Source organism: Rhodnius prolixus, unplaced genomic scaffold, assembly GCF_049639745.1.
Source record: "Rhodnius prolixus isolate KJV_2025 unplaced genomic scaffold, Rpr scaffold_10, whole genome shotgun sequence".
NCBI classification, from domain to species: Eukaryota; Metazoa; Arthropoda; class Insecta; order Hemiptera; family Reduviidae; genus Rhodnius; species Rhodnius prolixus.
In genome coordinates, this window is record NW_027411615.1 from 2,132,865 (window position 1) to 2,709,580 (window position 576,716).

A 576,716-nucleotide genomic window follows, 5' to 3' on the forward strand; every position below is an offset into this window, starting at 1 on the left:
TTTCCCCAAATTATTTTAGAGTTTTGGGAAATTGTTGAATTTTTTATGTGTTCCTGATCTTTTCTTTTCAGTCCAATATAAAGTCAAAAATTAACCTTGGTTTCATCAAGTTGTTTTTTGGGATTGATGTATAAACCTTTTTGATGTATTCCTTTCTTTTTAACTTTTTGTAAGTTCTAATTTAGTGTTTTTGTTTTCCTAAATTGTTTTCCAAGCTTTTATGACGTATCCTCTCATCTTTCCATTTTAATCTGCTATAAATTACAAATTGGCGTTCTTGGTTTCCCTAATTGTTTTTTGGCATTGATTTCTAAACCTTTTTGATGAATTCTTTGATCTTTTCTTTTCAATCGACTATGAGCTCAAAATTATTATTCTTGGTTTACCTATGTTGTTATTTGGAATTGATTTCTAAAACTTGCTTTTCTCAAGTGTGCTTAAGTTTGATTAGTTTCTTTTATAGGACTTTAAGTAGAATATTTAAACCAAAACTCAGAAACTCCACATCAAAACTCCTCTTATTAATTACATCCTTGTAGTAGATTCAGATATGAACAATTGATACTTACTTCAGCACATATGTATCTTACATTTTGGTTTAGTGGCTTTTAATCCTTACGTTTATTGCATACACACCAACCTTTTGTATAATATCTTAAAACAAATAAATATACTATACCTACTTCATCTTTCGTAAAGAACAAACGAAGGCCTTCCTCTTTCGGTGAATATCAGGCGGTTTTTTCTGTTCGGTAAAAGTATTACTAACACTAAAGCTTGAATCTCCTAGATATAAGTAATAACTTCCGATGTAATATCTTTCCACAATTTGGGTATAATGTATTTCTTTTCTTGCATTCTTTCATAGGTTTTCTTTAATGTTCACTACTATCAAATCAGACAAAAAACCCACTGCACACCATGAAAGCGTTTTCGTTAGAATGACGCGAAATAATAACATACTTAGATTAGCAGACCGTGCGAATATTACTTTCTTTGCAAAAAAAATTCGCCAGCTCATATTTAAAACATAAAGTTTGCCAAACAAATTGTATTAGTGAAAGATTGAGAGCAATTTATTGAATTGCTCAAGATTTTATTTTTTGGCTAGCTAATCATTTATTTTTAAATAAATAAATAAAAATTAAGTATCTCAAAAAAATTGCTGTACTGACAGCAGGAAAAAATTTATTAGTAATCTTTTTCTTTCTTTTTTTTTTTTAATAAAGTATCTTAATCACCAGGTGAATAGGGAAACGAACAGTAAGAACAAAATATTAGTTCATTATAGCTTTTATTATAACTTTTTTAACTACAATAAATTACAATTTGTTTTAAATTATCATTTTTCTTATAGTTAATACAATTCAAACTAATTTATTGTTGTTTGATTATTCATAATATTCCTCTAGGCAAGACACAGAATACAGATCAGGGTCCGAAAGTGATGTAGAACTGGATCCAACTAATGTCTTGAAACAGAAAAGCACAATTGGCCTATTATGCACTGGTACAGGTATGATAAAGTATATAAAGTAATATGATTGGTTAATTTTTTAACCAGTTAAGCTAGCTAACTGTTACACAGGTTATATATAAAAATTTAATCGGTTACACTGGCTGACTGCTTTTACTAGTGAAAACAGTTACACCAGTGTAACCAGTTAAAACAGTTACGCTCGGTTAACTGGTTAAACTAACTACTTAATCGGTTGGCACTGATTAATCGGTTAAACTGGTTTTACTGGTTGACTGGTTAATCACCTAAACTTGCTACTAGTTAATCGGATAAACTAGTTTAATTGGTTACCACTGTCACTTCGCTTCGCCTAGCAACTTAATTTCTTCTCCTACTAACTTATTTTCTTCATTTCTCCACTTACTCTTCTACCTATCCACTTATATCTCATATAGGCTGGAAGGTAGATCAATAAGTGAATAGATGAATACAATAAGTTGATAGGTGAAGAAAATAATTGATGGGTGAAGAGAAATAATAGGATAAATAGCAAAGGTAACCAGTTGAACTAGATTAACTAGTAGAACTAGTTTAAAGAGTTTAACGGAATAACTAGTTAAACTAGTTAGCCATTTTAACCGATTAAGTACTTAATCAGATAAACTGGTTAACAAAGTAGCTAGTTTAACCGGTTAACTAGTTGACTTGATAAACTAGTCTGTTTCCAGTAAAAACGATTACCTTGCTAACCAATTTAATTATCTGAACCTGTTCGAAAGGTTTACCGACAAACTATTTTAACCAGTTTACCCAATTTACTATTTAAACAATATAACCTATTTAACGTAGTTATCTGGTTTAATCGGCTAATGAGTTAACTAGTCAACCTGTTTAACTAGTTAATTGATTAAACTAGTTTAACTAGCTTATTGGTTTTACTAGTTGATCAGTTAAACTGGCTAACTGGTCAAGGGTATAACTGGGTAACTAGTTAATCGGTTAAACTTGTTAACTGTTAATCGATCAAGCTAACCAACTGGTTAAATGGCTTAACTCGTACTAGGTAAACTAGTACAATTGGTTACCTTTGACGCTTATTAAATTTTATCTTTTCATCTATCAATTTATTTTCTTCACCTGTCAATTGATTCTTTTAACTATCCACTTCTTGATCCTCCGCTTATCCGCCTCTGTTAGAGATAAGTGGATTGGTAAGAGAATAAGTAATAATAATGAAGAAAATAAGTTTAAAGGTGAAATGAAATGATAAAGGTAACCAGTTGAACAAGTTGGTTAGCTTGACCGATGAACAGTTAACAAGTTTAACCGATTAACTTCCTACCCAGTTATACCCTTAACCAGTTAGCCAGTTTAACGATCAACTGGTTAAACCACTATGCTAGTTAAACTAGATTAATCCATTAACTAGTAAATCAGGTCGACTAGTTGAACCCATCAGCCGATTAAACCAGTTAACCAGTTGATAGATTGTATTGGTTAACTAGTTAATTGGTTAAACTAGTTAGTTTATCGGTTAACCTGGCAAACTGGTTCCATTAGTTAAATTGGTTAACTAGGTAATTTGTTTTTCTGGCTGGCTAGTTTAACTGGTCAATTAGTTAATCGGCAAAACTGGCTGGCTGCTTTGTCAACCAGTCTAACTGAATAGGTTAGGGTAGGTTAGGTTAAGTTAAGTTAGGTTTTAATTAGGCTAGGGTAGGTTAGGTTAAGTTAAGTCTAGATTAATTAAGCTAGGGTAGGTTAGGTCATGTTAAGTTAATCTAAGGTAAACTAACCTACCCCCCCTTTTACTTAGGTTAAGTTAGGCTAGGTTAACCTAACCTAATTTAACCTCATACATTTACCATTTAACCAGTTAAACCAGGTTCCAGTTTAACCGGTTAATTATTAATCAGCTAAACCGGTTACGCAGTTCAACCGATTAACTAGTTAACCAGTTAAACCAGTCGGCCTGTTTAACCGGTTACCTAGTTAATCTGCTGAACCAGTTACCCAGTTCAACCGATTAACTAGTTAACCAGTTTAACCAGTCTGCCAGTTTAACCGGTTACCTAGTTAATCAGTTTATGTGGTTTACGGGCTAAAAGGTTTATTCAACTCGGTTAACTAATTAATCGGTTTTATTGGCTGACTAAGCCAAGGTAACTTATTAACTATTTATCCAGTTAGTCTGTTTAACCGGTAAACTAGTTAACAAGTTAAACCTGTCAACCAGATAAACCATTTAACCGATTAGCTAGCTACCTATCCAGTTCAACGGATAAGCTATTTTACTAGTTAAACCAGTTAGCCAGTTTAACTCAATAAACTAGTTGGCCGTTTGGATTACCAGTAAACCTGTTGTACAGATACACCAGTAAAACAAATTTAACCGATTAACTGGTTATGCAGTTTATCCGATGAACTAGGTAACCAGGTAGCTCGTTTAACCAGTTAGCCACGTAGCCAGTTTAGCTGATTACATGCAAGATGCAAAATAATTTTAAAGGACTTACGTGAAAGGTGCAGCGTCCTGAGAGTAGAATCCTTCCTTGTTCACTACCTGTACAGTTCTCAAATGGTATTCCTCTTGCTACCTAAAACCAAAGTTTATATATAAACTATTTTAATAATTTGTATAATATGTTTAATGAAATGTACTGCTTTTTACTTTATTTAATATTTGTAATAATATCTATTTATTTTTCTTCTTTATTTTCTTTCTTTATATTCTTTATTATTATTTATTATGGAAAATTGAAATAAAATGGAAAAATAAAGAAAACAAATGCAAAGAGACTGATTATGTATGGTCTTTATCTCATTGCGCAAATTTGAAAAAGAGATTACAAACGTTAAAGAGAATTTTTTTTAAAAACTGATTTTAAAAATAAAATTTTACTAACCATTGTACAATTATCTTCACAGGTATTGCCAGCAACAGAAGTGGAGTCAATTCCCATCCAGAAATCAATGATGTGCAAAGGGTTGCAATCAAGGTGATAGTTGCCATCAAAACGAGCACCAGCAGCCTGAAATAATGTCATATTTTTCTTATCTAATTCAAATAACTAATGATTATACATAAATTTTTGTTAACTACTTAAATTGTAGAACGTATTATAATTATTTAATTTTAAATAAAAATATTTATTTCCAAAGAACGTAATTAACTCTGTTTTCTTCTCCTTTCCATAACTGTAACCTAACCTATGGTACCCCAACACTATGTATGTTTTTATATCAGCTGATTCTCAGTTATCGATGGTAAATAAATAAATGCATTTACCATATTAAATCTACAATAACTGAATCAGTATCAGCTAAATTAAAAACATTCAAGCATATTGGACGTAGAAAAAGAGTTACGTATACTATTAACAGGATTTATCCTGATGAGATACATTTACATAAGATAGAAACTATTAAAAAATAGTTGATATCGTTAGCATAGGTAAGAAAAGAAGTTCAGAGAACATAGAAACAACACCGTTAATGAAGAAAAAGTAAGAAATGGTCCAAGGTGTCAAACCAGAGGAACGCCTGAAACTGCTTCATTACTGCAATAACTATTTAAAGTATTTATTTTAGATTCGTTCTATTCATTATGAAATCGAAAATTCAGTTTAGAAGGTTTGTATTACACCTACAATGCCTTAGCTCATGAACAAGTAATCTGACTTAAAGAAATGCAATAGAGATGTTGTCGATAAGATAAACGACATCAACACGACAGTACTTAATCTTAATCAAGCAATAAAGTAAGTAATTTTCAAACAACACGATAATAATAGTTGATCGACCCGCAAAGGAACCACACTGCTCAGAACACACTGAAGTTTTAAATAAATTAGAGCTGGATCTAATTTTGGTACCCAATTTACATTATATACATCAAGAAAGAAATAAATCATTTCAAGATTGATAAAACCTACATTATTTCTAATGTATACTAATTCCGTTTTCTAAAATATCTATTCCGTTTTTCACAAAGATTATTTCAATTATAACCATGTATCTTTTTTAAGAAAATGTATGTTAGATTAAAATATACTTTTACTGCAGCTGCCCGATCTCTGACGAAACAATTTACTAATCTAACCACTGTATGAAGTTCACTGTCAAACCAGTGCAAAGCTTAAATTATATATTTTCAACTTTTAATAGCTCTCAATCTTAGTGTACAGATAAATTATTCTACAAAAAGATTGGATGATATAACTATCAAAATAAAAGATAATGGTTATTAAGATTACTTTTTCCCTTTCAAGCTTCTATTTTGAGACTAAAAAGACGAAGCAAAACTACTTTGTGCATTCTGTAATAACAGCTAATTACGCATAGATTCCTGTCCAATATGCAACAGGTTGTTTAAATTCTTCACAGTCACTGTATGTTTTAAAATAAAAATAAATTATGTAAAAATTTCACTTCCTAACAATAAATTTAAGCAATAAAATAAATAAACTTACATGAACGCATCAGCAATGAGTTGAACGCAGACAGCCAATGTCTAAGCATCGATGTATTGTAAATGACAAGAACTGCCAGTGAATAGCGAAGTCCAAGATTAGTGATTTCCTGCAACAAAGGAAGAAGAAGATATTTGAAAACTTAGATATATCATGCACAATGAATGCCAGATTTTAATCATCTTCTATCAGAGATAAAGTGGATGAAGATTCTCTCTTCTTGGCCAAAGATCTTTTTAATGACATTGCAGAAGTTTCCCAAATAAAGAGGAAATAACAATAAATAGTTTAATATTGCATTTTAAAAAGTAAATATAACTAAACGCTCAGGATATATCCGCTATCAATAACCCTTTAACTTCTTTTCGACCAATTTAACCCTATCTTCTGATACTATTTATTTTTCCAAAATCGTACAACATGCGAATTGAAGATTTTAATTTTAATGTTCTTATGTATTTAAATTGTAAAGGATAATGTTTTAGCAAGAAGCTCCTAATGCTAACAAAAAAATAAGATTAAACACTAAATGCCACCAAGGCATCTGAAGTTAACAATTATTACAAGAAATAAAACATATTTATAAGAAATATTTTAGCTGACTTACTTTTTCAATGAATTATATTCACTTCTTCTGCTGCCTGCACTTGTTGTTCCACATTAAGTTGTAACAAAGACCGTAGAGCTCCACCGAAGTGAACACCCCAAGTAACTTGTACATCAGCTGATCTGCACATCAGCTGATAATGGCCGTACCATATTGGAAGAGATAACCTGACATTAGTATCAGCTGATGAATGAAGTTACCATGACAACGGGATATTGATTAGAGGGAATCATTGAAATGGTACAAATTGATTAGCGTAGAATATGTGAGTGAAATTATCTAATTTATCATTTGAAAGTACTAACAGATTTTAATTTATTTATTAAAGGCCCAGCGACGGAAGTAAATCGTTAATAGAAATAAAAAACATTTACTAGAAAAACAGTGCAAAGAGTCTTACCTGGGCAACAAAGATTCCTAATGATCAATAATATCAATCAATAGTCCAAATTCCTAATGGTTGATAATCGGTGTAGCAACAATAACAGTAGTTCATTTGCTGCTTGTAAAATCAACTCGCTAATTGAATCCAAAGCCGGTGTAGCTTCGTCAAGTATTAGTATACTCGGATTTCTAACCAAAGCTCTTGCAACGGCTATTCTTTGTTTTTTCCTCCAGATAGCTAAGTACCTTCAGCTCCTACGAGTACTTTTGTATACCTGAAAAACTGAAGCAATATTTAAAGATTATTACATTAATTCTAGTAAAGAAAATCTTAATGAATCTATTTCAGGATTTAGTCTGGGTACAGATATCAATCATGCCACTTTTAACTTTCTTTTTTTTGGGGGGTTAATGAAATTAGTTCTATTAAAAAGAATTCAAAATGAGAAAAGCTCTTATTCGAGATAAAATCTCAATGAATTACTATTTTCCTCGGTATCACTTGTTGCAGTATTAACAGAGCTATTTATCGAGATAGTAGTAAGAAAAGAAATACCTAGGTAATGGGAGAAATACAGATTAACAGAATGCATCTCGTTAGACAGATCAAGGAATAGAGAAAGACAAGAAAGATCTTCCTTGAGATGGAAGGATGATATGAATAAGTTTTAGGGGCTTTTGTTTTCTTTTAGTGCCCAAAAAATCACTTAGAGTTATTTATTTATTTACGTTAAGCTAATTCTGTTCGTTTAGTTCTCGGTTCCTTTGCAACTAAATATTTGAATTAATTTTTCTTTTGTCGTACACTTAATAATTTCTAATAAAGGCAGTTATTATTATTACTTCTTTAAAAAAAAACCTATAATTGGTATATTTTAGATATTTATCACTTAGTTTTTCTATATTTTCTTATTTCTGACAGTCTTTTGAAAGGAACATCTCCGAAACTACACATACTTAGGGAACATAAAAGCACGATATGTTTGAAAATGTCGAATGTATTTCAATGAACATATTTAAAGCATTACTATTATTATTAATTTATTGTCAAAATTTGAATGGAAACTCTAAAGATTTTTCACTTTTAACATTTTAATTTTTATCTGATACTTTCAAACTGTATCTTCAATATTTTATTAAAAAGTTAAGAAATATTTTTAATATACTTTCCTTGGGAAGGTATTTAACACTTAAAGGAGGTTTTAGGAATAAGAGGGAATTCGTAACATTCAGTAAACTTTTAACCTACAATAATTGTAAAACATGCGAATTGAAGATTATAATTTTAATGTTCTTTTGTACTTTAATTGTAAAGGTTAATGTTTTAGCAAGAAGCTCCTTATGCTAACAAAAAAATAAGATTAAACACTAAATGCCACCGAGGTATCTCAAGTTATTACAAAAAATAAAATATATTTATAAGAAATCTTATAGCTGACTTACTTTTTCATTGAAATACGAGTACAATCACTTCTTGTCCTGCCTGCACTTGTTCCACTGTAAAGTTGTAATGAAGTCCGTAGAGTTCCACCGAACTGAACACCCCAAGTAACTTTGACCACACGGTAAGTAACAGCTGATAATGGGCCCACCATATTGGCAAGGATAACCTGACATTAGTATCAGCTGATGAATGAAGTTACTATGACAATATGATCTTTTACACTGATTAGTGGGAATCATTGAAATGGTACAAATTGTGTGTGAAATTATCAATTTAATCAGTTAAAATTCTAGCTCAAATATATTTAGTTACACCAGTTACAAACCTCCAGATTATGGTGCTGTGGAACAAGGAAGGTTCTCTTAGGTTATACAACATATGCTTATCAGTTACTTGTTTGCTGTGCGTGAGTCGTAGATCAATTTGATGTTGATAAGAGTTGTTATAGTTGCAATATTTGCTGTAACTGGTATTTCGTACGTTTGGAGATAGAATTAGTAAACCTGCATATGTAAGTTGGAATACTATTTCTCAGGTATTATTTATTTATTTATTGCTATACAAAATACATAGAGTTGTCATTCTCAGTTTTACAGATTAAAATAATATCCTTTGCAAAATAATTATATAGTTACGAAATAATAAAGAGCATGAAAGAAAAATAAATTGAAACTTAACTCTCCAAATTTCACATATTACCCAAAAAAGAAAAGAAAACTACTAAGTAATGGAGGCAGAAGTTTTCAACTTTACAGAATATTGATTATTAACATTGACAATGTTATTTTTCATTTTAATTCTGTTGACAGTCTACAGATCTCTAATAGGTAAAAATAAACATTTACTTTTATCAACACTATCAAAAGTGTAAATATTAACGAGGTTTGATTGCTCTCGTCAGATGCAATATATTGTTTTAAAAATTTAGATCTAAAGCTGGAATAAATAGAGCATTCCAATAAGAGATCTTCCACACAATTTAATATTTGCTATTCTTAATTGGCTAGTAATCCTTAATATATTAATATTAACAATTAATGTGAAGTAATATTGAGGTTCTAAGTAAGCAAAGTTACAAATATTTTTGTATATTGAGGAATAACCAGAGTAAAGAGCTCTATCAATATCTAAACACAGGAGATTATTTTTCATTTTCTGTATTAGCCCACTCTTATTCGCAGTAACACGATTAGCATTCAATGAATTCATCATTACTAGGGGGTCCTCTATACTATTTCTCAGATAAATACGAATGCATATTTCCTGTAACTGGTATTTCGTACGTTTGGAGATAAGAGTAAGTAAACCACCTCAAGTAAGTTGAAATACTATTTCTCTACTTGAAATACCATAAGTTAGTGTAATCTAGTACTAGTGTTTCTTATTTCTATATTTAAAGGCAATTATTCTGTGTTTTTGTTAATTATAATTTTAAATTCATTTTATTTTTTAATTTTATATGATTTCGGGTATATTCTCTTTTCTTTCATTGAGAAATGTGTTCATTTTCAATTACCATAAACGACTTTAATAGTAGAGTATCCAATGTCTGTTTTAAATCAGTTTTCTTGAATCATAATATTATGTACTAAAGAGGTTTTCAAATAGCTAACATCGAGCTATTAGCTAAATAATCTAATTATTAATTTACTGACGCTGTACTTTTTCTTTCTGCATCATTTATACAGATCCAGTTTGAGGCTTGTTCGTGGTTTTGTAAATAGCGTCAGAAACTTGGAACATTTTCAGAAATGTCAAAAACTTACTGTTGTGTTCTCTGAAGTTCGCTGAAATTGTATAAGAGTAAAACTCTATGAAATCTTACTAGTTCATTAGGAAAGAGCAAAATAGTGTCTTTTTTAATACAATACCAAGAGAGGACCTTCATCTTTTCATGTCAAAATATAATCGGGAAATCAGCAGCAATATTAGATCGGATTTACTTACTTATTTATTAATTTAAATGATGACGGTTAAACTAATTTTTCTGCTATCAACTATTACATAACTTGACTGACTCACAAAATACCATCTCACTAATTTGGGTTCAGGTCAAAGTATTTATCAATAGCATCAAGTTGAACGAATAACTGAACATATCGTGCATAAATTAGTAAGTACACAGCAGCTATATTTCTTGATTTAGCTGATATATCTGACAATTTTGACCCGTTGGACTGCTGTACAAAATTAGGAAGACTTACACCATTAATTACATTATTCAAATCATACTAACTTTTTTAGAAGACCTAACTTTTGTAGGTAAGATTCATAAAATTTTAATTTATTAATTAAATAATTTGGTAAATTTGAAAATAAATGAAAAAAACAGCTGGAATCAGCTGATTAGATAACCTTCACTTACCAGCTGATCATCATGGTCAGTTACCGACGGCCATCTTTAACTCGTTCGTGGTGTCTCTTTATTAACGTGACATTTTTAAGTGAATATTAGTGCGTGTTAAAGCGAAGTTCGGGTTTATAAATTGAGTTTAAGTTATACTTAGTGCGTGATTTACAGTTTTAGTGTAAATAGTGTAGTGAATTATTTTAAAAAGTGTCAAGTGCTATTGGACTGGAGATGTATTGAGATGCTGATGAACTTGGATATTCTTTAAACAAGGTAAGACTTTATTATCAATTATTTAATTATATTTTTATCATTCTTGCATGAAAACAGCATGTTATCATTTAATTATTACTTACAAATTAATATTATTGCTTCGTCTTGACTACGTTCAGTGCTGGTTAATTCTTTCATTTTGATCACTACAAAAAGTATTTAAATTGATATCTAAATCTTTTTAATGAATTCTTTGATATTTTCTTTTTAATCGACTATGAGTTCAAAATTAGCATTCTTGGTTTACACTGGGCCAAAAAAGGTCTGTGAACACTTACCTAAATGTTATTACTTTTATCTCAGTAGGAACTTCTTTTTTCTTAAATGAAATTATACTATTCGGTAGAGAGAAACCAGGGTTGTTTATTTCTATATAATATCTTTTATTTTTTTCGGCAGGAATATCATAATGAATCGTTAAACAAAACACCACACACGAATGCAAAAAAAGTCAGTGAACACTATGAACATAATAAATTATTCCTTCACATTATACATCTATTATAAATTTTAAAAACTTGTCGGACCTTCTTTGTTTCTAATCACTTCCAACAAGCGAGCTTTCATCGATCCTACTAATTTTGTAGTCGTCAACGTTGGAATTTTATCCCATTCTTCTAAAATAGTATTATGTAAAAGCCATTCTCAAGTTTTTAGTGCGGTATGTTTCGGGTCGTTTTCTTGTTGGAAGACCAACGTTCCATCCAACCCCAATTTCATTGAACTTACACTTAAATTGTATCTTAATATTTTTTTGAGCGCACGTCTTGGGTTCTTCTCGTATAGTCTTCAGAATTTACCGATTATGAACGGAATTAAGTTTTGGTGGATGTCCTACTAGTCACACTTCCGTATTTATCGTACTTATTAATTATATTATGGTCCGTTGAGGGTTTTTCTTTAACTATCTTCCCTATTTCACGAATACTTTCTCTTTCATTTCGCAACTAAACAATAAGTTCAAGTATCGGACTAGGAACTTCATTAGTGGTTAAATAATACTAATTAGATTGTTATTCACTAAACTGACTAATATGATTTCTACAATTCAATAAGGTTCTTTGGAACTATATTCAACTGTTTTTCTGTTTGTTATCTAAGTAAAAATTTCGATTTGTTCACATTTATACGGTTGTTCACAGACTGTTTTGCATTCCTGTGTGGTGTTGATTTGTTTAACGTTTCATTAGGATATTCCTATTGAAAAAATAAAAGATTTTATATAAAATAAACATCCCTGGTTTCTCTCTACCGGATAGTATAATTTCATTTGAGAAAAAAAGAAATTTCTACTAAGATATAAGTAATAAAATTTAGGTAAGTGTTCCCAGACTTTTTTGGCCCAGTGTTTTTTGAAAATCAGAAACTCCACATCATAATTCGCCTCTCATTAATTAGATCCTTGGGGTAGATTCAAAAATAAATAATTGATACCTACTTCAACTGTCGTTAAGAACAAACGAAGCTCTTCCCCTTTCGGTGAATGTTCAGACGGTTTTTCTGTTTGGTAAGAAAATTCATTTGCTTTGAGAAAATGAATTCGTTTATGAAATTTTTCTACTCCTAATGCTAGCTATATTGTTTTAAAATGTTTCATTGATAATCTATTTCATTATATAAGGAAACGAACTTGAAAAGCAAATAAATTAGAGTTAACGCGGAAAAAATAATTTGAATGTAATGAGCATCTGAAATATAAATAAATAATAACATGCATAACGTGCAAATATTACTTCATTTAAAGAAAAAATGCCAGCTCATGCTTAAAACATCAAGTTTGCCAAGAAAAATGTATCAGTGAAAGAATGGGAGCAATTTATAGAAATGCTCAAGATTTCAGTTTACTCAATATTTTATTTTTTTTTGGCTAGCTAATGGAGCATTAATTGCAGTCTGTATAGTAGAAAGAAATTTATTTGTTATCTTTTTTTTCTTTTAATAAAGTAACTTAATCAGTAGGTGTATAGGGAAATAACCAGTAAGAACGAAGTATTAGTTCATTATAGCTTTTATTATAACTTTTTTTAACTACAATAAATTACAATTAGTTTTAGATTATCATTTTTCTTAAAACAATTCAAACTAATTTAATGTTGTTTGATTATTCATAATGTTCCTGAAGGCAAGACACCAATCATGGATCAGAGTCTAAAACTGATGTAGAACTGGATCCAACTAATGCCTTGAAAAAGAAGAGCACAATTGGCATATTATGCACTGTTACAGGTATGATAAAGTATATAAAGTAATATGATTGGTTAATCTTTTAACCAGTTAAGCTAGCTAACTGTTACACAGGTTATAAATAAGAATTTAATCGGTTACACTGGCTGACTGCTTTTACTAGTTAACTAGTTAAAACAGTTACACCAGTGTAACCAGTTAAAACAGTTATGCTCGGTTAACTGGTTAAAGTAACTACTTAATCGGTTTTATCGGTTGAAACTGATTAATCGGTTAAACTGGTTTTACTGGTTGACTGGTTAATCACCTAAACTTGCTACTAGTTAATCGGTTAAACTAGTTTAATTAGTTGCCACTGTCACTTCGCTTCGCCTAGCAACTTAATTTCTTCTCCTTCTAACTTATTTTCTTCATTTCTCCACTTACTCTTCTACCTATCCACTTATATCTCATATAGGCTGGAAGGTAGATCAATAAGTGAATAGATGAATACAATAAGTTGATAGGTGAAGAAAATAATTGATGGGTGAAGAGAGATAATTGGATAAATAGCAAAGGTAACCAGTTGAACTAGATTAACTAGTAGAACTAGTTTAAAGAGTTTAACGGAATAACTAGTTAAACTAGTTAGCCATTTAAACCGATTAAGTACTTAATCAGATAAACTGGTTAACAAAGTAGCTAGTTTAACCGGTTAACTAGTTGACTTGATAAACTAGTCTGTTACCAGTAAAAACGATTACCTTGCTAACCAATTTAATTATCTGAACCTGTTAGAAAGGTTAACCGACAAACTATTTTAACCAGTTTACCCAATTCACTATTTAAACAATATAACCTATTTAACGTAGTTATCTGGTTTAATCGGCTAATGAGTTAACTAGTCAACCTGGTTAACTAGTTAATTGATTAAACTAGTTTAACTAGCTTATTGGTTTTACTAGTTGATCAGTTAAACTGGCTAACTGGTCAAGGGTATAACTGGGTAACTAGTTAATCGGTTAAACTTGTTAACTGTTAATCGATCAAGCTAACCAACTGGTTAAATGGCTAAACTAGTACAATTGGTTATCTTTGACACTTATTAAATTTTATCTTTTCATCTATCAATTTATTTTCTTTACCTGTCAATTGATTCTTTTAACTATCCACTTCTTGATCCTCCGCTTATCCGCCTCTGTTAGAGATAAGTGGATTGGTAAGAGAATAAGTAATAATAGTGAAGAAAATAAGTTTAAAGGTGAAATGAAATGATAAAGGTAACCAGTTGAACAAGTTGGTTAGCTTGACCGATGAACAGTTAACAAGTTTAACCGATTAACTTCCTACCCAGTTATACCCTTAACCAGTTAGCCAGTTTAACGATCAACTGGTTAAACCACTATGCTAGTTAAACTAGATTAATCCATTAACTAGTAAATCAGGTCGACTAGTTGAACCCATCAGCCGATTAAACCAGTTAACCAGTTGATAGATTGTATTGGTTAACTAGTTAATTGGTTAAACTAGTTAGTTTATCGGTTAACCTGGCAAACTGGTTCCATTAGTTAAATTGGTTAACTAGGTAATTTGTTTTCCTGGCTGGCTAGTTTAACTGGTCAATTAGTTAATCGGCAAAACTGGCTGGCTGCTTTGTCAACCAGTCTAACTGAATAGGTTAGGGTAGGTTAGGTTAAGTTAAGTTAGGTTTTAATTAGGCTAGGGTAGGTTAGGTTAAGTTAAGTCTAGATTAATTAAGCTAGGGTAGGTTAGGTCATGTTAAGTTAATCTAAGGTAAACTAACCTACCCCCCCTTTTACTTAGGTTAAGTTAGGCTAGGTTAACCTAACCTAATTTAACCTCATACATTTACCATTTAACCAGTTAAACCAGGTTCCAGTTTAACCGGTTAATTATTAATCAGCTAAACCGGTTACGCAGTTCAACCGATTAACTAGTTAACCAGTTAAACCAGTCGGCCTGTTTAACCGGTTACCTAGTTAATCTGCTGAACCAGTTACCCAGTTCAACCGATTAACTAGTTAACCAGTTTAACCAGTCTGCCAGTTTAACCGGTTACCTAGTTAATCAGTTTATGTGGTTTACGGGCTAAAAGGTTTATTCAACTCGGTTAACTAATTAATCGGTTTTATTGGCTGACTAAGCCAAGGTAACTTATTAACTATTTATCCAGTTAGTCTGTTTAACCGGTAAACTAGTTAACAAGTTAAACCTGTCAACCAGATAAACCATTTAACCGATTAGCTAGCTACCTATCCAGTTCAACGGATAAGCTATTTTACTAGTTAAACCAGTTAGCCAGTTTAACTCAATAAACTAGTTGGCCGTTTGGATTACCAGTAAACCTGTTGTACAGATACACCAGTAAAACAAATTTAACCGATTAACTGGTTATGCAGTTTATCCGATGAACTAGGTAACCAGGTAGCTCGTTTAACCAGTTAGCCACGTAGCCAGTTTAGCTGATTACATGCAAGATGCAAAATAATTTTAAAGGACTTACGTGAAAGGTGCAGCGTCCTGAGAGTAGAATCCTTCCTTGTTCACTACCTGTACAGTTCTCAAATGGTATTCCTCTTGCTACCTAAAACCAAAGTTTATATATAAACTATTTTAATAATTTGTATAATATGTTTAATGAAATGTACTGCTTTTTACTTTATTTAATATTTGTAATAATATCTATTTATTTTTCTTCTTTATTTTCTTTCTTTATATTCTTTATTATTATTTATTATGGAAAATTGAAATAAAATGGAAAAATAAAGAAAACAAATGCAAAGAGACTGATTATGTATGGTCTTTATCTCATTGCGCAAATTTGAAAAAGAGATTACAAACGTTAAAGAGAATTTTTTTTAAAAACTGATTTTAAAAATAAAATTTTACTAACCATTGTACAATTATCTTCACAGGTATTGCCAGCAACAGAAGTGGAGTCAATTCCCATCCAGAAATCAATGATGTGCAAAGGGTTGCAATCAAGGTGATAGTTGCCATCAAAACGAGCACCAGCAGCCTGAAATAATGTCATATTTTTCTTATCTAATTCAAATAACTAATGATTATACATAAATTTTTGTTAACTACTTAAATTGTAGAACGTATTATAATTATTTAATTTTAAATAAAAATATTTATTTCCAAAGAACGTAATTAACTCTGTTTTCTTCTCCTTTCCATAACTGTAACCTAACCTATGGTACCCCAACACTATGTATGTTTTTATATCAGCTGATTCTCAGTTATCGATGGTAAATAAATAAATGCATTTACCATATTAAATCTACAATAACTGAATCAGTATCAGCTAAATTAAAAACATTCAAGCATATTGGACGTAGAAAAAGAGTTACGTATACTATTAACAGGATTTATCCTGATGAGATACATTTACATAAGATAGAAACTATTAAAAAATAGTTGATATCGTTAGCATAGGTAAGAAAAGAAGTTCAGAGAACATAGAAACAACACCGTTAATGAAGAAAAAGTAAGAAATGGTCCAAGGTGTCAAACCAGAGGAACGCCTGAAACTGCTTCATTACTGCAATAACTATTTAAAGTATTTATTTTAGATTCGTTCTATTCATTATGAAATCGAAAATTCAGTTTAGAAGGTTTGTATTACACCTACAATGCCTTAGCTCATGAACAAGTAATCTGACTTAAAGAAATGCAATAGAGATGTTGTCGATAAGATAAACGACATCAACACGACAGTACTTAATCTTGTTCAAGCAATAAAGTAAGTAATTTTCAAACAACACGATAATAATAGTTGATCGACCCGCAAAGGAACCACACTGCTCAGAACACACTGAAGTTTTAAATAAATTAGAGCTGGATCTAATTTTGGTACCCAATTTACATTATATACATCAAGAAAGAAATAAATCATTTCAAGATTGATAAAACCTACATTATTTCTAATGTATACTAATTCCGTTTTCTAAAATATCTATTCCGTTTTTCACAAAGATTATTTCAATTATAACCATGTATCTTTTTTAAGAAAATGTATGTTAGATTAAAATATACTTTTACTGCAGCTGCCCGATCTCTGACGAAACAATTTACTAATCTAACCACTGTATGAAGTTCACTGTCAAACCAGTGCAAAGCTTAAATTATATATTTTCAACTTTTAATAGCTCTCAATCTTAGTGGTATGCTGATAAATTTTTCTATAAGAAGATTGGATGATATAATTAGTGAAAATAAGAGATATTAGTTAAGATTATTTTATCCCTTTAAAACTTCTATTTTGAGACTAAAAAGGCGAACGAAAACTACATACAAGCTGATAATTACTTAATTCTGTAATAATAGCAAATCACGCGTAGATTCCCGTCCAATATGCAACAGGTTGTTTAAATTTCACTTCCTAACAATAAATATAAGTAATAAAAGAAATAAACTTACATGAACGCACCAGCAATGAGTTGAATGCAGGCAGCCAATGTCTAAGCATGGTAGTAGTACTGCCAGTGAAGTAACATTAATTTCAATAAATTGAGAAATCCGAGATTTGTGATTTCCTGCAATAAAAAAAGTAGAAGATCTAGAAAAATTAAATGTTACTACAATCATGCAGAACGAATGCCTGAATTCAATAATTCTAAAACTAATAAAATATAAAAATAAAACATATTTATAAGAAATCTTATAGCTGACTTACTTTTTCATTGAAATCCATTTACTTCTTGTCCTGCCTGCACTTATTAATCCACTATTGAGTTGTAATAAAGACCGTAGAGTTCCACTGAACTGAACACCCCCAAGTAACTTGTACATCAGCTGATAATGGCCCTACCATATTGGAAGGGATAACCTGACATTAGTATCAGCTGATATGAATGAAGTTACTAAGGCAACAGGATATTATTACTGATTACTAGGAATCATTGAAATGAAATAAATTGATTGGCTTTGAATTAGCGATTGAAATTATCAAATTAATCAGTTCAAAACACTAGCAGATTTTCATTTATTTATTAATGGACCAACCACAGCGAAATGGTAAAAAGAGAAAAAACATTTGACACTATTTCAGGATTTAGCCTGGGTACAGATAATAAGCATGCCACGTTTAACTTTCCTCTTATTTTGATTAATGAAATTAGTTCTATTATAAAAGAATTAAAAATGAGAAAAGCAACTACTCGGGATAAAATCTCAAATGAATTAATAACAGTTTTCTCGGTATCATTAGTTGTAATAATAACAGAGCTATTTAAAAAGAAAGTAGTAAGGTAAGAAATATTTACGAAATAGAAGAAATACAGATTAACAGAATGCATCTCGTTAGACAGATCAAGAAATGAGAAAGACAATTCTTGAGACGGAAGGATGATCTGAATAAACTTTTATGGGCTTTTGTTTCATTTTAGAGACCAAGAAATCACTTAGAGTTATTTATTTATTTAAGTTAAGCTAATTCTGTTCATTTAGTACTCGGTTCCTTTGCAACTAAATATTTGAATTAATTCTACTTTTGATGTACACTTATAATTTCTGATAATGGCTGTTATTATTATTACTTCTTTAAAAAACCTATAATTGGTATATTTTAGATATTTATCACTTAGTTTTTCTATATTTTCTTATTTCTGACAGTCTTTAGAAAGGAACATTTCCGAAAATACACATACTTAGGGAACATAAAAGCACGATATGTTTGAAAATGTCGAATGTATTTCAATGAACATATTTAAAGCATTACTATTATTATTAATTTATTGTCAAAATTTGAATGGAAACTCTAAAGATTTTTCACTTTTAACATTTTAATTTTTATCTGATACTTTCAAACTGTATCTTCAATATTTTATTAAAAAGTTAAGAAATATTTTTAATATACTTTCCTTGGTAAGGTATTTAAAACTTAAAGGAGGTTTTTAGGAATAAGAGGGAATTCGTAACATTCAGTAAACTTTAAACCTACAAAAATTGTAAAACATGCGAATTGAAGATTAGAATTTTAATGTTCTTATGTATTTTAATTGTAAAGGATAATGTTTTAGCAAGAAGCTTCTTATGTTAACAAAAAAATAAGATTGAACACTAAATGCCACCGAGGTATCTCAAGTTAACGATCATTACAAAAAATAAAATATATTTATAAGAAATCTTTTAGCTGACTTACTTTTTCATTGAAATACAATCACTTCTCGTCCTGCCAGCACTTGTTATTCCAGTATTGAGTTGTAAAAAAGACCGTAGAGTTCTACCGAACTAAACATCCCCAAGTAACTTTGACCACACGGTAAGTTATAGCACATCAGCTGACAATGGCCCTACCATATTAGCAAGGATAACCTTCCTCACTTAGTATCAGCTGATAAATGATGTTACCATGACGACGGGATATTATGCATTGATTAGTGGGAATCATTGAAATGGTACAAATTGATCAGCGTAAAATTTGAGAGTGAAATTATCTAATTCATCATTTGAAAATACTAGCAGATTTTTATTTATTTATTAAAAGACCAGCGACGGTAGTGAAACGTTAAAAAAATAAACATTTACTAGAAAAACAGTGTAAAGAGTCTTACCTGGGCAACAAAGATTCCTAATGATCAATATCAATCAAAAATCCATATTCCTAATGGCTGATAATCGGTGTAGCAACAATAACAGTAGTTCTATTTCATGCTGCTCGGTTTAAAGCTGCTGGTACAATCAACTCGCTAATTGAATCCAAAGCCGGTGTAGTTCGTCAAGTATTAGTATACTCGGATTTCTAACCAAAGCTCTTGCAATGGCCATTCTTTGTTTTTTCCTCCAGATAGCTAAGTACCTTTAGCTCCAACGAGTACTTTCGTATACCTGAAAAACTGAAGCAATATTTACAGATTATTACAAGATTACATCTAGTAAAGAAAATCTTAAAGAATCTATTTCAGGATTTAGTCTGGGTTCGGATATGGAGCATGCCACGTTTAACTTTCCTCTTTTTTTGGTTAATGAAATTAGTTCTATTATAAAAGAATTGAAATTGAGAAAATCAACTAATCGGGTTAAAATCTCGTATGAATTAATACAATTTTCCTCGGTATTATTAGTTGCAGTATTAACGGAGATACTTAACAAGATAGCAATAGCGAAAGAAATACCTAGGTAATGGAAGAAATACCAAGATTAAGAGAAAGCATCTCTTTAGACAGATCAAGGAACGAGAAAGCCAATTCTTGAGACGGAAGGATGATCTGAATAAACTTTTTGGGGCTTTTGTTTTCTTTTAGTGTTCAAGAAATCACTTAGAGTTATTTATTTATTTACGTTAAGCTAATTCTTTTGATTTAGTACTCGGTTCCTTTGCAACTAAATATTTGAATTAATTTTTCTTTTGGTGTACACTTTATAATTTCTGATAAGGACCTATAATTAGTATATTTCAGTTATTGATCTCATAGCTTTTTTATATTTTCTTAATTCTGACATGCTTTTGAAAGGAACATATCCGAAACTACACATACACAGGGAACATAAAAGCACGATACGTTTGAAAATGTCGAATGTATTTCAAAGAACATATTTAAAGCATTTCTATTATTATCAATTTATTGTCAAAATTTGAAAGGAAACTCTAAAGATTTTTCTCTTTTAACATTTTAATTTTTATCTGATACTTCCAAACTGTATCTTCAATATTTTATTAAAAAGTTAAGAAATATTTTTAATATACTTTCCTTGGGAAGGTATTTAAGACTTAAAGGAGGTTTTAGGAATAAGAGGGAATTCGTAACATTCAGTAAACTTTAAACTTACAAAAATTGTAAAACATGCGAATTGAAGATTATAGTTTTAATGTTCTTATGTATTTTAATTGTAAAGGATAATGTTTTAGCAAGAAGCTTCTTATGCTAACAAAAAAATAAGATTAAACACTAAATGCCACCGAGGTATCTCAAGTTAACAATCATTACATAAAATAAAATATATTTATAAGAAATCTTTTAGCTGACTTACTTTTTCATTGAAATCCATTTACTTCTTATCCTGCCTGCACTTGTTACTCCACCATTAAGTTGTAATAAAGACCGTAGAGCTCCACCGAATTGAACACCCCAAGTAACTTTGACCACACGGTAAGTTACAGCACAACAGCTGATAATGGCCCCACCATATTGGCAAGGATAACCTACCTCACTTTAGTATCAGCTGATGAATGTAGTTACCATGACAACGACATATTATGTACTGTTTAGTGGAAATCATTGAAATGTTATAAATTAAAATAGTATAAAATTAAAATGTTATAAATTAAAATAGCATAAAATTAAAATGTTATAAATTAAAATAGTATAAAATTAAAATGTTATAAAATATTTATATCTATTTATATAAAAAATGTATACAGATGATTTGATCTTAGGATCTGAAACTAATATATTATGTACAATATATTTTGTGGACACTTGACAATAGTGCCAACCAATTTAAATAAATGTTGAACATAAAACAACGATATTTACTTCCGATTGTTGCGAATTGATGTCAGTTAAATTACAATAAAATAAAAAAATCGGTAAGGTTTGTTGATGGATGGATTTTTTGATTAGTTTTTTTTATTTGTTCTGAATCAAAAAAGTTTTTTTTATAATCGCTATTCATTTAAAACCTGTACATTAATCGATAGTTTGATAACTCCTATTAAAATGATCGTTAGTGATTAGGGCTTCTCACTGGACAAACCTTATCACCTTATGTCTCCTTCAAAAATTGAGCTAGAAAGCTTGAGTACTTCCTCCAAGCGCTGTTTCTTACATTTCCTTTACCAAATCAAGGCAACCCATTATCTTTATTTTGGCCTCGTCATAAGAGTAGGTGACCAAGTCATTACATCAAAGATAGAGGTCAAAGAAAACAAAATTATCTGTAGAGTAGGAATAAAATTAAAAATTATAACCATTTAACATGGCTAAAAGCAAACAAGGTTTTGTATGTGGAACACTGTAACCAATTTAACTTACTCGAACAACATGATCCAAACTTGTACAATGCAACGCTACTGGAATGGAGTTTCAAACTGTTTTGTTTATTTAAACGTTTCTCATTGGCATTCAACGGCTGTGTTCCCTCAATCTATTCTCCGTCCCTAACCTCACCTTACCTGCCAGTTATGCAATTTGTCCATCAGTTAGCTTAGTTTACAATCTCAGGTAGTGGCTCAGAATTACCATAGTTTCAATGTGTGTACACATTGTATCGTCATTTGTGCAATCCGTTTGTGCATACACGTGGGTGAAAATGGAAATGTGTCTCTTGGTTAAACGGACTACGAAAGACCACTTCAGTTCAATACGGTAAGTAATGCATTTCTTATTTACAGAGAGCACACTAGTGTTTTGAATTGATAGTGCTTTTGAATAGTTTTTTTTATTATTATTATTTTAAAAATCTATACATTTATGTAAAAAAAATGTTTAAATAGCGAATAACATTAAGAAAATTCCTCTCAAATGAGATCAACAGAGAAAATGAAAAGTTCTATTTTATAAAATCGTTATCAAGATTATACAAATCATTTTTTAATTTTGAAAAATTAAATTAAGAAACTAATTACTAAACAATAAACTTAAACGTTACTAACAAGGGAACTAGGTTTTGTAAATCATAATTAATAAATCAATTAATTCATTTTTGTTTCAAAACTCTAATTTAGATTTTAGCTAAACTTTAATTATGGACGGCTTAATCTCAATGTTAAGGCGTACGTATAAAAACAAAATGGAAATATGACTAACTTTGACTAACACAATTTACAAGGAAAATATTACACTTTGTCTTAAAATAAAGAAATGATTTTGTTATAAAAATTTTTGTATAGACTGGTTTTTAAATTTGAACATTATTAGTCGTTTATATTACTATCTCTTGGTAAGTAGCCTTTAATAGTTTAAGAAATTCATTGAACAATGTACAGTTATCCAAAAAAAAAGGTACATCACCTTTTATGTCTTAATTGATAGATTAGAACAAAATAAGTTAAAATCTTTAGTGTAGCGTATATTCCAAGTATAACTGCTACGTTAGTTAAGTAGCTAACTTCAGCCATGTCTAACTCTTTTAAAAATTTCTTTGGCGATACATAATGACAATAATCTTCAGAAATACATGGTAAAGATGGACGGGAGTATCCATAAATTGCGGTAACCAATCCTTCTAGCCCATGGCGGAAATAGGAAATCTTGAAGAATGGTCTGGACCAGTAAGGTGAGTCGCGTAACTGTAAAAAATATCCGGACATCACTACCCAAGGCATGATTGCAAGTGGACCAAATATCACTCCATTCTGAAAAAAATAAAATAAAACATGGTTAATAGTAATTAGGGTATCATGTCTATTAGTTACTTTCAATAGGTTTTCGTTTGAAAGTTTCGTGAAACATGTGGTTAAAATTTGGATAAAAGGTAGCTGAACTAGTTCCATAGCATTTTTCTATTAACATTTCCAGTAATGATGTATCTATCACGACATAGCAGTGATACCGATGGACGAGAGCTGTCCATTTATTGATAAACATAACTGTAGGATATCATACAGAATGTTATTTTAATGTAATCATATTTCCGGCAGAAGGAAATGAAGCCGTCACTTCTAAACGAGGCTTAGCGTTTGTACTAGGAATCTATCGCAAGAGGAACACCACTTACGTTGCGTCTAAGAAGGGAACTTAGCCACAAACAAACTCCTACTTCACATTGTGCACACTTTAGATGGGAACATGGAAACTATTAATGGCTAGAGGCTTTGAATTGAGCCGTCACAATATTTACGTTGAAGTAGGGAGGTTTTGATAAAGGAGGCCTCTAATTCTGCAAGCTAGGAGGAATGAGTGTTTGAAATTTGAAAATTATCCAAAATTAGGATCATTTTATAATTGTAAAGGAAAAGTGAAAGGGTTGTTCTAGAAATTAGATAAATAAAAAATTGTTGAAAACCGAAGCAGTTGTTTTTTCTAAACCAAAATTCAAAAAACTTCTTTTTTTTTAGAGATAACTTCTTACCATAACTTTCATACAGCATCCTAAAAGATAACCCATACTTTGAGCTAACAGTGAAACTATTGTGCAGATGAACAGAAACATAAAGAAACGATACCATTCGTGCGGCTGGCCAGACATCCAGTATACAACTGAACAATATAGAATTGAACATCCTGTCTGAAAAATGAAATTATCAGATATTAAGATCACAAAAAAAAAAAACAAGAAAGCTTAAAACAAAAAATCAAAAAAGTAACCTGAATTGGAAAATCTGCTATAGTGTTGGCTAAATAGTATGCCTTTATTGAATACCATCTATTGAAGTATTCTCTTCTTATTACAGGAACTTCCAACGGGACTAGAACAAGAAATTTATGTATGTTTTGTTGGCACTGATTTTCGTCATTCAGTCAAACAAGAAAGTTGAAAATTGGTAATTTTATACGGGGATGCCAGATGAGGTTATGTTTCCCATATACTTTATATATGATTCTACATCAAACTAATCAAAGTAAAAGTTACAATTGCAATAATAAAGCGTCAAGTTGAAAATATATTTAGCTAATTTGAAAAACCAAAACTGCAAAGCCACATTAATCTTCAAATTAAAATAAGGCTTCAAAATTTAACAACCAAACTAAGTAACCCTACTATCTACATCCATGAATTGTCGAGAAGGTAGAATCATTTGATAATGAATAAATCAAAGACACAAGAACTGGTTTTCTCGTTGAAGGAAATCACCGAATGCTGAATTCTAAATCTGGTTAATCTGGATTAAATTGGAAGCCCACATTTGTGAAACTGTCCAAGAAACTGAGTAGTCAGAATTGTTTGATTAGACAATTGAGCAACTTACATCAGCTGTTTCACTCAGTCCTTATTGAAACTGTGGGGAAGCGTGCCTCTGGGGTGACGATAGCGTTCAAGCAATAAAAGAGAGAATTGAGGATGATTTATGTAAGGTTAGGAAAGGTTTAAGGCTGTCGGGAACTATTTCTCTTTACAGGCATTTTTATTTCGTCCTGATGTTATATGTTGGCAAGAGTTCTGTTGGTGCTTGAATCCAAGTAAGTTTAGGTGTAGAGGCTAAAATGCACGTGATATCGTCAAGTCAAAGGTACCAATTGGCACAGACTTTTATTTGTCTGGATCTCCGTTTAAATTGGAATCAACATCAGTAAATTTAAGAAAGAATTAAAACACTATTATTGTCAAAGTTTTCCTATACCACAGATGAGTATCTCAAAAGAGATTGTAAAAATTGTAGTATATAATAAGTAAAAATATGTCTTTTTTTCTCGAAGCAGACGCTAACCACATCTATTGATACAAAAAACAAGCGGTTAATTGTGGCAGTAAACTTTCCTCTAACATCAATTTAAACAGAAATAATCATTTAATAGAACGCTCCTAATGGTTAATCTGCTAAGGCTAACTTTGGATAAAAACTAAAGTAAAACAACCTTTGAAAAATTTGATCTTTAAAAATTTGTTTAAATAAAATAAGTTGTTTGCAATAGAAAATAGGAAGCTAGGAAGTTTATTACATCATTCGTGAGTATTAGGCTTATTGTGGTTTAACTTACATGATATGATCATTGACTGTAATGCAGAAAACGCTTGGAATATTGTACTGAAAAACAGCAAGCTGAAATTGTTGAACACTCTGCCGGCATCGTTTCCAATTCCAAAGAAAAATATTCCAATCAGAAGACCAATAGCCAAGTGCATAATAAGACGGCAATACATGTGAAACTGCAGCAGAAAGTTTTTTTATTAACATTAATATATAAATAAAAAAAAAAGCAAAGTAATTTAGCAAGAATACAATATTTTTTTATGTGTTGCAGTAAAAAATCTCTCATACTTTATCTCTGACTAGAGTGAGGCATGTTCTTTTTATTAGTATAGCAACTTGTCCACAGAAACTGAGATGAAATTTTGTATATCCAGTCTGGAGTTTTAAAATTTCTTCATCTGATGATGGTAGAAGAGGTGTTCGCACTGGTTTTGTTTCATTGGCACCAACAGCTGAAAGATAGAAAGCTTGACAACTTGCGGAATATAATAAGAGCCTTTTCAGTCTCAACTTTTTTTTTTTTTTTTTTTTTTTTTTTTTTAAACGGAAAACGTTTCGAGTCTTCCTGAGCCCCTCATCAACCTGGCGGAGCTCATTAACCGTCATACGTTTTCACTCTAGCAGTACAAAATTTAGAACCTCGTGTTACTGAGTAAATGGTAAAACAAGCTGGTAGGTTATACGCTAAGTGAGTCATTTTTAAAGTAAACATTTTACTCATCAGTTGGGCTTATAACAAATGTTATGCTTGTAGGTAAAATACACATTGTCTTAATCATAAATTGGTAGATAACTAGTTTTAGGTATTGATTGCTCCTATACAAGAACATCTTTATGAACTGAGGCCGAAATCAGAGGCAAACTTAGAATTTAAGCCAGAATTTACACTTAAATTGTGAGTTTAATGATAAGTTGTTCAACTTACTTGGTAAATAAATACTGTTCCAGGAAGAAATTCTTCTCCAATCTGAGCATTTACCATTTTTTGAAGTTTCAATTAAGACTTCACAATATTCACCGTACTCTCCACAACATACTTCCAACACTAGACGATTACAGAAGATTAAAAGAAACTATATTACTAAGTAATTTTGTAAAGAATTTATCACAACAACAGCAAAAAAATCACAGATCACTTACAAAAATCAGCTGGATTATGATATTCCGGACAGACAAGTCCTAAATTTGATAGGAAATTTTTCATTAAATTTGGACTACCAGAATAACAGCATTTTCCGTCAGATAGGCAGTATAAATGATCGAACATTTCAAATACTAAAGCCGAAGGTTGATGTACTGTACAAATGATTGCTCTGCCATCTAGGGATAGCTCTTTTAAAAGGCTAATACATTGCTTAGTTGAACTACTGTCAAGACCACTGAAACATATGTAAATGTAAACATTCGTATTAGAAGAAAAGGTTGGTCTACCCTTAAGGTTGGTTTTCAAGTAATTTTAGCGCTTAGGCCGGAAAAAAAATGTACAATCTCGTTCAAGAAAAGAGAAAATAAACCATTTTTATAGATTCTATCATGTGTGTCATTTCTTCGAATGATTTTATTTAAGAGTAGGCATATTGTATAACTCGAGACTTTTTAAAATCCCGGAAAATGTAGCTGAACCAGTTTTTTTAACAACAATGTTTCCTTGAAATTATTTTGAAAACAATTTTTTTTTGGATAAGCAATATTGGATAAGCTCTCAATAGTGAAACAAACCTTGTAGGTTCATCGAAGAACATAACTGGAGGGTTATCTATTAGTTCTAAAGCAATAACCAGTCTTTTCTTTTGTCCGCCAGAGAGTCTACCTGTCATGGTGTCTAGAGATGTCAGCAATCCAAGAGATTCCAAAATTTGAATTATCTACGAACAATAATAAAATTGTCATTATGAGACGATAAATTTAAATATCTCAAGCTCAAGTAAAGTAGTTTTATTTTAATTTTTTGGATTACCCTTTTAGATCTAAACTTGACTGAATGTTGAAATCCAAGTTTTAGCGCAGCAGCCATGTACATGATTTCTTTAACTGTAAGAAGTGGATGTAGATTGTCTTCCTGCATTATATAGCATGATCTTTCTGTGGTATAACATCTCTCCTGATCGTTGAACATCACTTTACCAGTGTAGCCTTCCTTTCTAGTTTTTTTTTTTAAATATATACATATATATTTAATAAAATAATTAATAAATAATGAAATATACATGGATTTATGTATTAATCACGAGTAATTACAGAAAAAAAAAACATTCTAAAGAATTCCTAATTCTTGTGCAATTAAAAGACTATCAAGAATAGATGCGCATAAGAAGCCAATAAACGTCTTCTTTTTTTTTAAGTAACCATAACTCGTAGATAAATAAACTATTACTTGTATCCAGCTAAAATATTTAGGAGAGTTGATTTCCCAGCTCCAGATGGTCCCATAATTGCCGTTAATTCGCCAGATCTGAATTCACCACTCACTGAATGTAATAATTCTTTTCCACCTGAAATAAAATAATATTAAAAGTAATTTATGCGAATTGGTGGCAAAAAATGAATAACAGTAGTGCTTAGTCACGAATAAATACTAAAGATTGCAGCACCAGTTGGAAGATAATTTAAAGAAAATATTGTTCTAACTTCAGTGATTCCATCTTTGATAACGAGTTTTTTTGTTTTGTTTTTGTTTTCCACATTTAGTAATTTAGTAAACTCATAAATAAATAAATGCATAAATGTTCGATCTAGATGTTGAGGAATTAGTTTTCATCGACCTACCTCTCAAATCACCTTTATTATGATTGTTAATAAGCCTTGAACATGATTTAGTCCCCTGTATCGAAAGCTTGGCAAAGAAATAAAGACTGAAATTGGCAATAATCTTTCTAACCTTTAAAATAATGAATCAATTACCAAAAAAAGATTAACAATACTCCACATTTGTTAAAACTTAGATGCTAATTACACCTAAAATCAATTTTGACTCTTAACATTATTAAATGAAATCTAAAATTAATTATATTAGGTTAAAGGATTTTTATACAATAAATATTCTTATTTTTTTAAAAAATAATTAAAATCCCTTATTTAATTGGTTAAGTAAAAAAGAATTTTATTAAAAAAATATAAAATAATTATTCCATTACTGACATTAGTTCAAAAAAATGCCGTCAGGTAGCAGCACATACTGGATAAGTTTGTCCATGTAAAATGTTTGTAAATTTAACTAGATTTGGTGAAGATTTATAAAAAGAAATAGAAAGAAAAATAGTTTTGATCTAAACTATTTATTACACTAAGAATTTGATAGGACCCTAAAGAAGTAACTAGTTCAGATTACCTTAAGGGTTAATTTTGCTTAAACAGAACTAAAAACGAAAAAAAAGAAGAAATTCGAGACAAAAGCTTCTTAAATGGAGACATTTAAGAAAGGCTAAAATTCGTCACCGGCCAGTAGTGAGTTCTATAAAGATACACCAACTCATTAGAGAACAAGTACATATACAAGGATTGCTGGGTGTATTTGAACTCTTCTACAAAACGTTCAGAGACAAATGTATCACCTTTAAAAAGTTCCGCATTCTTCCATACCGCCACTTTTAAGCTGATAGGTTTTATATTTTAATATAAGAGATATAGATTGCGAGATAATTTACAAATTTACAGTTGTGATTTTAAGGGATATAGTAATGTAAGTGTATTGCTATTTCGAATAAAATATAACTTTAACATGCTTGAATTGTAAGCTGACTTTAGAATGTATCAGAAGAACTTCCTAAGTTTAGGATTATTTGAACTTTGTTTAGAGGATTAATTTTTTTTTTAAATCTAGCAATACTATTATGACTACCTCTTACTCACAACATTCTCAAAATTCACTCAACAAATTTTCTTTAAACTCCCAAAATTTGAGAAATATTAAATACTTATTAGTGTTATACAGGTGGCAATACAGTACCAAAAAAAAAAACAATCATTATGTATCCCACTGCAGTGTTTCGGAAAGCCTAATTGCATTCTCCTAAAAGTGCACTTAATAGAATTTACGTGAGTGATTCATCCCAGTTTCTGGTCTAACTGTAGCTTTTCTCCGCTCGGCCATTTTAAGGAATTAAAAATAAATTAAGTTAGTCTACATTTCGCAGTATCACTATTTCAAATAATGTTTAATAAGCTATAATTACCTGCCATTTTACAATTGACATCTATGCCTGCTTGACCCCTCTCATTTCTATTGCCTACTTATTATTCTCCGACTCAATATATAATTCAATCTCAATACTTATTCTTATTTTAAACAAATTATTTCAATAATTGTAACAATATTCGCATAAAGCTCTGAATTTAGTGTAGTATTTTTTTTTTTGGTTTTTGTTTTTAAAGTGCCGTAATGGCATGGTATATTTGACTCATAGATGGTAAAGGTTAACCATGACCTTTGGGTGAGTTCATGTAGCCAATTTAACACTGATTCACGTGCGACTGCACACATACACATACACACTGCCTGACATTCCACATACTTGCGCTAGTTGCGTGATTCCATCAACCCATTTTAAACGTGTCATGTTCAACCATAGACCCTTAAGATATTAACTTTTATAGAAGACTACGCGGGTTTTCATTAGAAGCCAAACTTAAAACACCTTACTACTGGCTATGCCCTTACATGCCAAGATGTGACCTCCATACTCAATTGACTGATAAAGAAGGGGGTGGGGAGTATATCTTGGGTCTGGATATTAAAATCAAATAACTCTGGCTTCCCGCTATGGCCATAGTTTATGCTCTCTCTTTCTCCTACTACCACAATCTTGTTTTCGCTCTCTCTCTTAGCATTTTAAGGAGCGCTTTTATGACATTAACATTCTAAATGGGAGGTCCCCAGTTCGTGACATGCTTAGAACTAATAAATGTATATTTGTCAAAAAGCACAACTAAAGTATATCTGAAGAAGTGGACAATTAATTCAACTTACAGAATTTGGAGTCCAAAGTAAGGGACCAGTACTCGATTTATTTATCTTTGTTCCGAAAGCCAATCTTTAAGTAAGATTTTTTTTTTTTACTTTAGGACATATCTAGCAAATTAGTATTAGGCTAATTAGACGGCTACACTTATTAAAATCGGAACGTCTTCCACATAGAGCAGTCTAGAACTATTAAAATGGTACATGTAAATTTTAATTTTTGATTATGTTTTCATTTATTTTACAAGTACAATCTCTTACGTAAAATTTAAGATGTGAGCAAAGTGAGGCAAAGGAAGCATCTTCGTATTTACCACAAATTACTCTGAACCCAACAATTGCATCACTGAGAGACAGGGTGGTTGGATTCACTCTCAAGAAAAGAATCAAATATAAGTTTAGAGTTTGAAGATAATTTGTTAGTCAGACTTGGGGAATACAATGGAGTCTCGGTTATCCGTCATGACCGGGACCGGACACGTGACGGATACTCGAATAGACGGATAATGGAAAAAAACAGGAAAATTTCCAGATTCTTTTGTTTAACGTGTATAAAACTTTGTATTAACTTGTATACAAATATTTTATACGTTTATACGCTTAAGCCTTAAAGGTCAGGTATCTTTCATTATTCAATTCATTCTATTGTGTATTAAAATTAATGAATTTCAAATGTCTGCGACATCTAATCGGTATTGTGGGCGGTTTTGTTTGTGGTTGATCTTTTTAGGGAAAAACCCACAAACTGTCGAATGATGGACTCTTAAACATACTTATGCGCCCGGTCCTTGTTCCTATTGTTTCTATTTGTATATGTATTTGCTTTTATGTACCGTATCAAATGGGGGTACACCCCAGATTTTTTTTTAAGACAAAAGGACTCTTTTTTTTTAAGGCTAAAGGACTCTTTAAAATTTCTGTGACACTTAAAATAAATGTTTTAAAAAGTTTTCTTTTTAAAATAATTTTTTGGGTTTTTTAAATTTGTAAATACTGAGGAGAGTGAGACGGTCAATTGGAATGGACGGATAAAAGGGTGACGGATAACCGAGACTCCACTGTAGTTGTAAGTAGTAAAGGAAATTCGTTCACGCTAGATTTTTTATTTTATTAATTTAAATTAGAATATATAAATGAATATATATTCACAATTTTTGAGACCAGTAGTCACTATTATTTATACCACAAATTATGGTGAGGTTTCTTCTCAAATCGTCCAGTTTTATTACTAGACAGACTGCCCTAGTTTTTATAATTTAAATTAGACCATGGATCTTCATTAGCTTATGAAACGTTCATTAATCTAGACATTGGCCTTATTCTCTCCGGCAGTTTGTCAAGAAATTTTATAATTTCAATGTAGCCCACGATTAAGCCAAATACTAATTTGCTGACAATGTTCTAAAGTGTATTTTTGTTGAAATTAACATATTTTTCTTTTTTTGTACTGAGAGTATATTAAATTTTCGACATGGAGTTTTTATTTAAACCTTTTGTGATCTCCTGAACTTTTGAAAGAAATGTTTGATTATAAATTTATTTATTTTTAAACAGGATTATTGTGAGAAGCGACTGTGTAGACACTACTTTGTTTATACTACATGTAAACATTACTTTGATCTTGGGCAGCCCAATCAAATTTTAAACGATTGGGCAAAAGATTTTTGAAAAAGTATATATTTTAAAAGACTTTTAGGTTAATGGAACAGTTATGTAAGATAATAAAGATATTTTTAACTGAAGCCCTCTTTACTGAAAAGAAACGTCCGTGAAGATAGAACGTCCGTTGATCTACAGTAAAGTTACCACTTCTTCAGGGATATTAGCGTCTCTGCCCATCACCAAACCAGTAGGACCACTAGTTCTGATTACCTCTGACACAGAAACACAGAGAGATACAAAAGACCTGCAGAGAATGATGATGTGTCCAACTATTTGGGTTTAAGGAGCCCACCTACAAACTCGAGCTCACCTTACTCACACTCAATCACTCACTCAGCCACTAACACATTCCCAACTGATATATATGCTATTAACTAATAGAGGAAGATATGGGAACCATAACAGATCTTTCAGGTAGCAATAGATTTTAGTTTTGTAGATATCTAACAATTCCCCAGAGTCAAGGAACCCCAGTCAACTTTCAAAGTACTTTAATTGATTAATTAAATCCTTATAAAAATTGCAAATTATGAAAAAAGTAAACCTCGAGCTTTGTATTGAGAGTCGTGTGATTTTTTTTTTTTTTAAGTCTTATTTCTTTGTTGTGACAATAAATTCTTTACACCTGTAACTGATAATTCCTTTACCATCTGTTACCTCACTTTATTTACAATTCTATTTATAGTGTCAGTGCAGCTGTACCTAGAAGTTAATAATTAAATAAAAAGCCAATGAAGAATTAAAATTCATGATTTTACGTTTCCTGTATTATTGCCTGAGATTTATGTTTGTTAATTGAAATATAAATAAATGCTTCTCGACTTTGTTATCCCCGTTACATAATTATCTTAAAATTTACATAATTATATTGATTCTTCTTTTTTTAAAGAAGGTTCCGTTAAAAGCAAAAGCTTTTTTCTTTTTTTTTTTAAATATATTTAATATACAATTGTTACAATTATTCCGACCATTTTGTGTCTTTTTCAAGGCCTAAAAAACAACACATAACAGAAAATTATAAAATTATAATTGTCGGTAAAAGTAAAATATAATAATAATAAATTAATTATTGTTATGTATTCAATTTATGTTCGGTATTTATACACAACATTCATTACTTAAAGTAATTTTTCATCTTTTACTTTTGCTCGCTATAATTCTATATTTTTTTTCTAATTTGCTAGAAAAATCTTTGTTTACTGTCTTTAAGCCAATAAAAACAGCATTCATTGTCATTAATATTTTTTGTAACTTTATAATTTTGTTAAATGATACTGTTTCAAAACTTAGCAGATTCAATGAGATAGAAAAGAGTTAGAATCCTATAAGTTACGAGAGTGAAGATCTTGCAAACGTTAGTAAGCAAATCCAATACAATTAAACTTCTTTAGTTCCTTTATCGAACCGTTATGGCAGTAGAATAGAAGGCTTAAAGATAGAGAAAAATAAGTGTATAAAACTAGTTTTTTGGACAGATCTAGTTACAATAATAATTTGTGCAACTAAGATTACAAGATTACAAGATTCCAGCGTCTTTATTTTCTCAAACAGCCGAAAGCCTCTTACTATGAAATTGAAAAAAGGTCTACAGAATGCTAGTATGAAATTGCCTTAGAGTGATCACAACGCAGTTGTACTTACTTGTAGCGAATGGAAACACTCATCATTCACGATCACCGAGAACCACCCAAAAATCTGTTAAATAGCGTTAGGATCTCTGGTTAAAAACTTACAGGAGAATATGTCGTAAGTGGAACTTCAGTTCTCTCTGACATTCCATAATTTAGGCTCTGGAAACGGACGTTCTTTTACCACAATCATCTAAGTTGAATCAATGATTTTTAGTTTCCATTTTTAGGTCACGCTGTAGCCACACGGTTGCTTCAAAAGATTGTAATTTTTTTAGGGACTTCAAAAGTATCTTTTAGGATTGTTCATAATTTCATCAATGTGATAGTTGCAACGCTGGAAAATAGAAATACTAGAACATTCAAATTAAAGTTACAAAACCTTCAATCTGCACTCAACTGACAATCTATGTTACAAGGAATTATGTCATTATATTGCAATTGGATTATACTAGCACTTCTCTTAGCATCTTCTAAAAGGTTATTGACACAAATCGTATTCATTATGTTTAATTCTTTGTGTTCAATTTCCGAGCGTACTTACTTTAAGAAAAGTGTAAAGTGATTTAATTACAGTTTTGAAAAGTGTTACTTTAACCTTAATATAAGAATTTTTACATCGAGTTTCAAATTTAATTGTAGTCACTAATATGTTTTGAAGTTCCTTAAATAATTATTCTTTTAGATTGCGATAAATTTAGAAACCCAACAGTAACTCTACTAGAGTTAATGATAAAATAAAATTTAAAAAGTTAGTTTGATGCTATAAAAGCTACTGTAAGGCTTTAGTCAATTCAACAGTCTTGAGTTTTGAAAACTTGTTTGTAAATCTAATTTTTCTCTTTTCCCAAATGTTACGGCACTTATGAGTACCATCAGGAGTAGCTTTCGTAGAGGAGAGCTTCACGAGATGTGTAAAGATGCTAGGGATATTACACTCATGGTTAATAATCATATGTTGCTGATGCCTTCTTGATTGAATTTTATTTTAGTTTTGTTTACCTTTTCTATTATACCTAATTTATTGTGCCTTTTTCTCGAATTAATTGAGTTAGGAATGTCTTCAATGATAAAGGCACACACCTATGGCACAACGTTTTCCAAATAGAGAGAGAGAGAGAGAAACGCATTTTCAACACATATTTAACAGAATACTCTTTGAAAAAAGTTTATAACATTTCAAAGCAAGAAAAATAAAATTTCAGCAACCCCTCATACATTATATTGAGAAACATTCACTCGAACTCTTAAGATATTAAGTTAAGTTTATAAGAATTAAGGATTAACTTCATATGTACTACTTTTTCAGCCCAGTTCTCCCGTTTTACCTTGAATAGAACTTATGACAAGAAGAAAATCAATCAATGAGACATTCCCTTGGGATGAAAAGAGAAGTCAACTCGATTTCATAAAATGTTAAAATCTTGGCTATGATGTCTGAAATACTGATTTGATTGAGGATGACTGCTCTTTATTCGGTTCACGATCAGTAAAAATTCGTGAATGGCAGTTTTATAGTGGTTTCTTCCCCAAACATTTGACAAAATGTTGAATAATAAATGTAGCGTGGTTCTGATAACCTATTAGGCACGTATTTTAATTTTCTGAAACGGTATGTTCTGAGTTTATTTTATAATACATATAAATAGTTTAATAATTAAATGATATTAACAAAAAATAATAATAATAACAATAAGGCAATTAGGCGTGAAACAATGTTTTTCATGAAAGATGAAAAAAACCTTATTAATTTATGAAGAATACCTACATTATTGAATATTATATTTGAAGTGAGTGAGAAAAATCACACGATCAGTTAACCTCTTAAATCGTCAAGGTTAAACTCATGCACTTTTTTTTTTAATTCCGAATTTTTTACGTCCTATTAACATTATACAATTTGCAAAATCGAACATTATACTGAAAAGACGCAATAGAAAGAAGGTTTCTCAAACCAGAAAGAATTCTTCACTCTAAAAAAAAAATCTTAAAGATTAAAATAATATTTATGAATCTACATGTTTGCAAATTATTGATTAAAAAGGTTATGGATGTACATAAATCAAATCCCCTGCATCCTAAAAGACCTATTGTGGCTCTCACGGCGTCGCCGTAGCCGAATAGTTAGAAGCGAGACATACAAAGCTAATGTGTATTGTGATACTGGACTCGATCCCCGTTATGGGCCTTGTATTTTATAGTTTATATTGAGAAATTTTAAGCTTGTCATGAATGTAAATTAATCGAAAATATTATAGTTTGGTAAAGGTAGAAGTCCGGTCAGACATTGACAGTTTTATTACAATAATACTAAAATAGAATTGGTAAATCTGTTTACATATCTTGGTATACCATTTTTTAAATCTGCTTTGTATAATCAAACTTCTCAGGCGTTTATTTGTAAGTTTAATGCAGTAACCAGTGTAGTAATGCAAATATTATGTAGAGCTAAATGTAAATCGTGGGATTCCCAGGTGTATCAGTTTGACTCTTTGGTAAGAAATACATTTATGTATGTTCACCAGTATGGGTACTCAGACACTTAGAGGACTTGGAAAGGGTGCGCAGTTTTAAATTTTTATAAAAAGACTAATCCAAATTTCTCGTAACACACCAGGTTATCTTGTACGATTGGAGACTGGACGGTTAAGGATTCATTATGCTATAGTTTTGCAACTGTCAAATTTATTGCTGAATGTAAATGATTTGGTATCCTTTATAAAAAATAAGTCCCATGTTCGCACGCTGTTAGAGAAATATAAAGAAAGTTTAATTACGATGGATTATGACAAAATGATAAATTCTAGTTTTCTTACTTTTACCAAAAACTCTTAACTTAATAAACAAACATTACAACCATATGTTAATAACAAATTATCATTTCATACAATTAGATTATTCCTTGAAATGTCCAGAATGTCCAGGACCTTATGTACTGAAGTTTACTGTTAAAAATATTATATATAAAATAGATTCAAATAAATTTTGTATGGTTTGTAACGGAGGTCAGCGTGAAAATATCGCTCATTTGTTTTTAGAATGTCCTGCATATAGCATTTATAGGCAAAGTTTAAACCTTGACAACAACAATCTAGCGAGAGAAATGGAAAGATTAGCTAAGGATTATTCTCATAGAAACATTCACAGAGTGTAACATAGTATATGTTAAAAATATACTAATTTTACGGTCATTTCTGTTAAATGAGTAATGTTTGAATTTAATTGTACGTTAGTTCTTTATTATTTTGTTTGTATTTTTTGTACCAAGTTGTATGCATTGATGTTGTATATATGTATATAATTGATAAGGATAAAACCAACTCCTTTTGTTACAAGTTTATAACCTATAAAACAAATAAAAAATATTATAATAATAATAATATTGAGAAATTTTTAGTAAAGTATGTTTGGTAGTTGCCTCCGTCCACGACAGGCACCTAATTGGTACTTAAATGTAAAGCTCGTCTGAAAATATAGGCATTACTTTATTTCACTTTTTTACTATTGTGGCTCCCTAAGTATCAGTGTTGGTACTTAAATTTAGGCATGTGTAAACTTGTTTATATGTTATGTTCGTTCAGTGAATATAAGGATGAACTGGAGTTAATCTGTGGGTTTGCTGAATCCCAATAGTTGTACACAACTAACTATCTCTGCAGGTTCTATATGTATAGTGTAATGTAAATATTGTTTGTGTTGTTAGGCTGGGATACCCGCAGGGATGCCAATATCCCTGAAGAAGTGGCTAAACCATTTCCCCCTACGGTTATACATACTCAAGTTTAGAAAAAAAAACATTGTGAACTTAATACAAATCTGAAAAAAAAGGCAAAATCTAATCAGTTCTTTTTCAAACTTCAAAGTTTTGGAAAGACAATATATCTCCTTGAAAAGTGCCAGGAAAAGTCATAAAGTCGAAAGATATTTTTCCTTCTTTGGAAGTGTCCTTAAACCCATATTATTGGGAAACTCTTACAAATAAAACGTCTAGAAATAAATGGGAAGAAAAAACAAATACTTTGTTCCATAGGTTTCTGTCAGATGCCATGTGAATATTCAAACGGAATTATAAACGCTAAGCTTCTTGCAATTTTCCATTTTTAAACTAACGTTTTTATATCCACACACTTTTTTAAAAACCCTTTTTTTTTACTGAAGAGATCTCAAAACGTGGGTTTTCAGTTAAAAACTAACCATAAAAATGGAAATAATTTTAACAATCTCTTACTTAAGATAAAGTAAAATTTGTAATTATTGCTACGAATTGTTTCTGAAAATTTAGTTAAAACAATCTAAACTAAAAAATACCGGAATTCCTTTTCATCTTTCTCGCAAATTTTAAAAAGCATTCTCTAAAACTATAATCTAATATTAATGTTGAAGATGTTATTTTTGAAGTTTACAATCTAGCGACTGAACATTTCATTAAGGCTCTGAAGGCAAAGTAGCTTGAAAGATATAGAATGGCTAATATTGTTGAAAGAATTTTTGTTTCCTTACCCACGTTTGCCGATTAGTTCTGGCAACACCTCTGGTAACAATACCTCAGCAACTTCTTTTGCTAGTGATCGGCAAACTTTATTTTTTAACTTCTCGTCTTTCCTAATAATACCAAATAAAAGACCTGTCCATTCATTACTTACTTGCAATAACACTAATAGTAAGTACAACATTGAGATTCTTCAGAATAGCTGGGAGAAATTGACAAACAAGAATATGGCCATTCCGAATAGTAAAATAATTGACTTCGCTAATCTTCTTTGAAGAAAGAAGACTAACAACTTCTTTTTTTTTTTAAATTGGAGATAAGTAAGTTTGAGCTGGCTACTGTCAAAATGATCAGTCAAAGTACTAGTACCCAGAAAGAAGTTTTTAGAGAGCTGGAAACCTTAAGAGATAGATATAAGCTTAATTAAAAAGTACTATATATTCATCACCAACAAAAATGATGATGTACAGATGAATTTAAGTACAAATGTATACATTACAACCTTCATGAAATAATTTACGGAACGCTTAGGACAAGGATATCATTTGCAGAGAGAAAGAACAGAAAAACATCAGCCAAAAGTAAAACTTAGAGAAGGGCTTCTTTAATTCTGTGAGTTTGTAGAGGCTGGAAGAATGTAGAGGGTGGCTGTTTCGCGGCAGAATGGATTAAGATGGTAAAGTAGAGTGGAATGGAGTTTCAGTACACGGTTTTGGATAAAGGAGTGTTCTGAGATAATGGAAGATATCTAATGAAAGGTGTCGATCTAATAGATCGAGGGGAGTTAGTAGCAAGTCTAGGAAATTAGTTCTACATTGTCTGCAGTTTTTAGACGTTACTGGTCAGAGTCCAGGCGGAGCAGGCGTAGAGTAAGATCGGCATAAAGAGGAAGACCTTTAAGAAGTGATATCCTGGAGTGAACCTCAGAAATCCATTGTTTTTCATAGTCCAAGAATAGTGCTAAACATTCTGTAGTACGTAATAAATAGAATGCATTCTGCATATGAATATGGAAGGTTGCCCATCAACTAAGAAAATGTTCCGATTATGCAATAAATACTAATGTATATAGTAGTAGATAAAGTAAATAAATAAAACAGAACAAATTAATATATAATTTTCATCTTTTTTTTTTTTATAACCTTCTTATTTGCTTAAAAAGAAAATAAAACTTAGTTCGAATAATTGTGATCAAATTTTATTCAAGATTAAACAATTATTTTTCTGCTTTTTGCTGCAAAAAAAATGAAACTGATCAAAAGAGATTTTAGTGGGTCAACAGCCCTAGGTGCTGTTGAAGATTTAGACAAGAAAAATAAAGTTTTTTTCACCCTCTGTTATTTAACAAAATAAAATTTAAGAAAACCTTACTTTTGTTGAAAAGCTTGGAGAAAATTTTGCAATTCTTGCCCACAGTACACGTGACATCTGTGAACACGATATCAGTGGACGGTACTTCCGCACGAACAATTGTAGATCCATTTTTTATATTTTCTGTCTTCCGTTTTTCTTCTACTTCGGTGGCGGCCATTTTTTCTTAAATATGTTGGTTTTAATGTCATTCCAGGAAGCGAGAAAGTTGATAAAACCAACTTAAGACATACATGCACCACTAATAATAATAATACTCGCTGCTCTTGCTTATATTGTTACGAATCGCTGACTAAAAGGAAGCTGGTATGAGTACGTCGGCAGTCTGTCTCCACTATATCAAGGGGAGTAGTAGGGATCTCTCATCTTTCTCACAGCTGATCACGGCCTATCATCTTCCCCTCCACATGCACAATGTAGTTCAACCAACTACCTTGCTCATTCACTAGAACAATCAGCCAGTTAAAAAAACGCTCTTTGTTTAATCTCGTAATCAGCACTTAATTTTTCTTTGTAATATTTTCGACATTTAAGTTCAGAATTTTATCCTTGTTTCCCCTTCTCTCGTCTATTTAGCCTTCATCAGAAGCGCTTGAGTTTTCCTTATTTTTGCTTAGATTCTAAAGGAAGCTCAAAAGACTATCATATATTTAGAGGGACGAGACACAAGACACAGGTTTAGATTTTAAGCCATTCAAGTAGCACTTTTTATAGAAGCATTACAGTAGCCGTGGGTCTTTTATTTGAATAGGCTAAACCGTGGAGATTACATCTCTCTATAGTTACACAGTTAAACATGTTCAATAAAGTTCAATAACACTTGAAAACTGGGCGACTGAAGAACTTGAATTGCCCGTTCTGCCTCCCAGAGCGCTTAAATTAAAATTCCATAAACCCAGAACATGCGCATTTTCTAGTTAGTTTTCCAGTTCATCAGCTTGGCTTCTTTTTTTCACCTATTGTTCAGTGACAAAAATTGTTCACAATCAATTAAGATTCTAGCAGTAACTACGTAATCACCATGTAATGATTCACCATCTCTGCTAAAGTGGAAAATCAAAAGAAAATTATATTTGCTGATAATATATGGATAGTTAAAATATAATTACATTTTCTTAGAAATATAAAAAGGAACACTCGCGAAGCTAATATGTATTGTGGTACTGGGTTTTCGATTCCCGGTCTAAGGCCTTGGATTTTATGAAAAGGTTAATAAAAGAAATTTACAGTAAAGTACGTTTGCTAGTCGCCTCCGTCCACGACACCTAATTGGTAAGGCGATTACCTTACTTTACTAAAAAAGGAACACCCGCCGTAGATTGTACGTTTGACTCCAAATTCATTGTAGAACGCGGAAGGAGACAGATCTAAAATTGATGAGAAGTTTTGTACCTGACAACTTCCCTCACAAATAGGAATCGCAACTCTAAAGATACAAGAAAAGGAGAAACTTCTGAGACGCAGGTCATCAGGTATTGGTATTCATCGATACACAGGCATCCCCAAATGAGGAAGGCCTTCTTATCCTTTGTATAGCCCTTCAAAGAAATATATATCTTTCAATTAACTAATCAATGAAGTGGGTTTCTCTGTGATCTAAAGAGATCTATTGGGATTTTTCTCAGTTCATACTTGCACCTAGAAACGTAGCACGGTTTCTTTATTAGGAAATCTGGAACCATGTGGTCTCTTCGACTGTTAAACAATTAAAGCTTCCTCGTAGGGGAATCTTCAGAAAATGGACACACAGACGTAACATTTTTAATTTATGGCAACAGAAAAAGAAAAGATTTTTGGAAGTAATCAGTAAATTTCTTCATGGTAAAGAAAGATTACTTGTAGATCTTGTAATAAATAAAACTATCTCCTTATTCTACTTTTGATAGTGAAAACATGTAAAAGTAAACTGATCATAATCTTGGATAGTTCTTAATTTATTACGCTTTTTTACTAATGTGTAAATTTAACCAAAATTACACGTTCCAACATGACATAATTTTTCTGAAAATGTCTTCAAGTAATAAATAACTTGTTCAAACATAGTAGGGAGCTACCTCTAAGAATTAATGCGCTCACTTTAAGATCATCAAATTTCTTTTGAGAAAAGTTGACTTATATCTGTACTACAGATGGTTTAGGTATCAAGTTATATTTTAAAGAAAAACCAAAAATACTTGAACAGTATGCAATGAAAAGTAAACTCTCAGCCGATTAGTAGGTATAATGTGAGACGGAAACAAAATTAAAGTCAAAATTCTCAAGATCAAATTGAATTGTCTATTTCTGATGATGTATGAAAATATAACACTTGTGAGCAATAAAAAATAAAAAAAATACTTGATACAAAGGATAAAAAGAATAACTTAAAGCTAAAGGTTCCCTAATATGTCGCTAGATGGCATAAGCATCCACTCTTTTGCTTTTGACAATATTACAAAGATTTTGGTACTTGATCCTAGCACAAAAATGTAAAATATTTGGGCAACAAAATGTATACGATAATGTTTTCATTGACTTATCGAACGGGAACGTTTTTTCTTAATCAACTATATTTTGTCTGTAAACGTGGACAAATGTTTTGCTGTTCTTAATTTATTTCAATAAATGTGGAAGCCACAATTTTATTTCATGATAATTAGTGGAATTTTTAAGTAGATTTAAGTCCCGGTAGTTCAACTTTAAATAACTATCTTGTGGCATTGAGCAAAACATAGCATTTTTGCACATTTCTGATAGTTGCTTCTAACAATCAATGACAACAAAACTGTCCTTGAAAGTGATTCAATTCCCTATATTTGTAGCAGTTTTTTTTTTTTTTTTTACATTGTATGGGACAACTGATATCGTAAACTATTAAAACTGCATTATGTTCTCCCAGGTGTTTCAGCGGTCTGTATAAGGTCAACAATTATGTGCAAATAGCCATTTTTTCAAACTTAAATGAGACCAGTGATGTATGCACTTACTCAACGAATTAACTTCTGGATCAAAATCATTCTCCTGGCTTCTATTTCAAATATGCGAATAGCTGGAAGAGAGTAGGCTTTCTATCAACGATTAAATAGGCAAGACCTAACAAAAGACATGTCGTATTTTATCCAACACCGTAGTAGATTTTAATAAAACTTCTTTACTCATTTAGGCTATCTCCTCGTTTATTTTATTTAACAATATAGGACATTACCAAAGAACCACCAAAAACCTCGTTCTTTGCGTCAGTAAGTGTTGGCCCTCCTCATCAGTGCCCTTAAACATTATCTTCTCAGAAGTCCTCCGTCTCTTTCTTCCACTGAAGAAGTTTCCCAGTAACTTATGTATTTTACTTTATTCCATGCTTATTAATTATGAGATTGACGTTCTTTAAGAAACACAAACAAAAAGACAAATCAATCTTAACCAGTAGAGACTAGTGCGGGCAGACTTATTTAATGCATGCTGACTGTAACTGATATAACTCTTCAGTCCAAAGCTCAACAGTTAAATCGAAGCCATACATAATCCATTTCTTATATTTGGAATTCAAGCAATACATTTGGCCTTTCAACTTGGGATTTCCCTGAATTGTATTTAGGAGAGAAGCCAACTGTACTCTCCTAGAAATGTCTTTATACCAATTTTCTTAAAAAAAATGTTTCAAATAAATGTTTTAAATAAGTATTCAAAATTTTAAGAAAATCTAATTATTTTCAAAAAAAAATGACAAACGAGAAAAATTCATTCTGCAAAATGGTACTTTTCGATTGAGGAATTTTAATCAAAACATCGAAATGTAAACAAAAAAAAATGTTTTTTTTGAGATATTTTGTTTGCCCCACTCTTAGAGAAGGCATTTTCAAAAAACCTCTTTATCGGTCATAGGGGATCTCAAAAACTCTTACGGTTAAAACTTGAAAACGAAAATAAGAGTGAGTTTACAAAAATAAAATAAAAAAATAAAAACTGTCTTTTTTTGTACACCATATTACTTATTATGAATTAACTTACTTGGTGAGAACTCTCCCTCAGTTTTATTTAAATGAATAAAGTATTTATTTACCATATAAGATTTTCATTTAATATAAATTCTTTAATTGGTCATTATTAAACTGTAAGCTATCCAATAATTATTTATGAAGGTCACAATTTACACACAGTACGATTGGTATTTTTTCTAACTTTGCAATTATTTTAAATACATGAGAAAATTTTTACTGAAAACTTGCAAAATTTTTTTGCATGATTGTTTCAGAAAATGAAATGACAAGGTAGCTTTTTGTATGATGACAGAGGGTGACCTCTGATTGCTCACAGTGACTTAGCTAAATCTGTCGTGTATTCGTTCAGGGTCCCCTAAAACTATTGCCCACCCGTACCCACCATATTCGACCCAGTGTGGACCGACAGCTGTACTACAGCTGATGTTCTCGTGCCTTGCCACCTCTTTTCAACCATATTAAAAAAAGAAGCCCCCAAAATCGGGGAGCACAACTCGTAACGTAATAGTTCCATTTTCATGTTTAGTGTGCCAAGTGTGTTTTTATACTTATGTGTTTTTATAAATTGGTAGATGATATTTTTTGAATAGTGTGAAATAAAAAAAAAAATATATTTTTTAATTAAAAATGTTGAAAGCATTTAAAGCTGTAATACTAGGAGCACCTGGTTCAGGTAAGGGCACCATATCTTCCAGAATTGTACGTAAATTTGAATTGAAACATATAGCCACTGGCGATATTTTAAGAAATAATATAGCCAATAAAACTCCATTAGGTATGAAAACTAAGAAATTTACAGATGAAGGGCAACTAGTACCTGATGAAATTATGGTTGATCTAATTTTAGACGAAGTAAGTAAATGTAATTCCAATTTTCTATTGGATGGTTTTCCTAGAACAAAAAATCAAGCAATTATACTTAATGAACGAACGCAAATTGATGTAGCCATAAATTTGATTGTACCATTTGATGTGATCATTGAACGTATACAAAACCGTTGGATACATTTACAAAGTGGCCGAGTATATAATGTGGATTTTAATGCTCCCAAAATTGCTGGCATTGACGATGTAACAGGTGAACCATTAGTACAAAGGGAGGATGATAAACCAACGGCCATACACAAACGTTTGGAAATCTATTCAAAGACTTTAGGTCCAGTTTTGGAATTCTATAAAGATTTGGGAATACTGGAGGAATTCAATGGACGTACAACAGATGAAATCTGGCCAATGATCTATAAGTACCTGAGAATGCATATTACCCCAATTTCACAAGATATGAAGCTGTAGTTAGTAAACAATTAATTTAAACTAAAATAGAATCAGATTTATATGTTAGAAGTTCATAAAATTATATCTTATAAAACTGAAGAAAATTATATAGTGCTTTTTACAAGGAAATAAATAGAAGTAACAACATTTGCACAACAAAACAGAGAAATAGGAAAACTTTTTTAAAGAGAAAATCAGGCTTAATCAATTTTATAGCAAAATTTAAACCAAAAAGCATTCAAATAAAATCACACATCAATACATAAAATAACATGTTTTAGCCACTATTTTGAATATCACCAGAATATCGAGGAGATTACTTAAGATTTAACTAAATTAATAGTTAAAAATAATTATTTAATTGATGGGATGAAAAAATATATAATTAATATAAATATTATGAATATATGTGAGAATGTAGGATTGAATTGTTAATTCCTTATTATTATTTACTACAATAATTTAATATTGTTTTAATTAAATTGTTTAATAATCAAATTTTAAACTCTCACGAAATTCAATTGTTTTGACTTTTTTAATAAAAAGAATCTGATAAATATTTAACATTTTAGGCAGTTTTTTAAAATTATTATTTGCTAAAGAATAGTACTTCTTGAAATTGTATGAAAAATAATAGCCATTTTTTTCTTTGGTTATTTTATTAATATTTTTTTTCTGAAATTAATTTGTTTGTGGTACTACTTCGTGTATTAAATAATATAAAATTATAAATCTCAATTGTGCTTTTATTCTTATGTTGTATCATAATTTATTTTTAATTTCAATTATTTATTAGGGCTACCTCGGGAATCATATGCTTAAGCATGAAAGTTTTTGAACATTGAAGAATTATATACTACGCTGTGCAAGATTTTATTTATTATTATTTTTTTTAATAAATAATCTGTAACTTAAAATTCATATTAGCAAAGTTACCTAACTACATAGCTAGTGCCTTAGCTGAAACAAAAAAAAAGACATCTTTATGTTTTTTATAGTTATAATTGGTTATGTTTAAAATTTTATAAAAGTAGAAATTTAAATTAGATTAGTGTTGAATGCTTAGCCAAAGAATTAAAAATAAATTTATATTGTATTCAATCAAAAATTGTTACCGTTAATTGTAATAAGACAAAATTTCAATTTAATTTGTGATTAACAGTTTTAACCCTGTTCAATATTAATGAGAAAGATATTTTTAAATGCAATAGTTTTTTAGCGTGACATGAAAATATTTAAGGAATAAATAATGACACATTTTAAATTCTAATTGTCTGAGTTCAAATTAATTCTAATTGGATTTTGCTTTACCAAATCATTGTTACCTGTATTTGTCTGTGATTATTGTAAAATCTAATATTTTTAGAGATACAATTATTTTATAAATTAAATTTAACTATATTTTGTTTTATGAGTTGCTATTTAAGTGGAAGGTCATAGAATCTAGAGCATCTATTTACTAGTAATTTATTGTTTAATACCAAATGAAGTTTAGACTAAATGTAATGTCTAAGTTCATAATGCATTATTTGTATATTTTTATATATATTTTAATGATATAAAATTTTTAATTTCAACATTCTAATGACTATTTATTTATTTCTAGTTACCACCCTATGTTAATAAACAAAATTGCAAGCAAAATTTGTGATTCAATTAGGATGCAATAACTGTTATCTGTTTTAACCTTCTCAACCTGTTCTGAACAGTAATTCAATGCGATCATACAGTTACATACATAAGTTGGATCTAATAATGCTAGCAAAACGTTAGCAAAAAGGGGTTACAACAAATCGAACTAGTGCAAGACCGATTGTATACTCTGCTTGTTCGAAATTTCAACCACAACACTACAAAACTAATACTCATGAACATGATACACAGTATTCTATCTAAAAAGATATGTTTCCCTAGGAGATGCTCTGTCACAGAGCATAGAAAAGAGAATGTTACAGCTTCTCAAAACAAACATAAATAAATAAATAAATAGAACCTCAATAGGACAAGAGAAAGATAGGTTAATATACTTTGCTTAATCAAAATGTTAAACATCAAGAAATAAATGAACGTCTTACTAATGGATCTGTTTCTGAAAAAAATTCGATCTAGTGAGCGAAAAGAATATTACTTTTAACGGCAAAGTTTAAATAATAGAAACTGTGAAATTATAGAAGAAATTAAACAGAGCAATGGTAGAGTTATTCCAAAAAACAAAGAAGAAGTAGGGGTAAGAAAAAATTGCAAATTGGGAATCTCTTTGCCTAACTTCAATTCATTTTTTTACGAGTAGAAGATTGTTAAAGTTACAGCCTTTATCTGAAATATCAGTATAAAATTAATTTAAAACTTATGATTGATTAGTAGTTTGTTTACCTTCTCTCTAAAATTCATAATAAATACAATCAATTAATATTTAATGGTGAGTTTCAATCAATTAAAATGACTTGGATAAATACATGAAATAAACTTTGCTAGCGTGGCTATAAAAGTGTATGGATACATCACACACTTCACGAATTCTTTGGAGGATTGTAAGATGTTCACAAATGATTAGCAAATCAGGATAATCGTTATTATTATTAGCTATTTAATTGATTGGCTGACTGATGATAGACGTTCTCAAATTTTTCACTTTAAATTCCCAAAAGTAGACAAAATTTGATTAAAGGTTAGTAAAATTTACAAACTTTATTGAAATAAGCACTCTCTTTCTCAAATAAATATATTAAAAGAATTGACAGGAACTTAATGAGACGCAGGTGTTTATTACACCTTCAAGATGTTGCCTAATATCACAAGTCAATTTTTAATATATAAATCAAATTAGAAATAAATTGTTTTATCGCATTAAATATGGATGGCACTTACATTACATTATGGCATCAATTTTTTGCTTAAAATAATTAATCAATTAGCAACTTATTGATTAAAAAAAACATAATTTTTGAACACTTCTTCAGCTAATAATTATCAAGTATCATCTTTTGCATAGGAAATATATAAATTCGGTGAATAATCAAACATTTCAAAATCTAATCTATACTTATCATACAATAATTTCACTTCTTGTTGAGATAACTGTGAAAAATAGGCTCTGGCTATGAATTCTTTGGAATTTTCTTCACCAGTTTTATGTCGCCATCGCGGTTGAATTCGTTTTATCCAGCCTAATTTATTAATAATAAATAACTGATCACGACCGAGTGTTTCAACTTTGGCCACAAAATCATAATTAACAAAACAAGGCGTACAAAATAGATTATATGGAATCCAATGATCATCAGCATAATTTAAAAGATCCGTATCCAATAGATAACTGTAAGGTAGATAACCAAAAACGATAGTAATTCAATTTAGTAGGTAATATCCAGAAAATTAAATCAATAAATAATCAAATTTACCTCACAAATTCCTTAAAAGTAGGTTCTATTCCAGCAGGCCTAGGTTTCTTTTTTTCCCAGATATAAGATCCAGGTTTGAGCACTGCTACAGATTTATTCCCTCCAGGTCTATACTTCCTAACGATTTTCGCTCCGTATTTTCTGTAAAAATGTCCAGTTCCATGTTCCCAGCCGGTATTTATATTCTCAAGTTTGTCTCTATACGCAGACAATATCCTTTCAAATGGATGTCTTACAACAATAAGTTTTGTACACTTCTCTAAAACCTGATAAAAGTAAACTTATTCATGTAAACACTTAATATTAAATTTACAGCAAAATTACTGAAAATACATTTAGAAAATATATATATTGTTTCTAGATTTCTGATATCATTATAGCTAAGCAAATAAACGCTTGATGACGCTACAAATATTACTAGCCGAGTTTTCAGAAATGCAGGATCAAATAGGTTCATATTTGATAACCAATTACCGTTGTGTTTTAAGGCACAGCCTTAGAAAAAAATAAAAATAAATAAAATATAAATACTTCCAATTGAAAAGAGCTACATTTGTTTTTGGAGAGTATAAAGATTTCCAAATTGAACAATAATCGTGAAAACAAGCAACTGAAGATAACATTTATCAACCCTTATTTGTAAGACACACAGTTGTATATCACACCGGAGTGAATTAATATAAATGTCCTTTGATGATTGAGTATTTTCATATTTTGTACGGCTGGAAGGCTCTTATCTCAAAGGCAACATCTTAAAAATAATATCTGCCAATGTATCTTACTCATAGCTTTAACATGAAATAAAAGTGTTCATACTGCTGGCACAGAATTGTTCAGAAATTAAGCATCACTATGTCAATACAATTGTAAATCAAGAAAACTCCAATATTGTTCTAAAAAAATCACAGAATACATTGCTTCAACTCACCTCCTGAGCTACTTCAAAGTCGATGATTTCTGGAAAGAAACGCCTAGCAACTGAGGACAATTGTTGTTTAGTATTTTGTAATGATTCTTCAGATTCTCCAGCTAGCAAACATAGATTGTAAAGCCACGTCGAAGAAGCTGCTTTGTAGATTGGGCAAAATGCAAAACTATCTTCCCTAATTAATAAAATTAAAGAGTAGAAAACTATTTGAAAATTATAATTATTTAAAATAAATATAATTGTGAATAAATCAAATGAAATAGTTTATATACCCACAAATCGTAATAAAATACTGAATACTGAGGTGTTGGTGGATATTTGATTGTGAATGTTGAACTAGTGTTAGTATTAACATGTTTATAATTACCCAACTTGTACTTTCTGCAAACCTCAGCTATTTTTCTTATTCTAGCTTTATTTTCCCTAAAAGCTTCCATCTGTGTCGCATGAAACAAAATAATATGTATACTATTAACAAAGATTAAATGAGTTTATCTTCATTACACTAAACGTCACAGAAATAACTTTCAGCTGATAGATAATTTTTTTTGCATTGTCTTCTGGATATTGCATCACAAAGATGTATAAATTTCCTACAGAACAGTTTTAATAAGTGGATAAGATTCTTGTAAAAATAGATACTTGATTTTTCTTTAGTATTAGGTCAAGCTTAGATCATTTTCAAAGTTAAGATGGCCTGTCTCATTTATATTATTTTTTCCTACCCCAAAAACAGGTGCCAGGTAAACCAGTGCAAATGAATTTATCTTATAATCGTAATGTGTGATAGAATGCGTCTGCTCAAGCAAAATGATGCGATATGGGTATCTCCTCACAAAATCAGCAGAAGCCAACACATTCTAAAACCAACTTTTCACTTCACGTTCTCTTTCAGATTTTCGAGATGATGAGATGCAACATACAGTTTATTTTTACTTCAGACTGAAGCAAGGTTTTTTACAACAGTCCAGACAAATCTTAACCAGGCTTAGTCATAACAACTTAGTGTAGAGTTGATACATTTGGCTTTCTTTTAAGTTCCCTCTGAAGAGAGCTCTTTACAAACGTCTGCATCTGACACGCAAAAATGAGCTGCGATTGATTGCAATGAAATTTTCAGCCTTTATCTTCAAGAAAGATTGATATTTAAACAGTATTGCTCATACTTTATTTTTGATTATTGTTTTAGTTTGTAAATATTATGAAATTTTCTCAAGAAATATTCTCACCTCGAGACTAACATGTATTTCTACATTTTGAACTGTTTGATTGAATGTCTCTTGTAACGGTATTATTGTATTTAATTTTTGTAGTTTAGGAATTACTTTAACTTCACTCAACACTGTGTGCATTTTAAAACTGGTAAACAATAAGACAGTAGTGAAAATTATTGTCAGGATAGCTAAACGCTTCCACAGTACCATTCTTCTAACAAACAGGATCATATTGATGTTATCTACAACAGAAAGAGTGGAAATTTCATTTATTGCATTTTGCCTGATGTTTATTGAATTCTCAATATTTTTGAATCACATATCAAAATCTAATGCAGGATTTTAGGTATGTTGTATGTATATTGATGAGATCAGTAATGCGGAATAAGTAAGAGCCTGAATATAGTCTCTGATGATTTACTTTATTTATGATTTCTACGTTGGTAATAAGTTTCGAATCAACCTACGGTTCATTATCAGACTAAAGGTTCGATTAAAATGCATGAGTGTCTAGAACACTCGGGAAAACAAGAGTCTACCAAACAATTTTCAATTCCAATTAGAAAATTTAATTCAACAAGTACTCTCCTGCAAGTAACTTTATCGTTATTTTCAAACAACTTTGTTTACCAATTAAACAAGTCATTCCATAATATCTTATTACATATATAACTTACCTTTTATATGAGATTACTCATAGTAATTTTTGGACTATATTTGGTTTAAACCAGGGAACAGTTTTCGTTTCAAACATTATCTCTCAAAAAAACGAGTGATGATTCACTTTTCAATAACACCACCAAAACACAATGATCAATAGTTAAGTTACACTCAATCTCTTTAAGATTTTGAGCAATGAGTGGCTCGAGTTGGTAAAAATTTGTAGGGAAACTACAAAGTTCAAAGTTATCAGTTGTTTAATTAAATTTTAAGGTTTCCACTTTGTTTGGGGACAACTGCCTTTTTTTAGTAGTAACTCATGTAACTTAATTAAATATAACTTCCAGATAATGATGATTGCTTCGGAACGATATATCCACTGAAGATTTTACACAGTAAATCACGAGATTACATTCTGGCTTTCTTACAGACATCATGCTAAAATCTGTTTTCTACAACAAAGCATTTAACTAAAATGAAATTTCTATTATCTCATGCAATTCTTCACTATAAAATATTAAATATTTATGGTCTAGTTATTAAATGAATTATTTTCAGACTTACTTGTTTCAATATATGTCCCATTATTGAATAAACAGATTGTTCTTCAGATAATTTCATTTTTATTTTTTCGTTTCATTAAAAAAACCATTAATGAGGAATGTATGAATAGTTTATGGAGTAGCTACCAAAAAAATCACCAGATGTAGCATTATTCTATTACATGTCTCCTCAACGTAAACGAACATAGAAGTGTGTGGCTTACTCTATCCAAACAAAAACTTGATTAAGTCTGTCCACAACCGTCCAACAGACCCAGAAAAAAAAACCAGTCGACCTTGAAGATCTGTTTCTTAAGTGACGCATCAATCCAGTAGAAAAGAAGGTAGGCTGATATTCCGATAAGTATTCACCTCACGTTCTTAGTACTTTCACTGTTTTATAATTGGACCTGCAATATCGGAACTGCTGTTCTATAATAGAAGGAATTACGGTATAAAGTTTAATTTCATTAAAAGAGTTAACTTAAAACAAATAACAGTCGTTTTTTTAGCTATGTAGAATTTGAATAGAATTTTAAAACCTATAAACTAACATAGGCAAGCAAAGTAATTGTGCTTAAATGTTGCTGTCCAAACATTTATGGAAATGATCATTTAGTTTAAATGAATGACTCAAGAATTTATTCTTTTTTGTTTTTCTTTAACTAATTCTCGTTATATTTTAAACTTATATCCTTGGTTCCTTAATTATTAGACGTTAATCCTCTATCATTTTCTTAATTCATACTGGACGTTACGGCCTAACGAGGTCACCTTAATGAATACTTTATCACTATTTTATTTTAAGAATTACTAGTTTTCCTAAAAATTATTGCAAATAAGAATATGCTAAATTAGGGATCATTTAAGTACTAAATGCTTTCTATAACAGAATTATAGATTATTAGTGCATAAAATAACCAAAATAGTGTAAATTTAGGGAAAGCATTAGCTCAGAGGATTCCCATGCTGAGATCACGTGTTTGTATACAGCTGTCGCCCTTAGATGTTTCTCTTGCTCACTGTCCAGCTGATAGCCTGTTGTTGCCTAGATCGAGAGTTCACTATCTGGGGGCCGACTGTTCACTAAAAATGAATGATCTCAGAATTGACGTGCCTTAAATTAAAAAAATAAAATAAAATACTAATACATACATTAATTTAAAAAAATGCAACATTAATTCACGTAATTTTTAATAATATATTGGATGTACTTGGGCTGAAGATGGGCTTCTAAAGCCCATAATTCCAATAAGAACAATGAGAATTAACGTCTACGTATAATTTATGAACCAAGAAATGCTTATCATCCTCATTAATACAAGAAATACATTTAACTTACGTTCCTTCGTTGATATTTTCAAGTTTCTGCACTGAAGTTACTAACACAACTGTGAAAGAATGACGATAATATTTAATTATTTATAGTCAAGTTTTATGTTTAAAGTCCCTTCTGTAAATAATAAGTACCTAAGAATTAATAGTATTTAGTATTATACAATACTAGATTGTCCCAATTTTTCTAAATTGACTAATAAATCATAAGAATTCTGTTTCTGTCTCTATTGTATTCTTGTTGTGCAAGAGAATATCTCAAGTTTTTATCTTTTAAAACAAGGAACTGCCATTTGTTTTATTTGAATTGCAGAGAATAAATCTCAATTAATTCTTTTGTAATGGGTTCAGCACATGCAATACTTAGTGTAACTGCTTATTCACTTTTGACTAGTTTTAATTAAAATAGTAATAGTTTTTCATTTATTGTAGTAAAAATTATTAGTATATTATTTGGAATTATAATTAGAATTAAGTATTAGAATAAACGCATTATGTATTATTAACCATAGATTTTTCCCGATCAGAGTATAAAACGAATACAAAACATTATCCTTATAAAAATAGTTGAACATGCAAATGTCAAGTTTTTAGTTTGTAAATACGTTTGAGATCCCTGAGTTCGGAAAAATGTTTTTTCTAAATCTGTCATTAAATATGATTGATTGATTGTGTACTGTAGTCTATTGGATTAAAAACTCAAAACGTAAAACATTTTCTTTAAAGTGCCACTTCAGCATGAATACGCCATATCAACCACATAATAATTATAATTTTGGAGAAGTGGTATTCTGCTGGTTTATATACTAATTAACGTAATATACATGTACTATGGTCCGTCCGTTGAGCCACAGAAGAAGACACGTTTAACCTTTGAACATTGGCAAAATAAAAAATAAAAATTGAGACCAATATCGTTCCCCAAAATATGCAAATAAACTAACCAGTCTTAAACAGTCCTTACATCATTTTAAGAATAGAATTCAATAATTCATATTTACGTGCAACATGTCACTAATCTTTTGCAGACGTGCAGGTAAGATGTTAAAAGAAAATCAGTTGTTCCCATTCTCCTCTCTGCCTTTAAAGAATAACTCCATACGACTCCAGTCTACATCTCCTTTTTACCTTTACTCAACATACACAGTAGCCTTTATACACTATCAGTTCTACCACAAGAAGTACTTTTGTTATTGAATATTTTCAGCTTCTCGTAAAGCCTCATCAATCACATGATCTCCGTGAATCTTTCTTCTCTTCTCTTTCCAATCTCTTTCGATTAAAACTTTTTTCTGATGTTTGTAACTCCTGGAAAGATAGTTTTATGAATTCATTTCATTGCAACAAACTGTTGGTTACATACTAATAATAACTTTTTGTTTTCTTCATTAAGAAAAGAATCATCGTTCAGACTGTTTAAATAATAATATTTAAAAGAAAATTTCTTAAACAACTTGAAGTTAAGAGATCTAATTATGTTGTAATAAATTTTTTAGTAACATAATTAACGAGGGCGGTGATCCCTAGAAAAAGTAGAGTATGCAAATGCCTAGATGTGTAACTATGTAAGTGTGTCAGTTGATAAGGAGCAGGCAGGTGAGGTCGGAGGCGGCTGCATTATGGTGTAGATGCGGTGAAGAGGTGGGCGGAAGAAGGTCGATAGAACGCGGCCGCTTGTGTTGTTAGTCAGATGGTAGCGAGCGGTCTGGTATGTTCGGCTACCATGGAGCCGTCTGCCGGCCAAATGGTTGAGATGAACGAACGTCGGCCTACACCGGTAGCAACACCAATCCGGCAACGACCAAACACAGGTAAACTACTTGAACTAACTCCACTCTGGGAGACAGTGCTTAAATATAATAGATTTCCACAGAATGTGGACAAAGGACACGTGTTTACTGAACTGGCTGTCAGACTGAACGATCCTGAATGGGAGGTTCGCCAACATGCTCTCAGAGTGCTAACTGACATAATGCCAGTCATTTCTAAGACCTCTAGTGCAGAAGATCTTGACGCATTGATGGTACCAGTTGTTTTAACGGATGTAACACATAATTTAGGTCATCCTGCGCCGGCTGTACGAAACTCTGCTTACGATGTACTGCTTTCCTATCTTAAATCTACTTCTGATCCAGAATTTGTGCTTAGATCAATCGTTAGTGCCGGTTTGGAGTCACCAGCAGCAAGTAATACCTTAACCGCTAGTGTAATTCATGTGCTTCCACGTCTTTTAGAACAGACTCTGACAATCTCGCATCAAAGTCTAGTACATTTTGTGACAGCAGTTTCTAAAAAGATTACCCAAATGGCCTATCAAAAACAAGCGGTAGAAACACTGAACAAAATTCGAGATCATGTTGGTGAATCGCGTTTTGATCATTTTTTAGAAAGTTATTACCCTCAAGTGAAAAGGGATTTGGATGTGCTTTGTCAAGTTTACCAAGTAGAGCCTAGTATAAGAGACTCGGGTATAGATTTGCAATCTCCGCCGCCTGTAGTGCAAGAAGAATACTGGAGTGAATCAAGCCCTTCACCTACACCAAAAGTTGAACCCCAACAGAACAATCAAAGAGCGGAAGATGAAGGAGAATATGATGGTGCTGAAAGTGACCAAGAATCTGAAGAAGAGAAACCAACACTTGAGGATGCAAAGTTAGTGTTGGAAAAAGAAATTCAAATAGATTCCACTACTGTAACCATGAGATTAATGGAAGAAGGTGGAAACGCAGGCGATGATGAAGAGGAGGAAGAAGGAGGTGATGAAGAGGATGGAAAGAAAACCCCACGTCGGGTAAGATTTGGTGGCGAAGTGGTCAAACTAAGAACACCGGATAGTGATATTACTATTGAACTACATGAAGGTCCACCGCATGAACAGGAACCAGAAAAAAATGAAAATGTGGAAGAAGCACCGACTCAAGATCAACCTTCTTTTGAAGTTATAAACCATAAAAGAACAAGATCCAGCCATATTCCTGTATTAATTTCACGTGGAGCAACACAGCGACCTGTGGCCTCTAGAAGAAGGTATTCTAATGTGGTGCATCCACAAGTGGAGGAAATTGCGCCTGTAATGATTCCTACTTATGACGGCGGGGAATCTTTGACAAGTTCTTCGGAGGGTGAACAATACAAAGCTCGAGAATTCGTGCAGTTTCAACAAGAAGAAGACCTAAAAAATCTCAGCTTTCTACCCCAGGATCTCCTACAATTGCTTGCCAAAAAGGTACTTAATCTTTTTTTATAAGTTTATTATTCGCTTCAAAAAAAGTTGCTAGTCAATTGTAGGAAGAAAAAATTATTATTAAAGGCCGTAAAATTCTTTTAAGGTTTAAGTTAAAATGTAAGCTCTTGTTTAGGAAGGTTATGTAATCGTGTATGTAGTTGCCATGGTAAATAATTGTTTTGTTGTCCGTCATTTTTACTGGTAACTGTAGAGGACAGAAAACAGATTTCATCTTTGTTTTTGGTTACTTGTTTTTTAAAGTCATTTATGGTATCTTGGCTACAATTAAATTATGATAAATATCCTCCAGCCAAATTCCTCTGTACCGCGGAATGGAAAATATGATAGAACAACGGATTGAACCTACCTTAAAAGAAAGCTAAGGTTTTCCATGTTCATCCTTTTCTAGTCATAAATACTGGATACTTTTCTTCACAAATTGATTCCTTAAACCATTAAACCCATAATCGTATGTCCAAGAAATGTTCGTAGTACTTATACATCTCCCATCTGTCCTCCTCGGATCAGCATTTGACATTAACCACTACTTCCACCCAGTACAACTATAAGGATAAATGCTGCGATATCGGCTTTTATTCTTGGAAGTTGATCAAACATCGGCCTAGAAACTGTCAACAGAAGTTAGAGATCAATAAAAGTAACAATAATGAAGTTATAATCAATAAATCTAATTTGATCAATTTATCACATTCCCTCTTTTCAAATCCCTTTGACCTACTTTCCTTAAAAGAAGCAGAAATCCTCTGCTAAGAAATCGGTAGTTCATTTCAACATTAATTTTGAGATGAGATACAATAAGCATCCTGGCAGGTGCAAATTCAAGTTAAAGTTAAGTTCCTTTCACGGCCATAAACCATGCTTAGAATTAGAAAACAATAGACTACTCTCTAAAAGTCACCAATCTTTCTGGATAAATACGTATTGATTCTGTAATATACAGAACAAGACCTATCATAATTGTCAAGATCTCACGGATTTAACAACACACAATCTTCGAAGAAAAGTCTGATCAAAATTTAAATTTACTAAGTAGTAAACAAAAAGCATTTTGTTTGGAACAATTAAAGCACCTAACTTCCTAATTATTGTTTATATTTCTAAAGATAAATTTTTCTTTCGAATAGGATTCATTGATAAATTTACTGTAACTAATTCCTCCGCTTTATCAGAATTTTACATAAACACAGAATAAAATTCTGTGCTGAAAAAGAACGGAACGTAACTAACAAAAATATAACGTGAAATTTTTAAGCAGCATGAATTTTGAGATTGAAAAGATTTTCTACAAGATGTGTACAAATATATATGGTTCGTTCTTTCTAGAAATTTGCAATAGAATAGTACACTTAAGTTTTGTTCTACTAACAATGCCAGGAAATCAGAAAATTTATAAATATAGTTAACTTAAACCTTTTTTTTAAGGAAGCTTAATAGTTTTTCAGGCAGGAAAACTTTTCTTATTTTTAAATGATTTTCCATTAGCTATTGTTGGTTTTAGTCCCAAAATCTAGTTGAGAGATCTATTCAATTATTCTTCTTATATTTTTTTGAGATGAATTGCTTCCAGAAACTGCATTCTTATAACTTGTAAACGCGCCCAAATTCCTTGAATTGATTGATTCTTAAAGTGAAAATTTTCCGTAATTCACTTTAAACGTTTATTAAGACATAGTCCTTACGATTTTTTAAGTCACCGTCCTAAGCAGATATTGGTATTTCATTTTTACAACAGTTCTCCTAATCAAGTTGTAAACAATCAACATTTCGTAGACATGTGAAAATTATAAAGCCAGATATTCAAAATGAAATTTCATAAGCGACTTGAGTTTCTAAAAAACTGAACAACCCATAATTCAGCAAATATTGTATTTTGAATTTTGCTATTTCATACAATTATAGAGCTTCATACAGTCTCATATAGAACAACATTCCGAAAGAATCAAGAAGCGAGGTATTAGGACTCAGATTATGAATGCGATTAAAAAGTTAAATAAAGATTACCTTCTATAACTTGGCAAAAAAAATCTATCTGGAATGATCGTATTCTTCCTCAATTTGGAGCTTGATAATGTAATTCAGGAATTTGAATATTATACTGCAAGGCATTAGAATTCCAATTCTACTAACAATTAGAAATACAGAAAAATGTACATCCCATATCTTCATTATTATAGTAGTTGTATACCTCCATATAAATACCTACAAACTTGACATTTATCACAATAGTAGAGTTTGATATTGTCTCATATTGTGCATAACTTTATATCTCATCAAGTGAGATATTTAGAGTCAAATTTTGAACACCATGTAAGGTTCTGAAAACACCTCATATCTCAACAACTTTATTACCTAAAACCTTGAAACTTAACTCAATTGTAGTGTATGATATTGTCTATTGATGCGCCTAATTTTATGGGCATCTGGGCGTAACAAAGCGAGATATTTTAGTTAGTAGCATCCTTGCGCAGGGGCTATTCTTCTCTGTACTACCGTTACTACCTTTTCAAAGTTAGCAGCACGTATTTCTTCTCAAGTTTGTGAAGTAGTCCAACAGTTCCAAACTATGTCTAACAAAGCAAATAAGACTGGAATTACAGCTCGTAAATTTTCAGCCCACAAAATTGTAGGGGAAAATGCATTACGTTATTCACAAACAAAATTCGTTAACCCAGTTCTGGCGAGACCAGTGCTTTTATGTATGAGAAGGTATATTGATTAACAGTGAAGTATCTGAATACTTTGCATGACAAGAAATTCACTCATGTATTGTATGTTCAGGTTCAGGCATGGACGGCTGGAAAACTCCTCTCTTTCCAGAACGGGGTGTTTATGTAAACAGCAGATTTAGCAGGCAAGGTCGTGCCATCACATATCTGTATAAAGTACCTGATTTCAGTCGATTTTCAATACGTTCCAATTCTCTTTTAATTACTTGAACTACTTACAGATATAAGTTACCTGAATTCTCTTTTCATAAAATCAAAGATTTTTCCATTTAACTCACTTCTTCCTAAACAGTCGTCCGACCTCTTTTAACAATTTTTATATTATCCATTTAATAATATTTAATACAGTAGTCGCATGCACCACACTTTATTTCAACATGGCCCTTGAACACGAAATGTAAAATAAACCAAGCTTTGAAAACCCTTAAATTAAAATAATATTCCTCATACCATTTATATCCATTATTAGATCAATACAAAAGAATTGTTTTCAAAGAAATTAGTTCACAATTCTCACTCTCTCCCCCCAAAACACACACGAGTGTAACGTGTTTACTTTGTTTGAAATTTAGACATTTACAAATTGATGGGAATAATGGATACTGTAAGAGAAAATGCATTATTATTCAGAATAAATATCACCTTAAGAAAACTAATCAATCGATTTTAGTAGCTTGTCCTTCAGAAAATTTTTATTATAAATTAAGAAAACTATGAAATCAATAATATCATCCTGAATTTCAAACCAAATTAATCGATCACAGATTATCTCCATTCAATTTTTCTCGAGGATTTCTTAAATAATTATTTTTCGCCAAGTTACACAAACATTTTGGCCTCATTTATGGTCATTATTAACTCATCTTCAACAATAATATATTTCTATTATTTTTGCATACGCTAAGTTTCTTGTTAGGGGGATATCCTTTTTACTTTCAACTTTGCTTACATTAGCTCATGAAAAATCCTCCATTAAAGTGATGTGAATCGATTTTGCTCTAAGTTCTGATAATACACACAATTCCTTCAAAATCCAAACATATTTACTTTTTACTTACATTAGCGTACCGAACACGGTAATAAGATGACACTTTAAAGGAAGCACATTTTCTAAAAATATTATAGAAATAAAGTAATAATGTATGAAATAAATACATGAAAATCGATGGGGGCCTGAATCGCGGCAATTAAAAAACAATAGGTTCAATTTTCACTCAGTGAATGCTACTTAAGAGTTGAGATATTTTCATTTAATTTCGAATTTTAACAAAACATTTAAACCTCCAAAACAGTATATAAGCGAGACAGTACATAACCAGACAAACACTTTTTGAGGAAAGAGATAAAGGAAAAATGGCCTACTATCGAAGCTACAAATTGATCGATTTTATGTGACTACTTTTTTTTAAAAAAGGATACTCATATGCCACTAATTGAAATAATTACAATGGAAGGTTCTGTTTGTTCAGTTTGGACACAAAAATTTACGAGTGAATAACAGCCTCAAAATAAAACATCCAGGTCTTCTAGTATAACATGTCCTTTTATCAGTAGAGATAAAGGCAGATCCTTGCACCAGCAATAGTTAATTTTCTGGTGAGGTGTGTTTCACTTGACCAAAATAATTTTCAAAGCTAAAAAACTAATTTTAACTAATTTTGTTATAATTAATGTGTTTGAAGTATCGTCTAATAAGACTACACACTTAAAACTCCCTGAAAACCCTCCTGAAAATAAATTTTCCTTGGAAAAATCTTTTAACGTAAAAATGAATAGTCTCTAAGTAGTTGGTGGAAAAAGTTCAATGAAACTTTGTAACAGTAACCCAGAATATAGAGTAAAAGGAGAAGTTTATAATGAATGAAATTGGTGAATTTCTTAGAACATATTTACCCTAGCTTTATAGTACTTACCCTTCGATAAGCTTGGTAGATTGTTGGCAATTGTAGCTTTAAATAGTTATTCAAGTTAGTAAAAATTTAGTTCACCGGGTGAATGAAATTGCAACCATACTGAAAAAAAATTCTTATTGATTAATATGTATTCCTTTATATTTTTATTATACCTTTAACAATAGATCTAAAGCTTTTTATAATAGATTATAGACCTACTTACACATTGCTGATATAACAAGCAACTAAGTAGGAGGCCATACACCATAAATACTGCAAAGGTCGCCGTTGTTTTGATGACACCTATTATTTAGCAGAGACCGATCAATTTTGCTAAAGTATATTAGATTCTCTTCAAGTGATAAATGGCAAATACTTAAAGTTGTTTTAAGGCCGTTCTTTCAACAGTTTATTTCTATCAACATTTTTTGCCGGCCCCCTTTCAACATACTTGTTTATACTGAATGAAAAATAGAAAATCAATATTAAGAAATCCTTGCAAAATTTATATACAGGGTGTTCAGCATAAGACTACGGTAACTTCGAGAGGCGATTCTGGGCATCATTTGCAACAAAAAATTCCATATAAACTATGGCTCGATTCTGCTCCGTTTTATAGATATTTTTAATTTTATGTTTTTTCAAGGTGCTACTACTTTTTAGCAAAAAGTTGTATATATTTCTCAAACTATTAAAGCTACAGCTATTTTAATACGCTCATTAGAAAGGAGTTTAAATTTCCTTTTAAATAAGCTAATTTGTATTCCAAAATAATAATATTAAGTATTTCACTTTGTGGCCCAAACATAAGAAATAGCAAGTTTCTAAATTTTACCAAAAACTTTGACTTCATTTTTCTCAAAAACATTTTATATGAAAAACCGTGCACTATTCAGGAAAAACATCTACATACGATCACCGTTCGAACGGTATACAATAATTGGGGTTATTTTAAAAATTGATGCAGAAATCTGTGATTAATAGCAAAAAAGTAGGCCTCAAAACAGCGTCGGCATCATGAAAGGAATTCACCTACCATAAGAATATAACTGATCAGAATCATCAAATCCAGTACGATTTTTTGCAAACGTGTAATTTAATAATTAATTTATTTAAGAACTATTTTCAAAAATATAAAATTGACATTATAAATAATAAAATAAAATAAAAAGAAGAAAAATGAATATGATGTTAAATGAGTGTTAGGTACCAATTTCGAAAGAAAGGATTTTCGTTTAACGAGGTTAGATCTGTGTGTTGTTCTTTTTATTTTATTTTATTATTTATAATGTAAAGTTTATATTTTTGAAAATAGTTCTTAAATAAATAAATTATTAAATTACGTTTGCAAAAAATCGTACTGGATTTGATGATTCTGGTCAGTTATATTCTTATGGTAGGTGAATTCCTTTCATAATGCCGACGCTGTTTTGAGGCCTACTTTTTTTGCTATTAATCACAGATTTCTGCATCAATTTTTAACATAACCGCAATGTATTGTATACCGTTCGAAAGGTGATCGTGTGTAGATGTTTTTCCTGAATAGTGCACGGTTTTTTCATATAAAATGTTTTTGAGAAAAATGAAGTCAAAGTTTTTGGAAAAATTTAGAAACTTACTATTTCTTATGTTTGGGCTACAAAGTGAAATACTTAATATTATTATTTTGGAATACAAATTAGCTTATTTAAAAGGAAATTTAAACTCCTTTCTAATGAGCTTATTAAAATAGCTGTAGCTTTAATAGTTCGAGAAATATAGACAACGTTTTGATAAAAAGTAGTAACACCTTGAAAAAACATAAAATTAAAAATATCTATAAAACGGAGCAGAATCGAGCCATAGTTTATATGGAATTTTTTTGTTGCAAATGATGCCCAGAATCGCCTCCCGAAGTTACAGTAGTCTTATGCTGAACACCCTGTATATATCCTCTTGCCTAACATTATCGCTAGAGGGCCTGCAATCTTATGACCCACATACCAACTGTATTCAATCAACCAAATCCACAACTTCTTTAAAAATAATAATAAAAAATTAATGGAAAACTTAGTGATTAGTGCACTTTACTTGCAGTCTAGATGGCTACCCTTAGATGTTTTTCTTTCTTCCCGGGATTGTCCAGAAGTAAGTAACGAGAGAACGTTTATCCGTAGGCCATCAGAACTCTGTGAAAACTCTCTTAGCACCAATGAACTAAGATAAGGCATCTTAAATTAAAAGAGAAAATATATATACATGTAACATGTACAAATTTTGAATATAAAAGTGATTAAAATAAATGCAATTACTGATCCACATTCCCAAAATCAGTGTTAGACTCAAACTTTTCAGCTAAATTTCTTTTAGCTACACACAAATTAAACTAATTATACTACACCATTAAAAAAAAAAAACAGATTATAATATCGTCAATTGTCACAAGATAATAAACACATTTTGGCAAACTTTCTTTCTTTTAATTACTAACTAATTTTAGCTGGCAATAAATACTATTCTTTAGAAAACAAAATAATTTCATAATTGTTTTATCAAAGAACTATGCAGTCACGAAAAAAATATTCCTGTCACTAGAGTTGTTTAAAAGAAATAATTAATCATTAATTTCAAAAGTTGTAAAGTTTGTTCAGTATTGTTAATGAAGAAATAAGTTTTACTTTAAGCAAAAAAAAAAGGAATAGTAATTGTAGCGTTATAATTATTCGTTTCAATTCCCAGGCTACCCTAACCCTAAATAGTAGTAGTTGTCGAGTATCCATTACAGCTAATTGTCTGGTAATTGTAACAAGAGAACAGAGGCTGCGATATCTTGTATGTTGACGCGCCAGAAATTAAACGTAATGATAGCAATGGGAACAAGAAAATGGGAACATTGTTCCCTGCTTTAGCTAGGAAACAGCAAGTTATTGATTTTATTTGAAGTTAGCCGCTTGAATTATATATTATCTAGCATAGATTAGTTTGTAAAAATAAAAATAGTTTTCCAAGACAATAAAATATTTAAACTTTCCTTCTTGCAAACCTACCTTCCAAAAATGTTATAAAAAATAAATCAATCAACTTAAATGTTGTTCTTGCTATCAGAACAAGACAATTAGCGTATGAAGAACTTATTGGTAACACTGGTAAGTGAAATCAAAATGACCTAGAGTAAATATCTTGGGGGGATCTGACCTCTTGGCTTTCTCAAAAGAGATTTCTGTACTTCCTACGGTTAGTGGTTTTCCAGATACTGGGAACAAGCAAGTGATCTTCTATTTTTTTTTCAAAGTGATGAAAAACAGAGGAATGTTGGTTTGTGTACCAATCCTAGAACCTTCATAAGGCTAGCTTACCACCTTTTGTCTCGAATCTAACAATGTTTAGCAAAAATCGATTTACTAAGATAGTTCTCAGATAGATGTTTTAAACAACTCTATTTTTCGTGCATAGTTCTTTATTAAAACAATTATGAATTAATTTTTTTTTTATTCATATTTTCCAATGGCAATTCAATCACAAAACCAAAGAGCTTTGATTTAATTGGTTATAACAGCCACGAAGCTTTAAAAACAAAAACTAATTAAAAAAAACATTCTGATGAAAAACAAGATATGAAACAAGAAATGCGTAGTTTTATTTACTAACTGTGGGTTGAATGGGTTATACGTTGCTCAGCGGCGGTAAATCGGTAATATCCTCACGTGTTCGTTATCATTAATCAGGGGAAATGACACTTATCTGTGTCCAGGCTCTGAGTTTTTACAAAACGTAGTTAGTCAGTTGATTTTTTTACTGCAGTGCGTTAACCATCTACTTTTTATTTTGTGTATTTTTTTAAAAAAAAGAAAAGAAAGTAGCTTACATTTTCTGAGCTTTCTTATGAACTTCTAATTGCCAGCCATTTCAAGGTTATGAAATTTCTTATATCAGATTTGCGTAGTTCATCTTCTGCTTCATATAAATGTTCATGTTTGAGTTGACTTTCTAATTTCATTTGGTCTTCACATCTGTCCAAGTTTATCCCACGTAGTGGTCACAACACATCTCATGCTCCCATTCTCGGCAATCCTTCCATTTGCAGCCACTAAGATGAGCTTTTAAAAATAATTCAGAAACAAAAAAATTTCTGTAAGCCAAATAGTTGAACATTATCACATCCAATCCCTTCAATCTAAAACTTATGCAACTTAGTTCAATGCTGCTTTCTACCTCTCTGTCATCGCCGAATCCCATTACCTAAAATTCCCTTCCCAACTATCCTCTCACATGAATCCTTCAGGCCAAACCCTCTTAACCTTCACTCTCCCTACTAATCCTTCATGACAGTGGTTCACAACCTTTCTAATGCCGTGACCCCGCAAAACAGTTCCTCATTTGCGGTGATCCCAAACCAAAAAATAATTTTGGTGGCTACTTCATAACTTTAATTTTTCTACAGTTATGATTCGGAATGTAAATACATGATATGCAATATGTATTCTCATTGCTACAAATCAAACATAATTTAAACATAGTGATTAATCACAAAAATAATATTTAATTATAACGGCGTGCGTTCCAGCTGAATAGCGCTGCTGCAGACCGTAGCGGGGCTTCTCAACGGCTAAAGCCATCGGGAAATATGTATTTTCCCGATGGCTTTAGGCGACCCCTGTGTTTTGGTCGTTCGACCCCCGCCGGGGTCGCGACCCACATGTTGAGAACCGCTGCTCCACGACGTCTGAAGCGTCGGAGGCCTCGCGAACAGCTGAGTCGACTGTCTAATATGAAAGTCATGAACCTCCTGCTATTACGACTGCCAAGAAGAACGACAAACGAGTATATCATTCAATCACAACCATTTTTACTATTTCTTTACGTTTTTAATTTTAATCCCACTGCTCTACAGTTTTCTTAAGATCCCTTGTTATCTTACGCGCAAGAAAATCCTTGCACATAGAACTTCCATTGCCGGAATAGATATTTGTAGAATCTAATATCTTGACCAGACAACCCATCCATAAGTTCATTCATAAGAAAGAACAGCTGCCAGAAAAAAATCGGGTTCATTGAAGGGTAAAGTGTGATCAGCACAACGATAATGTGCTAAACTAACAGTAAACTTATTAAAAGGGTGGCAAAATCTTTGCAGTCTGCACAAACCTGATGAACTGAATAACTGAAGGCGGATGAAAATTAACTATTTTCAAAGTTTCAAAGAAAAGTTAGTGATATTTTAAACAAATCACTTTCAAATCTTTTAACTGTTCAAAGCAATTTAAGTTGAATGATTTACTAGAGTGTAACTACCCAAACGTAATACAAATAACTATTGTAGTATTCAATTTACTACATACTAGCTAAAGGGTTGTAAATAAATTAAATAATTAAATTTTGATTTAGATTTCCATTTCTTTAACGTTCTTAAATCTTATTTCTACAATCAGATCTATGGATTATTAATTATTTCATCGCTTCGTGTGGCATTTCTACACATCCTTTAAACATCAAAGGAAGAATCAAAAACTAAGCGGAGCAAGTATCAATAAATCGAAAGGTCATTGACGTTTTTCAGTTTATTTTGTTTTTTATCATTTTATACAGGATTGTTTTTTTTTACTGATTACTTCAATTGGTTTCTCTCCCCTATTCATGCAATCATTTAACTTTTAACCAATTATCTGTTATCTATACTGTAAATTATTAATTACCAATGAAAAATAACTCAAAAAATGCTTCAATACTTTTAGAGATTTATTTGTGATTAATAATTGATGTTTCAGTGGTGATGCAAGATTTTCTTTGCTCAAAAAAATAACTAAAATAAAATAAATAAATAAATAAAAATAATATAATATTAATATTAATAAACTGTTAAAAAAATGAAAATCCGCTGATTATTGCTGGTGTTAATAAGTGTTACTAGCTCCTATACGCTAAAATTATAGAAGAGCTTACTGCAATCAAGCTCATATGTCGACGGAGGTCTAAGAAAATGCTTGGTGGGTGCATACCTTTGTGGAGTAGTGGAAGATAATGAGGGTCCTTGGTATGGCTTCACCTAGCTGAAGTTTAGTAAAAAAGAATCATTTCGAACAACAGGGTGGATGAGAATAGAGCGAGATGATTGGAGAAACCCTAGCCTCTTTACTGTTTTATTGCGTAGCAGAAACAAAAATAGCGAGTTAAACCCCTGACAGAATTGGATGAGGGAATAAAGAATACAATCAACCAATACCACTATTATATCAATGTTTCTGTTTCTTCTGCAGTTTGGTATTTTTGAGACGGAACATAATCTCAAAAAAAGAAAAGAGATGACACAACTGGCAGCTCGGAAAGCTACTTCTAAGAGGTCATCTAGGGTCTTTTTATGGTTATCTATCCAATTTGAACTTAGCTTACACCTCGGTTGGATACCTCAAGTATAACAAAATTTTAAAAATGAAAAATTATCTGAACTCTTCAGAAGATATCTAAGAATGATGGATGTTTCTGAATTACAAGCTTCAATAACGTTTTAACCAGCAGGCCAGGCTTATATTTATTCTATTATTAAACGTGTCTTTAACCGGATTAATGTATTTCTCACAGATAACCCAATCAATATTATGTCCGTTAAAATAATTTGTGATTATATGAAAAAATATTATTTCTTTATTCCTCCTCCTTTATTTCATTATTATTAAATGGAAAGTTTCATAATTAATTGTTAATCCATCGATGTAGCCAATAAAAACTAGTCTTAGCTGGGCAGAAAATTATATTAATACATTTTTCATAAATTAGACACGTAAAGAAAACATCTGCTCAAAGGAAAAACAGGAAGTTGATGAACGGGTTGTTTTATAAAGAGAATAAATAATTCAGTAGTCGATCCCAGGGTCGTTTACTGCAAAACTATAGCGTGACTTTGACTAGAGTTAGGGATCTGAGGACGATAAATGTTGTTTATATCTTAGAATTAGTAATATCAACTTTAAATACAGTATTTCAAATTAGTCATCATTATTTTCTGGTTTGGTTATTTGAAATAGTAAATTTAAATTGATTTAAGATAAATTCTTATTGGAAAATATTTCAGATTTAATTCCTGAAGAAAATTGAATTTTCAAAGTCAAAAAATTCATTTAATCCATTTTTTTTATAAGGTAATATAAAATGGGAATAAATTTCTTAAAGACAGAAAAGGGAACTTTTTGTAAAAACTAATTTAGATACAGGAAAAGGAGAAAGGACATCTTAAAGATTTCTTGAGGAGAAATGAGGTTGGAGTGAACCCAGAGAAAAAAGTATTTGTACATCAAATGGCAAGGAAGAAAGTTAATTATGAGATGGAAATTCTTGAGGATCGTTAAAAATAGTAAAATGAAGAAATAAGCCTGTATTCAGCCGCAAATAGAGATGTGTAATGGATATAACAGGTTTCATTTCAATACCTATAGAAAGAAAGTGAGTTTGCCAGAACCACAGGACATACTTTATAAAATCTTTCCAGGCAATTCCACACAATAACTTCGAAAATAAAGAGGTAAATTTTGTACTCAATTTATTCCCCTATAATCTGTTCTTTTAAGGAAAAATTGTTTGGGTTAAAAAGTGATCATCTTTCATTTAGAAAAACAGAACAGTGACCAAAGTTAGTATTTTGTGTTCTTGGATTACCTCCAAGAACTGAACACCAATCTGAGCAGTGAGGCAGATTTAGAAGAAAAGGATTGATCTTAATAAGGCCAGACCCATGTAATCTTGCCTTATGTCTTTTATAGGCTCAAAAATTAAGGATGTTACACAGTGGATGGAATTACTTTTTCCTCGCGCTTCATGACAAAGAAGGGGGAAGTTTTCACTTCATTGCAATAGCTATTGTGCGATGTAAGACATTTGGCAGAGAACAGAGCATGAAAAAGGACAAGTAAAGGACAACCCTAATTCTGTAAAAAAGATAGATTTCTCCTAATGCACCCACAAAAGACGGGACTCCTGCTTCTTTTGGCTGTAGTGCCAAAGGAATTGGATTTAGCCCATGATCTAATCCAGTCTTATTCATTTAAAATAAAATATCGAACAAAACCATGTTATCTGAAGTGGAAGAAAATATCAAGATATTTCAGTTCCTTGCAATGTTTATTCTTTCAGAACTTTGGCAGTTAAAACCAACACATTTGTTAAATATATTTTTTCGAAACCTAAAGGACTGCAATACATGCATACATGATGAAAGCTTGAATAAGTTTGAACAATAAAAATCTTTGAAAAATGTAAATAAACTTACTCTACCTCCATAATTAACATTAAATTAAACTAACTTACATTATTTTGGTCCCATAAAATAATAATGTACGACTAGTAAGTAAAAAAAAACAGTGGAAACACGCAATATAAAAATCCTATGTAGTATGATTAATGAAAATTACGACAGAGGGCGCTTGGTTGAAGGAGAGAAAACAAGACTTTCTGTATTCTGTTAACAGATGTTCCGACCTGAATAATAAGTCGCTCCCTTTAACCAACTCAACTTGTGGCCTGTACCTAGTAATGTAATGCAAGATCGATAAAAATTTTTAATACAGTATTATTATGGATATTCTATCCTTAATAACATGTTTGGCAATACACGAAATACTTGTTTTTCTAAAGATTGGACAATATAAGTAAGTATTCTAGCAAAATATGTAGTATGTTATGTGTTACTCCTTTGCCTTGTTCGTCTTGTTCATATTGGAAAAAAAGATGTTTATTTAGTTTTTTTTTTAATTGCGGAAGATATAATAATTTAGGAATAAGTGACGTTCTCCACAATTACAGAAGTCATTGTATCGCTAAATTTGTGTGCTGGCTTGAAGCGTAGACCATTTGCTTTATTACTAATATTAACGACTTTCGTACTTATACTATGTTATGTGGAGACAGATACATTTAACTTAAGAATAACGTCTTTATGTTTCTCACCCTTTCTTTTTCTCATGGTTTCTTTCTCTCAATACTTGATCAAAGTTTCAATAATGAATTTTTAAATGATAAGACATTTCGATATCCTCTGAGTCCATTGAGTGTTTTTTTGAAAAAGGGTGCGTATGGAAGATTAGCCTAACATCCAAGTTTATCGAAAACTCAAGCTTTATATTTCAATTACGCAGTGGCTACTCTCAACGATTACTGACAATAATTTAGTGGTGATAATCTTAAAACTGCATTTTATTGTTGCTTTTTAGATTTTCCTTTTTACACACTAGCTAACACAAATGATTTAAATGTTGATTGGAAGCAGAAATGAATGAATGACAAGGTAAGCCCTCATCCACAGAAAAGAAGTTGAAGAATCTCTTTTAGTCGCCTCTTACGACAGGCAGAGGATACCGTGGATCTATTCTAACCCGGAACCACTCGGGTAAAATAAAACAGCTCGAAAAAGACTGCTCACTGTTTCTTCATGGTTCAATGGCAGTTCTTTCCTACTCAAATAGTCCACTAAAGTTTAGTGTTGTAAGCCCAGCTTCTAAACCTTCTCTTAATGAGCAACTAAGCTGAAATATCGGAGCTTTATAGTTCCCCATTTAATCCACTCTCAATAATTCAGCTCAGGGTTCTTTGAATTTACGATGCATTATGAAGAAACCTATGGCTTCTCCCATCCGCCATGTGAATGACGCTCTATTCAGTGGTAGCAGGTTAGCTACCGAATAAACTTGATTTTGGACCCAAATCAATGGGAATTAGGTAAAACGATGCCGTACTACTTTCTAACATGTAGCTCGAATCATTAAAAAGTCTGAATAGGACTCTATCCATAAATTAGCATAATATACCGATATCAGAATTCGTATACCACTTCTGATTCTCAGTCCTGTAAGGAGAACTGTTAGGCAATGATTCTCATTGCAAAATTACCTTCCAGAGTCTCCTGTAGCTATTGCAGAATTACCTCTTTACCACCCTCCGTCGAATGGTTATATTATCATTTTTGTTTGTTATTTCTTGCTTATGGCGAAAAATTGAGCACCTCTCCATTTATACTGTTTTTATTTTATTCTCTGTGATTTGTCTTAGACATCCTTACAAATATTTACACCGGCAGATATCATTTTTATTATTAATTCAATAACTTCCCTCCCACTTATGTCTTACTTATCCCACCTGGGGAGTTTTTCATGAATGTTGACACAATAATTATTAAATCCAAAGAAAATAAAATGAAAAAAAGTACGCGTGAATCAGTTTACGTTCTGATTGGTCAAGAAGTTCCAGTTACCATGACGATTTACAAAAGGTAGCAGACAAAACAGAGCCGCCTCTCTCACTTCGTACTGTTTAGACCACCTATTCGCCCCCGCCTGATCTAAGATAAGACGACCGACCTACTTTCTACTTGCTAATACTTCGCACGGCTTTTTCAAAGAGTTCAAATACTCTTAACCATCCAAAGATTTAACAGTATGAGTATACCTATTATAAATCCTTATTTAAAGAAGAAAAATGTCCACCAAATTTATACATTTATTAGAGGAAAGAATAAGTCATTCACAATGTAAATTTGCTATACCTATCCACTAGCTTAATGCAGACTAAAAGAAAAAAAAAAGCAAAAGTGACTGAGGTAACCGTGAACATTGTAAAAAAAAGGGAGGTTTTCCAAGTACAATCAGCGCAATATGTCTCTTGGCTGCAGAATCTCCTTCTGTATTGCACTGTCACTTGGAAAGAATTTGGATCGTTTACTTTCTAAACCTTTTTATCTTTCTCACTTCCCAATCCTCTCCTACAATCAAATCCTAATTATTGAGATGTCTTTCGAATTGTATTGGCTGAAGCTACATTTAGCCAGAATTTGTTTTTATTTCACTCTCTGTCTAGTGATTAACGGCTTTAATACAAATTATTTACACATTTTCGAAAATTGATTGAATTATTTAACGAGAGATACATTCTTAAATCAAGACATAAGATATTCGCTTTGAGTTTTAAAGCCTTTTTAAGAATTCTATTATTAATTTCAAGCATAAATGTTTTAATTTATGAAAAGCTTCACTCTTATTTGATTGATTATTTCATTAAATAAATAAGAAGACCAAACAGAAATTCTGTAGAAAATCAAACCAAAGTAATAATTAATTTCTTTTTGTTGATAGCTTGACCTCCTTTTGAGAGTTAAGACATTTTTTTTTTTATTTGCTATTATAATTTTAAACAATCTTATTAGGATTGTTTTAAACAGTTTGTTGATATAGTCATATGAAAATATGCTAATTTCACTTCTGCCCTTTGTTTTATACATTTATTTAACAGCTACTTTCATTAATCGACAAACTGCAGTGAAAGAGAAAATATATTTGACCTTTAGAATACTAATTACTACTTTCAACAATCATTTTAGATTATCTCCAATTTTCAGAGGCTTCCCTGGATCTTATCTTAGGTATTAGCCTGCTGCTTAATTGGTTAAAGTTATTGCGGTATTCTAGCAATTACAATTTTTCTCGGAAGGCATACTTGTTATTCAGTTACTTTTGGAATTAGAAGCAAATAATTTGAGATGTATAAGCAAGTAGATACCTTGTTACTGAGTTGAATGGTGGAAAAATGAAAGAAAAGAAATATACAAACTAGTTACTGAAGAATTTGATCTATTTTCTCAATAATGAATTTATTACTCTTTCAAGTTAAGACTTAACTATGTTAGTAGACAAAATTAGATCATTGGATTCGTATGTGCTGCCGAAGTATGAGGGAAAATTATGTTTATTTGGTACCTTGTGGAGCATTTTATTGATTTTTTATTAAATATATGAATAGCAGTGTTCTTCTTACTGTTTCTCTTGATATATGGGGGTTCTTAATATAGCAAAAGATAGTAATCACTATGATTCAACTTTTTCACAAGAAAATTTGTTTTGGATCATCATAAATTCAAATTTAAAACAATTATAATGGCTAATCATTATAATGGATTATAGTACAACCCCTTGGAAAAGAAATTTGAATTCTAAAATAAACAAAATTCTAATATTATTTGTTTTAAATGATACTCAAAATAAGTCCTTTTTTTTTATCATATTTACAGGAAGATTGGAGGACCAGGGTGCGTGCCCTTGATCGCCTATCCTCCGGGGCTGCTGGAAGACTATCTCCAGAAGAGGGACGCCATCTGCTGCTCTACCTTGTAGGATGCCTTTCTGATGATCCACGACCTCCAAGATTATTGGCAAGTCTGTTGCGAGCAACCAAAACCACATTAGGCCAGGCACCTGCTGGTCTTTCGTCGTTGCTGCCGTGGCTCGTGCCGGGTGTATGTCGACATCTTGCTGGTGGATCTCCTCTTTCTGCAAGACTGGAAGCCGTTGAGGCGATAAAAACTCTAATGAGGATTACCACCCCAGCGCCTGTAGTTAATGTACTTTTTAGTGATAGATGCCTTACTTCCAGAAGTTCTAAGGTATATTGTATTTCACTTCTTTGATTAAAGATAGTGTCGATATTAGTCAAACGGGTAAGTGCAAAGGAAGTAAAATTATAAAAACGTGATTTTTCTTGTTAACAGCTTCGTGAAAACTCACTGCTGTGCCTACTCTATGCGTTGATGACGTTTCCTAGTAATGAATTCGATTGCCCCGGCCTAACTGATAGAATTATCGCTGTGGCTGTGACTGAACCAAAACGACGAGTAAGACAAGCCGTACTTGAAACGCTTGCTGTTTTGGCTCAATACGTATCTAGAAAGAGGTTGACCGTTGAGCCAGAAGATTATGAAAATCCAGAAGAAGCGCTGTTTTTCTATGAAGGTTTACAAGCTAGATTGGCCAGGAGGCAACTTCCTGCAGTTTCTCACGAAGGACTTGTGCTGTATTCTTTGCAAATCCCACAAATGACAGGTAATTTTAGTTCTAAAAACTGTTAGACTTGTGTTAAGAAGTCAACTCGTTTGAGAACAAAACTTATGTGCGTTTGCCAATGATTCTTGTTTTGAAAGAAAACAATATACATTGTTAGGGAAGAAATATTGCTAGAACATTTCTGTTGTTATTTTGCTAGTGAATCCAAACGTGTTCCACTTAATTGACAATTATCTTTCTTCCCTTTGTATTAATGAATCAGTCACCAAAAAAAGTTGACCAATATTCCTCAGAAAAATTTATACGTCCAAAAATAAATAACTTAGTATCTTTGTGCCAAAATTACGCTGCTTTTTGGCTCTTAAGTGCATATTTAAAAAACAAATCTCTGTCTTGGATATGTTTCTAGTTAGTATTTTTTTTTTCACTAATTTAATTAAAAATGCCATTCTTTGATCTAGGTACGGACGTTGATTGGGTACTCGCTGGTTCTGGCTCACTTTCTTCAGGCTCTGCTCGATCTAGGACACAATTAGAAAATGCTCAAAGAGCTTATTTATCTCAGTCTTCCGATAATATGTTCAGGTTTGTTAGCGTAAATTATTTAATTGATTTACATTAATTATAATGGAAAAAAACAAGTGTTAAGTTTGAAAATAATAAATAAGTAACCGTTTTAGCAGTATATGTCTGTATGAACGATAAAGTTTGCAAGTTGGTGGGCTAGATAGACTGTAATAAGAGGGCGGCATATTCACAAGTGGTACTTTACAATGCATGTGTTTATGCATAGCCTGTATCAGCTGTGAAATACTAAATGGAAACATGTAAATGTTTTTGTGAGAGGAGATTCCCTTAGCTCAAAAAGATGCATATAACTGGCCTTATGTATATTTCCTTATGTGTACTTGTTTGAGATTTTAGTATTAGTGTTTGTGTTGTAAGACTGGCATATTCGCCGGAACTCTAAAATTTTTGAAGAAATGCCTAAATCACTTCCATGTTATGATTAATGGGGAAGAAATGGGTTGGATAAACCTAAATGATTTATACACATCTATTTCTGCAGTCCAGCATTTTTAATGTGATAGGAATAAGCTGATTGTGATAGGATTTAATATTTTTAAAGTGAGATAACGGCAGGACCACTGAAGAAGAAACTACTAAAGAAAGTATCATCCCTCTTAAGAGGTATTATTCAGATACTTTCTGGTAATAACTTCTTTAGAAATTCCATTTTAAAAACACCTACAGACTCAACCTGTCACATTATATTTAGAGCCTTCAGAAATAGATGTGTGCATCTGTTCGAGGTAAGGGAACCTCATCATCCAAACACTTTCACATACACGAAATACTGTAGAACAGCTACATTCTTAGGCACAAACTCACTATAGATTTTAGGTCGCAGTGAGTGTGACTTACTTCGCTTTTAAAATGCAAAAATATTGATAATATTCAATTTGATTGCCTTAGAAAAATTGCCCAAAACAATTATTCAAGTTTAGTTGTGATTCAGATATTTGATAAAAAACTTTTTCTTTTTTTTCAGCAGTTGGAGCAGAGATCCAACAAATCAGAACATGATGGCAGTTGGTGTTGCAGTACCTCCAAGAAATTATGATTATCTTTCCAATAATTATGTAAGTTTTCAGAAAAAAACATTACTTTAATTGTTATGCCTTAGAAAAGTTTTCAAAGCATTAGCATGAGTAAAATCAGACAGCGTGGCTCCTTGACTATAAAATATCTGAAAATGTTGACCTCTAGAGAACATATTTATTTGAATATTAAATCCATTTTACCAGTTGCAAACTGTAGTGAAGAAAAAACGTTAGTAAAAAAAAAAGAACGTTACTTGTGTAAAAAGCATTAGATTTTGTGCACGTTATCATGACAACAACCTATTGATTGGAAGTCATTGATGTAGTAGTTGGTTGCTAAAGGCCAACCAAATAGTTTGGTACAAGTTCAACAAACAACCCATTCTCAGTCTTGATCATTGTGCATTGGTGTTTTTTTCTGCTTTCCTATCACAAATATGATAATACTCTCTTGATTTGACGATAAAGAAATCTACTGATTAGCCATGACAATGCTTATGTGCAAGATTTTTGGGTATCGACCCCTACTGTTTACAACATTTCAGGTAATAGTAGTGAATTGTAACTTTACATCAATAATGAGTGAAGTTTATCTTGCTATTTACAACATTTTTAACGCCTTTCATAGTTAATAAAATCTTAAGACTCTTTCTAAAAATAGTCTCAGTTTAGTGTTTTCTTGAAAATTAACTGCTTATTTTCAAATAAATTTCTCTTTACTTTAAAATGAAGTTAGATGATTTATTTCTTATGAGTTTGTGTCTGCTTTGATGGTGGCACCTAAACCATGTTTGAACTTTTTTTTCCTGTTTCTTGTATTTTAAGTTTTGCAGACCAATTTTTTTTGTGCTCAAAGCGAATATTTTAAATGGAAACTCTATATTAAAAGTTTGACACGATTTCAATTCTTCCTTCTATGAAGTATAGTTAGAAAAAGTGAAAAGCAATTACAATAGTCATCAGCATTCATTGAAATTAGATTGTAAGTAAATAATTGTTTTTAAAGGACGTCCCTAGGAAACAACAGAATAACTTCCTTTAGAATTCTTTTAATATGTACTTCACGTTGCACTATACATAAATCCCATTGTATTCAACGTTAAAGTTTACTGTTGATACATATTAATTGATCTTATGTCACTGATGTGTTCATCTTGGGGAAAATATAAATCGATAACTCTATTGGTTTACAAAAGTTCAACGAATTGTAATGGGCCAATCATTGCCCACAAAAATGATATTTAAAAAAAAAAAAATTCATGCTAGTTACTTTGATAACTTTTTACTTGTCAAATTATAATATTTCTCGCTTTAATCAAATCTAGTTCAGTGCAGAGCGTTATGTTCAGGAAACATAAAATAAACACGCTCAAAAAATAATAAAAGAGACTTAAGTATACATTTTTTACATATTTTACAGGATGAGAGATCAATATATGATCAGAGTTGGCCTAATGATCCAAGACACAGTCATCCATCATTTACTCAAGGTAAAGTTTTTGTTTATAAATATTTAAATAAATAAAGAAAAATCGTTTATATGAAATTGAATTATTTAAAATTTTAATTTCAAATCAGTAAATACTCATATCACCCTTTTTTATTGGGTTTATTTAAGATAAAATTTAAAAGGTAAGGACGAAATGGGAATACAATTTTTAGATCCTAACTGGGTGCATTTAAATTCATTTAAATGAAGTTTATCTAATTAAAACATATTTAGGTTCTTTTATAGTCAGTAAACAGTAAATATTTTTATGAATTTTAATTGTTCATTCAATTTGCCAAGATTTACTAAAATAAGAGATTGATCTTAATTATAAAGGTAGTTCTGAATACATATAGTCTGGAGACAGTCCTTTGAATTAAATTTCCTAACTTGGTTTGGCTGATTCATACTTTAAATAGGAGAAATTTCATATTTTAAAATATAATATACTAATAATTACTGAACAAAATTAACAAAACTAACTTTACATGCAAAAAATTCTTAAAATATCATGCTACTTCATGCAATTCTTAAAACAAATCTATTTATCCACAGGTAATTCTAGACCACTTTATGTCAATTATCAAACAAACGCAGAAATTCAACGAGGACTTTTACCAGATAAAGGTATTGATTGTTTACTTATATTCAGTTAAAAAAAAAACAACTTTTTTTTTAAAAGCTATTTTTCAAAAATTGATAATTATTTATTTTTTAAGTGGAAATAAATTGTGGAGAAATGTACTTAATGAATACTCACCGCAATTAATGTTCTGATATCTTCAAAACTGTTACTTTTTTAACACTTTTCCATTTTCTTAAATAAACTGTCCCTAAATGCTGCCTCTGGAGAACCTCTCTTTCTTTATTCCTGCAGCCACACTCTTTACATTTTCTAGGGCCTTGGACCCTTTTCAAGTGACATCAGCTTAGCTTCTTTACATTACATCTTTTTGAACTGACCTCTTAAAACTTAATCACTTTCCTTGCCTCCTAATTGCCAAACCGAACTTCATAAATCTTCTGAAGAACTCTATTTTTACTAACTTTATCTTAAGCCCTGATGGCATAGACGAGGAAAAGTAGACTAGTTAATCAAAGGAAGGAAAACAACAATGTCGATTACCTTATGATGTTGACTATTTTAAGGAGCAAATAACAATTTATTAATCTGTGCCAAAGTTCTCAAACGCCACTTTATTCTACTCTAATAAATTAAAGTATCTGCAGATCATACTCAATTGATATTGTACGTCTAGACATATTAGAAATCTTAAAAATTGGTTAAGATGAGTAGTTTCCCGAAAATTATTAAAGAAAAGGTTGATGGAACTTCTCATATCTTTGGAAGAGGAGATCAAGTGTAAAAGAGTAGATCCTTATCCTATCTTAAAATGCCCATAGATCACAGAACTGTTCGTAGAATGTGAATGTAATGTGGTTGTCATCAATGGTTGGCCGCATTAAATATAAAGAGAGGAGACATTTGTGTGTTGTAAGTTTATTGAAACAAGTTTGATTTCGAAAGAGTTTGATAGATTTGTATGAACACAAATCTACATAAGTCATTTCAACGGGTGCCTTTAACTAAAAATGTTCATCAAGGTTTGAAGGACTAACGTAAAGGAAGGAATCGCATCCAAGGAGCTGGAAAGAGGGTTTGTTGGTCATGTCAGGAGCCTGTTACTTCAATTTCACTAGTTTTAACATTTTTCAAGAACTTATAGCTTCTTAAAAATTTTTTTTTTTAAATTGGATTCATCAAATAATTTTTTATTTTCGTTACGCTGCTAGGATTTCCACAGTTGAACCTAAATTATTCAGGTGTAAATGGGGCATATCAAAGAAAAGGATCTCGAATGAACGAAGCAAATGGATCATGGCAGCCAACCAGATGGGGTAGTAACAGTGGAGGATATGATGGCCCAACAAATCCACCAGTCCATGTCAGTATTAACCAAAGTCTACCACCAATAGCTGTACCTCAACAACCACTTGACTGGAGAAACAGATCTACTAGTAGGCAACAGTATCAACAGGTACTTTTCAGTTTTCAAGATTTTTTTCTATACCTCATTCGTCACCAAAAAATTTGCTTTACAGAAAATTCATTGTAAATATTTTGACAGGCAGATTCAGGTTACAGAATAGTTGGTCAAGATGATATAAGGAAAGGAAGATGGTCTAAAAGACAAGAAAATTCAAATAGCAGAAATAGATTAATGTAAGTACCAAATATAAATTTTTAAGCTGTGATGTAGTAGTTTTTTAAACCTGATGCTTCTAGCATGATTGTTTCAAGAAAAAATATAATGTAATGAAATTTTTAAGCTTTGAAGAATTTAGAAGCTCTATGAATTAAATAATAATATTATAGAATAGTAATTCTAGATTAAATTAAAGTTATGAAAGAAATGTTAACCGTATCGATTTAAAATATTTTAAGCAGAAAAGGAAGGATTAACTTTGAAATTAAAGTTTCAGTTTATGAAAATTTTATTTTCAAAAACTGAAACTTTAATTTCAAAGTTACTTCATTAACTATAATTTTTCTATCGTATAAATTTGCTGACAATTGAGAGTTTCGAAATAGGGCAATCACCGGTGGTGTTAATTTCTAAATTCGAAATCGTGAATACTGCCATTTTGCATTGTAAAATCAGAAATGAAATAGGTAAATATCTCATGCGGTTCAATAATTTCAAAAGTTGCATCAAAAAATGGTCAGTAGGAATGTCTTGACTTTTTCTGCTCAACATACATTCTTTCTTTTTGATTCCCATATATCTGCGAGAAAATTTTAATCACACGATATCTAGTTATTTAGAAGTGTTCGATGTAAAATAAAATCAGAATTAACCAAAAGTTTTGGTATGGATCAGTGTTTGTTCAAAAAATGCATCAAATTACGTGGTAAGAGAATTGTGTTCGTGACCAATGCTAAAACTTAAATTTGTATTACTCTGAGATCTCTAAGTGCAAGATTATAAGACTCAACTTAGTTAAGCATAATGCCTTCATTCTCTCCAGCTCTACTATATGTTTCCATTAGATAACCTTCTGCTCAAAATTGTATCACATTGCACGTAGTAAAGATAATATATTTAAAACAAAATATTGACCCTAACGTGAGACACAATAAGATGATGTGAATATGCTTCTTTTTTTATATATCCACCCAAATTTGGTTACGTTCTTTTTTTTTGGAGTAGCATTGTTCCTTAAAAGGGAGACATTTTGAAAACCTTTTTTTGAAATAATTATGAATGACCTAAAGAGCAATAAGATTGTGCTAAAAAAAAGAGTATGAAATGCTAGGAACCCTAGTGAATTATAAGAATGTAAGATACATAATTTTTCTCACTGGCAAAGAAACAATATTTAATTTGGGAATAGTGACCAAAAAGGAGTAAAATAAGATCATCAAGATCTTTATTTAGTGAGTTCATTTCTTTCCTCACACAAAAATGTAACTAGAAAACATTCGGAATCCAAATATATTTTCTGTTATCATCTAATTATCACAAAAATCCTACCACCCTAAAACGTCAGGGAAGGAGTCTTTTCTCTGAACAGCATACTTCCCCCTATTCAATAAAAATTCTCCACAGATTAGATGATTCCAAAACCCCATCATCTTCAAAAATTTTACTGATCTGTAAGCCTTTTTTTCACGAATGGAAAAATTATTGGAGAAAACTCCTCCAATAATTTCGGGTCCTGTTCTTTTTCACTTTATGTACTTCCAATAAATATAACAATACAAGCTTCACATACATTCACATAAATATTCATTCTGCCCCTGCAGTATTTACAATCCACCCCTTGAAGTGTTACTTGTAGTGCATTGAAAATCTTAAGTAAATTTTCTTTATATAGAAGAAAGGTTCAATACTTTTCCTCCTTTATTTTTCAATGTGACGGCATTTCCTGGCGCAGGTACTGCCATTACCAGAACGTCCAAAGGAAAAGTTACTATTTACTGGCACGACAACTAACAAACAATCAGAAGTAACAATGACTACGAAAATAAGGATATAAAACAAACACTGAAACAAATTTGGACTTCTAGAAAAGAAATATGGGAGTTAGTGCAGCTTTCTAATATCTGCCATTATTGTAAACCAAAAGTTTACGCTTCTTATATACGACTTCAGCACACAAATCTTCGGTGACGAAAACATTTCGCAGCTAAAATTTTACTCCCTTCTGTCTGGTCAGCCGAATCCATTAATCCCATCTATTATCACCTGATACAATTTCCGACAACCCACTCAAGATCTGAGGCTGCGTCAACTGTTCTGTTTCTTGGTGACGAAGATCAGTGCACAAGTCTATTTTTGGAGAGCCTGTCATCTCCACTCTTCTCTTCAGTCAGCTCATTTACTGCCCTGCAATAGTAAATTTCAAGTAAAAGTAATTATTTACACTTAAAACAAAAAATGTTGGGCTCGAGAAGTGAGGTAATAAAAGGTGATGACAAGATGGTTAAATCCGTAAAGCTGGGACAATATCAGTGATTTTATGTTTTTTTACGATTCTAACCAGTTTCGAATTCTCGTCTATCTACACTAAACTATATGTTTCTGAGTATTGGAGCAACCAACTGAACCTTTTTTTAGTAGAAGTAAAATTTATCTACACAAATATAATAATTCAATCCGTGAAGAAGTAAAAATATCAGAAACCGATTTAAAATCAAAATACAGGTCTGCTGTGATGGAACGTCTACAATTTAAGATACTAAGCATTTGATTTTAGCCATCTTAACAGGTTTTGTTCATTAATATTAATTAATTATTATTAATAGTATTTTTTTCAATCTTAAAAAGTTCTGGAATTAAGGTTTGCTAAAATGAGCTAGGTTTATTTTTTGTCTAACAAATGAATTAATTCAATGAACAGCCAATCTAGTGTAGAGAGAACTTAGTAAGTTGAAGTCCTAGTCTCTAGGACAGTGAGCAGTATCTCAAAGGGCTTTAGTACGAAGTTAACCTGAACAATTGGGTTACTGCAAATGTGTACAAAATAAGACTCAACTTGTTCATTAATTTCAAGGGAAATTCTCACGTTCATTAAATACTTTACCTCTGGTTAAGCAGATCAATGCGAACTGCACTTTATGAACTAGCAATTCTAACAAAAATATTTCTGATTTATTACGTATTTCAAATGCCGGTTGAAGAAGAGGCTGGGAATAAAAAAAATTCAGGCACAGTTTTGGATTAATTTCCTTTACTTTTTTACAAAAATATCTCGTGATCGTTAACTACAGTCATGCTCATTTTTTTATATGAGGAACATCGTGCAATAATATAAGTCCTTGAGATTACTTAAACATGGAAGAAAAATAATCATTCATATGTTATTATTTTTACTTTTTTCTGTAAGCGCTATGTACACAATTAGTAATAAAATAGATGTTATTACTATTATTATAATATATACAATAATAAAATAGAAATAATTTAATAAAGAACACTTAGATTACATTAACAGCGCAGTAAACAATCCCTATGGGATTTTACTAATACTATTACAAACGATTGTTGAAAGCAAATTTGATATTTTGGACTAATGGCACTTTTTGATTTTTTAAATTTTATTAGATATCAGTAAATGAAATTCTTAAAAATCCTAGCAACACGAAAGCAATATCAGATAAATAATTATTCTAATAAATAATTTTGAGTTTCAGTCTTTGGTAAAATTTTTAAGTAGATATAACAGTCTGCTGTTTAAAGGCATTCAAAAGAACAAAAAAAATTATAAATTACCTATATATTGTGTCCTCCTGTAAGAATTTTTCAATTCTGGCCATTGTACAAAGATATTATCAGCAATACATAATAAAATTTTACCTGTTAACGACAACGACCATACACGACAGATACTCTCAAAAAATACGATTCTATTATTAGAAATACAAGCTGCTCTCATTAGAAAAGCAATAACACAAATAGGAATGCATGTTCCAGGACCATTGCATAATATTAATTCGGGACGATAATAAAACAAATATGGAATGCAAAACAATGATGAATACAAAGTGGTAAAAATGGATGTAAAAAATGATTGCCCCACAACACGACTGCGTGGTATCTTTATTACTATATATTCACCTTTAGGACTGTTACTATATTCCATTGAAACTATTTTTAATTCACTGGTAATATCACTGGATGCCATAGCATAAATTCTTGGACGATATTTGGTGAAATTCAACTGACTTACAATTTTTAGCATCTCCGCTGTATGACCGCCGGAGCCAATTATAATCAATGTCCTCACTGGATTACTAGGGTTTCTTAATTCAACCTGTGGACGGCGTAGTGTCCATACTTGATACATCAAGTAGATGCATCTGCACATAAATGATACGAAAATCAACCAGATACTTATCAGCAAAATCATTCTGGTGAAATCTCTGCTGTTAATTTGAAGAAATAAACAAATTATGTCATCTTCTCACTATCTAAATTGCATGGGAAGATAATCAAATGCAATAAATAAACTGCAGTATACTCGCGCATAATTCTTGCACTTAGTCACTATCACACCAGCTGTACCGAAGGTTCTAATGGAAGGTTAATATTGATGGGTGTGAGTGAGCCAGTGTTGCCAACATAAAAACGATAAATTTCCCTTTAATATCTTTTCTCAAATATTTTAATAGTTTTTATTTTTATTTATTATTAACATCATAAAAAATATTGTTTAACTAAATAATAATTATTATCGTATTATGTTTCTTATTTTTGATGATAAATTTATAAAAGATATATCATTTTGATACTCATTTACTTCTCTTCCTTCAAAACTCGGCATTATTTTTAATATTTTGAATTCAGACATTATTGCAATTATCTTAAATGAAATTCGAAATTCAGCACCGATGTAGCGAACGTAATTTTCACTTTTTTTTTTAATTAAATAAATTTCAATTATTTCAATTCTAAACGTAGATGTTTACGCTCCGAACTTTTTGTTCGGTCATTCAAGTTAATTTATTACGTTATTAGAAATCACGTAATTTGGATCACTTTTGAACACTTTTAACTGACTTACTAACGTACAGTTTTTGCGGCACATTATAGGCTGGAAGTACCAGGTCATGTAAGAAGAAAATGACCGAGTTCTACGCTCAAGCCAAATTGAGTTATTTTATTTTTGACTTTATTAAAGCTAATGAAATCTGTGACGCAATTGCAGAGTATCAGGCTGAAGCTACAGTTATCTCTTATTTCATGAATGGTCTTAAACCCCTAGTAAGACTTAACACCAGATCAATTCCCTTGTAATTGATCGAATTTATAATGCAGTAAACTCCTTCTATTATTTCGGAAAAAAAAGTGTCAAAAATGGGAATTGCAAAATTTTCGCACTGATGTATGAAACGGGGGGCGGCCCACCCGCGAATCAATTTTTGTTACTCGAAATTATTTGTTTTCTTATTCTTTGTTCTTACATAATCTCATTCTGACTCATCAATAGACCAATAGATATGGCGATTAATTAATAAAATATATAGATAAAAATATGTACAATAAAATGAACTGGATATACTTGCTTCTATTGGACTGCAATGTTTGCTGGAAATGGCCCAATTTATCGACATTAAATTTGAGGCAATGGTTTAAAGATTTAAATTTTTTAGAAACGATATACAGTTTTTAATTTAAAGAGATCTTGATTTATTTATCAAGAGATTTTTTTTTTGTTTTGCTTTAGTTTAGTTTATTTCTCTCATAAGACGTGATTTTTTACCTCTCGAAGCTCGATTTAAGTATTTGTATCTTCTTGAACCTGGTTCCCCGTTAGTCTACCTTTTGCGTAGGATGTCTACCTCACGACTTCTTCCTACGCAGATTCTAAAGTCTGTGTAAGAACTTTAAAGTAATGCAGTTTGCATGTTGTTCCGCTTTATATTTATACTTAGTTTACCTATAGCTTTTTATATGTAAATATTTTTACTTTTCTTTTACTTAAAAGGAAGTACTTCAAGCATATAGATTTTAGTTTTTAAGTTGACACCGTAAACGTTAAAAAGGTGTTTTTACAAATTCAATTGTTCTTGTGTCTGTCTATCTGTAGTCAGCATAAATTAAAAGAAAATTTGATATTCAGCCGATCAATTGCTCTTAAGAAGTTGGCCAAACTTGGGACTACCGTTCATTAAATTGTCATTTTTATTTTGTATTACATATTACCTATATTCTTTTAAGAAGGGTTATATTTTTTTAAAAATTCAGCAAGAAATACTTTTTGGTATCGATATTTTTTTAAGATAAATTTTAGGAAATTTTCTATGAAGTTCGTGCGCACATTACATTCATATAGATCAAAAACTTTTCTCTATGGAAATGTAGCTTAGAGCTGATCTAAAGGCGAGATTAGTTTGGGTTAACTTCACTTGAAAGTTTCATTTCAATGTAGAGAACATTTCTACAAACTTATAGTTTTAATAAAAGTATTTTGAATTTGAGAGAATGTAAGATTTAAAAAAACCTTGTGAGTATATTGGGCGAGTGTTCACCGATAGATTTTTGTTTGTTTCTATTTGAGTCAATAATAAAAACAAATAATCCATTGTTGCTAAATTCATTCATATTCATGAAACTAAATGATTTAATTCATCGATTTAATCAGTAATCTAACCCAGATTGGTTAAGCAGGTGTCTGCAGTAAAGCTGGCCAGTGAACTTTCCAGTACTCTATATATAGAGGTAATCACCCCAAGTCATGCACTCTGATGGACACTAAATAAACTTTATAATGTATCCATAAGAATTAAATGCCACATTATTTATGATAATCTAATGTGTTGATAAAATTTCATAAGTTGGTAGATAAATTTCAAACTTCGTTTTAAGAAAAAAAGAAGCTAAATGTTAGTTTGCTTCTCAATTATAAAACGGCATAGCTTCCTAGAAGCTGAAAGACTTGATTAGTTTAAACATTAACTTCCATTATAGAATTTTAGCTACACAATACTGCTGTTGCTGTTCCACCCCAAACTCCGTTATAATGTTCCTAATATTTCTAATGTTACAAATTTTTTTTGGAAAAATAGTTGCAGATATGTACGTGTGTAACGAACTAATTTTTTTTTATTAACTACAAAGACTTGGCAACAGTAGATTTGAAAATCTGTCTAATAAAGAGGATAAAGAGACGGAAATTGGATCGCAAAATTACCAATCTTCTACTGGATTTAATTGAAACCCCCTAAAATGCTGTTGAAAGGACCTCTAAATATCTTGGTGTTATTTATTGCACAATGCGATTGCTCGTTAATTAGCAAGTTTCAAAACAAAAGATCCAAAAAGTAAGAAAATGCAAATAATGTCTTGCATTCATTTGTAGCACACATGGTTATTGATAAGCCAGTGACCTGGTAGAAGCACTCAGTTTAATGACAAAATGATTGCTTGTCCTACTGGCCGATATACAATATTTATTATAGTTAGAAACTTGAAAAAAAATCAATAACCTATTTCCTACTTAGCTTTACACTTCATGACGAAATCAAGAATAAAACACGCATGTACCCAAAGAAACTACGCCTTTCTTTAAAATTATAACAGAAATTCTATGCCAGTATAATCTTTTATCCAACTACATTTTCAACTTTGTCAAAAGTTTGGATAAACCGTTTACATAGAAAAGAAAGAAAGAATCAAATAACTTTACAAACATTAGGAGAAGGATTAGCTCAGTCGTTAAGACATTCTGCGGAGTCCTAGGGCTCCTATTCAGACCCTGGCCGTTATATTTTGTCTTCCCAGAAGCTTCGTACATAGCTCATTCTCCAGGGTGATGGAATCCATTTTCTAACAAGAGAGAAGGCTAGCTACTGTGGTATCTATTGCGCTTATCATATACATAATAGGAAATCTTTTATTAATCTCCTTAAAAACTCACAGCTTAAATAGTTTAGTATAAGGGTTGATTAAACGATAAAAGTTACACGTATCAGCTTTGTATCCAACAATTCATTCAATCTTCAGCTCTTAATTACAGCTTTTTAGAAACGTTGAGTCATTAGTCTGGTTTTATCCAAAGTTACAGAATTTGGAATCACTTATTTTTACAATTAATCTGAACCGTGGATTCACAAACTAGTTACCATTAACAGGTTAAAGAAAGAGCTTTCTTTGACTCATCCAATACACGATATGTATTATAGTATTATAAATCTCCATGCTTAAAAAATTTTTATAAAGAAATCGATTTCCTTTACATGTAATATGTTTTTGTTTTTCAACTACACATTATATTAAAAAAAAAAAAAAATAAGAAAGTATTTCGAGTAAATCAATACCATGAGTAGAGGAAAATGTATAAAAAAAAGTACGCTAAGTTGAGTTTAATGTTGCACTCAACCACCTCCAACAGGCCTTGATCAACTGGCCTTGCACCTTGGGTAGAAAAGTAGGCTGGTTTTATGGCAGCTGAATAATAACTTGCACGAAGGTATAACAAATAAGGGGTTCAGTATTTCTCGTTAGACCATTTTAAATGCTATAGCATGTGATGTTCCCTGTACACTCTAATTCATTTGAAATAAATATTTTACGAAGTTGATATCTTTAGAAGAATTGAAATCAGCTTTTCGGGTTGTTTTTAGTTCCCACCCCCATAGTTTTGGATCAGTAGCCCACAATTGCTGAACCATTTCAATGTATAATTATACAACCTGTGCAATACTTCTAAATTTCTAATTCGAAAGTGCAGTCCAAGTTAAATGTTTTAACAATTCTATGCCATTCTAATTTATTGTATATGTTTCAAGTATCTAACTCGCTTCTCGCGTTTTCTGGAGGACATCCGTTCTTCAGTAAAGAATCTCTTCATAGGAACTCTTCCATTAAAATCCTTTTGAACATGCTGCCATCTATATTTCAGCTAATTCATTTGGATTTAATGAACCCGCAGAATCTTGATAATTAGGTAATTCGTTCGGCTCATTCTTCCTAAATCCATCTTCCTCTGACTAGATATATCCATCTACATCCTGGCATCAATGTCCGCCAGATTATATTAGATTAGATTAGACTACTACAAGGCCTACGCCACTGCGACCCCTTTGGGTCTATTGTGACTCCAATGTCCGCCAAGCTAATATATCAAAGAAGATTCACTGAATGTTAGGTTTTTACATAGTCGAATTACTATCATGATGTCTTCTAGAGAAACTTGGAGAAGGGGGTTTTCCCTTTTTGAATGCCTGAGAATGAAGGCTGAGGTTTCCCGTGAGATATAGTATTTCATAGGACTTCCACGTCAAAGGTACCCTATCTGTGTGCCCTTTGTCCAATAGTACTTATTCAAAGTTTTCCTTCCTGTTATATAGCAGCCGATCACTAAGATTAAAGGAACTTGCATAACCATAACTGGTGAATGTTCCAGCCTATATCAACTTAATCTCATAGCCTAAACTGTGATAACCCACAAATAATCTGATTTCTTTGCGAAAATCTTCAACGCCTCATCGCCCACAAGAATGAGCGTTCAGAACATCAGAGGCGTGACTAGTATTCTTTACACCGTTATTTGCACGCTTAGAGAGAAGAGCCATTCTAAAAATCTTGGCCCTACTTTCTAAGAGTAGCTTTGGTGTAGGGGTCTGCTCATCATTACTCTTCTTTTCCTTGTTTCATTACCTATCTTTATTTCAGCTGCAACATTTGTGTAGCTACAATATTCTGGCCTTATCATGAGGAATTCTTCTAGTGTGGTTAGTCAGCTTTGAGGATTTTCCAAATTAGAAACATATTTTCGTGAGAAAACTTTTGGTAGGCATAGATCCTCTCAATTATTTTTAAATCTATCAGGTCAAGAACTTCGGTTTTACCGTTGATGGATCGGAGAAATTGTTGCTTATTATATAGTTATTTGCATGACAAAAAAGAAAAAAAGATTTCTAAGATAAACCTGTCTGCCCACCAATCATTAGCATGTTCGTGAAAAACATTTTCTAGCTGTTTGCAGAGTATATTGTTCTAGACTTGTAATTATTGTGATTGTACATTCATTCTACGATGTTTTATTTCTTTCTCAAAATAAAACGAAAAAATACTTAGGGTCTACAGCCTTTCAAAACCCAATTTTCATTCGAATAAATTTCTTCGGAAAAATCGAATAAAAATGGTAGAATTTATTCGGATTTATATACATGTATAAAAAGAGAAAAATCGAGAACGTCGGAAAAGTATTATGAACGATACATTTTCCATAACAACTTCTTCTAAATAACTGTAACTTCTACAACTGCAATTTTAACGCCAAATGTGAGTTGGTGATATCTTAACAAAAGGGCTAAGCAATTTCTGCGATTTTCTTTGTGAAATTCTTTTGTCGTCAAATGTATTATATATATCAACATTGCAGGTGAATCAACTTTTAATGTTTTGTTTAATGAATGTAGATGCCTGCAAAACATATTAGTGAAAATTAAGTTAACGAGCAGTACTTTACTTGATGATGAGCTAGACTTCGCGCTAATTTAACTAAATTAATAAATAAATTAACTGTGCTCTGCAAACTCTAGGGATGTGCGAGCATTGTTACCGTGAAGCGTTGTTTGTATTGTTAGAATAAGATATAGAATTGTTTAGAGAGAAAGATCAAAGGCAAGCTTAGAAAATCTGTCAGTTTATGTTAAAAGATCTTTGAAAACATGTCTAGTTTTCTTCCCTTGGAGGGCATGTATTCAACTTGCTTTCCCTCCCCCCTCAAAAAACAATTTGTCGATTGCAATTCTACATTGGTTGCGGTAAGAGAAAATCTCTTGATTGTGAAGATGAATCGCTTTTTTTTGTTCTCAGTAAGCGCAGCAACTGTAACAGTTGGTAGGATGTGGTTGATTTATGGCTAGCATTAAGAATTAAATATTCTTTGCGAAGTTCAACCTGTTGTTTAGTGAGAAAGATCAAAGGCGGGCTTGGGAAATCTGTCAGGTTATGTAATCAAGTTAGGGTAGGTTTAAAGTAGAAAATGAATTAGGTTGGAGAGTTAGAATACCTCTAGTATGATGTTTTGTGTTTGTAGAAGTGTTCGATCGACCTAGTCCAGTTGAGAAAGGGCGGTAATCAACCTAGTGGCCAGTTTGCCACTGACCGGCACGTGATCCTTATGTCCAGTTTAGATTAACAATTTCCATGTTTCTCAGTTCGTTTTTTTTCTTTTTCTTGCAAAAATGAGAAGAAAAAAAGAATTTAAGTGTGACATACTGAATCCTAGTAATGTAAACTAAATGATAACAATATGTGGCTTGGATGTTGTTATCTAAGAAGTGGGTCGGTTGCTCCGGCTCCTCTGTTGGATAACAACATCAAAAAGGAAAACATTAAGGAGAAATGGCGATTGTTAGACCATAGAAGACCGTTTTGTTGTTTTTCGCCGGCCATAATTGCACAAAAGGATGTTGCAAGTCCTCCGCCGGCGACTGGAATTACAGTCATCGAATTACCACCTTATTCTACGCCGGTGTCTAGGTACATATATCTCAGTTTTTTTTAAAGCACTATTTCACTTCTTTGAACTAAATGTTTGTCTTGAAAACAATCGATATTTCTTTAAACGTGTTTACATTTTATCCGTTATGCAATTCTTGTGTGCAAATTTGTATTTACTTTATTGTGTTTGTTCCTCCTTTAAGATCTTCATTATTGAAACCATGAATATCGTGTTTTTTTTTCAGATTAGTACATTACTTTCAAATACCCGAAATTCCCTGCCTACCATGCTTCATATTTCAACATCAATTCTTGCATTCAACATCAAATCTCTCGTACTGAGAGACATTCCCGCATCTTCCGCTCAAACTAGCGATCTTGTGGCAATTTTGAGACCTTTTGGCTGGGTGCTAACAAATCAATGACAAAATGCATTATTATTGAAAGCTCATTATTCACAGGTGCGAATATTTTTCAGCCTAGACATAGAAATAAAGCTAAAAAGTTGAATAGGCGAAGTAGAAACTTGTACTTTTTAATAAAAACTTAGCCACGACAAGCTTTATTTTCAGCTTTTGTTCGAAAAATAAATTAATCATTCACTCAATTTAGTAGTATTTATTAATCTTTAAATTATCTCGCCTACGTTGGCTATGTCAGTCTGTAAAGAGATTATCAGCAACATAGCTGTAGAAAGCTTTTGGTAAAAAAAATAAGGTATCGTGCATCTGTAGGATCTAAAAGAAACGACCAGCCAGAATGAACTGAAGAATGGGTAGTAATCGGCCCGTATCTCTATTTATTCAATACTCTTGGGGCACAAACCTAAATAAGTGCAAGGAAAAAGGTACGCGAATTTGTTTTTGAAAGATGTAATGTTTTCTTTATGAATGAAAAGCAGATACAGGGTGAAAAGTGTTGCCCAAATCCACTACGACTTTATAGATCTATTGTGGCTCCCTTAAATTACAGAGTTAGTTTATAGATTGCAGTCTACTGTAAATTTATCAATCTTTCTTTAAGTGTGGGTGTAAAAAAGAGCCAAATTTTGTCTATAGGTTTGCTAAACCTGAGTAGTTACTTACAAACAGGCCTATAGTGTTCATAATGTTCAGGACGTCTCTTAATGTATAGTGGCCAGAATAACAGTAGATGTGCCACATCCCTCTTTCCCCTGCGGATTGGGAGGACCTCGTTTTTTTACTACCTTCTGTCATACTGGTCCTGATCTGTTCTGAAATGGAATATTTCTGATTACAATTCTAGGACATTGTACTTACGCTTTGCAATGAATTATTATTATCCATTACATTGACCTTGTTTTGTCATCTGTAATCAGTTAATTTTGCACATGTTATTAAGACAAGAACAAAAAAATCTACAAAACTGTTTGGAAATTAAACTTTATTAAGAATACTAAGTCAGATTAAATTTATTTTACACATTTACTTGTATTATTTAACGTTATCATGGCCGACCCATTTTCTTCACCAAAAATAAAAATAAATAACAGGACATGTATAATTAATGCCGAGTACTTAATAACAACATACATATTCAATTGCAATTTTTTTTTTTTTTTTTTTGCTATTTGCATAAACTTCCACTAGTATCAAGTGGATCATTATTGCTTGTTAGTATATGTATGTGTCCTTGGATTTTTTGTAATTGCTTTTTATTTATTTTTCCACTTTTCTTTTGAAATTAAAGAAAGCCGGCTTTTTTTTTTTATCACTACATCATAAAAGCTTAGCACTTTTAAGTAAAAAAGAACATGAAAATATCGCAGGAGCTTTCAAAACTAAAAATAGTAATAAATAAAAATTATTTTTTACCTACGCTTATAGGATATCATAATTTTAAATAGAAACCAGGGTGTAGTTTATTTCAAAGGAAATCTGTTATTTGAAGTTATTCAGAAGCCCAACACTCTAGACACCAAAGTCAACAAATGTTTTTGGTGCCAGACTTTTTGTAGTTTTATTACAGAGAATCTTCTTTCATAAGATACAGGTTTTGTTCTCATTATGTTTTTACCATACCGTCTCCTCAATACTCAATGTAACGAAGGACTTGATTTATCAGCATCTTCTTGTGTTAGTCTCTCTCAGAAGCAGTAACTTCTCAGAATCCTGCAGCAGAGTAGCTGTGCTTTCAGCGAGTCCAAATTCACTTAAGTTTATTAATGTATTGTCCTTCTCGCTGCAATAGCTCAGCAAAGAAGGGCAATTTATGGTACTCTTGCGGAATCTCAGAGGCTCCGTTTCTAGACCCACTTACCTCAGTGCCAATCATTCTTCGCCGTGCATCACACTACAACTTGATTTGAGTTGGACCCCGTATGAGTGTTGTAAGTGACAGTGTAGTATTGTTTGTATTGTTTGGCTGGGATGCCCGCAGGGACGCCAAGATCCCTGAAGAAGTGGCTAGTCCACTTCCCCCTACGGGAAATCCATTCTAAATTACACGTTTCCATTCATCTTTTTTGTTTGTTTTGAAGTGATCTTCTAGCAAATCAGTAATTGGACTTAAATTGTTCTGAATGCACAACATTCAGGTTTCCCAACTAGAAATCTGTTCATTAAATACTAGTTCCTGTTACTTTTTCAAGACAAATTCAACCATCATCAATCATCAATCATGAATATGTCCCTATGAATAGGACACATAGGGAAGTTATTTCGTCCTAGGTAATCACGATTCCCTCATGTAAGAGATAGTTAAAAAAATTTTAAAATAAAACCTCATTCGAATAATGAAATTTGAGATATTGATTAAATAGTTCCAAAATTAAGGATGAATATCCATCCCTGCATCAATATTTAAAATATTTTCAAACAAGCCGATAATTTAACAATTTGATCTACAAATTTAGGAACTCCTATTGGGCTATTGACTTGAAGTAATTGTGGTTAAAGGTGAAAGAGCTTTGCTGGTAACCTTGGTGATAGTTATAAACCCTCTCCCTCCTAGAAGAATGACTAATGTACTTTTCCCTGCAAGGTTGAACTTACTGTTCGTGACACTATAAATGCAAGAGATAAGTGTTGCACAATGTCTTCTTACTATGAATTCAACACTCACTATTTCTAAGCATTTCAGCCTAAGAAATTTTCACGATGATGCTGAAGTTTTTTATTATACCATTGGCTCCCGCGGAAACCTTGCTAAAAAAAGGCTTCAAGAAAAATCTTATTTATTGTTCTCAATTTAAAGAGTTCAGTTCGATCGTTTTCCGAGAAAGTCGTGGAAATCTGGGGAAAGAATCTGAGACTGGTTTTTCTGGTTGATTGTTTATAGTTTCTCGATCACAATACTTCCACTTACTAAAGAATAAGAGGAAGTTTAAATAGTGAATAGAACTATTTTCCAACGAAACCCAAAAAATCGTACAATTATATAAAAATCAGTGAGGAAACCGAATTCCCATCCGTCTGATTCCATTTATTATATTAAATTCAATTGCATTTATTATATTAAATAATTCTATAAAAAAGTATCCTTGATTTTTTACTAAATACCACCTCTTAGGTGTGTCAGAGTGTAATCAATTTTATAATTGGTTTCTTCTACTTTAATCTTTCAGTTTTCCACTAATAAATTGATCAAACTTTGTTATGCAAAGTTTGCATAAACGAAGATTCGGGACAACTTGTATTACTAGCATTATTATCTGTTATCATTGTGATCAATTTTTCAAGTTCAACTGTAATTAAAGAGTCCCTGAACTAACCCTGGCTGTACGTCCTTGCCATTCATACATACTGTAGCATCATTGACCGAAAAGCGTGACCAATCAAATTTGTCATTTATTTATAGATTAAATTACACAGTTGTGTTCAGCTTTTACCAAATTGAGAGAGTAAAACTAAATTGCTGCTACTTGCTCGAAGTAGAACTTTGTAAGAGTTGTGTATATTACAAAATAATATTAATATTGTCAATTCATATTTTATAAATTTGGCAAAAATGTACGCTGTATTATGTAATACATAAAGTAATAGAAATACATTGGAAGGATTAGAGGTTCAGTCTTCGAAAACAGAGCAGAATAATGTGCTCCAAAGTTTTGGACTTTGTAATGCACTAGACCGAGAGTCATTGGCATCAAATGTTGTGAATCAGTTTTTTGCTCATATATCTAAGAACAACAACAACAACTAATCTTTCAGTTCATTTTTTCTTCTTTCAAAATGCTACGATCACATTGTATTACATGAACATTGTTTGGGTACAGCTCATGGTGCGCTCTCTTTGACGCAAACCTTACTAACTAAAGAGATATGAATATTTTTGAAAAGCCTAAAATAAAGAATACCTCGTAATCTGTGGAAAACCGTCTGTGTTTCTTTTTTTTAATATGCCAAATTTAAGATAAAGGAAAATTCTAAATTCTAGGGTAGGCAGTTTGTGTGGAAGTTGTTTGGATCAGTTAAGTGGATCAACGGTTAAACATGCAAACCATACTCATTTATTTGAGGAGATAAAGGCGCTACCTATCCGATAAATTTTGTACTGATTTACATAAGACATTAAATAAATTTCTTGTTTTTGTTAAAAAGTTTTCTTTTTTTCAAAAAAGTAGAAACTAAATAGATTCCTTGAAACGCTGTTGACAGCAAAATTATTCGTGAAATGAACCATTTAAGGTTAAAGAGACAGAATTAGTCGATAATGCAAATGTCCCTACCACATTTTGTTTATTACTATTTGTGATAACGTATACAATGTCTTTTCGTTTAGTAAAGTTTCTCTTATGCAAATCATACAAATGTGTAGATTTTTTTTTAACTGTATTATCTTGATACATGGTAATGTCAATTGACTTCACACACAAAAAAACAAAAAATTAAGACTTGTAAAATATCTCTTTAGAAGTTAATGTGAGGAACTATCTCTTCCAGAGCCAGCTTAAAAACAATATTTACTGAAGAAGGAGAAAAAAGTATAAGAATTTAATACTACTAGATCAATACTACTGAATCGATTTGCTACAATTTGAAAATGACGACTTATTCTGCCTACCTCTTAAAAGTTTAGAAAAAAAGTATTGTTTTTTTAAAAAAGTAGAGGATTTATTCACTAGCAATTTTAGCGTGTTATCTCCTTTAGTTACTAAATACCAGAAATTTCATGTAGCAAACTATTCATTGAATAACAGGCAGGACGTAAGAGATTATTCGTATCCGCTGTTTCAGTGTGAACAGGGGCTGGATCTACTCACTGCGGATCACGCTTTGATGTTTTCAAAGACTATCGTTCACTAAGAAAATACATAAGGCCCGTGTTAAGTTGGAATGGTTCGGTTCAGTTACCGACGTTACCACTAGAAGTTGTACCCTGACCTGTAGACGCTGGCAGATTTACTTGAATAAAAAAAATAATAAAACAGAAAACTAACTGATAAGTAAAACTATATCACTGATAAGTTAGTTGAAGAGCAACAATGCCGTAGTGGTGCTCTTGGTTGGAACGAGCGTACAAGAAAGAGCCCTAACCCTTCTTGTTAAACATCTGTTTTAGTACAGCCCAAGTAGGGAAATGTCTTTGCGATGTGCAATAATAATATTAATAATAAAATAATATTCAATACTTTTTCAATTAGAGGACATGTGTAGTATACATTTATGGAGTTTTTATAAACTAACAGCGAGATTAGTAATGAATTTAATACTTTTAGAATTGAACAGTACACCAACATTTTAGCCACTAATATTAAACGATTTCCATTGCCCTACTTAATATTGTTACAGTGAAAGGTCGTTGACGCTTTATGCATTTATAATACATTACTAAAAAGTGAGCAAAAATAAAATGAATTTTATAATATCGCTCCTCATGTTATACTTATTAAAATTATATTGTTATGTTCTTAAATCTAGTGACCGACTGGCCTCGTTTTAAATATTGCACGCCACTTAATACCGGAAGTGTTTAATCTGAACCGATTTTTTATTTGTGAATGTTTTTGTTTCCGTGTAAAAAAAATATTTAACATATTAGTTAATTAAATGTGCAACACTATAAAATTATCTGCTGGATCAGCATTTTGTCAATGAATTGTGAATTTCAGCATGCTACCTTTTCAGCAAAAAATATGTGCAGTGGGCTCAGTTATAAAACAAAAGAAATTCCAATCTCCAGAAACCAAAAATATGTATTGTTGCTTCTTTGTTAGTTTTTTTTTAAGAGTATGTAGTTGTATGTTTACATAGAGTGACTGTGGAAGTATCCTGAGATTTTGTTAAATCTTAGAAGTTTTACACATCTCTTCTAAAGTACCTAGTGCACTGACCACCAGGGTGGGTATTAATATAAGTTGTGAAGCTGGAATTCTCCCAGAAACATAGAATATCTTTGAAATATTAGCTAATCTACCTCTGGAATGCATACCAGATGATCTATTTCTATCTTTTGAAGAGAAAATTCTCGATTGTATAGTTTTCTCTCTATTTTTATTCATTGTTGATTTTAATTTTGCCTCCCCGAAGAGAGAATGTACACTGAGAACAACGTTAGAAAACCCAGGTAACATTTTACTAAAACTGCTATCGTTAGTTTTCGCGGATTGATGCATGAGACAGTTTTTTGAGTCTGATTTGATCCGCCTACACATGATTCGTAACGGATTTTCATCTATCATCATCAAGGGTCGATTTATCAGTTTGAAATAGAAATTTTGACTTACAATGCCTTCAACACAACAATAGAATTGTATAAATATGTCGTATAATAAATATTTAAGAGGAAAATCCCCATTTTTAGTTTGTTTATCGGAAAGGGCTAGTAGAAAGGTACCCACACATGTGATTCTAAAATTTTGATTTGGAAAGTGGAGCCTTATAAAGCAGATCTACTGCGTCCTAAAAGTTCTATTGTTGCTCCCCAAGCATTTTGTTTTCTATTTTACATTCTTAATCCGTAGGTAGATTTATTATTATTACTTGGTAGTGTTTTCTGACAAAATCAATCCATTTTTTAAGCTGGTTTATTATGCCTATATAAGTTTTGTTGACGCTTTATATTAGTGCACATTAAAGTTGAATTTCCCGTGAGTATTTTAATCAGATTTTCATATTATATTTAATTGAATATATTACATCGAATGTTCGCAGAATATATATTTGCCATTTTATGAGAATGTGGAACATTTACCAGTGTTGAGGACATTGCAGTTGAAATTAATTTTATTCAAAATTTATGCTAATAGTAAAAGAGAGGAATAGTACAACGCATTTAGTGTTATATCCCTTTGCACGAAATCTTCTGATATATCTACCTTATTTAAATCAATATTTTTGACCTCAAGAACTCGCTATTTCAAACTAGTTACATTTGATTATTTATTTTCACTGTGTTTGTACTCAAAATTGCTTGACTTTTATGTACCTATTATGAAAACGAAAGTTGTGTGTCACTTCAATTTTATTGAGTTAAATTCCAAGTTGACAAGTTTTTTTTTTCGAAATAACTTCTTACCTCACTTTGATAATTTGATTTTTAAAATTTGTTACAGGAATGGCGCTATAATCAGGGAGAATGGTATCCGCGTTGCAACAACACAGTCAACTTTGACAGATAATGCTCTTTCAAAATCCGAAGTGTCTTTAGCGAAATCAGACCTATCAACCACTCGTTCTGTAAGCTTAACTGCTTCTAGTCCATCCCTCCACCAACTAGGTAGTAATACTGCTGTCTCTGATGAGACGACCGTACTTGGACGACAGGATGAACAAATTACGTCTACACCCGGAACATCGGTCACTTCTAGTCTTGTCAGTGTCAACAGTCAACTTCAATTAGAAGATGTAGATGCCGTCGAAGAAGAAGGTAAATAAGAAAATATTTACTAAAATAAATTAAAAAATGACAAAATGAAAATATTACTAAACTTTATTCAAACAGAAGTCGCAGCAGCAGCAGAAGAAGAAGAGTTTTCTGAAGAAGTTATTCAGCGTCCTCCAGAAATTGAACCAGAAGAAGAAGTTCCCCCTCCACCTGCAACTCCTCCAAAAGACTTTGATGCGAACTCTCTCAATAATGTAAGTGTTCAGTTTTGTGTAGAAAATGTTTTAACAAAACCAAATCCATTTCTATGTAAATGATCAATTACAGCTGCTTCGGAATCGAACATATATATATATACGTATATAGGAATATATGATTGTCTATGAAGTACACAATTTAAAAATAGGAATAAGTTACAAAATGTGCTCTGAAGTGCCTTGTCACGTCTCATTTTAGTGATCAAATATATCATAGAAGATACACACCCATTTTAATTACCACTATTTGGTAAATTGAAATATTATCGTTTATAGGAAAGCAAGTCAACCGGAACCCCTAACAGTGAAGTATGTTCAGAAAGCAGTCGAAATACTCAAGGAAGTATCCTAACATTGAACAGCACTCATTCCGATAAAACCGACGACAGGCCTAAACGAAGAATACCCAGAGCAATCGAGTATGTTAAGACAGAGAAATAATTATTTCTTTGATTAAGTATAATTGAATTTATAAAAATAAATCGCCGTGTATTTTGTTATTTGTAGATTAAGAACTAAACCAAAACTTCAGTTAGGAGTGAAAGAATTGAAAACTACCAACTTATATCCTCCAACCTTACCTCCGTTAGAACATCCTAAAGAAGCTTTTACCAAAGCACTCTTGCAGTTAGATAATCCAGAATGGTAAATTATCCAATTACATTATAATAAAACTAATGTTGATTGAAAGAATCGTGAAATATTTTATATATTATTTTTTAGTTAATATACTAGGGTAATCTTTGACAATAATATCCCAGAAACTGTTTTTAAATTAAAGAATTTTTACTGCATATCTACAAGAATATCTACTGAATATTCTAACTCGTATTCATTTATTGTTGCAGGGAAGTTGTAATGCAAGGCTTGCAAACACTAGTCCGTCTGTCACGTCATCATGGAAAATTATTACAAAATTCTACGCATAATTTAGTCGTACCGCTTACTAAACATGTGAGAAACCTGCGATCTCAAGTATCAAGAGGAGCCTGTCAGTGTACTGGGGAACTTTTCTTAACATTAGGCAGATTTCTGGATTCAGTGAGTTAATTTAGAGCACTTTTTTCTTTTTAATATTTACATAAGTATGAGGGGGATGTCTATAAGGAAACGCCAACTATGATGGACAAAATCAATGATGAATTTTTTATCAGCAAATTAACTTCAAGTTAATTGCAATTAAAGAATTTTCTAAATTTTTATATATTCTAGACCTGTTTAAATATTCTAGGAAGTAGAGGACCTTGCCGGAGCTCTTCTTTGTCGGATGGCAGATACAAATAAATTTCTGCGTGCAGACAGTAGTGCAGCTTTGGATGCAATGGTTGATTCTACAAGTCCTGTAAAAAGTGTAGCTGCTTTGGTAACCAAAGGAGCAAAGTAAGACTGCTTTTTTCCTTATGTTTTCGCAGAAAGATTTAAACTTACCCCTAAAAAAATTTATTTATCTTTACTAATCACCATTTTAAAAAATATATTTATATTACAGGCATCAAAATGCTATAGTAAGAGGTGCTACTTGTCGACTTCTTTTAAGAATTTGTATAAGACTGGGTCCAGATAGGACAATGGCACTCCCAAAGGAGACTCGAGATTCTATACTAATTACTGGGGCAAAGTTCCTTACTGAAGGCAGCTTGGAAACAAGGTTTGTTTAAAAAGAAAAATTGGTTGAAGTTTAAATTGCTCGTAATCTTTCTTATTAAATGCTAGAATATGGACTTGCCTGCGAGAGAATGTAGAGTTTCAATGTTTTCTTCGGAAAATACTTAGTGTCTGTTCCTTTTTTTAAAAGTTAATGTCCGCTAAATATTTTTCTCCAATTTCTGATGTCAGTTTCTGTAACAAATTCGTTGAGGTGCTAAGAAAAGTATATTAAGAAATATAGATAAGAAATGTTAATGTCATCACTTAAAATAAAGTGCTAAGCTTACGGATACCTTTTTCCAAGTATCAGTGGCTTCAAAACGCAAACCGATTACAGTGCGAAATGCTAGGAAAAATGGCTTCTCTCCTTCTGTCATAGATTGTGAACCCACCAACAGCGGAATACCGATAACAGACGTATACTTTACTTAAAAAAGTTTGCTTTCAATTTCAATTTTTAATGAATTATGTGAGATGTTAACAGTGTGAAATACATTACCTTTTTCTTATAGTTATACTAAAAAAAATTATCAACCTTATAAAATTACTGTTCCTAAAGATTAACTTTTATTTTATTTTCCAGGCGTTATGCAAAGGAAATGTTCACAATATTATCCAAAGATTCTCAATTAACATCAATACTAAATGATATTGTTCCAAGTAACATAATGAGAAGTATTCATAAAGTTCTTTGTCGAATTGTAGCTAAACAGTAAATTATTTTTAACAATTTACTTTATACATAACTAATTACTTGAAATTATTAAAAACTAATGAAACTGTTTATTTAGTGGAAGTTTTCCAAAGAAAAAAGACAAATATTTACACAAAAAAATGTTTATAATTCATAAATTGTAAACTGCCTATTTTTTAAACGCAGTGAATCTTTTGTTTTTGATTGGTCTTTTAATGATTAAATTAATCTGTTATTTACGAATTAGGTTTTTTTAGGGTAGATAATTTTTTAAATATAGGACTAGATTTATACTTTGGTACAGAAAAGAGAAAAATTAAATGGAACTTTTTATAATATACTTTATCTTTAAAAATATAGATTCTATAATTTGTAAGCTTTATTGATTTTTGTTTTAAATTCCTCTATAATTTTTAAGAAATGTGGATGTCTCTAAATTATTGTTAAATTTTTATTTGTTAAAATCATTTAATGAGAAATAACTTTATTTTTTATAATTAAAAAAACTCAGGATTTTAGATAGGGTACTTAAAAGACAGTTTTTTTCTCTGAAGAGATTCCATGGTTATTGTGATCTTTAAATAATTACTAAAAACAAAAAATATTTATGTAAATTATGTTCAATAAAGTCATATATTACCACTTTTCGTTTTCTGCTGCGTATATCACAATTTTTGGTTATGATGAATCTCAAGTAATCTGTAGCAGAATGCTTGGTTATTATTATTCAACTTTACAAAGTTTCTCAAAAGCTTTTTTGTGGAAATATGGTTATTGTCATTTTACTTTTCCAGCTTAAGAAATGAACTTGAAAAAATTTTACTCTTAGCTCCTGCTGTGAGTGACTCATATTCGCCCTTCACTTAGTAAGAGATGACCAAAATTATCTTTAAAGTAAGATGCCTAGAAAGGATTCACTTGCTCCATTCATATGTCTTGTTTCATAATTTTTTCTGGGTTGCTTGTAAAAAGATTAAATTTGAGAAATCAAATTTAGTAAGGATTACGGTCCTCTTTAGCATTCTTAGGAGACTATTATTTATATTTAAATGCCGAGCTACTAACTTAAACTGAAAAGTCAATACTAACATTTCGAAGGTAAACACTTCGGCTTTTTAAATTTCTATATAGGCGCTCCTAGAAAGTTTCCAAAACATCCAATTCCCTTTGGTAGACTGCATCACGGCAACTTTAAAAATTAACAGTGGCTTACATTGGAAAAGGATGAGCCAAAGTTCGAAATATTTTGGCTTAGATCTCGACACGAGACTAGTATGGACTCCACATATTACATTGAAGATAAGACAGTCCTACCAAATTCTTAAGACAGCACTCCCTTATAACCGTCGGTAACCTCTAAAATCACCATGTACCAGATTTCTCTGCATCTCTGTGCTTAGAATTTTACTGATGATTGCTTGACACGTCCAGCTGGGGGTTAGTAGCACAGTAATAAATAAGATACAGGTAGTGTTATGCATAGCTCTTGATTGGGAGCCCCGTGGTTTATACGGAATGCACAAAAACACAAAGTTGGAAAGTCCTACAATTAAAGGCTATAATAAATACAATCATAGGATTAGACAGCATAAACGAGGTAACACTTCGGAAGCTGGACAGTACCACTGATTTGGACTGTAATAGAACGATAATATACTTTAAACATTTCAATTATACGAGTACATTTTGAATGTGGAATTTATATAAAATGTAACGCAGAATTGAACTGCTGGTTAATTACTGGTGTTTTCTTCAAGCATGGCATGACAGAGAGAATATTTAGTTAGGTTCAGAATTTTGAAAAAGAAAAATCTATAATGAAACTAACATTTAGCTTCTTCTTGGCCAAAAACAAGACTGTTTAGAAAATTGAAAAAAAATGTACCATGTAAAGGACTGCAAATTCGAACATGGATCATTAAAGGAGCATGATGTTCATTCGGATAAAAGAAATCATCAAATAATACTCTACTGCAAATCCAACCATTTCCTTGGTGGTTTACCCAACCTTCAACAAAATTCTCTGTACATAAACAAAATATATGAAAAAATATATAATTTATTTAAAATAAAGAAAACAATCTTTTTTTCTAACAAAAAAAAAGGTAATACACATGATAATAGAAGCAATCATAGAAGTTTTAATTTCAACAAACATAGATTCTTAAAATATATATATAAATTTATATTTACTTATTTTAAATTCAGGAACTAAAATGATTAGTTCGCATAAACATTGAGCATTTAAAACGTAATAACATTCTTGGTAGAGTAAAAATTAAAAAAGAAACATAATACTATGCATATGATAAAGTAAATTAATTAAATATCTATGCTTACAAAGTCCCATTGAGATCTGGCATTTGAGGAACAAATATCAAGAATCACATAAGCGTTTAGAAGAATTTCTGCCACTGATAAGCAAGTGCCCGATGCTAAATTATAAATAGCCATTTTATTTGAATATTTGTGCTTCCATTCTTGGGTACCACCCATTTCATGGCATTTACCTAGCCTTGGCATCTGGCTTTCAGCATCCAAGCAAAGGTACTGAGCTAACCTCAGCTCTCCTTTATCAGTTTCCGACCACATCTGGTTTTTAACCCTTAGACAAGTCTTTAAAATTAAACGAGAACCTTTTGTCTTAACATCTTTTTCAGAAGCAATACATAAATTGGAATTACTCAATCGAATTTGATAATGCCCAAGATAATTTTGATTTCGTGAATGTTTTGATTGATAAAGTGAATTAAGTTTTGTCTCAACAACTTTTTTACTATCACTGGGCAATGTTAATTCAGGATAAACATTTTCTAAATACCAAGAAAATGGTTTACAATTCAAACTTCTTCGAAGTTCAACTCTAGACGATATATCACCATAGAAAACATTTTCTGCTTCAGGCCTTTGTTTGAGATAGTATTTTTTATAATCGTCCATCCAGACATAAGCCACTCTTAAGGAATTTCTAATCATAGTATCTTCACCATCTGGTGAACCATATGGTCTCCTCTTTCTGAAAACATGACCAATTCTGGAACAAGGAATTATTTCTATACTTCCGCCACATTGCCACACTCTGAAAGATAATTCCAAGTTTTCTCCTCCCCATATATTCATCCCTGCGTCATATTTTCCTAAATGTATAAAGTACTGTCTATCCATTGCGAAAAGACCACCAGCCATTGTTGGAGAAATAATTGGTTTAATGAAATCTTCTTCTGTGGACAGTGTGCCCACTCTAAGATTTTCCCATTTAAAATGTAGTCCCCAATTAAAACCACCTCTTACAATTGGTGATGCAGAGTACTGGAATGTGTCAGCGTTTATAATATCAATAATAGGAGTTACTACTCTGGTTGAATTTCCATTTATTCTGTCCAAAAGAGGTTCTAGCCAAACTTTATTAACTTCTATATGGCTGTCCAGAAAAACCAAGACTTCTCCAGTAGCTTTATCTGCGCCAAAAATTCTTGCTCTTATTAATCCTTCTCTTCTAGGTGTGGAGTATAGTTTCACCTTTGGATTTAGATTAGCTTGTATGTACAAATTTACTGTATCATTTAGTCCATCAATATCACTATAATCATTAACAAGGATAATCTCTTGTAGAAGATTGGGTGGTGTGCGATCTAATATACTATGAACACTCCTAATAAGAGTATCGAATTGCTCATTATAAAAGCAAATGATAATACTTGCAGTCGGAAGATCTTTAGAATATTTAAGATTTTTGCAAAGTTTATGCCTCGTATCAGGTATATCTCTATGGTAATCTAAATTTTTACTGGCTAAAGCGTTAAATCCATGCAATTTGTATCCTTCTTCTCTAAATTTTAAATCAGCAGCATTTTTAACCAAACCTATATCACCGATTTCATCAATATTATTTTTACCAGAAAATCTACCTTTGACAGGAACTGGTTTTAATTTCTGTCTAACAATGTCATTATCACTTATTGAATTAAGTAGTGGATCAAAATATTTTTTCTTGGCCCTAAATCTTTTTTTATCATCATCCTCATAAGGAATAATAACATCATTTAGGCTATTGGGTGCTGCACGGTGAAAAGATGGATAAAATGTTGACTGTGGTTTATGCAGTCCATTTTCAGAGTTCAATCTCCAGTAGAGATATAAACTTACGGCCCATGTTACAGAAGCAACTATTATCCCAATGCAGAAATAAGTATAGCGTTTCTCCATTTCAAGAAAGATTAATCATTTTCCAAAACCTTAAAGTCAAGGGTGATACGGCAAGTAAGCATTGGACTTACTTTTTATTCTAAGTATTTAAATCAAGGAGATATAAAATGATCTTGAGGGTAATTTCTGTGATCACATTTTAAAATTAATATGAAGCATATTTGCTTAATTATATCAACTGACAGTATCTCTGAAAGATTAACATACGTAAGGAGAAATGTAGATCACTGAAGGGTTGTCATGTCTTCTATCACTTGAAAATTCGCCAGCTTTCTTATTTCTTAAACCATTACTAATCACATGTCGATCAAAACTATGAAAGTCGGTAACTTCCCTTGTTTTGCTGCTGGTGCTGCTGTTGTTGCTCAGTGGGATAAAGTGACAGTCATAACAGCGATGGTAGGGGGAGATGGCAATGATTGTCAGTTCGGTTTTGTGGCAGCGATCATTTTTTAGTGTATTTAATTTTAAAGAAGTTATATCCACTTTGAATACTTCATGTTAGTAGGCGGGTAAGTGTCTCTATTGTAAACAGTTAATAACTATTAAACGTAAGTTGTGCTCTTTATGAATTAATATTCCATGACCTCCAAAGCGAATGGCTACTTTCCCTTTGGTTGTCTGATTAAATGTTGCTCAATAAACTATCACAACAAACTAAACAATTATTTAAATATTATTCAATGCTTTTTATGGTAAATTTAACTTAATTTCTAATGTTCATTAGTTGAATTTGACTCAGCATTCTTAATACGTAATTCTTAACCTATGCAATGCCCTTATTAAAATGTTTTAACATCTATACTACCTTTTTTTTTTTAAAGGCTATAGTATTACCATTGAAATGCTATGGAATCTCTGCCTGGGGATCCATATGAAAGACAATTATTGGAAGTGTTTAAAAGCTGTGATTGTGACGGTAAAGGCTTGTTAAATAATGACGGCCTGTCAAGACTCTGCGAATTGCTTCATTTGGAGGATGGTCGAGAAGAGTTGATATCTTGCCTTTTGCCCAATGGATCTAATTCCTCAGTTCCAACAATATCATTTATTAAATTCCGTGATGCTCTGCTCGCTTTACTCGGTGGGGTGGCCAAAAATAATAGCAGGGAACCATCACCAGGTAATGTTGAAATAACTGCTTAGATTTTGATGTTTATTACCCAGATGGTTTGCTAAGCCTAGTTTGTTTTAATTTTTACTAATGAATTGAGTTTTCTTTTTAGACAGGGAAGTTTCGCCAAAGTATGTTTATGGTCAGAAAAAGTATGGTAGACGTTCAAGGCCTGAAAGTATAGAACAATTAGATTCTACTGTTTCCGAAGACGTATCCACTAATGGTGACGATCGTTCAAAATTGAATTCCCTAAGGACAAATAGTTTAAACAATGTTCTGGTGAATATGAAACAATTAGATTATGTGTAGCAATTGAATTATTTAAAACATGGACATATTGTTTTGTACTTAATAAAGAAACTCACTTCTTACTTAATATTTTTTTCTAGCTGTGCTCTAGTCCGGAACTTATTGCAGTTGGAGACACTCAAGAATCTGATACAGTACTCAATGATTCAGAAAATGATAGTATCATCATCAACAAAGAGTGTGAAGGTAAATTTTTGTCAAAAGAAAATAAATTAATTCAATTCCCCTGAATAGTAACGTTTAACATGTAGACAGGTATGTTTGCGAATCTTTTAAGAAAAACTAAATCAGGTTTATGAGCTCATTTTATTTATTTATTTTTTTGGTTAAAAGTATCCTGATATACACTTTAAAATATATGTTGGTAATTTTAGAGAAGTGTCCAAAAAAAAGTTTGTTTTATCTATAACTGTGCAAAACGAGACCTTTTTTGTAGTACTACTCAGAAACTAGAACGCTAGATGCTTGTACTCTTGCCCAAAACTCAACAGAACATGGCCTAGTTAAGAGAATTCCCGTAACTTGAGCAAGGGTCCCCTTTTAGTCGCCTCTTACGACAGGCAGGGAATACCTTGGGACTATTCTAATCCGGTGCCCATACGGAATCGCTGCTACCAGAGAAGATGCAGCGTTATGTAATATAACAGGATCGTCTAATCTCTGCGGACGGAGATAGATAGATAGCGTTTTATATACCACATTAGCTTAGATTAGAACTCATTTAGAGCGCTACAGACACCTCAGTAGTAATAAGCGCTCGATTCAGTAAGAGTGTTTGTTAAATGTGAATTTGAATAATGAACAACATGCTTAAGAATGATTAAGTACTTAACGTTTTATTATTTGTTTAAAGATTTAAAAATATGAGTGACATTGTCAAAAATAGTTTTCGTAATTTAAATTTTGGATTACAGACAGCGGAGAAACAGAATTAAGAAATGCTTGGGAAAGATTAGGTGTAGGCCGTGATGGTTACCTTCATCCAAATGAGCTAGCTATGGTATGTTCAGCAGTTGGAATGGATACAATGGCAGAACAGGTAAATCTTCGCTTAGAAGTGTTTAAAAAAATTACTGTATGAAAGTTTTGTAAAATATATATTTTTATTTCAGGTTGTAGCGCAGGTATTCTCCACATTGAAGACAGATGATGAAGGTAGAATATCGTTTGAAGAGTTTTTAGAACTGTTTCGTTCTCGGAGTAGAGTTGCCTCACCGCAAATTGTTGATCACACTTCCAATCAGTAAGTATATAATTAAATCTCTAAATTCACAGAGTTTACTGTCATTCCAGAAGGGTTTGTAATGTTGCAACCTGGATCTGGTAGTCCATTATGCACATAAACAAATTTTCATTTTCAAAAATCAACCGAAAAAGCAATCTTCATAAAACAAAAATATATTGAATAATAATTATTAAAAAATAAATAAAATCGTATTAACACAAAGAAAAGAGGCGGAAAATATAAAATTATGATTATTCATGAAATGTGTTAAAATAGAACAACCAGTAGCCCGAGGTGCTATCAGAGACTTTCAGTTCTTTCTGCAGCTCTTACACGTCTAACTTTCTGATCAGCATCTACTCAACAGATTTTGTTTTTTCAGCTCTATGTAACCGTATTAAATCAAATTATTTATTTTAAATATTAAAAACACATAACTATTTTATCATTTATATGGACCAAATAAATAACTTCTTCCGGAAAAATTTCTTTATTTCAGGAAAAATCGTCTCACAGTGAACGTAATGAGCATTACAAATCCCCGGAGGCTTGTAACCATTAAAAATATTAATGTATAAAAATTAATTGGAGTGTATCAATTGAAAGTTCATTTTTACACTAATATATTTACATATTTTTATGTTTGCCTTTACTTTTAAGTTGTCTGTAGTTTGAAATATGAGCATGCCATTCAATATGGTTCGGTTTATTGTATTTATTTATTTTCAAGGAACATTTAACCTTGAAAATGAATCCTTATAGATGCTTTGCTATTCTACTTTCACTTACTATATTACTGAATATAAAATATTACGTACTATATAAGAGGATGTAATCATGTCGGATCACATTTGAGATGAGATATAAAAATGATCTGTTTAGAGATCTGCAGAGTTTGTAAACATATTTTTTACGGAATCCCCTCAATATTGATTAGATTCGATGATAATGAGTTTTCTTGGATTTTTTGTTTCGGCGGACACGGATTATTATTCACCGAAATTTAATCATTGTATTTTGTGATCATAAATATTATTGTATTAAGATAATTGAAAGTAGTTGGAACGGTTTTCGAGAAACTAACGCAAAACTGAAAAAGTCGTTCAATTAAATGGTAGGGGTTTATCTGAAGAATCTTTTCTGTATCAGTAACGCAATCTGATGAATCGTCCTCACTTTGTTTGCATTAAACATATTGAAATGATGAAGCGTATCTAACCATTCCCCTGAATATCAGGTAAAGCCTACACAAGAACCAAATATACCCAAGCTAGCGATTGCTGCGCAGTCGTTTAGTAAGAGAAAAACCTATCCTTTTTCTGTTAAGGTCTACTCAAAAGCACTAATTTAATCAACTCTACTCTGCATTCCGTGGCGACCTATTGTACTTCTGTAATGGAAAACATGGTCGTGTAATATCAAATCCGATACATTACTAATTAGTCAAGATGGCATGAAGCTGAAACCGATTGGACTGGCCCTTTGCTTAAAACATTTTCTAATGTTTTTAAGCATTTTCGAGCAAAATAGTTTAAGACTTAGAGCAAAATGTAACTGATATAAAAAAAAAAATAAAATTAACAAAACATAATTATCAATTTTTGTACATTAGGTATACAAAACTACCACATATTATGGACTTATGTGACATTAATGGCCTGAGTGCAGCACGAATTTTACAAGAATACCAAGTGACAAAGTGAGCATATTTTTTTTAAAATATTTTTTATATTTTAATTATATTTCAAGTGACCCATTCGTATTTTTGCAACTGTACATCTAGGGCACATTTAGAGGCTGTTACTGAAGAACGGGATAAACTCCGAACCGATTTAGCTGATGCTAACCATAGAGCTTCATTATTAGCGCAGGAAGTTGATGAACACCATGCTAAAATTGAGAAGGCATCTCGGGCTGAAGTAGAGTAAGAAGATATCAATTTAATATCATTTGCATAAAGTAACACTAATAATTGAAGGAAGGAATAAAGGCTTTAGCGCCCTGGATTCCCACGTGGTAATCACTTCCTGTAAATTATCTCTTCCTAGAAGGCACTCACAGGTTATCATCCGATGATGGATAATCTTGTTTGTAACGAAAAAATACAGAGGCCGGCATTTTATGAAATAGAGTCTAGGCACCAAAGACCTACATAATCTGTTGATGATTAATAATAATAAAAAAAGACTTCAAATAAGAAAGAAATAAATTTATCAATTTTTTCAGGTTGAGAGAACAAAAACATAATGAAGAAATGAAAGAACTAAAAAAACAAATGGTATTAGATAAAGAACAACTTCTGATTACCAATCAGAAACTTGAGAAGTCTTTAGCCCAGCAGGTTGAAGAATTAAGCAAATTAACTTCAGATTTCACTGCATTAAAAAAGGTAATGTTCTTGCGATTTTTTTTACTTGTTCATTTTACCGGAAATTAAAATTTTCGAAAATAACGTTGCTTATTAAAACGTTTTTAATGAAGTTTGTGTCAAAAATAAAAAATTTCATGTAGCTCCATTGTGGCATTACATGGTCAAGAAAACGACTTAAACGAAAGGTTTTTCACGATTCATTAAGACTTAACACTGTTATTTTAAACTTTGGGGAAGATAGATCTTAATGAAAAGTTTTTGTAGTTTCTTTGTAAAGTACCGCCCTAAAAATTTACAGACCTATCAGTTAAATTGATCCATTTAACTACGATACAATTACCATTTACGCAGGTTCTAGCAGCTTTTCGTGATTAAAATAGATTTACAATGTTTAAACAAAGTCATTTTCGAGAAAATCTCAAAAAAATAGCAAAATCCAACATGATTTCGATCGCTAAGTTCAGTCGGTTACTCTGGAGCGGCCAAGTTGAAATATTAAATTTCAGCTTGCTCCAATGTTTCAAACTAAGGAGATCTTCAAAACGGATACTTCATTGATAACTCAAAATCTAAAATAGGTTATGATCGTAATACTTGATAAGAGAAATTTAAAAAATTGTTTGTTTAAAGTTCATTTTTATTATTATTCTGTTCTAGGATTATGAATTATTAGAGAAAGAAAATCAGTTTCTGAATTGTAAACTTACTGAAAGTAATTTGGCTAAACAAGAATTCCAAGGGCAGTTAGAGTGTATGGAAGCCTTGCATCAGCGTGTAAGTTAAATAATATTAGTATTTACAAAATCGTGCCAAGATATTTGATAGCATATCTTGGTATATTAGAGTTAGATACACACCCGGGTGCCTTTCTGTTTGTAAAGCCTTGAACTGTTCAAGGGCATCAGCTGAGATTTTATGAATCTGTGATCTGGTTTGTTTACGAATCAATTGTTCGACATTATTTATTTTCAACTTGAATTCTATTTAAAATATTTTTTATTCTACATTTGATATAATCTATATTATCTAATTTCAATTTTTTTTTTTTTTTTTTCATTGATTACAGGTTATAGAATTAGAATCTTTAAATGAATTGTCTTCCAATCTTAAAGAAAAAATTAATATTTTACAAGCAGAAAATACACAATTGCGAGATAAAAATGATGAACTTAACACGCAATTAGAGACTCTAGTAACTAAGTCCAATCAAAGGAGGTAAATAAATAATTTTGATTTATTTTTTACCTTAGATAGATAGATAGATTCTACCGGGGGAATTGGCTATTCAGCCTACGCCACCGCGACACCCCAAGGATCTATTGTGGCACCCCCCTAGTTGGAGACCCTCCCCCTATCCTTAACCGAACTGTGGAATTGGGGGGGGGGCTCCCAGGTGGTCAATCAGAGCACCCTCTCGAGTCCTGCTTGCCTTAAAAGCCTTAATAGGTCCGAGAGAGGGCCCTGGCTGAGGCTTGTTGGCACCAGCTTCTCTTTGCCAAAGAGGCGGTACCTTAGCCAGACCAGCCCCTCGCACTGACATACCACATGCAGTGCCGCTCCTCTTCTTCCTGACAAAACCTACACAGGCTATCCGTTGCCAGGCCCATGCGATGCATGTGCTTATTTAATCTACAATGGCCAGTGAGAATGCCAACTGCTATCCTTATGGCCACCCGGCCTAGTTGGAGTAATTCTGCAGTTAGCTTGGGCGAGTAGCTATGGATAAACTTTTTCGCCTGTCTCTGGCCTGGAGTTTTGACCCACCATTCCCTTGATATGTTTTACCTTACTGGCTCTTTAAATGAATTTATTTTGATAATTTAATCATAACTAAAATACTATAAAATTTTTACTCTTTAGAGAAGCAAATCTAGCAGCATTTGATTATGGAAGTGGTACAAAAAGAAGGGGTAAATCTCCGGAATTATTTAATGAAACAAGGATGGGTAAAGTTAGAAGATGCTGTACAGAGACAGATCTGTCAAATTCACATTCTCATCGTGAGTAATCTACATCAATTATCATCATTCATGTGTAGAGAGATAACTGTATAACCACTGTGACCTAAAAAATCTTTTGCTGCTTTCCAAGTGAAGGTGGTTAGTTCATAACTTTTAGATTTCTTTAAAAATGTACAATGGGTAAATAAGAAAGAGTATGCTAGAGTTCGTCTGTGGGTGTGCTGCAACCAGGTAAATTGTATGCATCATCTATTGGTGGAAAACCTTATTATGTTTTGTTTGAAAGTATAGGATACCGATCAGTCATATTATTTACTCATTGTTCATGTTTTTCTTCATTAGTTTTCACTCATAGATTTGAGTTCTGTTAGTAAATTCGTAGGTTTTGTATATTTAAGTACAGATCTTTTTGTTCGCACTTTAATGAATATGATTTTAACTACGGAACGTGCTGTAGAACAGTTACCTTTTTTTTTACCAAGATTCCAAATCTGATAATCTACTATTTCAATTGTTTATATATAAAATGGAGATTTTATATTTATATAAAGTCATGCATGGTTTATTCACGCATTTTGAGGAATTCTGGAAGGAAATGTTTTTTTTTGGGGGGTAAATCATTGAAGCCACGCTCAAGATTCTCATAGCTTAGCAGACATAGAATTTCCGTTTTTTTTTTTTTTTTTATTATTATTCAGTTAAACTGAGCTTAATTGCTGTAAAACTGAATTACCATCATTGTCTAACATTTCTTTCTCTCTTTTTTTTGCTCCAGAACTGTTTTTACGTAGTGAAAGCGTAGACAATAGCGACATTGTTTTAGAAGATGAATCAGACTCATTTTCTACATCGCCCGCTTTGCCACATGGATTTGTTGAACAAGTAAGTACAAGTTTTATTCAATTTTGTTTTTTAATTAGCTGTTTGTGATTAATTGTGATAATCGTAATCATGACTAACAGAAGAAAAATAATTTTATTTTATTTTTTTTGTGGGGAAACTTATTAGTTTTTTTATTTTTTTTTGTTTTTTATATTCTTTTGTGTTTCAATGAGATTAATACAAATTTGCATGTATTTTTTTCGTGTTGTTATAACTGTATAATGTGTTTTTTATGTTAATAATCATAAAGATATCCATTACTCAGGGATTTGAGTTACCTTAGGTACAATCTGATAAAAGGGCGTTTGAGAAAAGTGTGACGTATCGGAACCTATCACCATAAAATTAATTTTCTTAAAAATAATTTGAAACAGATGTAAGACTTTTACCTGAGTAGTCTGATATGAAAGCTTTAGAGAAATGAGGCTATTTTCTTTCGGGTAATTTTCTTCAACCCATATTCCGAGGAACAGATTGCACTATTTTTTTTATTCACTACGTAATGCCATAATAAAATGATGTGAAAAGGCATTTTAGATTAGTTGAAAGCTTACACCTCTCCCTAGAACTGGGTTAAAATAATTTTTTCTAGAAAATTGTTCGACATAAAAGTTATGCTTTAGACGAGTAGTTAATGTAAGTTTGATAAAGGTTTTTCTTTTTTTAAGGAAATTGTCGAATTTTAGAAGAAAAAAAAATCGCATTCCCGGCTAATGCAGTTTTTCTCAAACTTGAAAAGTAACTGGTTTGTCATTATGTTCATAATGTTTTGTAGCATCATATTAACAGTGGAAATTGTATTTATAGTGAAAGTGTTCTTATTTTCTACATTTTCTATTAATTATGGTCAAATGGTCGTCTCTTAACCGGATCTAAAGAAGGAATTTTAAATAAAACCTGAAATTCCGTCTCGTGACAGCTTTTCTGTAAGTCTATAAAAAAAGAATCTCAGAGCCGTAGAGGTTACGCGACAACTTTGCCATGCACGAAAAGAAAACTGTGGTTCCGAGGAGAGTCTAAAAATGTTTTTGACCTGTGTGGAAGAAACAATTTTACATCATTGTCTTTTCTGTTTCTCTTTGAAGATCAAGTTGAAGGACTGTTTGATTTGGAAGGTGTTATTCATTTGGTTAGATTGTTGTGGGATGAAACCATTAATGCTGCTGCACTGAATTGTGAGCAGTTCCGCCGTGTAAAGTAAACGGAAACTCCCAAATGGACAACACGACAATTATTAGCCATTTAAGGACGCCCTCCTTAGCCGGCCGATCTTTTCTCAGATGTTGTCTTTACTATCACGTTTTTTGCTCTCTGTTTAATGAACTTCATTGCCGGAACGTGGACGACAAGAATGCCAGTTAGATGGTTCATTTAATGAATAATTTCCACTAAAACCGACACTCTTTTTAATAAATCTTATTTTAAGTAGGAGATCTCGAACTAATTCATTAAAAACAATGGAAGTAATTACAACTTTAATTGAAACACAGCTGCCGTTTGGTTGATTTCACCCCCATATAATTTTCAAAAACAAAAATATTTTCCAGACTTGAAGAAGTTCTCAGAATGTGTCCGTACATCCAGTAAAATAAAAAAAAAGTCATTAAATAAAATTTGATTACAAAATCCTACTTTTACTTATCAGTAGTAAAAGAAATTAACTGAAAAAAAAACTATTGTCACAGAAAGAATGCCAACGTTATGTAGGTCAACATTGCAATATTGATCAAATAAAACTCTCCCGTTCATCAAGTTTGTATTTCCTTGTACCAATGCACGGACGGAGAGAAGAAGTATAGTCTACAGATGACTAGAGTACGATAAACATTGGTTCAGTAGTATCGTAGAAGTTACAAATGAAAGATAGTTATAGTTTATCACTTTTTATATCTACATATACGTAATATCGAAATTGAAAAAATATATACTCGTATAAATAAAATTGAAACACAAAATTTACTAGGATGCTGTAAATTTTCTCATCATTCACTGCTTTCTTTTTCTTTTTTCTACTCCAGTACGTTTTATTACTACAATTTCTGTAAGTAAATATTTTTTAGTAGATGACAAATTAAGTTATTTGTTAGGATGGAGCTGATTGGATAGGAAATAATTACCCAGAAGATATTCAAAAGATGAAAGCACAAATTGCGGAACTTGAGGCAAGAATTGACCAGTATCAAATGAAGGTACTTTGACAAAACATCCTTCCCTCTCCCCCCCCCCAAAAAAAATAATCGGGAAAAATATTTTTATAAATAACTTTAAATAAGTAGCTTTAAATTGAAAAAAGAAAACTTAATTTCCTAAAAGAAGAATATATTTAAATTTTTCCTACTACTTATCCACCCCTAATAAAGTATTATTTAATTTTTATGTTTAATTAGTTTTTTTTTTTAAATATTAGGACCATGACCTCGGGAACTTACTTTTTTTTATCTTAAAAATTTGGTCTTTCACAATTTTTTAAAAGATTTTTATTATTTTTCTTATTTATAATGAAAAAAAAAAATGCTTTTTTTATTATATTAAAATGAAAACTAGTTTTTTTAATTAAAAGCAATTTTGATCAGTATTATCTTTTTTAATTGAGCTTTAATTTCTTTTTTAATTTTCTTCATTAATTGCTTTCTTTTTTATTTAGTTTTATATTATTTATAGGCGAAACATGAAATATTTTCTTTAATTTAATATTATTACTATTTTTGACATTTTTAAAGCTTCTACAGATTAGGAGGCATCATTATTTTAATAAACTTTCGAATTTTCAGTTTAATTTTTTCTTTCATAAAAATTCTCTAACATCATTTAAAAATTAGTGCACTAGCGGCTCGTTAGTAAAGAATATATCGGTGCATACCTAAATTTTCTTATTAATACAAATAAACGCACTAAAGATGATCATAAAAATGATAAGAGCAAATAAATTTAAGGGGTGTTAAGGATACTAAATTTAAATTAATCAAAAATATTATACATTTGTCCAAAATGTCCGGGCACCCAGAGAAGGGAGACCTTGTTCCCATTTAGTTCTTGAAGTGATTTCGTAAAACTTGAGAGTAGTTTTCCCATCGCTCTATACTCTTCTGATCTAATGTGGAAACAGCACTTCACAAGGGTAGTAGTTGCACTTGGATTACTTTAGGTGAGAAGAAAAAAAAATCACATTTGACCAATATTATTTAAGATCGCCAGGAGAGAGGCGAGCAAGAATTTCGACCACCCACTTCCGGTCTAAAATGCAGGCACCCTACTTGAGGAATCGTTTTGGAGCATAGTGTATACGTTCCCCAAGAAAGTGGAAATTCGTATTCACCGATTCCGTGCTATGTAGATGTTTGGGTTCTTTAATTTTAATTATTAGAATACTTAAATATGCAAGTCTCTTAGTATTATTATTATTATTTTTTTTTAAAGACGCAGCATATAGCACGTGTATAAATGTTCAGCCTTTCATTAATTGTAAAGAAGCATCAATAAGTTGGGCGTGTTAGGACTGCGTAAATTTTGCGAAGTGGTAGTATCGTTTCACGAAGCGTGGATTTGTAAATGAAAAATTCCCAGTTCGAATCCTGCGTGTAGCTACTTTTTGTTTAAAAATAAAAAATAAATAATAACTTAATTGGATTACTGGACACAAATTGTAACAAATATTAATTCATAACTGATGATAATATTAAATTAAAGAATACTTTTTATTACTAGTAAAAGATCGCCAAAGTATTATGTCTGTGACTCTCTAGTTCTTTCATTTTCCCAATTTTTTATTTGAAATTTGTATTGCATGTTCTTTAAAAATTATTTTTAAAATATAGTACTCTGGCAGAATAATTTTTTTTTTCTAATTATTGATGTAAATACTTAGTTAAAGAATCCTCAAAGAAGGAGATGGTTTATTTTTTCCTTCCAAGAAAGGATATATATTTTTATTTTCTCACAATTGTTAAAAAAATATGCATGTTTTCTTTATATTTCTCGCTCCTATTTAGCTCTGTTTTTATTTTTATTATAGAAATAATTTATGAATATATAAAGAAAAATGTATTGTTTGTTATATTATTCAAATAATAAAATAAATTATTTTTATTATTCTAACAATTTGTGTTGTTTGATGTAGTTTGCCCTAACTTGTTTTGGTTGTACTATTTTTTTTTATTAGTTTTTTTAAAAACTGTGAAATATCACAATGGAGTATTGCACTTTGTTTTTGTTAGAAGTTTTATTAAATATATAAATATTGCAAGTTGAACAAATTTGAAAGGAAGTAGTTCTACTTCTCATTTGCGAAAAAAAATCGTTTTCCAGGAAACGATCATTTTATTTTTAAATGATTCAGACGTTTCTTTCCATTAAAAAACGCGGTTTGACTACTTGATCTTAAAAAAACAATAGAGGAAATGATAGTTGAAGTTATTCCAAATTTTTAAAATTATTTTATTAAATTTTAAGCTATACAATGATACCATCGCCTTAAATAATTGGCAATGCTATCATGAGAAACGACTAATGGAAACCTTAATGTGCTTTCGATCTAATTGTTTAAACTTGCTTTAGCTCTACCTCTTTAGAAGTTATGATGACTACCTTCAAGGGAAAAAAAGTCATAAAAAAGTTTAAAATAATATTTTTTTTAAATCGTAAACGATTGAGAAACGTGTATATGAACTTATTAATAGCAAAAGAAATGTAGAATTAATTACATTCTTAATTGTGGCCTATACTACCTTATGCACCCAGTATGTGTACATAAATTTGGGCATGTTTTATTTTTTACAAGTGTGCCAAAATTTAGAAAGAAATTTATTTCACAAAAATAAAATTGAACCAAAAAGTTTGAAAAACACACAAAAAAATGCATGATTGTATTCTGTTTATGTCTCTTCAATGTGGAAAAAACTGTTATGCATGTTGCACTGAAATTTTAAATTGTGTACAGAACGAAATTTCACCGAACAAAACAAGGTTACACATACACACTGAAAAGGGAAAATTAGAGTAAAATGTGTAAATTCTTTTATGTTTTGGTTTAAGGAGCATGTGTTTCATTATAAGTATTAAGTGAACAAAATTATAAAAAGTAATTATAAATACTTATTTTTTTTTGACAGGAATGGTTATTAAAAACTAATGTTAGAGATGGAGATTCTATCAACACTTACCTATCAGCAGAATCTACTCAGGTAGAATTTAATTCTTATTCTCCACATTTCCTATCATTTTACTCCTATTTTTACTACTTTTTTTTCATTGTTCTTAAAGTGTATTTTTTCGCGGAAATTTCAAGTTTTTAAACAGGTGATAATATAATTAAATATAAAATTTTAATTTGGAATTTTATTTCATTTATTTTTATGTTTACTAATCTCCTCAGAAAGTTCACTAATAATTTTTTGTTTCTTCTAGGTTACATCGGCTAGTTGTAATACTTCTGCTGGTGGAGACATATCGTATTGTGTTTCGCCAAATAGATCTCTAATAGAATCATCTTTAACAGAAATCGGTGTACAAACTGAATCACCAGTTGCAAACCTTGAACGTCATTGTCACGAATTAGAAAGTGAATTGGAACGTGTACGGGAGAAAATTCTCAGCATATTGACAGAACGACGTGCTTGTAGCGAAGAAAATTGTGCGCTTAAATTGAAATTACATTTGCTAATGAAACATTCAGTTGATAACGCTAAAACTGATGAAGATGTATCAAATGAAATCGCCACTTTGTCGAATCATTTAAATATTCATAATGAGAAAAATACAACGAAATTACCAGAGAATTCCTTTAAGTGCCTTGAAAGTGCCTTAAATGATCAAGAGAGCGCCCTTGAAAAACAAATGGAGTGCCTTATGTGTACGACAAATAAAGAAAATAACACTTCAGAAGTTAACAAGCTAAGAGAAGAGAATGAATTGTTGGCAAAACGTTGTGGAGAACTGGAGACTAGTTTGGAATTGATGAGAATAGAGTACGAGAAAACTGAAGATTATTGGGAAAGCAAACTGGAAGAAGAAAGAAGATTATTTGAAATGGTACTATTTTCCTTAACATATTTGATTATTGAATATTTACAAATTTTTAATTGAATAATTTCATGTGACATAACTTATCAACCCCTCTATTCAACCATATTAGTTAGCTTTTTGATTAAGTTGGACCTATCTTACACTTCATAATTTTGTATTTTTAAGGATCAACAGCAGAGTGATGAAAAGTTTGCAGAACTTGAGGCTAAAATACTAGAATATTCTGCGGAACTCAATGCGGAAGAGTCAAAAAGGCCTATGCTGCCACCTATTGAAGAAGATTTCTTAGAAAAACAGGTATTAATTAACTTTTCAATTACTGAATTTAACATATTATACCAAAGGACTTTTTTTTATTCTTGGAACCAAAATACGAGTAGTACAACCTTCGACAAAGGTCACCACAATCACCTGCAGTTGCCCCGCGAAAAATCTTCATTCCTCGAAGGGTTTAGTAGTCGCTTAAAACTGGCAGTTTTATACGAGTTGCGAGAGACAGACCTAAGGTAAAACAAGATGGTCATCTGTCACTCTGTTGGAATCTTAAAATAATCAAAAACATTAACACTCATCAGCAAACATTATAATTGCAAATGTTCCGACTACCTTATGAATATTGTTTCTACTGAAAATAAGTAAAAATTAACTTTAGAGAGCACTAGATCCTGCAAGACAATTTTATTTTTGGTATGTTCGGCACAAAATATATATGATTTTTATATACAATTTTGATTTGTCCACAAGCATTTTGATTTTCATCGAGAATTAATTTTTGTTGTAACACTCTTTGAATTAAAATCTTCCGAATGCTTAAATGAATTATTTTGACATAATGAAGACGTAAAAATAGTTACTTTTGATCAAATAATTAATTTTATTAAGATAACTAATTTATCTTCTTAAATTTATAGTTTACAGATTTGGAAGATGAATTTAGAAATTACAAAATAGAAAGTACCAAAGAGCTTGCTGAAAAAGAAGAAGAAATTAGACAATTGAAACAAAATATAGAAATTTTAAAAACTTCGCGTATTGTAGGTAAGTAAATTTCGCAGTACATATTTACATTTATATGTATAAATAAATAAACATTTAATTAATATAACAAAACTTAGTGCTATTGTGGCTTTTTAAAAAAATTATCTTTTATTTAAATATAAAATTATCCTTGCTGGAAACACACTACCGCTGCTGCCTAATTTTTTGTTTCATTTAGCCACCAGTAACGAGGGCTATTGCGCATAAATGCACTTATTTACCTCTCTTATTTTCTTTGTTTTTTGTTTTGATTTGTTTTGTTTTGTTTAACGTGTGTCTAGTAAAAATTAAGTATAAAAAAAAAATTAAAATTGTAATTATTAATATCTTTTAGCACTTGATCCTCGTTTAATTCACCTGCTGCTAGTGTATTTAATATTAAAGGCTCCGTAACTGCAAAAAAAAAAAAAAAAAAATTCTTTTAATAATAAATATTTAGGTTTATGTTACTAGGGTTTTTTCACTTATCTGCAGTAAGAGAAAGTATTGTGTTCGTGCAGATTTTCGATTTCAAGTTTTCATCCAGAAATATCCGTTTTGGGACCAATATTGAGTCAGTAGAATTGGTTTTTAAAAACTGGATACCCTGGTCAACTTAAGAAAACAGACTTCTTTTATATTCAAAACCTAAAAGCTGCTTGAAAGAGTTTCAACGGTAATGGTTCTATTTGCCTCATTTGGACACGCATCATCAGAAAGTTCTCTTGGTGATCCCAATTTCTAGCAACCCAATTCGAAACCGTCGATTACATTTTGCTCTGCTACCCTCTGCTCGAGATGTGTGTATGATATTGAACTCTTGATCATATACATGACATTCACCTGTAAAGCTAATATGTATTGTGGTACTGGGTTCGATTCCCGGTCTTAGGCCTTGGATTTTATTTAATGCGGTTAATATAAGAAATTTACAGTAAAGTATGTTTGCTAGTCGCCTTCGTCCATGACACCTAATTGGTAGTTGGACGTAAAGCTTGCCTTAAAAAATAGGCAATAACTTATACGACATTCTATTTGGAAAAACTACTTTTTTGGAGTCAGAGGTCTTCGAAAAAAGATATTTATGTTAAAACTCATAATCGAAAATCTATACGATCACGCTATACCTTCAGCTGCTAAGAAATAAAAGGTATAGAATATTATAATGTTTATTAAATGTCATGTCATTTTTATTAATATCCATAACTTTTGTAGATGTAAAGGATGAGGAAGTTCAAACGAACTCCTTTGAAACTACTAAGTATGCCAGTAAATATAAGCATACGACGAATAGTACTAAGGTAGAAAAATATATTCTTTTTTCTTAATATTAAATTTGCACCATAGTTGTTTTTTAAAGAACAAAAATCAATTTATTTAACAACTTTATTAGTATTATTCTTTGAAATTTATTTTGTAGGTACTTAAAGATAGGAAGTAGTTTTTAGTTTGTGTTCTTTTTTAGCATTTTTGCTTAAATGCATGAATCATTAAAATAACAATACTTTTATCTGACGATATATACATAATCAAAAATGTAGTCTAAATAATATTTACCTAGGATATGAGATACCACTGGCAGAAAAACGGGATCTGTTGGTGTGGGCGAGGAAAGATTCAAGATAAATTAAAATCAGATATCGAGAATCTCATTCAGAGAAAACAAGTGCTTATTAATCAAATAACAAACTTGCAAGCGAATGCTCAGGTATCGATTTTGAACGATATTAACCCAAATTTGCAAATAAAGAAATTTCTAACTCTGTTTCTTCAAGGAATATCTTTATTGTTTTTAAAAATTTTCTGCTCCGTATATCTTTTTGCTTATTTATTTATTTTTGGAACAGAAGTATCTTAAGTTGCATCTGTATCCTTGCACATTGTTTAAAATGAACTTTTACTGTTTCTAATTATTTTATTGTCTACAATTATTTGGTGATATAACTTTTTTCTGCTTGCTGCTTGACTTGCTAATATTTTTGTAATTTACCCTTTGGTGATCGGTATTATTTTTGGGTACTAGGGCTATAATTATCGTTTTTTTTTATCTTGCTTTTGCCTACCCTTATTTGTGTACAGTTTTTCTTCTTCTTCTTATTATTATTTTTAATTGTATGTTTTCTTTTTTTTATGTAGAGCAAAAATTTAAAATAGAAGTTAAGAATCGTGTCGTGTGTAAGTAACAATTACGGTTTTTAAGTTGATTTTCATTTTTGGAAATGTTTGTATATTCATAAATTTGAAAAGTTAGATGTTTTACAGCAGATTAATTTTGCATGAAGTAGCTAGATATATTATAAATCCACTTTAACCAAAAAGCTTAATATGATTTCTTCAAGTATCAGTGTTAGTGTAAAGGTGTTGTGCGTGGAAGGAGAGAAAGTTACAGTGTGAGTGAGACGGTGAGCTGTGACGGTTTGCCTGTGGGTTCGCTAAACCCAAACCAGTTGTACAGATGAACAGTCTCTGCAGGCTCTATGTGTATTGTGCGTTTGTTGTGGTGGGGGTGGGGGTTGCCAGTGTAAACGTTGTTCATGTTGTTAGACTGAAGTATCCGCAGGGACGCCAAGAACCCTGAAGAAGTGGCTAGTCCACTTCCCCCCTACGGGTGTGCGTGAAAAGGGGGGAAAAAAAGAGAAATCAAAACGAAGCAACTACAAACTTTTACTTCAGAAGCATTATTAACCTTAAAATTATGCTTTATTAAGTGTGGAATGTTTTGATATGTTGGGGTTTTTAACAAAGAGACATAGAATTTTCTTATTTTTGATTTATCTGTTTGTGTTTTTAGAGAATTTCAAAATATTTTAATAGTTCTAACTTTTAGAGGAATTAACATGTATTTCTTCTGTTTAATCGAATTCATCACGAATTGTAAATAGTTCGAATTAAAGTAGACGGGATTTTTGTTAGGTTCTTTTTAAAGATCAAAATTAAGAAATTGAATTCATGCTTAATGATTTACTTTTTAGAAAGAGCCAATTTATCATTAAGGTTCTCTCAACAAAGTAGATAGGTTTTTTTAACATACAGTACAGAAAACTATTAATACGGTTTAGGTTTTTTTAACATACAGTACAGAAAACTATTAATACGGTTTCCTTTGATCAAAGCAAGTACGAAGTCTTGGTACGTAGATACAAGTGTGGTACGGTTTGGAAACCAAAGGTTTTAACTTTTTATTTAACATTAATTTTATAAAACATTGTATTATATAAAAAGTTAACAATGTCCTATTTGCAAGCTGACAAAGAGTTGAGAGATTAAACGTGAACCGATTCTATTGATTATATATTTTATAATGATTATTGAGGAAGTATGAAGAAAACTTTTAATAAATGTTTTAAAAGAATGGGATTGATTAACGGGCTGATTTTTAATTGTTCATTGTTCAAACGAATGCACAATTTAAATATTAACAGTAAGTAATATTAAAATCATTTATTTTCAGTTCACCAATCCCAGATTAGAAAACATCCAAATTTTTCATTCACTCTCTAATAGATTACGTCAACAAGAAATTCGTTGTAGAGATCTTCAATCTGCTTTAAAACAACAGCACAAACAAACTGAACAAATTTTACAAAGTAAGTTTTACATTGTAATTTTGTTTTTGTAATTATTGTTTGAATAATATTTATTATTTCTTTGTGTTTTTTAATTATTTCAGAAGCTTTGGAAAGACATAAAACTGATCTTGCAACTATCCAAACTACATTAATTGTTACTCAAGAAAAATTAAACCTGCAGACTAAAACTACCAAGCAACAGGTAAATTGTGTTTATATTTCTTTGTTTTTATAACTTCTAATTTTTGTTTTATGCATAAGAGTCGAAGGAGATCCCATTAACGTTATCGGCTTTAGACCAAGATTAGATTGGGATAAAGTGAAGGTTGGGTGCTTTACCCAGTCAAAAAAATTAAATAAATAAAACTTTATTGTGCCAACCTCTTATGAGTCTAGTTAGTATTTGAAATTATCTCAAGATTTATCTTCCTTCTCCTTCTAACATAAAGTCACTTCCTCTTGCTCAGGGATATGTATTTAGGGAACAATTCAACTAAAAAATAATCTCCATTGCAATAATCCCTCTTCCTTCTCTCATTAAGAAACAGTAAAAACCAAATTTTAGAACAATTTAAAATTCTTCTTACAAATTTTAGTTGGAGAGGTTAGCCATGGCTGATGGTTTAGTGAAAGATTTGGTACAAGAGAATGCACATCTAGCAGCAACAGTCGTCAATTTGGAGCACAGATTTCAATCAGTTTCGAATTCAGCTATATCAAATTCTATTTAACACATTCCGTCCATGTGTTAATCACCAGAATGAACTTACAAAAAGATTTGTTTTTTTGTTCGTCGTAGCAAATTTGTTCTTAAAATTGCAAAAACTAATTAGAGCACATCACAATTTTTTGTTTGTTTGTATAACGATTTGTGTTGTTGTATATACATATATTTTCTTTTTAATTTATAAAAACAAGAAAGGTGTGTAGTAATTTATTACGAGTTGTTCTAAACTTTTTGCTAAAGAGTTGCCCTTAAAAAGTGTTCGAGGTATCGTCCTGTATTAAGACATTTTTTCTCAACATTACAAAAAAAAAAGGGTTAAGCTTTTTTACCAATGCGATGAAAAAAAGAGCGATTTATTTTTTAAAAATCCAATTTTAATCTCCCTAGAAAAAAATATTATATTTTTTACGCGTTGTTCAAAAGACTTTATGGAATTATCAAATAAGAAAGTGTTTTTTCTATTAAATTTGTTATGTACTTAGATGTATTTTCCTGTGTCTAAACATTTATGCTTAATTTATAAGACTTTTTAAAAATGTGTTTTGTGTACAGCACATTATAAATTAGTAGTGTAAATTGCTTACTTGATGAAATCTTCTTTTTCTCTGGTTTGTTTCTTGAAGGTCTTGAAAGTAGATTATAAATTTGTAACTTCCAAAAGTTCAAATCGAGATTTGTGTCGTCATCTTCATCGGCTCCGATTGAGGGTTGGGCATCATTGTGGAGGTAATTTGTAGGTATACCGCCTGTTGTAGTTACAATCACGCGACAATGTTGGCTGGCAGGGATTTCGATAAAAAATATTTGGTTTATTAACGGCGTAAATGGTAAAATAATATCATTGACCATTTATCCTCTTTTAAGAATCATCTGTTTTTGTTTTATTGATCCCCTTGCCCTGTGGTGACTTCATCACCAGCGTGACTTCTCGCCACAACACTTGAAAATACATTCGATACAAGAAATCCTAGGATTACGGACAAAAAAAAAAAAAACTTGCCATAAGCAATACACATTATACAAAGCCATTTCGGCCTCCTGAATATATTCCCCAAATGAATTCAACTTATGCACTCCTCCATATTTATCACTGATGAGCTCACTCCCCTTGCCAAAACGATTGACAATGTTGAGAAAATCTATTTATCAAGACCTAAGCCAACTAACCAGAGATCAAAATCCCCCCCCAAAAAGGGGGTATTATAAATTTGTCTTACTAGAAAAAAAAGACGTAGGCAACCAATTTTGCCAAAATTTCTAATTGTATATTTTATTTTTAATTTTGTATTTTAAATAAATAATTGTACATAATGGAATTTTTGTTCATAAAGTAAAAAAAAAAAATATAGAAAGAATATTTACACAGATGCCGTTATTTAAAAAAATCTTATTTTGTTGCTAAAGAAACATTTATATAGAAAAACATTTATTAAAACAATGAAATCAGGGGCCTTATTTATAATAAATTAAATTTTTGGTATATTTATATTTGTTTAATTTTTTCTTAATTTATTGATCTTGTTTTTATTTGTAATTTACATAATAGGGATTTGTCTAAATTGAAGATACATAAATTTTGTTTTAAAACAATATTGTTGCATCACTTGTAAAATTTAATTTAAAGACTTCTTAGGATGTGGTCGTGTCTGTAAGGGATAAACGGAAGGAAAAAGGTTTAGGTAGTAATTGTATAGTTAAATATTAACTTGTAGCTATTGAAAGTATCGTATCATTGAATCATTATTGATGCAACTTAAGTCGCTTCTCTCTTTAGTAGGCAAATATTGTATCAAGTAACACCGAACGGTCATTTACTGTCATAAATGTTTTAATGGGAACGTTATGCAACACGTGGCTGAGAGAAATGTTTTTTAGCATGCAGAGGTGTGATAGACGAGTCAAATCTATTACATCAATACTAGGTTTAAAACATTCTGCAATACTGATTCACTGTGAGAATACAAGTAGTTACAAGAATATATGTTGGGAAATTTACCAATCATTCAAGACTGCCTGTTTCTTATTAACCAACTGTCCGTCTACTACACAATGTCTTGGTCTTATACGTCAAAAATGGCCGATTTAAATGTTCCTTGCTTCCTGCAACTCAGGTATGACGAAAGTTTCTAGCGAAACTTTCTTCTTCTTCTCATTATAACCCCTAGAAAAATTCTAGTTAAAGGGTAGAAAGTCTCCCCTTGAAGCTAACACACCCTTCCAATTCAATCTTTTCCTTACCACCTCTAAAAAATTTGATTATTTTGAATCCTGCCCCCGCTCTCTCCCACCTATCTAAAATAATCCAAATATCGAGGATTGCCCAAATAATCCCTGCTGAGACACTAATCCTCAGTGATCAGTAAACTTTAAAAGCTTTTCTGAAATTTTGTAAAAGTAATTGATTTTTTTTTCTATTAAATTAAAAAAAAGAGTTTTCGCATAAACTATTTTCTCGTAAGAAATTGAATTAAACTAGTTGTGGACATGCCATTATCGGGCTATCGTAGCAGATCTATCCTAAATAAGAATCTTTATTTCTTCCAATACTTATAGATTATAATTTGTACATGATTCATTGTATCATTAATACACAAGCATTGTTTTTGTTTTATATCTCATTTTGGTAAAATTCTCAATTTAGGTAAAAGAACGGATGTTACATTTACAGCATTGTGCCATCTTTGTTTGAATTTATCACTAAAGCTTTTTATTGTTTCATTTTAAATATTTCTTAACATGCATTAGAGCTGTTTGTGTAATATTTTCAAAAAGAAAACAAAAACAGGATCAAAACTTTTATATTATTGGCCCTTATTCCGTAATTAATATTAATGTATAAATTTTTTTTTTACAAAAAAGATTGCAACCTATAGCCATTAAAAGTATACAAAGAAAAAAATATTATAATTAAGTTTAATACATGAACATATTTCTAGAAATGAGAAGGTTGTATAGAAAATAATTTGCGTTCTTTAATTTTGTGTTAAACAAATTCACGGGTTTAATTGGTTGTTTGGTCAAGCTAATAAAGCTTATATACATTGTTGGTAAGCTGCCCTCAAAAACAAGTTTGTACAAAATACTAAAAGTTATGAATTGAACGTTTCGAACGCATATAGTGTCTCTAATCAGGAATCATTCAAGATAGGGCGTAGAGGTTAGCAAAAGCAAACTTCATTGTTACTTCTAATTAAGTTCCGCCCCTGTTATGATGGATTATTTTTCTCTTTTTTTTTCATAAAGGTTTAGTAAAGGTGCTAATTACCGTCAGTGCCAGTATTTCTTAATAATCCTACCAAACGATGCGTCTACCTTTCTCTATAAGGCTTATCATCGTTTTCAGAATCCATAGACATTCGTTTAAGGAATTCCACCTCCTTACTGGCCCTTCAGAGAGAGGACATTCCCTTAGCCAGTGTTCTTATTCTCCGAATTTATGGTTGAGATTACTTACAACTGAGACTGACCCATCGACTCGATTTCCTATTTACTATTCCACCCTTAAATCCAACCGATATCTTGACTATCACGTAATGATAGGGCTATCCAAAGACCTTGTGTGTACGTGTGAATGAGCTCATGGTGGCCTGTTGCTAAAATAAACCCAAACAAGTTGCCAACATTAAGAGTATGTAGCCCCCCCTTTAGAGTATTGTGCTACTGATGGGGGTAAAGTATTTTGTTACTCTTAAGTAGAGTATCTACAGAGTTAAATTTGTTAAAGAAATATTTTCATTGAAACTTGAGAGACAGCTTACGAACTGTTTGTGAGCTTTAGTTAGAAAAATAATCATGGTTGTTTATCGTGATAATTAAAAAAAAAGAAGAGTAATTCAGATAAAAATTATGTTACATTGAGAAAAAGATTAATTAATTAAGTTTTACTGGATTATATAAAAAACACAAGAGGTCTCTGGAGAATGTTTATCGACCTTCAATGAGTATACTGAATAGAAAATTGGGTGGACGTGATTCAGATTTTGTTTTAAGCAAGTCCTAAGTTATTAAGTTATTCCATGCTAAATATTGCAATGATTTATCTTCCTTTCTTATTAAACAAAAGCATAAATGTCTTTCATTGACTAAACATCTCCAATTTAAAAAAAAAAAAAAAAATTACAATCGCGCAGTTTATATCCCCACCTATGTATTTATCATAGAAAAAAAATAAAAAACGGAAAAACTAATGAATAGAAGCGCATTTTGTAAGAAAGAAAAATTGCATATTTGTAGAACATTACCAAAAAATTATAAATTTCTTCCTCAAACTGTATATTCTCGTAATAATGCTCAAAAGTAATAAATAATAATTTTAATAATGCCATTATATTAAGAGTGATATTTATTTATTTATTTTATGTGAACAAATAAGTAAAGATTGTTTATTAAATAAATGAAAAAAAATAAATATTTCAATGTATATTATACCAAAGATTTATTATTATTTTTTTGAAAAGTTTATAATGATGTAGTAAATTGTTAGTAAATTATGAATTAAATAAAACAAAAATGTTAATTGCTTATTTAAAAAGAAAAAAAAACTGTAAAGTTATCAACTATTTTAATCTGTAGAGTTAATTAATAGCTCAATTGAAATTTATGTAGCTATTTGAAAATAATCATAAAAACAAGCAATTTTTTTGGTCTTTAATTTAATTGAAAAAAACAAACTAAAGGAAATAGATCAAATTAAAATTTGTATTTAAATAGAACAAGTGCCTCAACTCAATAATTATTATAATTGTTAAATAAAATGTATACCAAAGAAAAAAAAAAAAAAAAAAATGAAATGGATAAAAGTATTTTGTGGTGTATTTATTGTCATTTAAATCCAAAATTTTCTTTTCCATTTACCGTCTTATGGAGCGAGTAGCACTTAAGCATCTCTACTCTCTAGAGCCAATAAGCCTCGTCGTCCTTTGTGGTGCTTAGTTGAGGGCATGTGAACGCTCATTTCTTTGCAAATTGCCTGTTCATTCAATTTTACATAAAGCAAGTAAAATTATTTAGTTTTTCACTACTAAAAATCGTATGATCAACTTAAATCGAACTTAGGGATCGGTGCATACCACTGAGATAGCCGTCCCTTCTTCGGGACCTTTCTAAATTGTATTTCTGGTCTCTATTAAATGTATTTTATAAGAAACAAACAAAAATAGAATAAAATAAAATAAATAATAATTTGTATGCATAAAGATGACATACGCGAATACCTAAAGAGCACACATACAACAAAAATTATGATTGGATGGAAAAATATAAAGATGAAATGGTGTAAATCCGCTGAATAAGCGCAATATAGAAATAAACCATTACATTTCATCTCACAGTTAATAAATTTAAACGAATGTATACAACTCACTATACTATAAAATGCATGCTATAAAAAAAACAGAAATGTTGAATAGTACTTTCTTTTTTTTGTAGCAAAACACCGGGAAATTGAATAGTAAACACATTGTTGGGCAAGTTACTGAAAAGATCGAGTAACTATGGCAACTAAAAAAAAAGTTCCAATTTCGACTGCGATAAGTGAAACAAAAATGGCTCCCTAGCGATTCAAATTTGAATGAAGCGGCATGACATTCTTCACTAAATTAATAGTGAACAAAAATATTTCTATTCATAAAACTAAACAAGTATATCGACAACAAGTAAAATTTTGATTAGGGTATGTCAAGAGGCGAGGCATTCCTTTTTTTCTAAAATATTGCAGAAGGAAATTCAAACTAAAAGAATAAATTATTTTACTAATTCTCTATTTGCAAGAGAAATGATTTGTATGCTTATCTGAATATGAACAGTTCAGCTTGCTGGGATGTTTTTAATAAATTAGAGAATGCTCATTGTAACGGCATTGCCTGAATTTTTCCAAAATTAATGTAATCAAAAATGAAATACAAATTCAGAAGAAAATAATTCAGCGAAGGAAAAACTTTTGATCTACTTTTATGATAAGAGCACTGCTGTTTTAGGACTTGCCACGAGCAGGCGGCAGACTTCACCTCCCAGCAAAAATTTGGGAATGCCTATGCATAGCGAGTATAGTCTCATATGGACGCACTCTTTAGATTGATTACCGGACCCGAGTACTGCCAGAGGTATTTCCTTAAAAGATTGAAGAAGTACTTTCACTAGTATGCCCACTTTGGCAAGCTGAGAGATATGTACACCACACTCCTTAGGAAATTTACGTCTTTCCGCTTCGAAAATAATTAAACTTTGAATAGAAATTAATACTCTACTGGAAAGCGAAATTCCAAATGGCTTCAACGCCTGTGAGCGTAGGTAAAAAATAAAATAAAATATTAAGTTTTTCACACCAGATTCTTGCGATTCTTCAGCTATTAAAATACAAATAATTCAGGCGCTCCTCAAAATTAGAATAACATGACGTATCACCATGACAGAATGTAATTCAAATTAAAGCAGCGATTGACCGATTTTTTTTTCGTTTTAAACCAAAAACTTGTATTACTTGTGAAAACTACAAATAGAAAATTTGTTCTATTTCAATACTATCAAAATACAAGGGTGTAAGAGAAAACAGAAAAGAATTCTTTGATAAAGAGCAAAATGTCGTGTCAATCTTTGTACAGTTATAAGAAGAAAACTAGCTCCATCAATATAATTATATCTCTCACATTGCAAAATATTCTAGAATTACTTAATATTTGATTCAGCAAATCATATGTGGTAATATTCAATGGATTTGAGGTCATTCAATCTTCTTGATTTGGACTAAATAGAATAAAGAATCTATTAATTATAGTAATTAATGTGACTTTAGAATCAATCCCTTTGTTGCCAATGTTTATCGGCCAGAGTCAAAGGTCTGTCCTTCAATGGGAGAGAGAGAGAGAGTTAGAAATATATTGCAAACTAGGGAGGACGAAGAGAGGAGAGAGAGTATACTGGTAGTGGAAGAGAATGTCGAGTAAGATTGCAGTCTGGTAACTGTAGTAGCTTGGTTAGCAATGTCAGTCAGTTAGCAGGTTCACTTTGTTTTGATTTCAACTCGTTCGTCATTCACTTTCATGTTCATTCATTAGCAGAAAAGGTAAGACAAATGTTTAAATTTCATTAAACAAACATTAATTAATGATAATGTTGTTATATTCATAAAATAATTTTTTAGCATTTACTTCTATTCAATTTCTTAATTTTGTTTTATTTTTTTCACCAAATATAAATGCATTTCTATTAAATTCTGCAAACAGATACCAGTGATTACATCGTGACTACAATTAGCTTTACCTTGAAATCCTGAAGAAATTCCACTGCTTACAGCATTTCCCTCTTCTCTCTCTTAAAATTATTTATTTTGTAGCGATATATTTAAATAACTTTTTACTGTCTGATTCTGTTCCAACTTGAAATTTACTCTATCACTTTTAACGTGAAAAATTACCTGGATTCCTGGTTTAAAGCTGGTATATTAGTTTTGAAAAATATATGTTTGTTACTTATTTATTATTGTTTTTTATTTATTTACTTGTTTTTCAAGAAACAAATAATACAAACAATTCTGTTGCGCTTACTGTGAAAGGAAAAGATTTTGAGATCTTTGTACCTGAGGCAAATCTTGTACAATGGTAGACGTAGAAGTAATAGATAAAATGATACTTATTTATTATTGTTTTTTTTTTTTTATTTACTTGTTTTTCAAGAAACAAATAATACAAACAATTCTGTTGCGCTTACTGTGGAAGGAAAAGATTTTGAGTTCTTTGTACCTGAGGCAAATATTGTACAATGGTAGACGTAGAAGTAATTTAGATGAAAATGACTTTCCTAAATTTTGGCTGTAATAGGTCTTAATACCGATTAAGAACCAGAGAAAACAGTTTCTGCCTGATATTAACCAATATTTAGCACCAATAATGATTGCTCATGGCCTTCACTGCGGGCCACGTATGTTTGCGATAAATAATATTTTAAGTAATAAATCCATTTTTGCTTCTGTTTAACTCTTGCGAAAACATCTAGATAGGATGGGACAATTTGCTGAACTGCTAAATCGGAGGGAATCGTAACTTCGTTCCTTCCGCTGGTGAATGTTATGCTCGCAAACGATTCCTTAAGTGTGGCGCCTGCCGAACTGGCTAATGAAGTCCTGCTCACCAATCAGCCTTTGCTTACTTGAACCGTTCAGTACTCAAGTAGTGTTTTATATGAGGGCCACTCGTAAATGCGTATTAACATAATACAGTTTGAAAAACCCGAATATTATACTTAACTGACATTTAAATATGAAGGAAATCTCTCTATATATCCAAACAAATTTTTAAAAAAATTGTTCCAGAATAAATTATTCAAATAAACTTGAATATCTACGTGTAAATAAGAGCATTCTATTGCTTCTGTATTAAGAAAAATACCTTCTTTCGTTACAGAATTTTTGATCACTTGAAAGTGCAAGAAGTTCTTGGAAAGAGAAAATCTAAGATCAGCTTAAATCTAACTTAGGATCAGTGGATACCACTGAGATAGCGCCTTCTTCGGACTCTGAATTGTATTTCTGGTCTCTATTAAATGATTTTTATAACAAAAATAATAAAAAAAATAATTAGTATGCATAAGGATGATATATGCGAATATCTAAAGGACACACATACACGAAAAAATATGATTGGATGGAAAAATATAAAGATGAAATGACGAAAGATGGTGTAAATCCGCTGAATAAGCCCAATATAGAAATAAACCATTATATTTCATCTTACAGTTTAATAATTTAAACGAATGTATACAACTCACTATACTATAAAATGCATGCTATCAAAAAACAGAAATGTTGAATAGTACTTTTTTTTTGTAGCAAAACACCGGAAAATTGAATAATAAACACATTGTTGTGCAAGTTACTGAAAAGATCGAGTAACTGTGCCAAAATTTTTAACCACATTCTTGGTATATAGCTAAAAAAGAGTTGTCTTTTTCAATCATATGGAACCATTTTTGTAATTGAACAGATTCCAACGTAATAATTGAACTTTTAAGAAAACTTTTAATGTTGTCCTGTTTTTCCTGTTTATCTTTAGGAATTTAATCATGGTTCTGTTTAAGGTAACAAAAAAATTAATGACCAACGAATTAAACTTAGGAAGCTAGAAATATCCACAATAAAAGAGTTGGTGTGGGTAATGTCGGTAACACAAAAGTTTCTGGAAATCTGACCAGCAGCTAAAACCTAATCTAAAGCGAAATACTTCCAAACTTAGCAGGCAGCCAGGGATAATTTTAAGTATACACTTCTGTTTGCATTGTATTGTATTTGTAGAGTAGAAAGAAATTATCAGGAAAATTACCAAGTATTTTTCCACTTAAAAGTTAGCTACTACCAACTGGACATGACATGTCTGAAAAGTTGATGAAACTTCATCAATAGCATTATTATTATTATTATTATTTTATTTTTAATTGTGACGAAGAATTAATGACCAATAAGTTCATAACTGAGTTTGCAGTTCAATAGCGCTTTTTCTAATAATTCGGCCATTCTTATTATTTTTCAGAACACATGTTATTTTTGTAATTAGAATATCCATCCAACGGATGAAGTTGGGCCCACAATCTGGCTGGAAATATATTCCATATTTTATACTTTATAATTTTTCTCAAATATTTTTTTAATTTTGTTTTTCTTTTATAAATACCAGACTTTGCTGATAAAATAATAGCTTTGAATCCTTTCTTCTGAGAAAAACTGTTCCAATTGGACACCTTGGAAGTGAATTCCTCTGTTTTTCCTTTGAACTACTACTGCCTAACTGTTTAGGCTCTTCTTGCGACGAATATTTTCCATTAAAGAAATGCGTTGAAGCCCCACATTAAACGCTCCTTTCTGCAAAGAAAGTTTTATAAAGGGTATAAAAAAGTAAGATACAGCCTGTTCGCATTGCTAGAAAGGAATTATTGAGCACCTTTAACAGTCTGACCAAATTAAATAGCTTGAATTGGATGGTGGCTTCAAAATTCCATTCTATGATTCACTTGCGCCTGTATGAACAGAAGAAATTTAATTACTAAAAATATAAATGTACATAGCATCATATAAAATAATGATTAAGTTTTGGATAATACAAAAAGTTACCTGGTGTTTGTTACAGTGAGTGGGAAGGTTAAAAAACGTGAATTGATTAGGGTGAAGAAAAAGATAAAAATGTTACATGGTTTACAGAAGACCCCTTAAAAACTGTAAATAAGTTTTTAATTCTCAAAGTTAGACTGCCTCAAGGTGCATGAGAACTAATATAGTCGTATTAATTAGATTTTTCTCCCATTAATTTGAACTGAATTAAATAGAATTTCAAGAAATTAGGGAAGGGATTAGCTATGAGGTTAGCATACTGGACTCCCACGCGGAGGTCCCGGGTTCGAATCCAGCAGCTGACCCTTAGATTTTCTCTTCCTAGGAGCTTCTTACAGCTCACTGTCCGGTGATGTACAGTGTTGTCTGTAACGAGAGAACACTGTCCGGAGGCCGGCAGTGCACTGAAAAAAGCTCCGGGCGCCAATAACCTAAGATGTTGACGCGCCCTAAATCATAAAAAAATAAAAAAAAAAATTACAAGAAATTAATTTTAAAATGATTCAAATGAAGAATAGTCAGGCTGGTCTTTTCAATACACTCTTAAATAATTTAAGATTACATGAAATAAATGAACTTAATTATTAAGGCCATTTTTTTTTTTTTTTGTGAATGAACTTTTTTTTCATGTTAAGAACATTATTTTTAACTTATTGATTGCCAATTGACACAATGGCTGATGTAAAGGAGAAGAATTGCCAGAGTGTGCGAGAGAATTCGAATTCTCTAAGTGGTGAGGGGTGTTCCCATTAAGTGGTCACAATTGATATATTATGAGTCAAATAAATTGCCTTCGCCCAAACATCATTTATAAAAAAAAAAAAAAAACCTAACTAAAAAGAAACGAGTCGAGCAAGAAGCTTTAATACAAAACACTTCTATCTTATTAACTGAAAGAAAATCCAACGTCAACTGTTGTTATCGTTCCGCTATGCTGTTGTAGTCGCGTGCCATTATCATATATTTACTTATAATCACTCATCATTGCATGTAGGATAATTGCAAGATATTATGAAATAATATTTTGTTTTAGAAAATCATAAAACTTCTAAAAAAATGTCGTCCACTGCATTCGTTAAATAATAGACATATTACTATTTTTGTTTTTAACTGGTGAGCTCTTTGACAAGGAACGTTTTTCTTCTAGTTTGTTATTTTTCCTCAGTCTTTTGTCTATTAAAGCTGCAAAATTAAGGTTGAACTTTACACTAGATTAGGCTGACGTTAGCTTTGATGTGGACTAATCTAAAAAGTTGGTAACAAAATCGATCATAGTAATGATTTTTTGTTTTTGTGATTTCAATAGAAAGTAACTTTTGGAAGAGTTAATAAACCACATTGGATTTTTGATGGGACACTTTATGTTGGATGAGTTATGCGATTTCTTAACTATTTAAATTGCTCTTGTAACTAACTTCTTTTTTTGTTTTTAAGAGAAACTTCGTGAGCAATATGCACAAAATGATTTTGTCAAGTTGAGCCCGACTCAATTCGGAAAATGAATAATGATTAGCGAAATTTTTCAGTTAAATTGGTGGATTATTTGCTAATGTTCTAGAAAAAGATAAAGCACTTGTATAATAGAGTGGAAAATCTTGATTTCTTTTTATCTACACTTAAAACATCAAAAATACATAAAATAGAACACTTAAATTCCTTAATGTTTTCATAGTTTAGTTCTTTTTGAACATGGACTGTTAGGGTGGCCTTTTTATAAGTAATTTACCCAAAAAAGAAGCCAGAAAGTATGTTTTATGTAAAGAAAAGTAATGATGGGAATCTGCATCAAGAGCGAAAACAATTTAATTACTGCATGAACGAAATGAACTCATCTGCTACGTTCGAAATTAACTTAATGAAATCTAAAAATTATTAATGTAAATAAATAATATATAAAATGCTAAATAAATGTTTCCCTACTTGGCTTACAATTCCACTCTTTCTCTTGGTAAGGTAAGTTCATTTTCACGGTTAAAAATGTTCGGTACATTAATTACTACTCTCCTCAACAATATATAAGAACTAACTTTTGGCCATTTAGTAGGTCTATCAAATTCTGTACTGATATAGTTGTCTAGAAGATTCAAAACCTCTATTTTAAACCCGGGGGCAGACCGCATGATTTCCTCTGGAATATTCACATTGTGTACCTCTAAAACTACTTTTCCCTCGAATCCTTCCCGAAGGCTGAAGCGTCAATGGCCTCGCAGTCTCCTGATCGCAGGATTCACTTCAACGATATTCTGATGATGGTACATCGTTGGATGACCCTCATTCAGTTCTTTCAATTTATTTTGTTTATATATTACACGCAATCATATTTAATTGTTACCAATAGGCAGATGTAAATTAAATAGAGTTAAAAAAAAAGTACTCATTAAAGATATCAGTTATTTACGATAGATTGTGCGTTCAAGGTTTCAAGTTCGTTTGACTACAGATAGGGCAATTAGACATTGTCAAGGGTCCAGTTTGTCAGTTCTGTGCCAATCAAGATAATAACTAACATAAAAACTATTTCAATATCTCATACAGTTGCTGGAATGAATACCAAGTCGTTAAGTTTCTTTGTATTTATAAAAGAACATGAAAAAATCGAATACTAATGTCGAATTCTATGGAACAGATTTTCTTTAATTTTCAATTGTGTTGGTATTTGTGATGGAAAAATTCTAAAGCAAGTGGAGGAAGCTTTTTGGATTTATTAATGCAATTTTTCATACAAGCTCCAAATTCATTGAAAGTAACAACAAATTCCTACTAAATATCAATTTTTTCAAAAGAATTTTAAATTTAATCCCTGAATACTAAATTTAAATTAATGGGATCAAAACTTCCTTTAGTTAGCTTGAATTCTATTCAATAATCATTTTTGGCTTAATCTTAAAATAATATGTTGGGAGACATTACGTACTGCTCAGGAATTTTTTTAAATTTTTATCTTAGAGAGATTACCTGCTCACAAATATGAGGAATTTTAAAGATAAAATATTTGATAAAAGTGGGGGGAAAGACTAAAAGAGTCCTGGTGAAGAGGAAAGAGGAATATCTCATGAGAAGTATTTACAATGAGAAGGAGAGCTTCAGTTTTGGATTTGAAAACCATTACTTTTGACGCAATTGACTTTATTGATAACATAAAAAAAAATTTCGGATACCTAATCTTATCAATTTCTCATCAAGATAGAATAAATTAATTAGAGGGCACTAGAATTGAAGAATAACAGATATACCTTCGGATACTATCCAAATTAAAAAAGGTTATACAAGATATAACCGTTTTTAACCAACAATTTAAGTAGTTACTTTAGGAACAAAGATATAAATACTTTTGTAAAATAATTTGATTTGTGAATCAGGAGGACGAAAGGCAGACAAGAAGAAGAAGAAAAATAAATGACATAATGCCGCTGTTATAGCTTTTAAGAAGAGTGGATGGACAGGTCGTGCTTGAAAGTGAGAAGTAAATTTTCAAGTTTATTAAACTTATTTAGAAAAAATTACAAATACAATAAAAAAAAAAAAAGGACGACTAAATCGTCATTGGCCCCGCGACTTCCTTGCGGTCTGGAGATCATCGTCATCATCCTGCAGAAATCGCTCCTCCTTATTAAGTACCAATTCATCTTAGTACTCACTAATTTACTTATTGCATATTTTAGGCACATTGTCAATTACTAAATAAATTGAAAATAAAATAAAAAAAATACAAAAAGGCATGGTACCTGAAACACACATTCTACAAATCTTACGTGTTTGTAAACAGTATTATCTAAATTATAATCAAATTATTAATTACATCAAACAAACAAAAAATTTAAATACTCGAAAAATTTTAAGGGCATAACAAAACAACAATAAAGGCGTCGAGAGTGTGCAGATAAATATGTCTGTCATCATTCAATTTAAGTTGTTCCGTTTCAAAATTTGGACGACACTTTAGATTATAATTTACTCGTTGAAGAAGTTAATACAGGTGTTGGGCAAGGCAAAAGTAAACAAAATAAAAATACTAGATTTAACAAAACGATTCTGATCTGACTAATTTTGAAGAAAGTTTGAAGGACCAATTTTTTAATTGATTTATTTAATAAATTTTTAATACTAACAAAATTCAGGATTTTACTAAAGCTATTATCAAGTCGTTACATTTTATAATGTGCTAATGCAGAGGAACTTCATCTATTCTGGCCTTATTCTAAATATGGCTTACGCAGCGGTTATCAAGATAAGATGATAAAAGTGATTCTTGGTTTCCGCCAGGGGTAGCATAGCTGATAATATTGTGTATGTATACTCGTATATACATCATCTTTAATATTATTAATTTAAAATTTAACTTTAACTTAAAAGTGAATTAGTCATAAGTTTTTTTTTTAATTTCAAATCAGCTAGTATTCATCATTCAGTATTCTTTTATTGCTCAGTAGACATAATAGAAATTAGCTAATTACCTGCTTAAAAAGTAATTGAATATTTTTAAAAAGACAGGGAAACTAAACCCTATCAATCAAAGTGAACTATTGCTCATTTTAAGATCGAATGCTGGTTCATAAACCCTTTGCTGTAAATATTGAGTAAAATTCTGTATGATAGAGCAAATACGAGAAATGGTTACAAAAGGCCTCAAAACTTTCTTTAGGACCTAATGGATGGTAAAGCACCCTTTTTAATCCTTAACAGGTGGCAGTTGTTTTTTCCCCCCAAACTGCTTTGTCCAACCTAAATCATAAAGTAGAACCCAATCAAAGAATCACTCCTACTAAATTAGTGACATCCACATCTTTTGTAAAACTTATATATAAATAAACAAGCTTTATCCAATCAATTTTCTACCTAAGATATTCTCTATTAACTATGCAGGAAATAACCTAGAAACACCATTTCAATTATGGTTAGCAGCAATAAGAATAAATCCCACTGCATTTATCGATTGACCCAGTGGAAGATTGCTAATTCATCTTCACGATAATTGATGTCGGAATTGTGAATCTTGAATTAAGTACTTTTTAAATTGGTTAGAATTGTTAATATGGTTTACATTTATTCAGAGATTTCCTCTCTAAAATATTATATTTATGAGTGTTTCCGTTAAAAATGAAAAAATTTTAATATCAAATGTATAAATGGACGTAGCAAAATTAACCATTAAAATGCTTAAGATGCTTCAAAATGTCAAGCCATTCAATTAAGTAGGTAACTTTAGTTCTAAAATTTAACACAAAACTTGTAAGTAGTTCACAAATTTTCTACACGTATATAGTATAGGGTGATCCATTTAAAACGCACCAATCTGTTTGCCTGTGGATTCGCTAAAATCAAGTAAATGTACGAGGGTCGTTTGAAAAGTCCGTGCAAAGTCAGAGAGATAGCACTACTGGCGCGTATCGAGGTTATGTTTAGTTAGTAGCATCTCTTGGAAGAACACACACCAAGTTTCAGCCAGATCGGTCTATTTCTTTGTGATTGGCATTCGTTTGAATCGAGGAAGTCGAGTGATTTTCAAAAAATGGACGAAAAAGAATTTCGTGTGTTGATTAAACACTACTTTATGAAAGGCAAAACGCCTCAGGAGACTAAAGAGAAGCTTGATAAACATTATGGTGACTCTGCACCTTCGATTAGAACAGTTTATAAGTGGTTTCAAAATTTTCGGAGTGGCCATATGGGCACAAGTGACGCTGAACGTTCTGGACGCCCTGTTGAGGTTACTACTCCAGAAATCATTGATAAAATCCATGATATGGTGATGGATGACAGAAGAGTGAAGGTGCGTGAGATTGCTAGTGCTGTGGGCATCTCGAATGAACGGGTGCATAATATTTTGCATCAACATTTGGACATGACAAAGCTATCCGCAAGATGGGTGCCGCGATTGCTCACGCTTGACCAAAAACGAAATCGTGTGAAGGTTGCAAGGACGGTTTGCAGCTGTTCCAGAAGAATCCGCAGGACTTTAAGCGTCGTTTCGTCACTGTGGATGAAACATGGATACATCACTACACTCCTGAGACCAAAGAACAATCTAAACAATGGGTTACCAAGGGGGAATCTGCGCCAAAAAAGGCGAAGACCGTTCCTTCGGCCGGAAAGATTATGGCGACTGTCTTTTGGGATAGGGTAAAACTATTACAGGTGCATATTATTCATCGTTATTGGACCGTTTGAAAACCGAGCTGCAAGAAAAACGCCCACGATTGGCCCACAAAAAAGTCCTTTTCCATCACGACAACGCACCAGCTCACACCTCAGCAGTTGTGGTCGCAAAATTAATGGAAATAGGGTTCCAACTCGTTTCACATCCCCCCTATTCTCCAGAATTGGCTCCCTCGGACTACTATTTGTTCCCCAATATGAAGAAATGGCTGGCGGGAAAAAGATTTTATTCAAACGAGGAGGTGATTGCAGAAACGAATGGCTATTTTTCAGGCTTGGACAAATCCTATTATTCGGAAGGGATCAACAAACTAGAGCAGCGTTGGACGAAGTGTATAAGCCTAAAAGGAGACTATGTTGAAAAATAAAAAAGGTTTACCCCAAAAAATTAAGTAGTTTTTATTTTTGCACGGACTTTTCAAACGACCCTCGTATACGTACATGCAATCACTACCAAGTGGAAGCCTTATCTTTGTTTGGTGAAAACTGGGGATAGAATTGTATAAGAGCTTGAGTGTTGCTAACATTATCTAAATTATCTTTCCTTTAATTGAATGAACTAAATCTAGAGATGGGTGATCTACTATGGGGACGAAACTATTATTAATTTAATTGACAACCAATGAAGGACTTACAGAACAAAAAATACATCGATGAAAATAAAAATAAAGTAATTTTAAAAACAAACAGTTTTTATAAAGTGAATAAATAGATTTATTATTTTATCGTTAATTGTTTTTTTAAAGATAAATTTAGTGAATATTTCAAAGAACGACATCAAGAAAACTTATCTTTATTATTTAAAGTTTTCATTATTTAATTTCATTCAAAATAACCTTGATTTTTTTTTAAGCGTTTGACAAGTAATGTGATTGTTATAGACATTTCTTATGTAAGAGATGTCTTGTTTAATCTGGTATTCATTCATACCATGTTTTTTGTAATCTTCGTATTTAGATACGTAAATTAAGATAAAGTTCTTATGTAAAAAGAAAAAAAGCAAACAAACAAATAAAATGCAATGTAATAAATGTATTTGTAATTGTTTGTGAGGCGAAAGACCCGGACTCCAACGCTATTTAAAACTCCTCTCGGCTTTCATAGCTAAACCCAAGAAAAAAAACCATAAGCTAAATCTTGGGCACATGAGATCCTGACTTCAGTCATCCCAAAATCACAGAAGTGAAACAAAACCTTTAGCCATTCAACCTGTTTCGACCTAACATCCATCTAAATTAATAAGGGTGTTGAATTCTTTATCAAAACTCTGCAAAAGCGGATTTCGCATGAGCTTCATGTGGTGGTGGTCTTTAGGGTGGCCGTCGGGTACAAGGTCCTAATGCGTGAAAAAAAATATATTTCAACCCCACTTGAAGTTTAAAATTAAAGAATAAATAAAACATTCTTTTTTGCCTTTTCCCAAAATTTAATGAATTTTTATATTTATTGAACCAATATGATTAATTCATTTAAAACGGAATTTCTCCCCCCCCCCCCCAAAATGGCAGAGAAAATATGACGTAAATATATCCCTTTGTTAAAAACGGGATAGATATTAGAAACAATCAATACAAAAACCTTTTTAATTTTTGGAGATTTAAGTAGAGATTTTTTTCTAATTCTTTAATAAAATCGGTGAAATATTTTTACAACTTGAATAAATACTTTCGAAGTGTTGCCTAAATTATTTAGTAAAAATATTCTTAACAAACAATCCTAATAAGAAAGTGATTGAACCCTAAACGAAATGAATTTTAAAAATGCTATTAAAACCACTAAGTAAATGGTATCTATACTGACATATGTCAAAGGTAATTATGGAAAATAACCCACGTTTTATTAAATAGTAAATAGTTTTGGTCTAACACAAGAAGTTATTAAGGATCATATGTTGTAAAGGCGCCAAAACTATATAGATTCTATTTTATGAGTCGCTCTGTTTTTAGTAACATTTTTAACTCATAGGAACTTTCCATCTGCTCTCATTTAGAACGTCCAATTTGTTTACATCTTATTTAAAGATTCTACTTTCTCTTATTGCCATAAGAGATTTTTATAGCGGTCCAGTTAAAGCCATAATAAATATGACAGCATTTAGGTGCATTTATAAAGACTATTTTGAGTCGTGATTATCAAGAAGTTGTGACATAGAGCTAAGTATAAGAAATTACTTAAGTGGTTATTGTTAATAAGTTTGCCTTTGCTAGCCACATCTTCGCGTATCCAAAATCCAAGCAACTTCCCTTTTTTTTTCTATAGGCCGCTAGTAGGTTACTCCAACCACTGGGCTGACTGAAACAAGAAGAGAAGAAACTTTCTGAATCCAATTAATTCCTAAGATATGAGTTCTCTAAGAATTGAATAAATAATAATTAGTACTATGCAATGACATGGCGTGAGAAGAGGCTTAGAAGCCAGACATGCCCATCCAATTAAAAAGGGTAAACATATTATAGGTAAACAGAAATGAAAAGTAAATATTATTGCAAAGGTATATTCCATAAACTATTATGGAAAAGGTGAATTGAAAGAATTCATGGCCAAGGAACGCAGTATTATAAATAAAATAAGCAAAGCTATTTATTACAAAAACCAAAACCTTTTTTTAATACAAATCTTTCTGTTTACGTGAAAAAAATAGTAAACTAATTTGGTCTTGAAATGGCAATTAAAGAGGAAAAACTATTCAAAGGAAATTTCCAAAATTAAAAAAAAAAAGTCTCCACACGCCCTCTCCTATTAGAAATAATCTAGTTTATTTTAGCATTTAACTCTGAATATTTTTTTCTATTAGATTAAGCCATTACACCTGCTGACAAATCAAAGTCGGGCATATATCCAAAATAAGTGTAATATTTAGTTATCTGTTTGTTGATGGTGACTATTTATGAAATAGCCTAATACAGAGAAATATTTGGCTAGTTGTGCCAATTTGTTCACCAATTTTTAGAATTACTATTATAATATGGTCAACAAAATCTAAATATAAAATAAACTTGAAAAAATTGGTTTAAGAGGTTAGTTTTTAAAATGTTGTTTTCTTCACTTCTTAACTTCATCAGTGAGTCACTGAAGCAAGTGACTGAATTCTGATTAACAAAAAAGTTGAATAAACATTTTTGCATTCTACATCTATAAATCTCCTTAACAAAAACTTACAGTTTAAAATGTTAAGGAGATTTTTGTACCTTTTGGATAGATTTTTCTATTTGAGTATTTTGCAAAGTTACATATCTGCTTTACAGATATTTTTAAAATTTGGAATAGGCCATTCTATCATTATAACCTGATAAGCCGTTAAGTCGGAACCGTAACTACTGGAGAGATCTTTTTAAAGAATGATTATAATTGCGGTCCCATCCTCAATAACAATTTTTTTGAGAAATCGTTTTTAATAAAATAGGAAGGTATTTGTGCGTAAATAGCAAAATTAAACTGCGATTTCAGTACTTCCTTTTAAGAGGAGCAAGAAAAATAAACTGCGATTGCAGTACTTCTCCCTAAAAGGCAAAGATTTTGAATCGAACGACAATTCATTGATGAAAATCGGTTCACTCATTGATAATTTTAACGAGTGCAGTACTTCCTCTTAGTAGGCGTAAGAGCATGATGGCACTTCACAGCCACGTAGAGGAGCTTTAATCACTTCTTCGTGCTAAATTTTATCAAAATCGGACTAAGCTTTATAGAAATATTGGTAATAATAGTTTTAGAAAGGGCCTTGTTTAGGTAGGGCCAACTCCCCTCCTTATGAGGCATGGCGTCGAGACTTTTAAAGTACAAATCTGCACAAAATTTCGATTCGAATGACACTTCATTCATGAAAATCGGTTCACGTCTCGATAATTTGAAACGATTGCTATACTTCCTCTTAACAAGTGTAAGAGCTGGTCGCCGCTTTATTGTTACGTAGGGGAGCCTTATCCCTATCATCCTACCAAATTTTATCAAAATCGGGCCAAGATTTACAGAGTAATTAGTAATAATAATTTTGGAGGGGGCCTTACATAAAGGGGGCTAACTCCTCTCCCATTCGATGTACAGCGTCGAGACCCCCAAAAGGCACATCTACATAAAATTCCGAATCGAATGACACCTCATTCATGAAAATCGGTTCCCGCGTTTAGGCGCTACGTTGTTTACAAAAAAGGTAACAACAACAACAACAACATCAACATCAACAACAACAACAACATTTTTTGAAAAAGCCGTTTTTGCTCATTTTCAGCAACTTTTTTCTCGAAACCTATTAGATCTGGACTGTTGCAAAAAAATTACAGTCATAAAGGAGGATTTGCCCTTTTTTATTTTAAAGAAAATTTGGGAATTTTATCTTTTATAGAAAAAGAGAAAAAAATTGTCAAAGTTGGGTGTTTTTCAACGTTACGCTTTTTCGAGCAGTTTTTGACGATCAACCCTTATACAACTGTCCTTCCGGACAGTTTTAATATAAGTAGAGAACAAAGTTATGCATTTAATTAAAAGCGATGACTTAGCAACGGCTAACAGAATCATAACTTTTCGCAAGTCTTTTTCCTAATTAAGTTTAAGCTTGGTTCGTTTAAATACATTTAAAAGATTTAAACGAACATTTACAGCCAACTGCATTGATGTCATGTACTTATCATGAACAATTTAGTTCTAATCTACAACAAACGGAAGTCTAATTATAAATGGTGCAGTTGTGGGCCTACAAGCAAAATCCACTAACCACCTAAAAGATCACGGCAAACGTATCACTGTGTTAAATTTAGGCGTCTGAAAACAGTAAAACGCCGAACTGTTAGTGGTAAGCTCGAGTTTGCCTGTAGATTTTTCTAAATCCAAATTGTTGCCTACATCAACCATGTTTGCAGGCAGTGTGTATCGTGTGTTTGGAGTATAAAATGTAAATGTGGTTTGTTTTTTTTTAGCCTGGGGTGCTCGCAGAGATGAAAAGATCTCTGAAGAAGTGGCTAGTCCACTTCCACATCAGGTAGTCTTAGTGTAGAAGAATGGTAGCTTATTAAGCTATAAATAATAGCTTTAATTGGAGCGCATTATTACATGATTTGAATATAAATGCATAAGAAGTGAATTTGGCGACATGCATGACTCCAAACCTGTAGTAGCGATTTTTTTTTTTAAACAAAAAATCTTATTTTTTAATTAAATTGCGCTAACATCTTAAGTCTTTGGTGCCCGAAGCCTTAAACAGAAAACGGAAATATACACGGAAATCAAATAGATCTTACATGTAGCCGATAGCGTTGTGAAGGACCGATGTTGTTTACATGAGCAGTAAAGAAGTAGCATTCATTAACTGTGCGGTTTAATTAGATAGTTAACGAATGCGAGAGGCTATCTCATGAGAATCCTCTTACAACAGCTCGAGGTATATCCTGTGATACGTACGCTTAAGAAACGTCTGCAGGGGTGCTCTCCTAGTGATGGTTGCTTCTTCATTTCTCTTACTTTCGTCATTGCTTACGTCTATAAGTCTTCTTCTTCTGACTGCCGTTAAAATGGTTAAAACCTGAAACCAAAAAGATTATTACGAATTCGCAATAGGAAAAATAGTCACTACAAAGTTTGTTGGTAAATACAGACTGTATTCTCTTTTAATTTATTGACCTTGACTTGTGAAGGAAAAATGACATTTCGATTTTGCATCTTTAGACTGAATAGCTTTAAGATTGGATTGTAAGCAAGGGGTGAGTGAATAAAAGGTTGATTCTTTCGAGTCAGTGAACGTCATCAATCTCTAAACATAACCACTTTCCATTCTCAACTGTAAACGGAAAACTAAAGATTTCCATACAATGGTTAAACGGAATGGAATAATTTCCACCCATTTGAAAGGCACTCTGACAGGTCTATTGTTATCACTACATTTACCACTGTTATACAGTAACCGAATCAGAGAAACCCATTTGTTTTATGGTGTGTACTAATATTATACACAGAACCCAACTCTGTTGACAATCGTGACCTTTAACCTTTTTTATTTATTTATTTAACCGTGTCTGTTATAACTTTCATGCTCTCTTCTCTCGCACTGCCATGATTTCTTTTCATGTTTTCACACCTTTATTGTTTACGTCAGCAGATATATTTAAAATAAATCATTTAAAGGAACTGATATTGTAGGGGGAAAAATTACCTACAATATATCATGTTGCAGTTGACATCTGGCTTCTGCGTCTTTTATGGTTAAACTTAAAGAATTCATTTTACAGTTTGTGTGGGGTAGACCTAACCATTACTCTATACATTTCTAGTTCAAATTCAATTTTTAAAATTTGATACGTCAAGAAATTTTAGAATCATCCAAAATAATTAGAAAGTCTGGGTAAATTATTCCGGTATAGTTCATGTACCTATGAATAGCTCACAGGTTTTATTTATAAGTAAAATGAATCATCGTCCAGTGTTTAAATCATCTAGTATTTAAAGAGTTACCAGGTAAAAAAAAGAATGCCCTCATTAAATATTTGAATAAATGAAGTTATAAAAACATTCTAATGATGATCGATAAAAGCAAAATTTACGATATAAAATAGTGTTTTTTGGTTATAAAAAATATAGCTAATAAAAACTAGACAAAAGCTAGTGATATTTTAACAGCCATTTATTAGATAATTAAATTTAATGATTTTATTTTTCACTGAAATTCAAACAATTATTACCCTAATTCGTGACGTTATCCTATTATTCACTTTTTTTAACTTAATCGTGCTTTCTGTTACTGCTGCTTGGTAAAAAGAACTTAACAGCCTATTCAATTTATTCTTAAATAGAGTTCTTCTGTGTCCTGCCCTAGTGTCAGGTTCTCCTAGTGCAGTATCCTCGATGATGAAACAACTCATCCAGGTAATCGAGGGAAAATTCTAGGAAGAGAAATGGTGGCCAACATTTAGGGTGAACTAATCCCCTAAAGCCAACTCAACTCTTGAAGTTCAAAAAGATCTCTACAGTGGATTTTGTTTATGGAGTATTTAATTCTAACAGACATTATCATGCCAAAGAATAAGATGAAAAGCCTAGAAATAGGACTTCAGAATTCAGGAATTTAAAAATGTTAGAAAACTGAAATTAAAGGGAGGTTGGTACTAGCAGGTACAAAAAAGGTCTAGCGGTGGTACCAAATAACCGAGGAGTTCTTTCCAAGAAGGCAAGCAACCAACAATGAATACCATCTTGGGTAAATAACAGGACTTCAGCAGCAAAAGGAGAGTCTAAATTCAACAGTTAAAAATGTACGCTGCCAGTCTGTCTTTAGCCGCGATAACTTTCTGTCTAGTTCTTTCATTTTAAAGGTACAAATTGCTCTACTTATTCTAATCATTAAAGTGCTCTTAACTTAATATTTTTTGGGTACTTAGTTAATAATTCTAGTTATTTAAATAAATTTCGGTTGTGTCAAGTACGTGACGAAGATAAAATATATCAAGCAAGTCACCAGCCACACTACATACCCCACCGAGGTCAGTCACGACTAACCAGGCCTTCAGGAAGTTTTAGGTCTCTCCAACCCTATCTCTAGATTTGTGAAGAAGCCACCCTCGAATGTAAGGACAGTTCAAGGAAGATAAGGGAGCCGATAGTCAGGTAAGAATCTCCCAGCTTATCTGTATACCTCTATCTGCAAAAGTTCTCTCACCAGATATCCTGAATAGAGGATGAAAGTATTCTAAAAAGCCCAACACCTAACGGTTTAATCAGGAACGTCCCCTTACTACAATACCCGCCATCTTTATGAGCGGGATGAATAGGAATTCAGTTTTTAGAATTTTGTTTTTTAAATTCAGAGCTGAAGACTTTTTTGAGTAATGCAAGATGTCTTTGCCGAACTTTCTTTTTTTAATTTATGGAAATCATTTGCTGGAACCCATCTCAGTACCCTGTGTTCTGGTTAAGCAAAACCCTATACATACCCAGATACATTGATGACAATTCGGAATATTCCTAAATTAGAAAAGTTCATTGTTTTTTTCCCCCCTACTACGAGGGTCGTTTGAAAAGTCCGTGCAAAGTCAGAGAGATAGCACCACTGGCGCGTATCGAGGTTATATTTAGTTAGTAGCATCTCTTGGAAGAACACACACCAAGTTTCAGCCAGATCGGTCTATTTCTTTGTGTTTGGCATTCGTTTGAATCGAGGAAGTCGAGTGATTTTCAAAAAATGGACGAAAAAGAATTTCGTGTGTTGATTAAACACTACTTTATGAAAGGCAAAACGCCTCAGGAGACTAAAGAGAAGCTTGATAAACATTATGGTGACTCTGCACCTTCGATTAGAACAGTTTATAAGTGGTTTCAAAATTTTCGGAGTGGCCATATGGGCACAAGTGACGCTGAACGTTCTGGACGCCCTGTTGAGGTTACTACTCCAGAAATCATTGATAAAATCCATGATATGGTGATGGATGACAGAAGAGTGAAGGTGCGTGAGATTGCTAGTGCTGTGGGCATCTCGAATGAACGGGTACATATTATTTTGCATCAACATTTGGACATGACAAAGCTATCCGCAAGATGGGTGCCGCGATTGCTCACGCTTGACCAAAAACGAAATCGTGTGAAGTGTTGCAAGGACGGTTTGAAGCTGTTCCAGAAGAATCCGCTGGACTTTAAGCGTCGTTTCGTCACTGTGGATGAAACATGGATACATCACTACACTCTTGAGACCAAAGAACAATCTAAACAATGAGTTACCTAGGGGGAATCTGCACCAAAAAAGGCGAAGACCGTTCCTTCGGCCGGAAAGATTATGGCGACTGTCTTTTGGGATAGAGTAAAACTATTACAGGTGCATATTATTCATCGTTATTGGACCGTTTGAAAACCGAGCTGCAAGAAAAACGCCCACGATTGGCCCACAAAAAAGTCCTTTTCCATCACGACAGACAACGCACCAGCTCACACCTCAGCAATGGTGGTCGCAAAATTAATGGAAATAGGGTTCCAACTCGTTTCACATCCCCCTATTCTCTAGACTTGGCTCCCTCGGACTACTATTTGTTCCCCAATATGAAGAATTGGCTGGCGGGAAAAAGATTTTATTCAAAAGAGGAGGTGATTGCAGAAACGAATGGCTATTTTTCAGACTTGGACAAATCATATTATTCGGAAGGGATCAACAAACTAGAGCAGCGTTGGACGAAATGTATAAGCCTAAAAGGAGACTATGTTGAAAAATAAAAAAGGTTTACCCCCAAAAATTAAGTAGTTTTTATTTTTGCACGGACTTTTCAAACGACCCTCGTATTTCATCAAACTGTGTTTTATAATTAATTTGAAGGATATTAAATTGGGTCATTTTAACAGTTAATTAACTTCAATCCAAACTAAGTACCTTCATCAATATTTTGCGATGCTGTTAATAAGAAGATAGGTTAATATTTGTAGACTACTTTCTCCCAACTGGGTGCTAATAATCTTAGAGTCATTGTTATTTATCACAGAGCTACTCATCTCGCTCTAGGGAACAGGATATTTTTAGCTCTCATTAATTAATAAATATGGTGTGAACACCCACCAATAGAAATTAACGTTAGAATATTAGAAATAAATCCAGGAATTAGAATAATTCTTTGTAAATGATATAACAACAATATTAACACAAACGATGATATAACTATGCTGTTTGTTGGGAAAATTGCAGATGGAAAACAACGTTAATGTTAAACGTTAACCCACTATTTGTATTACTGTTTTACTTCACGTGCAACATTCTATCGTATTTATTCTGCTTCAGTTTCCATTTATTTATTTAAGTTAATGATTTTACTTGAATAACAGCCTCACGAGTAGAAGGTTTGCACTTTCTTAACACGTGCAACTTAATCAAACAGCAGTAGGGTTTAAAGTTTAAACTTTGCCTATGATCTACTCACAGAATTTATTTTATGAATTAAAATAATCATAATTAATTGTAGGGAAAAATTATTTTATACTTTTTAGTTTTCAATATTATCAAAAACGAGTTTAATTGTATTTTTATCAAAACTTATTCTCTTTGTTACTTCTGCTGTAAAATCCACGTGAACAACCACTCCAGTTGCTCTTTCTCCAGTAATTACGATTCTAACTGCATTTAGTAGTTACTGAGACGTTACTACAATTTCATATTTATACTGAGTTTACACTAAACGTGTCAAATTTATGTATCACTTAGTTCCCCTTCTGGAAATAGTTAGTGGCATGAATGTTCCCAAAAAATGAAAAACCTACAATATTTCCACTTTTACAAATCACAAAGCTTATCCCGGAAACCAGAAAAAAAGTTAGATTGGAAACCCAATTATATCTTGCAGAGCTTAGAGTTGTGCAACCCTTAAATTTGGTATCCAAAATAAGCAGGTCACTGTACAACAATGTACCTGCGGACATTCTTAAAAATTATCCAGGATTTTAACAGTGTTTGGTCTCCTGGCCAGTGGTACAAACTAAAATATTGTCTTCTACTTTCCTACCTCTTCATTCTACGCTCTTACTTTCAGACAGGTTCTTTCATGTTAGCATTGCTACAACGAATTCTGTTTTCTCATGTATTAGGGCAGGGACACCACACGGGGAGTCTCTTAATATACACAATACAAAAAGCGGACATACCTATTTATCCAACCACATTACTCTGCACGTATGCAGATGTTTCAGCCAATATAATTGCAAGTGCAGTGTTCACATTAATCAGCTACACATAAGTTACGGTCTCATTTATAAATTATAGACTACAGCCATAAAAGTGGAGAAAATATCCAGTGGGAGAACTCTTCATAAATAACTGTCTACTTGAACGACGAAGCAAATTACCAATGGAAAATCACAAATATGTGGGCATATAGACTACAGCTAGTGGTGTACAGCCAAACCGTAAAACAAACTAACTATGAGCAGTTAAGCTACAGATCGTTGACATCAAATTTACTTATAGCACGATTGCAAATTCCTAAATAATTTGGACCTATCATAAATTAAAAGCACTACATTAAATAGATAGTTACACTTTCTTCTAACGTCGTCACTCCAAAATTCGAACGTATTTTCAAATTTTAGATATTCGAAAATAATTTTATTCAGGAAATAGTCACAAATAAAAATGAGTACTTATAATATAAACAAAAAACACTCTTTTATTTGAACAATTTCGATTGAACTGCTCAACATATAAGTAAATAAAAAAAGAAACCTTTTCTTAAGGTTGCTCATTCAATAACCTATTTTATTTAAATTTGAAAATCTAGTAATGCTTTTTTATATTACTTGATACGAACTTTTCTCTGCATTCTGTTCTTGCAAAACTCTTCGTTTTTCTGAATAGATCTATTTCCGATTAGGTCGACTGGTCGTGTAACATCCTCTTTTTAATTCACAGTTCCACATTCTTGAAGAAGTATATTCTGGACAATAACTTATTGTCGCAAGACAAAATGAAGGATTCAGGGTACCTGAAAACAGATATTTCCAATAATAACTAAAAATCCGAAATCAATATCTTCTCTTACATAGAACAGTGAGAGAATGTAAACAATGGTTAACAGGTTAGGTTTCTGGAGAACCTCAAAACCTTTTTCTTTAAAAGCTCAAAATTAATCGAGGTCTTATTTTCAAAATTGATTTAATTAAATTCTCAATTAATTACTCCAAATATTATTAGCAATAGCATGTAGCCATAGTTAGTGACCTAATTTCTTGAGATTATAAATATTCCTGTGTATTTTAATGGATTTTAGTCATCATAAATTAAGTTTACTCTCTTCTAAAAACACTCGCATATTGCAATTGACCTTATTCTTGGCTGTAAATTCTGTTATATAATTTAAAACTGTTTATATCTCGTCTGAGAATTAATAGTGTGTACTGGGCGTCGTTGGAAGGTCGAAGTAAAAGGAATTATCTTTTTCTTTTTTCTTTTTTTTTGTGAGGCATATTCATTCGCTGGAAATTAATTTTTCCATGAAACGTGTTTTTAACTCGTCCTTGAATAGTATTATAAAGCAGTTCTGTTTTTCTTTCACCTACTTCAACAATTATTTAGTTAATATTACTAGAGAAAAGGAATGCTAAAAATAAAGAGATGGTATCACTTTGAAAGACTTTTTTTAAAAAGTTTTTATCATCAAGTTAAACAAACTACATATTTTTAAAAATAACAAGAACCATAACTATTTTACTCAAATTCTACTGCAAACTTTTCTCTGTCTTTATTAGATTTAAGTTCGCGAGAGACGGCAATCTCCCATCGTTAGAGAAAAACGTGTTAATAGGGAAAGTCTGTGAATGGTCTGGGATGGTTGAAGATAGAGTTTCGGAATTTTTAATTTTTAATAAGTTATTGAACAAAAGAAATGTTGAGGTCAGCATGTGTTTGATACAGGACGCAATGCATAATTCGAGAAAAATCATTGGATACTAGAGGAAGCAGTGAAAATAGAACTGCAATAGGAAAATTACTAAGTCCTTGGCACACTTATATACATATAAATCTCATTTACCCATCTGCATTCTGTTCATGCAAAATGTGAACAAATTATTTTATTTACATCATAGCGACGGACGGTACTATTAAAACCTACAAAATATTAACCATAGCAAAACAAAAGGGGAAAATGCACTTTTATCTGCCAATAATTGCTTGCTACTATAATAAAAATAAAAGTCGAAAATATTTTGCAATATAAATCTTACGTTGCATTAAATTCATTGTAAATTTAACTAAACTGGTTATTTTAAAAAACAATTGCATTTTTTTTTTCTAATAGTGAACTATTTTAAGATGGAACTTAACTAGAATAATAAATTAATCGTCTGAGGAAACTGTTCCAATTCCGTATTACGTTGGGGATAAAGTAAACACGAGATCAAACGCTACTCGCTATTCAATTTATTAATCAAAGTGTGCGTAATACTTAAATTTAAGCTAATTGTGCGTAATACTTGGGAATAGTAATGTGAATTACATGTCTATTATGATTCAAATGATTCTGTCGAAAAAAGCTTGAGTCACAGCTCCTTTAAAATCACAAATAGAAACAATATTCTTTTAGAAAAAAGTTGGAAAACTAAAGGTGATGGGCATAACACATTTTGCGTCATTGTTGTAATGAAAAAAAAACAACCTCTGGTGGCAGCCAAAATAAAATTACTGAAAACTGGTAAAAGCGGTTCTATACATTCACACATCCTTCCGATTACTGATATTATGTGGGAATTGATTTCGATCGTGCATCTGATTTGAATCCAAAAAGCGGACTTGATGTGACCATCACCAGGATCAGGGCCACCAAAAAACAATACTATCCAATAGGATCCTATGACGAGTTCCTTCAGGATTACACAAGACAGAACTCTTACATTCTCGCAATAGTACAAAAAGATTAGTGTATCCACTCCTAAATAGTTACTCTTCACAGAGTGTTACCAACAAGGTTCTGGTTAGACTTGCACTAAACTTATGCAACTCCATAACTTGCGAGACTAACTTCAAAGTGGTTTGCAAAGGCAAGTAAAACAACTTCTTAAGTTTTGCCATTGATATAAATGCAAGATAGTATAGCTCCAAGATATAGACCTATTGCCAATAACTGGCGTCAATACGGGGAAATACTTGATGACTGTAATTTGTCTCATTTTCTTTCAAAATACCTTAAAAGCATGAAACCGCTAATTAATAATACAGCTAATTATGACATAAATCAGCCCAAAAAAACATTTAATTTGTTCATCAATTTGGTACAACTAGAGCTGGGATATTGGTCTTCTTCAGCATAACTTCCAAGATAAATACAATTAAGAGCCAACTGAGGAGGGACAGATAAAATAATCTGGTAGTCTCAAAGTAAATTTGTTGTTGTAAAGTAATCGCCTACTTTTTTTTAGGCAGGGCTTAACGTCCAACTACCAAATTAGGTGTCGTGGACGGAGGCGACTAGCAAACATACTTTACTGTAAATCTCTTTTATTAACCTTTAAATAAAATCTAAAGGCCTAAGACCGGGAATCGAACCCAGTACCACAATACATATTAGCTTCGCAGGTCTCGCCTCTAACCACTCGGCTACCGTGGTTGTTGTTGTATAAATTTCATTATTACTAGGATCAGCAGTTTAGTTTGATTAGGTATTAGATTTATGTGCTATTAAATTTGAATTTCTCAAGTAAGTACAGCTTCATCATTGAAGCCATTTACTCTTTATACTCTTTCTTTATGCTCTTTCTTCTTAAAGAAAGTTGGAAAACAAAAATATGTCTAATTTAATGCTGGCCCGCAGCAATGTTACTTAAGGATGATGAGTAATGTTGATAAAATTCGATCTAGATGACATTAAACGGCAAGAGGAAATGAGACTTACCCCAGTTTTAGGAAAAAAAATTACTTAAAGAGATTTATAAATAAAGAAAGTAAATGCTCTACAGCAAACAGACACCAAAAAGTGATTTAGAGTTGATACAGGAAATAAAACCATGTGTCTATGAATAACACCTAAGAATCTAAGGCGGAGTGGGGAGAATATAACGAAAGCAGTACCCTTCCTCAATCTGGTACTGAAGACTCTAACCCCACAAATGCGACATTCAACTGGGGAGCCACCTCGGTTAAAAGAAAGGAGACGCGCCAAATGACGACAGCACACAAAAGTTGGCTGCAAGCCCTGAAATACCATTGGCCTCGCTAAACACACTAAACAGTAATCTCTCGTATGGCCCAGCTGCTGCTAAAATACCCATCTTTATAAGCCACTCCCACTCGATAGATGCAAACACCGGGGGATTACCAACTGGGAAATTGGTCTTCAGTTAGTCTATTACTACGTTAGTCGTAGGTGTTTATTGAATCGCTGGTTTTATTTTGGCGCCTAGTTTGTAGGAATTATGTGTACTACCGCAAAAGCTAGTGGAAGTTACGGTAAGTTTATTTATTTATTTTTAATAATTGAAGTTAAGAGAACAACTAGTGAGCATGCCAAACCTTTCTTGAATTGAATTGTCCACGGTATTGGGGAAAAGCACGAATAAGGTAAACAATTTTTTGACGCATGCTTCGTTTTGGTGTACATTCATGTAGTTCGAAACCGAGCGTGCATGTAACTGACCGCAGCATCATTTTTGGAGAAATCTCTCCTTCCTAAAAACTTTGACTTTTTCTTATTTATGATTACAATAAGTATCAAAAACATTTCATCCATTATAGCATTCTTGTTTTTTAAACAATCTTCTCGGCTTCGGCTTTAATGTGAGTATTAATGTAAAACGTAAAAGAGGAAAGTATAATTAATAACTACGGTTGAATTAATATGTAATAAAGTAGGGACACTTGTTTTTCATCTTTTCTGAAATTTTCTTTTAAGTTAGCAAACTCAACTGCACACTTGTGGTTCTACAACCTTTCATTTGAAACGTTCTCCTAGAAAGACCCCATCAAGGGCAGACTTCTGTGATAGGGGTTGTTGAGAAGACCCCCATTAATATAACCCAAAACTACCATTTCAGTAAATGGGCCTATCCCTAATATAATATTATAAGAAGAATTAAAAGAAAATCACCTATTAAACCAATTTTCTTACAAAAAAAAAAAAAAAAAAAAATACAAACAAAAGAAGCTAATTTTAGCAAAAGCAGTTAAAACACTCTAAGAGCATGTTGTAAAATTGTTCAAGATAAATAAATCCTAAATAGAACTCAGAACTAAGAATGAATGAAAATCAAATCAATGGTGATAGGCCTTGATGGGTACTCGTTATCAATGAAATTTACAAAAAAGGGGGATATTTTTTCGAAAAAAATGGTAAAAAAGCTTCCCCCCAAAAAATGCCAACGACGTCACACTTCCGCTTCATGGATCTCAGCCAAAAACCTAATTAATGGAAACGAAACTAGTACTAATGCAAATTAAATTTATTTTTAAAATTTTTTATTGAAAATTACTAACAGAGAAAAAAATAAAATATTATTAAGCACTGACACATTCTTAATCTGCAAAATGAATTTAAGCGAGTCACTTAAACTGATAAGTTAGTTTGAATTTAATTATTAAATTAGAGGGAAGGGATTAGCTATGAGGTTAGCATACTGGACTCCCACGCGGAGGTCCCGGGTTCGAATCCAGCAGCTGACCCTTAGATTTTCTCTTCCTAGGAGCTTCTTACAGCTCACTGTCCGGTGATGGACAGTGTTGTCTGTAACGAGAGAACACTGTCCGGAGGCCGGCAGTGCACTGGAAAAAGCTCCGGGCGCTAATGACCTCAGCTGTTGATGCGCCAAAAAAAAAAAAAAAAAAAAAAAAAAATTATTAAATTAGTGCCCAAATTATACTTCATAATAATACAAGTGAAATCAATTAAATAATAAGTAAAACAAAAATTTAATTACATTCGTTTTGACAGGCCTATTTTTTTAATTTAATTAAAACAAAAAATTGACATTTTTATAATCTACAAGCTAATTAAGAAAACTCACGAAATTTTTTTTAATTTGATATATCTCTGGTTCAAAAAAATAATTGGTGGTAATATTGAGTAAAAGAGATCTCTAGCCAACAGCAAATTCCTTCTTTCTTACATCACCAATTAAGAAATGAAGTTTCACAGTAAAGTACTATTTCAACTATAACTTTCGAGTTAAATATTTTTTTAGTAGATTTCTTTGAAGGAAATTCAAGGAAGGGTTGGAGTTAGATCTTCCTTTAAAGATCCATTTTTGATATAATGTATGGTTTTACATACTTTACAATGCGAGCAAGAATGAAATATGTTTTGAAAATATGGATTAGATGGAAATGTACAAGACGGGAACTTTGGGCATTGCATTATAGGAAATATTATAATGTTCATAAGGGTTGGTTACTAGGGTGGAATCCCCATCACTGAACTGTAGCTTTGAATGTTTAAGGTCTTAAAGAAATCATATGACCGAAGATTAAGGAGTTCGTGAATCAGGGAGCTAGAAAACTATTGGACAGATACGTTGGCACGTCTTCAACTTTAAATGTTTATAAAAAGGAACATGCAGGAAGATGTGACACGCTAGCATGGCCATTTACACAAGATAGGTAGGGGCAGTTAGTCCTTCGAGTTAGAATATTATGATGAAAAGGTTGGGCTATTACTGTTTTAGGTATGCTCCTTTCAACAACAACAACAACGACAAAAACATTGCAAAAAACAATCTTCAAAGTCCCTTAAGCACAAAAAATAAAATGGAGGACATGGTCTCAGCATGAATTTTACACAATGAAAAGTTTAAAAATCTCTATGTATTCCGTTTTGGTATTTAATTTGGCCAAAACTTGTCATGTGGAATTGTGACTATTCTAAAACAAGATTTTATTGGAAATAGTTCAGAAATTTTTCAATCGATTACATTATGGAGTCCCAAAAAGTTCTATCACTCTATTATTTGAATCTTTCATCCAGGAATATTGATTACTGGGGCGTGGTATCTCAGAGAAGTGAAACATTGGCAGCCCTTTAAAGTGCTATATATCAGAAAACAGACGAATTCTTTTAATATTAAGGGAAACTAGAAACGCTACGATAGCCGAGCGATTAAAGGCGAGGCCCCCGTAAAGCTAAGTTGTTTTGTAGTACTGAGTTTGATTCCCAAAGCTAAGTTGATTGGATTTTATCCAATAGTTAATAAATTACTTTTAATTTATTAAGGAAAACTAAGAAGGTTGCCAGAATTTGAAATTTAAAGGAAAACGCTTAAGCGAAAATGAGACTATTTATCGTCCCCTTCCAAAAAACGGCTCCAACTTTATCAAACTATGAAGGATGTTTAAATATTTTTACAATAACTATTAATTTTAATATTTTTTTGGGGTACAAAGAACATGAGGCTAAACATTAAAATTGAAACTAAACATCCTGTAACTAATGGCGGAAGGCTTATGACATCTAGACAATGTAGAACAACTGAACACCAGTAAAATCTAATATTACAACCAAATTTGTCATTTAAATTGTATTAGGCAATCGTGTGAGTGTTCAAATCAAATTTAATTCCACTAATAATCCGGCAGTAAGTTTATTAGTAATTAAATTTACCAAAATTACTAATTATTTTACAATAGAATTGTAATTCATAATTTCCAATTGTGTATTGAACGTTAAATGAGATAACATAATAACGCTGGTGATTGTTTGAAATATTGACTGAACGGATCAACCAAAGGGGTTCATGTGACATATGATATTTGGGTCAAGGTTGACAAGCTGCGACTAAATGTCAAAGCAGTATGCTTACTCTATGGAAATGCTTTTACTTCGTTTATTTTCTTTAGAGTAAAATATCACAGCAAAACATATCTCTTGTTGGGTAACATTTACATTTTAAGTTACAACTCTTTCAAACGTTTAAAGAGAATGTATGTGAACGTGCGGGTTTTCGATTTTAAGTTGCCCACGAATATATACAAAATATATTTATATATTCACCTTAATCAGATGAATTGATTTAGTAAATTTGTCAGCGCATGTAAGCCTGAAGATGAAATAAGAAGTTTTTAGTTCAAATGAGTCAATCTGAAGCTCTGATATACTTACTGATGGATTTTTTTAAGAACTGAACATCATTCTCTCTCATCATGCAACCATGAATCATTCTTCCACTAAATATCGATTAAGGACATATTCTGAGGAAGGAAAGGGAACTGAGTTTTACTTCAAAGAAAGGGAAATTTAAAATAATCGATACAATTCAAATGGAAACATAGTAATTTGTCCCTGTTTAGACCTCAACTGCTTTCGAAATAGTTATCCCCGGCAGACAGTTTTGCTACAAGATTAAGTATTCCTGTCCCCACCCCCTACTTCCTATCTGAAGTAGCCGATAAAAAATACAAGGAGTTTGCCAACTATGTCTATATAAAGATAAAGGTGTTTAAATGCCAAATTAGAGGTTTTTTTCTACGTATGTGTTCATATAAGTGTGAATAATAACATCTAGTTGAGTGTATAAACAGTCTCAGGAAAATTTAGTCTATACTTGGACATTTTACCGGAAAACTACATCTTAAGCCTATTCTTGGGGTGAGGTAAGATTTACTTTTCTACAAAAATGCTATTTCAGTCCCCTTGTTTGTTGTTGAAAAGAATTCAATTATTAGTAAAATTTAAAATTTAAAGAATATCGGTTTAAATTGAATGTCTAAATTTTTTCCACGCTTCCTTAAATAAATTCATTTTATTGCAGTGAAATTTGATAATATTAAATCTTCTTTCTTTTCTAGTAAAAATTCCAAGATTACAAAAAAGATTTAATTTCGTAACTTACGATAAATAAGAATGTTGTCAGAGTTTACACATAATATTTTTTCTATTTTCACAAGTTTGGCTGTTAATTTTGAAGTTTCAAATGTGTTTTGGTCTAAAGTTTACACACTTACCAAAATAATGGACAAAAACATAAATGAAGATTTTTTTTCAATTCACAACTTATTGACAGAAGCATTTGGAATTGATTATTTTGCAAACCTTGTTTTGGTATAAAAAAACATGTTCCCCATACTATAAAGTTTTTAATGCTAGTTTTGGTACATAAATTTTTCGTTTGGAAGTGTTTAGAGGGAAAACTATTCAAAGGCCCATAAAGCACCAAGCCTTTTTTTTGCAAAAGAATTTCGAAGAAAAGAAACAAATGTCGATGAAAAAATACATCGGGTGGGTTAATAACTGATTCACATTACAAACTTTTACGAATTAAATAATGAATAATTTCATCTGATTTCAACTATTTCAGTTAGGTAAAGGCCAAATGGTATACTTAATTTAGCTTATAAAGCATTTTTTTTTTTTTTTTTAAAAAAAACAGGATCGTGTTTGTTATGATTACGACAAGTGCACAGAAGCTGAAATTCAGAGATAAGTTGGCCACTCGACTGGAATATTCACAGATTAAACTATCTACCACCTTTGCACAGCTGTAATCGATAGTCATATTGCTCAATGGCATTCACTAATTGAAAGCATTATCGACTTTTTAAGGCAATTTTCTTTTTTTTTTTACGCAGATGAAATGCGTTATTTATTTCTCTTCATAAGAGTAACTAAAACCTATAACTCATGTTCAATGGAAAATTTGACAATTAGATTTCTCGCAGCTCTCTTTAATGCCAAATAATCCCCCCTGTGTTAATCTAATTGAGAACTTCAGAAAACAATAGTTCAAGTTTATGGCTAAATATAAATTAAAAAAAAAAAAAAAATCATTCAGGCACGATGCCAACTTGTACTTGGCACATGATTGATGCTGAGTAGTAGATCTACAGCTCCCAATATACCACTTGCCTCATATGTTTATTAACCGTTTATAGTATTCTGAATGACGAAATATTATCTATGTCAAAAGAAGCTTTCCGTACGATTTTCCTAAACATTCTAGTAGATACCCTACGCTCTTTACGCGGTCCAGGTTTTACCCACTATTGATTACGATATGATCTCAGGACTCAGCATGCCAAGGGTTTCAACGCCGAGTAACAGAGCGGCTCCTTCTCTTTATGTCAGGATCTACATTAATTAATCAATCCTATTCTGTTAAGAAAAGAGGGTTATTTTTTTTTTTTTTTTTTTTTTTTTTTTTTTTGGCGCATCAACAGCTAAGGTCATTAGCGCCCGGAGCTTTTTCCAGTGCACTGCCGGCCTCCGGACAGTGTTCTCTCGTTACAGACAACACTGTCCATCACCGGACAGTGAGCTGTAAGAAGCTCCTAGGAAGAGAAAATCTAAGGGTCAGCTGCTGGATTCGAACCCGGGACCTCCGCGTGGGAGTCCAGTATGCTAACCTCATAGCTAATCCCTTCCCTAAAAGAGGGTTATTGTATAAAAATTTCAAACTACACATTCTGTTTTGATACTATTGCCCTTTTGGATACCATTGCATTGTTTTGGTACTTAATTTATCAACCGGGAATGCCATTTCCAAATATTTTCCCCGCAAATCTCGAAAATGACTATACTTAATTTCTTTAAAGCTAGCAGTACTTTAAAGATTACAGCATGTACAGGAGTTGAGCTGTAAGCTGTCATGATTGGTCCCATTAAAAAAAAAAAGAAAAAGAGATGTAATATTTTGGCAAAAACTGAAAACAACGTATTTCGAATTGTCCCAGACAATACTGAAATATGCCTTGCCACTGCGGAGAACCAGCGTGAGACAATAAAACAACAATAAAATGCAAAAAAAGACCTTACGAACCAAAGTTAAAAGCAAACAGATGGAAAGCTGTAAACCATTACTTAAGGAGAACGGTAACTTTACTGTTATATTCATTTGCGTGATAATGTATATTAAAGACAGTAAAAAAAAATGTCCAAAGAAGCATAAAACATTCCACCATTCTAGTGATGAAAGAAACCAACATAACTTATAAATAGCAAAAAATGAAACAATAAAACTCAGAGCGTAATGGCAACTAAAAGAATTAATGAAATCCCAGATCTACTGAGAAATTGAGAAAAAAAAAAGTTCATTTCATGAAATATTTAAATCCTGTGGACTAAAAAGCAGTTCTAATATTACAGTAGAGTATTCGTAAACAAATAACATCTAAACATTTTAATACTAAATGATTTGATTACCTTTACTTGATGATGTGTAGTAGTTGAAAATATTTATTTTAGGTCAAAGTTTGTTTAGAAGCAGCTAGATGACCCATTTTGTATGTAAAAGTCTTATTTTCAGGCAAATATATACACTATTCTAATATCACTTTGTCGTAAACAGGACAGCTGAACGTTCTGCACAATTAAAGAAGTTATAAGAAAATTAATCAATTAAAATTAAACAATTAAACTACATAATAGGAAATCGTTTGAGGGATCGGACATGTTTCTTTGTCCTCTTCTTGTTAAATAAAAACGCAAGTTGCATATATAATTTCATAAATTCCATAAGTTCCATAAATATATTTATATTTGTATACACGAGTGAGCATAAATTGAAGTGACAAATATTAGAATATAAAAACCAAGTATTTTAAAATTAAACTCGAAACTGAATGATTGAGTTGATAAACAGAACTTTGTAAGCCAAGCCAAATACCACTTTAACTGGGGCTACTTTCGACGGTAATAATTTGACCGTAACGTAAATATTATCCAAATTCTTTGCTTATTAATCCCACTATATTTTTTTAAAATAACTATTTTTTTAATCCGACTAAATAAGAAACAAAATATAGATTTCATATGTCATCATCCAATAAAGTTATTTTCATCATGTTTACTACAAAAATGAATTCAAACGTAATAAATATAGTGAGTTAAATTTAATTCCATCGAGTTAAATATAATAGGGAGCTAGCAGGAAATAAACTTTTAGCTAATAATTTCACTAAATTTATTTAGTGAGATCTATTCAATTTTAAAGTTATAAAGGAGTGACGGATTGGGAGAAATTTTATACAGCTATTTGCATGAATTATTTATGCAAACCAGCATTATCAAAAGACGGTTTATTTAACTAAGTTAGCTGGTTGAATAAAATACTTAAACAGAATGACAGTGACAACTAATCTTATAATAATAATATAATAAATACTCCAATGTTCTGAATGAAAAATGTAATTACACAAAAACCACAAAAAAATGTGGTATATTATTATAACCTTCTCGTAAACAAAAAAGGTAAATAAATTTCCACTGAGACTATAATACAAAACACTACTCACCATCTTCAAATAAACTAGCCGATATCAGACACCTGAAGCACAGATTACATACCTCTTGCACCGAACAAATGTAAACGAAGACTCAACACTATTTGCATAATAGCCTCAAATAACGATAAGACTAACAAGATTGTTAATAAATTACCAAGTAGAATAGGACAATGCCTAAACCGAGAACAAAACAATAAATCAGCCACTTTAACATACGTCGTAACGAGGCTTAAAAACTGTGTAAACAAGGCCCCAAAACCGTATTTAAGCCTAAAAGCAGTACACGTGTACATATCGAAACTAACAATCCTTATGATAACAGCAGTATATGTAAACTAGTTTTTCCAGACTAGGGATACTACCTATATTGGCCAGAGTCACATCAAAGGCACATTTGTAGTACACATATGCTCGTAAAAACACAACAAAACAGACTCGACCTACATACGTAAACCACCTTATCAACCTGCCAGAATCAACAATACAATGACACTGTTACAAATAGAAAGGAAGGGCATAAGATAATTAAGATTATCAATAGTTAACTTTCCAGTTGTTTTCGTTTATATTTTCTCTTTGCTAACAGTTACTCTACATTATCTCTAAAAAGCACTGACTCAACTCTATTTTATATCGTAACTCTACTTTTAGTTAAACTCTCCAAAAGTAATATCAATTTAAACAATAAGCAAAGAAACTTAATATTCTACAAGGTCCAAAACTAGTAGCTACAATTGCGTTTTGCACAACTAATGTGTGAATATTCAAAACTATACAAATGTCAAGAAAGAAGCATGAAAATTATAATATAATGTTAAGTAAAAAATCGAGTTCATTTCCTATTACAGAAGACAATTAGGTTCAACTTAGAATAGTTCGCGGACCACTAGGTTCGATAGAAATGGAAGGTTTGATAATTTTTTGATGAGAAGAAAGCTAGTAAGAGCCATCCACCATCTGCGGTAATGAGGGATTATAAAGTTTCACAGCTGGATGAAGAATATAATCTTAACGACTCAAACAAAAAAACTAGGGAGATTTGGAGACAGATCCAATTACAAAATAAATGACAACAGATGTATAAAGATCGAGAAAGTGTCAAATTAAAACAGCTTCTATTTATCTACATAAGAACTACATCCTGTCACAAACTAATACAATGAAGTGACGAAGATACGAGACAATCTAAAATCGAACACTTAATTTTACACAGAATAATTAAAATTTAAAAATTTTATTTCATGGCTAAAATAATAAATATATTTTGCAATTCCAACTCATTTAAAAAATAAGATAATAAATTTACGTGAGTAAATTACCTAACACCATGAATTTGAAATTAAAAAATGAAATGTTTACACTTGTTCTGATGCAACTTTTATTGGTAATAATACTGATAAAAAGATAAACTCTCTAAGGTTCTACCAGTGATTATTCAAGGAGTTTGAAAATGTTCTAGACATGCACATGCTAAGCATTCATTGTTAGGTGAAATTAACACTTACATGTTCACCATAAAATGTTTTGCATTTACAGTCACCTTAGTATCCTTAGACACCTTAGCTCTACTTCTTTAGTGAGTCTGCAGAACCCCCAATAAAGAGCTTAGATACAGTTAACCTGGATAAGAGACATAAAGACCACTTGGTAACCTATAGAGGTAACCTACTGAAACCTTCCTTTCACCTCCACAGTGTTGCCAACTAATTACAATCGCCAAAACCCAAAATTCTGTAGAATAGCGATTTTGTTAAACCGTGTAGATAAAGTGAAAAATAAAAAAAATAATCGTAAACAGGTGCGCGTTTACGGATATTATATTATAGTAGGATACATCACAGGATTTGGATCAAATAATTGGTACAGTGCCATGCCCTCGGAAATCTTATCTTATCTCTTCTTCATTTAGGTTCTGTCTTAGCCTACTTCGATGAAGACAAAAACTAACTGAAGCTACAGCTACTTATCCACGCGTTTTCCTACGATATTACGCATATGACTGGATAAAAAGGGCGAGACTAGATCTTTCAGATCACGCCTTCACTACAACTAATCGAACGCTAATTTGATCCATGCTACATTGCACTAAAAAGAAATGTGCTCGTCAGACTGCAGCATTTAAACATTTTTCGTAGCTTTCTTGTCGGTTGCCTCATTGCCTGAAATACTACAAAGGCCCCTGTACCGCCAAATCTCTCTTCCTTGATGAAGTCTAATGCTGGTCACTTCTCTATCTAAGTTGAGTCCAGCGTACAGGGGCAGAAAGCTTCTAAGTTCACTCCAGCACTCTCGAAACATTTACAGCCATATTTTAGAATTTTCTAGGTTCAAGTATACAGGTTGAATAGAAATGCAATTTTCTCGCAAACACCGTCAACAGTTTTCATTAAAATTGAGTGCTAAGTCTTCGTTCAACGATCAATTTCCATAAACACTTCCCCCTCCCCCCAAAAAATAATTTCTCCAGTATTCTATTCAGAGAACCTTAAATAAAAATCTTCTTATTCCCCGCAGAAACTCTTGTTTCAATAAATCACCACTTTTGCAAGATTTCCGCTAAAAATCTCTGATTCATGATATTTCTGTAGAACTTTTCCTCTAAGGAAAAGCGAAGATTTAAGGAAAATAATAATTATTTTGTCACATCTTTTTTACAAACTTAATTGTAGAAATTGTAGGTAGAAATTGTAGATGTTAGTAAAAAGTTCAGTAACCTTGTAGAAGGTATATTTAATGTCTTATTTCAAGAGAGATTTTTTTTTTTTTTTCTTACTTATTAATTAGTTCTTTTGTTTCACCGTTAAGTTGCCAAACTTCCATTAATGGAACAGAAGAGTTTATTAGCTTTTATATTACCTAGTGTTTGCTTTGTTACCGACGAACATTTTAATATTATTATTATTTAATCTTATACATAAAGATACTAAATGAATGGCATTATCCTATTTTGCACTCTAAAATTTAAATTATAAGCTTAATAGAACAATACACTTTGCCGAGAGCGGCAATGGTTTAGTATATTAAATCTCTTAGCTAAATTTAAAAGGCATCAATGCAGAACAATCAAGTCGTTCCCTTATTGCGACTAAAAGATTAATGAGTTTGCTGGAATACCACTTGAATATAATCCAGCTAGATTTCAACGGAAATTACCGAAACAATTAAAACATTAACGACATTCACAATTTAAAGTATTACCCGTAATAACAGAAGCGACAATAGTACAAAAGAGGTTCCAAGATTGGGTCTTCTGCGACATTGATAATAATAAAACTTCGCAAACTACTTCATAAACAAATCGCATAATATTAAAATAAGAAATTCTTTCTGGATTATGTATTCGCGCTACTACTCTTTGTCCTAAACCATCTCTTAATAGATCGTTACACAGCTATGAAGGATTTAAATTTTTTGAGGTCAAGGGCGCAGAAAAGAAATTGCTATAAAAGCATTCTCAGAATCGAATTATACATGAACAAATTTCCAGACCTAATGGAAAATGAGATTCCTGGCATGCAGCTCAGAATATACCACTCAATTCTCATTGAATAGGCAGAGTAAGTTCCTCTGGCTGACATAAAGTACCACAATTCCAATAAAATACAATAGTTCCAGCAAATTTATTGGTGCACATAGCAGTAAGAAGAAATTAATTGCGGAAGAGTAAGATAAGAACCCTTATTCTATCTTACACACTCCTCCTCTCCAACAACCACTTTATTCACTACCTGCACCTAAAAAAGTAATCCATTTTCTCATAATTTCATTAGAATTCAGCAGTTTAAGGAATTGATAGTTAATATTGAGACAAATACTAGATTGTACAAGTTGGGTATACTTGTTATGGAAAACCATAAGCAAAAACTACCGGAAAAATCTAAGTTTTCTCCTAATTTCAAAGGAATGCAGCTGGCTGCGTATTTGACAGTTAATGATAAGGCCAAAGCTAGATTGTACAAGTTAGGTCGATCTATTTTGAAAAGTAAGAAGTAAAAACCATTGGAAAAAGTGGAAATAGCGTCCTAATTTCACTGGAATGCTGCTGTATCTGTAGTTGATAGTTAATAATAAGGCCAATGCTAGATTGTACAAGTTGGGTCGATCTATTTTGAAAAGTAAGAAGTAAAAACCATTGGAAAAAGTGGAATTTGTTCCCTAATTTCACAGAAATGCTGCTGATTCTGTATTTCATAGTTAATATTAAGGCCAATGCTAGATTGTACAAGTTGGGACAATCTATTTTGAAAAATAAGAAGTAAAAACCATTGGAAAAAGTGGAATTTGTTACCTAATTTCACAGGAATGCTGCTGTTTTTGTGTTTGAAGTTCATATTAAGGGCAATGCTAGATTGTACATCATGGGTCGATCTATTTTGAAAAATAAGAAGTAAAAACCATTGGAAAAAGTGGAATTTGTTACCTAATTTCACAGGAATGCTGCTGTTTTTGCATTTGATAGTTAATATTAAGGGCAATGCTAGATTGTACATCATGGGTCGATCTATTTTGAAAAATAAGAAGTAAAAACCATTGGAAAAAGTGGAATTTATTCCCTAATTTCACAGGAATGCAGCTGGCTGCGTATTTGACAGTTAATGATAAGGCCAAAGCTAGATTGTACAAGTTAGGTCGATCTATTTTGAAAAGTAAGAAGTAAAAACCATTGGAAAAAGTGGAAATAGCGTCTTAATTTCACTGGAATGCTGCTGTATCTGTAGTTGATAGTTAATAATAAGGCCAATGCTAGATTGTACAAGTTGGGTCGATCTATTTTGAAAAGTAAGAAGTAAAAACCATTGGAAAAAGTGGAATTTGTTCCCTAATTTCACAGAAATGCTGCGGATTCTGTATTTCATAGTTAATATTAAGGCCAATGCTAGATTGTACAAGTTGGGACAATCTATTTTGAAAAATAAGAAGTAAAAACCATTGGAAAAAGTGGAATTTGTTACCTAATTTCACAGGAATGCTGCTGTTTTTGTGTTTGAAGTTAATATTAAGGGCAATGCTAGATTGTACATCATGGGTCGATCTATTTTGAAAAATAAGAAGTAAAAACCATTGGAAAAAGTGGAATTTATTCCCTAATTTCACAGGAATGCAGCTGGCTGCGTATTTGACAGTTAATGATAAGGCCAAAGCTAGATTGTACAAGTTGGGACAATCTATTTTGAAAAATATGAAGTAAAAACCATTGGAAAAAGTGGAATTTGTTACCTAATTTCACAGGAATGCTGCTGTTTTTGCATTTGATAGTTAATATTAAGGGCAATGCTAGATTGTACATCATGGGTCGATCTATTTTGAAAAATAAGAAGTAAAAACCATTGGAAAAAGTGGAATTTATTCCCTAATTTCACAGGAATGCAGCTGGCTGCGTATTTGACAGTTAATGATAAGGCCAAAGCTAGATTGTACAAGTTAGGTCGATCTATTTTGAAAAGTAAGAAGTAAAAACCATTGGAAAAAGTGGAAATAGCGTCCTAATTTCACTGGAATGCCGCTGTATCTGTAGTTGATAGTTAATAATAAGGCCAATGCTAGATTGTACAAGTTGGGACGATCTATTTTGAAAAGTAAGAAGTAAAAACCATTGGAAAAAGTGGAAATAGCTTCCTAATTTCACTGGAATGCTGCTGTATCTGTAGTTGATTGTTAATAATAAGGCCAATGCTAGATTGTACAAGTTGGGTCGATCTATTTTGAAAAGTAAGAAGTAAAAACCATTGGAAAAAGTGGAAATAGCTTCCTAATTTCACTGGAATGCTGCTGTATCTGTAGTTGATTGTTAATAATAAGGCCAATGCTAGATTGTACCAGTTGGGTCGATCTATTTTGAAAAGTAAGAAGTAAAAACCATTGGAAAAAGTGGAAATAGGGTCCTACTTTCACTGGAATGTTGCTGTATCTGTAGTTGATAGTTAATAATAAGGCCAATGCTAGGTTGTACAAGTTGGGTCCATCTATATTGAAAAGTAAGAAGTAAAAACCTTTGGAAAAAGTGGTAATAGCTTCCTAATTTCACTGGAATGCTGCTGTATCTGTAGTTGATAGTTAATAATAAGGCCAATGCTAGGTTGTACAAGTTGGGTCCATCTATATTGAAAAGTAAGAAGTAAAAACCTTTGGAAAAAGTGGAAATAGCTTCCTAATTTCACTGGAATGCTGCTGTATCTGTAGTTGATTGTTAATAATAAGGCCAATGCTAGGTTGTACAAGTTGGGTCCATCTATATTGAAAAGTAAGAAGTAAAAACCTTTGGAAAAAGTGGTAATAGCTTCCTAATTTCACTGGAATGCTGCTGTATCTGTAGTTGATTGTTAATAATAAGGCCAATGCTAGGTTGTACAAGTTGGGTCCATCTATATTGAAAAGTAAGAAGTAAAAACCTTTGGAAAAAGTGGAAATAGCTTCCTAATTTCACTGGAATGCTGCTGTATCTGTAGTTGATAGTTAATAATAAGGCCAATGCTAGGTTGTACAAGTTGGGTCCATCTATATTGAAAAGTAAGAAGTAAAAACCTTTGGAAAAAGTGGAAACAGCTTCCTAATTTCACTGGAATGCTGCTGTATCTGTAGTTGATTGTTAATAATAAGGCCAATGCTAGGTTGTACAAGTTGGGTCCATCTATATTGAAAAGTAAGAAGTAAAAACCTTTGGAAAAAGTGGTAATAGCTTCCTAATTTCACTGGAATGCTGCTGTATCTGTAGTTGATAGTTAATAATAAGGCCAATGCTAGACTGTACAAGTTGGGTCGATCTATTTTGAAAAGTAAGAAGTAAAAACCTTTGGAAAAAGTGGTAATAGCTTCCTAATTTCACTGGAATGCTGCTGTATCTGTAGTTGATAGTTAATAATAAGGCCAATGCTAGATTGTACAAGTTGGGTCGATCTATTTTGAAAAGTAAGAAGTAAAAACCATTGGAAAAAGTGGAAATAGCTTCCTAATTTCACTGGAATGCTGCTGTATCTGTAGTTGATTGTTAATAATAAGGCCAATGCTAGGTTGTACAAGTTGGGTCCATCTATATTGAAAAGTAAGAAGTAAAAACCTTTGGAAAAAGTGGAAATAGCTTCCTAATTTCACTGGAATGCTGCTGTATCTGTAGTTGATTGTTATTAATAAGGCCAATGCTAGATTGTACAAGTTGGGTCGATCTATTTTGAAAAGTAAGAAGTAAAAACCATTGGAAAAAGTGGAAATAGCTTCCTAATTTCACTGGAATGCTGCTGTATCTGTAGTTGATTGTTAATAATAAGGCCAATGCTAGGTTGTACAAGTTGGGTCCATCTATTTTGAAAAGTAAGAAGTAAAAACCATTGGAAAAAGTGGAAATAGCTTCCTAATTTCACTGGAATGCTGCTGTATATGTAGTTGATTGTTAATAATAAGGCCAATGCTAGGTTGTACAAGTTGGGTCCATCTATTTTGAAAAGTAAGAAGTAAAAACCATTGGAAAAAGTGGAAATAGCTTCCTAATTTCACTGGAATGCTGCTGTATCTGTAGTTGATTGTTAATAATAAGGCCAATGCTAGGTTGTACAAGTTGGGTCCATCTATATTGAAAAGTAAGAAGTAAAAACCTTTGGAAAAAGTGGAAATAGCTTCCTAATTTCACTGAAATGCTGCTGTATCTGTAGTTGATTGTTAATAATAAGGCCAATGCTAGATTGTACAAGTTGGGTCGATCTATTTTGAAAAGTAAGAAGTAAAAACCATTGGAAAAAGTGGAAATAGGGTCCTACTTTCACTGGAATGCTGCTGTATCTGTAGTTGATAGTTAATAATAAGGTCAATGCTAGATTGTACAAGTTGGGTCGATCTATTTTGAAAAGTAAGAAGTAAAAACCATTGGAAAAAGTGGAAATAGCTTCCTAATTTCACTGGAATGCTGCTGTATCTGTAGTTGATTGTTAATAATAAGGCCAATGCTAGATTGTACAAGTTGGGTCGATCTATTTTGAAAAGTAAGAAGTAAAAACCATTGGAAAAAGTGGAAATAGCTTCCTAATTACACTGGAATGCTGCTGTATCTGTATTTGATTGTTAATAATAAGGCCAATGCTAGATTGTACAAGTTGGGTCGATCTATTTTGAAAAGTAAGAAGTAAAAACCATAGGAAAAAGTGGAAATAGCTTCCTAATTTCACTGGAATGCTGCTGTATCTGTAGTTGATTGTTAATAATAAGGCCAATGCTAGATTGTACAAGTTGGGTCGATCTATTTTGAAAAGTAAGAAGTAAAAACCATTGGAAAAAGTGGAAATAGGGTCCTACTTTCACTGGAATGTTACTGTATCTGTAGTTGATAGTTAATAATAAGGCCAATGCTAGATTGTACAAGTTGGGTCGATCTATTTTGAAAAGTAAGGAGTAAAAACCATTGAAAAAAGTGGGAATAAGGTCCTACTTTCACTGGAATGTTGCTGTATCTGTAGTTGATAGTTAATAATAAGGCCAATGCTAGGTTGTACAAGTTGGGTCGATCTATTTTGAAAAGTAAGAAGTAAAAACCTTTGGAAAAAGTGGTAATAGCTTCCTAATTTCACTGGAATGCTGCTGTATCTGTAGTTGATTGTTAATAATAAGGCCAATGCTAGGTTGTACAAGTTGGGTCGATCTATTTTGAAAAGTAAGAAGTAAAAACCATTGGAAAAAGTGGAAATAGCTTCCTAATTTCACTGGAATGCTGCTGTATCTGTAGTTGATTGTTAATAATAAGGCCAATGCTAGATTGTACAAGTTGGGTCGATCTATTTTGAAAAGTAAGAAGTAAAAACCATTGAAAAAAGTGGGAATAGGGTCCTACTTTCACTGGAATGTTGCTGTATCTGTAGTTGATAGTTAATAATAAGGCCAATGCTAGGTTGTACAAGTTGGGTCGATCTATTTTGAAAAGTAAGAAGTAAAAACCATTGGAAAAAGTGGAAATAGCTTCCTAATTTCACTGGAATGCTGCTGTATCTGTAGTTGATTGTTAATAATAAGGCCAATGCTAGGTTGTACAAGTTGGGTCCATCTATATTGAAAAGTAAGAAGTAAAAACCTTTGGAAAAGTGGTAATAGCTTCCTAATTTCACTGGAATGCTGCTGTATCTGTAGTTGATAGTTAATAATAAGGCCAATGCTAGGTTGTACAAGTTGGGTCCATCTATATTGAAAAGTAAGAAGTAAAAACCTTTGGAAAAAGTGGAAATAGCTTCCTAATTTCACTGGAATGCTGCTGTATCTGTAGTTGATTGTTAATAATAAGGCCAATGCTAGGTTGTACAAGTTGGGTCCATCTATATTGAAAAGTAAGAAGTAAAAACCTTTGGAAAAAGTGGTAATAGCTTCCTAATTTCACTGGAATGCTGCTGTATCTGTAGTTGATTGTTAATAATAAGGCCAATGCTAGGTTGTACAAGTTGGGTCCATCTATATTGAAAAGTAAGAAGTAAAAACCTTTGGAAAAAGTGGTAATAGCTTCCTAATTTCACTGGAATGCTGCTGTATCTGTAGTTGATTGTTAATAATAAGGCCAATGCTAGGTTGTACAAGTTTGGTCCATCTATATTGAAAAGTAAGAAGTAAAAACCTTTGGAAAAAGTGGTAATAGCTTCCTAATTTCACTGGAATGCTGCTGTATCTGTAGTTGATTGTTAATAATAAGGCCAATGCTAGGTTGTACAAGTTGGGTCCATCTATATTGAAAAGTAAGAAGTAAAAACCTTTGGAAAAAGTGGAAATAGCTTCCTAATTTCACTGGAATGCTGCTGTATCTGTAGTTGATAGTCAATAATAAGGCCAATGCTAGGTTGTACAAGTTGGGTCCATCTATATTGAAAAGTAAGAAGTAAAAACCTTTGGAAAAAGTGGAAATAGCTTCCTAATTTCACTGGAATGCTGCTGTATCTGTAGTTGATTGTTAATAATAAGGCCAATGCTAGGTTGTACAAGTTGGGTCGATCTATTTTGAAAAGTAAGAAGTAAAAACCTTTGGAAAAAGTGGTAATAGCTTCCTAATTTCACTGGAATGCTGCTGTATCTGTAGTTGATAGTTAATAATAAGGCCAATGCTAGATTGTACAAGTTGGGTCGATCTATTTTGAAAAGTAAGAAGTAAAAACCATTGGAAAAAGTGGAAATAGCTTCCTAATTTCACTGGAATGCTGCTGTATCTGTAGTTGATTGTTAATAATAAGGCCAATGCTAGGTTGTACAAGTTGGGTCCATCTATATTGAAAAGTAAGAAGTAAAAACCTTTGGAAAAAGTGGAAATAGCTTCCTAATTTCACTGGAATGCTGCTGTATCTGTAGTTGATTGTTATTAATAAGGCCAATGCTAGATTGTACAAGTTGGGTCGATCTATTTTGAAAAGTAAGAAGTAAAAACCATTGGAAAAAGTGGAAATAGCTTCCTAATTTCACTGGAATGCTGCTGTATCTGTAGTTGATTGTTAATAATAAGGCCAATACTAGGTTGTACAAGTTGGGTCCATCTATTTTGAAAAGTAAGAAGTAAAAACCATTGGAAAAAGTGGAAATAGCTTCCTAATTTCACTGGAATGCTGCTGTATATGTAGTTGATTGTTAATAATAAGGCCAATGCTAGGTTGTACAAGTTGGGTCCATCTATTTTGAAAAGTAAGAAGTAAAAACCATTGGAAAAAGTGGAAATAGCTTCCTAATTTCACTGGAATGCTGCTGTATCTGTAGTTGATTGTTAATAATAAGGCCAATGCTAGGTTGTACAAGTTGGGTGCATCTATATTGAAAAGTAAGAAGTAAAAACCTTTGGAAAAAGTGGAAATAGCTTCCTAATTTCACTGAAATGCTTCTGTATCTGTAGTTGATTGTTAATAATAAGGCCAATGCTAGATTGTACAAGTTGGGTCGATCTATTTTGAAAAGTAAGAAGTAAAAACCATTGGAAAAAGTGGAAATAGGGTCCTACTTTCACTGGAATGCTGCTGTATCTGTAGTTGATAGTTAATAATAAGGTCAATGCTAGATTGTACAAGTTGGGTCGATCTATTTTGAAAAGTAAGAAGTAAAAACCATTGGAAAAAGTGGAAATAGCTTCCTAATTTCACTGGAATGCTGCTGTATCTGTAGTTGATAGTTAATAATAAGGCCAATGCTAGATTGTACAAGTTGGGTCGATCTATTTTGAAAAGTAAGAAGTAAAAACCATTGGAAAAAGTGGAAATAGCTTCCTAATTTCACTGGAATGCTGCTGTATCTGTAGTTGATTGTTAATAATAAGGCCAATGCTAGATTGTACAAGTTGGGTCGATCTATTTTGAAAAGTAAGAAGTAAAAACCATTGGAAAAAGTGGAAATAGCTTCCTAATTTCACTGGAATGCTGCTGTATCTGTAGTTGATTGTTAATAATAAGGCCAATGCTAGATTGTACAAGTTGGGTCGATCTATTTTGAAAAGTAAGAAGTAAAAACCTTTGGAAAAAGTGGTAATAGCTTCCTAATTTCACTGGAATGCTGCTGTATCTGTAGTTGATAGTTAATAATAAGGCCAATGCTAGGTTGTACAAGTTGGGTCCATCTATATTGAAAAGTAAGAAGTAAAAACCTTTGGAAAAAGTGGAAATAGCTTCCTAATTTCACTGGAATGCTGCTGTATCTGTAGTTGATTGTTAATAATAAGGCCAATGCTAGGTTGTACAAGTTGGGTCCATCTATATTGAAAAGTAAGAAGTAAAAACTTTTGGAAAAAGTGGTAATAGCTTCCTAATTTCACTGGAATGCTGCTGTATCTGTAGTTGATTGTTAATAATAAGGCCAATGCTAGGTTGCACAAGTTGGGTCCATCTATATTGAAAAGTAAGAAGTAAAAACCTTTGGAAAAAGTGGTAATAGCTTCCTAATTTCACTGGAATGCTGCTGTATCTGTAGTTGATTGTTAATAATAAGGCCAATGCTAGGTTGTACAAGTTGGGTCCATCTATATTGAAAAGTAAGAAGTAAAAACCTTTGGAAAAAGTGGTAATAGCTTCCTAATTTCACTGGAATGCTGCTGTATCTGTAGTTGATTGTTAATAATAAGGCCAATGCTAGGTTGTACAAGTTGGGTCCATCTATATTGAAAAGTAAGAAGTAAAAACCTTTGGAAAAAGTGGAAATAGCTTCCTAATTTCACTGGAATGCTGCTGTATCTGTAGTTGATTGTTAATAATAAGGCCAATGCTAGGTTGTACAAGTTGGGTCCATCTATATTGAAAAGTAAGAAGTAAAAACCTTTGGAAAAAGTGGTAATAGCTTCCAAATTTCACTGGAATGCTGCTGTATCTGTAGTTGATAGTTAATAATAAGGCCAATGCTAGGTTGTACAAGTTGGGTCCATCTATATTGAAAAGTAAGAAGTAAAAACCTTTGGAAAAAGTGGAAATAGCTTCCTAATTTCACTGGAATGCTGCTGTATCTGTAGTTGATTGTTAATAATAAGGCCAATGCTAGATTGTACAAGTTGGGTCGATCTATTTTGAAAAGTAAGAAGTAAAAACCATTGGAAAAAGTGGAAATAGCTTCCTAATTTCACTGGAATGCTGCTGTATCTGTAGTTGATTGTTAATAATAAGGCCAATGCTAGGTTGTACAAGTTGGGTCCATCTATTTTGAAAAGTAAGAAGTAAAAACCATTGGAAAAAGTGGAAATAGCTTCCTAATTTCACTGGAATGCTGCTGTATCTGTAGTTGATTGTTAATAATAAGGCCAATGCTAGGTTGTACAAGTTGGGTCCATCTATATTGAAAAGTAAGAAGTAAAAACCTTTGGAAAAAGTGGAAATAGCTTCCTAATTTCACTGGAATGCTGCTGTATCTGTAGTTGATTGTTAATAATAAGGCCAATGCTAGATTGTACAAGTTGGGTCGATCTATTTTGAAAAGTAAGAAGTAAAAACCATTGGAAAAAGTGGAAATAGCTTCCTAATTTCACTGGAATGCTGCTGTATCTGTAGTTGATTGTTAATAATAAGGCCAATGCTAGGTTGTACAAGTTGGGTCCATCTATATTGAAAAGTAAGAAGTAAAAACCTTTGGAAAAAGTGGAAATAGCTTCCTAATTTCACTGGAATGCTGCTGTATCTGTAGTTGATTGTTAATATTAAGGCCAATGCTAGGTTGTACAAGTTGGGTCCATCTATATTGAAAAGTAAGAAGTAAAAACCTTTGGAAAAAGTGGAAATAGCTTCCTAATTTCACTGGAATGCTGCTGTATCTGTAGTTGATTGTTAATAATAAGGCCAATGCTAGATTGTACAAGTTGGGTCGATCTATTTTGAAAAGTAAGAAGTAAAAACCTTTGGAAAAAGTGGAAATAGCTTCCTAATTTCACTGGAATGCTGCTGTATCTGTAGTTGATTGTTAATAATAATGCCAATGCTAGATTGTACAAGTTGGGTCGATCTATTTTGAAAAGTAAGAAGTAAAAACCTTTGGAAAAAGTGGAAATAGCTTCCTAATTTCACTGGAATGCTGCTGTATCTGTAGTTGATAGTTAATAATAAGGCCAATGCTAGGTTGTACAAGTTGGGTCCATCTATATTGAAAAGTAAGAAGTAAAAACCTTTGGAAAAAGTGGAAACAGCTTCCTAATTTCACTGGAATGCTGCTGTATCTGTAGTTGATTGTTAATAATAAGGCCAATGCTAGGTTGTACAAGTTTGGTCCATCTATATTGAAAAGTAAGAAGTAAAAACCTTTGGAAAAAGTGGTAATAGCTTCCTAATTTCACTGGAATGCTGCTGTATCTGTAGTTGATTGTTAATAATAAGGCCAATGCTAGGTTGTACAAGTTGGGTCCATCTATATTGAAAAGTAAGAAGTAAAAACCTTTGGAAAAAGTGGAAATAGCTTCCTAATTTCACTGGAATGCTGCTGTATCTGTAGTTGATAGTCAATAATAAGGCCAATGCTAGGTTGTACAAGTTGGGTCCATCTATATTGAAAAGTAAGAAGTAAAAACCTTTGGAAAAAGTGGAAATAGCTTCCTAATTTCACTGGAATGCTGCTGTATCTGTAGTTGATTGTTAATAATAAGGCCAATGCTAGGTTGTACAAGTTGGGTCGATCTATTTTGAAAAGTAAGAAGTAAAAACCTTTGGAAAAAGTGGTAATAGCTTCCTAATTTCACTGGAATGCTGCTGTATCTGTAGTTGATAGTTAATAATAAGGCCAATGCTAGATTGTACAAGTTGGGTCGATCTATTTTGAAAAGTAAGAAGTAAAAACCATTGGAAAAAGTGGAAATAGCTTCCTAATTTCACTGGAATGCTGCTGTATCTGTAGTTGATTGTTAATAATAAGGCCAATGCTAGGTTGTACAAGTTGGGTCCATCTATATTGAAAAGTAAGAAGTAAAAACCTTTGGAAAAAGTGGAAATAGCTTCCTAATTTCACTGGAATGCTGCTGTATCTGTAGTTGATTGTTATTAATAAGGCCAATGCTAGATTGTACAAGTTGGGTCGATCTATTTTGAAAAGTAAGAAGTAAAAACCATTGGAAAAAGTGGAAATAGCTTCCTAATTTCACTGGAATGCTGCTGTATCTGTAGTTGATTGTTAATAATAAGGCCAATGCTAGGTTGTACAAGTTGGGTCCATCTATTTTGAAAAGTAAGAAGTAAAAACCATTGGAAAAAGTGGAAATAGCTTCCTAATTTCACTGGAATGCTGCTGTATATGTAGTTGATTGTTAATAATAAGGCCAATGCTAGGTTGTACAAGTTGGGTCCATCTATTTTGAAAAGTAAGAAGTAAAAACCATTGGAAAAAGTGGAAATAGCTTCCTAATTTCACTGGAATGCTGCTGTATCTGTAGTTGATTGTTAATAATAAGGCCAATGCTAGGTTGTACAAGTTGGGTGCATCTATATTGAAAAGTAAGAAGTAAAAACCTTTGGAAAAAGTGGAAATAGCTTCCTAATTTCACTGAAATGCTTCTGTATCTGTAGTTGATTGTTAATAATAAGGCCAATGCTAGATTGTACAAGTTGGGTCGATCTATTTTGAAAAGTAAGAAGTAAAAACCATTGGAAAAAGTGGAAATAGGGTCCTACTTTCACTGGAATGCTGCTGTATCTGTAGTTGATAGTTAATAATAAGGTCAATGCTAGATTGTACAAGTTGGGTCGATCTATTTTGAAAAGTAAGAAGTAAAAACCATTGGAAAAAGTGGAAATAGCTTCCTAATTTCACTGGAATGCTGCTGTATCTGTAGTTGATAGTTAATAATAAGGCCAATGCTAGATTGTACAAGTTGGGTCGATCTATTTTGAAAAGTAAGAAGTAAAAACCATTGGAAAAAGTGGAAATAGCTTCCTAATTTCACTGGAATGCTGCGGTATCTGTAGTTGATTGTTAATAATAAGGCCAATGCTAGATTGTACAAGTTGGGTCGATCTATTTTGAAAAGTAAGAAGTAAAAACCATTGGAAAAAGTGGAAATAGCTTCCTAATTTCACTGGAATGCTGCTGTATCTGTAGTTGATTGTTAATAATAAGGCCAATGCTAGATTGTACAAGTTGGGTCGATCTATTTTGAAAAGTAAGAAGTAAAAACCTTTGGAAAAAGTGGTAATAGCTTCCTAATTTCACTGGAATGCTGCTGTATCTGTAGTTGATAGTTAATAATAAGGCCAATGCTAGGTTGTACAAGTTGGGTCCATCTATATTGAAAAGTAAGAAGTAAAAACCTTTGGAAAAAGTGGAAATAGCTTCCTAATTTCACTGGAATGCTGCTGTATCTGTAGTTGATTGTTAATAATAAGGCCAATGCTAGGTTGTACAAGTTGGGTCCATCTATATTGAAAAGTAAGAAGTAAAAACTTTTGGAAAAAGTGGTAATAGCTTCCTAATTTCACTGGAATGCTGCTGTATCTGTAGTTGATTGTTAATAATAAGGCCAATGCTAGGTTGCACAAGTTGGGTCCATCTATATTGAAAAGTAAGAAGTAAAAACCTTTGGAAAAAGTGGTAATAGCTTCCTAATTTCACTGGAATGCTGCTGTATCTGTAGTTGATTGTTAATAATAAGGCCAATGCTAGGTTGTACAAGTTGGGTCCATCTATATTGAAAAGTAAGAAGTAAAAACCTTTGGAAAAAGTGGTAATAGCTTCCTAATTTCACTGGAATGCTGCTGTATCTGTAGTTGATTGTTAATAATAAGGCCAATGCTAGGTTGTACAAGTTGGGTCCATCTATATTGAAAAGTAAGAAGTAAAAACCTTTGGAAAAAGTGGAAATAGCTTCCTAATTTCACTGGAATGCTGCTGTATCTGTAGTTGATTGTTAATAATAAGGCCAATGCTAGGTTGTACAAGTTGGGTCCATCTATATTGAAAAGTAAGAAGTAAAAACCTTTGGAAAAAGTGGTAATAGCTTCCAAATTTCACTGGAATGCTGCTGTATCTGTAGTTGATAGTTAATAATAAGGCCAATGCTAGGTTGTACAAGTTGGGTCCATCTATATTGAAAAGTAAGAAGTAAAAACCTTTGGAAAAAGTGGAAATAGCTTCCTAATTTCACTGGAATGCTGCTGTATCTGTAGTTGATTGTTAATAATAAGGCCAATGCTAGATTGTACAAGTTGGGTCGATCTATTTTGAAAAGTAAGAAGTAAAAACCATTGGAAAAAGTGGAAATAGCTTCCTAATTTCACTGGAATGCTGCTGTATCTGTAGTTGATTGTTAATAATAAGGCCAATGCTAGGTTGTACAAGTTGGGTCCATCTATTTTGAAAAGTAAGAAGTAAAAACCATTGGAAAAAGTGGAAATAGCTTCCTAATTTCACTGGAATGCTGCTGTATCTGTAGTTGATTGTTAATAATAAGGCCAATGCTAGGTTGTACAAGTTGGGTCCATCTATATTGAAAAGTAAGAAGTAAAAACCTTTGGAAAAAGTGGAAATAGCTTCCTAATTTCACTGGAATGCTGCTGTATCTGTAGTTGATTGTTAATAATAAGGCCAATGCTAGATTGTACAAGTTGGGTCGATCTATTTTGAAAAGTAAGAAGTAAAAACCATTGGAAAAAGTGGAAATAGCTTCCTAATTTCACTGGAATGCTGCTGTATCTGTAGTTGATTGTTAATAATAAGGCCAATGCTAGGTTGTACAAGTTGGGTCCATCTATATTGAAAAGTAAGAAGTAAAAACCTTTGGAAAAAGTGGAAATAGCTTCCTAATTTCACTGGAATGCTGCTGTATCTGTAGTTGATTGTTAATATTAAGGCCAATGCTAGGTTGTACAAGTTGGGTCCATCTATATTGAAAAGTAAGAAGTAAAAACCTTTGGAAAAAGTGGAAATAGCTTCCTAATTTCACTGGAATGCTGCTGTATCTGTAGTTGATTGTTAATAATAAGGCCAATGCTAGATTGTACAAGTTGGGTCGATCTATTTTGAAAAGTAAGAAGTAAAAACCTTTGGAAAAAGTGGAAATAGCTTCCTAATTTCACTGGAATGCTGCTGTATCTGTAGTTGATTGTTAATAATAATGCCAATGCTAGATTGTACAAGTTGGGTCGATCTATTTTGAAAAGTAAGAAGTAAAAACCTTTGGAAAAAGTGGAAATAGCTTCCTAATTTCACTGGAATGCTGCTGTATCTGTAGTTGATAGTTAATAATAAGGCCAATGCTAGGTTGTACAAGTTGGGTCCATCTATATTGAAAAGTAAGAAGTAAAAACCTTTGGAAAAAGTGGAAACAGCTTCCTAATTTCACTGGAATGCTGCTGTATCTGTAGTTGATTGTTAATAATAAGGCCAATGCTAGGTTGTACAAGTTGGGTCCATCTATATTGAAAAGTAAGAAGTAAAAACCTTTGGAAAAAGTGGTAATAGCTTCCTAATTTCACTGGAATGCTGCTGTATCTGTAGTTGATAGTTAATAATAAGGCCAATGCTAGACTGTACAAGTTGGGTCGATCTATTTTGAAAAGTAAGAAGTAAAAACCTTTGGAAAAAGTGGTAATAGCTTCCTAATTTCACTGGAATGCTGCTGTATCTGTAGTTGATAGTTAATAATAAGGCCAATGCTAGATTGTACAAGTTGGGTCGATCTATTTTGAAAAGTAAGAAGTAAAAACCATTGGAAAAAGTGGAAATAGCTTCCTAATTTCACTGGAATGCTGCTGTATCTGTAGTTGATTGTTAATAATAAGGCCAATGCTAGGTTGTACAAGTTGGGTCCATCTATATTGAAAAGTAAGAAGTAAAAACCTTTGGAAAAAGTGGAAATAGCTTCCTAATTTCACTGGAATGCTGCTGTATCTGTAGTTGATTGTTATTAATAAGGCCAATGCTAGATTGTACAAGTTGGGTCGATCTATTTTGAAAAGTAAGAAGTAAAAACCATTGGAAAAAGTGGAAATAGCTTCCTAATTTCACTGGAATGCTGCTGTATCTGTAGTTGATTGTTAATAATAAGGCCAATGCTAGGTTGTACAAGTTGGGTCCATCTATTTTGAAAAGTAAGAAGTAAAAACCATTGGAAAAAGTGGAAATAGCTTCCTAATTTCACTGGAATGCAGCTGTATATGTAGTTGATTGTTAATAATAAGGCCAATGCTAGGTTGTACAAGTTGGGTCCATCTATTTTGAAAAGTAAGAAGTAAAAACCATTGGAAAAAGTGGAAATAGCTTCCTAATTTCACTGGAATGCTGCTGTATCTGTAGTTGATTGTTAATAATAAGGCCAATGCTAGGTTGTACAAGTTGGGTCCATCTATATTGAAAAGTAAGAAGTAAAAACCTTTGGAAAAAGTGGAAACAGCTTCCTAATTTCACTGAAATGCTGCTGTATCTGTAGTTGATTGTTAATAATAAGGCCAATGCTAGATTGTACAAGTTGGGTCGATCTATTTTGAAAAGTAAGAAGTAAAAACCATTGGAAAAAGTGGAAATAGGGTCCTACTTTCACTGGAATGCTGCTGTATCTGTAGTTGATAGTTAATAATAAGGTCAATGCTAGATTGTACAAGTTGGGTCGATCTATTTTGAAAAGTAAGAAGTAAAAACCATTGGAAAAAGTGGAAATAGCTTCCTAATTTCACTGGAATGCTGCTGTATCTGTAGTTGATTGTTAATAATAAGGCCAATGCTAGATTGTACAAGTTGGGTCGATCTATTTTGAAAAGTAAGAAGTAAAAACCATTGGAAAAAGTGGAAATAGCTTCCTAATTACACTGGAATGCTGCTGTATCTGTATTTGATTGTTAATAATAAGGCCAATGCTAGATTGTACAAGTTGGGTCGATCTATTTTGAAAAGTAAGAAGTAAAAACCATAGGAAAAAGTGGAAATAGCTTCCTAATTTCACTGGAATGCTGCTGTATCTGTAGTTGATTGTTAATAATAAGGCCAATGCTAGATTGTACAAGTTGGGTCGATCTATTTTGAAAAGTAAGAAGTAAAAACCATTGGAAAAAGTGGAAATAGGGTCCTACTTTCACTGGAATGTTACTGTATCTGTAGTTGATAGTTAATAATAAGGCCAATGCTAGATTGTACAAGTTGGGTCGATCTATTTTGAAAAGTAAGGAGTAAAAACCATTGAAAAAAGTGGGAATAGGGTCCTACTTTCACTGGAATGTTGCTGTATCTGTAGTTGATAGTTAATAATAAGGCCAATGCTAGGTTGTACAAGTTGGGTCGATCTATTTTGAAAAGTAAGAAGTAAAAACCTTTGGAAAAAGTGGTAATAGCTTCCTAATTTCACTGGAATGCTGCTGTATCTGTAGTTGATTGTTAATAATAAGGCCAATGCTAGGTTGTACAAGTTGGGTCGATCTATTTTGAAAAGTAAGAAGTAAAAACCATTGGAAAAAGTGGAAATAGCTTCCTAATTTCACTGGAATGCTGCTGTATCTGTAGTTGATTGTTAATAATAAGGCCAATGCTAGATTGTACAAGTTGGGTCGATCTATTTTGAAAAGTAAGAAGTAAAAACCATTGAAAAAAGTGGGAATAGGGTCCTACTTTCACTGGAATGTTGCTGTATCTGTAGTTGATAGTTAATAATAAGGCCAATGCTAGGTTGTACAAGTTGGGTCGATCTATTTTGAAAAGTAAGAAGTAAAAACCATTGGAAAAAGTGGAAATAGCTTCCTAATTTCACTGGAATGCTGCTGTATCTGTAGTTGATTGTTAATAATAAGGCCAATGCTAGGTTGTACAAGTTGGGTCCATCTATATTGAAAAGTAAGAAGTAAAAACCTTTGGAAAAAGTGGTAATAGCTTCCTAATTTCACTGGAATGCTGCTGTATCTGTAGTTGATAGTTAATAATAAGGCCAATGCTAGGTTGTACAAGTTGGGTCCATCTATATTGAAAAGTAAGAAGTAAAAACCTTTGGAAAAAGTGGAAATAGCTTCCTAATTTCACTGGAATGCTGCTGTATCTGTAGTTGATTGTTAATAATAAGGCCAATGCTAGGTTGTACAAGTTGGGTCCATCTATATTGAAAAGTAAGAAGTAAAAACCTTTGGAAAAAGTGGTAATAGCTTCCTAATTTCACTGGAATGCTGCTGTATCTGTAGTTGATTGTTAATAATAAGGCCAATGCTAGGTTGTACAAGTTGGGTCCATCTATATTGAAAAGTAAGAAGTAAAAACCTTTGGAAAAAGTGGTAATAGCTTCCTAATTTCACTGGAATGCTGCTGTATCTGTAGTTGATTGTTAATAATAAGGCCAATGCTAGGTTGTACAAGTTGGGTCCATCTATATTGAAAAGTAAGAAGTAAAAACCTTTGGAAAAAGTGGTAATAGCTTCCTAATTTCACTGGAATGCTGCTGTATCTGTAGTTGATTGTTAATAATAAGGCCAATGCTAGGTTGTACAAGTTGGGTCCATCTATATTGAAAAGTAAGAAGTAAAAACCTTTGGAAAAAGTGGAAATAGCTTCCTAATTTCACTGGAATGCTGCTGTATCTGTAGTTGATAGTTAATAATAAGGCCAATGCTAGGTTGTACAAGTTGGGTCCATCTATATTGAAAAGTAAGAAGTAAAAACCTTTGGAAAAAGTGGAAATAGCTTCCTAATTTCACTGGAATGCTGCTGTATCTGTAGTTGATTGTTAATAATAAGGCCAATGCTAGGTTGTACAAGTTGGGTCCATCTATATTGAAAAGTAAGAAGTAAAAACCTTTGGAAAAAGTGGTAATAGCTTCCTAATTTCACTGGAATGCTGCTGTATCTGTAGTTGATAGTTAATAATAAGGCCAATGCTAGATTGTACAAGTTGGGTCGATCTATTTTGAAAAGTAAGAAGTAAAAACCTTTGGAAAAAGTGGTAATAGCTTCCTAATTTCACTGGAATGCTGCTGTATCTGTAGTTGATAGTTAATAATAAGGCCAATGCTAGATTGTACAAGTTGGGTCGATCTATTTTGAAAAGTAAGAAGTAAAAACCATTGGAAAAAGTGGAAATAGCTTCCTAATTTCACTGGAATGCTGCTGTATCTGTAGTTGATTGTTAATAATAAGGCCAATGCTAGGTTGTACAAGTTGGGTCCATCTATATTGAAAAGTAAGAAGTAAAAACCTTTGGAAAAAGTGGAAATAGCTTCCTAATTTCACTGGAATGCTGCTGTATCTGTAGTTGATTGTTATTAATAAGGCCAATGCTAGATTGTACAAGTTGGGTCGATCTATTTTGAAAAGTAAGAAGTAAAAACCATTGGAAAAAGTGGAAATAGCTTCCTAATTTCACTGGAATGCTGCTGTATCTGTAGTTGATTGTTAATAATAAGGCCAATGCTAGGTTGTACAAGTTGGGTCCATCTATTTTGAAAAGTAAGAAGTAAAAACCATTGGAAAAAGTGGATATAGCTTCCTAATTTCACTGGAATGCTGCTGTATATGTAGTTGATTGTTAATAATAAGGCCAATGCTAGGTTGTACAAGTTGGGTCCATCTATTTTGAAAAGTAAGAAGTAAAAACCATTGGAAAAAGTGGAAATAGCTTCCTAATTTCACTGGAATGCTGCTGTATCTGTAGTTGATTGTTAATAATAAGGCCAATGCTAGGTTGTACAAGTTGGGTCCATCTATATTGAAAAGTAAGAAGTAAAAACCTTTGGAAAAAGTGGAAATAGCTTCCTAATTTCACTGAAATGCTTCTGTATCTGTAGTTGATTGTTAATAATAAGGCCAATGCTAGATTGTACAAGTTGGGTCGATCTATTTTGAAAAGTAAGAAGTAAAAACCATTGGAAAAAGTGGAAATAGGGTCCTACTTTCACTGGAATGCTGCTGTATCTGTAGTTGATAGTTAATAATAAGGTCAATGCTAGATTGTACAAGTTGGGTCGATCTATTTTGAAAAGTAAGAAGTAAAAACCATTGGAAAAAGTGGAAATAGCTTCCTAATTTCACTGGAATGCTGCTGTATCTGTAGTTGATAGTTAATAATAAGGCCAATGCTAGATTGTACAAGTTGGGTCGATCTATTTTGAAAAGTAAGAAGTAAAAACCATTGGAAAAAGTGGAAATAGCTTCCTAATTTCACTGGAATGCTGTTGTATCTGTAGTTGATTGTTAATAATAAGGCCAATGCTAGATTGTACAAGTTGGGTCGATCTATTTTGAAAAGTAAGAAGTAAAAACCATTGGAAAAAGTGGAAATAGCTTCCTAATTTCAATGGAATGCTGCTGTATCTGTAGTTGATTGTTAATAATAAGGCCAATGCTAGATTGTACAAGTTGGGTCGATCTATTTTGAAAAGTAAGAAGTAAAAACCTTTGGAAAAAGTGGTAATAGCTTCCTAATTTCACTGGAATGCTGCTGTATCTATAGTTGATAGTTAATAATAAGGCCAATGCTAGGTTGTACAAGTTGGGTCCATCTATATTGAAAAGTAAGAAGTAAAAACCTTTGGAAAAAGTGGAAATAGCTTCCTAATTTCACTGGAATGCTGCTGTATCTGTAGTTGATTGTTAATAATAAGGCCAATGCTAGGTTGTACAAGTTGGGCCCATCTATATTGAAAAGTAAGAAGTAAAAACCTTTGGAAAAAGTGGTAATAGCTTCCTAATTTCACTGGAATGCTGCTGTATCTGTAGTTGATTGTTAATAATAAGGCCAATGCTAGGTTGTACAAGTTGGGTCCATCTATATTGAAAAGTAAGAAGTAAAAACCTTTGGAAAAAGTGGTAATAGCTTCCTAATTTCACTGGAATGCTGCTGTATCTGTAGTTGATTGTTAATAATAAGGCCAATGCTAGGTTGTACAAGTTGGGTCCATCTATATTGAAAAGTAAGAAGTAAAAACCTTTGGAAAAAGTGGTAATAGCTTCCTAATTTCACTGGAATGCTGCTGTATCTGTAGTTGATTGTTAATAATAAGGCCAATGCTAGGTTGTACAAGTTGGGTCCATCTATATTGAAAAGTAAGAAGTAAAAACCTTTGGAAAAAGTGGAAATAGCTTCCTAATTTCACTGGAATGCTGCTGTATCTGTAGTTGATTGTTAATAATAAGGCCAATGCTAGGTTGTACAAGTTGGGTCCATCTATATTGAAAAGTAAGAAGTAAAAACCTTTGGAAAAAGTGGTAATAGCTTCCTAATTTCACTGGAATGCTGCTGTATCTGTAGTTGATAGTTAATAATAAGGCCAATGCTAGGTTGTACAAGTTGGGTCCATCTATATTGAAAAGTAAGAAGTAAAAACCTTTGGAAAAAGTGGAAATAGCTTCCTAATTTCACTGGAATGCTGCTGTATCTGTAGTTGATTGTTAATAATAAGGCCAATGCTAGATTGTACAAGTTGGGTCGATCTATTTTGAAAAGTAAGAAGTAAAAACCATTGGAAAAAGTGGAAATAGCTTCCTAATTTCACTGGAATGCTGCTGTATCTGTAGTTGATTGTTAATAATAAGGCCAATGCTAGGTTGTACAAGTTGGGTCCATCTATTTTGAAAAGTAAGAAGTAAAAACCATTGGAAAAAGTGGAAATAGCTTCCTAATTTCACTGGAATGCTGCTGTATCTGTAGTTGATTGTTAATAATAAGGCCAATGCTAGGTTGTACAAGTTGGGTCCATCTATATTGAAAAGTAAGAAGTAAAAACCTTTGGAAAAAGTGGAAATAGCTTCCTAATTTCACTGAAATGCTTCTGTATCTGTAGTTGATTGTTAATAATAAGGCCAATGCTAGATTGTACAAGTTGGGTCGATCTATTTTGAAAAGTAAGAAGTAAAAACCATTGGAAAAAGTGGAAATAGGGTCCTACTTTCACTGGAATGCTGCTGTATCTGTAGTTGATAGTTAATAATAAGGTCAATGCTAGATTGTACAAGTTGGGTCGATCTATTTTGAAAAGTAAGAAGTAAAAACCATTGGAAAAAGTGGAAATAGCTTCCTAATTTCACTGGAATGCTGCTGTATCTGTAGTTGATAGTTAATAATAAGGCCAATGCTAGATTGTACAAGTTGGGTCGATCTATTTTGAAAAGTAAGAAGTAAAAACCATTGGAAAAAGTGGAAATAGCTTCCTAATTTCACTGGAATGCTGCTGTATCTGTAGTTGATTGTTAATAATAAGGCCAATGCTAGATTGTACAAGTTGGGTCGATCTATTTTGAAAAGTAAGAAGTAAAAACCATTGGAAAAAGTGGAAATAGCTTCCTAATTTCACTGGAATGCTGCTGTATCTGTAGTTGATAGTTAATAATAAGGCCAATGCTAGATTGTACAAGTTGGGTCGATCTATTTTGAAAAGTAAGAAGTAAAAACCTTTGGAAAAAGTGGTAATAGCTTCCTAATTTCACTGGAATGCTGCTGTATCTGTAGTTGATAGTTAATAATAAGGCCAATGCTAGGTTGTACAAGTTGGGTCCATCTATATTGAAAAGTAAGAAGTAAAAACCTTTGGAAAAAGTGGAAATAGCTTCCTAATTTCACTGGAATGCTGCTGTATCTGTAGTTGATTGTTAATAATAAGGCCAATGCTAGGTTGTACAAGTTGGGCCCATCTATATTGAAAAGTAAGAAGTAAAAACCTTTGGAAAAAGTGGTAATAGCTTCCTAATTTCACTGGAATGCTGCTGTATCTGTAGTTGATTGTTAATAATAAGGCCAATGCTAGGTTGTACAAGTTGGGTCCATCTATATTGAAAAGTAAGAAGTAAAAACCTTTGGAAAAAGTGGTAATAGCTTCCTAATTTCACTGGAATGCTGCTGTATCTGTAGTTGATTGTTAATAATAAGGCCAATGCTAGGTTGTACAAGTTGGGTCCATCTATATTGAAAAGTAAGAAGTAAAAACCTTTGGAAAAAGTGGTAATAGCTTCCTAATTTCACTGGAATGCTGCTGTATCTGTAGTTGATTGTTAATAATAAGGCCAATGCTAGGTTGTACAAGTTGAGTCCATCTATATTGAAAAGTAAGAAGTAAAAACCTTTGGAAAAAGTGGAAATAGCTTCCTAATTTCACTGGAATGCTGCTGTATCTGTAGTTGATTGTTAATAATAAGGCCAATGCTAGGTTGTACAAGTTGGGTCCATCTATATTGAAAAGTAAGAAGTAAAAACCTTTGGAAAAAGTGGTAATAGCTTCCTAATTTCACTGGAATGCTGCTGTATCTGTAGTTGATAGTTAATAATAAGGCCAATGCTAGGTTGTACAAGTTGGGTCCATCTATATTGAAAAGTAAGAAGTAAAAACCTTTGGAAAAAGTGGAAATAGCTTCCTAATTTCACTGGAATGCTGCTGTATCTGTAGTTGATTGTTAATAATAAGGCCAATGCTAGATTGTACAAGTTGGGTCGATCTATTTTGAAAAGTAAGAAGTAAAAACCATTGGAAAAAGTGGAAATAGCTTCCTAATTTCACTGGAATGCTGCTGTATCTGTAGTTGATTGTTAATAATAAGGCCAATGCTAGGTTGTACAAGTTGGGTCCATCTATTTTGAAAAGTAAGAAGTAAAAACCATTGGAAAAAGTGGAAATAGCTTCCTAATTTCACTGGAATGCTGCTGTATCTGTAGTTGATTGTTAATAATAAGGCCAATGCTAGGTTGTACAAGTTGGGTCCATCTATATTGAAAAGTAAGAAGTAAAAACCTTTGGAAAAAGTGGAAATAGCTTCCTAATTTCACTGGAATGCTGCTGTATCTGTAGTTGATTGTTAATAATAAGGCCAATGCTAGATTGTACAAGTTGGGTCGATCTATTTTGAAAAGTAAGAAGTAAAAACCATTGGAAAAAGTGGAATTAGCTTCCTAATTTCACTGGAATGCTGCAGTATCTGTAGTTGATTGTTAATAATAAGGCCAATGCTAGGTTGTACAAGTTGGGTCCATCTATATTGAAAAGTAAGAAGTAAAAACCTTTGGAAAAAGTGGAAATAGCTTCCTAATTTCACTGGAATGCTGCTGTATCTGTAGTTGATTGTTAATATTAAGGCCAATGCTAGGTTGTACAAGTTGGGTCCATCTATATTGAAAAGTAAGAAGTAAAAACCTTTGGAAAAAGTGGAAATAGCTTCCTAATTTCACTGGAATGCTGCTGTATCTGTAGTTGATTGTTAATAATAAGGCCAATGCTAGATTGTACAAGTTGGGTCGATCTATTTTGAAAAGTAAGAAGTAAAAACCTTTGGAAAAAGTGGAAATAGCTTCCTAATTTCACTGGAATGCTGCTGTATCTGTAGTTGATTGTTAATAATAAGGCCAATGCTAGATTGTACAAGTTGGGTCGATCTATTTTGAAAAGTAAGAAGTAAAAACCTTTGGAAAAAGTGGAAATAGCTTCCTAATTTCACTGGAATGCTGCTGTATCTGTAGTTGATTGTTAATAATAAGGCCAATGCTAGATTGTACAAGTTGGGTTGATCTATTTTGAAAAGTAAGAAGTAAAAACCATTGGAAAAAGTGGAAATAGCTTCCTAATTTCACTGGAATGCTGCTGTATCTGTAGTTGATAGTTAATAATAAGGCCAATGCTAGATTGTACAAGTTGGGTCGATCTATTTTGAATAGTAAGAAGTAAAAATTTTTGGAAAAAGTGGAAATAGTTTCCTAATTTCACTGGAATGTTGCTGTATCTGTAGTTGATAGTTAATAATAAGGCCAATGCTAGATTGTACAAGTTGGGTCGATCTATTTTGAATAGTAAGAAGTAAAAACCATTGGAAAAAGTGGAAATAGCTTCCTAATTTCACTGGAATGCTGCTGTATCTGTAGTTGATAGTTAATAATAAGGCCAATGCTAGATTGTACAAGTTGGGTCGATCTATTTTGAATAGTAAGAAGTAAAAACCTTTGGAAAAAGTGGAAATAGCTTCCTAATTTCACTGGAATTGTACAAGTTGGGTCGATCTATTTTGAAAAGTAAGAAGTAAAAACCTTTGGAAAAAGTGGAAATAGCTTCCTAATTTCACTGGAATGCTGCTGTATCTGTAGTTGATTGTTAATAATAAGGCCAATGCTAGATTGTACAAGTTGGGTTGATCTATTTTGAAAAGTAAGAAGTAAAAACCATTGGAAAAAGTGGAAATAGTTTCCTAATTTCACTGGAATGTTGCTGTATCTGTAGTTGATAGTTAATAATAAGGCCAATGATAGATTGTACAAGTTGGGTCGATCTATTTTGAATAGTAAGAAGTAAAAACCATTGGAAAAAGTGGAAATAGCTTCCTAATTTCACTGGAATGCTGCTGTATCTGTAGTTGATAGTTAATAATAAGGCCAACGCTAGATTGTACAAGTTGGGTCGATCTATTTTGAATAGTAAGAAGTAAAAACCATTGGAAAAAGTGGAAATAGCTTCCTAATTTCACTGGAATGCTGCTGTATCTGTAGTTGATAGTTAATAATAAGGCCAATGCTAGATTGTACAAGTTGGGTCGATCTATTTTGAATAGTAAGAAGTAAAAATTTTTGGAAAAAGTGGAAATAGCTTCCTAATTTCACTGGAATGCTGCTGTATCTGTAGTTGATAGTTAATAATAAGGCCAATGCTAGATTGTACAAGTTGGGTCGATCTATTTTGAATAGTAAGAAGTAAAAATTTTTGGAAAAAGTGGAAATAGCTTCCTAATTTCACTGGAATGCTGCTGTATCTGTAGTTGATAGTTAATAATAAGGGCTAATGCTAGATTGTACAAGTTGGGTTGATCTATTTTGAAAAGTAAGAAGTAAAAACCATTGGAAAAAGTGGAAATAGCTTCCTAATTTCACTGGAATGCTGCTGTATCTGTAGTTGATAGTTAATAATAAGGCCAATGCTAGATTGTACAAGTTGGGTCGATCTATTTTGAAAAGTAAGAAGTAAAAACCATTGGAAAAAGTGGAAATAGCTTCCTAATTTCACTGGAATGCTGCTGTATCTGTAGTTGATAGTTAATAATAAGGCCAATGCTAGATTGTACAAGTTGGGTCGATCTATTTTGAATAGTAAGAAGTAAAAATTTTTGGAAAAAGTGGAAATAGTTTCCTAATTTCACTGGAATGCTGCTGTATCTGTAGTTGATAGTTAATAATAAGGCCAATGCTAGATTGTACAAGTTGGGTCGATCTATTTTGAATAGTAAGAAGTAAAAATTTTTGGAAAAAGTGGAAATAGTTTCCTAATTTCACTGGAATGCTGCTGTATCTGTAGTTGATAGTTAATAATAAGGCCAATGCTAGATTGTACAAGTTGGGTCGATCTATTTTGAATAGTAAGAAGTAAAAATTTTTGGAAAAAGTGGAAATAGTTTCCTAATTTCACTGGAATGTTGCTGTATCTGTAGTTGATAGTTAATAATAAGGCCAATGCTAGATTGTACAAGTTGGGTCGATCTATTTTGAATAGTAAGAAGTAAAAATTTTTGGAAAAAGTGGAAATAGTTTCCTAATTTCACTGGAATGCTGCTGTATCTGTAGTTGATAGTTAATAATAAGGTCAATGCTAGATTGTACAAGTTGGGTCGATCTATTTTGAATAGTAAGAAGTAAAAATTTTTGGAAAAAGTGGAAATAGCTTCCTAATTCACTGGAATGCTGCTGTATCTGTAGTTGATAGTTAATAATAAGGCCAATGCTAGGTTGTACAAGTTGGGTCGGCCTATTTTGAAAAGTAAGAAGTAAAAATTTTTGGAAAAAGTGGAAATAGCGTCCTAATTTCACTGGAATGCTGCTGTATCTGTAGTTGATAGTTAATAATAAGGCCAATGCTAGGTTGTACAAGTTGGGTCGATCTATTTTGAATAGTAAGAAGTAAAAATTTTTGGAAAAAGTGGAAATAGTTTCCTAATTTCACTGGAATGATTAGCAATAAAATAAAAATACTAGTTAATTAGAATGTAGTGATTTAATTGTAAATGCTCATTTGTTAATGTCTGTTAATGATTAATAATAAAAATTAAAAAATTACGCAAAATGAATCATTATATTACGGCAAATTAAATGTCTTTTTGATTAGGGAGCAATTAAATTTGATGTACGTCTAACCTTCTTGACATTAACGCAGTTATTATTAAAAAATTTCATGAGCAGTTTAAAAGTTACTCAGTAGTTGATTTCTTGAACACTGTTGATAATTAGGACATACTTTATATGAACATTTTTGCCACATTTAAAGAGTGAACACGACCTTTTTTCCATTAGCAATGAGGTATATCCTAAACAAATACATAAGTAAATGAAAAAGTAGCAGACCGAGTTTAAAACTTGTTTTTTCCTACCATTTCAGGAAAAACAGAAACTTTGGAAACTTAATTTCCTTTGTTATCCTAATGGATTTTTGGTTACCAATTAGTAAGTTCAATTCATTCAACTCGACCTTCTTAATTTCATCCTAAAATGTTCATCAAACTCTTCTCTGATTTCCTTATTGTTTTATTTCTTTAGTTCTCTGTCGTAGAATTTCTTAATGACAGCAAAAGTTGGCTCGAGTAGATAGAAATCTCAAGGTTCTCAATTTAGCCAATTTAACCGTTCTTTCCTGTTCTATCCTGTCATATTTGACCTTCCAGAAGAACATCACATCTCTCAAGTTAACATACACACTTACGAGTTTGCTATTCAATTTTTTGTGTGTGTCAATCAATGAATATAAAACTAAACATTTCCGTTTAAATCTTAATTTTACGCGGTAAACAATACGCAATAAATTCATTATCAAGAAATAAGCGAAAGTAATATTTGTGTAAAACTATAATTAGTACAGCATCTGTGTAGATAAATTTATTTGACACAGATTTACTCACTGACAGATTTTATTTAAGAAGAAAAATAAATAAATAACTTAAACTAACATATTTTTAAAATAACATCCGCCCAGTTAGAGTTAGCGAATACAAAAAATTAATATGCTATATTAGAGGCTGAACTATTTTAATTAAGTTTGCAAAAGAAACCAGTTTTGAAAAGACTACTATTGCTTACAGTAGTATTTCATAATTCTAACCGCAGAATGTTCACTTCACTTTATTTGTGTATTTACAACTGCAACAATTGTTGCACCAAGTAAACATGATCTTACTGGTTCAGTTCACTTGTTATGACATGATTAGAGCAATCACCCACTGGTGAAACTCTTTCGCAATGATTTAGTCACAACAGATCTCTAGGCCATTTTCGCTTCAAGCGTCGAGGAGGATTGTCGGGAAGGTGAGGAGAGGAGAGTTGTTGGACAAGAGGATTAGGATGGAGAGCTAGGAGGCTGTGAAAGTTGCGGTAGCGAGACTTTATTAGGTTAGTGACAAAAGGGATGTGTAGGTCAGTGTGTATGGTAAGGTTAGAAATGTAATAAGGAGCATTCAGGATTTTCCTTAGGATTTTGGATTGTAATGTCTGTAGGCGTTTGGAGTTAGAGGGTTTGGTTGAGCCCCACACTTCTGCTCCGTATGTCCATATGGGTCTTAACAGGGTCTTGTAAATAGTCAGTTTGTGATTCACGTCAAGTTTGGATCTGCGGTCAAGTAGTCTACTAAGTAGCTTGTAGCGTCTGTTCACGTCTTGTCGTTTCAGTCGAGTATGTGGGTTCCAGGTGAGTCTCTTGTCAATGTACAGTCCTAAGTATCGTACTGCGTCAGCTGGAGGAATCGTTACACCGTTCAGTTGAACTGGTGGACTCGCAGATTTTCTTAGAGTAAACGTAATGTTTACTGACTTTTGTTCATTAATTTTAATTTTCCATTTTCGGAACCAGGTTTCGAGAAGCTTTAAGTGAGTTTGAATATTCTGACTGGCTTGCACCGGATCGGAGTGAGATGAAAGTATAGCAGTATCATCAGCGAATGTTGAAACTATTGTATTTTGAGAAAGAGGTAAGTCAGCAGTGTATATTAGAAAAAGGAAAGGGCCCAGTATGCTTCCTTGAGGAACTCCAGCTTTTATAGGTATAAAGGATGAGAGAGCCTGCCCTTGACGAACGCGGCAGTACCGATCGGTTAGATAAGATTTTAAGATCAGATAGTAGGTGTAAGGAAGATGATTTTTGAGTTTGTACAGTAAACCCGAGTGCCAGACCCGATCAAAGGCTTGAGCCACATCGAGAAAGACACCCGAACAGTACTGTTTACGCTCCAAGGAAGAGGATATGGTATCTATTACACGGTGCAGCTGTTGAGTTGTTGAATGAAATGCGCGGAAACCAAATTGATGTTCAGGTAGCAAATCCTCTATTATAGGGATTAGATGTCTTAGCAGAAGCTTCTCCAGTATTTTCCCAAAAACAGGTAAAAGGCTTATTGGACGGTAGGAGCTAGGTTGCTGTGTAGGTTTATTGGGTTTCAGTATCATTTTCACTATAGAGTATTTCCAGAGCATTGGAAAGTAAGTCGTTCGTAAAACTGCGTTGTAGATGTAAGTTAGAAAGAGAATACCACTTTTTGGTAAGTTGCGTAAAATGTTACTAGTTATAAGATCATAGCCAGGAGATTTTTTAGTCGGTAGTTGCTTAATAATGTACTTTACGTCTGAAGGATTAAAGGCTTTAGGAGGTAAGGTGAGTTGTAGGGGTGAGTCTAAGTCCTCTTCAATGTTTAGTTCGTGCAGCTGATCGTTCATGTCCGGATGTGGAATAAATACATTAGATAGGTGAGTGGCAAAGAGATTAGCTTTGTCTTGGTCTGTTTTCGCCCAGGTAGAGTTGTCATGCAGTAAAGGAGGAGAACAGTCTTTGTATGCCAGAATTTTGCGAGTACAGAACCAAAGAGATTTGTCTGATGTTGTTAAGGATGATGTGTATTGACTGTAAATGTCTGACTTTAGTTTGTACAGTTCCCGTTTGAGAAGTCTTGTTAGTTGATTTAGTCGTCTATGTTCGGATGGATATCGGGTCCGTTGCCATCTTGCTCTCGCTTTCCTTTTCTCTGTCAGTAGAGTCCTTAAATTTAGAGGCAGTAATATGTTCTGGGGCGCTTTTCTTGGTTTTGGAGAAGAGGTAGCTGTCCAGGCTGCTTGTTGAATAGTTTTAGTAAGTTGGTCGACTGCTACGTCTATGTCTTCTGCAGTTTTTAAGGCGGTGCGTAAATCTATTTGCTTGTCAACGATATTCCTGAAGAGGTCCCAGTTTGTCGGTCCAGTGATAAGTGAAGGAGAACTAGAATTGAAGGTGGGTTGAGAATTTAAAGCCAGTAAAACGGGAGAGTGGTCAGAGGATAGGTCAAATGTAGTAGAAATGTCACAAGAGGAAGGAAGTACTCTAGATGATATGAAAATGTCTAAAATGTCTGGTGATTTCCGTGGAGATGTAGGCCAATACGTGGAATTAGAAGGTGAGATTACGGAATAGGAAGAGGTTGATAGTGAGTTTAGAAGAGTCCGTCCACGTGGGTTTGTGACACGACATCCCCACTGCTGATGTTTTGCATTGTAGTCCCCGCCCGCTAGAAAGTGAGAACCAAGAGATTGGAAAAAGGAAAGGAAGTCATTTTGAGAGATGGTTTTATTGGGAGGACAGTATACTGCTGCTATTGTGATTTGGAGAGGTAGGATATTTAAAGAAACGGAGGTAGCCATCAAAGAGTCAGTGGGAGAGCTAGGATTCACGTAATGTGATAGAGATCGACGAATGAGAATCGCTGTTCCACCTTGAGGTCGGTCTGCAGGATGGTCTGTTCGGTAGATTATGTAGTCCTTAATGTAAAAGTAAGTCGTACTCGTAAAGTGTGTTTCTGTAATGAGTGCTATGTCTATTCGTCTATTGTGCAGTAAAAAGTCCAGTTCGTCTTTGTGGGCGCTCAAACCATTGGCATTCCAGAGAAGAATGAGGAGAGACTGTTGTTTTGATGGAGTGTTCATGACATCTTGGGCAGAATTTGGGTGACTACTGTAGTAAGGAGAGTTATCAGTGGGCTGATCATTGTTTTGAAGTCACTGAGGAAAGTGGTTAGAAGTGAGGTGATGTCAGTCGCTGCAGGTGCTGGAGGTACAAAGTGAGAAGTCGAAGGTTTATGACTTTCTGCTGTGGCTTGAGCATAAGTTTTGGGCGAGTGAGCTAATGGAGAAGGAGTTGAAACCTGTTGAGAAGAAGGCTCATTAATTGAAGGAAAATCGCTTGGCTGGACGTTGGAGATGGCTGGTTTCTTCTGTTTGTGACGGGCGATCCTCTTCTGAGTCGTTGCAGTTCCTTGTGGGTGTTGCATCCGAGGTAGCTTGCAGGATGATTCTCCTGGCAGTTGGCACACTTTGCTGGTTCTTCTCTGGGTTTAACGCATTCAGTGGACCAGTGTGGTCCTGCACACTTCACACACCTTGGGAAGTGGTTGCAATAAGATTTCGTATGTCCAAACTCTTGGCATCTCTTGCATTGAGGGATTAGTCGTTTTTTAAAAGGTTCTTCCACCTTGATTCTGGTGTAAAGGAGACTGTGAAGTGAGAAGATCTCTTCATTATTGGGACCTTGATGTAAGTCCACAAAGAACAAAGGTAGAGGAATCTTGGTAGTAGTACTTATGACATTTGTCACATTTTTGACTGAGAAACCTAGTTTCTCCAGTTCCTCCTTTATAATAGTGACGGGTGTGGTATGGTGGAGATGGCGGAGAACCACCCTGAAAGGCTTGTCCTCTTTTAATTGGTACGTATGGTAGTCTGCTTTTTGTGACATTAGGTACTTAACGATTGTTCGGTATCCTTCAACAGTGCAGGCGGTTACCATGGTGTCGCTAGCTCGTGCTTTACAAGAGAAGTTATTATCTCCGACTAAGCTGGTGAGTACTCTACACATTCCCACGTAGTTGGTAATATTTTTAATAAATATTGGAGGCGGTTTTGATGATTTCTCTTTTTCCTGTTCAACCGCAGAATGTTAAATTCTAAATAAATTTGCAAACATTTATAGCTGAATATTAGGGGCAGCTGAAGTGTAGTTGTCTGCAACTTGGATTTGTTAGTAGGAGGAGATCGCCAGTTCGAATCCCGTGTGTAACTAATTTTTTGTTCGTTAGAAGATAAATTTAGTAGTAAAGTATGTGATTCCGCCCCAGACCATGACACCTAATCTGTAGGTGGACGTTAAGCCCCGCCTGAAAAAAATAGGCCTTACGATTACTGCTTTGCTTTATTGCTAAATATTGATGGTGAAGTTTTAGGTAGGACTTAATGTTGGAACTCATTTTCTGTGGAAACTGCCTTAAAAGTGGCTGCAGAGATGCAAGCCGATCACTTTACAAAAGACATTTTTTCTCGTAGAATTATCATTGGAGAATTTGAATGTTCGGTTAAAGTAGGAAAAAGATAAAAATGTTAGTGAAAGTAGAGGGAATTTTTTTCAATCGCCCCCTCTTTTACTTAGCGTACCTATTCTCTTTTACGACTTATTTTCTAAGAATATTGAACAAATTAAAATTGTAATAATTGCGTTAAAATAGATTGAAAGTTCAGCGCCAGTTAATTTTTGTACCAAAAAAACTGGCCGACATAAAATTCCCTATTGATTGTTTTTATTTTAGTTCTTTTAAATTTTATGTATTCAAACATATACATTTTAGAATACATGTACTTTTATTATTCGATTAGAATGTCTTGATTTTTAAAATAAATATTAGATGCGCTGGATTAATAAATAATAAGAATGCTTGGGTTGCTTATTTTAAGATATAGGACATACTATTTCTGTGGCATTTACATTTTCAAATTGTGACCTAATTCTAATTATGTTTCTTAGATTTTCCTCCCTCTAATTCCGCCCCTAAAAATAATGTTTTAGTAGCAAGTAAATATTTAATATATAGTAATTCATTTATTTGTCTCAAATTCCTCATTTTCAACTGCAAGAAATGTCAGTTGATTCCAACTCAAACAATAACTTGTCTTAGGTTATTGCCAGTAAATAATTGATATGATTCCCAGTTAAACCGTCCTTTAATATATTATAAGTACTTTTCATTCTGATTTCCTTCGGATTTTCCACAACGTTCAAAGTTTGATTCAACAAGTTTGTGATAGAGAGAATTGGTTTCCTTCTTTTTGAAGGTTTTGTAATTTATAAATCGTTAGTATTTGACTAAAACTTTACTATGAAAATCTGAACAGAAATCTGCAGTGTCCTTGATGGACACTTTTCCTAAGGACAAGAAGACGGCAAAAAGTATATATTGTTATAGCGGGGAAAGATAAGATAGTGGAACTGTACTCGAAGTAAAACTCACCATCATACTCGTCCCGCTGTATAGATGGACTTTACTGAAATCACTGCAAGACCTGCACTTCCTCTAAACATTACTCTATTCGAGAACCTGGAAACAGAACTCCACACTGGAAGTTCATGATTCCAGGTACCGTTTAGTAAAGATACCAAGTCCTGTTCTTAAAGACCTAAAATGGTCTCCAGTGTCGACTACTGCAAACAGAGCCAACTGTTTTTTTTTATTACAGAAAGCTCATAGTAAAATTGTTTGTACTAGCTTTGAGGAGGCAAACAAAAATCAACAATAAAATAGTTATTTAACAATAATAAAACCAAATAAATAAGTTTTATGAGTTGTACATAAAAATATATAAATCATTTTGACTAAAAAAATTATTGTTAGTATTAAATAATAAAATTTATAATAGATGACATAAAAAATACTCATAAATTGTGTTAAGCAACGTTTGATTGGTTCAAAAATCTAGTGACGTAAACTAAATAATGTTTTAAATTGGCTTCATGATATTCTTTTAATAATTAGTGTTTGCTTTTGCTACTTCCTTGGTTGTCAGAACGGCTCTCTGAATTTAGAATGGTGACGGTCTGATACTCCTGATGGACATTCATCAGCAACAAATGAAGATAAGTCGCAAAGGTGATCGATTCATATTTCATAAATTTTACTGTAATTCTGGCTTGATTTTTATTTTACTCTATTATTATTATTCAAATTTTTAATTAAGGCGTGACAACAACTAAGGTCACAGGCGCGTGAAGCCTTGTTCAGGGCACGGCCGGTCTCGGACAGTGTACCAGTTTCAGACAACACTGATTATCACCAAATATTAAGCAAGGAGCATCATCTAGGTCAAAGCAATGCTAAGAGTATGCAGGAATCAAATCTCGGGAGACTGGTACCCTACTAACCGTTCAGTTAATCCCTACCCTTTTACTCCGTTATTAATCGTATCCGGAACGCGATCCACTAGTTAATTTTTCTAATTTTGAATTTTTGGTTATGCATTTCGTTATCATAAAATTATGTTCAGATCATATAATAAGTCCTCACAATATTCTGCGAAGGCAATTTAGAGGATTAATTTCATCCTCGTAAAGACTTTAAGTAATGTGTAGGTACAAAGTTTAAATAAAACCACGGAAAAATCTTTTCAATAAAAAGGTACGAGCGTTTGATTAATTTGTCTAAAACTCTACTTACCAAGTCCCAAGGAGGCACCTACATTAAATTTGATTTCAAACTTTTTTTCTGATCAAACACTAATCTGACAGACAGACACTCACTAGTACAGATCCAATTACGAAGTTTGTTTTTTTTTTTGTCAAACTAATGAGATCTCAGATAATACAACATGAGCGAAAACTACGGAAATCTTTAGAATTGCGATACTTCTTGCAATGAATCAATTTTTTTCACTCTTGTTTGTGGAATTTTGGTAGAAATTTATTGCCAAAAACAACAATTGTTGTTACAACAATGAAACAAAAAAAAATAAATCAAACTAACAACAGGAAAAAAAAACTGTTAACATAATTAAATGAGCTCACAAGAGAAGGTGTCAGCAATTTTATTACTGATGGTGTGCGTGTGATGCAATCGAACGATTTATTAGAGAACTATTGAGGTGCAATACCTCGTGAAAACCCAAAAGTTGAATTTGGTTACCTGACTTTCTATTAAAAAACTGATTTATTAAAAAAGGAGTTTAAAAAACAAAATTATTAATATATATGGCCGGGAAATAAATTTGAATGGTGCTTTTCTTTTCTTTTACTTTAAAAGTATTTATGCAATATCGGATTCAGACTTATGAGTTTTATCTGGGTAGAAATTTAAATAAATTGACGCAGAAAACCCATTGCTAAAGGAATTTTCATCAGTCTTTTTTGACATAAAACAATAATGGAAATAGGTATTTTATAAAATTTATATTTAACCGTGATGTAAGGACAGGGTTGTAAATAAATACTTTGAACTTCTAAAACAAATGTCCTTTCTGAAACTGAATTATATTTTTATATAAAGTAAAGTAATCGCCTATTTTTTCAGGCAGGGTTTAACGTCAACTACCAATTAGGTGTCGTGGACAAACATACTTTACTGTAAATTTCTTTTATTAACCATTAAATAAAATCCAAGGTCTAGAGACCGGGGAATCGAGCCCCCCCACTAAACCAACAATACATCTTAGCTTTGCAGGTCTAGTCTATAACCACCTAACATACTTTACTATAAATTTCTTTTATTAACCATTAAATAAAATCCAAGGCCTAGACCGGGAATCGAACCCAGTACCACAATACATCTTAGCTTCGCAGGTATCCATGTCTTGGGGAGCAAAATGTTCAATGATCGGTAAGTGAGGGCATGGTTGCTGACACCATTTATAATGTATCTATATTTATATATACTCGTATATATGATTTCAATAGCACAAATCTTGTCAAAAACGCAGTGAAATATTGATTATTTTTTTAACCTCTTTCTTTTTGGTTTTTCGAAAAAATGTTCTTGTTTTATATGTAACTATCCAGAACCGAAACACATGTAATTAAAGAAAAAAATCTTTCTGTTTAGTAAAAGCATCTCTTAAACGATCGGTTAGTTATCTTACTACATGTTGAAACTTGGACACTGTCTATCTTAGAGTTTTTACAAACAAATCTAGATGGTAGCACAGTACACTGAGACTAATTTAATTAATACACCATTGAGGGATGCTAAGTTGCATATCTGATGAAACAATTAACTTTCTTTTTTTTTTAACTATTCCGAACTTACATGGTTTCGGAAGTTTACTGTCGCTATGATTCTAGTCCCACATTATTTACGAGTATATTGCATGACTGCAAGGCATTGACATTGTTTGTAGTTCATTTAGACTTTATTTATAGGTAACCTTAATACATTTGATTTTTTACTATTTAAGGAGCCATCAAATTATTGATTGATTTCTAGCAAAGGATCGCTTTATCATTGCGAATGAAGAAATGAAGAACTTTATGAGAAAGGGAATCCTATGAAACAAGGTCCATTGTTCATCAAATGCATGAACATTTCACGATTTTGTCAAGCGCATTGCAATCGTGAAAAATTAAAACCTATAGAAAAAGCAGAAATTGTTCGCTAATTTCATCGGAATTCTGCTGTTTCTATATTTGATAGTTAATATTAAGGCCAATGCTAGATTGTACAAGCTGGGTCGATCTATTTTGAAAAGTAAGAAGTAAAAATCATTGGAAAAAGTGGAAATAGCTTCCTAATTTCACTGGAATGCTGCTGCATCTGTAGTTGATAGTTAATAATAAGGCCAATGCTAGATTGTACAAGTTGGGTCGATCTATTTTGAAAAGTAAGAAGTAAAAACCCATGGAAAAAGTGGAAATAGCGTCCTAATTTCACTGGAATGCTGCTGTATCTGTAGTTGATAGTTTATAATAGGGCCAATGCTAGATTGTACAAGTTGGGTCGATCTATTTTGAAAAGTATGAAGTAAAAACCATTAAAAAAAGTGGAAATAGGGTCCTACTTTCACTGGAATGTTGCTGTATCTGTAGTTGATAGTTAATAATAAGGCCAATGCTAGATTGTACAAGTTGGGTCGATCTATTTTGAAAAGTAAGAAATAAAAACCATTAGAAAAAGTGGAAGTAGCTTCCTAATTTCACTGAAATGCTGCTGTATCTGTAGTTTATAGTTAATAATAAGGCCAATGCTAGATTGTACAAGTTGGGTCGATCTATTTTGAAAAGTAAGAAGTAAAAACCATTGGAAAAAGTGGAAATAGCGTCCTAATTTCACTGGAATGCTGCTGTATCTGTAGTTGATAGTTAATAATAAGGCCAATGCTAGATTGTACAAGTTGGGTCGATCTATTTTGAAAACTAAGAAGTAAAAACCATTGGAAAAAGTGGAAATAGGGTCCTACTTTCACTGGAATGCTGCTGTATCTGTAGTTGATAGTTAATAATAAGGCCAACGCTAGATTGTACAAGTTGGGTCGATCTATTTTGAAAAGTAAGAAGTAAAAACCATTGAAAAAAGTGGGAATAGGGTCCTACTTTCACTGGAATGTTGCTGTATCTGTAGTTGATAGTTAATAATAAGGCCAATGCTAGATTGTACAAGTTGGGTCGATCTATTTTGAAAAGTAAGAAGTAAAAACCATTGGAAAAAGTGGAAATAGCGTCCTAATTTCACTGGAATGCTGCTGTATCTGTAGTTGATAGTTAATAATAAGGCCAATGCTAGATTGTACAAGTTGGGTCGATCTATTTTGAAAAGTAAGAAGTAAAAACCATTGAAAAAAGTGGGAATAGGGTCCTAATTTCACTGGAATGCTGCTGTATCTGTAGTTGATAGTTAATAATAAGGCCAATGCTAGATTGTACAAGTTGGGTCGATCTATTTTGAAAAGTAAGAAGTAAAAACCATTGGAAAAAGTGGAAATAGCGTCCTAATTTCACTGGAATGCTGCTGTATCTGTAGTTGATAGTTAATAATAAGGCCAATGCTAGATTGTACAAGTTGGGTCGATCTATTTTGAAAACTAAGAAGTAAAAACCATTGGAAAAGTGGAAATAGCGTCCTAATTTCACTGGAATGCTGCTGTTTCTATAATTTAAGTTAATATTAAGGCCAATGCTAGATTGTACTAGATTGGGTCGATCTATTTTGGAAAGTAAGAAGTAAAAACCTTTGGAAAAAATGGAATTTGTTCCATAATTTCACTGGAATTTTACTTTTTCTGCATTTGCTAGTTATTATTAAGGCCAATGCTAGATTGTACAAGTTGGGTCGACCTATTGTGAGAAACTAGAAGTAAAAACCTTTGGAAAAAGCAGAATTTGTTTGATAGTTTAGCTTCATTATATTAATTTATGTAAGAATAACTGATTGAATTAAATAATTCACAATATTTAATATTTATTGCAAATGAATAACTCTGTCAGTTGAATTTCTGGTCTCGTCATTTTGAATACTAGACTAACTATTGTAAATCGTTTAATTGGGTGAGTCAGAATTGTTCTTTTCGTTTTTGTTTTTTTTAATAAATTGATTCTAATTCTCATGATGATGGTTACACAATATCGATTTGGTCAATAAAGCTGGGACCAATATTTAGAGACAAGACATTTCTCATGATATAGTTCATTTGATTTTACCAATTGTCATGTGATTTTACTATCATGACAAGTACTTGTACACTAAACAAAGTTAGGATTTAATAACTGGATCATGTTCATTCATATTAACTTAATTAACATCCATCATTATGGCAAAATATTTTATTTTATTTTTTATCAGTGAGCTAGTACTCCAAACATGTAGGACAGCTGGTAATAATTATTCACTTCATATTATTGGTTGTGGTATTTGATGTTATCGTGGAAGTCTCGCAACTCACTGAAGAGCTTAGAGATTGATTGTTAGTTCATTGGATTAGCCACTAGAAGTCTTTGGATAAAGGAAACCGTATCTTTCAGAAGGAAATTCATGCAATAGAGTGTGTCAGACAGAAACTATCGGGAACAGGAGATATTAATCTTTTCTGATAGCTAAACTATTATAAGCTCACCATAATGCCTTATCACAAACAAAATTAATTAGGAGGAGAAAATATGTTACTCTACGTTTTCTGCATGCGATTCAGCGCCATTATTAATCTTAGAAATCTAACTGGACTTTGCCTCATCACTGCTTCTGCCTTCAAAACTATCCCAGGAAAGAATATTGCGATCTAACTTGGGAAATATTAATAAGATATTTCAATATCTTCACCTAACTAACTCTAAAATTCTGTCCTGAGAATCTCTTCGACAAAAATCTTTGTTTTAGAAAGAGGTAATTTTTGTGTACCTAAATACATTTGTCATTTATTCCATATAAAAGAATATGATATTTTATAATAATATTAAAGCTATAAATAAGTCACAAAAAGAACTACATATTGTTTTTCAACAAACCTAAACTTACTGAAACTATATTAAGTTAGCAAGAAGAAATGGCTGTAAACTTTTATCTAGCAAAAGTTTTTTGATTAAAGTTTACGTAGCGGTGGTGTACTAAGCAATATAACCGCCCATAAGAAAGTGTGCGTGTGTGTATGTGGTTTGTGGTTGGTACTTTAAGGTCAGAAGTAGTGATAGTAAACTTCTTGAGGAGTCCCGCAGGAGGATGGGTTAAGTCCTGACCTTCAAAGCATTGATGGATGGCTGTAAAGCTTATTGTTCAAGCAAGATCGTCAACAGAATGGCAGATATCTCACTTTACATGGTACTCAACTTTTCGCAGTCACACATACACACTCGTCCCATCTTAGTAACATTATGTTCCTTCCTGAGGTAACTGCGGCTGAGAACACTAACTAAGATCAAACTTTATTGGTTAATATTTATCTTCTATCATTAAAAACAGATTCACTATCAATCTTAAGACCAGGAACTGAGTTTAAAGATAATTAAAATCTAAAAAGTTCTTTTACCACATTTTACACAAGAGAAATTATATTTTCTGAAACTTATAAATTAAACCAAAAGAATTGTTCGCCTTTATTTAAAAGAACAGTACTTTAACCTCAATTAAAGCAATGCTTTCTCAAAAACGTTCTGTCCAAATTGATATGCTTATGTAGAAATAAAAAACCCTTCTAGCTGTCCTAGAAAACTCAAAAGCCGGTTTTTAATAGTGCACCTCTGCTGAACACATTTATATACTCATAAATATAATACAAGTTTTAAATCTTCTAATGATTAAAACAGCAATTTGGAGTAATGTGTAAATCCACCCGTTTCTTAACTGTAAAAGAATCTGCTCAAATAAGTAAGTTAAAATTTTCTTGAGTGGGGATATTTGTGAAAAACTGCGGTGTTAAAATTCACACCACTTTCTCTATTTTGTTTTAAACTTATCGTTTAAAAATCGCTTGGCTGAAATCGCAGTGAGCGCTGTTAGAATAAGAAAACTCTTCTGGCATTTGAAGGTGGACAAGCACTAGATAAAATGTTAAAATAAATAAATTAAATAAAAGATGATTCTATGTTTCTCACAGATATCTCTCAGATTTCTGGATGTAAGCACACTGGAATTAAGAAAACAAAACCTCTACCTAAATGGGTCTTACCAATAGATCGTATTCTGAGAGTTTGTGAGTAAGAGCCAGGAAACAATCAGACAACACATGAGGTATTTTCTAGGGTGTGGTGGTGTTTAGGTTCAGGCATTTGTTCGGAAGAGAATGACGGGTTTATTGTTCGATTTGCTCACGGCTTTGCCTCTTCAGATAGTCATATTATTATTACTCTCAGAGGACATCGCGAGACCAATGTTAATTCCCAAATATTTTTTGAGATGTCCACTAGGAGGACGTTTACAGCTCAAATACTAATCTCAAATAATAGAGAGTAAAACAAATTGTCTAATAACCGTCCTATGGATACAATAATAACTCCTGGTGGGAATTTTAGGCATTAAGAATGGAGTAGAAGTACTAAATGGTTATTTCCAAATTTTATTGAATAAAATGTTATTCAATATTTTCTTTGTCAATTCTACAAGCTTATATATTAAGCCAGATTCACTTCAATTATTTTGAGATGGGTTTGGAAGGGTTGACTATCTGTCAAAAGTACTGCAATGTTTTTTTTAGTAGACCCACATTTACGAGTATGATTATCTTTCCTAAATTAGGCATATACATTTTTCAGTTTGAACTGAGCGTTGCATTAACTTGAGCATGATTACATAAATGTAACAGTAGCAGAAATATCAAAGAACTAGAAAATTTACAAGTCAAATGAATAGGCTACTTAAAATTTAATAATTAAAATATATCCTTTGTCCATAATCTTCTTTATAACGGCTCCCATTTTACTAAAATATTTTAAGAGTAGAATAATACCTTATTGTTTCCCTTATATCTAAATACTTCCCATTTTTATAAATTAAATTCCATCCCTAATGGTTAGTACTAAAAGACCGTGTTTCATTTTGTGAAAAGAGATTCAATAAATAGTTATTGATATAACTATGCGACTACGCAACAAACATTCCAACAAACTGAATACACTGAAACTATTCAAACCAACGAACTATTTGAACAAATTAGATCAATATAAGATATAAATAACCGGTATTTTACTTACTTAGCAGTTTAGTAACCGACACTGCTAACTTCACCTTTATGATTCACTATTACTAGTATTTATTTCGAGAGCATTACATAATTTTACTTTCTCCTACCAGGATTTTGGGTTTGAGTCAAATTTTTAAAATTGAGTTATATTTTAATTTTAAATTATGATAATTGCTTTCGGAGGGAGCTGACAATTTTCAACGGGATTTACCCTTATTTATTTTATTAATTTATATGTGCTTTATTAATTTTATTTCTTTGAGGTTTTTCTGGAAAATGGGTGGTCTGATTTTCTTTAAACTCAAATTGCGATCAAATAGATCCATCTGCCCCCCCCCCACTGTCGCCAGTGAGACTACTTACCTTCTTCAGCTGGGAAAACAATTTATCCAGATTAACTAGGGAAGATCTAGGAAGCGCTTGGGAGCCTGCATTTAGGGATAACCATTCCCTGAGGCAGCTCACTCCAACGCTCCCTTGACATTTTGAGGATAACTCCTTCAAATTAAGGAGACCGGTTCTCCATGGAAGTTCTAAGAAGTGAAGGGTGCCGGTGATGAGAGATAACCACTTGTCTAGTGTGATCTAAACATTTCGGTACTCCCGGATTAAAAAGGTCGGGAGGTTTTTAAGGGAGCGTACACTCCATTCCAACAATGGCAAACTCCCAGTCTTTTTATTGAAAGCTCAGGGAAGCGGAGAGTCTGCCATTCGGAAAAACACCTAGCTCCAGATTCTTCTCCTCCGATTGGAAGAAGAATTGTGAGCCGCCCAAATTTTTCGGATTTAGAGGACCTCGATATGGTATTTCCAGTGAAATGATCTTGAATTCTTTTTTTTTTACCTAGTAAGATTAAAGTAAATATTCTCTCAAGAACGGTACCAAACTATTTCCTTTGAACTTTATATACTCAGTTTGCATCTAAATTTCCCCATATATATTTTCAGAGCACATCTCAAGGGTGGGTGGTACATCTTAAACATGTCTGCATATCTTTTCGCAATGCAGACATGAAGGAAGTTCATTGACTTCTCACCCCAGCAAAATCAGACAATTCTACCCATATCACAGTTCTATACGCACCGAAACTTCTTCTTTAATATAACTCCAGTTTTTCGCTTGTATTAATACCTAACTGTGAATGACAGTTATACGTTCTGAAGAAAAAGTATTATATAATAATTTCCAGATGTTCGTGGTACAGTAATATCTAATTATATGCTGTCAGATTAAATTCCAGTTAGTGACCAAAGCAAATTAGATCGAATGAAAATTAGATTAATTTGAGCTGTATCAAATTGGCAAACATAATTGTTAAAATGGACAGTTTTAGTGAGTTGAATAGACAAATAAAACTTTGCAAAACAAACGTATAAACTATTCACATGTTCTCTAAGTACTATTCAGTTTTTCTGAATCATAGAATATAACAAGTCTTTTTATTCACCTTTCAAATGGTTTGCTTACTTAACTAATAAGCTTTCTCTGATATTTTTCTCTCTCTCTGATATTTAAGGCTGATATTTTTCCCTTTCAATCAAATGATAAGTTTAAGAGAACAGTTATCTTTGAAGAAACAAACTCCAAATAATGTTTGTAATTTTTTTTTTGGTGTACATCAAAGGAAGAAAAGAAGTAAATGGTAAAATTAGAATGTGATTGGGTTTGGTTGGAAGCAAATAGATCTCTAAGAGTGTAATGTATGCTCAATCAAAAGAAAATATCAAGAAAAAAAAATTCTTCAAGAAAAGTATTATTTCTGGTTGAGAGATTTTGATTGCTAAGTTATGGTGCTGAGTTCCATGGTAATACCCAAATGAAATATAATGTTTCAGTTTTCCGATTGTGTGTTTTCTGTAATTTATTATTAAAATACCTCAAACAGAATCTACTATTTAACTAACGAATTGCTCACATTTTTTTTTGTGATTTTCTCGATTTAATTTTAAAATGATTTAAAAATATCATTTCAGTGTAATTTTCAATCTGGACAACGATAATAAGAATTAGGTAATCGCCTATTTTTTTCAGGCGTGGCTCAACGTCCAACAAATGATCCATTATTATTATTTTATTTTTTGCTGCGCAAAAGTTATTACATACAGTTATTTTTATTATTATTATTCTTTATCACACAATAATACCAAACCTTATGATAATTATTAACAAATTAATTAATAAATATTTGTTTTTAAAATGCGAAATATACAAACGAAATATTTTGAACCGTTTTTACGAACGTTTGATTTGACAATGTGTAATTTTATTGTAAAGAATATTGTTTAAACCTGTTACTAGAGGTTTATTGTTTATTTTACATTAATAGAAGACAGAATATTTTATTGATTGTACAATTTTAGAGTAAACTACCACTACTTTATTTTTTTTTAGACTTCAGAGCTTTTTACTAAATGTTCGTTGACTTAAATATAGATACATTACTTTGGCTTTAATGAGAATGCATAATGTCTCAACAAAAAATGAAAATAAATCATGAAAAATAAGGAAGTACTTTAGAAGCTGCTGATTTTAACTACGTAGTTGGTTCACGAAACCCAAAAATAAATTCGTTACATAAAGTAAAGTAATCGCCCATTTTTTTCAGGTGGGGCTTAACGTCCAACTACCAATTAGGTGTCGTGGACGGTGGCGACTAGCAAACATACTTTACTGTAAATTTCTTTTATTAACCATTAAATAAAATCCATGGCCTAAGACCCGGAATTGAACCCAGTACCGCAATACATATTAGCTTCGCAGGTCTCGCCTCTAACCGCTCGGCTACCGTGTCGCTCAATTCGTTATATATACTGCCCCATAGTCTGCGTGTGAGGTAGTACAATTTTTTGTAGTAAATTGATGAAATTAAAATTTTTTAGACAAATACCCGTAACTGGTAAGAAATGGGTGAATAAAAAGAAAAATCAACAAGAATAAATGAAGTGTTTTGGAAACGCAACAGCCCGTGCACTGATAAACGGATAGTGCAAAATGTGCCTATTCGGAAGGGAACCTTGTAAGCAGGCGTTTGCCAACCACCACCCAATGGAGGGGTGGTAGAAAAAAAAGGGAGAAGCATGTAGAATGAGATCGATAAGGGGTGCGCAGAAACCCAGGGACCATTTCCCTAGCCCCTCATCCACCCTACTCCCTTGTCGCTCCCTATTTCCACTAAATACCCTATCCACCCATTTAAAGCTATACACACTGTTACAAAACATATATCTCTCCTCTATACCGTAGCCTAACCAACTACATATTATTACGATCAACGATTTTTACCGGGCGACATATTCTCACTAACTAATTGTTTGCTTTACATCTTTAAAGACCATTTTATTTTTAATTTTTTTCTTTTAAACCTCTCTAAACACAATCAATCACCATTGCTACCAATACAATAAATTTTAACGCCATGTCTGGGCCGGCTTTGTTTCCAGATTACCTGTTTACAAGGATGGCACCCGATGGACAGGACAATCGCTCAACGTGTCGACGTTGGATGTCTGACAATCTATTCTTATTCTGTACATTGTTTGGTGTCATTGCTGGAATTGTGCTCGGTAAGTCATTATAACATATATTTTTAGTACCTAAGTTTTTTTAGTTGCCAAATTAAAAATGCATGAGACACACCCCAAAGGTTTCTTTGTTTGTATGCTTTAAGTAATTATTAATGCATCATTTTGAGTATGGGGCAACCCTAATTATTCAAGTTAAAACTGAAATGTTATATATTTTATGTTCAAATGTATATATTTTTATAATTGTTTAAACAATAATTACATTTAATACTTTTAACTAATAAAAGTTAATTTTAAAAAATACAGTTTTATCTATAAAGAAAAAAAGGAAAATAAATAAATAGCTTATATTATTTATGAATCACGAATAAATACATTAAAGACGAGCATGCCTATGTTAACTTAATGCCTTTACGCATGAGTATCAAAACTTTGCCAGATTTTTACAAACTATTGGAATACATAGAATTTGTCTTTGGAATTATTATAAACTTTTTATTCATTTTTCATTTTCTTATTTTCTCTTACAAGCTGGCAAGTGATCGTTAGGCGATTCGATATTCAGTTAATAACGGTGATGCATGTTTTGATATTCGCTAAAGTGTATGTGAACAAAATATCTAAAAATCAACTATTAACTTAGTATTTTTTAATATATATTTATTAATGCAGCTATTGATTTTTGATAGCCCAAATACTATTAATAAAACTGGCACTAAGGTAGCCGAGCGGTTAGAGGCTAGGTCCTAAAAAACTAAGAAGTTTTGCAATTCTAAGTTCGATTACCTGTGTAAGCCCTGGATTTATTTGACAGTTTACAGGAGAAATTTATCTTTACTTCTTACTTTACAATTACTGGAACTGCGGTATTTCCAGTTTTTCTCGAATATCGCTGCGAGATTTCCTCTCAACTTAGTGTACTGTAGATTATCATAAGTCTATCAATAATAATTTAACCATTTGCCTGGATTTTTCTTCTTTTTTTTTTTTGGAGGGAATAAGGTGGTTTCTACAAATCACAATCTATCCCAGGGATTTTTGACTTGGCCTTTTTTTTTAACAAATTCTAAATTTCATTTAGTAAATGCTGTAAGATAACGTTATACGGTTGTTGACAGATTTTTTACCGGGTCAGATTGTTGAATTAGAGTTATCACCAGAAGTAAAAGATTTAAAAACCACTAAAAATTTAAAAAATTGGAATTTTCTAGTGAGTTTGTGTCCAACTCAAAAACGAAAAGTCCCAAGGAACTCGTGCTTTGCACGCATGAGGAAGGGAAAGCTAAAAAGAGGATCTCGTGAACGCACGCTCCTCATGATTCCTCATATACCATTCGAGGTACAAACTCGATATACTACATCCTGACTGTTCAGTTGCTAAACAGGAAAAAATTAATTTTTGCTACCAATCCCCGTTAGTATTGCCAAGCAGTCCCCTACTAAGACATTAGTAGATTTTTATAGCATTTAATATTCTCTTGTCAGAGAAAATGAGACTTTGAACTGGGATAAAATATCTCTCGCCTCAGAAGTTACAAGTCTCTCTCTCTCTCTCTGTCAGCAATAAGAACTTCGAGAGTTTACCAAACCATTATTCAGGATCTATACTAACGGAAAGGACATCCAAAAACTCTTCAGCTCCTCTCACAACGTCATAACCCCTTCAGCCAATTGCTGTGGATACTATTTCGTTGTAGATTTAGAGTAATAATGGTAGATTCAGAAGAATCACTTAGGCTGCAGTGGAACTTTTATCAAAGAAGAAATTTTTAAACCTCATTATCAATAATATTGTATACTTTTTCTTGTAAAGCGATTATGAAAGAACGATTAGATTTTTGCACTAAGTTATAAGGCTTTAGACTTTTTGAAATAGAAATGGCAGTATTTTGATTTGGGGTTGTATGACATAGAATGGTTTAGGAAATTTCTAGTTCTTGAAGGTCAATGACAGCAAGGTGATATGTAGAAGTGGTGCATCATAATTCAAGAAGCAGTGCCAGAAAATAGGAGTTAAAAAAAGTATATTTTTTTTTTTTACAACAGGACAATGGTCCGAAATAAACTGCTAACACTAATCGGGAATAGCTCCTTTAAATGCTGCTCAGCTCAATTGAATACCCCACCACAGTTACCAGATATAAATTCTGTAGAGAATTTGTGGTATTTGACAGAAAAAAAAAAATCAGAAAAACCAATCATAAGCGGGAATAAAGTTTAATTAATGGTTGGAAATCCATAAATCCTGATATTGATTTTCTGAAGTAATTTAGAAGTTTGTTTGTTAGAAAAAACAAATTCATTAGAGCGAAGAAACTTGTGAACTTGAATGCAATTACATTTTTTACTGAATTTTTTTGTCTATAAATGTTGCAACACATATTATAACTATCTTTAATATACAACAAAAATGTATCGTTATATTCAATAAAACTAATTGGTTAATCTTACTCCTTGGTCTATAGAACATTTTTGTTTTTTCATTGTCAAAAATCATGGTGTGCAAATACCTTTTTTTTTGCCTATTATTGTAGGAACAGATCCCTCCTGTTTATGAAAAACATATGTTCAATTCCATTCTGTTTACACAGACAGAAAACATATGTTGTTTTATTTCAGACAGATAAAGTACTTTTTTCCCCCAAGGGCGAATCTTTGTTTTGTTGGCCATCTACTTGTTATTGACCTAGTCAGTATAAAGGATCTTGTAATTTACAGTTAGTCCCAATTTCTAAAACTGGATGCATTATTATTAGTTACTAAATTCATATTTAAGAATTTCCATGATGACAGTAGAGTTTTACTTTTTAGGAAATTTTCTTTATCTTTTGTTGGTCAACCTAGTCTATCCTGATGCATCGGATGAGTATCCAATCCTCATTTGGATGATGTCTCACTACGTATATGTAAAATGGACATGTCGCGAGAATGTTGAACAATTCTTCTTCTTCGTCTTAGCAGATTGCCACATCTACCCAACAAAGTAGAGGCTTTCCAAAAGAACTGTCAGAGGTTCTTTGGAACCACTTTTAATCTTTTCTATGAATTGAGGGATTAGCCCACAGTCCCCACAGCGTAGTGGCAGGGTTGCCATTTCTGGGCCTCCACGCCTGCCTTTTAAAGCTTTCCTAAAAGAAAACGCGTCATAAGGCTGGTAGCCCTAGGCTGTGTACTATTTGTACCCTTTGAGTTGTGTGTATTGTGTGTACGTGTGAGTGTGTGCATAGAGTACTGTAGCTGTGGTAACCCGTGGGGTCGCTACACCCCAAGTGTCTGCATGCAACAGACACCCCTTGCGGGGATGAACAATTCTTTTGCTAGCAAAATTACTTGAAAATGAGAAGTAGACACAATATTACTGTAAAGTACAAGTAATTCTGCAAAATTTCTAACGCAAGTTTGTAGTATTGGAGAAGTGTCGATCACTTTATTCAATCTTATTGAACCATCTTAGCGAAGTTGCCAATTTTCCTTTGTAGCTTTGGCCAGTTTTCCAATCCAACTTTAGAAAATTTATCATATCGCTCGAGTTAAATCTATCGTTCATTTTATTCCTGACTGGTTTCGAATTTCCACTATCGTTCGTCTCACACTACAAGTTTGAAATTATTTTTGTCTAGAATCTTTTCTGTTGAGATTTAGAACGTTGAACCCTTTCATTAAAGATCATGATCTTGAATGACAAATAGCTAACAGAACTTAATCAGGATTTGTGTAAAGTTACAAATAATAATGCCTCATATATAGACATTTTTCAAATTCGCTTTCGATTTAGTTGAGATCGAAAAGGCCTTATTTTTTTTTAATTTGGTTCCACATGGGATTTGGCCGAATAGCCTGCGCCAACAAACCCCAGGGAATCAGTTATGGCACCATGGGAACATGTTTTCAGTCCTATCTGTTTGATTATAATTTGGAGTCTGAAAAAGGAGCCATGAGTTTTATCTTAACTATTATTAAGATAATAAGTCTATTATTATTAAATAAAAAAATGCTTCCAATATAAACAGCGGATAAAGATGCTTTGAAAACTATCAGATAAAAGGAAAAATGTTGACAAATAAAATACATAATAAACGCAAAAATAAATAATATTTAAAAAACAAAAACAAATCAGGAATGTTTATTTGGAGGTATATGAAAAAGCAGATAATTAATTTTTAAACTAATGAAACAGAGATCTTGAATGCTTGTAGTACCCTAGCCCAACAACAAGAATAACATTTACATTATCATCTTATCTAGGCTTTATCGTCGTACCCTTGCGCAAGTTCTAGCTTATTATCACACTCTTCACTCACTTTTACTCATGACTTAGACCTACTTCACAGAAACTACATACTGTGAACTAGCTCTGGATACTCTTTTTTAGGTCACAGTGAATTTGGAATTAAAGTTACTTTTAAAACAAATCTAAAATTGACATTTTAAATTTGTATTCATATACTTCTCACCTCTTTCACTCCTTTACTTGTGATAAGATTCCTTAATCTCATTAATATTCACTACTATGATCTAAAAATGAATAATTTTTTAGTGATTCAATTTTTGGCACAGCTTGCACATTCAAGAGAGAAAATTTTTGTTTTAATGGATACAAATTTATTCTAATAATGACGCCGTGTTTTATTTATTCTGGAATTTTCCACTAGAAATGATAGATGGAAGATTAATATTAATATACATATTGACTTGTAAAATACTATTATAACTTCGATTTATATACATGAGCTTAGGGGTTCTGGTAGGGTGCAAGAGAAGGGTGCCTGCTTTCTATACACCCCATATTATTAATGGGTCATTGAACATACTCATCTAAACCCGACATCCCTTGTCTTTTAAACTGTAAATAATAACAAGCATTTAATTTTCATAAACATTGAGAGGTCATTAGTTCTACAACTCTATTACTTAATAACATAACAAAGAAAAATAAATGGTGATTAATAGGTTCAACTAAAATTTAAAAAAAAAAAACATTTTTAACGATAAAAATTATAGATTGAAATCATAATGGGCGTTTTTAAACACTCACGAATCCGAAAAAGTGGATTTTAGAAAATTCATTTCAAGTGTCTCTCTGTAGCTCACTTTAAATTTTATTTGAGCATCTCCTTGGGCCTTGATAGAAACTTAAGATGAAAACCTTTTACTTGCAAGTATTTCTCAACTGATTTTATTTTTAAACAATACCGCTGTTGTTTTTCATTTTTTTTATGTACTTTTTCCGAAACTAGCTCCTAGGATTTTCTCTGAATTTAGTATATACAACATAAAAGTGGATCTACAGCTTTTACTTTAATCACTCTCATAAGAAAATCAGTTTTAGGGTACGTCTCATAAAAATAATGGATTAGGCTTGTATAAAATTTAATGTATGCTTTTATGAACTGTAATGATAGTGAGAATTAAATAACATTAAAATATTCGGAGTTAGAAGAAGATACATAAGTTATTTACCTCAAGAATAATCGAAAGAGAAAGAAGAAGAATAAAGGAAAGGATAGATTTCTGACCAGAGTGATTCTGTGTAGAAAATTAAGATGAAAGAAACACAACATGATCTAACATTACAACATTTAACCATCACCAAGAAATGCTTAAAACAAAGCTGCTTGTGATATTAGCAATGTGGATTCGCCCCCAAAAAGCTGGATGGAATTCATGCTTCTGAATCACAGATTTCTTTCACCTTGGAGTTAGGCGAAGGCGATTGCCCTTACATTAGCTGGGAAAGGAAGAAAATAATGGCAGTAGTAGGTGTCTTCCAGTTCCCCTTCAGGAAACTCCTTTGCGATGTAATTTTAAGAAAAATTCCATTTCTTCTAGAATCTACCTATTGGTACATTTGTTAAAGAGAGAAGAGCAATTCATCATCGGAATGACCTATAACCGTTCTCTCACATTTTAAGACTTCATGGTACAGACAAAAGAGATAGATTTTTTGAAATAACAAGCCAACTTTGTGGACATATTTCTTTGGAATTCTTCTAAGTATTATCACTTCTGAAACTTTCCGTACTTTGTGATAAAAATAAAAAAACTAATTAAACTTTTCCATCTGGATTAACCTTGGAATTCGCTTGGAACTAAAAATAAAAGCTCAGTAAAATTTAATTATAATAACTTTGATCGAACAGAGATAGAGACAAAACGAAGAATGGGCGAAGAATACGAAAGCTGTGAACAAGCAAAGAATCTAAAAGTTTTAGATAGCGTGATCCAGTTACTAACTTTTTATTTAAAAGATTATTACTGTTATCTTGAGTCCTGCAATTCAAAGATACTTTTAGGTATTGTCAGGGAGGCCAAAGTCGTTCTTGGACTGTAGAGCCAGTTAAGAGAAGAAGAAAAAAAAATTACAGTTTGGCCGAAGGCAAACACTTCAACGATATCAAGGAGTTATTATTAGTCTTCCTTTTGAGAAGAATATTATAAAGTACCCCTAATTATGATCGAAGAACAGTCTTCTTCTTCTTCACAGTGAAAAAGCAAGGAGGGAATTAATGTTCGGAGAGGTATTCTGAAGAGCAGAAAGATAATCTGCTTACTACTCATTTCGACGATAGAAAATACCAGTCGCTGGACTTATCGTTTTTACTTAAATCTCTCACTACCATGCTACCATGTCGTTATTAATTTATATCGCGTTCAGATTTAACAATTTTGAAAATATAATGTTGTGAAGTTCAGTCACAAATTTTTATTCAACAACTCATCAATCATTTACAAAGAAAGCGCTGCAGTAATGATTTTCTCAGACGAAAATGCCCATATTAGGTTCCTAATGATTTAAAAATTCATTAGTTTTTTCCAAATCGCAGGGTGAAAACCTCTTTTCAAATTTTGTAATAAATTTTGAAAAGATCTCCTTTCACTACACATTATCGGTCACAAATCTGATAATGTAGGAGGAGTCATGTACATTAATGATAAAAGTTAGTTACCTCTTTTATCTAACTGATAAGATTTCTCTTTCAGTCTGCTAGAGATAAAATACACCTGACTAGTACGAAATTATTTAATTGATAGTTACAGTAAACTAATTCCCTTTGGCTCAAAGTACGGATATCCATTATTATAGAGTATTCTAATAATTTGAGTCTATTTATACTTTGCTATTGATATTAGAGATTACAGAAAGTAGTATCTAATTTTCTGGAATACTTTATTGAATCGGGTTCAGCGAATCTTTGTTGGCTACCAGATTGTTGTATTAAAATCGAGATGTATTATTTGATTTAATGAATCATTTCTTAAACTTTAATCAGACTTGTGTCTGTAAATTCAATACAAATAAATTATTATTGGGAATAAGAAAAATTAAGTATTGAAAATAACAAAAGGGAATAATGCTCACTATTAGAGATTTTCCACAAATAAGTGGAGGTGCCCGACAATATGTGAGGGACGCATCACACACCTCGAAAAACAATACTTCATCAACCTTTCTTATCCTAGGCTATAACATGCCCGGGTGATTTAAGACTGTAAATCTTTGCACTTGGCTGCGCAAAGATATTGCAAATAGAATATTCTAGATTCTGGAACTGAAAAAGCTTAATCTACAAAACTGGGGGGTCAGTAAATTCAATGGGATCCCATGAAGAGGCACCTTCAGGCCTTAACTCAAGCAGAATTAAAAATAAAATATCCTCGGGAGTTTTATCAAAAACCTGTACCATCCTGCTTTCACTCAACATCCAGATTTCTTCATTTTGAAACGGAAATGTTCTTTTTATTTGTCTCGGTCTCCGAGGAAGAAGAGAGAATGAACTTTCCTTCAAGAGTAGGTCTTGAATGGAAGGAGATTTTGACTCTTTGTCACTGTCCAAGTGCTTCAATTATAAATGTTTGCATTGAAATTTTTGAAGCGTTAATTGTGGTACCGTATCCTCTTAAAACAACTGGATAAAACATTTTGTATCAGTAAAAACTTAAGGGATATAATTAATTCAGAAAAGTGTCATAAAATTCAAAAATCCAAGTATCTTAGCAAGCTTCTTCTACTTCTTCTTCAAGAAAACAATTAGAAGGAAACATCTTGTAGATTCTAATCTAGAGACTTCCTGCAGGAAAAACTTCTTTTTTTGAAAAGCATATGTTAAATAGCAATGAATGAATGAACTATTTATTTTTAGAAATAGTTCGTGTATAAAGAAAAAATAAAATGAAAGTTTGTGTATTTATTTTTAGGCGGTACTTAAGAAATAGTTGAGGTGTTATTTATGAATGGAACATTTTTGTTTGTATTAACATTATAGTGACTGTAGCACGAAAATTATGGGGTTCCTTACTATTTCATTAGAATCACGCAAAATACCATTTACTTCAGTTTTCTTAAATCTTAAGGTTTAACGTAATTTTCAATTTATACTAATGTGCTATTTAATAAAAACGAAGAAAAATTTATGATGTTCTATAAGACAATTACACTAAGTTATTAGAATCATATAGATATTACTCTGATGGTGAAATTGTAAATTGATCTTAACGGAAGATGAGCTAAATAGCAGTTCGCTATTATTTAACAGAAATAGAATTATCAAACCATGTGTATCAAAATCCTTGATCTAGCCTTCTCAATCTCCAGATTGATGGATATTTCCTTCACTGTCTCATGAAACTCTAAAGAGAGAACTATTAAACCACTATGCCCAGTAATGGGGAACTAAATAGATTGCTGAGATAGGGTCCATGAATGATTCCATATCGAAAACGCGCAAATAACGCAATAGAGGGCAGCATAAACTTTGGCCTGGAGAAAAAGAAAGCTACTCACCAAAGGCCCCATCACCGAGCCAAAGAATACCCGCTACTCCAAACCTCCCATACAATCTGGAACTATCCAAGTCATTTCTGGAATTATTTCCAGGCAGCACATCATCAATTAATCCTTACTGTAAGGCGACCCTTACGGTATTGGCCATAAATATAAGTTGTTATCACAGTCAGAAAGATGGCTATCATTAATAGCAAAGTTTAAAATAAATTTAAATTGTCCCTTTTTAGTAGTTTATTTATCCAAAATTGCTTTCATTAAATTAATTAAACATTTTCTAAGTTCTTTCTCTTCATTTTCTAATTTTTCCACATTATATTTCAATTCTTTTTGTAAATTCAATAAATTCTCTAAAATATTCTTCATTTTCCACTTAAATTTTTCCAAATTTAAATAATAACTTTTTTTTATATCATATTTACATTTTTTTATATCATTATTTAAAAGTTGTAACCTTTGCATATAATTTTGGATATCTTTTTCACGTAATTGTTTAAGATGATATTTTAATTCTTCTAAATTTTCTTCACTCTTTTTATGCAAATTAAATTGTAATTGTTGGTTGGTTAGATTTTTATTTCTCTTTAGACGATCAATAACCATTATGACGATGGTGTTTGTTCAATAATTTCTTTTTCATCTGTAAGTCAGTAAAAAAACATACTGTTTGTTAGTAGACTATTTTTAGAAGATAGACCCTCATTATTCCAATGTTTTTCTTTATATGTGTTCGTAACTATGGAAATACATGCATATTATGTTATTATTTATTTTTCTTTAATGTCTACTTAGTTTTTCTTTGTTAAACATAAAAGTTATTCAATAAAAATACAATAAACATAATGATGAAATTTTCTTTCAATAAATGGTATTTATTTTTTACTTGTAAAAGCCTATTCTATTGAGGATTTGAGAAATCTAATATATCGGCATTCATAGACTCCTGACTTTTAAGCTTATACAATTTTAGAAAAAAAGAAGGTTCTATACTTCTTCGTTCGCTCGGTTAAGATCTAATTTTTGTATTAAAAAATTATGTTTTAAATATAGACAATTGATGGATTCATACTTCTGTGCAAAGTAGCAGAGTGATTCTATTCAAACACATCTTAGAGCTAGCATTTCCTAAATTATGTACATAGTTTCCATTGCAATTAAATATTTTATAGCATATCAACCTCCCTGTCATTATACTGTTCAACAACGCTTTAGTAGCAGACACTACTAGGCAACTATAATCGATAAGTGAGTCAATGAATCTTATTCAATGAATATAAAATAATGAATAAGTTTGCTAGAAAAATAATCTGAATACTGAATATTGTGTTAAACAAGTTTGAGAGGCAGTGATTGATTCAGTTCAATGAACCAAGTGATCAGAACAGAAGGTCAAAGTTTCCATATCGATCTTCCGTCTCTCATAATTTAGAATAATATTTTACTTGAAAGTATAACTGATATATTTTTATGTTAAGTGTTTTATAGATTAGTTAGCTTTATAATCTAAGAGAAATCTAAAGAATAATGAAAAAGTATCTTATTAACTTCTTCCAGCAAACTATTAATTCTGCCTCAACTCTTGCTTGTGCTTACCGCAGCTGGAAAGTAAATCAAACACTTTTCTTCTCCATAACAACATTACCTAGTCATCTTATTTCTACAACTGTAACACATCTAATCTGAGCTTCTCAAATTCATCTACCAGAACCTTTAATACTCCTTGTTTGTTCAAGAAATCAAATATTCATTCTAAATATCTACTCACAAATTGTACGTCCATTTTTCATTTCGAAGTCTGTTACGCTATTTATACCATTCAGCATTGCTTGGTTTCGGGGAAAAAAAGAAGATTTTTCATTTTATTTTTTGAAGGGTATCCAGCCCTACAAGCAACCGTCAACGTAAGGGCTGGAGTAATTTTATTATGATCACTTTCCCTTCAATGGTTAATAACCAAAGCACAAGACGCCCCTCCCAACAACGCACTTGGTAGAATGGTGGCCACTACCGCACACCTCCGCAATAGAACTGCTTGCCTCTCCAGACAGGCCGACCTTCATTCCGATGTGCATCCGCAACTGCTTATTCAACTGGCAAAGCCTGCTAATATCGCTATTCCACTATTCACGATCCGTTGACGTGCCTGGCAGGAATGCGTTAGGGGAGACAGCCCTGGACCAAGACAAGGTTTATACAAAGAAAATTGTTTTTGAGGTATTTTCTAAACATCTCAATGAAGCGGAACATACATTAAAAGAGTTACTCCCGAATGTGGAATTATCTTTCAACTCTTAAGTTATATCAGTACATTTAATTATAATGTATATAATATATTACATTAATTATACTAAAATGTTAATTAATAAGGAGCCTACTAACTCCTTCTTCCAGAAGCGCTCTTAATTGAATTTTACTGGATAAATTTTTAAAGAAAACGTTGTAGATCACCATGAACACAAGGTTTAAACAAGATTTGAACAAACTCGATGGAGTCCTTTACGACAAATCTCGAAAAAATGAAACATCTTTTGAGTTAAGTGGTACTTCTCGTTAAAGGATATTTGCCACGTCATTGACGGCTACCCTTTGACACGCCACTCTCTCTATAGTCCATTTCCATGGAACTATCTAGACCATCCAGTAATCAATCTGAAGTTTCAAAGGAATTCCACTGAACTTAGAAGTTATTCTTATGAAACAAATTGGTATTAATATCATATAAGTTGACTTTTTTGGCAGGTTCATGTAATATATTTACATTCACACGAATCATTACGTAAATGATCCTTTTACATGTTATATAAATAAATAAATTAAGAGTCATTTTATAGAGCCCTTCCTGATTAAAATCTACAATTTTATCACGAATTCAAGAGATTCCTTTAAAACTGTTAAATTAAATAAGTGGCATGATGTATCATAGTAACTTGAATTAAGTTTGTCTGAAAATACGTGCTGAAATTATTTGTACAGCTACAACAATTTAAGAATTGCAGTTAAAAAAAAATAAATTAAACAAGATCCAAACAAACAGTTCCTGTTGTTTATTCGTTCAAATTCGCTAAAAAGGAAGAAACAAAACTACGCGAATCCTCTTACTAAAATTCTTTAAGTGATCCTTAGATAAATTCATAAAGATTGATGACTAGTGGACACAAGATGGATGTTTACAAATCTCAAGACGCATACCCGGGAGAGATATCATAGCCACTTGTCTTCTGTGTGTCCACAAATTGGTTAAAGAGATTTGTTAAGGCCAATTATTTGTTGTCGTCCCCGAACAGCGGGTTCATAATATAATATTGTTCGTTGTTGGCTGTTGTTACTCTGTTCTAAACAGATAGTCGCATTTTGTTTTGAATATAGGAAGAGATACAGTATTTCAATTTAAGATACAAATTAAGTTCGATTATAATAGATCAAAATCTTGAGCGAAACCTTCAAAGCAATTTCATTAGCTGAAATCGTTACAATAATTAATATTATCCTTCTTATTACAATTAAGGGCACGTCAACATCTAGGGTCATTGGCGTCCGGAGCCTTTTTCAGAGCACTGCCAGCTTAGGGACAGTGTGCTTTCGTTACAGAGAACCTAGTCGATCACCAGACCATGATCTGCAAAAAAAAGATGCTTGCAAGAAACAAATTTAAGATGGTTAATACTAAAAGATAGAGAGACCCCCAAAAGGCACATCTACATAAAATTCCGAATCGAATGACACCTCATTCATGAAAATCGGTTCACGCGTTTAGGCGCTACGTTGTTTACAAAAAAGGTAACAACAACAAGAAGAAGAAGAAGAACAACAAGAACAAGAACAACAACAATTTTTGAAAAAGCCGTTTTTGCTCATTTTCAGCAACTTTTTTCTCAAAACCTATTAGATCTGGGTTGTTGCAAAAAATTACAGTCATAAAGGAGGATTTGCCCTTTATTTTAAAGAAAATTTGGGAATTTTATCTTTTATAGAAAAAGAGAAAAAAATTGTCAAAGTTGGGTGTTTTTCAACGTTACGCTTTTTCGTGCAGTTTTTGACCATCAACCCTTATACAACTGTCCTACCGGACAGTTTTAATTAGTTGTTGATGCACTTCAGGTACTAACCAAAATCAGTTTTGCAGTCTTGTAGAGTGTTGACGCAAAAGGCTTTGCCTTCTCAGAGTACCAGAAAATACTTTTTCTTAGAAGAATATATCTAACTTGACGGTAATTAATCCCATTCTCTTGCAAATGACAAGCAATAAGCAAAATGTGTGAAGTACTAAAACAACAGCTAAATTACAAGCAATCAAACCAATTAAATCACTTTATATGGACCACAAATTACATAATTGACTAAATGAAACTGTGGCAACTCATCATGACGAAAACAGATTAGTAAATGACCGTGGAATGAATACAAATAGCTGTAATTAGGCCTTCCCATTCTAACTTTTTTTTATTAGTTTCCTTTGGGTTAATTTTGAAAAGTGTTGTTTTTCCTTATAATTTGTCTCTTTCGAGAGAAACATCTGCCCTTGACCTGAGTGAGCGTCCAAGGTTTGTACCTGAAGTATTAGTTGTCTAGCCAACTAGTCAACTCGGGTTAGCCCTCTTGCCGTTAGTATTGTGCCATTCCATACATTTTCATTATGTTTTCACGAGTAGAAAGCCGAACGGATTTGGCGTTTAAACACCAAGGCAATTACCCCTAGCCCAGCCTTCTTTTTTCTGTAAACGATGACGGAAAATACCCATATCCACAAAAACCGTTTGATAACATAAACCAGTTTTTTGCTCTCTAGGGACCTCAAGAAGAAAAATATGCACGATTTTGTACTTTCTATTCATTAGCAGAGGAAAAAGAAAATGGTTAATGATTACTTGAAGTTAATAAAAAATCGATAAAGATGTTTTCAAGGGGATGCAAAAAAGTTCATTCTCCAATAAATGTGGCCATATTTACTTAAAATTAATTTCACATTTCTCTTACTTTAAATTGAAAGGACCAAATTAAAAAAAGAAAGTTTGTTGACATAATTAAATATTACTTTTAATTTTAAGAATTAAATTAATTTTTAATAGAACCTCCACTAACGATTTTTAATAAAGTTTTAAGTTTTTATATTCCACACACAAATCAAATTAAAGTGGAATATAACAGGGACATTCCTATATCTCCGTAAGTAATTCATCATCGATTAAATCTTCTATTGTTCCCTTCTCATACAATTGCTCTCCAAAACATTTTTATCCAGAAAGAGAGAGAGTGATCGACTTGTGGAAAAATACGTTTATGAATAATTGATGTGTTGGAAAATGAAAGAAAAAGCGAATCGATAATTTTTTTTTCTCTCTCTGCTTTTGAATTGGCTGATGTCAGTAGAATGCGATATTGTGGCTATTGATTGGATTAAATTATAATCATCCTTACTTCTTTTATAATAAATATTAAGATAGCACTCAATAAAATAATTTTTCTGTTTTACTTTTCTACAAAATTTTATAGCCAGAAATTTGACAAATTCATGCAAAAACAAAAAATGTCTCACTCACTTAAATTGATGAAATCGCAACCAATAAGGATATCTACCCCTTATTGTCGCTCTTCACACTAAAACTGGTTCTTATTTGGAGAGTCTAGGTACTTACCAGACAATAGAGCCATTCTAAAATCCTCCTAGGGGTTTTCTGCATAATATCTAGAGAGGACATTATAGGGGATGGATGGGTTGCCTCCAACAATAGGTTATCGTTAGTGCTGAATTCAACCACAGCTCCTAGAAATGGTTGTTCCATCACCTAAGAGTGTTGTAATGGAGTGAGTAGTTTCACCTGGTACCAATAGGGGTCATGTAGATCAATTTGGTGGAGTGCAGAACATACCCTTAATAATAATTTTTTTTTTTTTTAACCAATATCCTCCAATATCTCTCCTTTATCGTCGTAATGGTAGCAGGAAAAAAGAGAAACTCACTTAAGAGAAGTATCATCACACTCTATCACTTAAGTTAACTCTTTGCAGCTAATGATTACCGTAGATGCCGCTGTGCTCCAGCACTGCAGTCGAGCTTGTGGGAAGGAATAGCAAAACAAACTGAAGAAGAAATATCAAGAATGAAATTTCTTTACTTAATTTATCAGTAGATATTAAACAGTAAAAGCATTGACTAAGTTTACCTTCTTTGGCGTATAGTATTTAATACCCTGAAACAGGCGACATCATTCCAACCCTTCCTCGCAACCATTTTCAAATAGTTTTTCTCTTTAAAACTTACTCTAGCTCGACCTTGTCAGTGTGTAATCGTTTAGTAAGTTATTCAGTGAATCGGAAGCTTTTATAAGTCCATTTTCTCTTTTTAAGTTCACACAACCTCAATCATTTGTCTGTCAACTCCTTAGTCATAGAAGAACCATCTAAACATTTAATTAAAATTCAAATAAGTAATTAATCATGTCATTTATAAATGTTTATATTGCAGTAAAAATATCTTCTGAGTTTCACACCAGGTTTGTTCCAAAAATGGAAAATTTAGTAAATGATAAATTAAAGCTGAGTCATTAGTCGTTTCTTGCAAATCATTAGCCAATTTGAATGATGAATTTATGATTTTTTCTTGTATATACATATATCAAAATATAAAATATAATTAATCGTTATTTCTACTTATCAAAGATCGCGTGAGGTGGATATTTTCACAGGGAAATACTAGGTATGGAAAAGTGGCTGACTCAGGGTTTATTTCTCGTAACTTTGCTGATAATCAGATTGCTAGAGGAAAAAGTAAATTGTAATATTTTCTTTGGGAAAACTTATGCAATAAATTATCAATTATCTGTTAGAGTAAAGAATTTTAATAAATAAATGGAATTATCTATTCACTTGAAACCCTAAATTAAGTTCTATATTCTTAAATTAATAACGATTTAATGCAGTGAGATAATGTGCTTGAATTTTTGGGTTTGTGCTTGAGAAATTCGCAGAAAGTTTAAATATGCTTAGGTAGCAAACCCCTTTCCAAAAAATATGTTTGTCCCCCTGCTTAGTTCAGCTTAAAATGCTTCCACTCTTCTGTTAAAACACGAGTTAATGCTGTAGACTAGCAGAGGAAATCGCAACAATTTCATAACCATAGGTTCTAAGACCAGAATGTTATATTTTAGCTTATTACTAGCTTTTGTGCTTAAATTAAATCTGATGTTACAGGATTTGTCGTAAGACCTTTAAACCCGAGTCAAGATGTTATTGTGCTCATATCTTATCCAGGAGAACTGTTTATGAGAGTGCTGAAGCTGATGATATTACCTTTTGTAATTTCTTGCCTTATTATGGGTAAGTGAATATTAACAAAATAAATAAAAATAACTATTGGGTTGTAATATTTGTAAGGATAACAAGTTAATGACGGATTGAATTGGAAAAATAATTGCCCTGTTTTATTGATTCCGGTAACTGTATTTAGCGATTGCTACGAGAGGAGATCTTATTACCTATGGGTAAAATAACCAAGCATTTGTGCCTTTAAAAACCATAGAAATTCATTTATATAAATGGAGCAATAAGTTGTGTTCTTGTTGTTTAAATCTAGGGTATCTTAAATAAACTGCCCGTCATCGGACGGCATCCTCTGGCTGAAGAGAAAAGTGATTCAGGTTTACCGAAGCGACCTATATTTCTATATCTGAAGATGCAAAAAACATTATCTAGAGATATTTCCGTAAAGAATACTGCTTCCAAAACTAAGAACGCTTTCTCAGCATAATTTTCGTAGCCCTTGTGTGTTTGCCATTTGTTAATGCTGGCATTAACGGGTGCTGAACAGCTGGCCAGAAATGGGGCAACCACTTCATTAACTGGTCCAGAACTTGTCACTGGGTTTAAAGTTTTTAAGTCACTGTGCAAGTAGCTCTTAAGTAGTTACTTTGGAGAGAACCTGTCGAAAGAATCGAAAAGATAGATTCCAAAAGATTAAGTTCTGTTTTATTTTATTTTCCAGGCGTTATGCAAAGGAAATGTTCACAATATTATCCAAAGATTCTCAATTAACATCAATACTAAATGATATTGTTCCAAGTAACATAATGAGAAGTATTCATAAAGTTCTTTGTCGAATTGTAGCTAAACAGTAAATTATTTTTAACAATTTACTTTATACATAATTAATTACTTGAAATTATTAAAAACTAATGAAACTGTCGAAAATATAGAATACTTGAAAACTAATCTTTCTCCAACCTTAAAAAAAATTCAGGGTCGAATGATATAATAAAATTTATCTAATGTGACTGGAAAACTTTCAAAATTATTCTACTAAATTATTTTGTTTTCCCTAATTGTTACAGGCACAGCCACGTTAAATATATCAAAAAATGGAAAAATCGCCATTAGAACTATGACATATTTCATTATAACATCAGTATTAAACGTAATACTAGGTATAATATTGGTGATGAGCATACATCCAGGTAGTCCCCACGTCAAGTACAATTCAACTGTACAATCACAGGATGTGAAAACTATCCGTCCTTTGGATGGTTTCCTTGATATGGGCAGGTTAGTAAAAATCTATAACCCAATTTTATTTATTTATTTTTTTTTTTTTTTAATTTCACGTTCTGTAGCTTCTATGAAAGAAATTAAAAGTATTCATCCATCAATTTGATAATAAATATTTACAAAAATATTCAACAAAAAAAAAGAGGATGTGAAATCTTCACTGCAAGAGATTTTTTAATCACTAAATGAAAGAACAAAAAGAGAGAAAAAGATAATAAATCTAAAAAACTTAATAACAAAGGTGATCAAGTATTTTTATTTATTTGTTGAATTAAATAAAACTGTTTTTTATATTACTAAATAAATTCTCCATGAAAAAAATTGTAAACTTTAGTTAGAATTCAACAAAATTTTCACAGTTAAAATTAGAGATCTAATTTAAGAAATTAATTTCAATAGATTCAAAAGATATCGGGTGCAAAACGAACGGAACACTTTGATTATTTGAGATATAGGTTCAATAACTTTCTATAATTTATTGTCTCTTTCATTTAACTCTCTTGAAGTCTATTACCATTCAAATGAAGCATAATTTTCACTTATAATACCAGAAATGAGCAGGAAATGAGGAAAAACAGCACATAGGAAAACTGAATGTAATTAAATATATCTCAATCATAAAATTTAGGATGAAGTAAAACCCAGCTGGTGTAGTATTAGTTTGGGAAATACTCGAAGTAGCAAATCGAATAAAGATAATTGAATCGGTTATTGCAGAAACAACTCATGTTACAAAATCATGATTTCTCAGGTGACTGCAGAAACAACACTTGGGCAGAACATGAGTTCTTTCTATACTAAATGAAATATTTAAGCGGCCGTTAAGACTGTTTAAACTACTGCAGATGTGTTATTTCTGCACTAAAATGTGCTTTAAGGCTTAAATTATGAACTAATGTAAAAAAAAAAGAAAAAAAAATGGCCGAAATATCACATGTGTTGTTTCTGCAATAACCGATTCAATTACTTAAAAAGTTTCAAAGCGCAGTGGTCATTTTTAAAACAATTGTTTAAAAATCATTCTAACTCCTTCGCGGCTTTCAAGGAAACTTTTCCTTAGTACTGTATTCCTTCGAAACCTTTTCAACCCTGCAAGATAATTCCAACTTCTTTGCGAGGTTCAAGATCGTACGAGAAAGGAAAAAAAAAAAAAAAAAAAAATTGAAAGAAAGCTAGTTTGAGCGGATGGACTGACGGAGATCTATAAGGTAGTAGGCCGCCTTCTGAACAGCATTCAGTAGCGTACGCCTTAGCCTAAAATTGTGCTCGCCACATCATTTGATCAGAGCATCTGTGGTGATGGATTTTCTTTGATTAGCCAATTTCTGCCATTGATCACAGTTAGACGGGAAAGGATTTTGAGGAGGGTTTCATGAAGAACCCTGTTGTTTTATCCATAGAGTCTTTTCTTTTTCCCTAGACAGAAATTTAATTTCGATAATCTTCTTATATTTGAATGCATTTCAGTGACTACAGTGTATTATGTAAATTAGATCCTCGCAGGGCTGTTATTGGTATTGTCCCTTATTTTGTGTAAATTCATGGTCTTCAGGGGTTCGCATCAGCAACTGAGTCATTGAATAGCTGTTTTCTTAAGGAAGATGACCACAAATCAACCAGGCGACACCCGCCAGGATAGCCTTGATAAAGTTTAGCTATTGGCATTTTTAAGAAAAGTTTAAATAAGGAAAAAACCTGTAAATTTTTAAATTAGTCAAAGATAATATTTTATACCTTTATAAGTAAAAGCACAAAAAATTAAATGAAGTTATTTGCAAACTATCTCAAAGTGGGATGTACGTTATTTTGCACCCGAGAACAGTTCCTTTTTAATTTTATTCCATTTTTTATTTTAACTCTTAATTTACTTTCGTTTAACTTTTTTTTTGTCAATTCTACTTCATTGTTTTAAAAGTCACTCAAATTTATTATTATAAAAGAAGAAATAGTAAATTTTATGTTTTTGAAACAAATTTAAAAAAAAGATTTCAACATTAAAAAAAACAAAAAACAATTAGATTAGATGTAAGACAAAAAAATACTGTAATTTTTATGGAAGGATATCCTTCCAAATAGACTGGGTGAGGCCATTTTTGTTACAGAAATCTTGTTCCTGACAATTTGTTCCAAGCAGCATTCGAACAGGTGAGTCTAAGTAGTATTTACGGACAAAAAAAAAAAGTTCATTGTATGCAAAAAACATACATCATACTGAGAATAGAAAATTATTTAAAGAAACAAATTTTTTTTTTCTTATTTTTTAAATCATTTTTAGTTTAAAATTCAAAATATATTCATCATCCCTTATCAATCTCATTTTTGTTGTTCATCATTTTACATTATTCATTAAATAATTACCCAATTTTGGCTCTTCTAAACCATATTTTACTTTTTTTAAGTAGCATAAAAAGTTAAGCAGGTTTGTTTTGCAAATCCATTGAGATAAAAAAAAAAAAGCAAAGATTTCTGTGTTTAATTTGTAAAAAAATAATAATAATAATTCTGTTCTTAAATTAATACAATTTGAATGTACATGATCTTGCATTTTTGTTACAGACTTTCACAGAATATGTTCCAGTATCCATTAAGTATGAACCTTATGAGACTGGCAACAGTAACAATAAGACTTCAGCAAACATAGGTGTTATACAAAAAGCTACAAAAAGGCAGTTACAGTTTAGGTAAAAATGAAGCATCTTTCTCTTTTTTTATTTTTAAATTTGAAAATCCTTAATAAAAGCAAATTAATCGACGATTTTGCAATGAACGATAGAGTCCAAAGTTAAAGCTGGACAAACTATCCTAAAGAAACATTACCTTAAGAGAAAACTATCTTCCTCCAAGCCTCTTTTCAGCTATCTTCATTAAGATTATGCCTGAGATTTGTAATTAGCAATGCGCAGAAGCCCTTTAAAGAGGGTACCTATACTGTCTTCTGAATTCAAACAGGACAAATCTCGAGAATATTAATTTATTCACGGAGTGCAAAGATTATCACTGTGAATACTGTATCTTCGATAATATTTCGATGGAGAATCTTCATTTCTGGGTCAAATCCATTTACATCGTCAGATTTGGTCTTAATTTCTAAAAATGTTGGCTGTCCATTAGCTGGTTCGAATTACATTACGGTAATTAAGGGGCTCTGCAACACCAACGTGGTAAAGGATGAATCCCTCAGGTAATCGTGGCCGGTTAGGTGACGGAAATTGGAAACTTAGTCGTTTCTTGTCAGGTCTGAAGATATGCTGCTATATAATAAGCTAAACCATCTCCTTCAGTAGAATTTATTATCATTACGGTATTTAGTGCACTGCAACGAATATTGTACTATTGTACCCCCATGATGAAAACATTTGATTTGATTAAACAAGCATTATTAGCTACGGGAAATAGAGATATAGATTTAAAACAATTTAAAGGCTTCTGCTTAAAAATCGTTAAAGAAATTACCTGTAATTTATTTTTATTTTTGCAATTCCTGAGTCTATAAATTTAACATTCTTAGAACTTTTCTTATTCATTAGCGAATGACTGATTTTATTTAAATTTTTAGCCATGATTAGCTTTCTATCTTATTTATGAACTTCTAATTTTTGACAATTATTTTATTTATAGAGATGGAACCAACACGTTGGGCATCATCTTCTTCTGTTTGATTTTTGGTTCAGTGCTTGGGACTCTTGGACCTCATAAAATTGTAGTCATCAACTTCTTTAATGTAATTTACGAAGTTCTTTTAAAAATGTTAATGGGAGCGATTTGGTAAGTTAATTTTAATATTTTTTTGTTTATTATTATTACTATTTAAGTTAAGACGTTTAACTCTTCAATAAGATCGTTTGTCTTATCGGACTTCATATTTATAGAATTTGAATACGACCTAATAAATCTGTTCAAAATGCCAGATTTTTATATTCTCTAGTACAAAATGCTTACTATAAAATGTACAATCCAGCGGTGTTTGGGGTGCTGGTGTAAGTGTAAATGTTGTCCGTGTTGGTAGACTGGGGATACCAGCAGGGACGCCAAGTTCCCTGAAGAAGTGGCTAGTCCACTTCCCCCCTATGGCGGTTCTATCTTTTTCTAAAATTTTAGAGGACTGATTACTTTCATTTATAAAAAAAAGCTTTTTGTTTTTTTAATTTTCTGTGTCGTGGTGCAATAAACTTCTTTAATTGCCATTTTTTCACCTAATGCAATTATTTCTACATAGGCTCTTTGTGGCTAAAACTTTTCTTCTTCTTGGTGTTGCCATTTTTTTGGCACATAGTTTATAACTGAACATGGTTAGGTAGAAGTCCATCAGAAAATTACCAATCATATAACAACACAATTTTTGTGGTTCACAAACTTAAAAACCATATCGCTGGTATATTGAACCGAATAAGATCATTAAATAAAAAAAAAGAACCTCTCATTCAAAATATCATTTAACAAACATAATGTTTTTAATTGTACACATGAAAATTCATACATTTGTAAGTAAGTGCTTAGCTTCCATTTATGCAAATGATGGAACAGTCTGGATTGTTTTCTTTTTTATGAAAATTAATAAGGTAATCCAAAATTTTTTGCATGCACCATCCCATTTCTTTTCATTTTTCCATCAACAATTTTAAGTTAATATCTGTTAGATATTTTGCTTAGTATTGTGATAAATATTTAGTAATGTTATTTTGTTTGTGTATATTTAAATTATAATAAATAAAAAATTAAGAACATTTTATGCAAAAAAAACAAACTCTATTTTGCTTATTCTCTTGATAAAACCGAGAAAATTTACGGTCTTTGATTTAGTTTAAAAAAAAATTAATAAATAAGAATTGATCTTGAAGATTTGGTTTGTTAATAACCGTCACTAATATTTACAACTTCTTCAGGCAAAGGAATAAGACCACTTCATACAGAAGTAGATCTGTAATAAAGAATAGCCGAATTAGATCCCTGTAGATGTATAGAAGTCTTTAAAGAATACAATGAATGATATTTTTTAGTGGTAAAACTTACGTCAAATTTGTATTTGACAATCAAAACATCTTGCTGAAAATAAATTGGCATTTAAACCAACATTATTTTCATGTAACAAACCAAATCAAAATCTTTGTCACAATTCCTCTTTGCTTAAAATAAAAAATATGTGGTTAATAATAAGTTTTAGCTCATTCTATGAAATTATAAATTGCAATAAATTTAAAGTGCGCGCTTAATTTTTGTTTTTCTAGGTTTACTCCAGTTGGTGTGGGAAGTGTGATTTGTGGTAAAATTATATCATTGGGCCAATTGGCGCATACGTTGACCCAACTCAGCTGGTTTATCATCACTGTAGCCATTGGGATAATTATTTATCAATTTATTATCTTACAAATAATTTACTACATTTTTGTAAGAAAAAATCCTCTAAAATATTATATGTCATTTGGACCAAGCATCGTTACAGCATTTGCAACTGCATCTAAGTAAGTGAATTTTCTGTTACTATAATCAGTACCTCCGGAGGTGTACAACACTGTCCATTTTTTCAAAATTTCTTTTTTTAATGTTTCTAATACAAAATCCATTTTGAAAACCAGTTTTCAGTTTTCTATTCGTGTATTATAATTATTAACTTTTATTTTCCAGATCTGCAGCTATGCCAATAACATTCCGAGTGATGGATGATAAAGTTAAGGTTGACAAAAGGATCACACGATTCATCCTACCAATTGGTACCATCAATATGGATGGAACAGCGTTATTTTTAACCGTATCAGTAATATTCATTGCCCAAATGAACAATATCTATCTTGGAATGGGAGAGATTATGACTATTGGGTTAGTCTTCTATTTGTTTGTAGCGTTTTAGTCTGTAATTTTATGTTTTTACCATATTTTGAAGAGTATAGTATACTAAAAAATTAAAATTAAATATTTTAAACAGTCACTCATTCTACAACTGATTTTACATTTAAAAAAAGAACTATAATTGTGTTAATATCTACCGTAATTTTTGATTAGTCTTAATTATTTTATAGATTGTCGTGTACTGCAGCGAGCATGTCCTCGGCGACAGTACCCAGTGCAGCGTTAGTGTTAGTTTTGATGCTGTGTAGTACCATTAACGCTCCAGCAGAAGATGTTTCATTATTGTTTGCGGTTGATTGGTTTGTGTAAGTATTTTAAATGTTTGATATTATTTCTGGCCTTGCTGTTGGTAAATTGTTTCATTTACATAATACCATCGAGATTTTTCATACCAAGTGCCCTCAGAATTGTACCGTACAAACAATTTTGCGACGTGGTATACATTACAATGTTAGAAACAGAAATTATGGAAATTTCAGCCAAACTATTAAAGATTTTCAATTTTTTCCTTTGTTGTGAATCTCTCCAATCAAATCCTGCCGATCTAATGTGTATATTATGCGCTTGGCATTAAAGTACAATGTTAGAAACAGAAATTATGGAAAAACCTGCAAAACTAATGAAGATTTTGTATTTTTCTCTTTTTTCTGAGCAACTGGATCCAAAAATAGCCAACCTAAAGTGTTTAATATACGGTTGGCTTTAAATTATAATGTTAGAAATAGAAATTAAGGAAATTCTAGCCAAACTATTAAAGATTTTCTATGTTTTCCATTTCTTATGCATGTCTGCACCAAAAACCAGCCGACCTAATGTGTATATTATGCGCTTGGCATTAAAGTACAATGTTAGAAACAGAAATTATGGAAAAACCTGCAAAACTAATGAAGATTTTGTACTTCTTTTTTTTTTCTAAACCTCTACGTGCGAGACTAGCTGGCCTATCGTGTACACATTGACCTAGTGCCTGATTTCTGATGTCGCTCACAAGAGATTCAATGAGACTTTTGAACCAACTTAAAAATGCTAAGATTATTACAAGTTTATAGCTTATTAGGATTTGATTGGGCTATTGTTTCCATCGCCTGACAGAGTATCTGACTTGAGTTACATATGTACAAACGACTTAATTAGAATCCTCAGATCAGATGGAAAAGAATTGAAAGCCACAGATGATTTCGCAAGCAAACGATCACTTAATCTACTTAAAAACGTGACATATAACATTTGGGTTACAAATCCAAAAATTTGAACACTATATTTGCAAGTATTTAATAAAAATGGAGGTACCTTTAGTTCCAATTTCGCGTCTAGGACTGCCTGCACAAATCTAGATACTAACTGTTTTTGATACACGTTTGATTGGTTTAATAATAGTAATTTATATCCATTGTTACAGAGACCGGCTACGAACAACCAATAATCTGCTGGGAGATTGTTACGCTTGTGCCGTAGTAGAAAGTCTGTCAAAGAAAGAGTTGGCTGTACCTTTGGTAAAATTCTTTAACTAATTGTTACAACTTTATTGTTATTCATTAAACTTATACTTTTAAATAACGTGTAAAATAACGGATTTTGGCGTAAAAAGTTGAGGAACGGTTGCTATTGGATGCAGCCCTTTAATGCTTTGTCCACTGTTTCATTCAATCTTTTATCTAGACATATACCGTAATTAGAAGCATTTTAAAACTTAATAATACTAAGCAACACATAAATGTGCCCTGTTTGCAGATATTATTTGGTTTCATTAAGTTCTATAGACCAAACTAATTAAAATAAAAAACTGTTATTTCAACTCTTGTTACATTTTCCAGCATTCACAAAAAGCTAGAAACATGTGTTCTAAAATAAAAAAGAAATCTAAATCAATACTTAACTTCCACTGTAGCTTCCTCATGTGTTGCATTCGAAAAAATAGAATAGCAGTTAGTGCTGCACATATATCTTTTACATATATTTTTAGTAGTTGGATGTAAGGGGAGACAAATAAATGCTACATTGCAGTTGCAAGAAGTCTAAGTAATAATAATGTGTTGAAATAGAAGCTAAAATAGGGCTTACCATGCCAACTCCTTTTAAATTCAGCTGGAGAAACTTTTTCTTTTAGCTAGTTCCAATATTCCACACCAGTCCTTTCTGAGTTATAACTTCTTTCTTTATAATTGTATAATATCAAATCAATATAGCAAATAGAAGTTTTATCGGATTCTTGATGTCCTTATGTACCAAAGTTCTTTGTATAAAAATCCTTGTATCCTATCGTTGAAAGATAAGGGTGTTCACCTATTGACAAATTGCACTGATAAGGAAGGATTAGTTATGGAAGTGAATGCATCATTCCTACGGTTAATTAATTTACAGCTGCTCCTAAGGATACGTATTTCACGTATCCGAAGTAACTAATTGTGAAAGTGGGCGGTAATAACTTCAATGTGTATCTCTTTTAACTAAAACGTCACACCATTGAATACTGTTTATTTAAACCGTTATTCATTGTTCATTCTTTTATTTTCAGGAAGAGGAAACCCCCCCACACGCCAATGGAAACGCTTCAATTGTGAGTAATGGTACTTGTATTATTGAGATTACCAAAAATGAGAATACTAGTATTTAAGCAAAACAAAATATAGTTAAGTAAATTAAAAATTGTAATGTTATCCCATTTTTTTCTGGAATATATTCCCAGAAAATAAGAGCTTTAAGTAATGTAAAGCTAACACTTGTAAATAATTTTTTTTTTTTTTTAAATAATTGCTATCCTTGTTTAAGCAATTGGTAGCAATTGGATCGTTATTCTTAATAAGAATAAATTAAAAAATATGATATACCTTTTTCTTTTAGAAACAATTAGCTAAACTGATAATTAATTGTAAATACAAATTTGGAGTTTTTCAAAAAGTGATGAAATGGAAAAAAATTATTATAAATTTTTTTGATTTTGAAAAATAAACAGCTTTTTCTTGTGAAATATATCATTGTGTAAAAGTCCAAATTTATTTTTTTTCCATTTCTCATTTTTACTCTTTATTTTTGTGGAAAATTTGGGGTAAAACTTTTTTCACTTAGATGAATTTATAAATATGTGTTTAAAAAAAAAATAAACCCTTAAAATATGTATTGTAATAAAACAGATATGAAGCAGACGTTTTGGTAAAAAATATTTATTTATTTTTTTTTTTAAGTTAAAATGAATTTGATTAACTAAAAAAAAAGTAAAGATATAAAATTTGTAAACCATATTTTTTAATGTTAAATGATTGAGTAATTCAAAAACTTTTTTTGTGAGATCTACATGTGCACGCTACCTCCTCTTATCCCCCCCAAAAAGGAAAAAGAATTTAATATTTATTCGCTTAATATATGTCAGCAACAAATAGCATTTTAAATAATGTAATAGTATGGGATGATAAGTACAACTCACTGGTTAGGCAAAAATCGCCGCGATTCTCTTCAAACGCTAAATTCCAGTAAATCACTTAATATTGGTTAACATATTTTAAGCGACAGCAGCATGGCTTGTGTTTAAAAAAAGTAACAAGAAAGCCTGGAGCATTTTTTTCCCTAAATTACCTTAAAACGGAATTACGGGGTAAATGTTTCAAATAAAAGTTGTTTTTTTACGGTGATTATAAGCCCTTAAAAAGGAATCAATTAAAAAATCGATTAACTATATGGCACTTTTATTTGGCTGTTTTTTTTTGCCATAATGTATGTAGGTTTTCGAGCCCTATAGTAAAACCTAAACCAAATATAAAGTTTGAACTATTCGAATTTTTAAATGCACGATGGATACATACATAAAGATAGAGTGACCATACAAACAATTTTTTAAATAAATAATTTTTTCTTAAACAAGAAATCAAATAGCTGCACAGTTGCATTACTTCTTTTTCTTGAAAGGGGTCAGAGAAGTAAGAGGATTCTCAAAAAATTAATAACGCTCTTCTTGTTTATTAATTTATTTTTTCTTTTTAACTAAGAATTATTAAAATGAATGTGTCTGAAAAGAACATATCATACCGTATTCTACATTATATAGTATTTTTAGCTTAAAGAATTGAATTAATGTATAGATTAATAAAAACTGATAAAACTAATTATTTGAAAGAAGAAAAAAAAAAATTGATTGTTCAAAAAAGATACCAAAAAATTTTCACTATTTTTGCCCCCAGACCAAAACAGTATTTTATTAAATATTAATTCTAAAAAAATAGTTATAATTAACAAAGTAGTCAACATAGTAGTAGTAATAAAATAATTTGTTGTATTAAGTAAAATGTAAACTTAATTTTTATACACACAAAAAAAGAAAAGAATGCAAACGAAAAATATGAAAGGATTTTAACCCATTTTTGGAGAGGAAAAATTGTTTTATTAATGTATGTGAAACATATCATGGCAAGTTTTAACAATTTCTTTGTTTCTTCTTCTTTATTACTTCTATTTTTAATCTTTCTGGATCACATAACTTGAAGATTTTCCGGAAACAAATCTAAACAATGTGCATCCCTTTGCAGTAGTCACTGAAATGGATCCTGGCCTTTAGGCTCGCTTATTGGTGATTTAATAAGCTGATCGAAAAATCCTGGCAAGGTATAGTTCTCTTATTTACTTTTTAATCTTTTTGTGGAATAATCCATCCGCTTCTCTCATCGCCTGGAGAGTTTAGAAACGAAGTGAGTACATTTCCAGGGTTAAGACATAGCTGGCGAAGTAAAGGGAAGAAAGGCTTGTACTGTGCTTAAAATCTTCCCAAAGAGAATTCTTCACATGCTTATCATCAAAATGTGATGGCAAGAATTCCACTCTCGTGAAATGAAATCTTTTACACATTCCTTTATGCAGTGGGACCTATTTCCCATTCTGCTTAGGAGAACCTTACTCTTCTCCAGAGCTCTCCGCTCACCCGAAAAAGGGAAAATCATGTTTTCCACAAAGACAAATCCACAGTCACCTAATATACCTATTCTGGCTCCCACAATGTCGGTGGATGATCGAAAGAATCAGCCGTACTGTAACGTGCTCTAGTCTGTAACATTGTTCATTGCAATATGATGCTGATGATGTTAAGCTTAAGTGCTGGTTCTATGTACATTAATCTCAAGCAGTTGCATCCATTTACACGCCTCTATACACATGGTGTGTGCATTGTATATGTGTTAGGGGAGTGGTTAGTTGGCAGATGATGTTTTTGTGGTTAGGCTGGAGGAATTTCATTCCACTATCTTCACAACTGTACATCCTCTCAGATTAACGAAAAACACACACTCTTCCGTACACAATTAGCTGCAATGTTGGGGGAACCATCGAAGTACAAAAATCAAAAATCTTGGACCTTCCTTGTTTTTCATAATCTTGTTGTGTGTAAGTCCTTCCAGGCGACAGACGGAAAGAGGCTAACGATAGAGTGGAATTTTTGCTCTCTGCCATCTCACTATTTGATTCAGTTCTTATCTTAATTTTTAACAATATCTGTTTGTTATTTTATACGGACAGAACTGTAATGTTTTAAAATTTAGTTTAGTACCTCTTAAAAGTGAACTGAGAGTGACTTTTGCTAATTGCTGTCACTATTACGTCTTTTTCCCCTTATCTAACTTCTTCTTTTTTACTAAGGTTTTGCTTAATTTATTTTAACATCCTCCTAAGGTATTATAAAAAATACTTTGTGATGGATTTATTTTGTGTAGATAAATGATTATATATTAATATAAATATGTATACTTACTGGATAAGTTAGTATGAAGATTAAAAAAAGGCAAAATAATATTTAATGATAGTTTTGATAGCAGATTTAATTGAGTGGTATGTGCATGATTTGAGGAGTGTTATATACTTCGGCACCAAATCACACTTTAATGAAATTGTAGCTCTAATGTATTATATTATGATTAAGCCTCCATCATTGTATAATAAAAAAATTTATACATATTGTAAACATAAGTAAGTAAAATAATAATAATAACTAAGGATGTAAGAAAAAACAAATGTTTTTGAGCTCATGTCTGTGTAGATATTTGAAGGAAAAACTAAAGCTGTTAGAGGTACGATTTTCAAATAATTTGTTATCATTTCGAATAGTAGTAAATTTTTAATTTTAATGGTAATCAAATTAAACTAATTTGCCCTAGGAATTGATGTTTCAACCAGTGAAAACGTAGAAATTAGCCCAAATAGTACATATTCAGTTATTTTTAGTGAGGGGAAAAGACCTTGATTGAATAATAATTGAATTAAACTTACTTTTAAGGATCAGCATTTCTTTTATCTCGTAAACGTCAAAACACAAGAACTGTGTTTAATGAAGTAGCTAGATAATAGAAAGTCCATTGTTCTGAAGTGAGCAGATACAATTTTGCGAGCTTATAATCTTGAAATGAGGAGTAGAAATTGTTTCACCTAAAATGGACACAAAGAAACAAAAATAGATTTACTGATCACTTGAGTGGCGCACCTTTAACAAAAAAAAAAATCTATCGAAACCATAATTAATCTTAATCATACTATTCATTTACTAGCATCCATTTTTGATTTCTCATCTGACATAATATTTGAAGAAAACCTATGACTTCAATAAACTACAGCCAAGCAAAATTGTCTTTTAAATCATCTGTTCACAGACCGCAGCTAATTAAAGATTGCATGAATCACAGCTTGGTGGTTCATACATTTAAAAGAACACTATTTTCTGCATGAAATAATTTCGGCGGTCATTCAATGTTGGTTTGAAAACAGCCTTTCGACTGTCCGGTTAGGTCCATTAACCAACAGCTTAACATTTAAGAAATACGTCTTTCTTACTAGGTTCCACCTGAATGGTCCTTTTTTTTTTTTAGACAACAAGTGAATAACTCTCTTTGAAATTGATAAAAATTAATAATCCAGTTTCAAAAACACCTATGAAGGTCTGACCTCACATTGTTCTTAACTTGAGCTTTCTAAACCAGTAAACAACACAAGGTTAACAGTATTTTCCTATTAATTACTAAATAATTGTAAAACATGTACCTAAAACGAATAATTGACATTTCGCCTTAAATAAAACCATGAAACTATTTAAAACCGTACATCAATTTCCGTCCGTTTATAGTAGAATTTTATTTTGTAAAATGAAATTCAACCATGTTTATTTCATTAAGAAATTACAATAATAATAATTTAAAAACCTCAATTCTTACATCCCTAGTCTTAAAATAGAAAACAAAATAATTTGTTTTTTGTGGAAGGTATTACATTATAAACTTGAATTTTTGGATATTAAATCGGCAAAAGGTTTTTTTCTCAAGGCCAATTTAAAATATTAGGCCTTTCGGTTTGGGAGAGTGACAAAAAAATTCATTCATTGCACCTATTTTTAAGGCCAGAATACTGTGATGGGAATATTTTTGCCTTTAAAATAAAACGAAATAGGCCTATTAAAAAAAACTTTTTTATTGAATAGAAGAATTAAAAATTTAAAAAAATTATTGTTTTAATGTGATATCTTAAAAGTATTTTACAATTAACTTAGCTGGAAAAAGAAGTTTAATGGTTAATAACAATGAAAAAACTTCATTTTAATACATTAATGCAAAAAATAATACTTATCTAAACAATTCTTCATAAAAAAGAGTAAAATTGCATCCATGAGATTAACTTGTGTGCCTTCCTAGAAAAAGGCTTCATAGCAATTTGTGACGAAGAATATTTAAAAATAAATCAGAAATCTATTCAACAAAGAGCCACTTTCGGTTGATAGTCTTCTAGTTCTAGTAATGCATTTCATCTTCCTTAATATTGCGAACTGAACTGTACCAGCACTATACAAGACTGTTAAAATTTGAAATTTTATTGGGAATCTACCCAAAATTAATTTTTCTATGAAAATGATTCAAATAAAAGTTTTAGGCATTTAAATGGAAAAGTCATGGAGGAAATATAAAAGGAAATCGTTAGCCCCATTTTAAGGAGAATATCGAAAAATTAAAGAAAAAAAAAAATCGCATTGGTGGAAGTAATAATTCTTGTTAAAGTTTTGTGGCCAAAACCGTAGAATCAGAAGCGAGAACTACTGAGGGGTAACTAAGGTTTAATGGTTACTTATCGCCAATAAATTCATAATTTGATCTATGTAAAACCAAGTCCTTCCAGTCAATACCCACCACCCAGAACGAATCCGAAGTCATCTTTGGAATGGCGGCTCTCAAATCAAACCAAAGACTCCACATCTCTAATTCTCAGTCTTTCTCTCTTTCCCCTTAACTGTTGGCATGTTATTTGGACAATTTCCCAGTACGTGGCTGGAATTTCAGAGTCTCTGCAGCGAGGTCTAACATGCTATCCGTCGCTAACACCCAGAACATCTTGAAGGAGAGAGTGGTGAGTTCAGCTTTATGACATTGATAAAATTCTAACCAGAGAATTGAAGTTTGTCGATGGTAAATTTATTAAACTGCCAGTTATCCTTAGAAACACGGTGAACACTGATTTGTTAGCCTCTTTCTTGGAAAGCACACTAAAAATCTCAACTTAGTGGATCAACCAACTCGCTAATTTAAATTAAATATATAAAGCAAAAAGGGTAAAACAAAAAATAAAATCATTAATGTATTAAATAACAAAAAAAAAACTTAGATTACTTTAAAACAAAATAATCTCAAGAGAAAGTAAGAAAAACCTGACCTTTTAGAATGTAAGTGAAAAAACTTTAATAACAAAAAATGAAAATATGGTGATTAAATAGACAATATGAACATTGGTGCTTCTTCGGATGTATAAAAAAAGCTTTTATTAAGTTTTCCTCTAAGTTTCTTTATAATTGTATCCCTGCCATCTTTTAGCATAGTTATTATTTTTGTAAATTATTATTAGAATAATTACCACTGATGATTGTCTTAGTTGATAAGTGAATTTGTGAAAAAAAAAAAAATTGTTCAAGGACTTTAAAAAAGAATTATATTAAAGTATGTTATGTGGAATGCTTTAATTTGATTAATTACTGTAAGAAATAAGTTATTTTAATAATGATCCAAACTTTATATGTAATTTGCAATCTTATTGTGAGTAAAAAATTAGTTTTGATTTGTTAAGATCACGTTCCACAAATCTAAAAAGAAAAAGCGTGGAAATGAGATTGCAATTGATGAAGAAGCAAGCTTTATGTTACAAAAGTGAATTGAAAATTTATGATCTTTTTAATGAGTCTCCTCCTATTGGAACTTAATTATTTGCACATAAAGAATTAATCGATAAAAGAATTTTCCAACAATAAGAAGATTTTTCCTTTTTCGTTACTGCCACCAACCCTTCTATTTTACTACTTTGGTGTGAGGTAAGACCTACTTGCTCTTACAGCATCCTCAGGTAATCCTGAAGAGCGGGGAAAGGCAGACCGAGTAACTTCCTCTAGACCAAAAGTATAGCTGCATACGATTTTATGTTCGCTACCGTGAATGAGCGAAATATCAAGAAAAGATACCATTTTGTCGAATTACCTTCACTGAACAGGAGTTAAGAAAAAGTCAAAAATAGTTGAAATAACGTTATGGATTTAACATCTAAGCAAGTAACTCATAATCACTACCTTTATAAAAACAGTAAGGAATTGATTGGTAAATAAAAACGGAAATTAAAGTTTGGATGATTATCTTTCTGCTATCTCTCAAAAAAATTAAAAAAATTATGTAACAAAAATATGCACTCTATTATTATGCATATATAATTTTTAGATAAACTCGAAAAAAAAAAATCACTGATTTCAAAATTAGAATTAAAGAAATCGTAAATATAAATTTGCTGTTAAAACCAAATTATAAGATTGTATAGATAGGGAGAGTATTTTTTTTAATAAAAGAAACAAATAAAACAAAACTTAAAAAAAAAAGTATTTATAAATAAATGTAAAATAGATATTTTTAATCACAATTAATTCCTCAGTATTGTTATTTGTAAGTAATTGGAATAATTTTTACCGAGGATGTATTATAGTCTGAATTCAAAATATGATCCTAATTTTGTAAAATATTTATGGAAAAATTATAAATATAAACTATATTCATTAGTAAGTAAGTGGTGTTTTTATTATTTTGCGAAATATGTATATTTTCCTAAACCTTGTTGGAGAAGTCCACGAAAAATGTTTTTTATAACATTTCTTTCAGGGTTATTTGTTAAGTATTACTTTGGAAAGTTGTCCTAAAGGATCTAGACTTCTGTTTAGAAGGAAACACTAGCGAACAAGTTTACTAATCTTACCGATTTCACACTGAAAATACGCAAGTCAAACAGCCTCCAATGCAGCTGAGGATCATCCTTTTAAAGACTAACATCGTGGTTGTTTCATTAGTTTAAAGCTCTTGCCTTAATCTCTCAAGTCCTATCAGCAGAAAATATACCTCAACGAAGCAAAATCTTCATTCAATAATCACCATTGTCCAGACCAAGCAGGCTCATGTATCTTCTAAGCCGTAGAGCCTGGCCCATACTACGGCCTTGAATTAAAAAGAACTGTGATTTAAGTTTGGCGAAAGTACATAAAGGTAATTTTTTGCTTTTACGCTTTGTACAGAGATGAATATGAAAAATTTGCTGGAATCTAAGAGGGTCAAATAGCCAGCTTGCTTCATTACAAGAAATTGCGTGCCGAATAAGGTGAACATTTTTAAGTGCTTTTCAGAGTCACCAACTGATAACAGTTCCACACTTAGCCTAGCATTAACAAAGGAATTGAAACCTAGTAGTAGGCGTTAATAACAAACCTTTTGTCATGGAGATTTCATTACAGTAAAATTGGCTTTGTTTGAAGGAAAACTGCTCTCACTTGTTTCACCAAAATAACCACATATGAATATTTTCCAGAGAAAACAGTTCAAATAAAATGTATAAATATACATTTAAGCAATTACTAGGACAATAAAACCGTAGAAACGATTACTTAGGAAAAACTTCAAACTAATTTGGTAAAGTTGTTCTTCCTTTTAGCTGTTTTGTCAAACATTATCTGGCTCGAAGTGGCACCTAATCCAAATATCAAATTGAACGTTCAAAGAGACCATTTCTAAAAACCACTTTCTCAAACTCAGGGGCCTCATAACAGATATTCAAAGTTAAAACTCGATAACTAAATTTGACCGATCGTAATTCTCTTTTTCACTAGTATGAAGAGAAAAAACAAAAGAAAATTGTATTCTACATACCTAAGTTGCTCGAGGAGTCTTTCACAACTAGCTTGGAGGGTGGCGTTAAAGTGACAATGTTCATCATATTTAAAACCTGGCTAATTTTAGCTGTCGCCTTACCAGATTAATTGATAATTATCACAACGAACTTTCTGTAACAAAAGAAAAGTTAATTAGTTAATAAACTTCTTTTTCATAATCTTGTACAAGAATGATCAGTAATAAATCGATTATTAGATTTCATTTGCACAAATCGGGAACCCACGTTAGATAAGTCGTTGTTGCAGTTTATGTTTTCCTTGCAAACATGATGATGTACTAGCAGCAAATACCTTACTTGAACAAATGGACTTTTAAAATGCGTATAATATTTCTCGGGACAGCTTCGAGTTATCCAACAACTCAGCGAGGAGTATCTTGTACGGCTGTAAGATTTGAAGGTAACAACAATATAACCTTCTACTGTAATCATTTACAGTATTATTTAAAATATTTAATTTTAAGAAGTTTATAATTATTTATTATTGTATTTATTCCTTTAACCAAGCTTTACGGTTATTTATCTTATTTTTGTTAAATTTTAATAGATATCGTTTTTGCGTGCTATATCTGAAGTTCATGGTAAGATTTTTTAAGTTTCTTAATCTAGATGTTACAGAAAGTCGCTAGAACCACATTTAATCCAGAATTTCTCAAACAAAAGATTCAAACCTAAGCAATAGGGAGAATGTAACAGAATTGCTTGTAGTGCAATCTATTTTCGAAAAAACATACAAAGTAATAAAAAAACAAGAAACAAAAAAAAACAAAATTATACTTACGATTAACAGAAAAATTATCTTGTTTAAGATGGTGATGTATGGATATTTGATTGTGGTGAAGGATCGCAGATTCAAATTCAAAAAAGTTCTATCCATCCTGGACGTATAAAAAAAATATTTATTACCCATTTGCATGGGGATCATGTAAGTACAATTTACACTATTTGATTTCAAGTCTTTTTCGTTTTGTTTCTCTTATCGTCAAAGTTTTTCCACATAGTTATTTGGGTTGCCTGGACTTATGTGCACTTTAGGCAACCAAGTTCAAGAGAAGAGTGCTGAATTCTTATTAGAAATCTATGGACCGTTAGGCTTGAAAAGGTATCTCAGAGAATCTTTAAATCTTTCAAGATCACCGCTTACTTTTCAATATGTGGTATGTTTTTTAGGTAGAGTTATTTTTTTATTGTGATTACATTCTTCGCCAAATTTACCTCAATTATTCATCAGGTTCATGAACTAATCCCTCCTCAAGATGTTCTCTCGGAAGAAATAAAACAATGGGCGATTCTGGAGGAAGCTGAAGGCTTATTACATCTTCAGGAAAAATTGGGCAAGCAAATAGGGTCTGAAGCGAATACTTGGCACTTGTAAGTGACTTTTGTTTAAATTTAAAGGAAATTAACTTGTTGAATTGTTTACTGTTTTAAACGATCTTTTACATTCTTCTAATATCTTTAGATTTGAAGATGATAAAGTAAAAGTAGAAGCTGGTTTTCTTATACATAGAATTCCAACTTTTGGTTTTGTTATCAAAGAAAAACCCGTACAAGGCAGTCTGAAAACTGAAATACTTTTAGAGAAAGGATTGAAACCAGGAAAATTGTATGGAAAATTTAAAAAAGGGGAATCCGTCATTTTACCATCTGGTGAAATTGTATCCTTTCAATTGGTGAAAATGATGAAAAATAACATTTTTTATGTTAGTTGGTGGTTTCGAACTGTTGTGATGTAGAATTCTTACCAGTATGGTCTTACATTATGATAAATTAGATCCGTCCAGAAGATGTTCTTGGTGAGCCAAAGCCAGGACGAATTTTAACTATACTCGGCGATACTTGTGATTCTACAGGAATGATTCACATTGCAGAGTAGGTAGTATTATATTAGTATTTGGATTGTATTAGAAGGTAAACTACTTACTGTTGACAGAGATCACTGAGTCGAGAGATCTCGTATTACCAGAGTATGTCTTTAATTTTTTATGTGCTGGAGTAAACCACTTACTTCTAGTTCTGCATGTTATCAGATAGCATCCAGGCTATTGCAGGTTGTACTGGCCATAGTTATGAGGGTTATCGTACACTTCATTTTTGGAAAAAAAAAAAAAATTAAATTTGTTTTAACGTTAACGCTGTCGGAAGAGATTTTTGTGGAGAAAAGTCGTGAAGCACTTTGCCGCTTTCTCGGAAATGCTCTATGAAACGAACAACGGGATATATGAATTTTAATATCGCAATTCTGCTGTGGAATAACCTCCATTGCTACGGCCATTTCAATCAGATACATCTGATAAGCAAACCAAAGAAGGCCCTTTAGTGTTTTTGAGTTAATTTTAAATCTAAATTTTTAATTGATAATATTATAATTAATTAATATTATTTACAAATTTCTGTTTTCCCAGGGATAGTGATTTACTAATACATGAAGCAACTTTGGAAGATGGTTTGAAAGAGATGGCACTTAAAAAAATGCACTCCACACCAAGTATGGCAGTGGATTTCGCGTCAAAAATCAAAGCCAAAAAATTAATACTTTTTCATTTTAGTCAACGTTATAGGCCGTTAGAGGAGGAAGAAAAGGTATATTTAATTGTTTAGTAAATAATATATATTTTTTAAATTGAAAGTTGATGCTTCTTTTCTTATTTCGAAGTTTTCACTCATTATTAATGGATTTTTTTTGTCTTAAATTTTTTACAAAGGGACAAAAAATTGTTGAGGTCACGGATCCCAAATATTTTTTTGTTTGTTTGTACCCCGAGCTGTAATTTGGCTATTTTCGTTAGTTTTTATTTATTCTTTATTGTTTTGCATTTAAATTTCATCATTTTTATTATGCTGAATGCAGGTGAAAAAAAACACCTTGTTTATTTTGTTCTTTCCCAATATCTCTGCGGTAAGAAAAATTATGTTTCCATTAAAGTGAGAATACAATAGAAATAAGTCCAAATATAGAGCGAGAAAATACTAAGAGTGAATTTCTAGCTTACTTCTTCTAAGATAATGCTATAGAACTCTATAATAATATTAGTTTTTCCACAGGATAGCTCAAGTGTTTACACGATTTTAGAAGAGGCACGAATGGCTATTGAAAAGAATAATTTGCAAATTAATGTAGATATTGCTCACGATTTTATGGAAGTTGATGTTAAACGTCGACTTATAAATGTTTAATTTTTTACTATTTTTGTCAAACAAATAATTCATAAATACAATGGAATAAATTTAATCAAAAAATCTAATTATGTAAATTACGATTAGAGAAAGTCATGTTAAGGTTTTTATCAGTTTTGTTCGTACTTAGGGAACATAAAAACATCTTCGAAAAATCGTTCTAAAATTTAACATGAACTAGAGTTTGAAACAAGGACAAAGTTTAAAAATAAGTTATAATTTATTTCACGCACAGTTTTTATGAAGAAGTACCAATAATCGCTGTTCATGATCCTTCTTGATAACTCACGGCCATTATTTTTGATAAGTATTATTCAATTATGATATTGTATAATTTATTGTTTCCTCTGTTTTGTATTTTAATAAAAACAATATTTTTTTAAAGTATTTTTCTGCAATGTCTAATTCCTTTCCAACTTCTATCTTTTGCTTCAAAAAATATTGATCATTCTAATTTAATTCTTTATGAAAATATTCTGAACACATTATCTAAGGAGCTCTGACACCTAATAACACGTTTTTTGTGAAGTCTACGCTGTATATGTTGATTTAATAGACGGCTTCACTAAATTGTCCGCTTATTATGTTCTTGTGAAACCTTAAATTGAAGCAGTTTGTGGAGGACGAATTTTTGGTTTCTCCACTTATGGGATCCGAACCTTCCATTGGGATATGCTTCTGAAGGAGAAAGAGGACACAGTGCAAACCGAAACTTTCAGGGCTTCACAGAACCTCTCTTCAGCACTATAATTCAAACACATGTATATTGCAGATTCAATAAAATTAATGGAAGATCTTATAGCGAAGGTATAATTCGATAAATCATATAACAACGATGATAAATTACATCAAGATTGGGGACAAGGTTATTACTTGGTGATAAACTGTTGTGGGCTACATAGTATATGATATTTCAGCCCTCACCCTTTCTTACTACAAGTCTATAATTAAGGCAACCTTATACTTTTGAGAACGAGTTAACAAATGTGTCATTAGAATTAATTAACGAAAAAGTTAATAAAACTTATTATTTTTGATTCTGTACTTTGTAGGTATATATGTACATATTTCTTAGATAATAGATCATGGTTTTAGATTTTATGTGGTAATCCTCCTGAATTTATTTTGAATTTATCTAAAAATATACTGACATTTAATTAGTATACGTGATAAATAATTTAGAAAATCATAGATTCAATAAAACTGAGTATGGCACCAAAGCAAGATTAGATTAGTGGTTGTCCAGAATAAGGCGAGATTATTAATATCTAGTGAAACCCTACATATTAAACTACGAAAAACTGCATTAACATTAAGATCGTCATATTTATTTCTATTATCTCAGGATAATAAAAATAATCTTTACAAAACAACTTGCCATAAGAGAATTCGACAAATGAATTCGTAACCGGTCCAACGTCTACCACCAATTGAGTTTGGTCAAGCGTATATTATAATAAAATAATACAATGTTAGAAACAGGCACCCGGTCAATGTATACACGATAGGCCTGCTAGTCTCGCATTTAAAGGTTTAGAAAAAAATAGGTCGACTACTTTTGGGTGTAGTGGATTAGAAAAAGGTGGAAAAAAGCAAAATCTATCTTAGTTTTGCTGGAATTTCCTTAATTTCCGTTTCTAACATTGTCTTTTAATGCCAGGCTTATATTGTACACATTAGGTCCACTACTTTTGGGTGTAGTGGTTTAGAAAAAGGTGGAATAAAGCAAAATCTACCTTAGTTTTGCTGGAATTTCCAAAATGTCTATTTCTCATATTGTACTTTAATGCCAGGCGTATATTGTACACATTAGGTCGTCTAGTTTTAGTACAATAGATTCAGAAAAAGGAAAACGCAAAATCTATCTTAGTTTTGCTGGAATTTACTGAATTTCTGATTCTAACATCGTCTTTTAATACCAGGCGCATATTGTACACATTAGGTCGACTACTTTTGGGTGTAGTGGTTTAGAAAAAGGTGGAAAAAAGCAAAATCTATCTTAGTTTTGCTGGAATTTCCTTAATTTCCGTTTCTAACATTGTCTTTTAATGCCAGGCTTATATTGTACACATTAGGTCCACTACTTTTGGGTGTAGTGGTTTAGAAAAAGGTGGAATAAAGCAAAATCTATCTTAGTTTTGCTGATATTTCCATGTTTTCTGTTTCTAACAAAGTACAATAATGCCAGGCGTATATAGTACACATTAGGTTGGCTAGTTTTGGTTGTAGAGCGCTGGAAAAAAGGGAAAAATACAAAATCTTTCTTAGTTTTGCTAGAATTTCCTTAATTTCTGTTTATAACATTGTACTTTAATGCCAGGCGCATATTGTACACATTAGGTCGGCTTGTTTTGGAAGTAGAGCGTTAGAAGAAAGGGCAAAATACAAAATCTTTCTTAGTTTTGCAGGAATTTCCTTAATTTCTGTTTCTAACATTGCATTTTAATGTCAAGCTTATATTATACACAATAGGTCGGCTAGTTTAGGTTGTAGAGCGTTAGAAGAAAGGGAAAAATACAAAATCTTTCTTAGTTTTGCAGGAATTTCCTTAATTTCTGTTTCTAACAAAGTACATTAATGCCAGGCGTGTATTGTACATATTAGGTCGGCACGTTTTGGTTGTAGAGCATTAGAAGAAAGGGAAAAATCGACATCCAAGTCAACATCGTGCATTGCTTGCAATCATATTGACCACCTTCTGTCCTTCATCACCAACAGAGTTGTAGGAGAAATATAAATTGCACATGGCTGTCGATATTTTCGTCGAACACCCAAGAAAAGTTACAGTATGAGCATGAATTCACAGCAGAAATCTTCAACGAAGCGTTAATAATGCTTAAAAATTTGTGCTTAGAAATCATGAACAATAACCTCTATCAATCGGGATTTATTTATTTATTTATTTACTGCTATTTGCAAATATCAAATTTCAACCAATCGATTTTTCGTCCTAGTTATGCTGACTTCACACACAATGCGCACAGAAATAAACAGAAATTGAGCGAGTGAGTGAGTAAGAGAGAGGCCAATCTTACTTAAAAGGGTCTCAAGATGTTTATTTCCTTAGAAAAGTCAAAACCGGAAATCTGCACAATCTTGTGTGAGAAAGAGATAAAAGAAGATATTTTCTCGGTCTTCTATCACACAGGAAGTGTAGCACAATAAGTAGAAGAGAGCACAAACATACACACAACAAATGAAGTACGAATGTAGTGGTGGGGATTCCTAAGTTCAAGCAAGTTAAATTACACTAGCCAAACGTACGGATACTAATATTGAGAGGTGACCACATAGAAAACGGAAGGAGTTTTGAAGAAAGGATGGAAGAATTTGTTGGGAGCCAGAAGGTTTGGATTTAGATGACTGAATGACAAGGGAATTGGAAGAAAAAGTGGATAAAAACGATTAATAATTCATTTAAAAAATCCTGAAAAACTAGTTAGGTAGTAGGAAAAACTTAATGGAATATAGAAAAACTTCTTCGTATATCATTTTATTCTTGATTCTTCGCCGGAGGCTCACTAGCACCTCCATTTCACTGGTGATTCACTTTAGACTTTTCTTGCTTCTTTTAATTTGAGACTTCTATCAAGAGACTTCATTTACTTCTAAATTCTAAATTCACCTGGTCGTCTTTTGCAGTGGGAGACTTCTCTCTCTGTTTTCTAGTAAAGCTGAATTAATACTAACTAACTTTTATTAAAAATGCCAAGTTCAAAGAAAATCCTAACAATTGTGGTAAGAGAGAGAGTTTCACAAAATATTTTATTTTACTTTTTTTTATTTAAGAAATAAAGTGTTAATTCATGAATTCAATACGATTTTACGCTCTCTTGTAAACCAAGTGGAAGAAAAGATTATTTGCTTTTTTTTTTTTAATGGTTAATATGGACCTAAATTAATGATGCGTGGAAAAAGTAGAGCATATATTGCAATTAACAATTTAATTATTCGGAAAAATATTCAAATTATTCTGGAATTAATTCAGCACGGATAACTCAAAAATGCTTGACTTAACTTGAACAATGGAATTGCAAAGAAGCATCTGCTCTATTAGGTAAATTACAATTTATCTTAGTTTTTATTTATTTTTATTAACTAAGAGATCATTGAATCGATCGAACTTAATGAAATAAAATAGTGAGACCTAATCCCCTGGGACTGTAAGTCTGATTCTGCCTACCCTATCTGTATTTTTAATATTGATAGCAGATGGTTTGGACGGACAGTATTCTACACCCACTTTCAAAACTAGTGTACAAGTGTAAGACATCATGTTTATTCCTTTAATATATTTAACATGTAAGTAGAAAAAATTAATAATTTCAAAATTTATTGATTTAGTAAATCTATTATTTATTTGATTAAATTGATGTGAAACAGTCAATAACCAAGTCCGAGAGGTTTTATTATTGCTTAACCTTTTTTTTCCCCTATGTTAAAGCGATTATTAAAGGCTCCAAGCGGTTAGTGCTGCATCCTGTAAAGCTAAGATGTGTTGTGGTACTGGTTTCGGCCCAGTGATACTTGTTATTTAATACCATACTATGAGAGGTTTAAGTTAAGTATGTTACATGTCCACATCCGTCCACGTCATCTGATTAATTCTTGGACGTAATGCTTGAAATATTTACTTTATTAAAGCAATACCAGAGTATGTATTAGCGCTAGTAAGTTGATGAAAATCCACACAGAGATTCTGTTGCAAGCTTTTTGATTTTTCTCGGCCTAGAAATAGCAGAGACGAGAGAACTCTATCTGGAGGCCGGCTGAGTACTGGAGGGGCGCCTTGATGTTGAACCTAAATTAAACAAATAAAGTTTTGTGTGAACATATACCCGACTGTCCCTTGCTATAATTAATTACATTATTTTTTTTCCGAGCTCCCATTTTTGGAATAGAAGATGAGATACCTAAACGAAGAAATTGTTACATATGTTACATGTTTTCTGGCGGCCTTTAAATGTTTTTTTTTTTAAATAAAAATTTACTCGCATTATACTTAAATTCTACTTGAAACACATGAACTAAAGCCTGAACAATTCTTATCATGAACATTTTCAACCCTACACAATTTATGTGACATCACACATCAACTAAACTAGGTTCCATTTTAGTATCATTAGCTTAATGCAATTGAATTGAGCCCAAATTACTTAAACCTTTTGGCTAAATGAAACCATATGAGACCCGTTTTTTTTTTCCATTCCTACAACTTGAAGTAAGTGAAATTGAATGAATCCAATTTTCTTGAGTCCACATCTGTTTACTGTCGTCAATTTCTTCAATGAATTTAATGCATTAGAGTTTTAGATGAATTTGAAAAAAGAGGAAGTGGGTGAAATAAATTGTGAAATTGTTATTTTGTTTGGCTACTCCCTGCAATAATACTTAAGGGCGTGTGAAGTAATATGTTTCTAAAGTCAATGTGCCAATGATAGCATTTACCTTAAAAATTCATCTAAGATTTGCTGATCAAGTGCACTAAATTTCTAGTAACTTCTGAAGCAAACAAGTTTGATCCTGTATGTTTTGTGTTCCTAATGTAGCACAGTCTCTATTTTTTAAAAAAACAATGACAAATTTAAGGTGGACATTTCACAAAGAGAAGGAACCAAAAGAATCTAGTATATGGCGAGGAGAGACTAGAATCCCTTTGAAGTAAGATTATATGGGAGCCATTTATGGTGAAAAAAAAAAAAAAAAAAACTAACAAAAGCTGACATGGAATACTCATCAGAGTATTGTTAACCCAAGCTCAGAATTTCTCTTCCACACTAATGGTGATTATACTTCCACGATGGTCTACCCCAGTAGAGTTTGTACTCCTAGGCGGCCTGTTGAATAAAACGCAGTCTGGGTGCGTTCAGAACATTCACTGGTAAAGACTTGTTTGTCTTGAGCATGACAGTTCTATGACAATGAGCTTACATTGGCCTTAAAGGTTCTAAATCTGCTACCACTCCTCTGCTACATCCAAGGAGTCTAGGCCTAGAGCTGAACCAACTTTACAGCTGAAATTTCAAGCTCCCATTTGTTCTGGAAGTAAAGGAGCACACCAAAAGGTTATACGCAGCTGATGGGAATAGTTCTGGATGTTATTAGACAGAATTAGAAGCGCAAAACGCGATTATGATTTATGATTTACATTTAAATAACTTCAGAGATAAACATTCATTATTTCATTAAACTCTCAAAAACCTTCAATTTAAAGGCAGTTAAAATTTCAACACCATAAATGAAAATTGTATAAAATAAAATTTAGCAGCCGGTAACATGAACACAGAAATAAAATAGGAGATACTTATTTCTTTCTAACTAAAGTCCCATCTCAAAAGTTAAACTTTAAACATAAGTTGCTTTAAGTGGGGCACATTTATGAAATTGGTTAGAACTCAAGCACTTTTCCTATGAAATTGGAACAATATTTAAGTTTTTTTTTTTTTATCTGAGTTGTAATTTGTAAAGTTGTAATTGCAATATTACAAAACTAAAAAAAAGTTGTGAAGTTTTGTCACAGATTGCTTCTTCTTTTTTTCGTTTTACTTTTTCTTTTTTTTTTCTTTCTTTAATTTTAGTCTTGTTTCCCACCTTTTTATCTTGAAAAACAAACTTTTTAGAACAAGACGACAGCAGATTTTATCACGACACTAACACTCTTTGGCTATTTTTAAATATAAGTTGTTTTTTGTCCTTCTGAGCCTTAATAAAGTGACAGTTATTACATTATATGGAGTGAATAAATTTATTATCTAAAATGAGAAAACTGTTCTCTAAATCTGAATGTTTGATTTTATTTTGATTTTTTAATTTTTAAATAGATGATATAATTAAATGAAAAAATATTTTTAATTCCAAGGTATGTGACTGAAATAGCTGAGACTTTCATTCCTTCTATCTTTAAGAGTTTACAGTCTCAAGCGGAGTGTGGAGCAAGCAATGACGCTCTATCTTCACACATCACACCATTACAGTCAGCTGACGAGACAGCGTCAAGCTAACCTCGTAATTAAGCATTATTGGATGTAAATTGCGGATTTTTTTTTAAATACAAAAATACGCGATTTACAATTTATTTTCACAGATGTTTATCGTTTGTCGTTTAACAGAGGTGTTCTTGCCAATCTCGTGAACTTAAGTTTCAGTTTTTTTTTATAGCTCCCAAATAACAGCAGTTTTACCATTAATTTGGACCTCGTGATTTGTTTCTAAAAATGCTTGCTTGCATGCTAGTATGCTTGCTTCAAAGATGAGTTTCTCGGTTACACTTTGTCTGAAGCTGCTCAAATGCCAACCAGTGATTGAGCAGCGCCAAAAGGAAAGCTTTGACTGCACAGGCTAAGACGTGGGAGTTCCGGATTAGTCCTTGAGGCGCTTTAGATCCTCTAGCTTTCCTTAACCTGTTAAGTGTGTTTGACGTGTTTACACGTAAAACCAACTCTCTATTACGGTGCGTTCGACGTGTATACTCGTTGTGGAAAAATATAAACTTGCCATTAACTATAAAAACTCGAAATTTTAATAAAATACAATAAGAATATTATTTGGTGGGATGTTTCCGTTATCTTCCGTTCCGAACTGCCAAGTATTTTATACGGAGGGGGGGTGGAGGGAGTCAGCCAAATGATAAGTGGTTTGTACATGTTTGGGCTCCGCATTAGAGATTGGGGAATAACGCACACTCTCTCAACCCTTGTGCAATGCCGTTTTTTTACGTTAGATAGAGATTCAGATTTCACAGTACGAGCATGATTTCATTTTGCACAGAATTCAAAAAGCTCTTTTCTTCCTTGTAAAAGCTCTTGCTAACCTAGTTAATTGGGGCAATTCACACGTGAAGCGGTGCAAGCTTTTGAATGGGCACCGAATGCTCTGGTAATCTCAAGCCCCAGAGAGATTGCAGAAAAAGTCGCTTGCAGTGACTAATACGACTATTGTAAACTTTTGGTTGTTTTGCCCTGCGTTTTTCGTGTACACACGTCATTGTCTGATTTTGATTCCGCACTCTGTGAGTTTTTTTTAAAAACTATATTCCACGCTTAACTGGTTACATTATTTCAGTGGCAGTACGTGATTATACTTCAGTTTATAAAGATAATATACCTGTAGAAGTGAGTAGTAGAGTTTTTTTTAAAAAAAGAGGAATTCTAACGGCAGCCATATTCTCTGAACTCCTCCCAGTCGAGTTTGAATGTCTTAGTGTACCAGCACTGAGCTATAAAATCCTCTCTCTCTAAATCAAAACTAATCTAATTATCATTGTTACAGTTCTCCTAATTGATGGCAGTGAATGCACTATTAAAAAATGGCTCAGAAATACCAACTACAATAATTCAAACAATTGGGACAAAGGGCGTGTACCATGTTTAACAGATACAGTTGTCTTTCCAAAAGATTTGAACATGCCGGTCGAGCTGCCTGAAGAAGAGATGAAAATTTATGAATTGATACTGCCATTTGATGGTAGTCTTATATTTCCAAAACATGGGGAAATACTTTTATCCAACACAAAATTCCACGGGAAATGTAAAGGTGGAGGTGAGTAATATGTAAAATGGAAAATCATTAATTAACCATTTCTAGCAATTAACAATTCAAATTTTCGTTAATTGATAGTAAATCGGATCATCCTTTTATAAAAAGCTAACGTCATCGTTTTTTAATTTTGCAACAAGTTAAGGAGGTTGAAGATTTGATTAACAAATATACTTGTGGATAGGAAGTTACATAGTTAAGATCAAATATCCTAGGAAGGAACAAGCTTTGAAGTTGGCTGTATGGTAAAAAGCCAATGCCAGATAAAAAAAAAAAAAAAAAAAAGGAGGTGATGCTCAGATACAAAAAATAGCAGGTGGAGCATGAATAATGTTTGTCCAATGATGACTCCAGCCATCATTAGTCAAACAGTTGGTCGTGAGGCCAACGGTTCCTCAGAAGACTTGGAAGATTGGTTAGCAATGAATATAAAGGAGTAGCAAGAGAATTTTTAGTTGAAGACAAGTAGTTATAAACATTTTATTAGTGCAGCGAGATTTAGAATGTTCAGAAACAAAAGTAATATTGAAGTCATTGTGAATAGTTTGGTTAAGACATAGAAAGAAGCAATTACGATGCGTTGGAGGAATTTGGAGTGTAAAGTTAGCATACTCTAATTATATGCGATATTTTAACTATACCACAGAGTACGTGCTCGTTTTAAAAATGTTTTTTTTTTTTTATACAAATTGATTTGTGTCTTTCTGACAGTATGCCAGCACAGCTCGAAAAAAAGAAAAGTCACGGAGTGTTCAAATTTCGTACTTATTTTAAATGCTAACTTGGCAGAGGAACTTTCAATAAAATCAGCCCTGGAATTTTTACTAAAAACAATTTACCCAGAAAAATGATTAAACTAAAAGTAAAACTGGAATTTCTACTCTGCAATGGTTGACCCATTTGGACCAAAACCTTATGGTTGCTTCCCTTCGGGGCACCTAAGAGAAATATTAATTTGGAATATATTTGATTTTCTCGCTAAAATCCCGGGTTCCAAACCAACTGCAGGCCAGAGGTAAAATAAACACAAAGAGTTGCCTTCATTTAGAAAATGAAAGGTAATATACAAGGGGAAAAACAGCGAATTTTCTTCTAATTCGTCCAGAATTCTACTTTGCCTGCCATAGTCACCTACTTTTGTGGCCAGGACTAAGATAAACATAAAGGGTTGCCTTCATTTAGAAAAAAAAAGGTAAAATACAAGGGAAAATCTCCGAATTGGCTTCAGTTTGCCAAGATTTCTATTTTTTCCTTCTGTGCAGTCTTGTATTACGGCCAGGGCTAAAATAAACACAAAGGGTTGCCTTCATTTGGAAAATGAAAGGCTAAATACAAGGGAAAATCTCGGAATTGGCTTCAGTTTGCCTAGATTTCTATTTTTTCTTTCTGTGCAGTCTTGTATTACGGCCAGGACTAAAATAAACATAAAGCTTTGACTTCATTTGGAAAATGAAATGCTAAATACAAGGGAAAATCTCGGAATTGGCTTCAGTTTGTCTAGATTTCTACTTTTTCTTTCTGTGCAGTCTAGTATTACGGCCAGGGCTAAGATAAACACAAAGGGTTGCCTTCATTTGGAAAATGAAGTGCTAAATACAAGGGAAAATCTCCGAATTGGCTTCAGTTTGCCTAGATTTCTATTTTTTCTTTCTGTGCAGTCTTGTATTACGGCCAGGACTAAAATAAACATAAAGCTTTGACTTCATTTGGAAAATGAAATGCTAAATACAAGGGAAAATCTCGGAATTGGCTTCAGTTTGTCTAGATTTCTACTTTTTCTTTCTGTGCAGTCTAGAATTACGGCCAGGATTAAAATAAACATAAAGGGTTGCCTTCATTTGGAAAATGAAGTGCTAAATACAAAGGAAAATCTCGGAATTGGCTTCAGTTTGTCTAGATTTCTACTTTTTCTTTCTGTGCAGTCTAGAATTACGGCCAGGACTAAAATAAACATAAAGGGTTGCCTTCTTTTGGAAAATGAAATGCTAAATACAAGGGAAAATCTCGGAATTGGCTTCAGTTTGTCTAGATTTCTACTTTTTCTTTCTGTGCAGTCTAGAATTACGGCCAGGACTAAAATAAACATAAAGGGTTGCCTTCTTTTGGAAAATGAAATGCTAAATACAAGGGAAAATCTCGGAATTTGCTTCAGTTTGTCTAGATTTCTACTTTTTCTTTCTGTGCAGTCTAGAATTACGGCCAGGACTAAAATAAACATAAAGGGTTGCCTTCTTTTGGAAAATGAAATGCTAAATACAAGGGAAAATCTCGGAATTGGCTTCAGTTTGTCTAGATTTCTACTTTTTCTTTCTGTGCAGTCTAGAATTACGGCCAGGACTAAAATAAACATAAAGGGTTGCCTTCTTTTGGAAAATGAAATGCTAAATACAAGGGAAAATCTCGGAATTGGCTTCAGTTTGTCTAGATTTCTACTTTTTCTTTCTGTGCAGTCTAGAATTACAGCCAGGACTAAAATAAACATAAAGGGTTGCCTTCTTTTGGAAAATGAAATGCTAAATACAAGGGAAAATCTCGGAATTGGCTTCAGTTTGTCTAGATTTCTACTTTTTCTTTCTGTGCAGTCTAGAATTACGGCCAGGACTAAAATAAACATAAAGGGTTGCCTTCTTTTGGAAAATGAAATGCTAAATACAAGGGAAAATCTCGGAATTGGCTTCAGTTTGTCTAGATTTCTACTTTTTCTTTCTGTGCAGTCTAGAATTACGGCCAGGACTAAAATAAACATAAAGGGTTGCCTTCTTTTGGAAAATGAAATGCTAAATACAAGGGAAAATCTCGGAATTGGCTTCAGTTTGTCTAGATTTCTACTTTTTCTTTCTGTGCAGTCTAGAATTACGGCCAGGACTAAAATAAACATAAAGGGTTGCCTTCTTTTGGAAAATGAAATGCTAAATACAAGGGAAAATCTCGGAATTGGCTTCAGTTTGTCTAGATTTCTACTTTTTCTTTCTGTGCAGTCTAGAATTACGGCCAGGATTAAAATAAACATAAAGGGTTGCCTTCATTTGGAAAATGAAGTGCTAAATACAAAGGAAAATCTCGGAATTGGCTTCAGTTTGTCTAGATTTCTACTTTTTCTTTCTGTGCAGTCTAGAATTACGGCCAGGACTAATATAAACATAAAGGGTTGCCTTCTTTTGGAAAATGAAATGCTAAATACAAGGGAAAATCTCAGAATTGGCTTCAGTTTGTCTAGATTTCTACTTTTTCTTTCTGTGCAGTCTAGAATTACGGCCAGGACTAAAATAAACATAAAGGGTTGCCTTCTTTTGGAAAATGAAATGCTAAATACAAGGGAAAATCTCGGAATTGGCTTCAGTTTGTCTAGATTTCTACTTTTTCTTTCTGTGCAGTCTAGAATTACGGCCAGGACTAAAATAAACATAAAGGGTTGCCTTCTTTTGGAAAATGAAATGCTAAATACAAGGGAAAATCTCGGAATTGGCTTCAGTTTGTCTAGATTTCTACTTTTTCTTTCTGTGCAGTCTAGAATTACGGCCAGGACTAAAATAAACATAAAGGGTAGTCTTCATTTGGAAAATGAAAGGCTAAATACAAGAGAAAATCTCCGAATTGGCTCCAGTTTGCCTAGATTTCTACTTTTTCTTTCTGTGCAGTCTAGTATTACGGCCAGGGCTAAGATAAACACAAAGGGTTGCCTTCACTTGGAAAATGAAAGGTAAAATAAAGGAAAAATCTCCGAATTGGCTTCAGTTAGTCTAGTTTCTGGGCCGCCAGCGTACAGATCACTATCTGGTTTTGGACAAAGTTGTCTGTAGTAAGGGTACATAATCCGGAAGACGGCAATGCACTGAAAACAGTTCACGGATTAATATTGACCTCCTTAAATTAAAAATTTATTAATTATAAATATTTAAAGTCTCTCCGACCTTTAATATTGCAAAAAAAGTTCAGCACAACCACTTTGTTTTTAAATATTTGACTTTTACGCGTAAACTTCTTAAAAAGATTCGAATTCAAAACACATTTTAGAGTGATTAATTTTTTTATTTAAAAATAAATGTGTAGTTTTTGTTATACTTCCCAAAAAGTGGAGTCAGCGAAGAGAAATTTCGTTTTTAATCGTTTTACAAAGTTGGCACTTACATGCTCACTTTTTACAGCTAGAAGAGAGTGTAGAAAAAGGAAGCTATCTGAAGCATAGAGCATTTACGTCAAACTTATCAAGGGAAACGAACTTTTCAACTCAACAACAATTTCCCACTCAGCGTCGTTCGTAACTTTCATCTACAACTTGCAGTTAGAAACTAATGATAAAAAAAAATTAGTAAAGTAAAAACTTACTCTTAAGTTTTATTTATATCTGTTCTATAGATAGGTTTTCTCTTGTTCACATGCTTAAAAAGAGAAAATAATGATTAGGGTTTGCTTCGGAGATGTCGTTTCAGTGTATTGTTCGGTTTTACAATTAGTAAGAATTAACTGTGGTTCTAATATTGGAAGTTAGAAAAGAATGTAAGTATTAAATGCTTAGGGACAATAGTTGATAACAGTGGTATGATAGGATAACAGTAGTAGTATTCATATAGGATGTTTGGGTGAGATGGGATTTACACGGCAAACTACTTGTTACATAACTGTGTATTCACAAAATAAAAGAAACTGAAAAGCCGGAATACGATAATACTTTATCAGTTGGGAAAAAAAAGGAATAAGGGGAACTAAAAAACAAAAAAGCTCTGGACAAAAAATAGTCCATACAGCTGTACTAAAAGACAACAAAAGAAGTTCAGTGGTTTTTTGTAATTCACAACAAAATGTGACTTTCTCCGCTCTTCTGATATATCAAAAAATAATCACAAAAGGGGAAACGGGAAGGGTTCCTGGAGGCCATTATGCGGCAAAGAGGGAGCCTGGAAGCAATTTATTTACGATCTAGTATAATTAATGTCTCGCTTCCTGGCTAGTAGGCACTTCTGCATTTTGGCCACAACACCACCATTGTTGTCCAGTTCTTTGGGAACCCTCGCCCAGCTAAGTCCGGCTAGCAATTGACATATCACTCGTCACACAGTCTGCACCCTTTTTTTACTATTGTAGATGTTGCCGAGACTATACTATCCAACGGCTACGCCCCATTAATTTACGCTTGCACATTCAGTTGTTTTCAACAACTACCTAAAGAGTATGATGGCCGAAAGTTGATACCATTGTTTTCGTAGGCTGGACAAATCTCTATTCTCTTTATAATTATAAAAGAGAATCAGGAAATATATAGGAGAAATACATAGTCAAATGACCCGCAGTAAAAGTTTTTTAAAAAAGTGTGATTTTTTCATTTCTCATAACTCGTCTAATCAATTAGTTTGAAAAACTGGACTTTTGAAAATTAATTTTGCAATCAATTACTTAGTTTACTTTTTTAAATCATTTATTTAGTTCCAATCAACGCATTTTGCGTAAAAACATTCTAAATTCTACTGACTCTCTTCATCAGAGAGGAGATCGCGAGGCCACTGTCTTTTAAGACGTCTAGAAGTGTTGTCTGGAAATGTTCTGGAAGATAGATGTTGTACAAGTGGGATTGTGATGAGATTGAATGTTAAGATGGAATTTTCTGTATCGTGTTTTCAGCAACTTGTGTTGCACGAAAGGAATGTTCAAGTCTGTGTGAATGGTTTGATTGGTGACGTAGAAAGGAGCGTCAAACTATAGAGCGAAGAATTTTAGACTGCAAGGACTGGATCCTTTGCAGATTTGAGCGTTTGGTTGAACCCCACAGTTTGATGCCATAAGCCCAGACTGGCTTTAATATACTTACATACACAAGTCTTTTGTTGTAGAAAGTGAGTTTTGATCTGTTGTCGAGTAGTCTTTTTAGTTGTCGGAAGCGTTTGTTAAGTTCTGTTTTCTTAAGTCGAGTATGAGGGTTCCATGTAAATCTTCTGTCAAGGTAAAGTCCAAGGTAGCGGACTACGTTGACTAATAGTAAAGGAATTGAATTGTAAAAGACAGGAGGAAGAGTGACGCGTCTAAGAGTGAAAGTAATGTTTTGTTTCGTTCAGTTTTTTGAACCATTTTTCTAAGGAGGTGAGGTGAGACTGAACAGTTAATTTTAAATTCAAAATTTTGAATTCAGATTGCCAGACTTTTTCCAACATCTGTTTCTTTTGTTGTTTTCAATTCTAGACTGAGATTGTGCCCAAGGTTGCGCTGGATTTATGTTATTAAAAAAAAACATGTCAGGACTTCTCAAGAACTCCGAGCTAACTGATTCATGAAATTGATGAACAAGAACTTCGAATAATAACAGAAGGGCTACTAGAGTCAGTTACTTTGTAAAAGGTTATAGTTGTTCCCATAAAACAAAGTACCATAAACGATCCATATTTATTTTATCTAACTACAATAAATCTACAGAAATCTTTAACGGGCGAATTTTGGCTCCCTGATGCACAGCATTGCGAAAAACTACGCCCAAATCCGGAAATGATCAATCAAAGTAAAGAAGTTTCCGCCCACTTTCATATACAATATATATTATATCACTTCCTTTTTATTACTTTCTACATTAGAGTTCTACAAAATCTAGTACACTCTTGAGGCACATTAAATACCAAGCAGAGCGGCTAAACTATCATCCCAATCAGTGATCAATATCTAATCAATAAATTGAAATAAGATTTTCTTTCGTCCCTGCATTGAATTTCAATTTTCAGTTTTCATGGGAAATATTGTCCCCTGAATTCGAAAAGTCTTCTTTTTTTAAAAAAAAATTCTACTGCCCAAATGCTACAAAAAAAATGAATACACCTATTTTGTTATTGTTTCCATAAAAATGCTCTTCATACCCAAAGAGGTAAGAGCTGAAATAAATTTAATTACACTAATCGAAAGAAAATTAGGTTTTCCTTAACATGAATTTTGTAATTTTGTTCATATTTGGGGCGTTCCTAATCCTGTACTTTCTTTGTGTAAAAGTCTTCTCCGCCAACTAACTTTTCTAATTGATAGATGTCCATCATAAGTGCATATTATTCATATTTTTTTTAAACTTAATGCAGTAAAGTATGTTGAGTAAATGCTCAACATACTTGAAGTTAAAAATTTTACTTTTATTGGTAACACTTTTTTTTTTTTTATTAATATAACCTATTTGAAAAGGGTTGTTAGTGAGAAGTGAAGTGGTAACCTCTACTCCAAAGTTCTGTTTCGATTTTTTTTATATGCTTTTAAATTAAGTATAAATGTTTATGGATTTGAAATGTTGAAACGTAAAAGACAAAACAAAATCTGATTTGGATGAGTTATCGGTCAAGAAGAAGTTCGGCTTGAGTTTTCTGTGCTTTACCAAGCAGTCGCCCGGTCGCTTTAGTTTGTAACAATTTCTCAGTGAATATTGTGATTTTAGAGTGATTTCTGGAGATTCATGACGTCGAGGCTTTCTCTATCATTATCATTATATCATAGTGAACTTATATAATGACGAAGACAAGTATCTTTTTAATACAAAGGAAATCTAATTACTAACACAGCTGTTAGTTGTAAGTCGTGAGAGACTTGTTTATTGTGTTTGCTCTCTTTTCAAATAATAAACAAATATTTTTGTTTGGAATTAATGGATGTTAAAGATCTGTATTTTTATTGGATAATGGTAAATTTTCAGCATGGAATGCTAGTACAGTTTTAAAGAGAAGGGTTTTTCATTAGTTGAAAATTAAATGTAAACCAATTGTCTGATAAAATAGGGAAAACGAAAAAATCAACCAAGTAGAAACAAATTGGATTGGCTATCATACTTCATTAAAAATAGCACAAAAAAATACCAATTATGTGTTTCAATCTAAAAATTGGTAGAAAAAAAATTGATTTAAAATTCAATTTTGCATCTTTGTTTTCCTACAAAAATCAAACTGGCTGTAAAACTTTGTAATTTTTAAAACCCTATTTTTATTAGATTTAAAGGGCAGAAAATAGTTACTCTTTCCGTATCCTAGTTTTTATTTTAAAAATTAGAAACTATTATGGTGTCACAAAGAAAATAGTTTGACTAGTTAGGTATCATAGACTAGTGTTTATAGAATACTTTCTTGGGATCCCTAAGGAATTAATTGCGGAGTATTGTGGAAGGGGCTAAACCGCTATGCTCTGTAGAACCCCAGAAGCTTTCCCTATGTGCGACGGTGTGTAAATGTGTTTTGGTTTGTTGTAGAGTGCTTTTAATGCAAGTGGAATGAACATTTGTGGATTCGTTAAACTAAAATTCTTGCATTAATCAACTATCTTTAGGTACTATATGTGTTAAGTGTGTGTTGGGGGTGTTGGTGCAAGTGTTGTTCGTGTTGTTAGACTGGGGATACCCGCAGGGACGCCAAGATCCCTGAAGAAGTGGCTAGTCCACTTCCCCCTGCGGGGAACTCTAGAGTTCCCTTCGAGCTTTTCAATCGGAGCTCCAACTTAGAGCCAAATCCATATTCGCCCTTACTGTTCAAGGTAAAAAGGCATATTTCTAGTAGACTCTCTGTAAACTGGCACGATCTTGACCAGAACTAAGCCTAAAGTCCAACACATCTTAATCTCTAGGCTCAGAAAAAAAGTATCTACAGGTTCTTTGCCTTCCAACTCCTTTGCAGTATGTTATAGGAAATGAGTATAAGTTCAAAACATCTTACTTGGTTTCTCCAGCTAGTTTTTAAAAAGGATGGCATAATAAAATCTTTTTATAGGGCATCGTCCGTGGAATGGCAGCCGTCCCATGCTGTAATCTAATTTAAAAGCAGGATTTCTCTTACTAAAATAGTTTACAAGTAATTTACCTTGAATAGTAGTAACTCTGTGATTTAATGTGACCTCGGCATTTAATTATTTACGGTGATTTTGTTATTAGCAGTTGTCGTCAAGAAGTTCACAGATTATTGAAAATATTTTTGATTCTTATTTGATTTTGATTATTATTATTTCAGAAATTAATTTTAAACGAAGGGGGATTGCCAAATGGCTAGACTATGAAAACTGGAATAGCAGCACTAATGAGGCTACGCCCCACACCGAGAGGGTACCCTGCAGTTTTGACCATGTGGAGTTTCCACCAAATTCTTCCTTCTACATTGAACTACCTCCGTACACGACCACCGTATCTACTGTCACCATCCAAGGCAAGGTAATTTATTGATTCCGAAAAATGATTCCTGTAATTTTAATTCATTTCCATCCAACTGAAGTTTTCGCAGCAGATCTTGCAAATCTAAATGATGTATTGAAAACCAAAAAACCAGCTAATTGTCTCAAACTTTTGATTACTGGGTCCACTATTCTATCGACTGACACCATCATTCTTTAGCTAGATTTATTATGATTAAAACTGCCCGGTAGGAATCCGGGATCACCTCTGAACAGGTAAGAAACCTAGCTTACAGCCCCATTTTCTGATTGAAATTAGATTCTGTTTAGTTGAGCACATGATGGCTTGCAAGGTTGTTGAAGCTGCAGAGATGCTGAATGAGGTAGGATGTCTTACAGGCCGATCTACTGCGCTAAGAGACTGTGAAAGGGTAGGACTCAAAGGGAATCCTTCTCTAGATAGTCTGAGTACAAGCCCTCTATCAAGGGTAAACTTACAACTGCTGTTCATTATTTTTTGGTGACTGATTCATAGTTTCAATAGGATGAAAAAATAATTGCCATTTCAGACGTGATACATTTATTCTGCCGAGCTTTCGACCTAGGGACTAGGTCATCTTCAGGGCTAGTTTACAAAGTAATATTTTACATTTTAGGGTTGGTGTGTCTTCTGTCTTGTCCATGAACAGACAATTAAAATATAAGATAGAACTTTAGGCTTTAAGTTACATAAAATAAGCGATAGGAAGAATGTTGTCCGACAATCGCAAATTCTCTGTATCAGTTGACCCTTCATGTCGTTGCGATCATTAGTAATTAGTTTTATTTTAAGTAAGTTAATTTTTTTTTTTAGAAGGGGTAGCTAAGATCCTATGATCTACACGATCTACTCTGGTTCCCTTCTCTCAATTTTGTTGTTATCTTCAGTTAATATTGTACCTTACAATTGTTATTGTAAGGTACAATATGTTTTTGATAGTTTTACTTTCCATAATTGTAATTACTTCATGTTAAAATAGTAAATAATAAATTAAAAGCGGGACAATAAACGAAACTGGCATTACAAAATACTATTTTGTAAAAAGTCAGGAAATCTTTAAAACCTGTAAATTTTTATTTTTGCGAACATTCCAACTATTAAAGAAATATAAAATAAAATATTAGCAACTATGAATAACAAGAATAAAGCGAGTGTAAAAGAAAATGATAGATGTTTTACTGAAAATGTATTATTATAATATGAGCAAGGTAAATGTACTGGAAAAGTCTAGATGTGAAACATTCACATAACATATTCTTGGGAAAACAAAATGTATCATCAATTTTCTTTAAACAAGAACATTTTCTTTCTTTTTCTTTTCCTTTTTTTTTAAAAATAATATTTGATAAGAATGAAATTTTAGATGAAAGATTATATTTTAAACTTTAAGTAGCTTACAAGGAATAGTTTTTAAACAGTTTTCAGAAGGGAGCACTTTGAACTTCCGCTCCCGAGAGCAAAGAAATCGATAAGGGTACTGATACTGTACCTGAGAAAAGAGGAATTTTGTAGAAAGAGCAAAATGGTAATTCACATTTATATGAGAAACATCTGTACACCTTTGAGGTAAAAACTTTAAACGAAAATTCCCTTTTTAAAGCTGAAATATTTCCAGAAGCAGAAAAATCTCATGAGATTTCCCAGTACCTAGTATTTTTGGTTGCCTAAAATACTAGGACGAAAATGAAAATAAAGAATTTAAATGCAAAACGCGTGAAAGCTAGAAAATATAAGCATACATATATATAGTGTATGGCGGTAAGTTTGGGCCCCGATGTACCACTCACTCGCCTGCTGGCACAGTATGGATACATCCTGGCCCCTGAAGTAGGCAACATTCTACTGAATGTACACATGTTTCAGCAGCTATATTTCATTTCAGTGGAACACTTTTCTGCCAGCTATTTGAAATAGGACGTTATGTCCCAGCACTCTGTAAATGGTGTTTATTTTTCTTTTTTTAAATTTATATATAAACAAGAAAAATCTACATTTTCCCCACATTTTACTGTTGCCTATTTCTTCAAATAAACACAAACAGAAATCAACACAGGAATGGAATCCTTATTTATAGAAATTGGAGAAATGAAGGGAAGAAAAATAAAACAAACTGGCAGAGTTTTTTTACTTAACGATCAAAATTATTAAAACCACACACTGTAACTGATGAAAATAATGACTCTAAAAGATGTATGTATAATGGAAACTGAAAATACAAATCATTCTCACAGATAGATTCAATATCTTGAATAATTTAAGACAAGGAGAACAACTAGTGGCTGGCATTATTTAGTATGGCATTAGAATTAGTAATAACGAAGAAAAGACTAGCCCTTAAAAGGCAATTTAGTAAAAAAATGAACAAATAACTCGCTTTTTTTGGGTTATTGCTGGTCTTAATGAAAAAATTAGAAAGAAAGTCAATGATTCTTGACTTGAGATTCAGTTGTACATGTTGAGTCGATCTATTTTGATAAAGAAGAAGGAAATACCTTCGAAAAATGAGGAACATACCTCCTAATTTCTGTGTAATGATGCTGTTTTTGTATTTGATTGTAGATGATTAGATAATTAGATAGATGATATAGATAATTAGATTGTACAAGTTGGGTCGATCTATTTTGAAAAATAAGAAGTAAAAACCTTTGGAAAAAGTGGAAATAGCGTCCTAATTTCACAGGAATGCTGCTGTTTCTGTATTTGATAGGTAATAATAAGGCCAATGCTAGATTGTACACGTCAGGTCGATCTATTTTGAAAAGTAAGAAGTAAAAACCATTGGAAAAAGTGGAATTTGTTCCCTAATTTCACAGGAATGCTTCTGTTTCTGTAGTTGATAGTTAATATTAAGGCCAATGCTAGATTGTACATGTAGGGTCGATCTATTTTGAAAAGTAAGAAGTAAAAACCATTGGAAAAAGTGGAATTTGTTCCCTAATTTCACAGGAATGATTCTGTTTCTGTAGTTGATAGTTAATATTAAGGCCAATGCTAGATTGTACATGTAGGGTCGATCTATTTTGAAAAGTAAGAAGTAAAAACCATTGGAAAAAGTGGAATTTGTTCCCTAATTTCACAGGAATGCTTCTGTTTCTGTAGTTGATAGTTAATATTAAGGCCAATGCTAGATTGTACATGTAGGGTCGATCTATTTTGAAAAGTAAGAAGTAAAAACCATAGGAAAAAGTGGAATTTGTTACCTAATTTCACTGGAATGCTGCTGTTTCTGTATTTGATAGTTAAAATTATGGCCAATGCTAGGTTGTAGATGTTGGGTCGATCTATTTTGTGAAACTAGAAGTAAAAACCATTGGAAAAAGTGGAATTTGTTACCTAATTTCACTGGAATGCTGCTGTTTCTGTAGTTGATAATTAATAATAAGGCCAATGCTAGATTGTACATGTAGGGTCGATCTATTTTGAAAAGTAAGAAGTAAAAACCATTGGAAAAAGTGGAATTTGTTCCCTAATTTCACAGGAATGCTTCTGTTTCTGTAGTTGATAGTTAATATTAAGGCCAATGCTAGATTGTACAAGTTGGGTCGATCTATTTTGAAAAGTAAGAAGTAAAAACCATAGGAAAAAGTGGAATTTGTTACCTAATTTCACTGGAATGCTGCTGTTTCTGTATTTGATAGTTAAAATTATGGCCAATGCTAGGTTGTAGATGTTGGGTCGATCTATTTTGTGAAACTAGAAGTAAAAACCATTGGAAAAAGTGGAATTTGTTACCTAATTTCACTGGAATGCTGCTGTTTCTGTAGTTGATAGTTAATATTAAGGCCAATGCTAGATTGTACATGTAGGGTCGATCTATTTTGAAAAGTAAGAAGTAAAAACCATAGGAAAAAGTGGAATTTGTTACCTAATTTCACTGGAATGCTGCTGTTTCTGTAGTTGACAGTTAATAATAAGGCCAATGCTAGATTGTACAAGTTGGGTCGATCTATTTTGTGAAACTAGAAGTAAAAACCATTGGAAAAAGTGGAATTTGTTACCTAATTTCACTGGAATGCTTCTGTTTCTGTAGTTGATAGTTAATATTAAGGCCAATGCTAGATTGTACATGTAGGGTCGATCTATTTTGAAAAGTAAGAAGTAAAAACCATTGGAAAAAGTGGAATTTGTTCCCTAATTTCACAGGAATGCTTCTGTTTCTGTAGTTGATAGTTAATATTAAGGCCAATGCTAGATTGTACAAGTTGGGTCGATCTATTTTGTGAAACTAGAAGTAAAAACCATTGGAAAAAGTGGAATTTGTTACCTAATTTCACTGAAATGCTTCTGTTTCTGTAGTTGATAGTTAATATTAAGGCCAATGCTAGATTGTACATGTAGGGTCGATCTATTTTGAAAAGTAAGAAGTAAAAACCATTGGAAAAAGTGGAATTTGTTCCCTAATTTCACAGGAATGCTTCTGTTTCTGTAGTTGATAGTTAATATTAAGGCCAATGCTAGATTGTACAAGCTGGGTCGATCTATTTTGAAAAGTAAGAAGTAAAAACCATTGGAAAAAGTGGAATTTGTTCCCTAATTTCACAGGAATGCTTCTGTTTCTGTAGTTGATAGTTAATATTAAGGCCAATGCTAGATTGTACAAGTTGGGTCGATCTATTTTGTGAAACAAGGAGTAAAAACCATTGGAAAAAGTGGAATTTGTTCCCTAATTTCACAGGAATGCTTCTGTTTCTGTAGTTGATAGTTAATATTAAGGCCAATGCTAGATTGTACATGTAGGGTCGATCTATTTTGAAAAGTAAGAAGTAAAAACCATTGGAAAAAGTGGAATTTGTTCCCTAATTTCACAGGAATGCTTCTGTTTCTGTAGTTGATAGTTAATATTAAGGCCAATGCTAGATTGTACATGTAGGGTCGATCTATTTTGAAAAGTAAGAAGTAAAAACCATAGGAAAAAGTGGAATTTGTTACCTAATTTCACTGGAATGCTGCTGTTTCTGTATTTGATAGTTAAAATTATGGCCAATGCTAGGTTGTAGATGTTGGGTCGATCTATTTTGTGAAACTAGAAGTAAAAACCATTGGAAAAAGTGGAATTTGTTACCTAATTTCACTGGAATGCTGCTGTTTCTGTATTTGATAGTTAAAATTATGGCCAATGCTAGATTGTACATGTAGGGTCGATCTATTTTGAAAAGTAAGAAGTAAAAACCATTGGAAAAAGTGGAATTTGTTCCCTAATTTCACAGGAATGCTTCTGTTTCTGTAGTTGATAGTTAATATTAAGGCCAATGCTAGATTGTACATGTAGGGTCGATCTATTTTGAAAAGTAAGAAGTAAAAACCATTGGAAAAAGTGGAATTTGTTCCCTAATTTCACAGGAATGCTTCTGTTTCTGTAGTTGATAGTTAATATTAAGGCCAATGCTAGATTGTACATGTAGGGTCGATCTATTTTGAAAAGTAAGAAGTAAAAACCATTGGAAAAAGTGGAATTTGTTCCCTAATTTCACAGGAATGCTTCTGTTTCTGTAGTTGATAGTTAATATTAAGGCCAATGCTAGATTGTACATGTAGGGTCGATCTATTTTGAAAAGTAAGAAGTAAAAACCATAGGAAAAAGTGGAATTTGTTACCTAATTTCACTGGAATGCTGCTGTTTCTGTATTTGATAGTTAAAATTATGGCCAATGCTAGGTTGTAGATGTTGGGTCGATCTATTTTGTGAAACTAGAAGTAAAAACCATTGGAAAAAGTGGAATTTGTTACCTAATTTCACTGGAATGCTGCTGTTTCTGTAGTTGATAGTTAATAATAAGGCCAATGCTAGATTGTACATGTAGGGTCGATCTATTTTGAAAAGTAAGAAGTAAAAACCATTGGAAAAAGTGGAATTTGTTCCCTAATTTCACAGGAATGCTTCTGTTTCTGTAGTTGATAGTTAATATTAAGGCCAATGCTAGATTGTACAAGTTGGGTCGATCTATTTTGTGAAACAAGGAGTAAAAACCATTGGAAAAAGTGGAATTTGTTCCCTAATTTCACAGGAATGCTTCTGTTTCTGTAGTTGATAGTTAATATTAAGGCCAATGCTAGATTGTACATGTAGGGTCGATCTATTTTGAAAAGTAAGAAGTAAAAACCATAGGAAAAAGTGGAATTTGTTACCTAATTTCACTGGAATGCTGCTGTTTCTGTAGTTGATAGTTAATATTAAGGCCAATGCTAGATTGTACATGTAGGGTCGATCTATTTTGAAAAGTAAGAAGTAAAAACCATAGGAAAAAGTGGAATTTGTTACCTAATTTCACTGGAATGCTGCTGTTTCTGTAGTTGACAGTTAATAATAAGGCCAATGCTAGATTGTACAAGTTGGGTCGATCTATTTTGTGAAACTAGAAGTAAAAACCATTGGAAAAAGTGGAATTTGTTACCTAATTTCACTGGAATGCTGCTGTTTCTGTAGTTGACAGTTAATAATAAGGCCAATGCTAGATTGTACAAGTTGGGTCGATCTATTTTGTGAAACTAGAAGTAAAAACCATTGGAAAAAGTGGAATTTGTTACCTAATTTCACTGGAATGCTGCTGTTTCTGTAGTTGATAGTTAATAATAAGGCCAATGCTAGATTGTACATGTAGGGTCGATCTATTTTGAAAAGTAAGAAGTAAAAACCATAGGAAAAAGTGGAATTTGTTACCTAATTTCACTGGAATGCTGCTGTTTCTGTATTTGATAGTTAAAATTATGGCCAATGCTAGGTTGTAGATGTTGGGTCGATCTATTTTGTGAAACTAGAAGTAAAAACCATTGGAAAAAGTGGAGTTTTTTTACCTAATTTCACTGGAATGCTGCTGTTTTTGTATTCGACAGTTAATATTAAGGCCAATGCTAGGTTGTAGATGTTGGGTCGATTTATTTTGAGAAACAAGAAGTAAAAACCATTGGAAAAAGTGGAATTTGTTACTTAATTTGCTACCTGGCTGCTGGTTAGTTAGTGGTCCCAAAGTGAAAACTCAGATGTCCTGAGCATTCTCTGATAGCACCAGTTTCAGTTAACACTCTCCGGGAATGTCAACATTGACGGAATGGTTTAAGGAGGCCCTAGAGGAAAAGAAAATTTTATGCTACCATGCTGGATTCGATCTTGAAATTCCTCAACCGGACAACTTAGCTAATTAATCTCTTCCCCTTTTCATGTAGCCATTTTTCCTGTGCAGTTAATAGAATAAAATAATGTATTTTCTTTGTGTGTAACTGCTTTGGATGGGGGGTAACAGAATCTTTCAGGTAGAGCCTGGGACGAAGTACTGCTCAGTGATATTGGTCTTAAAGTGTTTCCTAAAGGTGAATTCGTGGTCGCTACAGGCGAGAAATGCGAGCGAAAGGAGCGCTGCGATGAATGCGCTGATTTTCCAACATTCTGCCGGCCATGTTCAGAACAGAACTGCGAAGATGCTGTGAAACCGCTGGGTTTCTGCTGTCCAATTTGTGGTATGTAAAATGTATGAATATTTTCATTAACTATTTTTTTAATTTTAATTTTAAATTAATTTCCCTAAAAAAAAAAAAATATTAACAATAAATATAATAAACTAAAACCCAGTCGATTGTGGGCAATGTAGGTACGATCAACATATTCCTTTTGCTCGAAGCATTTTTATAAAATAGAATAATTTTACAATAACAGTAAGAGAAATAATTGCTTGACCGAAAATTTTTTAATTTTCTATTCATACTCTTACAAAGATTAAAATATAGTATTAGTTCCAAACTTTCGAAATTGAGTATAAAAAAGAAACGTATGTTTTTGGATCCCTTAGAGCATTCACCACCAGTTTTTGGACTCTAAACCGCGGTTTCATCTGGAATCTGGCGTCCTCAAATGAAAATCGTCCTCTTAAGACACTTGCAAATCTTACTCTGCAATAAAAAAAATAATAACTACATTCTGACTGACAGTAATATAATAGCGATAATACTTTGCGATAAAACAATTTCTGATACTTTGAGAATAGGATGAGATAACGCTGATTTCTCTTACTAAAGATTCAATGGGATCTTCATTTTTTGCTAAAATGGTAGACAACAAAATTCACTACAAGTTATAACATCTACTGTCACGATTACTTGCCTTCAAATTTCATTTAAGCTCATATTATCCAGTTAGATAAGGTCGATTCTGAAGAATACATTATTGGTACAAAAATTGAATACCAGATCTAGACATAAAAGAAGTAAGAATCGAAGTGAGAGGCCCCATTTTTTAGGGCTTATCTAATACATTGAATGTTGCTATATAATAATATTTCATTAATTGCTTTTATGTTAATTCAATGTAATCAGAGAACAGAGAATATTTCAAGAAATAGAAAATGCAAATCCCTAATTAAGTAAACAAAATTTTGTTAATCTTAGTTTGTAGAATAAACGTTGCGTCACACACTCTAAAACGTAATCATAACCCAATTAACTAACTAGCAGAGCAATAACCGAATAATCTCTACACCCCCTCTCTCTCTCTATATGAAGTTAATTTTCTAATAACAATAATAATCTGCTTATCGCCAATTAATATCTCAATGCGCTCCATCAGCTAGCTTTGCAATTTGGATAGAGAAATAATAATAGTATCGGCAATTCTAAGTTATAAATATAGATATTGAAGAGAGAATAATATTTTGCGTAATGCGAACATTGTGGCGATGTAGATAACGTTGCTCCTATGCATTATTAACCCACTATTTAATTGAAAAAAAAGCACTTGTTTTGGGATCGCTGATTGAAACGGTGGTTAAGACTAGTTCCGAGATGTCTCTTTTTTCGTCTTGCTAAACGAGATGAGGAAATTTATGTATTTTATTTATTTATTTACAAGCTTATAGGTAAATACCTTTAGCTGGGAGTAGTAACAACATTGCACAAAAAAGGAGAATAACATTACATTAATACAGTAGTAAAATAAAGGAAATGAAACTATTCTTTATGAGGTAAAAAAGTGGTAAACTAAAACATAACTCATTGACGTACATAAGTGAAACATAACTTAATTAGTTAAACATAATTCACTCAACAGTTACCACTCTAAGAGCAAAGAACTTCTGAGCTTCAGAGCTTGGTACATAAAACTGTAAATTTCATTAATCTGATTCACACTATTTATATCTAACAATTTGAGAAACTTATCTTTTAAAGAATCATTTGAAGAATGGTACGGGTTAAGAAAATGAGTTCTAATAGGTAAAAGTGAGATACATTTCAAAGAGGAAATGAACCAGTTGAAACAGGAGAAAAAGAGTTACAAATGAGGCAAAGATTGTTTTCATCAAATTCATAAAAGGTGTCATTAATATAGAACCATACCTTGGATAAATTGCACAGAATTGCATTACCACTCTCACTTTTTTAATATTTACTTTCCAATCCAGATATGGCTCTGGTAATCCGAGTGTAGCTGAAGATCTGTATAAACAGTTGTATCAAGAGTTGAGAATGAAATCAATATCCTCACTGACACATTTATTTTTCTATTTATTAATAAGATTGTGAAATTCCTTTCTCCGTACAGCAGCACTTTGACAGTGAAAGAGATCCAACGAACCCACAGAGATAAATATATTTTTCAAATTGGAGACCCCCAGTTGTTATCCTTTACTAGAAAAAGAATTATCTAAGTTAAAGAGAGCATTATAAGAGATTTTGAGCAAACGAAAGTCAGGCATATCTAAAATTTTAATAAGTAATGAAAGCATAGACTGAAAAAACAATTACTTTAATTGGGAGAAGATTGAATTCTGAACGTACATACGTGTTAGGAGTAGCTTCGCGATGAGGAAAGAGACATTTTAGGTTTAATAAGATCTGTGGTTTCCAGATACAGTGATAGTTTGCAGTAACCTATAATGTTAGCTAGTCAGAAGTGGAAATTCAGAAAACTTAAATTGAGTGTAGCTAGGGAACTAATTTATTAATTCAAGCAGTATACTTATAAAGATAATCAGGAACTGAAAAATATGAAGCAGCAGCTTGGAAAGAGAACAATATATGTGTGAGTGTCTGAGCAGAGTAAGGTAGTCAGCGAACAAAGGACTGAAGAATGAGGCTGAACTGTTTACCTCCTATGACCTACGTGACACCACCTTAGGGAATAGACTGAGGAAAAACCTTGTCCCATCTTGTGGTGGAAAACTCTATGAAAAAGTTTTTCTGACCGAAGCCTATTGTGCTTCATAAAAGAAAAAGAAAAAAAAAAGGCATAAGTCCAGATTAGGTTGGCATGAGCGCTCATTCTGGTGGCTCCTCTAGTAACCACTATTTATTTTATTTATATCATATTTTTCCCATTCTTCATTCTACCATCTTAGAGTCATATCACGTAAGAATATTAATAAAAGTTAATGGATTGAAGATGCAAAGTGTGCTTATTGCAATAAAATTTCATTTTAAAATAATCAAATTGAAATAAATTTTCAAAATTCACAAAATTTTGCCCAACTCCTGGCCTCCTCAAGGTGATCAAAAAAGAGTAGCTAAGAACCTTCATTAACCAAGAAGTATCTCTCAGCAAGATCTCCCATGAGAATGAGTTAGTAAATGCGAGAGTGAGAGAGAATTTGTTTGAACGCTTCAAGTAGTGAAGGAGAATGCCTGGCCCATCAAAATGTCAGTTCGTAGTGACGAGTAAGGCACCCGAGCAATACTGTTCCCCAACGAGAGAAGAGACAATCATGTTCTACAAGGCGATGACATTGATGGATTGTGCAATGAAGATTTCTGAGTTACTATTTGGGTGAGATTTAGGCCCAAATTGTAGTTGCTGGGTTTTCACAAAGGTGAACTCTAAAAACCCATTATGATCCTCCACTAAATATTTTGTTAATAAAAATTGTGATAGTCTTTTAAATCAGATTTTTCGTTTTTCTTTTATTTATCATTGTTCAAAAGGGACAGGAACAAAAAAATAAACTTATCTAGTGCGAAACAGTATCATTGGCGATATTATTGCGGGTCATCTTTAATTCAGTTCACAAACTACAATCGGCTAGAGAGCCTATCCAATATTACTCCGGATAACGCACCTGCATTTTATAGTGAGCCAAGCTTTGGTTTTCTCCAAAACACTGATAATCCCTGTGGGAGCCATACAACTGTTCCGCTTCTATAGTTTCTTTAAATCAAGAAGTTTAGACGTTGTACAAAAAAAAAAAAAAAAAAAAAAGTTTAAAAATAAATAAACTCGAAGGATTATAGTTAGGAGGGGTTTTACCTATTTCACGAACGAGCCAAGTTAGAAGTGTGTCGATGGTGAATAGGTGAACGGATAGCGAGCTGCTAGTTTAGGTAGATTATCTGTCGTTTTGTTTAATTAAAAAAAATTAGGCACCAGTTTCCTTAGTGTAGTTTTAAGCATTAGCGGGAAAAACAGTTTCTGATCCTGAGGAAGCAGGGAAAAATCGAACACTTAGTGTTCCTTATTTGGAATAAAAATTTCCTCCATTTACTTTAGATTAAGTACATCGTTTCCTCACTTTCTCTCTCTGAGGTGGAAAACTTTTTAATTAGAATTTCCCATTAACACTCTTAATAACATAATTATTTTTTTTTTTGGCAATTTAATTTAATCCAAGAATAAACTGCTTCTAATAATGCCAAGAACGGCTAGCAAGGAAATCGAACGGTTGTTAACAGTGTAGTAAAAAATGCGGTATGTAAAAACAAAAAATCCAAATATTTAAACTGTATAATCTTGTAATGATTTGTTATTGTGCATGCCTTTATTTATTTACTATATATTTTCTTGCCAATGATTGCAATCGTTCAGACAATGGAGTGGTCAGCGTAACTGATAAGAAAAACGGAAAATCACAGTTAGCTCTGTTCAGTTGGGAATGAAAAATCAAATTTGATCTTTTTCCGTTTTTTGCACCGTCATAATTATCTATTGCCCTGCATACATCTTCTTTCTGAGTTCTTGTAAATATCTCGGAGTATTGCCAGTGGACACTTGTGTTCACATTTTGCCCCAATAGATGCATATTTGTACAGTACAATAGAATAGAATAGAAATAGAATAGAAAATAAATTGATTATTCTGGACCAATTGTCCCCTAAGAATAAAAACAGGTACAATTAGAGGCCTTAATAGTTTGGCCTGTGATTAAACAGAAAATATACGTAAGTTATTTACAAAAAGTGAAAATAAAAATAAGAATAGACATTAAGGAAATAAATTAAAACAAAGTTTCGGAGAAAGCTGGATAGAAAGAATATAACTGATTAGACGGGATTTAAAGATAGAAAGGGTAGGAGCATGACGGACAGATGATGGCAAGGAGTTCCAGAGAGAGGTAGCACGTATAAGGAAGGAGTTGTCAAAGGATGAGGTACGGTGTGACGGGAATATAGAGATCAGATGAGCGAGATCTAGTATTGCGAGAATGGATCGAGGATTTGAACTTAAAGAGTTGAAAAATATAGGAAGGCCTTTGAGGCTGGATGACTTGAAAAAGGAAAGTAGCCAAAAAATACTGGCGGCGATAGACAGGGAAAAAGCCACTTCAACTCATCGTAGCGGTGCGAAACACGGGAGTCTCTGGGAAATGCTGAAAATAAATCTTATAAAGCAGTTCATGAGAGGCGCTTGAGCTTAGCTTCAATATCACCAGAAAGACCGGCCATACACTAAGCAACCATAGTCGAAATGGGGGAATATCAACGCGTTTATATACAGTTCCACAGGCCCTCCGGAAATGCCATCTCATACTAGATCTTCGGTAGCTAAAGAGTTAACGGGAAGTGGGTCAACGGTATTGTCTCGATCTCCTTCTAAGCACTATTTTCATCATAACAGGTTTTGTCTATTTTTATTTTATTTCAGAAAATCGTGGGCCGCCAAAAATTACCTCGGGGGCCGCCAGTTTGACACCCCTGCAATACTTCATCTTACATGTTGAAGATTAAAAATAAATAAATAAATAAAACAACAATTTCCACTAATTAACATGTTAAAACTTTTCCTCAGGTGGTTACTTATTATTTGAGGAAAAAGATTCTTCAGTTGAAGAGGTGAGAAAAGCTGTCGGTAAATTTCCAACGGAGGATGTAGTGTGGCATGTTAGTTACATAAGTGGATATGTTCAATTAGTTTTAGTGCAGAAAAATAATCATTTTACCATTGACAAACTGGTGAAGGAGCTACAAGAATATTTATTAAAAAGTAAAATATTATTCAATTAATTTATTTTGAAATTATTTATTTATTTTTAGAATTTAATCAAAATTCAATAATTAAATTTATTTTTACCAGAAAACCTAGGCTTGCTGAGTTCCAGTTATAGAGTATCCGGTAGTATGATTAGAAAACAAAGCACCAGTTCCATGTTGAGAATTTTTTTTGGCAGCATGGCAATTGCAATTCTATTGGCATTTGGCATAGTTATGTATTATCATAAGACTGAGTAAGTATTGATTGATAATAATAATTATTTATTTATTTCGTATTTGGAGATACCCATTCGTATGGATTGAATATTATTCTGTATTATATATAAGAAGATTAGGACCAGCTCGTAAAATGCGCTATTGATGACATTAGAAAGGATTACTAATGCAGATCGTTAAAATTTACGAACAATGATGTCATTGCTAGATTTATTACAGCGATTTATTAAAACGGGCAAATAGGCAAAATTTTCGCCATATTTTTGAGTAGAGTTCCTTTTTAATTAATGAAATGTGATTGGTTTCGCAGTGCTAAATAATATCGTTGAGTTTAATCATCGTAACTTGCGTGCGATTTTTTTTCCTGACGGAATAGAGGAGTGCTAGCCCAAACGAGAATTACTAACTCTTACTTGAACTGCTACCTGCTTCATTTTATTTCACTCCGAAGTCTCCTCCTTCGGAAAAACGTTTATTAGAAAAACTAATGTTAACAGGAATCTCGACCCTGTAGTCAAGTAAAATCAACATCTTATTTGGGCAATAATGTCCAAAACAAATTTTAAAATTGACTTTATTTACAGTAAACAATGCATATGCAATTATTTTATTCATTTCTTCAATAAATATACTGATTATAATTTTTCCAGAAATCTTACCTGGAGAGAACTAATACCATATAGAAGTGGATTTAATGGTAGATTCATGTTTGCACGTTTTGAGAATGTTACTGGTGTTGTGGAAATCGGTGAAGAACAACTTGTTGAAGAAGAAACAAATGAAACAGCTGATAATACTAGAGCTTTTGACAATCCCATGTATTCTGATGTAAGTCAATTAATTATTTGTGTTGACAAAAATTTCTTAATTTAGGTTTCAAATTAGGGTAGTAATCAGCTTAAATTCATTGACGGTTTAATTCTATTGTAAGTTTGTTTTTAAACTATGTATCTACAGCGCGACGGTCCTAAAAGACCCGAAACCTCCTTCACAAGCTTCTCTGTTTAAGGCAGTTATTTCTTCACCGCCTACATCCATCGGTGGTGAGGTCATCCTAGAGATTGCCATGCCAACGCAAGTGAGGTCTTCCTCGATCTTGCCTAAACGCATTAAAACAAATAAAAACCATTGCCTAGAGTATTCGCAGACAATGTTTTGGTACGAAGTATAAGAATGCTCAATAATATCTGAATTTATGACAGACCTCATCGGAAGAGTGTAAATCAAATCTAGGCTGTGACCTAGATGATTGTTGGTCGATTACTTAATTTTATGATGATGCAGAAAGGTAGTTGATAATGTACTGTTAATTGATGGAGATATTGTGATCATACTGTTTTTCTATTTAGACTTCAAACTTAGAAAATACCGCTTTTGCGGTACCATAGGTTCCAAAAAGTGGATTCCACCATTGGTCCGGAATGTTTATGCATATCTAATCAGCACAACTTAAATATAGGAATATTAAGAAAAGTTTCAAACTTAAATATTTTGAACTCAATGACACTACAGGATCTGGCAATTCAATCGGAACTAAATCGACCAAACTTAGAAGTACCACCTATTGTTAAAGATGTTTTATTAAGACATAAAAAGCTACAATAAGATAAAGGACAAAGTCAAGAATCTGTTCGCTGGTGTTGTCCCTTCGTATAGGAATACTAAAAATTATTTTATTAACTTAGCTCCTGAAGTATGGACGATAAAATAAAGTAATAAATAAAAGACATCTCTAAAAGACAAAAGCATCCTGTTTCCTGTATGAAATACAATAATAACTAGCTCTTGTCAAATTAAAACAAGAAAAACAAACAAAGAGTAAACTGAACCGGGTTAATTTAAACATAAATTTATCTAAAGATTGTTATTGGCTGACATTACTACTGGTTTTCATTCATTTAATTTTCTATTAATCAGAGGACTCTACATTACAAATAATGAGATTAATCTAAACTAAATAAATGTAATATTTTAACCATTACAATGAACAATCATTCAGACGGTTATATTATTCAAATTAAAATCAAATGAATGGAAAAATTGTTAATTTTATTGTCTGCTATACAATTTTTAGATTCTCTCAATACTGTTGTTCAGCTAGTACAATTTTCAGTGTTCAAAATAACCCAATATATTCAGAAATTTAATCACGTGAAGATACATCTATTATTTTATAAACAATAAGTGAAACTAGTTACAATGAATAAATATTTTTTGAGCATTATAATTTCTTTTTAATAACTAAATTGTCAGGTAACTTTCATTGAATAGGCTTTATTCAAGTTTTTCTATTTAGGAATTTTATGGAAAACAGCTTCAAATTTCCATGCTTATGGCTAACATGTGGTACTACATTTTTATTTCAAACATTTCCCGAGGTAATTGCAGCTGCATAAGGCAGTTTAAGGGATGAGGTAACGTTAAACTTCTCTTAAAAGAGTAATTCACGTGAAATGTACGATCTTACTACCTAAATAACATTTTTTTAGGAGTTCAATGTAATAATAGAAATGAAGTTTTGAATAAAATGGAATGGAAATGACTTTTTATTGAATAAATTTTGCTAAAAATTGTTTCAGCTATTTTAGTACACAAATTCTGACTTTCATTGACAAATAGATGGTGATTTTATTTTAATAATCTTCAGAAATTAGATGTCTAATGTTCACTTTGTTATCCTAATTCATAGTTATCAAGTAACGTTATCACTTAATAAGTTTAATTAGCATTGTTACTTCACAAATGATTAATTTATAATAAGTAGCTGAGAAAGTGTAAGTTAAATGCGAGGGAGAATTTACAAAATTTAATATCTGATTGAATTACACCATCATAAATTACAACTAATTGGCAATTAAAATGAAAGTGAAGCTTCGCCTCAGTGGTATTGTTGTTAAAACGATAGTTACTAAAAGGCGAAAGGCATGTAATATAATACTTTAGACAAAAGCTTTTCCTGGCATCATTAGTTGACTGGAATAAATGTCTATTCCTGTTGGGAATCAACGGAGAAGAGTAGAATTGTAGAAAGATTTCATTATCCAAGCAAAAGCTCCTCTTGGTTTTTTTTTGTTTTTAAGAAGAACTTTAATTTTAAGTTCCCTACGAAAGTATAAGCTTTCGAAAGATCACTGAAAACGTGATTATAAAGATTTACTGCTGTTCTCAAGGTTCGAACTCATTAATATCCTTCAAACTCAAAATATTTGAGCAATATTCAATTCTCGCCGACATTGTAGTTTGTAAAACCGTAGATCAATTGGGAAATGTAAACTTACAGTCAGGGCCGGATTTTCCTATAGGCTAACTAGGCTTCAGCCTGAAGATCAAGAAGGCCTACATTCAAATTGTTAGCAAAATTGAAATTACACTAGAGTGAAAACATAACACTTAATTTAATTATATATTAACATTTAACATATTGATATACATATATCACAGTAGTGATGTATTTTATTATCTCTCTTGTAATTTACAAACTTAAAAATGGGAGGTGGATTCCCTCATAAGTGGAATAGCCTAGAGCCTCTTTCATCTAAATCCGGCCCTGCTTATAGTGAAGCCTAGCCTAGAAAGGCTAGAAGGGATTTTTAAGAAAGTGAACAATCCATTGAGCTAATTGGCACTTTTCGCTTATGCAATTTTTTACAAACTAAATTTTAAAGTTCACTTAGCCTTTCTTAAAAGTACACCATAGATAGGAACGTTAATTACGAGAAAAGAGGGCCATAGAAGGGAAACCTACGCACTCACTTTTCCGTAAGAACCCAAATTGAATTTCCTGAGAAAATTGCTTTAAATACAAGAACCGTGTACCTAGGTACAAAACCGCAGGAGCCTATTCGCGAGAAAAACTTAAGACGTTGGGAAAAATGGACGCTTCAGTAAAGTGATGCAAGAAAACCTTATTTTCTGCAGCAACTAAGAGAAATATCACATTTAAACTTTTTTTTTCGATTAATAGTTTTTGAATTAATTTAGATTTAAACTCATAAACAGACTCAAAAAACCAATTTGTGATTTAAAAAAAATTCACATTCAAGGAACTTTTAAAACAAAACATCCGGTAGCAATTCCAAGGCGTTAAGTTTTCAAAAATCTTAAAAAATTTATTCTGCAAAGCCTATTTATTTATTCTAGGCTTTCGGTAAGCCTAGTTTCCTGACCTAGGAATTATGCAGGCACAATTATTTGAAACTTCCAGGCTGGATATAGTAGTTGGTCAAAAAAAAAAATTTCTATAATCTAATCTTGTTTAATTATTGTTCTACAAAAATTTCTGAAAGCTGCTACAAGAAAATTTAAACATAAAACCCTGATATATCCTCTTTCTTTTCTTCTGTTTCATTTTTAAGGTTCCAGAACGACCCTTGATTGAAGCAGTTGGTTTTACTGATATTCCTTTAGAAGAAACTGGTGAAATAGTGAGCCCAGAGCCAATCCTTCAAGTGCCAGAAATTACTGAAAATACAGAATAAGTTTTTATATTAATTTGAATAATATTATTTGCACAGTCCCATATTAATTAATTTTACGTACTGCCTTAAAAGTGTAATGTAATCCTATAAAATTTAAGGAAACATATTTTTTGTAGACTACATATATTTTATTATAAAAACTATGTTAATTTAAAATAAGCTGTGGCATTTCTTTCAAATAACAATTAAGTTATTAAGACCAGTTTAAACTTGATGTTCTGAAAATGTGTAGTATTTTTAGTGAAAACCTCATCATAATGATGTAATTTCATTGAATAAAATCAAAATTGTTTCAGACTATACGGTGATGATGATTAGAAGATGAAATTCAGAAAAGAAGAACCATGTACATGTATTATTTAGATAATATAATATTTAACACAGAGATGCCTTTTCCTTCAACAATTTTATAAATTAAAAGCTCTTGACTGGTTAGTATACTCGTATGTACCCATAGTACTCTTTAGGTATTAAGCTACTTTCTCGAACTTTACTGAAAGAGAAAACCAACCTAGACAGAGTATCTGAAGAAGAAGGTTCCTATTTATGAAGTCAATGGAAATTTGGGTAAGTGGAAAGACGAAAAGTGGAGGAAACAATGAGTTTAGTAACTGGGGCTCACTCAGGGTAACTAGGGAGAGTTTCCATGGTTTGGGGCGGGATGTGTTTGTGTGTGTGTGTGTGTGGTATTTATTTCCCACAGAAAATGATAATTCCATTTAATGCCTAAAGCTTTAGTATAGAATGGTTTTTGATAAATTAGATCGGGAGCTTGTAGAAGTGAGGGTATTCAACAATAAGCTCTTTTAAATGCAGCTTTATGAATAATTATGTACTTTAAATACTTGACTATTTCCTTCAACAGGGTTATGTTTATTCAAAATAGTGGCTCCCTGTAATGAATACCAGAGCGGCAATCAATGGTAATTCTGCATTTAATTTTCCCCCCCAAAACATGCAACACCAATCATGGGGATTGGTTAGAGGAAAGATTACCAACAAAGGATTAGCGCTATGTCAGTTTTGCCTGGAATTTGCTAGACACTCTGGACTTTCCTCAAGTTCTAATCTAATCTAGTTCAGGAATAATTAAAAAGGGATACAATGAACATGCTTGCTATGAGGGATGAAATCAAAGTATGGTAACAAGATTTTCTGAAAGCTGATAGCAAAAAAAAACGAGGGGTTAGAGAGTGAAACAAGTGTCTAAATTAATTATTAACTATAACCACCTAAATACTAAAAAGTTCAGTACCATGGTTTTAGAATGAATTCCCAGTTTGTTGTTATTGGACTAATTAAAAATGAGATTCTGAGATAAAAGGTTGAAATATACAATGTACAAAAACTTGTACAGTTCGCTCAATAAAAAGTTCTTTTATTTATTTATTTTTAGCGTCAAATATGGAAACCTGAACTTGGTGAAAAAGTTGTTAATTGCCCCCATTTTCTGTATGGTTTTCACTAGTTAATTGTGAATTACCAACTTTAATCTTAAGCTTCACACGTGTTGAGTTGTAAGTTTATACAGGTGTTCCTTTATTCAGTAATGTACTGAATCTTTAGTCTTTATTCTCTTTCAGTCCATACAGAATTGCATATGTCTTTGTTCTAGAGATGCATTTCTCTGGTTTCAACCAAAAAAAAAGAGAAGCGTTTATCGTTACAATCTCAAAGCATAAATAATGATGTCTTATCTCTGCATGCTTACCGAGTTACTAATCTTTAAATTGCTCCATAGTTTCCGGCTCTTTCACCACATGCTTTGAGCCCGTGTATTACATAAAGATATAAACTAATTACTTAATAATTAATACTTAAAAGCCGTGAAGCTACTGCATTCAATGGTAAAAATACCGCAGGAAAAGAAAACGGTAGATGCTGTCCAATATTTGAACAATTTGGAACGTCACAAAAGATTCAAAAGTACAAGAACTGCCAGCAAAACTTGTTTAGATTAAGCTACGAAGTAAACTTGTCTCCAAAAAAACAATACTAAACTTTTTCTTAAGAACTGAGCTGTACTCACCAACAAAATCTAGGGGGTGCCTATAAGGTGGATATCATACAAAAAAAAAGGGGGGCTATCAACATGTGGAAATAAGATTTTTGTGGCGAATCTATGGCTCTATAAAAATAAAGAATATGATCTGGAGATGAAATACTAATAAGAAATTGGTCTTTCTTTTAATTTATCTTCCAAAAAATTTGATACAGCAGATGTGGCAAACTTAGTAGCCTGAAATGGATTGGGCTAATGATTGCAGTGAAGTCAGTGATTGAGATTACCACAATGTTGAAAAGGAGGAGAATTTTATGGATACCTAAATTGCAATGAGAAGTTTAGTGAACGGCAAACGATTCCAGAGAAACTGTTGGGAATCAGAAACTGGAATGTTGCAGCAAAAAAGAAATGGAGAAGAGAGATAGAACTAATTTGAAATGAAAGATTTCTTTATAGGGCCCCACCAACAATGGCAACAAAATTATTAGTGAAATTTTAATGATTGTGTACATACAGCTTCAAATAAAGGTGATTAATTAAATTATTTTGATATCTCAGAAATAATCTCATTAAGAAAAGTATGATTGTAATGTAGCCCTAAGTGGAATGAACAGTTTTAAAATGAAAAATTGATGCCTTTAAGTATCAAAGTTATCAATCCCCCCCAAAATCAAATTTCTGAATACACTTTTGCCCGCAGGAATGCTAAGATCCGGGGATTTCTCCTGATTTTACAAACGGCTATGCTACAATTTAAATTACTTTTTTACGCCATTTTTAAATCGCAGAATATTCCCTTTACGACAGACATCTTTCAAGGATCAATTTTTAAAAAAATTTAAATTGTTCGCTAAGCAGGTATTAATTTATAATTCGTTTTGTAGAAAAAAAAGAAAAGTAAATATTTGCTAAGTTCAGAAATGCTAATGGTTACATTATTTATTCTCTCCGAATATATGTTTTTATTCAACTTGAAACAAAAGTGATTGACACACAAGTTATGCAGTTCTGCTAGAAAGCTCTATCTATTCAAATGAGACTTTTGATCATAAACATGAAGAGAGAAGACCGATACTGTAGCATATACTATTATACTCGTAGCATGTGTTAACATGTACTGTTTTTCCTTATTAACATCGCTGAATAATTTAGCAATTTTACAAAATTTGAACTATTTTATTTATTTATTTTTTTGACGGTAAATCACTGACTTACAGCACGCTTTAAGAGTTCTCATTTATGTATTTATTTTTTGTACAAATGTTTATACCTGTTACAAAAAGAGTTACTTGGCTCAAATGCTATAAATCAAAAGAAATAATATTACTGGAACTTAAAACATCTTACCCAAACAACTAACAAGCGCTGAGGAAACTCTGCGAATGAATCTTAGAAATAGGGAGATTTGCATCTTTTTGGACAGCCAGGCAGCGCTGAAGGCCATCGTTTCCTTCAGAATTACCTCTTCCCTGGTCTGGGAATGTAGAAAGGCCGTAGAACTGGCTCGGCACAAATAAAGTGCGACTGGGATGGGTGCCGGGCCGTGTGGGGATTAAGTGGAATGAGATAGCTGATCTACTGGCCAGAAATGGAGCTAACACTCCTTTCATTGGCCCAGAGCCTGTCCTGGGGATCACCAAGGGTGATCAGTTCGTGAGGCTCTCAGAGATTGGGACCTGGAGAGATAGCATGAAAAGAACTGGGTGATGCTTCCCGGGGGGTCAAACAAGGGCAAGAGTATCATGCCCTTGCTGTGTAAACAAAGAACTCTGGGTGACTCTGGGCTTCGGCAGAAATCAGATTACTCTGATTATATAGGCCTATTCACACAGGGCATGGTAGGTTTCAGAAAGCAGCTGCACAAGATAGGGCTTATCCAGCTCGGAACAGATTGTGTCAAGAAGAGGAGGGAACGGCCTCTCACCTGTTATTCGATTTGCGATGCCATCGAGAGACTGCGCTACGATATCTTTGGAACTTTGAGGCCAAAGGAGATTGTAGCGCAGAAGGAACTGGTAGGGAAAGTCCTCAACCTTCTTAGAAGGGGAGGTTTCACCTAGTAGACTTAAAGGGAAAGGCACAATAAGCCTCTTTTGGCTGCAGTGCCGTGGGGCATGGGTCCCGTCCCGTCTTTTAAAATCTAAAATCTACCCAAACAACTAAAAAGTAAGAAAATATATATCTAAACAAAAAAAAGGAGCAGTGAGAATTATAGAGTTTATGTTTTAAAGAGTGCATAGAAGGTAAATAAAGATTAATATAATACATTAATACGATAATCTGTTCATTCAATCAAAACCATCAGCACTATTTTTAGGAATTTATTAATTTGAAACATATTACTTACAGATTTGAAAATTCTGTTTAGAATTTCAACAGATAGGTTTAGAGTTTTCTTAAATACATACAGTGGATATTGTATGTGATAGAGTTTCAGGTTTATTTAAATTACTCGTACATAAGAGGTATATTTTTTGGGGGGATTAATTTTGTTAGTTATTTTATTAAAAGTGACTTTAATATGGACCAGGAAAGTCTTATTTGAGCGTAAGTTTTCTTTATAATTTTAAAAGGAAGTGAAAATTGAAGATATTTCTAAGAACCCCTCCTAACAAAACGGAATCATTCAAAATTCATTCATTTTTCATCTCTTTTACTAAAGAGAGTTCTCTAAAGTGAGACTTGACAAAGTAAGCTGAGGACTAGGTGGAAGAACAGAAGTTCGAAACCTCTACACAAAACTGATTAATCTATCTTTGTAGATGAAACCTAATCAGGATATCAATAAACTTAAGTGCTACGATAGCAACAAAATCAATGATATTACCCAGTTACTAAGACCTAACCACATTTAAAATTTATACTTATTTGATAGAATAATCACATCACTAGGTGGATTGCCCGTTCAAATAAATGATTTAATCATTTTCAGTTTAAATCATTTATTGGTTTTATGGCTACAGTGCGTTAGTATTACAATATTTTTGACTGATTTATCTGCCATAAAAATATCCATTTTACTGGCCCCCGTTTTTTTTAAAACCTTTTCATAAAACGAAATTTCTGTGATTTTATTAGCAGTAAACTATACGATAATTACTGAATAAAGTAAGAATAATAAAAGTTAGTTAATATTCATTTAAAACATATTTGATGTTCTTTCCAATTTAAGTACAAAATTATAACAAAACAAAAAACTTTCTTTAAAGAACACAAACGGCTCCCCCTCCACCAACACAATCAATTGTTCTATTAAGAACGTTCCTTTTGAATTGGAAATGTTTCAAAAGTGCTCTCATTTCCATCACTCACACCAAGCTCTCATCGTCGTTTTACAGCTAACCGTCAAATATAACAGCAAATTCAGGCCAAAGCAATTTTACGTACGCTGGACTAGCCTCGTTGCCGTCAAATTAATACCAATTTGTGTGTGGCAAAATTGGCCGTTATCTACGAAAGAGCAGCAAAAGAGAGGGGGGGAGGTGAGTGAGACAGTAGGGGGAGTTGAGTGGAGGGGGGGGGGTGAAAAACGCTAGGTCTAGGTCCGCTCTTATTCAATTAAATCGTCAATTGAGTCCACGTCGGGTTTTAGCTCTTTACAAAAGAGCGATAATACCAGTTCTATTCTAAACCAAACTGGTGGGCGATTCGCCCTTGCCGCTTTCTATTCCATTATGGCTTGAAGTTTAATCGAAAAACTTTACCAAGCCGCAATAAAAATAAAATAATCCAAGACAATGGAGTACGGACGAATTGTTCCTCTTATTCCTTTTTTTTTTTGTTAAGGGCTCAACATTCGTTGCTATTTCAAAATACAAAAGAAAAAAAATGACAAAGACATTAACTTTGTTATTTTTACTAGTATTTTTATTACACTTATCTTCGCAATAAAAGTGACAAAATTAGGTTGGGATTAGTCCAGTGGTTAGTGGTTAGGTATACTGCATTTCAACGAGGAGATCATGGGTTCGAATCCAGCTGCTGGCCCTTAGATTTTCTCTTTCTTAGAGCTTTTTGGAAGCTCACTGCCCGATAATGATATTGTCCGAAACGAGAGAGCACTGACCTGAGCTTTTTTTTCAGTACATTGAAAAGAAGCTCCAAGTACTGAATGGCCTCAGATGTTTGCGCAGCTTAAATTAATAAAAATATACTTAATACAAATAAACTCTTATTAGAATCGTCTAAACTGAACAGCTCGACGATGCTAAACTTGCTGCTGCGAAGAGCAAGGTAAAACTGAGTAAAAAGAGCTGATAGAAGGAATCGGGAAGTCATCCCTTCTACAAGCTACTGCTCCCAGCCTTCCTCATATCAATTAACCAGCGACCATAATTCCTACATTTATATCATTCCCTACAAATATATATATATATATTTATGCAAGGTGCTGCTGCCAGTTGAGGAGAATGGAACTATATTCGAGATCGCTTCACAGAAAGACTTCTTTGCCATCAAAACCAAGGGAGTAATTCACCATAACAGCAGATCAGAACTCCCGTAAATGATTTACTTTCCAGGATAAGGCTGGATGTAAAAAAAAAAAGACAAAGAAAAATAGACTCCCCAACTCTGTAGTTAAGAGTATTGATTTAAAATTATTTGATCGTCAGTGAATGTGCTGTAAATTTTTCCCTGCGATTTATTTATGCAAAATGGGGCATTTCTGCTTTTAAGCAGGTAAATTGCAGATTTTCATTTAGAATTGGCTATTCATTAGGTACAGTTAGGATACCAGGTTCTGAATGAAATCCAAAAAATCGTATTTTTTGGGCACTGAAGCACAAATCAACTGGATATTCTTGCAACCTTAATTTTATCTTCTTTTAAAGAACAATTATGTTCACTTCCTTTTTCTGCAACCCTCAAATAGTTCCCTAAAGGAAGTTAAATTTTAATAAATCAGTACCCCAGAGATATACAACACTAAGTCCATTTTTTCAAAATTTATTTTTGTAAATCTTTCTAATACAATATTTCTTGTTTTTATTACCCAACCATCACCATCATGGCGCATCTATTTTACTTATTATCCACCAAAGATTTAAGCAAAATAACTCTCATAAGCTTATAAGTAAGGAAAAAACCGCGAAAGAATCTTTCATTTGCTCTCCTGTAAAAAAATTAAAATTGGACATAGTATTGTATACCTCCGGGCTACTGAAATATTATATAATTTAAAAAGTAAAGTAAATATTTTTCAATTCTGGCAGCCCAATAACTGCCCAAAAACGGATCAGAAGCGAAAACCCTTGGACCAGAATAGTTTAGAAAGGTTCACTTTTAACAATTCATCAGCTTCTTAGTTATTCTGGATTTCTTGATGTCCTGGAAACCCGAAAAAAGTAGTCATTCTTTAAAACGGGAACTTTTTGATCAATCATAAAAAGCCGGTGAAGACCCTTGAAGCTGCTAAACTGGACCAATTCTAGACACTAAATCACATTCATTATTTACGAATTAATTCATAAAATTCTGTATAATTTTTATTAACTTCTATTATTATTTTTAGGTTTACACACAAAGCTCTGTTAACTATGTTGAACTCTTTACTGTAAAATTTAATATTTTTGGAAGCAAAATTGGAATTTGTATAATTCTTATTTATATGTATCTTTATTAATATCTTAATATTATTTTTTTACTTACTTGTTTTGTTGAGTGCTTCTAAGTATAATCTAATGTAAAAGTTTCCTTCCAAAGAAATCAGATCAATTTCTAAAAAATTATTTATCCAAACAGCAGACTTAATGGTCCGTCAATGATGTATATGCAACGTAAAGATCTATTTTTCCTACAAATCCCCTTACTCTTACAAAATGATCAATATGATAGCTTTGAGAAGAAGGATTTTGGGCTGGATTGTTGGTGTAGTTTGCGAGAATAAGGGTTTAGCGTAAAAAAGGATATATAACAGTTATTTGTACACCAGAGAGGTATCAAGAAGAATTGAATATCGAGGAGGAAGTACAGCTAAAGGAAATAAGGCAATATGTAAACAAAGTCTCCTTAGTACAAATAAAACTAGCTTTTATGTTTGGAGATCGTCTTCTTTTTGGAGATTTTGCTTTTTCTTTTATTTCTTTTTTGTTCATGAAACCTTTTTTTTGTTGCGTTTATTGTGCTACAATTAGCGCGTTAACGCTATAAGTAACAATGATAACAGTGAACAGTAGAAGTAAATGAGTGGAGAAGTTACCCAGGGGTAATACTCCAAAACATTAGACTGTTAGTCACTCTCTTCACTTGAGAGGAGATCACGAGGCCACTGTCTTTTATGGCGTCGTGCCCGGATTATCAAGAAAGAGTTCTAGAAGAAAGATTTTGAGCTAGAGGATTTATATGAGATTGCAGGCTGAAGTGCAGTTTTCTGTATCGTGTTTTAGCAATTTCGGTGATAAAAGGAATGTTAAGGTCAGTGTGTATAGTCCAGGTTGGGAGACATAAAATGGAGCGTTTACGATAGTTCGAAGTATTTTAGATTGTAGCGATTGAATCCTTTGGAGATTGGAGCGTTTGGTTGAACGCTACAGCTCTATTCCATACGCCCAGATGGGTTTCAAAATAGAAGTATAAATTAGTCTTTTGTTGTCCAGAGAGAGTTTTGATCTATCGTCTAAGAGTCGATAGCGTCTGTTCAGTTCTGTTCTTTCAAGTCTAGCGTGGGGGTTCCAAGAAAGTCTTCGGTCTAAGTGAAGCCCAAGGTTTATGAAACCAATAAAAATTTTGTTGTTTACCAGGGCATAATTTTTTTAAAAAAGAATAATTTGGCAGCCCTAAATTAGGAGGCTTTCTAGTCCCAATGCTGGCCTCCTGGACAGGTTTTTTCTTTACAATTTCTCTGATTAAAGTGCAGTCTGATCTATAATGAATTCAATATCAATTGAAGTTCTTCATTATTATTATATTAACTAGTTAAGCGTGTTTGACGTGTACGCACCTCAAACCTCCATTACGGTTAAGTTTGACGTTGTGAAAAATATAAAATTGCCATCAACCATAAAATTTCGAAATTTTAATAAAATACAATAAGAATATTAATTGGTGGGATGTTTCCTTTATCTTACCAATAGAACTGCGGTGGAAGTCAGCCAAATGATAAGTGGTTGGTACATGTTTGGTCTCCGCAGTAGAGATTGGGGAATTACGCACATAAATAGAAGCTCTCAAACCCTTGTGCAATGCCGTTTTTTACCTTTTAGATAGAGGTTCAGACCACACAGTACCAGCATGATTTCATTTTGCACAGAATTCAAAAAGCTCTTTCCATCCTTGTAAAAGCGTCCCTAGTTAACTAGAGCAATGCATACGTGAAGCGGTGCAAGATTTTCAAAATGCACCCGAAAGCTCTGGTAATCTCAAGCCCCAGAGTGATTGCAGAAAAAGTGCTTGCAGTGACTATTATGACGTGAAATTTTGGTTGTTTTGCTCTGCGTTTTGCCACGTGTATACACGTCGTGATTTTAATTCCGCACACTGTGGGTTTTCTTTTTTTTTTAAATTAAATTCCACGCTTAACTGGTTTTAATAGTCTTATGCTGAGTCTAAACTAAAACAAAAAACAGGGTTTGTAAATATCATGGATAACTAAATGGAATCAATTAATCATAGACTAAAATAAAATTTTTATTTGAATATTTGGACATTTCCAAATGAACTATAAAATAACAAACAATTTAGCTTTTAATAATAATAAATTGTTCATCGGATAACACTTAAGCAGGATTATTGTTAATTATATTTTAGTTTTGGGAAATTCCCTCATAAAGTTTAATAATAAGCAAAGCCTGTATTTTATCCTCTTAAAACCTTCACCTTTTGTTGCTAGGAATTTACAATCTGCTTAAATGGGGTGTCTAAACTGTTAGAACTTTCTAGCAATTAATTGAGGATTATATTGTTTTGCGTTCTTAATACCTACCTTTCATTTAATGTTCAATCAATCTAGTTCAATAATAGAAGTAATCTTTTATAAAATTCTTAATAAAATAATAAGTAGTTTATTCTGGTAATTCAAATAATTAATATTTTTGTTTAACCATTAATTTCATTTTTTCAAATTTTCTTGGCCAGCTCTGCCTAGTGCTCTTGCTTCAGGCGACTAACTTATGAGCCCATAAGTAGTAAAATTTGTTGCGATTACGAGGGTCGTTTGAAAAGTCCGTGCAAAGTCAGAGAGATTGCACTACTGGCGCGTATCGAGGTTATGTTTAGTTAGTAGCATCTCTTGGAAGAACGCACACCAAGTTTCAGCCAGATCGGTCTATTTCTTTGTGTTTGGCATTCGTTTGAATCGAGGAAGTCGAGTGATTTTCAAAAAATGGACGAAAAATAATTTCGTGTGTTGATTAAACACTACTTTATGAAAGGCAAAACGCCTCAGGAGACTAAAGAGAAGCTTGATAAACATTATGGTGACTCTGCACCTTCGATTAGAACAGTTTATAAGTGGTTTCAAAATTTTCGGAGTGGCCATATGGGCACAAGTGACGCTGAACGTTCTGGACGCCCTGTTGAGGTTACTACTCCAGAAATCATTGATAAAATCCATGATATGGTGATGGATGACAGAAGAGTGAAGGTGCGTGAGATTGCTAGTGCTGTGGGCATCTCGAATGAACGGGTACATAATATTTTGCATCAACATTTGTACATGACAAAGCTATCCGCAAGATGGGTGCTGCGATTGCTCACGCTTGACCAAAAACGAAATCGTGTGAAGTGTTGCAAGGACGGTTTGCAGCTGTTCCAGAAGAATCCGCAGGACTTTAAGCGTCGTTTCGTCACTGTGGATGAAACATGGATACATCACTACACTCCTGAGACCAAAGAACAATCTAAACAATGGGTTACCAAGGGGGAATCTGCGCCAAAAAAGGCGAAGACCGTTCCTTCGGCCGGAAAGATTATGGCGACTGTCTTTTGGGATTCGCAAGGAATAATCCTCATCGACTATCTGGAAAAGGGTAAAACTATTACAGGCGCATATTATTCATCGTTATTGGACCGTTTGAAAACCGAGCTGCAAGAAAAACGCCCACGATTGGCCCACAAAAAAGTCCTTTTCCATCACTACAACGCACCAGCTCACACCTCAGCAATTGTGGTCGCAAAATTAATGGAAATATGGTTCCCGACTCGTTTCGCATCCCCCCTATTCTCCAGACTTGGCTCCCTCGGACTACTATTTGTTCCCCAATATGAAGAAATGGCTGGCGGGAAAAAGATTTTATTCAAACGAGGAGGTGATTGCAGAAACGAATGGCTATTTTTCAGACTTGGACAAATCCTATTATTCGGAAGGGATCAACAAACTAGAGCAGCGTTGGACGAAGTGTATAAGCCTAAAAGGAGACTATGTTGAAAAATAAAAAAGGTTTACCCCAAAAAATTAAGTTGTTTTTATTTTTGCACGGACTTTTCAAACGACCCTCGTAAGTCTAATTGAAGTGATAAACTAAGTACCACAAAGAAAAATAAATAAATGTTACACTAATACTTAAAAAATGTAATATGAACACCAATTACATTTTCTTACTTTGATTATTAAAGGTTTTCACTTAAATATTACCTTAAAATTCCAGAAACTTGTACAATTTTTCTGGTACAATTGTACAATTACAATTAAGCGCCCCATACATTTCACTGAAATTTCTAATTGGATTAGACCCTAATTTTTTTCATTTCTCCAGAAATAGTTTAGACAAATTTTGCTTTAAAAATTAGGCGAAGAAATGTATACCGTTCCGTAGTAGTATTCAGTTAGTGTAGATGAAGTTTCGGTGGAAAATTGTGGACATTTTCGAAAAGAGCTCGTAAAGAAAAACTTTTAGCACAGTTATAGATTCAAAACTTTAAAAAAAATTTTGCAGACTAAGAATATCTGGAATTAAGATGGTTATGCTTTTGTCTGAATCATCCATTCATTAAAATTCGCAGATTTGTCGCTTATATTCTACTAAGGGGGGTTACAAGTGTTGCTTAGATTCAGAGTTTGATGATAATTGGCAGCCGCTGTTGCCATCTTAAGGGGCAGATGTTGGTTTAGTTGGTCAAGAGCTAAGGCTTTGTAAGTGGGAGATCTCCCAGTTCGAATCTCGCGTTTGGCTAGTTTTTATTTTTGTGAGAAGAAAAAAAATTGTTTCTAGTAAAGTACCAGCTTCCGCCCCTGTCCACCGACACCTAATTGGAAGTTGGACGTTAAGCTCCACCTGAAAAAGTAGGCGATTATTTTACTTTACTGTTGCGATCTTAATGTAAGGATTCTTCATTTTATCAGATTTTCTTAAAATTTTTAAAACTTACTTTACACTTTTTAAGTACTTGTCGTACTCCAGTGAATTCAACGCTGTCTCGAGATCTTTAGCAAGTTGAAAACAGAGGAGTTCTCCTCGTAACAAAAATGGCTGAAACTCTCAAAGAGGGGAGGTCCTTATCTACTATACCTTTGAAGGGAGTGCCTCAAGTAGTACTTTGCTGTGACTTCAGGAACAGAATCCACTTCATAACCTAGTAAATATATTATTTTGTTACATTTAACATGAGTAACATTGAAACCATTAACTTGACAGTATAAATTCTGAGTTTTAAAGAAAAAAAATGGAGTAAAGAGGAAGTCCTGGGAGTTACATCGCCAAAAATAAATGCGGTGTAAATGTTATATTTAAAAATGAATATTACCTACATTTATTTTCATCCGTTGAAAGTATTTAGTTTTCTACAGACTCAGACTTTAACACAAAAAGATGAAATGTGAAGTTTGCACGGGACAAAGGAGGCATGCCTGTTTTGGATAACCAGAAATTGAAACCCAAACCTCCACACTGGTACAACAAAGCCCTTTTGTCCTTTTTTATTCCTTATTCTACCCTACACCTGAGAACATTTTAATAAAAGGGAAAAGAATGAGAGAGAATATGAGCTAGCAAGAGACAGAGAGAGAGAGAGCGGTAAGAGATTGTACCATCGCCTCACCACAACAACAGTCATTCCCCCGCTAGTAGTCCTTCCTATTCCGGCGAACAAGAAACGCTTATCCCATTGGCGGCTGTACGTACAGTAGCCCTTACTTCTGCAGTAGACAGTAGAGATGGTTATTGCGAACAGATGAAATGAGATGCCAAAACCTAGCGGCAGCCACTTCTTAATATCTTGAAGATAAAAAAAGAGAACCATGAACTCCATATTCCAACGCAGACTCTTCCCACTGTCAGGTTATCAAAATATACAACAAAAAAGAGGAAATATTAATCTTAGACCTGTTTCTAAAGACAAGAAAAATTCTGTAATTAATATTTTTCAACTTCAAAAAATAAAGACAAACTTTTACAGCACCTAGTCTTTTAACCCCAAAATATTAACTAAATTTTAGTCCAATTTTCCTTATAATGGAAGAGATTTGTGCTGAAAATTCCTTTACGAATATAGGATGAAAAAATAATTGCCATTTCAGTCGTGATTACATTTATTCTGCCGAGCTTTCGACCTAGGGACTAGGACTAGGTCATCTTCAAGGCTAGTTTACAAAGTAATATTTTTACATTACAGGGTTGGTGTGCCTTTCAGTCCATGAACAGACAAGACAGAAGACACACCAACCCTGTAATGTAAAAATATTACTTTGTAAACTAGCCCTGAAGATGACCTAGTCGCTAGGTCGAAAGATCGGCAGAATAAATGTATCACGACTGAAATGGCAATTATTTTTTCATCCTATTGAAACTATGAATCAGTCACCAAAAAGAATGAACAACAATTCCTTTACGTCTCCTCTTTGCGTAGATTGCAATGAGGAGGAGGATTTCAAACATGTAATAATGATATGTCCACGTTATGTGGTAGAAAGGAAACGAATGTTTGACGACATATACAGGAATTTAGATGCACCATTTCGCTACGAAGACATTATATTCTCCACCAACATTTATGTGCTTAAGTCAATAGCAGAGTATTTAAAAGCTATAGCCGAATTAGAATGAATGGAAGAAAATGCTTAGAGAAGGATTACGTGATTTTAATTTTGGTTAAGCGAGAAGGATGGCAGGAGCACAGAGTGCTGCTCCATCCATTAGCAGTAGTTTATGTAAATAGCGGTATATAGTAGAATGATGAATGTGTGAAGCGAATGTATTTGTAGGTAAGAATGGAGAGTGAGTGATATTCTAGTGATAAGCACCTAGACGATGCTCGCTGCATGGCGGAAGCCAATGCCAAAAAAAAAAAAAAAAATTCCTTTACGAAGTTCTCGAAACGATTCAAGCGGCTCACCTTAGGATTGTTCTTCCAAGATGAATTACCAGCTCTCTGCCCAGTACGGACGACTTCTCCTATACCCAGTGATCAACCGTCACGTTGCCTCGTTAACCCAAAACACCGGAAACGAACGCTAGAAAGATCATTTTATGTTGTCCGCCAATCCGCTTCATGATTTCTGTACAGTATTAGTTCAGTAGCCTTAAGGATTCTCCCATACATCTGAAAGCATGTAAGACTTCCTGGCTAAGCGTAGAAGATGAAATTGTTGGAATTAAATAATTTTCTGTCCAACGATTTTTTTCGGAACTAGCCTACGAGGTGTGGCTATTGAATAACGAGACTGATGCTGTAAAACATTTTATTTTAAATTTATACATATTTAGTTATTATCACCTTCAATATACACCCCTATCCCTACAACGCTCCATGCGAATTTACCATTGTTCAAAACAGTGCTGGAAGTCTTTTTCTGTGAGCTCCTGCATGACGCGTGCCGCTTTTTCTTTCACAGCTTCAACGGACCGAAATCGTGTTCCTTTTAATACAGATTTGACTTTGGGGAACAGATAAAAGTCACATGGGGCCAGGTCAGACGAATAAGGCGGATGGCCTAAAACTGGGATTTTCTACTTGGCTAGGGAAGCGTCTTGACAGACAATGCATTGTGAGCCGGCGTGTTGTCTTGATGGAGAGAACCCCGTGACTTGTTCTTCCACAAATCGGGTCGTTTTTTCCTTACTCTTTCACGGAGTTGAGCAAGCATCTCACTATTAGTAATGTTGATTAATTATAATGGATATTTTCATCCGTTTTGGACGTGGAAGGGCGACCCGGTTGGTCATCATCTCCGAAGTCTTCTCGGCCATCTTGGAAACGCTTGAATCACTCAAAAACTCGCGCACGTAATTAACATTCATCACCATAAACTTCTTTTAATAAAAGATAAGTTTCAGTAGCTCGGTTTTATCAAGTTTTCATGTGAAATTTCACGACAATTCGTTGCTCTACTACATGTGTTGTATCATGTTTTTTGGCAAAACGAAACTAACACCTCTTACACAAACGACGGTTCCGGTCAAACAGATTTCTCTACAAAGACGTGAGTTGCTGCGGTTCAAAAGAGAAGGCTTTAGGCTGCACAGCTGTCGGTCGTTAAGATTTGGTGCATGCATAGTTTTTTCTGTAGCAGCATCAGTTTCTTTATTTAATAGTCACACCTCGTGATGTGAGCTATACTGAAAAGTCAAACCTTGATTTAGCCCCATAATATTCTGAATCCAACTGCGAGGGATCTGTCTTTGGTCACCTGTCTTTCCACAACTTCCAAGCTGGGAAAGATCTGAAGATGTATTTACAAGCTAAGCTTGAGATAGTGAAGATCCAAAACTGGGACAGCTTCTTTCTTCTAAGTGTCCTTGACGCAGCTTAAATTGAAGTTGAAAATGGAGAGTGTTGAATATTTTCACATTTCAAAAGAGATTTAATCAATCCATAATCAATAATTTTATGTATATTAATCTTGATGTATAAATTAATTATCTGAAGTAAATTATCTAGCTTTATTTTTTTTCTTTTTGGTTGTAATAGAACAAGTTGAAGTGTTAATTAATGAAGAGATTTTTATAGTATATAAAAGTATGAATGATTTTGTTGCATCTGGCAGCAGCAGCAGCTATAAGAGTTTTGCTATTCAATTCCACTACCAAACTGATGGTAACTTTTTTAAATTAAACGTCAGCAGAGCTTGTGACTAATTACTAACACCTGGCTATGCTGGCAACATAAATTATCAGTGTCACTCCATTAATAATTCAACTGGTTACTGACGGGGCTGGGGGTGCGAGAAAGAAAGGAGGACAGAGGGAGGAAGGAAAAGCTGGAAAAGCTGCAATACACACAATTGTAGAGTTGGCAATATTTAAAAAGTCTGAATATTTACATTAACTTCACTAAATAACTTTCAACAGTTTTCGTTATATTTTTACTTTTCTTTAAGCACTCATAAGATGACGTATATATGGCAAACGTTGGACAGGAAGTGCACATTTTGTGAACTAATTACGTAAGAAAATTTCTAAAAAAATTAGTCCGGTGTTCCTGTAAAATCAATTTTCACACGTTTGATACGCCTAACTTATAAACAGAGAATCTGCAGGAGGTTCAAATTTTGATGTATAGATTACACTTTTTCTTGTCTATTGCCGCCAGTAATTTTTGGCTTCATTCCTTTTCCAAGTTATCCAATCTCAAAGGCCATCTTATATTTTCCAACTCAAGTTCAAATCCTCGTCCATTCCCGTAATACTAGATCTCGTCCCCTCTGATCTCTATATTCCCTCTCACCGTACCTCATCCTTTGACAAATCCTTCCTTATACGTGCTACCTCTCTCTGGAACTCCTTGCCATCATCTGTCCGCCATGCTCCTACCCTCTCCATCTTTAAATCCCGTCTATTTAGTTATCTCCTTTCTATTCAGCTTCCTCCGAAATTCTAATTGTTTTAATTTATTTCCTTAATTTCTGCTGTTATTTTTATTTTCACTTTTTGTAAATACTTACGTATATTTTCTGTTTAATCAATGGCCAAACTGTCAAGGCCTCTATTTGTACCAGTTTTTATTCTTAGAGGATAATTGTCCCAGAATAATAAATTTATTTTCTATTCTATGTAATGGAGAGAATTAAGCAGGAATATAAAGGGATATTAACTTTAGCTCCCAATAAAAACAGAATTTTAGAAGTAGTAGCTCTTTCTCTTTCTCCAGTCCGAAGAGATTGTCTTTCTATCACCGCCATCTTGCGAAATATAAGCCTAAAAAAAAGAATTACAACTTTTAACCACTTTGTGAACTTCTACAAGAGTTACTCACGACCAAATCTTGGGTTTACCAAACGGAACTCCAGTGTTCTTTTAGCATTAACCAGAGAGGGTTACTAAATGGATTGTTAGAACACGAACTTAACCTCCAAAAATCACATCAATATCTTCTTGACTAAGGGAAACCGAGTATACTCACAATGGATGCCAGGTTACTGTGGGACATTAGAGTTTTGAACGAGCTGACTGGCTAGCTTAGTAAGGAGTCATGACGTTACCTTTCTGGCCCCACAACCCCTTATTTCGGCATTTAAAAGAAAAAAAAAATTGGTTACAACTTATTTTTAAAATTGAAGTTTGAAAATGCACGATAATCATTGGAAGAAAACAGTGAAAATGCTTACAAGACGATCCTATGCTCGAATTCTTGAAAAGGGATGCTTTGAAACGGTAACCGAATAATGGCTGCCTTCAGAAGTACTTCTATTTTAGTAGTAGACGTAAGGTCAAGGGAGTTAATCACTAGGGACAGGCGCAGCTTTTATTGGGAAATTTCTGGATTAAGGGACCTCATTGGACCATAAAATAAGTAGAAGACACCCAGAAGTAATGGAAATAGTACCGTACATTCTCGATAAATTCACATGTCTAAATCAACTGCAGACTACAAACAATACATTTCTATATTTTAACACGTTTTTTAGCGGTTATGTTTTAGGTAAACAAGTTATCTAAAGGTTCAAGAAAGCTCAAACTTAACTACAGCTTCCAATGTTAAGATTTGCAACGAAATTTGTCGAATCTGGAGAAGGATATTACTGTTTTTCACATTTTTTCTTAAACCAAGTATTCTAGGAGGAAGAAAGATTACAATAACAATGTAAAAATATAAAATGTAATTATACTGGCATTAAGCTCAGAAGATGACCTAGTCCCTAGGTGGAGAGCTCGGCAAAAATTAAAAAATAATCATGACTGAAATTGGGATTATTCCTTCTTCCTTCCGGATTAATGAATTAAGTTACGAAAAACAATGAACAATCCTTAGGATTTTAGTTGACCAACTAAAACCCTAACATTATTTGAAGCACACTGCAAGGAAAATTGGTTTTAGGGAGAGGTGATCTCCAAAAAATAAGCTTTAAGCTCCGCCCTATAGTTGTCTCTTCAGTGTAATGAACGGTTTATACAATATTTAAGAACATTAAAAGGGTTTACTGGATTCATCCAGGCCCAAAACTAAACTTATTAAACTTACTCAACTATTCCAAACTTTCAATAAGTAATATAACTTTCAAAACATCGACCATCATAAGGAGTTTTAAAATGAACTTGCAGGCGTTCTCATTGAAAAAAAATTATTCTTTATTTTTAATTAAAAAGAGAGAGAGAGATAGTTTTTATCTTCAAGAACACCAATCTGTACTAACATATTCAGTCTTCTTCAGTTCTTTCTTGTCAGCTTCTCTACTTTGGCCTAGAACAGGTGTAAACAAAAATCAAACATTGAAGGAAAAAAAAGTCTGAATATTGTTATTTATTTGGTAATTGAGAAAATAATGTTTTGTTATTTGAATTACGATGTTGCGCATCATGTACTGATTTACCGCGGGAAATATATTATATTTTACTCGAGCGTGTATTTCAAAATTTTCTCTTTCATTTAAGGCGCCACAAGTGAGGGTCATTGGCGACCGGAGATTTTGTTCGACAGTACACTGCTGGTCTACGGTTACAGGCAACATTATCGTACAGTAAGAAGCTTCAGGGAAACAAAAATCGTATGAAACAACAGCTGGATTCGAACCCGGGATCACCCACATGAGAATATAGTACGCTACCACTGAACTAATTCACTCCCTGAGAGTATATTATTATTATTTTTCAGACTCGTTCCAAGTTAAAAAGTCCAATTAATATTACGTTTCCGTTGACCTCGAATTCTGTACACATTGAGATAATTTTAAACTTAAAAACAGAGGCGCCACGATAGCAGATCGGTTAGAGGCTAGACCCGCAAAGCTAAGATGTATTGTTGGTTTAGTGGGTTCGATTCCCCTGGTGTAGGTCTTGGATTTTATTTAATGGTTAATATGAGAAATTTTTAGTAAAGTATGTTAGGTGGTTATAGGCAAGACCCGCAATACTAAGATGTATTGTTGGTTTAGTGGGTTCGATTCCCCTGGTGTAGGTCTTGGATTTTATTTAATGGTTAATATGAGAAATTTTTAGTAAAATATGTTAGGCGGTTATAGGCTAGACCCGCAAAGCTAAGGTGTATTGTTGGTTTAGTGGGTTCGATTCCCCTGGTGTAGGTCTTGGATTTTATTTAATGGTTAATATGAGAAATTTTTAGTAAAGTATGTTAGGTGGTTATAGGCAAGACCCGCAATACTAAGATGTATTGTTGGTTTAGTGGGTTCGATACCCCTGGTGTAGGTCTTGGATTTTATTTAATGGTTAATATGAGAAATTTATTAGTAAAGTTTGTTAGGCGGTTATAGGCTAGACCCGCAATACTAAGATGTTTTGTTGGTTTAGTGGGTTCGATTCCCCTGGTGTAGGTCTTGGATTTTATTTAATGGTTAATATGAGAAATTTATTAGTAAAGTTTGTTAGGCGGTTATAGGCTAGACCCGCAATACTAAGATGTTTTGTTGGTTTAGTGGGTTCGATTCCCCTGGTGTAGGTCTTGGATTTTATTTAATGGTTAATATGAGAAATTTTTAGTAAAATATGTTAGGCGGTTATAGGCTAGACCCGCAAAGCTAAGATGTATTGTTGGTTTAGTGGGTTCGATTCCCCTGGTGTAGGTCTTGGATTTTATTTAATGGTTAATATGAGAAATTTTTAGTAAAGTATGTTAGGTGGTTATAGGCAAGACCCGCAATACTAAGATGTATTGTTGGTTTAGTGGGTTCGATACCCCTGGTGTAGGTCTTGGATTTTATTTAATGGTTAATATGAGAAATTTATAGTAAAGTATGTTAGGTGGTTATAGGCTAGACCCGCAATACTAAGATGTTTTGTTGGTTTAGTGGGTTCGATCCCCCTGATGTAGGTCTTGGATTTTATTTAATGGTTAATGTGAGAACTTTCTAGTAACGTATGTTTGAAAAAATAAGCATTACATTACTTGAAACAACTTTTTTATAAGAATGGTTAATATGAAATACTTTTTCTTTTTTTTAAATAAGGAAATGTATCTTCAGTTAAATAAAATAATCTACTAATTATGAAAAGTACGGACTTATTAACACATAATCTAACTTAAAAAATTGGTACATCGGTTTTCTCAATTCCTAGCCAAGCGTGCCCAGTCTGTAACATCTACCAAAACTCTGAATTGAATCCTAATCAGCATGAGGAGATAGTTTGTATCTTCCTGCTAAATGATTTTCCAAAAAGAAGTTCCTGGAAAACACATTTCCTCTTCTAATCGTATTTTTCTATGAAAGAGAATTTATTAAGAATCTCTTTGGAGGATAAGGTACCAAACAGAATGATTCCAAAGAAGATCATTCAATTCTAAGCAGGAAGTGGTAATGGCAGGGAAAAGCAATGCCACTTAGTAGCCGGCCATCTCTTGTAGCACTCCTTTGGAAAATGGAGTTTTCCACTAAAATGTACTGAAAGGGAAATATAAATGGTACCAAATGCTTTACAGTAGCTAAGTGATTTCTGAAGGGAGGAACGCAAAACCAAAAATATATTGTGGTACTAATGCAATTTTAGTTGCAAGCCCTTAAATTGGCATCACAATTTAGTATCCGTTTCAGCTGGGCTTAGCGTCCCTATCTACCTAAATTTTTTAGTTTTTCTCATTAAATTTTTTCCAATACCTACTTTCAGGTGGGGGGGAAGTATTCAATGTATGGATAAGATGAAAACTGCAATAACTAAGCCCCTAGTACTTAACTCCATTAAACAAAGAACTTCAATCATTATTATGTTGCACAATACTTTGTTCCCTTCCCAAAACAACAAAATAACTTAGTAAAGAACTTCGCACAGCTTTTCATCGTACTTTGTTGTTGGCAGTTGAGCTTGTTATCTGACTTACATGATGGTGGATTTTTATTTTGTCTTTGGTTTTTTTTTTCATTTATTGCTCCTTCCTCCATTCTCTCCTTGCATTTCTTTCGCAATAATTTCTTTCGGATTAATATAGTTTTTCTCTTTTTGCATCTAACTTACCTCCAATTCGCCAGCGTTTGCTTTGATTTTATCGAATAAATTGATAAAATAATTGTCTATTTCCTCTCTTCTGCCACCGGCTTTATTAAATTCTTTATAAGACTTTTCCACTTCTTTGGTAATGGATAGCCAAGTTGCTTGGGCTGATTTGGCCAAATTTTCTGTATTGGCCACTACAGTTGGATAGGCTTTCTTCAATTTTTCTGCTTCTTCGTTGAATAGGGATTTAACATTCTGTACAATGGATTGTACTTCAGGATTGGATTTTAACTGAAAACAGAGAGGAGAAAAAAATTATCTTAATTTTCAATAATGGCAAGAAAAGCAAATTTTAGTGAATAAAGATCCCCATATTTACTTCTCTTACCTGTTCTTCCAATTTCCTGCCTGTTTCCTTCAAACTATGGGCCAATTTTTCATTATGCTCTCTAAATACTTTGACAACTTCTTGTCCATTAGGATTCTTGGATAGTCCAACCTTTTCTTTTAACTGATTGCCAATTCCATCGAAAAATTCTTTAGTATTCTGCACTACATCTTGGAAAACGGTACCCTTTGGTTGTTCAGTTTTGCCATTCTGAATTAATAAAAAATAAATAATTAAGAACCACTGAAAAAATGCTGCTTATTTTTTATTTAAGCGGCGCCAACTTCTGAGGTCATTTTAAGCGCACAACCAGCTTCCAGACAGTCCATCACCATACGGTGAGCTAGCAATAGTAAAACAGAACGACCAGCTGCTAGATTCGAACCAGGGAATTTAACGTTGAAATCCACACTTATCACTGAGCTTATCCCTTTTGTTCTAATTATCAGAGAATTGTTAAAGATTAACCCAATTTATATGGTATTATCTGTTTTAGGATACGTAATCGTGTTTTATTTAAGGCGAGCGGGTGATTGGCCCTCAGCGCCCGAGTCTGATGAAGGGACTGCCTTCTCAGAGCCTTCAAACATGCTCTCCCATCCGGGACGATTTCCTAGGGACGGTAGCCCTAGGGTATGTATTATGTTAATGTGCTTATGTAGTAGTGTATCATGTGGTTTAAGTACTGTTCTGGTGAGTGTGCATAGTGTACTGAGCTAGGGTTACCCATGGGGGCGCTGCTCCCCTGTGCCTGCATGCAGCAGACACCCCTTACAGGAGGCTGATTGCATCCTAACTGGATGGGCGATGGGGCCGCCAACTCCCTACGCCAACGGTCATCTATAAAACGATTATTAGACCGGTTGTTATGTATGGCTCGGAGACGTGGGCGCTGACGGTGGCCGATGAAAGTAGACTAAATTACTGGGAAAGGAAGGTCCTTAGAACTATCTACGGACCTATAGCTGACAATGGAGTTTTCAGATGTAGAAAGAACATCGAGCTGAAGGAGCTGTATAAGGATGCAGACTTGGTGACCACTATTAAAATCGGAAGACTGAGATGGTTGGGGCACCTAGAAAGAATGGATCGTGGAAGAGAGGCCCACGCAAAGTTTTTGAAGGGCATCCTGGGGGGAAAAGACCGCGGGGTAGACCGCGACTCCATTGGCTACAAGATGTGGAGGATGACCTCCAAAAAATGCAGATACACCAATGGAGAAGAAAGGCAGTAGATCGAGACGGCTGGTCTAATCTGCTTAAGGAGGCCAAGGTCCTACAAGGGCCGTAGTGCCAAGGAAAGAAGAAGAAATGGTATTATTTTACTGATAAATCCTTTCACAATTCACTGTTATCCTTTATGTACACAAATTTGACAGTCAACTGACAAAATTATCATTGATCAAATAAAAAAAGATGTCTGAAAACCGTTTAAACCACATAATCTATGAAGATAAGTCTATCTTATTATTATTATTTTAGATAATGGATAAGCAGTTAAAAGTGAGCCTTTGTCCAAAACCGTGGAGAAAGGGTAACGGAAACCCCCAGGCTTGCGCAGGATGAAATGTACATTATTTGGTAATCCTTCTAAAATATACCACGGTATTATTCCAGCAAGACAATGCGGGATAATCCTAGGATTCTAGCAAGCCAATTCGGATAATCCTAGGTTTCCAGGCAGGCAATTCTATATTCAAAATGAACTCATGTATCACGATAGCCCTTTTATGTTATGTTAAGGACAAAAGGAAAAAGCACTGCCCTTGATTATTGTGACATTTCAGATGCTTGTAGCCATTACCAACATATTACTTTGCCAAGGAGCTTGGAGCTTTTTTGTCTTGGCTTTTTATGGACAACACTCTAAGGCAGTGGTTTTTAACCGGTGTTCCGCGAATATGGTCCAAGTGTTCCGCGAAGTTTCAATTTTAAATTCATTGAAAATTAGAAACTTAAGAAAGATAGGAAAACAAAAAATCGTTCCTTTTTTTTAAATTTGAATTTTCCACTACCAAAGCTGGCCGATCTTTTTAAGTCATGGTCTTTTACAGCATTATTCATTAATTTTAAGTTCTTGCTAAATACCGAATTTAAAATTTTTTAATGTTAGTGTTCCGCGAGAATAATAATCACATGTGTTCCGCGTCTTTGAAAAGGTTAAGAACCACTGCACTAAGGGAACAAGAATAGCTCAAACTTCTTATTACGTTCCTCTAAAATACATTTTCACTTTATTAATATTTTATCAAAAATTGTTTTTACGTCTTATTTTTTTCCAATCTTTATAAACTCATTCGACTAACAAGTAGATCTACAACGTTTAGTGGGAGAACCATTTTTTTTCTCCTACACCAAAATTCAATTTGAAAGACCAGTGAAAGAGCAAACATATTTCGTGTTCGAGTAAAATTGAAATTATAAAGAATAAAAATGAATTTATTTTAATTAAATCCAACTGAATTTGAAAAAACAATGTTTCTGATTAAACGTTCTACACATGAAAATTAAATAAGTAAGTACAAAAACCGGAAATCGAAAAACAAAGAAAAAAAAACAGGAAGAAATAATTGGGAATCAAAATCAAAATCCAATTATGACTCATAAAATTTTAAATACTTCTACGCACGAGAGTTATTTTTCTTTATACATCGAATTTTTACTAAATATTGACTTTAGAGGAAACAGATACTTTCCTTAAGATCGATGTTTATAAATAGAAAGTGCAACAAGTGGAAAATTAACGGAAGTTGATTAGAAAAATCATTCAAGGGGCTTCATGTGTGAAGGTTGTGACCTGTCATCGCAAAACAAATAATGGTAGTGAAAATGACCCAATTTGGCGATTCCTTAAATGATTCCCCCAATCAATTCCCTCCAAAAAGGCTATTAATCAAAGTTTCTTGAAAAAGAACAAAAAAATCAAATAAAATGTGTAGATATAAAAGGAAGTTTTCGTTTTTATGCTCAAATAATATCTATTTAAACACAAATTTGTGGATTCAGGCGGGGGACATCTAAGCGGATATTTATGCTGAAACATCAATGTACATAAATTGACACTTTTTGCAACATTCCGTAGTTACCATGAAAGAAAATTGTAGTCAAAGGAAGTATTCAATTATTATTCTATTTCCGCATTAGAAAAATAATGGATTTCCATGAATGAAACATTCATTTCCAACGTTTTCCACAGCCTGATCAGAAAATTTAATGGCAAAGCAATATTGAGCAAATCGCGCTTTCTCTGAAATATTATATGATTTGAAATTTGAGATCGTTTAAATAAAAAAAATTTAAGTACTCGTAATTCAACAGAATATCGCAAAATTAAACCAGCTTTGTAGCATCCAAAAAAATATTGTAACCATTTTTAATCTACTCCAGTGTTTCCAGTTCTCTGGAACATTTTTTTTTTTTTGGACAAAATTGAACGGAAGTGGGAACTACAGCTTAAAAAAGGAAGCATTATAATCGTGCAAATTTTCGTTTTTTTCTCTTTCAAATATTACTATACGACTTAAGAGAACAGACGCTTCGGACAACTGAAAAGACTACTCGACAACAGATCAAAACTCACTCTGGACAACAAAAGACTTATATATGTAAGTATCTCCTTAACAAAAACTTACAGTTTTAAAAGTTAAGTATAAAGGTTGATTAAACGCCAAAAGGTACACAAATCAGCTAGTACCCAACATTTCATTCATGCTTAGTTCATATAATTTAAGTAATTTTGCTGCATTAACTTTTCCTTCACATTTTTTAGAATTTATTAGATATCACAGACCCTTATGCTGGCCATATTTATCTACAAAATATTTGTTCAAGTAGCACTGTAGATTGACTTTAATATCTATTAATATTAATCTATAATAATCAAACTATTAATTACAGGTTAAAAAATTCAAAAACTTTTTGAAAAAATGCTTACATCAACATACATCAATGATTTTGTTTATTTTATTTATTTTTTTAAATCGTCTGTTTAAGTTCATTCTTCGATTAAAGTAATTGTTATTTTATGTAGTAGCCAAACGTTTATAATTAAAGGTAATAATTATCTGGCTTTATCGCAAATAATATGGTTTTCTTCAATTACATTCTCAATCTAGGTGTTCTTCCCACAATGTTGTATACATGTAATATAAAATAAATGAGATATGCATACGTTTAGGACATCTAATTATTCCAGTATTTTACTATAAGTAAAATTAGGGGGTCTAAATTAAATTACAATTGAGAAATGAATAAATAATGTTGAATAATCTACTTGTTATTAACTGTGTGTTATTTGTGCTCACGAATATTTCGGTAAGACGAATTCAAGACTGAAATATTCTTTTAAATCCGTGATTCAAATTTAAACAGTAGCCGACTCTAACTTTGTCTTTTTCTACTTTTGCATATATCGTATATATGTGACATCTCAGAATAAAGGGCAAATTAAAGCTAAATCCGAAGAATAATTCGGAATAGAGTTAAAATAAAGTACCTATTTAAAAACGGATATAATATACATCTTATCATAATTATAACAAAATAATATTATGAATGAACTGGCCAGCATAAGGGTCTGTGATATCTAATAAATTCTAAAAAATGTGAAGGAAAAGTTAATGCAGCAAAATTACTTAAATTATATGAACTAAGCATGAATGAAATGTTGGGTACTAGCTGATTTGTGTACCTTTTGGCGTTTAATCAACCCTTATACTTAACTTTTAAAACTGTAAGTTTTTGTTAAGGAGATTTTTGTACCTTTTGGATAGATTTTCATTTTTGTCTATTTTGCGAAGTTACATATCTGCTTTACAGATTTGTTTAAAATTTGGAATAAGCAATTCTATCATTATAACCTGAAAAGGTGTTAAGTCGGAACTGTAACTACCACTGGAGAGATCTTTATAAAGAATGATTATAGTTGCCATCCTCAATAACAATTTTTTTGAGAAAGCGTTTTGAATAAAATAGGAAGGTATTTGTACGTAACTAGCAAAATTAAACTGCGATTTCAGTACTTCCTTTTAAGAGGAGTAAGAAAAACAAACTGCGAATACAGTACTTCTCCCAAAAAGGCAAAGAGGCAAAGATTTTGAATCGAACGACAATTCATTGATGTAAATCGGTTCACCCATTGATAATTTTAACAGTTGCAAGACTTCCTCTTAGTAGGTGTAAGAGCATGATGGCACTTCACTGCCACGTAGAGGACCTTTAATCACTTCTTCGTGCTAAATTTTATCAAAATCGGACTAAGCGTTATGGAAATATTGGTAATAATAGTTTTAGAAAGGGCTTTACTTGGGTGGGGCAAACTCCCCTCCTTATAGGCGTAGCGTCGAGACTTTTAAAATGCAAATCTGTACAAAATTTCGATTCGAATGACACTTTATTCATGAAAATCAGTTCACGTGTCGATAATTTGAAACGATTGCTATACTTCCTCTTAACAAGTGTAAGATTAGATCGTCGCTTTAATGTTATGTAGGGGAGCCCTAACCCTATCACCCTACCAAATTTTATCAAAATCGGGCCAAGATTTACAGAGTAATTAGTAATAATAATTTTGGAGGGGGCTTACATAAAGGGGGCTAACTCCTCTCCCATTCGATGTACAGCGACGAGACCCCCAAAAGGCACATCTACATAAAATTCCGAATCGAATGACACCTCATTCATGAAAATCGGTTCACGCGTTTAGGCGCTACGCAGTTTACAAAAAAGGTAACAACAACAACAACAACAACAACAACAACAACAACAACAACAACAAGAACAAGAACAACAACAATTTTTGAAAATGCCGTTTTTGCACATTTTCGGCAACTTTTTTCTCAAAATCTATCAGATCTAGGTTGTTGCAAAAAAATTACAGTTATAAAGGAGGGTTTGCCCTACATTATAAAGAAAATTTGGGAATTTTATCTTTTATAGAAAAAGAGAAAAAAATTGTCAAAGTTGGGTGTTTTTCAACGTTACGCTTTTTCCTACAGTTTTTGATGATCAACCCTTATACAACTGTCCTACCGGACAGTTTTAATATTAAAGCCAGTCTGGGCATTGAACTGTAGGGGTTCAACCCAACGCTCAAATCTGCGAAAGGATCCAGTCCTTGCAATCTAAAATTCTTCGCTCTACAGTAAACGCTCCTTTCTACGTCACCAATCAAACCATTCACACAGACTTGAACATTCCTTTCGTGCAACACAAGTGGCTGAAAACACGATACAGAAAATTCTATCTTAACATTCAAACACATCACAATCCACTTGTACAACATCTATCTTCCAGAACATTTCCAGACAACACTTCCTAGACAGTCTTAAAAGACAGTGTGGTCTCGCGATCTCCTCTCTGATGAAGAGAGTCAGTAGAATGTAGAATGTTTTTTGGAGTGTTATCGATGGGTAACTTCTCCATTCTGATATGAGTGAATGTTATTTATTGTTATCATTGTTGCTTATAACGCAAAATGCGTTGATTGTAACTAAATAAATGATTTAAATAAATAAATAAATAAATAAATATTACTCATACTATTATTAATTGAATGAATTTATGTATTAATTATCAAAAAAATAAAAAATAAAATAAATATGAAGTAAGTTGTGTACCTGCACTATGAATAAAACTGCAACAGTAAGTATAATGATCTGTCTCATTTTGGGTGGAAAATAATAAACCACTACTACCCTACAATACGGAAGACTAAATAATTGTTTGGCAAACTGCACCATGGATATGTACATATATATGGAAACTTCAATGCCCCCTCCAAGGGATAACAAAGGAGTTGTACTATCTACAAACATTTTTATCAATGTACGATAATATGTAAACTAAATGTTGGGAGAAGTACAAATCAAAAAACAAATCTGAAAGTCTTAGATTAGTAATATGTTATTAAAATCTAGGAATGAACAATGGAATCCAGAAAAAATGCAACAGTTAAAAAGAAAAAAAGTTCAAGGAATGAAAGAACAGGACAAAATCTTAGCACTACTTCTACGCCATTCCCTTTTTATATTGTTAGGGAATATTATTATTATTATTATCTGTATTTAAGTTTGTACAAACCGTTACAGAGGAGTTCACAGAATACATGATTAAATTTTAAATCAAAAATACATTTCTTAAAATATAGTAAAAGAAAGGAAGTAACAAAAATTTATACTAAAAATACATAGTGTAAAATAATTAATTTAAACTTAAAGTAAACAATGAAACTAAAAAGCAAACTCTACTCGAGGCATTCTAGAAAAAGAAATGAAGTAGAAAACAATTTTAGCAGTAGGGTAAATAGAGAGCTAGAGTTCTGTCAGTTGGATTTTAAAAAAGAATCTCGTAACTTATTTAATTTAAGATCCTAATTAATAATGTTATTAAATTTACTTTCTGTACTCGAATTTAGATATAAGAAAAATCGAAATTCAAAAAAATATAAATAAATAAATAAATAAATAAATATCATCACTTTATTAAAAGAATTAGTTTATTTTTTTTAATTACTTTACCGGTGAATCTGTCCTGTGCCTAATTATTTTATTTTTTCTGTATATAAGTTACAATCATTATAGAGGAGTTCAATATATAGCAAATAGAAATGTAGGGAAAGCAGACAGATTGAGAAAGAGAGAGAAAATAGTGAATAAATAAATGTAAATAAATAAGTAAATAAATGAAAGTTTGATAAAGTGTACAATTTGAAGTATGGAGCTGACTTAAATTTATAAAACATACCTAAGGGTATCTGCTATTAACAATTTTCTTTTTAAGGCTTTAATTGTAAAGTAATAAATATTGTAAAGTTTATTAACAGAATCTATTTTAAGGAGGCCAATCAGGCCATTACCATCCAACAAGTACTGATTTATATGTAATAACCTTAATGATTCAAATAAAGGGCAGGTCAAGAAAAAATGAAAAAGGTCGTCCGGTAAATTCAAGTTGCAGCAAGTACAGATATCCTCAGCGTTCCATTTACAATGAATATCGTCAATAGAAAAAGTTATATGTTTAAAGTTCATCAGCCGAATTCTGCTGATGAGGCGTGTTACCTTAATTGGAACTAGAAAATAAAAATATTCTTCTATACCCGGCACTGTTTTCAAGTGAAAATATAAATGGTTATAAGTCGAATTTTTGGTTCTCTCCCAGTCGTCAAAACTTAATTTATTTTCAAACTTTTTTAACATATTATTCATATTGTTCTTAATGCTACTGGGATCCCGGTTCGACCATAACCACTCTTGATCTGCAAATACAAACAGTTTTTTTAATTGAGATGCCCAATTGTAAGTTTCATTAGAGCTAGGCCCATTTTCTAATTCCAATTGTCTGTCAAAACAAAGTCTAAGCAATCTATTAGCAGGCATATTTAAAATTTTTATGTACCAGCGTAAAGTTAACTTGAATATAATATTACTAATTTTATTTTTATCTAGTTCAAACCTTATAAAATAATTAGGGGTACTAGCTGGCCAGTGAAACACATATTTAAAGTACCTAGTGAGCACAATTTCTATCTGTTCTAGATACCGTAGTGACCACACTTCCGCTCCGTAAACGAGCACAGATCGTATTAAACTTTCGAAAAATTTATCTTTCGTATCCCAACTGGATGATTTAGATTTAGTTAATATACCAATAACATTACTAATGGCTGCAGTTGATTTGTTTATCATTTCAGTGCATGTTTTGGAAAATATTCCCGTGCTTGGAAATAGAATTCCGAGGTAATTAAAACTATCAACTACGTTCAATTTGTAGTTATTATAATAAAATTGTGATTTTTGGCTTCGCTTACCACCTTTGTTGAAGATCATAATTTTTGTTTTATTTACATTAACTTCCAAACCATTATTTATTGTATACTTATGGAGTGCATTCAATTTCTTTTGTAGTTCCCTTGGCGTGTCTGCCAGAAGTATTAAATCATCCGCGTAAAGTAGGCAACGAGTGCCCCGTTTACTGTTTATAGACACATCTTGGCGGATTAGTAATATGTTATTAAAATCTAGGAATGAACAATGGAATCCAGAAAAAATGCAACAGTTAAAAAGAAAAAAGGTCAAAGAATGAAAGAACAGGACAAAATCTTAGCACTACTTCTACGCCATTCCCTTTTTATATTGTTAGGGAATAAATATTTACTCTTTTGTTCCAAATTTGAGGGAAATCGAAAAGGTAGAAATGAGTTGGTGGTCTAATTTTTCACACTTTTCATCGTTCCTTTGGTAACATTAAGCGCCTTAACACACCACACAACTGTACAGAAACATGTAATCATCAGCAGCCTGCAACCTGAACATAATTCTTTAATCTAAAAATTTGGACTTAAGTTTAGATTAGATAAATTCTTTTAGATTTTTCGTAAGTGCGAGAAAAGATGTATACAATAAGTAAATAGGAGGTGAATGAGATGAACTGGTGCGGGAGGAGAGCAGGAGGAGAGAAGCTACCCAGCGGTAGCACTCTCTATAGGAGAGAGGAGAATGTGGGGAGGAGAATGTGAGGAGGAGAGAGTGATGAACTGGTGCGGGAGGAGAGCAGGAGGAGAGAAGCTACCCAGCGGTAGCACTCTCTATAGAAGAGAGGAGAATGTGAGGAGAGAGTGATGAACTGGTGCGGGAGGAGAGCAGGAGGAGAGAAACTACCCAGCGGTAGCACTCTCTATAGAAGAGAGGAGAATGTGGGGAGGAGAGTGTGAGGAGGAGAGAGGAGAGATAGGAGAATAAAGACCTAAACGTCTTCAGACTACAAGGAAATCGCGGGGCCACTGGCGATTCAGTCGGCGAGGAGCATTAGGGATGTCAGAGAAGGCGAGAGACAGTACAAGAGGATTGATTAGAGCTAGTCGAGAGAGTAGTATGGAATTTTTGGTATTTCGTCTTGGCGAGTTAGCCTATGAAGGGAATGTTGAGGTCGTTGTGAAGAGTGAGGTTAGTCCACCGTAGAAAGGAGTATCTGTCGGAGGAGTTTTGACTGAAATGTCAACTTTTTCTTTATAGTAAAAAAAATGCATGTAATTTTCTATGCAGTTCAATGCACTTAGTCAAAAACATGTTTTCCTAATTAATAGTTACCATCTTTGAGTCTACGATTCTAGGAAGGTGCGTAAAATTTCTCATGAAATTCCAGTCTCAAATTTCTATTTTAAATACCCAAGTTTTTATTTTTTCAGTGCTAAAGCACCATTTTGGGGAAACTGTATTGTCGTGTTAAAAGTTTTTCCCTCTCTCATCTCTCTCTCTCTATCTCACAATCCACGCCTCTTTTCACGCCTTTCTTTCATCCAAGATAGCCCTCCCACAAGCCTAAGTAGTACTAGCCAGTTATTATTTCTTTAGCCCTTGGCAAGATTTTGAATGAAAACAAACCCTTTGGCAGCGCACAGAGACGGAATTAGTCATGACATTTCCAGTAGATGTAATGGACTTGGTACTTATTTTTTGGGGGGTGAGTGGGGGTGCCCGAGAGGAGCCACAGTCTTAGCACCTGTTGCTTTGATTTGCTATTTCGTTACTGTCATGTAGTGATGGATTCTCATTCCCAATACACACAGTACGTTTACAAAGAGGAACGTTTATTATGTTCAGGGACTTAGTTCCCTTGAGTACAATAAAGAAGTTAATGTGTAAACTAAGTAGAATAACCTTTCAGATATAACAAAAATGAAAACAACAATAAGTATTAGTATAATTGAATGAAATAGCTTCTATTTAAAGATTATTTAAATGGCAAGTATTTACTTCTTAATAAATCAATAAATAATTAAAATTGGTATAAAAATGAAGTTGATAGAAATGGTTATAATAATCACTAGATTAGAAATAAATATTACTGTTGAAGCTTAAATATATCCTCTAAAACTTAGAAGACCATAACTTAACAAAAAAGTAAGCAGGTAAGTCCATTCCATATTGTACTAGCTGTAGATATATGTTAGATCTGTCCTGTTTCTCAACGATTGAAGATTCATTTATAACTATAGTTAGCACTTACTAGGCTAAGGTTTTTGCCTTGAAATAGTAATTAATGTTACTACAGATTAAACCTATTGATAAAATTCTGGGTTTGCGGGAAAAATAGGGAAAATTTGTTCCTAAGTAAAAAAAAAAAGTAAAGTAATCGCCTATTATTTCAGGAGGGGCTTAACGTCCAACTACCAATTAGGTGCCGTGGACGGAGGCGTCTAGCAAACATACTTTACTGTAAATTTCTTTTATTAACCATTAAATAAAATCCAAGGCCCTAAGACCGGGGAATCGAACCCACTAAACCAACAATACATTTTAGCTTTGCGGGTCTAGTCTCTTAACCGCTCGGCTACCGTGGCGCCTTTTGTTCCTCATTACTACAGGAATTATGTTGAGAGAAAGTTGAGTTCTACATTTTTGTTGAAGCATTTTACCGTAAGAGAAAGGCTCTTTTAGGCTCCAAAATTGTAACCACTAACTCCTAGGCTAATCCTCTACATTTTGTGAACACTAAATTCCCGTCTACCCACCTAACTTAGCATTAAAACCAAGCAAAGTATCCATAAAATGAATTAAAAAGCAAAATATTGATAAGAAAATTTAACATTAGCGAATATTTGGTGAAAATATTTCTTAATAAATATTTAATATAAGTTTAGAAGTTAAAATCTTCAGCGTTCTATACATTCCAGTCGTTCTGGAATCTATTTCCAGCCCCCATACACAGGCATTCTTTTAAAAGAAGCTAGGGCAAATGTAATATTAATCTTCAATTTAAGAAAGAGCCCAGACTATTGGCAAGTTCGACCTCCTTTATTGAATCTTATTTACAGGATCACTGTCGAATGCTTTTATAAAGTTCAATTACTATTCCAGCTGGTATTTCCAGCCAATATATAATATATATTTTTAAAAAATTGTTGAAATTATGAATGAAACAAACCAGTTTTTCCAGGATATCTTTCATTATGATCTTGTCACCAGAAATTTGTTAATCCCTCTCAAAATAGCTAAAGAAATCACTTTTTATTTTTTAGAAAAAAACTTCAAATTATTTTTATTATATTTTTTTACTATGGTTTCATTAAGTAATATTTCCATAAAGTTCCATGGATACCTTACGAATAATGAAAAATTGGAGTGAAATTCACAAAGGCTTTAGCTTACAATATTTAGAAGGTTTCTAAGGCGCTACGATATCCGAACGGTTAAGAGACTAGACCCGCAATGCTAAGATGTATTGTTGGTTTAGTGGGTTCGATTCCCCGGTCTCTAGGCCTTGGATTTTATTTGAGGTTTTATTTAATATGAGAAATTTATAGTAAAGTATGTTTGTTTATAAGTCGCCTCCCATCCACTAAACCTAATTTGGTAGTTGGACGTATAGCCTGCCTGAAATTATAGGCATTGCTTTATTTCACTGTGCTTAAGGTTTACATTAAACTTCAGATTTCGTCACCTGGCTACACATTACACATTACTGTAGAAAGGAGATAATTGAACAGAAGGGATTTAAAGATGGAAAGGTTAGGAGCATGGTGAAAAGATGATGGTAAGAGGTTCCAGAGAGAGGTAGCGCGAATCTTAAGAAAGATTTGTGAAAGGATGAAGTATGGTGTGGGGGAATATAGAGATCAGAGGGACGAGATCTAGTTTAGCGAGAATGGATCAAGGATTTGAACTTGAAGAGTTGGGAAAATATAAGATGGTCTATGAGATTGGATGACTTGGAAAAGGAATGAAATACGGTGTGTGAGAATATAGAGATCAGAGAAACAAGATCTAGTACTGCGAGAATGGATCAAGGATTTGAACTTGAAGAGTTGGAAAATACGTATAAGATGGTCTTTGAGATTGGATAACTTGGAAAAGAAATGAAGCCAACAAACACTGGCGGTGATAGACATGGGAAAAGCCAGTCAATTCATCGTAGTAGTGCGAAATGCGAGTGTCTCTGAGAACGCTGAAAATAAATCTTATGAAGCAGTTCATGAGACGCTTGAGAGCTTAGCTTCGAGATCACCAGAAAGACCGGCCTTACACTAAAAAAAATGATATCCGTTGCAATTCCTTTAATTCTGTAGATCTAACTTTTACTGTAACAAGATAAATGGACCATTCTCTTGTATCCAAAGATGTGCTGATTATAATAGCGTTTATTTCGATTGAGGAAAACCCATTTTTAAAATATACCTTCAGAAAGCTACCAAGCTATCTTTTTAATAAATGAAAAATAATTTTTCCGCATGGGCAAGCGTATTTGTAGTTTCACAAGGGTTTTCCTTGACATATTTTCCTTATTACTCGATGACCAAGTATAAGTATATGTTGACTAAAAATACAAACTGATCTCATATATCCTTCACTTCCTTAAAGCGAAAAAAAAGAGAAGAGACATAAGATACAGAATATAAATTTCCTTTGAAAGAGTGAGTGAGAAAGATAGTCAAAGGATAAGAAATAACGGTCATAACAAGCAGGAAAAACTGCTGTGAAAATATTTATCCTAGCAAGATGCTTTTCACACAGATGGACGCCAAGGTTTTCATTGGGGGGAGGGGCACCAAAAGGGGAGTTATTGCAGGCGGGGGCTTTTCCTTCCCACCCTCTACTCATGGAAGAAGAAACATTATATCTGTTACAAAGAAGTGGAAGAACTGAAGCTGGGGTATGGGTACCCCCTCTGCGTTCTGTTGCAAGATGAGTGTGGATGTCTCTTGGCTACAGAACTGACGCACAAGGAGTGTACAAGACACCAGCGGTTGGTTATAACAAAGCATCTAAATTATAAATACGATATGTGTTTGGTAAGTTACACTTTGTGGCATTATAATAGATGTAAGCCACTGCGGCTACTGTAAAAAGAAAAAACGGAGCCAGAATATACATCTCTTTTGCTACATTCTCATACAGTTGGAAGTCATCTCCAGCATTCTCCAGTTAGAGAGACAGCAACTCTTCTCTTCTTCCGCTTCCTCACCGACACATGTACACTACGATGTAAATGACTACACACACAGTTTATTACCCTCATCTGTTCCATCCCCCCCCCGTTACGGCCATGTCCTTCCTTCCACAGCCGCCCCCACTTCTTGTATGATGTCTAATATAATTCTTTTTACAACCCACTCAAAACCTACAAACTATCCGTGTAACCGTCCTGAACTGAATTATGCTCATATATTTAACGATATCCACAATTACCTCACTCACAAATGGCGTAAGAAAAATTCAAATAATACTTTTTATGTAAAGTGGATTGGTCGGAAGTACTAACATTTAAAATAATTATTTTCTGCCATAAATAATTACTTAATTACTTATACCAACTTCAGATTATGTTTAAAATTTTATTAATAAATAATTGGCATAATGGATTATTTCATCACTCTCCAATGAGTTGGTGTTGACCTTACCAAACCCTTTTAGAGCGATCTTCAGATGCAATAATAATTGACAGAACATTCTATTAATATTAAAAGGCGCTACGACATAAAATATATTTATAACCTCATTACTTATTTAAATTTGTATTTTCTCTTAGCTCTCATTAGAAGGAAGTATTGTAATCTTAAAGATATTCGATGATTTTTTTTTATTTTTCCAAGAAAATATCTCCAGGAGTGTGAAAAAGTACTTTTAAACACTGTGAATTTGAATCAGTACAACTAAAAAACTTTTTTCTTTTTTTTTTGCATTTATTTATGCTACAATCAGCGCGTTAGCGCTATAAGTAACAGTGATAACCGAGTAACACTAAATAACAGAAGTATACGAGTGGAGAAGTTACCCAGTGTAACACTACCAAACATTAGATGGTTAGTCACTCTCTTCACTGGAGAGGAGATCACGAGGCCACTGTCTTTTAAACCGTCTTGTCCGGGTTGTCAGGAAGAGTTCTAGAAGAAAGATTTATATGAGACTGCAGGTTAAAGTGGTGTTTTCTGTATCTTGTTTTAGCAACTTGTGTGATAAAAGGAATGTAAAGGTTAGTGTGTATAGTCCAGGTTGGAGAGACATAAAAAGGAGTATGTAGTTCGAAGTATTTTAGATTGTACAGATTGAATCCTTTGGAGATTGGAGCGTTTGGTTGAACCCTACAGCTCTATTCCATACGCCCAGATGGGTTTCAAAATAGAAGTATAAATTAGTCTTTTGTTGTCCAGAGAGAGTTTTGATCTGTCGTCTAAGAGTCTTTTAAGTAGTCTCTTAAGTAGCGTCTGTTCAGTTCTGTTCTTTTAAGTCTAGTGTGGGGGTTCCAAGAAAGTCTTCGGTCTAAGTAAAGCCCAAGGTAACGGGGCAACGTTTTCTTACTGGTAGAGGTGTTAGGTTATAGAAGACTGGAGGAGGAGTAATAACGACGAAGAGTGAAGGTGATGTTTTGAGACTTGGTTTCTTTAAACTAATAGCCTATCTCTTGAACCACTGTTCTAATGAGGAGAGATGTGAGATTGCAGATTTCTGTGTGCTAGCATAGGATCATGGTTGGTGGACAGTAAGGCGGTGTGGTCTGCGTATGTGAGAAGTGTGGAGTGAGGATCAGTTGGTATGTCTGAAGTGTAAATGGAGTAGAGAATAGGACTCAAAAACGAAAATTTGAAGAAATTTTGATTATTTATAAGTAAGAATGGAGAATGAGTGATATTCTAGTGATAAGCACCTAGACGATGCTGGCTGTATGGCGAAAGCCAATGCCAAAAAAAAAGAAAAAAGAAAGATCAAATTTGGTGTACCACAGATTTGATGTGTTCTTTGATAGCCAACATTCAACAAGATGTTATTCAGACGACAGAAGGAGAAAAAGAAAGCAAAAGAGGATGATGGAGAGAAAGTGAAAGAATGAATTTGTAAGGAGTCCAGGAACCATGCATTTCTGCCCCGGAAGCGATTCTCCCTGTAACGAGCGTACAAGAACAGGAAGTTATAAAATTGAAAGAAAATAAAATTAAAAGTTGCCTCTCGCAGTCTCTAATTTCCGTTAACCAGGAGCTCTGCAAAAGATAATTTTATTGTAATTAATTATTACAACTTTTGGGTTTTTTGAATTGTTATGGTTATTGTTCATCCAGCTTTTCATTATTAGTTTTCAGAATCGAGGGTATTTCAGTTATGCAGGGGATTGGCCCACAGTAACCTAGCCTGATGGGGGGGCTGCCCCCTTAAGGCTCTCAAGCTAGCCTATGAATCTTAGGAGCGGTAGTCCTACTGGCAACATACTACGCTCATCCAGACAAATCTGTGCTTATGCGAACGATGTATGTTTGATCGCGCGAAATAGTGGGATGCTCAAGGAAATGCTGTTGGAGCTTGACACGGAAAGCAAAAGGATGGGCCTGCGAATAAACGAACAAAAAACAAAGTATTTGTGCACTTTAGGTGATAACACCGCTAGTTTCGCGGCACATGGGTACATTTTTGAGCGCGTTAAAAGCTTCACTTACCTAGGGTCTGAAATAAATGAGGAAAATAAAATTTCAATGGAAGTAAGCAAAAGAATCATGACGGCCAACCGCGCATTTTTTTGCCAACCGAAAATTTTTTAAAACGCCCGACTTATCCCGGACTACTAAGGCTAGGATATATAAGACTTTAATAAGGCCGGTGCTAACCTATGGGGCAGAGACGTGGACCCTTACTGCTGCAATGGAAAACAGCCTCAGGATATTTGAACGGAGAATGCTAAGAAGAATATAAGGACCTGTGTTAGACAGTGAGTCAGGCAACTGGAGAATTCGTAAAAATAGTGAGCTGTGTGAGCTATACCAGGATGTCAGTGTCGTTCAATTTATCAAAATCCGACGTATTGAGTGGCTGGGCCATGTGGAGAGGATGCAGGACGATAGAATGCCCAAGCAAATGTTGTACGGGGACGTATATGGCACGAGAAGAAAAGGGCGCCCACGAAGAAGATGGCTTCAAGATGTTGAGGATGACCTAAAAACACTTTCCGTCCGCAGGTGGAAAGAAAAGGCCATGGATAGAGATGTATGGAAAGGCATTATTAAGGAAGCTAAGGCCCACCCTGGGCTGTAGCGCTACATACAAACAAACAAAATTGTTATTGTTGAAAAAAAAAATATATAGTTAGGTTTTTGCTAACTGATGTCTTTAAAAACGTTAATTTAAAATTAAGTTGACTTCGTCAATGGCGTAGTAATTGTAGGTAAGAAATTAAACAGTCGACGTTGTTTTTTTTTGGAAGGAATGGAGGAAAATTCCTCTCCTTTACCGAGGGAGGAGAAATGGGAAGACTCATCACGGACCAGGATTGTTCTCATTAAGTGAACCAGAGTTCCCCCATTTTTTTTTTTTTCCTTTTTCCAGTTACACTGTTACATCCCAGGCATCCCTGTCTGGGAATTGTGGCCTGGAAAAAGGGGAGAGGGTATCTGTGTACAGTACCTACACAAACACACACAAAATACTGAGCAACAGGAGTAGTGTACAAGAAAACCCACTGAGAACAAATATTCCTAATGAGTTATGTCCCATCTGCGGGTTTGTGAATTAATTAAATCTGAAAACTTAGGGATTCTATTTTCTTTAAGATATAATCTTTCTTTTTCATCGCTTTCCATTTTTATTAATAACCGGGAAATATGGTTTAGGCTTTTTCTTTTTTTTTTTTTAATTGAAAAATGAAGATTGATTAGTTAAAGTAATTTTAAATATTACTAGTTAGCTTTAAATATTAAGAACGTAAAACAGAAGGAACTTTCGAGTTACATTTTCAAAACGCTTGAAAATGTATCTAGCAAAATTTTGAAGTTAAATTCGTTTCACTGAAACGTGTCACAAAATAGCTTATTTTACATCGGGGGTCCCCCAACTACATGCGGCCCCCTGAGGCCATGTATCCCCGCCGCACTTCTGGAAGGTGGTCAATGAGAGGAGCACATCCGCATCCTGCGCTCCTAGACTTTTAACTACTTTCGGTGACGCGGGAAGCACACGTCACAGCTCCGGAAGCAGTGAGAAATAACAGAAGTAGGAAGTAAGGCAAAGCACTCATAACTAAACCGGATATTGACCATCATATTAGCCAAAAGGTATGTGCAGAGTGCATAGGGATTAGTTCATCGTTTTTTTTTTTTTTATAGTCCGGCCCCCTACGGTCTGAACTGACCCCCTGTGTAAAAAGTTTAGAGACCCCTGTTTTACATAAAAGGAGGCCAAGTTTTTTTCAGGTTGAATTATTTTCGTTCAGGAAGTAAACGTTTCATTTATCGCTGGTTAAAACTATTTCTTAAATCACGAAATAATTGAGATAACTTGATTTATTTGAGCTGAAATATGGACAATAATTGGCAGCCATTAAAAATTAAGTAATTATTTCATGCTTATGACTTTTTGAGGTTTTTGGACGTCTCCAAATCAGAAGAATGGGAAGCTGGACAGTATGGAGCTAATCTGAAGAAAATATCACGATAAGTCAAGGACAACTGGTCACTACAGATCTCCAAGCGACTCTGCTGGCTATTTATTAATGCGAAGTTTATTTAGACTGCCTGGATAGACATTTTGATGAGTGACTATTGGTACGTATTGTACCTACGTATTAAGATATTCAAAACAAAAGCAAAATTAGACCGCAACCTGCTTGTTCTGGAGAGTTCTCGAGATAGCCTAAAAGGTAACCCAAGTCAATAAAGACGTGGACGCACTATAGGGCTTGTTACGATAGATGGAGCTATTAGGTCCAGAGGTGGGCAAAAAAATGTATTGTTAACGATTGATATAAGTTTCTTTAAGCTCTTTATTCTAAGAACCAGAAGATCAATTCTGACAAGATCACAGGCCTCTAGAAAGGCTACAGAAGACTAATTAAAAATTATACATCGAATGGGCCTGCCTATCAACGGATAACCTGCGTAAAGAAAGCCGATATGAGAATTGAGTACTTCCAGGCCAGAATGAAGATCTGTGAGTTCGACACTTCGAGGAAGAGAATCTCATGTCTTTCCAGACTCTTAAAGACTGAAGAAGTGCTCCATCTAGAGGGGGAGCCACAGTGGCATAGTTGAATTGGCCTACCGAATCTAATCTAATCTATATTTATGTCCAATTTTTTGCACAGAATTATGATTAGAATGCTAACAGCTGTAGCTGAGTTAAGCCCTTTAATATTTAGTCTAGAATTGTCTGAATAATGGATATACTCGTATTCTACATTAAAATTTCATTTTTAAAAGTATATTGTAAGGAAGTTTGTAATTTTTCATTCATATTTTAGAAAAAATATTGAATAATATAAAAGTTGAAAAACTTGTACAACTTGTTCTCGAAAGTTTTAACTTAATAACATTCTTTAAATTCGGAATATTGGCCTATAATAATTCTCCCCACCATTGCAATTTGTAAAAACTGTGCATTACATATAAATCCACTTTTCAATAAATTTCAAGATGTTTTAAAATTAAAACAGCCTAGGAACCATGTTCGTGAAAGCGGACTATCCATTGAATAAAGGGGGATCTGTCCAGAAAAGAGGAATTTTCTTCCAACTCAACATATTACACATATTTTAAAAAAGTAACGCCCATTATTTCAGGCGGGGCTTAACGTCCAATTAGGTGTCGTGAACGGAGGAGTCTAGTAAGCTATATAAAGATTTAGTTCTAGATAAGAATGTAAGTAAGAAAAAATTTATCGATTATAAATATCAAAGTGTAAAACGCGACTTTGCATTTATTGTAAATAAAGATGTAGCAGCAGGTAATATAATCAATATGGTGAAAAAAAGCTCAGAGCTCATCACAGAAGTTTTGATATTTGATGAGTTCGTTGATTGTATAATTTTTCGTATTACTCTCTATTCACAACTGTTGTAGTTTGAGACACCGGAAGGGTGCTATTCAAACAGCCCCTTGTCGTTCCAGTAGCTCTTTCGGTATTATCCAAGGAGCCTATTCGGTGTCATCCCAGTGTCAGCATGATAACGTAAATTTGACATTGTCTGCAAAGGAATTTACTAAACAATATAAATCAGGTGCTCTTTCTGCACATTTAATAGAACTAGATATTTCAGGGAAAAAAGAATATGCTCTTGTTCGTGATATTCAATGGCATGTAGTAAAGGATACTGTGGCGGAGCTGATGATGGTGTGTTATTATTAGATAAATCATTAGTAAGCATTTTTCTTCCTCATTATTAATATTATATTAATAATAATTAAATTATTAGTACTTGTCAATAATTTATGAGTAAGTTAATATTAAGATAATAAAATAAAAAGGAAAGAGAGAGGACTAAGCGAGATTTATATAAGCTGCTTATTCTAAATCAAGCATCAGCACTACATGATGCTGGAGACATCTCAGGAAAAATATACAAAAATTTATGGTTTTCACTACTTGTATTTCTCAATAAAAAAGTCAAAGTAGTGGAGCTAGCATTGTAAATGAACAGAAGTAGAGTCCATAAGTGCTTTTGCGAACTCTCTTCTTTTTTCTTGCAATTCTTCTGGCTTAGGCTTGTACTTTGATAACTCTCAGTCAATTTCATCAAATGATTTATCCTCGTTGAGCATTTCCGTAATCCTATGAGCATTTTCTAAAGCAAACACTCCACAATTACAGCCATCTTTTTGCGTGACGAAAGTGAACTAAGCACAATACATAAAAGCCTTGGCAATCATAAAGACCTATTTGAACTGTTAAATAGTGCTATACTTGATAATAACCTCAGTTCCGTGAAAGAAGGAGGATTTATTCACTCAAAATACAACTCAGAATTATCACTAGCAAACACAAATTACTGTAAATTTCTCATATTAACTATTAAATAAAATCCAAGGCCTAGAGACCAGGAATCGAACCCACTAAACCAACAATACATCTTAGCTTTGCGGGTCTAGTCTATAACCGCCTAACATCCTTCACTATACATTTCTCATATTAACCATTAAATAAAATCCAAAGTCTAGACAAGGAATCGAACCCACTAACCAACAATACATCTTGGCTTTGCGGGTCTAGCCTATAACTGCCTAACATACTTTACTATAAATTTCTCATATTAACCATTAAATAAAATCCAAGGTCTAAACGAGGAATCGAACCCACTAAACCAACAATACATCTTAGCTTTGCGGGTCTAGCCTATAACTGCCTAACATACTTTACTATAAATTTCTCATATTAACTATTAAATAAAATCCAAGGCCTAGACAAGGAATCGAACCTGCTAACCAACAATACAGCTTAGCGTTGCAGGCTTTGCCTAACACTGCTCGGCTACCGTGGCGCCTTGAGATACTCCACAATTAATAAATTAAGAATCAGAAGAATTTTTAAAGTCATTTTGGAGAAATTCTTAAATCAATAAATAATTTCTCTGATTTTATTGTCTCCCTTCAAGGCTAAAATAAAAATTAAAGAAAGTAAAAAAGATTTAAATTAAAAATAAGTTAGAATCTCACTTTCTTATTTCTGCCAACCTTGCAAAGACTTTTTTAAACGAGTTCTTTTCTAGGAGTCAATGAGTGGTTCAATTCAGTAAAATCACAGTGTTCATTTCTATAAAATATTTCTCTGCTATTCTGAGAGTGGGGGAGTTAGCCTTTAATAATCTGTCTCTGAATAAAGTCACGAAGTATAAATAAGTGGAACTTTAACTTAGATTTTTTTTAAGAAAACGAACAGAAAAATCTTTAATGCCAAAAGTTTCAATAGAATGAGGGGGTTTGGTGCTAAAAATAAATCATATTTATGTTAATACTTAAGGGAGGTTTTAAGAACAAGAAGCGTAAGAATAACTTGTATTGAGAAAATAGATTCGGAATACGATAAATATGACCAAGGGTTTGTTTCATTAAAACTTAGGACGAGACAGATACGCAACGAAATGTTGAAGGCCATTATTTACGATTTTGTAAAAACGCTACGAAACTATGTGACTGTGGATCCATAGCTTAAGATGACCGCCCAATTCTTTTTGGTGGGGGAGTTTTAAGGCCTGAACAGAGAGAAATGTTACGTGTTTCCTTTTAATGACGTCATGCGAGTCTTTTTTCGTGCAAGAAGACGCTATACTGGCGGAAGTTCCAAGATGCTAAGTAAAGAACAGTTGCTACTTTCACTTAACAGAAACTATACTGTTAAGTTATCTTGTACAGCTCTTCTAGTGAAAACCAGTTCGAAGTTACGTGACAGGATCCTGTATCTTCAGCAAAGGAAGGATAGGAGATGAAAGGTTGGGTGGGGAAATAAGCTGCGTAAAGGGTGTAGAGTACTAGTTCCCTGCGGGTACTCCAGCCTCTATGGATTGGATAAAAAGAGAGATTAGAACCTGTAAATACAAAGTCAGGCAGGAAAAGCAAGGATAACGTAAAATGAGCATTAGGAAGGATGCTTTTTTGAGCATGTATAAGAGTCCTGATGCACTAGAATAAAGAAAAATGATTCTCTGTAAGCCAGAGTACCCCAGAAGCTTTGAAGGAGTACAGCATAACGTAGATGTACAGCTACTTACGACAACATGTCATTAAACAGGTACAGATACAAAATAAAAATGGGAATTTACCTATTAAAAGCGTAAGCGAAAATCTTCCCTCTTAGAAGGTTACGAAATGAAGATCTAAGATTCCTATAAATTACCGATAAATCTTTTAGAATCGGGAAGATCAAGGGATGTGCTAGCACGACGTAACTCTGGACGTAGACAAATCAATACAAAACTACAATCATAACATAACCTAACAGTATAGACATACTTATTAACTTAAAAATACTAACAATACTAATGTACAAGATACTACTAAAACCTATTCTGACATACCAACAACAAATTTGGAGAAAAGTAAGTATACAACTGAACGAACATATAAAGATATTACAACTAATTCTTGTCGTTCATCACAAACACGCACATTCATACAATGGATTTAGTATTGCATTAAATAAAAAATCAGTCTTCTAACAATATACTTGCACTAGAATAAAGAAGAATGATTCTCTGAAAGCCAGGGTATCCCAGAAGCTTTGCAGGAGTACAGCATCGGATCGAAAATGGTCAATAAATGCTACCAGAAATTTGTCATCTTGAAATCTAGCTTGGGAATAAAACTGCCCTTTTAAAGGTTTGCATTTTTAGGGCCTTAACTTGAGGGTCGTTCCAGGGTGCTGATTAGCTCGCAACATTCTTCTTAAATTATTACGAAATTAGCATTCCCAAGACCCAAGTACAATTTTTACTCCCTTAAGGTGGCTACAATTCAAAATTATATTAGAAGCCTTTACGGTCATATATTAAATGATGCCTTTCATCACAGAGATCCACCAAATTTAATCTGAGAAAAGTATTTAGCGGTACAAAAAATTAGTTCACAATGGATTTAGTTTACATTAGATTTCAAACCCACCAACTAACCAAGACCACTTTCAGAACAACATCAACAAAACCCAAGAAAAGACATTCCACACCTGTTACCTTCTTCTTACAGTTACCTAACTAATACTTAGGCATGATTAATAGTGAAGGGAGCTAACAACTTATTGAAAAAGTTTTCTGTTGTTTGCCCAGTATTAACTCCCAACGCGCACTTCAAGTGGGGGAGGGGGCAAAAAATATATATGAAGGGATATTGTTTAAGAGTTTTCTCGCAACTTTATTTTTCTCTGTCAGTGACATTTCTAGAAAGAATTTTCTTTTTTTCTTCCTTTTTCCTGTTTTTATTGTCGCAACTTGGAAAAGAGTTTTTCACTCGGAAAAAGAAAACTTTTAATAATTTTCATTTTTTTTTTTTCTTAGTTTGAGTTGTTTTAATAGTTAATATTATTCTTGCGAAGGGGGTTTTAAGCAAGATGTACTTATTGCAAGGCTTTCACTTATAATAATAAAAAAAAGGGTAAGAAATGCCTATTTTTTCAGGCAGCAGGCTTTACGTCCAGCTACCAAATTAGGTGTCGTGGACGGAGGCAACTAGCAAACATACTTCACTATAAATTTCTCATATTAACCATTAAATAAAATCCAAAATGGGGCCTAGAAATAAATAAATAAATGCGAAAACCTTGTGATAGGCCACCCACATACTCCTAGTTTGGTGTTAGACGCAGGCGAGAAAATTAAGGGTAGCTCTAGTGTCAGGTACCTTGGATCCATTCTGAGTAAAGATGGTAGGTGTTCCGAGGACGTGAAGGATAAAGGGTAATAAAGGGAAGATCAGCGACGCGGATGCTTCATTCCGTAATCTGGAACCCGCGCTTTGAGCATTCCTACTAAGCACCAAATCTACACTTCCCTCCTAGAAAGCCTAATACTGTACGGATCCGAGACGTGGACACTGACAACTAAAGAGCGCAATACCCTTAATTCGACAGAAATGGGATTCTGGGAGGAGATGTTTAAGGAAAACAATCTTCGATAGAGTCCCAAATATGGCCGTCGGTGTAGATAAAACCATACTGGATAGGGTGGACGAAAGAAGGCTGTTGTGGCTTGGACATGTCCTTCGCATGAGCGATACGCGCCTCCCAAAAAAGGCTCTCTGATGGCAACCTGCTGGCTGTGAAAGAAGAGGAAGGCCTATGAATAGCTGGCTCGCGTAGGTAAAGGAACTAATGATAGCGTGAGGTCTTGTGCGAAAGTGACGCTCTGGATAGAGAAGGGTGGATGCTTGGCGCAAGGAACCCTGGTTAGGGAAACACCTTGAAAGAAGAAGATAAAATACAAGACCTAGAGACCAGGGGAATCGAACCCACTAAACCAACAATACATCTTAGCTTTGCGGGTCTAGTCTCTTAACCGCTCGGCTACCGTGGCGCCTTAAGATGGTTCCAATAATTCAATAACTACTTTTAAAATTGTAAGGAACAATACCCACGACGCGTTGTGATCTAGAGCTCAGTAATTCGTTAGCTTATTGTTATAATTTGTAAAGTCGTGAAAATGATCCATGTTTCTTAACTTCATGTTTCCATCAGTAAGGAAATTCACTTCAGAAACTTTGATAGATCTAATATGAAACGCATGTAAAATAAGCGGAAGCAAAATAAACAAATAAGTTATTTACAATGCTGATCTTATTTTAGCACCATAACGGAAGTTCTTTTTTTTCATTTTCTTTTAGAAATGGTAGGGAAACTATAAATAAGGGACACTTCCCTTCTATTTAATGCTAAAAGTACAGGAGAAGTTAGGAATGGGGAGGAGATACCCAGTTTGCAAGCTACGCCCTGATTTATATATAGATTATATGAGTGGCCTTTGGTTAAAGCCAGCAGGGGTTGCAAGTAAACTGTATACTGCATCCTGGGGTTGACGTTAATAAGGAAGACGAAGGAGAAGAAAGTGCGGGGGAAGATAAGAAAAAAAAAAGAAGAAGAAATAAAACAAAATTACAACAAACAAGAAACAGAGGGGGAAGATTTTGGATTTAACTCGTGAGATGACTTAAGGGAAACTGCAAACTGGATTACAGGAAATAGTCCTAAAAAACTTTATCCAACGTAATGGGGTGTTCCTGGCGAGTGATCTCTCTCTCCGCCCCAGCTTCATTCAAGAGAATATTACTCCTACACTGATATTAGTTTAGGCTCCCCTAATTTAAGTCGCAGACTTAGTTTGGAAAAGAGCGACGAACTTAGCCTCTATGAAATGACTAAATTAAGCCCCTCAGAGAAAAAAAAAAAAACTAGAGAGAACACCCCCACTACTTCCTTTTCTTCCAATTGTTACAATCGTAAATTTAAAAATTCGATCAATCGAGTTTTGCTGATCAAAACTGGGTTTGAGTCCATCGTAGACTTTACTAAATGTAACTGGTGACAGGTCCATTCAGAAAAAATTTTAACAAATCAGAGTTGTAGCAACTTTTTAGGACAAAACAAGACAAACATTTTTCTAGCCGACTTCAACCAGAATATATCTAAAAGTAAGAACAGGCTTGTTTGCTGATGAGTTTTCTGAAGAGGCATTAGTTGATTCAGGAGATTACCTGAAAATGCTAGGCCTAGAACATACTCGTATCTGATTACAGGCCTATTCACAGGACACGGAAGGTTCAGAAAGCACCTGCACAAGGTAGGGCTTATTAGCTCGGAACCGTTGTGCAGATTATGTCAGGAAGAGGAAGAAACGGCCTCTCACCTGTTTATTCGATTTCGTTGCAATCGAGAGACTGCCGCTACGATATCTTTGGTACCTTGAGACTAAAGGAGATTATAGCGCAGAAGGAACTGGTAGGGAAAGCCCTCAACCTTCTTAGAAGGGGAGGTTTCATCTACTAGGCTTAAGGGAAGGCACAATAAGCCTTTTGGTGGCTGAGGTGCCGTGGGGCATGGGTCCTGTCCTGCCGTTCAAATCTAATCTGCCTGCGTTGCCTAAAAGTGCTGTTTAGACTATTTGGAAGCCTCGGTAATTATAAGACGTTAGAAGAGGATTTAACATTTTTGGAATGCTTACTGGCTCGGAAACTCTTATGATAACTTAATCGGCCAGATGAGTAGCTCCATCGCGCGCAGAATGCCCTCGAACAAAGTAAAGTAGGGTAGAGAAAAGGGAATTCCCTTTGGTAAGCTTCAAAAATATGAGCTAGAGATTTTAGATCGAGAAAATATATAATTATAGAACAATCTATGGATAAGTGGTTTAAAATTAAGAGTGAAATACTGCCAGGACAACTGCTTGGAGTAAGATCTACTGTCATCTTAGGAATGGCTTTAACCATCTTAATCATCTACTGTAAGGGATGATTTGGTGATGAAATGGTTGATCATGAGACATTCATTGCGCGATGTATCGTAGAAGGACTGCAATCGATATTATTTCTATTTCAAATAAAGTCTAACTTAATATTAAAGTAAATACCACTCGCGCTTTGACGTTATTATCATTCAAGCTCCTACTTCACCCTTGTTTTACTGTTATTATTGTTATATGTCAACATGACTCTAGTTTTGCTCCTGATAGTTTTTTTTTTAACAAAACAGTTCTTCATAGTAATTGCTTACAATTGACTAGGTTATAAAAAAAGTTGTCAACTTAGTAGATTTATGAATTACGGGCACAAGTAAGAATGTTTAAAAGTATGAGAAAGTTATAAAAGATGTAGTTATATATATTCATAATAGAGTCAAACTTGTGACGTACAAATAGTTTGAGTAGCCGGAAGAGAACAAGAATGACGTGGGTGAGAGAGTAAAGTTCTGAAAAAAGAGGAGAAATCCACTTCCTGTCGTAACTGCTCTCTCTCTCTCTTCCCATCTTAGTCGATGTCATCAATGGACGTCGTTCGGTGGTTGCAGTAGAAGTTAAACCATCTTAAAAATGTTAAGTGGAATACGCGGCTGAGAGTGTTTTAAGGCCCCACCGGAAACTACATTGGAGCTTTAATACTTGACGAAGCCTTTCACGTTCGGATCTTCTAAAATTTATGGAGAAACTTTGATTGCGGATTTTTTCCCCTCCTTCTAAAAACTTTCATTCTCTTTCTCACTCACTCATTCTCTCTCTTTTAAACACACACACACCATATCGTTTTCCTCATCGCCTCCTCTACACTATCGTAAACGTGTAAACCCATTTTTAAGGGTTTAAAATCTACTTGTTTTTCTGTTGTGCAAGAATTCATGGATAATTTCTGACCAACCAAAATTATTACTCTAATTATTACAATTCTATTACATTAACAATTGAACGGCAGCAAAATCAGAAGGAGAGAAATGAACATAAGTATACCGAACTAGAGTACGAAATAAAGAGGCTGTAGGAAGTGGAGACTTTTCTGACCTACACTACTTCCGGCAACTGGAATAGTTCCATTGGATCTAGCCAGCAGTAGAGCAACCCTGGGATCCGACATTAATATTATCATCGCTATTAATGAAATAACAAAAGGGCCTTCAAGTTTTATCTGAGCTCATTTGATTTTATCAACTAACAATGATGTAAATGAACTAATTCAGTGTTGGCAAACTCATATTTACGTCCTTATAAAATACAATAGAATATAACAGAAAAGAAATTTATTATTCTGGGACAATTGTCCCCTAAGAATAAAAACAGGTACAATTACAGGCCTCATGGCCTGTGATTAAACTCAAAATATACGTAAGTATTTACAAAAAGTGAAAATAAAAATAACAATAGAAATTAAGGAAATAAATTAAAACAACTAAAATTCCGGAGGAAGCTGGATAGAAAGGAGATAACTGAATAGACGGGATTTAAAGATAGAAAGGGTAGGAGCATGGCGGACAGATGATGGCAAGGAGTTCCAGAGAGAGGTAGCACGTAACATATAAGGAAGTATTTGTCAAAGGTTGAGGTACGGTGTGAGGGAATATAGAGATCAGATGAGCGAGATCTAGTACTACGGGAATGGATGGAGGATTTAAACTTAAGGAGTTGAAAAATATAGGAAGGCCTTTGAAAAAGGAAAGAAGCCAAAAAATACTGGCGGCGATAGACAGGAAAAAGCCACTTCAACTCATCGTAGCAGAGCGAAATGCGAGAGTCTCTGGAAATGCTGAAAATAAATCTTATGAAACAGTTCATGAGGCGCTTAAGCTTAGCTTCAAATACAACTGCAACTGGCCAAAATTTGGAAACAAGACTAGCCTCGAGGATCAAATGCTGCTATGTTAGGTCTACTTGCCTCCATACTAAATAAGGGCACAATTCTAGCACAATAGATATGGTCTTTAGACAACCTATAGAACTATTGACAGAATTCCTAAAACCACAAACAATTTTACAAGACCTTTCACGCAGAGCATCTACGTTTCACAATATTTTTAGTCATGCAAGCCGCTCCTCTACTGAGAACTGAAACCGCCTCTAACCTTAGGTACCTTAGGACAATGACTGCGCCAAGTATTTCCTAGCTAACTACCAGATCAAAAGACTAAAAATCTGCAGTAAATAACTACCTGTAAACCTGGATTCCAGAGATCATTTATTTGGCAACAAGAAGAAAACTCCCAAACTTGCTGTTTATCTTGTGGATAAATGACTGATGCAACTTTAAATAACTTCATAGCCTTTAAATCAAAATTCCATACTCTAGCTACGGAAGGAAATTGAAAGAATTGGAAATCATCAAATAACGAAAACCAGCTTAAGTGCTCAAAATTAAGGAATAGAATACTAAGTTCAAACCAAAGAGACTAAAAAAATACTTTTTGACTCAATTGCCTTCTATAGTGTAGTTATTATTTCTATTTTCATATTTATCAATTTTATTTACTTCTTTCTGTTGGAAGCAATATAAATAATTATTCCTGAAGGAAGAAAGAATACTGCCAATTTCAGTCCGGTAGGACAGTTGTTTAAGGGTTTATATATTTACTGTCAGATTTCTATTCTTTCTAAGTGGCCCATACGTCTTCCTTTGCTTTCTGAACGTAACGACGTCATTGCGTGGTTGGTACTTTCCGATTGGTAGACTGTGTTTGACAAGATGGTTTACATAAGTTGAAACTGGTTTGTTTTATTTGAACGACCAGATGTTTTCTTGGTATCTGTCTTTAAGTTTTCTGTGGCTTTAACCAATATTAAGTACTAGGTACTTCATGTAGGACAGACTGGGTTTTAAAGTTCGCAGTTGTCATAAGGGTTTGTTAGTTTCGGTTTGTTCATTTATTCTGTTTCCTAAACGCGGTTTTGAGGCCTAGGTATTGAACGCCTAACGATCAACGTAGAAATGTCAGTAAAATTACTATCACATGTTAAAGAAGAATGCACAAGGGCACTTAGCGATTGACATTATCAAAAAATATAAAAAAAATTGAAAACACAAAACAGATAATCAGAAACTATGCACTATGCTTTTACAAGACCTAACTTTCTAGATAAGATTCGATAACAATTCTCGCGTACCTACATTCTTCAACTTCTTCTCTATGAACAGACCTACATCTAGAATAACGATGTTCAACTACTTACTAAACATGTCAACATGTCACTAAAACTGGTTCAGGAAAAAATAGAAGTGGAAATTGAATTTAAAACCTGTCGAAAACGTAAGCAAAAAAATCTTCCCTCTAAGAAAGTTACGAAATGAAGATCTAAGATTCCTATAAATAATCGAGAAATCCCTTAGAATCGAGAAGATCAAAGGGTTGTGCTCGCTCGACTTAACTCTGGACGTCGACATATCAATAAAAAGTACAAAAAACATAACATAACCTAACAGTTATACATAAAAATACTAATAATAAGACACTACTAAAACCTATTTTCACATTCCCCTGTTAAATTTGGATAACAGTACATCAAAAAGATATAGAAATCATTTCCAAAAATCTATTTAAGTGTACCAAAAAAAAATGCTAATTTAGAACTTAGAGTCAAATAAAAAGAAAAGATTAAAGAATACCTCAAAAAAGATTGGAAAACCATTCGGAAAAACAAAAACGCTATTTATTACTTGTAGAAGAAAATTATTAAAAAAAATACATAAAAGCGAACTGGTTTAGAATGCTAATTTTAAACTTAAAATCGAATAAATAGAACAGTTTAACGAATACATTAAGATGGTTTCGAAATCAATACAAAAAAAAAAAAATTGAAAGCAAGGAATGCTAATATTGAATTTATATTCAATTAAAAAGAAAATATTCGAGAATATATCGAAAAGGTTTATAAATCAGTTCCAAAAAACAATTAGGGAAACCAAGAACGCCAATTTGTAATTTATAGTAGATTAAAATGGAAAGATGAGAGGATACGTCATAAAAGCTTCGAAAACAATTTAGGAAAACAAAAACACTAAATTAGAACTTACAAAAAGTTAAAAAGAAAGGAATACATCAATAAGGTTTATACATCAATCCCAAAAAACAACTTGCCAAGGCTAATTTTTGACTTTATATTGGACTGAAAAGAAAAGATCAAGAACACATCAGAAATACTTACAACAATTTCCCAAAACTCTAAAACAATTTGGGGAAACAAAGAAGGCTAATATTGAGCTCATAGTCGATTAAAAAGAAAAGATCGAAGAATTCATCAGAAAGGTTTAGAAATCAATTTAAATACTTTTTGTAGTGATCAAAATTAAAGAATTAACCAACACTGAGCATAGTCAAGACGAAGTAATAATATTAATTTGTAAGTAACAAGTAAATGGTAACATGCTGTTTTCATGCAAGAATAATAAAAATATTATTAAATAATTGATAATAAAGTCTTACTTTGTTTAAAGAATATCCCAGAACATCAGCATCTCAATACATCACCAGTCCAATAGCACTTGACACTTTTTAAAATAATTCACAACACTATTCGCAGTAAAACTGTAAATCACGCACTAAGTATAACTTAAACTCAATTTATAAACCCGAACTTCACTTTACCACGCACTAATTTTCGCTTAAAAAAATCACGTTAATAAAAAAAACACCACGAACGAGTTAAAGTTGGCTACTCAAAGTAATGTGCTTAGCTAACCTTCACTTACCAGCTGATCAAGCTGGCCAAGTTTCCGTCGGCCATCTTTAACTTGTTCGTGGTGTTTAATAGGGTTGTGAATTATTTTAAAATGTTTCAAGTGTCAAGTGCAGCTATTGGACTGGTGATCTATTGATATGCTGATGAACTTGGATATTCTTTAAACAAGGTAAGACTTTATTATTATTTAATAATATTTTTATTTCTCTTGCAAGAAAATAGCATGTTATCATCTAATTGTTACAAATTAATATTAACGCTACGTTCTGACTACGTTTAGTGATGGTCAGTTCTTTAATTTTGAATAGTACTAATTGTTTTTCCCTAATTGCATTATGCTTCTGCATTTCTACTGCTTTTAATGAATTCTTTGATATTTTCTTTTTTATCAAATAAAGTTCCAAACTAGCATTCCTGTGTTCTCGTATTGCTTTCTTGAAAAAGATTCTAAACCTTTGGAATCAATTCTCTAAGTTCAATTCTAGCATTCTTGGGTTTCCTAAATTAATTTTTGGAATGGATTTCTATTCCTTTTCGATCTATTCTATAACCTATCCTTTTTTTATCGACTATAAGTTCAAAATTTACATTCATGGTTTCCTGCAAATTATTTTTTTGGAATTGATATCTAAATCATTTTAAGGCATTCTTTGATCTATCCTTTTTAATCGACTATAATTCCAAACTAGTATTTTTTACCCTCTATAATTTTTTATTTTTATTTATTTTTTTTTTTTATTTATTTCATACTGCTTTTGGGGTTTATCCCCTTAGCATGGAGTTTGACATTGATACATAAATACAATAAATTGATACAATGATACCTAAATGGTAGATATAAATACGCAAAAAAATAAATTTAAATTCGTAAAAACAAAATTATATGAACATCCCAAGAGCTTTTCTTTTTCTTTCTGTCTTAAATCAGACCTTAACTTTCAATAGCTTTCTTAGCTTTTTAAGAAGTTACCACTCATTAAGTAAAAAGCTTCTTATTTGTAAAGATAATTTAACGTAATCACATATAGCATTGATTTGATTTACAGAGTTAATGGAAAATAGGTTTACATAGTTTTCTGGTTCAGGTAAAGCTGTTGCAATATAGTTATTTAATTTATGTGTTCGGAAAGACTGAAAGACCTGGCAGGAGAAAAGGAAGTGGAGCAAGGTGTCTGAAACGTTATTTTTACATAGAGTGCATATATTGGAGCTATCAAAGACATAAGTACAAGAGTTGAAATAGATTTTTGTTTTATTGAGGTTAGCTAATCTAAGCTGGGATAATAAGCGAATTTTTTTGATGGAAATAAGCCAAGATAGATGCAGTTCATTGCTGCCCAGACTACTTATGTGACGGTACAAAATATTATACTTACACCGGTCAATTACATAGGCGATATCTCTACTTAAACAGTCATTCCAAAGTTGTTTTTCTAAATTTTTAATTTGAGATTTAAGAATAACGGGATCTCCCTGCATGAAATCTAAGGCCCCTATGGAACTTAAAATTGATTTAAACTGGGTGACCCAGTTGTATTGAATTTTATTAAACGGAAGAGTTTTCCTAGCGAGAAGAGCGTCAAAGCAGATAATTTTTTATTTTTAATCAACTATACATTTTAAATTATAATTTTTGATTTGTATGAGTTTTTAAAATATGTTAGATTAGAATTGTAACTAAATATTCGTTTTGAGAGGCCTAAAGTTTCTAATAATCTGTATTTATGGGTCATTAATTTGCAAAATGGGATTTCTACGATATAATTTAAACACATAATAACTAAATATCAATAAATCTGGCGATATATATTTTTATCTATTGCAACGTATATATAAAAGCAAACAAGAAAAGTTTATTTATTAAAATTCAAAGTGAAAAATCATTAATATCAGTTGTTACTAATAATCAAAGGCTTCTATAAATTTAATACTGATTGGCAATTAATAATTTTAATTACATTTTAAATAAGGATGATCAGTGAACTGGATGCTAAACAATTTGATGCTCATATTGACTTCATTAAATTGATTGAAATTCCTTGATTACTCTCGTATATTTATTAAAAACTGCAAAGATACCTATTAAATTATTGGGACTTAAAAGATTTACTATAACTTTTTATTTTAAATAAACTTGCAGTTTTAAAACAGAGTTGGTTTTTTTACACAATATATTCTCAACTTGAGAATTTTTTTGCAACGATTTCGTGAACTTTTAAGTTACTAAGATTATTTAATTAGTAATCTGTTTTATTGGAGTTTTAAAATCAAGAATAATGTTAGCTAAATGTTCTTGTTTTTATGAAAAATTTTAAAACACTTCAATAATGGCTTTTTGAATTAGAAGAGATAAGAAACAAGCATTTGTATTATTAAAAACTTAATCAAACGTACCTGAAAAAATGGTATTCCTCTGTATATCAACTCTCTTTAATTGCCACTTTTACAATACAAAAAACAAAATTACATCACTTAATAAAGCACAAGTTCAGCACTTTCTACTTCAACAAAAGCATCTTTGGTTTCCACTTCGTTCCCTTTCATAACACTTCTTTATTCCATTTCAACTTCGTGTAGGTGAATGTAGAGTTTAAATTTCTAAGGAAGAAAAAAACACTGCGATAACGATTGGATGAATGAGAATTCTACAAGATCAATTAATAGAGAAGTTTACCTGAATTCAAAGATGGAAATCCAACAAGAAACTTTCACCAAATTGGCCTCCATTGTTTATTATCTTTTTAAGAAAATAGTTGCTGTAAAAACTTTAAATCTTAGTGGTGAATTCAAAAAAATAACGCAGTACTTCATTTAGAAAGAGAAAATGAGAAAATAAAATACTTCTGAGTCACTTATTTGTGTTCCAATCTACTACATGTAACCAAAGCATAACCTTAAGGAAATTTTGGCTCGTAAATGAAGTCTGTTTTGCTATCACGTGATCAACTCCTGTAATTATACCATTCGCGCTATTTCTAGAATATTTTTAATTTTTTTTGAAACCTGTTGGAGGTATTTATAACTTAATTTACTACAATTTCCACCGTTGAGAATGTTTTCTATTTTCCTATTTTCTTGCAAATCTGTCTCAGTTGGAAAATGTTTTCAAATAAAATTTTGTAGAACTACATGTATGCAATCTGTTTTAAAGCAAATTCAAGCAAAGAAACGGGACATTTTGACTCAGTAAAGTGGTTACTTTTGATTAGGAGATTTTGACCCCAAAAAAAGTTTTTTATTGGGTCATGACAATCAAACAGAATATCAAATTGAATCGTCAGCGATTTTTTTGTGTGAATTATGCTGACCAATGATTGATTGTAGTAAATGGGCTGATCCAATCATTTATAAACACCCAAAAAGAGAAATAGAGTGATATTAAAAAAATCATTTCGTGTCCAGAGGAACAAAAATCATATATTTCCGGCGGAACACTCAAAATCGAAATTCTGTACGATTACAAGGAATAAAGAAATAAAAAAATTAAAATATATCAAACAGAGAAAAGAGAATTTATAATTACTTTTTAATTTTCCTATAAAATAATAAGACGAATTACTGTTCATTATTTTTGGTGACTGAATCATAGATTCAATAGGATGGAAAATTGTGCCAGTTTCTGTCATTATAAACTTTATTATGCCGAGCTTTATTCGACTTAGTGTACGATTAAAACGGAGCTGTGAGCATAGATGATAGCGGAGATGATAGCGGAGATGCATCAGCGCTTATAGAATAACCAAGTACATTCTTATGTGAGCGTGCACAACAAGTTACTCATACTCGCTGCTATAAACGAGCATAGATGATAGAATTGAATTTTTCATTTTTCTGCTAGCTGAACCCAGTATCGGAGCTTCAAAATGGACGTCGAAAAATTATTTAGTGCTGTCTTTACTCATTATTTTTGGTTATTATTTTATTATTTACTTTTAAACAATATTTTGTTTTTTAAATCGTGCTTACATTTATTTTCATGTGTATTTATTTGTTTTTTTTCAATAAAATCATTACTAACCTAAGAGTAATCACTAGTTTTTCTTCTATGGTTATAGGATTTCCATGACAATTTTTCCAAAGTTTTCTTAATTTTGACCTTATTTTTTCTAAAATATAGTCGAATGTGGGTGGGCCCATCCTCACATATTCAAAAAAACGATCCGGATAATTTCTAAGTTCCTTATATAAATAGTGAAATTCACCCAAAGTACTTCGTTTTTTATTTATGGGATGTACATGATATTTTCTAAAGCGTTTTTTCTTTAAAATATACCATTTCGTTGCTGTTGAAGATAAAAACTCTTCTTCACTACTCGGACATGTTGCATGTATCACAGCTCCGTTGAGCACACTAATCAGCGATTATATTTTACTCTATCAGCTATCATCTCTGCTATCATCTATACTCACAGCTCCGTTGTAAACGTACCCTTAGGGACTAGGTCATCTTCAGGGCTAATTTACAATATACTGTTTTACTACATCATTAGAGGGTTGTTATGCCTTCGGTCTTGTCTGTTTATGAACAGAAGACACTCTTACCCTCTAATGATGTAAAACAGTACATTAAAAAATAGCCCTGAAGATGACCCTAGTCCCTAGGTCGAAAGCTCGGCATAATGAAGTTTATCATGACTGAAACTGGCACTAATTGTTTTTTGATTTCATGGCTTCAGTTCGATTATTTCCATGGAGTTTTAAATATTGAGATCAAAAAATAAAAAATAATTAAATACATCGATTTTATCTTGGCAAAAGCAACTTGTAGGTTGTGCTCAATGTAGTATTTTCGTTCATTTAAGTCTTCAAATCGCTGTGCAAGTGAATGCAATTTAGCAGATGAATAACTTCTAATTGCTGATCTTAACAGCTTGATGGGGGGTGTAAAGGCTTCCAAGCGGGGTTCCAAGAAATTATCCGTGCCTATTTCTCATTTTTCGGGAAACCTTTTTCGTAAGCGGAACTAGACGAACATAATGACTGGACAAATTTGTTTTCTCCGTTAACTGTGAAATGTTTTGTTTTTTCATCGATGTTTCTTACGGCGTGTTATGAGGAACATGTTATGACATGTTGCAGTTTTAGTCCGACTGCGTGGAGAAGAGCCCTACAATCTCCTGCGTCGTTCTCTCGGCCGGTTCAAAATGAGAAAGCATTTTAACCGTGCATATACTATAGTTAGATTTAAGCTCTATTGAGTTTCTCTCCGCTTCAGATTCCATGAGAATGCTTTGTTTGTAAAATTAATTCATTTAAATTTTTCCAGGTGTTTTGAAGTGAAAAATTCTGACCAATCATCAAAAGCTTCGTTTGTTTAATTAATCCATTGCATTTCGGAATATCTCTGAAGTGTAAAATTAATGTTTCTTTTGCCATTTAAAACCATCAAAGGTCTTCCCCCCCCCCCAAAGAGTTCCTCAATTTTTCGATATTTTAGTCTTCGCCAAAAGAATTAGTATCGTTGTTTAAGGGGAACTATCACTAATAAATGGGTTGTTACGACAATAAGCAGGCTGAGAACGAACCACGCGCGGTGTGCGGGTCGTATCTTCATAGGATCAAAACAAAAGGTCCACTCTCCTCTTTGCGTAGATTGCAATGAGGAGGAGGATTTCAAACATATTATATAACAATGATATGCCCACGTTATGTAGTAGAAAGGAAAACAATGTTTGACGATATATACAGGTATTTAGATGCACCCTATCGCTACGAAGACATAATATTCTCCACCAACATCTATGTGCTTAAATCTGTAGCAGAGCTAGCTAAGAAATATGATTGTATTTAAAAGTTATAGCCGATTAGAATGAATGGAAGAAAATGATTAGAGAAGGATTACGGTGATTTTACTTTCGGTTAAGCTATAAGGATGGCAGGAATATAGAGTACTGATCCATCCATTAGCCGTAGTAAATAGTTGTATATAGTAGAGGGATGAATGTGTGAAGCGAATGTATTTATAAGTAAGAATGGAGAGTGAGTGATATTCTAGTGATAAGTACGTAGACCAGGGGTCGGCAACCTATTTTAAGTAGAGAGCCATTTCTCCTTAAATAATTTTAATAAATCTTACCAAGAGCCGCAAGGATGGTAGTGTAAACAAACTCTGTAGATCGTTTGTTTTCACAGATTATTATTTTATGATATTCAATAACGTTTAAATGTTTTAAATATCTATTTTCACATATTGCAAAGTAAATAAACAAATAAGTAATAATTAAACCTGTGTTTGAATGACAAGGCGACAGTCTTACAATATAAATCAAGTACTTTATTTTGAGAATATATAATTCTATTCAATTTCGAACCTATCATATTTAAAATTATTTTTGAATTTTCATTCGTTTCAATAAAATTAAAATATACAATGTATTTTGGGCAGACTGAAGAGCCACACAATTTGGATAAAAGAGCCGCATGCGACTCGCAAGCCGCGGGTTGCCGACCCTTGACCTAGACGATGCTGGCTGTATGGCGAAAGCTAATGCCAAAAAAAATAAAAAAAAAAATCTTTTTCCAAGACATTAGGTACATTCGGTAATTTGTAGTGCGATAATTAAGTAGATATTAGAATTACTAATACATCATGGTGAAAAGTTGAAGTGTTGTTTCCCAGAATATTGGATATAACTTGTGGAAATATGGGAAATGTTCGAAAGTGATATCAAGTTAAAATGTTTCTAGTTTTTTTTTTTGGGGGGGGGGGGGTAAAAGCCACAGGCTATCTTAGGAAATGTAGTTGAAGAAAGGTTAAGCTCAGTGTATTGGTGAAGTGAGAGAGAGTGGACGAGAGAAAGGAATAATAATCCATGTGGATCTTATTTCTCAATAGCCGGGTACGTGTGTTCGGGGCCGGTCACACGCCTGTGGGTACAATAAAGTTAAAAATAAACCTCTTTGGCATGGGGAATATGTGAAGTGAAAAGATTGGGCGGGAAGTATAAGAAAAAGAGCGGGAGAGAATATGGCCTTTTTCCTGGTGGCGTCCTCTTCCCACACGGACATAGATATACATTTTTTAAAAGCAATCCCTTAGGGGGGGGGGTGGCAAGGGGTCTCTGGACAGAGAGTGCTTACTGCGCGTACTCTGGGACCAACAACTGGGCTAGGACTTATATTTCCCTCAGGGCCTGGGATTTATTTTCATTTTCCCCACTTCTTCTTCATTGCTGGCCCTGGCAACACTGTTGCTCTGGCTTTACAAGGAAAAAAAAAAAGGGGGGAATCGTCTCCCAACGTTGTGTGATCCAACCAAGAGAAGAAGAGTTAGCGGCGGGGGGAGAGAGAGAGAGAGAGAAACGTTCTCTAGCTGTAGATATGTTTGAACGTTTGGAGGGGGAGCTGGGGCTGACAAATACCATGGGGGTCCATCCATGGCGGTTTAAGAGAAGAGAAAGCGTTGAACATCCCAATGCTGACGAAGAGGAGTTTGCTACGCCACTGCATAACAAAGCGACTAGCCATGTCCCGTTCCCGAAATACAGAGAGACCTGCTTGTCACTCTATCTATTCCACCCCCTTACTTACCAACACAAGCACACCAACAGCCCTTTGTGTTAACTATTTATTTATCATTTGTCCACGTGTAGTCCCACGTGTGACATGCATCACTACCACTACTTCTATCATTTCGTTAGCAAGAGCCGCCATATGTTGCCAGCAAACAAAACACTATCCTGTATTTTTCGTAGATAAATCCCTCTCACAAGCCTTAATAATTTTTCCTTTCTTTTTTTCTCATTTATTTTTACAAATTCAAATTTATGGAAATTTCCAGCTTGTTAAACTGGATTTTTATCATTATTTTCCAACTGGTGAAATCTATTTTCCGTATTTCTTTTGCTTCATCGGATTGTACTACCATAAATCCTGCTAAAAAAGAAAATTTGCTGCGATAACTCAAAACTATCTCTCACCCTTGGAGGTTTTAACTTAAAAATTTTCTGCATTATTTAACTCTTTCCAAGATAATAAATCTTGTATTACATTATACTGAAACATTACAGGGAATCTACCTAATTCGCACAACTTTAAAGTATATAGTATGTATACACGAATTTTGCGGTAAATCCTAGGAGTCGTTTTCAAAAAAAAAAAAATCTCAAAAAGAGGACCACTCTCTCCACACACTCTGACCCTATCCTCGCAGTGCGCTCACTACAGTCCCACCTTCACTCAATAGAACCTTGGTTAGAAAACTGGCGTATAAAAATTAACCCAACTACTCGTAAGTCTAAATACATAGTCTTCCCACTCAAAGGACAAACTCCTCCACCTGTCTTCTTACATCATCATACACCTATCCCAACAGCCGAGCATGTGCGGTACCTTGGAATGGAATGGTAAGACAAGAGACTTAAACGTACCGAACTAAACAAACGATACAAACTTCTAGCCAGACTACTCGTCAAACGCTCGAAACTTTCACTACAGAACAAACGACGACTCTATACAGCTCTTCTCACCACCAATATGGACTTAAGGACTCGAACTTTACGGAACAGCTAAAAAATCCAACATCAATAGACTGTGCAAACACTCCAATCCCAAATACTCCGCCGCATAGTAGACGCTCCATTCTATGTTAGCAACCACACACAATACATACAGATCTCCAAATTCCACTCATCTCCGAGAACTTGCCAAAATTCGATATAAGAATTTTCATCAAAATCTCTCATTTCATCTCAACCCTTTAGCTGCAAACCTGTCTTCAACTGCAGCTACCCTCCAATCCTCGTAGACCGCTGAGGCGCCGTTGGCCCCGTGACCAACTGGGTGACTAATGGCGGCCATCACTGGATGACCGTCATTCACTTCTGACACGTTAATTATTTAAACATTTATCGCATTTACTTATTGTACCCTATAGGTTCAGGTGTAAATTTCATTAAAAGGATAAATAAATAAATAAAAAAAGAGGACAATTCCTAGATTAAAGATGGACTCCGGATTGATCTATCTTTTTTCTCAGAGGTGCCCTCCAATTCCTTACACCTTTTTAAAGACATAATTTTCTTTTTTTAAAAATGGTTTATTTAGTTTACGCAATCAATGCATTCATAGCATTATAAATAACAAAGATACACACATCATTGTCGGGTTGGAGAAGTTCCCTAGTGGGTAACACTTCTACGAGTAAAACAATTCACTTCTATTGATTCCCAGTGTCAAAGAGGAGATCGTGAGGCCATTGTCTTGTTAAGATGTTAGGTTTGTAATGACAACACAAGTTGAGATGGAATTTCCTACAATTTGTGTGACGAAAGGAATGTTTAGGTCTGTGTGAATGATTTGATTGGTGACGTACAAAGGAGCGTCCAGCTATAGAGGGAAGAAGTTTAGTTTACAAGGACTTTAGGAGCTTTAAGCGTTCGCTTGAACCCTAACAGTTCGATGCCATAAACCTAGTTTGGCTTTAATACACTTACTTAAATAAGTCTATTGTCCTGAGTGAGTTCTGATCGGTTTTCTAGTAGTTTTTTCAGTTGCCTTATTAGCCATTTCAGTTTCTCTTAGTCCAGAAAAGTATTTCTTTTATTACTAAGTTTAAAACTGTAAAACCGTACGTTAAACAGAAATAGCGCTTTAGCGGGAAGCTTGCTCCCCATGGAGTCTGACAGTAAAGTAAATAAAAAGTATAGTTACCGCTTGTTTCATAAGGGGTTTACCGCCCAACGACCAATTAGTTGTCCGTGTACTGGGACGAAAGCAAATAAAGAAGCTGTACGCAGGATTCGAACATTGCATCTCCATGCTTCAAAAACCACGCTTCATGACCACTGGACCAAAACCCACTTTAGCACTGTAAATAAGTTAGCTTCCGTTGAAAATCTCGGCAACCGGATATACACCAATTTCAAAAGTTTTTGAGATTTTCTTGCTTACAAACATTTTCTCTAATAAACTTACTAATCTCATTGCACATATTTATTCCTACTAAGTCCATTAAGTTCATTCGAAACATATTTCTCGGTAAATTAGATTATAGATACTTTAAGGAGGGTTGAGATTGAGAATTAAGTCCCTCCCGTTTGATATGCTCCATTAATATAATTTACATTCCGATCGCATATATAACGGATGATGAATATTAGGGATGATTAAATGAATTGCCTAAATCCTGAGTTTAAAGAGAATTGCTGAAGCGGATTACCAACTTTACAGAAAAGTTTTCTCAATTTTATTAATTTATTTAAATCTTTTTTTAAACAAAAATTCTTAGTTCCAGGAGAATTTGAGTAATTCGCCAATTTTAGTCAAAAGTATCATTTCAGCGAAACGTCCGTTTTTCTCATTTTTCTGAGACAATACTTTCAAAACTAGCCGACCTAATATCTATAATGTAGCCCTGGCCTAGAAATAGAATGTTAGGAGTAGAAAATAAGGAAATTCTAGTCAAACTAGTCAAGATTTATCATTTTTCCATCTTTTCTGAAACACTACTTACAAAACTATCCGACCTAATGTCTATAATCTAGTCCTGGCGTACAAATAGAATGTTAGGCGTAGAAAATAAGGAATTGGTAGTAAAACTAGTCAAAATTTATCATTTTTCCGACTTTTCTGAAACACTACTTTGAAAACTAGCCGACCTAATGTCTATAATGTAGCCCTGGCGTAGAAATGGAATGTTAGATTAGAAAATAAGGAATTAGTTGAAAAACTAGCAAAGATTTATCATTTTTCCGTCTTTTCTGAAACACTACTTTCAAACCTATCTTTATTTCTTGGCATTGCAGCCCTAGATTTCGAAATATCGTCCATCTGCAGATTAAAAAGAAACTGACTTGCCTCATTGGATAAATGCATTATATAATATGCTTGGCACTGACATTAGTACATAATTACATTTACATAATTATATGTAAATGAATAATAAGTCATTGGAGTGAAATTATTTTCACGGAAGTACGATTTCCAACCCAGAAGTGGCTACTAGAATTCCCGCCACATATTTTTTGGTTTTTGTTCTGGCATTCTGTCCTTCCTTTCATTAGAATAGCCTTTCTCAGATTCGCCTTCCAGATTATCATTCTTCTTTCTCTTGGTATTCTGCCCAATATCCTTGGCTCATACACTCTACCAGGAACTCTGATATCAACCATTTGGTTTAGAACTATAACCATCTAGGCTGGCCTTTTTTTTTTTAATGGTTCCTAAAAAGGCTTCACTTTTAGGCTAACTCTCAAAGTGGTACTCCTAAAACGGTTGCGTTTAGTCCTTCTTTTTCTGCTCTTCTTAAAGAGTGCCCTTCAGTTATCTGGGTGGTATTTTTCTACAAGAGCCCTTTGCTTACTTATATGTCTGAATGTCAAATGGTAGACCGTCTATTTCGTCGTTGTGCGGGGCCTTGTTGCTAATATTAGATTCCTTACCAAAGTTACTTTCTTATTTTAATTCTTCACTCAATTTACATCCTTGTATCAAGGACATCTCTTTCCGCTATAGAGCCGATTTAAACTATATTATAAATTATTGTAATAACGCTAGCCACAAAATCCACTGCTTATCATGCCATTTTGAAATATCATCCATCAGCAGATTACGTAAAAGGAAACAGACTTAAAATAATATTGTTTCACTCTGATCGAGGTAGCAAACTTCGAGATACGCGCATTAGATATAAGAAAATAATATTATTAAGAATAGTATATATTTAAAATATTAGGAGTTGAAAGGAAGTCAAAATTCGAACTCCGGAAATTTAGAAAAGAGAATCACGCGTGAATATTCGTGCAAAATTATTTTCAAGCCTCACAAATGGGTTTTAAATAAAAGCCCAGGGATTAGTTGTACCTAAAATAATCTCAAATAATTATTATCAAATCTATTTACTTCCGGGAGTTTTATTTGGTAACAAGATATTTACATTTCTTAGCAAATAACAAAATAAAAATGATATCCTATTCAAATCTTTTATTATGATAAAGCTATACAGAAAAATCTTTACTACGTAAGATATCAAGTTTTTGTAATTATGGATAGTAATTATATAATAAATTAGTGGTACATTGTAAACCAAAGATAATAAGCGTTTGTATAGAGATTATTACAATTATGTTTATTATTAGCAATTTCAATAGATTCATAATTATCTTGTGATAAAATGAAGAGCTGCCGTTGGTTAATTACTACAGTATGGCTTCCTTATGGTTTATACAGCACAATTATTCTATTGGACACAATTTTCTGTAGAACAGGGATCATTATCTCTCTTTTAATCTATTTAGAGGAAATATTTTTTACTTTGGAAAATTTTTCGAAATTCAATTTTTCACCGAAAATGGGTATTGAGGAAATTGTACAGATGAAAATCTGTTCTCAGATTTCCATTAGGAGAATTTTGTTAATAAAATTATTTAATAAAAAATTATTGATACAAAAAAAAGTAATTAAAACTGTCCTATAGGACAGTTGTATAAGGGTTGATCGTCAAAAAAGTGCATGAAAAAGCGTAACGTTAAAAAATTATAATCTAGAATAAAACCCAGGAAATTGAAAATTGCCTGCGTAAAGTGGTGAATTTTCTTCAAACACAAGAATTTTTACAATATTCTAGAAATAAATTTTCTTGTATAATATGTTTACAATTTAAACAGGTACATAATATCATTCTACCAAATTTTATCAAAATCGGGCCAAGATTTACAGAGTAATTAGTAATAATAATTTTAGAGGGGGCCTTACATAAAGGGGGCTAACTCCTCTCCCATTCAGTGTACAGCGTCGAGACCACCAGAAGGCACATCTACATAAAATTCCGAATCGAATGACACCTCATTCATGAAAATCGGTTCACGCGTTTAGGAGCTACGTTGTTTACAAAAAAGGTAACAAGAACAATTTCTGAAAATGCCGTTTTTTCTCATTTTCAGCAACTTTTTTTCTCGAAATCTATTAGATCTGGGTTGTTGCAAAAAAAATTACAGTCATAAAGGAGGATTTGCCCTATATTTTAAAGAAAATTTGGGAATTTTATCTTTTATAGAAAAAGAGAAAAAAATTATCAAAGTTGGGTGTTTTTCAACGTTACGCTTTTTCGTGCACTTTTTTGACGATCAACCCTTATACAATTGTCCTACCGGACAGTTTTAATGCATTACTTACCATTACGTACCTTTAATACTTTACATAATATTTTAATGCAGAAACTTTCCCTTAACTAACTCTCTCAGAAATGCCCTTAAATAAAAATATCCTGGAAAATATTTCAAAAGAAAATTTTAGATCGATAAGCAGAGAAAATGTAGAAAAGAAAATTGTTGAAGCCTTTTTTTTTGTGCTGGAAAATTGGAAAATCTAAAAATAAATAAATCAGTTCATTTAGCCAGTTTATAAATAAGTAAAAAAATCTATACGCTAATGCCTCCAACTATATTTTGTTCATCAGGTATCGCCAGAATTAATATCAACGACTGATAAATCGTAGTAGGGTTGACAGATTTTAATCCCTAAGTTACAGTCGGGTCTCGATTGAAATAGAGTCTCAGCTTCTCGCGATTTTCCGTTTTAGAGATGTTTAATCGATTTCAAAAACATTCAACTCCTGTCTTGAATGCTTTTATTAAAAAAAAAAAAAAAAAGCTTCTGCAAAAAAAAAATCATACAGCATCCGATTATTAAAATCTTACAATACCCAAAAATAATCTATAATTCGTACATTTTATAAGAGTTTTTATAATTAGAATCTTGATAAAGGAAATGTAAAGAATTAAAAGGGAATTAATACGTTCTAAACTTTAGAAGACTCAATTTTAAACCACATTCTTGATTCTAAGAAAGAATTAAGCAATTAAAGGGTGGGTGAAGAAAAAAACCCCAGAAGGAGTCGTCAATTAACTGTTGGTATTGACTTAGCGGCTGGAATAAGGCAATCAGTGGGGGAAACTCTGCTCTATCTTCCCTCAGGACCAGAGCGGACCTTAAGATAATATTAAGACAACTGTTTAGTGTGTAGGAAGAATTTAATTAGTGGCTATTTGACCGTCTAGAGTGGCCATCGGCTTCTTCTAATCTTGTTTAGTGAAGCGTTATCTTCTTCCACTTCCTCGTTTTCATGCTCCTATTTCCTTTTTTTTTCTACTATAAACCATCGGGCGTGCTGTTTCCTCCACTACAGAACAGACAACTCTCTTTTATAGCCTTATCAGAATTAAAGTGGGAGTGAGATAATCAGTTTGTACTTGTCTTCTGAGTCTTCAGTCTGTGGATGGGCAGGGGCTCTCCTTCCATTTTATAAACTCTTTCAAGTTTTCCCAATTGTAGAGAAAATCGAATTATCAAATAGAACTTTGCAGACAGAATGTTTGGATGTGCAAAGAAAAACCCTAAGCTAAAGTGTTTGTTTTTCCTTTCATTTTCTTTGCAAATAATATTTTTCTTCCTTTTTTGGGAAAGGAAGTGGGAAATTAGAAAGAAAATTAATTTTCTTAGCTATTAAAAGCGAAGCTTTACAAGTTATTCTTTATGAATAGAACGTTGATGAAGATGTAATCATTATCTTTTTTCTTTTTTACACAATTTATTAGATTGATAATATCTTCCATATTGTTCCCCTTTTTTGATTTGATTAAATATCTTAATTTGGGCAGACTTTCCACCAATATCGTTTGTTGTCAAAGACATTCAAAGACTATTCAATGAAGACTTTTCTAAGATTATACAAATTAAAATTACTATGGAAGAAGAACACAAGACTTGGTAAGCGCATTGTAACTCTTTAATGAAAGACTTTTTTTTTTCTTTTGATTTTTTCTCGGAAATGGTTTGAATTTTCTTTGATCTTTTGAACACTTATAGTCTTTAAATTTTGGTCTACAATATTTTTGAGGAAAATTTTGATTAAGGATTTCTTTTTTTTTTGGAAGGAAAGGAAATTCAGAGTCATTTATATCCGTTTAAGGAAGATTTTAAACGAATCTTCCTTGCCCCGGAAGATTTTTCTGATTTTAGCTCTTTTATCGAAATAGTTTTTCCATAGGTGTCCTTTTTAAACTATGTTTTTTACGCTCCAATAAATAGTTTCGTAGAAAGAGGCAGAAGAGGGAGGGTTCTCCCCCTAAAGTAATGTTTATTGTTCTAAAATTGTGGACTATTAACTAAAGAATTTAAAAAATTCGAAATTTTGGTTTGGAAAATATAAAACTTGGACTAGCTCGTGCATTCTATAACTGTCCAGATTTCACCAAACCATTTCGCTTGTGCTTTGGACATATTGGCACTTGAATGCTAGTTTAAACCACATTGGTTTGAAACTTCTTAATTATTTTTTCAGAGAACCGTGATTTTAATGTGGTTCTAATGGAACCTGTAATGTCTTAATTCTTTTGACAAAAGCATCACAAGTGTGTGTGTATGATTGTAGAGTATTGTTCACCTGCTTCTTTGTTCTGGGTGACTGATTCATTAATCCAAAAGTGAGAAAACTTATTACCAATTACAGTCTTTGCCAAATTTTCGGTCTAGGTACTAGGGACTAGGCTAGTCTAGGCACTTCAAGGCTTATACTTATTAACAATTATAATTTGTTTTAAACTGTTAACAATACAAGTTTAACGTTAACATTGGATTAACATTTTTAACATTAAAATAGGGTTCTTCTGCTTTGAAAGTTTAGTTACTGATTCATTGGAGTTCAGTACCCATAAGCCCTGAAGATGACCAATCACATGGATCGAAACTTGGCAAATAAATAAATAGATAGATACAACCGAAATTGGCAAATTTAAATTACTTTAATTGAGGTAAAAGAAAGCCGGTAGTATGTGTGAACGAACACCACAATTTGAAGAACATGTCATCCTAGACTATTTGACAAACGATCTAAACTTACTCTACATAACAAAACCTACTCTGTACTAAACTTTGCTGCGATCTATACGGTTCTATGGACTAGAGTTGTGTAGTTCCGCTAAGCATCCCAAACTTTACAGAACCCAATCCTTAAAATCCTCCAAAAAAAAAAAAAAAAATCACCCACCCTCCATATTATGCCTTCAATGAAACCCTATATAATGATATATCTAATCCGATCCGATCGAATTCTGCTATCACAGATTCCACAACTTTTTATCCTATTGAAGATACCTCTTCGGCATCAGCATTCAATCTTATACTGTCCCAATACTTCCTTTAGACGACTAAAGCTCCCATGGCTTCACTAATTCCATCACCTTGAAGTGATACCACTGAGTATCTTCTTCAATTGTCACTCATGCCAGTTTCACATTTCCTTCTCATAAATTTTACATTTGCAAATAAATAAATGGATCATAAAGAAACAAATCACTGCTTAATAATCCAAAGAGAAATTAATAACAGTTTTACAAATAGATAGATCTTAAAATATTTCTAGCAAGTAGCTTTCAGATTTATATACTGGCTGGCTTCACACTGCCACTAGCAACAAGTGCTATCTATTAACTTTAAAGGGTACTAACTCAACTACACTACGCCCCACTAAATGGGGGGAAAGACACTATTCATTTTCCCATAAACAAGATAAATATTTAATGGGGAAATTCCTTAAATATTTTATACTCCCTTTAGAATATCTAAAGAGGAATAAGGTAATCATTAATTCTGGGTAATTAAAAAAAGGGATTTATTTTTATTTATTTATTTTTTTTTTATGATTTAAGGCGCGTCAACATCTAAGGTTATTGGCTCCCGGAGCTTTTTTCAGTGCACTGCCGGCCTCCGGGATTTATTATTATTATTTTAATGATGGGCTGTTAAATGTCTGTTTGGGATAAATAAAACCTTAGCTTTCCAATTTTCCTCTGAGATGAAAAGCCCAAAGTAAAACAACTGCGCCAAAAAAAAAAAAAAAAAAAAAAAAAATCCGTTTTCAACAAAAATTCAAACTGCAAACTAATTATTATACTTGTCCCAAAAAATGTGTCTTATACCAAAAATATCGTGTCATTGATACAAATTAACCTTTACTTGAGACCCCTAGGAGAGAGCTAGCCTGAAATTCAGATAGCCTTTTGGAGAGGTAAGGCTCAAAGTAGGCGGGTGGCTCACCCATTTGCCACTGCCCATTTTAACAATATTTTGAAGCAGTAATTTTCTAGCTGAAATATAGGCAGGGCCGGATTTTCCTAAAGGCTAACTAGGGGGCTTCAGCCTAGGGCCTCAAGATCAAGAGGGGCCTACATTCAAATTGTTAGCAAAATTAAATATGAATATATAGGCTTCGTGACCGTAAATTATTAAACTAAGGATTCAAGATTGGCGAAGAATCGGTCAATTTAAAAACAAACTCGTCTTTTTGCCAACGTTTCGACAAATATATTGTCTTCATCAGGGCCTGGATATTATAAATACACAAATACAAACAATTAAGAGAATCAGTAACACAGAAAATCAGTAACAACAGAAAATCAGTAACAACAGAAAATCAGTAATATAAAAAGTAAAATACAATAAATTATTTATAACTATTAAAAACTTACGTGGCCACGCCACTATAGCCAATCCGCATAGCCACGTAAGTTTTTAATAGTTATAAATAATTTATTGTATTTTACTTTTTATATTACTGATTTTCTGTTGTTACTGATTTTCTGTGTTACTGGTTCTCTAAATTGTTTGTATTTGTGTATTTATAATATCCAGGCCCTAATGAAGACAATATATTTGTCGAAACCTATGCAAAAAAGACGAGTTGTCTTTTAATTGACCGATTCCTCGCCAATCTTGAATCTTTAGCAAAATTAAAATTAGACTATTCTAAAAATATAACATATTTATTTTAACATTTAACATATTGATATAGGTATGTATATCACAGTTTTATTATCTCTCTTGTAATTTACAAACTTAAAAATAGGAGGTAAAAGGGCCTCATAAGTGAAATAGCCTAGGGCCTCTTTTCGACTAAATCCAGCCCTGAATATAGGCAATAAACTTTTTTAAACTAAATCAGCCAAACCGGTTTTCTCCAGTAACGAAGTTTAACAAACTGGAAAATTTTATTTAACATTAAATTGTGTTCAATTCAAGTTACTTAGAATCTGGAGCATCGTAATAATAATAATAATAATAATAAATCGTCTTTTAAAGTACAAATTAGATTTTCTTTTAATTATAGAAAAACTTTAAATAATTAGGTTTCAATTAAAGTTAATTAGCATTTGTGGCAAATAATTGTTAAAAAAGAAAAATCAAGACAGAAGACTGGATGGGAGAGCTTTCTTCTCCTCAAGCTTTTTGAAAAGCTCTAGAATTTCCCAGCACTAAGCGCGCACTTACCGTCTGGTAATGCAACTAAATAACTGAACTTAACTAACAAAGAGTAATGCAAGATTGAATTAAACAAACTTTTAATTTACAATTCGTTTCTTTTTAAGTCCTGAAGTGAAAATACTATCTCAATTAGTGAAAAACTGATTTAATTTTCATTTTCAGAATTACGTTTCTTGATAATTACAAATGAAATGTGAGCGAATGAATAGATAGAAAAATGTACGCTAAATTTGTTATTCATATCATGAGTTTGAAAGTTTATGTAAGTGAAGTTTAAGCAAGTAACATTTCTATATATTATATTGAGAATATCAATCAGGTTGGAAGTTTAATAAGACTAGAAGAGGGTGTGGAACAAAACTATATTCCATGGCAGTGACAGGTGATTACATTTGTCTGGCTGTGTTACATGTATCCAGAATCCAGGGTACTTGGGTATATACGTAATCTTATTCTACTTAAGAGTAAACTATGTTGTTCCACGTATGGCTTACTTTACTGCTAGCTTTTCGTGTATGGTGAGAATCGTTATGCCCATGTCATATAGTGGTGCAGAGAGGAGTTTGTAATATTACAGTCTGGGTAATCAAGTCTTAACTTGAACTTCATTCTTGGAGGTTGTCATTCAGTGGGTGTGGGTGTGCAATTGATGGTGTGATCTCTCATTACGTCTCGTTCAGTTACCTCTGGAACCGCTAGTTATTACTTGGGTAAAACTTTAATATTGCGAACATGTGCTAGGGTATATGCTGTGAATCTCTTTATAACAGCGGTGATAAGCACACCGTTACCTCCTAAAATACATATTTAATCTTAAGATTAGTTACACAAATCTTCTATCCTATCAAACTTAAATGGTGATTTGTCTCATAAGCAACAAACTTAATATGACTTTCTACCTGATTCGGGCATAAATACTGATCCAGATTTTAGTATATATATAAAATATATACACCGTATCGTTGACACAAGATCTGAGCACTCTTTCCTCCATACCGTTAGCAAAATCAGAACCTAAATCAGGTTAATGGATGCTGTATATCAAATCGATTTTTACCATCAGAAAGTTAGCGTAAAAAATTTCTAATAATCTTTTTCTTTCATGTATTTAGACCTGAGAAAACATTTAATGAACTAATTGGGCATCAACCTAATTTATTTACAATCTGGTCAAATCTACAACATGTAAAATGTGTTCTATATCAAGTTAAGCACAGATTGTTGCGCTGAATTCTGTTGTATCCAGCGCCACAATTGGAGAGGCATGTTATCAACTTAATAGCTAATCGTTCTTGAATTTTTAAGTTTGTTAATCTCCTGAGTTCAGATCTCAACTCCAGAATGACCTTTTAGCTTTACACAAGGTTAGTTAGGCTAATGAAATCTTATGGGTCATTGTTTTAGGGGTTCTAAAACTCAGCAAGAGGGAGCTAGTGGGTGGCCACTGAGTAAAATTTAATAATAACTAATTGTTCTTAAACTTTTAAGATTGTTAATCTCTTGAGTTCAGATCTCAACTCCAGAATGACCTTCTAGCTTTACACAAAGTTAGTTAGGCCTATAACATCTTATGGGTCGTTGTTTTAGGGGTTCTAAAACTCAGCAGGAGGGAGCTAGTGCCACTGTGTAAAATGCAGCGTCTTGTTTTTTGTTCCAACTCCATAGAAAGCTTGAATTTTTCGTTTGTTACGTACGCTGCTACGTCCTGGGGTAATGCCTCTTAAGATTTCTGTAGTATTTTTTAAGTTACTAGATTCTGCTAGTCTTTTTCTAGTCCACCAAAGTCTCTTGTCTGAAGAGCCCACCATGCCATCCTCGCAATAACCGAAAGTACTAGAACCGTTCTGATGTCTAATACTGGATACTTGAAACAAGAAGTTCCATTATTGCACAAAAGACAAAATTTAAAAAGATTTTTTTCAATATTTGTCGCCTTCTTGGGAAAAAGGCAATAAAATAGCAGTTTCCAGTTTAACTTTTAATGCCCAACAATTTAGAAGTGAAAAGTTTTTCAAACTCTAATACAAAGAGGTATATCAATAATCTGTTATTATTTCAGCAGAATATAGTTTCAAATAGAATATATTCTTTGAATGTATACTTTCTGATTTTATTTGAACAAATTCTAATTAAAAAAAAATTTATATCTAATAATGGGGCTTTCTAGTTGGTTATACTAAAAATTTATTGCATCATATCAACAATAATGCATTAGTTTAATTATGCAACCATTGGGTTCTAGGCTGTAGGTGTTGTTATTAGTGCACGTACGTATGCCATCTTGATTTACAGGAGTAATTACCGTTGGCAGGATAATTCGATTATTACGTATATATCCTAATTAGTATCCCTGTGTCCAGTATTTATTAGGCGTCGCCTAAAACTAGATTACAGCCCGGTTGGCCTTTTGGCGGAAGTTCTAAATAACTTATATACTGCAAGCTAGCAGATTGCCTCATTTTAAAGGCGGAACTTATACTCTAGGATTTTTGTTTTTTTTACGTTTTACGTTTTAGGTCTGTTTTCCTTCCTATTACACTTTATAACTGAGGTAAAATACGTAATTAATAATACAGATTTCTAGGGATTTTAACATGGAATTTATTAATAGATATTCATATAGATGTTAATAGATATCCTGTAATTTAAAATTCTTTGATATATTACGTGAACTAATAATAAAGACGCAGGGAGGAGACGTATATAAAATTTATCTTGATTTCGACGTTGTCATGAATTGAACATTTCTGTTTTAAACGAGTGAATCTGAAGGTGGTTGCGCCTTTGCTAGGAGGTACACTGGGATAGTTCCATTCTCCGTACAGGAACCCGTACTAAGTGATTCTTCTAAGTACCCGTGTACTTAGTGATATCTGAGTTCATTTTTGGTGTAATCATTCAATAAGATACTTAGAGTAGCCTTTAGCGTTGGTATCACGGCCTAAAGTTCTTTGGAACGATACAGGATCTATAAAAAGGAATACAGGTCCGAGCCACTCACTACTCCGGACAGTATCGGATCTTTTGGCTCCGTAATTAGTGGCCAGCAAGTTGCATCTTCAACGCCTACCATCGTAGATGCCAATTTTAGTCGTGGGTTACTTTATCCAGCACATTTTTCCAGTATTTTAATTCCAGTTTTTTTTGCGCATTGGTCACAATAACAATATCTTTTCCAGAATATAAAAAGTTATAGCGTTATTAATAATACAAAAAAAATTAAATGCAAAAACTTAAAGCACCTTTCAGGTACTTTGTCTTTTATCCTTTTTCTTACACGTATTGTTTACCAAAGTTAGAATTTCAGTATGCTTTAGAAACTTGTTCTTTGATATAAAATATCGCTATCGTTTCTTTTATCGATATATCTAATACTTAATTAAATTATATAAAGTTTTTATTAAAGAATTTAAGAAGGCTACTTGCCTATTTCTTCTTCAAAGGCTTTTGCCTGTTTTTTTTTTACTTTTATTTTTGTTCTAACCAATTTTATCTTTGTTCCTCTTGTTATTTAAATTTTGTTCTTCAACATACCATCTAATTAAAGTTGGATCACGTTGCCTTTATTATTGTTAACAAAAGGGATGTTCTGTCTTCATTTCTATCTACCCTCCTCTATTTTCGCTTTCAATGTTATTTATTTTTACTTTTCCTCATTACTTTGATCTCAATGTTGAATTTTTTGGTGGAATTATTGTTATTTTACTTATTAATTGGAATTTTTGTTGGTCATTTAGTAGACCTTTAATAATTTGTTTATAATTTCAGGCTGGTTTTGCGTCCTACTATCGATCTAATGTTGCTTAGTTTTATATAAATATTAAAATAATTTTAAATAAGTGCTCATAAATGTACATCGCTGAGTGGCCACAGTATTTCAGTCAAAACTACTGCGGACAGACAGCTGACGCTCCTTTCTACGGTGACTAACCTCACTCTTCACAACGACCTCAACATTCCCTTCATAGACCAACTCGCCAAGATTAAATATCAAAATTCCATACTGCTCTCTCCACTTGCTCCAATCCTCTAGTACAGTCTCTCGCCTGCTCTGACATCCCTAATACTCCTCGCCCGACTGAATCGCCAGTGGCCCCGCGACTTCCTTGTAGGCTGAAGACCTAAATTATTGCTCTCCTCTCTCCTCCTCGTATTCTCCACCTCACATTCTCCTCCCCACATCTTCACAGTGCTACATCTTTACACATTGGTTTCAAACGGTTTTAAGGAAGCTGGGAAGCGGAAGTTATTTAAATCAAAAGTCTCGAACTTAATTTTACCACAGATTGGCCTTTAAAAAAAAAATCCATGGCACATGGAAATCCAATATTCCATGTTCATATAAATGAAATGATCAGCCTTGGAAAATAATTTTCTGCATTGAAAATCGATACATCATTTCTCTCTCTCTCTCGGTGACGTAGAAATAAATTATTACCAGATCACATCACACTGATATTTACAAAGTGATATTTAAATTGAATGAACGATCAGTTTCCTACAAGTTCTTTTTGACATGTACTAAAAATATTGACACTGGTCCTCCCTCCATCCCTATCGCCAAATTTAAGCTTGCCTCTACCAGCCAGTTATCACTATAAAACAGACACCCGCCGCTCCATTGAATAAATATGTCATTCAAGGATTTCCATTCTTTCAACCAATCATTCTCTCTCTTTTTAACATTACGATAAATCTACTAACATTTTGACATTATCTAAAAACCATTTGTTCGTTATTATAAATGGATATATATTATCATATATGTACAGTTAATAAAAATGGTGAACAGTATTTAAAACATGTTATGTGTAACTAAATTATGTTATTTCTAACAAAAAAAAGTATGTACAATGATCCGCCAATTGAATTGAAAATTTTTTTCAGGAAAAGAATGGTGGTATGTTTTACGGTATTTTCACTAAATGAGCTTTCCGGAAGTGTTCTTTTTATAAATTAAAAAATAAAGTTGCATCTGATATTCCGAAATGTTTCTAGGATATAAGAAAACTGTTTTCAAAATGAAGGGTTGAAGAAAACAGAAGTAAAGCCCCACAAACATGGGGCTAACTCCTCTCCTATTCAATGTACAGCGTCGTGACCCCCAAAATGCACATTTACATAAAATTCCGAATCGAATGACACCTCATTCATGAAAATCGGTTCACGCGTTGTAACCGAAAAATAGTCATAGATGGCAGGAGCTGCTGCATAATATAAATTTGACCTTTGAACTGCAAGACCGATGTGCTATTTACAGCTTTACATTCCAAAAATATTCTCTACCGTATGTTCGGCCTGGCCAGTGCCTCCATATGTTATCGTCTGTGAGTCTTATATTTTCCTTATTATTATTTTGTATTTAGTGTAATTTTCCTTTCTGTATCAATCTTTTCTTAAGTAAAGGTATTCTGTTGTTTGTTCAGTAAGCACCAGAGAGAATTTTATTTTCACTCCCTGTCGCCCCGGGTGATTGTCTCCAGGACCCTCCCTCCTCTCACCAGTGAGCTATCCCGCTCGAGGGACACTTAAGGGAATTTTCCTGTTTGAGGCTGGTTAGGGATCTCGTATCTGATAGCTCCGGCTATCTGGCGCCCCCAAGGATACCGTCCCTTAAGAGAGAGGGATATCTCTCTCTCCTCTAGCCGGTCACAGCGTTTAGGCGCTACGCAGTTTACAAAAAAGGTAACAAGAAGAAGAAGAAGATTTTCTGAAAATGCTATTTTTGCCCATTTTCAGCAACTTTTTCCTCGAAATCTATTTAATCTATGTTGTTGCAACGAAATTACAGTTGTAAAGGAGGACTTTCCCTATGTTTTATAAAGAAAATTTGGGAATTTTATCTTTTATAGAAAAAGAGAAAAAAAAAATTGTCAAAGTTGGGTGTTTTTCAACGTTACGCTTTTTCGTGCACTTTTTGACGATCAACCCTTATACAACTGTCCTACCGGACAGTTTTATTCTTTTATTTTTTTACAAACATTATAACTAAACTTTAAAACTCTTAAATTTGGGTACACAACTCAAAAACGGAGAAGTTATTGGATTAGTGTAAATAAAAGTGGGAGGTTGGAAAAGAGAAGGAGTAAAAAGAAAAAGAAGTACGTCTATGTGTTTGTGTAGAAAGTTGGAAAAGTGGTAGACGATTGGACGGGGTAAATCCTAGGTGAGTTAGGGTTGAAGACGAATGGAGATGAATGTAGAGGAATGAACATGGAGTTCCTATTTACTCAGTGAATGTCCATTCACCAAATTGTTCTCTGTAAAAATAAAAGTAGAGTAGTTGTTTTCATTGTTTGGACAGTTGTTGGGCATATTTGGCATATTGCCTGCTAAATACCATGGATTTCATCCACTTCTGTCCATTTGTGAGTTTATTATGCCATTTTCTTGATGGATTATTCTTTCATTAACTTTTCTTTTTTGTTTTTCATTCATTTTGAGTGTTTTATTTTTGTTTTAATTTTATTTTTGCGTTTATTGTGCTACAATCAGCGCGTCAGCGCTATAAGTAACAATGATACAATAGAGTAATAAATGATAAGGTGAGTGGAGAAGTTACCCAGTTGTAACACTCCCAAATATTGGATGGTTAGTCACTCTCTTCACTGGAGAGGAGATCACGAGGTCACTGTCTTTTAAGGCGTCTTGTCGGGTTGTCAGGAAGAGTTCTTGAAGAAAGATTCTGAGCTAGAGGATTTATATGAGATGGCAGGTTGAAGTGGAGTTTTCTGTATCTTGTTTTCAGCAACTTGTGTGACAAAAGGAATGTTAAGTTCAGGTTGGAGACATAAAAAGGAGCGTGCACAATAGTTCGAAGTATTTTAGATTGTAGAGATGGAATCCTTTGGAGATTGGAGCGTTTGGTTGAACCGCACAGCTCTATTCCATACGCCCAGATGGGTTTCAAAATAGAAGTATAAATTAGTCTTTTGTTGTCCAGAGAGAGTTTTGATCTGTCGTTTAAGAGTCTTTTAAGTAGTCAATAGCGTCTATTCAGTTCTGTTCTTTTAAGTCTAGTGTGGGGGGGTTAAGTGTTTTATTTAAAAAATATATATATTTTTAATTTTTTTGTTATAAATCACTATTATAAGAATTAACAAAGCCTGAACATTCATGAATTACACAAGTTGGCTGGCACTTTTCTTAGCCTTCTACACTTGAGCAGTTGTGCACTTCATTTGAGATTACTGCCTCAGTGCCTTGAAAGGGAGCTAGCCACTCAGTTACCTCCGTGAGTCTGTGTGGGTGAAAGTGTGCGGTTTAAGTTCACACGGTCATTTGAAGCTGAAAAAACTTTTTCAAAATGTGAAAAAATGCTTTATTACTGATCCCGGTTTCCCATCAAGAAATCCATTTGCCGTTCAGGATTTCTTGCTGTACTATTGTATAAGATGAAACATATTTTGTTTTTTAAATCTTCAAAAGTTATGAGTTACAATTTAGAAGAACGTAAAAAGTTAATTCCTACTAATTATGTTGTAACTTATTATTGATTAATAATTGATTTATTTAAAGATCTTGACTTTGTTTGAAATTGAAAATTAACCGGATACCTTGATAGAATTTCCGTCTCTATTCTACAGTACGTAATTGTACAAAAGCATCTGGTTAAAATATCGATTAAGTGTACTTATAGGAAATTAACGCGACATTTCCTTTAACAGTTCGTACATACAATTTCCTGTATAGCAGTCAATTTAGCTGTACCCTACGTACAGGTACGTGGATGATATATAATTTTGCCTCTTGCGGTTTAACGTTTTTCTACAAATGTGCACAACACAAAACTATTTTTTTTAAAAAAACTACAAAAAAAAAGAAGCAGTTGTTACGTCGTCAATCTTCCGATCGTTAAGATTTCTAAGGAAGTTATAAATTTAATTAATTATCGTCATAAATCATAAATTTTATTCGACAAATTTGTTGAGAACTAATTTTGTTTAAAAGTTTGATTATATTTTGCGGTGGGTCGAGTTGATTAGCGATTATAAGGCCCCACTCTAAGCGATGGTAGTTAATATGGTTCTAATATTATAGTAGCTCTTACAAAGTTTACATATTATTACAAAACCACTACAAGTTGTTATTAACCAATGAGAGAGAGTTAACAGACATGTAAATAAAACATTACATATACTGTGGTATGTATTTAGGTATCAAAAGTTATTTAATAAACCACATTATGTCATAAATAGTTAATAATCGTTGCACTGAAATTCACGCTGGAAATTTGTGGGCAATGCCATTATTGGCGGAAGTTGGCTTTTTTGCATTTATTTAAAGTGCGTCATCTTCTAAGGGCAGAAGAAGTATACTGTTTTTCATCGGTGTAAGGATCAGACTCTCTTATTAAACATTAAATGTAAAATCCATGGCCTACAGACTTGGGAATCGAACCCACTATACCGCAATACATCTTAGCTTTGCGGGTCTAGCCTCTAACCACCTTGGCTATCGTGGCGCTTGATAGATAATACTATTATTGTAATATTTAATTTTTTTTCACGCTTGCGAGTGCAAAGAGGCAGCCATAGAGTTAAAAATAATAATTATTATTATTTGTTATTTTATTTACTTTCTGTACAAAATGTTTTACCAACCCTTTGTAAAGGGTTTTATTTTTCTAATAATAAGTGAAATTTATAGAATTAAGTTACGAAGTAATTTAAGAAAGTAGCTGAAGGTAAAAACATGTTGATCCTGAAGTTGAGTTAAGTGGATAGGTAGCAAGTTATCAGTATGATGTACAGGAGATTCATGATGAAGTTTTAAAAGATGTAAGATTTTTCTTGACTCTTTTGGATTTCTGGTTGTTTTCCAACGCATTTACTCTTCCTCTCCTTTTAAACAGGAATAGAATGAAAAAGCAGTGTTTCATTGGTTTCTTTTGAACTGTTTCTTCGTGCACGTTTGTTGTTACAACCTAGCAGCTATAGCTATCTTGTGCAGAACTTTGCCCCAACTTAGATAAACGAGCCTCAACAATCATGTTTCCCATCAAGTACAAGTACAACTTTGAATTGTTTTATAAACGGGCAAAAAAAGAAGCTTTTTTCCTACAACTTAATGAACTTCATCTCACAACTTTAAAACTATTCACAAAGGTAAACCAGCTTATCAAATATCAGTTCTCTCGAAAAGCACTTATTTATTTATTATGGAATCAGTAAACTGATTATGGTGTAGCCACTGAGCTTGATTAGTGGACAAGGGTGGGCTTTAATTTTCGAAAAAACCTTAAAGCGTGTGAATATATAGGTTTCGTGACCGTAAATTATTAAATTAAGGATTCAAAATTGGCGAGGAATCGGTCAAATAACAACAAACAACTCGTCTTTTAGCCAAAGTTACAGTAACCTCAACCAACCCTCATAGCTACGTAAGTTTCAATAATTATAAAAAATGTATTGTACGATATCGTATTTTATTTATTTTTACTTTTATATTACTGATTTTTTTATGTTACTGATTCTCAAAATTTTTTTTTTTTTGTATTTGTAATATCCAGGCCCTGAAGAAGACAATATATTTATTTGTCGAAACGTTGGCAAAAAAGACAAGTTGTTTGTTGCTATTTGACCTCGATTCCTCGCCAATTTTGAATCCTTAACTTAAAGCGTTTTTGCTATTAAAATATGTGCTGAGGAAAACTTGCGGATGGAACCTAGAAATAGGGAGATTCGTATCTTTTTGGACAACCAGGCTGCACTGAAGGCTCTTGTATCCTTCAGAATGACCTCTTCCCTGGTTTGGGAATGCTGGAAGGCCCTGGAACTACTGGCGCGGCACAATAAAGTTCGGTTGGAATGGGTACCGGGTCATGTAGGGATTGAAGGGAATGAGAAAGCTGATCATCTGGCCAGGAATGGATCTAACACTCCTTTCATCGGTCCGGAGCCTGTCCTGGGGATCACCAGGGGTTCGGTTCGTGCGGCTCTCAGAGATTGGATCTGGTGGGAGCACGAAAAGAACTGGGTGATGTGTCCTGGGTTTAAACCCAGCAAGACTATGATGCCTTGGCTGTGTAAACAAAGAACCAAAGAGACCCTTTGTTTAGGCAGAAATCAGATTATTCTGATTACAGGCCTATTCACGGGACACGGTAAGTTCAAGAAGCATCTGCGCAAGGTGGGGCTTATCAGCTCGGAGCCGTTGTTCAGATTATGTCAGGAAGAGGAGGAAACGGCCTCATGTTTGCGCAGTGAAACCTTTAGAACGCTGAGGCCGAAGGAGATAGTAGCGCAAAAAGAACTAATAGGGAAAGTCCTCAACCTCTTTAGGAGGGGAGGGTTCGCCTACTAGAACTAAGAAGGGGCTGGCACAATAAGTCTTCTGTGGCTGCGGTGGCGTGGGGCGTAGGTCCCGTCCCATCTACTATCTTAATCTTAATCTTAAAGCGTGTAACGAATATTATATTTAATAGTTCATCTATTTGAGAGAACGTAAAGAAATTTAAGATGAATCTAAAGATAGAACGAAGAATAATGTACTCATTATGCGTTGCTATTTAAATCTACTTTTTACAAATAACGTATCATCCGTCATTAGTGGATACAGCGAGCGTTGATATGATTAACATATGAAACAAAGTAACGCAAGGCGCCACGGAAGCTGACCGGTTAAGAGGCGAGACCTGTAAAGCTAATATATATTGTGGTACTGGATTCGATTCCCCGGTTTCTGTGCCTTGGATTTTTTTTAATGGTTAATAAAAGAAATTTACAGTAAAGTATGTTTGCTAGTCGCCTCGGTCCACGACACCTAATTTGGTAGTTGGACGTTTAGCCCCACCTGAAAAAATAGGCAATTACTTTACTTTACTTACAAAGTAACGCAACGACCGAAATCACCCAACCGGATATCCCCTCTCTACTCCTCATCCAATAGGTTTTTCTTCAGATTGCTTTCTAATAATATTGTTTAGCTCCTTCTGCAGATAATCTTGGAAAGTCTAAAAAGCAATTTTTTTTGGGGAGTGATTTTAAGATGACAGCAAAAAACTGATGTTCAATTTTAGATATAACAGTCCAGGTTTTTCACCTTTTCTTACCTTCTACTTTCAAAGATTGGTTCCTATTGTCAAAAAGGAAAAACCTTTATAGAGCCGTTACTAGCGGACGACACCGAGTTTGCGCTGATAATCATCTTCTTGTATTTCTGTTCACTCTCATCTCTATTGTAAATCATTTCTCTTTTATCTAGAATCTTTTCTTTTGTGTATTTCTTTATTTTATTTTTTCTTTCTCCTAATTCTTGTTTATTTTGTATTTGCTCTTAGTATCTTGAGTTGCTCCCCCAAGATATACAATTTTGCATTTTGGTAAATAAATAATTAAGTTTAACTATCGTGTTTATTGCACAAAAAAAGAGATAACGATGTGATATTCACAATACCGTACAGCATTCAAGTTGATTTATTAATGAAAAATTCTTTTCATACTCCAAAAATGTTAATTTTCCGGAGAGAATGCAAAATTATAAATCTGCATGTCGAGGGTTAAACAAAAAAAAATTAAATAATTATAACACAGCATCCAAATTCAACCAACCAGTGGAAGAATTTAAAACGTTCGAATTAAATAAAAAATTTCACGTAAAATTCTATTGTAAATTGTGAAATAGAACTCATTGATTTGTCATTCGTCCAAATTAAATGATCAAACCACATAACTCGTGTGTGTGTGTGTGTGTGTGTAATTATTAACAGAGATTTATCCTGTGGGTAATGGACACACATCACAGAAGGATGAAACGACAGGTTTACATGGGGGAGGATGCTGGTTAACCAATGCACCAGAAATAATTTGACAATTCAATTAACTTCAAATCGAATCCATTGTTCCGGATTATTATTCATCTTTATCATTATTCGGAAAATTAATTAATTTAATTTTCTTTTGATTTTTAATTTAATTTTCTTTTCTTTTTGGTAAAGAAAAGTTCTTGTTCCATTTAAAGTGAGTGTTAAGGGGCGGTCAATAGTGGGGATGATAGTTTGAAGAAGACCACTATAGTTGGGGAAACGATGACTATAGCAGAGTAATATACGAGATATAGTGAATTCGGTTGTGATGATCACTACCGCCAAATTTTAGGGCTATACTGAGGTTGCCCATTTTAATGATTGCCTTAAAAGTTTTGTTTTGGTGACTATTCTTGCTGCCATAGATACAGTAGTGTCTTAAGGTCACTGTTGAGCCGATTGTGGATAAAAGTGGAGATATCATCAAGTTCAGGAAATGGCTCAGAAAATATAGGATAGAGGATTTAGTGGGAGTTATGGCAGGGTTGTTATTTTTTCTAGTGAGATGTTCAGTCAAGATCTGACTTGCAAGATGAAATGTTTCTCAACAGAACTAGCACACTTCAAGCAGAAACTTGCAAAGCTCAAGTAATTGTATTTAGTTAAGGAAGACTTATACCCGCTATTGTTTTTGAAGTTATATTTCCAAATTTGGTCGACCCAACTTGTATAACTCAGTACTGGCCTTGTTATTTCTCGTTCAGGATAAAATTGCGATTTCTTCTGCAGAACTAAGGTACAGTTCTTAGTTTTTCCATTGTTTCTGAAGTTATATTTCCAAATTTAGTCGACCCAACTTGTATATCTCACCTCTGCCTTGCTTCTTGTTTGTCTGGTACAAAATTGCCATTACTAAGTTACATTCTTACTTTTTCCATAGTTTCTAAAGTTATATTTCCAAATTTGGTCGACCCAACTTGTATAACTCAGCACTAGCCTTGTTATTTCTTAATCAGGACAAAATTGCAATTTCTTCTGCAGAACTAAGGTACAGTTCTTACTTTTTACGTAGTTTCTAAAGTTGAATACCAAATTTGGTCGACCCAACTTCTATAACTCAGTATTGGCCTTGTTACTCGTTTGTCTGATACAAAATTGCAATTACTAAGGTACAGTTCTTACTTTTTCCATAGTTTCTGAAGCTATATTTCCAAAATTGGTCGACCCAACTTGTATAACTCAGCACTGGCCTTGTTACTGGTTTATCTGTTTGTCGACCCAACTTTTATAACCGAGCACAGGCCTAAGAATAGGTAGTAAGGGTCAAAAATTATGATTTTTTTTGGTGAAACTAGATCACACACTTCTAAATTAAAACTTTAATATATTGTTAAGTTGAACTCAAAACTACAAAACCACTCTATCTACTCTAAATAGTTGTTTGATATTAGTTAGTTGAATTGTTTCTATTTTCTTAGATAGATAGATTAAACTAGGGCGGCCTCAAGGCCTACGCCACTGCGACCCCTTTAGGGATCTATTGTGGCTCCCCTCACTCTAAAGCTTACCCTCCAGAACTGTCCTTTTGAGACAGACTCTTAATGCTGGTAATTATTTTCTTACTCTGCAATAAATTTCTATTTCTTAACATTAATAACTAATAGTAAGGTTTTTTTCCTTTTGCTATTAAAAGGAGACAGAGGTTGAAAGTATGTTTTAACATGATGTAGTATACAAAAAAGGTGGATGATGTATTAGTTAGTTAATCCCTTTTCTGCCTCTTTTTTGTGACTACAATTTTAGTTATCAACTTGTCAAGAATGATGTATCTACTGTATTCTAACAGCGACATTATATTATAAATTTATTATTATTTTTATCAGCTTTATGTATTCATAATTTTTATAGCAAGTAAATTATTGCATGTAATTATTATCCCACACTTTATTTTAATCACACTTTGGCGTCTCGGCAATTAAAAAATAACATAAATAAAAATATCCTCAACATTTTCTCATAAATATAAGAATACAAAAACAATGATAGATGAATAAAGCTGCAACTTTCAGCTCTTTTTACTAGATATACTGAGTTAAGCGTTGGATTTAGAAAGCAAATAAAGAATATCAAAGTGATGACGTATTAAATATGAAATATGGTAGCGTAATACATGGACGAAGTCTTCTTCAGTAAGTGAGGGAAAAAAACACATAATAAAGACCCTAACATGACTATAACTCTGGAGATATTTCCTCTTGCATCTAATCTTCAGCGTGGCTCAAGATCTTCTGAAATCTGTTTGGGATAGTGCTGCACGAGACCGAGACGAGGCGAGACTTTATGCAGTCTCGATCTCGGTCTTGGTCTCGTCGAGATATCTCGGTCTCGGTCTAAGTTTTTTGAATTTTTGTTTAAGTATTAAAAGAGGTTTGCTATTAATAATCTTTTCAAAAAATGTTATTATTTTCTAATAATTACTTTAATTTATATATTGGTAATGAAAATGTGTGTAAAAGAAGACTACTTACACTTCAATGCATCATATATTACTATTACTGTTATATATCTTTATATAATTTCAAAAAGATGTTAAAAACGCGCCAAATGAAAGACCCAAATAACATATCTGCCTGCTATAACAAGTCGATTCGTGAAATAAAAAATACACCTCCCAACAAACTTCCCGCTGTTGGTGAAGATAAAGAATCTGATGATTCATCTTTTGACGACGACGACGACTGCATCAATATTTTTGCACCATTTGCTCAAAAATCAGCAAATATCACCGAAGCATGGAAGGCAGAAATAATTAATTACTCCAAATTAGACCAAGCACCAGTAGACGTTGACATTTTAGAATGGTGGAAAACACTTGAGAATTCCTTCAAAAATTTGTCTAGAATGGCGAAAGATATTTTTAGTATCTGTGCAACTTCAGTGCCATCGGAAAGACTATTTTCGCAAGCTGCGATGATAATGACCAATAGAAGATCTTCTCTAACTTCTGACTCAGTAAAAGCTCTTTTATGTATCAATGCTTGGGCAAAGTGTATCTTAAAAACGAAAATTTGTGGCAATATATTTTAGGTGCATAGATAGTCTTTTTTTTCAAATTCATTAATTCTAAAATTCTAAAATATAATTCAAATAATATCTAAGTTCAAAGTATTAGATTATTAATAGTGAAATTTATGAAATTGAATGAATGAATGATATGAATAGTGAAATTTAGTGAATTTATGTAAAAATTATGTAATTCGAAGGGGGCCGCCACGGTAGCCGAGCGGTGCGAGACCTGCGAAGCTAATGTGTATTGTGGTACTGGGTTCGATTCCCGGTCTTAGGCCTTGGATTTTATTTAATGGTTAATATGAGAAATTTACAGTAAAGTATGTTTGCTAGTCGCCTCCGTCCGCGACACCTAATTGGTAGTTGGACGTAAAGCCCCGCCTGAAAAAATAGGCGATTACTTTACTTTGCTTACTTTACTTATGTAATTCGAAGTCAAATAGATGTAGTAATATTGAACATATATAATAAAATCGTATCTTTTAATAATTAATTCAATACCCGTAATGATTATTTATTAATAAAGAACACAATTTTATAATTTTGTAGCTAAAAATTAATATTTGAAAAACTGAGACGAGACCGAGATTTCTCGACGAGATATATATCATGTCTCGAACTCGGTCTCGGTCTCGGTTGCTCAAGTCTCGTCTCTCGTGCAGCACTAGTTTGGGATTTTTTTTTTCTTTTTTTGACATTGGCTTTCGCCATACAGCCAGCATCGTCTAGGTGCTTATCACTAGAATATCACTCACTATCCATTCTTACTTATACATACATTCCCTTCACACATTCATCCCTCTACTATATACAACTATTTACATAAACTACAACTAATGGACGGATCAGTACTCTATATTCCTGCCATCCTTATAGCTTAACCGAAATTAAAATCACGTACTCCTTCTGTAATCATTTCCTTGAATTCATTCTATAACTTTTAAATACATTCATATTTCATTGCTAGCTCTGCTACAGATTTAAGCACATAGATATTGGTGGAGAATATTATGTCTTCGTAGCGAAATGGTGCATCTAAATACCTGTATATATGTCGTCAAACATTCGTTTCCTTTCTACCACATAACGTGGACATATGTTTGAATATGTTAGGGAAATTTGTTTGTGCAAGTAATCTTCTCACTTAAAAGAATACTTTTTTTCTTGAAAGCTTCTTTTGAATGCCATCGATTTACTTATGAAATTACAGTAAGAAGAATGATTGCTTTTGCTCAGATCTTTTGAAAGTATTTCACTTTCTTTAATGTCCTTCTTTTCTTAGATTCTATCCTTACATCAGGATGGGAGAAAAGAATTATTGTTTCTGCTTTCGAAAGCTTCTCTCTCTCTTGAACGCCTTCGTATTTCTTCTGCTTTTAAATCACGAAAGATAAAAACTATCTACATTATCACGGACTAGTTTTTACTAATTTATTATTGGCATTTATTGATTTTACTATCTTTGCTCCTAATAATACAACTGAACTGTGAACAATATTTATTGGCTATTACAGAACATATTGCTTGCTAAGTTTACATTTGATGTTGCACTGGTGCACTACATATAGTACGTTTGTACGTACTAGTTATAAGGGTGATTTGATTGCAGACCTGGGTTATTGCAATCAGCAATGCCAGCCGGGCGTAGTTTGGCTCTCTAGTATGCAACTCTAGTATAGATGGTTCTCTACTAGATGTGGAAGACTGAGAATAGTTAATTTTACGTACACGATCATAGTCGTTAACAGCTGTACTAGCAATACAGCTTGCCCGCCGCAAATAATAATTTTGGTGTAGATTCCAAATGTTCAACAAACTTTCACATCGTCTCCTACTTCCGTCTGGATTATTTCATTTCCTATTCTCCATTTAGCAATTCTCTATCTCACTTTTCAGTATCACTCCTTCAACTTTAATAATAAAATGGTACTTTAATATCTTTGGATCTCTTGTGGGTAATCTTGGAAGCAGCTAAATCCAGTCACAAAATCTCTTTCAGTCTCCAGGTTAAAGCCAAAACAAAAACTATTCCAGTTTTTACAAAATATTCCTTTGTGGAGCGCCACTTTTTCTAAGAGAGTTTATTTTTTTTGGGGGGGGGGGAATTTCAGGAGCTTTTCTTGACAATAACCTCTACGATTTTCTTTATAATGCAACCTATAACTTTTTATTTAAAATATTTTCCCTGAGTAAACCTTCTTAAGACAGTTTTTTTTGGGGAGGAATGATTTGGGATAAACAGCCTTAAATGTGCAACATGCGGCAGCATTTCCTGTATAATATAGATATAATGTAAGAGCGGAAAATGTGATTTTCTTTGCAATTTTTCCGCACATTTTCAAGTAAATTGTGTTAAGAGGAAGTCATTCGATTGGTTGCATCTGAATTTTTCCAAGTACAGGAAAATGCCAACCAGGTACAGAGATGGAAATATGTTTAAGACATTTGTTGCCAGTTAATAGCTAATTATAATATATATATATAATAGTCTTTATTCAAGACTGCCTCCTGGCCATCGACCATCGGGGGAGTCGGTCATCTCTTACATTAAATTAAACAGCACATTACTAGTAAAATACAAAAACCAAATAAAAAGTACAAAATACAATAGAAATGAGATGGAAAATTTACACAGAAAATTAATAAAAAAGGGGAAAATAAAAGAAAAACTTCTCCAAATAAGCAAAAGCAAAATAAATTGAAAACTTGTATGCTTATGCAAAAAATAAAAACAAAATAAAGTAAAAAATTATTTAATTAATTAATAAAAGATAAATGAGAAAAAAGAAAATAAATAAAAATAAATAAATAACTAAAATAAATAATAGTAATGCAAAATAAATAATCATCTCAAATTTTATCTACGCACTAGAGTTTACATTTTGACGTAATCTTGTGGCAATCTTACAGAAATTGACAATTGAATTCCAGCCGCACTCTCCATTTAAGCATTTTATTAACACGTCTTTCTGCAATATCTCCTGCTTTAAACAGTTTAATCTGATTTCTTTTAATCTGGGACAGACAGCTATGAAGTGGAAAGAGTATTCCGTTTGAGACAAATTACATAAGTTACAGAGTGAGCTGTGTTCGCTATGTTGATAGATTTTAAAGTTTAAATTCAACAGGCCAATATATATATATATATATATATAAAAGTCCGTGCAAAAATAAAAACTACTTAATTTTTTGGGGTAAACCTTTTTTATTTTTCAACATAGTCTCCTTTTAGGCTTATACACTTCGTCCAACGCTGCTCTAGTTTGTTGATCCCTTCCGAATAATAGGATTTGTCCAAGTCTGAAAAATAGCCATTCGTTTCTGCAATCACCTCCTCGTTTGAATAAAATCTTTTTCCCGCCAGCCATTTCTTCATATTGGGGAACAAATAGTAGTCCGAGGGAGCCAAGTCTGGAGAATAGGGGGTATGTGAAACGAGTTGGAACCCTATTTCCATTAATTTTGCGACCACAACTGCTGAGGTGTGAGCTGGTGCGTTGTCGTGATGGAAAAGGACTTTTTTGTGGGCCAATCGTGGGCGTTTTTCTTGCAGCTCGGTTTTCAAACGGTCCAATAACGATGAATAATATGCACCTGTAATAGTTTTACCCTTTTCCAGATAGTCGATGAGGATTATTCCTTGCGAATCCCAAAAGACAGTCGCCATAATCTTTCCGGCCGAAGGAACGGTCTTCGCCTTTTTTGGCGCAGATTCCCCCTTGGTAACCCGTTGTTTAGATTGTTCTTTGGTCTCAGGAGTGTAGTGATGTATCCATGTTTCATCCACAGTGACGAAACGACGCTTAAAGACCTGCGGATTTTTCTGGAACAGCTGCAAACCGTCCTTGCAACACTTCACATGATTTCGTTTTTGGTCAAGCGTGAACAATCGCGGCACCCATCTTGCGGATAGCTTTGTCATGTCCAAATGTTGATGCAAAATATTATGTTCATTCGAGATGCCCACAGCACTAGCAATCTCACGCACCTTCACTCTTCTGCCATCCATCACCATATCATGGATTTTATCAATGATTTCTGGAGTAGTAACCTCAACAGGGCGTCCAGAACGTCACTTGTGCCCATATGGCCACTCCGAAAATTTTGAAACCACTTATAAACTGTTCTAATCGAAGGTGCAGAGTCACCATAATGTTTATCAAGCTTCTCTTTAGTCTCCTGAGGCGTTTTGCCTTTCATAAATTAGTGTTTAATCAACACACGAAATTCTTTTTCGTCCATTTTTTGAAAATCACTCGACTTCCTCGATTCAAACGAATGCCAAACCCAAAGAAATAGATCGATCTGGCTGAAACTTGGTGTGTGTTCTTCCAAGAGATGCTACTAACTAAACATAACCTCGAAACGCGCTAGTAGTGCTATCTCTCTGACTTTGCACGGACTTTTCAAACGACCCTCTATATACGAGGTGTGTTCAAAAAATAAGGTGAATTTTCATTTTTCTTAAAAAATATTTATTTATTCATCGATTTTTATTTTGTCTCCTTCAAAGTAGTCCCCCTCAGATATAATACATTTGTGCCAGCGTTTTTTCCAATCCTCGGAACAGTTCTGATATGCACTTTTTGGTATGCCCTTGAGCTCTCTCAGCGATTCGGTTTTTATCTCCTCAATCGTCGCAAATCTCCGTCCTTTCATGGGTCTCTTCAATCATGGGAACAGGAAAAAGTCGCAGGGCGCCAAATCTGGTTAATACGGTGGCTGAAACATGATAATGTCATTCAACAATTCCTGAGCGATGCTCATGCGACGGTTTTTTTGATCAAAATTCAGCAATTTTGGAACGAACTTCGCTACCACACGCTTCATGCCCAAAATTTCCGAAAAAAATTGCAGGACATGTGCCAACCGATATGCCGACAACCTCAGCAACTTCTCTAATTGTGATTCCACCATTCTTCTCAACATTTTCATCGGTTGTTGATGTGCTGGGGCGTCCAGGGCGAGCGTCGTCATTCACATCTTCTCGACCTTCTGTGAAAAGCTTGTACCACTTGTAAACATTTTTTTGACACAGAGTACTCTCACCGTACGCCACTCTCAACATTTCAAGTGTTTTTTAACACTTAATTCCATTTTTTACACAAAATTTGATGCAAATTCGTTGATCCATTTTTTTCGACAGAAGAAAATCGCCGAACTCGCAAAACACTTGTCTTATTTATGCCTCTAACATACAAACTAAACATGCTATATAGCTACAACTTTGAAAATATGTTCGAGACAAGTGTACCAACATAAAAAAAAAAAGACAATCGAAATTCGAATGTACGTAGCCCGCGAAATTTGAAAATTCACCTTATTTTTTGAACATACCTCGTATATATATATATATATATATATATATATATATATATATTGTTTTTAGATTATTTGATGACCCTAGTAAGCCTTAAATATTTTTGTATGGTTACCTTATTTTTGGTTTTAGAGTATAGTTAAACGTTTTTGGTTACCGCTTCAATTAATAGAATGTAAGCCCAAATTTCGCCAAGCTTCTGATCTTCAAGTCATCTTGAGTGTTGATGCTTTTGATCAATTATAATCTTTATAACATTGTTAACATCTAAGATTGGCTTCTGCCCTGATGGTTTAGGTACTGAGGTTATTTTTAAAACCGACTACTCAGTAAATTGAAAATTATTCCGTTTGAAAAAAAGAAAACTCAGTTTTTCCTGAAAAATAATTTCGTATATATTTTCCAAAACCATTTTTTTTTAGTGGTTTATCCTTTGTTAATATTAAAAGATATAAGAATATTTTATTTAAAAAAAGATTCTGGAGAATTGAAAAAACTGCTACATCTATTAAATTTATTTCTCCGCCGCTATATATTTATTTAAATTTACTTTTATAATAAAACAATTGCACTTAAAACAATAAACTTTAAATTGCCCTTAAAATAATTCAATTTAAATGGTAAAATCTTCAGTAAAATGATCTTTTAATATGAACTTTCAAAATAGAATATTTATCTTTTATTTATATTCTTAATTAGAAAAACAACCCTTTAGGGCTTAAAATGTATAACAAAATTTTCTATTAACATTCAAAATAAGTCTAAGAAAAACATACATTTTCAGAAAGACATTTTCTTTTAATTTATTACTGTTTTTTCGCATTTTAAGTTTTGTTATCATACAAATAATGGTTTTTTAGTACAGAGAAAATAACACATCTAAAATAATAAAATTGGAATGAATTTAAATTTTCATTTTTAAATGGCTGGCTTGGTGGAGTTTAAATTACTTGAAGAATTTACACATATATCGTTTAAAACAAGAAAATTACATCTGCGAATAAAACACATTACAGACCTCTAGATGTGTAAATGACAAGTTCTTGCTTAATATTGTTAAGCTGACAGTTCTGTTAAGAGAATTTACTAGACTTTCTCCGTAATTTACCCTAACCAAGTTCAATATCTATTGGACTACATCTTGACAAAAGGCTAACATGGAACTCCCACATGAGAATCAAACGAATTGATTTCAACCTGAGCTGCAAAATGTTAAAAACACTAATTGAAAACGTTTAAAATTGACTTTGAGGTACAAAAGAAAACTATGTAACGTTTTAGTTGCCTCAGTATGGACGTACGGAATACGTCTCTATGGAAGTGCCGAAAAATGGAACATCAACCGACTTCAAAACTTACGTTCTAAAATTGTAAGAAAAATAGTTAACGCTCCCTTCTACGTCTCCAATCACACAATATACTCTGATCTAAATATTCCTCTCGTTCCTGAATTAGCTCCAATCTCGCCTACAAAAAAAACTCCACTCAAAACTACCCAGTCATTACAACCCTCTGATTACTACACAGCAATAAAAGGTTTATCTGCAGCACTTGCTTTTTTAAAGAGACATTCGACGTTTCAGATCATCGACTGAAGCCACGGGATTAAGGATACTTTACACTTTATTTTTTTAGGTATCCCCACAAAATATAGTCCATTTGGGTTAAGTCCGGAGATCGAGGTGGCCACTGGATGGGACAATGAGTCCCTAAGCACTTTTCATGGAAATTTCTGTCCAGGTAACCACGAACCACTCTCGCCGGGCAACCATCTTGTTGAAAATACATATCTAGCCGACGTTGTAGATGAACATCTTCAAGCGGAACTGGCAAAATCTCTCTTAAAAAAAGTTAGATACCTTGCACCGGTTAAGTTCTCTCTGTAGAAGTATGGGCCGATTAGTTGATTTCCTATAACTCCACGCCAAACGTTTGTAGAAAAAACAACCTGAACGTCGAATAACTCTAGCCTGCCTAGATCTTGACTTCTCCACCACATAAGTGCTGCTACAAGCAAAGCGTGGGAGTCCAGAGTTTTGGCTTGCCTATCCGTTGGTTGTGCCAAGTTTGAATAGATTCTTTAAAAAAAATAACGTAATTTTGACAGTAAACTGAAATTTGTTTTTCATATTTTAAATTACCATAACTTTTGAAAAACCGAACCGATTCCAAAAAAAAAAATTGTTGTTTTTCTTAGGAGATCAAATACTACAAAAATATGCAACAAAAAATATAACGTTCCATTTGAAAAACAAAAGTTGGATGCTGTATCTCGAGATACAGGGGTTTTAAAAAATGGGCCAATCCCTGAAAATAAACTAGACTAAAAATGATTAAATACGTGTTTTTTATTTTTTCGAAATTTCCCGCCGTTTAAAAAAAAAAGTGGGTGGAGCATATAACTCTGGTCACCCTGTATTTAGCTGCATCATTGCCTGTATCTCTCATCCCTTTTCCTAGTTTCACATTGTGTAAAGTTGCAAAATAAACGTAAAAAAGGGTTCATTTTTTATAACTCCAAATATATACAAGTTGAATGTTTTCCCATATCTTCTGAATCAGTAGTAAATGGACCATATAAATGGTAAACGAAGTATTTTCTTTCCTATAATCAAAATATGAAAACAAATATTGCAAGAATACTTTCTTCTTCTTCTTCATCTTACTTATTTGTTTTCTGTTGTTGTTGACACAAAGATAGAAACGGAAAGAAACACTTTAAAGAACGAAGCAGCAAACTAAAGTATTAGGGAAGAAAATATTAAGAAAATTAGAAGTTTTCTTTTGTGAAACTGTTTATGATAATGAAATCTGCTCGATTACGATATCTTCCCTTTGCTGTTATTAGATTATGAGAAGGCAAAAATAGTGAAGGTCCGACAGGTTTAAATTTGCAATCGAATTGCCGGGAGCATTCCCTGTTTTAATAATAGCATTTTACAAAAAATTGTTCATCACCTTGTTTATGGAATGCTTTATAAAAAGTCCCTTTAAATAATCTTGAATATTTTTTGGATATCTATTTTATATTACTTTTGGAATGTTAACTATTTCTTTTTACTTCTCATATTTATAAAACTTTAAAAAAAATTAGACAATTATTTATCAGTCATGTGGAATTTAGTTCCGGTTTAAATTACGCAAACGACACCCACTTTTTGAAATTAGCAAGTATTTAAAATTAAGTAAATTATGTCTTGCACTCACTACTTAAATGAACTTATGTTGATTGGCGATTTTGACTATGTACTTAATAGCCAGTGATCTAATATTTCGCTTAATAACAATTTACTGATACATACTTCTCTAATAAAACCCGCCTGGTATTGAACTTTGGGGTTCAAACGAAACGCTTCAATCTACAAAGAATTCAATCGAAAATCGTGAACGGCTCCATTTTATGCTTCAAATCTATGTACACAGTCTTAGAGATTTCGTTTGTAAGTCGTAGTTAGTTAGTTAGTCCTCCTTAGCGATTAAAACACCAGTGGTCAAGGCGATTTTCTCTCCTCTGAAGAGTAGTATTTCCTAGAGACTACTTTAGGGAGTGGGATAACTTCTCCTCTCAGTTAGTGAATAAGTATTAGTTCTCAAATTGACTGTGCTGTTCCCTGTTCGTAGAAGCCGCAATCTTTTTCTTGAGACATGACCTTTTTTTTTTTTTTAAGGCAAAAGTCAGTCGAAAGTTAATTGCAAGTATCTCCTGTTGAACTCGTTTGCCTTTTTAACAAAAAGAGTTACTTCTTCAACGCAGCTCTAAATCTTCAAGGTGCTGCAGAGGGGAATCTATCAGATCTTCACCTTTGGCTAGAGTCAGAGGGATTGCCTAAACACGGATGCCCAAAAACTATCCAATTTTGCCTTAGATTGTAGTAGGGTGGCCTTAAAGGCCTATTTTGGCTCCCAATACTCTAGAGCTAGCCCTTACTGACCCGTCCGTTTAATCAGACTCTTAATTCTGGTGAACGGGCACTCTGGGTAAAGCTCCTCAGGACTTGGTATTTCACTCCCCTGAGGAGTAAACAATCTTAGCCAGGCTAGCCCCTCACACTGACACAGCACTTGCTGTGCCGTTTCCTCCTACTCCTCCTGAAAGAACCTACAAAGGCTATCCATCCGCCAGGCCCATGCAATGCATGAGTTTCCTGAGCCTGCAGTGGCCAGGTCACAGCCTTGACAGATTAAATCTGCAGTCTGCTTTGGTGAATAGCCCAAAATGAACTTCTTTGGCCTGTCTCTGTCCAAACTAAGCTTGGTAGCAGATATCCCAGACTTTAAACTCTAAAAACTTATTCTAGTTACCTCTTCGTGACATACCACAGAAACGTCAATAAACGACATTATTAGACAGAGGATATCCAGAATACTTCACGCCAATTATAGTTAATTACAATTTCCACTTAGAAAAACTAAAGTTAAAAGCATATAAATACAGTGATGATTAATATAGTGAAAGGAAAATTGTTGGCACTATATTTTCACATAACTCAAAGTGAATTGCGGAAAATTCGCTGAAAATAGGAAACTGCTCTTTAGCCTACTCTTAAAAAAAAACTACCCTGTTCAAGCATCCATGTATTTGTATTAGGGAAGTGCAAAAAGTAGGTATGTACCTCGAATAAATAAAAAGTATATAGTTAGAGGAAGCAGAAAGGGGATATTGTCAAGGGCGCCGAAGTAGAAGGGAGTGGAAACTCAGTTCTGGCTAAAATCCAGACCAAAGACCAAGTTACGATGGTGTAATATTACTAATGCTACAGTCTATGTATTTATTCTCTCAATTTGACCACTAAAAATGGATGCCAAATTAAATTAGTCTTTTCATTTTTATAAAGTACGCTATGAATAAATTTTGAAGTCGTACTGAATACATAAAAATTATTCTCAATTTGTGTTTCACTATTCAATGAAGTATTGAGAAGCTTTGTGGTGCTGGGATCGATTTCCCCCTGGTATATGCCTTCGATTTTATTTATGAGAACTTGATAGTAAAGTATGTTTGTTAGTTGCCTCCATCCAAGACACTCCGTCTGAGAACAAAAATTGGCTTTACTTTTCTAAGTAATATTTTAATCATCAGACGGTCCAAATCTTTGTCTTCAACAAAGCACATTACTAGAACTTAGTTCTTCAGTTATAGTACATCCTGTTCTAGTATTCTGCCCACGTCCTTGCCGGTACTCTTTTGGCGATTCTATTTGAATTTTGATGGAAATCGGGTTCAACAAATCTGCTCAATTCCAAAGCGTCTAAGAATTAATCTTAATAAACAGTGTTGAGCTTACTTTAGTGTTAATAAATTCCGTTTCGATTGTACCTAATCATTTATTTTGTTTTCGTCTTTATTTTATTTTATTGTATTTTTCCTTTGTTCTTAAATTCGCAACTGCATAATACATAAACGCAACAAGCAAATATGATATCGTATAGTACAGAAATGTGATATAGAAAAATAAAATAACATATAAAGTAAAAACGATACAAAATAATAAATAAATAAATAAATAAAATAAAATCACAGAACGGCATGAATTAAGGCCATCCAATGATGACCATCATAATTCGGTTAAAGTAAAATACCGATTGATTTGAATACGAAGGATGGCCTTGTTTATCTCTCGACCAGGTGATCGCGAGGCCATCGGCGCCTCAGTCTGCGAGGAGGTTCTTCTTTATTGAAGGTGTTTTTTATTTTTTTGATATCTTGTTTTTGATCATTATTTCCAAGAGTGTTGTTGTTATAGAATTAGATAAATGTTGTTATGGCAGCCGGTCTTCTTCAGTGAACATCATTTGTCCAAACTCCTGAAGACAGATATCTTATACGGCCATGATTCCATTCCATTGACTTCCTATTACACACGGAACAAGAGCGTTTAGAGAGAAAAGAGAAAACAACCCTTTTAGATAAAGAAAAAACTTAATAGAAAAGCCCAACGATCTAAAAACATATAGATCATTTTTTCTTTATCCTTTTTTTTTTACTTCCTGTTATGAAGAAGTATCGATCTTATCAATATTTCGATACTAAGCTTTCAACAAAATATATTTTCCTTATCGAGAAAATCTGCTTATTATACACTTGTGGCTTTCTTTTACCCCAGTTTTCCATTAAATTGCCATCAAATTTTGAATTTGTATTGAAATATAGTATATTATATTCAATATTTATACATATTTGCTAGAAATAAATATTCCATAACAAAAAGTTCCAAACCAAAATTTTGATAACATAGATTCTGTTCGAGACTCTTTGGACTACAAAGAACAGAATACTTGAACTATGTAGACGCCACGGTAGCCGAGCGGTTTATAGGCTAGACCCGCAAAGCTAAGATGTATTGCTGGTTTAGTAGGATCGATTCCCCTGGTCTAGGCCTTGGATTTTATTTAATGGTTCATATGAGAAATTTACAGTAAAGTATGTTAGGTGGTTATAGGCTAGACCCGCAATGCTAAGATGTATTGTTGGTTTAGTGGGTTCGATTCCCCGATCTTAGGCCTAGGATTTTATTTAATGGTTAATAAAAGAAATTCACAGTAAAGTATGTGTTTGCTAGTCGCCTCCGTCCACGACACCCCAATTTGGTAGTTGGACGTAAAGCCCGTCTGAAAAAATAGGCACGTACTTTACTTTTACTTAAACGATGCCACTGCATTTCCGGCGGATCCATTAATCCTCCAACGTGTAAATTTTAATTATGTAATTTCCAACTTTTAATTTTTTAAAACCCTAACGAAATGGCATTTTACAACTCCAAATGAACTTCAGCCTTCTTCCTTAAGCCCTTCGATTAAATAAAGTTGCTGGAGAAAAATGTTTTTTAGAAAAAAGAAGAGAATTATGCATTTTGTGCATAGATTTAAAGAGAAATCATTAGAACCATTTTAAAAGAAAGAAATGAAAAACTTATTCTTTGATATGTAGATAGATTTTTATTTATTAAATGAAAATTTATACATATATTACAATACATAGGAGTGCCGGTAATTAATACGAGGGTCGTTTGAAAAGTCCGTGCAAAGTCAGAGAGATAGCACTACTGGCGCGTATCGAGGTTATGTTTAGTTAGTAGCATCTCTTGGAAGAACACACACCAAGTTTCAGCCAGATCGGTCTATTTCTTTGTGTTTGGCATTCGTTTGAATCGAGGAAGTCGAGTGATTTTCTCACGCTTGACCAAAAACGAAATCGTGTGAAGTGTTGCAAGGACGTTTGCAGCTGTTCCAGAAGAATCCGCATGACTTTAGGCGTCGTTTCGTCACTGTGGATGAAACATGGATACATCACTAAACTCCTGAGACCAAAGAACAATCTAAACAATGGGTTACCAAGGGGGAATCTGCGCCAAAAAAGGCGAAGACCGTTCCTTCGGCCGGAAAGATTATGGCGACTGTCTTTTGGGATTCGCAAGGAATAATCCTCATCGACTATCTGGAAAAGGGTAAAACTATTACAGGTGCATATTATTCATCGTTATTGGACCGTTTGAAAACCGAGCTGCAAGAAAAACGCCCACGATTGGCCCACAAAAAAGTCCTTTTCCATCACGACAACACAGTTGTGGTCGCAAAATTAATGGAAATAGGGTTCCAACTCGTTTCACATCCCCCCTATTCTCCAGACTTGGCTCCCTCGGACTACTATTTGTTCCTCAATATGACTGGCGGGAAAAAGATTTTATTCAAACGAGGAGGTGATTGTAGAAACGAATGGCTATTTTTCAGACTTGGACAAATCCTATTATTCGGAAGGGATCAACAAACTAGAGCAGCGTTGGACGAAGTGTATAAGCCTAAAAGGAGACTATGTTGAAAAATAAAAAAGGTCTACCCCAAAAAATTAAGTAGTTTTTATTTTTGCACGGACTTTTCAAACGACTCTCGTACTATAACCTCTAGCAATAATAAATTACAGAAATTGTTAAAAAAATATAAAAGTGAATAATAGAGGGGAAAAAACAAATGAAAAACCCTCAGCTGTTATTCTTTGACGTGCAATTTCCGGTTTTGCTGAGTTTCTTTAAATTGGGAATTATACTTTGGAATGTAATTTCTATTAAAGTTAGCGAAGAATTAAATTACTTTAAAATGATACTTTAAAGCAAAAGAAAAACTGCTTTCACGAGCTGCTGTTGTATCTCGTTTCCGGTCTCCAAACGTCCATTGATCCAGCGATCCTATCCTGAGTACTGTGCTTAGCTTGCAGCCTCAGCTGCTTTAGGCTGGAAACATAGTGGAGCAGCGAGTAAAGCGGCGGTGATAGTGAAGTGCAAAGCGGCGAAATCAAACACAAGTTAACATATGGGACCGCGCTTAGTGGGGAGCAAAACGAAGATAGAGCAACGCTATCTATAGAGAGTGTTTCTTTTCGCCGCTTTACTCTTCGCTATCATCGCCTAAGGCTGGAAACATAGTGGAGCGGCGAGCAAAGCGGCGATGATAGCTGCTTCAGATCAAAGAGAGCGACGAGCAGCGAGCAAAGATTCGCATGCACATAGTGACGAGTTTAGTCGCGTTCTCCTTTTGACAAAACAAGATGGAGGAACTATTTTTATATGAAAATTCTTCGTTGAAACTTTGGTATTTGCAGCAGCTTAGTAGTAGGAGCTGCAGTGTACATGTCATAAATAAGTCTAGAAATGAACTTGATGAATTTCATCACTTGTACCAACAACTTCGGGAGCATCCTGGCAAGTTTCATGCGTATTTTCGAATGTCTTATCAACATTTGATTATATACTAGCCCAGTGTAACCCCATTAATCAAAATCAAATTTTATTGTTTTTGAATAATACAACTCACAACAAAAGTTAGGCACAATATAGAAAAATTAACTAAATACAAATCTGTGTAACCCCATTAATCCTAGCAGTTACTTTAAGATAAGAAAATCAAAATAAATAAAAATAAAATAGAAATATATGCAGATAAAAAGAAATTAGTCAATTAAAAAAACACAATAATTTTATTAAATCACTTTATTATTACTAATAATTATTAAATCAGTCGTAAATTAATGTTATTCATCTGAAAAACTGGAGTAGTACGACGCTTCAGAAGAAGGATTGGAGAATTCGTTCTGATCAGAAGTAGTAGGACGTGAAAATGTAATTTAATTTTGCCTAGTATTTAGATGAAAGTTAGCATTAAGGGATTGAGAACCAAATTAAATGTAGCAAAAATTACCTGAATTCTCCATTAACTACTAATTGTTAAATAATTTTAACTATTAATTATTAATTGTTAAAAACTGTTGTAGCTTCGCAAATATTATGGTCCCACAGAGGTTTCTTTAAACAAACTAAACTAAATGTATCAATATCCATAACCTTTGAAAAATAACCTTTACAAATTGAGCGCGATGAGAGCGAAGAAATCAAACATGTCATAACGCTTTGCTCCACTCTCTATAGATAGCGTTGCTCTATCTTCGCTTTGCTCGCCACTATGCGCGGTTCCATATGTTTACTTGTGTTTGATTTCGCCGCTTTGCTCGCCGCTTCACTATGTTTCCAGCCTAAGGGTACGTTTACAACGGAGCTGTGAGTATAGATGATAGCAGAGATGATAACTGATAGAGTAAAATATAATCGCTGATTAGTGTGTATCACAACGGAGCTGTGATACATGCAACATGTCCGAGAAGTGAAGAAGAGTTTTTATGTTCAGCAGCAACAAAAAGGTATATTTTAACAAAATGGCTTAGTTTTTCCCAATATGTTGGAGTAAATAGGAAATTATATTTTTAATTACCTACTTGCGAAATTTTGATTAAATAATTCAAAAATTCTCTTTTTTTCTATTATTTATTAGCACTTTGTTTATTAAAAATTAAAATGAAGAATTAAATTGAATTTTTTGATTTAATTCTGAAAGTAAGTGACGTAAAATATCGTGTACATTAAAAATATGAGTATATTCAGTAAAGGAATATTTTGTGAGTGCTCACGCGTTATTACGTGTGAATAAAGTGGCACGTTAAGTGGCCGGACATGTTAATGTATGTACATTTGTGTATGTAAAAAGATTTTTCGTCAGACGAGTATCTGAGTAACACGGCTCCATAGCAAGGGGACGACGAAATGGTATGAGGCAATGGCGTTACCAGGAATGAAAGGGGCTATCTATGCTCAACGCCCTTAGAGGCGTGCAAAAAAACACACTCCTAGTAGCCCCCAGCATCATATATTTATTATGTATTTTATGCTATCTCTGCTTACACGTTTCTGCCTTTAAAGTCTGGATAAAACAGTAAGGGAAAGAAGCACGGTTGAGTACATTTTGGCACAAAACAAATTAGAGTCTATTATATATAAGCTAATTCTTCTTCTTTTTTATTCAACTCTTTTTCATAAACTTAAAGAGCTGTTTAAAATGGTTGAACTATCGTCCCTTTTTTAGCTTAATTTCACCTGTAGAATGAGGATTTTACTTATTGAAGTTGAAGCTACTTATTGTTTTGTTAGTCACTATTTTTTCCATGCAGAATTATTGCTGGCAATAATTATTTATTCACACAATAAGACTAGGGTCTGCAGAAATAAAGTTGATGTGCCCAACTCTTTAGGGTTTAGCGAATCCAAAGACAAACCTCCAGCTCATACCATTGACAGTGGAAAGTATTTAAGCTCATCTCTTCACCAGAACTAAGTTCAAAAATATATTTAACCATGGAAGAATGTACCAAAATATTAAATACTTTATTTTATAAACTAAAATGCGGACCAACTCATTACAGGTTCTGATAATACTGTTATTCTATTTAGGACACAGGGGGTGTCAAATTCAATGAAAACTGGGGTTATTGGGGGCAACAGGCAAGATTCATGCGGTTCACATTATATCCACGAATTTGATTTGATAGTTAAACACTCTACTCGTATTTCCTGGCCAAAATAGCTCACAGTTTCTTAGATTTCCTTTGATTTTCACAATGAATGAGGAGATAAAGGTCTAACATTTACTAATTGCCCTACATATCGATGTTTTTATCGGAATACACTCTATTTCCTGGCCAAACTAGCTCACAGTTTCTTACATTTCCTTCGATTTTCGCAATGAAAGAGAAGAAAAAGATTAGCTCTATTCCTAAAATTGTGTAGCCCCCAAGTGGACCAGTCTTGGAACCAGATTTTACGCCAAGATAGTGCTCTTCCTTGGTGCCTAATTTTAAGTACAGAAAGGTCTTCATCCTTCAACCTTCTTGGTGTTAAGCTTACAAGGAATATCTAACTTTCTAATTGTTAGCAAAGGTAGTTCTATACTCCCGAATCTTCTTGGTATTTATGCTTACGAGAGATATCTTTTTTGTAATTCTTTAAAGGGCGAAGATTTCTGTTTTCGTATTAATCAGGTTAACCTTCAATTTCCACTTTTGAAAACCATCTTTATTTGATCAGTGATGCTAGTAAGTCCAGTAAGTCTGTATTGGATGTAGTTTATCACTGTGAAGTAGGAACAAGTTTGTCGCAGAAGGAGAGAAACATAAATCATATTTACGAGTACGATACGAAGAGTATGATTAGTTCAAAGATAAGCATTGCTGCCACTTCCGTGGGTGGAAAAAAATGTTTTTAATTAAGTCGAAATTTTGATAGCTAAGTTAAAATCCGAGCTTAAGTATCGAAAAACTAGAAAACGAGTAAGTAGTAAAAGAAAAGTAAAGTAGTGTAATTGCGTAATTTTTGTTCAGGCGGGCTTTACGTCCAACTACCGAATTAGGTGTCGTGGACGGAGGCGCCTAGCAAACATACTTTGCTGTAAATTTCTCATATTAACCTTAACTTGGTAAGCGAGAAAACTCATTCGCACAAAATATTACATTAATAACCTTTAATTATCTAAGTGAAGTTTTAGATTTGTATTACACAGTATTAGCTTAAACTTAGCGAAAAGTATTTTTAACTCATTAAATAAAATACAAGAGGCTTAAGACCAGGAATCGAACCCACTAAACCAACAATACATCTAAGCATTGCGGGTCTAGCCTATAACCGCTCGGCTACTACGGCGCCATAGAAACTAGTATTTCTGACGAATGCACGATTTTTCATCTTACTAAACGAGAAGAAAAGCAATGAAAATGCTTTTTTTTCTTCTTTTTTTGGAGAGGAAAATCAAACTTAGAAGAAAATGTGTAGCAAAACATGAAATTTTTTTATTATATTGATGTATTTGTATGTCTCCACTAATATACGGCAAGCTGGGAAATTCAATAAAGGGAAATTTGTAGGTAAGATTTCCCTTGAATACTCCACTAATGACAGTTGCTTTTCACTTCCTCAACCCGTGGACCCCTTCCTGCTAGCTCCAACTGAATAACTATTCCTCTCTTACTAAGTTACATTGTATACAGGAGTCTACTGCAATTATAGCTGGGCTCCCAGCGAGTGTTCCCGTATTAGAATGACAATGTCTCATTACGGGGACCACCCGCGCGCTCTCTCTCTCTCTCTCTCTGTATATATATGTACACCACTAACTGATACCACAAAATGTAAACAGTTCTCAGATAATCATCCACAGTATTGTATTCATTTTGAGACATTGAATATTCAATAATTTTCTTTAGCGTCTAGTGGTTCCTTTTTCCCTTTTCTTTTCTGGCCAAACTTCCACAAGACTCTTATTAATATCTTGTCAATTTATTCTGGATAGTTCTTCCCGGAAAAACTTGGACATTCTTTATAAAACTTTCAGCAAGCTGTGCTCCATCATTTAGGATTGATGATATTCTACGCCCCAGTCTACTTCCGTCCTGTTATTTTATCTTGTTCTTCTCCTTCAAAACATTGATCCATCTTTACTGCAATCATCTTCTCTTTTCTTCTTTACCATTATTTGCTGAAATCAAGGCAGCCATTCTTCCCAATGATGCTCCAACAATTAGGCAATAAAGCCCCAGATAGACGCAGATTGACTTTGTTTCCATAAAAGTTTTGGTAATGAGTTAAAAATACTTTTCGCTAAGTTTAAGCTAATACTGTGTAATACAAATCTAAAACTTCACTTAGATAATTAAAGGTTATTAATGTAATATTTTGTGCGAATGAGTTTTCTCGCTTACCAAGTTAAGGTAATTTAATTATCAATACTTAAGTATTTAGTAATTATTGCATTGCTGGAGTTCTCCAAAGAAACATGGTGAAGTCCCTGTCCCACTTCATTGGAGAAAGGAGCATTAAAAGTAAATAAGGCAATAATAATAATAATAATAATTAATAAAAAATATAACCATTTTTATTAATGAATATATTTTATTTATGAATATATATAATATATTCATTAGGTGGACTTATTTCTTACAAAAATACACCTAAATTTGTGGCTGATGTTTGGACTCTTGGTAAGTCTCAGTAAGAGTAATACGAGGTGTGGCTATTAAATAACGAGACTATTGCTGTAAAACATTTTATTTTAAATTTATACATATTTAGTTATTATCACCTTCAATATACACCCCTCCACTATCCCTACAACGCTCCATGCGAATTTACCATTGTTCGAAACAGTGCTGGAAGTCTTTTTCTGTGACGCGTGCCGTTTTTTCTTTCACAGCTTCAACGGACTGAGATTGTGTTCCTTTTATTGCAGATTTGACTTTGGGGAACAGAACTAAAGTCACATGGGGCCAGATCAGGCGAATAAAGCGAATCGCCTGAAAAACTGGGATGTTGTACTTGGCTAGAAACGTCGTCTTGACAGACAGTGTGAGCCGGCGCGTTGTCTTGATGGAGAACCCCGTGACTTGTTCTTCCACAAATCGGGTCGTTTTTTCCTTACTCTTTCACGGAATTGAGCAAGCACCTCACGGTAGTAATGTTGATTAATTATAATCGATATTTTGCATCCGTTTTGGACGTGGAAGAGCGACCCGAGCGGTCATCATCTCCGACGTCTTCTCGGCTATCTTGGAAACGCTTGAACCACTCAAAAACTTGCGCAATTGATAAACATTCATCGCTATAAACTTCTTTTAATAAAAGATAAGTTTCAGTAGCGGTTTTACCCAGTTTCATGTGAAATTTCACGACTATTCGTTGCTCTACTATATGTGTAGTATCATGTTTTCGGTAAAACAAATCTAACACCTCTTACACAAACGGCGGTTCCGGTCAGACAGATTTCTCTACAAACACGTGAGACGCTGCAATCGAAAGAGAAGGCTTTACGCTGCACAGCTGACAGGTCGTTAGGATTTGGCGCATGCATAGTTCTTCTGTAGCAGCATCAGTCTCGTTTTTAATAACCACACCTCGTATTTCTCGCGGAATTTCACATTTAGTAACTCGCTTGAAATCATTTTATTTCACCATACATAAATTAGATCTCATTTCGGGAAGCACAACTTCCTTCTAGAACAAACTAATTTTGATTATCTTCTACAATAGTTAAACTTTTCGCTGCCTCACTTTTGGAAAACTTAGCCATTATACATATATATCCTGAGGAACAATAGGAACTATTGTTTCTTACTCAAGCGAGGCCAGAGAATTAGGGCCACCACCGAAGGCTCCATTATTCTGTCCAACTTTTAGAAATTCCAATATTTTTCTTAACACAAATACTTTAGAAGCATAATTTAAAATATTAATTTTATTATAGAATAATATTTAAAATCCATTACAGGTACTAATCCATTGTAAGATGTTCATTTTATTAACATTTTAGGGTTAAACTATCCCCCAATCTGTCCTGAGAATATCCTCTAAATAGAATTTGAGGTCAAAAGCATGGCTTTGTAAGTGGGAGATCCCCAGTTCGAACCCGCGTATCGCTACTTCTCATTTGTTAGAAAAAAATTTGTTTATAGTAAGTATGAGCTTCCGCCTCTCCGTCCACGACACCTAATTTGGTAGTTGAATGTTAAGCCCCGCCTGATCAAATAGGCGATTACTTTACTATTACTCGCTTTAGTATTAGCCAACATGGACAAAATAAATGGATGATATTTACATTACAAAAATTACAATTTACTGTTAAAGCAGTATTCTCATTTTGTTTCGCTGTTACAATATGTTAATATACAATATTATACAGATATCTCAGTATTATAAATCACACAGATTTCTACTTATATTTACATTGTTGGTAATTAGAAAGTACTATAAATTTAAATACTGTAATTAAATTTTACAAATAACCAACTGAATGTATTCGTAGATAAATAAGGACAGAATAATAATGACGTTAATAATAACAATAACAATAGATATATATATATAAGCACACTCTGTGAATATATTGCGTTATTGTTTGGTTACTAAATATAACAAGAAGATATGGGTGAGTCTTTCCACTCTCTAGCATTCCCCGCGGCCATTTTGTAATGACAATAATTAATTACGTATAGTTGACAGTTAGAAACTTTGTAAACAATATAACTTCCTGTGAAGAGGTCCTTTCTCTTTTCTGTTCGTCTCGGTTCTACGGTGTCATCAAGTTATACTTTAGGCTTCCTGTATCGTCAAAGAGATTTTCTTCTGGTATTCTATAGTACGAACTGAAACTAGTCACTTTCAGTTTACTGCAGTGTGATAAAGGAAAAAGAAAAGGGTTGCAATATGGCAGCTAAATCAGGATGTACCTTATTTGGTGAGGAGGAAACAATGGGCAAGATTATGTCAGCAGCGTTATTGAAATTTCTCTCTTCAGGCGTTTCGCAAACCGAACATAATTTCGTCATGTATTTTGGTTTAAAATCATTTTTCTAAATGAGTGGCGTAACTGCCATACCAACACATCATCATAAGAATCCAGCGTCCATTTCTTCCTGCAGAAACAAGAGGGCAAGTAGTGCAACTTCCAACTCAAATCCTAAATAACTTCTTGTGGAGATAGTTGTGTCCAAATTAGAACACGTCGATGGCTTTTCTAAAAGACTGTGTTATAGTTTTCCATATGTTTGGTCTAAAGGTCCATTTTAGTGATTTGATAATATCATTTACTGAAGTGTAGGAAGTGGCAGGTGGCTACAATAGTCCTTTTCCATTAAGTGAGTTCAGCGTTCTCGTAGGGCAAAGTCTAGCTTTCTGTCTTTCATCCTAGGGAAGATTTAAGGGTCCTTAGGACGGCTGATGACTGAATCCCTTCCCGCATAATGGAATCAGTAGTACTTGAGGACTAAGTAACATATGTTAAAGAACCTTTCTTAGCGTCTAGATGGAATCTTTTTTTTGAGCCATGTTGATTTAAGGACACATCTCTAAGGATCTTGATCTTTTTTTTATTATTCTACAAAGTAGTCATTAGGCCAATGTTGCTCTACGCCCAGCTCCGCCTGAAGCCTGGACATGTAGTAGCAACATCAAAAAACTCCAGTATAACGCAGAACAAATTTCTGAGACTAGAATTGACTCACTCCACAGAGACTGCATCCATTATCCTCCCGGGTACACTCCTATATCCAAAATCGTCTGCTCAAACTCCTTTCCATCCTAGAATGCCATCCTAATCCACTCTGCCGCGTCATAGCCTCCTACAGATCCTTCTATTCTCTACAGACACAAAAGAATAAAAAAGATACTCCTCTAACTCTCTACACTAGCTGCAGGTTTTTCCTCTCCTTTTTTCCCTGCATTCCTATCCTACTCACTTAACCTTTCTCGTTCCTCACTTGTTAAGAAGGTTAAAATGTTAAATTATAATTCTGCATTTATTTTATTTATATATTTATAGAAATAAATGTTCATTCATTCATAAGATTCTCATCAATTTCCTTTGTATCCCACTAGGATCAAAGTTGATTTAATACTGAACCTTCATGAACCTGAACAGCTTAACAGTAATAACTGGGCCTTTGTTTATCCAGACTTTCAGCTTGTTTAACCCAGTTTAAGATCCTGGAGGATCCCTTTGCAGAGTACTTTTGTATATAAAAGATCACGGTAGTTATTTTAACAGCTATAATTGTGTTCTCTTGTAAGTTAGTGTTTAAGTTACCCTTTTTTTAAGTAACTGCTCTTCTAATAAAGTCCACCAACTTTCCCCTTTCGATTTTCATTTAAATCGTGTTAAATCATGTTAACAATTTAATAATTTTAAAAATATGAAGGTAAAATGATTTATAATATAATGGAATTCATTTTTAGTGATAGATATTTTATTAAACTCGCCGGAGTTATGCGAATATCTTTTATGCAAATTACTATTAAAACTTTTAACAACAAGTTCCCTATGGATTATAATCAATCTTAACTCATGTTTTGGGTAGCTAATCAAATTAGAATGTACTCATTAAACAGCTAATTTAGTAATAAACAATAAAATTTGCCAAACATTATTATTATTATTATTATTAAGGCGCGTCAACATCTATGGTTATTGGCGCCCGGAGCTTTTTCCAGTGCACTGCCGGCCTCCGGACAGTGTTCTCTCGTTACAGACTAAGAATTCAAAACTTTGAGTTCCCATGATTGATTTAACGATGAATTTTGTAATAAATTATAGATATAATAATGGCTTATCAGTCAATTGATCAGTCTTTGCCTCTAAAAACGCTTAACAGCGCGAATATGGGTGGTAATTTTCACTGACTTCCGTTAGGCCTAATAGGCTTTCCTACATCAAAGCTGAATCGTAAATATTTCAACATCCAAGGAAGTATTCTTTGACTAGATCTTTGATTAGATCTACTGAATCCAGCCCACTGGTCCCAGATAAAACCATTCATCCTATCCTCAGCTTCAGGAGTTGAAACAAGACACCAAATTTTGTCTAGAGAGGTTCTGAGTGGAAAAGTGGGAACTAGGAATTGGGAAAACCTTGATTATGGCTCTTTGGAGTCAATTTTGCTCTTCCCTTCATTGCTGTCTCTGAATGTTCTCCCTCATACGTATAAGAGAATCAGGCTCTCTTGATAAGTCCTAGGAAGTGTAGGGAGTCGATAGCTTGGTACAATCACTCTTCAGGTCTCTCTGCGTCGTCCACCCTAGAAATTCCAAAAATAGTATCCCAAATTAAGACTGTTGTTCGTTCTTTTTGGTGACTGATTTATAGTTTCAATAGAATGAAAAAATAATTGCCATAATGGTGCCCGAAACCTTTTTTATGAATTCTCCCCTGTAAAAATAAAAATCCCATATAGAAACCACCCAAGCAGTTTGGGAAAACGAGACTTCGTTGATTGGGATGAACACTCCCTAAATCCTATAAAATTTCCACCTCCAAGACAGGGTACATCCTCTTCTACTACCTAATAAGTACGCAAGTTTTTAAAGAAGTCCTTTGCTCGTTTTAGGGAAGCCCGTTATAAAGTCAGGAATTTCTACTAACTTTGCTCAGGAAATGGCAGTCAAGGATATTTCCTTCCTTTTCTTGTCTTGTCCTTGTTTAAGTATGTTTTGTGTATCTCACATTACCTTTCTATATTTCTCGTTATTTCCACTTAAATGGGTTTGCAAATTTTGTTTCAACATCCCCCATGGGAATGTTAGTAATGCTACTCAGTTAACCCAAAGTAGAGTAAAACTTTAAGGTAAAACAAAAACCCTAAATGTATCTGTGGAAGGTAATATAACCCTTTTTGTGGTTTCTAGTATTCATCCCAGAAATGTACCTAACCTAAATCGTATCATATTTAGCCTAACCCTCCATATCTCTCAACAATATAACCATCTAACAACTGTTTACAGCCTCCTGTATACTAAGGATATAGTCTAAAATTTCTTTCCCATTCTACTTTATTTATCCTTCTTCTTTCCACACATGGGGTATCCATTTTTATTTCGGATCCTTCCTTTTGTTTCTATATTGCAGTTATATTCCCTATACAGTTCTTTTATCCCAATATTTTTCCTTTTTTTTTTGCCTCTCTCTACTGTAACCAGATATCATTATTGTGGGTTCACTTATACATTTGTGGAGGGAGAAGGGCTTTATCTTCTGTTCTGTCTTTATTATTCCTCAGCATTCATCCCTCTGATCTGTTCATCCTGGTAATACCCACAGAATGATCTTGTTACTTTTTCTTATCATCTTTTGTTGTTTGTTCGTTTGTCTATTGTTTCCTAGTTTATCTTAATCCGTTACTTATTCTTTCTTTTATTTTGTGTTTTTTGTTTTAAATTTTATGTGATTTACATTTATTATTATTTAGAAAAACTTGCTTCACATTGTTTTCATTTTAATTCTCTCTATTTACCAAACTAACTCCATAAACTGTCGTTGGTACATTTGTGAGAAGTATAGTTCTTTGGTGATTCTTCAAAGGAAAGAATCTACTCGCTCTTCTATGTTTTAGATCCTTTTGGCCTAATTATTGTACTTTGACTGATGACATTTTAGGGCGGAAAGTCCTTAAAATTATACATAGAAAACAGAGAGATTTCTATCAAGAAATCTAAACAGTATTTATGCTCATCAATGTGGCTAATATTAAAAAATGATGTCTAATTACAAGAAAAAATTCCAATTCTGTAAGCAGAGTACGATGTCTGGGATTATATTTATCCAGTCAGGAGACCCTCGCACTAGACCAAGACAAGACGCTACAAACTATTGCAAACTATTTGCAACGTTTACCCAGGAATCCACTCCAAACTAACGGTACAATACAAAAGACTGATTTACTTACTGGGACAATTATTCGACTTATTTGGACTTACGGAGCTGATCTTTTCGGATTTAACAAAAATTCCTGTATTATCCAGTCATCCAAATCTGAAATCCTCTTTCTAATGAAAGGCGTTCCTTTTTATGTCTCCAACGTTACTATCCATGATGGTCTCAATATCCTTTTCTGTTTCCGATCTGGGTATATCTAGATACAGAAATTTCTACTCCTGTCTTCTTATCTTTGCTGATCCCCTAGTATCCTCGTTATCATGTACCAATCCTTCTTTGAAAACCCTTCGCGTCGCTTCATGCTGAAGTACCCATCTAACCACCATCGCATTCAATAATCCAAATCTAGGAAGGTCCTCCTTCTTGGTATACTTGGTCTTAATGTGTGCCAAAAATAAAACATAAGATTTATTTTCAGCATTTCCAGAGACTCGCGCATTTCGCCACTGCTACGATGAGTTGAAGTGGCTTTTTCCTGTCTATCGTCGCCAGTATTTTTTGGCTTCATTCTTTTTCCAAGTTATCCAAAGACCATCTTATATTTTCCGATTCTTCAAGTTCAAATCCTCGATCCATTCTCGTAGTACTAGATCTCGCTCATCCGATCTCTATATTCCCTCTCGCCGTACCTCATCCTTTGACAAATCCTTCCTTATACGTGCTTACCTCTCTCTGGAACTCCTTGCCGTCATCTCTCCGCCATGCTCCTACCCTTTCTATCTTTAAATCCCGTCTATTCAGTTATCTCCTTTATATCCAGCTTCCTCCGAAATTCTAATTGTTTTAATTTATTTCCTTAATTTCTGCTGTTATTTTTATTTTCACTTTTTGTAAATACTTATTTATTTATTTATTTTCTGTTTAAATCACAGGCCAAACTATTAAGGCCTCTATTTGTACCTGTGTTTATTCTTAGGGGACAATTGTCCCAGAATAATAAATTTATTTTCTGTTCTATTCTATTCTAAGTTGTGGTTTTCGAGATAACCTTTAAAAAAACAGCTGATAAATCAGTTCGTAAATTAATAAATAAGTTAATAAATTTTCTAAGCTTGTATGAGAGTATCCAAACGAAATACGAAGCTTGAGTTTCCACGTACACATAGACTTGTCTTCAAAATACCGTTCTTCTAAGCTCAGGGAATCACAAATCGAATGTTTCCAGTGGAAATGATGCTCAGAAAGCGGAAATGTAATTACGAAATATTGCTAAGAAGGTTTTCCTTCCACCGCCTCTCTCTCTATCTCTCGCTCTTGGCCATTCAATATACATTATCTGGGATAGAATAGCACAGAGTTTACGGGTCCTGCAAGTTAAACTAAAGAGGAGAGTATTGTTCCACTAGGAAAATTGGCTGCCAGAACAAACTCAATTTAATGTTGTCTGACCATAGAAAGGTAAATTTTGTAAATGTATGTGTGTGTGTGTGTGTGTGTTGGTTGAGCGGAAGTTAAAGGTGTCTACTAGCTTGGAGGCGAGAGACGGTAAAGGGGCCGGTACAAGGAGCGGCCAGTGTTAGTCTAGTCCCCCGACTATACCTCACAGTTGGGGGTGTCAAGTAACGTCCCTCTGTGTCCATACACAAACACTATTATATAGCAAATATTTAACCTCTCCTATTACTTTTACACTACTAAACATAAACTACAATTGTGCGCTTGTGCGAATATGTGCTTACAAGTTTACTTTTAATTTTAATTTTAAACAAACACTCATAAATTCTTCATTATTATTTTCATTTTGTCATTTTATAAAACAAACATCAGGTATTTGTTTCAATTTATTAGCCGTCCTGTCAAAGAGCCAATCAAGAACTAAAACGATTTGACAATTCATGTCATTAAACCATATTTATATGAAGTGAAATGTACCTTACAGTTTTTGGGTTATAATTTTGTTTTGTACACGCGTAATTTTGTATTACTTCTTCAAAGAATCTATCCGGAGGCTGGCAGTGCACTGAAAAAGGCTGAGGTACGAATGATCTTGGATTTTGAAAAATAATTTAAGCAAAAACTATTGCGTTGCAATTGTAAAGTCAGTATCTTATCTGAGGAGCCAGTATCTCAAGTTTAGAACCATTTCAGTAGACATTTACACTCACACTACGAGGGTCGTTTGAAAAGTCCGTGCAAAGTCAAAGAGATAGCACCACTGGCGCGTATCGAGGTTATGTTTAGTTAGTAGCATCTCTTGGAAGAGCACACACCAAGTATCAGTCAGATCGGTCTATTTCTTTGTGTTTGGCATTCGTTTGAATCGAGGAAATCGAGTGATTTTCAAAAAATGGACGAAAAAGAATTTCGTGTGTTGATTAAACACTACTTTATGAAAGGCAAAACGCCTCAGGACACTAAAGAGAAGCTTGATTAAACATTATGGTGACTCTGCACCTTCGATTAGAACAGTTTATAAGTGGTTTCAAAATTTTCGGAGTGGCCAAATGGGGCACAAGTGACGCTGAACGTTCTGGACGCCCTGTTGAGGTTACTACTCCAGAAATCATTGATAAAATCCATGATATGGTGATGGATGACAGAAGAGTGAAGGTACGTGAGATTGCTAGTGCTGTGGGCATCTCGAATGAACGGGTACATAATATTTTGCATAAACATTTGGACATGACAAAGCTATCCGCAAGATGGGTGCCGCGATTGCTCACGCTTGACCAAAAACGAAATCGTGTGAAGTGTTGCAAGGACGGTTTGCAGCTGTTCCAGAAGAATCCGCAGGTCTTTAAGCGTCGTTTCGTCACTGTGGATGTAACATGGATACATCACTACACTCCTGAGACCAAAGAACAATCTAAACAATGGGTTACCAAGGAGGAATCTGCGCCAAAAAAGGCGAAGACCGTTCCTTCGGCCGGAAAGATTATGGCGACTGTCTTTTGGGATTCGCAAGGAATAATCCTCATCGACTATCTGGAAAAGGGTAAAACTATTACAGGTGCATATTATTCATCGTTATTGGACCGTTTGAAAACCGAGCTGCAAGAAAAACGCCCACGATTGGCCCACAAAAAAGTCCTTTTCCATCACGACAACGCACCAGCTCACACCTCAGCAGTTGTGGTCGCAAAATTAATGGAAATAGGGTTCCAACTCGTTTCACATCCCCCCCTATTCTCCAGACTTGGCTCCCTCGGACTACTATTTGTTCCCCCAATATGAAGAAATGGCTGGCGGGAAAAAGATTTTATTCAAACGAGGAGGTGATTGCAGAAACGAATGGCTATTTTTCAGACTTGGACAAATCCTATTATTCGGAAGGGATCAACAAACTAGAGCAGCGTTGGACGAAGTGTATAAGCCTAAAAGGAGACTATGTTGAAAAATAAAAAAGGTTTACCCCAAAAAATTAAGTAGTTTTTATTTTTGCACGGACTTTTCAAACGACCCTCGTATTTGCTAAAAACTTCCTTTTTTATTCGGAGTTCTTCAAAATTTGTATCAAAAATCAGTATCCCTATCTTAAAAATTAAACCCTATCTTAACACTTTGTTTTAATAATTATGAGAAATAGATTATCTATTCTAATAATTGGTAAATTATTTATGACTAGTTTAAACAAATGTTATTATTATTGTTTCAAAAGGAATATTAATTCAGGAATGTAGAATCAGAATATCTATTACTTGTACGAGTAGTTGAAAGGTTAAAACTGTAACAATCATTTCCCAAACTATGCGCGACAACAAGGTGTTGCTACAAAACTATGTCTCTAGTTGGTCTCGAATATAGTAAAACTGGAAGGACATAACTGACCGACCATTCTCTATGCTGGAAATTCAATTTTATGTTTGGTTCAACAGGCGCCGCTGTTGTTGGCTCTAATATTTTATTATATAGAACAAAATTGGAGTTTATTAATATTCTCCTTATTGAAGGTGGGAACAGAATTAAAGAATTCCATACTTTATGCTCGCCAGGTGTTACGTTTGAACGGAAGTTTGTAGCAATTTGTAAAGCCACATGTTCATATTTAGGCGACCAGAAAGCGGATATTTCCGTTGGAGTCTCTAAATCGATACTCGGTTTGATTACAAATACTACAGTAAGTGGAAGTAAAAATTTGGTGTCAACATTCTCCTGCCTTTCCTCACCTCAATTTAATTAATAAAATTTTCTTTAAAATTTAGACTTTTTACTAAAAGTTATAACTTTAATCACTAAAATAACAGAATACTGATGAAAGATGCGCGACGTCATAGCCCGCTCAGAACCCCCCACTTAAATCACCATTATCTGTGAAAAATTGTATCAAATCAAAGCCCAGATTCATTTTGGGGCTTGAGATTACCAGAGCATTCTGTGCTTATTCAAAATCTGGCATCGCTTCACACATATGCATTGCGTAGTTAACTAGGGACGCAAGAGCTTCTACAAGGAAGAAAAGAGCTTTGAATTCTGTGCAAAATGAAATTATGCTCTTATTGAGATCTGAACCTCTTATCTAAGAGGTAAAAGCGGGCATTGCACAAGAGTTGAGAGCTTCTATTTATGTGAGGTAATTCCCCAATCTCTAATAGGGGTGACCAAACATGTACCAACCACTTATCATTTGGCTGACTCCCACCGCAGTTCTATTAGGTAAGATAAAGGAAACATCCCACCAAATAATATACTTAGTGTATTTTATTAAAATTTCGAGTTAATGGCAATTTTATATTTTTTTCACAACGAGTATACACGTCGAACGCACCGTAACAGAGATTTGGTTTGACGTGTATACACGTCAAACACGCTTAACTCTGGTTAAAGGGAACTTTCTCCAGAATATATTGGAAGGGGCAACGGATGTAAGGGAAGATTAGCAATCCGTGTCTGCTGGCTCGCACTTCTTTTGCTAGAACTTCCCCCTCTAAAGAACCGGAAAGATCTTTATGTAAATGGTGACCAATTTTTTTCTTTAAATTAGCTAATTTCTTTGATTATTAACTTTTCAGTTATAACTAAACGCATACATTGGCCGTGTAAAAAAACAATTTTTTCTTATCAAGAGGCTCTTGGGAAAACTTAAAATGAAAATCTTGAGCAAAAGCAGCTTTTCTTTTTGTGAAAAAACTAAAGTTGTTTGTTAACAAATAAATCATTTTTACTTTTCGTGTAATTTGGTTTTTATAAGTGGTTATAAATAAGTACGAAAAATGTACTCGTAACATATTTCCATCCATATTATGACATTTTTTTTTGTAAGGGAAACTGTTAATGAAAAATAAAATGGTAACCTTTGAAAAATTGTTGTTATTTAAAAGAGGACAAACGTTTATCTTTTCTTATAGAGTTTTCCCCAGCCTAATAACAAAAGTTAGAAAGATTTTCTTCCAAGTACGAGTATAACTCTCTGTAGGTACGAAAAACATCTCATCGTTACAATTTGTTACCGTTTACTTGGGCGATGTTAGTGGTAGAAATGGAAGGGGAGAGGAAAAAACTTCTTGCATACGTACACCGCTTTATATCCAAAGGAGAGGATGCTGTTGTTCCTAAATATTTACAAGAATCTTTATGGCGCCAGTCGAGTAGTTTCAATAAATATATGTCTACTCTACTATTTATATCAAGAATTTATTTATATATTTGTTATTTACTCACTTTCTTTTACTGCTTTCGGCGGAAGTATATGCATTGTTTGCTTCATATTTACTAGATTACATTTTTACCGGAAATCAACTTTGACTATCCACACTCATAGACACACTATCCCAGTTACACTTTCGTACTCTTTTCCTTCTTCTATCGCTCCAACTTCCTAGCATTTCTCACTTAACCAGTTAAGCGTGTTAGACGTGTATACACATCAAATCAAATCTCTGTTACGGTGCGTTCGACGTGTATACTCGTTGTGAAAAATATAAATAAAATTGCCATTAATTCGAAATTTTAATAAAATACAATAATAAGAATAATATTTGGTGGGAGGGAAGGGATTAGCTATGAGGTTAGCATACTGGACTCCCACGCGGAGGTCCCGGGTTCGAATCCAGCTGCTGACCCTTAGATTTTCTCTTCCTAGGAGCTTCTTACTGCTCACTGTACGGTGATGGACAGTGTTGTCTGTAATGAGAGAACACTGTCCGGAGGCCGGCAGTGCACTGAAAAAAGCTCCGGGCGCCAATAACCTTAGATGTTGACGCGCCTTAAATCATAGAAAAAAAAAAAAAAATATTTGGTGCGATGTTTCCTTTATCTTTCCAATAGAACTGCGGTGGGAGCCAGCCAAAATTTTGATAAGTGGTTGGTACATGTTTGGTCACCCCATTAGAGATTCGGGAATTACGCACACAAATAGAAGCTCTCAAACCCTTGTACAATGCCATTTTTTTACCTCTTAGTTAGAGATTCAGACCTCACAGTACGAGCATGATTTCATTTTGCACAGAATTCAAAAAGCTCTTTTCTATCTTGTAAAAAAAGCTCTTACGTCCCTAGTTAACTAGAGCAATGCATACGTGAAGACGGTGCAAGATTTTGAATGAGCACAGAATACTCCTGGTAATCTCAAGCCCCAGAGAGATGTAGAAAAAGTCGTTTGCAGTGACTTATTACGACGTTGTAAACTTTTGGTTGTTTTGCCCCTTGCGTTCGACGTGCATATACGTCATTGTCTGATTTTAATTCCGCACAATGTGGGTTTTTTTTTTTAAACTAAATTCCACGCTTAACTGGTTAAACCATGTCTAAAGATTATTTAGTATTCCGTGAAGAAAGTATTAATGCTTCAGTAATTCGAAGACACCTGGTAAACAGGTGAACATAAAATTGTTGAGTTTGGTTTCTAAATAAGGTCAACTGCAAATGCGCGTATCAAAAGGACAAAAATATAGGGCGATAAGTATGGCTGTGGAAGTAAAGGATTTTTTTTTTAAGAGGATTAGGGCATGCCTTAAGAACGAATGACGGGCGAAGGATGGGAAGTAGAAGAAAGAAGCATGCGAGACTGGTCTTCTAAGTTGTCATGGCTGAAGAAGATGACTTTAGAGCGATTAGTCCAGGATGTGGCTTTTCTGTTAAAGGGTTGTGAAAAAAGGAAAAGACTAGTAAAGAACAGGATTGGGGACGTCGCCATTTTACCCCCTTTTAGAGGAAACCTCTTTAAAGAAATATGTATGTAATATATATCAGTAGGTACTAAAAGGGGATTTTCATCCTGTTTGATAAGAAAAAGGGCTATTAACTGGCTGGTAGGCCGTCACTATTTATTGGGTGATGATTGCTGCAGCAATATGTAGTAAAGAAGAGAAAATTACACGGTTGCAGAGGCACAATTATTGTGCAGTTGGATAGCAGTCTCGGGAACAGCAGCAACAACCCATCCTGTAGTGTGTGTAGTAGATGGGAGGTTTGGCCGTAGGAACCGTTGATAGTACTGTAAAGTTATTGTTGTTGTTGCTCAGCTAGAGAAGGGACCGATATCAGCGTGGTTCCCACTGCATGCGTGTACCCATGATGACGCAAAAGAGACGGCTGCAGTGGGTGAGAAGTAAAACGCTATTATATCGTAGTTGTACACTCTACTGGGTGTGCGCTCTTATCTACACACCAACACCCGTCCATATCAAGTGTGTTCCTCGAGGGGTGAGAGGGCAGAAAGTCTAAACCAAGTCTTCGCCGTACCGCCCACTTCCCCGTATTACTTCCTATTCAGAGGGCAGTTCACTCTGCCCTCCCAATACCAAGCTGAAGCTTCTACACATATCCTTTCACATTTCTCTTTCTCTCGCCAAGTCTCACTCGCTCTCTTTAGAATAAGCACACCCATTCCAGGACTTGAAACTCGTTAAATTAGATCCGTCTATCCGATCTTCCACACCCGGCTATACACATACACAAAAGCTTACTATACAAAGCACACAAGAGTTCCTACTAGAAGCTAAACAATCTTCCCTTTTCCTCTTTGGCTAGTAAAGGATTTAAGAAACATAGAAACCCACTCTGGCGGTGGTTTGGTTGGTTGAAGCCACTTATCAGTCTGTATCCATAGCGATGAACTAAATCCGTATCCAAACCAATCCCGTTCAAAATTTCTGAAGGTTAAATTTCATAAATCTCATACAAATCATATTCATTCACAACTTTTGGTCGTTTTGCCCCCTGCGTTCGACACGTGTATACACGTCATTGTCTGATTTTAATTCCGCACACTGTGGGTTTTTTTTTTAAAAAAAAACTAAATTCCACGCTTAACTGGTTAAAGAATTTTATATAGGATATATCCCCCTCAAACTCTTGCTAGCTTCCAAGAAACAAACCCTGATTTTAGAGCATGTTCAGTGCTCTTAACTAAGGGCTGACACCAAGATTGTTCCTTTTAGAAACAGCAGAGGGGAGCTATGGGCCCTAAGTCACTACTTACATAAGGCAGCGGGGGGTTCGATTCCAGGTCTAGGTTTTGGATTATTTTATTTAATGCGGTTAATACAGGAAATTTTTAGTAAAGTATGTTTGCTAGTAGTAAAAAATAGGCACTGCGTTACTTTAATTGTTTAAACATAAATTATTTATTGAACTTAAATTTGATTTGAACCCAACTAAATCTAAATACATAGTCTTCACACTCAAACGTCAAACTCCGCCACCTGTCTTCTTACATCACACACCTATCCCACCAGCCGACCATGTGCGGTACCTTGGAATGTACTTAGACAAGAGACTTACCTGGAACCCCCATACGAGACTTAAACGTACCGAACTAAACAAACGATACAAACTTCTAGCCAGGCTACTCGACAAACGCTCAAAACTCTCACGACAGAACAAACGACGACTCTATACAGCCCTTCTCACACCAATATGGACTTACGGACTCGAACTTTACGGTACAGCTAAAAAATCCAACCTCAATAGACTACAAACACTGCAATCCAAAATTCTCCGCCGCATACTAGACGCTCCATTCTATGTAAGCAACCACACTATACATACAGATCTCCAAATTCCACTTATCTCCGAACTTGCCAAAATTCGATACAAAAATTTTCACCAAAAACTCTCACTGCATCCCAACCCTTTACCTGCAAACCTGTCTACAACTACGCTACCCTCCAATCCTCGAAGACGGCTGAGGCGCCGTTGGCCCCGTGACCAACTGGGTGACTAACGGCGGCCATCAATGGATGACCGTCATTCACGTCTGCCACACTATTCACATACATTCATCGCATTTAACTATTGTACCTGTAGGTACAGGTGTAAATAATAAGGATAATAAAAAAAATAAAAAAAAAAAAATTTGATTGAAGCCTTATTTTCGCATTAAAAAATCCAACTGCTCTATGGAAGCGCCAAAAACTCGAACATCAACCGACTTCAAACCTTACAATCAAAAATTCTAAGAACAATAGCTAGCGCTCCCTTCTACGTCTCCAATCATACTACCACACTCTGATCTAAATATTCCTCTCGTTCCTGGTAACAACCCCAATCTCGATACGCAAAACTCCACTCAAATCTATACAGTCGCTACAACGCTCTGATCCACAACATGTCTACTGTTAACACTTCCTTCAAATCCACAGCGGTGGACTAAAGCGGCGGTGGCCACGCGATCATCTCAACATATAACGCCGATCTCCTATCTGCCGGAAGTTGGTTGTTAAATTTATAAATAAATCCTGAAGAGGAAAAGTTTATAAGAGGAAATAAAAATTGAATTCCAACCAATTATTTTGAGCTGCGTAATAATTTGGCTTGGCACGACATCATCACTGGATTGGTTAAATTTCTCCAGTTAAAATGATTTCAGAAATGTTGTGAGCTTTTGGCTTATTCTAATTCTCTTAAAATGTCATTCAATTAATTTTACAGCTCTTACATTTAAGGGTATTTTATGGTGGCTTTAATAATTACCTAAAATGAGGAAAATTCGCTAAACGTGTGTTAAGAGAAATACGAGGAAGAAAATTGCGTGAAAATTTTTACTGGACCTTTCTTTATTAAATTTAATTTCAGGAAAATTTAATTATCTTCACTTCCTCTTCCTACTCTTAAGAGGAAGTGAGGTAATGGTTTTTGAAATTTTCAAAACTGACTTTTCCCCAGCTATATCATGTTTTGATACTTGAAAATAGTGGTTTTTTTTGACAATTTCCTGTAGGATCTTCGCCACCCAGCAGCTAGCTCATTTTCCCTTTATTTACCTTGGTTTTTGGTGATGTCACGAAGAGATTGCAGGTATTAGAGGGATATTGATCATATCTTCGACGCATAAAACCTAAAAGTAAAGTAATCTCCCATTTTTCCAGGCGGGGCTTAGCGTTCAACTACCAATTAGATGTCATGAACGGAGGCGACTAGCAAACATATTTTACTGTAAATTTCTCATATTAACCATTAAATAAAATCCAAAGCCTCTAGACCGGGAATCGAACCCACTAAACCAACAATACATCTTAGCTTTGCGGGTCTAGCCTATAACCGCCTAACATACTTTACTATAAATTTCTCATATTAAATAAAATCTAAGGCCTAGAGACCAGGAGTAGAACTCACTAACACTAAACCAACAATACATCTTAGCTTTGCGGGTCTAGCCTCTAACCGCTCGGCTACCGTGGCGCCTCTGATTTCACAAGTAAAAAGTAAAAAAGTAAAGTAATCGCTTATTTTTTCAGGCAGGCTTTACGTCCAGCTACCACAAATTAGGTGTCATGGACGGAGGCGACTCGCAAACATACTTTACTGTAAAGTTCTCATATTAACCAATAAATAAAATCCAAGGCCTAAAGACTGGGAAACAAACGATATTAGTTTCGCAGGTCTCGCCTCTAACCACTCGGCTACTGTGGCGCCCTAAAACCTAAATTTGGATCAATTTTAAGGGTCTCTAGGAGGTAATAATTTGACTATTTTCGATCCGGAAGCGATTTAATTTAATTAAACTTTAAAAAAAAACTACAATCGAATTCGACTAAGAAAACAAGTTACTAAGTGTGAAAGATGTAAAAAATTATCAAAAATTTATTTTGGTCTTAATTATTTATATTTAAGAAGATTAATTGAGTTGTTAGAATTACGAAGCTTGATGGGAATTGCTTGTCTATAAGCATGCATTTTCTGTAATTCATTTGTTCTAAACATTTTACTGGGAAAATTTATTTTAGAAGAGAAAATGATGCTAAAAATTCAGAATTTGAAAAAGATGATGTTTGATCTTAGATGCTGGAGTTCAGTCGTGAGAGTATTTCACACTTCCGTTTTTTCAAAAAAAAAAAAAGCAGCAAGAAAGAGAAGAATAGTTAAAAAAACAAAGAAAATGAAGTTAAAAGAATCGAGTTTTGTCTGCCACCTGTTAGAGAACTGGCCTTGGTAACTCCCACTGGAGCGGGCCTCTGGACGGAATGAAGATGCTATAGCAAATCTTCTTTTTCCTCAAGGGCCGTTCAACTTATAGAATACCAAACTAGTGAGCAGGTCTTCTAGTTCTGCTTACATCATTCTCTCTGAGGAGGAGGAGGATTCCCTGGGGAGGGGTCGCCAACACTCCCTCTTTATTTACAGTTCAGATGTAGCTACAGCCTCTGTGTCTTGTTTGTTCGTCGTCAACGTGTCACTTCTACCCTCCTGGTATTACTAGGCTTCTCTTTTTAAAAAACACATCTTTTGTCCTTTTTTTTTTTTTGCTCCTGGTAGCTCCTTATGTGCGACCATCTTCTGCGCAAACATCTTATACATGTGTTTACCTTTCCTCCAGATAAATGTTTCTCTCTTTGAACAGATCGTAGCAGGATTTTAAAACCAACATGCCTGGGAAATTGTTTATTTATTTCTCGGGAAATTGAGGTTTAAAAAGGTTTAAAAGAAAATTGCCATCCATTTAGGTAATGGGCGTAAAATGTTGAGGACTTCCTGCTAGGAAACGTAAAGTAAAGTAATCGCCTATTTTTTCAGGCGGGCTTAACGTCCAACTACCATTTACTAGGTGTCGTGGACGGAGGCGACTAGCAAACGTACTTTACTATTTCTCATCTAACCATTAAATAAAATCTAAGGCCAAGACCGGGAATCGAACCCAGTACCACAATACTTATTAGCTTTGCAGGTCTCGCCTCTTAACCCGCTCGGCTACCGTGGCGTGGCGCCTTCCTGCTAGGACTCAGAGGGTAAAGGACCTGTGTCCATTTACGCCTCAGCAAAAATGCCATAATAATCCAGTTCCCAGTAAACCAGGGTGAAAAATTTAATTATTAATCATTAAAGTTTATTGTGGCATTGCACTAATCAGGTCGATACGCCTAAGAGCCACTGCACACAGAACATATACCTGTGCATACCTGACAACGAATTGCCTGTCAATGTAAGTTGCTTGAGCTTGTGCCTTCAAGTTTAAGCCCTTCTCGGACCCCTCAACTCCACCCAGTCAGACAAGAGACTAGAGTGGTGCTCCAGCGAAGATTCCTTGGGTAACGGTGCCTCAATAACCTCCACAGAATCTGATCTAAATCTTTCTTTTTTTTTAACGTTTGATTTATATATTTACAAAGTAAGTACAAAATATTGACAGGAGTACCAAATAGTGTATTCTAACTCCTACACAGTTATCGCATATATACACAGGATAGTAAGGGAGTACAAATTTAATTAGAGGGAACAATAAATAAAAACCTCCAAAAGGTAAAAATAAAATGTTGAAGCCTAATTATAATCCTAAATTGTAGGCTAAGTACATGCTTGACTCTTTTACGTTTGTATTGCAAGTTGCTGTCATATGTTACTGTTTGGCTGTAAATAGGTATGTCACTGTCTTGCAGTTTAGTAAAAAAATCTGTGTGTGCTATTTCTAACTATGTCCTTGATGTAAGTGGAGTCGGTATTCTTGTGGAGCGTCTCGATGTAAGTGTACCTGGATGAGCGGGGGCCAGTCTTAAGAATTTGTTCTGTATGATTTGGTGTTTTTTTTAAGTTGGTATTGCAAGTTAGGCTCCATGCAGAGCAGGCATATAGCAACATTGGTCTAACGATTACACGGTAGTTTAACAACTTGTTTGGGGTATCAACATTTGAGTCCCTTGATAGCAGAGGAAATAATTTCTTGATAGCCGATTTACCTTTGTTCATACGGTCATTAATGTGAACTGTGAATGTCAGCCTCCTATCCATTATTAGACCTAGATATTTAATCTCTGCCTTCCAGGGAATTAGTAGATTTTTAATTTTGACAGAGTTATTTAGCACCGGGATCTAAACTTGCGTCAAATTTTGGATTAAGAGAATGATTTCAATTTAGATCACAGATGGATTAATGTTCCAATAAAAGTATAAGAGATTTAAGCAATTGAATCTTGTAGTAGAGCTCAAATTTCCCAAATAATTTCTATAGTCTAAGTAAGAATTACTTTTTCTTTTTCTTTGTTATAGCAAATTGTTTTTTAAGAGAGGGTAAACTCCAAAATCTCCGTGGAGTTCGCCTGTGAGAATACTTTATTACGTCAGTTAGATTGCTTTAAACAAGAAAACGGAACTTATAATTTAGAATTTTAACAACACAAATCCATTCTAGCCAATATTATATTGGCTGCCAGGTAGTGGCACAAACCCTACAAAAAAAAAGAAAAGATGATAATATGTGAAAAATCAAATAAATCGCCAACCCGGATATCCTGTCTCATCTCTCTTAAAGTTCAGTTTTGCTTCGTGCTTTTTTTTTGTTTTTTCAAAAATTAGAGCATTACATTAAAAGAACTAACTACCATAGTTTTAAGACAATATTAAGAAAATCTTGTGTACTGTAAAATAAAGTCCTCGAAAATCAAAACTTTTGTTACTAAAACTAAATTGATCATTTTAGAAACTAACAGCAACTAAACTTCTTCAAGTTATCAATGAAAGCTATAGTTACAAGTTTAAGCTTACACACATACAAGAAATGTCCTACCAAAATCATACGAGTTGTTTGTTTTGGTTACTAACGGCAACAGTACAGTTTGGTGACTAATTTATGTTAAATAGTATAACTACAACTAACTTAGTATGTTTTAGATGAGTTTAGTTTGTTGTAAGTTTATTCTAAACTTAGGTTATATTGTTAGTGAAATTAGTAGTTTGTGGTGAATATCGAAATAGTTAACACAGATAACAATGTCTAACCACCAATAATAGACAAGCAAGCTCAGTCTACGGTATTTGGAAACTTCGCGAAAATATAGTTACAAAGTGTACACAAATTACTTGTTATTAAACATAAAAACCCCATGTTTTATAATAAATTATAAATTAAATGGCACCAAAATTTAATTCTGTGACTGCAAATATGTCAGAATAAAAAGTGAAATTGTTTTATGCAGAAGTTTAGTAACTTTTGCACAAATTTGCAACGATTTACGGTAATTCATGATTTTTTTTTTTTTAAATTCCAGTAATTCCGGAAGTTACACACCACGAAACACGCACACGTACTACTTTAGTAAGCTGGCCTTCCGGTACTGTGAATAATAAATGTGCATAAGTGGGGGCTGCATGAACTTCTAATTAGCTTTGACATTTCATAAGAGGATTTTGCAGACATCCCTTATATTTAAGTGTTTAGTTCAACTAATGGCTTATCAGATCCATTAGCAGAAAACGAAGGCTTAGTGTTGAGTAGAAAACCTAGGCTAAGATACTTTGTTCTGTCAAACTTCTCCTCTAAACCGTAAAACAGGTTTAGACAAGAGAACAAGGAAGAAAATAGAGATTCTTAATGAGTTTGTGTAGATGAGATGGTTGATAAAACAGGATTACAGGCGAACAGCCCAGTCCTAAAACACAGATAATGTCAACACAGTACACGAGAGAGTGGATTCATTGCAAATATTTGGGTTAGCAAACGTGCAGGCAATGCCTTAGCTTAACCCGATCCTCTAGGCATGCAGAAAACTGTCAAAAGATGGAGGTCACAGGGTTATTATTTTAAGTTTGTACTTTCTCTGGGTAGTAAGAGCCGCTCTCCAGCATTAAGAGTCTGATTAAAAGGACAGGTCTGGAGGGTGAGCTTTAGAGTGAGAGGAGCCACAATAGATCCAAAGGGGTCGCAGTGGCGTAGGCCTTGAGGCCTTCCTAGCCTAATCTATCTATCTATTCTCTGGGTACTTCGCGCACCCTAAAGTAGCTTTTTTCTTACCTACGCAAACAATGGAACTTTCCCCAGTAAGCCATCAAAGGTGGAGGAAGTGAGGCATTTTAAAAGCGGAAGGAATGTTGAGGATCCAGAAATAGTACTTCCTGGGAGCCCTTTTTTTTCTTTGCCTTAGGCTTCCAATTGTGACGCCTCACCTATTTTCTTACCAAATATCGCCCAGTTTCCGAATTTTCCTTCGATTCTTTACATTCATTCCATTTCCTAAATAGGTCGATCTTAGTTGTAACAACTACACTCGACCTTAATAGTGATGGTTATCACTCCAAAACAACCTTATTCTGACTAAACTAGCTATCAGTTTCCAGTTTTTCCTTCATTTCTTTACATCGTATTTCCTAAATAGGTCGATCTTAGTTGTAACAACTATACTCGACCTTAATAGTGGCTGTCATCACCCCAAAACAACCTTATTCTGACCAAACTAGCTTTAAGTTTTTAGTTTTTCTTTCGTTTCTTTTCATTGTATTTCCTTAAGTTGTACGCTAAGTCCCGTCTGAAATAATAGGCGGTTACTTTTACTGTTTTTACTCATTTTGGGATAAAATTATACCAGAAATAAAGCAAGTAATGCCATTAATCTACAAAGTGGTTTCTGAATTGACTAAAGGTTGAAAATGAATCGAACTAATTTTCAGTACATTGGTTCTTGTTACCTTGATTTAGTGGTTATGAAAAAGAGTAATTATTAGAGGAAAATGCGCTCTCGAATATGGATAAACTTCAACTCAGAACCCTTGAACTGGTTTTGAGAGACAAAAGTCTCATACGGTGAAGTCTTTGACCCGCACGGGTGACCATCCTTGGTTATTTGTACATATTGGAATTGGTCATCCGTCAAACTTATAAATATTTGTACAAAGTTCCCTAAAGCGACAATTAGAAGAGAGTTCGTATAATATTGTTTTAGTTATGTAACTGGCAGTAGAATAAAGACAAGGTTCCAGTATTTCCTGAAATAAAAGGGAAGTGTCCAAGAGTGGGTTCATAGCTGCCAAAACTTCCTCTGAAGAAGTCAGAACACTGGGAAGTGCTGGAGTACAGGAATATACATTTTGGATGGAAGGAAAGTCTCAAGCAGTAGTAGACAGGGAGACCTCTGTAGTTCTCCTCGGAGATAGCTGACAAAGACGGAGCCTGTGCCCCACCCACTGGACCTCTCCACTGACGGTCAGATGTGACATCATAAAGTATCCAACATTTCATCTTTAATTCAAAGTTATAATAAGAACGTTATTCTAGCGATGTTTTAGCGAGCAGTGATTTTTTAAACAGAATAAATTTGTATTGCGAATTGCAAATTTCTCTCTTTTTCTTTTGCTTTTCTTTTTTTGCAAAAAAAAAAAGGTCCCGGAAGTTGGTTGGCAACTGTTGCTGTTTCCGTTTGCATGATTTACTTCTTTTAAGATAATTTCTTTTTTGCCTGAAAATTATTGGGCTTTAAGTTTTTCTTCAGTCAAACTTGATTTTTGCTGAAGACAATGGCCAAACTTGATGTGACAATGCGTGATTGAAAAAAAAATACAGATACAATATAAATTATCCACACAATTAGAAAATCTAAATCAACCCGCATAATCAAGCAAATGGTTGCCTAGCAATTGTGGGTCAGTGAAAAAGCTTGTGTGGGTCAATGTCTGATCTAGTGTAACCAGACAAAATTTATGGTCTTTGAAGCGTGATTTCCAGAGTAACTTGAGAGGCTAGATGCTTTCACTCTAGCTTGCTTTCCCTTCAGAGAGGAATGGTGCTAGACCACAGTTTAGTTCTCAGGGAAACTTAGCATTGCTAAGGAGCATCGAGCCTGCTCTAAGTACTCGTACCAAAGGCTCCACCCAGAAGTGGCCATAGAGGGTAAATTTTTGCCCACAAATAAAGTCGAGAAGCTTGCTGAGGCACCCGCGGGTCATAGGTTCGCTATCACTGTCTTAGACCCATATCTTTTCTCTAAAAATAGATTTTAAGGAGAAGATCTGAGTTATCTTTCCATCATATAAACTTTATTTATATTTTTTAATCATTTCTTTTTTTAAGTTTTATTTCAAATCGACGAAAAATATTGGATTTAATAATATTATTTCTTGTAATATGAGAAAAATTTTAATTTTATACCCTAACTCATATTTTACCCTAAAATAGTAATTGAATCGTATATTCAATGGTAACACAGGTGTAGCTGAACGGTGGGCCAACCAAAATGGAACTCCCTAGTGGCGCACAGATAACCTCGTCGCGTGCTCTATATCCCAGGAAATATCGGCAAGTCATAACTGTCGCTTTGTGCCACCGTCTCATATATACGGGGCACCTAGGTTGCTTTCTCTCTCTCTCTTTTTTTATACTGTCCACGGATGTTAGGATCATAAATATTTGCAATAAGGCATGGCACATCCGGTGCAGTGATAAGAGTCTGGGATTTTTTTTAATGGTTAATATGATAAAATGCAATCGTCTTTGTGATGATGTGTTATTTTTAGTTACATATTTATTTTAATAATTTTTGTTTTATTGTTTATGTGTCATAAAAATAGCAAATAATAGTTCGCATTTGGTTTTCCCGGGCAGCATATTGCGCCAATGAAGTCGCAGAAAGGTTGCTAAAAGGGCCATATTTATGAACCGGATACCCAAATGATAGAAGAAGGAATTCCTTGCGAAGGGACACGTTTACGAAACTTGGAAATACTTTTCCCAGTAACTTTGAGCAGGATAGTGATAAAATAAATTGCAGACTCCTTTAAAGATAATCTGGAATTATGGGACTGAAAACTAAACTTCTCATGCTACGTATAACAGCAAGCATTTTTTTTTTTTTTTAATTTAAGGCGCATCACCATTTGATGGCATTGGCGCCCCGGAGCTTTTTCTCAGTGCCCTGCTGGCCTCCGGACAGTGTTCCTCTCAGGTACAGGCTACACTGTGTAACACAGAACAGGAAGCTTTCTAGTAAGAGAATTGTAAGGGTCAGTGGACTAAAAGTGGTTGCAAACTAAGGTGGTGAGAATCGCTGAGTCGTACATCGTGTACAATACTTGGCTACTGGCTGGCCACTGGGCCAGTTGTCTTTCGAAGGGACCAGTTGTCTTCGAAGGGACCAGTTGTCCTCGGAGAGGCCTGCAGTTGTCTTTCGGAGGGACCAGTTGTCCTCGGAGAGGCCTGCAGTTGTCTTTCGGAGGGACCAGTTGTCTTCGGAGGAGCTAGTAGTTGTCTTGCGGAGGAAAGAAGACATGTTGCTGAGGAGTTCGTCGGCTGGCTGGTCCTGATGGCTGGTGAGTTATTGTAGCCCAGTAGTAACTTTAATTGCGGTATTTATTGAGCCCCAGAGTGGGCGACTCAGCGGTTGCAAGGACTGAATTGGTGGCTTTGTATTTGTATTATTTTTAATGTGACAACTGTATGTATCGACGCGCCCGAGGCACCTTTCATGTAATATAGGAGTAACTTTAGTTATATAATTTCACAATATATCCAATAATAATAATATTCCACTGTGGGGGTTATTTACTTAGTAGAGGGTAGGATTATTTGGGATAAGTTCACTTTGTTGCTTGTTTGTAGATTATTTTTTATTTTTAATAAATACTATAGTGGAAGACTATCAATATTATACTGAGTCGTGATTGGAGTGACCACTTCCAGTTTCCTTACAAGAACATTTAAAGGCCAACTGCTTGGGATTCTGTCCAGTGATCTCTGCGTGGGAATCCAGTACGCATATCACTTAGCCTATCCCTTCCAATAGCAAGAAATTAATTTTCCATTCAATGGAAGAACTGGGGCCAAATTGTGTATTATAAAACTATTTATATACCTTAACTTGAAGTGTCTGCAACTTAGAGTGTACTTTAACAACAATATGTACTTAGTTTAAAGTTCACTAATACTTAGAAGATTATTCTTGGCTGTTATGTTTTCCAGTGTATCAGTGAATGGCCCCGTTATCTGCAGTTTGCAAGCATTTGAGAAAGTCTCTTCTTCTGCATACAGCCTCGTTTTCTGCCCTCTATAGTGGAAGATAGCAAATCCGCTTAACGTTCAGCTTTTATCCCCTCCACTCGTGGTAACCAAGGGAAACTGTTCTCTCTTTCTCTCTCTCATTCCCCTTCTCTTGTCCTTCTGCTGCCATAAACAGGATATCCGCTAAATTTAAACCAATAACTAAAAAAAAAAAGGAACACATTATCTGTGGAAAATGGAAAATTGTTTAAGTAAGGATAAAAGTAATTATGGGTGTCCGGAGCTTTACAAGCTCAACTTTTCTCTCCGGAGATGTTTTTTTTTACAAGATAAAATCCTTTTTTTCAGGAACCAATAAGTAACCAGAACCTTAGCGTGGTTACTTTACCTGCAATTGTTACGCAATGTAACAGACTCCTCTCTGATCTCTGAATAGTACACCTTTTTTTTTATAATTACTTTGAAAAAGTAATTTCTTTTATCCAGAAATTAAAAACCTAATATAAAAAAAAAGCATACTATGTCAATTTGACGTCATGTATTTAATGGCAGGTTCATCAATATTTTGTGGAATTGATTCCACACATTGGCGGGAACTCTCTTTTTAATTTTAATCTAAATGAAATGCTTCATTTTCCTGCCAAAAATAAACAGAAAAACTGTTATTGGAAATGACATCCGGATTTCTAATGAAATTTTCCCAAAGATAGATTTTATGTCGGGAATCCTTCTTTTTTTTTTGACATCACGTAAATAACTCTGAATGAATTTTCAAAAGTAATTGTTTTTCATGGAAGAGAATACAAATGGGAGGAAATGCATATTATTTTTCGGAAATGATGCGTAAATTTTCCATTTAAGAAGTAGAAGAAGGAGATAAATTTATTATCCTGGGAATGTTGTCCCCTAAGAATAAATACATGTACAATTTGGAGGCCCCATTGGTTTGGCCTGAATTTTAGATATTTATATACAAAAAATAGGCAAGTATTTACAAAAATAAGAATAAAAATTAAGGAAATAAATGAAATTAATTATTATTCCGGAGGAAACTGAGTAGAAAGGAGATTATTTAAAATAAGGGATTTAAAGATGGAAAGGGTAGGAGCATGGCGGACAGATGAAGGTAAGGAGTTCCAGAGAGAGGTAGCGTGTATTAGGAAGGATTCGTCAAAGGATGAAGTACGGTGTGAGGGAATATAGAGGTCGGAGGAACGAGATCTAGTACTGCGAGAATGGATCGAGAATTTGAACTTGAAGAGTTGGAAAATATAAGATGGCCTTTGAGATTGGATGACTTGGAAAAAGAATGAAGTACTGTGTGAGGGAATATAGAGATCAGAGGAACGAGATCTGGTACAGCGAGAATGGATCGAGGATTAGAACTTGAAGAGTTGGAAAAAATAAGATGGCCTTTGAGATTGGATGACTTGGAAAAGGAATGAAGTACGTACTGTGTGAGGGAATATAGAGATCGAGGGAACGAGATCTAGTACTGCGAGAACGGATCGAGGATTTGAAATTAAAGAGTTAGGAAAATATAAGATGGTCTTTGAGATTGGATGACTTGGAAAAGAAATGAAGCCAAAGAATATTGGCGGCGGTAGACAGGAAAAAAAGCCACTTCAACTCATCGTAGTAGTGCGAAACGCTTTGTGTCTCTGGGAAATGCTGAAAATAAATCGTATGAAGCAGTTCATGAGACGCTTGAGCTTAGCTTCAATATCACCAGAAAGACCGGCCATACACTAAGCAACCATAGTGGAAATGGAACAAGGTGTCAGGGGACTATTAAACTGCTTTAAGATGTGGATGGAGCGGCCAGAGATTTGGGTTAACATGTTTTTTTCCAGGAGAGGTTTTGGTCCAAAAGTGACTCCGAGGTTTTTCTCAGAGGAACAATATTTTATTGGGATATTATAGAGGAAAAGATTAGGAAAAGGAGCCAATGATTTAACTTCCTTAAAGAATGAATTGATTTCCTTTGTCCTAGCTAGCCACCCCTTATTGTCAAAACAAAAAAGCTCTGTTCCTGCATCATCAAAATCAGGAATATGACCCCCTCATCATTCCCCCAAAATTGAATCATTAATTTTCCAATTAAATTATCTCTGCGTTTACATCTGTATTTTTTGCCGTGAGCCAATAAAGGATAAGCAAATGGCCCTCTGATGGCAAGCAGGTTGGGAAGATCATTAATGGACTAAAACATTTTACCAGGAACAAAAGCTGTTAATGTATCCTTTTGTTTTTTAAGTCCTCGTTTTTTGTGTTTTGTTTTGTTTTTCCGTTAATTTATCCTTGTTGTTGTTGTTGTTGTTTCGGTAATCACTTGTGTGAAAAGCGCCGGTTGTTTCCAAGTTAATTAAAAATCCACGGAAACATCTTTCTATGTGTGAGTGATTCAAGCTTTAATTTATCTTTTATTTATTTAGTTTGCACAAGTTGAGTTATTTTATTTGCTTTTAAATAACGTAATAGAAAAATCTACTAAATTTATCTGGGTGTACACTCACAGGACTTCTTCTTACTGCTATTTCTGTAAGGAAACTTCCTTAAACGTTGCATTTTATTTACTAAAATTGCCATAATGTTCACTAGGTAAAATGGCACCTTTTTTTTCCACAAATTTGGAATTTTTATTACATATTTAATCCCTGTTAATATTATACAGATATTTGGTGCACTCCTTTTTAACTACCACACTCGTACCTCGCCTCCATCGGTCCTCTACCTAATCTCTGCCTCCTCATACACTTATCCAATCGCAGCATGACTTGCCTTGTACGCTGATGACGTGGCTTTATATACGTCATCTTGGAGAATTGACTCCATCACCAACAAACTTACTCTTGCTACCGACAGACTAACCAAATTCGGCACTAAGGTGGAGAATTAAAATAAACCACGATAAGACTAACGCTATAATCTTCACCAAACGCAGATCGACAAATTAGACACAATAATTCTCTGATCCCGTGGTCTACCCATGTTAAGTACCTCTAGGCCTAACTTTGGACAACAAACTGACTTTCACTGCACACGTTCAGGACAAAGTAAACTCAGAGGTAAACTGGACTACACAACTGCTATTTCCTCTACTCTCGCGTGACTCCAAAATGGCTGTGACCAACAAACTCCTCCTCTACAAAGTGTTCATAGGCGCCACGGTAGCCGAGCGGTTAGTGGTGAGACCTGCAAAGCTGAGATGTATTGTTGGTTTAGTAGGTTCGCTCACTCGGTCTAGGTCTTGGATTTTATTTAATGGTTAATATGAGAAATTTACAGTAAAGTATGTTTGCTAGTCGCCTCCGTCTACGACACCTAGTAAATGGTAGTTGGACCTTAAGCTCCGCTTGAAAAAAATAGGCGATTACCTTTACTTTACTACGAAGTGTTCATTAGACCGATGTTGCTCTACGCCTGCTCCGCCTGGAGCCTGGACTTGTAGTTGTAACTACAAGTAACTCCAGGACAACATAGAACAAATTTCTCAGACTCTCCACGACGCACTAGAATTGACTCACTCCACGGAGACTACATCCATTATCCTCTGGTACACTCCTTTATCCAAAATCGTCTGCTCAAACACCTTTCCATCCTAGACTGCCATCCTAATCCACTCTGCCGCGACATAGCCTCCTACAGATCCTTCTATACCCTACAGGACTCAAAGGACTCAAACAGATACTCCTATAACTTTCTCCACAAGCTGCAGGTTTTTCCTTTTTTTTTCCCTGGCATTCTGTATCCTTCAAATCTTAAGCTTTCCACACACCATTGTTATGAAGGTTATGTTGTGTTGTTCATTGGCACTTCATGTATTCATTTATTGAACGTACTTGTAATAAAGATTATTTCTCTATCTACCTAACTTTGGTCGCCCACTTTAGTGGCCCCTCTAAAAGGAAGAAATCCCTACCTTTCCTCTCTATAACTGTCCTAAGATTTTTCCAGACAAAATGTGTGCATGATCTGCTTGCATGATCATATGGATTTTAGAAGAAAATCTTTGAAATCATTTCCAAATCCTTAAAAAAAAGTGGCACTTTCTGTTGCAGATTTCCACGTTGGATTACAGATTGTAAGAAAGCTTTTGCTTGTAAACATTTTGAATCAAGCGAAGAGATGATAGCAGCTGGGAAATTTAAATCGAATATTTATTAGAAAAACTTTATATTAAGTTAGCATTGAATTAAAAGGGGAATTTTTGAACTAAACACATTGGCAATACTTCTCTACCATTTCGAAAACTTTTCACGCTACCTTCGAGTAACCAACCAAAACAAAATACCAAAAGAACAAAACGAATTAAAAGTAAAAAAATGAGAGGATAAGGGAACAGGTCAACAAGAAACCGACATTCAAACATTACTGAGTTCGGGGTAAAAAAGATTAATTATCATAGAGGAGGGAATTTATCTTTTAAACAACTTGGCTTAGTTCTTTTAATGTCTTCTGTAGAGTGTCTTATTCTGGAAGCGGAAGGGAGGTTAAGAGACAATAAGATAAAGTACCGGGAGAGCGGTCTGAAAATAAGAAAAGGGAAAAAGGAAAAATTCCAGCAGTGACGAATATTGTGCAAGTGGAGTAGTTGGCCAGATTCCAGGCCAGAAACTGGAGAATACTTCTGTCCAGAAGGGGTCACCTCCTATTCCTCTCCGAAATTCTTTCCCTTTCCGTCTAGGCCCTTTCTAAAAAACAAAAAAAAAATAAGAAGGGAACATTTATTCCTTCCTTAAAGGGACGGAGATCTTTTATACTTATATGTGTTTTTGTGTGCGAAGAATCAGTCTGTCATTCGGGACATACTCCATATTGTTCTTCGGTTCAGGATTTATAAGACTAGATTGTTATCTACTGCACCACTACAGCTTCACATTCTTATATTTCCCCCCATCCCTAAAAAAAAAACGACTTATTCAAATAGTTGGCAAACTCACAAAGAAATATGTTACTTTTATATCCAGTCTTCTGGCAGAAAAAAATAAAACCCCAGTAAGTTGAATTTGTTGTTGTCTGAAGATGGAAGTAACAGTGAAAGAAAAAAAAAAAGAAAAAGAGATTTGGGTATTTGTGGGTTTCCTAGTGAACTTCCAATCTAAACGCTGTGCTGGGTTCTGCTAGTGAGTTTAATATCTTCCAGGATTCCCTAACCCATTCCGGGTAAACATCCACTTAATTCATAGTGTATGATAGGAAAATAGGGTCGTTTATTACTGTCGGCTGTACTTTTAAGGGTCAAGGATTTCCATCCGTTACCTTTAAAGGATTACGTTACTTTTGCTGGAAATAATGTCACTTCTTTTATAGCTTAAATTATACGCATTTCCTTCTTTTATATTGTTAATAACTTTTGAAACTATCATCCTAATTAACGATGATAACGTGATTTCATTCGTAACTTCCTTCTTACCTCCTTCTCTTAGAAAGAAGTATTAAAACAAGTTCCGTTTTCTAAACTCCTTAACAAAAACTTACAGTTTAAAATGTTAAGTATAAGGGTTGATTAAACGCCAAAAGGTACACAAATCAGCGAGTAACCAACATTTCATTAATACCTCATTAATATTTAAGTAATTCTACTGCATTAATTTTCATTAATAAGTTATTTTTTAGATTTTATTAGATATCACAGACCCTTATGCTGGCCATTTTCGTCTACAAAATATATGTTCAAGTAGCACTGTAGATTGACTGTAATATCTAGTTATTTATAATAATCAAACTATTAATTACAGGTTAAAAAGAAAAACGTTATAAAAAATAAAATAAAAATATGAGGCTAAAAAATTCAAAACCTTGTTTAAAAAAATGCTTACACCAACAAACATCAATGATTTTGTTTATTTTATTTATTTATTTTTATTTCTTAAATAAAAATCGTCGGTTTAAGTTCATTCTTTGATTAAAGTAATTGTTATTTTATGAAGTAGTCAAACGTTTATAATAATAGGTAATAATTATCTGGCTTTATCGCAAATAATATAGTTTTCTTCAATTACATTCTCCATCTAGGTGTTCTTCCCACAATGTTGTATATATGTAATATAAAGTAAATAAGATATGCATATATTTAGGACAGCTAATTATTCCAGTATTTTACTATAAGTAAAATTAGGGGGACTAAATTAAATTACAATAGAGAAATGAATAATTATTGTTTAATAATCTACTTGTTATTAACTGTGTGTTAATTGTGCTCACGAATATTTCGGTAAGACGAATTCAAGACAGTAGCCGACTCTAACTTTGTCTTTTTCTACTTTAACATGCATGTACGTATATGTGATTTATCATAATTATAACAAAAAAATAATATAAATGAAGTGGCCAGCATAAGGGTCTGTGATATCTAATAAAATCTAAAAAATAACTTATTAATGAAAATTAATGCAGTAGAATTACTTAAATATTAATGAGGTATTAATGAAATGTTGGTTACTCGCTGATTTGTGTACCTTTTGGCGTTTAATCAACCCTTATACTTAACATTTTAAACTGTAAGTTTTTGTTAAGGAGATTTTTGTACCTTTTGGATAGATTTTCCTTTTTGTCTATTTTACAAAGTTACATATCTGCTTTACAGATTTTTTTAAAATTTGGAATAAGCAATTCTATCATTATAACCTGATAAGGTGTTAACTACCACTGGAGAGATCTTTTTAAAAAATGATTGTAGTTGCGGCTCCCAAACCATCCTCAATAACAATTTTTTTGAGAAAGCGTTTTGAATAACATAGGAAGGTATTTGTACGTAAATAGCAAAATTAAACTGCGATTTCAGTACTTCCTTTTAAGAGGAGTAAGAAAAATAAACTAGGATTGCAGTACTTCTCCCTAAAAGGCAAAGAGGCAAAGATTTTTTAATCGAACAATTCATTGATTTAAATCGGTTCACTTATTGATAATTTAAACGATTGCAGTACTTCCTCTTAGTAGGAGCAAGAGAATCAGCAACGTAGAGGAGCTTTAACCACTTATTCGAGCTGAATTTTATCAAAATCGGACTAAGCGTTATAGAAATATTGGTAATAATAGTTTTAAAAAGGGCCTTATTTGGGTGGGGCAAACTCCCCTCCTTATGAGGCACGGTGCCGAGACTTTTAAAGTGCAAATCTGTAAAAAATTTCGATTCGAATGACACTTCATTCATAAAAATCGGTTCACGTGTCGATAATTTGAAACGATTGCTATACTTCCCCTTAACAAGTGTAAGAGCTGATCGCCGCTTTAATGTTACGTAGGGGAGCCCTAACCCTATCATCCTAACAAATTTTATCAAAATCGGGCCAAGATTTACAGAGTAATTAGTAATAATAATTTTGGAGGGGGCCTTACATAAAGGGGGCTAACTCCTCTCCCATTCGATGTACAGCGTCGGGACCCCCAAAAGGCACATCTACATAAAATATTGAATCGAATGACACCTCATTCATGAAAATCGGTTCACGCGTTTTGGCGCTACGTTGTTTACAAAAAAGGTAACAACAAGAACAACAACAAGAACAACAACAAGAAGAACAAGAACAAGAACATTTTTTGAAAAAGCCGTTTTTGCTCATTTTCGGCAACTTTTTTCTCGAAACCTATTAGATCTGGGTGGTTGCAAAAAAATTACAGTTATAAAGGAGGGTTTGGAGTAAGATTTAAAGAAAATTTGGGAATTTTATCTTTTATAGAAAAAGAGAAAAAAATTGTCAAAGTTGGGTGTTTTTCAACGTTACGCTTTTTCGTGCAGTTTTTGATGGTCAACCCTTATACAACTGTCCTACCGGACAGTTTTAATAACATTTCCACCGGATATAGTTAGTTTCGATTGTTTTTAGTTGGCCCCAAGGTATTGTGTACAAAATATTTTTTTGCCAAAATAAAATTGATCGAAATTAGAATTAGATATTTCTTTATGTTGAAAAGACTACTCGACAAACGATCAAAACTGACTGTGACGAACAAACGAACACTATATACCGCTCTACTTGCCCCAATATGGACGTACGGAATACAGCTCTAAGGAAGCGCTAAAAAATCGAACATCAACATACAGTCGAACCTCGCTTAACGAGCATAATTCGTTCCAGAACCTTACTCGTTACGCGAAATACTCGTTAAGCGAAACAATTTTTTCATATAAATTAAAATAAAAGGGGATAATTGCTAGATCAGCCACACTTACACCATGTTCTCGTTTCTCAATGATTTTACGTTTCAATTCTAACGTTATTTTAATTCTTTTCGAAACCATTTTGTTAGAGGGATAACAAAATAAACACAATAATATTTAAACACAAATGTCACTATATGGACTTGCCCTATACACCACTCATTCGGTGAAGTTCGGTTTCGACTGTATCAATGCATTAGATACGTGGAGAATATGAAACGCATATGCGTAAACAGGAATGACTAATCGAAGAATGCGCAGTTTTCGATGAGTCAGCGAAAACTGCGCAGTCAGCGAAATGTCATTAGAAAACTATCGTTATGCGCTCGCTATAAGAATCAATTTGTTTTACTCGTTATGCGAATTATTCGTTAAGAGAGGTGCTCGTTATGCGAGGTTCCACTGTACTTAAAAGCTTACAGTCTAAAAATCCTGAGAACAATAGTTAAGGCTCCCTTCTACGTCTCCAATCATACCATACACTCTGATCTAAATATTCCTCTCGTCTCTGAAATAGCCCAATCTCTGCTACACAAAACTCCACTCAAATCTACATTACAACCCTCTGATCCACAACATGTCTACTACAAGCACTTCCTTCAAATCCACAGCGCAGACTAAAGCGGCGGTGGCCACACGATCATCTCAACATATAACGCCGACCTCCTAGAATGGTTTGCTGTGTAAAATTGCCAACCTGGGCGAACTAACGGCTTCCATCACTGGATGGTCGTCGTTCGCTCCACTCCACGCCTCGTGTATTTGCGCCATTTCCTTACCCACATCTCTTTGGCTTGTTTTATCTATTACAGTTGCAAAATAAATAAACAAATAAAAAAAAGATATTTCTTTTACATGAAGAAGAACACGTGATAAATATACATCAAATTAAGACGCGTCAATATATCTGAAGATAATGACGCCCAGAACATTCTCTGCCTAATTCCGGGCAGTGTTTTCTCATGAGTAGAAAAAAAGATAATTTATAGATTATCAGGTAGATTCACTCTCTGATTATACGAGTACTAACCATTCGGGCAACTAAACTGCAAACATTTCAATGTAAGTTGAGTGGTAGGGTAAGCATTCCTCTACAGTGCTATTCAAGTATAATGAGCGAGAAACAATATAAAGTAAGTACGATTCTCTTTGTGAAATATTAATCTAAAATAATTATTTACAAAAAAAAAAAAAAAAAAAATCCACTTTTGAAGGCAATTTTATTTTATCCCTCGTAGTACGCATGATTATTGTATTGCCGACTGACTTCAGTTTTTCATGCATAATCAGAGGTAAATTGACCAGTTTGCTGTAGCATAGTCTTGTTGACTATGCGAGATGTTATCGTAATTGAAGTCAAAATCTCTACATCGGTCTGGGATACACATACTAATAAACTTGCCGTGCTACGAACGGATAAAATCAAAGATATTAATCTAGCACTATTAACTACACTTTCAATTGAAGACAGTTGGTTGAGCAGAAGTGACCCTTTATTGGGAAAAATTTGTTTTACGTAAAATATAAAAAGAAAATTGATATTATTGCGTCAAACCGGATATCTATTTTTTTTTTCAACCATTTAAATGGCTGTGAAACCATATTATTAAAGCGTACAAATCAGTTTTTGTGTCTAAATTTGTAATGTTCTTAAATCAGCATGAAATAAAGATGGGACATCATTAAGGTAATGAGATGAGCACGAAATATGGACGTTGTGAGAGCGTGGTGGTGGGGGAAGGAGAGAGAGGAGAGAGTGTATGAGAGATGAGCATTGTTAAACATTAGCAGGAGAGAGTGATTTGGAAAAAAACTTCTTGGTTGCATACAGTAAATGTGTTGGGTACATGCACGCATAAAGGACATTTCATCAAGGATTCTTGTTGTTGTTGTTGAATCCTTTCAGTAAGCACGACTCATTTTGCTAATGGTAGCGAGTCATGCGAACTAGGCATTATGCACTTCCGGCAAAGTTACACAGACAATACCTATAGTCACCATGACTTTTTCTTTTTGGCGCTCATTTTACTTCTTTTTTTTTTTGGTGTGTTTACACCTTTATCTAGTGACTGATATAGGAGAATACTTATCAATGTGCAAGTCTTTTAATTAAAAAGCTTTTGAAAAAAGAAAAACCCTTGTCCATACTTTGTGATAACACCCTTTTAAAAAATAGGCTAGGAACTTTCACCAGTCATTTTCTCCTTATTCCAACTGTTATAATTCCAATTTCTTTTAACTTAAATTAAGCATTAGCGAAGTAACGGAAGCTAACTATTGTCTCCATGCACAAATTTTGCTCCCTTTACTTCCGGAAATGAAGTGGCGTAATTTATTATTACTTTTCCATATCCCAAATCTGGTAGAATCAGGGTTCAGTGATGTTAATCACATTGCATCCAAACAGAGACTCGTCTGGCTACAATTGTTTGCTTGATGAAAAAAAACTAATTAACTTTAATTATTTTAAAATATATTTATTTATATCTTCGTTGTCAAACCAATATCTGCTACATGAAAAAAGTATAACTTTGTGATATTGAATAAAAACGTTCTCCTGTAAAATTTTATATTAAGCAGATTTTCGAAAACTAATTTAAATTAAAGTAATAAGTTATTTTATTTGATTTTTAGGTAATCAAATGTAATAATTTGATTATTATTACCAAATTAGATAATTTGTGCACATAGCAGATTATAAATGGCCAATTATTGGCACACAGCAGGTATTAGTGAAAAAAACTTGTCTAATCTATATTAGTATTTCATTGATGTTGAATGAAACTGGCATTAGTCAGACTTATACTCTAAACAATCATAAAATGGATGGTAGACAGGGACAATAAACGGTTTAACTTCCTGTAACTGACTGAATTTAGATCGAGTTATTTCCAAATGGACCGTCTTGTTGAAGGTTCAGGATACTCTCGGGGAAGACGCCTTCCTTGAAGAAGTATTATATAATCATGTGGACAGGCGAAGTTTGAAGCACATTAGACCACTATTAGAGCTGTATAGAAATCCCTCTGATATCATTCACAGTGGGATCACCAAGGTCTGACAGACTGAAAATTGGGGGTTAGATGCTCCGGTAATCTTATTTCGATTACGGTTAGTTTTCTTAGTTTTTATTCTGACAATATTCTGGCTGATGCACAGAGCGGATTTAGTGACCACAGTTCACTGTATAATTGCTTAGAGTCTTTATATACGAGAATTTGGTTAGTAAACTAGTCCATAATAGTCAAAATATCGGAAATCACCAAAAAAAAAGGGCAGATAGCAGATATTTTGGTTTGACCACGACGATATAAAAAAAACAGCTATTTTCTTCCATTTTTTGAAGAGGTCAGGGATCTTAAAATAAAAAAAAAGGGCAAAATCCTTTGTCCTAATTTTAAAGTTAGTGGTTGTCCGCATCTCTCCTCAATGTTCTTGTAGAGAAAAGAGGAGGACGCCTCCGTTCGGGATCCCAGTTTTATCAAACCACCACTCCAGGACGAGAGAGAAAAAAACAAAGAGAGAAGGAAGTATAATCTTCTTATTTTCTTATAAAAACCACATTGCTCACACACAAGTTCTCCAAAATGAGTTTTACTCGCCTGTACCGAGGGGGGATGACTCATATCTCCACGGAAAGAGGGAGTTATTAGAGGAGTTATCCCTACTTCTTCTGGGTTCGCTACAATATGCTCTGTCTTTTTCTAGTGTCCAAAACCACAAGCCGCCAACCTATCTATATATATATAAAGAGTTTTGTAAAAACTAGTTAGAGTAGAAAGAAGATATTTTATAAAGGTTGGGTAAAATGAATAAGGACAAGTTCTAGTTTGGGATACCCTAAACGGGAAGTGGGTACCACTTTTCCAACTAATCCTCTCCCCCAAAAAACTCAGCTAAGTTAGTTTTCCGACATCCGGTGAAATTTCCTACTTTAGTTACTCAAACTTATAAAAGTGTGAGCAGCTTAAACGAATTGATTTCTAGTGCACACCCCCTCCTACTTTTTTTTTTTAGGTTAAAAGCGGAAACTGGAGTTCCCAAAGGGTATTAAACTTTTACCAAAGCCTTCTTGAATTAGTTAACTGGGCAATAAGTTTGAACTATTTTATATATTTGTTACAAAAATAATTATTATTTATAAATATGTTTAGATCCGCAACACTCGATAATAATTTTGATTTTATCGATAGTAGCACGCATGCGCATTGTATCCATGACCGGTTTCGGATTTTCATCCATCTTTAGATATAGATTAATCAAATCAGTGAAGAGATTATAATTTTACTTATGTTTCCATCTCTCTCTACACTTGCTGACTGAATGACTATTCGTAAGCAAGTGCAGTAAGAGACGGTAACGTAAATAAAGTCGAAATCTCTACGCTAAATGGATTAATCTACCTCTGATAGTGAATGAAAGTCCAAAACCGGTTAGGGATACAATGCGCATGCGTGAAACTATCGATAAAATCAAATATTTTTAGTAGAAGTCAAATTGATCAAACGATTAAAAAAAAAAACAAGTTTTATTTACATTTTATTAGATTTAATAAATTACTACAGTGTTAAGTTCTTGAAGTGGTGAAAAAAACATTTCGGGCTTTGTTAATTAAGAGGTTCAAACTTAAGATTGGTGGGGTCATCACCCAAAATCTTAGATTTCTAACCAAACTCTATAAAGAATTCTAGTTTTCACTTAGTTTTATATATTATATTTCTTACAAAAGGCAATCGTAAATTGTATCATCTATTTACAACCTTAATAGTTAAAGATAGTTCCAAAGGTTTTTACTTCATACTTTTCAAAATAGATCGACCCAACTTGCACAATGTAGCATGGGCGTTAATAGTAGCTATCCAATACAGAAAAGTGGAATTCCGGAGAAATTAGGAGACTATTTCTACTTATTCTAATAGTTCTTACTACCTAATTTACAAATTCATTCGACCGTACATGTATATCATAGCCATACCCTTAATATTAACTATCAAATACAGAAACAGCAGCATTACAGTGAAATTAGGAAGCTATTTCCACTTTATCCAATGGTTTTTACTTCTTACTTTTCAAAATAGGTCGACCCAACTTGTACAACCTAGCATTGGCCTTATTATTAACTATCAACTACAGATACAGCAGCATTCAAGTGAAATTAGGACGCTATTTCTACTTTTTCCATTGCTTTTTACTTCTTACTTTTCAAAATAGGTCGACCCAACTTGTACAACCTAGCATTGGCCTTATTATTAACTATCAACTACAGATACAGCAGCATTCAAGTGAAATTAGGACGCTATTTCCACTTTTTCCATTGCTTTTTACTTCTTACTTTTCAAAATAGGTCGACCAAACTTGTACAACCTAGCATTGGCCTTATTATTAACTATCAACTACAGATACAGCAGCATTCAAGTGAAATTAGGACGCTATTTCTACTTTTTCCATTGCTTTTTACTTCTTACTTTTCAAAATAGGTCGACCCAACTTGTACAATCTGGCATTAGCCTTATTATTAACTATCAACTACAGATACAGCAGCATTCTAGTGAAATTAGGACGCTATTTCCACTTATTCCATTGCTTTTTACTTCTTACTTTTCAAAATAGGTCGACCCAACTTGTACAACCTAGCATTGGCCTTATTATTAACTATCAACTACAGAGACAGCAGCATTCTAGTGAAATTAGGACGCTATTTCCACTTTTTCCATTGCTTTTTACTTCTTCCTTTTCAAAATAGGTCGACCCAACTTGTACAACCTAGAATTGGCCTTATTATTAACTATCAACTACAGATACAGCAGCATTCTAGTGAAATTAGGACGCTATTTCCACTTTTTCCATTGCTTTTTACTTCTTACTTTTCAAAATAGGTCGACCAAACTTGTACAACCTAGCATTGGCCTTATTATTAACTATCAACTACAGATACAGCAGCATTCAAGTGAAATTAGGACGCTATTTCTACTTTTTCCATTGCTTTTTACTTCTTACTTTTCAAAATAGGTCGACCCAACTTGTACAACCTAGCATTGGCCTTATTATTAACTATCAACTACAGATACAGCAGCATTCTGGTGAAATTAGGACGCTATTTCCACTTTTTCCATTGCTTTTTACTTCTTACTTTTCAAAATAGGTCGACCCAACTTGTACAACCTAGCATTGGCCTTATTATTAACTATCAACTACAGATACAGCAGCATTCAACTGAAATTAGGACGCTATTTCCACTTTTTCCATTGCTTTTTACTTCTTACTTTTCAAAATAGGTCGACCAAACTTGTACAACCTAGCATTGGCCTTATTATTAACTATCAACTACAGATACAGCAGCATTCAAGTGAAATTAGGACGCTATTTCCACTTTTTTCCATTGCTTTTTACTTCTTACTTTTCAAAACAGGTCGACCCAACTTGTACAACCTAGCATTGGCCTTATTATTAACTATCAACTACAGATACAGCAGCATTCAACTGAAATTAGGACGCTATTTCCACTTTTTCCATTGCTTTTTACTTCTTACTTTTCAAAATAGGTCGACCCAACTTGTACAACCTAGAATTGGCCTTATTATTAACTATCAACTACAGATACAGCAGCATGCTAGTGAAATTAGGACGCTATTTCCACTTTTTTCATTGCTTTTTACTTCTTACTTTTCAAAATAGGTCGACCCAACTTGTACAATCTGGCATTAGCCTTATTATTAACTATCAACTACAGATACAGCAGCATTCTAGTGAAATTAGGACGCTATTTCCACTTTTTCCATTGCTTTTTACTTCTTACTTTTCAAAATAGGTCGACCCAACTTGTACAACCTAGCATTGGCCTTATTATTAACTATCAACTACAGATACAGCAGCATTCTAGTGAAATTAGGACGCTATTTCCACTTTTTTCATTGCTTTTTACTTCTTACTTTTCAAAATAGGTCGACCCAACTTGTACAATCTGGCATTAGCCTTATTATTAACTATCAACTACAGATACAGCAGCATTCTAGTGAAATTAGGACGCTATTTCCACTTTTTCCATTGCTTTTTACTTCTTACTTTTCAAAATAGGTCGACCCAACTTGTACAACCTAGCATTGGCCTTATTATTAACTATCAACTACAGATACAGCAGCATTCAAGTGAAATTAGGACGCTATTTCCACTTTTTCCATTGCTTTTTACTTCTTACATTTCAAAATAGGTCGACCCAACTTGTACAACCTAGCATTGGCCTTATTATTAACTATCAACTACAGATACAGCAGCATTCAACTGAAATTAGGACGCTATTTCCACTTTTTCCATTGCTTTTTACTTCTTACTTTTCAAAATAGGTCGACCCAACTTGTACAACCTAGCATTAGCCTTATTATTAACTATCAACTACAGAAACAGCAGCATTCCAGTGAAATTAGGACGCTATTTCCACTTTTTCCATTGCTTTTTACTTCTTACTTTTCAAAATAGGTCGACCCAACTTGTACAACCTAGCATTGGCCTTATTATTAACTATCAACTACAGATACAGCAGCATTCAAGTGAAATTAGGACGCTATTTCTACTTTTTCCATTGCTTTTTACTTCTTACTTTTTAAAATAGGTCGACCCAACTTGTACAACCTAGCATTGGCCTTATTATTAACTATCAACTACAGATACAGCAGCATTCAACTGAAATTAGGACGCTATTTCCACTTTTTCCATTGCTTTTTACTTCTTACTTTTCAAAATAGGTCGACCAAACTTGTTCAACCTAGCATTCGCCTTATTATTAACTATCAACTACAGATACAGCAGCATTCAAGTGAAATTAGGACGCTATTTCCACTTTTTTCCATTGCTTTTTACTTCTTACTTTTCAAAATAGGTCGACCCAACTTGTACAACCTAGCATTGGCCTTATTATTAACTATCAACTACAGATACAGCAGCATTCTGGTGAAATTAGGACGCTATTTCCACTTTTTTCATTGCTTTTTACTTCTTACTTTTCAAAATAGGTCGACCCAACTTGTACAACCTAGCATTGGCCTTATTATAAACTATCAACTACAGATACAGCAGCATTCAAGTGAAATTAGGACGCTATTTCTACTTTTTCCATTGCTTTTTACTTCTTACTTTTCAAAATAGGTCGACCCAACTTGTACAACCTAGCATTGGCCTTATTATTAACTATCAACTACAGATACAGCAGCATTCAACTGAAATTAGGACGCTATTTCCACTTTTTCCATTGCTTTTTACTTCTTACTTTTCAAAATAGGTCGACCAAACTTGTACAACCTAGCATTGGCCTTATTATTAACTACCAACTACAGATACAGCAGCATTCAACTGAAATTAGGACGCTATTTCCACTTTTTCCATTGCTTTTTACTTCTTACCTTTCAAAATAGGTCGACCCAACTTGTACAACCTAGCATTGGCCTTATTATTAACTATCAACTACAGATACAGCAGCATTCAACTGAAATTAGGACGCTATTTCCACTTTTTCCATTGCTTTTTACTTCTTACTTTTCAAAATAGGTCGACCCAACTTGTACAACCTAGCATTGGCCTTATTATTAACTATCAACTACAGATACAGCAGCATTCAAGTGAAATTAGGACGCTATTTCTACTTTTTCCATTGCTTTTTACTTCTTACTTTTCAAAATAGGTCGACCCAACTTGTACAACCTAGAATTGGCTTTATTATTAACTATCAACTACAGATACAGCAGCATTCTAGTGAAATTAGGACGCTATTTCCACTTTTTCCATTGCTTTTTACTTCTTACTTTTCAAAATAGGTCGACCCAACTTGTACAACCTAGCATTGGCCTTATTATTAACTATCAACTACATATACAGCAGCATTCAAGTGAAATTAGGACGCTATTTCCACTTTTTCCATTGCTTTTTACTTCTTACATTTCAAAATAGGTCGACCCAACTTGTACAACCTAGCATTGGCCTTATTATTAATTATCAACTACAGATACAGCAGCATTCAACTGAAATTAGGACGCTATTTCCACTTTTTCCATTGCTTTTTACTTCTTACTTTTCAAAATAGGTCGACCCAACTTGTACAACCTAGCATTGGCCTTATTATTAACTATCAACTACAGATACAGCGGCATTCAACTGAAATTAGGACGCTATTTCCACTTTTTCCATTGCTTTTTACTTCTTACTTTTCAAAATAGGTCGACCCAACTTGTACAACCTAGCATTGGCCTTATTATTAACTATCAACTATCAGATACTGCAGCATTCAAGTGAAATTAGGACGCTATTTCCACTTTTTCCATTGCTTTTTACTTCTTACTTTTCAAAATAGATCGACCTAACTTGTACAACCTAGCATTGGCCTTATTATTAACTATCAACTACAGATACAGCAGCATTCAAGTGAAATTAGGAAGCTATTTCCACTTTTTCCATTGGTTTTTACTTCTTACTTTTCAAAATAGGTCGACCCAACTTGTACAACCTAGCATTGGCCTTATTATTAACTATCAACTACAGATACAGCAGCATTCTAGTGAAATTAGGACGCTATTTCCACTTTTTCCATTGCTTTTTACTTCTTACTTTTCAAAATAGGTCGACCCAACTTGTAGAACCTAGCATTGGCCTTATTATTAACTATCAACTACAGATACAGCAGCATTCTAGTGAAATTAGGACGCTATTTCCACTTATTCCAATGGTTTTTACTTCTTACTTTTCAAAATAGGTCGACCCAACTTGTACAACCTAGCATTGGCCTTATTATTAACTATCAACTACAGATACAGCAGCATTCCAGTGAAATTAGGAAGCTATTTCCACTTATTCCAATGGTTTTTACTTCTTACTTTTCAAAATAGATCGACCCAACTTGTACAACCTAGCATTGGCCTTATTACTAACTATCAACTACAGATACAGCAGCATTCAACTGAAATTAGGTCGCTATTTCCTCTTTTTCCATTGCTTCTTACTTCTTACTTTTCAAAATAGGTCGACCCAACTTGTACAACCTAGCATTGGCCTTATTATTAACTATCAACTACAGATACAGCAGCATTCTAGTGAAATTAGGACGCTATTTCCACTTTTTCCATTGCTTTTTACTTTTTACTTTTCAAAATAGGTCGACCCAACTTGTACAACCTAGCATTGGCCTTATTATTAACTACCAACTACAGATACAGCAGCATTCAAGTGAAATTAGGACGCTATTTCTACTTTTTCCATTGCTTTTTACTTCTTACTTTTCAAAATAGGTCGACCCAACTTGTACAACCTAGAATTGGCTTTATTATTAACTATCAACTACAGATACAGCAGCATTCTAGTGAAATTAGGACGCTATTTCCACTTTTTCCATTGCTTTTTACTTCTTACTTTTCAAAATAGATCGACCCAACTTGTACAACCTAGCATTGGCCTTATTATAAACTATCAACTACAGATACAGCAGCATTCAACTGAAATTAGGACGCTATTTCCACTTTTTCCATTGCTTTTTACTTCTTACTTTTCAAAATAGGTCGACCAAACTTGTACAACCTAGCATTGGCCTTATTATTAACTATCAACTACAGATACAGCAGCATTCAAGTGAAATTAGGACGCTATTTCCACTTTTTTCCATTGCTTTTTACTTCTTACTTTTCAAAATAGGTCGACCCAACTTGTACAACCTAGCATTGGCCTTATTATTAACTATCAACTACAGATACAGCAGCATTCAAGTGAAATTAGGACGCTATTTCCACTTTTTCCATTGCTTTTTACTTCTTACTTTTCAAAATAGGTCGACCCAACTTGTACAACCTAGAATTGGCCTTATTATTAACTATCAACTACAGATACAGCAGCATTCTAGTGAAATTAGGACGCTATTTCCACTTTTTTCATTGCTTTTTACTTCTTACTTTTCAAAATAGGTCGACCCAACTTGTACAATCTGGCATTAGCCTTATTATTAACTATCAACTACAGATACAGCAGCATTCTAGTGAAATTAGGACGCTATTTCCACTTTTTCCATTGCTTTTTACTTCTTACTTTTCAAAATAGGTCGACCCAACTTGTACAACCTAGCATTGGCCTTATTATTAACTATCAACTACAGATACAGCAGCATTCTAGTGAAATTAGGACGCTATTTCCACTTTTTTCATTGCTTTTTACTTCTTACTTTTCAAAATAGGTCGACCCAACTTGTACAATCTGGCATTAGCCTTATTATTAACTATCAACTACAGATACAGCAGCATTCTAGTGAAATTAGGACGCTATTTCCACTTTTTCCATTGCTTTTTACTTCTTACTTTTCAAAATAGGTCGACCCAACTTGTACAACCTAGCATTGGCCTTATTATTAACTATCAACTACAGATACAGCAGCATTCAAGTGAAATTAGGACGCTATTTCCACTTTTTCCATTGCTTTTTACTTCTTACTTTTCAAAATAGGTCGACCCAACTTGTACAACCTAGCATTGGCCTTATTATTAACTATCAACTACAGATACAGCAGCATTCAACTGAAATTAGGACGCTATTTCCACTTTTTCCATTGCTTTTTACTTCTTACTTTTCAAAATAGGTCGGCCCAACTTGTACAACCTAGCATTGGCCTTATTATTAACTACCAACTACAGATACAGCAGCATTCAACTGAAATTAGGACGCTATTTCCACTTTTTCCATTGCTTTTTACTTCTTACTTTTCAAAATAGGTCGACCCAACTTGTACAACCTACCATTAGCCTTATTATTAACTATCAACTACAGAAACAGCAGCATTCCAGTGAAATTAGGACGCTATTTCCACTTTTTCCATTGCTTTTTACTTCTTACTTTTCAAAATAGGTCGACCCAACTTGTACAACCTAGCATTGGCCTTATTATTAACTATCAACTACAGATACAGCAGCATTCAAGTGAAATTAGGACGCTATTTCTACTTTTTCCATTGCTTTTTACTTCTTACTTTTTAAAATAGGTCGACCCAACTTGTACAACCTAGCATTGGCCTTATTATTAACTATCAACTACAGATACAGCAGCATTCAACTGAAATTAGGACGCTATTTCCACTTTTTCCATTGCTTTTTACTTCTTACTTTTCAAAATAGGTCGACCAAACTTGTACAACCTAGCATTGGCCTTATTATTAACTATCAACTACAGATACAGCAGCATTCAAGTGAAATTAGGACGCTATTTCCACTTTTTTCCATTGCTTTTTACTTCTTACTTTTCAAAATAGGTCGACCCAACTTGTACAACCTAGCATTGGCCTTATTATTAACTATCAACTACAGATACAGCAGCATTCAACTGAAATTAGGACGCTATTTCCACTTTTTCCATTGCTTTTTACTTCTTACTTTTCAAAATAGGTCGACCAAACTTGTACAACCTAGCATTGGCCTTATTATTAACTACCAACTACAGATACAGCAGCATTCAACTGAAATTAGGACGCTATTTCCACTTTTTCCATTGCTTTTTACTTCTTACCTTTCAAAATAGGTCGACCCAACTTGTACAACCTAGCATTGGCCTTATTATTAACTATCAACTACAGATACAGCAGCATTCAACTGAAATTAGGACGCTATTTCCACTTTTTCCATTGCTTTTTACTTCTTACTTTTCAAAATAGGTCGACCCAACTTGTACAACCTAGCATTGGCCTTATTATTAACTATCAACTACAGATACAGCAGCATTCAAGTGAAATTAGGACGCTATTTCTACTTTTTCCATTGCTTTTTACTTCTTACTTTTCAAAATAGGTCGACCCAACTTGTACAACCTAGAATTGGCTTTATTATTAACTATCAACTACAGATACAGCAGCATTCTAGTGAAATTAGGACGCTATTTCCACTTTTTCCATTGCTTTTTACTTCTTACTTTTCAAAATAGGTCGACCCAACTTGTACAACCTAGCATTGGCCTTATTATTAACTATCAACTACATATACAGCAGCATTCAAGTGAAATTAGGACGCTATTTCCACTTTTTCCATTGCTTTTTACTTCTTACAATTCAAAATAGGTCGACCCAACTTGTACAACCTAGCATTGGCCTTATTATTAATTATCAACTACAGATACAGCAGCATTCAACTGAAATTAGGACGCTATTTCCACTTTTTCCATTGCTTTTTACTTCTTACTTTTCAAAATAGGTCGACCCAACTTGTACAACCTAGCATTGGCCTTATTATTAACTATCAACTACAGATACAGCGGCATTCAACTGAAATTAGGACGCTATTTCCACTTTTTCCATTGCTTTTTACTTCTTACTTTTCAAAATAGGTCGACCCAACTTGTACAACCTAGCATTGGCCTTATTATTAACTATCAACTATCAGATACTGCAGCATTCAAGTGAAATTAGGACGCTATTTCCACTTTTTCCATTGCTTTTTACTTCTTACTTTTCAAAATAGATCGACCTAACTTGTACAACCTAGCATTGGCCTTATTATTAACTATCAACTACAGATACAGCAGCATTCAAGTGAAATTAGGAAGCTATTTCCACTTTTTCCATTGGTTTTTACTTCTTACTTTTCAAAATAGGTCGACCCAACTTGTACAACCTAGCATTGGCCTTATTATTAACTATCAACTACAGATACAGCAGCATTCTAGTGAAATTAGGACGCTATTTCCACTTTTTCCATTGCTTTTTACTTCTTACTTTTCAAAATAGGTCGACCCAACTTGTACAACCTAGCATTGGCCTTATTATTAACTATCAACTACAGATACAGCAGCATTCTAGTGAAATTAGGACGCTATTTCCACTTATTCCAATGGTTTTTACTTCTTACTTTTCAAAATAGGTCGACCCAACTTGTACAACCTAGCATTGGCCTTATTATTAACTATCAACTACAGATACAGCAGCATTCCAGTGAAATTAGGAAGCTATTTCCACTTATTCCAATGGTTTTTACTTCTTACTTTTCAAAATAGATCGACCCAACTTGTACAACCTAGCATTGGCCTTATTATTAACTATCAACTACAGATACAGCAGCATTCAACTGAAATTAGGTCGCTATTTCCTCTTTTTCCATTGCTTCTTACTTCTTACTTTTCAAAATAGGTCGACCCAACTTGTACAACCTAGCATTGGCCTTATTATTAACTATCAACTACAGATACAGCAGCATTCTAGTGAAATTAGGACGCTATTTCCACTTTTTCCATTGCTTTTTACTTTTTACTTTTCAAAATAGGTCGACCCAACTTGTACAACCTAGCATTGGCCTTATTATTAACTACCAACTACAGATACAGCAGCATTCAAGTGAAATTAGGACGCTATTTCTACTTTTTCCATTGCTTTTTACTTCTTACTTTTCAAAATAGGTCGACCCAACTTGTACAACCTAGAATTGGCTTTATTATTAACTATCAACTACAGATACAGCAGCATTCTAGTGAAATTAGGACGCTATTTCCACTTTTTCCATTGCTTTTTACTTCTTACTTTTCAAAATAGATCGACCCAACTTGTACAACCTAGCATTGGCCTTATTATAAACTATCAACTACAGATACAGCAGCATTCAACTGAAATTAGGACGCTATTTCTACTTTTTCCATTGCTTTTTACTTCTTACTTTTCAAAATAGGTCGACCCAACTTGTACAACCTAGAATTGGCTTTATTATTAACTATCAACTACAGATACAGCAGCATTCTAGTGAAATTAGGACGCTATTTCCACTTTTTCCATTGCTTTTTACTTCTTACTTTTCAAAATAGATCGACCCAACTTGTACAACCTAGCATTGGCCTTATTATAAACTATCAACTACAGATACAGCAGCATTCTAGTGAAATTAGGACGCTATTTCCACTTTTTCCATTGCTTTTTACTTCTTACTTTTCAAAATAGATCGACCCAACGTGTACAATCTAGCATTGGCCTTATTATTAACTATCAACTACAGATACAGCAGCATTCAACTGAAATTAGGACGCTATTTCCACTTTTTCCATTGCTTTTTACTTCTTACTTTTCAAAATAGGTCGACCCAACTTGTACAACCTAGCATTGGCCTTATTATTAACTATCAACTACAGATACAGCAGCATTCAAGTGAAATTAGGACGCTATTTCCACTTTTTCCATTGCTTTTTACTTCTTACTTTTCAAAATAGGTCGACCCAACTTGTACAACCTAGCATTGGCCTTATTATAAACTATCAACTACAGATACAGCAGCATTCTAGTGAAATTAGGACGCTATTTCCACTTTTTCCATTGCTTTTTACTTCTTACTTTTCAAAATAGGTCGACCCAACTTGTACAACCTAGCATTGGCCTTATTATTAACTATCAACTACAGATACAGCAGCATTCAAGTGAAATTAGGACGCTATTTCTACTTTTTCCATTGCTTTTTACTTCTTACTTTTCAAAATAGGTCGACCCAACTTGTACAACCTAGAATTGGCTTTATTATTAACTATCAACTACATATACAGCAGCATTCAAGTGAAATTAGGACGCTATTTCCACTTTTTCCATTGCTTTTTACTTCTTACTTTTCAAAATAGGTCGACCCAACTTGTACAACCTAGCATTGGCCTTATTATTAACTATCAACTACAGATACAGCAGCATTCAAGTGAAATTAGGACGCTATTTCTACTTTTTCCATTGCTTTTTACTTCTTACTTTTCAAAATAGGTCGACCCAACGTGTACAATCTAGCATTGGCCTTATTATTAACTATCAACTACAGATACAGCAGCATTCTAGTGAAATTAGGACGCTATTTCCACTTTTTCCATTGCTTTTTACTTCTTACTTTTCAAAATAGGTCGACCCAACTTGTACAACCTAGCATTGGCCTTATTATAAACTATCAACTACAGATACAGCAGCATTCTAGTGAAATTAGGACGCTATTTTCACTTTTTCCATTGCTTTTTACTTCTTACTTTTCAAAATAGGTCGACCCAACTTGTACAACCTAGCATTGGCCTTATTATTAACTATCAACTACAGATACAGCAGCATTCAAGTGAAATTAGGACGCTATTTCTACTTTTTCCATTGCTTTTTACTTCTTACTTTTCAAAATAGGTCGACCCAACTTGTACAACCTAGAATTGGCTTTATTATTAACTATGAACTACATATACAGCAGCATTCAAGTGAAATTAGGACGCTATTTCCACTTTTTCCATTGCTTTTTACTTCTTACTTTTCAAAATAGGTCGACCCAACTTGTACAACCTAGCATTGGCCTTATTATTAACTATCAACTACAGATACAGCAGCATTCAAGTGAAATTAGGACGCTATTTCTACTTTTTCCATTGCTTTTTACTTCTTACTTTTCAAAATAGGTCGACCCAACGTGTACAATCTAGCATTGGCCTTATTATTAACTATCAACTACAGATACAGCAGCATTCTAGTGAAATTAGGACGCTATTTCCACTTTTCCCATTGCTTTTTACTTCTTACTTTTCAAAATAGGTCGACCCAACTTGTACAACCTAGAATTGGCCTTATTATTAACTATCAACTACAGATACAGCAGCATTCAAGTGAAATTAGGACGCTATTTCTACTTTTTCCATTGCTTTTTACTTCTTACTTTTCAAAATAGGTCGACCCAACTTGTACAACCTAGAATTGGCTTTATTATTAACTATCAACTACATATACAGCAGCATTCAAGTGAAATTAGGACGCTATTTCCACTTTTTCCATTGCTTTTTACTTCTTACTTTTCAAAATAGGTCGACCCAACTTGTACAACCTAGCATTGGCCTTATTATTAACTATCAACTACAGATACAGCAGCATTCAACTGAAATTAGGACGCTATTTCCACTTTTTCCATTGCTTTTTACTTCTTACTTTTCAAAATAGGTCGACCAAACTTGTACAACCTAGCATTGGCCTTATTATTAACTACCAACTACAGATACAGCAGCATTCAACTGAAATTAGGACGCTATTTCCACTTTTTCCATTGCTTTTTACTTCTTACCTTTCAAAATAGGTCGACCCAACTTGTACAACCTAGCATTGGCCTTATTATTAACTATCAACTACAGATACAGCAGCATTCAACTGAAATTAGGACGCTATTTCCACTTTTTCCATTGCTTTTTACTTCTTACTTTTCAAAATAGGTCGACCCAACTTGTACAACCTAGCATTGGCCTTATTATTAACTATCAACTACAGATACAGCAGCATTCAAGTGAAATTAGGACGCTATTTCTACTTTTTCCATTGCTTTTTACTTCTTACTTTTCAAAATAGGTCGACCCAACTTGTACAACCTAGAATTGGCTTTATTATTAACTATCAACTACAGATACAGCAGCATTCTAGTGAAATTAGGACGCTATTTCCACTTTTTCCATTGCTTTTTACTTCTTACTTTTCAAAATAGGTCGACCCAACTTGTACAACCTAGCATTGGCCTTATTATTAACTATCAACTACATATACAGCAGCATTCAAGTGAAATTAGGACGCTATTTCCACTTTTTCCATTGCTTTTTACTTCTTACAATTCAAAATAGGTCGACCCAACTTGTACAACCTAGCATTGGCCTTATTATTAATTATCAACTACAGATACAGCAGCATTCAACTGAAATTAGGACGCTATTTCCACTTTTTCCATTGCTTTTTACTTCTTACTTTTCAAAATAGGTCGACCCAACTTGTACAACCTAGCATTGGCCTTATTATTAACTATCAACTACAGATACAGCGGCATTCAACTGAAATTAGGACGCTATTTCCACTTTTTCCATTGCTTTTTACTTCTTACTTTTCAAAATAGGTCGACCCAACTTGTACAACCTAGCATTGGCCTTATTATTAACTATCAACTATCAGATACTGCAGCATTCAAGTGAAATTAGGACGCTATTTCCACTTTTTCCATTGCTTTTTACTTCTTACTTTTCAAAATAGATCGACCTAACTTGTACAACCTAGCATTGGCCTTATTATTAACTATCAACTACAGATACAGCAGCATTCAAGTGAAATTAGGAAGCTATTTCCACTTTTTCCATTGGTTTTTACTTCTTACTTTTCAAAATAGGTCGACCCAACTTGTACAACCTAGCATTGGCCTTATTATTAACTATCAACTACAGATACAGCAGCATTCTAGTGAAATTAGGACGCTATTTCCACTTTTTCCATTGCTTTTTACTTCTTACTTTTCAAAATAGGTCGACCCAACTTGTACAACCTAGCATTGGCCTTATTATTAACTATCAACTACAGATACAGCAGCATTCTAGTGAAATTAGGACGCTATTTCCACTTATTCCAATGGTTTTTACTTCTTACTTTTCAAAATAGGTCGACCCAACTTGTACAACCTAGCATTGGCCTTATTATTAACTATCAACTACAGATACAGCAGCATTCCAGTGAAATTAGGAAGCTATTTCCACTTATTCCAATGGTTTTTACTTCTTACTTTTCAAAATAGATCGACCCAACTTGTACAACCTAGCATTGGCCTTATTATTAACTATCAACTACAGATACAGCAGCATTCAACTGAAATTAGGTCGCTATTTCCTCTTTTTCCATTGCTTTTTACTTCTTACTTTTCAAAATAGGTCGACCCAACTTGTACAACCTAGCATTGGCCTTATTATTAACTATCAACTACAGATACAGCAGCATTCTAGTGAAATTAGGACGCTATTTCCACTTTTTCCATTGCTTTTTACTTTTTACTTTTCAAAATAGGTCGACCCAACTTGTACAACCTAGCATTGGCCTTATTATTAACTACCAACTACAGATACAGCAGCATTCAAGTGAAATTAGGACGCTATTTCTACTTTTTCCATTGCTTTTTACTTCTTACTTTTCAAAATAGGTCGACCCAACTTGTACAACCTAGAATTGGCTTTATTATTAACTATCAACTACAGATACAGCAGCATTCTAGTGAAATTAGGACGCTATTTCCACTTTTTCCATTGCTTTTTACTTCTTACTTTTCAAAATAGATCGACCCAACTTGTACAACCTAGCATTGGCCTTATTATAAACTATCAACTACAGATACAGCAGCATTCAACTGAAATTAGGACGCTATTTCTACTTTTTCCATTGCTTTTTACTTCTTACTTTTCAAAATAGGTCGACCCAACTTGTACAACCTAGAATTGGCTTTATTATTAACTATCAACTACAGATACAGCAGCATTCTAGTGAAATTAGGACGCTATTTCCACTTTTTCCATTGCTTTTTACTTCTTACTTTTCAAAATAGATCGACCCAACTTGTACAACCTAGCATTGGCCTTATTATAAACTATCAACTACAGATACAGCAGCATTCTAGTGAAATTAGGACGCTATTTCCACTTTTTCCATTGCTTTTTACTTCTTACTTTTCAAAATAGATCGACCCAACGTGTACAATCTAGCATTGGCCTTATTATTAACTATCAACTACAGATACAGCAGCATTCAACTGAAATTAGGACGCTATTTCCACTTTTTCCATTGCTTTTTACTTCTTACTTTTCAAAATAGGTCGACCCAACTTGTACAACCTAGCATTGGCCTTATTATTAACTATCAACTACAGATACAGCAGCATTCAAGTGAAATTAGGACGCTATTTCCACTTTTTCCATTGCTTTTTACTTCTTACTTTTCAAAATAGGTCGACCCAACTTGTACAACCTAGCATTGGCCTTATTATAAACTATCAACTACAGATACAGCAGCATTCTAGTGAAATTAGGACGCTATTTCCACTTTTTCCATTGCTTTTTACTTCTTACTTTTCAAAATAGGTCGACCCAACTTGTACAACCTAGCATTGGCCTTATTATTAACTATCAACTACAGATACAGCAGCATTCAAGTGAAATTAGGACGCTATTTCTACTTTTTCCATTGCTTTTTACTTCTTACTTTTCAAAATAGGTCGACCCAACTTGTACAACCTAGAATTGGCTTTATTATTAACTATCAACTACATATACAGCAGCATTCAAGTGAAATTAGGACGCTATTTCCACTTTTTCCATTGCTTTTTACTTCTTACTTTTCAAAATAGGTCGACCCAACTTGTACAACCTAGCATTGGCCTTATTATTAACTATCAACTACAGATACAGCAGCATTCAAGTGAAATTAGGACGCTATTTCTACTTTTTCCATTGCTTTTTACTTCTTACTTTTCAAAATAGGTCGACCCAACGTGTACAATCTAGCATTGGCCTTATTATTAACTATCAACTACAGATACAGCAGCATTCTAGTGAAATTAGGACGCTATTTCCACTTTTTCCATTGCTTTTTACTTCTTACTTTTCAAAATAGGTCGACCCAACTTGTACAACCTAGCATTGGCCTTATTATAAACTATCAACTACAGATACAGCAGCATTCTAGTGAAATTAGGACGCTATTTTCACTTTTTCCATTGCTTTTTACTTCTTACTTTTCAAAATAGGTCGACCCAACTTGTACAACCTAGCATTGGCCTTATTATTAACTATCAACTACAGATACAGCAGCATTCAAGTGAAATTAGGACGCTATTTCTACTTTTTCCATTGCTTTTTACTTCTTACTTTTCAAAATAGGTCGACCCAACTTGTACAACCTAGAATTGGCTTTATTATTAACTATGAACTACATATACAGCAGCATTCAAGTGAAATTAGGACGCTATTTCCACTTTTTCCATTGCTTTTTACTTCTTACTTTTCAAAATAGGTCGACCCAACTTGTACAACCTAGCATTGGCCTTATTATTAACTATCAACTACAGATACAGCAGCATTCAAGTGAAATTAGGACGCTATTTCTACTTTTTCCATTGCTTTTTACTTCTTACTTTTCAAAATAGGTCGACCCAACGTGTACAATCTAGCATTGGCCTTATTATTAACTATCAACTACAGATACAGCAGCATTCTAGTGAAATTAGGACGCTATTTCCACTTTTCCCATTGCTTTTTACTTCTTACTTTTCAAAATAGGTCGACCCAACTTGTACAACCTAGAATTGGCCTTATTATTAACTATCAACTACAGATACAGCAGCATTCAAGTGAAATTAGGACGCTATTTCTACTTTTTCCATTGCTTTTTACTTCTTACTTTTCAAAATAGGTCGACCCAACTTGTACAACCTAGAATTGGCTTTATTATTAACTATCAACTACATATACAGCAGCATTCAAGTGAAATTAGGACGCTATTTCCACTTTTTCCATTGCTTTTTACTTCTTACTTTTCAAAATAGGTCGACCCAACTTGTACAACCTAGCATTGGCCTTATTATTAACTATCAACTACAGATACAGCAGCATTCAAGTGAAATTAGGACGCTATTTCTACTTTTTCCATTGCTTTTTACTTCTTACTTTTCAAAATAGGTCGACCCAACGTGTACAATCTAGCATTGGCCTTATTATTAACTATCAACTACAGAGACAGCAGTATTCAAGTGTAATTAGGACGCTATTTCCACTTTTTCCATTGCTTTTTACTTCTTACTTTTCAAAATAGGCCGACCCAACTTGTATAACCTAGCATTGGCCTTATTATTAACTATCAACTACAGATACAGCAGCATTCAAGTGAAATTAGGACGCTATTTCCACTTTTTCCATTGCTTTTTACTTCTTACTTTTCAAAATAGGTCGACCCAACATGTACAACCTAGCATTGGCCTTATTATTAACTATCAACTACAGATACAGCAGCATTCAAGTGAAATTAGGACGCTATTTCCACTTTTTCCATTGCTTTTTACTTCTTACTTTTCAAAATAGGTCGACCCAACTTGTACAACCTAGCATTGGCCTTATTATTAACTATCAACTACAGATACAGCAGCATTCAAGTGAAATTAGGACGCTATTTCCACTTTTTCCATTGCTTTTTACTTCTTACTTTTCAAAATAGGTCGACCCAACTTGTACAACCTTGCCTTGGCCTTATTATTAACTATCAACTACAGATACAGCAGCATTCTAGTGAAATTAGGACGCTATTTCCACTTTTTCCATTGCTTTTTACTTCTTACTTTTCAGAATAGGTCGACCCAACTTGTACAACCTAGCATTGGCCTTATTATTAACTATCAACTACAGATACAGCAGCATTCAAGTGAAATTAGGACGCTATTTCTACTTTTTCCATTGCTTTTTACTTCTTACTTTTCAAAATAGGTCGACCCAACTTGTACAACTTAGCATTGGCCTTATTATTAACTATCAACTACAGATACAGCAGTATTACAGTGAAATTAGGAAACAAATTCCACTTTTTCTAATAGTTCTTACTACCTAATTTACAAAATCAATCGACCCTACTTGTATATCATAGCCATACCCTTAATATTAACTATCAAATGCTAAAAGAGGTGTATTGCAGTGAATTTAGAAGACTATTTCCATTTTTTCTAATGGTTTTTAATTATTGATTTCAATATAGATCAATCCAGAATGAACAATCTAGCATCGCACTTAACATCAACTATCAAATACATAAATAGCAAGCAGCCTTCCAGTTGAAATTAGGTAAACAATTCCATATTTTCAAATAGTTCTTACATTTTGTTTTTTAAAATAGATCGATCTAAGATGTAAAATCTATCATTGCCCTTAATATTATTTATGAAATGCAGAAAAAGCTGCATTCAAAAGTGAATTATTATCCCTAGGCCTCTTAAACTTAAATTACGGTTAAACTGCTGGTAAAATATTAAATATATTTATTTAATATTAATTAAAAAATTCCATAATTTTAGAAAATATTTCCAGCTGGTTTTAGCAAAATATTGAAAGAAGGTTGTAAGAATCAGCTGTTTAACTTCGTCTTAAAAATATATAAATATACATATTTTCTAAAACTTAATCTTAAAGGTAATCTTTTAATTAAAATAGAAAAAAGAAAATAAAATTATTGAAGGATTCTGTTTTATTTTCTAATTACCATGGTAACCATCTGCGTGTGACGTCTTAAAAGTATTCCCTACTAGATTATATATTAATTTTATTTAAGAATTAATTCGACCGACTGATTTTTGAGTCCACATTATTTTTTAAAATAATTTACATTAATTAAATTATTTTCAATAATTATAAAAAAAAAGGTACCATATGTTACTGCTACGCATTTGTAACGGCCATTATAACCTTTACACTTGGGTTATCAATTCAACTCGTGTTCTGGTAGAGGTAACATCACTTCTGCGCAGTAAGTACATTTTCTTAATTTAAATGAATATTCTATCCACTTTTTACATTTTTTTATTAATAGAGTATTAGAAAGAAAGTAGAATACATAAATATTTATGGTTTTCATAATTTAATTTAAAGAAATTAAGAAGAAATAGAATTTGACCATTACTGACATGTCTGAACTCACATTCAATTGAATGCATGGTAAAAGTAGTTTTTGATGAATAAAACTATCTTCTGTAAGGTTGAGTAAATTTGTAATTCAACTTTTTTTAAAGAAAAATTTTGAGGAAATAGGTGAACTTTAAGACATTAGGTAGTTAATGAATTTGGGGTAGGTATTAAATGAAAATCACTTTTTTTTAATGTTTAGAATTAATTAATTTAAATAATGTTGTTTTTTGAATGATTTATACCATTACAATTAGTAAGAATGAATTCAGACCAAGTCCAATTTTTTGGACTTTGGTGAAAAATAAAGCTGTAAAGATAAGTTTTAAATTCCTTTACTAAATGACTGGAATATAAACACATTTATGTCAGCTACGTAGTATGAATGTTTTGATGAAGTTTGAATTAAACTTTTCTGTATTAATTTTGGGCATATTGGTCATTTTAGCTGAAGAAACAAATCAATTCAAATGCTTATAAATTGTTACAAAAGTATTTTATGAATTTATGAACAAGAATGAGTTTTATTACTTGAATATTTTGGTCAAAATTTAGTTCAAACAAATGTGTTAATTTAAGTTACATTTGTACTTATCTTTTTCCCTTACTGTTACAGGAACCGAGTTCGTGTTAAAATCCCCGGGAGTGATTGCTTCGGAACTTTTTTCACCTTTTATTAACTATTATCATTGATATTTTAACCAGTGCGTATTTAAAACTTAATTGCTTCGGGTTCTTCCAAATTACGCTTAAGTAAAGCCTGCGAAGTATTTGTTTGCGATATATTTTTAAATAGTGTCAAGTGTCCAGTGCTAGTTGACGATTGACGAGGACTCCTGCTCTTCCCCCTTCGCCAAGACGAAGACGCAGCGGACTACTTCGATGGATATGTAACTGCAAGAAACTGTTACATATCCCAACCTACAGCAAAAAAAGGTAGACTGGGGAATTATAGTGGTTATATCGATGACGTTCGGGCGCGATTAGTAGCGTGTCACTCGCTCTAGGCTCGCCTGCAGCCAGTGGCACTCTATAATCTGCTTATCAAAATTTTATTTTTTTATTATACTTGGCCAAATTTTATTTGCGAACTATCTTTTTCGTCAACGATAAATACTTCGGATTTATTTATAATTATGATTCCATTTATTAGGGCATGTTAGGAACTTCAAGAAGAAGGATGACATAACACATTAGATAGTTAAAGTAATTTCAAAATTAAAGTTTAGACTTTGCTTTTTAGTTAAGGTTTTCAGGTGGACCAATACAATATATTAGATAGTTAAAGTAATTTCCAAATTAAAGTTTAGAGTTTGCTTTTTAGTTAAGGTTTTCAGCTACACATCAACCAGCTACCTACTTTGGAAAGGAACAACAGATTAGATAGTTAAAGTAATTACAAAATTAAAGTTTAGGATTTGCTTTTTAGTTAGGGTTTTCAGGTGGACCATATATAGTTAGATAATTAAAGTAATATCAAAATTAAAGTTTAGACTTTGCTTTTTAGTTAAGGTTTTCAGCTACACATCAACCAGCCAACCTTTCGTGCATGATATACTATTAGTGCATGACAAAATGACACTAGTCATTTTATAAATAAATGGAATCATAATTATTCATTTATATGGCCACTAATAATATCCTTCTTCGGAACTTCAAGTCCAAGTAGAGCAGAGTGGTAAGTCAATTCTGCATGTTACTAAGCATCTTTGCTTTCTTTGCATGATTATTTTTCTATTTACAGCAGAAAATATTATTAGATAGATTTTTAAAGTCATTTCAAAATTGAAGTTCAGATTTAGCTTTTTATTTAGGGCTTTTCAGGTGGATAAATACAATATATTAGTTAGATAGTTAAATTAGTTTCAAAATTAAAGTTTAAAGTTTGCTTTTTAGTTAGGGTTTTCAGGTGGACAAATACAATATATTAGTTAGATAGTTAAATTAGTTTCAAAATTAAAGTTTAAAGTTTGCTTTTTAGTTAGGGTTTTCAGGTGCACATCAAACAGCTACTTTGGAAATGGTCAATATTTTAGTTAGATATTTAAAGTAATTTCAAAAATTAAAGTTTAGAATTTGCTTTTTAGTTAGGGTTTTCAGGTGGATAATACAATATATTAGTTAGATAATTAAAGTTATTAAAAAATTAAAGTTTAGAATTTGTTTTTTAGTTAGGGTTTTCAGGTTCCCAGGCTTTAGTTGTTTTACACAAACACCCATCAACACTGACACCAAATCAACAATCACACAGTGTGACAACATTACACAAAACAACACTGCATTTCAAAATAAATTAATTTTAAGATTTAATTTGATTTTTTAGTTGAAACACTTCTTTTTTTGCGAAGTTGTTTAACGCACTGTTTAACGTAGTGGTATTTTCCGTAGTTTATAAGGATTGTACGAAATAGTATTAAGTGCCAAGTTAAAAGGAAGTAAGTAGTGTCTTCTGGCAGCATGTCACGTGTATTGGTTAAAGATCATTGAATAACTTATTGTTTTTGGCGATTTTAATAGCTTCTTTGTGATAATGCGACTTTTCTTTTCTAAATTATTGCAAAGTTGGTTTCTGACAAAATATTTTCAGTGGGAGAAAAGAGTTCTTTGCCAGTTCCTAATCCGATCCCCGTAGGGGGAAGTGGATTAGCCACTTCTTCAGGGAACTTGGCGTCCCTGCGGGTATCCCAGCCTAACATCATGAACATGAGCAATATATACTGTTACACTCAAATACATTTACACAGTACACATAGGGCACAGTCATTTGTACAAGGAGAGGCTTATTTGCTTGGATCCGTTGTGTAGATTTTGTCAGGATTCTTTTTTGAAAAGTTTAGAGGATTTCATTGAATTTTTTTGAGCATTTCTATGCTGCATACACATCCATTATAATTAGTAACATTTGTTATCACTATATTGTAAATAGAATATATAAAAATATAAAGGAAGGAAAGTTATTTACGTACTTTTATTTATTAATTAATGCTTTTTACGTTAAATTCCAATAAATTTAGGGCACAGGTTGAAATGGAATAGGTTTTAGGTGTTCGTTGTTTACTCATGGTTTGAATATTGGTCTAATAACTTCGATAATAATAAATCTTGCCAAGTAAAGTTGCGATAAAATAATATTTTAAACTAGTGTTTCTCTTTAATCTATGGGAAGGTGTAGATTACTTATTTATTGCGATCCAAGGATTTTAGTGCGATTCCAGTTGTAAAAATCCAAAACAAGGCATACATAGCAAGGCAACTGTGGTTTTCCTGCTTCTTCATAAACTCCAGTTAGTTCGTCCATAACGCTTCATCAAGAAGTACAATAGTATGGCATTGATTTCCATCGTTTCCAAAGTATTCCTATGCTTCCGTTTTGCAATCCTTGTTATAATCAAATATCATGTCGCAAAAATTATCCTCTCCACACTCAACAAATTAAGGTCATCCGTACCAGATCCAATATTTTCAAGTCTGCATCTTCAATCAGTGAAGATTAATTTCGGCGCGATAATCTTCATTGCCAATTACGAAGAGATCAAGAAAGCAAGATTCAAATGACCGCTCCACAACTTGACTCAGCTTCTAAACAACATCCATACAAGATCCAACTTTTCTCAAGCCTACTTCTTCAAACTGAGACGGTTCATTTCAACTTCGTTGCAAATATTGAGGAGATCAAGATTCAAATGACCGCTCCACAACTTGCCTCAGCTTCTAAACAACATCCGTACCAGATCCAACTTTTCTCAGGCCTACTTCAATCTGAGACGATTCATTTCAACTTCGTTGCAAATATTGAGGAGATCAAGATTCAAATGACCGCTCCACAACTTGCCTCAGCTTCTAAACAACATCCGTACCAGATCCAACTTTTCTCAAGCCTACTTCTTCAATCTGAGACGATTCATTTCAACTTCGTTGCAAATATTGAGGAGATCAAGATTCAAATGACCGCTCCACAACTTGCCTCAGCTTCTAAACAACATCCGTACCAGATCCAACTTTTCTCAGGCCTACTTCAATCTGAGACGATTCATTTCAACTTCGTTGCAAATATTGAGGAGATCAAGATTCAAATGACCGCTCCACAACTTGCCTCAGTTCCTAAACAACATCCAAACCAGATCCAACTTTTCTCAAGCCTACTTCTTCAATCTGAGACGATTCATTTCAATTTCGATGCAAGTATTGAGGAGATCAAGATTCAAATGACCGCTCCACAACTTGCCTCAGCTTCTAAACAACATCCGTACCAGATCCAACTTTTCTCAAGCCTACTTCTTCAATCTGAGACGATTCATTTCAATTTCGTTGCAAATATTGAGGAGATCAAGATTCAAATGACCGCTCCACAACTTGTCTCAGCTCCTAAACAACATCCGTACAAGATCTAACTTTTCTCAGGCCTACTTCAATCTGAGACGATTCATTTCAACTTCGTTGCAAATATTGAGGAGATCAAGATTCAAATGACCGCTCCACAACTTGCCTCAGCTTCTAAACAACATCCGTACCAGATCCAACTTTTCTCAGGCCTACTTCAATCTGAGACGATTCATTTCAACTTCGTTGCAAATATTGAGGAGATCAAGATTCAAATGGCCGCTCCACAACTTGCCTCAGCTTCTAAACAACATCCGTACTAGATCCAACTTTTCTCAGGCCTACTTCAATCTGAGACGATTCATTTCAACTTCGTTGCAAATATTGAGGAGATCAAGATTCAAATGACCGCTCCACAACTTACCTCAGCTCCTAAACAACGTCCGTACCAGATCCATCTTTTCTCAGGCCTACTTCTTCAATCTGAGACGATTCATTTCAACTTCGATGCAAATATTGAGGAGATCAAGAAAGCAAGATTCAAACGACCGTTCTCCTATTAGCCTCAGCTCCTAAACAACATCCTACCAGATCCAACCATTTTCAAGTCTATTCTTCAATCAATTTCAATTCAATTTTGTGAACCCCCCAATCAGCAAGTTCCAAGTTAAGTTCCCTTGTTCTATGTGTGGTAAGTCGCAAATTGTTAATTTTTAATCGAGTATTCTGGAACTTCGTAGTAAGCTTTATGTTCGTAGAAAAGTAGACAACCTTCACCCTGGGATTTGAGAAATATTGTTTTCTCTGGAAAAAAAAAGGACTAAACAATTAACAAACTTACTTATATGACGAAATGACTATATAGGAATAAGAGTTAACTTTTACGTATATTCTAACAACTGCATATATAATGTATAAAACAGAGGATATTTCAACTTGTCAGTTCCGTTGCTATGTCTAGGTCAGCTGGTCTTGTTTTCCATTGGATGTTCTTTTTGAATTTTCTGTTTAAATTTCTAAGTTCTGTGTAGGCTTTATTGCATAAATAGTATGTGATCTTTTTTAGTAACAAATCAAACTTTAAAATTGTTTAGAGACTGAAACTTCAGTTGTAAATAATAAACATTACAGAATTTCCATTTGTCATCTTAAGTTGGAGGAAGAAATCTTAATTTCATTATACTTTTAATCGTAGAAAGGTTCATAGACTTACGTGAACTAACAGAACAGTGAATCATATAAATATGTGAAGTTTAATTCTTCGTTTTTTATCGAGAAAAGGTTTAAATTTATTACTGTTCTTAGTTTAGTCGATTCCACCTGCTCGATGTTAGGGAGAAACTAAAGTGTATAATCGACTTTCTCAATTCATAAACCCACTTCTAAGTCTTAGAAATGGGCCCTAACGGAGGCATAACAATTTGAAAACAGGTCATTGGAGACAGATGACCAATTTCATCTCTCAACATTGCACATTTAGAGCTTTACTCTTGTCTACTTCTAAACGTAAGAAACAGCTCGCGGGTAATTTAACATCTGTTTTTAGAAAGTTTAGCGTGTAGTTTTGAGTTCATTACCAGGGGAAAGTAAAATTGTGGTTTTCACAAAAGATTTATTTATTCTAACATCATATTTTGTGACTATATATTCTATTTTTAAATACAAACTATGTGTGACCGCTGTATCTTTTAGAACGATAATCAGGACATACAATCTTAACTTTCTCATTCAATTCAGACTTTTTTTATTTCATGTTACCTGTTAAATTTCTTCAACTAAACTAAAACAACAAGCATCACAATCATAGTCTACGCAACAAAAATCTAATATCACTTTTTCCATCTGTTAACAAAACTACAGACCTGTATCGAGATAACTGCAGAAGCTGGACTGCAGCCAGCCCTGAGTCATCTCAGATATGAAGTGTTCAAGATGTTTTGTTAAATAAAAAGAAAGTGGATTATGGTTATTGTAGCTAAAAGACAGATTGTGATGATGTTTGTCAGGAGTTTGAAGAAAGAAATGTGTATTACTTTGGTCTTTAGTAACATGAAATCTAAACAGTACCACTGAGCTGAGAATGATTGTTGAAAAAATGTTCTGACTATTATTCACAGTATAGGTTGGTAAGATGTTATATTATTTAAAAATTATAATGAATATTCAATCACAAAATTTGTGATTTAAAATAACCTTTTGGGCTCGCAATTTCACTTTCGATAAATCTACAATTCTGAATGAACTCAAGACTATGCAATAGAACAATGGTAAACATTTTACCCAAATAGTAAATACTTAACAAAAACTAAACAAGTCACTTGAAAATTTCAGCAGATTTTAATCAACTTAATAAAAGTAATAATACTAATAATAATAATGTTCAAAAGGGTTTTCTTTCCGGGAAATCAATTCAGATTTCTCCAGAAACAGATTTACATTTTCTCACGAACTGTTTTTTACTCTTTGTTGTAAAAAATGATAAATAGATAATTTTTTTAAGCTCTAAATGGGAAAATCGGTGAGAGATAAAGTTGTGCTTTCAATCATGTTCAAGCTGTTTACTTTGAAAATATTTTGAATTGAGAAACGTTTTATTCAGCTAGGTTTCTCTTAAAGGTGGGTTGATCTTCACTAAATCATGAACAGTAAAAACTTAAGAAAAATAAAGACTTAAAACTTCACATATGATCTGATTAAAAAGTTCTCATAAGACTTAGTGAATCTTGTTTTCTGAGACTGAATATAAAGATAATGAAATTGAGAAATCTCTGTAAACTTAAAGCTGGGTCTATCGGTCGACGAAATGCGGCGCGTATTTTGTGATTTGCCGCGCGCGACGATACCTTTAAAACGACGAAAATAATCCGCGTCGGCATTTCGCTCTTCGGCGGTCGATTTACACGGTGTTAGTCGCTGTATTGGTTTCGTAATTCTTCTAGGGTAGCATGCTACCGTTATACGCCGTTCTGCGATCTTCCGTTCTGTTCTCAATTGATCGCGTTAGTTCGACTTCTTATAGACCCGGCCTAATAAGAAGGCATATAAGAAAAATTCTATAAAGTTTATACTAAAGATGTTTCAGTCTGAAGCAATCATAAACTTTGGTTTAAATAACAAGATCACGACTATATTTATGTAAAAATTGCCCTACGTTTTCAGTCAGTAGACAATTTTAGACATTAGAACAGAATTCCACAAACACTCAAAAATACCTGGTGCAATGTAAATAGTAGTATTTTTGTCTTCCTGAACTTCTCATGATCTAAGAATTTGAGTTCTAGTTAGGAATTTGAGTTCATTGAATTCTGTCTTTATTATTTTTATGCAGCAAGAGTCAGTTGTTAAAGTTCATGCTTTGTCTTGTACAAAGGAGCTTTGTTAATGTATACTTTCAAGGCTAATGATTTGCATCCTAGAAGGCTAAAAATTACAACTAATTGCAAGTAGTTAGGGATAATTGTGTATTATTTAAATGGTGAATCCTCTATTGTAGTATATAATGATTAGATGTTAGGTCGGAAGGTATTGATGAACAGGATTACTTTAGACGGATGAATTGGATAAGATGGGTTAGATGAACTGGATTAGGATGGGATAGATGAACAGGATAAAATGGGATAGACGAACTGATGTAGAAGGGTTAGATGAATCGGACACGATGAGATGGCTGAATTGGATAAGATGGATAGTTGAATTGGATAAGACGGAGATAGATGGGATAGATGAACTGGATTAAATGGAATAGATGAACTGGATTGGATTGGGTAGAAGTACTGATGTGGAAAGGATTGATGAATTGGATAAGATGGAATAGACGAATAGGATAAAATGGGAAAGACGAACAGGAGTACAAGGGATAGATGAATTGGATAAGATAGGATAGTTGAATTGGATAAGACGGGGATAGTTATGCAGGATTGATGGAATAGATGAACTAGATTACATGGAATAGATTAACTGGAGTAGATGGGTTAGACGAGCTGATGTGGAAAGGATAGATGAATTGGACAAGATGGGATAGCTGACTTGGATAAGATGGGATAGATGAATTGGGTGAGATGGGATAATTGAATTAGATAAGACGGGGATAGTTATCTGGATTGATGGGATAGATGAACTGGATTGGGTAGAAGAACTGATGTGGAAAGGATAGATGAATTGGATAAGATGGGATAGACGAACAGGTTAAGATCGGACAGACGAACAGGAGTAACATGGAATAGATGAACTAGAGTAGATGGGTTAGACGAAGTGATGTAGAAAGGATAGATGAATTGGACAAGATGGGATAGCTGACTTGGATAAGATGGGATAGATGAATTGGATAAGACGGGGATAGTTACACTGGATTGATGGGATAGATGAACTGGAGTGGATCGGTTAGACGAACTGATGTGAAAAGGATAGGTGAATTGGACAAGATGGGATAGCTGACTTGGATAAGATGGGATAGATGAATTGGATAAGATGGGATAATTGAATTGGATAAGACGGAGATAGTTACACTGGATTGATGGGATAGATGAACTGGCGTGGATCGGTTAGACGAACTGATGTAAAAAGGATAGGTGAATTGGACAAGATGGGATAGCTGACTTGGATAAGATGGGATAGATGAATTGGATAAGATGGGATAATTGAATTGGATAAGACGGGGATAGTTACACTGGATTGATGGGATAGATGAACTGGAGTGGATCGGTTAGACGAACTGATGTAAAAAGGATAGGTGAATTGGACAAGATGGGATAGCTGACTTGGATAAGATGGGATAGATGAATTGGATAAGATGGGATAGATGAATTAGATAAGATGGGATAATTGAATTGGATAAGACGGAGATAGTTACACTGGATTGATGGGATAGATGAACTGGAGTGGATCGGTTAGACGAACTGATGTAAAAAGGATAGGTGAATTGGACAAGATGGGATAGCTCACTTGGACAAGATGGGATAGCTGACTTGGATAAGATGGGATAGATGAATTGGATAAGATGGGATAATTGAATTGGATAAGACGGAGATAGTTACACTGGATTGATGGGATAGATGAACTGGAGTGGATCGGTTAGACGAACTGATGTAAAAAGGATAGGTGAATTGGACAAGATGGGATAGCTCACTTGGATAAGATGGGATAGATGCATTGGATAAGGTGAAAGAGTTAAACTGGATTAATGGGATAGATGTAGTTGATTAGATGGGACAGTAATAATCGTTTAGACTATCGCTTGTTCACGTAGTACAAGAAATCTATTTTTATTCTATTTCGAGTTGATATCTTTGCCTTCTTTTGAGCTCAGCTCTTGCGGAACTGAATTCTTTCCAATTGTTAGACACTTTTCAGATTTCTGAGAAACACTTTTTTCATGCAATTCATTCTATTGTTTATCCTCACCTCACTCAACAAATTAAAGTCATCCCGTCAAGATTTGTCTTTTCTGAAGCTTATTTCCTCTCTCAGAGAACATTCATTTTTTAGCAGTAATCTTTCTTACCAATTTTGAAGAATTCAAGAAAGCAATACTCAAATGACTGTACTGCAACCTTTCTCAGTTCATTAACAACATTCTTACACGATCCAACTATCTTCAAGCCTACTTCTTCAATCAGGGAGGATTAATTTCAAGACCACAATCTTCCTTACCAACTTGGAAGTGATCAAGAAAGCAAGATCCGAATGGCTGTACCACAACTTGCCTCTATCATTAACAGCGTCCGTAGAAGATCCATTCTCCCTTAAGCCAACTTCTTCAATCAATTTCAATGCCATTTTTGGACCCCCGAATCAACAAGTTTCAAGTGAAGTTTTCTTTAGTACGTGTGGCAAATTGGTAAATTTTAAAGGATTATTCCAAAACTGGGGTAAGTTTTAAATTTATATTTAACCAATTAGGAATGCAACCTTCATTCTTTGATTTGAACAGTATTATTTCCTTTGAACAGAACTTTTAACAATCTTACATAATAAATAACTAAAAGGCTACACAGGAATAAAAAAAAAAGTTGAACAAACACTGACTAAAATTTCAAACCTTGCGCTTATGTTCTTACAAACTAAGTAAAAATTTATTATAAAAAGCAATTGGTTCAACTTGTCAGTTAGAGTTCCGTTAGTACTATCTAAATCAGCTGGTCTTGTTTTGCATGAGATGTTCTATTTTTATGTGTTAAAACTTATAAGTTGTGAGTAGGCGTATTTAGTATGTGATCTTTTTCAGCAATAAACCAAACTTTAAAATCGTTTACAGACTGAAACTTCAGTTTTAAATAATAAACATTTAGAATTTCTATTTGCAGAAGGAAATCTTAATTTCACTATACTTTCAATCGTAGAATGATTCATAGACTTACGTGAACTAACAGAACGGTAAATCAGATTATTTTTGTGGGGTTTTTCATCCAGACTTAAAGATTAAATTTATTATTGATCTTAGTTTAGTCATTTCCATTTCTACGGTATTTAAAGTGTATAATCGATTTCCTCAATTCATAAACCCATTTCTATGACATAGAGGCCCTATCAGAGGTCCAAAAATAAATTTTAATAAAATATAATTGAAAATAAGAGTTCATTTAAATCGGGTAAAACTATAAATACTAGATTAAAATTACAAAAATTACATTTTAAAGATGAGAACTGTATTTTAGGTAAAGATTTTTGCTTAACCTTTACTCGAGAAAAATTAATAATGGTGTATTTCGGGTTTTTGATGAAGGAATGTGCAAGCAACGAGAGATTATATATCTGTAAATGTGTGGATTTATGTTTTGTATTATTTAAATGGGAAATAGTCGATTAAAACATTCTGCTGAGATGATGGTCGTTGTCTTGTTTTGTAAGTGTTTCTGTTTGGTTATTGTTCACCATTGCTTTGTATATCCTAGTTTTGACTTCATCAAGGTAGTGATTTTAGGGAAAGTAAGTTGTGGCTTACACAGAAGGTTTATTTATTTATTTTTAAGAGAAATTTTGTGCCTACATATTCTATTTTTAAATAGATATTATTTGTGACCTTTGTATATTCTAGAACAATCAGGACATAGAATTTTAACTTCCTCACTCAATTGGACTTCTTTATTTCATGTTACTTAATTAGAAATTTCTTTAACTTAACTTAAACAGCAAGCATCACAAATAATAGTCTAGGCTATAAAAATCTGATATCACTTTTTTCATCTGGTAACAAAACAAAAGACCTGTATCGAGGTAACTGCAGAAGCTGGACTGCAGCCAGTCCTGAGTCATCTCAGATACGAGGTGTTCAAGATGTTTTGTTAAAAAAAAGAAAGTGAATTATGGATATTGTTAGCTAAAAGACAGATTGTGGTGATGTTTGTTGTTAGGAGTTTAGAAATAAGGAATATTTATTATATTTGACTTTAGTAACATGAAATCGAAGCAGTGCGATTGAGTTGATCAGGATTGTTGAATAAAAGGTTCTGATAATTGTTCACAGTATACGTTGGTAAGATGTAATAACATTTAAAAATTAAAATATTCAAACACAAAATTTGTGATTTAAAATAACCTTTTGGGCTCGCAATTTCACTTCCGATAAATCTATAATTCTGAATGAACTCAAGACTACGCAATAAAACAATGGTTAACAATTTATCCAAATAATAAATACTTACCAAAAAAACTAAGCAAGTCATTGGGACATATTCAGCAGAATTTACTCGACTTGATCTAAAATAATACACAACAAAGAGCCAGACATTAAACATTCTACCGGAATAAGGTCGCTCATGCTTGCACCTTCACTTTTTGTAAAATCCATCCATTATTTGCTCATTCAAGATTAAGCTATAATCACTTACTTCAAACAAAGCTCGTCTTGATAAAATGCAATTATTGATTTAATATTGTATTTTAACTTTTATGTCAATGAAATGAGCTCAATTTGTTTTATTAAAATTCATTTAATGTTAATTACTGTCATTTACTTTTTTGTTTTATTTGTCATGAAGTGAATTTAAGTTTAATTTTTATCTCACAATTGTTTTTACAAAATTGGGATGGAAATCACTAAGCAAGAACATTAACAATAACTATTAGAAAAACTATGTCTTAAAACTTCACATATGATTTAAGCGTTCTGTAAGTTCTAATAAGACTCTGAGAATCTTATTTTCTGAGATCGAATTCAAAGATAGTGAAATTGAGAAAATTCTGCAAACTTAAAGCTGGGTCTATCGTTCGACGAGATACGTCGCGTACTTTGTGATTTGTTGCGTGCGGCCTTAATTTTAAAACAACGACGGAATTAAATCGCTTCGGCTTTTAGCTCGACGGAAAAAAGCGCGTCGCTCGTGAAGGAAGGGCGGTCGATTTACACGGTTTCTAGTCGCTTTATTCGTTTCGCAATTCTTCTAGGGTAGCATGCTACCGTTATACGCCGTTCTGCGATCTTCCGTTCCGTACTGAATTAATCGCGTTAGTTCTTGTTCATTTAGGCCCAGCCTAATAAGAAGGCATATTAGGAAAATTCTATAAAGTTTTTTATTTAATAGAATAAATACAAGTTTCAATCTGGTAGCAATAATAAATTTTGGTTTAAATATGAAATAAAAGATCACGTCCAATATTTATGCAAAAATTGTCCTACAAATTCAGACGTTATTAATTTTTTTCACATTCAAACAGAAAAATCTCTAACACACAGACAAACAGTACCGGAAATATACTATAACTATAGATATATAACTATAAATATGCTACAACTAAATACACTATTTTTGGTTTTCTGATAGTCACATAATTTACGAAAATGCATTCTAGTTTGCAATACGAGTTCATTTGATTTTACATTCATTACTTTTGAAAAACAAAGCCTAATTGTACTTAACCTAATCATGCTTGCCTTTTACAAAGAAAGCTTGATTAGTGCACATATTTAAGGCTGAAGATTTGCATCCTAATAGGCTAAATATTAAATTTAAGATGTAAGTAATTTAGAATAATCATTTGTCACATCTGGTAAATTTTATTTTGAAGTATACGATGATTAGAGATTATGTATATATAGATAAATTGGATTAGAGGGGTATATGTATTGGATTAGGTGGGATAGATGAAGGATTAAATGGGATATATGAACTGGGTTAGATGGGATAGACGAACCGGATGGGATAGATGTATTGGATTAGAGGGCATAGATGTACTGGATTAGATGGGATGAATTAGTTAGGATAGATGTACTGAATTAGGTGGGATAGAAGAGCTGGATTAGATGGGATATATGAACTGGATTTGATGAGGTATATGAACTGGATTTGATGGGATAAAGAACTGGATTAGATTGGATGGTAATAATCGTTCAGAGTATCGTTTTGTTTGTAGTAGTACAAAAATGGTACTTATATTTTTTTGAATCGATGTCTCTTTTCTGCTTTTGAACTTAACTCTAGACGAAGCTGAATTCTATTCAATTCTTTTAAATAGGAAAATCACACTTTTTGTAACAGATTTTCTGAAACACTTTTTTACTACTATTTTATTTCATTTTTAAGGACTTGATGCTTTGCTATCAAACGGCTTTTAGACTTTTCACATTTCAAACTAAGATTAAACATCTAATAGTTAAACCCATTATGGTTCGGCCGGTACCCTAAATTTGCAATTAAAAGTAAATGTATAATTTAGAAAGTGTTGTAAACAAAAAATTACATTAGTAAGTTTAATTAACTTTCAAATTAATAAAAAGAGTTCTATTATTATTTAATTGTTATTTAACATTTCATTGTTTGTATCTTGTGTTTTTGGAGAGTTCAGTTGTGATTAGGTAGATTCGGTGAGATGGGTCAATGGAATGGTTTATATTTTTTTAACCCGGTACAGTCCTGAAATCCTGGTCCTTGTCCTGGACCTGGAATTTCAACCTGGACTGCCAACAGAGGAGCTGTGAATAGATAAAGGATATACTTCACTCCAGCTTTGCTGGTTCATTTTGTCCACTGTATTGTTTTAAACCAACTGTTGCAAACCAGTAATAGTAGAATAGATTTCCTTTGGTATTAATTTCGCATTTTCTTCCATCCTTAGACCAAAAAACATTACTTTCTGTTCTTCGGTAAAATAGTAGATTAAAAAAAAAACCTTTATTCTTCATTTGAGACTAGTTTTTCTTTTATCCAGAAATTAGGATTGACTATTAGTACCTTCCGGCAGTTTATTTGTGGTTCCGGTAACATTGCCAATAAACGCCGCAAGGGGTAGCTGATGCAGCAGCTACCTGGGGAGTAGCGACCCCACGGTTACCCCAGCTCAAAATACCATGCACTCTTTATAACAGAAGTAATATAACACTTGCAGACATGACACAAACCACTTGCCTCCTCCAAAGGGAGGCTGTTTATTTTTTCTTTTCTCTGTTTCAGCTCGGGAGTGTTAAAGTTCCGGGAGTGTTAAAATTCCGGGAGTGTTTTTACCGGAGATTGCTCTCATCTTTATTAAATTCTTCTTTTTTTTTATTCTTATTATTTTATTTTCTCATGTTTTTCTAAATTCCGCCATGTAATGCGCTATAATGTTTTGCGTTATATTTTTGCGTTACTCTGATGCGGTGCAGAAGAAGAAGAAGCAACATCGATGGATATGTAACTGCAAGATATTGTTACATATTCCAACCTACAGCAAAAAAAGGTAGACTGGGGAATTATAGTGGTTATATCGATGACGTTCGGGCGCGATTAGTAGCGTGTCACTCGCTCTAGGCTCGCCTGCAGCCAGTGGCACTCTATAATCTGCTTATCAAAATTTTATTTTTTTATTATACTTGGCCAAATTTTATTTGCGAACTATCTTTTCCGTCAACGATAAATACTTCGGATTTATTTATAATTATGATTCCATTTATTAGGGCATGTTAGGAACTTCAAGAAGAAGGATGACATAACACATTAGATAGTTAAAGTAATTAAAAAATTAAAGTTTAGAATTTGTTTTTTAGTTAAGGTTTTCAGGTGGACCAATACAATATATTAGATAGTTAAAGTAATTTCAAAATTAAAGTTTAGAGATTGCTTTTAGTTAGGGATTTCAGCTACACATCAACCAGCCAACATTTCGTGCATGATATACTATTAGTGCATGACAAAATGACACTAGTCATTTTATAAATAAATGGAATCATAATTATTCATTTATATGGCCACTACTAATATCCTTCTTCGGAACTTCAAGTCCAAGTAGAGCAGCAAAGGTTTGTTTCTTTTGTTACTAAGCATGCTTTCTTTCTCTACATGATTATTTTAAATATTTATTCATATTTATATTATTTTTATATTATGTATTTATATAAATTATGTATTTTTACTATGTATTTTCAGGTTTTTGTATTGTATTTTGTTTTTGTTGGTTGGTTTTGTTTCAGTCGTTTTGTTGTTTCATTCCTCTTGTTTTTCGATTTCAGTTGTTTGTTGTTGTTGTTGTTGTTGTTGTTGGTTGTATTGTTGGTTTTTCGTGTTCTATTTCTTTTGCTTCCCCCAAAACGCGAATAATCCATTTTCCGCCATTCATGCCAAATGTTTTTCGCGGCTAACCGTATTCCAAAATCACTGGTTTTCACCCTCCTACCTTCGCAGGTGATGGATGTCAATAGTAATATTGGCATTTGCTAATAAGCCTGCTTTATAGGGGGGTCAAAACTGGCTGGAATGCGGTTTTATAAAGGCAAGAATGGTATTATTTTGGGGGGCAAAAAATCTGAGCTCTACCTCCACGAGGTGCCCCCCGGGAAACTGCTCCTCTGAGCAGGCTAACAGAGCCAGTTTCTAAATCTCAATTTTTCTAAGGTGTCTTTGCAGCCTTTGGATCTGATAATTGTCCAAAGGTTTGTATAGCCGTTAGGGAGATCATGCCGTCAACTTATTAAACAAGAGCAGTTCTTCTCCTTCGACTATGATTCGACTGAATGTAGCCAGATTGTCAGACACCCCGATCCCTCGAAATTTCCCCAAAAATTTTTTATTGAAAGTAAAATCAAAGGATATATCGCGAAAAGCAGCAAACTTATGTAAAGATTTTCATTCGCTAGACTTTTCTTTGGCGTTTGTCTAAAATCGACAAAAATGTTATTACGCACAGATCGGTGTTAATATTAACTAATGTTAAGAAATCTGAATGTTTGAATGAAAACAACTTAAGCATAGAGTATATTTAAGACGTATTGTGCTTATTCTAACGGTCAAAGAAAATTAATGATTCAATTATTAAATGCTTAGATGTTAAATACATGTGAAACGTGCTTGATTTAAATTCCACCTTCTTACACTAATTTCCTGTCCAAGCTAGCTGATAGTTTTTAATTATTCTTTCATCGCAATGAATGAAAAGAAAAAGGACAACCCAAGTTGTCATCCTTAAAAAAAAACTGACAGTTTTAAAAGTTAAGTGTAAGGGTTGATTAAACGCCAAAAGGTACACAAATCAGCTAGTACCCAACTTTAAATACATGGAACTAACTCCTCTCCCATTCAATATACAGCGTCGTGACCCCCAGACCACACATCTACATAAAATTTCGAACCGAATGACACCTCATTCATGAGAATCGGTCCACACGTTTAGGTGCTACGTTGTTTACAAAAAAAAGGTAACAACAACAAGAACATTTTCTGAAAATGCCGTTTTTGCTCACTTTTCTTGAAATCTGTTAGATCTGAGTTGTTAAAACAATATTACAGTTATAAAGGAGGATTTGCCATATATTTTAAAGAAAATTTGGGAATTTTATCTTTTATAGAAAAAGAGAAAAAAATTGTCAAAGTTGGGTGTTTTTCAACGTTACGCTTTTTCGTGCAGATTTTGACGATCAACCCTTATACAACTGTCCTACCGGGCAGTTTTTAATTCATTTTTTTCCTTAATGATGTAATTCTTGTAGAATAGTCTTTAATTGTGGTTTCTAAGTGTGAAGACAAGTTTTTATGTTTTCCTTTTAATATGTATTTAATGAAAATTCCTTTTAAAATTAAAATTGAAATACCTTTTAATAAATTAATGAATTTTGAATTACCGTTTGGATTACAATGACTATTGAGTTTAAAGAAATGTCCTGCTTTAATTGAATTCCTGGACTCTTATGGAAGAGCTCTGCAATTCTGGATTCTGAACAATGAACAATCCAGTCCTCTTGTCACCAGAGCTTTTCAGAATTTTTAGTAATCTCATTGGTCCTTTTTTAATCTCTATCCTTAATTCCCTCTCTTGCTCCTCTTCAGTTCATTCCATGTTGCGTATATAATTCTATTTTAATATCTTCTGAAAGAGAAATGAACGTCTCCTTCCTGTCTCTGAATTCAGTAGCTTAATGTTCCATCAAGATGGATAATTTTCTTTTATTAATTCTTAATAATTTAATTTCTTCCTTTTTTTAAAAATTCTTATTTATCTTCCTTAACAAACTTCCTCAACTTCCTTCTATGAGAAGTGTTTTAGTTATTTCTTCAGGGAACTTCGGGTTCCTGCATGTAAGCCAACCTAGATGGAACCAATACTTACTCAGGACACCATATCTACTAAAATACCACGCACTAGCTACTCTCCTCCCTAAATTAAAAAAAAACTATCAAAATCAGGCAGATCTCTTAGAATTCACTGAAATATCCATTTTTTTTTTTTATCTCCCTGTTGACTACTAATGTTCGATCCACTGGAAATCAATTATGTAAGCATGCAGAATGTTAAATTTGATTTTACTTTAGGTGTCATTAAAGGGACAAGACAATAAGGTAAAAATAAGATATCTTAGACCCAGCGTTTCCCAACCTGTGGTACGCGAGTTGCTGGTTGGTGGTACGCGAAAAATAATTAATAATGGAGGACATAAAAAAATGAAAGCATAAAAATATCATAGAAACATTATCTTAATTAATATTATTACATAGTAAAATTGTTACTATATACAGTAATAAGGTTAGTCTGTCTCAAGAAATATAATAGCACATTTAACAGGATTAAAATTGTCTTTCATGGAGTATTTTCCCAAAACCCGAAAACACAAATGATGATTGGATTTCAAACCTCCTTCTATAAAGAAAATTTAGGAAAAGCTACATCATTACTATCATGTGACAGAACCTAAATGATAACTATGTAAAAATCTGCTTAAAGAGACTTGATTATAATGAGTAAGCTCTATCCAAGCAACATTAAATTTAATTGGTACTTACAGGTAGTTGAATACTTAAAAGAAATTAATTTAGAAGATTTGGGCACAAATATAATAATCCTAAAGAAGAGCTTTGTAAATTAGTTAATAATTTTGAAGAGAAAAATATGTACGCAATTTTTTGATTATTTAAAAAAGTTTTAAAACTAAGATCTTACACTTAAAGTTTATAAATTGAACATGAACTTGAACTCCTTTGTAACAGATACATTGTATCTCTATACAAAGATAGATGATAATAATAATAAAATAACACACTCGGATAACAAATTTCACGAAATACAATCATTTTTATGAAGTGGTACAATGTAGCATCATGTACTACCAAGTGAGCCTAAAAAAGGTTGGGAAACGCTGTCTTAGGAAGTACAATTCCCTTCATTTTAAAGGGAAATTTTATTGGAGGATTAAATGAATTTTCTGAAATTCTAATTTTTGAAGAAAATTCTTTAACTTTTCGCTTGAATTTTCCTGTAGGGTTTTTCCATGAATTTTCTGAAAAATGTCTTTAAGTAAATCTTCACTAAGTACACTTGTAAAATGGCTCAAAACGTTTTGTTAAATCATTTTTCCCGGAAAATGTAATTTATTTAAGGAAAATTTTGAGGGGAAGTTATTAGGAGCAAGATTTCCCTGTAATGTGCTATACAGCGTGAACCAGTAAGTATTGTCCATAGATAGGCCTACTGTGTGTAGTACATCTAAAGGAGGAGTTCAATGATGTACTGGCCAACTTCATATTTTCCACTGTTCTTGTGTGACGTCACTTTAAAGTTTTTTTCTAAAATCATTACTTTTTTCCAATAAAAATGTTATTACTCAGAAAGTTTTAGTCCGAATTCGATTCTGATGACACGGTTAGAAAGACAGATAAATTTGCTAAAAATTGATACCATTTCGAAGCATAAATTATTCTCCAAACAGCCTCAATCTTCCTCCTGGATACTGGAAAAATAAAAGTAATAGAAATTTTTAAGAAAACTCATTAGGCCCTTACGTGATCATTATCAGACCTAGGTGCTGGCACTTTTTATAAAGGTTTCCTTGTATAATGAGCTTTCAAACGGTATATCATTTTCCAGGATTCCTTTTATCTTCGTATGAGAAATTACGTTTGTTTTGCAAGAAAACGTGTACACGAGCACACAACAGTGTTAGTTTATCAAGTTGTTTAATTCATTGAAAACTCTTTTAGATGGACCAGTAGTCAATTTTTAAAGAAGCTTGTCTTAAAATAAGGAAGTCAAAAGCTACAAATTGCACTTAAAAAAAAAAAAGCTGTTTAGAGAATAACTTATGCTTCAAAATGGTATCAATTTTTAGAAAATTTATCTGTCTTTCTAACCGTGTCATCAGAATCGAATTCGGACTAAAACTTTCTGAGTAATAACATTTTTATTGGAAAAAAGTAATGATTTTAGAAAAAATAAAAATAAAGTGACGTCACTCAAGAACAGTGGAAAATATGAAGAAGGCCAATACGTCATTGAACTCCACTTTAGATGTACTACACACAGTAGGCCTATGGACATTACTTACTGGTTCACCCTGTATATATTTTTTTTTTTTCTGAATGGCATTATTACTGAAATGAATGAGCCAATTGGAAAATTTCTCCTTTTTTGAACATTTTTTGAAAACACTCTGCTAAGTTACTGTTAGACCAATCGCTTTTCTTTTGGGCATATACTTTTCATGAAATTGTTTTGCCCTTAAAAGCCCTTTTATTGTACTTAATCTGTAATGAAACCAACTTTTACTATAGCTAAACATATAAACTTAATATTTTATGTTGTATAAAGAAAAATCTTGGGAATTGAAAGAAAAAAGAGAAAACTTTGGCGCGTTTTCCAAACAGAATTGTTTATTTCCGGTTCACCTACCAAACCAGAGTTCGAAATAACAAGATTTATGGGTTTTTCTTTTTTTTTATTTTACTTCTTTAAATTAAATTAAAAATGGATCTCTCATACCTTGGATTTTATTTCTTATTTTTGCTGTGTGCTAACTAAAAAATAAATAAAAAAAATAAAAAGAAGAGGGGATAGCAAGAGGAGGGGAAATATTATTATGAATGTTTGATATCGTTTGGAGATATTCGTTTTTAAGGGGGGAAAAGGTTACCCTAATAATTCAAAGGGCAAATAAGGGAGTGACATTATTCGGAAATAAAGTAATGAAAGATTCCCCGTGGGGTTGTGAGGAGAAAAGTAAGGAGTAGCCCCACCAATAAATATTTTAATACTAAAGCGTACAATTTCCTTTTTTTAAATATTTTTTATGGCTTTTAAAACAATTTTTTATTTTATTAAACAATTATTGGTCGAAAGCTGCGGAAAGGGGCTAAAACCAGTGGTTTCTACTTTTAATGAAACGAATCAGATTTCCGCCAACCGCGCACAGACTCAATCTTCTTGACTTTTTTTTTTGGCCCAACATAATTCCAGCCAAATAGTTCGTGGCTTTTCCGGACTAGGAAGCTGAAAAAAAGGGCTGTCCTAGAGGGTCTCTTCTTCTACTTGCGCCCTTCATCCCTTAATTTCAGTTAAAATTATACCCTACCTACCGCTTGGTGCTCAGTTTTATAAGGACCTGTGGCGCCATTTAAAGGCACTTCTATCTTCTTCCAAATACGGTTCTTCCAATTCATCCAGCATTAAAAAAAAAAACATTCATATCCTGTACATACATTGGAGTATTCTGTTGTCTCATTTCCTCAATTGTTTGTTGAGCCTTCACTAAAGAATGTAGTCCTATGAGGATCAACTCCTGAATTTGTCATTAATCCTCCAGGATCGTTTTGTGTAATAACATGTCACCAATCCACACACAAGATCTAATTCTTTGGCACTTGTCATATCCATGACTCGATCATAGTAATTGTTTCAGGAGTGATGCTTGTAAGGAGTTACAGACTTCATTAGATATTAAATTTATCATTTATTCAGTTTCTTAGCAAAAATGTTTATATTATTATAAGTAATAATATAAAAAAGGCATATCTAAAGGAGCGAGAAAGTAATACGGACTCAACTCTCTACTCAAAAATCACTTCTACCTAGCCTCTTCTTTGTCTACATTATATTGTACAGGTGAAGTCTACCTTATTCAGCTTACTCTGGCGGCTGTCCTTTTGGTAGTAGCCTTTTCAGGCTCTCTACTCTGGCAACCTGCGATGTATCCCCGTCCCATTCATGTTGGATACTCCTCTCAGAGTATAGCAGATCTGGGTACACCAAACTTCCACCACAGTTCATCCTTATTTCTGATCCTCCAGTTCCGTTTGCTCATTGACAGGTTCATAAAGCGTATTTTTTCTTTGCCCTAATTCTCAACATATTGCCTCAGGTCTTTCACAGCCTCTTTATGAAGATAAGTGAACTTATCTTGAAAGTTTTCTGCCCTTTTTCAATCAATTATCTTCTGGAATTACTGATCCTTCCAATCTTCCGAGGCTATTTCTAATCTTTCTTGTGAAGAATCCGATTTTTCTTTGTTTTCTCACAACTCCATATCTCAAAAACAACAGATAAGAGTTGCTGCATTAGACCAAACAGTAAGCAGTGTATTGTCCGCATGCACGAATTGCTGGGGATATACGGTTATACTTTAGGTAGTACCTTTTGAAAACTGTTCCCGCATGAAATCGAATAGGGAACTTGAATCAGGGTCGGATTTAGATGAAAAGAGGCCCTAGGCTATTCCACTTATGAGGCCCTTTCATCTCCCATTTTTAAGTTTGTAAATTACATGAGAGATAATAAAATAGATCACACTACAGAGATACATCACTAAAACAGTGTTTTAGTGTTCTCTGTTTTTTAGAATAGTGTAATTTTAATTTTGCTAACAATTTGAATGAAGGCCCCTTTTGATCTTGAGGCCCTAGGCTGAAGCCTAGTTAGCCTATAGGAAAATACGGCCCTGACTTGAATTATCTCATCTTAGGTATTCTCCGATAGAAAATTTATTTGACAGTATATCCTGGATTCACTTTGTTCCCATGTGCGAGATCTTTCATTGGAAGAATATCCGGTTTATGCAATAAGCTTTCAGAAATGCTTCTCTATTAATATTATCATGGCCTCGTTTGGATTTGTACAAAATCCTATTTTCAACACTTCCAGTACTTCTATCTAATGTTAATAATCACTTGAAGAAACGAAATCCTATAGCCCTTTCTTGTTGCCTGGTATAGGGCGGAATTTTAGGCAGCGGACTTAAGGGTTAGGGGATTGTAGGGATTTATGGAAAATGCTGTATTTTTTGTGGAAGATTGAATTGTTAACGTAGAAGGATGCAATTGGTTGAATCTCATACATTGTTCAACGTATTTCTAAGGAAAGCTAAATAGAAAATTGGACATGATCGTAAGAGAGAATAAAAGTTTTTTTAAAAGAAAACGGTGGCTGTGTCATGGACACACGGCCGTGTGTTGTACGTGAATACGTTTACGTAACGGGTTATATTTTTTATATAAAATATTTTTATTTATGTATTTAGGATGAAACAATGTGTCTTCATAATCGACGATCGAACACAATCTATGCCTATACAGTACGTTGTCGATGTAGAAGCGATTTCGTCATCCACTTGCATAATTTCAACCGCCCCAGCTGCAGATGTACTGACACCGTCGTTGATCCGCTCGGCCGCATTCATTCTTTTACGTTCCTAGGCACAGCTTGACTCGGTCATATGGTGTTTTATTATTACCATTCGATTGTTCTTGAGAAGCCCTTTCCAACGATCTCTGTATTTGGTTTTGGCTTTTTGACGCGTATAGGCCGACAGTATATATTTTTGATAATATTTTTTTATTCTAACACCTTATTATATTCACTGTCACTATTTTACACTAATGTTTTATATACAATCGATAGATTGTGACGACAGCTGACGATTAAAACTTAAACGAACATCATAGCTTCTCCGAGTCAAAAGTTATACAAATTGCAAATCTCGATACGCAGCAAAATGATCTCAAAATGGCCTCGCGCGATGCGTCACAGTCCTCGCTTATCGTAATGAATTCTTTGATCCTTTAGCTATCCAGTCGTCTAATTTAATTTTTGATGTAGGCGATAGATTCGAAACTATAATGCCAAACTGTATCCCCCGATTTTGTTATCATTAGGTTTTTTGGATTGCCACCATATGATAGCAAATTTAAAGACGTATTCACGTTAAAAGTTTTTTTCCATGTTTTTCTGCTTGATTTTGGGCTTATTCGATCACTGTTTTTTTTAAAAAACCCAATATCAGTATGTTAATTAAGTTTGCTTGATCAACATACATGTATTTTAAACTACGCAAATGACTAACTTGAACGATATTTGAACTCTTGTTATTTCAAGTCTATGATGTGATTCAACTCTTTGCTCCGTTACACAAGATCACAAAAAAAAACAACGAAGTCAGTTTGATTTAAATTTACAATTCACTTTAAAACTGTCAAAAGGGGTTTGAAAATACAAATTATTAAATGAAAAGCCGGTCAGCTGTATTATCACTTTACTGGGCATATAATTTATTCAGTTCTTCCCGCAAAATTTTAGGAATACAACTGGTTTTCTTTGATAATAATATTATTTAGATGAAAAGGGAGCACCAGCTGATTTTTTTTTTTTAAATTATATTTGGTGATTTCATTTTTATTTATATTTAGTTTTTAATTTTGTTTCCTAAAATAATTCATTTATGTTTTTGACGTATTTTCTAAATAAGGTAGTTTTTTTCTTTGTTTTATTTCATTTTTTTTTTTGTCTTTCGGAGAAACTTTTTACAATTTTTGATCTGTATCGTTTTGTTTAGAAATATCTTTCATTTTTAATCTGCTGAACTTTCAGTTATTCTGAGGAAAGATTCCTTTTGTCTCTCTCTCTCTCTCTCTCTCTGTGTGTGTGTGCGTGTAAACGACAAGAGGAAGAACCAATTTAAACAGTTTTACGCAGTTATTCATGTTTTGAACAGTTTTGTTATTATTCTGACATTTTTTGCTTTTTTTTTATATCTTTGTTACGAAAAAAAATAACAAACAGGAAAAGGAAATTAAACTTAAAATTAACTTGGATTGGGTTAAGGGAACATTCCGATATATAATCTAAAATTATTAATTGATAATTCTAAAGTTACTTTTAAAACTGAATAATTGTAATAATATAAGATAATTTATCAGTTTCTGTAAGTAATTCAAATTACGAGCTTCGTAAATTTGAATGTTGATATTCCGTCAATACCTGGAGGTATACCTCCCGGTGCTTTCTAAGTACCATATTTGGAGAGGGCTTTGGGCTGTTTAAACAATAATATGATAATTTTATTTCCAAATATTCGGCCAGTTTGATTCTACGATCAATATTCCAAGCAAGTTAAGCTTGGAAGGGATTTACTTCTGTTGATACTGGAAGCTTTGGCTGAGAGCTTTAAAGTTCAGCTCCGTAAGTCCAGGGAGGTTTTGAGCCTCATTGTGTAGATTAGTTGTTTGTTGTTTAGGCGAAAATTTTAGATTGTTTGTCGAGAACTACGCGGACAAGATTGAATCGTTGGTTTAATTCTTGCCTTTTGAGTCTAGTGGATTTTAGGTCAGATTTAGGTCCTTGTATATTTTTTTTTTGCCTTTTTTTTTTTGGCATTGGCTTTCGCCATACAGCCAGCATCGTGGTGAGATGGCTGGACATGTGTGGAGCAAGATCTAAGAGATTTGGGTTTGAGAAGATGGAGAAGTGCGGCCCAAAAGCGAGGTGAATGGCACAGCATTATTGAGGCGACCAAGATCCTTCATGGACTGCAGTGCCAAACAAGAAGAAGATCAGTGTTTTTTGTTCATAGACCTTTAGGTATCTATAAGATGGGTAACGGGTAATATTTTTTATATAAAATATTATTATTTATGTATTTAGGATGGACCATAGACGATCACACACATCACACTTATGTCCGAATGGATTGTTGACGAACTTCGTAGTGAAACGTGCACTAGCTGCTGCCCAAATGTCTTAATAATCGACGATCGATCACAATCTATGCCTATACATTCTGTTGTCGATGTAGAAGCGATTTCATCATCCACTTGCATAATAACAGCTTGACTTCTTCATGATCCTTCATAGACTGCAGTGCCAAACAAGAAGAAGATCAGTGTTTTTTGTTCATAGACCTTTAGGTATCTATAAGATGTACAATGTGTTTAATTAATCTTGCCTTCCCAGACTCCAAAAAACTTCCAACTTTGTAGAATGTTTTAACCTGGATTTTTACTGCTAAAGACATTTAGCAGGAGCTAAGATTGAACGTGGATTACGTAAGCTCATTAAACATTTTTCGACAAAAGTATTGATATAAACATGACTAAGAAACAGACAAATGTTATTAACTTTACTTAAGACTTTTTTTTGCCTTTTTTTTTGGCATTGGCTTCCGCCATACAGCCAGCTTCGTCTAGGTGCTTATCACTAGAATATCACTCACTCTCCATTCTTACTTATAAATACATTCGCTTCACACATTCATCCCTCTACTATATACAACTATTTACATACAAACTTTCCAACTAATGGTTGGATCAGTACTCTATATTCCTGCCATCCTTATAGCTTAACCTAAATTAAAATCACCGTAATCCTTCTCTAATCATTTTCTTCCATTCATTCTATAACTTTTAAATACATTCATATTTCTTGGCTAGCTCTGCTACAGATTGAAGCACATAGATGTTGCTGGAAAATAGTATGTCTTCGTTGCGAAATGGTGCATCTAAATACCTGAATAAGTCGTCGAAACATTCGTTTCCTTTCTACTACATTTCTAGGCAACAAAATCTTTTCTTATCTTTCAAACATAAATCGCTGTAAACATAAAATTAAGCGAAATTGGGGATTTTTGTTTAGCTCCTACCAGTAAAACTAGGAATCCGTCTTCTGGTTGCAGTGTGGATTCAAGGTAATTCTTTGGAGAGAAATCTTAGTGTGGAACGACAAAAATACAGTTCCAAAGTTCGTAAATATATTTAAAATTTTGTGGGACACAATTTTGTTTGTAATATTATTACTAAAATATAAAATAAAATTACCTTTATTAATTCATATTTAGTTAAATAGTAATCAGTTTCTATTGTTACAACATAATCTTTGCATTGTATCATTCATTGTAATGAGGATTTATTTTAATTAATGTATATAATCCGCCCAATCCATCATTCTAGGCTATATCAAACTTATGAAAAGCTATTCACAATCATGATCAGAATATTCTTTGGTAAGCGCGTAGTAACCATTTTTGTCGGCTCGATAAATCACCACGTACGAATAGCCATTGTTGCAGAAGCTGTACTGGCCTCGTACGATCATTGCACCATCTTTATCTGGGCGACCAGTTTCTATACGACTTTGTTTGTCTGAAGATGTATAGCTGTGGAAAGCAGTTTTGAGATAGAAAATTTCTGTTGTCAGAATATTTTGAAAAAAGTGTGATGGATAAATAATAATTTAAAACAATGAAATCGACTTACTGGAATTTGTAATCACCTTTATTACTTCTTTCGTATAATTGTTCCAATATTCTGGCTTGTCCGGTTGTATCGACTGCAGGGGGGAACTGGACCATTGTAGGCGGGGCAGGTGGCGCTTGTACTGTCATGCGAACGGAAGTGCACAGACTAAGTACCGTCATCAGGATTAGCATGATTAGATGGCACTGCATGGTAGTCATCTGTAAAGATTAGCAGATTAAATCAATTTACAATTCTTTATCCATCAAAATAATTCGAGTCTTTCTTAAGTAGCTGAGCACATTTCACAGTAATTAAAAGCCGATTTGCCAAGAAATAGCACTGGATGTGCTGAGGACGGAATAAATGGTGAAAATTGGAAATTAAAGGATTGTGGAAAGCAAAGGTGCAGAATTCTTGTCCTTGCAATGTTAAATGCGTTTTTTCAGTTCATGAAATGCATTATCAGTATCTTTTTAATGCAATTCACTGTGTCCAACGTTAACATAGTGTATGGATTCCATCCCTTAATGAGTAATTCTGGAATATGTGTGTAAATTATCCATTTTTACCTCTTTGATTCAAAACGATTTCCGGTCATAAATCTGGGACGAAAGGCAGAGGGGTTTCAAATCCTCCAATCCCCAATTCAGGTTGGATACTCCAACAATTTGTACTTCAAATGCAATCGTTTTCCTGCTTTTGTGGGTACAGGCGCTTTGTCCTAGTAAAAGTTGATTTTCACTTCTTTTTTCCAGACCTCTTTTTTTTATTGTGACGCAGCCATCAGAGTGAATACTTCTTAAAGAATGGAAGTCACCAAATCGACGTCATGATAAAGATCACAAAGCTCTTGATTCGTATTTACACGTCACAATCCATTTTGGTGCCTCTTCAAAAGTATTTCGTTTTTTCTTAGCGATATTTTAATTTTGGTATTTAGTAGTTTTCTACTGCTAACTTTTTCTTGAAGTGTTAGTTTCTTCATGACTTATAATTTTCTACTTCGATTTTTGGATAAATGAGGACAGCGTTAGGGCAGAGTTCAGCTGTTTATCTGAATGACCGTATTTTTGCTTCCAAACATAGATTTAACCTTTTGACTGCGTTGAGACTTGTTGAATGCCTGACAACTTCAACTTTTATCCCAGTTCTTTGGACGCTTTTCTTGACTGGGTAGAGATGAGAATACCGCACTTATATCCTTTCATTGAATTGTGAGAGTAAACCTATTTTTCTTCAAAATGCTCTGGTATTTATCAAGAGCATCGTTTTGCGCGCACGCAAAACAAAATGCAGATTCTATGATTCCTGCGCACAGTCGTAAAAATATGAACGACAATCTACGGTACCATTGTGCGCGTAACGCTGGGGATGAAATCATTTCACAATAGTTGAAACCGACTTTACACTATTCATAAAAAGAAAACCTAGGTGAAATGGATTCATTATTCCTCTTCTTCTGGGAAAAAAAATGCTTGAGATATAATTACTACCGAAAGACAGACAGACGCAGCTGAAAGAGGTAAATTTAAGCATTTTCATGACTTACAAGATAGTAGAACATTTAATTAACTTGTTACTTGTGAAAATTCAGGTTTTCCTTTTTCTTTTTTTTTGTAAAGTGCCATGAAAAGAAATATTAAATAATTTTTTAATCTTCTCTGTTACGTTAAAAAAGAAAATGATGTCGTCCTTTCCAGTTTTCTCGTTCGTCGCTATTTGTATTTCTTTGCATTTTTATTTCTTTTAATTTCAACTTAATTTAGCCAGCTTAATTTGAAAATTTTAATACCTCCGTGACGTCCTTTGCTACCCTTTTTTCTTTGGGGCCCTTCTCCTTTCTACTTATACATTAGTGGAGGGGGGCGAAATACATAAAGGCTATGAAAAGGAAGGGTTTTTTAAACAAGTCCCTTTACCACCCCAAGTCACTGTCTGTCCTTTCATTCATCCCCACTTCTTACTCACTCTTGGCCTCTTCCTTCATCTCTCTCTCCCTCTCTCCCACTTGCATCCATGTCTTACTCGGTTCTTGGCTTGTCACATGATTAGTTCGAACAGGGGGTAAAGAGTTGATTAGATTTCCTCGGCTTAACTCGGCAGTTTAATCTGCTGTAATCATCCAACCAACAACTTCGTGTATATATATAGCGAGCGAGCGAGAGAGACCCTTTGAACTTGGTCTTCTTAGCAGCATCTTCTTCCTCTTCTTCTTCTTCTTCTTCAGTCTATTCGTCTTCTTTGGTCTACATAGTCTACTTCCTTCTCACCATTTCATAATCCTGTTCTCTCTCTGTTCCCATTCTATCAACCTCTTCTCCTCCTGGCAAGAACCTTTTATTCATTTATTTACGCAGGGATTCACAGAACAAACTTTGATGGAAGAAAACTAATATAAATATTTAGCTAATATTAAAGCTAATTTTAAGTTTGTTTTAAAAGAAACCTAAATGCTTTTTAATCTTTCGATTTATTATTATTATTATTTTATTTTATTTTAATTAATAATTTCTGAATTTTTTATAAGCATCATCGAAAACAAGCACAGATACTAAGCGAAAATGGACGCTTTTAGGTTTTTTTAGAATGGGTTTTGAAATACTGCCTCATCAAGCGTGCTGAAGCGTTATTAAAAGCGTAAATCAGCAGAGCTTAAAGTGTATTAAATTTGTATTAACTAGCGAAGTGTTTATTGGAAGGAATCTAGGCCTTATTCAAGGAGGTACAGCTGGAAAATTTTCTATTTTGAAATTACTTACCCAGTTTAGCGTGTTCGACGTGTATACTCGTTGTGAAAAATATAAAATTCTATTAACTATAAAAATTCGAAATTTTAATAAAATATAATAAGAATATTATTTGGTGGGTTGTTTCCTTTATCTTACCCAATAGAACTGCGGTGGGAGCCAGCCAAATGATAAGTGGTTGGTACATGTTTGGTCTCCGCATTAGAGATTGGGGAATTACGCACACAAATAGAAGCTCTCAAACCCTTGTGCAATGCCGTTTTTTACCTTGGATAGAGATTCAAACCTCTCAGTACGAGCATGTCATTTTGCACAGAATTCAAAAAGCTCTTTTCTTCCTTGTAAAGAGCTCTTGCGTCTCTAGTTAACTAGAGCAATGCATACGTGAAGCGGTACAAGATTTTGAATGAGCACAGAATGCTCTTCGTAATCTCAAGCCTCAGAGAGATTGCAGAAAAAGTGCCTTGCAGTGACTATTACGACTATTGTAAACTTTTGGTTGTTTTGCTCCCTGCGTTCGACACGTATATACCACGTCATTGTCTGATTTTAATTCCGCACACTGTGGGGTGGTTTTTTTAAAACTAAATTCCGCGCTTAACTGATTAACAGAGTTACTCAATGTATACTGCCTTACAGTTTAGTGTTTATCCGGTATTCTTTCTTGTATTTCGGATGTGCGGTTGCGGAACGCAATTTCAATTGAGACATAAAACATGCATGGACAGGCAAGCTTCGCTGTAGCAACTAAATTCTTTTTTCTTCATCTTGAAGTTGGTACTAGAATGTACCAAGAAGCTGGTGCAGGAACGTTTACTTTGGTTAATGGATACTGTTTAGATTGAGCATCCGTTTTTAAGACAGGGCATTTCAGGATAGATTAGGGCGCTTCCTTCTTTTTGACGTGAATACGTCTTTAAATTTGCTACCATACGGAGGCAATAAAAAAAAAATCTAATGATAACAAAATCGGGGGATTCAGTTTGGCATTATAGTTTCGAATCTATCGTCTACATCCAAAATTAAATTAGACCACTGGATAGCTAAAGGATCAAAGAATTCATTACGATAAGCGAGGACTGTGTGGAGGGAGAAGCGCCGCCATTTTGAGATCATTTTGCTGCGTATCGAGATTTGCAATTGGTATAACTTTTGACTTGGAGAAGCTACGATGTTCGTTTAAGTTTTAATCGTCAGCTGTCGTCACAATCTATCGATTGTATATAAAACATTAGTGTAAAATAGTAACAGTGAATATAATAAGGAGTTAGAATAAAAAAATATCAAAAATATATAATGTCGGCCTATACGCGTCGAAAAGCCAAAGCCAAATACAGAGATCGTATATACGGTTGGAAAGGGCTTCTAAAGAACAATCGAATGGTAATAATAAAACACCATATGACCGAGTCAAGCTGTTATTATGCAAGTGGATGATGAAATCGCTTCTACATCGACAACAGAATGTATAGGCATAGATTGTGATCGATCGTCGATTATTAAGAAATTTGGTGATCCATGACACAGCCACAGTTTTTTTTTTAATCTCGAAACTGTTTTTAGCATGTTTCCGGATCCCCGTCTGTCTAGCTTACAGGATTGGACGGCTTTAAAGCGTTCATACTTAGAAATGAGCGTGGTCCCTTCTTCCTACAGTTCTCAATCTTTAGTGGGATGTCTACCCATTTCCACTTTCAGGACTACTCAATCATTTTCATACGAAAATGTTTTAAATAAAAGTTATAAATTTACTAGTAATACCATTTTTTTAAAAAAAAAAGTAACAGGAAATGAGAATTTCACCATACATGGAAATTGACTTTGTTTCCGACCTAGATACAGCCAATGATATTTTAATAAAGTAGCTTGGTTGAAGTGTCAATGACAGCGTAGAGATAGCGCTTTGATTTCTTGCTTTTGAACAGACAGGAAATTAACCTGTCGAATTGGATACCATCCTCATCACGTACTTTGTTCAGTCAGGAGGCGGCAATCCGAGAAGCTGAAATGAAAGACCAATCAGATGGGGGTAACTTGTTGCTTGTGGTGGGGCAACGTAAATAACTAGGGGGGTAAAAAAGAGAAAAGGTATTAAAAACAGTAAAGGAAGAAGAAGGTTGATTGCCTTACTGTATCCCCTCTGAACCCGCTCTACTAACACAGTAGAAGGAGTTGATTTTTCTTTTTTTAGTGACACCTGGGAAATGAGACAAAGCTATATGGAAATGAATTTCCTTTACTCTGGTACATAATTTTTTCACACCTTCGGGAAAATATAGTCCTTCTTTCCAAATTTTTATTTTCCTCTTACTGGAATAGATGTACGAGAAAATATTGTAACTGTTCTACTTTTCAATTGGAAAATTTCATCAAAACTTTACGCACAGAATTCCGCTGAGTAAAAAGATATCTTTAAAAATATTTTTTTACTTGTGTAAATTCCATGAGCGGATAAAGTACGATGTATGGGCTGGTATATAGATCCTCGACTCACGTGGAATCCCCACACCGGACTTAAAAGACAATACACTAAATCTATTGACTTAAACTATTGCATAATTTACTAGGAAAAGACTCCAAACTAATAGTAAAAGAACTTAAGAATGATCTACTGGACAATTATTCAACTTATTTGAACTTACAGAACCTAGCATCCCAATTCCCCTTTACATCCAATCATCCCAATCTAAAAAAAAAAGACCTCCCTCAAATAACAGGCACTCCCTTTTATGTCACCAATCTTTTTCCATAATGACCTCAATACCCTTTTCCGTTTTCGTTGTGGTTTTTACACAGCGAGGTTTCCCCCATCCCCCCAAAAAAATATTCTTTGTTTTGAAGATTCCTGATTCAGCAAAAATGGTATTATGTGTTTGTAATTAGGTGTGTAAACAACACTTTAGTTCGAAACTGTTGAATGAAATCAGTTTAACAGAAAGTTAGCGCCCAAAGTACTTGAACCCGAACTAATTCCTTAAAGGGTTTTTCCCATAATTTTCCTTAAAAGTAAAGTAATTGCCTACATTTTCAGGCGGGCTTTCACGTCCAACTACCAATTAGGTGCCGAGGACGGAGGCGACTAGCAAACATACTTTACTGTAAATTTCTCATATTAAACATTAAATAACATTAAACAAGACTTAGGAGACCAGGAGTAGAACCCACTAAACCAACAATACATCCTAGCTTTGCGGGTCTAGCCTATAACCGCCTAACATACTTTACTATAAATTTCTCATATTAACCATTAAATAAAATCCAAGGCCTAGACCGAGCGAGCGAACCTACTAAACCAACAATACATCTTAGCATTGCGGGTCTAGCCTATAACCTCCTAACATTAACCAATAAATAAAATCCAAGGCCTGGGAATCGAACCAACGAAACCAACAATACATCTTAGCTTTGCGGGTCTAGCCTATAACCGCTCGGCTGAAGTGGTATCTTAGTTTTTGGTTTCTTGAATCAATATAATATGTGCGAAGAAGATCCATCAATTTCTATGCGAATGAATTACTTTACTATCTGAATCGTTCACGTTTCTCAAAAAAGATTCCTATAATTTCTTTTTCTCTAATATTCGTGGTAATATAAGATGGTGTAGTGGTTATGAAGCGTGGATTTGTAAGTGGGGAAATCGTCAGGTCGTATTAACTTTTTATTGATTTTCATTAATTAACTGTTAATTTAAAAAAAGGTTAATAGTAATACTATATGTGCTTCCGCTCTGTCCACAATACTTAATTCGTAAGTTAAGTCCTGCCTGAAAAAATTAGCTATTAATTAATTTTAATTAGAATCTTTAGAATTGCAGTAAAAGAAAGTCATGTGCCAGTTACATTATTTAGCTGGAAAAAAATTTCTGAACGAGAATGAAGTTGTAGAAAAATTTTCATAACTTCGTAAATGAGTAATTGTTAATAAAAATTTAGCATATCTGAATAATTGGATTTATACTTACAATATTCATAATGCCAGGGTATTATTTGCCGCAACTACAGCGAGAGATATCCTAATATTAGTGTATATTTTGGTAGCTGAATGATTACGTCGCTTAAGATGGTATCCTATGTTATTACGGCGGAAGATTTTCCCTAACTCTGAGGACTCGACTTCCATGTAATACTGAGGTTCTCCCGTTCTCCAGTCAATTATCTAATCGCCTTCAGCGATTTGCTAATCATCTTTCTTAGTATTACCTTGATAATACTCTAATTTTGATTCTAATCACCCTAAAATTAACTTGGATTTGGTTAAGAGAACATTCCAATATTGTATAATCTAAATTTATTAATTGATAATTCTAAAGTTATTTTTAAAACAGAATAATTATAATAATATATGATAACTTATCAATTTATGTAATTAATTCGAATTACGAGCTCCGTAAATTTGAATGTTGATATTCCGTCAATACTGGATAATACCTCCCGGTGCTTTCTAAGTACCATATTTGGAGAGGGTTTGGGCTTTGGGCTGTTTAACAATAATATGATAATGTTATGTCCAAATATATGGCCAGTTTGATTCTACGATCAATATTCCAAGCAAGTTAAGCGTGGAAGGGATTTACTTCTGTAGATACTGGAAGCTTTGGCTGAGAGCTTCAAAGTTCAGCTCCATAAGTCCAGGGAGGTTTTAGTCGTTGGTTGTTTAGGGAAATTTTAGATTGTTTGTTGAGAACTACGCGTATAAGTTTGAATCGTCTGTTTAGTTCTTAGTCTTTTGAGTCTAGTGGCTTTTAGGTTAGATTTAGGTCCTTGCATATTTCTAGATAAGAAAATGTGTGGGTGGGCGAGAAGTTGTTTAGGTAAACAGCTGAAAAAAATAGTTTGCTTTAAGGTAAATCTTATAAAACATAAAAATAAATCGCAGGGATACAATGAATTTGCGCGTGCCAACGCAGATAAAATCAAAGTTAAAGTAATGCCTACTTATTCAGGCAGACTTTACTTTCAAATACCAATTTAGGTGTCGTGGACGGAGCCGATTATCAAAAGCACTTCGCTATAATGTTATCATGTTAAAACCATTAAATAAAATCGCAAGGTTTAGACCCAGAAGCGAGCCCAGTACCAACAATACCTTCTTAACTTCTGGCCTCTTACAGCTCGGCTAATTCTTTAGCCAAGACTCAAAATGAATGGGGCTAAAGGAATCATGCGACGGATTTTTGTGAGTGCAAGGAATAGCCTTGTCATTGGTGCAAATGAAAAAAGCATGAGAGAGAAATCATGGAAGCTAATTTTGGAAAATTTCTCAAGATAAGACAAATCTTTTCAGTAAAAATGAACTTCCGTTTTAGGGTCTTTTCTCCAATTGCGGAGTTAAAATTTGTTTATCATTAATGACAATTTAAATATGAAAACCTTTCTTTGTCGTACATGAGTGGTGTGAATGAGCTTTACGCTGTATGATGTCAAAACGCTTAATTCCAGTGTAAACTAAACAGGGATAACGATATTTCAAGTAAGAGAAAAGAAGATCTCGAAATTTGTTCTCGATTCATCGCTAACTTGATAATCGATCAGCTCGCCAAGTAAGAATAGATTAAATTAGGGCGGCCCTGAAGGCCTACGCCACCGCGACCCCTCTATCAATTGTGGCTCCCCGATTTTAGAGCTCCCCCTCCAGACCCGTCCGCTTAATCAGACTTATAATTCTGGAGAGTGACTCCTGGGCAAAGCTCTCAGGCCTTGGTTTTTCACTACCCCGAGAAGTAACATCCATAGCCAAAAGAGCCCCTCACACTGACACAACACGTGCAGTGCCGTTTCTCCCTCCTCTTCCTGACAGTACCTACAAAGGCTATCATCTGCCAGGCCCAGGCGATGCATGTGTTTTCTTGGGCCTGCAGTGGCCAGTTAATAAGCCCTACAATCATCCTTATAGCCCCACACGGCCTTGACGGATTAATTCTGACGGCCAGCCTCGGCGAATAGCCTCTGATGAACTCCTTCGCCTGTCTCTGCCCAGTGGTGGCAAGCCACTACTCCTGAGCCCTACTCTGCACCCATAAGCTAATGGCCGCAGACTTAACACATTTCGAAACCCCAAAACAGGGCTCCGAGAAAACGAAGTGTCCCGTAGAGCCTTCCCGGGCCAATAAATCTGCCACTTCGTTCCCCTTGTGTCCTGAATGACCAGGTACCCACACCAGAAAGACCTTATTTTGGTCACTAGTTTTCCTTCAGGGCACCAACACAGTCCCAAACCAGCCTTGAATTGACCTTGTAGGAACTAATAGCTCGTAGAGCAGCCTGACTGTCCGAGAAGATTACGACCTTGGAATTAATAATTCCTCGCCCTTTAATCTCGATAGCACAGAACCTAGTTGCAGCTAGCTCAGCCTGAAAAACTGTAGCTAGTTTTCTTTTGAATCCTTAATTGCTTCAAATGATTTACGAAAAATTGTAAAAGTGAGTCCAGGAATTATCTTCTAAGAACGGGAGGAATCTGTTGCCAATAAAGTAGGAGCTTAAGTAAAACAAAACAAAAACCCCTACAAAAAAAAAAAACGTGTATAGTAAAAAGATCTAGTATGTTCTTGGCTTAGAAGAACATGGATAAAATAACGCGATTTTTGCAGTAGTACAAATAGCTTGATAGGTGAGTCGAGTGGGGGCGCGAATATGGAAGTGGCAGTAGAAGAAATAGTCGTGAAGGTTGTGTGTTGCGAGCACATGCAATATTCAGCAGATGAGCACACATAAAGAAGTATGTGGTCTGCGGCTGTTCTGGAACGTGTGAAATTTATAGGGCTAAAATAAAAACCCAAGGAGGAGAAATAAAGGAAGGCGAATGGGATTCTGGGTAGGGAGTGAGAGAGAGATCACTGCGTGGCAATGGCCCCGCAGTTTGAGGAAGCTGCGTTTCTCACGCTGTTCGACATTTTGGTTTCTTCCGTAATATTTCTCTTATTTTATAATTCATGCCCAGAACTGGAATGGTATCTACCCCACTACTGCAGGTCTCTCCTGTACACTGTAAACCCAGAGAACTATGCTTTAAAGAGTTTATTCGATTTTTATACACTTGTTTTTATAGCTATATATATTTTATAAAGTCAATTTTTATTTATGGTCTTCCTTTAGAAATTATTTAGTTTATTTTGTTTCATTTTCTTTACGTTTTTATTTTTTAAAGCAAAATATTTTCTATCTTTTAGTAAAAAGAAAATGACAAATTATACGATGTTAAAAGTTATTTGAGAATTGAAGAGCTTGGTGCAAAAAGGACAAAAAACTAAATGTGCTTTAAGATGTATTCCTTAAGTTGTATCTGCTGTAAGGATTAGTTAATATAATATTGTGATGGGGTCATTTGGGGCTCAATTTGAACTTTCTAGGGCATTTTTTAAGCTAGCTATAAGCAAAAGTTATTTTGTAGCTAACTCTTTTTTTGCACCAAAATCATGATTTTCAGTAAAACTTGAGTACATATTAAGTACTTTAGTCAACAGATTTCTTGTTTTTGAGCTTTTAAGTGGCATTTTGTGTCTTGTCGAAGCGAATGTTAGATATATTATTATGCCTGTCAAAAAGAAAAATAATAATATCTACCTAATATAAACATTAAATAAACCTAATATAAAAATTTTTGTTTGATTGATGGCGTCATCTTTTCTGTTTGGAGCAAAAGAAAGTTATCTGCAGTAGAAAACTCATTTTTGCTCCAAATCTAGCCTAGGTTAGAGAATAAGTAATAATAAGCGAGTCTGCATAAAGACTCGTTTATGCACCAAAAGATGTAGAATTGAACATACAATAGGGGGCGCCACTAAACATATTTTCTGAAAAAAAATGTAGATAACTCCTTTTTGCACCAAGCTCTTCAATTTCGGACTCGAAAGAATGGATTCCTTTAAAAGTTAAGTCCAGATTTAGGTCAGAATTTTGTTATGGATCGTATGGACCAAGAAGTCTTAAGTAAAGTTCATAACTTCTGTCTGTTTCTTAGTCATGTTTAACTCAATACTGTTGTTGAGAAATGCTTAATGAGCTTACATAACCCACGTTCAATCTTAATTCCTGCTAAATGTCTAGCTGTAAAATCCAAGTTAAAACATTCTAAAGTTGGAAGTTTTTTGGAGTCTGGGAAGGCAAGAATAATACACATAATGCACCTTATAGACACCTAAAGGTCTATGAACAATCACTGATCTTCTTGTTTGGCACTACAGTCCATGAAGGACCTTGTCCGCCTCAATAATATCGTGCCATTCACCTCGCTCTTGGGCCGCTCTTCTCCACCTTCTCAAACCCAAATCTCTTAGATCTTGCTCCAGCCATCTCACCCGGGGCCTCATCTCTCCTTCTAGCCCTTCCTGGATGTCCAAGAAAGAGTTCTTTGGCTATTCTTTCCTCTCCCCCATTCGTTCCAAGTGACCCAACCATCTAATTCTTCCTTGCTTGATAAGGCCAACTAGGTCCTGATCAGCATAAAGGTCACTGACTTCCTTGTTGGTCCTTATCCTCCATCTGTCTCCTTCCAGAATGGGGCCATATATACAAACACTGATACATACGAGGGTCGTTTGAAAAGTCCAAGCAAAGTCAGAGAGATAGCACTACTGGCGCGTATCGAGGATATGTTTAGTTAGTAGCATCTCTTGGAAGAACACACACCAAGTTTCAGCCAGATCGGTCTATTTCTTTGTGTTTGGCATTCGTTTGAATCGAGGAAGTAGAGTGATTTTCAAAAAATGGACGAAAAAGAATTTCGTGTGTTGATTAAACACTACTTTATGGAAGGCAAAACGCCTCAGGAGACTAAAGAGAAGCTTGATAAACATTATGGTGACTCTGCACCTTCGATTAGAACAGTTTATAAGTGGTTTCAAAATTTTCGGAGTGGGGCACAAGTGATGCTGAACAGTCTGGACGCCCTGTTGAGGTTACTACTCCAGAAATCATTAATAAAATCCATGATATGGTGATGGATGACAGAAGAGTGGGAGGTGCGTGAGATTGCTAGTGCTGTGGGCATCTCGAATGAACGGGTACATAATATTTTGCATCAATATTTGGACATGACAAAGCTATCCGCAAGATGGGTGCCGCGATTGCTCACGCTTGACCAAAAAAGAAATCGTGTGAAGTGTTGCAAGGACGGTTTGCAGCTGTTCCAGAAGAATCCGCAGGACTTTAAGCGTCGTTTCGTCACTGTGGATGAAACATGGATACATCACTACACTCCTGAGACCAAAGAACAATCTAAACAATGGGTTACCAAGGGGGAATCTGCGCCAAAAAAGGGCGAAGACCGTTCCTTCGGCCGGAAAGATTTTGGCGACTGTCTTTTGGGATTCGCAAGGAATAATCCTCATCGACTATCTGGAAAATGGTAAAACTATTACAGGTGCATATTATTCATCGTTATTGGACCGTTTGAAAACCGAGCTGCAAGAAAAACGCCCACGATTGGCCTACAAAAAAGTCATTTTCCATCACGACAACGCACCAGCTCACACCTCAGCAGTTGTGGCCGCAAAATTAATAGAAACCTGGGTTCCAACTCGGTTCACATCCCCCCTATTCTCCAGACTTGGCTCCCTCGGACTACTATTTGTTCCCCAATATGAAGAAATGGCTGGCGGGAAAAAGATTTTATTCAAACGAGGAGGTGATTGCAGAAACGAATGGCTATTTTTCAGACTTGGACAAATCCTATTATTCGGAAGGGATCTACAAACTAGTGCAGCGTTGGACGAAGTGTATAAGCCTAAAAGGAGACTATGTTGAAAAATAAAAAAGGTTTACCCCCAAAAAATTAAGTAGTTTTTATTTTTGCACGGACTTTTCAAACGACCCTCGTACGTGAAAAAAACCATAATAATATTTTGTGGCATTGAGTTGGGCTTTACTAAACAAACCACTACTTGTTCAATACACAATCAAGGGTGACTAAAGTATTGAATTGCTGCTGACTTCCTGACAAAGATTAGGGATGCCGTTATGTTTCCAAGTAGCTCACAACACTAACTACAATTCAATATTGTCTCATCACAAAAAGTTTCGAAATACAACATGCTTAGGAGTCTGCAGAGATAGTTGATGTCTGCAACTATATGGGTTTAGCGTACCCACAGCCAAACTCGAGCTCATCTACCCATATTCACAATTACACATTGGCCACTTACCTTACGAAACATAAAAAGAAAACACTAACATAGTAGCGACAATGGTGTTTCAGGACGCAACTTGATTAAGCTGTTTTCCAATGAGTCATTTGAATAATCCAAATTATCTATTATTGTTAGTTTTCCTTGCAAAACGATCATCGAGAAAACGATAATGAATTTGAATTCAGAGATTCTCAAATCTTGATCTTAGCGTGAAAAACTCAATTTCGAACCATTAGAAAATATCATTTACTTACTATTTTTCACAGAAGGTAAACTGGTTTTCCTTTACAATAAGAAAAAAAATTAAAATATCTTTGAACAAGCTCAGTAACTATTAGAGCGATTTATTTATTTCAGTAAAACTTCCAACGGCGATAAAATCACATTATAGATGAACAATGTAATAATGGAACGTAGTTTAAAGTGAGGGTTTAAAATGAGGTTTTAACACTGGAGTCTAAATTTTCCATCTCATTGCGTATAAACTGCCTGAGGGAATAATCAAAAGTAATTAGGAATTCCCTGAATAGTTATTTCTCTTTGCTTTTCAAACGTGTGTAAAGTCATTACATTACGTACTCTTAATTGACTACTTCCCACCTATTATTATCCCGGAACTAATGACTGTCCCCAGATCAACACTACGACATTTGCAATTTTCTACCCTAAATAGTTTTATAATTAACCATTATTATCAAGATAATAATGTAATGCTTAATGTTCATATTTATTTGCAATAATTTTATTAAATTGTTAAAATCTTTCTCTTAAATTTATGATTGTGAAAAATTTTGTTGTTACCTGTTTTTATGGGTTGTTATGGGTAATACACGCTGAGTCGGTAAAAAACACTGGATGCTGTATCTATATATTTCGTTTTGTAAATAATAAATCGGTTTCCTGACCAAATTGCTTTTTTCGAAACCTGTTATTTATTAAAAGAAATTTTTTCACTATCCTTTGATGTTCACGTTATGATTTCAACCATCTAGGATCGCCTGTGAAGTCTAGGGAAGAGATAAGCTAGTTTGCTGTAATCTCCTAGATGTTCCACGCCTAAGAGAGTCCCCTCTACTCAGGTCATTTCAAATTTAGTTCCCGATTCAAGTGAATAGGAGTGTACTAAGGTGGATGTATCTACTTCAGATGAACTCCTGGTACTTGGTCCAGGTTCCTGGGGAACCCTTAACAGAGAGAGATAGAAAGAGGGGAGCTAGAAGATTGAGATAACTGTCCCAAAGATCACTTCCTAAATCTTTAGTTTTGAGCAGTATTTACATCCTCTTTATGTAATATTTCAGCTTCCTTTTTTTAATTTATTTTGTTCTTTACAATCTGTATAATATACTATACAATAAGTAAATAGGGAGAATGAAGGATAAATGGATGCGTGAAAGGCAGGAGGAAAGAAACTGCCCAGCGGTAGCACTTTCTACAGGATATGATTTTTAGGCCTTCAGACTGCGAGGAAGTCGGGGGGGGGCCACTGGCAATTCAGTCGGCGAGGAGGATTATTAGGGATGTCAGAGGAGGCGAGAGACTGTACTAGAGGATTGGAGCACGTGGAGAGAGCAGTATGGAATTTTTGATATTTAGTCTTGGCGAGTTGGTCTATAAAGGGAATGTTGAGGTCGTAGTGAAGAGTGAGGTTAGTCCACCGTAGAAAGGAGCGTCAGCTATCTGTAGGCAGTAGTTTTTGCCTGAAATGTCTTGTACAGTCCGTATGTTTGCAGGTTTGGCTGAACCCCACAGCTCTAGTCCCATAAGTCCACATAGGTTTGAGAATAGTGCTGTATATTAAGCGTTTGAGTTCAATGGGTAATTTGGAGCGCCGTCCAAGTAGTCTGTAATACAGTTTCGCACGTTTGTCATTGCTTGCCTTTTAAGTCTAGTATCTGGGTTCCACGTGAGTCTTTTGCCTATGTAGAGCCCAAGATAGCGCACCAGATCTGAACAAGGAAGAGGATTGCAGTTGAACCTGTAATTCTCAGTTTTTTTTTTTTTTTAGATAAACACACACAGCTCAATGCGGCTATCTCCGATGGAAACTGACGAAAATTTTAATGAATCGCAATACTTCCGAACATTTTTCACAAACTCTCATAAAGTCATTATCGAAAATCATTCCACTCTAGATTTCGTAAAATATAAACTTTTTGTAAACAGAAATTAATAAAATTTTGTTAGCAGCCTAAAAATGAAATTAAAATTAAACTTTAAAAGCATAACAAAGATAAGAGAAGGATATGTATAAAAACACTCTTGAACCTCTCGCTTTACCACAATCATCTCTTAAACAGTTCTTCACCGGAAGTAGAGGCAAAAGTTTTACTAAAAAGCGTGGGAAAATGTGCAAACTGTTTTAATTTTATTTTAAAATGTACTTAAAGCTTTGAAACGCTTATTAAATGGACCCAGTTTTTGGGGATGAATCTAATTGAATGGCGGGTGGCGGAAGTTAGTAGAATACCAAGCGTTTCCGGGTGCCTATTTAATTCAAGCAAACAGTGACTTGAGCTAAATCGTCAATTAAACAAATGCGGTTATTTGGCTGTATTAAGGGTGTATAAACCTTAGCGCCAAGTGCACTAACTGAAGGGGGGGCGCATCTTATTTCCACGTATTAATCTGGTGACGCCACGAAGAGTGCTTCATGTTAAAGACCCTATCCTCTTTAGTGGCATCCTCTCTCGCATTCTCATTTACTTTCTCTCCCTCCGCTCCCTTCATGGAATCATCTCCCTTTTGCTTGGCCGGAAGAGAAGTACACCCTTCTAGAGAAATGAAGAAGCGGAAAATTAATTTACTGTTTCACTCGTTCAGTCGGTGATGTCATGAATTATTTATTATGTTTCGACGAATGATCTTTCTCTTTATTTTAAGCACACAATGGTGCCCGCCCTAGAAGCATGATGACTTTCAAGCACTTGTCGACCTTTCTTCCTTCCGCTTTTCAGACTATTAAGGGTACGTATCATCATCTTCCCTGACTCGCTTTCTCACTCCGCCATTTCCAAATGGATAACAAGGTTGGAAGTATGGTCGAAATTAAAGAGATGTTTTCTTGTCAGAGATGGTGGTCGGTGAGTTCTATAATTATCGCTTACACTCATATAATCTCCTCATACATTTATAAATAATATAATAAATAACTACAAGGTTGGCGCTAATAACCCTGCAGTTGATGCGCCGGAAAAAAAAGTAACTACAAGGAGAGATAGAGATTATTATACAGATCTATACGGTATAATAGTAACTTTAATTACAAACATTAAAAAAATTAAAACATTTTTACAAATAATCTTTAAATTCAACATTTATAATAATTAAAATGGGGGTAGACCATAAACTTGTGCTGGCTTTCTTGGAGGTGGTTCAGTGGTAGTTGTGATTGGTTCTGCTGGTGGAGCAGGTGCTGGAGGAGGAGGCGGAGGAGGTGGTGGATATGGTTGAAGAACTGCTGGTGCTGGAAGGGGAGCGGATGGAGGTGTTGGCGGAGGAGGAGGAGGTGGTGGCGGGGGTGGTGGTGGTGCTGCTGCTGGATATGGTTGAACAACTATTGGAGGAGGTCCATATTCTGGTGCTGGTGCTGGCGCTGGAGGAGGTGGTGGTGGTGGAGCTGCAGGTGGATATGGTTGAAGAACTGGAGGTGCTGGAGCTGGAGGTGGAGGTGGCGGAGGCGGTGGTGGAGCTGCAGGTGGATATGGTTGAAGAACTGGAGGTGCTGGAGCTGGAGGTGGAGGTGGCGGAGGCGGTGGTGGAGCTGCAGGTGGATATGGTTTAAGATCTGGTGCTGGAGCTGGAGAAGGTGGGGGTGGCGGAGGTGGAGCTGCAGGCGGATATGGTTGAAGAACTGGTGGTGGTGCTGGAGCTGGTGGTGGAGGAGGAGGTGGAGGTGGTGGTGGTGGAGCTGCAGGTGGATATGGTTGAAGAACTGGTGGTGCTGGAGGTGGAGGAGGTGCTGGTGGAGCTGCAGGTGGATATGGATGCAGAGTTACTGGAGCTTCTGTTGCAGGAGGAGGTGGATATGGATGAAGAACTACAGGTGGTGCAGGAGCTGGCTGTGGAGGCGGTAGAGTTGCAGGAGGTCCATATTCTGATGCTGGTGGAGCTGGTGCAATTGTTGGTGGTGGTGGTGGTGGTGGTGGAGGAGGAGGAGGAGGAGGAGGAGGAGGCGGTGCTGCGGCAGGATATGGTTTCAGTTCTTGTTCAGGCGGCGGAGGTGTTTCTGTTTCTGGCTGCTCCGTTTCTGCCGGCGGTGGATACGGCCTTGGCGGTGGTGCAGGTTGCGCTGGTGGATATGGATAATTAAAGACATCGTCATTTGAGTTTCTTTCTGACTGTGATGGTGAAAGTGGCAATGATGCTGTGGGTATGGAAAATTCCGCCGCTCCTACAAGTATCTTGTTTCTTCCATCAGGACTTACCTGGCGTTTCTCGAATATTGGATTAAACTTGAATTTCCTGTTTTGGGGCGAACAATTTACTAAGGCTAACAGCACTAGGAGACATAGCTGGAAAATAAAAAAGAAAATTATCATTTAACAACTTTTCTTAGCGTTCGACGTAGAAGTTTCATTCTGTTCAACTTCTCTCTTAACCCATTTATGAGAAATTATTGCGACGTGACAATTTGCAGGAAATATCTGTGACATTACGCAATCTCTTCCAAAGATCACTAACTATCTTCTAAACAATTATTTTAAAAAACTACATTTTTCTAAGTCCTATGTCAGGTGCTGAATTTGAAAGTCAGAAGGTTCTGCGAGCTGACCCAGCTCGAGGAACCAAAAGAAAAGAGAAGCACAAAATGATTAGGGGCGCTAATGACCGTGGCAGTCGATGCGCCCCCCCAAAAATAGTAAGTAATCTATGTTTTGATTCAAAATAAAATGTATTACAGTGTTAAGATTAATAATCTAATAGAAATCTAGTTATTTCACAAAAACTCCTCGCTTGAAATGGCAATTATCGCTCTAAAATAGTGAATGTCGAACGGTCCTCTACGATCTAACATTTTCCTCCTAAACACTGGCTACTCTCTGGGAAAAGATAAACCTCGTTAACTTACCTGCCTCATAATTGCGGTACAGTGTACTGTCAGTGGGTGATACAGATTCTGGTCCTTTTATAGGGATAACTACCTTTCACTGGAATAGCTCCTTGAATTATATTCCTGCAGGGCTAATTCTTGCCCTCTCCAGTGCAAACTAGTTAGGATATTTAAATTTGTTTTCCGAACGTTCTTTTTTCGGTACTATTTATGGAATAATGTCCAATAACCCATTTATCACCAAATAAATGGATCTGAAATTAGCTCTAATTAGAAAAACACATGTTAAATTTAATTTGTAAATCACATTACGTCTATACGGTCTGTTTATTAACAAATAGGTGATTAGCTTTGTGTAATTAAGACATTTGAAAAATAACTTCGCTAGTTTGTTTTTATCAATAACTCTTTGGAAGCGAATGAAGTTAGAAACAGTCCAAGTTCTTTAGTAATCTTTTTGAGAATAAACCAAGAAAAGATCGCGAATTTGGTGATTGCAACGAATGACTCGCGTTGCAGAGTATATCATGTTTTCTTTAAAGTGCTAGTGGAAATCTGTTGGTAAACATTTGGATAGGTTATTTATAGAATATCTAAATAATATTTTCCACAAACAATCGATCTTGAACAATATTGAGGAAGGCCAAAGAGTATTGACATCGCTCCTTGCATTATAATTCCTTTCAGGGGGAATAATAATATGACGTAAGCATTTTCACGACTTCCTCTTATCTCAGGTTTACGCGATAGAATTTTACAGAAAATCGGGATCCATACTAAAAAGTAGTATTATTATACAGGGTGTTCATTTTAAGACGGCTGAAATGCATTTCATGCTTAAACGGTTGATCTGAGCAAGAAATGGTAAGAGGTAAAATTTGTTGCCCGTCACCTCTAGTTTCAGAATATGTGACTTGATTGTAGATTCGTGCCCGCATACGCTGCAGACGCGCGACCAAAAGTGAGGGTTCGCAGTTGACCCCCATTTTCATATACACAGTTTTAAAGAGTATAAAAAGTTATGAAAGGAACCGGAAACCACAATTCGATATCTTTAAAATTAAAGGTGCTAGGCCATTTCAAAATATGGTATTTATTAATCAATTTCAATTTTATAATTTTACATCTGTTATAAACAAGAAGATTTAATAATTTTTTGGTAATTTTGGGAGAGTTGGGTTTAATTACTAAAAAAAATTGGAAACCTGCCACTTATTTAAGTGATCAATATCTTCCATGTAAAGGACCAAACTTATTCCTTAATTTATCAAATAATGCACTTTACGCAGCTTGTGCATTATTTACGCAACTTTGAAGGCCCAGTACACGTGTGCCCTTCAAAGGTGCCTCCTCAGATACAGAGAGCAGTTGATAACCTCCTGGCTAACCTGGCTTGCGAGCCAGAGGAGGCATCTTTGAAGGCACAGTCTACTATTTTTTGCTCAGATCAACCGTTTAAGCATGAAATGCATTTGAGCCGCCTCAAAATGAACACCCTGTATATTCGCTAAAAACTAAATCTGTACTTCTTTTCAGCTATTTTTCTTTATTTAATTCTTATTGACATTTAATTAAAGATGGTAAAGACAACTTTAAGCATAATTTTGTTGGAGGTTTTCTGTGTTTAGCTGCAAGTTTAGGTTTTCCTATTTTTTGGTGCTAGTACCCGCAGAATGTACATATTTACCACCTACATAATATTAAGGCCCATTAAAAGCATTGCCAGAATGCCAAGTTGACATATGTAGGTAAGAAGTTTTTACAAGAAGATGGAGTTAGCTCCATATTGCCACAGACCTTCTTTTTTGCTCCTCCAACTTCTTTATAACAATGGCAGTGATATTTTTCACAAAACTTTTCGGTTTCCATTTGCCGACCAACTTCGATGTACAATACTACTAGAGAAATCTAAGTCCTATTCCCATTGGGAATAAGTTCTGCACTCTGTATAAAGTTCTCTCCTATACCCATGAAGTTCGTACCCAAACAAGTTGCACATCTCACATATAATAATTTGTAACTTCCAAGCTCGCAATATGCAGGAATCTTTATTTGCATATTTATCCCTAACTTCTTATACTTGTTTTGTAACAATATTAAGATACTGGTAAGTTCATAAGAAATTTATATTTTGATACTTTTTCTTCTTGGTACAAGTAGAACAAATACAAATAGTTTGGTTTCTTGGGAGTAACCCAACTAAGGGAGAGTTTATTAATACTAGATGCTTCATAAATATATTACATGTAATGGATTAAATTATATACATGCATTATTTAAATATCGTACTACAATTACAACATATTATACGAGTTTCGCGCTTAAATCTATTATTTATTAATTTATTTACTTTATTCAAATCATATTCACATATTTATTTCTCAATTTTTGACATATTTATTGAAGGCAATGATGTAGTCCGCTGACATGAACTGCATTTCCGGTAATGGCCCAGTATCTCCTCTACAAACAACTAATCTGATCAATTCCGATCTAAGCCTAACTTACATACAGGGTGTTCATTTTAAGACGGCTCAAATGCATTTCATGCTTAAACGGTTGATCTGAGCAAAAAATGGTAGAGGAAAAAGTTGTTGCCTGTAACCTCTAGTTTCAGAATATGTGACTTGATTTTAGATTCCTGCCTGCATACGCGGCTGACGCGCGACCAAAAGTGAGGGTTCGCAGTTGACCCCCATTTTCATATATACAGTTTTAAAGAGTATAAAAAGTTATGAAAGGAACCGGAAACCACAATTCGATATCTTTAAAATTAAAGGTGCTAGGCCATTTCAAAATCTGGTATTTATTAACCATATATCAATTTTTTAACTTGTTATCAAAGAGAAAGAAGAGAACGCGATAGGTCATTTTTTATGTATTTTTTCATCCCCTTTCTACCAAAAATATTGCCAAGGCAGTAAAGCTAGTATTTTTCTTACTAACGGGAAATAAGTCGTTTTCCGAGTGATTTTTGTAAGGAAAATCAAATGTTAAGAGCTTTAGATGTTTCTCAAGCATACACAAAATGGCTAAAAATTAATTTTACATCTGTTACAAACAAGAAGGTTTAATAACTATTTGGTAATTTTGGGAGAGTTGCGTTTAATTACCAAAAACATTGGAAACCTCCTGCCATATATTTAAGTGATCAATATCTTTCATGCAAAGGATCCAACTTATTCCTTAATTTATCAAATAATGCACTTTACTCAACTTGTGAAGCTTGTACTGTGCCTTCAAAGGTGCCTTCTCTGACTCGCTAGCCAGGTTAGCCAGGAGGTTATCAACTGCTCTCTGTATCTGTGGAGGCACCTTTGAAGACACAGTACATGCTTAACAAGTTGAGTAAAGAGCATTATTTGATAAATTAAGGAATAAGTTTGATCCTTTAAGATCTAAAGCTCTTAACATTTGATTTTTCTTAGAGAAAACACTCGGAAAACGACTTATTTCCCGATATTAAGAAAAATACTAGCTTTACGGCCTTGGCAATATTTTTAGTAGAAAGAGGATGAAAAAATACATCAAAATGACCTATCGCGTGCTCTTCTTTCTCTTTGATAACCAGTTAAAAAAATTGAAATACAATATGATTAATAAATACCAGATTTTGAAATGACCTAGCACAGGGGTCGGCAACCCGTGGCTCGCGAGCCGCATGCGGCTCTTTTATCCAAATTTTGTGGCTCTTCAGCCTGTCCAGAATAAATTGTATATTTCAATTTTATTGAAATAAATGAAAATTTCATTTATTAAAGTAAAGATATTTTTTCAAAAAGAATTTTAAATGTGGTAGGTTTGAAATTGAATAGAGTTATATTAAAATACAGTACGTAATATACAGGACTGCCTCCATTTTCATTCAAATACAGGTTTAGTTATTACTTATTTGTTTATTTACTTTGCAATATGTGAATATAAATATATAAAACATTTAAATGTTATTGGATATCATAAAATAATAATTTGTGAATACAAATGATCTACAGAGTTGTTTACACACTATCATCCTTGCGGCTCTTGGTAAGATTTATTAAAATTATTTAAGGAGAAATGGCTCTCTACTTGAAATAGGTTGCCGACCCCTGGCCTAGCACCTTTAATTTTGAAGATATCGAATTTGTAAGTTTGTAAAAGTACTTAACTATTAAAGTTTTTTCCAACTAAGTTGAGTAACTTTAATGCGCTCCGGATTTTCCAGCTTTAATGTGTACAACTTACCCATAAAGTCTTCGTAAAAATTGGACATTGGGGGAGGATGTACCCTCTTCTTTTTAGAGGGAATTGGTATAAGGCTATTTATAGAATGGCCATATCAATCCTGTTTTCCTGGGCGGTCTCCAGATGTTAATGCAGAATAAGTTCCAGGATTGGAGGTCAGGAGCCAGGAAATACCATAATTAGCTCACTCTACCGGTGGTCTACAGATATGTAATGCAGGCTGTCTTTCCCAATTCAAGTTACCATAAAAGAAAAACTTTACTAAACTTTCATCTTCTTTTTCTTTTTTCCTTTTTTTTTTTATTTCCTCTCTTTGCGAACCAAAATTAAGTGAAAGTCAATATAATTTCCGTCCATCCAATTTTGTACTATTTATAAAATTTGTTCTGTTTGAGTATCTGTTGATAAATATCAATAAAATTTTCAGTTTAGTTTCACTTTTAATAGATTAAAATCAATTCAATGGGCTTTTTGTTTTTATTAAATTCATATTTCTCAGGCATCCTCTTTTGTTCTCTTTGTTCATCGCGGATATCGTAGATTTTTTCAGGGATCACGGTGCAGTAGGGCTTAGTATAAATGAAAGACAAGATGTGTTTATACTCTTATACGCTGATGATATTGTACTGTTGGGGCACTCTTGGATAGACGCACAGTTCAAATTGGATCTCCTAAATAAATATTGTAAGCAAAACGCACTAAATGTTAATATTGATAAAACTAAAATTTTACCTTTTCAAAAAGGAGGGAAACTAGATCAACAGAGGAAGTTCGTTTTTGATGGGAAGGAAGTGGAATTAGTCAGGGAATTCAGGTACCTCGGGATCACTTTCACAACTAGTGGGAAATTTAGAAAAACAGCAGAACATAATAAAACACTAGGCATAGCGGCAGCTACAAAAGTTAAACAGTTATTATCTAAGGGGAAATCGGATTCATGGGAAACTAAGGAAATTCTTTTTGATAGTATGGTGGCTAGCGTACTTTTGTACTGTGGAGAAGTTTGATCTGCCCCTTACGGAGATATTTTGGAAAAAGTACAAATAAAGTATTTTAAGTCTCTTCTTTTACTTCCAAAATCGACTCCCGATGCCTTGCTGCGACATGAAGTCAGTAGAATTCACTTAGATTTCTTTATCTTTAAAAGGATGATCGGATGGTGGATAGTTCTACTCAAAATGGAAAACGATCGCATTCCGAAATTATGTTTTAACAGGCTATTAAAGTTAATAAATTCTAAGCAGATTCCTTTTAATTGGTGCATATATTTAAAATTGTCATTGGAAAAAATTGGTGCAATAAATCTCTGGGAGTCACAAGATTACAGTGAATTAATTAGAAATAGAAGTGGCTTAATTAATGCTTTTAAATTGTATCTCTCTTGTAAGGACATTGAAAAACTCTACAACGCTAGATTTAATAATTATATTCGATTTATTAGTAATTATAATTGTAAACAGTCTTATCTTTTGGTGAATGCGCCAATTAAATGTGTAAGAGTAATTTCTCAAATCCGTTTAGCAAGTGATAAGTTCCCCAGAATAATAATAAAAGATAAAAATTATGAATTCAGACCTGAAACCCAGTGCGCGCTTTGTAATAGTTCACCGGATTCAATTACACACTTCTTGCTAGATTGTAAGACCTTTGATGCGTATAGAGCAAAATATTTTAGTAAATTTACATTGTTAACTAATGAAACAGAACTTGACTTTCTTGAAAGTATATTAAATTGTTCCAATATGGATTTAGTTATCAATTTATATAATTATGTTAAAAAATGTTTGGAAATAAGAAATAAACTAAAACAGTGGCTACAAGCAAATAATAATTATAATTAATAAATAATGAAAAAATAAGTAAATTTGTTATCTGTGTTTATGTGGGTAATAAGTTGGAATTTATTTTTTTCTTTAAAAGTGATTTATGTCTGCACTTCGAACTGTTCTCTATCTAATATGTAATCTATTAATCTATAATATCAACAACGTTATGAAATATTTCTGTTCTTAAGTTAAACTACGAAAAAAAAGAAGGAAAATTTAGTTTAAATAAATGTATTTATGTATATTTATGATGGATAAATAACTTTGTTTTATCAAAAAAAAAGGAAAAGAAACGCATATTATTAATTCTTATTCGTTTATTTTATTTCTGTTTTTATTTTTTATTACTGTTTAATAACTGAACTCTTGCTGTAAAATTGTATTTTAAAAGCAATAAATAAATTTCAATTTCAATTTCAATATTTCTCAGGCATCTATTTTTAGCAAAAGCTTTATTTTTCTAGAATTCTGCCTGTTAGACAATTCCACTTTGTTCAAGATTGTTTTTCTTGTTTCAATATTAATATGAGCAACTTATTGAAGACTAAATTAGCTTCTACTTCCTGTTCCTGCAAAAGAGAGGGAAGGAATAAGAACGTATCCAATTTCCTAATTTAAAATTTCATCGGAAATATGCTGTTCCAAATCCCTAGGATATGCAAACTGTTTTATTCTGAAAAAAAAAAAGCCTTCGGGCAGTTTTATTTTTGATCTGGACACATTATGGTTAATTCAGACTTTTTGTTCATATAATAATTACTTTTCCTAATACTATTAGTGTTTTTTTTTAAAAAAAATTATTGATATTCACAACTGCAAATACCACTATAAAATACGATCTTTATATATGCGATTGTAACCTTGGGCTGCCTTGAATGGGATTAATTCATTCATGAATAGAATTGGGCAGTTACAAGTTCAGGGCGGTGTCATCGACACCGTCTTAGTGTGATTTCTGGGGCGATCATGTGAGAGAATAAGAGTATTAGTGCTCATGGATTAGAGTAAGCTTGGAGTTTGCTTCTGTTGTAGAGGAATGTAGCATCTGTATGGAGATGAGAGGAATATTGAGATCAGTGTATAATGTAAGGTTGGGTACATAATCATAGTATGATCATCCGATGGTATGATGAGAGGATTGGTACTTTGGTTAGAGTTGGTGGGTTTGATTCGGTTCAGATTGAAACGTTTTGCTGTCATGAATACTTCTCTTAGGTCCAAATACATTGGGGCTATCCTAGTTAGTTAACGGAGTATATTCAGATTTAGTAAACCCACATTTTAGTTCATAACCATCATGTACATTCTTTCATTGCGCAGATATACAGACTTTATGGAGTATTTTAGGAAAATTTGGTTTTCGTCTTAAATTAAGACCGGCATCTTTGTACTGAATCAAGCGATTATATTTCTAAAACTGGAATAAAACAATACGAAGTGAGATAATGGTCAGTGAAATGGCCAATCAAAAAACATTGGGAAATTATGAAAATTCTCGTAAGTCTGTATCCATTTTTCCTTTTTTTTCCCAGTTAAGACCTGAGAAATCTTGTTCATCCTAAATCGAGTGAAAGCTTTTCTTTAAAGAAAATCGAATGAATCATACTCTTTGGCACAGAGTTCTCAATAAAATAAGATTAAAATGAGATCGTGGTTTGTGACTTTAATATAACTTTAAAGCAAGTAACTACAATTTATTTATTTATTTAATACATTAATTTGGATTTAATAGTTTTATAAAATCCACAGCCAACTTTAAAACAGAATAAAATAACTATGCATCCGGTAAACCATATACTTGATTAAAGTTTATTGTTTTAGTTTCAGGCTCTAAACCAGGTAATTGAAAATTATCATCGTCAACTTGTACAGTTGTTGGTGTTTCCGGTTCTTCTGAAGTAGCGGAAGCTGACATTGATGCTTTGCCTAGAGGCTTCTTTCTTTCTTCTCTCAGCTTACTTAGACCTTCTGGAGATAAGTCCAGCTCATCCGCTTTAGGCGGCAATGGTACCTAGGCAGAGAAATGTTTATAAGATAGGAATTTTAGGAAATATTCAGGTGTGTGTTGAATTCTTTTATTAGCTTGAACAACGTCATAAAAAAGTCTGCTTACATTATTTTCAAATATTACAATTTATTTACAAAACATTTACGTGTGAATTTAAATTAGAGATTTGCAAGAGTTTAGACAAGATAGTTGCGATAGTGGAATTACAGCGTAATGCATTTTTCTTAAACATCTATTACTCAGTTAGCATCCTATTGATCACGTTAACTGAAAAAAATCTCAGCATACGAAATGTAGGTAAATTTTACTCCAGTATCTGGTCACTTCCCAGTAATTGAAAGCTTCCTTAAATGGCAGTTAGCTACGTGGTGTAGTATCTGAAAATTTCTCTCAGATTCTGCAGGCACCGTTACGTCTTAAACTTTTTTTTTTCTTTTTTTTATGGCAGATGCCATTCTGTTCAACTATGTCCAGAAACAAAAAGAATGTTTCCCAGTATTTGTCATACTTACGGTGACCATTCGTACTGTTTTTGGCAGGGCAGTACTGTTTTTTAATACGCTGTCCTTTTTTTTTTAAGCATAAATGTCCTGTTTTCTATTTATTTGTACTGTTTTGCACTGTAATTTAAATTATACTCAATGTAATTAATGAAAATACGAATATTTTTCTAAGATTTATATATGATTTTGTTAAGATCTGACCTTCATATTGTGAAAATTAGATATATTTGTATTTTACTTGTCGTTAGTATAGTTTTAAAGAATGTGACATTAAAACCAAATCTGATGTAATTTTAAAAGCCTGACTATTTTTTCTATTTACAAGAGTTACTATTTACATTTTGTTACCAATTAATAAGTGTATAGTGCAAGTAGTCGCTCAGTTTCGGCTGTATATGGGCCATATTATATGGCCATTGTTTTGTAATAACCGATCTCGAGTTAATAAACGTATTAATATTTTTTATAGGTTTTTTTTTTTGCTCCTTGTCCAGTTTTTTGATACAAAAATAATGGTCACCGTAGTCATACTCCAAGGCATTGCTTAAGACGCGGTCTGTAATATTGCCCATGATTATATAACTAGGATTATTAAATGGAATGGCCGCTCCATTTCTAACCAGTGCCTAGAAACTTCATCAAAATGGATTGCCACATTGGATACATTAAAATGATCACTATTTATACAATGGAGTATTTTAGATTGTATCAAAACCAGTGCAAAAATTGTGAATTTATTTTTTTGATTTTGGAGAAGTTCAATGGTGGGTAGTTTCGAGCGTTCTCCATTTTGAGCCTATAGTATCAGAATAAAAGTATAGTATCGTTCCCAGCACCTCTCATAAAACAATATCATATTGTAATGTTTTTCCCAAAAAAACTTTCCTTACACAACTAGTGCCTGCCACTAGTTATTTTAATAATATGTGGGTTTGATTAAATAATAAAACTCGCTAAAGTTGTAAGAAATAACCTGATTTATTAACACGTTAACATTACTCACATTAACATTTACTAGCAACTAACGCTATTCATTACAGTCACCATTTACAACAGTCACAACAGTTTACTGTTACTTACTCACTTCGTAACGCCACAAAACTGTTCCCCGACTGACCACTGGTCCGCACTGCACCGAATTGCACTAGTCTCAGCTGCACTAACACAGCTCTACTCATCAACTGTCTAATTGCCCAACTAGCTACCACTGAAGCACTCCGCAACACTGACTCTCCAAGACTAACTAATAAACTTGACTAATAACTATAAACTCTAATAACTCCTTAAAACTTGCTTAAAAACTCAATTGAAAACTGACTTCTCCAGCTGTGTCGGCCTCCTTTTAACTGCGTGCCTCCCTCCAACTGGGACTGCCCTCCTCCAACTCTCTGAGCATAAGTTTCCACGCCCTCCTGACGTTCATTGGCTGGAGAAAACATACTGCCACCACCTCAGCTGTGAGCCGCCTCCTCCCATTCTCCGTCTCTCTCCAACTCCGTCTGTCTCACTCTCACCTGTCAATCACTGGCTGGGAAACACATATGCCACCACCCCAACTGAGGCCTTTCTCTTAGCTGGCTTTTACACAGGTCACTAACTCCTTGAACAATCTAGCCCTTTCCTTTCTAGTTCAGGTATAGACCGGCCCTTTTGTCTACACAGTGGTGGCCTGTTACCGGCTTTAGTCGCTTAACCCCTAGAACAATCTAGGCCTTTCTTTTCTGCCACAAGTAGATACCGCCCCTTTTGTTTATGCAGTGGCGGCCTGTTACTGACTTTAATCGTTCAACCTCTAGAACAATCTAGGCCTTTCTTCTCCGCCCAGGTCAACTAACTTCGTTACAATACTTTTCAAGGCTACTAGAAAGTATACTTGCTTTCCAGTTTGGAACTTCTAACTCCAAACGCCTGCAGACACTACAGTCAAAAATCCTACGGAAAATCCTGAATGCTCCTTCCTACATCTCTAACCTTACAATACACACCGACCTTCACATCCCTTTCGTCACTGACCTAATAAAGTCTCGCTACCGTAAATTTCACAGCCTCCTAGCTCTCCATCCTAATCCTCTTGTCCAACAACTCTCCTCTCTAAACCTTCCAGACAATCCTCCTCGTCGACTGAAGCGAAAATGGCCTAGAGATCTGTTGTGATTAAATCATTGTGAAGGAGTTTCGCCAGTTGGTGATTGCTCCAACCATGACTTTTCAAGAGAACTGAACCAATAAGATCAGATTTACTTGGTACAACAATTGTTGCAGTTGTAAATATAAAAATAAAGTGAAAAAAAAAAACAAATACCCAACTTATTTGGTTAATTATTAATATCTATAATTAATCGATAAGGATTAGTTTGAAGAGGGAACAGGATTAAGCTGAAATTAAATTTAAATCTGCTCATGGATAATCTGCAATCAAAACGATTAACAAAGAGTATGGACGAAGGTTTTACAGTTATGACGGCCAATATAATTATTGAGCCTCTCTCGCTTGAATAAAGTAATTTATACAAATTTAAATTTTAGATTGGAAATGATTAGAAGCATTTTCGGTTCTCTAAAATCAGAGCGCTTACCCTCGACCTCACGTTCGCTCCACTCCTCTCACTCACACACTCTCATTCTGCACTTAAGTAATTCTAATCGATGAAAAATTAAAGAATCACTCGAGCAGGGGTTCTATAGAACACAGCATACTTGTAAAGTAGACCCTTATAAAGGTGGTTGTCACTACAAAACCACCTTACTGGTACTATGTTAGTGGTTAGTTTCCAGTTTTTCCTTAGTTTCTTTACAATGTTTTTCCTAAATAGGTCGATCTTCGTAGTAACAACTGTACTCAACCTTAACAGAGGTGATCATCACCCCAAAACAACCTTATTCTGACCAAACTAGCTATTAGTTTTCAGTTTTCCTTCGTTTCTTTAAATCGTATTTCATAAATTGGTCAATCTTAGTTGTAACAACTACACTCGACCTTAATAGCGGCGATCATCACCCGAAAACAACTTTATTCAGACCAAACTAGCTATTAATTTCCAATTTTTCCTTCGTTTCTTTACATTGTTTTTCCTAAATAGGTCGATCTTAGTTGTAACAAGTACATTCGACCTACATCGAGGTGATCATCACCCCAAAACAACCTTATTCTGACCAAACTAGCTATTAGTTTCCAATTTTTCCTTCGTTTCTTTACATTGTTTTTCCTAAATAGGTCGATCCTAGTTGTAACAAGTACATTCGACCTACATCGAGGTGATCATCACCCCAAAACAACCTTATTCTGACCAAACTAGCTATTTGTTTCGAGTTTTTCCATCGTTTCTTTACACCGTATTTCCTAAATAGGTCGATCTTAGTTGCAACAACTATACTCGACCTTAATAGTGGTGTTCATCACCCCAAAACAACCTTATTCTGACCAATCTAGCTGTTAGTTTCCAGTTTTTCCTTCGTTTCTTTACATCGTTTTTCCTAAATAGGTCGATCTTAGTTGTAACAACTACATTCGACCTTCATCGAAGTGCTCATCATCCCAAAACAACCGTTTTGATCCAAACTAGCTACTAGTTTCCAGTTTTTCCTTCGTTTTTGCACAGTTTTCATATAGTTTTTCCTCATTAAGTAGATCTTAAGTTGTATCTTTTATTCAGTTTATTCTATCCCTTTCAAATACATTTAAGTAACTATATTTACCCTTAAATAATAAGCAGGATCGTCTTTAGTCTTCGGCATCAGATAGCATGCAGCTTGTGAGTCTAATGTTTGAACAACTGGACACGGCATTACTGTTGTCGCTTTGGGCAGATTGTAGGCGTAGACGAATGTGGGTATTGGTTCTGGTTGAAGCTGAGGATTCACACTAATGTAGCAAGGTGTTCTTGGATCAGTAGTCTGCATGATATAGCACTCATCAGCGGGACCACACCAGGTGATAGGTAGTGAGAAGCAAAAAAGTATCTGGGAAAATTGAAGAATTTTAATATAAAAAAAACAAAAATCGGTTTGATATCGGGAAAGCGGTTAGTGATGCAATGGACATGAGCGTTACGACGGGGGGGGGGTGAAATTAAAGATGAAAAAATAGTGCAGTTTAGGAATTTTCTTTTAACTTGCGATTCTATTGGTTCATTTAACTCTTCCTTACCAAATTATTGATACAGGATTGTGCATTACATTTTCTTGTGCCATAATAAAAGAAAATCTAACGCCTCTCACAGATCTATTTGTGTGTTTAGGATCTATCGTGTATACACGTCCAACCAAATCTCTATTACGGTGCGTTCTACGTTTATCCTCTTTGTGAAAAATATAAAATTGTCATTAACTATACAAACTCGAAATTTTAATAAAATACAATAAGAATATTATTTGGTGGGATGTTTCCTTTATCTTACCTAATAGAACTGCAGTGGGAGCCAGCCAAATGGATAAGTGGTTGCTACATGTTTGGTCTCCGCATTAGAGATTGGGGAATTACGCACACAAATAGAAGCTCTCAACCCTTGTGCAATGCCGTTTTTTTTACCTTAGATAGAGATTCAAGACCTCAGTACGAGCTGATTTCATTTTGCACAGACTTCAAAGAGCTCTTTTCTTCCTTGTAAAATCTCTTGTGCGTCCCTAGTTAACTAGAGCAATGCAAGATGTGAAGCAGTGCAAGATTTTGAATGAGCACAGAATGCTCTGTAATCTGTAAGCCCCAGAGAGATTGCAGAAAAAGACGCTTGCAGTGACTATTACGACTGTTGTAACCTTCTGGTTGTTTTTGCCCTGCGTTCTGCCACGTGTATACACGTCATTGTCTGATTTTAATTCCGCACACTGTGGGGGGGGGGGGGTTATTAGAACTAAATTCCACGCTTAACTGGTAAAGCTAAAAAGATTCTATTTTTTTAAATTTAACTACCTTACTAACCAATACAAAAATTACAATTTTAAATCGTTAGCAATTTTTTCAAAGTTACATTGAAGTAGCTAGTTTTTTTTTCCCTGTACCAGCTTGCTTTAATATTAAATCACTTTGATGCTATGGTAGAAGAGGGGTAATAAATATCGTTTTCCCCTTTATTTTATAAAAGCTTGAAGTAAAGGTGTAAGAAGATGAAGGAGAAAGTTAGGGAACAGTTTACAAGATAAAGTGGCAAGTTATTGAGCAGTGATTTCCCCATAAACGGGTAAGACTGGAGCCAGGAACGCTGCTGCCTCTCTATAGGGTCGTATATTTAAGTGCAAATATGCACTTAAGGAAGGTACAAGGATGTCTGGCACAGCTGCTCTTCAATCACGGCACTGCCAACTTTCTGAACTGATGGCTTCACATATTTCCCTTCATTATATATTCGTTGATAGGAAACTAAATCGCATTACAGCATTACACTTCTAAGGCTTCTTCTACAACTTTTTATTTTTTTATATATAAATATTACATGCTTATGAAGTACATTGAAGCTCTATTTTATTACTACAAAAAAAAAAAGCCTTACAATCGCGCCTTATTTTTAAAACTGAGCGTTTCCCGGAAGTAATGATTTAGCGCGCAAACAGTTTGATAGTTCCTGTCACCTTTTTCAAATCAACTCCTAGGCAACTCCTAGTTTCCTCTCTTATATTCCCCCATTTCGACTATGGTTGCTTAGTGTATGGCCGGTCTTTCTGGTGATATTGAAGCTAAGCTCAAGCATCCTTTGAAAAATCTTTCCTGATACGCGCTACATCATTCTAGAACTCCTTACCTTCATCTGTCCGCCATGCTCCTACCCTTTCCATCAGTTGGTGTTCAGGTTTTGAGGGGACATGCGAATTTGCGAACCATTGTTTTTAAATGCGACCTCACCCAGTCGCCAATTTGCGCTGGATGTGGTGAATTCAATGAGACTGTGCGGCACTTTGTAGAGGTGTGCCCCAGTTTATTCTAAAACTAGGATTTCTCGCGCTTCGGGAGGTTTAATGTTTCCCCGACAGGTGATTCTGGCATCTGGTAATCTTTACCAGAACTTTCTTGGTTTATTCCAGTGCACTGTGGCGATTGAGTCGCCATGCTCCCTAGAGTCCTGGTCACTACTTTATTAGTTTACTGTTTTGCTATCCGGAAACTCTTAGACGAATTTATTGGTCTTGAAGCCCCGGTGTCTCTTATGAAATGAGGGGTGGGCGGGGAACAATGGATTGTCTGCGTTCCTTCCCCTTTTTGGTGGAACCGCCCTTCTAATACAATCTAATCTAATCTACCCTTTCCATCTTTAATCCCTTCTGTTCAATTATCTCCTTTCTATCCAGCTTCCTCCGAAATAATAATTGATTCCATTTATTTCCTTAATTTTAATTCTTATTTTTTTGTAAATACTTGCCTATTTTTTGTATAAAAATATATAAAATACAGGCCAAATCAATCCTCCAAACTGTATATGTTTTTATTCTTAAGGGACAATAGTCCCAGGATAATTAATTCATTTTTATTCATACATTATCATGATTTCGTGAACGGTAACCATCCAGTGATAACAGCCGTAGTAGGCTCTTAAGACTCGAGAGTGCCCTCACTGCCTAAGATGGACGGCACGGCAAGCGGCGCTTGAAACGTGTGGGAAGAATTGCAGAAAGCTTGTGGAATAAGTGGATTTTTGAATGGGGAGAGAGAACTGTTTGGAATCGACTTTGATTTTTGGCAGAAACGAAGGGGGAAAGTTTTCAAGTGGGTAAAACAGTGCATTAACTATGGTGGAAAGAATTAAGTATTAAAATCTAGGAGTTTAAAAATAAGTAAGAAGCCCCGGGATTGCAGGAAGAGATGGGCGTATGAATGGTCCGCAACATATTTTTTTAACAACAACTTTTTTCTACCCTCTAAAAAGTTTTATTTTTTGTTTATGTTTTATTTAAAATATAAAGGATGTTTTCCAAATTAATTTTCAGGGATCTTGATAAAAACATTTTCTGTAGTCGTCCCTGAAATATATTTTTTAATATCATAAAAAGGATTAATTACTTAAAACGTAAAAAAAAACAAAAAAAATTTACGCAGATTTATGAAAGAATTACATATTTGTTTATTTCAGTTGGTAAAAACATCTACGTTTGAACAAACAAAATCAAAAGCTGGGAAAGTATTTGTAAAATGTAGGTGCTTGTAGCCGAGCGGTTAAGATACTAGACCCGCAAAGCTAAGATGTATTGTTGGTTTAGTGGGTTCGATTCCCTGTCTAGAGGCTTTGGATTTTATTTAATGGTTAATATGAGAAATTTATAGTAAAGTATGTCAGGCGGTTATAGGCTAGACCCGCAATGCTAAGATGTATTGTTGGTTTAGTGGGTTCGATTCCGGGTCTTAGGCCTTGTATTTTATTTAAAGGTTAATATGATAAATTTTACAGTAAAGTATGTTTGCTAGTCGCCTCCGTCCACGGCACTTAATTGGTAGTTGGACGTAAAGCCTGCCTAAAAAAATAGCCAATTACTTTACTTTACTTAAAATGTAAAAAGACGTTACACTCGATTTCACTCTGAATTCTATTTTTTCCTTGGTATCAAGTTCTCCTAAGGACCTTGGTTGCCCTCTTCAGCACTCCTCTTTCATCAAAGTTACGGCTTCTCCATATTCTTGCCTACAGAATATTAATATACTCTTCGGCATCGTTTAGCCATCTGATTCTCGGTGTTTGCTTCTTCAGAACTCAAAATTCCTTCATTCATACAATTTGCCCTAAACATTTTAAGTTTTCTTCTTCACAAATCGTCCAAAATCCTCTCCATGGCCCAATCACTTAATCTGTGCGAATTTAACTCTCTTTTAATCGACCAAAGATTTTATCTGAAGATCTCTTTCAACCATCCGTTCATCACATTTTGCGACCAACAACGACACGTTGACCTGTAAAGGGCTACTTCTGTTTAGATGGGTTATGTCCGTTTTTTTTTTTTTTTTTTTTTTGCTTTTTGTTAGGTTAAACTCGTTAGTTAAATGACTTTTATTTCTGGCTTCAAAATCCATAAATAACATTGGTACACTAATACTGAAAGTTTTGGCACTTCACGCGGGAGTGCGTTGGGTTTCCAGAAAGCTATATCCGCAAAAACCACAGGTAAATGCTTATACATTCAGGGTAAATCAAGAATAAAGGAAACCATAGATACATCACGATTGGAACGACAAACATGACTTTAATTGAAAGAACATAAAAATGAAATAAGACAAAAGCCACGGTTTTTTCTGTGAGAAGCGAGAGACGGTGACCCACCGCATATCTTGCAGAAAGCGAGTAATTATTAAAGAAAACAAAGGCTCGGATTTTCCATGTAAAGAAGGCAGACAGACTTGGCAAAGAGACAGCATCCACCGGAGGCAGTATCTTTTCCCAATTGGATGTTACAAATAAATTAATTAAAGAAATCAAAAATGCTTTGACCTTTGGTCTTAAAAAAGAGAAACGCCCTGGATTCAGCTTTTCATACTAACTTTTCCAACACGATGTGGCTCATTTCTATTGACCAACAGAAAAGAGCCATACAAGTATCGTCCTCTCCAGCTCTAAGGATATTAGTTGGGGGGTGTATCTCTCAGGACAGCCACCTGGTCAAAGTTAAAGGGCTGACCTAGTTCTGAAAGCCCAGTAGACGCCAAAAATAATCCTTTCCTGACGCCCTAAATTTAATTAACAACCAAAAACGAAGTTAGGTTTGCAAAGCCAGTGCGAGCACCATCACATTCCGTTGGTAACATAGCTTTCAATTGCGTCATGCATCCTAGAGCCTCAATTTTATATTTACAAACAACAAAATTGTGTTTACGCTAGACGATTTTTTTGTTCCCTATAACAAAATCTACCGACTTTTTTGTTCTATCTTTTAGAGGACTAATAAAAGTATTATTCAGAGTTGAAGTAGGTGCGGGTGTTGATAAAATGGATATGAAACATTGGTTTGTAATTCGGAGATCCCCAGTTAGAATCTCGCGAGTAGCTGCTTTTGATTGGTTAGAAAAAAATGTTGATAGCAAAGTATGTGCTTGCGCCCTTGTTCACCACACCTAATTGGTACTTGAACGGTAAGCTCCGCTTTAAAAAGTTGGCAATTACTTTAAGTACTTTTAGAGGTAAAGTAAAATTTTTTCTTAAACACATGTACAAACTACCGCAGGGGGTCACTGTTGCTTGCAGCTTGCCTGGGTGTTGCAATCCCACGGGTTCCTAGCACAGTACTCTTTGCACTTACACAGTACAATAGGGACACAATTCACTATATTCACGTAAACAAGCACCCCAAGGCACACACACTTCATCCAAGGGCTATCTTCCCTTGGAAGAGATCCTCCATTGTTTCAGGAGTTAAGCGAAGGGCCAACAACCCTAATCTGCAAAACCTTAAGATTTCCCGAACCTTTAATTGGAAAATTAAGAAGGCTAAGGTCTTTTTGGGCTGTTATGCCAAGAAAGAAAGTTTCGAATCCAGAGAATGAATCTTAAAAAAATGGAAACTACAATATTTGCTAGTTTATCTAGAAATTCCTTATTTTCTACACCTAACATTCTATTTCTAAGCCAGGCATACATTGTACACATTAGATCGGCTAGTTTTAGTTGCAGAGTTTTAGAAAAAAGGGAAAAATAGGAAATCTTAGCTAGTTTTACAGGAATTTCCTTATTCTCTGTATCTAACATTCTATTTCTTAACCAGCCATACATTGTACACATTAGGTCGGCTAGTTTTGGATGCAGAGTTTTAGAAAAAAGGGAAAAATAGGAAATCTTAGCTAGTTTTACAGGAATTTCCTTATTTTCTACACCTAACATTCTATTTCTAAGCCAGGCATACATTGTACACATTAGATCGGCTAGTTTTAGATGCAGAGTTTTAGAAAAAAGGGAAAAATAGGAAATCTTAGCTAGTTTTACAGGAATTTCCTTATTTTCTACACCTAACATTCTATTTCTAAGCCAGGCATACATTGTACACATTAGATCGGCTAGTTTTAGTTGCAGAGTTTTAGAAAAAAGGGAAAAATAGGAAATCTTAGCTAGTTTTACAGGAATTTCCTTATTCTCTGTATCTAACATTCTATTTCTTAACCAGCCATACATTGTACACATTAGGTCGGCTAGTTTTGGATGCAGAGTTTTAGAAAAAAGGGAAAAATAGGAAATCTTAGCTAGTTTTACAGGAATTTCCTTATTTTCTACACCTAACATTCTATTTCTAAGCCAGGCATACATTGTACACATTAGATCGGCTAGTTTTAGATGCAGAGTTTTAGAAAAAAGGGAAAAATAGGAAATCTTAGCTAGTTTTACAGGAATTTCCTTATTTTCTACACCTAACATTCTATTTCTAAGCCAGGCATACATTGTACACATTAGATCGGCTAGTTTTAGATGCAGAGTTTTAGAAAAAAGGGAAAAATAGGAAATCTTAGTTAGTTTTACAGGAATTTCCTTATTTTCTACACCTAACATTCTATTTCTAAGCCAGGCATACATTGTACACATTAGATCGGCTAGTTTTAGATGCAGAGTTTTAGAAAAAAGGGAAAAATAGGAAATCTTAGCTAGTTTTACAGGAATTTCCTTATTCTCTGTATCTAACATTCTATTTCTAAACCAGCCATACATTGTACACATTAGGTCGGCTAGTTTTGGATGCAGAGTTTTAGAAAAAAGGGAAAAATAGGAAATCTTAGTTAGTTTTACAGGAATTTCCTTATTCTCTGTATCTAACATTCTATTTCTAAACCAGCCATACATTGTACACATTAGGTCGGCTAGTTTTGGATGCAGAGTTTTAGAAAAAAGGGAAAAATAGGAAATCTTAGCTAGTTTTACAGGAATTTCCTTATTCTCTGTATCTAACATTCTATTTCTAAACCAGCCATACATTGTACACATTAGGTCGGCTAGTTTTGGATGCAGAGTTTTAGAAAAAAGGGAAAAATAGGAAATCTTAGTTAGTTTTACAGGAATTTCCTTATTTTATGTTTCTAACATTCTATTTCTAAGCCAGGCATACATTGTACACATTAGGTCGGCTAGTTTTGGATGCAGAGTTTTAGAAAAAAGGGAAAAGTAGGAAATCTTAGTTAGTTTTACAGGAATTTCCTTATTTTATGTATCTAACATTCTATTTCTAAACCAGCCATACATTGTACACATTAGGTCGGCTAGTTTTGGATGCAGAGTTTTAGAAAAAAGGGAAAAATAGGAAATCTTAGCTAGTTTTACAGGAATTTCCTTATTCTCTGTATCTAACATTCTATTTCTAAACCAGCCATACATTGTACACATTAGGTCGGCTAGTTTTGGATGCAGAGTTTTAGAAAAAAGGGAAAAATAGGAAATCTTAGTTAGTTTTACAGGAATTTCCTTATTCTCTGTATCTAACATTCTATTTCTAAGCCAGGCATACATTGTACACATTAGGTCGGCTAGTTTTGGATGCAGAGTTTTAGAAAAAAGGGAAAAATAGGAAATCTTAGTTAGTTTTACAGGAATTTCCTTATTCTCTGTATCTAACATTCTATTTCTAAGCCAGGCATACATTGTACACATTAGGTCGTCTAGTTTTGGATGCAGAGTTTTAGAAAAAAGGGAAAAATAGGAAATCTTAGTTAGTTTTACAGGAATTTCCTTATTCTCTGTATCTAACATTCTATTTCTAAACCAGCCATACATTGTACACATTAGGTCGGCTAGTTTTGGATGCAGAGTTTTAGAAAAAAGGGAAAAATAGGAAATCTTAGTTAGTTTTACAGGAATTTCCTTATTTTATGTTTCTAACATTCTATTTCTAAGCCAGGCATACATTGTACACATTAGGTCGTCTAGTTTTGGATGCAGAGTTTTAGAAAAAAGGGAAAAATAGGAAATCTTAGTTAGTTTTACTGGAATTTCCTTATTCTCTGTATCTAACATTCTATTTCTAAGCCAGGCATACATTGTACACATTAGGTCGGCTAGTTTTGGATGCAGAGTTTTAGAAAAAAGGGAAAAATAGGAAATCTTAGTTAGTTTTACAGGAATTTCCTTATTCTCTGTATCTAACATTCTATTTCTAAGCCAGGCATACATTGTACACAATAGGTCGGCTAGTTTTGGATGCAGAGTTTTAGAAAAAAGGGAAAAATAGGAAATCTTAGTTAGTTTTACAGGAATTTCCTTATTCTCTGTATCTAACATTCTATTTCTAAGCCAGGCATACATTGTACACATTAGGTCGTCTAGTTTTGGATGCAGAGTTTTAGAAAAAAGGGAAAAATAGGAAATCTTAGTTAGTTTTACTGGAATTTTCTTATTCTCTGTATCTAACATTCTATTTCTAAGCCAGGCATACATTGTACATATTAGGTCGTCTAGTTTTGGATGCAGAGTTTTAGAAAAAAGGGAAAAATAGGAAATCTTAGTTAGTTTTACAGGAATTTTCTTATTCTCTGTATCTAACATTCTATTTCTAAGCCAGGCATACATTGTACATATTAGGTCGTCTAGTTTTGGATGCAGAGTTTTAGAAAAAAGGGAAAAATAGGAAATCTTAGTTAGTTTTACAGGAATTTCCTTATTTTATGTATCTAACATTCTATTTCTAAGCCAGGCATACATTGTACATATTAGGTCGTCTAGTTTTGGATGCAGAGTTTTAGAAAAAAGGGAAAAATAGGAAATCTTAGTTAGTTTTACAGGAATTTCCTTATTTTATGTTTCTAACATTCTATTTCTAAGCCAGGCATATATTGTTCACGTTAGGTCGGCTAGTTTTAGATGCAGAGTTTTAGAAAAAAGGGAAAAATAGGATCTATCTACCTTCCTTAGTACTCAATATTCCAATTAGTCTAGATATAACATTACTCTTAAGTTAAGCTTTGGATTTTACTAACTACTGATCTATTCTTCATCCAGTTCAAACAACTTAACAGAATATCCTGTTGCCTCTATTGTTACTGCGATTTCCTTATTCTCTGTATCTAACATTCTATTTCTAAACCAGCCATACATTGTACACATTAGGTCGGCTAGTTTTGGATGCAGAGTTTTAGAAAAAAGGGAAAAATAGGAAATCTTAGTTAGTTTTACAGGAATTTCCTTATTTTATGTTTCTAACATTCTATTTCTAAGCCAGGCATACATTGTACACATTAGGTCGGCTAGTTTTGGATGCAGAGTTTTAGAAAAAAGGGAAAAATAGGAAATCTTAGTTAGTTTTACTGGAATTTCCTTATTCTCTGTATCTAACATTCTATTTCTAAGCCAGGCATACATTGTACACATTAGGTCGGCTAGTTTTGGATGCAGAGTTTTAGAAAAAAGGGAAAAATAGGAAATCTTAGTTAGTTTTACAGGAATTTCCTTATTCTCTGTATCTAACATTCTATTTCTAAGCCAGGCATACATTGTACACATTAGGTCGGCTAGTTTTGGATGCAGAGTTTTAGAAAAAAGGGAAAAATAGGAAATCTTAGTTAGTTTTACAGGAATTTCCTTATTCTCTGTATCTAACATTCTATTTCTAAGCCAGGCATACATTGTACACATTAGGTCGTCTAGTTTTGGATGCAGAGTTTTAGAAAAAAGGGAAAAATAGGAAATCTTAGTTAGTTTTACAGGAATTTCCTTATTCTCTGTATCTAACATTCTATTTCTAAGCCAGGCATACATTGTACACATTAGGTCGTCTAGTTTTGGATGCAGAGTTTTAGAAAAAAGGGAAAAATAGGAAATCTTAGTTAGTTTTACAGGAATTTCCTTATTCTCTGTATCTAACATTCTATTTCTAAACCAGGCATACATTGTACACATTTGGTCGGCTAGTTTTGGATGCAGAGTTTTAGAAAAAAGGGAAAAATAGGAAATCTTAGTTAGTTTTACAGGAATTTCCTTATTTTATGTTTCTAACATTCTATTTCTAAGCCAGGCATATATTGTTCACGTTAGGTCGGCTAGTTTTAGATGCAGAGTTTTAGAAAAAAGGGAAAAATAGGATCTATCTACCTTCCTTAGTACTCAATATTCCAATTAGTCTAGATATAACATTACTCTTAAGTTAAGCTTTGGATTTTACAAACTACTTATCTATTCTTCATCCAGTTCAAACAACTTAACAGAATATCCTGTTGCCTCTATTGTTACTGCGATTTCCTTATTCTCTGTATCTAACATTCTATTTCTAAACCAGCCATACATTGTACACATTAGGTCGGCTAGTTTTGGATGCAGAGTTTTAGAAAAAAGGGAAAAATAGCAAATCTTAGTTAGTTTTACAGGAATTTCCTTATTTTATGTTTCTAACATTCTATTTCTAAGCCAGGCATACATTGTACACATTAGGTCGTCTAGTTTTGGATGCAGAGTTTTAGAAAAAAGAGAAAAATAGGAAATCTTAGTTAGTTTTACAGGAATTTCCTTATTTTATGTTTCTAACATTCTATTTCTAAGCCAGGCATACATTGTACACATTAGGTCGGCTAGTTTTGGATGCAGAGTTTTAGAAAAAAGGGAAAAACAGGAAATCTTAGTTAGTTTTACAGGAATTTCCTTATTCTCTGTATCTAACATTCTATTTCTAAGCCAGGCATACATTGTACACATTAGGTCGTCTAGTTTTGGATGCAGAGTTTTAGAAAAAAGGGAAAAATAGGAAATCTTAGTTAGTTTTACTGGAATTTCCTTATTCTCTGTATCTAACATTCTATTTCTAAGCCAGGCATACATTGTACACATTAGGTCGGCTAGTTTTGGATGCACAGTTTTAGAAAAAAGGGAAAAATAGGAAATCTTAGTTAGTTTTACAGGAATTTCCTTATTCTCTGTATCTAACATTCTATTTCTAAGCCAGGCATACATTGTACACAATAGGTCGGCTAGTTTTGGATGCAGAGTTTTAGAAAAAAGGGAAAAATAGGAAATCTTAGTTAGTTTTACAGGAATTTCCTTATTCTCTGTATCTAACATTCTATTTCTAAGCCAGGCATACATTGTACACATTAGGTCGTCTAGTTTTGGATGCAGAGTTTTAGAAAAAAGGGAAAAATAGGAAATCTTAGTTAGTTTTACTGGAATTTTCTTATTCTCTGTATCTAACATTCTATTTCTAAGCCAGGCATACATTGTACATATTAGGTCGTCTAGTTTTGGATGCAGAGTTTTAGAAAAAAGGGAAAAATAGGAAATCTTAGTTAGTTTTACAGGAATTTTCTTATTCTCTGTATCTAACATTCTATTTCTAAGCCAGGCATACATTGTACATATTAGGTCGTCTAGTTTTGGATGCAGAGTTTTAGAAAAAAGGGAAAAATAGGAAATCTTAGTTAGTTTTACAGGAATTTCCTTATTTTATGTATCTAACATTCTATTTCTAAGCCAGGCATACATTGTACATATTAGGTCGTCTAGTTTTGGATGCAGAGTTTTAGAAAAAAGGGAAAAATAGGAAATCTTAGTTACTTTAACAGGAATTTCCTTATTTTATGTTTCTAACATTCTATTTCTAAGCCAGGCATATATTGTTCACGTTAGGTCGGCTAGTTTTAGATGCAGAGTTTTAGAAAAAAGGGAAAAATAGGATCTATCTACCTTCCTTAGTACTCAATATTCCAATTAGTCTAGATATAACATTACTCTTAAGTTAAGCTTTGGATTTTACTAACTACTGATCTATTCTTCATCCAGTTCAAACAACTTAACAGAATATCCTGTTGCCTCTATTGTTACTGCGATTTCCTTATTCTCTGTATCTAACATTCTATTTCTAAACCAGCCATACATTGTACACATTAGGTCGGCTAGTTTTGGATGCAGAGTTTTAGAAAAAAGGGAAAAATAGGAAATCTTAGTTAGTTTTACAGGAATTTCCTTATTTTATGTTTCTAACATTCTATTTCTAAGCCAGGCATACATTGTACACATTAGGTCGGCTAGTTTTGGATGCAGAGTTTTAGAAAAAAGGGAAAAATAGGAAATCTTAGTTAGTTTTACTGGAATTTCCTTATTCTCTGTATCTAACATTCTATTTCTAAGCCAGGCATACATTGTACACATTAGGTCGGCTAGTTTTGGATGCAGAGTTTTAGAAAAAAGGGAAAAATAGGAAATCTTAGTTAGTTTTACAGGAATTTCCTTATTCTCTGTATCTAACATTCTATTTCTAAGCCAGGCATACATTGTACACATTAGGTCGGCTAGTTTTGGTTGCAGAGTTTTAGAAAAAAGGGAAAAATAGGAAATCTTAGTTAGTTTTACAGGAATTTCCTTATTCTCTGTATCTAACATTCTATTTCTAAGCCAGGCATACATTGTACACATTAGGTCGTCTAGTTTTGGATGCAGAGTTTTAGAAAAAAGGGAAAAATAGGAAATCTTTGTTAGTTTTACAGGAATTTCCTTATTCTCTGTATCTAACATTCTATTTCTAAGCCAGGCATACATTGTACACATTAGGTCGTCTAGTTTTGGATGCAGAGTTTTAGAAAAAAGGGAAAAATAGGAAATCTTAGTTAGTTTTACAGGAATTTCCTTATTCTCTGTATCTAACATTCTATTTCTAAACCAGGCATACATTGTACACATTTGGTCGGCTAGTTTTGGATGCAGAGTTTTAGAAAAAAGGGAAAAATAGGAAATCTTAGTTAGTTTTACAGGAATTTCCTTATTCTCTGTATCTAACATTCTATTTCTAAGCCAGGCATACATTGTACACAATAGGTCGGCTAGTTTTGGATGCAGAGTTTTAGAAAAAAGGGAAAAATAGGAAATCTTAGTTAGTTTTACAGGAATTTCCTTATTCTCTGTATCTAACATTCTATTTCTAAGCCAGGCATACATTGTACACATTAGGTCGTCTAGTTTTGGATGCAGAGTTTTAGAAAAAAGGGAAAAATAGGAAATCTTAGTTAGTTTTACTGGAATTTTCTTATTCTCTGTATCTAACATTCTATTTCTAAGCCAGGCATACATTGTACATATTAGGTCGTCTAGTTTTGGATGCAGAGTTTTAGAAAAAAGGGAAAAATAGGAAATCTTAGTTAGTTTTACAGGAATTTTCTTATTCTCTGTATCTAACATTCTATTTCTAAGCCAGGCATACATTGTACATATTAGGTCGTCTAGTTTTGGATGCAGAGTTTTAGAAAAAAGGGAAAAATAGGAAATCTTAGTTAGTTTTACAGGAATTTCCTTATTTTATGTATCTAACATTCTATTTCTAAGCCAGGCATACATTGTACATATTAGGTCGTCTAGTTTTGGATGCAGAGTTTTAGAAAAAAGGGAAAAATAGGAAATCTTAGTTAGTTTTACAGGAATTTCCTTATTTTATGTTTCTAACATTCTATTTCTAAGCCAGGCATATATTGTTCACGTTAGGTCGGCTAGTTTTAGATGCAGAGTTTTAGAAAAAAGGGAAAAATAGGATCTATCTACCTTCCTTAGTACTCAATATTCCAATTAGTCTAGATATAACATTACTCTTAAGTTAAGCTTTGGATTTTACTAACTACTGATCTATTCTTCATCCAGTTCAAACAACTTAACAGAATATCCTGTTGCCTCTATTGTTACTGCGATTTCCTTATTCTCTGTATCTAACATTCTATTTCTAAACCAGCCATACATTGTACACATTAGGTCGGCTAGTTTTGGATGCAGAGTTTTAGAAAAAAGGGAAAAATAGGAAATCTTAGTTAGTTTTACAGGAATTTCCTTATTTTATGTTTCTAACATTCTATTTCTAAGCCAGGCATACATTGTACACATTAGGTCGGCTAGTTTTGGATGCAGAGTTTTAGAAAAAAGGGAAAAATAGGAAATCTTAGTTAGTTTTACTGGAATTTCCTTATTCTCTGTATCTAACATTCTATTTCTAAGCCAGGCATACATTGTACACATTAGGTCGGCTAGTTTTGGATGCAGAGTTTTAGAAAAAAGGGAAAAATAGGAAATCTTAGTTAGTTTTACAGGAATTTCCTTATTCTCTGTATCTAACATTCTATTTCTAAGCCAGGCATACATTGTACACATTAGGTCGGCTAGTTTTGGATGCAGAGTTTTAGAAAAAAGGGAAAAATAGGAAATCTTAGTTAGTTTTACAGGAATTTCCTTATTCTCTGTATCTAACATTCTATTTCTAAGCCAGGCATACATTGTACACATTAGGTCGTCTAGTTTTGGATGCAGAGTTTTAGAAAAAAGGGAAAAATAGGAAATCTTAGTTAGTTTTACAGGAATTTCCTTATTCTCTGTATCTAACATTCTATTTCTAAACCAGGCATACATTGTACACATTTGGTCGGCTAGTTTTGGATGCAGAGTTTTAGAAAAAAGGGAAAAATAGGAAATCTTAGTTAGTTTTACAGGAATTTCCTTATTTTATGTTTCTAACATTCTATTTCTAAGCCAGGCATATATTGTTCACGTTAGGTCGGCTAGTTTTAGATGCAGAGTTTTAGAAAAAAGGGAAAAATAGGATCTATCTACCTTCCTTAGTACTCAATATTCCAATTAGTCTAGATATAACATTACTCTTAAGTTAAGCTTTGGATTTTACAAACTACTTATCTATTCTTCATCCAGTTCAAACAACTTAACAGAATATCCTGTTGCCTCTATTGTTACTGCGATTTCCTTATTCTCTGTATCTAACATTCTATTTCTAAACCAGCCATACATTGTACACATTAGGTCGGCTAGTTTTGGATGCAGAGTTTTAGAAAAAAGGGAAAAATAGCAAATCTTAGTTAGTTTTACAGGAATTTCCTTATTTTATGTTTCTAACATTCTATTTCTAAGCCAGGCATACATTGTACACATTAGGTCGTCTAGTTTTGGATGCAGAGTTTTAGAAAAAAGAGAAAAATAGGAAATCTTAGTTAGTTTTACAGGAATTTCCTTATTTTATGTTTCTAACATTCTATTTCTAAGCCAGGCATACATTGTACACATTAGGTCGGCTAGTTTTGGATGCAGAGTTTTAGAAAAAATTGAAAAACAGGAAATCTTAGTTAGTTTTACAGGAATTTCCTTATTCTCTGTATCTAACATTCTATTTCTAAGCCAGGCATACATTGTACACATTAGGTCGTCTAGTTTTGGATGCAGAGTTTTAGAAAAAAGGGAAAAATAGGAAATCTTAGTTAGTTTTACTGGAATTTCCTTATTCTCTGTATCTAACATTCTATTTCTAAGCCAGGCATACATTGTACACATTAGGTCGGCTAGTTTTGGATGCACAGTTTTAGAAAAAAGGGAAAAATAGGAAATCTTAGTTAGTTTTACAGGAATTTCCTTATTCTCTGTATCTAACATTCTATTTCTAAGCCAGGCATACATTGTACACAATAGGTCGGCTAGTTTTGGATGCAGAGTTTTAGAAAAAAGGGAAAAATAGGAAATCTTAGTTAGTTTTACAGGAATTTCCTTATTCTCTGTATCTAACATTCTATTTCTAAGCCAGGCATACATTGTACACATTAGGTCGTCTAGTTTTGGATGCAGAGTTTTAGAAAAAAGGGAAAAATAGGAAATCTTAGTTAGTTTTACTGGAATTTTCTTATTCTCTGTATCTAACATTCTATTTCTAAGCCAGGCATACATTGTACATATTAGGTCGTCTAGTTTTGGATGCAGAGTTTTAGAAAAAAGGGAAAAATAGGAAATCTTAGTTAGTTTTACAGGAATTTTCTTATTCTCTGTATCTAACATTCTATTTCTAAGCCAGGCATACATTGTACATATTAGGTCGTCTAGTTTTGGATGCAGAGTTTTAGAAAAAAGGGAAAAATAGGAAATCTTAGTTAGTTTTACAGGAATTTCCTTATTTTATGTATCTAACATTCTATTTCTAAGCCAGGCATACATTGTACATATTAGGTCGTCTAGTTTTGGATGCAGAGTTTTAGAAAAAAGGGAAAAATAGGAAATCTTAGTTACTTTAACAGGAATTTCCTTATTTTATGTTTCTAACATTCTATTTCTAAGCCAGGCATATATTGTTCACGTTAGGTCGGCTAGTTTTAGATGCAGAGTTTTAGAAAAAAGGGAAAAATAGGATCTATCTACCTTCCTTAGTACTCAATATTCCAATTAGTCTAGATATAACATTACTCTTAAGTTAAGCTTTGGATTTTACTAACTACTGATCTATTCTTCATCCAGTTCAAACAACTTAACAGAATATCCTGTTGCCTCTATTGTTACTGCGATTTCCTTATTCTCTGTATCTAACATTCTATTTCTAAACCAGCCATACATTGTACACATTAGGTCGGCTAGTTTTGGATGCAGAGTTTTAGAAAAAAGGGAAAAATAGGAAATCTTAGTTAGTTTTACAGGAATTTCCTTATTTTATGTTTCTAACATTCTATTTCTAAGCCAGGCATACATTGTACACATTAGGTCGGCTAGTTTTGGATGCAGAGTTTTAGAAAAAAGGGAAAAATAGGAAATCTTAGTTAGTTTTACTGGAATTTCCTTATTCTCTGTATCTAACATTCTATTTCTAAGCCAGGCATACATTGTACACATTAGGTCGGCTAGTTTTGGATGCAGAGTTTTAGAAAAAAGGGAAAAATAGGAAATCTTAGTTAGTTTTACAGGAATTTCCTTATTCTCTGTATCTAACATTCTATTTCTAAGCCAGGCATACATTGTACACATTAGGTCGGCTAGTTTTGGTTGCAGAGTTTTAGAAAAAAGGGAAAAATAGGAAATCTTAGTTAGTTTTACAGGAATTTCCTTATTCTCTGTATCTAACATTCTATTTCTAAGCCAGGCATACATTGTACACATTAGGTCGTCTAGTTTTGGATGCAGAGTTTTAGAAAAAAGGGAAAAATAGGAAATCTTTGTTAGTTTTACAGGAATTTCCTTATTCTCTGTATCTAACATTCTATTTCTAAGCCAGGCATACATTGTACACATTAGGTCGTCTAGTTTTGGATGCAGAGTTTTAGAAAAAAGGGAAAAATAGGAAATCTTAGTTAGTTTTACAGGAATTTCCTTATTCTCTGTATCTAACATTCTATTTCTAAACCAGGCATACATTGTACACATTTGGTCGGCTAGTTTTGGATGCAGAGTTTTAGAAAAAAGGGAAAAATAGGAAATCTTAGTTAGTTTTACAGGAATTTCCTTATTCTCTGTATCTAACATTCTATTTCTAAGCCAGGCATACATTGTACACATTAGGTCGGCTAGTTTTGGATGCAGAGTTTTAGAAAAAAGGGAAAAATAGGAAATCTTAGTTAGTTTTACAGGAATTTCCTTATTCTCTGTATCTAACATTCTATTTCTAAGCCAGGCATACATTGTACACATTAGGTCGTCTAGTTTTGGATGCAGAGTTTTAGAAAAAAGGGAAAAATAGGAAATCTTAGTTAGTTTTACAGTAATTTCCTTATTCTCTGTATCTAACATTCTATTTCTAAACCAGGCATACATTGTACACATTAGGTCGGCTAGTTTTGGATGCAGAGTTTTAGAAAAAAGGGAAAAATAGGAAATCTTAGTTAGTTTTACAGGAATTTCCTTATTTTATGTTTCTAACATTCTATTTCTAAACCAGGCATACATTGTACACATTAGGTCGGCTAGTTTTAGTTGCAGAGTTTTAGAAAAAAGGGAAAAATTAGAAATCTTAGTTAGTTTTACAGGAATTTCCTTATTCTCTGTATCTAACATTCTATTTCTAAGCCAGGCATACATTGTACACATTAGGTCGGCTAGTTTTGGATGCAGAGTTTTAGAAAAAAGGGAAAAATAGGAAATCTTAGTTAGTTTTACAGGAATTTCCTTATTTTATGTTTCTAACATTCTATTTCTAAACCAGGCATACATTGTACACATTAGGTCGGCTAGTTTTAGTTGCAGAGTTTTAGAAAAAAGGGAAAAATTAGAAATCTTAGTTAGTTTTACAGGAATTTCCTTATTCTCTGTATCTAACATTCTATTTCTAAGCCAGGCATACATTGTACACATTAGGTCGGCTAGTTTTGGATGCAGAGTTTTAGAAAAAAGGGAAAAATAGGAAATCTTAGTTAGTTTTACAGGAATTTCCTTATTTTATGTTTCTAACATTCTATTTCTAAACCAGGCATACATTGTACACATTAGGTCGTCTAGTTTTAGTTGCAGAGTTTTAGAAAAAAGGGAAAAATTAGAAATCTTAGTTAGTTTTACTGGAATTTTCTTATTTTGTACATCCTAACATTTTTTTCATATGTCCAGGTCTTGGAATGTATCATTCACATTAGGCCGACTTTTTTTGGAACTAGTTCCTTAGAATATCTAAGGATTGGATTTATATTCCTTGTTAATGAATTCTTAAACACAATAGAGAAGGGATGAGCTCTGCGGTTAGCGTATTGGATTCCCACGCGGAGATCTTGGGTACGAGTCCGCTGCTGGCTTCCAGATTTTCTTTTACTACGAGCTTTTTACAGCTCTCAGGACTGTGTTGTCTGTAACGAGAGAACCTGTAACAGGAGGACGCCAGTGCACTGGAAAAAGCTGCGGGTGTTAATAATCTAAGATGTTGACCCGTCTTAAACCATTAAAAAAAAAATAATACAACTCACTTTGACAATAAATTTACATTGCTATAAACAATAAAGTTGGTAAATAAAGATTTTCTAATCTGAGTGACCAATTTTTTTTCTCACTTATTTTCATTCATAGTCTAAAAAAATTAATTGTAATTAGTAAATAGGTAATTAGCGAATTAAAGATTTTATTTCATTCATAAAAAATTTAAAAAAAAAATCATTCTGCATAGATAACCTCAATTTACCAGCTGATCAGCCTGGCCAGTTACCGTCGGCCATCTTTAACTCGTTCGTGCTGTCTCTTTATTAACGTGATTTTTTAGGCGAATATTAGTGCGTGTTAAAGAGAAGTTCTACTTTATAAATTGAGTTAAGTTATACTTAGTGCGTGAAATACAGTTTTAGTGTTAATAGTGTTGTGAAATATTTTAAAAAGTGTCAAGTGCTATTGGACTGGTGATCTACTGAGTTGCTGATGAACTTGGATATTCCTTAAACAAGGTAAGACTTTATTATCAATTACTTATTTTATATTTTTATTATTCTTGCATGAAAACAACATGTTATCACTTAATTATTGATTTTCTTTAATTATTATTCTGTAAGTATTATTTCACCATTTATTTTTAATCGACTATAGTTCTAAATTAGCCTTTTTGTTGCCCAAATTGTATTTTGGAATTTATTGCGAATCCTTTTTAATTTAACCTTAAATTTTTTTTTTTCGACTATAAGTTCAAAATTGGCATTCATGCTTTCCTCCAGATTGTTTTTGGGAATTGCTGTTTAAACCTTCTTAATGTATTTTTTTTAATCGACTATAAGTTCAAAATTAACATTTTAGCTTCCACAAATTGTTTTCTAAGTTTCTTTGATCTCTTCTTATTAATCGACTATAAGTTTAAAATAAGCATTCTTGGTTTCACTTAGTGGTTTTTTAGAATTGATTGCTTTAGCTTTTTAATTTATTATTTTTAATCGACTTGGAATTTTAAATTAGCGCTGGCGAGATTTGTGGGTTTCTGGTAAACGAAAAGACATTTAGCGAATTATTTTTGTAATGTATTTAGTTGTTAGGTCAGTCGATTACCAGCTGTTATCCAAATTTAAGTCCTCAACCCACACTTCCTTCCTGAGTACTCAATATTCCAATTTCTCTAGATATAACATTACTCTTAAGTTAAGCTTTGGATTTTACTAACTACTGATCTATTCTTCATCCAGTTCAAACAACTTAAAAGAATATCCTATTGCCTCTATTGTTACTGCGATTTCCTTATTTTCTACTCCAAACATTCTATTGCTAAGCCAGAGCTAGATTATAGACATTAGGTCGGCTAGTTTTGGATGCAGAGTTTTAGAAAAAAGGGAATAATAGGAAATCTTAGTTAGTTTTACAGGAATTCCCTTATTTTCTGTTTCTAACATTCTATTTCTAAGCCAGGCATACATTGTACACATTAGGTCGGTTAGTTTTGGATGTAGAGGTTCAGAAAATAGGCAAAAATAGGAAATCTTAGTTAGTTTTACTGGAATTTCCTTATTTTCTGTTTCAAACATTCTATTTCTAAGGCAGGCATACATTGTACACATTAGGTCGTCTAGTTTTGGATGCAGAGTTTTAGAGAAAAGGGAAAAATAGGAAATCTTTCTTAGTTTCACTGGAATTTCCTTATTTTCCATTTCAAACATTCTATTTCTAAGCCAGGCATACATTGTACACATTAGGTCGTCTAGTTTTGGATGCAGAGTTTTAGAAAAAAGGGAAAAATAGGAAATCTTGTCTAATTTTATTAGATATTCCTTATTTTCTACTCCAAACATTCTATTGCTAAGCCAGAGGTAGATTATAGACATTAGGTCGGCTAGTTTTGGATGCAGAGTTTTAGAAAAAAGGGAATAATAGGAAATCTTAGTTAGTTTTACAGGAATTCCCTTATTTTCTATTTCTAAGCCAGGCATACATTGTACACATTAGGTCGGTTAGTTTTGGATGTAGAAGTTCAGAAAATAGGCAAAAATAGGAAATCTTAGTTAGTTTTACTGGAATTTCCTTATTTTCTGTTTCAAACATTCTATTTCTAAGCCAGGCATACATTGTACACATTAGGTCGTCTAGTTTTGGATGCAGAGTTTTAGAAAAAAGGGAAAAATAGGAAATCTTTCTTAGTTTCACTGGAATTTCCTTATTTTCCATTTCAAACATTCTATTTGTAAGCCAGGCTTACATTGTACACATTAGGTCGTCTAGTTTTGGATGCAGAGTTTTAGAAAAAAGGGAATAATAGGAAATCTTGTCTAATTTTATTAGATATTCCTTATTTTCTACTCCAAACATTCTATTGCTAAGCCAGAGCTAGATTATAGACATTAGGTCGGCTAGTTTTGGATGCAGAGTTTTAGAAAAAAGGGAATAATAGGAAATCTTTCTTAGTTTCACTGGAATTTCCTTATTTTCCATTTCAAACATTCTATTTCTAAGCCAGGCATACATTGTACACATTAGGTCGTCTAGTTTTGGATGCAGAGTTTTAGAAAAAAGGGAAAAATAGGAAATCTTAGTTAGTTTTACTGGAATTTCCTTATTTTCTGTTTCAAACATTCTATTTCTAAGGCAGGCATACATTGTACACATTAGGTCGGCTAGTTTTAGATGCAGAAAGAAAACTTGTTAGTAGATGAACCAATTTCCTATCTTATCAACTAGTTTAGCTTTTCAATGTGCGTAAAATAGTTTTTGAGACATTTAGAAATTCAAGTCTAATCATTTTGTATACCTCAAAAAAATGAAATATTAGTTTTATGCGAGACATGCGCATATATATTATACATTTAAATAATCTAGTGTCTGATATTGGTAGAACAAGTTGAGGGAACAGTGTTCAATTAGTGTCGGGTTATTAACTGAATTAAATCAGACATGCAAATCTCCTTAGAATAAATTTGAATGGAGCGTAAGCAAGAAATGGGATGGATAGAAATACAGCTCGCCCGCTGTTCTATAGTTGGCTGTGGTCGTCCGTAGAGTGCGCCTCGCTATTACGCCATAACGCAGTTTGCAAGGCTTTTGATTTTATTACTATGATTTACAAAATTCTAATTTTCGAATACTTGTAAATAATAGCATTGTTTTGAGATGTTTAATGGATGTTGGAATAAAATTATTTATTATCTCTCCTTTTGTAATGGATACAATAACATCGATCAACTATCAAATGGTGTTGCGTCTAGCAAAAATGTTTAACTAATAAATTTTAATTAAAAAAAAAAATCGAAGGCCTAGACTGGGATTTGAACCAAGTACCACAAGTATCTTATCGTGCTTCCGCTCTAACGGCTCGGCTACTTTAACTCTTTTACTCAACTCTACTTTCTTTATGGAAATTGTGACGCGAAGATACCAACGATGGACATTTAGTTTAAATGGTAATTAATTTGCGAGGCGTTTATTTACGATAAACGCTGATATCACTGTTGATTGCCTGGCGATGTTTTTATTCACAGAAGTTTTTTTTTGGATCACACAGCAGTATTTCCTCATGTCACAGGCTAGGTAAACCATTACTACTGCGATCCCATTGATATGTTATGTAGGACATCCACTGTAAAGCCATCGCTTTATAGATAGTGATATGCTCCCTTCTCAGCTTCCGCTATCTTGTTTCATTGACTCACCCTAAGCTTTGTGTATGTGGTGGTAGAGTTGCATATTACCTGCCTGATTAATGTAGTGCATTAGCAGAAGTGACAGTAGCACCACTGACAGTCTATTGGTAATTTCACTCACAGACAGGATATCCTGCGCTTACTAATTAAGGACTTCCGATATAATATTGGCCCTGAGAGACTGGTCTCCACCCTGGGCCACTTACGACCTTGAATACCCCCTCCAAAAAATATTTAACATCATCAAGCATCGTCCGACCAAAATTCAATGAAAGTTTGTTTATTCGATTAATTAAGTAAAGGTGGCCTTAATTATTAAACATAACTACCAATAAGACCCATAATAGGTACCAAAGAATTCTTCCGTTGCGGCCAGCCGGATCACTGGTTTTTACGAACTTTTTAGAGTCAGGATTCTCGTAGAGAGGCAAATTTCAATCTCTCTCGGATATGCTGCTGATCTAACAGTTTCTGATGACTGCTCTTTCCTTCCGGAGAAACTATTCTGTAGATTAAGTAGAAAGCTTAGATTGTAGAATCTCCTACATCTGCCAGCGCCCTCAACTCATAACTTTTTTACTTGGAAACCAGTGTAGTTAATAAGCGTTTAACAGGCGCCACGGTAGCCGAGCGGTTAGAAGCGAGACCTGCAAAGCTAATATGTATTGTGGTACTGGGTTCGATTCCCCGGTCTCTAGGCCTTGGATTTTATTTAATGATTAATAAAAGAAATTTACAGTAAAGTATGTTTGCTAGTCGCCTCCGTCCACGACAACTAATTTGTGGTAGTTGGACGTAAAGCCCCGCCTGAAAAAATAGGCGATTACTTTACTTTTACTTTATTGAAGTTAAATTTTCAAATTGTTAATTTTCTGAAAAACGCTTAATCAAAAGGGTATTTATTTGATTCCCCCCCCTCCAAATTTAATTTTGAGAAGTTCCAAGAAGTTATACTTCCTCCCAAAATATGACCCAATATTGTCATGACCTTATATTTAAGCCATTTTTTTTTTTTTTTTTTTTTTTTTTTTTTTAAATACAAACTTTAAAGAAGAGACCAAAATTTTTAACGTTTTTGCATTTTGTAATGGGGTAAAATACATAAGTAGGCATCCTCCCAGAATACTTTGTAATTTATTAGGATGAAAAAATAATTGCCATTTCAGTCGATTTATTTTGCCGAGCTTTCGACCTAGGGACTAGGTCATCTTCAGGGCTGTGGAACATGTTTACAGATTGTTAATAATAATTCTATTACAATGAATATGTACCTACAATATAACGAATTTTACAAAAAATTATTTACCTAGTTTACAAAGTTAATATTTTTACATTACAGGGTTTGGTGTGTCTTCTGTCTTGTCTGTTCATGGACTGAGTGTGATCGGTCTGTGTGTGATATGTGTTACGTTTTGCTGGAGTCGAGTGTTGCTAATTGTCAAGTATTTTGTAGTAAGTTAGCGGTATATGTTGTTTAAATTGTTCGTGTCTGTTTTGAAATTTAAACTGTTTTCTGTCTTTAGATAAGTATATCATTTCTAGCACTTTCCTTTTTTTGTGTGTTGGTTTCTGATTTAAGTATCTTTGTGTTTGGGGAAATCGAAAGTGTGATGATTTTCTGTGCTGTGTAAGGAAAGTGCTGTAGGTTTTTTTTTTTTAGTTTTGTGTCGTTAGACATTTATTTATTTTATTTATTTATTTAATCTGTAATATTTTATTATTTCGTTTTATTATTTTATTTCTGTGTTAAACATTAATAAAATAAAATCATAAAAAATTGTCATTAGAGACAAGTTGCGACATCCCTGAGTTGAGAAAGGAGTGCTTGTCCTGTATAATTGGTTGTTTTGTTTGTTTGTCCTGAATATAAATGTATATACAAAGTTTCTTTTTGTTTTATCTTTATATATATATGTATATATAAAGAGAGAGATAGAGGACAGAAGGAGAGTATAAGAGTGAATAAGAGGAGGGTAACTAATTGCTTAATGAATCTATAAAAGAGTAAAAAGAGAGGCCGATATCCTCTATCCTCCACTGCTTCTCAAACTAGAGGAATGAGGCCTTTGGACAGCATTATGTATATATACATTCCCCTACACTCTTACTCCCTTGCTAATTCATCCTCTCTTCGTGAACGACCGCACACAACCGTTCACTTGTTATTCAATTACACTCACTCTTTGTAAACGAACGAAGCCTTTTAATTGGCCAACAATAGCCACTCCAACTACCCAATCCTCGGTCAATTTCCCGCCCCCGCCCCCACCACTGGCTGGTCCTTTTTAATTTTTGTTAACTGTAACTAACCGCATCGTACAGCATACTGATGCTGTGAGTTTCTATCTTGTATTTTTGTTTTGTTTTATTTTTTATCTAAAATTTTTATTTCCTCTTTCTAGGCCAAGGATATCGCGATCATCTCAAAATGTTTCTGTTTCCCCCCCCCTTAAATTTTCTAAATATAAGATCAAGTGACACGAAGCGAAATCCATTTCACTTTCACTGGATGAAGAAATTGCTGGTACTATCTCGCACAATCAATGGCTAAGTGAAATAAAATCTATAAAAATAGAATGACGAAAATATTTATTTTTCCCAGAACAATAATCTCTATGAAAATCTAAAAACAACAACAATGGGCACACGGCAATTGCTTTCCCAATCCTTAATTGAGTTTTCCATTTAAATTTTTATAAATTATTTTTAAAAAAAATCAAGGAGATGAAACTATGACCGTCTTCACCCTTAAAAAAATATTAACTGAGCCTCTCCAATTCAATTCAGCATCCCTAAGTCAATCTTAACATTCTTGATCTCTCGACTTAGGAAGTGAAGAATCACGCTTAGAGGGCAGTCACCAAAACTATAGACTTTTGTTTCACCAGAAAGGCGTCACGCGGTAGCCGAGCGGTTATAGGCTAGACCCGCAAAGCTAAGATGTATTGTTGGTTTAGTGGGTTCAATTCCCCCGGTCACTAGGTCTTGGATTTTATTTAATGGTTAATATGAGTTTACAGTAAAGTATGTTTGACGGTTATAGGCTAGACCCGCAAAGCTAAGATGTATTGTTGGTTTAGTGGGTTCTACTCCTGGTCTCTAGGCCTTGGATTTTATTTAATGGTTAATATGAGAAATTTACAGTAAAGTATGTTTGGCGGTTATAGGCTAGACCCGCAAAGCTAAGATGTATTGTTGGTTTAGTGGGTTCAATTCCCCCGGTCACTAGGTCTTGGATTTTATTTAATGGTTAATATGAGTTTACAGTAAAGTATGTTTGACGGTTATAGGCTAGACCCGCAAAGCTAAGATGTATTGTTGGTTTAGTGGGTTCTACTCCTGGTCTCTAGGCCTTGGATTTTATTTAATGGTTAATATGAGAAATTTACAGTAAAGTATGTTTGGCGGTTATAGGCTAGACCCGCAAAGCTAAGATGTATTGTTGGTTTAGTGGGTTCGATTCCCCGGTCTCTAGGCCTTGGATTTTATTTAATGGTTAATATGAGAAATTTATAGTAAAGTATGTTTGCTAGTCGCCTCCGTCCATGACACCTAGTAAATGGTAGTTGGAAGTAAAGCCCCGCCTTCGAAGGCCGCAGTTCTCATCTTTTCCGGTACCTTTATCAAGTCGAAGGAAGTGTTAACACTTAATTCGCTCAATAAATGTTCGTATTTTAAGTTGTACACATCTAACTTATTATTCGAATATACCTTATCTCTAAAGGTAGAGATTCTAATAAAACTTTCTGTGTAAATGGGGCCTTTCTTTTTTGTCCAATATTTGTGAGTGAGGACTTCGGTATTTAATTGGCTTATTTTGTTATAAATTATTCGGTTCGTGGCTAATTTTTTTAAGACATATCGATCGGACAGTACTTCTATTCTATAAGCGAGCGGTAATTCGCCAGCCTCTGCGTACATTACGTCCACAGGTGTGCTGTTCAAGAATCCGAGACACAATCTGATACATTTATTTTGTAATACGTGAAGGGGTCGCATAACATACTTGCAGGCCTGACCGTACAGAAAACACCCGTAATCCAGTACCGCTCTTATTGTGGCCCTGTAGAACATTAGGGACACCTCCGGGTCCGCCCCCCACTTCCTATGGGAAAAGGCTCGTAATGTGTTGAAGTACTTTTCTATTTTTAGTTCCACGGTTTCGATGTGTTTTTTCCAATTAAGTACTTTGTCCATTGTCAACCCTAAGAATTTTGCGGACATTTGGCATGGAAATTTCCAGTTCGCCAGTACCATCTCACCGGAGAGGCCCAATCTCCTCTTTCTAGTAAAAGGGCAGAGAACTGATTTTGGTTCTGACAGCGACAGCCCGTTCAGAAGTGTCCAGGATTTTAGGTTTACCATAACTTCTTCAAGCGCTTTTTTGCTTGTGTATTTGTAGGTAAGAATGGAGAGTAAGTGATATTCTAGTGATAAGCACCTAGACGATGCTGGCTGTATGGCGGAAGCCAATGCCAAAAAAAGAAAACAAAAAAAAAAAAAAATTTAAATCCAAAACAATTTGTTCCTAAAAACATTGGACATTTCTTCAAAGTTCAACAACACACTATAAGCTTCAGCACTTCCTAAACTGTGTACTCGTACAGACAGCTAACTGAAGCATCTTCCTCTACTATGCTGAAGCAACAGTTTTTCACTATGAAGAAAACCTGTGAAAATTCGTACTTAGTTCCAGCGATATCTACCAAAACATAGAACTATTGTGGGTCGATAAGTTGATTGGTGATTTGGACGCATAGTCCTCGGAGAAACGGTGTGCTTATCACGACTTACAAAGATATTTGTTTGCTTCAATAAAAATAATAATAATAATGTTTGCCATATTGAATAGTTAGATTATGTGGAAAGATTATAGTTTAATCGGATTCCTATCAGATTTCTACAAGGTGTGATATTTGGCCAAAAAAAGGATTGGACGACCGTGAAGACGTACAGGAAGTTGGTGGAGGTCTTGAGGAGAGAAAGACAGGAAAAGTGAAGTTTAAACAAAAGAAAAAAATAGAAAACCGACTCAATAAAGTGACACACAAACCAATTTGGGAAAAAATACTTTTAGGAACTAAGGGATCTCAATGTAGACACTTCCGGTAAAAAGAGTAATTAAACAGATATTAAATTTAAACTACAAAATAAAATAAATGCAAATAAAAAATATAAAATACATTTGTGATAATATATTATTGGTTTTATGACATTTATTTGAATTTTATATATATATTCTTTTTCTTTTTTTAATCCGAAGGAAAAATTCTCAATGGAGGAAAAGTTAGACGAACTGAAACTGGATATTGGTAAGGAAATAGAGGTGATGGAGTTGAGTGAGACAGAAAGAAAGTGACGTTGAGAAAGAGCGAGCGTTGGATATGACGAAGTAAGAGCTGGCAAGAAATAAGAAATGGCAGAAATAAGAAAGAGTCTGGCAGAAGTGGGTAAAAGTTAAAAGTTGAAATACTTACTACGAGTCGCATGTCCGCTCACAATGGTTGAGTCGAGTGTGTGAAGGAAGAAGAAGTGGGTCCAGTAGTTCTCAGCCACTCTCTTTGGGGACTGAAGGTCCTTATCGATATTATATACATACACACACACACATATATATATATATATATAAACTTTCACCCAGTGAAGAAAGGATAAAGGGGGCATTCCTGGACCGCTATAACACAATCTATAAGAGAAGGACGTAGGCGAATTGTGTGTGTGTCCAAATATGAGTTGAAATTGTGGAAGGAAGTGTAAACTTTTGGCAAGATATTTCCTGGGGATTGTGGGAACAAGTCCTACAACAAGTTCCTTCAGTGAACTTGATCTTCCAAATATATTCTGCGTGACACCCCCCGTCAAGTCATTTTCTTACCAAAATTTATGAAAAATTAAATTTCTTTTCGCGGAATATGACCTTGCAGTTCGATCTCATAAATGGTGCCAGACTAATCCCTATAGCCCAGAAAGGGCAGTCCTCGCAGTCCAGCAACTGGTAATTGCCCAGATGTATGTGTTATTCCTTGAATAACGATTAATCGCAGTGAGGCAGGTGTATGGGAGCGCCATCTCTCTACAAAATATACCAGTTTTAGGCGCCACGATAGCCGAGCGGTTAAGATATTAGACCCGCAAAGCTAAGATGTATTGTTGGTTTAGTGGGTTCGATTCCCGCCGGTTGTAGGCCTTGGATTTTATTTAATGTTTAATATGAGAAATTTACAGTAAAGTTGTTTGCTAGTCGCCTCCGTCCACGACACCTAATTGGTAGTTGGACGTAAAGCCCCGCCTGAAAAAGTAGGCGATTACTTTACTTTTTATACCAGTTTTAGACCCAGCTACTTCCGGACTCTCTTAGTCGACAATAATCTGTGATTGATTTTTTTTCATACTAATTTTGAAATGAAAATGAAAATAAATTTATTATCCTGAGTCTATTGTCCCCTTAGAATAAATACATATACAATTTTAAATATGTATATACAAAAAAAAATAAACAAAAAAATAGGCAAGTATTTACAAAAGTAAGTATTAAAATTAAGGAAATAAATGCATACAATTACTATTTCGGAGGATGCTGAGTAGAAAGGAGATAATTGAACAGAAGGGATTTAAAGATGGAAAGGGAAGGAGCATGGCGAACAGATGATGGTAAGGAGTTCCAGAAAGAGGAAGAGCGTATTAGGAAAGATTTGTTAAAGGATGAGGTAGGGTGTGAGGGAATATAGAGATCAGAGGAACGAGATCTAGTACAGCGAGAATGGATCGAGGATTTGATCTTGAAGAGTTGGAAAATATAAGATTGGCTTTGAGATTGGATAACTTGGAAAAGGAATGAAGTACAGTGTGAGGGAATATAGAGATCGGAAGAACGAGATCTAGTACAGCGAGAATGGATCGAGGATTTGAACTTGAAGAGTTGGGAAAATATAAGATGGTCTTTGAGATTGGTTGACTTGGAAAAGGAATGAAGTACGGTATGAGGGAATATTTAGATAAGGTTAGGTCCACGATTAAAAGGCAGTTTTCGCATCCTGCAGTAATTACTTACTTCGGTGTGCTGTAATATAGTAACTAATCGTTTTAATGAACCCAGATGGTGGTTCTTGCACCCAAACGTTACCAATGAATCTATCTAAGGCAAGACCACTGAGAGTATAATTACTCCACTTTGTACCATAATGAGACATCTATAATTCTATAGGTATAGATCAGAGGGACGAGATCTAGTATTACGAGTGAATGGATCGAATAGTGATGCTGAGCAGAGAGAGGGGAGTCGGTTATCCCTGACCGCTAGCTCCTCCACTATTTCTAGAACTTCCAAAAAGAGTTTGGTAGCCACGAAGGCTAAATCCTTTTTTAGGGTTTGGTAAGGTAGGGTATGGTGCTCCAGCTTCCACATTCTTTCCCCCACCAAAATAAAATGCTCTAGAGACCCTGGGTGATTAGTTTCATCACCTGGGACAAAAGTATAGCCTCCTTTGGCAGCAGTAGGAAAGGAAACAATAAAGCTAAAGCTGTTTGCACAATACGAGGGTCGTTTGAAAAGTCCGTGCAAAGCCAGAGAGATAGCACCACTGGCGCGTATCGAGGTTATGTTTAGTTAGCAGCATCTCTTGGAAGAACACACACCAAGATTTAGCCAGATCGGTCTATTTCTTTGTTTTTGGCATTCGTTTGAATCGAGGAAGTCGAGTGATTTTCAAAAAATGGACGAAAAAGAATTTCGTGTGTTGATTAAACTCTACTTTATGAAGGGCAAAACGCCTCAGAAGACTAAAGAGAAGCTTGATAAACATTATGGTGACTCTGCACCTTCGATTAGAACAGTTTATAAGTAGTTTCAAAATTTTCGGAGTGGCCATATGGGCACAAGTGACGCTGAACGTTCTGGACACCCTGTTGAGGTTACTACTCCAGAAATCATTGATAAAATCCATGATATGGTGATGGATGACAGAAGAGTGAAGGTGCGTGAGATTGCTAGTGCTGTGGGCATCTCGAATGAACGGGTACATAATATTTTGCAACAACATTTGGACATGACAAAGCTATCCGCAAGATGGGTGCCGCGATTGCTCACGCTTGGCCAAAAACGAAATCGTGTGAAGTGTTGCAAGGACGGTTTGCAGCTGTTCCAGTAGAATCCGCAGGACTTTAAGCGTCGTTTCGTCACTGTGGATGAAACATGGATACATCACTACACTCCTGAGACCAAAGAACAATCTAAACAATTGGTTACCAAGGGGGAATCTGCGCCAAAAAAGGCGAAGACCGTTCCTTCGGCCGGAAAGATTATGGCGACTGTCTTTTGGGATTCGCAAGGAATAATCCTCATAGACTATCTGGAAAAGGGTAAAACTTATTACAGGTGCATATTATTCATCGTTATTGGACCGTTTGAAAACCGAGCTGCAAGAAAAACGCCCACGATTGGCCCACAAAAAAGTCCTTTTCCATCACGACAACGCACCAGCTCACACCTCAGCAGTTGTGGTCGCAAAATTAATGGAAATAGGGTTCCAACTCGTTTCACATCCCCCCCTATTCTCCAGACTTGGCTCCCTCGGACTACTATTTGTTCCCCAATATGAAGAAATGGCTGGCGGGAAAAAGATTTTATTCAAACGAGGAGGTGATTGCAGAAACGAATGGCTATTTTTCAGAGCTTGGACAAATCCTATTATTCGGGAGGGATCAACAAACTAGAGCAGCGTTGGACGAAGTGTATAAGCCTAAAAGGAGACTATGTTGAAAAATAAAAAAGGTTTACCCCAAAAAATTAAGTAGTTTTTATTTTTTGCACGGACTTTTCAAACGACCCTCGTAAACCCAGTAAATAAAATTGTAATGTTAGAAGAGGTAAAACTTGATGAAAAGGTATTGTGTACCATTAATCAAGACAACGTTCTTCCGCCTCAGAGCACCCTAAAATACCATAACCTTAATTCAAAATTTGAAATGAAAAAAAAATACATTTTGTGAAAATATCGTAGCAAGAACCCAGATCAAATATTTACAGTCGACAAAAAAACACATATTCGCACTGTGTATTTATGTGCGGACAGATTCAATTACAATAAAAGTTTTTATAAAAAAAAGGAAGTCATTTTTTTTAAATGTATTGTGTGCTCTGGGTGTGCTCTGGGTGTGCTCTGGGTGAGCAAATCCCAAAGTGGCTAAAATAAGTAACTATCCATTCTTTTTATCACTAAAACACCTTGTTTTTGGCCTTTTTTTTTTTGGCCCATTTGTTGTAGCTCTAGCTCCTTTTTACCCGTAAATGTACACCAATATCAAAGTGGTTCATTCTAACGAACACAAAAACACTCGAGGGTGGCGAATGGTTTTTACAATTGGTTTGTACCAGCAGATAGCTTACTAGGTATGGGTAGCAAACATTTTTCATCATACAAAAACCAATCCATGGTCGTAAATTTAATTCTGGTTAAAACTGAATCAGAATCACTCTCTCCCACTCTCACTCCCTCTCTCACTGATACCCCTCCCACTTCGACACCACGTCGACCCCCTCCACCCTACTCAAACATCAAAAAACTCCCCCTAACTAAAATGTGGAGAAAAAGTAGGAATGCAAATTTGGTTAATGGAATAAGGCTATAGATTTTGGTGGATTTTAATATGCAAATCGCTAAATATATGGTGGTTAAAAGTAGTGGCAAAGGGTGGGTAGATGATGAGGGGGGCAGAAAATCGGTGCCTGTGTGTGTGTGTATACAGGCGGCCATGTTATACTGTTTGCCGTCCATTTGGGTGAGGTACCGAGCGAAAATGATCAAACCAGATTGGGCCAACAGCGGAGGGATGTTTTTTTTTGGATTTGATTCTATGCTAACAAAATCCTTTTGTGAATGTATGTAGCAACCTCTATATTTTGTTAGCATTAAAAAGGTGGGGGTAAAAAGTGGAGCTTATCCACAAAATACAGGGTTTTTTGGGGGGTATCCTGAAAAATCATTATTTGATCACAATAATGTGTCCACACAAAGAGGTTTTTACAGATCCTTTTTTTTTCTTTTTCTTTTTTTGTATTTTTACTTGTTTTACTAAAAATTACTTCCGGGAATGAAATTCAATACTATTTAGTAATCTCTCTGAATCACTTTCATCACTTTCTAAATTTTGTTTCCGTCTCTCTTCTCATGATATTGTAAGGGAGCTTTCTTTTTTTTAACACTAAATTTTAATGGAAGAAATAAAAATTTATAGCACCGTTTTTTTAAGCTAATCATTTCCGCTCAATTTAAGTTCTCATTGCTATGGCAACAGTGTTTAAATTTTGGGAAGGAAATCCGTTTTATTAAATAATGATTGTTAAAAACTGAAATGGTTACTTTTTTTTTTGTTCCTTCTCCAAAAATTGACATTTGAGTAATCCCAGTTTTCTGCATTTACACCCCTCTGTTCGGGGTAGGGTTTTATTAAAAACAAAATCATCCATATGGACTTGAAGCTCAATAAATGGCGCAACTTTTTCCTGTAATTATGTGACTTCTTGATTCAGTTGAAAATTTTAACAAAAATCATTGAGAACGAATTTTTTAGGCATTAAAGTAAAACTTTCATTGTTATAAGAAACGTTTTGAGGCTCTGTATTGAGCAGTTTTATAGGAAATTTAATGCTCTTTCGTTTAAAATAAGCAGATTTGTTTGTAGGATAAAGGATAGAAAAGTTACGGCCCGTTTTTATGGTGGAAAACGCGAATATCGTTCGGAAAAGTTAAAAAATGCAAATATCTTGGACACTATTGAGAATCGGGCCAAAGTGAATAGAATATTTATTGTTTCATTTGAGCTGCTGAGTCACCTCCTGAAGTTTCGAGCACTCCTCCGCATATACCCTGTATAGACCACCAGGGGGATCTATTTAACAAAAAGTAGGGGTCGATCTGAGCCAGGGGGTCGAAGGAAAAAACAATTTCGAACCCCAATATAGGCGAACCTTGCAAAGAAACACCAGGCACACACCCCATCTCATTAATTAAGAAGCCAATACTGTAGTTACTTTACTTATTTATAATTACTTATTATTTAATAAAAAATATTAAGATATTTAAATTTCAACATTAAGCGTGGAACTCACATACTCGACTGAAACGACAAGACGTGAACAGACGCTACAATAGATACTAGACTACATGACCGCAGATCCAAATTCGACTTGAATCACAAACTTACACTTTTTACAAGACACTTTTTAAGACCGATATGGACATACGGAACAGAAATGTGGGGCTCAACCAAACTCTCTAACTCCAATACGCCTGCAGACACTACATAGTCTAAAATCCTACAGGAAAATCATGAATGCTCCATTACTACATTTCTAACCTTACCATACTTTACTGACCTTCACATCCCTTTTGTCACCGATCTAATAAAGTCTCGCTACTGCAACTTTCACAGCCTCCTTGCTCTCTCCATCCTAATCCTCTTGTGCAAAAACTCTCCTCTCCTCACCTTCCAGACAATCCACTTCGACGCTTGAAGCGGAGGTGGCCTAGGGACTAACTGATATGAATGCAATCCACTGAGAAAGAGTTCCATCAATGGGTGGTTGCTTTTATCATGACTTTCATGAGAACTTAACTAGTTTCATCAAATTTACTTGATGCAACATTTGTTGTAGTTGTAAATATGGCAAATAAAGTGAAAAAAAAAAGAAGATATTTTTCATAAAACTATTGTTGCACAATGTAAAAATTACTTTAATAAATGTTTAAAATCATAAAATAAATGTAGAAACACAAGTACCTAATAGATAGTTTTATTTTAATTAACTGAAAATTACTTTTATGGGGGTCGATGGAGATTTCGAAAAATTATATAGGGGTCCATGATCAAAAAACGTTTGGCGACCCCTACTATAAACAATTAACAGCCAACTGTTGATGCTATTCGGCTGTATAGTAGATCGAATATTAAATAAATAAATTTCGTTTGTAATTATACATATTAGCAACTCGGCAGACGGATTCTATCCATGCTGATAAGTGCTTAATTTACGTTTATCAATTCTGTATAATGTATTATACTTAATAAATGCGCTATTATTATTATTATTATTATTTATTAGTAGATCGAATATCTTTCAATTATTCCGCCAGTCATCCGTAAAATGATTTCCAAGAATGTACCTCGAGAATAAACAATGACCGCAATTAATTGCGAGCACCCTGAAATGCTGGATATCGCCAATAGCGTGAAGCTGAAAGCAGGGTGGAGCGATTCCATGAAAATAAAGATGTATTAAACCCCTGGTGGCTCCAATTTGAAATGTTGAGTCACAGCTTCCTGAAAAGGTTGGGAGATGGAAAAAAAAAGGATGGGAAAAGTAATTTCAGTTATTATTCAGTTCTCTCTTGTAAATGATGGCTCCTTAAAATTAGAAAAAGGCCTTCTCAGCTCTCCTGTGCACTTCCTTATCCTTCCTTTTGATCTTCATCCTTTTTTCATTCTTAATTCCTGATCTTTTGAAGAGGCAAAAAAAAAATTATCTTGTCATTACTTAAATTACTATTAAAAATGCTCCTTTCCTTATGAATATAAGATAAAGAAGATGATGCTGGGAAATTGACTTAATCTTGACTAACTGGAAATGATAATGTATATGTTAAAAGAGTAGATAAAAGATGGAAAAGATGTTAGTTAATGTTAAAGGAGAACTCAATGAAAAGTCTATAAAATATGTAAATTTTCTTAATTTTTGCAGAAAATTATTCTAAGAGTGTAATATAGTAGAAATATCTTGAAAACTTCTTCAAATTTATCTTTTCTTTGACATAATACATAATGAAATTATATAGCTATGTACTCGTATTTCTCAATCTCTTACCGTAATTGGTAATATTGAGAAGATTTGAAATTCTTAAAATTATAGTTTTGAAGGTTTACTCAATCATAAGATTATTTTCTTTTACTTGAATTTGGGAGCTCCTAATTCTTCTTTCTTGATTGGTCCAACAGACTCTAGACTGCCTTGTAATACTCATTGTCACTGTTACCATCTAAATTTGGGGCGATCCGATATGCGATAGCTCCCCACAATTGGCGTTAAGTACCCTAATTTTCAGCCCGCGTACGTCTTTATCGGTTCAACTGCCTCTCCCTTTGATCAGTTTAGCAATAGAAATGTTGTAATTATTAGTGGAAATTCTTGCCTGGCGTCTGACGATTCCTTTGAATGATCATTTAGATCATATCCGTTCTATTTCACGCAATTATCTTCTTTTTATTACTTGCTCTTCCACAACTTCCGCCAGAGTCTCTAAAATTAGGAAAATTGGAGAACAGTTTAGAACTTAGTTTCTTCCGGTAGATGTTTTTAAACGCTTTTCGAGGTCTAAGTCTAAGAGTAAGTTGATGCTGAGTCTTTCACGGATTTGTGGATTTATCATCACGGTATGCAGCACCAGTTGGACCCGAATTGTCCAAGTGACACAAAAAAACATTGGCAAACATTAACTCGCCATCGAAATTACCACCATTATTAAGTACAACAGCTGTTTCTGGTCTCTTTAAAGCTCTAGACTAGCGGAATAACTGTTCTGAAAGGTTCAGACATCTCTTTTTAGTTTTCTCTTGATGCCTAAAAAGCATTACTAATCGAAGAGGCACCATAGATAAGCACAATATCAGCGTATGATGCAGCTGCTTATGAAGCTCTCTGCACTCCGTAGCTTTGATCTTGTAATAATTCTTACTTAAAATGACTTCCCCTTCCATATTCCCTTCGTTTTTTGATCACCCCGTCTCAATGAGGTGGCCAAAAATGTGCTGGGTAATTGCTAGAAGTCTTTGCAGCGTCACTGATCCAAATGTATATCTCTCTTTAGTTGTATAGCGTCACTTTCTCATACTAGATTTGTCTCAACAAGCTTTGCATATCTATTAAAGTGGTTTAACTTCGGAAAATACACTATTTGAGCAATTGGGGGCAACTTAATCACTAGAATTTTACACGATTTAATGAGGTAATTAAAATAATGGGTCTTGTTACAAAATTAAGCACCAATTTTGGCATTTTGGCATTTTAATATCTTCATAAATTTGTAGGAGAATAATTCTGCTGTATGCTAATAATTATTGCAGCCCTGGTTTATGCAATAATCTCTTACAGTTACATTGGCCAATTAATGTGCTTATCTCCATGGAGACACCTACTTAGGGTTTCAATAATGTTTATGAGACGCCCCTCTCCTCGTAGAGATGTATGTACTGTACTATTATTGGCGCAGGTGTGCATGACGTTATGAATTGAGGTGCGGAGCGGGGCCGCCAGTACCTAGGTCTATCCCTAGGGGATCACTAACAAATATTCCGGGAGCTATTATTCTATACTGAATTTCTTGTAAGCACATATACAGGGTGGCCAAAGTTATATGCTCCACTTTTTTTTTAACGGCGGGAAATTTCGAAAAAATAAAAAACACGTACTCAATCATTTTTAGTCTAGTTTATTTTCAGTGATTGACCCATTTTTTTAAACCCCTGTATCTCGAGATACAGCATCCAACTTTTGTTTTTCAAATGGAACGTTATATTTTTTGTTGCACATTTTTATAGTATTTGAGCTCCTAAAAAAAACAAAAAAAAATTTTTGAAATCGGTTGGGTTTTTCAAAAGTTATGGTAATTTAAAATATGAAAAACAAATTTCAGTTTACTGTCAAAATTACTTATTTTTTTTAAAGAATCTGTTCAAACTGGGCACAATCAACGGATAGGCAAGCCAAAACTCTGGACTCTCACGTTTTGCTTGTAGCAGCAGTTATGGTGGCGAAGTCAAGATCTAGGCAGGCTAGAGTTATTCGACGTTCAGGTTGTTTTTTCTACAAACGTTTGGTGTGTCGTTTTAGGAAATCAACCAATCGGCCCATACTTCTACAGAGAGAACTTAACTGGTGAAAGGTATCCAACTTTTTTTTCAGAGACGTTTTGCCAGTTCCGCTTGAAGATGTTCATCTACAACGTCGGATAGATATGTATTTTCAACAAGATGGTTGCCCGACACATAATGCGAGAGTGGTTCGAGGTTACCGGGACCGAAATTTCCATGAAAAGTGCTTAGGGACTCATTGTCCCATCCAATGGCCACCTCAACATTCTTACATCATTCATTCACTTTCATCCTCAGCCTTTTTAAAACTGCCTAGGTGTTTATTTTTACTTTCCTTCTGCTTTTCGGCATTGTCTTCTGTACCATTTCCTGGTATATTTGCCTGTGTCCATTCTTTCGTCATGTTCTAGCCATTTTAATAATCTGAAACTCAAGATCCATCAATTCAGAGTATCTTACATTCAGTATAGTTTAAATATCCATGTTCCGGCGCATAATATCTTCAACAAAGATGATCACTCACAGAGGCTGAATGCAGTTCTAGGGATGAAGTTGGAGTAAACTATGTTGGGGGAGTTTTTTTTTTCTTTTTTCATCCTCACCAACGTCAAAAATCTGTGCAAAATTCTTAAAAATGAAAAATTATTTTGAATTTTAAAATTCTCTATTTATGCTTCCTTTAAACGAACTTCCGCGTTCAAATTAACGCGAAGGAACAAAGCTAATATTTATAGACCAGACGCTGATAGCATTTTGCCACAAAGTCTTGAAATTTTTGTTCGCTACCAGAACAAATATAAATCATTCAAAAAAAAAAAAACGTACCGTTAGATTTTACGTCGTTGCTACTGATTAAATTTACTAAACCGTAAATTAAATGATAGACTAGACCGGATATTGTCCTGTCCGAGATCTTTGTTAATGCTGTAAACGATTAAAACAGCTTGCCTGTGTTGTGACTAAAAAAATATAGAAAATTTTGATCAGGTCACAATACATCTTCTAAAAAATAGTCGACCACATGTTTAATACCATTTTCATCGATTTTATAAAACATTTAAATAAACAGAAATTCGATTACACATCAAACGTATAATAAAAGAAATAATCAAAGTAAAGCAAACGTGTTTTTTTTTAATGAAACAGATTAAATTAAAAGTTGGAGTAATTATAATATTATGCTGTTTTATGCGTACGTGTCCCAAGCTTAATAAAACGACATTTAAATATTTTATTATTTAAAGTTTCTGTTCCCTTGACATTGCTTTATAATAACTAAAATTTTAATACTCCTTCAATTTAGCTAAAAAAGAAAATGAAAAACCGCTTTGAATTTTAATTTTCCAAAAGTAAATTGAAAATGTACAGGTCAGTAAACTAGCTATCAATTATCCATTATTTACTTTTTCTATATTTTTCTTTTCCTTTTTCAAAATATACTTATTTCCCAGCTTAATTTATTGGTTATATTCTTTTTGCTCTTCCTTATTAAAAAATACAAATTATATTTTAAATTGTAGAAGACGATATGAGAGTAGCATTATCGATTCATACGTCCAAATATAAACTGTAATTATCAAAAAAACATCAAGCTCAAATTTCTCATTAATAGTATTCTTATTATTAACTTGTAATTAATCCCTTAATAAACATATAATAATAATAATAATAATAGAGTTTATTGCCAAAATGTTCTTATAAACACAAAAATAAGTAAAAAGATAAAAAACGAAATAAACAATCAAATTCCTTATAAAAATAAAAAGAATAAAAAAAACTCTTAATGGCAATGGAAATATCCGTCTGCCGAGTTGCATTTTTACAAAAGAGAAATTTATTTATTCACTCTTCCTTTCTCTTTTTCTCCTCTTCATCTTATACAATCAAATAACCCTCCTGCAGCTAAAAAATAATATAAAAATTGAAAAAACAAATCAAAAAACAAAGATCAATAATTAAACTCGTCAACAAGTGCCTTCCTATATTGCAATGCCTCTTTTAAGTAATTAATCAAATTCTGCCAGTTGTCTCCATTCAAAATAAAACAGACCTCATCTGTGGATAGGATTCTTTTTTTTAAATAATGTACTCTGTAAGGCGCCAAAATCGGGCAAACTCCAATAAAATGTACAATATTTTCCACCTCATTTAAATTACATAAGGCACAAGTTTGGGAGGCTCCCGGATCAAACGGTCTGTAATTTAAATTTAGCGATTCTGACCTTGCTTTCAAAATCAACAGTGCATCCTCAAACTTTTCGCTATAGAGGTAATTGCATCTGTCATACACCAGCTTCGGGTAAACAATGTGGTGTTGTCCCTGTCTCGCCCTGGATATAGCATTCAATCGCTCATTTTCGCTTATACGTTGTAAAAGAAGTGCCAAATTACCTTTCCAAGTTTCTGTGTTTTCTATTTGAAATAGTGGCACTTGCAGCTGTATACACAGATTTTCCCAGTCTCGCCACCATAACATTTTATTAGATAAAATTCTATGGGCTATTAATTTTGGTAATCTGTTATCAGACATTTTTATTGCTTTTAAAACATATTTTATCTGGAGTCCTAATGTATACACATACATGCTGTTCAAGCCCGTTTCTAACTCGATTATATAATTTGCAGTATTTTTCGGCAGCCTAAACAACTTTTTCACAAAAAACCGTTGCAATTTTTCAACTATGTCATATTTTTTAAATCCCCAAACCTGGGCTGCATATGTCATAATCGAGCGGGAAGTTGCATAAAAAACCTTTAATTTAGCATTAATAGGGGTATCACAATTATTAATTAATTTTGCCCAAGTACAGTTGATGGCGAATTTAGACAAACGCAATCTATCGCTAAGGTGAGGCTCAAAGGAGAGAGACGGTGTAAGGCAGACTCCTAGATAGCTGTATCTGTTAACTATTTCTATGTTTTCTCCTTCTAAATTCCATTTTTCATTGACAGCGTGTCTTCCTCCCTTCTTTCTAGCAATCATTATCTTGGACTTTGCTAAATTCACTCTGAGCCCCCACGATCTGCAATAACTACCCAGGGCGTCTATCATCCTTTGCAACACATCTGGCCTATCAGCCATCAGCACCACATCGTCTGCATACAATAGCAAACGGATATTCCAACCCCCTAGATATATACCTCCACCGACTTCATGATGCAGGTCATTCAGATAAATGGAGAAAAGCACCGGCGACAATAAACAGCCCTGCTTTACGCCCGACGATGTAGGAAAAAATTCTGACATGCCCTGTTCACCCCATACCGCCGCACTGGACTCTTCATATAGGTTTCTAATGATGTTCACAAACTTATTTGACAGACCTAGCATAGTTAACTTGTAAAATAACAAATTCCTCGGTATCGAATCGAAGGCAGCTTTGAGATCTACAAAAAATAGATAGATTTTCTTTACATTATCTTCTTCAAACTTCAATTGTATTAAGTTGACCAAATTAAAAATATTATCGATCGTACCGTAGCCAGCTCGAAATCCTGCCTGGAATTCATTAATTACTTTATGAGTATCCAACCACTGCCAGAGTCTGTTCAACAGAAGTCCAGAAAATATTTTAGCTTCCACATCAATAAAAGAGATCCCTCTATAGTTAGTGACTTGTTTGGTGTCTCCTTTTTTATGTAGGGGAAATATTAGGGCTTCTCTGAAATTCGGTGGCACTTGCGAGCTGTCGTAGATTCTGTTGAATGCCCGCAGCAAAATCTGTAAAAAATTATCAGATGCATTTTTAAAAAATTCATAAGACACTCTGTTCAATCCGGGAGCCTTACCATTCTTCGCCTTATCCAGCACACACTGTAACTCAAGCCTGTTAAATTCATTATCCAGGATGGGGTCGGAGACAAATGGCTCTGCATATATAATTATCGGCGCTTCCGCAGCAGGGTTATGCAACTCTTCGAAAAAAGATCTAAACTCATTTACACTTAGCCCCGAATTACACAAAAAATTTTGTTTTTTGAATATTCTTATTGCATTCCAAAACTGTTTTGGGTCTTTAGCCCCTTTTACTTTTACAATTAACAAATTAAGGAAGTTTTCCTTTTTACGATTACACAGCTGCTTATAATTCATAATACACTTTACATAAATATTCTTTATCGCCATAGAACTGGTTTTTCTGAATAGGTTTAATAGCTTAAATGCTCTTTTTCTTTCATTTACACATTCCCAATCAAACCATTCCTGTTTTTTGACTAACGGTTTCCAAGCTTTTTGCCTAGTTGCTACTTTATGAACTACACCAATTAAATTATTAATAGTATCTATAGGTTTATCTTCTAAATTTTTAATTTTATTTAACTCAGTATCCAACTTATTTTTATACTTTAAATCATTACTATTCCAGATTAATTTTGGTAGAAGCGGGAGTGTTACAATTTCATTTACATTAGAGTTTAACAGATTCAATGTCAATAAGATAGGGCAATGATCCGAATACATTTCGGGTAGCACAACAAAATCATCTATCATTGATAAAACTGAGAAGCTGACACAACATAAATCGTTTACAGATGTACCCATGGCACCAATAAAGGTGAACTCACCTTGTGGGTCACTTTTCGACCTACCATTTAGAATAATCAAATTATTATCATCGCAAAAATCTAGCAACTGTTTACCTTTACTATTTAAACATTTATCCTTAGATTTACGTTTTTCCGAAATATTAAAATTATGATAGGAGAGGTCCGATTGAATAACTTGCTCATCTGAGATTCTTGCATTACAGTCACCTATCACTATACTATTCACGTTAGTTATTTCATTCAATAAACTAGTTAACTGATCAAAATCATTATTCCAGCTATTAACATTGATGTATACCGGCACCAAATAAATTTCAGAATTACCATTTTGCCTAATTTTAATAATAACATTTGTATTAACATTACAAAAACTACAAAGCTTAGACACCGCTCTATTCTTTTTATACCCAATAATTGTTCCCCCTATAGCTCTACCGAAATTGAAATGCCTCAAAGCGGGTTTAAAGAAAATATGAAATTCCTTAAATAAATATTCAAATGCTACACTATCTTTATCTTCCAAATGAGTTTCCGACAACAGTATTACATCAAACTTCCTTACAAACTCAAAAAACAAATGGTTATCTTTTTTACCTTTCATCCCAGCGATATTGTATGAGAGAATAGTTAACTTAACATTATCACCTTCACTGCACTTATTTTTATTTACATAGTATTCACTAGACACTTTTCCACAATTCCCAACTTGTTTCCCTTGTTGATCCATGCTATGTTCCCTTTCTCGACAGACTGATATTTTTCATTTTAAGAAATTCGTAGAAGGTTCAACTCTGCTCTGCTTATACTGTTTATCCACCTCCAGTATTTTTTTCAGGTTTCTTTCCACATCTTCCGTGAAACTGTTTCCAATTAGTTGCTTGAGAATAATGGAGCCGTCTTTTCCCTCACATAACAAACCTTCTTCTACATCCCAGCCAAATCTTTTATCTTTGAAAACAAAGCACGTGTCTCTCATTTTTATTTTTGCTTGACTGTCCAACTCCATTATTTTCTTCCTAACCAGCAGTAAGCATCTTTTCTTTCTTCGCGTTCTGGTTGACAAATCACGATGTATCACTATGCCACTACCCTTCAATTTACTTGAATTTCTTAGAATATCATAAGTTGCATCTTCATTCTTGAACTCCGCTATAACTACCTTCTTTATACTTTCTTTTCCTAGCTCCGACACTCTAGAGACTTGTGCATTCTCGACTCCAAGAACCTTTCCGCAGATCTCTTCGACGGTTTCCATCGAGTTTTTACTTCTGTCGTTTTCTAATCCCCTGAAAACTAAATTTCTTACTTTATTCCTATTGATCAGAATTTCTAGTGTATCATTTATTTTATTTTCTCTCAGTTTCATTTCTTGAATTTCCCTTTTTAACCCATTATTCTCAGCTACCAACGCATCAATTTTTGTTTCTAGGGTTTTGAAGTCATTCTTCGTGGGCAATAAAGATCTAAATACCTCAAATTTGGTATCCAACAATGAACTGATATTCTCGATAGTAAGGTCCATTTTCTCCCCTCTACGTAACTTTATATTCTTTTCTTTCTCACAGTTTATTTCTTCAGGTGAACTCTTATACGCCTTCTTTTTGGTGTTTGGTCTGTAATTGGTGAGAAAAATTTCTCCAATCTATTTGCCTTTTTACTCATTAAATTAAAGCATATTCACAAATACAGACAAACTGGGATAATGTATTTATTTATTATAATATAACAACTTAATATATAGATTATATCAAGCGAAGTAGCTATCTCGCATCTAGTGGAAATAGTGCGAGAGAGATAACAATAGCTCCCCACTACCGTTTGTCTGTTTGTTTATTTCCACCTTCACCGTCCAGATTCCTTCAATAATGCTTCAATTTCTTTCAACAATAACAAGCAAGTAATAATAATCCCCACCACTGTAGCCAAAAAATTACCTCCAAATTTTGTATTCCAATGACCTTGAGTTCGTAATCAATCACAATTTTCTCAAAATTTCTCCTTAATAAACATATACTGTTCGTTTTTTATAGCACAATATTATTTTATTTTATATTGAAAATAAACATAAACTATTTTACACAGTGTATTATGGGGATAAGTAAAATACTTCTAAACTTACCTTATTGTTAGTGTACCGCTCCAAATTTTGAAATTGTTAAAAGTGTGCCGCGACGAAATAAAGGTTGAGAATCACTGCTCTAAAGGATTCAGGAGTTTTCTAAAGAAGAAAATTTCCTATATAAAAAAGAAAACTGGGAAAAACCTTAAGGATTCTCTTTAAGCTAGTCCTTCTCTTTAACTACGTTTACTCGAACTAGAGCATACGAGGGTCGTTTGAAAAGTCCGTGCAAAGTCAGAGACATAGCACTACTGGCGCGTATCGAGGTTATGTTTAGTTAGTAGCATCTCTTGGAAGAACATACACCAAGTTTTAGCCAGATCGGTCTATTTCTTTGTGAATCGAGGAAGTCGAGTGATTTTCAAAAAATGGACGAAAAAGAATTTCGTGTGTTGATTAAACACTACTTTATGAAAGGCAAAACGCCTCAGGAGACTAAAGAGAAGCTTGATAAACATTATGGTGACTCTGCACCTTCGTTCAGAACAGTTTATAAGTGGTTTCAAAATTTTCGGAGTGGCCATATGGGCACAAGTGACGCTGAACGTTCTGGACGCCCTGTTGAGGTTACTACGCCAGAAATCATTGATAAAATCCATGATATGGTGATGGATGACAGAAGAGTGAAGGTGCGTGAGATTGCTAGTGCTGTGGGCATCTCGAATGAACGGGTACATAATATTTTGCATCAACATTTGGACCATGACAAAGCTATCCGCAAGATGGGTGCCGCAATTGCTCACGCTTGACCAAAAACGAAATCGTGTGAAGTGTTGCAAGGACGGTTTGCAGCTGTTCCAGAAGAATCCGCAGGACTTTAAGCGTCGTTTCGTCACTGTGGATGAAACATGGATACATCACTACGCCAAAAAAGGCGAAGACCGTTCCTTCGGCCGGAAAGATTATGGCGACTGTCTTTTGGGATTCGCAAGGAATAATCCTCATCGACTATCTGGAAAAGGGTAAAACTATTACAGGTGCATATTATTCGTCGTTATTGGACCGTTTGAAAACCGAGCTGCAAGAAAAACGCCCACGATTGGCCCACAAAAAAAGTCCTTTTCCATCACGACAACGCAGCAACTCACACCTCAGCAGTTGTGGTCGCAAAATTAATGGAAATAGGGTTCCAACTCGTTTCACATCCCCCCTATTCTCCAGACTTGGCTCTCTCGGACTACTATTTGTTCCCCAATATGAAGAAATGGCTGGCGGGAAAAAGATTTTATTCAAACGAGGAGGTGATTGCAGAAACGAATGGCTATTTTTCAGACTTGGACAAATCCTATTATTCGAAAGGGATCAACAAACTAGAGCAGCGTTGGACGAAGTGTATAAGCCTAAAAGGAGACTATGTTGAAAAATAAAAAAGGTTTACCCCAAAAAATTAAGTAGTTTTTATTTTTGCACGGACTTTTCAAACGACCCTCGTAAAGCAATAGCAAGAACTATTATCCGTGTTCATTTTGCAAAGTATGCTTTTTTTGAACAAACAGGTTTACATAAAAAAAAAACAAAAAAAAATTAACGATCTATTTTTTAGGTTCCCATATATCAGTGGTTCTTAATCTTGTTTTAGAATCGCGGAATATTTTTCTTACAAAAATAATTGAGAGTACTTTTTTTTAAAAAGGAAATCGAGTTTAAATTGTTACAAAATTACATTGTCACAGTGACATGTTATCTATTACTTTTATTGTAGGCGCCACGGTAGCCGAGCGGTTAAGAGGTGAGACCTGCAATGCTAATATTCATTGTGGTATTGGGTTTGATTCCCGATCTTAGGCCTTGGATTTTATTTAAAGGTTTTTTTTTTTTTTTATCCCTTTATTCTTAAATTCACAACTGCGTAATTCAAAACGCAACAAGCAAATATGATACTTTAAAGGTTAATAAAAGTAATTTACAGTAAAGTATGTTTGCTAGTTGCCTCTGTCCATGACACCTAATTTGGTAGTTGGACGTAAATTCCGCCTGAAAAAATAGGTATTACTTTACTTTACTTACTTTTATTGTAATGCCATCATTTATCTAAAGAAACATTAAAAACAAATTAATACTTGTCATAAATTTAACGTTAAATTTTGGCATTATATTTCTAATATATTAATGGCAGCGCTTATCACATTTTATGCTTAAAAGGCTCAAGAATAGATTAAGTTGGGTATAGCCAATCTGCCTTTAGAGGCAAAGTAGTGGTTTTGGGTGTTGAAGGTTGACGCTCAATAAAAACCTTTACAGCTCAAATTTTAAGTGTAGTAAAGGGTGTCTGTCCCTTTGACCAGCCACCAGGTCTTTGAAATTGAGTCCAAGATAGCCCTAAAGGCCGCCCAAGAGTTCAACATCTCCATGAAGGCGGCACAAACCTAGATAGCAGTCATTTCTCAGACTAGTCACCGAACTTTCACTGTTGCGGTCTTCCACCTCAGCAGAAGAAGAAGTGAAGTAATTGGAGCAGCTAGTATGGATTTGCAGGAAATAATCCTTAAAATTTCTTAAACAAACATAATCTTCTCTGTAGGGGCGAAATGGACTAGCCACTTCTTCAGGAAACTTAACGTCCCTGCGGGTATCCCCAGTCTTAACAACATTCTCACACACAATACACGTAGGACCTGAAAAGAAATTGTAATTTGGGTTTTTAGCAAACCTAATTGGCCAACTCCAGCCCATTAATCAACTAAACATTTTATAATATCTATGTACAAATATTCCAAAACTTTTGGAAGCCGCACTGAATCTTTTAGATCGAATGGATTTGACTTATATTCCACTTCCTTTTATACAATACCATGTGAAGGTATCTAATCCATGGATTCAACCATGATTGTTTTCAAAGTTTCCAGTACCTCTTACAATGGTGGATGTATCTATTCTAGTGCTTTTACATTATGTCGCAACCCTGAAGCTAATGTGAAACCTACTGCAAGTAGGTCCATACACAGAATACACATACACCATTCTACATGCAGAGACAGGTTTAATTAGACAGTAAGTATCGCTGATCCAGAGAATGGATGTTTTGTTCTTCTTCTTTACGCATGGCAGCGCTCTTCACGTTCTACATGTTGTGTATATATAGAGGTAGCTCATTAATTACCAGCAGACCGTATATAACACTTTGAATGTCACCGTTGCCATTGTTACTAAACATAGTAACGTGAAATGGTCTTGTTGTCATTGAAGCTTGCTTTTGTAAAATTTATTATTTTTAAATATTTATCTCAGTTAATGCTTCTAAAATGACAATAACCATATGTATCCCCCTGTACCTGGTTATTCACTCACTGATTCTAGTGGTTCGATGACTCTCCTTTATTGTAATTACAATAATTAAATTTACTACAGAGAACTTTACCATAGCAAAAGTTATTGGATGATCAAAGTAAACTTAACATTGAAAGCAACCACATTTTTTTGGTTAAAAAAAAAGCTAGATTTTTACTTCCTCTTATTTTAGTAAGAGAATGTATTGCAATAGATGGCAGGCTCAAGAAGCAGATGCATCCCTTGGGCGTGGCAGATGATAGCCTTTGTAGGTTCGAAGAGGAAACGGCACTGCACGTGTTGTGTCAGTGTGAGGGGCTTGTCTGGTTAAGGATGTTACTTCTCGGGGAGGAAAAACCAAGGCCTGTGAGCTTTACCCAGGTGCCGCTCTCCAGAATTAAGAGTCTGATTAAAGGGACGGGTGTCTTTAAGGGCGAGTTCTAGAGTAGTGGAAGCCACAATAGATCCGTATAGGTCGCGGTGACGTAGGCCTTTAAGGCTGCCCTGCTAGAATCAGAATCTATCTATTGCAATAGAGCAAATTTCTGTTGCAGAGTTTGTAACAGAGATAAAGGTTTTGAGGTCACCAGGGTTCGAAGTAGTGATTTCTACAAATTATAAAAACGAATCATGTTATTGCTTATTAATTTTAAGCATTAGGCGGAGCTTTACATCCAACTACCAATTAGGTGTCGTGGGACGGAGGCGACTAGCAAACATACTTTACTGTAATTTCTTTTATTGTAAGCAGTGGAAACATGCTGAGTCACCACCACCAAAGAAAGTAAAGGCAGTACGTTCGGCCGGAAAGGTCATGGCCTCAGTTTTCTGAGATGCAAAAGGCATTCTGCTGATAGATTATCTTCCTACTGGCCAAACAATTACCTCCTAGACCAACTACAGGAAAAGATATGCGAAAAAAGGCCTGGTTTGGCAAGGAAAAAAGTCAGACAAGTACCATCAGACTTTCATCTCTTCCCCAAGCTGAAAATTTTCTTCGGTGGACGGAGATTTCCTACAACGGAAGAATTGACAGCCGAATTGGAGAGGTATTTGGCAGGCCTGGAGGAATCTCATTTTCGAGATGGGATCAAGGCATTGGAACATCGCTGGACCAAATGCATTAGTCTACAGGGAGACTATGTTGGAAAATAAAAGCAGTTCCACCGAGATAAGGCACTTCTTTCTAGCACATTCCGAGAACTTTTCAAACCACCCTCGTAAATAAATAAAATCCAAGGCCTAAGACCGGGGAATCGAACCCACTAAACCAACAATACATCTCAGTTTTGCGGGTCTAGCCTCTTAACCGCTCGGCTACTGTGGCGCCTTTTATTGCTTATTAACTACACTGGTTTCCAAGTAAAAAAGTTATGAGTTGAGGGCGCTGGCAGATGTAGGAGATTCTACAATCTAAGCATTCTACTCCCCGGAAGAAAAGAGCAGTCATCAGAAACTGTTAGATCATCAGCATATCGACCGGAAATCTTGTAAGAAGAAATCAAAAATTCTCTTACACAAAACTGGATACAACATCTGGGATATTTTGGAAGCAGATCCGGAATTTTTCTGTTTTGGCTATTTCAGAACAAGATTTAATCTTATGTTAGAATAATGTCTGCAAGAAGAAGTTACGATAGTAAGAGTACATTTCCGTTTTGCCTTTTCACCGCCCTTTTCCACGGAATCCTATCAATTTCTTGTTCCTCCAGAGTGCCCAGTTTTGTACGGTCATTTCATGAGGATGACAAAACATTCCAGAAAGTAAACCTACTTTAGAGTTACAGAACACGATAAAAACATTGTTCCTCCATTCACTCTCTCTCTCTCTCTCTCTCTCTACGGAATAAAAACAGAACAAAAAAAATATATTCCATCTAGAACTGTTTAGCCGGTTCACTGTTGACCATCGTGTTGTTCCTATTCTGTTCCTATAAGTTGTGTGCGGTGCAGACCCATATAGATTTTGTTGTGTTTTGTTTTGTTTTCTCACCATTCTTCCACTTTGGCCTTCTTTTATTTATTTAGTTATTTTTTGTTTCGATTTTATGAACACTATTTACCGAGCATATATGTTCAGCTTTCACTCTATATGAACACAACTTTTCCTATCAAGTTTATATACCTACCCCCACTTCAGGTTCCACTGGCTACACAGGTTTTCCACTGTTTCCCTAATGTTTAAACTAACCTAACAATGAACTGTTTTTGTTTTCCCTAACAAATACAAGGACTTGAGGCACAAATGTTGGAATATTTGTCCCAATGGGATCGCTACTATAATACTTTGCGTAACTTACTAATGTTCTTTTGTTATTTACCCTTATTGTTATTGCTATTTCGAATTCTACTTAAACAACTTGCTTCTAATGCAATTATTAGCATTTTAATTAAACAAATTTTGCAACTTGGAACTTTACAGAATCTCTAGTTACTTATGCTCATTACAAACTAATTTTTATTTCGCTCCTCATTATTTAAAATTCATTGGAAGAATTACAATTTTACCTATAACTTTTAATTTTTGTTTTACTTCGTAAACGCGATATATTGCTATTCGACACAACTAGTGCCGCTACTGGTGCCAGGAGAAATCATTAATCCTAAATCATCCCTAGGTAATAATAATAATAATAAAACCTTACCCAGGTTCCCTGATAGATTTATCGTCTTCGGGAGGTTAAATGTTTCCCTCTCATAGATTGTGGCATCTGGTAATCTGTACCAGAACTTTATAGATTTTTTTTTTCTTTTTTTGACATTGGCTTTCGCCATACAGCCAGCATCGTCTAGGTGCTTATCACTAGAATATCACTCACTCTCCATTCTTACTTATACATACATTCCCTTCACACATTCATCCCTCTACTATATACAACTATTTACTTAAACTACAACTAATGGACGGATCACTACTCTATATTCCTGCCATCCTTATAGCTTAACCGAAATTAAAATCACGTAATCCTTCTCTAATCATTTTCTTGCATTCATTCTAAAACTTTTAAATACATTCATATTTCATTGCTAGCTCTGCTAAAGATTTAAGCACATAGATGTTGGTGGAGAATATTATGTCTTCGTAGCGAAATGGTGCATCTAAATTCCTTTATAAGTCGTCAAACATTCGTTTCCTTCCTACCACATAACGTGGACATATCATTATTATATGTTTGAAATCCACCTCCTCATTGCAATCCACGCAAAGAGGAGAGAGGACCTCTTTCTAGGTTTATTCCAGCGCAATGTGTGGCGATTGAGTCCTGTCGCTACTTGATTAATTATATTATCCTGTTATCCGGCAATCTTTAGGCCGGATTTGTTGGTTTTGAAGCCTCCTCATGAGGTGAAGATTGGGTGGGGAACAATGGGCATTTTTGATTGCCTGCGTTCCTTCCTCTTTTTTTTGGTGAAACCGCCCTTCTAATACAATCTACAATCTATCCAGGTTCCCTTGAAAGTTCTAGGATGAATAACTGGGAGCTAGAATTCATAGTAAGCTTAAGAAGTGTCCCTTAAACTTTACACCGACACTTACATAGGCATTCCCAAATACTTACACTTAGGGCCTGCAGAGATAGTTTTGTTGTGTGCAACTATCTGGGTTTAGCCAACTAACTGGCGAACTCGAGCTCATCAAAATACATTCACATTTATACATCCTTGAACACTCAGTGAATTTTACTACTAGATAATCTCTTTATTATCTACTATCTTTAAATAATTGAAAGAGTAAATCGTATGATTTTTCACTAAGTGTGAAATAATCTAGTGGCCAAAGAAGTGCATCATCCAGAAGTAAAGTTCTGGGCTAGAAACTTTCTCAGTTATAGCCTACAGAACCGTAGTTTTTGAGATTAGCCGCCATTAAGGTACAAAGATCGTCATTTTGAACCAATTAGGTAAAGGGAGAGATTAAATCTTACAGCTGCTATTGGAAAATTTGGATAGAAGTCTTAAGACAAAGGATGGGTAACAGTTTATTGACTATAGCGTCTTTTAGACTTTATCCTTATCGGCCATGTTGAAAGTTACTATTGATGGGAATTTAGAGAGCTGAGAAAGTCCAGTATTCTGTACGATTACAGTAAGAGAAAGCTGTGTTCAGTTACAGATGGATCTAACTTTTCTAAAATAATTGTATGAGTTCTTCCGGTTTGGAGCGATAAATTATCATAATTTTGTACCAATACTTGTTAATGTGTTACTAAAATTTAAAGGTAATGGATACATTATGGCATTAATATATCAATTAGTATTTACAATACAGTAGTAATTAACTAAACAAAAGAGTAGAAGATTAAGATGTGTATTGTTAGGAGATAACTTTAACAATAGTAATAGTAGAACAACATCCAGAGTGTTGAAGACACCGGAGGGATATTAGAAGCCATAACTGGAGGAGAATAGGGAATGGTTAGGAAAACAGCAGGTTAAAATATTAGGTTGGGTTGTAGGTACACTTCAAGATGGTAGCATAGACTAATTAAAGTGGGTCACAAGGACACCACTCAGGAACACCTGAGACACGGTACTAACTTGTACTCTCTCTGGGTAAAGAAGGGAGGCGAACAATGCGAGTGGAAGTGAGAGAGAGAATGATTGTTTCAGTGCTCTGCTTCTTGCAGAATTAATTAGTAAGATCTTGAGAGTCAGACTGGAAGAGAAGATCTCCGACAGTAGTGGTGGAGCAGTTGCAACAGGGCATTATTAATTTGTTTTCAGCTTGCAGAATCTTCTACTTGTTTAACTATTTCTCAGAGCTAAGAATAAACGGCCAATGGTCTTGTCCAATTCATACGAACACAATCTTATGATTTCAACAATACCAAACTGCAAAAGATGAAACCCACTCTTAGTGAATCCAGCCACAAACTCCAGATGTAGAAGAATAGAAGAATAAATATTTATTACAATAAATATATACAATACATAAAATAAATATAGAAGTATAAATGTATAAAAACATTTCAACCTTCTTAACTAAGTGAAGTAAGAGAAAAGTTAGGTGAGGAGGATTGGAATGCAGGGAAAAAAGGAGAGGAAAAACCTGCAGCTAGTGTAGAGAGTTAGAGTAGTATATGTTTTAGTCTTCTGTGTCTGTATGTTGTAGAACGATCTGTAGGGGAGGCTATGTCACGGCAGAGTGGATTAGGATGGCAGTCTAGGATGGAAAGGATTTTGAGCAGACGATTTTGGATCGTAGATACCGGGAGATAATGGACGCAGTCCCCGTGGAGTGAGTCAATTCTAGTACGTCGTGGAGAGTCTCAGAAATTTTTTTTTTTTTTGTTATCTGAGGTTTCTTGATGTGGCTACTATAAGTCAGGCCCCAGGCGGAGCAGGCGTAGAGCAACATCGGCCTGATGACTACTTTGTAAAGGAGTAGTTTGTTAGACACAGTCATTTTGAAGTCACGTGAGAGAAGAGGAAATAATGGTCGTATAGTCCAGTTTGCCTGAGCTTACTTTGTCCTGAACGTGTGCAGTGAAAGTCAGTTTGTTGTCCAAAGTTAGGCCTAAGTACTTAACGTGGGTAGGACCACGGAATGAGAGTGTTATTACATCTGATTTGTCGGTTAAGAGTGGGTCTGCGTTTGGTGAGGAGTATAGCGTTTGTTAATTTTAATTTTCCATTTGCTGCAGAATTTTGTGAGTCTGTCTATTGCAAGAGTAAGTCTGTTGATGATGGTGTCCATTCTCCAAGATGACGTGTATACGGCCACGTCATCAGCGTACAAGACAAGGTTGGTTGACATGAGGAGGTTTGGGTAGAGGATTTATGTAGGTGATAAACAGGATAGGACCTAGGATGGAACCTTGGGGAACGCCTCCTGCGATTGGATAAGGATATGAGGAGACAGAGTTGAGGTGGATAATAGATTTACTCTAGATGTAGTGTTTTTACAATCTCAAATACATTACAGGAACAAAAAACACCTGGAAAATTAAATTAAATCCTGGGATTTGAGCAAAAACAAAAAACAAAAACTACTCTACCTAACCGGGGTAATGTTTACAGGCTTCAAACATATGTTAGGTGTTCTGTTGTAGCACGCTTAATGCAGGTTTGCTAAAGATGAAAGGATGCAGCAGCTTCTCGAAGTTATTTGAAGTTTAAGAAGTATTAAGTGCCAAATCCTCTCATGTTTTGACTAGCACAAAATTTCTATTGTTTCAGTAGAGAGATACAAAAAAAGCGTTCTTGCTTTATGAGATCAATCCAATGCCTAATAAGAAAATGGTGGCAGGATGTTCAGTCATCAACAAATTGGCAAGGTGGCATCGTCGACGTACCAGACAACATTAAATCGTCTCTATGTCCGCGATCAGCGAATCAATTTTTTACGAAACTATATTTTGTAAAACCATCTAAACGAGCGCAATAAAAGCAAATTTCGATTAATGGTTCCTTTATTGAAAATGAAATTTTATAACTTTAATTTAGATAAGTTTAATGAAATGAAAGATCAAGATAGAGATGAAGTTTCAAGTGCCATACCATATCTAGTGGATGCATATTAAGACATAAGTTACTAGGATGATGGTGATGCTGCGAAAAGTTCATGTTAGTTGACAGTATAGCAGAATGGCGGTCGTTGCTGGTATATAACTTCATTAAAGCATTACGCTTGGATAATTTTTAAGAGAAAATTTAAATAGAGCATAAGGGAAAACTGGTTACCGTAAACCAGCATTGCTTTTCAAGTATTCCTCCTCTCCACCATTTCCATTTCCGCTGCAATCCTGAGTACTTGATAAAGTACTTGATAATCTGCATACGGCGTTGCACCCGCCCGTCCGCTAGCTCACTTCAGTGAAATGCATACAAAACACTTTTAATTGCTTATAGTTATATGTTTTCTGTTTTACAGAATTTAATTGGTGGAAACGATTTATATGGGGGTATCCTTTACGTTGCATTTTATTTTAATTAGTAACTGACATTGCAGTTTATTAATGTTCTAAAACGTTAACTTTTTTTTTAAATTTTGTATGCACTTTTTTTTTATTTATTTATTTATTTTTATTCAAATACGATTATATTTCATTTTGAAACACAGATAAACTTTGATGTCAACTTAATGACGATGTAGTGGGGGGAAATACGTCCAGGTTCAGGTTTCTCTTTTCATTTCCACAACTCTGGTGATGACACAAAGAGCTTTCTAGTTTGGGATGCTTACTACCTAAAGCTCTTTGTGAAGTGGTAAAGAAAAGTAAAGTAATCGTCTATTTACCTCCCCCCCCCCCCCTGGAAGGGCCATCTAACAATTAGGCGTCATCAGGGGGTGCCATCCTAAATTTTTTAGGAAATGGTTCCATAAAATCAAGTAATATCTAGGAGAACCTATTATTTATTCTGTAAGAGTGAAAAACAAATCACTTAACTTAATTTAATTTTTTTTAACGCAACATATCATTAAAATATAAAATCTTATTTCAAAACTTTCTTGGAACCCCCACACTAGACTTAAAAGAACAGAACTTAACAGACGCTATCGACTACTTAAAAGACTCTTAGACGACAGATCAATACTCTCCGTGGACAACAAAAAGACAGATTTATACTTCTATTTTGAAACCCATCTGGGGCGTAAAGGAATAGAGCTGTGGGGTTCCAACCAAACGCTCCAATCTCCAAAGGATTCAGATCTCTACAATCTAAAATACTACTTCAAACTATTGTACACGCTCCTTTTTATGTCTCCTATCTGGACTATACACACTGTAACCTTAACATTCCTTTTATCACCGAAGTTGCTAAAACACGATACAGAAAACTCCACTTCAGCTTGCAATCTCATATAAATCCTCTAGCTAAAACTCTTTCTTCTAGAACTCTTCCTGACAACCCGGACAAGACGCCTTAAAAGACAGTGGCCTCGTGATCTCCTCTCCAGTGAAGAGAGTGGCTAACCATCTAATATTTGGGAGTGTTACCACTGGGTAACTTCTCTACTCGTATACTTCTGTTATACAATGTTACTCGGTTATCACTGTTACTTATAGCGCTAACGCGCTGATTGTAGCATAAATAAATGCAAAAAAAAAAAAAAATTATTTCAAAAACAACGTCTACACTTCTCTAACTACGGCAAAAGTTCAACGGATCGAGAAAAAAGCAAGAAATATCCCTAGATTTTTTACAAAATTTTATTTATTTATCGTAGGCATACAGGCATTAATATTAAGGGAAGGGATTAGCTATGAGGTTAGCATGCTGGACTCCCACGCGGAGGTCCCTGGTTCGAATCCAGCAGCTGACCCTTAGATTTTCTCTTCCTAGGAGCTTCTTACAGCTCACTGTCCAGTGATGGACAGTGTTGTCTGTAACGAGAGAACACTGCCCGGAGGCCGGCAGTTTACTGAAAAAAGCTCCGGGCGCCAATAACCTCAGCTGTTGATGCGCAAAAAAAAAAAAAAATATTGCAAGATTAACACATGATACATAAATATTACAGTTTTACATCAAGATTATTTATATATTCTATTGTATTTACAAAATATATTTGTAACCTAGGGATATTTAATTTCTTTTTCTCCGATCCGTTGAACTTTCACCCTAACTACTACTTCTACACTATTTCGACACAGATTACGGTGTACGTAGTTTCAGTTTTGTACGTCTCCCGGATTTAGGCAGTCTACAGTTGCAACACTGCAGGGCATGGCGCACGATTTCAAAAACTGAAGTCAAAGAAATTCATTTATTTTATTAAAAACCGGTTCCCTAAGGTTTCATAATTTCAGAAAAAACGATTCACGCGAACCGGATGCCACCAACTGGGTGTCGTGAACGGGAGACGGAAGTATAAACTTTACTATTAACATTTTTTTTTTCTAACCAATAAAAGTGTAGCCATTATAAATTTCATTAAACTATTGTATTGAGCCAGTAAAGTTTGTTCATGTTTGAACTTGATATTAATTGTTAAACAAGACTTCGGTCCATTGTTTTATTGACTTTACAAGTGATGGTGATTTTAATTGGGTATTTATTTTTTTACACTAACCGCATGTTTGTTCTCCCTCTAGCGCTAGTTTTGGGTGAGGGTGAATGTTAGGTTTGCTTGGAGAGTTGTTTATGGTATATTCTCAGTGAAGTTATGACCATATCCTAAGCCAGATGGCATGTGCGCAGGAGGATGGCTCCTTTGGGAATTGGATCCCTGCCCCTTAGTGACATCACTGTACGATGGACCAGTCACTCAGTCGCATTTGGTGTGTGGAAAACTCCTCTTTTATAATTTAGTAAATGTGAGCCGTTGCCTTTCATTACCCAGAATTATTTATCTTACTACATTCACGGGAAAGTAAATCAGCCAATCCATGAGTAGGCTCTTTATTAACTTGACTCTTCAGGGATCTCTTTATCTTTATAAATAATGTATACACTTCTGTATAATAAATATAAAAATTTTGGCTTAAAGTGCTTTACACAAAGATGGAAGCAAAGTATTTATTGTGAGACATTTTTTTGAAATTTTTTTTTTAAAATATGCTCAAAGTTGTGACTTACAAATTTTCCTCGTACTCAAAATATTTGATCCATATTTAATTCGTATCATTTTAGAAATGATTTAGTCATTCTCTCTCTCAGAATTTGATCAAATTATCGAGAAAACTGTTGCAAATTTATGAGTTTGTTATCAAAATATAAAGTTTAAAGAAAATCACAACACTCGTTTGGTAGAAAAATCTCAAAATAAGGGAAGGGATTAGCTAATGGTTAGCGTATATACTGGATTCCAACGAGTAGATCACGGGTTCGAATCCAGCTGCTGACCCTTAGATTTTTCTCTTCCTAGGCTTTTTTACAGCTCACTGTCCGCTGATGGACAGTGTTATCTATAACGAGAGAACACTGCCCAGAGGCCCCGGCAGTGTACACACAAAAAAAAAAAATGCTCCAGGCGCCAATAACCTCAGATGTTGAAAGTGCCTTAAATTTAAAATTTAAAAAAAATAAAAAATAATTTAGACGCCTCAAATTCTGTCAAAAATTTGTTTCGTTTTGAAAATTGTGTCAAAATATTTATTGAAAATATTGCCTAACAATGAAATACATTTATTATGAATAAAATCAATTGGTACTGGTTGCTATGGGTTTTTAAGGTTAATATTTTAGCCAGGTACACAATAGAAATAGAAAGTACACCATAAAACCATTTGGCAAGCATTCACAATGTAAAATAATTTACTTTCATTGTTACATTTATACATTCTATGTTTGTAATTGTTACATTTATACATTCTACGTATGCAATATTTATTAAAGACTATTCATAATTTAAAATAATAGAATTTAAATTATGTGCTATCGTGAGAATTTATTTGCATTATGAACTATTGTTTTAGATGGCTAACGAGTTTTTTACCAATTTAACTGACCATTTGCTGTGTATATTTGTTTTTTATAACATTGAAAATGAATCTTTGCTTTTTTCTTATTTTGTTTAAAATGTATTTTATTTTATATCCCTCCAGCCCGTAGGGGGAAGTGGACTAGCCACTTCTTCAGGGAGCTAGGCGCCCCTGCGGGTAACCCAGCCTAACAACACGAACAACATAAATGCAGACAATTCCAAAACAGACGCACACAATGTACCTAGGATATGCAGTATTGATTTATAACAATGAAATCTAATAAGTTGATGAACTTAGCTCTCAAAAAATAATTAACTCTTTTCTTAGCAGCTTCTTCTTACTGCTTATTGAATAAAGTTTTCTGTAACGAGAGAGCACAGTCCGGAGGCTGTCAGTATTCTTTGAAAGTGGCACAGGGCGCCATACACGGCTTTAATTGGATTGGCGTCATTATTATTATATTTTTTTAATTTAATGCACATCAAAAGTGTTCTCTCGTTACAGAAAACACTGTCCCTCGCCAGAAAATGAGCCTAAGGGCACCCGAGGAAGAGAAAATTAAAGGGCAACCGAATTAAGTTTTTTTTTTAAGGGAAATATTATAAAATAAGGGCAACCCGGGCCGTAAAATTCAGCCCTGCTCTCGTCGGTGGTTATTTGAGATGAAAGATCACTATTTTCCGTCAATCTAGGCCATAATTAGGGATTTTTCCACTGTTTAATACGCGAATATTATAAAATAAGGTCGACCCTAGCTGTAACATTCAGCCCTGCTCTAGAAGTGGTTACTTGGCATTGAACATTACTATTTTTCAGCCAATCTAGGCCATAATTAGGGATTTCTCTATTGTTTAATACGCAAATATTATGAAATAAGGACGACCCTGTTTGTATAATCTATTCCTACTCTAGTGAATGGTTGCTTGACTTGAAAATCACTGTTTTACTTTCAATCTAGCCCAGGATTTCGACTTTTTTCATTGTCTTTTAAAGATATATTGTAAAATAAGGACGACCCTAGATGTAACATTCAACTCTACTCTCATCAGTGGTTATTTGAGATTAAAAATCATTATTTTCCGTCAATCTAGGCCGTAATTAAGAATTTTTCCATTGTTTTATACGCAAATGTTTTAAAATAATGGCGGCCCTAGCTGTAACATTCAGCCCTGCTCTAGAAATGGTTATTTGGCTTTGAAAATTACTATTTTGCGGTCAATTTAGCCCAGGATTTCGACTTTTTCCACTGCTTTTTAAGGATATATTGCAAAATAAGGACGTCTCGGGCTGTGATATTCAGCTATGCTCTAGAAATAGTTACTTGGCATTGAACATTACTATTATTCGGCCAATCTAGGCAATAATTAGGGATTTTGCATTGTTTAATACGCAAATGTTATAAAGTAAGGACGACCCTAGTTGTAACATTCTGCCCTGCCCTAGAAATGGTTGATTGGCATTGAACATTACTATTATTCGGCCAATCTAGGCAATAATTAGGGATTTTGCATTGTTTAATACGCAAATGTTATAAAATAAGGACGACCCTAGATGTAACATTCAACTCTGCTCTCATCAGTGGTTATTTGAGATTAAAAATCACTATTTTCCGTCAATTCAGGCCATAATTAAGACTTTTTCCATTGTTTAATACACAAATGTTATAAAGTAAGGACGAACCTGTATGTATAATCTAGTCCTGCTCTAGAAGTGGTTACTTGACATTGAAAATCACTGTTTTACTGTCAAACTACCTCAGGATTTCGACTTTTTCCATTACTTTTTAAGGATATATTGCAAAATAAGGACGTCTCGGGCTGTGATATTCAGCCCTGCTCTAGAAATGGCTACTTGGCATTGAACTTAACTATTTTTCAGCCAATCTAGGCCATAATTTCTATTATTTGCCTTTCTACCGCAAAAGAATAAATGCCCGATATCATGGTTCGGTTATGTTCTACTGGGGTTTTTGTAGCCCAGGATCTGTTCCCACAATAAGTACGAACTACTCGCTATTCGTAGATCGTATTTTCTTTTTAAAATTTATTCTAATGAGTTTCAGTATAACTTTAATTGTGTTTTAAAGAAAAACTGCTCTGTGTTGTTAAACCCATCTAATGTAAAAAATCCCAGGTATGTTTATTTTATGTTTACAAAAATTCTCAATTAATAATTAAAAAAAAAATAAAGGTAAATAAACCTTTGTTTAGATTAGAAACTGGTTCCTCTCTTGCCAGCGCCGTGAATATCATTAAGCCCTTGTCTATTGAACTCTGCTCACGTCCTGACAGTCAGGATTAAAATCTCATTTTCACTGTTTTAAATTAAATTTTTAACGAGCTTAAATCTTCTTTTTCCCCGTGGAGATTTTACAGGAAAATAATTATTATAAACAAAAATAAAATAAATTTAAATTATAAAAAAAATCCATGTACAATGACGTTATTAATATTTAATATTCCATATTTAATAACGTTATTTAAAAAAAACAAAGAGTTGCTTTTTAGTTAGCTGTTCTTCCTAAGATAATATCATCAATGGTAATGACTTTAGGAATGGTAAATTTAGGATGGAGCTTGAGTATATTCAGTAGGCAGTGGCAATCTTTTTTTTAGTTCTTGCCACTTATGGCACGAGTATGGATTCCACGTTAAACATCTGGCCATGTTATCTGGTCCTAGGTATTGTGCAGTGTTGGTGCAAGGAGGTTACAGTTTGGTTGCAGTAAACTGGAGAAAACAGGTGGGTCCGTCTTAGAGTGAAGGTTATGTCCTGACAGTTCTGTATATTTTACTTTCATTTTCCATTCTTGTGAAACCATGTAAGAAGCAAGTAGATTGTGTAGTGGGTCTGCATGAACAGAGAGAGACAGGCATTGTCCTTCTGCAGTCTATGTGAAGATAGAGAGGTTTGATTATTGTAAGTAAATTGTTTTATTACCAAAATTACGATAAGAAGAATTCCTATGATTGTTTCACGTCAAAAAAAATCTTAGATTTTAACTGTTATGAAATAGACATTTCTAAAATTATGGGGAAAAATATTGATGAGTTTAATGGATAAAGTAATGAAAACAAAAATGACTTTTTTCAAAAAACCAATTCAAATAAACTAACAACTTCTTTCCTATTTTTGGAAATCTTAATATAAACTTTTCCAATTAAAAGTCGATTCAGAAAAATTTTGGCATGTTTGCAATAGGTACTTTTTCTTTTATGATTGCAAAAGAAAACAAAAATCAGTTTAACCCTTTCGCCATGGCATTTGAAAATCTATTTAAAAAAAAAATGCAATTCTTCTTATGCAATTCAAGTTCATTGAGAGAGGATTCGAGAAATAAATATGATACTTTTGGAAACATATTATTTACTGTCGAAAACATTAGGGCACTAACGTACCAATAGTTAGCAATATAAAAAAATATCACCAACATTTTTAAGATTACAATAAGGTTATTTGCAATATTAAAACTTTATAACACTAAGTGAAGACTAAAAAAACTTCTGAAATAAATATTTTTAAAACAAAGAATGGGACATATTATTCCCCCCCCCATAAGAATTTTTTAAATTCTTAGCAGTACAAAAACAACCCAATAGAAGTGAAAGGGTTAAGGTTCCGGTAAACACATTTCTTACAGAAATCGGGAACGTTTTAGAGCATGGATGGATATGCATGATATAGTATGGGTCCACCAGTAGCTAGGTATTCAATTAAGGCAGTGCTTCCCAACCTTTTTCTGGTCCATGGTACATTAGTCAGAATACCAAATAGTAAACGGCACACTTGGAACTGAAATGCTTCCATTTCATTTTGAAAATGACGTATTATGCTCAACTAGTGCTGTAATAACAACACTATTATAATCCTACCAAAAATACAAGTTTTCGTGGCAGGCTGTAACATTAATAACAAAGCCAATCATTTATCCGTCTACATACCGTTCTCTGTCAATACAATTAACTGTATGTAGCAATGAATCTTAATTTTTTGCCACGGCACACTTCTACGTAGTCGTGGCACAGTTGTGTACCGCATAGGTTGTGAAGCACTGCAATAAGGGGGTAAAAAAAGAACAACCTGAATCTCTTAAAAATATAATCTTGAAATATTGAAAAAAATTGAGTTTATACAAAAAAAAAATGGTTACATATTTCATACATTAAGTCTCAAAAATATACAACATAGATACATTTTATAAAATATAACATGAGTAGATAAAATGTATTATTTTCTTCTTCTTTTTTTATAAACATGCTAGTTTAAGAAGCAATCGATCATTGTGCTGACAAAGGCTAGAATGATGAATTGCGTTATAAAATGGAATCAAGAAGGTTTGTACAAGAGAAAAGTTGATGTCAAAAGTCCAATAATGAAATTATAAAAGTTGAAAAATGTCAAGTAAAAAGTAGGTGGGAAATTTTGTTTGATACAAATAATCAACTTTTCACGAGCTAATATTTCTACCGCTTAATTTGAGGAATGGTTATTTTTGTAAAAAAACAAAAAACACTTTATCTCACTCGGTGGGGGGCCCATAATTGGACATTTGCAATGAAATCTTTTAAAAAAAGAAAAGCGACACGAATGTGGAACACAGTAAGAAATGTTTAATCATTTTGTCTCCAGAATTTTTATAGATTTAAAGAGCCAAGTGACTGGATTAGATCTAACATCCAAGATGGTCTGTTTTGTTGGTTTAATGTAAGCAGTAATAATCCGATAATAGAAGATATTTGAATGTAAGCAGTACAGGAGACGGTCAGCAATGTAAACAAATTGATAGTCCGTGCATGTTGTGGCCAGTGAGACCGGCCGACCATTGCAAACGGTCCTCCAACAATTGGCTGCCCGACTATATAAGCAAGCGCGATATAGTCTAGTCAACGGTTGTTGTTGGCCCAGTTATTGGGGGTGGGGGGTCTTATCTTCATGGTACGAGCCCCCAGTACTCTAACCCGTACCCTTATGGTCTCAATAGCCAAACAGTTTCTAGTTATAATGCTAGAATTGGTAGTAATTTGGGTTTCATACATGCACATTTGTTGTTCTGCATCCGGTTTTAACAACGATTATTGTCAAACCACGTGCTAAGAGGGTAGTTTTAGAACAACTATATATGGATAATAATCCAATTTCAGCGCCAAAACTGTCGATGAAGTCCATGTGCTTTTGTAATTCAACTTGGAAAATACCATCATCCAAATGATGATGTTACTTGCATTACAATTTCTCAATTAAAGTAAAATCTATACTAATATCTTTAAAATTTTATGTTATTGGCGTGTAATTGCATTGATTAAAACTTACTTTTGTTACAAATAAGAAAGAAACCTTTGGAACTTTGAGAGTAAAGAAGGAGATTGTAGCGGAAAAAGGAACTAGTAGGGAAAGTTCTCAACCTTCTTAGTAGGGGAGCTTTCGTCTACTAGATCCAAAAAGGGAAGCTGACACAAAAAGACTCTTGTAGCTACGGTGCCGTCGTGCATAGGTCCCGTCGCGATATTTAATCTTAATCTTATTCTTACTACTGCTTTTCTAGTCTTATATTTTGATCTTCTTGATTGAGGGGTGCTTACATGGTCTATAAAATAATAATAGAACTCCCTCATTCCGTCAGCAAGATGGTAACATAATTAACATCAAATGCTCTTCAAAAATCTGATTAATCAACTTCTGATGATATTTAAAAGTTCATAAATCGTGCAAAGACGAATAAAATCCAGCACTGCGGACCTGAACAACATTTTTAACAATGTATCCTGTATTTAGATCGATTTGTAAACCGAAACCATGTAGTCGCGTCACATGGGATATCTATTTGGTCCAAAACATCAATTCGAACTTCGTGCGATTCGAGTTATTGAGTTGTACTGAGACACAAACACACGCAGATCAAATTATAGAACCCTTTTTGTTTTGGTCGTTCTAGGGGTACTCAAAACATAAATTTACGAATACGTGACGAGCAAAAAGTAGAAATACATGCAAAAAAAACAAAAGATTATATTCTATTAAATTACATAACCTACCCTACACTTTTGGCACTATATTTGAACAAACGGATAGAAAGGTCAATATGTAACGGTTATGTTAAGATTTCACCCTTTTTTACGAGGTAATAAATAGTGTTTGTTCAGTGTAAGAGACGTGAAATAATGTCCTGACAATATATTTCTAGAAATAGGGCGGTAATTCTTTGAATAAAGCATTGTGTTTACTTTGTCGGCACGATCTATTTCTTAACTGGTATATATCTCATTCGGATCAATTCATTCTACTTCTTGGTGCTCTTGTAAATGATTAAATAATCTATTGGTAAATTATAAATTAATTGATTTAATTCAACAAAAATGGAGGAGCAATATATTTAGTTTTATTTGCTCTTACTCGACTTTGAGAAGTAGACTTATCGTATCAAATTTCCGAACTGAGTTGCCTCCAGAAACCCATGTTTTGAAGACATTGGGTACAAAATTATAGTTCTTAGCGCAAGAGGATTTGGGTACCTGAAGTCACATTTCTTCACCCCTTTCAAAGCCACCCTTTTAAGAAAATCATGCTGGAGCAATCTTCCAGTATACCTAAAACCTGCGCAAGATTTTCCTGAGCTCTGAATCTCATAAGTATTCCTTTAAAACCCCTTCATTGGCGCGCATTTAATCTGTGAGATGAAGAGGGCATTTTCTTATTGATAGCAACTCAGGTATTTCTTAGAATGAGCTCAGTAGCTTCCTCTTTTACCTTCTTCTAACCGGAAGGCCTGTCGGTGTTGTACTTTTTTGAGTTTTGTGGTGTTACTTAGCGTCCGCATAATCTGTCAGATTAGTTGCGCCCGATGGTCTTATTCTTTGGGTATTGAAATTTTTCAAGTTTTCTTATCAAAAACTGTTACAAAGTAAATATTATCATTTAAAAGGCAGTTTTCTACTTATTGACAATTGTTGCAACGAGTGTCTTTTGTTGAATAATATTGAATAGAAGAAAGAGAAGGGGATTCGGACACTAAACAAGCTTTTTTTTTTAATTTCTAGAAGATCAAGATGCGGATGATTTTGATTGCGCATGTACAGATAAAGTAACCAAATTGTCGGATAAGAAAAAACTACTTCTAGTGTTAGGACGAGGGTGCCATAATATCTAATGGCGTTTGCCTGGTATAGTTGGTGTCAACGTCGTACAGAAACGTTCGGAGATGGTTCATGGTCATTCTTTCGCTCTTCTGAACACAGGCGGGCATCAATGCGTAAAACTAATTTCTTGGATAATGCTAATAAACCATCTCACCACATTCATTCATAAATGTGCACCTCAAAATTAGGGATCACTGATTTTTCTATTCACATTAATGTTCTGTTCCACTTTACCGAGTTTTTTTTTTGTTAAATAAAAACTTAAACTGAAATTTTGCATACGTTTCCAAAACATTTTTGATGAAATTAACAGCTATTGGGTCCATAATCTCACAGATTAGCTGCACCCTATGGTGTTACAAACCTATTGCGCCCGATTAAGGGTTGAAGAGAATGACACTAAACCTGATCTAAGTAGAGTGTAGATGAGCTCTGTTTCATTCCCTCAGGGTGTCTAGCATATCCTAAACTCTCAATTGAAATACCACTCATGGAGAGAAGAAACTTCTGCCTGGAATTTATCTTAAAACTTTTTTGTTTTTTACCTTAAAGGCACCAAAGATATCCTTCCAAATTCATCATCATCTTTTTATGCTCCTTAATCTTTCAGGGCCAACATTTATAGCTTAGGACCTTAGCTTCGGAACCATAGAACTTGGTCGAGAACTGACAGCAGCTCTTCTGCTCTCTCTCTCATTAACCTCCTATCTCGATCTGTCGTCCAGGTAGCAAAGGAGCTCTAACATTGCTTATCGTTGCTCAGCGTTATCATTTAGGGTTGTCAGTTTGTGTACAGACAGTATACATCAATAAACCTAGATAAGTTTCTAGTAAGTTCGTTTAAAATTCCATTTTGTTTTGATATTCACTTCTGCTTCTTACATTCGATAACTGCCCTTTTTGGCAATACAGTTAGATTCTGAATTTGGGGGGTGAATAGTATCCTATAATTTTTAAAATTTCAAGCAGTGTATTTCTCATAAAATTTCTTTGTTAAGTTCAATTCAGAGTTTTTTATTTTTTTATTTCGCCTAAGTTATTGCGAAACTTTAACTTAGGTTTTATTAATACTTTTTCTCCCACTTAATTTTCAATGTAAAAATAGAAGTTCACAGGTGCAGAAATCTTTGTGAAGCAATTATTGCGAGTTTGGATGAATTAAAGTGGACCCAATTCTAATTAAAGAACGCCCCCAAACCCTAACTCTTTTTTTCTGTTTTTAGTTAAGAATAGTATATTTTTGTCCATTCTTCGGTCTCTTTCTAAATGTAAGAACATTAAGTTTTTCTTTTTCTTTTTGAATGGGAAAAAAGTTCTTTTAATTCGGAAAAATCTTAACCATTACCATTCTTTTTCTTTTACTTCTTGGGCGAGTTATTAATTTCCACCAATATTGTGGGTGGGTGGATGGCCACCTACATTGAATTAATTTTATTGGTAAAAACGCATCGCTGAGAAAGCTAAAAGTTATCCCAAAGAATGAGTTCTAGAAGTGTTTCAGGAATTGGGAAAAATCCGCTGGCATAATATTTTGATGGGGATAAAAATTGTGGACGAAAAAAGGAAAATTCAGGTAATGTTTTGAACACAACTCGTAAATCTTGCTTTTTTTGGGGGCATTTGATGAACATTGTTAAAGTAAAAGTAAAGTAATCGCCTATTTTTTCAGGCGGGGCTTTACGTCCAACTACCGAATTAGGTGTCGTGGACAGAGGCGACCAGCAAACATACTTTACCGTAAATTTCTTTTATTAACCATTAAATAAAATCCAAGGCCTAAAGACCGGGAATCGAACCCAGTACCACAATGTATATTAGCTTTGCAGGTCTTGATGAACATTGTTCATGTAGTGATTCCCAAATCTCTCTCTCTGTCCACCTTTTTCCTATCATTCCTTTCTCCAATACTCTCACGGCCATTTCTTGCTGTATCCCCTCTATTCATCTCATTCATGGACGCCATCTCCTTCTCCTTTCTTCCAGCATTTAGTCTAATACACTTTTTAGGCCACCTATTTGTTTCCATTCTCATTGGAGGGCTTCTAATCACGATTTCGTGGAGCAGATTGGGTTTCATGGCTAACTAATCTCACAAATTTCCACGTTTATAAAACCCTTTGTAAGCTAGACACCCCGGCGACTCCGTCTCCGTTAAGATTGTAAGCAATCTTTGTTTTAACTTTCCCCGTCTTTGTCTAGTCCTCGCATCCATACAGAGCTGTGCCCAGCACAAAGCTATGGTAGATTCTATTTCTTTTTGTTTTTTTTTTTGTTTCATAGGTGATTGCCCAGGTGCAATCACCTATGAATGTTGAAAACAGATGAATGTTATCTAACTGAACTCATTACTAAATCAGCAAATCTTCAATACCGTTTGTTACCAATTTCAATTCATTTTTTTTTTATTTCGCCCAAGTTATTGTGAAACTTTAACTTAGGTTTTTATTAACCAAATTTGGCACAATTTTTCCCACTTTTTTTTCACTACTGCTAGTACAAAACTATGTATTTTTTGTCTTCTTGTCTCGCAGGACGTCTTCCTGCACTTTCTCGGGAGCCACTGCTTTCTAGGACGGGTGGGTCTGTGTCGGGATTGGCACCCTGGCACGCGTATGAATGGGCTGCGTAAATGTAAATAGATTTAGGATTGTAAATGAGTGAGAGGAATATAGAGTACTCCACTCAATGTATATATAGGAATATAACTATTAGGATGATTGTATTTATTAGGATGATTGTATTTATTAGGATGAATGTAATTAATAAGATGAGTATATGAGTGTACATATAAATTTTGTGTAAATAGGTTTTTTTTTAAAATTTAGGTTAGATCTCTATGGGGTGCGAGGAATATCGAGTACTCCACCCCAACATTAGTTAGTTAGGTTAGAAGAAAATAGGAGTTAGGCCAACCGTTAGGTTTGTATCGATCAGATTGACTAGGTGTAGGTTAGGCTGTGTAGTAAAGTGTCTATTCTACAGTATAGTTTAGGTGCAAAGGACCCTTGTTGTTGTGCACCTTACAAAACCCCAAAACAAACAAACAAAAACTATGTATTGTTGCGGTAAAAGATAGTCAACTCCTGTTTAAAAACAGATAAAACTTTAAACTGTTGAATTGATTTACTGATATTATTTCATAGTTATTAGTTATTTATTAATTCTATTTTTATGTTTTTCAGTAATTTTCTCTCAGCAACATTTATTCTCTTCCATCTCTCCTATTCCTCTTCTTGTTTGCCAAGTTCTTGAAGTCATTTTCATCTAGTTCTTTCTACTTTTCTCATTTATAGTTCCTCTTTACTCCTCCTACATACTGATAGAATTACTGCACCTTTTTTTTTTATTTATTTCGATTACTTATTTTTAGTTATTTCACTCTTTATTTACTTATTTATTTTTATTGTCATCGTTGTATTATTCTCCCTGCACATTTTATATTGTATGTACTTCTTCTTATACTTTTATTTTTCTTGTTTGTTTTTTACGATATAAATCTTTGAATACATAATGTAGCATTTTATCTTGGTAAATATGAGCTAGAATGTCATTGATTGGTCAGCCAGACTTGTTTATCGTTTTTTTGGAATTTTATTTTGATGTACATACTTCTGATAAGGTTGGGTTGACTGATTTACTATAGGGATAAACTTTTCTTTTATTTACAGAATTTTTTAATTTGTTTTTAGTGAAAGCTTATTAGTTAAATCTTTTATCTCTTTTTTTATTTAATCGAACCCACAACGAGCAGCTTTCGTTCAATCTTAAGATTGTTAAACTTAAGAACTATTAAAATGTGCGGGACCTTGGTAAGTCTTGTGGAAGATGATTAATTGGTGAAGCTGTAACCATTTTTCCTTTCAGGTAAATTTACCGCAAAACAAAAGAAACATAAAATTCTTTGGTAAATTATTTTCATTACAAAAATAAAATAAGGTGAATTCATTGAATTCTAAACATGTGTTAGAATTGGTTAAGGTGCTACGGAGAGAAGTCCATTCAATTGAGCATCAAATTGTAGTTAGACCTTCAGGAATTCTTAAAGAGTCCTTTAATAGAGTTTAAAGGACGTGAGCTGGTTTTAACGGAAGAGCTTCTTTGAAAAGTACTTGTTTAAAGTTCAAATAACACCCCCCCCCAGCTTGTTGCTACTTTATTGCTTTACGGTCTGCACTTTTGTTTTATATATTTAATGGGAAAGATGTGTGTGGGGAGGTATTTGTGAGCCCAAGAAGTGATAGATAGAGCAAGGAGGAACATTTGCTCTACTGGGGGGAACATAAAAAGAATTTTTACAGCTTCTCCCTAAATTTAAAATTAATAATATTTAATTAATTCTTACAAAAAGTTTCCCAGCTTGTAATTATTTCATAGAAAATTGTAATTTTTTTGTTCTATTCATTATTAAATTGATAATATTTTCTTATTATTCAGTTTCTTTCTTTTTTTTTAATCTTTTATTGCAATTGCACCACTGCAACAGTTGTTGCAACAAGCAAATTTGGTAAAAGAAAAAAGAAATAGAAGAGATCTTGAGTGGAGAAGGCACCCAGTGGTGTCACTCCAGTAACGTGCTTTGCTCTCACAATAAGAGTAGATCACGAGGCCATCTTCTCTTCAATCTCCTTAGAGGATTACCTGGTAATGTGGAGGAAGATAGGTGTTCTATGAGAGGGTTAGGATGAGCTCCTGTAGAGGAATGAAATTTGAGGAAATGAATGTTAGCAAGATCTATAATGAATGGGATTTTGAGGTCATTATGGATAGTGAGGTTAGAATACATATAACGGAGCGTTAAGAAGTTTTCTGAAGTATTTTTTGGACTGTAATGCCTGGAGGCGTAGTGAGTTGGGAACGCTTAGTCGATCCCCCATACTTCGATGCCGTATGACCAAATGGGTCGCAGTAACATTAGATATAAGAGTCTTTTGTCATGTAGGTTAAGTTTCGATCATTTGTCAAGTAGTCTGGCCGAGAAGTTTTGTAGCGTTGGTTAGTTTCTTGTTATTTCGAGTCTACTATGGGGGATTCCATGTCAACCGTTTGTCCAAGGTACAGTCCAAGGTAGCGTACTTTGTCCACAGTTGGTATAGGAGTTTGGTTCAAGATGATGGGAGGTAGGCGCTACACAGAACAAAAAAAGAACTACATTATGGTTTGATTCTCAATCTATTTTGATGTAGATTATTGGACGGACAGTGGGTCTCCTTAGGCGCAATTATTGGTTCAAATTATTGCTAGTTCAAAACTTGGGCACAACGATAGCTGAGCGGTTAAAGGCGGAGCCCGCAAAGCTGTTTTTTTTTTGAGGAATAGTGAGGTTCGATTCCCGGTTTAAGTATTGGGATTTGATTTAATGGTATTAAAACTGTCCGGTAGGACAGTTTGATAAGGGTTTGTATACCATTAAATCAAATCCCAATACTTAAACCGGGAATCGAACCTCACTATTCCTCAAAAAAAAAAAACAGCTTTGCGGGCTCCGCCTTTAACCGCTGTTCATTGTAAGGGTGTTCATTTTAAGACGATTCAAATGCATTTCATGCTTAAACGGTTTATCTGAGCTGTAGAGGAAAAATTTGTTGCCTGTCACCTCTAGTTTCAGAATATGTGACTTGATTTTAAATTCCTGCCCCCGCATACGCGGCCGACGCGCGACCAAAAGTGAGGGTTTGCAGTTGGCCCCAATTTTCATATGCACAATTTTAAAGAGTATAAAAATTAATGAAAGAAACCGGAAACCGCAATTCGATATCTTCAAAATTAAAGGTGCTAGGCCATTTCAAAATCTGGTATTTTTAATCATATTTCAATTTTTTTTAACTTGAATATTAAATAAACACGGCCATCCATTTTGGATATAACCTTTTATTAGCCTAATAGGATTAGAAAAATCTTGCTCTGTTTACTCTTTCTTTTGATAGCATAAAAGGTCTTTGAACGGATTTCTATTTTTTTTTTACTTTCGCGCACTTTTAGTTTTAATTGAATGGAGTCTTCATTCAAAATCTTTTGATGCTTGATTCTCTTTTGTATTCTATGTATATATCAAAGAGAAAGAAGAGCACGCGATAGGTCATTTTTATGTATTTTTTCATCCTATTTCTACTAAAAATATTGCCTAGGCAGTAAAGCTAGTAGTTTTCTTAATATCGGGAAATAAGTCGTTCTCCGAGTGATTTTTCTAAGAAAAATCGTAAAGTATGTTGACTTGTCGCCTTCGTCCACGTCATCTAATTTGGTTGTTTGACGTAAAACCCGTCGGAAAATATAGGCATTGCTTACTTATTTATTTTTTATTTTTTTATAAATGCTTAACCACTTTTTTTGAAGGATGCTCTTCAAGTCTGGGTGCCAAGCCTTAAGATTAGTTTGGTCAATGGAAATCTATTTTACTTAGACAAATCAGACGTATGTATTTTTCATTTTTTTTGGCCCCCTCTTGTTGGTTCTCTAAACTCTGTTAAATCGTCTATTAACTTGAGTCTTCTATTCGATTCTCAGGAATCATTTTGGCAAACGTCTCATCATTTTGCTCACGTGATTGACTTAGCCGAAGGAGTACATTCCATGCGATTCGGCAGAGAGTAGTTAGAATGAAGAACCGACACAAGCGCAGCGTCTAAGATTAAAAATAACTACAAATAGTAAGAAGTACATAGAATATAAAAGAGAATCAAGCATCAAAAGATTTTGAATGAAGACTCCATTCAATTAAAACTAAAAGTGCGCGAAAGTAAAAAAAAAATAGAAATCCGTTCAAAGACCTTTTATGCTATCAAAAGAAAGAGTAAACAGAGCAAGATTTTTCTAATCCTATTAGGCTAATAAAAGGTTATAATCAAAATGGATGGCCGTGTTTATTTAATATTTAATCAAAAGAAAATCTTTCGTTTTTCCTTTACTTTACCTAAATCAAAGGTAGACTTCAAATAATCACGTTTTCTATCCCTATGTCAAAATGTGTTTATTTATACAAAAGGCATTGCAGGTTTTATATAAATTTTATTTACTTTTTAATAATTGTAAATACATAAAACAAGGATGTAAGTCTAGACTTTTGGAATCAATTCTGAAAATTTAAAAGAAATTATTTCCGCAAAATAGTATTTCCTGTAAAATCTCGGTATTTTAGCATCACATTTAATTCTTTTTTATAAAATGTGAAACACAGTACCATACATTATATTGAAATGATGCTCTAAAATGAAGCGCCCCTAATTCTATTTCCCGCCAAACAAGGATTTTTAGCCTTTTTCTACTGGTTTCCATAAACTGGGAGCACCCACCTGTTATTATTGATTGAATCTACATAAAAAGCGTGCACTTTAATATCAAAACGAGAGTAAATTTGCGTCGAGTATAGGAGAAAATTTAGTAAATTTATTGCATAGACAAAGCGAATATTTCAAAAGCACGGTTAATCCAGAATTAATAAATAAATAGTAATGCCTATTTTTTTTCAGCAGAGCTTTATGCCGAAACCACCAAATTTGGCGCTTCAACATCTAAAGTGATTAGCGCCCGGAGTTTTTTTTCCCAGTATACTGAACTTTATTCATAAACTTTTCTCTCGTTAGAGACAATACTGTCTATCGCATAATCCAAGATAATCCAAGCGCCAGCAAAACTGTATTCCAAATCCGGGATCTCCCGCGTTGGAATACAGTATACGCTAACCACGGAGCTAATCCGTTCTCTTTTATTAACTACTTTAAGAAAATCCAAAGCCTTGACCGGAAATCGAACTCAGTACCACATTTATACTTCTCAGTTTTGCGGCGTGCCTCATCAGCTGTAAAACCGTTCAGCTAACGTGAAAGCGTGGAGTTCATCTATAAATTCAAATTAATATACAGGGTGAACCAGTAAGTATTGTCCATAGGCCTCTGTATGTAGTACATCTAAAGTGGAGTTCAATGACGTGTATTGGCCAACCTTTTCCACTGTTCTTGAGTGACGTCACTTAAATTTTTTTTCTAAAATCATTACTTTTTTCCAATAAAAATGTTATTACTCAGAAAGTTTTAGTCCGAATTCAATTCTAATGACACCGGTTAGAAAGATAGATAAATTTTCTAAAAATTTATACCATTCCGAAGCATAAGTTATTCACCAAACAGCCTCAATCTTCCTCCGAATGCTGGAAAAATGAAAGTAATCGAAATTTTTAAGAAAACTCATTAGTCCCTTACGTGATCATTATCCGACCAAGGTGCTGGCTCTTTTTAGTAAAAGTTTCCTTGTCTAATGGGCTTTATAACGGTATATCATTTTCCAGGATTCCTTTTATCTTCTTTATGAGAAATTACGTTTGTTTTACAAGAAAGCGTGTTCACGAGCACTCAACAGTGTTAGTTTATCAAGTTGTTTAATTCATTGAAAACTCTTTTAGATGGGACCAATAGTCAATTTTAAAGTAGGCAGTCTTAAAATAAGGAAGTCTTTGAAGTTCACTTTAGATGTACTACACACAGTAGGCCTATGGACAATACTTAGAGGGTTCACCCTGCATATATACTTCGGAGGTACCCAACACTATGTTACATTTTAATTTTTTTACAAGAGAGCAAGTGAAAGAGTTTTTTCGTGGTTTTTTCCTTACTTATAAGCCCACGGGAGTTATTTTGCTTAAATCTTTGGTGGATAATAAGTGACATAGATGCACCATAATGGTGATGGTTGGGTAATAAAAAAAGAAATTTTGAAAAAATGGACTTAGTGTTGTGTACCTCCGGGGTAATATACTCTAAAGTTAATTATTTCTAACATAAATTAAATTTAGAACTTTAGAATAATCTAAAGCATAAGCTGTTCAAAATAAAGATCATTTAAGCAGACGATCTAGTATACTTAGCATTCTAATCTTGCTTTACGCTTAACTATATTACTTTAACCTACGTAGAAATTGGTAGTATATAAGTTTCTTTAGCATTAAAAATTTAAAAACCCTGAAAGTTGGTAAAAGAAAATCTGGTTTTCCACCATTAAAAGTTTTGGATATCGTAGTAGAGATTTTGGTTTTCAACTAAAATTTCCACCCAATTTTAAAGAGGTTTTTTGAATTTAAATAATTCATCAGAGGGGTAGTTTTATCTCGTATTATCTAAAGAATTCCTATCGAGTTAAAAAAACACTATTATCCACTTTTATATGGGAATAATTATTCTTTGTGACTAAAAATTATTCTAACTAGAAACTTGGCACTAACTCGGCCGAATCCAAGTTATTGTCGATTGCGAGTTCGGCGAAATTATATCGATACGCGAATTGCCAAATGAAAGAAATTATCTATCTATCTATCTAATTGGCGTTACAATCCTTGGTGGGTCCTAGCCTCCCCAATGAGTCCATTCCATAGTTCCCGGTCATTTGCAGCCGCTTCTTTCCAATTTCTCACCTATAGCAGGTTTCTTGCGTCACTGATGACACCATCCTCCCATCTCAACTTTGGTCTGCCTACTCCTCTCTTTCCCCGTCTATCTCCATCTCGAGCTTTTCTTCTGGGAATCGATCCGCCATCCATTCTCGCAACATGCCCTGCCCAGTTCAGTCTTCTCAACCTTATCACACGTACCACATCCACCTCTCCGAAAAGTTGATATAGCTCCCTATTTCGTCTCCTTCTCCACACATCTCCCTCCTTCACAGTACCGAAAATCCTTCGAAGGATTTTTGCTTTCAAAGAACAGAAGC

The 576,716-nt window shown here is 33.6% G+C and overlaps 13 protein-coding genes and 3 long non-coding RNA genes across 35 annotated transcripts; 8 read left to right on the forward strand and 8 right to left on the reverse strand.

The window, feature by feature from the left end:
• Positions 1 to 1,275: 1,275 nt before the first annotated feature.
• On the reverse strand, positions 1,276 to 40,289 carry LOC141457080 (ATP-binding cassette sub-family G member 1-like). 3 transcript variants are annotated; one of them, XM_074133596.1, is made up of 16 exons: positions 39,861 to 40,285; positions 28,128 to 28,245; positions 27,711 to 27,894; positions 27,473 to 27,618; positions 26,894 to 27,132; positions 26,679 to 26,798; positions 26,042 to 26,205; positions 25,761 to 25,929; positions 24,429 to 24,529; positions 24,193 to 24,348; positions 21,151 to 23,476; positions 19,734 to 20,015; positions 5,932 to 6,040; positions 4,366 to 4,491; positions 3,976 to 4,052; positions 1,276 to 1,472 (listed from the first exon to the last, which is right to left on the reverse strand). In XM_074133596.1, the coding sequence occupies exons 1-11, from the start codon at positions 40,018 to 40,020 to the stop codon at positions 23,129 to 23,131; spliced, it is 1,905 nt and encodes a 634-aa protein (XP_073989697.1). In that variant the 5' UTR covers positions 40,021 to 40,285; the 3' UTR covers positions 1,276 to 1,472; positions 3,976 to 4,052; positions 4,366 to 4,491; positions 5,932 to 6,040; positions 19,734 to 20,015; positions 21,151 to 23,128. The 3 variants fall into 3 exon arrangements, with proteins under 3 accessions (XP_073989697.1, XP_073989696.1, XP_073989698.1); XM_074133595.1 differs by having other exon boundaries at positions 3,976 to 4,056; XM_074133597.1 differs by lacking the exons at positions 1,276 to 1,472; positions 3,976 to 4,052; positions 4,366 to 4,491; positions 5,932 to 6,040; positions 19,734 to 20,015 and having other exon boundaries at positions 23,272 to 23,476; positions 24,193 to 24,344; positions 39,861 to 40,289.
• Positions 8,338 to 16,225, forward strand: LOC141457088 (uncharacterized). Its single transcript, XR_012460202.1, has 3 exons — positions 8,338 to 10,989; positions 13,112 to 13,215; positions 16,089 to 16,225. It is a non-coding gene; the product is annotated as an uncharacterized lncRNA (long non-coding RNA).
• A 3,581-nt stretch (positions 40,290 to 43,870) lies between the features above and the next one.
• Ak3 (Adenylate kinase 3) lies at positions 43,871 to 46,690 on the forward strand. Its single transcript, XM_074133371.1, has one exon. It carries the CDS (start codon positions 44,462 to 44,464, stop codon positions 45,125 to 45,127), a length of 666 nt encoding a protein of 221 aa, XP_073989472.1. The 5' UTR covers positions 43,871 to 44,461; the 3' UTR covers positions 45,128 to 46,690.
• Positions 46,691 to 47,813: 1,123 nt separating this feature from the next.
• LOC141456943 (carbohydrate sulfotransferase 9-like) lies at positions 47,814 to 65,114 on the reverse strand. 6 transcript variants are annotated; one of them, XM_074133363.1, is made up of 13 exons: positions 64,899 to 65,114; positions 63,125 to 63,264; positions 61,278 to 61,514; positions 61,076 to 61,174; positions 56,783 to 57,044; positions 54,191 to 54,497; positions 53,197 to 53,245; positions 51,877 to 52,264; positions 50,668 to 50,894; positions 49,715 to 49,875; positions 49,439 to 49,613; positions 48,511 to 48,776; positions 47,814 to 48,425 (listed from the first exon to the last, which is right to left on the reverse strand). In XM_074133363.1, the coding sequence occupies exons 9-13, from the start codon at positions 50,881 to 50,883 to the stop codon at positions 48,080 to 48,082; spliced, it is 1,164 nt and encodes a 387-aa protein (XP_073989464.1). In that variant the 5' UTR covers positions 50,884 to 50,894; positions 51,877 to 52,264; positions 53,197 to 53,245; positions 54,191 to 54,497; positions 56,783 to 57,044; positions 61,076 to 61,174; positions 61,278 to 61,514; positions 63,125 to 63,264; positions 64,899 to 65,114; the 3' UTR covers positions 47,814 to 48,079. The 6 variants fall into 6 exon arrangements, with proteins under 6 accessions (XP_073989464.1, XP_073989468.1, XP_073989463.1 ...); XM_074133367.1 differs by lacking the exons at positions 61,076 to 61,174; positions 61,278 to 61,514; positions 63,125 to 63,264; positions 64,899 to 65,114 and adding an exon at positions 58,438 to 59,291 and having other exon boundaries at positions 51,877 to 51,997; positions 52,079 to 52,264; XM_074133362.1 differs by lacking the exons at positions 61,076 to 61,174; positions 61,278 to 61,514; positions 63,125 to 63,264; positions 64,899 to 65,114 and adding an exon at positions 58,438 to 59,291 and having other exon boundaries at positions 51,877 to 52,286.
• On the forward strand, positions 54,869 to 101,426 carry LOC141456938 (uncharacterized). 2 transcript variants are annotated; one of them, XM_074133350.1, is made up of 17 exons: positions 54,869 to 56,415; positions 73,077 to 73,448; positions 73,554 to 73,884; positions 74,307 to 74,430; positions 75,398 to 75,488; positions 76,870 to 76,939; positions 77,494 to 77,565; positions 78,733 to 78,977; positions 79,068 to 79,162; positions 97,915 to 98,228; positions 98,304 to 98,440; positions 98,720 to 98,862; positions 98,951 to 99,088; positions 99,292 to 99,484; positions 99,675 to 99,823; positions 99,933 to 100,091; positions 100,674 to 101,426. In XM_074133350.1, the coding sequence occupies exons 1-17, from the start codon at positions 54,880 to 54,882 to the stop codon at positions 100,804 to 100,806; spliced, it is 4,302 nt and encodes a 1,433-aa protein (XP_073989451.1). In that variant the 5' UTR covers positions 54,869 to 54,879; the 3' UTR covers positions 100,807 to 101,426. The 2 variants fall into 2 exon arrangements, with proteins under 2 accessions (XP_073989451.1, XP_073989452.1); XM_074133351.1 differs by having other exon boundaries at positions 75,401 to 75,488.
• Alg14 (ALG14, UDP-N-acetylglucosaminyltransferase subunit) lies at positions 82,157 to 83,527 on the reverse strand. Its single transcript, XM_074133372.1, has one exon. It carries the CDS (start codon positions 83,350 to 83,352, stop codon positions 82,705 to 82,707), a length of 648 nt encoding a protein of 215 aa, XP_073989473.1. The 5' UTR covers positions 83,353 to 83,527; the 3' UTR covers positions 82,157 to 82,704.
• Positions 89,053 to 118,140, reverse strand: LOC141456948 (uncharacterized). Of its 2 annotated transcripts, none has more exons than XR_012460128.1 (5): positions 118,015 to 118,140; positions 100,384 to 100,460; positions 100,170 to 100,282; positions 91,484 to 91,627; positions 89,053 to 89,372 (listed from the first exon to the last, which is right to left on the reverse strand). It is a non-coding gene; the product is annotated as an uncharacterized lncRNA (long non-coding RNA). The 2 variants fall into 2 exon arrangements; XR_012460127.1 differs by having other exon boundaries at positions 89,056 to 89,372; positions 91,484 to 91,632.
• LOC141456949 (uncharacterized) lies at positions 90,301 to 91,842 on the forward strand. The gene is made up of 2 exons (XR_012460129.1): positions 90,301 to 90,437; positions 90,644 to 91,842. It is a non-coding gene; the product is annotated as an uncharacterized lncRNA (long non-coding RNA).
• LOC141456941 (polypeptide N-acetylgalactosaminyltransferase 35A-like) lies at positions 102,824 to 105,352 on the reverse strand. The gene has a single exon (XM_074133356.1). It carries the CDS (start codon positions 104,988 to 104,990, stop codon positions 103,107 to 103,109), a length of 1,884 nt encoding a protein of 627 aa, XP_073989457.1. The 5' UTR covers positions 104,991 to 105,352; the 3' UTR covers positions 102,824 to 103,106.
• Nin (blastoderm-specific gene 25D) lies at positions 105,362 to 128,599 on the forward strand. 4 transcript variants are annotated; one of them, XM_074133352.1, is made up of 23 exons: positions 105,362 to 105,502; positions 105,815 to 106,113; positions 106,217 to 106,386; positions 106,497 to 106,602; positions 107,331 to 107,455; positions 107,529 to 107,659; positions 109,254 to 109,340; positions 109,425 to 109,565; positions 109,868 to 110,030; positions 110,670 to 110,786; positions 111,079 to 111,227; positions 111,873 to 112,012; positions 112,749 to 112,855; positions 114,943 to 115,044; positions 117,964 to 118,035; positions 118,259 to 118,882; positions 119,042 to 119,173; positions 119,788 to 119,914; positions 121,109 to 121,194; positions 121,455 to 121,601; positions 123,345 to 123,480; positions 123,564 to 123,664; positions 124,059 to 128,599. In XM_074133352.1, the coding sequence occupies exons 2-23, from the start codon at positions 105,840 to 105,842 to the stop codon at positions 124,191 to 124,193; spliced, it is 3,372 nt and encodes a 1,123-aa protein (XP_073989453.1). In that variant the 5' UTR covers positions 105,362 to 105,502; positions 105,815 to 105,839; the 3' UTR covers positions 124,194 to 128,599. The 4 variants fall into 4 exon arrangements, with proteins under 4 accessions (XP_073989453.1, XP_073989455.1, XP_073989454.1 ...); XM_074133354.1 differs by lacking the exon at positions 121,455 to 121,601; XM_074133353.1 differs by lacking the exon at positions 114,943 to 115,044.
• A 2,501-nt stretch (positions 128,600 to 131,100) lies between these two features.
• Positions 131,101 to 243,271, forward strand: Eaat2 (Excitatory amino acid transporter 2). 4 transcript variants are annotated; one of them, XM_074133360.1, is made up of 12 exons: positions 131,101 to 131,249; positions 210,251 to 210,373; positions 226,305 to 226,430; positions 227,441 to 227,651; positions 229,757 to 229,799; positions 230,211 to 230,335; positions 231,273 to 231,419; positions 232,880 to 233,113; positions 233,277 to 233,468; positions 233,669 to 233,803; positions 234,898 to 234,991; positions 236,014 to 243,271. In XM_074133360.1, the coding sequence occupies exons 2-12, from the start codon at positions 210,268 to 210,270 to the stop codon at positions 236,110 to 236,112; spliced, it is 1,512 nt and encodes a 503-aa protein (XP_073989461.1). In that variant the 5' UTR covers positions 131,101 to 131,249; positions 210,251 to 210,267; the 3' UTR covers positions 236,113 to 243,271. The 4 variants fall into 4 exon arrangements, with proteins under 4 accessions (XP_073989461.1, XP_073989459.1, XP_073989462.1 ...); XM_074133358.1 differs by lacking the exon at positions 131,101 to 131,249 and adding an exon at positions 153,316 to 155,328; XM_074133361.1 differs by lacking the exon at positions 131,101 to 131,249 and adding an exon at positions 155,348 to 159,456.
• Positions 243,272 to 244,879: 1,608 nt separating this feature from the next.
• On the forward strand, positions 244,880 to 248,258 carry LOC141456944 (zinc phosphodiesterase ELAC protein 1-like). 2 transcript variants are annotated; one of them, XM_074133368.1, is made up of 8 exons: positions 244,880 to 245,094; positions 245,504 to 245,619; positions 245,696 to 245,851; positions 245,926 to 246,065; positions 246,157 to 246,352; positions 246,469 to 246,566; positions 247,100 to 247,277; positions 247,740 to 248,258. In XM_074133368.1, exons 1-8 carry the CDS (start codon positions 245,013 to 245,015, stop codon positions 247,869 to 247,871), a joined length of 1,098 nt encoding a protein of 365 aa, XP_073989469.1. In that variant the 5' UTR covers positions 244,880 to 245,012; the 3' UTR covers positions 247,872 to 248,258. The 2 variants fall into 2 exon arrangements, with proteins under 2 accessions (XP_073989469.1, XP_073989471.1); XM_074133370.1 differs by lacking the exon at positions 244,880 to 245,094 and adding an exon at positions 245,142 to 245,275.
• A 3,809-nt stretch (positions 248,259 to 252,067) lies between these two features.
• Positions 252,068 to 283,826, forward strand: Amnionless (amnion associated transmembrane protein). The gene is made up of 8 exons (XM_074133411.1): positions 252,068 to 252,173; positions 256,140 to 256,409; positions 265,352 to 265,548; positions 272,787 to 273,000; positions 278,528 to 278,722; positions 278,813 to 278,963; positions 279,597 to 279,774; positions 283,302 to 283,826. The coding sequence occupies exons 1-8, from the start codon at positions 252,146 to 252,148 to the stop codon at positions 283,422 to 283,424; spliced, it is 1,356 nt and encodes a 451-aa protein (XP_073989512.1). The 5' UTR covers positions 252,068 to 252,145; the 3' UTR covers positions 283,425 to 283,826.
• An 11,921-nt stretch (positions 283,827 to 295,747) lies between these two features.
• On the reverse strand, positions 295,748 to 317,131 carry LOC141456966 (uncharacterized). 3 transcript variants are annotated; one of them, XM_074133409.1, is made up of 5 exons: positions 311,684 to 311,852; positions 305,068 to 305,277; positions 304,701 to 304,970; positions 301,934 to 301,980; positions 295,748 to 295,938 (listed from the first exon to the last, which is right to left on the reverse strand). In XM_074133409.1, exons 1-4 carry the CDS (start codon positions 311,816 to 311,818, stop codon positions 301,948 to 301,950), a joined length of 648 nt encoding a protein of 215 aa, XP_073989510.1. In that variant the 5' UTR covers positions 311,819 to 311,852; the 3' UTR covers positions 295,748 to 295,938; positions 301,934 to 301,947. The 3 variants fall into 3 exon arrangements, with proteins under 3 accessions (XP_073989510.1, XP_073989509.1, XP_073989511.1); XM_074133408.1 differs by lacking the exon at positions 295,748 to 295,938 and having other exon boundaries at positions 301,827 to 301,980; positions 311,684 to 311,849; XM_074133410.1 differs by lacking the exons at positions 295,748 to 295,938; positions 311,684 to 311,852 and adding an exon at positions 316,992 to 317,131 and having other exon boundaries at positions 301,828 to 301,980.
• A 170,992-nt stretch (positions 317,132 to 488,123) lies between these two features.
• On the reverse strand, positions 488,124 to 490,268 carry LOC141456830 (uncharacterized). The gene is made up of 2 exons (XM_074133122.1): positions 490,000 to 490,268; positions 488,124 to 489,442 (listed from the first exon to the last, which is right to left on the reverse strand). The coding sequence occupies exons 1-2, from the start codon at positions 490,006 to 490,008 to the stop codon at positions 488,255 to 488,257; spliced, it is 1,197 nt and encodes a 398-aa protein (XP_073989223.1). The 5' UTR covers positions 490,009 to 490,268; the 3' UTR covers positions 488,124 to 488,254.
• A 7,009-nt stretch (positions 490,269 to 497,277) lies between these two features.
• On the reverse strand, positions 497,278 to 508,203 carry LOC141456831 (uncharacterized). 2 transcript variants are annotated; one of them, XM_074133125.1, is made up of 3 exons: positions 506,998 to 508,203; positions 502,239 to 502,502; positions 497,278 to 498,042 (listed from the first exon to the last, which is right to left on the reverse strand). In XM_074133125.1, the coding sequence occupies exons 2-3, from the start codon at positions 502,440 to 502,442 to the stop codon at positions 497,806 to 497,808; spliced, it is 441 nt and encodes a 146-aa protein (XP_073989226.1). In that variant the 5' UTR covers positions 502,443 to 502,502; positions 506,998 to 508,203; the 3' UTR covers positions 497,278 to 497,805. The 2 variants fall into 2 exon arrangements, with proteins under 2 accessions (XP_073989226.1, XP_073989224.1); XM_074133123.1 differs by having other exon boundaries at positions 502,239 to 508,203.
• Between the last annotated feature and the right edge of the window lie 68,513 nt (positions 508,204 to 576,716).

Bases quoted from the DNA above. Each gene is read 5' to 3' on its own strand.
- LOC141457080 (XM_074133596.1), bottom strand. From the start codon at position 40,020: ATGGCCGCCACCGAAGTAGAAGAAAAACGGAAGACAGAAAATATAAAA. The intron at 28,246-39,860 runs GTAAGGTTTTCT...ATTTTATTTCAG, and splicing joins CTCCAAGCTTTTCAACAAAA to GTGGAAAAGAATTATTACAT. The intron at 27,895-28,127 runs GTAATAGTTTAT...AAAAAAAACTAG, and splicing joins AATATTTTAGCTGGATACAA to AAAGGAAGGCTACACTGGTA.
- Ak3 (XM_074133371.1), top strand. From the start codon at position 44,462: ATGTTGAAAGCATTTAAAGCTGTAATACTAGGAGCACCTGGTTCAGGT.
- LOC141456943 (XM_074133363.1), bottom strand. From the start codon at position 50,883: ATGATCCTGTTTGTTAGAAGAATGGTACTGTGGAAGCGTTTAGCTATC. The intron at 49,876-50,667 runs GTGAGAATATTT...CATGCGACACAG, and splicing joins AAATACATGTTAGTCTCGAG to ATGGAAGCTTTTAGGGAAAA. The intron at 49,614-49,714 runs GTGGGTATATAA...TTTATTAATTAG, and splicing joins TCAGTATTTTATTACGATTT to GGAAGATAGTTTTGCATTTT.
- LOC141456938 (XM_074133350.1), top strand. From the start codon at position 54,880: ATGGTAGCGAGCGGTCTGGTATGTTCGGCTACCATGGAGCCGTCTGCC. The intron at 73,449-73,553 runs GTATATTGTATT...TCTTGTTAACAG, and splicing joins TTACTTCCAGAAGTTCTAAG to CTTCGTGAAAACTCACTGCT. The intron at 73,885-74,306 runs GTAATTTTAGTT...TCTTTGATCTAG, and splicing joins GCAAATCCCACAAATGACAG to GTACGGACGTTGATTGGGTA.
- Alg14 (XM_074133372.1), bottom strand. From the start codon at position 83,352: ATGATTTTGCTGATAAGTATCTGGTTGATTTTCGTATCATTTATGTGC.
- LOC141456941 (XM_074133356.1), bottom strand. From the start codon at position 104,990: ATGGAGAAACGCTATACTTATTTCTGCATTGGGATAATAGTTGCTTCT.
- Nin (XM_074133352.1), top strand. From the start codon at position 105,840: ATGGAATCTCTGCCTGGGGATCCATATGAAAGACAATTATTGGAAGTG. The intron at 115,045-117,963 runs GTACTTTGACAA...TTTTTTTGACAG, and splicing joins TTGACCAGTATCAAATGAAG to GAATGGTTATTAAAAACTAA. The intron at 119,915-121,108 runs GTAAGTAAATTT...TAACTTTTGTAG, and splicing joins AAAAACTTCGCGTATTGTAG to ATGTAAAGGATGAGGAAGTT.
- Eaat2 (XM_074133357.1), top strand. From the start codon at position 199,272: ATGGACATTCATCAGCAACAAATGAAGATAAGTCGCAAAG. The intron at 226,431-227,440 runs GTAAGTGAATAT...TAATTGTTACAG, and splicing joins AATTTCTTGCCTTATTATGG to GCACAGCCACGTTAAATATA. The intron at 229,800-230,210 runs GTGAGTCTAAGT...TTTTTGTTACAG, and splicing joins TCCAAGCAGCATTCGAACAG to ACTTTCACAGAATATGTTCC.
- LOC141456944 (XM_074133368.1), top strand. From the start codon at position 245,013: ATGCGTATAATATTTCTCGGGACAGCTTCGAGTTATCCAACAACTCAG. The intron at 245,095-245,503 runs GTAACAACAATA...ATCTTGTTTAAG, and splicing joins TACGGCTGTAAGATTTGAAG to ATGGTGATGTATGGATATTT. The intron at 246,353-246,468 runs GTATCCTTTCAA...ATGATAAATTAG, and splicing joins TTTTACCATCTGGTGAAATT to ATCCGTCCAGAAGATGTTCT.
- Amnionless (XM_074133411.1), top strand. From the start codon at position 252,146: ATGTTTATTCCTTTAATATATTTAACAT. The intron at 252,174-256,139 runs GTAAGTAGAAAA...TCATTGTTACAG, and splicing joins TCCTTTAATATATTTAACAT to TTCTCCTAATTGATGGCAGT. The intron at 265,549-272,786 runs GTAATTTATTGA...GGGGGGTAACAG, and splicing joins CTGTCACCATCCAAGGCAAG to AATCTTTCAGGTAGAGCCTG.
- LOC141456966 (XM_074133409.1), bottom strand. From the start codon at position 311,818: ATGTACATATCCATGGTGCAGTTTGCCAAACAATTATTTAGTCTTCCG. The intron at 304,971-305,067 runs GTAAGAGAAGTA...CTCTGTTTTCAG, and splicing joins GCAGGAAATTGGAAGAACAG to TTAAAATCCAATCCTGAAGT. The intron at 301,981-304,700 runs GTAAGTTAGATG...CACCTGTTCTAG, and splicing joins CAAACGCTGGCGAATTGGAG to GCCAAAGTAGAGAAGCTGAC.
- LOC141456831 (XM_074133125.1), bottom strand. From the start codon at position 502,442: ATGCAGACTACTGATCCAAGAACACCTTGCTACATTAGTGTGAATCCT. The intron at 498,043-502,238 runs GTAAATATAGTT...TTCTCTGCCTAG, and splicing joins ATCCTGCTTATTATTTAAGG to GTACCATTGCCGCCTAAAGC.